The sequence below is a fragment of the Acomys russatus genome, chromosome X (assembly GCF_903995435.1).
Source record: "Acomys russatus chromosome X, mAcoRus1.1, whole genome shotgun sequence".
In the NCBI taxonomy this organism is placed as follows: domain Eukaryota; kingdom Metazoa; phylum Chordata; class Mammalia; order Rodentia; family Muridae; genus Acomys; species Acomys russatus.
In genome coordinates this window covers 53,014,433-53,549,165 of record NC_067169.1, presented here as the reverse complement: position 1 = coordinate 53,549,165, position 534,733 = coordinate 53,014,433, and the positions used below count along the sequence as shown (strand labels likewise).

At 42.3% G+C, this 534,733-nt stretch overlaps 4 protein-coding genes, 1 long non-coding RNA gene, 1 other non-coding gene and 3 pseudogenes across 17 annotated transcripts; 6 read left to right on the top strand and 3 right to left on the bottom strand.

Moving 5' to 3' along the window:
* Positions 1-58,903: 58,903 nt before the first annotated feature.
* Positions 58,904-94,505, bottom strand: LOC127185280 (doublesex- and mab-3-related transcription factor C1-like). The gene is made up of 8 exons (XM_051141803.1): positions 94,357-94,505; positions 63,122-63,279; positions 62,637-62,695; positions 62,197-62,333; positions 61,312-61,372; positions 60,983-61,130; positions 60,696-60,778; positions 58,904-59,946 (listed from the first exon to the last, which is right to left on the bottom strand). The coding sequence occupies exons 1-8, from the start codon at positions 94,392-94,394 to the stop codon at positions 59,839-59,841; spliced, it is 792 nt and encodes a 263-aa protein (XP_050997760.1). The 5' UTR covers positions 94,395-94,505; the 3' UTR covers positions 58,904-59,838.
* Positions 94,506-108,460: 13,955 nt separating this feature from the next.
* Positions 108,461-108,894, bottom strand: LOC127185606 (60S ribosomal protein L27-like; annotated as a pseudogene).
* A 4,818-nt stretch (positions 108,895-113,712) lies between these two features.
* On the top strand, positions 113,713-117,231 carry LOC127185279 (high mobility group protein B1-like; annotated as a pseudogene).
* Positions 117,232-118,043: 812 nt separating this feature from the next.
* On the top strand, positions 118,044-236,516 carry Phka1 (phosphorylase kinase regulatory subunit alpha 1). Of its 7 annotated transcripts, XM_051142261.1 has the most exons (34): positions 118,044-118,418; positions 119,864-120,022; positions 123,472-123,519; positions 125,099-125,267; positions 132,121-132,203; positions 147,225-147,305; positions 150,609-150,707; positions 152,352-152,498; positions 153,455-153,508; positions 154,563-154,685; positions 159,938-160,033; positions 160,741-160,848; positions 164,990-165,068; positions 166,993-167,127; positions 177,874-177,983; positions 179,271-179,415; positions 183,688-183,766; positions 187,973-188,142; positions 190,735-190,911; positions 192,694-192,785; positions 193,435-193,574; positions 199,985-200,141; positions 200,842-200,921; positions 204,386-204,464; positions 204,591-204,720; positions 207,256-207,357; positions 209,831-209,946; positions 210,217-210,255; positions 210,379-210,417; positions 213,725-213,775; positions 221,970-222,140; positions 232,485-232,538; positions 235,261-235,461; positions 236,160-236,516. In XM_051142261.1, exons 1-34 carry the CDS (start codon positions 118,341-118,343, stop codon positions 236,331-236,333), a joined length of 3,765 nt encoding a protein of 1,254 aa, XP_050998218.1. In that variant the 5' UTR covers positions 118,044-118,340; the 3' UTR covers positions 236,334-236,516. The 7 variants fall into 7 exon arrangements, with proteins under 7 accessions (XP_050998218.1, XP_050998223.1, XP_050998220.1 ...); XM_051142266.1 differs by lacking the exon at positions 190,735-190,911; XM_051142263.1 differs by lacking the exon at positions 210,217-210,255.
* Positions 184,290-186,878, top strand: LOC127184610 (TSC22 domain family protein 4-like; annotated as a pseudogene).
* Positions 236,517-244,615: 8,099 nt separating the features above from the next.
* Hdac8 (histone deacetylase 8) lies at positions 244,616-466,768 on the top strand. Of its 4 annotated transcripts, XM_051142030.1 has the most exons (11): positions 244,619-245,090; positions 245,581-245,633; positions 250,033-250,163; positions 252,025-252,166; positions 313,907-314,019; positions 317,533-317,610; positions 318,158-318,266; positions 340,420-340,592; positions 343,723-343,817; positions 442,072-442,177; positions 464,947-466,768. In XM_051142030.1, the coding sequence occupies exons 1-11, from the start codon at positions 244,980-244,982 to the stop codon at positions 464,967-464,969; spliced, it is 1,134 nt and encodes a 377-aa protein (XP_050997987.1). In that variant the 5' UTR covers positions 244,619-244,979; the 3' UTR covers positions 464,970-466,768. The 4 variants fall into 4 exon arrangements, 3 of the variants coding, with proteins under 3 accessions (XP_050997990.1, XP_050997988.1, XP_050997987.1); XM_051142031.1 differs by lacking the exons at positions 442,072-442,177; positions 464,947-466,768 and adding an exon at positions 375,458-375,731 and having other exon boundaries at positions 244,618-245,090; XR_007830194.1 differs by lacking the exons at positions 313,907-314,019; positions 317,533-317,610; positions 318,158-318,266; ... (2 more) ...; positions 442,072-442,177; positions 464,947-466,768 and adding exons at positions 254,258-254,387; positions 255,197-255,458 and having other exon boundaries at positions 244,616-245,090.
* Positions 412,433-465,012, bottom strand: LOC127185596 (uncharacterized). The gene is made up of 3 exons (XR_007830195.1): positions 464,912-465,012; positions 446,732-446,787; positions 412,433-412,493 (listed from the first exon to the last, which is right to left on the bottom strand). It is a non-coding gene; the product is annotated as an uncharacterized LOC127185596 (long non-coding RNA).
* A 31,502-nt stretch (positions 466,769-498,270) lies between the features above and the next one.
* Positions 498,271-503,024, top strand: Cited1 (Cbp/p300 interacting transactivator with Glu/Asp rich carboxy-terminal domain 1). Of its 3 annotated transcripts, none has more exons than XM_051141345.1 (3): positions 498,271-498,436; positions 501,718-501,842; positions 502,405-503,024. In XM_051141345.1, the coding sequence occupies exons 2-3, from the start codon at positions 501,783-501,785 to the stop codon at positions 502,951-502,953; spliced, it is 609 nt and encodes a 202-aa protein (XP_050997302.1). In that variant the 5' UTR covers positions 498,271-498,436; positions 501,718-501,782; the 3' UTR covers positions 502,954-503,024. The 3 variants fall into 3 exon arrangements, with proteins under 3 accessions (XP_050997302.1, XP_050997304.1, XP_050997303.1); XM_051141347.1 differs by lacking the exon at positions 498,271-498,436 and adding an exon at positions 498,867-498,979; XM_051141346.1 differs by lacking the exon at positions 498,271-498,436 and adding an exon at positions 499,694-499,923.
* Positions 503,025-531,594: 28,570 nt separating this feature from the next.
* Positions 531,595-531,701, top strand: LOC127186119 (U6 spliceosomal RNA). The gene has a single exon (XR_007830349.1). It is a non-coding gene; the product is annotated as a U6 spliceosomal RNA (small nuclear RNA).
* The last annotated feature ends 3,032 nt before the right edge of the window (positions 531,702-534,733 follow it).

Below are 534,733 nucleotides of genomic sequence, written 5' to 3'. Positions count from 1 at the left end.
TGCATAAAATAAAAAGTCTCATCTGGGTAAGAACTGAGACAGGTTCTGACCTCCTAAGTACATTTCCACAATGGATCAACCTCCACATAACAGGAGAAACCTAAAACCCAGACATCCATGGGAGCAAGAGCTGACCAGGAAACTATTCAGAGGGTAGGTGGGAAAATTTTAAATCAGGACCTAATTAGAGGAAGATCAGACCCTGATATGGCCCCATAACTTTCTGTGCCTGAGATGCTCAGGCAAAAGAGAGAAAAACGAATTCAAATAAAGAGGAAGACTGTGACAGAACACACGATGGATAGCCCATCACAATGAGGCATCTTATGGCCAGTATCATCAAACCACAGGAAACCACATGATTCTCAGGTCTTGTAGAATCCAAAGAACCCTAGCTTCACTTGTGGTCACACAGCGTCACCACACCACGGCCGTGTGGTAGCCATTCAGTAAGATCATGTTGGTTGGCACTGTGTTGCAAATCTGTGGTCCAAATAAGCCCGCAGTGTAACCTGGCAGAGGTACCAGTGCCAAATCCCTGCCACACTGGCTGTCAGTGGGGAATGAGAGTGAAGCAGCAAGCCAGAGATGGACATGGGTGCTGCGAGCCCCTTGTATAATCGCTCTGGGGCAAGAGAAAGAAGTAGGGAAATTGATCAAGAGTGGGCTGATGTGAAGGGAGGCTTTGTGTCCTTTGCCTGTGCCCATTGTTGCTTGCAAGCTTAACTGTGGGGAAAGCAGCACCCGCATGCTACTAGAGGTCGCCACCTGAGCTCTGTCTATCCAGGGTCCTATACATAAGCCCAATTAAATGTCTGTAATTTACAAAGGAAGACTCAACTTCAAGTATTCTTTTTTGGTATCAGGAAACAGACAAGGGTAGAAACTGGCAGGGGACATTGTGCCTGCAATGGTATTTCAAAATGCAGAGGTGGCTCTGGAGGCCAGCAATGGTTAGAGGCTGCCATAGTTTTCCTTTCAACTTGAGCACTCTCTATCTTTGAGTACAGGGAAAATCATCCAGATTTCTGACAATGTTCACACTAAAAGAGAGTATGTTCTGACCATGTGTTCTATGAGAGACAGTATTAAATATGTATGTGTAACTCTGGCCAGACCCTAGCAAGAAAAACACCTAAATGGGAAACACACCAAACTCAGGAATAGTTTTCATTAACAAACTATTAAACAATCAAAAAAAAAAAAAAGAAAAGAAAAAACCCAGAAGTGACAAATGTTAATTCGAAAAAAAAGTTCAGCATTACAAAGTGTGTGATGCTGGGTTTTCTAGAGGAACAGAACTGAGTGGGTCTGTGTATGTGTGTGTGTGTGTGTGTGTGTGTGTGTGTGTTACAGAGAGAGAGAGAGGAGAGAGGAGAGAGAGAGAGAGAGAGAGAGGAGAGAGAGAGAGAGAGAGAGGGAACCCACAAACGACCAATGTGCATATGGAAAGGAAAAAAGTCCAATATTGCAACCTATATAAGTCGGAGTTGTCTGAAGGATCGGAACTGTCATTGTGTGTTTGTGGTGTGTGTTTGTGTGTTTGTGCACATGTGTGTGCCTTAATATGTGTGTGTGTGTATACGCTCATGAAGGCATCTAAAATGTACATTTCTGTTTCTTTCTCAGACTGTATCCACATTTGTCTTTAAGACTTGGTTTCCTCACTGGCCACCAACTGTCCAAGCATACTAGGCCAGCAAGTCTAAGAATGACAGAGAGTCACCACTCTCAATTTCTCCCACTCTGGAGTTATAAGCAGACAAAACCATTTATACCAGGCCTTTAGCATGGAGTGTGGGAATGGCCTCGCATCCTCATGTATGTAACACAAAAGACTTCCTTAGCCCTCCTCCCTCTCTCTCTGTCTCTCAGTCTCTGTCTCTGTCTCTCTGCCTCTCTCTCTCTCTCTCTCTCTCTCTCTCTCTCACACACACACACACAAACAAACACACACACACACAAACAAACACACACACACACATGCCCACGCTTCTCATAAGATTTGTAGACATATGTTTTGTATTTAAAGTTAGCCAAAAAAGGTATGAGATGTCACTATGGTATTTTTGAACAAATTATAGTGTAGTAGATGCCTTTCCTTCTTATTCCCATCCACAGGACTATGCATGACCTATACTTGTAACCTTACCACTTCCGTCTCTATTTTCTATTTACCCTTCATTCATTCATTCATTCACTTTACATCTGTGTGTCTGCACCCTCCTCCTCTCTTCCAGTCGCCCGCCCCAACCACAACCACCCCGTATTCTCCTCCTTTTCTCCAGATAAAGGGAAGGTCCCCCAGTGAGTACCTATCTGGCCAGCACACTAAGTGGCTGAAGGGCTAAGTGATCCCTCTCCCACTGAACCCAGACAAAGCAGCCAGTAGCAGAATGGGATCCAAAGGAGGTATCAGAGTCAGTGGCAAGCCCATCCCCAACACACTCCTGTTGTTGCAGACCAAAATGAAGATCCAATTGTTCATCTGCTACATATGTGCAGAGGGGCCATGATTAGGCCCTGCATGCTCTTTGGTTGCTGGTTCAGTCACTCTGAGCCCTGTGGGAACAGTTTAGTTGAATCTGTAGATCTTCTTGTGCTGTTCTTGACCCCTCTGACTCCCTCAGTCCTTCCACCAACTCTTCCATAGGACTCTAAAGTTTGGGTCTCTGTGTCTGCTTCCAAGTGGTGATGGGTGAAGCCCCCTCGAGGACAAGCTATGCTAGGTTTCTCTCTGTAATCACAGAGGAGCTAACACTCATAGTCTCAGGGATTGGTTCTCTACCATCGTGTGGTTCTCAAGTAGGGCCAGGCTTTGGTTGTTCAGCCCCTCAATCTTTGCTCCGTCTTTGTCCTCCCACAGCTGTAGGTGGGACAAATCTCTGGTCAAAGGTTCTGTGGGTCTTTGATGTCCTTATCCCGCCCCTGGAAATTCTACCAGGCTATAAGAGGAGGCCAATCAGGCTCCATATCCCTAGCAGGAAGGAATCTAGGAGGATGACCCCAATAGACTCCTGGAGCCCCCGTATCACAAGTCTTTGGCACACCAAAGGATGCCCCATACCTCTGACTTTTGTTCTCTTGAGGAGCCCTCTGTGCCCACCCCGGCTCTCCCCACTCCTAGTGTCCCCACTGGTCCCATTCCCATGCTCTCTTCTACTCAGTCCCTCCCTCCATTCTCATCCAATGCCTATTTTATTCCCCAACTGAGTAAGATTCAAGCGTCTTCCCTTGAGCCATCCTATTACTTAGTTTCTTTGGGTCGTAGATTGTAGCCAAGTTATCCTGTTGCTATGTCGGGGAATTTGCTGCAATGCAGTCTCCACTCAATAGTGTTTCTTCTCACAGCTGGCAGCTCTGACCCCACATACTGCCATATAGTGAGGAGGGGAGACTTGCAAGTTCTCTCCCCTTGTGGTCTAAGCAGGCTTCAAGCTGAAAATCTTGAGCCACGGTTATGAAGAGGTGGGAGAGAGCCACATTCACAAAGAATCTAAGGACACTCCTAAATGGCTTTCATCTTCACAGTACCCAGGCATCCACAGCTCCTCAAAAAGAGGACCCCAAGAAACAACCTTGTCTCCAACTACACAAGATTGTTTTCCCTGTGATAAGGGTTTTCTGTCTTCTTAGGGTGTCCTTGGAAGGTACTGTAACATTGTTTCCCGTGGTAAGGCTGCAAGGGTGGACTGGGCACAGCTGATTCTTTAACAGAAAGGACCGGGGGTAGTCTCCAGGCAGCTTTATTGAACAATGAAACGCATTTTCCCTCCAAGAAAATGAAAACAGGACATCAAAAAACACAAATATCCCTCTCGTTTATAGTAACACAGTCTCCTGTACAAGTCAAAATCACAGAATGAAGAAGAAAAAGAAAAAAGCTTGGCATCACCAGCTATGAGAAACCATTGTCCTTCCTCGTATGGCGGGGGGAGGGTCCTCTCAGAGGAGGCTGTGGTGTGCAGGCAGACAGCAGCATTTCATGTCCCAAGCCCCCTTTTCCTATTCCCCTAGGACAGCCAAGGTGGGACCCACAGGCAGAGAGGAGTGGAGCCTCTGTTGCTTATGTTTTTCATTGCTTTCAAAAATAGCTCACAAAGTATACATTTAGGTTCCCCGTATGAAAGGTACAACCTTCCTGGAGGGGAGTGTGTGGCAGAGGTTACTCTGCCTGGAGCAGGCAACGGAGAATCCCTCACTGGGGAAAATTGAACACATGGACAAGGGGACGGAGGCATTTCTTTTTCCTTTTTATTCAGCCCTGGAACCCAGTCCATGGAATGACACTGTCCACACTCATAGGGAGCCATCTCTCCTCAAGAAAATGGTTCTGGAACCCTCCTCATAGACAGACATATCCAGTCACAAGCCTCCTGGTTGACTAAAATGCAGTCAGAGCCACAGTGCAGATTAACCATCACCAAGTCACTAATCCCAGTGTGACTTAGATGGCTCCCTTCTGTGGCACATCTCTGGCCTGAGCACCATCTGTCCTCAGAAGTCCTCTGCTTCTGACTTGGACTTTGCGCTACTTGGTTTCTATTACTCTGAATAACACCAGTTACCTCAAGCAAGATGAAGAGGAAAGGTGCAGTTTCTCCCCTCAGCTTAGGGTCCTGAGATTGACTGGAGACAGGCAGGAACTCAAGGCTGGGACGGAAGCAGGGCCCATGGAGAACTGCTGCTTACTGCCTTGCTCCATGGCTTCCTTGCTTGGCCTAATTTTCTACATAACACTGGACCACCTGCCTAGAGATGGCACTGCCCCAGTGGGCTGAACTCTCCATCATCAATTGTTAATCAAGAAAATATGCATGCCAGTCTGCTGGAAAGAGTTCCTCAATTAGGGTTTCCTCTTCTCAGATGACCATACCTGTGTCAGCATGACAAAAAAAATTTACTAAGCCAAACTCAGTTTGAATCTGAGCTCTATGCAATAACTGTCCAATCCCAGTTGAACCTCACATCCAAGACTCAGCTCCATAAACCTAAGAGGATTAGACAATTCAAGTCCAAGTTGCTAAATAGTGTGCCCGGGGGTTATGGCTCCTACGTGTGTGCATGCGTGCATGCGTGCATGCACGTGTGTGTGATTAAGCAGTGAATGTCTACCGAAATATTTGGTGATAGTGGCTCCACCCCGTAGCTGTGTGAAGAACCTTGAAGCAGAGGAGGACTGACCCATGAGGAGCCTTCACAGCAGCTCCCCTTCTCAGACACAGACCCGTCCTTTCTGTACAACACTCTCCAGGCACAGACCCACCTGTTCCGCAAAACACTCTACAGGCTGACTCTAACCATGGCCATAGAAGAACTATCGGTACACCGCCCGCAAGATGCTCGCTGGTACCGGAGACACTGTGTCTAACAAATGATGTGCCTCTGTGCTGATCTTACCTCCTACTACAGTCACCTATCACGGTCTCTCTAGGCCAACGATTCCCAACCTGAGGGAGGACAGCCCCACCGGGGTTGCATGTCAGATATCCTGTGGATCAGATATTTACATTACAAATCAAAACAGTAGCAAATTGCAACTATGTGTTAATAGCGAAACAATGTTATGGTTGGGAGTCACCACAACATGAAGAATTGTAGTAAAGTGTCATGGTAGTAGTAAGGTAGAGGACCACTGCTCTAGGCTTTGATGGACCTTTCTCTTGCCTCCCACTCTGAATGGAGCTGCAGAGTGGCAGGCTTCCTAGGGGAAGAGACTAGCCTATGCCACCCTGCACTCACCCGTGATTCTCTGCACACTCACCAATAACACTGCTACTCTACTAGCCTGGGAACCAGGCATGGCCCAGTGCAAGTGTGGGCTCTCCTCATGGCTCAGAGCTTGTGGCATTTTATCCCTGGGTTCTCATAACTCTGTGGATGTGTCCCCCTCCCACCGAGCTTTCTCAAAGACAGCTTGAAATGAAACTTCTATGCTACTAGGATGAGAAACACAAGAATGTGAAACAAGGACCATAAGCTACACAGCACATCGATCGCGCCCAGCACCCTCTGGGACTCAATTTCCTGTAGATGACTAAGAGCTGCCTTGTGGGTCCTGGAAAAGAAGCCAGATCCTCCAGACCAGCAGACTGTGTCCTGATGTGCCTAACCAGCTCTCTGGCACATAAAAACGCTATTGAAATATGGCCTCACTATGTAGCCCTGGATGGGCTTCAACACACTGTGTGGCCCAGGCTGTCTTTAGCCCTCAGCTGCCTTCACGCCTTTGCCTTCTGAGTGCTGGGGTTTTAGGCAGGAGCCCCATGGTGAGCCCTTTCTGGTGTTCTTTCAGCCACAGGGTTGAGCTCCAGTACTTGTATTCTCAGAGTAGAAGACCAGGTGTGGGAAGCAGTATTTGATCCTGGAAACAACTCTCTGTTCTTTCTGCCGATGGCAGTGGGGTTTCAGGGAGGGGACAACCTTCATGAACTAGGAGAAAGGACAGCAATTGCCTATCTTCCACAGCCACCCCTCATTAAGAACTTAATGTCATCCCGCTTTCATGTATGTCCTCTGCTCTCTTTAGTGCCCAGATGACTTTCAAGCAATTTTCATTAAGTGCTGTCATACGCAACGCTACACTAAGAGGACACATCCATTGACATCATATTTCTTAGCCTTATAACCTACAGGTGAAGCCAAATGCAGTGAGCACTCTTTTGCCCAACCATATAGTGTTGATTTCAAACACAGAGAGCCCAACCTTTGGGATTTACCAATGAGGATTCAGAAGGCAGATGCTGTGGTGAAAGCTTACTAGCTCAGAGAGGCAGAGAAAGCACCCAGAGGACCTTCCTCCTCACCCAGTGTCGCAGAAAGAAAAAAAAAACCCCTTCTTCTCCATGCAGTCTTACAGCCCTTTCAAATTGAATGTCTCTGCTTTCTACCTCCTGCATCTCTCTTTATGTGCTCTGGACTACCTCTCACTCTCTGTGTGTTTTTTCATAGTCACTCCCTGTCTACTAGTGGCTTGCTCTTCCTCTTGACCTATGCTGGACTTTATTTAATCCTATTCACAGGAAGCTCTTAAATTATGGTGTATGCTAGGGCTGAGTCATACCACAACTAGAAACAGGTTTTTCCCATACAGAGTCTCAGGGCTCACAACGCAGTCAAATATACTGCTACATTTCCCCTTTTGTCTCAATGAGAGACTTTTCTCTAACATCAATAACCGTGTACTAGCTGGATCTTTACAATGTCCAGTCCATTATTATTTAGTAACCTTCAAAAGGTACTCTATCTCTCCTCTCTTGGTTAAGTCTAAACTTCTGTACCTATATCACTTTCTATCTTAACTTGCATTGCTCAACATAGAAACATCTTTAGGCCTTAAACATCCCCTTCAATCGTTAACAGCTAAGCTTGACTGTGAGACTATAGCTCATCTTCAACCTCATCAGAGACCTGAGAAAGATAAAAAAAAAATAATACTGAATAAACAGGGAGTGCAGAGCAAGCTGCTTCCAAAACTATAGAAATGGCAGTGCTTGCTGGCTACCTGCACAGTCACTCAACATTCCTCTGCATCATGGGAGCATCCATGCCTTCTGATTGCTGGTCCGGAATATCTGATAGATTTTTCTGTGAAGCAGGAATTATGAAGGACTTGTCTCCCTTTTCCTGGCAGAACTCAGCAGTTGACTTCCTTTGTGCCCTGCTTGTCCACAGCTTGGGCATCATGTTACCACCAGTTGAGGCAAGGGCAGTTTCCTTGCCCAGTGACTGCTTTGCCACAGTTGAAGCAAACTCCATATGGAGGTTGTTCAGTGGCCATCATCTTCTTTGACGTAGGCAGGGGTACTGCCAGAACAGACATGTCTCATTGGGCAAAGACTTTAATGAATAAAACATGTTCATATGCCACATTCGTTAGATCTCTCAGGTTTTCGAAGACCAGCTATCTCTCTCTAATACATCTGAGTTGCTAATTTCTAGGCACATTTCTATAATTGACTAAACTGGTACCTAACAAGACAACACATGTGATTGACTATAAATTTGAATTTCCTAATTATCCTAAACAGGTTGCAATAGTAGCTTTCAAAGGGACTAAAACTTCACATTGATTTTCTTTTCGAGACAAAGTTTCTCCATGAAGCTCCGGATGTCCTAGAACTCACTCTGTAGACCAGGCTGGCCTCAAGCTCAGAGATTCACCTGCCTCTGCCTCCTGGGAGCTGGCATTAAAAGTGTGCACCACCACTGCCTGGCTTCACATTGCATTTTTAACAATTATATTGGTACAATACCAAACTATCACCTTAGTTGGTATCAATATTCAAAGATTTATAACAATGTAACCAAATATAACCTTAATGTATCAATATACAAAGATCTAGAGCAATGTAAGTGTTTTGTCTCGTGTTTGCTCTACAGTTTGAGTAGAATCAATTATCAACCCTTTTCCCTCTGTTACTCCAAAACTGTTTCTATATCCCCCACTTTTGTCTTAATAAAAAGAAAAGAGTTTTTAACTCTAACACAGTAAAAAGTATTTGCAAAAGTGAAACAATTTCTGCCACGCTTTCCACAACGTCCAGCTTGGTTGTATTTGGAAGTCTTAGTATTAAGTACTTTTTAGTCCAAAGTCTGTAACATGTTCATGTCACTGTTCTGCGAGCTCAGCACTTTGAATGCCCTAAGCAGTTTGTAGTCCAAAGCTGATCTGTGGCTGGTGTTTGTCAGCTTAGTGGCAATCATGACCAGGCAGAACACGGCAGTCAACCCAAAGGTGCCCAGGGTTTTAGCAGAGCCTGGCACTAGAAGTGGCATGGGCCAGTTTTGCCCAGTAGTGGCATTGCCACAATCCAGGTGGGTTCATTGTTGCAGGGCCCCATCATCATCTTGGAGACTTAAAGAATACTGTTAGGACTGCTATGAAATTTAAACTTTTTAAGTGCCATATTCAGGAGATCTCCTAAGGGTTTGAGGACCACAATCCCTTACGTGCATCCAACCTGCACAAACAACTGACTTCCTAGTTTCTTGCTTCAGATTCAAGCCTGGAAACACGTACAGGAAGCTAGATGAATCTTATTTCTGGAACTAGTTAATGCTCTGTGACTACTAGCATCACGACAGAAAGCTTATATTTGCATAGTAATCTTGTAGGTTTTGAGACAATATTTAAACCTTAAGAAAAGTTTTAGAGAGTTGAATGAAAACGAAAACATTATGAGATCAGTGTCAACAGAAGAGTCCTTTGGCTTTTGTTTTCTTCCATCCCATACCAAGTGGCTCTTCTGATGAGACATATTTTGAATTTTCCTATAATAAGCATGCGTGGCTTTAGAGGAGAGGCACAAGTTTCCAACTCTAAAGTCAGCTTTAATTTTTAACTGAACTGGGACCACATAAAAAACCATTTGCCACATATATGTCTTCAAAGGGCAGCAATACTACTTGGCCAGTTTACACTTTATCTTGTTACATTGTCTCTTGATGATCCATTGTTTTTCTTCAGTTGCTTCATTTTTTCAGAGATCTCTGGATTCCTCAGTAGAATGCCTTTATTGTTCTGAAAGATAAAAGTAAAACCCTGCTACAACCCTAGCTCTAGGGGTATTATTTTTTTTTTTAACAGATTTTACCTTTCCTAGGGCAAAATACCTTTTGACAACAGAAAAAGTATCATCGTTTAATTAATTTTTTTTTAAAAGTTTGACATTTTGAAACTAAATATACCTTAGCAAGTATAAATAAAAATACCTATTTCCCACTTCTCTTTATATATACAAAATCAAGGTTTAAATTAATGTCTAAAATTAAATTTTGGATCATAAACGACAATAACTTTCTATTTGGACTGCATATGGTACTGCAGGAGGTTTCTGTCTAAATTCCTCTGTCAGTGTCTGATTATTTTTCTTATTTGAACTTGTAAGTCTTTCTAAAGCTTGTATCTTATCAGGACACTGTTTATATTTTACTTATTTTTTCTTTTATTTTATTTATTTATTTTTTTTGAGACAGGGATTCTTGTGTAGCTTCAGCTGCCCTGGACGCTCTTTGTAAACCAGGCTGGTCGCAAACTTACAGAGATCCAGCAGCTGCATCTACCTCCCAAGTGGTAGGCACGCACCACCATGTTTGGCTCATATTTTCCTTTTTCTTGTATCTCTAAAGCTTTTTTCTTTGAGCAGGTACAGAAAGCTACTATGGCTATTACGGATAAAATATGAAATACTAAAAGGAGAACAACCATAATAGGTATCGAGCCAATTTCAGTTAAGTCATTTGACACTTCATTTTCTGCCTACATTTTGAAGGCATCTAAAGTAGTACCATACAGGGTCCTCCTAGCACCTTGTATTATGGTGTTTCCATCCTGAACTCTCTCCTTGAGGACTTCACAGGTGATGTACCAAATCTGGTGGCTTCTCAGTTTGTTCACAGCTGGCATGATTTCTCTGACCATATTGTCTGTGCCATGCATTGGAGTGCCAACATGTTATTTTTAAACAAAACCACAAATGCTTGATTTTCCCAATAAAGACTCCAAAGCCAGATGCTGGGATAAAAGGCCTACTAGCTCAGAGAGGCAGAGAAAGTATCTAGCTGACTTTTGTTACACTGCCAGTGTCCCAGAAGGAAAAGGCGTCGTCTCCTTCTCCATACTGTCTTTCAAGTGTTTCAGCCTTAATGTCCCACATTTCTACTTCCTGTGTATTGCTCTATCTGTCCTCCAGACCTGCTATCACTCTCTGTTTTTTTCCCTATGTTTGCCCTCTGTCAACTGGTTACTTGCTCTGTCTCTTGACTTTTGTTTGACTTTATTTAATCCTGTTTACAGAAAGCTCTTGGATTAAAGGTGTGTGCGATGGCTGAGCCACACCACAACTAGAAATGGGTTTCTCCAATATACAGTCTCAGGGTTCACAGTGTGATCAAATATCCTGCAACAATATACTCACATTGCTTCATCTCTTCTGGTAAGTGCTGAAGTTTCACCTTGCCATTTAAGAGTTTCAAGAACTTCCATTCAATTACTTTGGGATACATCTTCTAAGGACTGTGTTGTATTCCCAAGGAAACACAATGACATGACCTCACCAAGAAAATGTGTTAAATACAACTATCATGTAGGTTGCCAGACAGTCCAAATTCTCCCACCTGCCCCATCACATTAATTTTTATATACCGCTCCTTCTTTATTTTTTAGGGTAATTTTTATATTATGTTGCAAAGGACCATGCTAGCTGTGGAATGTGACATTTGTTCTTTGTTTACTCTTTCATAATGCTATAATGAAGCATCAATTTAACTACAGATAATCGGTTAGGTGTGTTTTCATGTTCTCCAATCAAGTCAGTCTGTTAAAAAGGAATTCCAGAGCATGTATGTAAAGTGAACTGAGTACAAACCTAGCCTGACCTACACTTGCACACTGTTTCCTTGGATTTCATTACAATTTAGCCTCTGAAAGTTCTGCCCTCATATCCACAGGAGTAAATTTTTTGGTACACTAAAATACTGGGTGAAAGAAGGTCATTGCTTATAACAAATAAGAAACTGTTTGAAACAATGAACAAGATTACACCGAAGACGGCCTAATGGTAAAGGTCTATAAGCTCGTGTACTCAGGAGGCTGAAGCAGGAGATGGCAAATTCAAGGCCCACATGGGATCCATAGTGAGTTCCTGGCTTGCTTGTCCAATTTAACTATAGTATATGGCACCATGAAGTGTAAAGGTGTGCAGATCTTCCTCTGCGTTACAGTGCGTTGCATGAACCACGTCTAATTTTAGCCACCGGTACCAAAAAACAAAAGATGGCATACTGAAAAACAGCCCTAAGTACACTTTTAACACCATTAGGCCTGACATGGCCTACAAATAAATAGTAAAACACAGTGGATATTTGATCATAAGTATTAGTGGTGGGCCTTAACTGTACAGTACTCCAATAGAAATTCATGAGAAAAATAAAGCACACAGAGTTTCTGTTATGTGAAAGCGAATTTGAAGCTATCATCTTCTTTTCTACAAAATTATGATAGAATATGCTCTCTGAATCATGAACATTACCAGTAGGAATTATTTTAGTCTGTTGAGGAGGTAGGTTTGGTTCAAATCCTGACAAATCCACATACATCAACCTGAAGGAAATTATATTCACTTTGGCATATTCTTTCTTCTGTATATGACTTTTACTTCAGGTTTCAGGTAAGAGAAGGCCCTATAGGAGTTGTCTAATAGAAATATTAGTAGAAACTTGTTCAATATTAAGAATCAATAATTACGTCCTCCCATGATCTCATGATGTGTCTATCCATTGCACAGTCAGTGCCTTTGCAGCGTTAGCACATGCGAAAGTGCAAACTGTGGCAGCCGCTCTTAACATGATATGATAGTTAATTTTAATCACCAACTTGATTACATTAAGAAGTGCCTACGATATTGATAGGCACACCCATGTATGTCTCCAGAGAGGTTTCACTGAGGATGGATGGCTTGGGGTGACAGACTCTTTTAAAAAAATGGAACATGGGAGGAAGTCAGCTGGGAGGTCATCTCTTTTCTCCACCCACAGGTCGTGCCACAGACCAGGTTTTCCCACTGTCAGGCATCACAGGGTGTATTCCTTCAAACTCTGGGCCAAAATAAACTGTTATTTCCTTAGGTAGATTTTGTCAGGTATTTCATGACAATTAACAACAACATATACAACAAGAAAACCCCCTTGTCTCCGTAAGCCTCCTGGCTCTTCACGTCTGAGGCTGTACACTGAGAGACCATGACTTCCTAGCTCCCTTGCCCAGCCACTTGGATGCCTTGACCTTCTCTCATCAAAACTTCTGAAACCCAGCTCCAACTCCAGTTCACACTGAGGAAGAGGATGCTGCCATATGCAGGCTATCTAGTTATTCAGGAAAGACACACAAAGACTCCAGTGAACTCATACTTTTGGCCAGCATCAATAGGAGGCCAGGAGCTGGTGTGGGTGGGTTCTGTCCCCAGGCATTGGTTTTCTTCTGTCCAAGGGCTAGCATTTCTCTCACCTCTACAGCGAATTCTGTACCTTCCTCTCAGTTCTTGGAGGTTAACTATTGTGAGACCTAGCTCTGCCCTTGTGCAAGTGTCTACATGTGAACACCATTGAAAACACAGGAGCACGCAGCTCTGCTCAGAAGAACATCTCAACAACACCCCAGCTCATGAACAAGCAGAGTGTGATGTGCCTCATGTACCTCCAGCACCCCCAAGGTGTCATACCTAGTAAAATGTTGGAAAGATCATTTTAGGGGTCATCAAAATGATGAAGTAGCCTATATCACATTCACTCTGGCGTTTAAAATTATGTTGAGTTAAAGTTATTGTTTAATTGAGGAAAATTATCATGGCCAGGACTGTCCTTCAAGAATACCAAAAGGAGACTCTAAATGAGAGACGCATGGGAGAACAGCAAAATAAAAGGATACAGAGGGTCCTAGAAATCTACAAGTAGAACAATATGATAGGCAGATTTGGGCCCAGGGGTCCCGCTCAAACTAAGGCACCAGCCAAGGACAATACAGGAGGTAAACTTTAAACCCCTTCCCAGATCTAGCCAATGGTCAGAATATTCTCCACAGTTGAGTGGAGAGTGTGATACAAATTTCTCACGTACTCTGGTGCCTCACATTTGACCATGTCCCCTGGAGGGGGAGACCTGGTGGCACTCAGAGGAAGGACAGCAAGTTGCCAAGAAGAGACTTGATACCCTATGAGAATATACAGGGGGACGTAATCCCCCTCAGGAACAGTCATAGGGGAGGGGAATAATGGGAAAATGGGGGGGGAGGAATGGGAGGATACAAGGGATGAGATAAACATTGAGATGTAACAAGAATAAATTAATAAAAAAAGAAAAGAAATTATGGGATAAAAAAAAAGAGAATTCTCAACAGAGGAATATCAAATGGTTGCGAAGCACTTAAAGAAATGCTCGTCCTCGTTAGTCATCAGAGAAATGCAAATCAAAACAACACTGAGATTCCATCTTACACCCATCAGAATGGCTAAGATCAAAAACTCAAGTGACACCACATGTTGGCGAGGATGTGGAGAGAGAGGAACACTCCTTCATTGCTGGTGGGAATGCAAACTAGTACAACCACTTTGGAAAGCTATCTGGCGCTTTCTCAGAAAAATGGGAATAGGGCTTCCTCAAGACCCAGCTATTCCACTCCTTGGAATATACCCAGAAAATGCCCTCCCACACAACAGGGAAATATGCACAACCATGTTCATACCTGCTTTATTCATAATAGCCAGAACATGGAAACAGCCTTAGTGTCCCTCAGTAGAAGAATGGGCTAAGAAACTGTGGTACATTTACACTATGGAATACTACTCAGCTATTAAAAACAAGGAATTCCAGACATTTGTGGACAAATAGATTGAACTAGAAATTATCATAATGAGTGAGTTCACCCAGAAGCAAAAAGAGACAAACGGTATATACTCACTTATATCAAGACACTAGTCCAAGGATATGTCCCATGAAAAGCTTTCCTTACCAGGAAAGTGGGTCAGAGGAGAGGACATCCTATTGAGACTTTAGGTGAGAGTAGCATGGAAGATCAGGGAAATAGTAGGATCCACAGAGTCCTGGAAACCTATAAGAAGAACTTTATGACAGGCAGATCTGGGTCCTGGAGACCTCCTCAAACTAAGGCACCACCAAGGAGAATATAGGCAGTAAACTTCGAACTCCTACCCAAACCTAGCCATGAATAGGATGTTCTCCACCGTTGAGTGGAGAGTGAGATCTGACTCTGACATGAATTCTGGTGCACCTTTTCTTACCAAGTCCTCTGGATGGGGAGACCTGGCGGCACTCAGAGGAAGGATAGCAAGTTACCAAGAAGAGACTCGATACTCTAAGAGCATATATAGGGGGAGGAGGTCTCCCTCAATCACAGACATAGGGGAGGGGAGAAGGGGGAAGCGGGAGGGAGGGAGGAATAGGAGGATACAAGGGAAGGGCTAACAATTGAGATGTAATATGAATATATTAATAAAAAGTGAATTTTTAAAAAAGCCAGAGGCAACACTGCAAAGGCTCTATGATAATTGTATTAGGGAATGGCACAGCAAAAAAAGTAGATGCCTTCAAGGAAAATCTTTCAAACAAACAACTGTCAATGGGCTCCAATGTCTCCTAAAAAGAGGTAACTGAACATGAATCACAGATCTAAGTGTAGACTGCTAAACCTGAAACCTTATGTCTGATCCCTTGTGACTGTCCTGCACACTGAAGAAACTCCGAGGAAAGCTGGTGACCAGGCCTCCAGGCCTCAGGGTGCCATGCCCAGCATGTACTTGAGGAATCATGTGGAAGCTGAGCCTTCTGAGAGCCAGGAGGAAACACGGTAGACCTAACTAAATGGGGTGACCGCAGGCAGGACTCCTGAGCAGTTTTGTGTGTGGAAACCCTGCTGCACCGGCACTCACCGAGAGACCGAAGACCTCTGTATTTTTACTTCAGACAGCAGAACTTGCGTTCAGGCTGCTGCCCTGCACAGAGTGAAGATGAAAAGCCAAGTCAAGAAAGTAAGAGAGTTCCGAGTGGCAGAATTTGGGAAGCAGGTCACACTCCAGAAATGTATCCACTGGTTGAGCACAGTGTACTGGCCTGAAGCAGGGAGGAACCATAGGCACAGGCAACAGGTTAGAGCCATAAGGGACAGGGTTTAGGGCTACTGAGAGGTTGGGCCCCACACTCTGCACCCAGCATAGGAGACAGCTCAGCTGATTTGGGCAAAGGAGTCCTTGAGTAGGGTGCCACTGGAGACACCACACACGTTCTTGGAAATATGATCTTCATACCCTTCTTTCCTCCTCCTGGGTACATAAGTGTCATTCCCATGGAGTCTGGGACACCCTCCAGAGGGGCTGGGGTTAGCTCATGGCCAGTCTCCCCTCTTCTCCATCCTGTGCACATCTACCAGCAGTGCAGGTGGGCATCGCCGTAGACAAATCGGGTAGTGGACAGCAGCCATGATGGGACTGCGGCCTTAACTCTCTTTTTCAGACTGGGGGAAACCCATGGTACTCCGAGGAAGGTGGTGTCTTTGCTCACACTATGGAGAACGCATGCTATGGGCCAAGAGGGACCAGGAAGTCGGCTCCTCTTTTCAGAAGGTCCTGGAAGGGCCGCTTCCAGAGAGCGCTGGCAAGTGTGTCCAGCTTCTTCAGGTGAGGGCTCTGAGCCAGCCCCTCCCTCACTTATCTCTCACAGCAAGCCTAGCTCTCTCCCAGCAGCATCCAAGCCCTCCTCTCAGTTCCCACAGGCTTTTAGGGTCCACTTGTCTCTCTGTTTCCTCCTTAGGAGAGGACGCCGGTATCGCCGAGGCTGAGATCACGGGAGCCCTGGACATGGGGCCATGGACAGTGAGCAAGGCCTTCTGCTACCCAGGTCCCTGTTATCCCAAGAATCTTGTTCGATGAGATTGAAATCAATGCTGGCAAACTTTACAGTGTTTTGGCTTCCTGATATTTCCTTCACATTCCATACTGACATCAATTTAAGGAGAGCCTGGATAGTCTTTTGGTGAAAGGGACAGGGTATCTTGGAGAGGAGAGCAAGCATCTTTCTGAGTACCGCAAAGTGAATCTTGAGCCCTCCCTGAGGCAATGATGCTTGCTATGTCAGGGGCATTTGTTGCAATGCAGTCTCCACTCAATAGTGTTTCTTCTCACAGCTGGCAGCTCTGACCCCCCATTCTGCCATATAGTGAGGAGAGGAGACTTGCAAGTTCTCTCTCCTTGTAGTCTAAGCAGGCTTCACAGGTGAAATACTTGAGCCACGGTTATGAAGAGGTGGGAGTTGGCCACAAACTCAAAGAATCTAAGGACCCTCTAAAAGGGCTTTAGTCTTCACAGTACCCAGACATCCACAGCTCCTCAAAAAAGAAGATCCCCAAGAAACAACCTTGTATCCAACTACACAAGGTTGTTCTCCGTGTGCTAAGGGTTTTCTGTCTTCTTAGGGTGTCCTTGGAAGGTACTGTAACATTGTTTCCTCGTGGTAAGGCTGCAAGGGTGGACTGGGCACAGCTGATTCTTTAACAGAAAGGACCGGGGTAGTCTCCAGGCAGCTTTATTGAACAATGAAACGCATTTTCCCTCCAAGAAAATGTAAACAGGACATCAAAAAACACAAATATCCCTCTCGTTTATAGTAACACAGTCTCCTGTACAAGTCAAAATCACAGAATGAAGAAGAAAAAGAAAAAAGCTTGGCAGCACCAGCTATGAGAAACCATTGTCCTTTCTTGTTTAGCAGGGGAGGGTCCTCTCAGAGGAGGCTGTGGTGTGCAGGCAGACAGCAGCATTTCAAATCCCGAGCCCCTTTTTTCTATTCCCCTAGGACAGTCACGGTGGGACCCACAGGCAGAGAAGAGTGGAGCCTCTGTTGCTTATGTTTTTCATTGCTTTCAAAAATAGCTCACAAAGTATACGTTTAGGTTCCCAGTATAAAAGGTACAACCTTCCTGGAGGGGAGTGTGTGGCAGAGTTCACTCTGCCTGGAGCAGGCAACGGAGACTCCATCACTGGGGAAAATTGAACACATGGAGCAGGGGACAGTGGCGTTTCTTTTTTCCTTTTTATTCAACCCTGGAACCCAGTCCGTGCAATGACACAGTCCAAACACATAGGGAGCCATCTCTCCTCAAGAAAATGGTTCTGGAACCCTCCTCATAGATAGACCTATCTAGACAAATGCCTCCTGGTTGACTAAAATGCAGTCAGAGCCACAGTGCTGATTAACCATCACCAAGTCGCTAATCCCAGTGTGATTTAGATGGCTCCCTACTGTGGCACATCTCTGTCCTGAGCAGCATCGGTCCTCACCAGTCCTCTGTCTTCTGACTTGGGCATTGTGCTACTTGGTTTCTATTACTCTGAATAACACCAGTTGCCTCAAGCAAGCTGAAGAGGAAAGGTGCAATTTTTCCCCTCAGCTTAGGGTCCTGAGATTGTTTGGAGACAGGCAGGAACTCAAGGCTGGGACGGAAGCAGAGCCCATGGAGAATTGCTGCTTACTGCCTCGCTCCATGGCTTGCTTGGCCTAATTTCTTACATAACACAAGGCCACCTACCTAGAGATGGCACTGCCACAGTGGGCTGAGCCCTCCATCATCAATTGTTATTCAAGAAATTATGCATGCCAGTCAGGTGGAAAGAGTTCCTCAATTGGGGTTTACTCTTCTCAGATGACCATACCTGTGTCAGGCTGACAAAGAAAATTTACTAAGCCAAACTCGGTTGTGAATCTGAGCTCTATGCAATAACTTGTCCAATCCCAGTTGAACCTCACAGCCAAGACTCAGCTCCACCAACCTTAAGGGGATTGGACATTTCAAGTCAAAGAGGCTAAATAGTGTGCCCGGGGGTTATGGCTCCGGTGTATGTGTGTACCTGTGTGTGTGCATCTGTGTGTGCGTGTGTCTATGTGTGTGTGTGTTTGTGTGTGTGTGTGTGTGATTAAGCAGTGATTGTCTACTGAAATATTTGGTGAAAGTGGTTCCACTGTGTAGGTGCACGAAGAACCTTGAAGCAGAGGAGGACTGACCCACGAGGAGCCTTCACAGTAGCTCCCTTTCTCAGACACAGACCCGTCCTTTCTGTACAACACTCTCCAGGCACAGACCCACCTATTCCGCACAACACTCTACAGGCTGACTCTAACCATGGCCATAGAAGATGTCCTGTGGATCAGATATTTACATTACAAATCACAGCAGTAGCAAATTGCAACTATGGGGTGACAGCGAAACAATGTTATGGCTGGGAGTCACCACAACATGAAGAATTGTAGTAAAGTGTCACGGTAGTAGGAAGGTAGAGGACCACTGCTCTAAGCTTTGATGGACCTGTCTCTTGCCTCCCACTCTGTTTGGAGCTGCAGAGTGGCAGCTTCCTAGGGGAAGAGACTAGCCTATGCCACCCTGCACTCACCCGTGATTCTCTGCACACTCACCAATAACACTGCTACTCTCCTAGCCTGGGAACCAGGCGTGGCCCAGTGCACGTGTTGGCTCTCCTCATGGCTCTCCTAGCCTGGGAACCAGGCGTGGCCCACTGCAAATGTTGGCTCTCCTCATGGCTCAGAGCTTGTGGCATTTTATCCCTGGGTTCTCATAGCTCTGTGGATGTGTCCCCCTCCCACTGAGCTTTCTCAAAGACAGCTTGAAATGAAACTTGTATGCTACTAGGGTGAGAAACACAAGAATGTGAAACAAGGACCATAAGCTACACAGCACATCGATCGAGCCCACCCCAGCTTAAGTGGAGAAAGCACTGAAGATCTTCCACTTTGCCTGCTTCAAGAACACAGGGAGGTCCTAAACAAATAAACATTGAACTTGTGTGTTGGATATAGATTGAAATTTACAATTTTGTATCATATAGGAACCAAATAGTAGGCAGTATTGATTGTACAAGTAACTTACAAAGGACGAACACAGCCTCTTTATTATGAAGTTCATAGATCACACACAGCACATATACATATAGAATAAACCACAACCACTAATATGTCCACACCGGTTTCCATAGGTACTGCACAAGTTGGCACTCCCACTAGCCACAGGTGAGTACTCCCCTTGCTCCACAATCTCATCAGCATGAGCTGACACCACCCCCACCACCACCCCCAAAACCACCACATAACAGAAATTAACAAAAACTTTTCACTGATAAATCTCAGCATCAGTGGTCTAAATTACCCAAAACCAGACACAGAGTAACGGAATGCATGGAAAATCAGGATCCATCCTTCTACTGCATCCAAGAAACATACCTCAACATCAAGGATTGATAGCACTTCGGGTTACAGGATGAAAAAAGGAATTCCAACCAAATAGATCCAAGATGCAAGGTTGTGTAGACATTTTCATATCTGACAACATAAGACTTCAAACCAAACTAATCCGAAGATATGAGGAAAGACACGACAAAATCAACAAGGAAAAAAATTCCATCAAGGGAAAATTGTAATTAGCATATTGGGACCAACCACAAGGGCACCTAAGTATAATGGAAACACTTCAATAGCCTAAATCACACCACTTAAGTGAAGCTTTTGCTTTACCAGGATAATTGACGCTGGTCAGAAGGGGCTGTAAAAGCATCTGTGATGTAGAAGGGACATCTTCTGGGATTAAGTTCCTCACAGCCGGCACACCTAAGCTGTGGTCCAGAGGGCGCCTAGGCTGAATTTCATGTTGACAGCCCAGCTTGGTAAGGTAGAACAGTCTCTATTGGGGGACATAGTTTGAAGGCATGAAGGAGTCATGCCAAGTGCCTAAGGCTTGGAACATGTGGTGCAGTCAGAGTCTCAGAGGAGAGACCATTGTGCAAGGTGCAATCACTTACAGTGAAGAACTGAGCAGTGCCTCCCACCAAGGATTGATTGTTCACATGCACAAGGCTAGTCACGAATGGAAACTTCTCTTGTGTCCACATGCAAGTATTAAGTACTGTAGTGCCTGGGTACAAATGCAACCAAAACCAAATGCAAACACTGGCCTACCAACCCACTCAGAAGCCCTCTGACAGTGTGGCCCTATTAAATTAAGCAATGCTGTTCACAGAAGGTGCATCAAAAAGCAAGAGCTTGCAGGGGGACAAGGGAGGGGGTACAGGAACATACCATATGAGCCAAGGAACTGACCCCACAGTATGAAGAGCCTGAAAGCTTAGTAAACGCCCTAAGGCCTCTAAAGCACATTCAACTGGTTCAGGCCTGAACCGCACAGGCTATCAATGACTTGCTGTTTGAACAAGCCTGCACCCCCTCCTCTGGGCTCTTAAGCTCAAGAGGGAGGTGCAGGAAGTGAGGCGGAGACAGCTGGTGGATCCCAAGGAATCTCAAGCATGGGCTGGGAGGCTTCACTGCTCCAACTCACGCAAGACCTGAAGGCAGAAAGGATGGGATGAAGACCACCTAATGAATACAGGTCCCTTTCCCGACTCTCCTCGCTTCTCCTCTGTCTCCTACAACTGATGATCTGTCACCGACACCAGTGGACAGACTGGTTTTTGTCTGAATTCCCCACCTCCAAGCTCACCTTCCCTCATTTCTGCATCCAGGACACCAGCCTATGGTGCTGAAGTTCATGGTCTCTAAATATAGCCTTTCTGATGTGGGAACATTTCCTAGGTTTCCCACAGCACACCCCACCTGGCCTAGTGCCAATCTGTGGGAGGGTGGGGGTGGGAGTGTGTGTGTGTGTGTGGGTGTGTGCACGTGCTTTAGTGCAAGCACAGTGGCGTTTGTCAGTATGTGCAGGTATGTGACAGTCAGACGCAGCCATGGGTGTCAGGCTTTCCCTTCCTGTTTGAGAGTGGTGTGGAGCCCTTTCTCGGGGCTCTGACAGAAACATGATGGTTTAATTGAGGACGACGACACTTTTCGATATTTTCCTTCTGTCGTTTCTCACTGTGTTGTAAAATGTTTCACATTAACAATTGCTGTTTGAGCTGTTGGCCTGAGGCTTGTGCAGAATTGGCAGATGAATTCTGACTTAGGAGCAGGACAGGATTAGCAGTTTCTGAAATTCCCTTAAACATACATCTGCCGTTTGTACTATGTGTTTACGTGGAGCAGCACCCCTGGAGCTGGAGATTGTATCAAAAGTATCGCTCAACTCTGATAACTGTGGAAGATGCTTCATGTCGCACAGTGTCTAGCCTTTTTAGTCAAGATATAACTCTCTCCATAAAAATAAACACACCCATTTCCTAGGCATTCCCATTTATTTTACCTTTAATAGATGGTAAAATTACAAGTGTACCAAGGACTTATATCAAAGCAAATATCTTTAGAGTGCATTATCTGTCCGTGTGGTGTTTGTATACCTACCTATTCTATGTGCCTATGTACTGGCGTCCTGTAAACATTTCTCAGGTGAAAAGGAGTTGCTAGTCAGTAAACATTAAGAAGCTCTAGCCTAGGTTTCACCTCCCACCCTTGCCAGACCCCTGCGATCAGCCAACTCTCCAGCTTCATTCTGCACCTTCCCTTCCAGCAGTTCTATTCATGGTGGCTTCCTCCTACATTCCCTAGGCCCCATCTGCCTCTGGGCCCAACAGTGTCTGGCCGTGCTTTCCAGACATACAAGAGAGGTTGAGTTCCCTTATCAGATCCAAAGCCTTGGCCCCCTGGGTGGGACATTTTATCATTTGGTGGCAAAATACACTAGGAGAAGGAATCCAGGCTGCACATCTGAACTGAATTCCCCCTCACATCAGAGGCATGCAGTAAACCCACCACCAGAGTGTGCAGTAGACTGCAGATACTGGCATGGGAAGGGAATCCAGATGCCAGGTTTACTTCTTCCTGCCCTGGGGCAAGTTTCTGCAACCCCTAGGGGTGTCAGTCTCTTCCTCTCTCCTGACACCCGGACCCCAGCCTGTTAGTTACTGCTGAGCACAAAACTCGACAAGCCAAGTAGTATATGCTGGATGATCCCCAAGTGCCCTCCCCGAAGTCAGACTCAGAAGTCTGGGGTACTCAGCCCCAAAGTCAATCCAACCACCAACTAAGCCCGTGTGCCCAGCGACGACCAACTTAGCACAGAGCTTCCAATCTCCCAAGCATCTCCATCCCATGCTCCTTTGCAAGAGGCCAGCTACCTGGTTAGCTGTGGGTCAAGCGCCAGGTCCAAGAAGAGTTCTTCAGAGTCAACAAGGCCTCGGCAGCCTCCAGTATCTCCTGATGCTCTGAGGCAGCAGAAAATGAGGCACTGGGGCCCTGCAAAGGAACAGGTGTGAGGAGAATAGGAGCCGTCTGTCCGATACCTCTTCTCAGAAGCACATACACCCCCCGTGCAGTGCCCAGCTTACTCCAGTGCCCACCCCCAAGGCCTAGGCGGACTTGTCTACACAGCCACTTAGCTCCAGCCTCCCCAGTTTCCAGAAGCCTCACTTCTCCAGGGACCTGTAGCTCCAGTGGATGACGCTCTGTAGAGGGACATGGCAGGAGCTTCACCTTTGAGTATCTGGAAACAAGAGGTGAAGGGATTAAACACCGGGGTGTGTAGATAGTGCCTGTAGAGAGAGACTGGCGGGGTTTTTGCAATACCAGAAAGTGGGAATCCACAGGGCTGTGGAGAGCTCAGACCCCACGGCTTGGACACGCCCTCTGTCCTGCTCAGCCTGCTTTCCTTTCCATTAAATCTGTTCACACCCTGACACATTCTTCCAGAGACAGTCATCTCTATAGTGTTTGTTTTTGTTGTTGTTTGTTTGTTTGTTTGTTTCTTTTGAAGAGGACATCAGGGAACCACAGGTGTCTGCATTTGAAACTGCAAAGTCCCTGGAGAGATTCGGGTCTCAGGGACTGGGTCCTGCCAGCACTTTTCCCAGCCACGACACATCATGAAAGGAAGCCAGAAGCACTCCGAGAAGGCTTTCTCTGTGGTCCTCTGGACTTTCCCCTGGGCCTCTGTGGCCCTCTCTGCCGTGACACTAGGTTGCATTGGGACCTTCTGTCTCACCCATCTGTTGGGATGCAGAGAAACAGTGCGCGTGTGCGGAAGGCCCACTGTATGCTGGAAGGCCTTGCCCTGGTGCTCTTTACAGTGAGACAGGTGTACAATATGTTTTTGCCAGAATGTCCTCTAGGAAGTGGATGCTTGGAAACATAAAGTCACCTGTACCAAGTCTCCGAGGCAGGGACCACCAAAGCAGGAGAGAACCCTGTGTTTGCCCCTCGGTCTGAGAGTCAGCCTCCTCCCTGCCCTCTCCTTGTCTTCCTCCTTCTTCCCAGCACCATCCTCCTGCTGCTCCTATGGCACCGAGCACAGGGCTGGACGCACACGGACAAACGACACAGCCAGCTCCAAGTCCCTTTCTACTCACGTGTTGGGCAAGGCCAAAGCCCCATGTAGCCCCATGGAAGGAGGAACCATCATTTTCTGCTCTGAGGCCGCTGCCCTGTAGGGCAGAGTTGAACGTGTTGGGGGCCAGTAGAATACATGGGAGCTCTCCTGTAGGCACAGAGATCACAGGTGGGGATTGGGTTCCAGGCCAGCCGGGAAGGGAGGATGACGCACAGGCAAATCACAGACTGATGGCAGGAGCCCAGAATGTCAGTGCTCCCAAGAAAACCGCAGAAACCCCCCTCCATCTTAACATGCTCTTTCGCCACTGAGAAGCCTGAGGCCCAAGGAGAAGGGATATTTCCCACATCAGCACACAGCCACGTGATGAACTGTTAGAGGTGGCAGACCTGACCTTAACACTCGGCGGAAAGGAGTTTTGAACGCTGCCAAATACAAATAGCCAAAACTCAAGGAATCTAACATTTAAATAATTCCTCATTGTGTCATGATTCTTCTTGGTATAAGTAGTTGATTCTGTATATGTGTCGTAATTTAAATGTATAAGTAAAATGTTTTATTTTAATTTAATGGGAAAAAAAGGAAAGTGGTCTTGACAGTAACTGGTGGGGGACCCCCACACCCACTCAAGTAACAGATTCTCCTTACCCTCTGGGTTCTGGCAGGGTGCAGGTCTTCGGGCTGGCACCCAGTGTTCTTTTTCCAAGCTGTAAAAGACAAAGAATTGCTCCCCGCTGACTGCCCACCTGCCTCATCTGAAGCCATTCATCACCATTCTGAGTATTCACCGCCACAGAACTCTTCAAAGCCCCAACCCATTCCTCCCCCGGCCACCCCCCAACTGCAAGGCCTCTGCTTCCCGCACAAGGTGCTACCTACCATTGATATACGATGGCAACCTGGACCGGGCCCCACTGAGGTCCAGAGTGTACTCTTCCCAGGTCACACGGGGTACAATTCTGTGACAAGGCTGGTCACAGAGTTACTACTGCTGTGCTTCCCTCCACCTACACTGAGGCTCCCTCCAAGCCAAGAATACTCACGGCGAGCTCTTGCACAGGTAGAGGACATGTAGCCCTGTCTGGCAGATTTGCAGGGGACACTTGCACTTGGTAGTCCAGTCTGGCGTCTCTTTAGAGGTGCACCGTGCACCCTCTTCTCTGAACTCGGTGCAGGCAGGGCTTCACTGTGATCCCTACAGTAGGGGTTTGAGGGACTCCCGCTGGTCATGTGCAAGGGTGGGGCCTGGTCCCCCTCCCATGCTAACATGCCCCACCCACAAGGACACAGCACAACTGGGGTACCAGCAGACCCGAGAGGTGGAGGACTGGGCTTCTCACATGGCTTGGGTCATGCTGCCACAACTGTGGCTTCTGACAGAGAGATTTCCAATTCCTCTGAGGCTTGGTTTGATTCCTGGTGCTGCTCCAGTTGTGTTCCCCATGCTCGCTTCTGAGGAGGAGCGCAAGAAGTAGAAACTCGCCTTGTCTTTTGCCTCCATGGTTCTGGAATGGAGAGCAGAAACACCACTGTATCCCAATAGCCCAAAAGTAACTGGTCTTTCTGACAAGCAAGAAAGAAAGGAAGGAAGGAAGGAAGGAAGGAAGGAAGGAAGGAAGGAAGAACACAAAAACCCAGCACCAAAAATAATAACCACCCTAACCCTAACCGAAACACAAACCCAAAGAAACCCAAGCAAGCAAACAAACAAAGAAACACAGAAAAAGCTTACTCTGGCAACTAGAATCTTCTTCTCCAGCATGCCTACCACGAGTATCAGTTTGTCCTCTCACAGCTTTCTTCAGCCTTCATCGTCCTATCTTATTCACACAGTCTCCATCCTTCCCATGCTGTCTCTCTCACCCACTCCTTCCCCACATCCACCTCTTGGCATTGGCTCCATTCTGCCATCAGTCTGCTCAGACTCAGGACACACATCCCATTTCCAGGCCTCCTCCAGCAGCCCTGAGCCTCGAGCCACAATCATGTCAAAGCCCGGACACCTTGGCAGGTACATCGGGGGGTCCCGCAGTCATTCGCTCCCCACACACCAACTATTCAGTAGTGACATGGATGACCAATGTTCAATTTTCCCTTCACCCTACGTTCTAGTTTTCTTCATGCCTTAATCTTAACTATCCCCTCATTCCACTTTTAAATGGATTACTCTTTTGTCCCCACCCAAACCCTTGCACTCCACCCATGAGATCCTCTCTTTCTTCTGAAGACAGAGGACACAGGAGTCATTCCTAAAAACCCATCACCCAGGAACCTGGGCCAGGAGGATGGCAACTGAGAACGCCCTGGTCTGAGGAGTGAGATGCTGGGTTTCGAACAGACAGGATTTCCGCGAATTCCATCCACATCTCTCCCAGTTCCATTCTTTGACCCTTTCATTCCTTCCCATCATCCTATACGTGGCAGAAGTTTGCTGAAGCCCATGCCGAGTATCGAGTACCGGGCCCTGGCCTACCCAAAGACCATGTCCGGCCGACTCACCTGTCCGTTGGCTCAAAGCCAGCCCCCTCACCCGCCCTCTCCTCCCCTCAAACCCACACATTCCCTCCCGGTTCTCCGCTAATCTTCCACAGAGGGCTCCACACTTTGTCCGCTGGGACCGTGCCGAGTACGGCTTCTTCTCTTCCCTCACACCCTCTACCTACCTCAACTGCTGGCTCACAGGTCCCAGTCTGACAAGCAACCTGGGGATATGCATTCTCAGAAGGTTTTGGGGCGGGGCCCGCGGGGGCTGGGCCGGGCCTGGAGGGGCCGAAGGACTGCGGGGAGTCGAGGGGTGCTCCTCCTGGTTGCTTCCCATCTCGGGCAGGCGTCGCCTAAAGAGGCCTAAAAACGAAGGAAATGGGCACCTGAAGGCACAGAAGAATCGGAAGGACCTGTCCCACATCAGTGCCACCCGTGGTTACCCCAGATTCCAGGCCTTCAGGATCAGCGAGTTGAGGCGCCTGAGAGAAGCCTAGGTTCGCGGCTGTTCCTCAGGCCTTCTCAGTGCTTCCGGCTTGGTCCTAGGCTCTACTTCCTGCCTTGCCACAAAGGCCAATGAGCTTCCAGTGTTCCTCCGTCCGGCAGAATGGCGACCCCTAGTGGCCGCTCGGAGACCTGCTGCAGCCCTCATGCTGTGGTGGGGCTGGTTACTGCTGCTCACTTCAGGAGGGCCACCTTTACCGCCGGAGGGACGAATTGAGCTTTGCACCCTCTGGTCGTGGGCCCGGAAACTGCCTCCGTTTGGGTGCGAAACAACGTGGGGTGTGGGAGCGTACAGCTTCAGTAGATCTGGTCGCCGAGCTGCTCTAATTTGTCTCTTCGAACTCCAGCGCGAGATTTTGGCATGGGCCACCATCTGTCCTCACATCGTCTTTTCTCATTCTGAGGCCATCTTAAAACCCCAGAGAACACTTGCCAATGTCTGACAAGTTCTTCAACTTGTTGGAGGCTACATCTAACCTTTTTTTTTCTGTTCTAGGAATAAATCCCTCTATATTTCTGCTAGCCACATACTCCCTGCCGCCTCCTTCTTTATTGTGTAAGTAAAAAAATTTTTTTTTACTCCTTAGTGTCTGCAAGGAAACATTCCCTCAGGGAACATGTGACTTTATAGCCCCTTATCTTTTGTCCTTCCACCTATATGTGAGAATCTGCATGCTAACTCTTCTGAACTCACTTCTGTTTACCGTGCTGACGTCAAACTCAGAGATTCATGTCCCTCTGCTTTTCAAGTGAGCCCTGCCATTAGGGACACTTGACACCAGGACGCCTGCCTTCTCTAGTCCCCAGGTGCTGTAATTTAGAATGTTGAACAGAGCTCTCAGCAAGCAAGTGGGTTGAAAACACTTGCACCACCAAAACGGAGGCAACCCAGGTAACCACCACTAGTGAGCGCAAGTCTCAGTCTTCTCCCAGAAGACACTGGGTGCTGGGTCACCTAGAGGTCAGCAAGGGTCACAGAGCAGCCACAAGGTGGACAAGGAAGCATGTATGAGGGGAGTAAATTTGGAAGCTCATTGGTTCAGAAGTGGGTGCTGCAACGAAGGAGGGAGAAAGCAGCTCTGACAGCTCATTGGCAGGAGCCTCAGCTGGCAGAGGAAGGAACTGCATCTTCCCTCAGAAGCCCACTCTTGATCCTGATTGGCTGGACTCTGAGGTAACTAGAGGCTGGCCTCAAGAAAAAGAAGCTAGGTTGCAAGTCCTCTTATCCCTGCCCCCTTCATCTGGGATGTCCCAATCTTTCAGCATTCGGCCTCCTCTGGTAAGTCTAAAGGGGTGAGGGCAGAGAGGCAGATCCTGCCACGATGTAGCCTGCCCCCTCACTGAGCCCTTTCGCAAGGGCTCCCAGGTTCAGGACCCCAGGGGAAGCTTCTGCTACTTATGGCTCAGGTGGGGCAGGGAGGGATGACTGCGTTTCCTGAGGAGAATCTCTGCTCTTGAACTGCTAGAGCGTGACGTGAACAAGAAGGGCCAATCAAGGCCTGGAAGAAGCTGTGCTCAGGCGCCATTGGTGAGCTGAGGAGGAGCATCTTGGAGGTTGGCCAAAGGCTTTATATAGCAGAAGGCATGGGTTTTCATGACAGCAGAGAGTGTATTGTTTTTACTTTATTTTTATTTCTTGTTCAATGGTGTTTTCCCTACGTGTGTGTGTGTGTGTGTGTGTGTGTGTGTGTGTGTGTGTGTCAGAAACCCTGGAGCTGGAGTTACAGATGGTTGTGAGCTGCCATGTGGGTGCTGGAATTGAAAATGTGTCGACTGGGAGAGCACCCAATGCTCTTAAGCTCTGAGCAAAGTCTACAGCCCACAATGATTGTATTTTCTATTGAGAAAAACAATGTGCTGAGGAGCTATCGCCTGGGTACACAGGGCATAGTGTTCCATTCTGATTAAAAAATATTTTCTCATTGCAGCAGAAAATGTGGAAATGGAGGGTGCAGGAAGATAAATGAATGTTAGATGTCCAGGATCTTAGAAGTCCATAATCCTTTATTTTTAATGTCTTCAATGTGCTTATTGTTGGAGACAGGATTGCCCGTGTTAGGAGTTGTTGTCCAGCATGCTACTCTCCTACCTCAGCCTCCCATGTACTGATATTTCAGGCATGACTCCACCAGGCTGGAGTGGGCAAAACACCAGGATCTGAGGAGGAATAAGTGGTTTTATTTCAGAGGGGATCACAATAATTAGTAAGACTAAAGTGGGCTTGCAGATAAACCCCAATCCAGGGAGAAGGGCATGCATGGTCTTCCTTCAGATGAGTGACTTGGTTCATGCACGTCCACGTGGGCAACAGTGGATGCAGTGGTTTACATAGACAGATGAATGTTCGCCCATGAAGGAGGAATAGTGGTGGTCTTTGGCGGGGAACAACATGGAGCTACAGAACTGAGAGTAGTGAATGCTGAAGGGGATGCAGGGACACTACACATAGCCTCACTGTGTGCTTATTGTGAGTGAGTGGGTGAGTGAGTGAGTGAGTGAGTGAGTGCGTGAGGGACTGAACGAGGGAGCAAGTGAGTGCTGGAGAGCAAGGAAAGTCATGATCAGGGTGTCATCTATGGCGCTAAGAAGAGCAGGTTGTTAGGACAAGGTGAATGTTCAAGTGGGATTTCTGAAACAGAAGACTCTGAGTAACCAGGGGAGCTCAAGGTTAAAACAAACACCTTAGTAAATAGAAGGGAAGGAGAACTGACTCCAGCAGTCTGCAGGAAGGAGGACAGGATAATATTAGTCCCTAGAGGTAGAATTATCTGGTGGTAGAGAAACTCCACTGCCGTTGAGAGTTCCAGAAGCCCTTTTCATGGCCTCTCCAAGCTCTTGAGCTACAGAATAAGGAAGTTGAAGAGGAATGTGTTCTTCTTCCTACTGGACTTATGACTTCAACTGATATGGGAGACTCACCAGAGCAATAAAGAATGTCAGTCTAACTTGCTCCCTGAGAAACTGTAGTTTACTGTGACAGCATGACACCAATGGACTCAGAACCAATCAGTGATAAAATACATTTCTGACTCTTCCAGTCCTACAAGTGGCAGAGTTGTGCCATCTTCTCATGAGTGCCTTACCTATAGGAGAGAGGTTAGGCCTCCTGTAGGTGTGCCTAACACGAGACCTTCAATCCCCTACTTTAGGGAATCCAGTGGGACCTTGACTGCTGTGAGTTTGTGGAAGGAGTGTGGGCTACACAGAGACAGAGGCACCGTCCTTGAGGCCAGAGAGAGACGATGGCTGATGATCGTAACTGTCCTATGAATACCAGGCAGTGTTTCACCTCATTGGCCATCATGGGTGAGTGTGTCTGGCTGGGGTGGGGTCTCAGTTTGAGCACATTAATCCTTAGTGCTCTGTCACCAGTCATCCCACAGAATTTACAGGTGGCCTTCGGCAAACCTTCCCCGGTCCTGAATCTGTCCAGGTATAAGATGCCCCTTCAGTGTCAAGTATTCCATGCTTCCATAAAGGAGAGACTCTGTAGGTGACAGCGACAGGAGTCCTCAAAAGAGAGTGGGTGCTTTCAGGAGACTACGGTGGGAAGGGTGGCTCAGATAAGCTCTGCTTGGTCTTTTACAGATGAGCAACAGGATCTTCATTACCAGCTTGAAGTCTTGCCTCACACAGTTCCCCAACAGGTAAGGAAAATATGCAGGCTCAGGCAGAGTCCATGCCAGCAGTCACCATCCGTACTGTTTCAACTGTGTCCGAAAGTCTTTGTCTCTAGACCATTTCCTGTGTTGGGAAAGTCACTTCCCTTTGGGTTTTAGTATATTCTGACATAAAAGGAAAACCTAAAGCGTGGTATTGTTTGGTCATCGAGGTTTTGAAAGTTCTGTAATTCTTTATGCATTTCTCTGGTTTTTGAAACATTCCTATCCCTTCTCTCTGGAATGTCAGACCTCATATTGAACAAGGATGTGTGCTCTTGCAGGAAATCGTCCAAGTGCCACTGCTCCACTTACCCCCAGCCTTTTCACCTATGATCTTCAGTCATCGAATGCCCATTCCTTTCTCAAGTGATCCTTGCCATCCCATGGTTGTTCCCTGTCTGTGAGTACAACAAAGACCACAAGGCCAGCTCTGGCTTATTGTCCTGTGGGAGAAATCACGTTATTAGTACTATGGGGTTAGGAGAGAAAGAAGAAAGACCATGTGGGGGTGGAGGACACAGAACAAGAGGAGGAAGAAAGAAGGAAGGGAAGGAGGTAGGAAGGAAGGAAACAAGGAAGGAAGTAGAGAAGAAAGAAGGAAGGAAAAAAATCACAGGGGAATGGCAGAGCAACATTGCAGTCAGACTTGCAAAGACAAGGACCTCTGGGCTTTCCTATATTCTGTATGGCATACTTGGAAGAGTATCACTGTGAGCTTTTCTCTCAGTGCAGGCAGTTCTGGAGACTAGTCTGCATAGCAGCATTAAGGAAGACGGACACAATGCGCACACCACACAGCTGGCTCTAAGTGCGCTGAGACTATTCCTGCACACTGAGTGAATGGGCATGGAGGAGGCTCTGCAGAGATCTGGAGGCATAACTGGAATGTACAGAGAGACCCCGGGGAATGTTGCAGGCCAATAGAGAATGTGTCATGTCAGGGAGAACGTGGGCCAAATTGAGGCAAGAGCCAGTCTCTGAGAGGACCACAGTCCCATCTTCCCTGCTGCTTTCCAGATTAGAAGAGTTCTTGGTCAACTTTACTGTACCCGGGGAGGAAAGAATTCGGAAAAAATGGTTCCTAGAGAAGTGATATGAAAGGCGACTCTGAGAAGCAGTGATACAGAAATCAGAACAATTCCAGTCCTAAAACAGTGGTGTCATAGGTCCTGCTATCCTCAGATAGTCCCATCGCCCAGGCTGACCTTCCAGAGCGCCCAGCTCTCCCTGTGAGCTTGCAGGGGTTGTCAGCAGTGCCTTTAGCCTCCAGGTGTCCTCTCCTTATGTTGTCAGGTTGTCTCCTGTGGTCGTGCATCCCTGCGGCTGCATTGCCCAATCAGTTCTGCCAGCACAGCTCCTGGTAAGTGAGTGGGGGTGATGTCCTGGGAGAGGGGGGGCTTTGTGATGTGCTAGAGCTGGGTGTTTGGTGGGACTAAATGTAGGCTGAAGTTTCTACTGTCATCAAGGACATAAGTGTATTGTCAGAATTCATTGTCACACATCTCTTTTTTGCAGGTCACCCCCATCAGTTCCCACAACTCTGAAAGTAACAACGTGGGAAGAGACAGCACACCCCAGATCAATGACATCTGCAACCAGGACCCTGAGAACCCTGCAGTCCACTCCCAGGCCCCAGACATCTCGAAACAGGGCAGCTTTTCTGCGGAGGTGGACAGGCAGAGGGTCATGGATGCTGCCGAGGCTCTCCTGATTCTGCATAACTCCCCTCAGGCATGGCATGAGACTTGCTGGACACCAGGTAGGTGGCTGCTTGAATGAGGGACATGGAGTGGACCAATTGGGAAAACTGGAGGGCTTATGCTGAGAGAGAGGTAGCTAGAGTTGGTAGTTTCCTGCAACTGTCGTCCAGGGACTCCCACTATTCAGTGTGACTGAGAAAGTAGACCCCATTGTCTGCTTAGGTCTTCACCTATCAAGTGTTTTGCTCAATAGCGAGGGCCAGTGCCCAGAAGTCAAGAAAACTGTGAGGTGCTAAAGGTGGGAAAGTATTGCAGGAGGACAGACAGAGTATGCAGTGGAAGGAACAGAACTAGGAGAGATGTCTCCCTGTCAGCAGCTGTGTCTCAGTCCACAGCAGCCTGACAAAGTCTAGCAGCATATGCACAGGGCATAGGTGTCTGTGATGTGGGGAGATCGTCATGCGAACTCGGGATATTTTCCATGTGCACATGGAACATGGACACCTTCCCAGACTGAATTTTGTCAGCACACCTCAGAGTTCCCTCCAGGAAGGGCTCTGTGAGTTCAGAGGAGAATTTCACAGCCAAGGAAGCTTGAAAAGAAGGCTGCTGGGTAAAAACAGCCAATTAAGAGCCCAGTGTGAGTGGGAATCCACTCTTTGTGGGTATCCTTGAAGAAAGATGCTAAATGAGGTTGGGGTGCTTTAATCTCACAGGGATCTATCTGGGTGGGCAGTGTAAGCTTTCCCAGAAACTCTGTGGCCGGGGATAAAGGAATGCAAGGTTCCTCTCAGAGTACCTGGGGTTGACCAAATGGGAACTATGGCTGGGACTGATGGTGGAGCCAGTGCTAGAGAAAAGGCATTCACCTAGGAACAGGTCTGTTGGTTCAACACAGTGAACCTCTTACACTTCTGGCACAAAAGGTTATGTCTAGAGAGCCAGGCTGTCACATATTTGTGATCTGACTTTACCTTTGCCTTTCTGTCTGCAGTTCCTGATGGAGAGTGAAGGCTGCAGCTGTCCTACCTCTCTGTGTCACCTCAGCATACATACTCTGCTTTGGTGACTGGAAAAGGGCCATCTGCGCTGCACCCAACACTTGCCTTAAGAAAGCCAAAGTGGCAACCCCAACGTTTGATATATATTTTCCTGTCCACAATGGTTCTTTTTTCTGTAAACCTTTAGTAGTCGGGCTGCATGTGCCATTATGATTTCAACTTACACAGAGACTAACCTTTTACAATTCACTGGTCCACACTACCACACTCGAAGAGTTGCTCATTTGGTGTGAAAAGAATAACCCTTTTGACCATGTCATTGAAGTAATCTAGCACCATGGTTTTGCAACCATGTGCTCACACCCAGTGCAACTGCCCTGGCCCGCTGGGGTTCGACTAAAGCTTGGGAGGAGAATTTTCCTGTATAGAGACAGAACCCTAGATATGAAGAAGGGGGCGAGTCTGCATTCTGATCAAACCCCGTTTATTGAAAATTTTCACAGAGTTTATATAGGCACAGAGGCATGGGTATTTGTGTAAGCAAGGGTTGCTATGGATGCCTAACTCTGGAATGCTCCAGCAGGTGTCTACCTTTACAGCTGCTATAATTGCAGGAGAGAAATTCCAGGAAAGTCGTGAAGGATCTGGTCAGTCAGGAAAAAGCTCCCAGAACTACTGCTCACAGGCAGCTGGCCTTTAATCTGATCTTATCAGTAGTCTTTCAAAACAAGGAGTAGCTCAGGGGTCTAGAATGGCAGACTGCTGGAGAAATAGGAACCTAGGCTCTGACAAGATGGCTGAACATTGGCCAATGTAGCCCGTCCCCTACCGTGTACATATCTCCATCGATTATAATAGGAACTGTACAAGTGTAGTCACAACAAAAAGTTTAACCCACCAAAATACCGCTGTACAACATGTGTCCTTATAAATACATACCTGACACTAAAATCATTATGACTAGCTTTTTCTTGAGGCCATTATATGTAACCAGATTGCTTCCTACTGACAGCAAGAACCTGTTTCATGATCCTTGAAATGACTACCAAAAACAAAACCCTACTACTGCCCCATCGACCCCAAAAGAATAAAACAACAGAACAGAAAATGGTTAAGTCGTGATATGGTAATGCAGTGCCAACTCCACTCTGCACTCATGAACACAAATATCCCAAATTTGCAGAATTCTCTCTTGCTGGAAACATCAGGCATAAAGCAAAAAGACTCTCATCTGGATAAGAAGTGAGACAGGTTCTGACCTCCTAAGAACACTTCCATAGTGGGTCAACCTCCACATAACAGGAGAAACCTAAAACCCAGAAATCCATGGGAGCCAAGGCTGCCTAAGAAAATATTCAGAAGGTAGGTGGGAGAATATTAAATCAGGAGCCACCTAATTAGAGGAAGATCAGAACCTGATATGGTCCCATATGGTTCTGCACCTAAGATGCTCAGGCAAACTAGAGAAAACCGAATCCAAATAAAGAGGAAGGCTGTGACAGAACACACGATGGATAGCCCATCACAATGCGGCATCTGACGGCCAGCATCATCAAACCATAGCAAACCACATGATTCTCAGGTCTTGTAGAATCCAAAGAACCCTGGCTTCACTTGTGGTCACACAGCTTCACCACACCATGGCTTTGCTGTAGCCATGTAGTAATAACATGCTGGTAGGAACTGTGTTGCAAAGTTGTGGTCCAAAGAAGCCGGCAATGTAACCTGGTGGAGGTACCAGTCCCAAATCCCTATCACAGAGGCTGGCTGTGGGGAAGGAGATTGAACCAGCAAGCCAGAGATGTTTATGGGTGCTGTGTGGTGTGCCTCCAGTCGTTCTGCGTGGTGGCAGTCCCATTGAGATGCTCCTCTAAGACGGCCTGTCCTGGCCCTGCCAAGCCTTCGCAAGAGACCCTGGGAGAAGAGAAGATGACCACCAGCCACACGGTTCTCACCCAAATCTAATGTTCTCCCATCAGTCTTCTACTTGTGCTCTAAAGAAATGAGGAGCCAGTCATGCTTACTGTCCAGAAGTCAAGGTCACCTGGAGGTCACGGGGCTGAGTACTTTCCCGTGATGCTTAACTCCCCCTTAGTGCTTGACTCTCCTTGTTTGTTTGTTTGTTTTTCAAGACAGATTTTTCTGTGTGTAGCCCTAGCTGCTGTGGACTCTCTTTATAGCCCAGCCTGGCATCAAACTCACAGAGATCCACCTTTCTGTGTCTCCAAGTGCTTGGGTGTGTTTTTGACATGCGTGGGTTACAGCAATGGCATCTTCTCCTGCTTTTCTTTTCATCTCCAAAGCTGCGAGCCCCTTGTATAATTGCTCTGGGGCAGGAGAAAGAAGTAGGGAAATCGATCAAGAGTGGGCTGATGTGAAGGGAGGCTTTGTGTCCTTTGCCTGTGCCCATTGTTGCTTGCAAGCTTAACTGTGGGGAAAGCAGCACCCGCATACTACGAGAGGTCACCACCTGAGCTCTGTCTATCCAGGGTCCTATACATAAGCCCAATTAAATGTCTGTAATTTACAAAGGAAGACCCAACTTCAAGTATTCTTTTTTGGTATCAGAAAACAGACAAGGGTAGAAACTGGCAGGGGACATTGTGGCTGCAATGGTATTTCAAAATGCAGAGGTGGCTCTGGAGGCCAGCAATGGTTAGAGGCTGCCATAGTTTTCCTTTCAACTTGAGCGCTCTCAATCTTTGAGTACAGGGAAAATCATCCAGATTTCTGACAATGTTCACACTAAAAGAGAGTATGTTCTGACCATGTGTTCTATGAGAGACAGTATTAAATATGTATGTGTAACTATGGCCAGACCCTAGCAAGAAAAACACCTAAATGGGAAACACACCAAATTCACAAATAGTTTTCATTAACAAACTATTAAACAATCAAAAAAAAAAAAAAAAAGAGAAAAAACGCACAAGTGACAAATGTTCATTCGTAAAGAAAAGTTCAACATCGCCAAGTGTGAGATGCTGGTTTTTCTAGAGGAACAGAACTGTGTGTGTTTGTGTGTGTGTGTGTGTGTGTGTGTGTGTGTGTGTGTGTGTGTTGCAACAACATGGATACATTAGCCTTGTCTGAAACTTGGTATCTGCTCACCCATCAGCTCCAGTAAGGTTCTGAAGGCTTGGAAATATCTTTTGGGCACCTTGCATTCACTACCTACTGTTAGGCTGTCAGCCACAGAGCTGATTCCACAGCACCTTGGAGAAGGTGGGGGCACTGTGCCAAGAGCCTGGAGGTCACCTAGACAGGAGAAAACCTTGGCCAATGTATGGGGAAGGCTTGCTTTGAGCTGGATACAGAGAATGTGGCACAAACCAGTTCTATAGCATGAGTGCTCTTTGGCCTATGCAGCCTGTTGTCTGTCTATATTTCTGGTAAAAATTAATGTAATCCTGAAGGATTTGGAGCCAACAAGGAAGAGTGGTTTTGTAAGGTTTGTTTTGGGGTGTGGTCATGAACATATACCTGGGAGTTTAGGAACAGCTTCTCACTGTGTGTGTGTGTGTGTGTGTGTGTGTGTGTATCTGTGTGTGTGTTGATTTAATTCAGTGGTTTTTCCTACTATCCAGTGTCTCTCCATGGGTGTTGTTCTTTGCTCAATAACACTCAAAAAGTTAAAGCTAATAAAGCAATAGGTAATCTATCTCTGAGGGTCTGTATTACACCTGTCTGTTTATTAAGCATATCTTCTAAAGTGCACTTAGATCTTTCTTTTTTTTGCTAATCCATTTCTTTTTTTTTTTAAGAGGAAAGCACAATTTTATTGAAGAACCAACAAGAACACAATAGGACATCTTATCAAAAGAAAACAAGCAGCTAGTCTGTATTACCCTCACTGGGCACCAGTTGTTATTGTAATTATTATTATCTCTCCATTTACTTCTTTTTTTTATTAATTTGTTCTTGTTACATCTCAATGGTTATCCCATCCCTTGTATCCTCCCATTCTTCCCTTCCCCCCCCCCATTTCCCATTATTCCCCTCCCCTATGACTGTTCCTGAGGGGGATTACCTCCCCCTGTATATGCTCATAGGTTATCAAGTCTCTTCTTGGCTACCTGCTGTCCTTCCTCTGAGTGCCACCAGGTCTCCCCCTCCAGGGGACATGGTCAAATGTGAGGCACCATAGTACATGAGAAAGTCATATCCCACTCTCCACTCAACTGTGGAGAATGTTCTGACCATTGGCTAGATCTGGGTAAGGGTTTAAAGTTTACCACCTGTATTGTCCTTGGCTGGTGCCTTAGTTTGAGCAGGACCCCTGGGCCCAAATCTGCCTATCATAATGTTCTACTTGTAGGTTTCAAGGACCCTCTGGGTCCTTCTACTTTCCTATTCTCCCATGCTTCTCTCATCTAGAGTCCCAATAGGATGTCCTCCCCCCTGTCCCAGTTTCCTGGTAAGTGAAGATTTTCATGGGACATGCCCCTTGGGCTAGTATGCACATATAAGTGAGTATATACCATTTGAGTCTTTCTGTTTCTGGGTTAACTCACTCATTATGATAATTTCTAGCTCAATCCATTTATCCACAAATTTCGGGAATTCCTTGTTTTTAATAGCTGAATAGTATTCCATAGTGTATATGTACCACAGTTTCTTTATCCATTCTTCTACTGAGGGTCACATAGGCTGTTTCTATGTTCTGGCTATTATGAATAAGGCTGCTATGAACATGGTTGAGCAAATTTCCTTGTTGTGTGCTGGCGCATCATCTGGGTATATTCCAAGGAGTGGAGTAGCTGGGTCTTGAGGGAGCCCTATTCCCATTTTTCTGAGCTAGCACCAGATAGATTTCCAAAGTGGCTGTACTAGTTTGCATTCCCACCAGCAATGAAGGAGTGTTCCTCTCTCCCCACATCCTCGACAGCACATGGTGTCACTTGAAATTTTGATCTTAGCCATTCTGATGGGTGTAAGATGGAATCTCAGAGGTGTTTTGATTTGCATTTCCCTAATAACTAAGGAGGTTGAGCATTACTTTAAGTGTTTCTCAGCCATTTGATATTCCTCTGCTGTGAATTCTCTGTTTAGTTCCAAGCCCCATTTCTCAATTAGGTTATTTGTTTCGGTGGTGTTTAATTTCTTGAGTTCTTTATATATTTTGGATATTAGACCTTTGTCAGATGTAGGGTTGGTGAAGATCTTTTCCCAATCTGTAGGCTGTCACTTTGTTCTCTTGATAGTGTCTCCTGCCTTACAGAAGGTTCTCAGCCTCATGAGGTTCCATTTATTAATTGTGGACATTAAGGCCTGGGCTGTTGGTGTTCTGTTCAGGAAGTTGTCTCCTGTGCCAATATGTTCCAGGCTCTTCCCCACTTTTTCTTCTAAGTGACTTAGTGTCTCTGGTTTTATGTTGAGGTCTTTAATCCACTTGGATTTGAGTTTTGTGCGAGGTGACAAATATGGGTCCAGTTGCATTTTTTTACACATAGACATCCAGTTAGACCAGCACCATTTGTTGAAGATGCTATCATTTTTCCATTGAATGAATTTGGCTTCTTTGTCAAAAATCAAGTGACCATATGTGTGTGGATTCATATCTGGGTCTTCGATTCAATTCCACTGATCAACCAGCCTGTTGCTGTGCCAGTACCATGCTGTTTTAATTACTATTGCTTTATAGTACAGTTTGAGATCAGGTATGGAGATTCCTCTGGAGCACCTTTTATTGTACAAGATTGTTTTAGCTATTCTGGGTTTTTTGTTTTTCCATATGAAGTTCAGAATTGAACTTTCAATGTCTTTAAAAAAATGTGTAGGTATTTTGATAGGGATTGCATTGAATCTGTAGATTGCTTTTGGTAGGATGGCCATTTTTACTATGTTAATTCTCCTGATCCATGAGCAAGGAAGATCATTCCATCTTATCAGGTCATCTTCAATCTCTTTCTTCAGAGTTTTGAAATTTTTTTCAAACAAGTCCTTCACTTGCTTAGTTAGAGTAACTCCTAAATATTTTATATTGCTTGTGGCTAATGTGAAGGGTGTGGCTTTCCTAATTTCTTCCTCTGCAAGCTTGTCATTTGTGTATAGGAAGGCTACAGACTTTTTGGAGTTAATTTTATATCCAGCCAATTTGCTGAAGGTGTTTATCAGCTGTAGGAGTTCTCTGGTGGAATTTTGAGGGTCACTTATGTACACTATCATATCATCTGCAAATAGGGATAATTTGACTTCCTCCTTTCCCATTTGGATACCCTTGGTCTCCTTTTGTTGTCTTATTGCTCTGGCTAGAACTTCAAGTACTGTATTGAAGAGCTATAGGGAGAGTGGGCAGCTTTGCCTTGTTGCCGATTTTAGAGGAATTTCCTTGAGCATCTCACCATTTACTTTGATTTTGGCTATTGGCTTGCTGTATATTTCCTTTATTATGTTGAGGAAAGTGCCTTGTATCCCCGATCTCTCTAAAACTTTAAACATGAATGGGTGTTGGATTTTATCAAATGCTTTCTCTGCATCTAAAGAGATGATCATGTGGTTTTTTATTTTTAGTTTGTTTATATGGTGGATTACATTGATGGATTTCTGTATATTAAACCATCCCTGCATGCCTAGAATGAAGCCTACTTGGTCATGATGAATGATATCTTTGATGTGTTCTTACATTTGTTTGGCAAGTATTTTATTTAGTATTTTTGCATCGATGTTCATAAGAGAAATCGGTCTGAAATTCTCTTTCTTTGTTGAGTCTTTGTGAGGTTTAGGTATCAATGAGACTATGGCCTCATAGAATGAATTTGGTAATGTTCCATCCATTTCTATCTTTTGGAGTAGCTTGAAGAGTATCGGTATTAGCTCGCCCTTGAAGGTCTGGTAGAATTCTGCACTGAAACCATCTGGCCCTGGGCTTTTTTTGGTTGGGAGACTATCAATGATTGCTTCTATTTCTGTAGGGGAAATGGGACTATTTAGTTTGTTTATCTGCTCTTCACTCAATTTTGGCAAGTGAAATTGATCAAGAAAATCATCCATTTCCCTTAGATTTTCAAATTTTGTGGCATATATGCCTTCAAAGTAGGATCTTATGATTCTTTGTATTTCTTCAGTGTGTTGTTATGTCTCCCTTTTCGTTTCTGATTTTGTTGATTTCAATACTGTCTCTCTGCCTTTTAGTTAGTTTGGCTAATGGTCTGTCTATCTTGTTGAATTTCTCAAAGAACCAGCTCTTGGTTTGGTTGATTTTTGGACTGTTTTCTTAGTTTCTAATTTGTTAATTTCACCCCTGAGTTTGATTATTTCCAGACGTCTACTCCTGTTGGGTGTTTCTGCTTCTTTTTTTTCTAGGGCTTCCAGTTGTGTTGTTAAGATGCTTATGTGCGATGTTTCCAATTTCTTTTTAAAGGCACTTAGTGCTATGAATTTTCCTCTTAGCACTGCTTTCAATGTATCCCACAAATTTGGGTGTGTTGATTCTTCATTTTCATTGAATTTCAGAAACTCCTTGATTTCTTTCTTTATTTCTTCACTGACCCAGGTGTCATTTAGCAGAGAGTTGTTTAGTTTCCACATACGTGTAGGCTTTTTGTTATTTCTGTTGTTGAATTGCAGCCTAAGAGCATGGTGACCTAATAGGATACAAGGTATTATTTCAATCCTCTTGTATCTGTTGAGGCTTGCTTTGTGACCTACGATGTGATCAATTTTGAAGAAAGTTCCATGGGGTGCAGAGAAGAAGGTATATTCTTTCTTGTTTGGGTGAAAGGTTCTATAGATATCTGTTAGATCCATTTGACCCATGGCATTGGTTAATGATGTTATTTCTCAGCTTAGTTTCTGTTTCAATGACTTATCCATCAGTGAGAGTGGGGTGTTGAAGTCCCCCACTATTATTGTGTGTTGATCGATGTGTGGTTTAAGCTTTTTTAGGAGATCTTTTACAAATGTGGGTGCCCTTGTATTGGGAGCATAGATATTCAGAATTGTGATGTCATCTTGGTTGACTTTACCTTTCATGAGTATGAAGTGTCCTTCCTCATCCCTTTTGATTAATTTTGGTTGAAAGTCTATGTTATTCGATACTAAAATGGCTACGCCTGCTTGCTTCTTGTGACCATTTCCTTGGAATATTTTTTTCCAACCTTTTACCCTGAGGTAATGCCTATCATTATGGGTGAGATGTGTTTCTTTAATGCAGAAGAATGTTGGATCTTGTTTATGTACCCATTCAGTTAGTCTGTGTCTTTTTATTTGAGAATTGAGACCATTGATGTTGAGAGATATTAATGACCAGTGACTGTTAAGAGTCTTAATTTTGATCTTGTTTTCAGTCAAGTGTTCGTGTAGTTGTGTTTTTGCCATGGAATAGTTATCTATTTCCTGAGTAGTTTTGGTTCTAGCTTGACCCTTTGGGATGTAGTTTTCCTTCTAGTACCTTCTGTAAAGCTGGATTTGTGGATAGGTACTGTTTGAATTTGTTTTTGTCATGGAATATTTTGTTTTCTCCATCAATGGTTATTGGTAGTTTTGCTGGGTAAAGTAGTCTGGCCTGGCATCTGTGGTCTCCTAGAGTTTGCAGGATCTCTGTCCAGGCCCTTCTAGCTTTTATGGTCTCTGCTGAGAAGTCAGGTGTAATTCTGATAGGTTTGCCATTAAATGTTATTTGGCCCTTTTCCCTTGCAGCTTTTAATATTTTTTCTTTGTTCTGTATGTTTTGTGTTTTGATTATTATGTGACGGGCAGTTTTTCTTTTCTGGTCAATTCTATTTGGTGTTCTGTAGGCCTCTTGTATGTTTATAGGCATCTTTTTCTTGAAATTGGAGAAATTTTCTTCTATGATTTGTTGAGAATAGTTTCTGGGCCTTGGAGTCTGATATCTTCTCTTTCTTCAATGCCTATATCCTCAGATTTCTTCTTTTCATGGTGTCCTTAATTTCTTGGATGTTTTGTGTCAGGAATTTTACAGATTTCACATTTTCTTTAATGGTTGCTTCAAGATCTGCGATTGTATCTTGTAGACCTGAGATTTGTTCTTCCATCTCTTGGATTCTGTTAGAAAAGCTCACCTCTGTGTTGCTCGCCTTATTCGCTGAGGTCTCACTTTCTTGTTTTTCTTCTGTTTGTGTGTTAATCATTGAATCCATTTTCATCTTCAGATCTTGAACTGACTTTTTGATTTCTTTCATCTGACTTTTTGTATATTGCTGAGTTTCTTCCATTGCCACTTTATAGGTCTTCAGAGATTGAACCGTTTTATTTATTTCTTTCATCTGGTTGTTTGCATTTTCCTGAAATTTTTCCAGTTCCACTCTATGTGCTTCTTTAATGTCTCTCACATGTTTGGCTGTGTCTTCCTGCATTTGATTACAAATTTTGTTTCCTCCATTATCCTCATTACCAAGGATTTGAGGTCATTTTCTTGTATTTCCATTGCATTTGAGTTCTCTGGGTTGTTTTCATTGGGATAGCTGGCAACTGGAGATGCCATGTTGTTTTGTGGTTTTTTGTGTATGCTTTTACGCTGTCCTTTAGACATCTTGCCGTCTCTGTTTTTGTTGGGTAGCTTCCAGAGTTAGATGGAGGGAGTCTGATGATAGATTCACTTGTTTTCTCATGATTTCTGTAGGCTGTAAGCTCTGATACTATACTGGTGTGGATGGCAGGAGGTTAGCCCTGTTGTTTTGAACTCTCACAACCAGTGATCCTCAGCTCCCCTGTGCTGTGGGTCCTGCAATCGTTCTGGGTCTCTGAATGAGCGTTGGGTCAGGCCAAGGTATCCACAGCCTTCTGGGTCCCCTGCCAAGTCCAGCCAGGGACACTGGGCCCGAACCACGTGCCGAGCTCAGCTAGATTCTCAGGACCTGAACCATCTGCCAAGCTCAGCTAAGGATTCTAGGCCCAAAATGCGCACAGGATCCAGCCAGAATTTTTGGGCTGGGACTGCGCACCAAGGTCAGCTAGGGGCTTTTGGCCCAAAGTGCGTGCTGTGGTCAGTTATTGACTCAGTGCCCAAACTGTCCGCCAAGCTCAGCCAGGAATTCTGGATTCAAACTGCACACTGTGTCCAACCAGAGTCTTAGAGCTGGGACTGTGCCAAAAGCTCAGCTAGAGTCTCTGGACCAATCTGTCTGCCAAGCACAGTTAGTGACTCTGGCCCCAAACTGCACGGTGAGCTCCACCCGAGTTTCTGAGGCGGATTTGTGCACCGAGCTCAGCCAGGGACTCTGGACTCACACTGTGCACTGAGATCAGCCCGGGGCTCTGGGCCTAAACTTTGTGGATAGTCCAGCCAGAGGCTTAGGGCCACCAAGCTTGTGCACACAGCTCAGCTAGAGTCGCTGGGCCCAATCTGCCCGGCAAGTCCAGCTAGGGCCTCTGGGCTGAATCTACGTGCTGACCTCAGCCTGCGTCAGCACCCCAGAACTGCCCGCTGAGCTGAGCTAGCGTCTCGGGCAGAACTGCTTGCTGAGCCGAGCCAGCACCTCCGGTGGAACCGTGCGCTCCGCCCCGCCTGCATCACAGCAGGAGAACTGCGGCTACGCTGAGCTAGCACCGCTGGTGGAACTGAGCACTCCGCCCAGCCCACGTCACAGCAGGAAAACTGCGGCTGCACTGAGCCGGTGCTTAGGCTGGAACTGAGTGCTCTGTCCAGCCTGCATCACAACAGGGGAGCTGCCACTGAGCTGAGCCGGTGCCTAGGGTGGAACTGAGCGCTTGGCCCAGCCTGCGCCACAGCAGGGGAGCTGTGGCTGAGCTGAGTTAGTGCCTCGGGCAGATTTGCTCACCGAGCCAAGCCAGTGTCTCCACAGCACTGCGCACTGAGCTGTACCCGGGACTCTGGGGCTGAACTGTCTGCCGAGTCCAGTTTGGGTCTCAAGGCACCACACGACCCAAATCCTGTCCAGAGTCCCCTCTCCCACAGCAACTCCCACTGGCCACCACACCAATCACCTCCACCGGAAGGCTCTGAGCTGCAAACCTCAGCCGCCGCCGTTCCTGACGCTGGTGCCGCCACCGCTGCTGCTGCTGCCCCTGCTGCCACCACTCTGATCCAAGAAAATCCGCACTCCTCCCATGTGCAGGGGCACACAGGTCCTCCGCACCCTGGTCCCTCCGAACCGTGAAGCACTCCCGCTGCCGTGGTGTGGGGACCTCGGTGTTCCTGGCTCAGAAATCTGTGCAATTCCCTGATTTGTTCACTGGAGCCTCCAAACACGGTCCACACTGCTCGCTGCCTTCTTGGATCTCCACACTTAGATCTTTCTATGACTGTGTGTCTTGTAGGATTCTGTGGTATACCTGTAATATGCCTCATGTTGTAAGATGCATAAATATGTCTCATTTTACTAGAGATATATGCAGGAGTATTGTGAGTCTTAATTTGTACAGGCATCCCCATAATAGCCATAACTTCTAATAAATATATATAATAAATGTGTAATTGCAGAATCAGCCTTTTCAGACTTAGAGCAGTTGCCCATTGAAATCCTAAGAATGTTATCTAAGGTACGGTGCATATACTTTAATTTTACAAACTCTGCAAAAGGAAACACATCCATTTGCCAAATTTTATTTCTTTTAAAAAAATTCTCTTTATTAATTGATTCAGATTACATCTCAATTGCTTTCCCATCCCCTCTATCCTCCCGTTCCTCCCTCCCTCCTGCTTTCACCCTATTTTCCTCCCCTAGGTCTATGACCGAGGAGGCCCTCCTCCCCAGCTATATTTTCATAGGCTATCAAGTCTCATCTTGGTAGCCTGCTTATTCTTTCTCTGACTACTACCATGCCTCCCCACCAAGGGGAGGTGGTCAAATATGGGACACCAGAGTTCATATCAGAGTCAGTGCCCTCTCTCCACATAACTGGTGAGAATGTCCTGTCCATTGGCTAGATCAGTGTAGGGGTTCAGTGTTTATTACTTGTATTGTCCTTGGATGGTGGAGGAGTTTGAGCCAACTTTGGGTACCAGCTAGGTTACTTTCTGACTGTAATGATGTTTTGCTATAAAAAAGAACAACTAGGGCATTGCCTTATAATTGTTTTGGCTTGTTGCCAAGTAATAGAAAAAATCTTTCTTCAAGCTTTTGTTGTTAACATGATGCTTCTTATGAAATTCTAGAGCTTCTAATACATTTCCTATTAAAAGGTGATTAATTTCATCACTACCTTGTGCTAGAAGGCCTGGTAGACATGTATGGGATCTGGTATGTGTTATATACAATAGTTGATTTCTATTTATTACTTGCTCTAGTTGAATAAATAGCAAAGTTCATTCTGAATCACTCAGAATATGTTCAGTGGTTTCAAATGTAAAATAATTATTTCTGCATATTGCAACCCAGTAACTATATTAAGAGATTCAGGAACATCTAATAATACCCTAAGGATGGCATACAGCTCTCATATTTTCACTGGATCATAAGGGATCTGAGACACTTTACTTATTTGTCCTGATTGGTAACATGGCTTTCCTGATTTATTTGCATCAATTTAGGGTGTTTGGACTCAAGAAATTAGTGTCCCTTTTCTTGTATGAAGGATAATCCAATTAGTTCTTGTAATAAACAGAAGTCTCCCTCTTTTGAGATATTTGTTGTGAATCTCTTCCCAAAAAATTTACTGCAAGTTCTTTCCAATGTTGATTTCTGGTCCATAGATGCAATTTAAGCATTAGTAGAAGCTACCACAATTTCTGTTGGGTCTATTCCTGCTAATTGTCAAAGTCGCATTTTTCTTTCAAAATCAATTCACAAATCTTTAATACATAGGTCTTTAATTTTCACTCTGTTTACCTGCTAAGAATATCCATTATAAAATACTATCTTTTCTCTGCATAAGAATTCCTGTGGGAGACTGAGTAGAAGGTAAAATAACCAAATTATAATCCAGCTTTGGATCCCAGCAATCCACATGTGCATCCTTTAATCTCATTTCCACCAGAGCCAATTCTCTCCCAGATTCAGCTGATCATTTTCTCACACTATTTAATTCCTTAACCCCTTATAAGGTTGGAAATAAATACTTTGAAAATCATTAGGAGTTTGTAATTGTGCTCTCAAGATTTGGAATTTCTGTGGTCGGATATTCTGTAACCCTATCTTATATGCTAGATAATTGATAGACTCTCCACTTTGTATTTTTTTTTTCAAGGGCAATTTGTAGACCCAAGCAGGGAAACATTCTATTTACTTTATCAAACGTTTTTTAAGGTACCCGCCAGTAAGATATTAATATAGTGGTGCTTTTTAAATTGAGGAAGCTGTTTGCGAATTATTTTATAACAGCAGTTGTACAAAATTTTGGCATTAGGTAGGGCTGTTTAATGTTCCTTGTGGTGAGACTTTCCAATGTCACTTCTTTATTATATAACTATTATTATGAGTAGGTACTGAGAAAGCAAACCTTCCCCTATCATGTTCATGCAAAGGTATTGTAAAAATACAATCTTTTAAATCAACTACTATCAAAGGTCATTACTTAGGTAATAAAGAAGGCAATGGGATTACAAGCTGTAAAGAGCCCATTGGCTGAACCATCCTATTATTTAGGGCTATTACATGTGTTAACATTCTCTATTTTCCCGATTTCTTTTTTTTTTTAAAGATTTATTTATTATTATGTATACAGTGCTCTGCCTGCATGTACATCTCCAGGTCAGAGGAGGGCATCAGATCACATTTATAGGTGGTTGGTAAGACACCATGTGGTTGCTGGAAATTGAACTCATGACCTCTGGAAGAGCAGACTGCTGAGCCATCTCTCCAGCCCCCGATTTCTTTTTTACAACAAACACATGGGCTGGAAGATTCCATCAATGAGTTAAGCATTTAGTGGCTTCTGTGTCAGCTCTTTTGGTACCTGTAATTTTTCTTTTTTCATAGATCATTGATCCACCCATACAGGCTTGTCAGTCAGGCATTTTAAAGGTAGGGCAGTTGGAACCTTTGAAAGACCAACAGCTGTTTTGTCTCATTTAAGGAAAATCTGGATAGTTTGTGATGGGTTTTGATAATCCTTCTTAATGCTTTAATCAGAAACATTATTTACTTTATGATTTGTTTCTGAAATTGAAGGAATATTAATCTGTGCTTTCCACTGCAGCAACAAATCATGTCTCCATTAAATCACAACTATATTAATTTCCTATTTGCCCTTCTGGCCCTAAACACTAAACCCATCCTGCATTTTGTTTTACCTGAGAAAAAGCTCCAATCTGTAGAAGCTGAATGTTTACCTCCTAAAAAAGTCAATCTGGATGCCAGGATTTTGGGTGAAATAATTGTTGCATCTGTATCTGTGCTACTAAACATTCCATTTCAATGTCACATATTTGTATTTTAGCTTAGGTCTCTGATCATTTCTAGCAGTTTACAAAAATACTTGGTTTCTAGTCTCCCTCAATTTGTTAATTTTACCTACTGAAGCTGCTCTGCCCTTGATTACATCCAGAACAATGTTGTTTTTGACAAGCAGCATTAAACCTTTTAATTGTTCTGTGGATGAGTTTCCCTGATTCTGACAGGGGATGATTGAATAAAATTTGATATCAGGGTCTGTGGGAGGCACGATGGGCATTTCCTGATGGCAAACTATTATCCTGCCTCTCCTTTGTTGATCTGTAGTCATTAGTCCAGTGGCAGCCTTTGCCACACTTCTGGCATACTACAGAAGTCTGGGACCTTCTTTTTGCATTATCTTTACAAGAAATATTGTTTCTAAGAAAGCCTTGCCTACAATCCATTTTCAAATGACCTGGCTTACCAAAGTTAAATCATCTGGCGTTTTCACCTTCCTTAAAACTTTTAGGAATTACTTCTCCTATCAGAGTAACATCATTAACATGATATCCAATATCACCCATACTTTTTTTGATTTTTTTAATTAATTTATTCTTGTTACATCTCAATGTTTATCCCATCCCTTGTATCCTCCCATTCCTCCCCCCCCCCATTTTCCCATTATTCCCCTCCCCTATGACTGTTCCTGAGGGGGATTACGTCCCCCTATATATTCTCATAGGGTATTAAGTCTCTTCTTGGTAACCTGCTATCCTTCCTCTGAGTGCCACCAGGTCTCCCCCTCCAGGGGACATGGTCAAATGTGAGGCACCAGAGTATGTGAGAAAGTCATATCCCACTCTCCACTCAACTGTGGAGAATATTCTGACCATTGGCTAGACCTGGGTAGGGGTTTAAAGTTTACCTCCTGTGTTGTCCTTGGCTGGTGACTTAGTTTGAGCGGGACCCCTGGGCCCAAATCTGCCTATCATATTGTTCTACTTGTAGGTTTCTAGGACCCTCTGTATCCTTCTACTTTGCTATTCTCCCATGCTTCTCTAATATAGCCATATTTCTAGTCCATCAATCTATTGATGCTGATCTTGCCTATAAAAGTCTAATCACATTTTTGCATTCTGAATTAGCATTTTCAAAAGCTAAAAATTTGACTGATATTGTTCTGACTTCTAAACCTGATGCTATTCTATTTAGAGCTGAAGTCAAATTTCACTAAAAGAAAAAAAAATCAGCCAAGGCTTCTTTTGGACCTGGAATAATTTTAGTAAAGGACTCAGACCTACTTTCTGATTCTTCAACCTTGTCCCAAGCATTTAAAGCTGCTAAACGACACAGTGCCAAGGTGTGACGTTCAAGTTCAAGATGTCTTTGTATCTTAGCATATCGACCTTCACCTAACAACTGATCTTGGGACATATCACTACCTTGAGCTTTATGTTATTGTGCTATGGCCATAGCTTCCTCTTTCTATCCATGTGACTGAGCTTCCAATATTGTTGTTTCCGGTCTTTGGGGATAATTTTGTTCTGAGTTTCCCATGAAATTAATATCTGCTTCACATAGGGTTGACTGCATACCAGTTGGAATGATTGCTTCCTTAAATATCCTTAAATCTAGCATGCCCATAGGATTCCATTTAACTTCCTCATAACCTTGGGGATTCCTATTATCTCCTGGTAGGTCTTGTATACTAAGCAGATAAAATAAAGTTGGTTTCCAACCAGCCTTAAACCACTACCCTTCATTGATAGCATACGGTACTGCAGGAGGTTCCTGTCTAAATTCCTCTGTCAGTGTCTGATTATTTTTCTTATTTGAACTTGCAAGTCTTTCTAAGGCTTGTATCTTATCAGGACACTGTTTATATTTTACTTATTTTTTCTTTTTTGTTTTTGAGACAAGGTTTCTTGTGTAGCTTCAGCTGCCCTGGATGATCTTTGTAAACCAGGCTGGTCCCAAACCCACAGAGATCCGATAGCTGCATTTACCTCCCACGTGCTAGGATTAAAGGCATGCACCACCATGTTTGGCTCATATTTTCCTTTTTCTTGTCTCTCTAAAGCTTTTTTCTTTGAGCAGGTACAGAAAGCTACTATGGCTATGAAGGATAAAATATGAAATAGCAAATGGAGAACAATGATAATAGGCATTGAGCCAATTTCAGTTAAATCACTTGGCACTTCATTTTCTGCCTACATTTTGAAGGCATCTAAAGTAGTACCATACAGGGTCCTCCTAGCACCTTATATTATGGTGTTTCCATCCTGAACTCTCTCTTTGAGGACTTCAAAGGTGATGTACCAAATCTGGTGGATTCTCAGTTTGTCCACAGATGACATGATTTCTCTGACCATATTGTCTGTGCCATGCATTGGAGTGCCAACATGTTATTTTTAAACAAAACCACAAATGTTTGATTTTTCCAATAAAGACTCCAAAGCCAGATGCTGGGATAAAAAGCCTACTAGCTCAGAGAGGCAGAGAAAGTATCCAGCTGACTTTTGTTACACTGCCAGTGTCCCAGAAGGAAAAGGCCTCTTCTCCTTCTCCATACTGTCTTGCAAATGCTTCAGCCTTAATGTCCCACCTCTCTACTTCCTGTGCATTGCGCTGTCTGTCCTTCAGACCTGCTCTCACTCTCTGGTTTTTTTCCCCTATGTTTGCCCTCTGTCAACTGCTTTACTTGCTCTGCCTCTTGACTTTTGTTTGACTTTATTTAATCCTGTTTACAGAAAGCTCTTGGATTAAAGGTGTGTGCGATGGCTGAGCCACACCACAACTAGAAATGGGTTTCTCCAATATACAGTCTCAGGGTTCACAGTGTGATCAAATATCCTGCAACAATATACTCACATTGCTTCATCTCTTCTGGTAAGTGCTGAAGTTTCACCTTGCCATTTAAGAGTTTCAAGAACTTCCATTCAGTTACTTTGGGATACATCTTCTAAGGTCTGTGTTGTATTCCCAAGGAAACACAATGACATGACCTCACCAAGAAAATGTGTCAAATACAACTATCATGTAGGTTGCCAGACAGTCCAAATTCTCCCACCTGCCCCATCACATTTATTTTTATATACCACTCCTTCTTTATTTTTTAGGGTAATTTTTATATTATGTTGCAAAGGACCATGCTAGCTGTGGAATGTGACATTTGTTCTTTGTTTACTCTTTCATAATGCTATAATGAAGCATCAATTTAACTACAGATAATCGGTTAGGTGTGTTTTCATGTTCTCCAATCAAGTCAGTCTGTTAAAAAGGAATTCCAGAGCATGTATGTAAAGTGAACTGAGTACAACCTAGCCTGACCTACACTTGCACACTGTTTCCTTGGATTTCATTACAATTTAGCCTCTGAAAGTTCCGTCCTCAGGGGTAAAAATTTTTTCAGTACACTAAAATACTGGGTGAAAGAAGGTCATTGCTTATAACAAATAAGAAACTGTTTGAAAACAATGAACAAGATTACACCTAAGACGGCCTAATGGAAAAGGTCTATAAGCTCATGTACTCAGGAAGATGAAGCAGGAGATGGCAAATTCAAGGCCCACATGGGATCCATAGTGAGTTCCTGGCTTGCTTGTCCAATTTAACTAGAGTATATGTCACCATGAAGTGCAAAGGTGTACGGATCTTGCTCTGCGTTACAGTGCTTGTCTTGCATGAACCACGTCTAATTTTAGCCACCGGTACCAAAAAAGCAAAAGATGGCATACTGAAAAACAGCCCTAAGTACACTTTTAACACCATTGCGCATGACAAGGCCTACAAGTAAGTAGTAAAACACACTGGATATTTGATAATAAGTAGTAGTGGTGGGCCTTAACTGTACAGTACTCCCATAGAAATGGTGGAGACACTTGAGAAAAATAAAGCACAGAGTTTCTGGGCTGCGAAAGCGAATTTGAAGCTATCATCTTCTTTTCTACAAAATTATGATAGACGATGCTCTCTGAATCATGAACATTATCAATAGAAATTCTTTTAGTCTGTTGATGAGGTAGGTTTGGTTCAAATCCTGCCAAATCCACGCACATCTGCCTAAAGGAAATTATATTCACTTTGGCATATTCTTTCTTCTGTATATGACTTTTATTTCAGGTTTCCGGTAAGAGAAGGCCATATAGGAGTTGTCTAATAGCAATACTATTAGAAACATGTTCAATATTAGGAATCAATAATTACATCCTCCCGTGATCTCATGATTTGTCTATCAATTGCACAGTCAGTGCCTTTGCAGCGTTAGCACATGCCAAGTGCAAACTGTGGCAGCTGCTCTTAACATGATATGATAGTTAATTTTACTCACCAACTTGATTACATTAAGAAGCGCCTAAGATACCAATGGGCACACCCATGTATGTCTCCAGAGAGGTTTCACTGAGGTTGGATTGCCTGGGGTGACAGACTCTTTTTATAAAATGGGACATGGGAGAAAGTCAGCTGGGAGGTCGTCTCTTTTCTCCACCCACAGGTCGTGCCACAGACCAGGTTTTTCCCACTGTCAGGCATCACAGAGTGTATCCCTTCGAACTCTGAGCCAAAACAAACTGTTATTTTCTTAGGTAGTTTTTGTCAGGTATTTCATGACAATTAACAACAACATATACAACAAGAAACAGCCCTTGTCTCCGTAAGCCTCCTGGCTCTTCACGTCTGAGGCTGTACACTGAGAGACCATGACTTCCTAACTCCCTTGTCCAGCCACTTGGATGCCTTCACCTTCTCTCATCAGAACTTCTGAAACCCAGCTCCAACTCCAGTTCACACTGAGGAAGAGGATGCTGCCATATGCAGGCTATCTAGTTATTCAGGAAAGACACACAAAGACTCCAGTGAACTCATACTTTTGGCCAGCATCAATAGGAGGCCAGGAGCTGGTGTGGGTGGGTTCTGTCCCCAGGCATTGGTTTTCCTCTGTCCAAGGGCTAGCATTTCTCTCACCTCTACAGCGAATTCTGTACCTTCCTCTCAGTTCTTGGAGGTTAACTATTGTGAGACCTAGCTCTGCCCTTGTGCAAGTGTCTACATGTGAACATCATCGAAAACACAAGAGCACACAGCTCTGCTCAGAAGAACATCTCAACAACACCCCAGCTCATGAAAGAGCAGAGTATGATGTGCCTCATGTACCTCCAGCACCCCCAAGGTGTCATACCTAGTAAAATGTTGGAAAGATCATTTTAGGGGTCAGCAAAGTAATGAAGGAGCCAATATCACATTTACTCTGGCATTTAAAATTATGTTGAGTTAAAGTTATTGTTTAATAAAGGAAAAGTGAGGAAAATTATCATGGCCAGGACTTTCCTTCAAGAATACCAAAAGGAACTTTCAAAAGACAATAGAGGGGGGCTGGAGAGATGCCTGAGCAGTTAGGCACAGGAACTGTTTTTCTAGAGGATGCAGGTTCAGTTCCAGGTATTAAAGGCTGCCCTTAGCAGGCATATTTGTCCTTGTACCCACTCCCTTCCTACCTACCATAAATGGACCAGTTTGCTTCACTATGTGCTCCTCACCACGCTGTTCAAGTGTAGGTTAGAAAACCCATTGTAACAACTACCTGCAAGGCAGGAGAGATGGCTCAGAGTTTAAGAACACTGTCTGCTCTTCCAGAGGTCCTGAGTTCACTTCCTGACAACCACACGGTGGCTCAAAAACCATCTGCAATGAGATCTGGTGCCGTCTTCAGGCTTGCTGGCTCACATGCAGGCACCATACTGTATACATAATAAATCTTTTTTAAAAATTACTTGCAGATTAGTACCAGGGGCACAGAGCAAATCCCACAGCAGAGAATCATTCCTAGGCATCTCTACAGATAGTTTGCTGATTTAACAAAATGTAAGAGGCTCCACTTACCATAGCCAGCCTCAGCCATTATGATCTCAAACATAAGTAGCAAGGCTGAGAACAAAGAAATGTCCAGTTTGCTGCTGCCTATACTCTTTACACCATGGTCAGTGGCACAGAAAGAGGTGCTCATATTGCATTCCATAAACAAACCAGAAAAGGATCACATCAGGAACTGGCTAGATTGTTCAAAGTTTAAAAGCACTTTCTGCTTTTGGAGAGGGCCCAGTTAAGTTTCCAGAACCCATGTGGCAGCTCCCCATCGTATGGGACTCCAATTCCAGGGGCTCTGACTCCCTCTCTGCAGGGACCAGACCTGCATGCATTTTCTTCTCTCTCTCTCTCTCTCTCTCTCTCTCTCTCTCTCTCTCTCTCTCTCTCTCTCTCTCTCTCTCACACACACACACACACACACACACACACACACAGTTATGTAAAATCAATTTAATGTGGAAAGAAAATAGGAACACAGTAAACCTGTTGTAGTAACTCATGCCTGTAATCCTAGCTATTCTCAAGGTTCACAATTTTGGGGGCCATGTATGCCATGTCACAATTTTGTGAGATCTTTTCTTTCAAAAGTCACATCACAGAAGAAAAGAAAACTTTAGGGAACAATAAACTAGCTCAAGCAGAAAAATAATTAGTATTGTATTTTTTATAAAGTGGATGTGAAGGAACAGGTTTCCTTGTGTCCTTTTCATACATAGAGTTCTTTTTTTACTCCTTTCCATACCCCTGTTTCTCTTCCCCATGCCGTTGCCCCTCTCCCCACTGGTAAACATCTACCTCCAGTATTCCATTTTCCAGTTTTATATCACATGTGTTCTATTACCTCCTTTATCCACTTCCTTGAAGCTTCCACACACATACCAGCACGTCTCATGGGCACCTTTCTTGTTTCTTGATCTCTGCCTACACTTAACCCAAAATATACATATATAAATGTTAAAAACCAGTATCCAAATATGAGATTAACACCAAGTACTGTGTTTCTAAAACTGGGTTTCTTCCAAGTATATTTTCCAGTTCCATCAACTTTCCTGTCAATTTCATTTTTGTTTCTGGCTTAATAAAATCCAATTTGGCATATATGCTATGATCATTATCCATCCATTTGCTGATGGCCATCTACAATGATTCCATTTCCTCACTATCCTAGAATACAACAACAATGAGCAAAGATGTGCAAATATCTCAGTGAGTGGTGATAGTGGGTATATAGCCAGAAATGATACAGCTGTGGTATATGAACTTCTATTTTCAGCTTTTTGAGAAGTCGCCACACTGATTCTCACAGTGGCTGCACAAGTTTATACTCCCACTAACAGGAAGGGTTCCCCTTTGCCCACAGTTTTACCAGAATTGTTGTTAATTGTTTTCCTCATGATAACCATTCTCACTGAGATGAAATGGAAATTCAAAGTAGTTTTAATGTGCATTTCTCTGATGGCTATGTATGCTGAACACTTTTAAGATACATGTTGATCATATATTTCTTTTGAGAACTGTCTACTCACTTCATTGGGCCATTATATTGATCATCAATGTTGAAATGAGGTATTTTGAGGAACAGGAATGACACATTTGTACAATGCATGCCCTAACCTAGTGCTGTAGAGATGGCTCAGAGGACGGAGAGTAGTTTGCTGCACAAGCATGAAGATGTGAGTTCACATTCACATCACAGACACAAAACCCACAATCCATAGCAGATGTCTGTAACCCCGGGGCTGACGGTGCAGGTGGCCTAGATGACAAGCTCTAAGCTTAGTCGGAGTCTGTCTCAAAAAAATAAGAAACTGGAGAGATGGCTCTGCAGGTAGGAGTACTGCTGCTCTTGAAGAGGACACAGGTTCTGTTCTTAGCACCCACATGGCAGATCACAACATCCAAAACTCCAATTCCAGGGGATCCTAACATCTCTTCTGACTTCCAAGAGCCCCAAATGCACCTGTGGTGTACACACACATACAGGCAAAACACTCAGATGCATAAAATATTTCTAAGGTGGAAAGTGATAGGAGAAACTACTCAGCATTGCTCTCTGACATACACACACACACACACACACACACACACACACACACACACACACACAAACACACACACACAAACCAAAGTTGCATCTTCTTGGTGTACAGTTAGAAAGACTATGAAAAGAATTTGGAGATATCAGGTGTTTCAGGCTTTGGTGGAATTTCATTTTAAGGCATTAATATTAAGCATTTTGGATTTCTCTGTATCATAGATATACTCCACACAATCACCTACAGAATTACTGAAGCAGTGAGCAAAAAAAGAACAAGAGAACAGGCCCAACAATGTCATCCTCACCAAGGACAAAGGCTCACACTTACTGTATATACAGACCCTATGAGTATTGACCATGGGATTCCAATCCTCTGGTGCGGTAGAAGATTCTAACAAACAGGGCTTGAGACAACAGGGGAGACCAGTGAAACAAGAGATACATCATGATTTCAAACTATGACTGAACAATTACAAAGAGCCTAGAGATGACAGTAATGAAGAGGGAAAGGAAGCTGAGTAAATTCTTGGTTACCGTCTCTACCTTTGTGTAGTTAGGTAATTTACTTAGCCAAGAGTGTCAAATTTCAGTAATGAGAAATGCAGTACAGCACAGAGCTGGAGACCTGATGGGCTTGCCCTTTACCTACTTAGCAGGTATTTAGAACTATGTGCATCAACTCTTCTTCATTGGGCCTAAAGGTGTGTGTGTGTGTGTGTGTGTGTGTGTGTGTGTGTGTGTGTGTGTGTGATTGTGTGTGTGTGCGTGTGTGTGTATACGTGTGTGTGTACGTATCTTTTTGATAATAAAAATAGAACTGTTATTAACGCTGCTTTTTCTCAACACATCTTTATGGTTTTAAGATTGTTTCAGACATGGGCAAGTTAAAATGTTTACAAGTGTGTTTTTTAATTTTTAGTGAGAATTTATGTGACAGAGTTTTCAAAAGTGCTAACTGCAGAAGTGCTTGAATGAGTAGTAGCCAAAGAAAATAAGGCTCACTGGTAAATGCTATTAAAGTTTTCATTGGTTTTTTCAACCCTCCCAGAGGATCTCTTCAGCTACTACTTCTTGCAGATTTGGGGCAGTGGCCCTCTACAATCACCTTAATGTGACATTAGAAAGTACATTCTTAAGATCTACTGAAATTCACAGTGCTGCTCCAGAGAATAGGCTGTGTCCCTCCCTGGTCCCTGTTGTACAGTAGAGCACAGGCCATCACCCTCAGCGGGTTTGGAACTCTTTGTTTTGCTGGCCTCAAGAAAGTGCAAGAATCCTTACAAGACACTCAGCTAAGCTGTCTGTTTCCAACTTGGGAGACATCAAATACCCAATATGACTGACATCTGACTGTCCGTGCCTCTGCAAGATCTCAGCCTTGGCAGGAGGGGTGTCTCACCATCTGTCTGGCAATTCGGGAAATGTCAATGTCTTCATGTGTGGGTTATTTCACTGGGAATGATATAAATTACATGATCTACTAATTCCAGACGAAGAAGGCCAATTCAAAATGTTTCTGTTGCCTGTTTTCTTGGCTCTTATGGCTTGAGAATTGAATTGAAGCCAAGCCTTGGTTTGCTACAGTATCCTCGACATTTCTGTAAGGGATCTCCCTCTAGTTACTCATTGCTCCACACTTACTCACAACATCATTTTCCTCTCAGGGGTGTGCAAGTATCTCGGGGATTTCATGTCATGTTCATTTGAGCTATGCACTGTTGTGTGCAACATAGTTTTAACCCACATATTTTTGCTGCTACGCTTCTCATTGGGTTTTATGTTCCACACTTTCACTAGGTGAACCTTTTAAAAACTCCTCCTATTTAGAGATCATGTGGGATTGATTTTTGTCAGTTGGAAGACAGGTAGGAATTGCTAGCAGATTTGCTGAAACTACAAAATATATCAATATAACTTCTAAACTATGACACAAAAAACTTCTAAACTGTGACACAAAAACAGTAGCATCTCATCTGACAAGAATCATATGAAGTTTTGGTGAGTGACTGTGCTACTTATCATCAACTCTATGTAGTTCCAAACAAGTCTAAAATAAACATGCCTATTTCTATTGTAACTAATCACATAGCAACATTTGCCCCTTTACACTAATGTACATTTTAACATAAATAATTTAACTGTACATTCTGCTCAACTTTTCCCCCAAATCCTTTTGTTGTTAAAATACTACTTTCCCAAAGGCTTTAATCTGTTCTTTGCCTTTTTGGCAATACAGTGTTAAGTGGATCTACTCGAGTTGACTTCTTAGGCAAAGGTGGAAAGCAGTGGACTACTGGGACTGGCTCTTCCTGGACCACAACAGTTAACTGCTCAACATTCAGGCACCTGAGAGCCACTTCTAAATACAGGCAGTTACTATAATCACATTTTCATAAGCTCACCATCACATCTGCTATACTGGAAATAAAGAAATATGTGTATTCAAAATTCATCAAACCCTAACTATTTTTTAATATCTCACTATTATTTATGTTACTATAGTAACTTATAGTAGTGGTCTGAACTTAAAAACAACTCTCTAACTTGGGAGCTCGTTAACATTTTGTTATTGAAGATTCAGCATAGATAACTCCCTCCCCCCCCCCCCCTTAAACTCCCCTTCCCCTAGAAAGCCTGTATTTGGCCTGTATAACAACATGGATTCTTTTACCTTAATACTTATTGTTCAAATTTACCCACTCTAGAGATGCTCTGAAATGATGGATATGTTCGGGCCTAACCAATGATGCCATACAACATGTACAAGGCAAAATATAACAGAAGTGGTTTTAAAACTGTGAACTGTTACAGTACATGACAAAGGAAGACCTACCAAAAAGCTTAACACTGAATGCTTACACAGCTATTCAAAGAGAGTGAAAATATGCCAGATGGAGACTCTTTAATTCTAAAACACTGACAGAGAGTGAAAACATGCCAGATGGAGACTCTTTAATTCTAAAACGCTGACAGGGGAAAATGTCAGGTCTGAAACCCCATGATACAAACGCAATAGGCCTCACAAAAAATGAAAGGCCCAGGGAGCTTAGTCTGTTTTCTTCCTCAAATGTCTATTGTGTCATTTCTGGTGTCCTCCTTCTTGTGGCATGTTCTTAAGCCAAAATACACTTCCCCTTTTACCCAACTCAACTGTGAAGCAAAGGTGTGGCTTAAATGACATACTACTGCAGGAACATGGAGACATGTTTTTCTGTCACTGAAGGATGATGAACTTTAGGATCATGGGAAGAATGAAGGCATGAGATGGACTTCAGTCCACCTTAATTCTCCAAATCCTCAGTGATTTTATATGGTTTTCCTCTGCCATCAAAGGGAAGAAATAGAATCCTTACTTCGCAGAGCCTCAGAAATCACAAGAATTGTGGTGATTGGATATCATCACCATTAAACCCGTGTCACTGAAAATAAAAACAGGAAACCAGACATGGGGAAGCAGACCTATAATGTTAACACTTGATAGGCTGGGGCACAAAGAGGCCAGCCTGAGGTACACAGTGAATTCAAAGCCAGCCTGCACTACATAGTGAGACCTCTGATTTTTTTAATGAGGCAGTGAAGAAAGGAAGGAAGTAAAAGTACAATAAAAAGTCTAGATCAAGCTATATCCAGTTAGATAGCTGTCTGCCTGGTAGGGTCTGCAGTTCACGTGTTTGGAAATTCAGCAGAAGACTCAGAATATCCAAACTTTAAAAATGTTCTCATCAATTACTCTATGTGTTACCCTGGGTAGCAAATAAAGGGCACTTTTAAGAAAGCCTTTCAACTAATGTCTGCTGCATCAAGGTTTGGACTTTTCATCAAATTATTAATTTTTTAAAAAACAATTTGTTAGTTAACTTGGGGCTTGGTAAAGGTAAACAAGCCTCCTTGATATTTGTCTTATACTGTTGTAACAAAAAACTCATATTTTCAGTGCCTACAACACGTGTTTATTATTTGTTCACACATACACACATGCCTAGACACAGAGTGAAAAATCTTCAATGATCTCACATGAATGATTACATACAAGAGTGTGTCAGTGTGTGTAGAATCACAGGACAAATGAAAACAATGGTGTAGAAACCCACTCGGAATCCCATCAATTGATCACATTAGATCACACAGTATTGTTTTCCTAAGAAGCATAAAAAGCAATTATTCCAAAGGAATAACAGATAGAGGTACAACATTGAACCTCAGTCAAGTAAATGCCCTATATCATAAAAAGGGTCTGAAAGCTTATACAACTCCTGAAAACTGAAAACACTAATAATTGGGGGGAAAAGCCAGACATGGTGGCACATGCCTGTAATCCCAGCACTTCGGAGGTGGAGGCAAAAGGATCAGGAGTTTCAAAGTCATCGTCAACTATATACTGAGTCCAAGGCCAGGCTGGCTATGTAAGAACTTATCTCAAAAATAAGAAAATTGTAAAACACTAGTCACTTTAGACATGAAACAGGATACCAAGCAGGCAGTGCTTTAGTGAGGCATCCCTCTCTGGTCTCTTAACTCAAGAAGGACACACACTCCAGATGCCCAGTGAGTGAGACAGAGCTTTCAGGCTGTGGTGGAAGGTAGGAGCTATGAGGCTGCAGCACTCTCTCCAGCAGGACCTGAAAACAGAATAGCAAAGGCCAGAGCCCAATCACATGCTTGTCACCACACAGCAATACTCTCACACTTGGTTGCCTCACCCAATATAAGGTTTGCCACCGAAACTAGGACCCGACGCATCCCCTTATCTCTGGTCTTGGCGCTATCATTTGTCACTCACAGTCACCATCCCTTTTAGTCAAACCTGGGGTCCCTACATATGATCCTTAGTGTGAGATGGAAGTTCTGAACCTCCTCACACCCATCACCTGGATCTTCTGGCCCAGCCTACACCACCCACTCTTCCAGACCTCTGTTAGAAGCAAGGTCGCCAGCTTCATTCCTTGCCATTTGTTCCAGTATGTCCACCAACCCAGAATGGTTTCCTACTAACATACTTCCTCAGGTTCTTCTTTCTGTTGTGGTTCTGTTTAGTTCTACTCCATCAGCCTTCCCTTCCAGCCTCCCTAACTACGTAATTCTCCTCTCAGCTTGTGACTGCATGGGCCAGTGAACGTGACTCGGAAAAATCAGACTGGGAAGGCATCCAGGCTCTACATTGGTCCAGAAAATGCTCTGAAGTCATCTCATGATCATCATGATCCTGTTCCCTTTCAAACCCTTAGTCCCTATGCATGACCTCCCAGGCTTCCCCAGTTCACAGTGAACTGGAGACGTTGCCCTGGCCTGGGAATCTTTAGACACAGTTTTATTCCCACCACTTGATATGCTCCTGAACCACCTGGGCATCTTGGGAGCCTCGGTCTACCGGTTTTTGTTTGCTGTTGTCGTTGTGATGGTGGTAGTTCTGTTTTGGCTTGCTTTGTTTTTCCTTCAGGTACTGGCCATTTGCTGTTGAGCAAAACACTAACTGAAGATTCCCACTGAGCACCTTGGGTACCATCTCTTACATCAGACTGAGGAACTTAAGCGTCTGACCCAAGGAAGTTCAAATTCAAGGTTCCCAAGTACAACCAGTTTACTACAATGCCTCCAATTTCCCAACTCCCCCCCCCCCCCGCCCAGTTCCTGTTCGACATTCAAGAAGACAGCTACCTGGCATGTTGCCACACTTTTGCAGAGGGGCTGAATCAGGAGGAGCCTGACAAGAAGTTTTCAGAGCCAGCAGAGCCTCCGCAGCCTCCAGCTTCCTCTGCCACTCTAAGGCAGCAGCAACAGAGTCCTGCTTGGCGGCATTAGGGACCTGCAAAGGAAATGACATTAGAGAATGGCAGCTGGGAAGTCACACCTTGTTCCACTACCACAGGAGCCCCTTTAAGTGCCCAGTCCCCCCAGCACCCACCCCCACCCTGAGGCTTTTTGCTCTTCCCATCCACTAAGCTCATTCCCTCCCGGGGACCTGGACCCCACTACTTTGCCAGGACCTGTGGCTGCAGTAGAAGAGGGCCAGGGGTGGCACAGGGTTGCAGGATCACACTTGAGAATCTGGAAACAATGAGAGGAGAGGCCAGGGGATTAAACCCTCAGGTGGACACTTCCTACCAGAACACTTGGAAGACCAGGGGTTTGCAAATCATCCTGGGGAAATCTGAATGACTGGAAAACGTGTAGTCTTTTTGACCTAGGCACCTTCTTAGACTGTTTCCTTTTTAAACTTCTATATTTTTTCTTGAGACACTAATTTATACCAGATCTTTCCCCCTAGGGCTACAGTGAAGATGATGCCAAATCTATGGTGACTAATCTGCAAAGCATCTGGAAAGACGTGAGTGCCCTCATTTTTCAAGGACTGGCTTTACTTGCAGTTTGCCCAGTCCTTGCTAGTTATGAAGGACAAGCCAGGCCCTTCTCTAAGAGGTTTTCTCTTCTGGCCTTTAGCATTTCTCTAGGCCTCTATGGCCATCTCTACACCATGACCTGAGGTTCCAACAGGGTCTTCTCTCATGTCCATCTATTATAGCATAAAGTGATAGTCCAAGCATAGTTGAAGGCTTAGTATGTGGTAGGACTTCTTCTAGCCCTCTTGTCAATGTTATAAATGTAGATTGTTTTCCCTGAGTGATTACTGGAAAACATATAGTTGGAAAGATGGAATCACTTATCCAAACCCTGAACATTAGGAATTCTAAAGCCTGAGAGTGTCCTCTCATCACTTCTCCTTCTGACGTGCTCCCTTCTTCTTCACTTCACACTTTTCCTCTTCCTTCTCTTTCTTCTTCTTTATTCACCTACCTCCTGTGGCACCAACCACTGCATTGAGCAAGGAATGATATGAGACACATGTGGCTCTAAGTCTTTATTCAACTCACCTTTGGGGCCTGGCAGAGAGACCACTGGGCTCCAGGGGAAAAGAAATCATTGGTTGTTGCTCCAAGGTCACTGAGCTATAGGGCAGAATCGAATGTTCTCGTTGCTTGCTGTGCATCATAATACCTTGAGAACTTCCCTGCAGAAGTAGAGACAACAGTAGGAATTTGGATACCAGACCAACCAGAAAGGCAGGAGAGATGAGCATGTTGTAGGATGAGCACAGCAACCCAGAATGTCAGAACCTGAAGACCTTGAAGATCAGCAAGGCTTGCCTTCAATTTGCAGTTTATACTGAAATCCAGGAAGATGTAGTGAACCCCAAGGTCACATGGTAAGTCATGGTACATTTAGGATGGAACACATGCCATTAGGACACTGTGCAAGGAGTCTGGGAAGTAGGTTCTGGAAGCCCCTCCCATAAGCAACAGAGTCTCCTTACCTCCTGTGCAGCCTTGTGGGGCCTGGTCTCATGCTTGTGCACAGTGTTCTTCTTCTCACCTGTAAAACACCAGGCACAGCTTAGATGAGCCTTGCTGTCCCCATCATTCCAAATATTCTAGCCCCAGTCTAGAGGCTTTGTCACACTATGTACCTTTCTTGGCTCCAAGATAAATTTCTTTTTCTAGTGAATGGCCACTGGGAAGATTGATGCAGGAGGATCATGGGTATGAGAAGACTTTGGGCTAACTAGCAAGATCATGTCTCAAAACAACAAACTTACCATGCAACAACAAAAAAATCTACCAACATAAAGCATAAGTAGAGGACTTAAACAGGCATTTCTCCAAATCGTCTAATTCTTAACACCAACATGATGAGTGTTTGCCACCAGATGCAGTTCAATTTCAGGACAGGGATGCTGACAGAATTACACATGCTCCATCCACCTAAACGTGGGTCCCTTCCCCAGCCAAAGACACTCACTGTGGATTTCTGCTTCAACAGCCAACTTCTTGTGATGCTTCTCGGATTTAGGGGCAACAGCCATATTCTTTATCATTCCTTGACCCAGGTACTTCTTCAGCCTTGTACCCTGCTTCTTCTTTGAGGCACTCACAGTAGGCAAGAGCCCATGCTGTTCCCTGAAGTGAAGGATTTAAGGCCCAAGGTTAGTCATGTGTAAGAGACCTGGCCCCCTTACCTTGCCAGACATGACACTCACAAGAAGACAGAACCACTGTGACATCTGTAGGTCTGAAAGAGGTAGAAATGCTTTTCATCCCTGATTTGGGTAGAGATGCAATGGTTTATAGAAGTTGTCAGAGTGACATGGAGGTCTTCTGGAGCCAAATTCAAAACCCTAGGGAGCTCTAGACTCATGCCCACTATTATATGTGGGGTCACAATAGCAGCTGGGTACACGTGTACCATGGCTTTCAGGTCAGGAGTGGAGGCCAGAATAGCCCCTGGACCCCCTATCCCAGGGGGTCCTTACTTACTATGTCCCTAGAATATCACATCCTCCATGACTGGGATTTTCCTCTCTATTCTGCTCACTGTTGGAGTAAGTTTTCACAGCCTTCTTTCCTATAGTTGTCTCAACTTTCATCTAGCCTTTATAACATAGTCCCCCTTCCCAGAAGTTCCACATGGATGAAGCTCTTCACTGACGCTCAACCTGATAATGAGTTTGGCTCCTTATCTTCACTCCCCACAAACCGTTTTCAGGCACAGATAGTCCTGAGTCTTCAACCAGCACTACAATCCATTCTGGCACATCATTATTTGTCTTTCTCATGGCCCACATTTATTCGCTTAAGCATGGGGTTTTATGGCTCATGTGCTCAGCCAGTAGTCTCATGAATTCCATATTTTCTTTAACTTTTCATTAAGATTGCTCTCATGCTTAACCTTAACCTTGATCATCACCTTGATTTCCCCTTTATACTGACTACTCTTTTCCTTCTCATAAAAAAAAATTATATTCTTCTTCTGAATCAGGGGTGATAACCAAAGCCTTTGACCCCAGTACTCAAGAAGCTGAGGCAGGGGGATCAAGAGTTTCAGGCCACTCTGGGTTAACTAGAAAGGCAGTACCTCAAAACAAAACAAAAAAAAATAAACTGTACAGTTCAACAATACGAACATCTACGTGAAATCTAAGCAAAGGATAGAAATGGACCTTTCTCCTACACATACAAAGGGCAAAATGAAAAGGTACTCAGAAGCAATAATCAGTGGGGAAATCAAAGCCACAGTGAGGTACTGATTCGTTCCACTACAGTAGTACTCTATGTCTCAAAAAACCAATGGATTCTCCTCCCAATCTCCAGTCATGGCTGAATTATTACTGTCCCCACAACCCTTCTTTCATTCCCAGCATTCTTCAGCCCAACAGATTTTTGTCATTGTTGTTGTTGTTGTTGAAACTCTGAAATGCTGGGCCTTGGTAAAAAATAACAGACCTTCTTAGTGGACTAATTTTTCCCTCCCTGGCCAGCACACCCTCTTCATTTTCATTCAAAAATTTCCACACATTCTTTCCACAGTCCCCCATTAATCATTCAGACTGTCCTCCACAATGCAACAATGACACCTGAGCACAGCTGCTTCTGTTCCCTAACACCTCCTCCTTGCTCTCACTCCAAGCAAGTAGTGGATATGACTTCCTCCAGAAGTGAGTCCAGATACTGGGGATCTTCCAAAAGGGATCCCTGAGTGGCAGAGACAAAAAGGACCTCTGGAGTCAGTGGGGTCTTCCCACTTAAGTAGAAGAAAGAGAGAAGGATTTGGAAAGAACAGAGGGAAGGCAGAAAGCTGAATCCTCAAAGACCATCCAGTTCCTTTTCCCACCCAATTTCCTGTTTCTTTACTGGGCTATTAACAAACTGCTGAGACTATGCATTACCAATTTGTTTTGGGATCCATTTGCACCCCTCACACTGTCTTTTACCATTGCTCACTTAAGTAAGCTAGTAAAGTCGAGCTTTGTGATCCTTGGGGTGTTTCCCAGAATTGCCTCCTTTTGTATATGAAATGTAACACATCCACCTGCCATGCCATAAATTATCTTTTCAAGCTTCAGCACACAAGTTGTTTTTGTTTTGTATGGGACAGGGTCTCACTATGTAGACCATGTTGTCCTGAACTTGAAGTGAGTCTCTTGTTTCCCAAAAGCTGTAATTTCAGGAGTGCATCACCACAACCATCACAGTGTGCATGTGTAGCATGGATCTTGTTTTTTCATTCTCTCTTAAAACCCTAGAGATCATTTATAGTTCCATCCATTTGCCTGAATTTTTCAAGATTTCCTTGTTTTTAATAGCTGAGTAGTATTCCATTGTGTAAATGTACCACAGTTTGTTTATCCATTCTTTGGTTAAGGGACAAATAGGTCATTTCCATATTTTTGGTATTATGAATAAAGCTGCTATGAACATAGTTGAGCAAATGTTCTTGTTGTGTGTTGGGGCATCTTTCAGGTATATGGCCAGGAATGGTATAGCCAGGTCTTGAGGTGGAACAATTCCCAATTTTCTGAGAAAGTGCCAGATTCATTTCCAAAGTGGTTGTACAAGTTTGCACTCCCACCAGCAATGGAGGAGAGCTCCCCTTTCTCCACAACCTTGTCAGCATGTGCTGTCACTTGAGTTTTTTATCTTAGTCATTCTGATGGGTGTAATATGGAATCTCAGAGTCATTTTGATTTTCATTTTCCTGATTACTAGAGACATTGAGCATTTCTTTAAATGTTTGTTTCTTGGCCTGTCAATATTCCTTGGTTGAGAATTCTCTGTTTAGTTCTGTATCCCGTTTTTTAATTGGATTATTTGGTTTGGTGGTGTTTAATAAAAGATCATCCTGAGTGATGTAATCCAGACCAAGAAAGACGCACTCACTTATAAGCGGATATTAGCCACATAATACAGGATAACCACACTACACTACAAAGACCTAAAGAAGCTAAATAACAAGGAGGACCCTAGGTAGGATACTTAATTCTCATTGAGAAGGGCAAATAGGAACACACCAGAAGTAAGCAGTTGAAGAGAAGGAACAAGACAGGAGCCTACCCTCAGCAGGGGATCGAAGTAGATGCTGAGACTCACAGCCAAACTCTGGGGTGGAGCACAGAAAGTCTTATGGAAGAGCTGGGGAGTAGAAAGATTTGGAGGGGGCAGGAGCTCCACAAGGAGACCAATGGAGACAACAAATCTGGGCTGAGGAGGAGGGTGCTACTGCTGCACCAACCAAGGACCATGCATGGTGAGGACCTAGACCCTCTGCTCAGATGTAGTCGAAAGGCAGCACAGTCTCCTTGTGGATCCCATAATATGGGGGAATACACCTGTAGTGAGACGGGAAGCTGGCCTGGAACCTTCCTCTCTGCTAGCTAGCTCTCAAAGTGCTAAAAGGTACGAAATAGGTTGCTGAGAGGAAAATGGCATCAGTATTTGTACGCAGCTGTGAACCCTGTGAACTGCAATAATTACCACCATAGTAAGATAAGTCCCCCAGTACAAGGGTGAAAATAATGTTATGGGGATAACTGTTTTCCAGTTGGAGATTTAAGGCCTGCAAATCTGTCCAAGAAACCCAAGCTTGGGGAGCTCAAAGGTCCCAAAGGTGAATCTACTATGATTATTTTACTAAATCACTTGCCCTCTAAGTTTGTACATTTCTCCCCAGAGATTAGTCCAGCCCCCAGACCTCATCAGAGAAGTGCCATTGAACTGTGGTGGGTAGTTAACTCAAAACCCATAACTGGTCAAAGAGCAGAGAACAAGTGATTATGGAGTGCTAAGCCACAAATTCAACATCTATGTCACACACCCTCTCCAAGGCTGTGGTGCTGGCCTAGAAGAGGGGGAGGAAACACTTTATGAACCACTGGTGGACAAGAATAACATAATGTCATCACAACATGACAGGACTCATGAACTCATAGCAACTACACAAGACCTGTGCAAGATGAAGCCAACATTCTACTATGGAATCAGAATGGATTCATTCCTGTAACTGAGGAGCTATGGACAGGTGATGGCTTCTGGGAAAGGGAGACTCAGGATTTCTTTTAAGGGTAAGGTTACTTGTACGTTGACCATGCCGCACTCGATGGACCTATACCCTGTAATATGTGGAGAGCACAAATTGGAATCAATAGCTTATTAATTTTATAAAAAGCCATTACTAGGGAAATGGCTCATCAGTTAAGAGCATGGGCTGCTTTTGCAGAGGACACAAGTTCAAATCCCAGCATTCACAATAGGAAGTTTATAACCTGGAACTGCAGTGCAGGGCATCTAATATCGTCTTCTGGCCTTCTTAGACACCAGCACACACACACACACACACAAACACACACACACAAAGCCCCACATACATACACATAAGTAGTAAATCCAACAAAAAAAAGCCAAGAAGTTGGAGAGGTGAGTCTGGAAGGAGTTCAGTGGAGGAGTTGCAGGTAAATATCAAAATGCACTGGATAAAATTCTCAAAGAATCAGTAAATTATTAAGAATACAAAACCCACAAGAAATATTACAGACCAGTATGACTTGTGATCATAGACAGAAATCTCTTGTAAAACTTTAGTTTGAATCAGTGTATGAAAAATATTCACAGTTTACTCTAGCTTACTCTAGTAATACAAGGCCCTTTCACCATTAAATTTTTCCTATATTTACTTATTCTTTATGTGTGCACATAGTTTATCTGCATGTATGCATGTATACCATGTGCCTGGTGCCTGCAGAAGTTAAAGGAGGGCATCATATTCACTGGAGCTGGAGTTGCATGTAGTTGTGTTCTGCTATGTGGGTTCTGGGGAATGAACCCAGAACTCCTGTAAGGGCGACCAGTGCTCATAACCACTGAGACGTCACTCCAGCTCCTATTTAGACATTTAAGTACCACACATGAAGCTGACCTGAGGGATGCATTCCTGTAATAGCTTCACTCAGGTAACTGTAGCAAGCGATCAGCATAGGCTGTAGAGCACACTGGGCTTGATTGTGAGCCCATGAATTGTATCAGCTCTTCCGTGCTATGAGTTCAAAACTACAGAGGTCCTGTCATAAGCAGAAGACACTGTTTGATCCTAGTCTTTCCTGACTTTTAGGTGTCACAATCTTCCTGCCTCTTCTTTCACAAAAGTCCTTGAGACTTGGAGGTGTGTGGGTAGGCCATATGATACAGATATTCCAATTATAGCTCAACACTCAACAGACACTTGTTTTCTGTATTTAAACCAATTAGGATTTGCTTAGTTCACAGCATTCCACTGAACAAAAAAAAAACCCTGTATCATCTCCCTTTAAGAAGTGACATAATATTTGATATAGGAAATACTCCACACTCTAGAAAGATATCATCCCCTGAATGTTAGAACTGTGTACAAGGTTGTTGAATAGGAAAAAATGTTATACACAGGCCCACTAAAATTCAACTGTATTCTCAAAGTGCCTTAATAACAGTTTGCAATAACAGTAAAATACATGAAATATCTATCGAGATATTGGCACAAACACTGAAAGACTTGGTTAAAGAAACCCATTAATATCTTGCTGTGGAAAACTGAAATAAAAGTACTATGCTTTTTTATCAAAACACTAAAAGGTCAGGATTTTCACTCTCTGCAATCATCAACAAAAGGAAAACTTATTGCTCAGAGCTGCACAGCACAATGCATAGGACCCAAAATGGCTAACGACATTTGGAGGAGGACTCCAGAAATACACTATTATTCTACAACATGGTGGTAAAGCACCACACCTTGGGGTCACCTTAGGACAGGACATACAAACCAGTGAATTTAAAAAAAAGAGCCACAGACAACACTACAAAGGCTCTATGATAATTGTATTAGGGAATGGCACAGAGAAAATGTAGATGCCCTCAAGGAAAAACTCTCAAGCATACAACTCTAAATGAGCTCTCGCAAAAGAAGTAACTAAAAACGAATCACAGATCTAAGTGTAAACTGCTAAACCTGAAACTCTATATCTGATCCCTTGTGACTGTCCTGCAAACTGAAGAAGCTCTCGAGGCCCCCAAATACTTTGCATCACCCACCGGAAGCAGACACACAGGAGCAGGTATGTGCATGACCTGTGGAGCGCAAACCCCTCAGAGGAAAGCTGATGTCCAGTCCTCCAGGTCTCAGGGCGCCATACCCAGCACGTACTCAAGGAATCATGTGGAAGCTGAGCCTCCTGAGGGCCACGAGAAACACGGTAGTCCTAACTAAATGGGGTGACCATAGGCAGGACTCCTGAGCAGTTTTGTGTGTGGATACCCTGCCGAATGGGCGCTCACCAAGAGACAGAAGAACTCTGCATTTTTACTTCAGACAGCAGAACTTGCATTCAGGCTGCTGTGCTGCACAGACTGAAAATGAAAAGCCAAGCCAAGAAAGAAAGAGTTCCGAGTGGCGGGAGTTGGGAAGCAGGCCACACTCCAGAAATGTATCCACTGGTTGAGCACAGTGTACTGGCCTGAAGCAGGGAGGAACCATAGGCACAGGCAATAGGTTAGAGACATAAGGGGCGGGGTTTATGGCTATGGAGAGCTTGGGCCTCCACACTCTGCACCCAGCATAGGGGGGAGCTCAGCTGATTTGTGCAAAGAGTAGGGTGCCACTGGAGACACCACACACGCTCTTGGAAGCATGGTCTTCATACCCTTCTTTCCTCCTCCTGGGTACATAAGTGTCATTCCCATGGAGTCTGGAACACCCTCCAGGGGCGGCTGGGGTTTACTCCTGGCAGGTCTCCCCTCTTCTCCATCCTGTGCACCTCTACCAGCAGTGCAGGGGCACATTGCCGTAGACAAATCGGGTAGTGGACAGCAGCCATGATGGAACTGCTGCCTTAACTCTCTTTCTCAGACTGGGGGAAACCCATGGTACTCCCAGGAAGGTGGTGTCTTTGCTCACACTATGGAGAACGCATGCTATGGGCCAAGAGGGACCAGGAAGTATGCTCCTCCTAGAAGGTCCTGGAAGGGCCGCTTCCAGAGAGCGCTGGCACGTGTGTCCAGCTTCTTCAGGTGAGGGCTCTGAGCCAGCCCCTCCCTCTCTCATCTCTCACAGAAAGCCTGGTTGTCTCCCTTGCTCTCCCCCAGGCAGCACCCAAACCCTCCTCTCAGTTCCCACAGGGCTTTTAGGGTCCACTTGTCTCTCTGTTTCCTCCTTAGGAGAGGACGCCGGTATCGCCTAGGCTGAGATCACGGGAGCCCTGGACATGGGGCCATGGACAGACAGTGAGCAAGGCTTTCTGCTACTCACGTCCCTGTTCTCCCAAGAATCTTGCTGGTTGAGATTGAAATAAATGCTGGCAAACTTTACAGTGTTTTGGCTTCCTGATATTTCCTTCACATTCCATATTGACATCAACTTAAGGAGAGCCTGGATAGTCTTTTGGTGAAAGGGACAGGGTATCTTGGAGAGGAGAGCAAGCATCTTTCTGAGTACTGCAAAGGGAATCATGTGCCCTCCATAGGCAATGATGCTTGCTATGTCAGGGGCATTTGTTGCAATGCAGTCTCCACTCAATAGTGTTTCTTCTCACAGCTGGCAGCTCTGACCACCCCTCCCCCACATACTGCCATATAGTTAGGAGGGGAGACTTGCAAGTTCTCTCCCCTTGTAGTCTAAGCAGGCTTCACAGCTGAAATACTTGACCTAGGGTTATGAAGAGCTTGGAGAGGGCCACATACACAAAGAATATAAGGACCCTTCTAAAACGGCTTTAGTCTTCACAGTACCCAGGCATCCACAGCTCCTCAAAAAAGAAGACCCACAAGAAACAACCTTGTCTCCAACTACACAAGGTTGTTTTCTGTGTGATAAGGGTTTTTTGTCTTCTTAGGGTGTCCTTGGAAGGTACTGTAACATTGTTTCCTCGTGGTAAGGCTGCAAGAGTGGACTGGGCACAGCTGATTCTTTACCAGAAAGGACCGGGGTAGTCTCCAGGCAGCTTTATTGAACAATGAAACGCATTTTCCCTCCAAGAAAATGTAAACAGGACATCAAAAAACACAAATATCCCTCTCGTTTATAGTAACACAGTCTCCTGTACAAGTCAAAATCACAGAATGAAGAAGAAAAAGAAAAAACTTGGCAGCACCAGCTATGAGAAACCATTGTCCTTTCTTGTTTAGCAGGGGAGGGTCCTCTCAGAGGAGGCTGTGGTGTGCAGGCAGACAGCAGCATTTCAAATCCCGAGGCCCTTTTTTCTATTCTCCTAGGACAGTCTCGGTGGGACCCACAGGCAGAGAAGAGTGGAGCCTCTGTTGCTTATGTTTTTCATTGCTTTCAAAAATAGCTCACAAAGTATACGTTTAGGTTCCCAGTATAAAAGGTACAACCTTCCTGGAGGGGAGTGGGTGGCAGAGTTCACTCTGCCTGGAGCAGGCAACGGAGACTCCATCACTGGGGAAAATTGAACACATGGAGCAGGGGAAAGTGACGTTTCTTTTTTCCTTTTTATTCAACCCTGGAACCCAGTCCGTGCAATGACACAGTCCAAACACATAGGGAGCCATCTCTCCTCAAGAAAATGGTTCTGGAACCCTCCTCATAGATAGACCTATCTAGACAAATGCCTCCTGGTTGACTAAAATGCAGTCAGAGCCACAGTGCAGATTAACCATCACCAAGTCGCTAATCCCAGTGTGACTTAGATGGCTCCCTTCTGTGGCACATCTCTGGCCTGAGCAGCATCGGTCCTCACCAGTCCTCTGTTTTCTGACTTGGACTTTGCGCTACTTGGTTTCTATTACTCTGAACAACACCAGTTACCTCAAGCAAGCTGAAGAGGAAAGGTGCAGTTTCACCCCTAGTTTGGCCCCTGAGATTGATTGGAGACAGACTTAACAACTAATAAACTCCCCTATCCTCTAGAATTCAGGACAGATCCTCAACAAAATAACTAACCACATTTTTAAACCAAGATTCCTCTCAAAGTTTGCCTTGGGCTCTCCCTTTTCTCAAAGTGATCCAACAGCTCAACTGACAATGTTTCAAGCTGTGAAACACAAGGCACAGGGTTTGATTCCCTGCTAGTTAAATGTCCTTTTTCCTTTAAGATTCTAAATAGTCAGGCTACCCAGCCTAAATGTTTTCAGGTGCCCATCAGCCCCTTTGTTGTCCCCAAACAGCCTGGCTACCAGCCTAAGGCTACAGAAAGATACAAGGAACAAATCCTTCTCTAACAAAATGGTTTACAGGCTAACACCTCGGACTGGATGAGCTACATTAACTACTAACAAAGCCAGTCAACTTTTTTTCAAAACAAGCCTTTTTGTTTATCTCAAATATGTAATCAAGAACGTTTATTCCTCAGCTACCTTCAACAGGTATTACCCTCCTCAGAGAACTGGCTGGGGGGGATGAGGGAGGGTAACTCAAGGATTACAACACTATCTGTTCTTCCTGAAGTCCTGAGTTCAGTTCCTAACCTTTCCTTTTAAAGGACACCGAACCAAGATTTTTTTCCTTTCCTTTAACTAAAGAGATGCTTTAATGCTTTGCCAGGCCCTCTGCCTTTCTCTTTGTTCCAGGTCTACATAATACACTACCAATCAGATGTTTGCTGAACCAGCCTTATTCGTTACCTCCTTCTCTCATAACCTCCTATATTAAGATGCCCACCTGCCTGGGATCCTCTCCCCTTGTAATTATGCCACAGGTATTTTCTACTCACAAGGTAAAGCCTAAAGATCCCTCCCTGAAGAAGCTAACTGCACCCCAGGAGACCAAAAGTCCTCCACTGAATCTGCTCAGAAAAACAACAGCCTCCAGCCAGAGCCAACTAACTGGGACCCTCAAAAAGCAGCTTAACCAGATGAAGACGTCCACAGCCAACAGCCTTGGACTGCTGACAACTACACGTTAAAACTTACATAGTATTACAACTTGCTCTGTCTATGTAGATGTATCTTAAAACATCTCTGTACAAACTTATGTTTAAAATGTAAACCCTATAAACAGTTGGCTCTATAACCCAAGTTCCTGCCTTAATTTCCCTTTCAGGGCTTCTACACCCCCGTAATGATTGTTGTTTTTATATCAACAATCCTGGGCTAGATGTACAGGTGCTCAAGGAGCTCCACCCAGGACCTCCAGAGACTTTATTCCCGCTACTCCCCCACCCCCTTAGTATTCAAACCCCTTTGTAAACTGGCTGCTCCCGTTCCTTGGCCCTGTACTAGAGCATTGGAACCCTGTTTCTCCTTGCACCCTGCCTTTTCTGATTTTTAAAACAACAGATAAAGATTATTGCTGAGGTTACTGCCAGCCAAGTCCTGGTTAAATACCAGATAATTCCCAATCTAGAAACACAATAGTGACACCTTTTTTTCTTTCTTCTTTCAAAGAGAGAGGGGGGGCAGGGAGTAGTTGTCTGCAGGCTCCCACCCAGTAAGCTTCAAGCTTTCACACAGGGGAGCCATACACCCTGCTGGCAAAACAACCCACCACCACAAATGTGGTAAAAGGCTTGCAGGGCCTTTTGCAAGGACCCTCACCCACACAAAAGGTGTCAAAAGCTGGCTCTTTGAAGAAAAACAAATCAAAGGTGCCCTGGAGACAAGCCCCAGGAAGTGTCCTAGGAGTTTCCTGCAATTCAGTTACCCTTAGTTTAAAAACCCAGATCTGGAGTCCAGGGGCACAGATTTTTCCCACTTTTTTTCCTTCTGTAGCTCTTTGTCTTTGTTTTTCTTTTACCATTAAGTTTAGTGGATTAAAATCTAGCTCTTTGACTCTTGATTGCCTTTAATGCAACCAAGTGTGGTCTGTTACCTGGCTTTTCACAAGTCACAGGCTCCCTTCTCCCTCTGAAAGGGACTCAGATTCCCATTGTCTCAACCCCAGCTGAGCATGGCTGCCCTGTGATCCCTTCTTACCCAGAAGGCCTTCTTTGTGACCAGATCTCTGGACAAAGCCTTCCTCAGCTAACCTCCAGAAGTCTGAAGAAAACTCTGTGACCAGATTCTCAGCCCAGCCTCCCAGAGAGAGGAACCCACAGTTTGATAATGTCAACAAAGGTGGGATGAACTCTGAGTGTGAATTTCATTTGCATTTTCCTGATGATGATTGCTGGACACTTTTTTCTATATCTGGCGGCCATTTGTACATTTCCTTTTCAGCAATGCTTATTCAGGTCCTTAGTCCATTTGTAAACATGGATATTTTGGGGTTTCTTTTGCTACTGAATTCTTTGCCTTTTTTCTAAGTTTGGATTTTTTTTTTTTTTTTTGCTCCTATGTTTACGTAAAGTCATGATAACATTCACAGTATCTAGACGGAAGAGACCTAGCACTGAGGAGGATTCTGCTAAATGGTTGCCCGAGGGATGACACAAACTTTTTACCTCAGCTGAGATCTGAGGTGAATCTCCATCCCTCAATTCATGCTGCTGCAGTGAAAAACCTTATTTAGAAGGATCCAGAGGGTCCTAGAAACCTACAAGAAGACCATTAAGGCTGGTGGATCTAGACCGAGGCAGGTCAGCTCAAAGTACGGTACCAACCAAGGACAATGCATACAGTAAACCTAGAACTCCTACCCTGATCTAGCCAATGGACAGCACATTCTCCATAATTGTGTGGGGAGCAGGGACTGACTCTGACATGAACTCTTGTTCCCCGAATTAGACCACTTCCCCCTTGGTTGTGGGACCTGGTGGCACTCAGAGGAAGGGTAAGCAGGCTACCAGGATGAGACCTGATAAGCTGTGATCATATAGTATGGGACAAGATCCCCTTCTGTCACAGACCTTGGGGAGGGGAATAGGATGAAAGAGGGAGGGAGGGGGAGCGGAAAGATACAAGGGAGGGGATAACAAATTAGATGTAATCTGAATAAATTACCTAAATTTTAAAAAAAGAAATGGATCTGGAGAGGCAGCTACTAAATGAAAGTCACACTCAGTGGTGAATCTGTCCTTGGTCCCCCTGCCCCCTGAGGCTCATACAGGGTTCTGTCCAGCGCACCCTTTCTCAGGCCACTTCTGTGATGATTTGTCTCATGGGGTTAGGTGGGAGTCAGACACTTTTGAGGCTGTAAGGACAGTGGATTGTGGCTTTTAGAGCAGTGGGTCAGGATTGGTGGCAGTGTTTGGGGAACTTTTATTGTTTGAGTTTTGTTTGGTACTCATGTAGGTTGGGAGTGTTTTTGTTTTGAGATAAGTTCTCATTATATCCAGCAGGATGGCTGTGGTGGTATGAAAGAGTATGGCCCCCGCAGGCTCATAGATGTGAGTACTTAGTTCCAAATGGTGGGACTGCTTGGGAAGGATTAGGAGGTATGGACTTGCTGGAGTATGTGTGTCACTGGGAGTGGGCTTTGGGGTTTCAAAAGCCCACACCATGGTAGGTAGCTGGATCTGGCTCGCTTTCTCCGCACCCTGGTTGTTGTCTCAACATGTTAGCTCTCAGGTACTGCTCCATCGTGCCTGCCTACTTGCTGCCTGCTAAGTGCCATGCCTGCCTGTCAGCTGCCATGCTCCCTCCCATGATGATCATGGACAACTTACGTCACTGTAAGCAAATCCCCAACAAAATGCTTTTCTCTTTTATAAGTTGCCTTGTTCATGGTGTCTCCGCATAACAATAGAGAAGAAACTAAGGCAGTGACCTGCAACTCTATGTGTATCATGATAACCTGAAACTTACAATGCCCAGGCTCAGCCCCATGTAATGAGATGGCAGCCTTGTGCCAATATGCCCAGCATATGTGAGTCAGTGATACCGTTGCTTTATGCCATGTGCACCTGAGAGGAAGTTGGTGGGGAGCAGAGTCACAGGTGGGGAACAGTCTGCCCTTGTCCAAGGCATTTGCATAGCATTTGGGGACAGCACACACACACATCATGATACCAGGTTAGAGAGGTCCCTGAAGCCTCACTGACACTCTGTTTCCAGTAGAACAGTAGCGTGTAAATCCTGCCAGCCTATTACGATTATTAAGAGCATGAAAGAAACAACCAGTACATGAGCCCAGTTGAAAACCATCCCAAGAATCAGAAGAAACAGACAGCAAACAGAAGCACAAGGCTGAGAGCAACAAAGTGTTCAGATAACCCAGACAGAAGAACCACATTGGAGCACACTGGGAACTGTGATGGCAGGAGTGAAGAAACAAACAAATGATCAAAAACGATAAGTCACAATGGAAATCTCGGCCAAGAATTTGAGCATGCAAGGTAGAGACATCAAATGGCCATTTCAAAAGGACTAGGGGTACCACGTTAGAAATCAGAATGGAAAAAATACATAGAAATTGGATATCAATGCCCTCTACAAACTGACAAACGCTGCGAACTGTGGTAATCCCAGCTGGTACCTTCCACTGAAGCTGAGTGGCTGGCCCATGCACCGGTGCAGATGTTCTTGGGAACAGCATTCAGCAAGGATTCCTCTACTTTAAAATGTGTACCAATGGTGCATCTCCAAGTTCTTTCTCCTCCTCCTACTGCAGATCACAATCATGAATTGGCTGTCTTGGTAAATGCACATATCCTCAGCACTAGGGAGGCTGAGGCAGAAGGATTGTGAGTTCAAGATCAGCCTGAGTTAGATAGGGTAACACTCTCCACAAGCGCTCCAACAAAACAAACAGCTGCTTCAGACACCAATGTTCTGGGTCTTGGATATCATGACCTCAACTTCAATTTTCATATCCTAGCAAGTTCTATTGCATGGAAGGTTGGGGCATCCTCAAAGTCAGGACCATGGAGAGGTCCCCAGGAATGCTGCCCTTTTCAAGACTCACAGCTGTATGGGGCTCTCCTGCCAGATGTGGCTAGTGAAGAGTTTCTCCCATTCTGCAGGCTCTCTCCCCAGTGGATTAACTGCTCTTTGCACTGGGCTTCATTGGTAAACAAACACACGACTATTCAGGAACTTCTTGCCTGTGATGGCTTCTGCCTCTGGCATTTTCAGAGTTTCAGGTCTTACATTAACGCTAGTCATTGTTTCTCCAAGAGTTTCTCCACAGAGAGGTGGGAAGCTAGTTTCATTCTTCTGCAGTTGCAGTGTACCATTTTAAGCTAAATAAGTCAGACAAACCTTGCATGTTTTTTCACACTTGAGGATCCCAGGTTTTATATAGATACATCAAATCATGAATGTGTACAGGACATGACAGTAGAGGTAAAACAGTCTAGAAATCGCTGGGGGGCTTGGCGTAAGTTGGAGGGAAACAAAGTAAGAGCAAGCAGGTTGTGGTGGGCTTCTTCATATGCTTGCATGACACCGCCTGCATGAAACACAGTTATGTGTACAACTAAACACCAATTAAGAGACAAAATGAGGTAAAAGTAGACTAGCAATTGACATGACCATGATTTAATCTACTAACATTTACTTTGTATAAGTTATTTCTCCTAAACAGCTCAATAGCACTTTCAAAGCCTTGTAAGTAAACCTTGTATTATAATTGAGTTATATGGATACAATAACTCATATTAGAGTAGAAATATATATGTATAATGTGTGTGAAGAATAATCCTACATTTGAATTCTATGCCACTGTATCTAGAACTTATTTTGCATCTATCTACAAAATTCTATATCAGAGAATTACAAGGAGTTGAAGACCAGGCAGCTTAGTTTTACAATGAAGCTTAATTTGTTAGGGATTAAGATGTTTTTAGGTCTAGATAGGTGCTATAAGTTGGTAATGACAATATGTGATGGAAATTGATATACATTCAGAAATTTAGATGCACCAAGATAGGAAAGATGTCTTCTTCAAGGATATCAAATCCAAATAGCCAAAACACTAAGAATGTAACATTTACATAATTCCTGATTGTGTCACAGTTCTTCTTGCGATAGGTAATCTATTGCATATATGTGTAATAATATAAATGTATATGTACAAAAATAAAATAATTTTTAAAAAGGAACAAAATGCACGATGGCATGTTGAGCACATCAAAGAGAAAATAAAGCCTTTCAGGTCAACGTTTCACGGTCTCTTTGAGACAATTTCTGCCTCTGTGTTTCCCTGTGGCTCCTCTTGGCTTCCACCAATTCACTGAAGACAAATCCAAAGTGTGGTTACAATTCTTTTCTGGACCTGGAACATTTGTCATGAAGAGCTTATGGGCCATTTAAGACACCAGGAAGAGCCTCCCTGTCTCCTCACTGAATTTGTCAACCATGAGGATGGGACTGGAAACTAGAAAGATAGAATTGACAGGTGGATATGTTCGGCTTTTAGTAAATGTAATGCTTGTCAAATGCAAATTTTTTCATTCCCTAAGTCTAAAGCTAGAGCATTCTCAACAATAGGGATCGCCTAACTCATTTAGTCATTGGCCTTGGTGTACTGCGCTGGGCATAAACTCTCAGAATGGCTTTGGGGGAGATGGGAGGAAAGGACAGGGTATAGATATGCAAGGCAGCGATGGATCCCAAGGTTCAAAGGAGTGAGGAGAATGTATCAAGTGCTTGGCCAGCTTGTACTTATCTGTAGAAGGGGAAGTGGAAAACTGGGCCAGGGGCATAGGGGGATGGACTTTCACAGAGGATGCAGGACCTCAGCCTTCAAAACACAAAGAGATTAAGAGGTTTGCGTGTCCCTGACACTAACTCCTTTCATACACCATACGCACAGGACACTTCTGGAAGAATCTGAATGTCTCTATAACACTACTGGGGCTGAAGGAGGACTTTCCTTTATGAGGAAAACTGGGTCTCCCCTAAGGGCCCACCCCTGCAAGGCAAAGGGTGAGGCCCTGGCTTTGCAGTATAGGTGGCTGAATCATCCTCCCTTCCCCATGGGAAGTAAACTCAAGAACATGGGGAGTCTAGTCTGTTTTCCCTCCAGTGTGATTCGTCACTGCCCACAAAAGACCAGTAAACCAGGCCATTGGAATTCCCCGGTGTATAGAATGAACATATATCTGGGCTGGCTACCGTGGCCCATACTGTCAGGATATGTTGAAGTCAGGGTGATCACAAGTGCAGATCTGGGCCCACGGGAAGCTCCCAGTTAGTGCTTGAAGGAGGCTAGCAACTGGGTCATTACTGGGCATAAGGATATTCCTGACAAGGGCTGGATCTGTTTAAGACATTGTGCTTTCTAGTTGCCCTTCCCTCTCCCTCTCCTCTTCTCATTTCTCCCTTTTCTCTCTTTGCTTCAAGCCTCTTCTCATTTCTCCCTTTTCTCTCTTTGCTTCAAGACAAAGTATGTAGCTCAGGCTGGCATAGACATTGCTATCATGTCCTTGACCTTCTGAACCTCCCGCCTCCACCTTCTCAGTCCTGGGATTACAGATATTTGTGACCGCACCTGTTACCTATGGTGACAGGGACCAATTCTGGGGACTGCATGCATGCAAGAAGAGGCCCCTATGGACTATGCTGTATCCCTAGACCCCGTAGGCCCTTTTGTCAACACCTGAGCACATTTACATGAGAGCCAAGGAAGCTCAATCTTCTGCCTGCGCTTGGCAGAGCTAGTTCCTCACTGGATAGGTATGTGTGGTGGGTGCTTCAGGAGAGCACCCAGACAGTCTCAGCCTCTCTCACAGTAGCAAGTCTAGCTGTCTCCACTTTGGTCCCACCAGGAGAACGGTAGCCTGTGCCTTGAGTCCTCAGGGTGCTCAAGGACCACTTGCCACTCAGTTCTCCTTCGCTATGGAGACAATTCAGGAACTTGGAGATCAGCAGAGCCACAGATATGGAGTCACAGATGGTGACCAAGTCCTCTCTGCTGCTCCCGATTGCTTACTTTGCAAGTTTCTCAGCTTCTAAGTGCATTTCAGTGGTGTGGCTTTGTAATATTTGCTGTCCCTGCCCACAGGACTGTCCACCTTCTGAGTGCATGGTTTGTGTGTTTTGGTGAAGGGGACAGTAAGTGACTCTGAGACGCAAAGGATACCACAGTCCTGCTTTCAAATATTTCATCAGAGACGGAGCGACAGCTGAAGTGCTGAGTGAAATGGCTGTGGGTTGAAGGTTGTGGAGCTGGGTCTGAAGGAGCCAACACATCCCGGAAGCCACACGTAGGGCCTAGAGGGAAGCAATAACTTACATTCTGACAACAAGACCCTGACCCAGGAGAGTTCCATTGCCACAAGGCATCACTCATGCCTCTGGCTGTTTAAGTCACTCTACGTCCCCTGACTGTTCTGCCTTTGGGGAGAATTCAGCAAAACAGGAGCAGAGCATGATCCCCATCTGTTTCCAGGTGCTGGGAAAATCCATAGCATCCGCACTCTTGGCACAACACTGCTTTGGTCTTGCCTAAGCCTTTGATTGGGGATTTTGGCTTCCAAATCGACCTGTTGGGCTCATGAGACTGCCTGCAGTTCAACATGCCCCTCACCATGAAGCATTTGGCTCTGGAACAATGTGTACGGAGGCCACGGGAGCTCCCCTTTGCCTTATGTCTTCCATGTTTAGAATCTTTTCCACTGCAACACCGCAGGAGAAAATCCTCAGAAAACAGGGGAGAATGATATGGCAGCCCCACTGCTTACCTAATTGTGTGTGGCTGAACGTACTCCTGCTTTCCCTGTAATTGTCACTTGAGTATGGAGCAGCTCCTCGGTGCTCTCCAGTCTTTTACTCAACCTTTTCCTTCCTTTAGAAGGGCCCCCACCTCTTCTGACTACATCGTTCAAGTAAGTGCAGCAACATGTGTGCTAAGCACTCTTCTAGAACAGCCTCCAGTGACAACTTCCTCGTGGGCACTTGTGCCCCTGACGCCATGCTTCTAGCCACCAGAATTTAGAAACTATGACTGTGTACAATTCCTGCCCAAGGGCAGCACAAGGCTAAGCCATCCATCTTGGAAGCAAACGTCCTCCCTCAGCCACTAACTGCACCAGTTTCAGGTGGAAACAGTCAGCTGGCAAGGAGCTACTGCAGTACATCTCTAACAGCCAGAAAGAAGCTGAGGCCCTCATGATGCCAGCATTAGGAACTGACCTGCCAACCATCGGTTCACCTTCAGCCAAGCCTATGGGATAGAGACCACAGTCCCTGGGCATCTGACACATTGACTGGCACTAGTAAGGTATCATCAGAAAAGCTAAGAAGACAGACAAGTCATGTCGAATCCCTGATCCACCAAACTCTGAGAGGAAAACTGTATATTGTGAAGCTGGTGCACTTGGTGTGACTTACTACAGATCAGTCATAATGTAGAAGACAACAGGAATACCCACCCGGGTGTTGGGACTGTGGGCAAGTGACAGAAGACCTGAGTCCTACTGGGAAGGTTTCTTGTGACCCAGGAGGCACATGATGTGCCCACCCCTCAGTCAGGCTCATGGTGGAGTCCCAGTTTAGGTGTGAGTCTTCTGTGTGACTTTGGACAAATCACTTGATGCCCCTGGCCAGAGTTACTGCTTCCGTGAAATCAACTGACCCTGAGCCTGAAAGATTGTTTGAAAATACACGCCAGTTTAAGTAACGTGACAGTATCTGGAATCCCCTAGGCACTTAGAAAATGGTAGGCTCCACTACTAAGACAGGTGACCTGGTTCGAGCCCATGATCCACTCTAAGGAATGTTTGCACTGACTCGAGAGGTGCCGAAAAAATAACTGCGGGCAAAAGACATCTCCAGTAGGCAGCACACAAGCCCTTATTCTTCTAGAAGGGAGGCAGATCCGAGAGGATACATTTCTAAACAAGTCTCCAGGGAGGAAGAGAGAGTGGCCCTTATCAGAACACATGATGTGGCCATGTGGCTTGGACAGAAGGCCAGCTGTGCTCCTTCCTGCTGCCTCCACGCCCCCTGCCTCTCCTGTATCCTCCCCTCCATCCCCCATGAAATCCCCCTACCCTCCTTGACTTCCTAGGTCAGGGGCCTGATCCCATAATTCTGCCTCTTGTCATGCATTTCATATCTGCTGGGAACCCCGTCCTTCCTTTAGCAGCCAGGCTGGGCCACCGATTGAATCACATCAATGTCCTAGTAATATGGCCTCTTCCGGCTCGCCCGGGGCCAGAGCATAGATCCGGGCACTGCCATTTAGGCAGCCACACTGATGCGCATTACTTAGGCCTTTGCATCAAGACCTAGAGATGGGTCATTAATTAAGGCCAGCATATCCACCATGGGAAAGCCCAGGAAACATTCCTAACCAGCCTTGTGGAAACTTCCCTACCTATCACCATTTCCAAGTGGAATGATTTTGGAAGGGGCTTTGCCTCTCACTCCACACACCTCTGATCTATCCCACAGCCTCAGGATTCTCTCCACAGCGGTCTCAGCCTTGCCTTCACTCAACAAAGAGAACCCCCCATTCTCCTGTCCCTCGGGGGCCTTTGCACTTGTAGCTCCCCTCTGGACCCAGCACTCCCTTACAAGGATTTCACTTGCTCTCTGGGTCTGTGATGCTCAAAGTTAACTGCAGGCAAAGACCTTCCCAGCACATAGCACAAAAGCAATTGTTCTCCTGGAAGGGAGGCAGATCACAGTGGAAGCTTGTGTAAGGAATTCCGGAGTGCATGAAGGGGCCTTATCAAAAGCAGGACAAGGTCATGATGCGGATGCAGAAGGCCAAAGCTTTCTCCATCTGCCCCTGCAAGCCTCTATTCCTCCCTCCCTCTACCTTGCTGCTTCCCTTCCAGTTCCACCCCAGTCCCCTTCCCACCCCTGCGTCAGCTCTGCTCACAAAAGTACAGAGAGAGAGAGAGAGAGAGAGAGAGAGAGAGAGAGAGAGAGAGAGAGAGAGAGAGAGAGAGAGAGAGAGAACTCTTCCCCATATAGCTATTACACACTGAACTGTGACCTCTGCTTGGGACATTGCCATAATTGCCCATATTCAGGCTCTGCTTTGAGGAACAGCTTTGCCTTGCTGATGTGGGAACAAGTAGTCCTTGTCTTGGGGCACCTTGCACTGACCAAATGAGGTGATGATCATGCAACCACTAAATGTGCAGATCCTAGATTCTGTTCTGGATCGGAGTACCCACTCTCCCTTAACTGCCCCCAATATTCCCACAGAGCAGGGGCTGAACCGTGTATGCAGGTGGAGAGCAACCTTTCCTGTAAGGCTTTTGGGAATTCCAGAAATGAATCTGCGATGTTCAAATGAACACAGGGTAGTGCACTAGATGAGGTTCTGAAGCCTCCTGCTCCTTTCAGCCCTTCAGGACAAAGCTGGAAGTAGGAACTTTGGTGGGAGAGCCCCACCCTCCAACTCATCAGATGGCTGAGAAAGCGGTATGACTGGGTACAGCCAAAAGGCCAACAGGCAATGAATGGATTTAGTGGAGTAGAGCTTCATGATAAGGAGGCCTCATCGCTCTATACCTGCCCAGCACACAGAGAAAGCCAGCCACAGAATCCCCACTCCCCACTCAGCAGAGCCTGATGTCCGAGCTACACCACCTCACTCCTGGTTAGACTCGGCAGTAGGCCACAGATTTTGGTGCCATACTTGGCTGGCACAACCCTGCTTTATTGTCCTTGTCATGGTGGGCATTTCACAGCGCCTTAGTTCCTGGACCCTGTCGGTTGCTAGGAGGCGTGGTTCATGTCACTCCTAGTCACAATCATAGTGTTCTCAATTGGCTCTCCTCCCAGTGATACCTTCTCTCTGTGTGACCTTGAACAAGGTGGACCGGCTTCCAGAGCTGCCATAGCATATCACCTCCACGGTGACATCTTTCATCGAAAGATCTATGTATTTCTGTATACCTGCACATACTTTGATTACAAATCTCAGGGGACTAGGGCATTGTAGCCAAGGTACAATGACTCTAACGCCATTGCTGTCACCAGGGGCTGTCTCCGGATGGTTCTCTCTCCATGGCTCCATCTGCTAATGCCCTGTTTGTCACCCTGACCTGCTCCTCTCACCATGTCCAAAATGGTCAATTTTCAAAGCCCAGAGCTACAATGCAGGGGTACTGGGTAGCTTAGGCCGGACGTGGTCCTAGGACATTATCACCCCTGAAGTCACAAGACAGACCTCAAGAATCCAGACCAGCCTGATCAGGCCCTGCAAACTTCAAACAGGCCAACCGCTTCTGCATACCCACAGCCCCAGAGTTCTGTGTCTCTATGAAGACATGAGGCTGTACTCTGCCACCTCGTGGTAGCCATGTTTAAGTACTGTAAACACATGGTAGAGAAATCATCGGCAGCTGCCTGCTAATGGTCTCAAAGGCACTGCAGCTGCCTAGTCTCGTTCCTCCAGAGCTCCCCCTCCCATTGAGCCCTATCCTCACTCATTCCAGAGAGCTCATGCCCGGGAAAACATCCCTGACTCCATGACAACCACCAAGACTGAAGAATTTCCGGACTGAGCTAGCAATCAATCCCATGGTCCCTGAGCTTCTCCCGTGCCTTTGTGCTGTCCTTGTGCCTTTCCTGATCTCACCCCAGCACGGGTCCTGGAGGCCAGCTGAGTGCTCCCTGCCTGGGATGAACCGCCCACCCTTGGATCTCAGGTTGTTTCAAGGAGCCATTTTCTCAATATGGCTCATATAGCAACCATCCAAGTGCCAAAGTTTGAGGAGGCAGCAACAGCAAAGACCAGGCTGAAGGGCAATCAGTAACAGCATGAGCCTCACCAATTCACACCTCCTACGTGGAGGTGCATTTATCAATGGTTACTTGACCTTTAAATACACCTTTCTTGTGTCCCCCAAATTCTATTTCCATATTTTTTCTAGAGATACCATCTCTGTAAACCAAGGTACCTGAGAAGCACGTACAACGTTGAAAACTATACTGAGCCAAGAAAAAGGTCCTTACATCTGGACATTAAAGAAGGCTGGCACATTGCACATGTTACAAAGCCTATGCGGGTCTTGAAACCCGTGGGCACATAGCTTTTTGTGAGATGACACATAAATTCCCACAGTCCTCGAGTAAAATGAAAAGGATTAAGAATGTTTTACACTCTGTGCAATCTAAGTCTATTTTTATGTCAAGGAATAAGAGAACCATTTGTATCCATGGGACCACATAGGCACATGTAAATGCATGTTTACAGAATTCTTAAGACACGTACCAACTGAGAGTTGGAGGGCTCGTGATAGGGGAAGCTGCATGGAGGGACTGTTCTGTCACCATTCCTGCATCCTGTGGTGAGAACGTAGCCAGGAGGATCATTCATGGCCAAGATGAGATTTAAAAGAGGAGACACTACTATACATCCTCGGAGAATGGTCTGTTATTGTTTAAGCACAGGGCTTCCCACCTTTTAAGACCTTGGAGGAGCTGCTTGCCAGTCACGAAGCTTTATTGCGATCCCACCCACCCCCCACCATGCACCTAGCGCTTCCCACAGTAATTACCTGTAGTTTATCCAGTTGTCCCTCTGGGCTGACAGGATCCTGCTGACCTCTCTTCTGTGTAACAGGCACTACAACTGAACATTCCCACATCCTCTCTCTTCCCTATATATAACCCTTGTCCATGTCAGCACCTGATAAACCCTACGCTGCCATGAAAAGCACTTTCTTCTCTTCATATAGCCTAATAATTCTATGAAATTTCAGACATATTGTAAGCTCTTCTTGGCATGAATCGAACGCACAGTGGGGGAATCTGTAACATGACTCAAACCCTCCCACACTCTGAAGAACCGCCATACCGTCCAAAGCAGGGGAGAGGAGATAACTTTTGTTCTCCAAGAGGCTCCAAAGGCGGGGAAACACCCATCCTGCTCAAGACTACCAGGTTCATACTCTGCTTTGATTTCCCAAAGAGTAAGCTACCTGGTTATCATAGGAACCCCAGCTTCATTGTACAGAAAAAACCCAAAGATGAGCACATTAGGCTGCTTTGTGGACTGCCATGAAAAGAACACTGAAGACCAGATGATTAGAACAACAGAAATTTATTTTCTAATGGCCCTGCAGAATGGCAAGTCCAAGGACAACGTGTTTCCCAGCTTGCCTTCTGCTAAACCTTCCACCTTAGCCTCCTTCTCTCCATGCTGTCCCACAGCATCTCCATGCAGCATTCGTGCATATATAGAGCAAGTCCTCAGGTGTCTCTTCAGGTGAGTGCACCAGCCCTTTTGAGTCAGCTTCCTACCCGTGGTTAAGTTCCACCCCAGTTCCACACTAAAGGCTCCAAACCCAGTCAGCTCTGGGTTAAGACTTCAACAACACAGCCAGGCGGTGGTGGCACATGCCTTTAATCCCAGCACTTGGGAGGCAGAGGCTGGTGGATCACCGTGAGTTCGAGGCCAGCCTGGTCTACAAAGTGAGTCCAGGACAGGTAAGGCTACACAGAGAAACCCAGTCTTGGAAAAAAAAAACAAAACAAAAACAAAAACAAAAGCAAAAAAAAAAGTAGTAAAAAAAAAAAAAAAAGACTTCAACAACAATAAAGAATTGTGAAGGGGCACAGTTCAATCCAAAGCAGACTGAAGGAGTGTCCTGTGGCTGACACTGACCTTCTCGTGTTCCCAATTACATGCTGTCAAGTGACAGACAGGACACATGTATACTACCTCGAGACAGTGTCAGAGGCTGCCCCCCATCTAGTTCTGGTCAGGGAGTGGGCCCACAGCCCTTCCCACAGGTGTGAGTGCTCGAGCGTCCCTACACACGTCGGGACTTCCCGATCAGGCCCTGGGCACATCCTCAAGCAACTTACAGGGCAAAATCTTGGCATGAGTCCTTAGCTCATGGGAAACCTCATTCAGAAGCTGCATCATAAAGGGCTCAGGGCTGGAGAGATGGCTCAGTGGTTAAGAGCACTGACTGCTCTTCCAGAGGTCGTGAGGTCAATTCCCAGCAACCACGTGGTGGCTCACAACCATCTCTAATGGGATGCCCTCTTCCGCCTGCCAGTGTACATGCAGGCAAAGCACTGTATACATAATAAAGAAATAAACAAAAACAACAAACAAAAAAGGGCTCAGGGGCCCTGGCTGAGATAATTCTCCCATCTCGTTCTGCCCCCTGGTGGTAGCTCAGGATGGCAACAAGTGCAGGCAAGGAAACTAGGGGTTGGTTCTCTTATGGATGCTGGACCAAAAGGCAGGCCTTTGTCCTCATTAGCACAGGGGTATTTGGAGGAGTTTGAATCCATGGGAAGGGAAAGGAGACAGTGAGGACAAGGAAAACTATTCACTTTGGGATGGGGCGTGACAGTTCTGAGTTTTTGGGCAAAAATGAACTATTGGGGTGCTTGGGTAAAGGATGTAAAGGTACACATGAAAACCCTGGGCTCTTCTGTCTCTAATGTGCACAGGGACCACTGACACCCTGCTTTTTAGGGCACGGCGAAGGAGTGGCATGCCAGCTTACACACCTCCAAGGCTGGTAACCGTTACCTCAGGGAGCAGAGAAGGCCTGTCTCGAGAGTGTGTCTGGCAAATTTCACCAACAGCGTCAGCTCCGTGGTAAGCCCCCACCCACCTGCAACTCCTTCACCGAACTTCTCTCCCACTGCTGGACCACCCACAACTCCAGAGTTATGTCCGTAGAGACCACAGAAGAGAGGTGATAGCTGAAGGCCAGCGGCAGCTTTACACAACATATGCTTTCAAAGGGCAAGACACCCCTCTCCCTTTGCGTCCACGCTTTGTAGCCACAAAGGCACGTGAGTAGCTACCCATTCCTCACCAATGCCACATCTTCACCATAGGCGTCACTCGGGATGTCACCTACAAGCTTTCACACCTCAGTGTCTGATAACTGGGGCGGGGGTGGGGCGGGGAGAGTTATATGGTGACAGTGTCTGCCTGAAGCAGAGTATATACAACACCCTTGCTTGGATGACGACACTAAAGCGTTCTCCAGGACCTAAGAAAGGACACGAGACAAGAAACTGGACTGCTGCACACTGGGACTAGGAGAGTCTGCTGAAGGCAGGAGATCAAGTACTGTCACCCAAAATGAGGTATGGCTAAAATATTAGCATGCTCCGTTCTCACAGGGCTTAGTGCTTCTCTACTCAGGAAGCAGAAACATGTCTTGCGGCTGGCTGGGGCTGGGGCAGAGAGAAGAGCACAGAGAGACAGGGAGAGGGAAAGGGTGAGTGAGGAGGAAGACAATGGAGGGCGGGACAAGGAGGAGAGAAAGAGACAAGGTTGAAGGGAGGACCGGAGGTTGGGGATGTGGGAGTGAGAGACACAGGAACAGAGGAGAGGACTCGTATCAGAAATGTATCCACTGGCAGGGCTGAATGTACTGGACAGAAGCAGGGAGGAACCATGGGCAGGGACAGAGTGGGCAGGCGCCGTGAAGGGGCGTGCTCAGCAATTACACTCGGCGCAGCCCAGAGGGCAGCTCAGCAGATCCCTAGGACTCATTCTGGCCACAAAGTACGCTCCTGAAATCATGGTCTTCATCCCCTGCTTTCCTCCTCCTGGGTTGGTAAGTGTCATTTCCATGGAGTCTGGAACACCCTCCAGGGGGGGCTGGGGTTGCTCCTGGCAGGTCTCCCCTCTTCTCCATCCTGTGCACCTCTACCAGCAGTGCAGGGGCGCATCGCAGTAGACAGATCGGGTTGTGGACAGCAGCCATGATGGAACTGTGGCCTTAACTCTCTTTTTCAGACTGGCGGAAACCCATGGTACTCCCAGGAAGGTGGTGTCTTTGCTCTCACCATCGAGAACGCATGCTATGGGCCAAGAGGGACCAGGGAGTCTGCTCCTCCAAGAAGGTCCTGGAAGGGCCGCTTCCAGAGAGCGCTGGCACGTGTGTCCAGCTTCTTCAGGTGAGGGCTCTGAGCTAGCCCCTCCCTCTCTCATCTCTCACAGCAAGCCTGGCTGTCTCTCTTGCTTCCCCCAGTCAGCACCCAAGCCCTCCTCTCAATTCCCACAGGGCTTTTAGGGTCCATTTGACTGTTTCCTCCTTAGGAGAGGACGCCGGACTCGCCGAGGCTGAGATCACGGGAGCCCTGGACATGGGGCCATGGACAGTGAGCAAGGCCTTCTGCTACCCAGGTCCCTGTTATCCCAAGAATCTTGTTTGATGAGATTGAAATAAACACTGGCAACTTTACAGTGTTTTGGCTTCTTGATATTTCCTTCTACATTCCATAGTGACATTCAGCTCAGATGGAAGGATTGGGTCTCCATATTTGTTGGCACTTAACAGGGTATGAGATTGGCAGGATCTAGTGTCTTTCTTAGTTCCGGAAGGCCACTCACACTTCTTGAAGCAATGGTGCCTGCTGCTTGGTGGTGATGGTGAAGCTTTTGTTCAATGTAGGTACCAGTCAAGAGCGAATTTCCCACATCTCTCACCTCTGACCCCAAGGGACACTTGAATGTTCTCAAGAGCCCTTAGGGGCTAATTGCGTGTCTATGCCCCATTCCATGACAAACAACCCTTACATGGGGAAATCCTTGCAGCCTTCATTATGAAGGGGGAGGGGAGGAGCAGAGGGGGCTACAGGGGGTGCCTGTACAGTGGTGGGAGCACGTGAAGGAATCCTGAGAAACGTCTCCAGACTTCTGTGCTCACAAACAGTTCCCAGTCAGCTCACTGCTAGTCAAGACAAACACCCTGCAAGAGACAACTTTTTCTCCAACTAGCATGGTTCCTCCTCCTGTGTGAGTATTTCTTGCTTTTCCTTGGTAACCTTGAGTGATAATGAAGCATGGTTATCTCAGGACTAGGCCCCAGTGGAGGGTAGGGAACAGCTGAACCCTTAATCTCACAAGGAGGAGGCCATGTGAGAAATTGCAAAAGTCCAGCTGGGCAGTGGTTCAGTGGTTAAGAGGGCCTAGGCTTGATTCCCAACACTCACAATATGGCTCACAAATGAGCATAAGCCCACTTCCAAAAGATCTATCAGACCCTCCATTTCGACCTCTGTGAGCACCAGGCACACACCTGGTGCAAGGTGTGTGCAAAACAACCATGCACATAAAACAAGAATAATAATGAAAAATGAAATTGCAACACCAGATACTAGAGAGCAGGGTATTAACACCCTGGACTTCAGAAACAACAGGGAATCTGACCTCATGGGGGACCCTCAAAAGTCTTGGCTTTATTTTCTGTCTTAATGGGGACCCTGATCCTATAGAGCAGTCTCAGCCTTGTAGAAATGAGGGGTGGTTATCTTCCCCACTTCTTTAGAGGAGAGCAGTACTCGGCGGGGGGGTGGGGCGGAGGAGCCCTTTTTATATAGGCTTACACTTTTCCTTTCTGCCACATCTGGCTACCTCATGCTTCTTTCCAATCTAGGTGGAAACAAGTCCACACATCTGTTGTGTTCTGGAACAATACTGTTCCTGTACCCCTCCTGAAAAAAAAATTAGGTGAGATGTACTTGGCATTTGGAGACAGGGAGCATTTTAGGATGTAGGCAAGTGGATGGATGGCATCCTTAGTACTCTTCATGGGGCAGAAGAGCTTTCTAACGTACTGTTGGCATAATGTTGCTGTTCACTGTGTGTGAATTACCCCTGTACTATTCAAATGCTGATTTCTCTATCCCACTATCTGGTTTCAAACATAAACACAATGATTGAAACATCATAACATCCATAAGTGTCAATGGATTTATATTTATTCTAAGACTATCATGTCTCAAGTATGTACAAATGTTGCTCCTCATTAATTCTCTGCCTTGACAATAAAACGCTGGCCAGCCAATACTGAGCGACAGAGAGAATAGGGCGGGGCATCCAATTCCAGCGAGGGGAGGAGAAAGAGAGAGGAAGCAGGAGGTTGAGCCAGGAGGAGAAGTCCAGGAAGCACCAGGAAGAGAGAGCTGGAATAGGAAAGGACAAAAATGCCAGTATTATTGGGGTATTGGCTGGGAGGAAGATAGACTAGCTTGGAGGTTTAGGGTGGAGTAATAATTGCTTAGGATTGTGCTCAAGGCTAATTTAATAAATCATAGTTTCTCCGTGTGGTTATTTGGGTAAATAGCTGGTTAAAGGGTAACTGCTGCCATACTAATTTTATGCATTTATGCTCATATTAATAATCATTTTACATATATTACCCAACATAGGGTGCCATTATGTTTTGGGGGGTTTTCCTCCTGGCCCCAAGCTCCCAGAATAAAGACTCACAAGATTCAAAATATACTTACAAATAGCTAGGCCATGCAGCTGGGCTCGTTCCCTGATTAGTTTATAACACAAAAACCTATTTATTCTAATCTAAGTTCTGCCACATGGCTGGTTACCTCTGCTCAGGTAACTGCATGTATCCTCCTTACATCTTCCGGGGCAAATCTTCCCCCTTGTCGCTCTATCCCAGAAGGTGGGATGTCCCACCTTCTAGTCTACCCATTTCTGTAGGGCATAGGCTTTCTTAATTGGCAGGTGTTGTCTTCCTACAATACACAAGATATTTTCTCTACAAGATACATAATAGGACTATGGGCTATAGACAATGTATCTCCATGTTTATTTTGGAGAAAAACTTAAAGATATATATATGCATATGTTAATATATCATATATATGTGTATATAATATGCAGCCTCAGCCTCCACTGACAATGGTCTGTGGACTGCAAGTGGAGTGGAGGTGTTTGGCATCCCACATAAAGGGCTTAGACTGACACCCACATATTCACCCCCAAGAGCCCTACTCCAAAGATAAACTGCGAGCATCCCCACAACACCCTCTGCAGTTCACCTCACATCCCCATATTGCAGTCACTCCACTGCACCAGCAGACACCTCTCCTGGATGTAGTTACACAAGGGAATGAATGAGGCATTTTAGATGCAATGCTCTCTGGACCCCACATATCCCAGGGGGAGGCCCCAAGAGTACTCGGGCCAGATCTGCTGCAGTTTCTGCCTAGAGGACAAGGGGTTTCCAAGGTGCACAGCACCTAAGTGACGTGACTAGCAGCATGTAAGGGCCAGAGGCACTCACAGGCTAGCTCCTGTGCTCCTGATAGCCGCTGGAAGCTATCCTAGCTTACCACAGGCAAGGTGGCTCCTTCAAAAGCCATGTCACACGGGCCATCAAAACTGGGTAGGCCTATACTTTCACAGAATCCCTCTGTTCTCATAAAACTTCAGTAGCTCAACTAAATTGGATTGGGCCCCAGTCTGGCCACCAAGGCTCACGCTGGCTCTGCTCCAGGCTAAGACACGCTTCTCTCTCACTTCTGTCAGCGGTGTTCGCACAACCCCAACTGAATCCTATACAGCTCTTCACACACAGGCCTTTGTTTTCCTCTTTCATGCATGGAACCTCACTGTAACCCTACCACTGCCCTCATAGCACACTGAGCACTGGCTCTCCCCAGGCCTCAAGGGATGACACAACAGCTGCTTTGTGCCATTGCCTCAGGGGATGATCCCTGTTCTGGTAGGTAGACTCTTGCTCCTCTCCTGCCACTCCTTAGAGATGACAGAAGAAAGTCAGTCCCCACTCTCCACTCAACTGTGAAGAACGTCCTGTCCATTGGGTAGATCTGGGTAGGGGTTCGAAGTTTACTGCACGTATTGTCCTTGGCTGGTGTCATAGTTTGAGCACGACCCCTGGGCCCAGATCTCTGGTGCCCCATATTTGACGATGTCCCCTGGATGGGGAGTCATGCTGGCACTCAGAGGAAGGATAGCAGGCTACCAAGAAGAGACATGAGGTGGGGGAGGAGGTCCCCCTCAGTCACAGTCATAGGGGAGGGGAGTAAGGGGAAAATGGGAGGGAGGGAGGAATGGGAGGATACAAGAGATGGGATAACAATTGAGATGTAATATGAATAAATTAATAGAATATAAATTTTCAAAAAAAGAAATGACGGATGAAAGGACCCAGGGTGCGTAGTGTGCAAGCTGCACGGGTGCCAGGTCCAGAGCAGCTACCAAAGCAGCTGGAGGTGGGCCTTCCCTCTGGCTCACCTCAGAGCCAAGAGTGCCTGGTCCCAGTCATTTCTAACTGCTCTCTCCTCTCTCGGGCACAAGTAAAGACTGTGTCTCCTGCACACGTGTTCTCACTCTCACAGCGTCCCTCCAGTACCCTCTAATTCTAGCCTCCCAGTTCCAGGGAAGCTTGGGGTCCTCCAGGTAGCCACAATAGCCCAACAGGGCGTCTGTGGCAGTTTTTCCATCTCTAGTGCTGAAGCTCTTGGGAGCTGCTGCCTCACTGCAATGAAGCCTGCTGCCTCCAGGGTGCTCCCCTCCCAAGGTTACATGCCTCTCCTCAGGACTCCCTGGCCACATGGTTCATAAGTCTGCCCTGGTCGCTTCTGACTGCCTCTCCTACCTAAGTTATTCACATCTCCAGCTCCAACTAGACTCTAAGGTGCCTGGCAGAGGCTGAGTCGGCCTTATTCTCGGCTCTCCACTGCCCTGAACCATGCCTCGATATAGCAAATGGCCACTTGACATACGTTAAATGAATGAGTCCATGAGCAAGGTGTCTAGTTCAATTTTATTCTCCCTACATTCCAGAGCTCTGGGCGAATACAAATAAATAGCTGATTTTGCTGCGTGTCAGATTTTAGTCACATTTGTCTTTTGCCTCTTAGTATCTGAAGAGGGGTAATCGCTGTGCTTTAAATTCCTTCAACATCTCAAAGAAATACAGGCTCTAGTATACTTCAGATCCAAAACGACAGTGTGTCACAAATGTTTTGCATAAATGGACAAATCTCTCCTAAATAAGGAACAATGAAACTCTGGGTGTATGCCAAGCATGAACGGAGATGCTCGCACTTAGGCACAGGCCTTATAGAAGTAGGGATTGGAGAGAGATTTTACTTCCACTCTGATTTGACATGGTTCACAGCGAGTCGCTTTCCATTTGTTTTATGTTACGGTGCCAGGGATGGAGCTCAACGCCTCACCCGTGTGAGGAGAGTCTTCTTTCTACCACTCAGCCACACCATCAGCCTTCAGCACTTGATCCCTGGCAACTGTTTGTCAACGGGAAATGGGGCAGCTACAAAGCAAACACGACGTTGCAATGCGCAGATTGAGCGCTAAGTCACCACGAAGCACAGAGAAGGCACAATGCTATGACTCCTTCCTGACCCTGCTCTACCCCTGCACTCTTCATACACCAGAGGCCCAGGGCCCACTGCTCCAGCACCCCTTTGACTACCCACAACAAAAGCAAGGAAGCCTCAGCCTCAGTCATGCCTGGCAGCAGCAGAGAAGCCCTAACTCTGGCCTGAGACTGTGACTGTCCCCGGCACTGTCCCCGGTACTGACCATCACTCTGGCATGGCTCTAGCCCTGGCCCTGGCCCTGGCACTTGCATTGGCACTGGCGCTGGTGCTTGCTTCAGCCATGGCACAGGCCCTGGAACTGGCTCGCACTAACACTCGCACTTGTCACATCATCACCAGCAGCTGCTTCTGGGCCACCGCACAGCACCGGGCATTTCCTCCTCTTCTTGCAAGGCCACATTTACTGCCCCAGCAAGGCTCTGGGCAGGGTGTCATTCACTTGGGCCACAAACTCCAGGACTTCCATCTGTCTTGGTTCCTTTGAGAGCCCCACAAGAACACCGAGAGCAAGGGAGTGCTGGTGGCCACCTACTCACTCCTGCACCAGATGCTTGGGCTGCACACAAGCTCTGGTGATGCGCCTTGGCGACGGCTCCCCAAGGATAGGATGCTTTTTAGGCGAACAAACCTCCAACACCCTCCACACCTCCCGGGACACCTCCTCTGGGACACAGCTGGCCTGCACGAAGATCAAGTCCGGGGTACTCAGTGGAAGCCCAGTCTTTGGTGTGCCCTGGTCGCCTCTCAGGCCCCAAAGGCAGGGCAGGATGGATTTTTTTTTCCTGTTCGGGACATAGGAGTGCTCTGGAGGGCCAAGTTCCTTCACCTAGACCCAAAGACTAACTCGGGGAGGTCAGAGGCTCTCTTGACACTCTCGGGGAAGAAGCTCCTGCACCTGTAGGACGACACACTTCAGCATGTCTGCCTTTTTGATCCACACAGTCTTCGCGTTCTTAACCAGCAGGTACTGCGCCAGCAGCTCAGCTACTTTCTAGCTCCTGGGGCGTCTGGGCATGCGCGCCAGGGGTGGTGGGGCCCGCGGGGTGCTCGGCGGGGGAACCCCTAGGGGCTTGTGGGGTCCACAAAGGAGCTCGCAGAATCACCTGGGCGGGGGCTATGTGCCTCAGAAGAAGTGCTCTCGGGGCTCCGGGGAGCATTGAGCGTCCCCGCTGCAGGCGCCCCCGCGGGGTTTCCTGGGCAAGGAAGAGAGAAGAAGGAGGCCGGGGGGGCCTCTGAGACCCGCAGGCCCTGGGTGTCACCTCTACCGCGGACGTTCTCACCTGCGGCTTTGGCTGGCCCAGGAAGCAGGAACTCGGGGAGGAGATGCGCGTCCACGGGCATTCGGCGGCCGGCCCGAGCGCTGGCTGCGAGGCCGCGAGGACCGTGGCGTCGCCAGGGACGCTGCGGCGGCCGCCGACAACACCCGCAGCCCCCGGGTCTGCTGGAGTCCCAGGCCGCGGCCCTCAGACCCCTAGGACTAGGAAGCGGGCAGGGGAGGGGGCGCAGCCGCCGCCGCCACCACCACCGGGCTCTGCAGCGAGCTGTGGGAACGCGCTGGCGCCGCCCCGCAGTGCCTCTGCCGGCCGGGGCCCGTACTGCAGCCTGGGGCCGGAAGGGTGCGGGGCCACCGCTCCCAGAGGTGGAGGCCACTGATGAAGACACCAGAAGCCTGGGGACCACACTCAAAGCACACCTTCCTCCTATTGGCTGTTACTGGGAAGAATCCGCTGGGTCCTTTGAGATCATCTGCCCCGCTCTCTCTGCCCCTTCAGGGGAGAAAGATGCCTCTGCCCGCAGCTCTCCACTTGGACCTTTTTTGCGCATGCATCAGTGCTTGGCCCAGCTCCTTTCTCTTTGCCTCGTTGTTAACTTCCTACAGCATGCCCACATGGCTTGTGCCCGGTGGCCACGCATGCGTGGTGACATTTACGGAAAGGGCTGGAGAATGAGCGGCCTCGTGGAGATCTGCACGTGTATCTCCTGACTTTCGGCCACTACATCGGGAGGCCGGTGGCGATACCATGCCCTTGTGGTATGTCACTTTGCCACTGCACAGTCCAGAGGGGCACCGATTATAATCTAACTTCCCCAAGTGAATGGCGCCTTTGCTTACTTCTGCCTCCCACCTCACCGGGCCTCATTGTTCCCCCACAGGCTGCTTTCTTTCCCCAAGCCTCTCCTCTGACATGCAGGGATCTTCAATAAACCTAGGGGTCAGAGGTCAACTCATGGGGAACCCACAAGGAATCAGAAGAGGTCTCCAATCAGCAAGCGCCTCTTTTTGTTGCGTCATGTCCAACAGGTTAGAGTTCCACCTTCCAGCCTACCCTTTCTAGACAGGAGCCAGCTAGACTCTTTGCCCTGGCATTGCCGGCTGGCTCCATGTCCCAGTACGATGGCTCCTAAATTTCCGCATGATTTTGCTGCTTCTGTTTTTCCAAATGTCTCCCACTGGCGGCATTTTATTGTTGCTCTTCCTGTTATGGAGACTGGAAAGTCATTTTTATTATCTGAGTAAAATAGTTTCTCTCCCTGCCCCCGCCCCCCCCGTTATTCTTTGTTTCCAATGTTTTGAAAAATCGTGTCTTCTATAAGAACATCATGGTCAAATTGTGTCCACATTAAGACGCACTTGCCTTGATTTGCCCTAGGATTGCTTGGTATGTAGAGCTCAGTACAGGGACGGGTGACATCTGAAAAATGTGGCGGTTTCTCAACCACACAGACACAAATATGTATGTTCTTCCTTTGATTCTGGCTTCCATTCCGAGTACTTCAGTTACCTTTACAAGTGCCTTCTAGGCGTATTGCGTATTTCTGGTGTTGGTCAATGTCCTCTTTTGTTTTACTGTTGCTCTGAGTTGGCTATTTTCCCATTGTATGTTCTGCTTGTTTTTGACATGTTGGAAGCCCAGGTGTCCCATACGTTTGATCTGCTGTGAAGCTGTCTTAACAACTGCCCTTTAATGGAATTTGATGTCCGTGGGTATTCATTGTGTGCTGTGATTACTGTGCTCACCCTCCGGTTTCTTATCCCACTGACCAGGACCGTGGTTCCACACCTGCTAATGTCACTCATTTGAAATCTCCTTTCTGTTGTTGTGTTGAATTGGGAGGGACTCTAGGGCCTTTGAGCCCAAGACAGTATGCTGTCCACTTTCTGGTGTCCACTGAGCTGGCCAGCTATTTATCGTTTGTCTGGGTCCAAATCAGTTTTCCTCTGTCCTGCCTGGTGGGGGAAGAGCTGACATCTGCTACCCTTTCTTCTGTGACAGCTAGGCAAGTGCCACGTGTTGTAAGCTTCAAGCTCTAGGTTGCCCTGCAGTGCCCAGCAGGAAAACACTTCCACTCCATTGCAGTGTTCAGGTTTTGGTGTTCACTGAAGGAAGTCAAAGGCCAGCTCAGACAAACTCCAGCTGCCCTTCATCCAGGCCCTGCTCTCCCTCCCATGGCTGCCCGTGGGCAGCGCTACCCTTCCATGGGCCACCACACTCTCCACCTCTGCAGTGGCAGTCCCTTCTATAGAGCCACAGAGACCCTTATTTTCTTGCAAGTTTCTCCATCCCTGGAAGAAAAGATCTTTTGCATATCCGTGCTTTCTCCAAGACATCTGCTTGCAGCCAGGGATGGAGGCCATTGCTCTCTCTCACTCCCTCAACCTCTGAGCTTTCTAATCAGCCCTACAAGTAAGAAGCAGTCTTTTGCACCCATAAAGTTTCAACTCCGAAGAGAGCTCTGTCACTCTTTTGCCTGCTCGGGTTATCTTTTTACTTGATATGCTCAGTCCAAATCACAGGATCATTTCTGCCTCCAGATCAGGTCCTCAGCCTCAAGATAGTTACCCACAGAGATATTTTTTATTAAACCAAACCCTGTAGAATTTTATTTGGACATGTATTTTAAATCCCACTCGAAGGTGTCTCATTATCAATAATTGACATGGTTTCTCTCTTCCGCTGTCTTTTCACTGTTAAAAACTAAATAGAAAGAAAGAAAAAAGGAGGGAGGACAGAAAGAAAGGTAGAAAGAGAAGAAAGCAAGCCAAGGTAACATGCCAGAACCTCTGGCTGCACACTCTCATTAAAATTCTGCCAGCAGTATACAGTCCTGTCTGCATTCACCACTAAACTCGGGCCTTTGGACACTTAATGGGTTCCACCTGTGGTTTGGAGACCAGTTCCCTGGAACCTGCCACTTCCGCTGTGGAACTTGTGCCAGCTCTTCTCCGATCCTCCCCGACAAAACCAACCACTACTCCGGAAAGATGTCTACCACTTGCTTCTCTGTCCACAAACACACCAGACTGGGCTCTGCAATCCGAGAAAAGGCAAAAGGCCAAGGCCAGAGTGCTTCCCACTGCAGAAGTGGCACCAGCACACACGGACCCAGGCTGCCAGCAGCCTGATGTTAGGCATACCCACAGTGGGGGGGGGGGACCCAGGCTGCCAGCAGCCTGATGTTAGGCATACCCACAGTGGGGGGGGGACCCAGGCTGCCAGCAGCCTGATGTTAGGCATACCCACAGTGGGGGGGGGGGGTGGAACTGCAGCTCTTCTCCTACTCTGCATGCCTCCATGTGCTGTGGCTGAGACTTAGGCATTCCAATCCTACCATTGCCACGTACTGCTCATGGTACGTGCTCTAGACAATAAGCAATTAAGGATGTAATGTGAATAAATTATACTGAAAAAGAAAAGAAAATTTAGGATAGGGGAGCAGTGAATGACTTGCTGAATTGGGCGACTGTAATCTACACATGTTAATAATAAAACTAAACATGCATTGATTTAAAAAAAAAAAAGAAAGAAAGAAAAGAAATTAGGAAGGGCAAGGAAACATGTTGACATCTACTCCCGAGTCAGGAATTTAAAGGGTGATGGTTATTTTCTCAAGCCACCAAACCCAGTGAGAAATACTGGTAGAAACACAGAGACAGATGTAACCCAACCAGGACAATTTGATGGTCATCGCACGTAGTAAAGGACTAGAAATGTGTTCACAATATTTACTGATGTTTCCAGCCCATAAACACTTGCCAAAAGTGTTCACTTGTAGATGTGCATCTCTGCTCTGGTTGCCACATAAACTACACGATGCCCCAGCCGAACTGAATTCAGGGCAACAGCAAAGGTGTTGTTGTTTTGGTTTGGTTTGGGTTTTGGTGTGCACTTTTCCTATATGGATAGGCAGACTCATAGGAAAACAACTTCAAAATCCTCAATGATGATTATTTAAGGGAAAATTAAGTTAGCTAGATGCCCTATACTGTTTTTACCCAGTCTTGAGCCGTAATCCCCAAGAAACACTCCCACACACTGGAAATGAGGGAAAATTACTACAGCCACACTCTCTGTAATAACTGGTGAAATGGGAATACTAGAAATTTCATGGGAAGGATGATCTCGCCATCTACACTGTGCCTCCATGTCACACGCGAATTAAATGGTCAAGGGGCACACACACACACACACACACACACACACGCACACATGCACGCACGCACGCACACACTGGAGTGAATATATTCTTTGACTACAAATGTAGAAAGCTGAGCATGGTGGTAAACAACTGTAATCCCAACAAGTGAGGAGGGCCTGGCAGGAGGATCTGGAAGTCAAAGCCAGCATCTGTTACATAACGATGTCCAGGCAGGCCTGAGATAGTGGTGACCCTGCATCAAAGAAAATGTCCTGGAGCAATATTTAGAATTTTACATCACTTAGTAAGACAAAATGCAAAGAAGACATTGATGTGTGTGAAGGCACATGAGTGTAAGTACATGAAAGTAGACCTAAGGGTACACACGTGGGCCTCTTGGAGTGATTTCTATTAGTGATACCTTTAATTTAGGAGTTTGAAGTGTGCACTATTACTTAAATATCCACAATCTGAATTCGACTTTTAGTGTCAATGTCACCTAAACTTACCAAATTAAAGGCTACCTTGCCTTACGTCTGGGGTTTGTGAAGCTTGTTGAAATATGTATGTTATCTTAATGCAGAGCTGTCAATCCGAGTCTAGTGATTGTATCTTTGTGGAATGGGACTGGGTCTGACCCCCGGAGCTCACTGTGTACATCAGGTTGGTCTCCACTTGTGGGGATCATCTGGCTGCTGCCTCCAGGATGCTGGGGCTGCAGGCCTGTACACACGCCTGGCTTCGACTAGTATCTCTTTAGATCATTTATACTGATGCACATTTCCCTCCTAATTTTTCTCTCCCACAATGACATAACAACAGGTTTATGCACATGGGTCTCCCATCTACAAGAAAATCATCAATACATGAATTCTCCATCTTCTCTTCAGGGAAGCTCCAAACATCTAGGGCTGTTAACCAACGTGTTGTACAAAGGTGTGGCACGAATAAGCCCTCGCTTAAAGTAACCATTGCAGTCAGAATTCTATGTCTGATAAATTGGGCAATTAAAAGAGACTTCCCAATTGGATTTTAGGAACGTATGGTTGCAAAGCCACAGGTTCAACTAACACCATCAGAATTACATATATTAAGGTGGGCATGGTGGTGCAAGCCTTTAATCTCAGCACTCAGGAGGCAAAGGCAGGCAGATCTCTGTGAGTTCACGAGCAGCCTGTTCTTACAAAGTGAGTCTAGGACAGCCAGGGCTACACAGAGAAACCCTGTCTCAAAAACAAAAAAGAAAAGAAAAGAAAAATCCAGAAACGTGAATAATGGGGGATTTGAGCAAAAGAAAAACTGGAGTACAAAAAGAAAACCCTGTCTCAAAAAAAAAAAAAAAAGAAAGAAAGAAAAATCCAGGAACATGAATAGATGGGGGATTTAAGCAAAAGAAAAGCTGGAGTACAAATTTTTGTGTTGGTAGTTTTGTACTGAGGTGATTCAAATCAAAGTGCCAGTTACATACTCTAAAATGCACAAAGCCAGGTGGTATGCCTGGAAATAGCTGATTATGGCAAAAAGCACTGGGCCTTGTAGCGAAAGCACAGATCAGACTAGGGATAATGTCAATCACTGGCAGAAAGTCCCCTGTGTTCCTTTCTTATCAGCACCCACTGCTTTCCCCGGGCATAGCTACCTTTCTTCTTTCTATCAGCTTAGATTTGTCTTGCCCATTCTGTACCTGTTAACTTACTGAACCATCAGATTCTTTTTACCTGTCTTCTTTTTCTTAGTATAATGATTTTAAGTTTCATGACTGTCGTGCATAGCCATAGTCTTCCCTGTTTCTGACTGGTATCCCACGATGGATGTTAGCACACCCCCACTGAAGATGGGATATTCCAGCCAGCTGCTGGGTCTGTGCCTTCCTGTCCTTAGGAGATGTGTATCAAAGTCAAAACAATTCACACACTAGATCTAGGGCTAGGCTAATTAATGCAAATATTTTACTGCCCACCCAGGCATATTCATCAGGAGGTTAGCCTGTGCAGGGGGTGAGAGAACAGCAAGTGCTTGGCAAAGGTTGAGACGGGGAAAACCTTGTGAGATTTTTTTAAATAGTGCTGAAGAAGTATCAGTTTCTTACAGACCATTGGAGCCTGGGAAAATGGAGGAAGAAAGGCCAGGTTAGCAGTCTGTGGGCGGAGTTGCTAAGAGTGTTTAAGGAGGTGGGATGTCAGGCAGGAGTTGTGGGGAGGGTGAGGGGCATTAAGCACCAATTCCGGCTCAGGTATTCTATTGCTCAGATTCCATTCATATGTGCGGCGATGGGGAGTACCCAGTTATAGCTTGTAAGCAGGAGAAACCAAACAGCCGTGTGTGGTGAAGTGGTGCCTGAAGCATCCTCATGCAAAGAAGAGGTGGCATGTTCATGGGAGCAGGCAGGTGCACTTTGTCTCACAGTGTCAGAAGGTTCATCCGATCGTGCACAGCTCTGTGTTTCTGAGTCCGTGGTAAAGCACAGCATCATGACAGCAGCATTATGAGGCAGAGGAACAACACCTCATGGCGGCCAGGAAGTCGTGGCAATATGAGAGAAAGGGGCCATGGATAAAGTCACCCCAGTGACCCTCCCTGGTAACCTAGCTCCTTCAGCTAGTTCTCTCCCAGAGTTTTCAGAACCTCTTCACATAGCAACACCAACTTGGGATCAAACCCTCAACATAAGAGCCTTGCAGAGTGAGGGTGGGCATCGTGTCCAATCCATAGCAGGCATTGCTATACACTCTTACTTATAGGGCCTTGAAGCACTCGTGGTGCAAAAAGGCAACCTCCGTTTGAGTTTTGATGCATCCGTAGACATGCATATAATTTGAAGATCCTTAAAATTTAAGGTTAAAAAAATGTTGGGCATTACGAAAGAACCTGTGGAGCACCAAGGTTGCAAAGGCTGTGTGACCCAGGGTGGCAAGTGGACTCCCACAGCACTGTTCATTATATAGAGATGTATCACTGAGGAAGTCTGGGGATGCTAGAAAATTGGACTTGTGGGTCATAGAATATCCCAATTATTGATGCACTACAGTTCTGAAACAGGTTTTCCTGGCATTAAAGAGGCTGAAATGGACTAAATGCTGAATAGTCATTCTAGTGCCAAAGGATTTGTTTTGGGATACATGATCATCTGAGTTCCAAGAGCCTTTATGTGTTCCTTTTCAGAAACACTTTTATTGAAAGGCATTGCTTTGTGTTTGAGATCGTCAAGCACTTGAGTCTAGGATGGCCTCACAGCTGACCAACAAATAGAATCACCCAGGCAGTTCCTCCTTTATAGTGGTAGCAATGCTCTGAACTTTCAGGAATGTTCTTTTTTAATCACTTTGTAGCCTGATAGTAGTCCCCTCCCCTTTCTCCTCCCAGTCTCACCCTTGCACCCTCTCCCCCATTTCCCATCTCCTCCTTTGCAGAGAAGAGGGGAGCTAAGCTGCACATCCACTACATATATGTAGGGGGTCTAGGTCTGGCCCATGCATGCTCTTTGGTTGGTGGTTCAGTCTCTGTGAGCCTCCGTGGCATCCTTGGATCCTACAGATCCCTCAGTCCTTCCTCCCACTCTTCCACAAGACTCTCTGAGTTCAACCTATTGTTTAGCTGTGGGTCTCTGTCTGTTTCCATCAGCTGCTGGTTGAAGGCCCTCACAATACAGTTACACTAGGCTTCCATCTTCAAACATAGCAGAGTATCATCAATAGTGTCAGGATTGATTCTCTCCCGTGCGGTGGATCTCAAGTTGGGACAGTCATTGGCTTGCCATTCCTTCAGTCTCTGCTCAATTTTTTAAGAATGTGGGTGCCCTTGCTTTTGAAGCATATATGTTCAGAGTTGAGACATCATCTTGGTGGATTTTTGCTTTGATAACTAATTTTTGCTCTTGATTAATGTTGGTTAAAAGTGTACTTTATTAGATCTTAGCATGACTACTCAAGCATGTCTCTTGTGTCTGTTTGCTTAGAAACCTTTTTCCCAGACCTTTACTCTGAGCTAATGTCTATTTTTGATCCTGAGGCATATTTCTTGTATATAGCAAAATGATGAATCCTATTTTCCCATGCATTCTGTTAGCCTGTGTCTTTTTATTCATGAATTAGTACCATTAATATTGAGAGACATTAATGACTAATGATGGTTAGTTCCTGTTATTTTGATGTTGGTGGTATTAGTGTGTGTGTGTGTGTGTGTGTGTGTGCTTCCCTACTTTTGTTTTTGCTGATGGGGATTTATTTATGTACTGTGTTTTCTTCGATGTAGTTAATCTTATTGGAATGGAGTTTTCCTTCTACTATTTTCTCTGGAGATGGATTTGCAGGTAGATATGTTTAAATTTGGTTTTGTTTTGGAATATCTTGATTTGTCCATCTATGATGATTGAGACTTTTTGCCAGAGCCCACTCTGGACAACATCAACCAGTACCTGTATATGGGTTATAAGGATGGAGAAATTAAATAAATATAGAAAAAGATATAAAAGATACGGCAAAAGAAATTTTAAAAAACAAGTATTCGGGAGGACTAACAGTAAATACTGTAGCCCAGAGTTTATTTCTCTCAGAGCTTTTATACAGTATTCACCCATGTGAAACAGAAGATTCTTGGAACAGAAACAAATGCTACCAATTACTTTAGTTATCTATATGCTTAGACTTCTTTCATCTTAAGGCCAAAGAGGTACACCAAGCTCCCATCCTCACCTGGAATTAATAATAAGCTTTCTTATCTAGGAAGTTAACCAACAGAAGTAGCTTGCCAAGTCCTCAAGGCTGTGTGAGAGTTTGCAAGTCAAGGTTGTAAGTCCTCTGGTCTGCTTCTATTAAGCACTCCAAAAAATGGCTCACAACAACTTTTTCTTTTTTATATAAAAAAATTGAGTAGACACACTGTGTCTGTCTTAGATTGTTTCATTTAGAGTATAGGTCTTACTCATCATTGGTTACATGAATTTTATCATTTATGATTTGTCTTGAGTTGACCTATCTTGAATGGATCTTAACCCATCTTTGACTACTAGCCTCTGTTTAAGGGAGGTTAGGTTTATTAATGACGGTCGTGGAGCTTAATATTATGTATCTTTGTATGGAGTTTTGTAAAAGAGTTTAACATATACTTTAGTAGAGTGGGTAAAAGACATAATGTCACAACTACCCAGAATCTAAGGACTAGTACAAGAATGGCAAGATGGCTAAAAGTGGACCAGTATGGAAGGAAACTTTTTAAGCTGTTTATAGATCTTTTAACTGTTTAAAGGGAATGGGTCTATGAGATCTTACTCTCTGCCCCTGAGCATCAATGTTTTCTGTCTTCAAACATTGGGTATGCCAACTGAAATCCTTGAATGTCCTCTCCATTATCATTCGCTTTATATAAGGCAGCTTACAGAGGAGACATCGTAGTATGTATACTAGATATTGACTTAGAATTTTGAGCATTTTTAATCATAGCTATCATAGGAGGAGAATCCCCAAATGAAGGAGGATCCAATTCTGCTACAATATCTAGAGATTTCTTTATCTACAATTCAGAAAATCATTCTTATTGGTTTAAGGCTTTAATTTGTTCTTTTAAATGTTTCATCTGCACCACTAGTGTTGGAAAAGCTCTATGAAGAGCCTGTGTATTACTATCTTTTTCAGCTAAATTAATAAGAGGATGGTATTCATTACAATATTTATCAGCCTCTTCCACTACATCTTCAAGATCCAAATAATCCTCCAAATCCTCAGAGAGCAACAGCTCATTAGCAGGCTCTGTAAACACAGGCTCAAGCAGAACAGAAGGCTTAGTTTTATTTTTTCAAGCTTTGAAGAATCCTTTGTAATTTCAATTTCTAACTTGTTTCTTCCATGTCTAGGGTCTAACCTGTCCCTTATAAGGTACCAGAGACAAAAGGCATCTGTTGAAAATCTTAACAGGTCCATGTACATCATAATAATCTTGTAACTTTTTTCTACCTTTTCCAGGTTTCTATATTTACAGAAACCACAGACATACTTGTTCAACAAAATCTAAAAATTACTTATCTGTTGCTATCCTATTTTCACTACTCAATCCTGGAGCATATTTTTAAGCATATGCACAAAGAGCAAGTGACTATTTCCATTCCTCATTATGTTACAATACTCCCAAAGATACACTCACCACACTTCTTAATTGATCTGAGCTCATACTTCCTGCATGCCCCAGTGGCTCAGGTCCCTGTTCAGGCACCACTTGCCAGACCCCACTCTGGACAATAACAACCAGTACCTGGATATGGGGTGTGAGGATGGAGAAATTAAATAGATATAGAAAAAGATATAAAAGATACAGCAAACGAGATAAGAAAAAAGACAAGTATTCAGAGCATTAGCAGTAAATACTGTAGCCCTGAGTTTATTTCTCTCAGAGTTTTTATACAGTATTCACTCATATGAACCAGAAGATCCTTGGACAGAAACAAATGCTACCAATTACTTTATCTATATGCTTAGAATTTTTTCATCTTAAGGCCAAAGAAGTACACCAAGCTCCCATCCTCACCTGGAATTAATAATACACTGTCTTATCTAGGAAGTTAACCAACAGAAGTATCTTGCCAAGTCCTCAAGGCTGTGTGAGAGTTTGCAAGCCAAGGTTGTAAGTCCTCTGGTCTGCTTCTATTAAGCACTCCAAAAAATGGCTCACAACAACTTTTCCTGGGCATAGTGGTCTGGGCTGACATCTGTGGTCTCTTAAAGTGTACAAGACACCTGGCCTGGCCCTTCTGTCTTTTAGAGTCTCTGTTGAGAAGTCAGGTGTAATTATAGTAGGTCTGCTTTTTTATGTTACTTGGGCTTTTCCCCTTGCAGGTATTAACATTCTTTCTTTGTATGTAAATTTAGTGTTTTGATTGTTATGTGGTGGGAGGATTTTCTTTTCTGGTCTAGTCTAATTGGTGTTCTGTAAGGTTTTTGGGTGTTTATAGGCATCTCTTTCTTTGGGTGGAAATTTTTTTCTTCTATGATTTCGTTGCAAATATTTTCTGGTCCTTGGGGCTGGGACTCTTCACCTTCTTCTATTCCTATTATTCTTAGGCTAGATCTTTTTATGGTATCCCAGATTTCCTGGATGTTTTATGTCAGGAATATTTAGATTTAACATTTTCTTTGACTGACGTATCGATTTCTTCTATTGTATCTTCTACTACTGAGATTCTCTCTTCCATTTCTTGTATTCTTTTGATGATGTTGATGTCTGTTGTTCCTGTTCTCCTCACTAGGTTTTCCTTCACCAAGATTCTCTCAGATTGTGCTTTCTTTATTCCTTCTAATTCCATTTTCAGGGCTTGGACAGTTTCATTCATTTCCTTCACCTGTTTAATTCTATTTCCGGTATTAAGGAATTTATCAGTCTCCTCTTTAAAGGCCTCTACCTGTTTGATTGTATTTTCAATGATAAAGAGAGAGCAGAAATTGAATGTTCAACCAATGTCTAGCCCAACACAAGACCCAATCCATGGTTGGGTCCTCTAGTAAGGGGAGCAGGAGCTGTCTCTGATATGTACTCTGATGCCTGCTTTTGATCACTTCTTCTGGGTGGACTGCCTTGCCAGGGCACAAAGAGAACAAACTCAGTCCTGCTTTGACTTGATGAGCTGGGGTGGATGGAAAGTTGGGTTCCACTTTTCGGATGGGTAGCAAAAGGTAAAGTGGGGAAAAGGAGAGTGGGTGGGACTGGTAGGAGAGGATGGAGGGGGCTATAACCAGGATGTAAAGTGAATAAAAAATAATGAACATAAATCTTAAAAAATACAGACTCTGCAACTAATGCACTTTTTGAGCTTGGTAAAAGGTGACTCTAAAAAGCCACAGGAAATATCTCATTTTAAAAAATCAAAAATTATACTTTGTTGAAATTTAAAACATCTTTCAGAGACCTAGTTTACAAAATGAAAAGTAAGGAGCATGAGGAAAGAATATTTTTGATGCACATACTTATAAAGGAATTGATTTTAGAATATGTCCAGAATGCTTATTGCTCAAACCTAAGAAAGCTAGGAATCTATTTTTTAAGTGGGCAATTTCTTTTTAAAGCCATGTTACCAAAGAAGAAAGATGCATGGATTTTAAGGTATGCATATGACAAGATGCACATTATGTCCATGTCAGTTAAAACAATGATAACATTCCAGGATGAGCATGTCCTTACAAGGCTGACAGGGTGTCAAACGGTTCAACCACGGAGAATGTGTGTCCGTGTCCTAAAAATTAACCATACACCAACCACACAATCAGTCATTCTCTTCCTAAGAGAAATGAAGATATGCATTTTTATTGTCACTTCCACACAAATGATCCACTTGTAAAAGCTAAAAAGACAAAACAGTTTCTAACCAGTTTCCCATGGTCTTCTTTGTTGAAAATTTGTTCAAAACTACACACGGCCTTCTGCTGACCTTGTGTAAAAGCAATTCGCACAAAGGGAGTTTCCCAAGAGTCAGTGGAAGCTCTCATTGCACTGCCCTCAGTAACAGAGTGCACATATGAGACCCCTCAGGTCTCTCTGCATGTTGGTGGTGCATCTGACTCATGACTTGGGGGAAATTCACTCAGAACTCAGGTGCAGTATTGTTGACTCTCTTCAACACTGCTTCCATTTTCTTTTCCTAGGATGAAGGTTCCTTACGATTTCTTTGGTTTTGAAACCATAATTGTGTTGTTGTGTGTCAAATGCTCTTCCAGCCTCTAACAGCTATGTGTAGGCAGCTAGTGTCCTGAGTGGCATTTGTCCCCAAGATAAAATAGTCAGTTTGGTGGAAGAGGCAAACACCAGGTCACTTCTGTCCTCGAGGAGCCACTGGTACTTGGGGCACTTGGAAGGACTCCCCAGGTAGTGTCCCTTAGACTGTTGTTGCTCAAGTAGCACTGAAAAAAGTCTTATCCAGACTTCTTCAGTCTTGTGTTTATGATCTGAAAACTAATCTGTTCACTTTTCCTCACCCAGAATCCATTGTTTCTTTTTTTTTTAATTTTTAATGATGGAAATGAAAATATACCTAAGAGCGAAGCTTCTGGAAAAACCATTTGTTCTTCCCTGTCTTGTATCGTTCCTCAAACTTGACCTTGGCCTCCCGCTGGGCCTTGCGTTTCAGGGCTGTGTCTCTAAAGACATCCTTGTTGACAACAGTCTTGTCCAAGGGGATATCCACAGAGTACCTGGTGGCCATGAGGTGATTGTGGTTATAAACTTTCACAAAGGACTTGACCTTTGACCTCTTGGCGATTTTCTTCTTGCCCATGACAGCTGTCACTTTTCGGGGATAGCGGTCAATTCCAGCCACCAGGGCATGGCTGTAAGGGCAGTCTATGGTGCCATCAGCCACCAGGGCATGACTGTGAGGGCAGTCTGAGGTGCCAACATCGATGTTCTTCACGATGTGATGGTTTTGTGTGCGGAGTAGCATCCAGCCAGGACCAGCACCACTTTCCCGGCTTTCATGAACTTGCCATTTTGGCAGCAAGCAGCCAGAATCCAGCAGAAAGGCGAATTCATTGTTTCTAATGCCCCCTCCTCTCTCACACACACGTACACAACTCCTCAACTAGAGATAATTGGCCTCCCGCCAAACTGGTACCAAGATGCACAGGTGCCATCCTGGTACCATATTGGTCTCATGGCGACATGCCATCTAAAACTGCATTGCTTCCCGGATAAGCATCTCTTTATTTCTTTTCTTCCCATTGCAGAGTTAAGAAGCAAACTTATCCCTAATTTGTATGATGTCACTAGAGAAGATTTTAATTGGCTATGGTCTTTCTACAGCTGTTTCAACATATGACACCAAATTTTTCTTCGAGAGTCACCTCAAAAACAAGAAGTAAGTAAGTCTTCATATGGAGGCCTGGTTTTATTTTTGTTTTTGTTTTTTTGTTTTTGTTTTTGTTTTTTACTGTTTTCATAAGACGGTTGACTTAATTCAGTAGAGGAGGCAGCTTCTTTTTTATTTCTATCCTTTTGGAAGTTAGTAAACATGGGCTATTCTTGCAGTATTACATAATTGCCAGGGTCTATAGACCTGTAAAGCATCCATACTTTCACACTCTACTGTGTTTGTGTATCTGAATGTTTCTGTATTTAGACATTTTTTTCTGGCTGTACAGGAACCTCTGTAAAATTGATGTACGTTTTTAAACTTTTGTAATGTTTGGCTTTTACACAAGGGCCCAGCCATAATACAAGCAGAGTGTCCGGAGTGTAATCTATAGCCCTGGAGTCAAGTAACAGTTTATGAACTGAGTGGGCTATAGTTAGGAGTACGTATATATGTGTGGACATCATGGATTGCTGCCCTGTATTCTAACCTTATCTTTCCAATAGAGGCCAAAGAAAGAGGAAAGCATCCTTGGCAATTGGTCTGACACGTAGGGCCATTGTTATAGCTTAAGTAAGACATGTTTTTCTGATGAAACCAAGCAATCACAAAGAGTGCTCATGTTAAACAAACACATAACAAAACCACAAAATTACAAACATCCCCTTCGCTCAGCCAGTATTAGTGACTACTGTTTTTTTCTCATTGGCAGCTCTAGCCTGCAGGTCTTCTTCCTTCCTGCTAAGTAAAAGTAACCACGAAGGGCTTGGGAGGTGGCTAAGCAGTTAAAGGCGTTTGCTATTCTCATAGGGGATCCAGGTTTGGTCCCCAGCACCCACGTAGCTGCTCACAACTGCTTGTAACTCCAGTTCCAGAGGATTTGACGCCCTCCTCTGGTTTCTGAGGGTACCAGGCTTTCATATGTACATGAAGGCAAGACATATGCACATCATACACATAAAAATTGAATACGTATTTAAATTTTACTAAGATACTCATTCATAGGATCTCCCTTCTCCTTAACAGCATCCCATCCCAAGTGAAGTCCAACTTGACTCAAACATTGCAGTCCTTTCTGATACCCTCCTAATCAACTGCTCCTCAGTTTCCCCAGGGGATGCGTTCACCCTTGTTTCAGATACAGGCATTGTGGTGGTTTAAAAATAAAATGGCTCATGAGGGGTGGAACTATTAGGAAGTGTGGCCTTGTTTGGGTAGGTGTGGCTTTGCTGAAGGATGTGTGTCACTGTGGAGGTGGGCTTTGAGGCCTTCTATGCTCAAACTACACCCAGTGTGGCACATACCCTCCTTTCTGATGCCTTTGTAGCAAGATATAGAACTCTCCTCCAGCACCATGTCTGCCTGGATGCTGCCATGGTTCCCACCATGGTGATAATGGACTAAACCTCTGTACTGTAAGCCAGCCCCAATCAAATGTTTTCCTTTACAAGCGTTGCCATGGTCCAGGTGTCCCTTCACAGCAAAAGAAAGCCTAACTAAGACAGGCATGCTCCTGGCTCCAGTGGTGAGCGAGTGTCCGATGAAGGACTAACTATGGAAGGAAGGAAGGAAGGATGGATGGACGGATGGACGGATGGATCACTATGAATGAGGGAGAGAAGGGAGGGCCTGGGCAAGAAAGGAAAGGGAAGGGAAGAGAATATCAGGGAAATACAGAGGGAAGAAGAAGCAAGTCAAGTCTTCCTGCTCTGTTCCTTGGCCCGAGTTATGCTTGACACTGTTGTACATTGCGTCATGTCCCAAGGAACCCACAGTAGCTGTTTGACTCCTAAGGTGGCATTTTATTTTGAAGGCAGTCATTATTTCTGTCGTCCAATAATCTTCCCTTCGCACTTTTTCTTTTTCTTCTTTCTCCCTTGTTGGTCATCCTGGCACCCATGGCTTTTCTGGGTCAAAGACCTCAACATAAGGCCATATACACTGAACCTGATAGAAGAAAAAGTGAGGGATAGTCCTGAACTCGTTGGCACAGGAAAAGACTTTCTGAACAGAACGACCATAGCGTAAAGAGCTGAAACACACTGGACAACAAGAACAAACAACCAGTTTCCTTTCCACTAGATGGCTTCCTGGAACCACAGCCTCTTCCCCAGGAGCAGTCCTCCATGCCTCTTTAAACCACATGGTGGCGCTCAAGCAGACAGAAATGAGGACCTGGTTTCTTAGCTCAGGTCTGATCACTAGCCGTGTTCTGACTTGTGTCTTTTGCTCTCACTGCACGGCTCCTTGGTTTTATTCTAATGAGACTCGTGGTACCTGTCAGGAGTCATGTTCCTCAGAGGAGCAGTGGTGGATGGATTGGCAGAAAGCAAGCACAACCATTGTAGTAACGTGCTTGTGGAGAGTAGGGGTCCTAGGGTTCATGTTACTTCATTCAAGCTTGAGTCTTTCAACAGAGAGACAGGTTTATTATCCTTATAATAAGGACACAAGTTTACTAAGATTAATTTAATGGCCAATGTCACACAATAGTAAAAATAGCAGATTTGAATCCAGATTATTACTGTTGCGTTAGCTCTTAGCTGCAGTATTATAACTATGCTATCTAAAAAAAGAGTTAAGGTAATGGTTTCTCTGCTTCCCTCAGTTCTCCATAGGACAAGGACCATAAGATAATTATTTACTAGAAAATACTGCAGAAGAATGGTGTCTCTAGGTGAACTTAACAAAAATTTAAAATGACACCTAGATCTCCCTATTTACTTGAGTGAGACAAGGAGGAAGAGGAAGCACTAGAAAAATAGGAGAGTACATCAGAAAGATCTTTTAAAGCATGAAACCAGAGAGCACATTGAAGTCAAGAATTTATAGATAAGCCTAGAGGGAAAATGAGCAGATAGTCCTACATTGAGCCAGTATCTGAGAAGAATGAAGAAGACCTGAAGCTTGGTGGGATCTGCTGGTCTCAAATTACCACACAGAAGGCACTCTGGTTAAAATTGGTCTGTGCTGGTGCAGCAATGTTCTGAGAGATATTGGCAGCCTAGTGATTGGAAGTAGATGCCTATAACAGAGGCTGCTGCTGAGGATTCAAAAGGAAACCTCAGTAAAAATTAGGACTCTGCCCTCTGTGAAATAGCAGCAAGGTCATGACAACACAAATTTTGTCCTATATGCCTTTGCCATACTGTTGCTGTTATGTCTTAAGAGCATAGTACATACATATAATTCATATTTGGAGTGTTTCTGAAGCAAAAGCCATGTCATTTGCTAGACTTCTTCAGCAGATGTTAAGAGCCAATTTGTCATCCTATTCAGACAGCAAGGAAGATGTAACCTTCCAAAAAATTGTAGAAGTTTACAAGTTTAGATTTATTTGGGTAGGGAAAGGGCATAGAACACTTATGAGAAAATACAACACAGCAGACAGCAGATCTCTGAGAAGAGATTGATTTCTGGCTGTAGGAAGGGGGACAGGAATATAAGCATTTTTGTAGGACATATTATTGATTAACAGAGGAATTTCTTAGGGGTTCTAGTAAGATTAGCCATGACGGCCCCAGACAAAACCATCTATAACTCTGAGAGGTCCTTTCTTATCATTACTATCTTTAAAGACAGGTTTTTCTGTGTGTTGTGGCAGTTTTTCCTCCTGGCCTTAAGCTCCCAGAATAAAGATTTGTGAGACTCAAAAATATATTTACAAATACCTAGACCATATAGCTAGGCTCTTCTCTGACTAGCTCATAACTTAAAATAACCATTTGTACTAATCTACATTCTGCCGCATGGCTAGTTACCTCTGCTCAGGTACCATACATCTGTCTTCTGCACATCTTCCTAGGCAAATCTCCCCATCTGGCACTATCCCAGAGTCCTTTCTGCCTACCAGATGTCCAATCTTCTCTTCTACCCTTTCCTGCTTTTTTTTTTTTTTTTTTTTTTTTTTTTTTGCAGGGGGTGGGGCGAGTGGAACAGGTGATGCTTTTATACAGACTTAGATTCCTTCTACATCTGTATAGCTCTGGCTGTGCTGGAACTCAATTTGTAGACTAGGTTGGCCTTAAACTCTGCCTCTATCTCCCAAATGCTGGGATTAAAGGTCTATGCCATCATGCCTGGCCTGGGCAAACATTTTACTTTTGGTGGAGAATATACACAGGCAGCAACAAGACTGACATTGTATAATGGCATTGGCTTCAGGTACTCATCTGTTAAGAAAAATTTGGAGTGACTTCAAAAAATATAAAGATAAAGAGATTACAAAGGATCTGGTGTGGGAGGCAGAGATAGGTGGATCTCTGTGTGATGGAAGACAACCTGTTCTATCTACACAGTGAGTTCCAGTACAACCAGAGCTACACAGTGAGACACAGTCTCAAAAAAAAAAAAAAAGGGGTTCAGAGTACATTGAGTTCCATAGAGACAGTGCTGGGCTGGACCAGCACTGGGCAACTATGTGCCTCACAAAGGAAAATCAACTAAACATGGGCAAAGGAGATCCTAAAAGACCAAAAGGCAAAATGTGCATCTTTGTGCAGACCTGCAAAGAGGAGCACAAGAGGAAGCTCAGGATGCTTCTGTCAGCTGCTGAGAGTTCTCTAAGAAGTGCTCAGAAAGGTGTAAGACCATGTCTGCTAAAGAAATGGGGAAATTTGAAGACATGGCAAAGGCTGACATGAAAACTTACATCCCCCCAAAAGGAAGATCAAAAAAGGACCTTAGTGCACCCAAGAGGCCTCCTTCAGCCTTCTTGTTCTGTTCTCTGTATCACCCAAAAACAGAAACAAACAAACAAACAAAAAAAAAAAAACAAAAAACAAACGAGAACATCCTGGCAGGTTCATTGGTGATGTGCAAATAACCCAGGAGTGATGTAGAACAACATGGCTGCAGATGACAAGCAATGAAAAGTAGGCTGCCAAGCTGAAGGAAAAACACGAAAGGTATATTGCTGCCTACAGAGCTAAAGGAAAACCTGATGCAGCAAAAAAGGAGGTGTTCAAGGCTGAAAAGAGCAAGAAAAAGATTGAAGAAGATGACGAAGAGGGGGAACAAGAGGAAGATGATGATGGTTAAGTTGGTTCTAGCAAAGATTTTTTTGTTTGTAAAGCATTTAACCCTGTCCCCCGTACACAACTCACTTCTTTTAAACAGCAACAACAAAAATTGAAATATAAGGCTGTGTAAGATTTGTTTTTAAACTGTACAGTGTCTTTTTTGTATAATTAACACACTACAGAATGTCTTTAGCTTGCCCTGTCCTGGTGGTATTTTCAATGGCCACTAATCTTGCCTGGTACAGTCTGGGGGTTGTAAATTGGTATTGAAGGTTAAAACAGGTTCTTGTTGGTGCACAGCACAAATTAGTTATATATGGGGATGGTAAGCTTTTTAAATTTATTTTGTGTTGTTTTGTTTTTCATCTTCAGTTGTCTCTGCAGCTGCTTACCCAAAGAAATGTTCTGTTAACTGAATATTAGTTTAATTACAAAAAAATACAGCTGTTTTGTTGGCATTCTGAATGCTTCTAAGTAAATACAATTTTTTTTATTTTAAAAATGATTACAAAGAACAGAGAAGAGAATGGCCACTTGTGAGAACAAAAAAGGTCTATTTTCTTTGTATTACAATTACTATCACAAGAGAAAATGATTGTGCCTGGGAAGAAAACTCAGTTTGTAATTGCTTGCCCCATAAACACGAGGACCTGAATTCAGTCTTCAGAATCAACAGAAAACCCAGATATGGCTGTTTTGTGATCTCAGATCTGGGGAAATGGAGACAGATGGATCCCCTGGGGCTCACTGATCAGCATCCCCCTCCACATAGACTAATCTGAGAGCTCCAGGCTTGTCTGCAAAGGTAAGATGTATAGCACTTGAAGAAGGATGCCTTATGCTGACCTCTGGGACTCATGCACATGGGTACGCCCACCTCAATGCAAAGAAAAACAATCCTGAAAGCTATTACACTAGCCAATTGGACCAGGGCTGAATCTTTTTAAAATTAGTACAAAGAAAAAAACCTCTTTGGTTGATTTTTAATTAGTATACAAAGTAACATGTTTTGTTAGGGCATTTTCATGCATAATTTGTTTTGATGATCTTCCTCCTCCAATCTGATAACCCATCTCTGTACTCTCTGGTACCCTTCCACTGCCAGGTATCCACTTTTCAGCTTTCAGGATGTTTATTACCTCCTCCTTTTTCTTCCTTCCTTTTCTTCTTCTTCTTCTTCTTCTTCTTCTTCTTCTTCTTCTTCTTCTTCTTCTTCTTCTTCTTCTTCTTCTTCTTCTTCTTCTTCTTCTTCTTCACATTTTGCATTTTGCCTTGAATGTATGTATGTGGACCATGCCCATGTCTGGTGCCCAAAGAGGCCAGAAGAGGGCATCTGATTCCCTAAAGCTGCAGTTATAGATGCTTCTAAAATACTATGTAAATTCTGAGAACCAAACCCAGGACCACTGCAAGAACAATATATGCTCTGAGCCATCCCCCAGCGACCCCAATCATCTTTTTTTTTTTTTTTTTTTACCGATTTCCTTAATTTTTGTTTTTTTTTGTTTTACAAGACAGGGTTTCTCTATGTAGCTCTGACTATCCTGGAACAAGAGCAAGCTGGCTTTGAAGTTCAGAGATCAACCTGCCTTTGCCACTACCAGTCGATGTGTTGCCCAGACTAACCTCAAACTCGTGGTTCTCCTATATCCACTTCCTTCAGCAAATCCTACAGGCATGTGCCACCACAAGTGGCTCTCTTCTTTACTGATAATAAATGATACAGAAATTTATTTTAAGCCAATACTTTGACTTCAATATGACTTACCATTTATATTTCTAGTTTTCTCTTTTATTGAAAATAGACTACCTACTTAATAGGGCCATTCTTTAAGGTATATAATAAGGATCACAAGTTCCCAAAGGGAGAAATGTAGTGCTCAGGTTAATGTAAGCTGTGCTATGGTTTTGTTTCTCATTATCAAACAGCCCTTGTGAGGTAATTAGCCTGAGTCAGCCTCCTGTGTCTTACCAGTTCTGGAACACTGAGCAGATCGAGTTTCTAAGACTGCAAACTCGAAAATCTAAATCAGAGCGAGGATGAAAGCAGCAAGGCAATGCCAGCCAATAGGGCCTGTTGATAGCCAGCTAGCTGTCACTCTTAGTGATACCTCCCCTCTGTCACTTCTAATCCAGTCATGCTGTCATGTGGTGAAAGGGGGGGTCTATGCAAACGGAATATAAAGAGTAGAAAATGCATAAAAATATCAACAGGTAGTGGTATGGGGGAATTAGGGATGCTTTCAATATTTTATTTCACTTTTTGTATTTTGCAGGTTTTCTTTAGTGATCGTATATTACTTTAATGTTTTGAAAATGTGTTTAAATGATATTGAGCTGAAGAAAAAAATAGAGGACTTGAAAGGGACATGGGTAGAGAAAAAGGTTTCTGAGGCTACAGTCTAAGTGAGGGCAAGATATCAGGAAATTAGGGTCCTGAACTGGGGCTATTCTCTCCAAAATGAGCTCCCTTTCCCTTTGTACTAAGGACCTGAAGTGGCTTTTTTGACAGTCATTTAAGTAGATATTGACTGCAAGGGGAACTATTTGTCCGAGAATTCCATGTCACTGTATTGAACTGCACCATTGACTGGCTGTCTAACCTGAAAAATCCCTGCTTGGCGTACTTGTGCACTCACCTTTCATCATTATCAAATATTCGCCATCACCTTCCAAGGTGCCTGACTATATGCTATACTAAGTGAGGAAGAGTCTGAGGAAGCAGCTGCAGCCCAGAAGCAGCGAAGAAAAGTAAGAGTCGAAGGAAAGAAAGAAAGAAGGAAAGAAAGAAAGAAAGAAAGAAAGAAAGAAAGAGAAAAGACATATAAAAAGAGAAAGAAAGAAAAAGAGAAAGAACAGAAAGAAAATGCAAAATCACTGTGGCCTGGGTGGGGTGTCCAGGGAAGGCTTAGATTTAGAACTCGAAAAGGTCAAGCGACTGTCTAATTCTCTTAGCCGGCTATTGAGAAAGCACGTGGTACTCTAGCTGAGTCTGGGCTAGGGTGCTGAGTTAGGAAGGGCGGTGAGTAAGCGAGTAAACGGTGGGGGTGGGGACAGTAAAGGTGGAAAGCAAGGGCCCTGGGGGCCGCCTGCAGGAAGCAGATTCTTGAAGCCTGTCACAGTATCCTTGCAGCCTTCTTCCTTAGCCCCTTTTTCACTTTTATTTTCAGCTGAATCTTCCTTGCCCGAGTCACCTACACCTTACGAAGAAACCTTCCAAAGCAGATACTCCATTGCTAGCTGTCCCACCAAGAACATTCTCAGCCGCGGCTCACTCCTTGTCCTGCTCCTAGTCTGCGACACTTGCTCCCTAACTGCCTCTTCCTTCCCACACCGCAGGTCTCTAAGGAGCCAACAACCCTAGAGAACTCTTTTTTGTTTGTCTGTTTGGTTGGTTGGTTTCAGAATGCCGTGTTTAATCCGACTTTTTGATCAAATAAAGATCCGGAAATCGACTCGTTCAGTTCTTGAACGCTGACGCGGTCTCTCCTTTCAGTTTGGAAGAGTTCCCGAGGGTCCCTAATACTAGTCCTACAGAAGTAAGAGCAACAGCCAGTGCGCACAACAGGCGAGCAAAATTAAAATAGTCACTTGTAGTGCTTCGAAAATAACTTCAGGAGAGCTAGCACATTGCCTACGGCGACACATTCTGGGCGGAGGGCGGCGGGCCACCTGCCGGTGGGTGCAGCGCGCAGCTGCAGGACGTAAGCCCCGCCCCCGCGCGCGCGCCAAGGGAGGTGGCGCCAGGACGCTGACCCGGCTCTGTTGCCAGCCTGGAGGCTCCGGGGCGCCGCGGTCTCCCTCAGTTTAGCGGAGGATGCCGCTGCGTCACCACGGGGCCAAGGGAAACAAGAGTTCAGACAGGAGCTTTGCAGGCTGCAGCCTTGACCTCCAGAGGCCGAGCCGCGGCCTGAAGTGAACCCGGAGGCCCGCAGGAGCCGGGTGCCGCGCGGGAACCATTGGGCAAGCGAGTGAACCCAGCGCTTTAGAAGGTTTCTGCAGGCCTGGCGCCCAAGCTTCCCGAGTGTGGTTTGCGGGATTAGGAACGTAGCTCGATGAGAAGCCGGAGTAACTCGGGGGTCCGCCTGGACGGCTATGCTAGGCTGGTGCATCAGACCATCCTGTGTCATCAGGTAAGTAAGTGTAAGCAAGGGTGAAGTGTGAGCAGCTGGCCACTGACCCTGGGTGAACCCTCGATCGCATTTGCCTCTGGGGAGGCACTAAAAGGTCCTGAAGGAAAGTTGCTTGTTGAACTTGAAATAGAACCAAAGTGTGGCATGAAGAGACACTGCTCTCAGTCCCCACCCCCACCCCAACCCCTCTTCAGTTATTCCAAAGGCAATAACTGAACTGGCAGATAACTGCCCCCCACCCCCCCCCCCCCGCTACAGCTGGGTTCCAGGAGCAGTTGCAAGACATAACACTTGCTTACTGGCACCCCCACCCCAGGTTTGGGCCATCTATGTCCACCCTCCTTTTCCCCCCAAGATGTAGGAGAAAATTTAGCCATCCTTACCTTAGCCTATTGTGAAGGTCAAGAAACCTTTTGTATACTTTCCTTTAAACATTTTTTTGCTTAGTGGCTTAGTTTGGTCTTGAACTTTTAGGAATCCTCCTGCCACAGCCTTCAGCATTTGGATAACAGACCACAAGCTAATGGGGGGAGGGGTTGTTTGTTTGTTTCCTAAGTTGTTTTTGTTTTGTTTGTTTCTTTGTTTGAGCCAGGATTTCACCATGTGGCCCAGGCTAACCTCAAACTCACCATCCTCCTACTATATGTCCCCAGTGCTGGGATTACAGGTATGAACCACTGTACCTGGTTTATATATACTTCTTGGAGTTGTTGGTTTTTATTTTTGAAACCAAGTCTTACTTCATAGCCCATGGTGGCCTGAAACTCACTATGTAGCCTAGGCTGGCCTTGAAGTGGCATGGGTCTTCCTGCTTCCGTCTCTCCAGCAGGGGAGTTATAGGCATAAGGCAACACATATATTTCTATGTATTTTTCTACTCCTTTACTTCAGATTTTTCATTGGTAGTTGAGTTTAACTTTAAAAATTAACATTTTTCTTTAAACTGCACTTAGTAATATCTTTACTAATGCATTTGATAAAACCCTTAATAATGCCTTTATTTTGCTAAAACCTACATTTTGGACCTTTAAACTTTCAGCCAGCTCTTTCCTTCTTATTATGACAGCACGTGGAAAGAGCACACTGACTAGTCTGTAGTACTTCCTTGTATACTTGAAACTTTCTGAGAGAATAAATCTCACCATATCAAAGTGAGGTGGTGGGTACATTAATTTGATCGTGCTAGTCATTTCCCAGTACATTCATGTATGTGTCACATTAAATCACATACTATAAACATGTATGTACAGTTTTTATTGTCAATTATAACTCAGTACAGCTGGAGGATGATATCTGCCTGTCTTTGGTCAAAAGAAAAAAGTTCTAAAACTCAAGAATTGGGAAGTAGGAGAATGTTTAAACTTTCCAAATAAAATATCCCATAGATTTTGTTTCCTGTAACACTCCGAGATTAGCTGTCTGTCCTCTCTTGAATGATCTTGCAGAATCCAGTGACAGGCTTGCTTCCGGCCAGTTATGATCAGAAAGATGCCTGGGTCCGAGATAATGTGTACAGCATCCTGGCTGTCTGGGGTTTGGGCTTGGCATATCGGAAGAATGCAGACCGTGATGAGGACAAGGCAAAGGCCTATGAACTGGAGCAGGTAATCAAAACAAAACTATATGGAGATGTGGAGTTGTGTGTGAATGTAGTAGGGGAAGCAGGTGTTGAAGGAAACGTAGCCCTATATGACCTTACTGAAATTGCATTCTATAAATTTTTCCTGTGCTATGACTGAAGTGGTTTGGGTTTGGCTTGGTTATTCAGTGGAAAATTGGAACTTGCAGACTCAGGAAAAGGGGTTCAGTATGTTCATTACTTTTGAAACTCCTACCCTGATGTATTCCCTAAAATTAGTAAACCTTTAAATGTATTTTCAGGTTCTACCATTTTATTTTCATTGGAAAGAATATTTGGGATCAGATATGTACTGTTTTCCTTATTTTTGAAAGTAATCGTAGTATCTGTGTGCGTGGAACGGACACAAATCAACAGGCTTTCCTCATTAGACGAAAATAATGACTTAGTTGATCTTTAGAGGAATGACCACTACTTTAGAGAGCCTGTTGCCTGCTGGGGACAAATTAAGGTCAGATTCAGCAGATGACTTTAAGCCAACTTTTAAGGCACCTTCCCCTCAATAAATTAGCATCCTTGATAGACCTTCTGGACACAAAGAAACTACATCCTCTCAAGTGTCTAAAAAGGCAATGATTTGGCATCATTTGGACTACACAGTACCTTTAATAATAAAACACTCTGCTATGAGTTGTAAGTATACATAGATCCTTTGCCATTAGTGAGAAGGAGCCTGGCCACAATAGCTATTTTCTCCTGTTATCTCCCTTGAATTTAGGAAATCAGAGCTCAAACTGTGATCTATAAATCAGGATATTGGGATCTGTTTGTTTTTAAGAGCAGAAATATATTCAGAAGTTGTAGTTCTTGGCAGTGGGGCAAGTTTCACTGTATTCTCTTTAGCATCAGCAGGCATTTGGAATTCTTTCAAGCTATTCCTGAGAGATACAAAAGATTGTTGGAGTATTTGGTCTAGCCAAGGTAGTACAGGCTTTTATAGAAATAAGGCCATAATAGAAATTGGGAAGATGTAGAGAGTATTTTTTAAAACCACCTACTCCTTCATTCTACTCTGAATGTTTTGTGATTTTGATCTCAATAGTTTGTTCTTTGTTTTGATTTGCTATAAATTACTATCAGTAGAATTTTCATTATGTGCCTAATATAATTTGATCAAAAATTTCAGTATTATTGGAATAAAACTGTTGTCCCACCATTTTTTAGAGTTGGTGCCTTTCCTTTTTTGACTCAAGTGGGAAAATGAGGAAAAAGGTGAATTGTTGGTTCTAAAATTTTAGTGTTCTATTATATAACCTTTCACATAGCTGAAAAATATTTTATATCACCACATTAGTAATTTTGGAATGTTTTAGAACATTATAAAAATGGGAAACAGCTTTAGAAGAGAAAAGTTCCTATGAGGATTCTAAATTTTTATGGACTTGTTTTATGAATCAAAACAAATTTGATTATTAGGGCTCATGTCTTAAAATACATAAGGCAGCATTAATCTAGACTGAGGATTAGGAACCCACCCATCTCTGTAAAAGAACAGAGAGTAAGTATTTTTGGTGTATAGGTCTCTTGTTTCTACTTACTCAGCTCTGTAGATGTAGCAGGAAAGAACCAGAGATAATATGTAAAGAATTAGCATGGCAATGTCTCAATAAAACCTTATTTACAAAAACAGTGATACGCTGGATTTGTCCCTGACCCAGGGGAGTAATTCTCAACTCTGGCTGTATATTGGAATTACTTGGAAAGGTTTTCACTGGAACTCACTTTAGAATAATTTAAATAAGAATCTGGAGATTATAGCCATGGGTATTTTTTTAACTACATGGGTATTCTAATATAGACAAATCTAATATTGTGCCTAGATAATAACTGACCTATGACTAGGGAATGAACATAGATTCAATCCGATATATCCATGGATTAAATTTCTATGTGCTGCCAGCTTCCCATTACTGTGTGGATTTCCCCAAAAACAACGCTAACCATTTATACCTTTTTTGCCAATTCTCATTTTAGCTTTTCTCTCATAAAATCAGAGAATAGACAAGAATTGTGGATGGAAATAAGAAATGGGTTTCACTAACTTCCTTATTCTATGTATTGGAAGTAGAATTGTACACAACTATACTTTTACAAATATTCCTTTTCTTGTGCATATAGATTAAGTCTCATAGCTATAACAAATAAATACTCAGGCAAATCAAGATCTTTCTTTGGCTGCCTCCACTCCGGGTTCTTTCTCAGTTTATTCTCTTTGTATCATATATCAGCCTTTTTTTATGGCTTTTCTATTACCTTTATGAGAAGGATTGCCAACTCTCTTCCTTTAACTCTGATCTCAGTTGAGATTCAATCTCCGGTTTTTGTTTATCTGCTTACTAGTCTTCCCTGTGTATCCTGTAGTTCTTCAAACTCTGTGTGCCTGAAAACCCACCTTTCCAAGTAAAACAAAGCATAATCCTCCACCAAGAGTAACATCTTGCCACTGTTTCTCTTACTGCTATCCTCATTTCATGGTATCATCCCCATGGTATTGCTTAGAAATTTTCTCATAGTATGGTCTGTGGAACACAAAGCTGATTTAAGATCTTCTAGACTATAAAACAGAAAGCGTTATTGAGAATCAGAAAAGCTGTTCCATGCTGTGATGTTTTAAAACATACTCCCTACCTATGCCAGGCATGCATGAGATGTGTGTGTGTGTGTGTGTGTGTGTGTGTGTGTGTGTATGTATGTATAATCAAATACCCACATATGTATATATCATCAAAATACTCATACATATAAAATGAAAACTGAATCTTTAAAAATAAAATGAAAAATGTAAGCTAGGTCTGGTGGCACATGCCTTTAATCCCAGCACTCAGGAGGCAGAGGCAGGTGGATCTCTGTGAGTTCACAGCCAGCCTGGTCTACAAAGTGAGTCCAGGACAGCCAGAGCTGTTACATAGAGAAACCCTGTCTTGAAAAACCAAAATAATAATAATAATAATAATAATAATAATAATAATAATAATAATAATAATAATAATAATAATAACAACAACAACAACAACAACAACAACAACAATAATAATAATAATAATAATAATAATTTAAGTAAAAAGATGCTATAGAAGCTGTAGAGCATATACCGGAGGATCCTGAGAGCCCAGGAAATTAACTTGCTCCTGTTCCTAGGTGGATTCTTCTCTATCAAATGATTGGTTTATTTTTAGGTAAAACTGCCTTAAAAGCTTAGACTATTATTTAAATCCAAAGAACCATAAACTATGGCTTTTGATTCAACGTTTAGCTGCAGTCTGTTTTGTGTACCTATAAAATAAATCCCATGTAAATAGAACCCAGGATAGGGTTACTTGTTCTCAAAAGGTCATGTACCGACTGAAGTTGCTGAGTAAGTGTTCTTGGAGCTCAGTATGTTTATAACAGTCTTGTTTCCATTTATTTCTGCAGAGTGTAGTGAAGTTAATGAGGGGACTGCTGCACTGCATGATCAGACAGGTATGGCATTGATAACAATTCTAAAAAACACAACATTTAATAGTGCTTATAGCCTTTTATTTAGAATCACAAATAGTACACTCTAAATTTAGAAGATTTGGAACTCCTGGGTGGGGATGTCACACAGAGATTCACCACCCTGTTAGAATTGAAATTATTTCCTTCCAGTCTTTTTCCTTCCTTTACAAATGATTTTTCTTTTAAAAAATCATTATACTGTTTGCAATTATGTGTGCTAGACAAAACATGATACAGGCCTAAAAAAACCCTCATCTGAAACTCTTAGGTCCAAATCAGTTCTAAAACTAATGAATATTCAGATTTTTAAAAAGACAGCATATTGCACATTATCATATAATTTTTCATGTCTTCAGTGGCTAGAGAAACATACTCTGCAATAAAAAAGTCATAGAGACTCATACCTTTTACACTTAGTGTCTCCACCAAATGAGTTTTGATATAAAATGCAGAAAAATCTTTCAAGGTATTTTCAATTTTAAGATTGGAGATAAGGAATCTTGAACTTCAAGTAACTTCAGTGTAGCTGAACATTGTTTTATATGTGAATTGAAAGTCTGCGTTTTCCTAAGAAACTGTTATTCTGGGATCTTAAAATATGTACATATTGACTCTGAATTATATTATAGTACAAAGAAATCAGCTCTCAACTTCCTTAATGTACAAATGATTTTAAATTATGTACAGTTATTTATTGTTTGTATATCTTTACTAGTCTCACATATGTTTTCTTTGTCTTTATACTTCATTTGTATTTTAGATTTTATACTTTCTGTCTTATTAAATAGGTATACTCACAAATTTCATGAACCATATTTAAGATGTAACGGTTATTATCATGCACCAGGAATTATGTCAGGCACTATTAGTTGCTTTTTACCCAAGGTTTCTGTGTGGACTTCTGCTGAGCGTATGTGTATGCTAATTGGCCCCAGGACCTTATGTATCCTCAGAATAGATCACCACTAAGCTATACCTTCAGATCCCAATGACTCTTTTATCATAGCATCTTCAAAATGTATCCTCTTGGGGTCAGAGATATGGATGAACAGTTAAGAGTACACATTGCTCTTGAAGAGGACCTGAGTTTGGTTCCTAACATCCAAGTTGGCCTCAGGTAGCTTACAACTGCCTCTAACTTCAGCTCTAAGGAATCTGATGCTCTCTTCTGGCTTCTGGGGAGGGGATCCCATACTCCAAAACAGCTATGCACAAACATAAAAATATCCTCATCTCTCAATTTATCTCCATATTCCTACTTTAATTTTAGGAACAAATGTATAGCCCTGAGTTATCTCATTAAACTGTTTTTACACATTTGAACTTGCATTTTCTCTACAATATGGCAAAGCAACCATTTGAAAAGCATAGAAAAGAGGTAACAAACAGGAAATAGATGTTTCTGACCATTTCTTATTTTTTATTAAAAATAACAGATGTCCTCAGGGTAGGGAAAAAACGTATCATAGTTGCCTGAAGGCAGAGTGCAGTAATGATAGCACTACAGATGCTTGTCATATGGGTGGATTTTTTCTGGCTTCTTATACTGTTTTCTTTTCAGGTGGATAAAGTAGAGTCCTTCAAGTATAGTCAGAGTACTAAAGATAGCCTCCATGCCAAGTACAGCACCAAAACATGTGCCACTGTAGTGGGTGATGACGAGTGGGGACATCTGCAGTTGGATGCTACTTCTGTGTACCTGCTCTTCCTAGCACAAATGACTGCCTCAGGTCAGTACAAGGAGAGAATCACTGCATGCCCCTAAGTCATTCATCTGGCTTCTCTGTTGGTATTGGCCAGACAATAAAGTATCCCTTTATAGTGCTCAAAGAAGCACATTAGAAATAATGATAATTTAAGTTTTGTACAGCTAGCTAACTCTTTTGAGGTCTAAGCAATATCTTATTGTATTGTATTGTGAAACAAGTTCGCAGTACTAATTAATACTCTTTTAAAATGGGAATCAGGAAATCTGGCCTAGATCTTTAGATAGGCATTTTTATTATTTTCATACTATACATCAAAATGCCTGTATTTAGGGTAGCCATAGAACCACATACTTTATATGCTCTCTATGAGCATAATCTGCACCCAAACGTGCATGTCTTGTTATTAAACAATATTCTATGTAAGTACTTTTTTTGATTAGCTTTAGATGCTTGATATGCAAAAGAAAATTAAAAGAAATATGGTAGCTCTATATCCTAGCACTTGGGAGGCAGGTGCAGGGGAATTGTTGCTAGTTCCAGGCCAGCCCTGGTTTACATAGCAACTTCTAGGCCAGTCAAAGCTATGCAGTGAGACCCTGTCTCAAAACAAACAGCAGCATAGTTCCCTTTATAGATGTAAAGTTGGAAATGGAAACAATCTTATTAAATTGAGTTCCTAAACTTAATAAGAGCATTTCCAGGTCATTTAAGGTAAGGTAATATAGTCACACTACCATTTTTTCTGTGGTACTGGGGCTTTAACACAGGGAATCATGCATGCTAGATAATCTCTCTACCATTAAGCTGAAATCCTAGCCCCACTCCACACCCTTTTTAAGAGAGGGTCTCACTAAATTGTCCAGGTCAGAATTCCTTGACACTAAAGGAACCCAGAATAGTAATTCCTTCAGAATAGTCTTTTCTCTTTCTTTTTCAAATAAATGTTAGTGATAAACTGTGGTTCTGCACTCGACTTCCTCCTTTGCCTGCGGCGCAGGCACTGTTCCACACGGGGCTGGGAAGGATGAAGCAGAGCGGGGACAGTCCTGGTCTGGCTGGGAATACAGCGGGGAGAAGGCCTTCTCAGAGGATTCCAGTGTTACAGTGCTCTTAGTGAGTCCAGTAAGACAGCTTGTGCACTTTATTCGGGGTGGACAAGGGCTTTATGAACCTTGGGGAGTGGGAAGGGTTTCCAGGGTCGGCACATATCATTAGCTAGAGCTGAGATGTTGGGGGTCCTTTATTTGCGTTCCAGGTGCTAGGCTATGTGACTACCTCCAGAATTGTGGAAATGGGGGCAGCAGGACTATGTGGTCCAGGACTTGCAGACACAGAACAGGGGGGTAGTGATCCTTACTTGTGATGGTCTCAAAATTGGGATTTTTGGGGTTTGGACAGGTCTCAACCTCTCTCTAGTTCCATGCCGATTTCCCTAGTAGCACAGTCCATGTGCCCCATAATAAACTCTTTAATTTTTTCTTCTAGAACACAGGCTAGACTCTGAATAACTTTTCTGCGAAACATCCAATTACTTTCCTTTTAGAAGAGAAATTTCTTCCAGAATAAATATAATTTTGTTTGATTTCTTTAAATAAATGGTACTTATAATTTCATTTTTAATAATATTCCAATTCTGAAAGCTGTTTTTTATTTTAAATTTTTAAATGTTTAAATTTCTTTTGATACAGGGTTTCTCTGTGTAGCCTTGGCTGTCCTGGAACTCTCTCTCTCTCTCTGTAGACTGGGTTGGCTTCAAACTCAGAGATCCACCTGCCTCAGCCTCCTGAGTGCTGTGATTAAAGGTGTGAGTGACCATCAGCTAGCTTGTTTCTTTTTCTTTTTTAACAAAGCAAACACTGACTAAATATCCCTGGTAGTTTTTATATGTGATTCCCCAAGATGGAAGTAGATACATATTATAAAGGCTCATGAGATATATTCATTAAAGAAGTGTTTGTCGATTCCTAACTTAATTAATTTTTCAATTCAAGCAGCTGACCTTGATAGGTGCTTCTAATGAAGTTGGTGTTATTTAATTAAGTCTCTGAGAAATGAGTATGAATAAGTCAAACTTTACAGTTCAGAAAGGGAAGGGAACAATAAGTATATAGTATAGAAGTTTGGAAGGCACTGGTCATCAAGGCAAGGCTAGAGCTTTAGCTAGAACGTTAGGGCTAGCTATTTGAGGACTTGTGTAACATGCTAAATAATTTGGAATTGTAGTGTGCAATCAGTAGAGAGCCATTTGATGTAAGTGATCAAGGGACTTTAAGAGCGTTCATTCTAGTAGCAGAAAGAGCGATTGGATGAGATAGATTAGATAGGAACAAAATTAAGATGGCCAACTAGTAAAGAGGTTAGTGAGGTTCTTTAGCAAGAAATAATGCAAAGTTTTATAACAGACTTGTACTGAGATTGAAGAAGAACTTAGTAACTGGTGAAAAGGATATGAATCATCTTCATAGAGAATTAGCAATACCTTGAATGTTTTTGAATACTTAGTAAAGATAGATTTAAACAGAAACTGATTGTAACTTACAGAATGTATATAGCATGAAGAGCTGCATTGACTCCAGAAAAACAGCCAAAAATGCTGAAATTTAAGAACAAACCAGCTCTTTGAAGCCTTTCGAATATGTTCAAAAGGATATATAGTGAGTAGAAAAGCACTCCAACAAAATCAAATTATTTTTTTTTAATTTATTTATTATTTATTGTATATGAGCACTTTATCTGCAGAAGAGGGCATCAGACCACATTATAGATGGTTGTGAGCCACCATGTGGTTGCTGGGAATTGAACTCAGGACCTCTGGAAGAGCAGGCGGTGCTCTAAACCACTGAGCCATCTCTCCAGCCCAAAATCAAATTATTGAGATCAGTAAGGGACTGTGGTATCTGGTCTTAGGTTAAGCCCTCTTCTGTCCCAACTCAGGACAATAGTAGTACTATTTGAGGTTGATATAGCCAGAACACAGGCTTCCTCTCTCCTAAGCTCTAGTTCAGTGGTTCTCAACCTTCCTAGTGCTGTGACCCTTTACTTCAGTTCCTCATGTTGTGGTGACCCCCAACCATAAAATATCTTTGATTGCTACTTCATAACTGGAATTTTGCTGCTGTTATGAATCATAATATAAATATTAGTGGAGGGGTTTTTTTTTTTTTTTTGGGATGGTCTTTGGAGGTCGTGAGCTACAGGTTGAGAACTGCTGCTCTACTTTTAAGGCTCCTGAATCTCCCTCAGAAAATATGCTGCCATCATTTATCATTCTCCCGAGCTCTGTATTGCAGAAGCCCTAGTCCAGGCAAGTTCAGCTTTGGGATCTTCCATACTGCCAGACACTTGTGAAGGACAATCCACCTCAGGCAGAGCTGAGCGAGCCTACTAATTACATCATCTACCCCTTGATTGGGTCAAACATTCTAGGTTGGAATATGCAATCTGTGATGGTCAAAAGCTACGACTCCTGTCCTGAACTTACTGTGTAAAACAGGAGTGCCATTCCGGAAGAAATGGGTCACTGTGCTCACTGCCAGTGCTGGAGCACTGCTGCAGAAAATTTAATGGATGGTAGAAACAAACTGTAGAAGCAAAGCTCCTTAGCTCTTCTTAAGAAAATTAACTTTTCAGAGAAAGTTCAATGCAGATTTTGGTTCTCAGTAATTCACATAAAGGGCTGAACAGGTAGCTCAGCAATTAGGAGCAGAGGCTGCTCTTCCAGAGGATCTGGGCTGGATTCGCAGCATCTACATGGTGTCTCACAATCATCTGTAACTCTTAATTCCAGGGGCTTCAGTGCCTCCTTCTGGCCTCATCATGTACTGCATGTACATGCTGCACAGCCATACGTGCAGGTAGATCACCCACACATGCAGGCAAAACACCCACACAAATCAAAGTAATTATTTTTTAAAACACTAAAAAATTAAGATGAAGTTAATTGTTTTGTAACAGGAAGAAACTAATAGGAAGATTAGCTAGACATTTCAACAGATCCAAACTGAGGAGTTCTTCTAGGTGTTAGAACCAATATCAAAGACTTGACTTAGAGATTGTAGCCGAAAGGGCCCAAGTTAACTGTTTGAAATGATGGAGCACTTTATGTTTGGGGTTCTATAACACAATAGAGCAATCAGCTGAAATCAGTGGTGGGAGCTTAGCTTGATTCTGACAGAGGCAGATATCTACCAGATGTTGGATAGAGGTAGTTAATGAGCTCCTCTCCCCCAACAACAGCATCATTATCTTCTTCTTAGAGTGACAATGCATGTCCGTCTGAGGCTGCATGCTGTGGGGAAATAGGTTATACTGAAGTACTTCAGTCAAATCTCCAAAGAAACAGTCCCCAGCGAAGAGGACATCAGGCTCTAGCATTCTCACAACCTACTGTGTAACATTACCCAGGTTTCCACCTAAAAATGTAGATGAAAAGCAACAAGAAAACAGAAATATATAGTGGTGTACACCTGTATCTCGGCACACAGGAGGCAGAGGCAGGGGGATTACGAATTAGAGGCTACCTGGGATACATAGCAAGGCCATGTCTGAGAAAGAAAGGGGGGAGAGGGAAAGAGAGGAAAGGTTGAGAGAGGGGTACATGAGAGAGAGACAGGTGCACACCTGTAATCCCAAAACATGAGAGGTGGAGACAAGAGGGTTAGGAGTTCAAAGCCAGGATTGGGTACATAGTGAGAGCATGGCCATCTTAGGATATAGAGTACTCTTCTCAAAAACCAAAACCAAACCAAACCAAGCAAATAACAACAACAAAAGAAAACAGAGGGAAAGTTCTTTTGTTTTTGTTTTTTTGTTTGTTTGTTTGTTTGTTTTTTGAGTCCTGGTTGTTTATATTTATTTAGTTTCAGGTGCATAATTTGATATGTGATTAAATTAGGAGCATATTACTAATATTTTATTTAGTCTTAACTTGAAAGGATTTTGTGTTAAAAAATCTTGGTAAGGTTTGGAGAACCTAAAAATTATTTACAGTGAACATAAGGAAAGAAGGAGCAGTTCCCTTTATATAAAATGGAATAAAACCTTTAAGTGTGTTGTCTCTTTTGGATATGATACCAAAAGTATAAATAGCTAAAGAAAAAAGTGTAATTGGAATGTACCAAAATTAACATCAAGGACCAAGTCAAGAACATAAAAGACGATCTATTATAGTATGCTGTCCACTTGGGGGCATAGCACTTGGGAGGTGGCATTAGGAAGATCCAGAGTTGAAGGCCATTTTCAACTAAATAGCAAATTTGATGCTAAACTGTGACATCCCATTAAAAAAAACACACCCCTCTCAGTATGTGTGTATTTGTGTTGTGTGTGCATGTGTAAAATCAGCCTATATAGAAGAAAATATTAGCAAATCATATATAAGCTGTTTGTATCTAGTTGAAAGAACTCTCGCTCACAACTCATTATTTAGAAGATAAACAGCATAATTAAGTCATATTGTGGGAGGGCATATGCTTATAGACCTAATAGTTGAAAGCCAAAGGCATAGAGATCTCAAGTTTAAACCATAGAAAGACCTGTCTCAAAACAAAAGAGAAAAAGAAAGGAAAAAAGTAATGTCTTCCTTTAAAATGTTCAGAGTGGGCTGGAGAGGTGGCTCAGTGTTTAATACCACTGGCTGCTCTTGCAAAGGACTTGGATTCAATTCATAGCATCTACATGGTAGCTAGCAACAATCTGTAACCCTAGTTTGAGGCAGTCTGGCACCTTCTGGACTCCACAGGCACAGCATGCATGTAGTACATAAACATATATGCAGGCAAAAACACCCATACACACAAAAATAGGCTCAATTAAAAAGAAAAAAAATGGTCCAATAGCCAGTAAGTACATGAAAAGATGCTGTGCATCACCAATCACTAGAGGAATGTTAATCTGAATCACTGAGACCCACTTTAGCCGCACCAGAATAGCAGTAATAAAGAAGACAGATAGAAACTGTTGCTAAAGATATGGAGAAATTGGAACCCTTGTCCACTGCTCTGGAAATGTAAAATGAGGGCAAGGGAGATGTCTCCACAGGTAAAAGTGCCTGTTATTAAGCCTGACAACCTGGATGCAATCCCTGGACCCATATTGTGGAAGAAAAGAACCAACTACCCTCAAGTTGTTCTTTGACTTCCTTCTGTACAATGGCGCATGCACACGCACACACACACACAGGAATATAACTGAAAAAATTAATATAAAATGATACAACCACTTGGAGAGCAATCTAGCAATGCCTCAGAAGCTTAAATATAGAACTACCTTATGATCCAGCAGTTTTTCTCTTAAGTATGTAGATAGTCAAGAAGAATCGAAACATGTCCCTACACACAAAGGAGTACATGAATATTTATAGCAGCATTATTTATGATAACTAAAAAGTAGGAAAAACCCAATGTCTATCACCTGATGATTGCCAATAAAGGAAGTACTGATGCATCCCACAACACAAAGGGGATTTTCAAAATACTGTGTTCAATGAACGAACACTGACATAAACGCTGCATGTGATAAACTTCCATTTATATGAATGTCCAATGAGTAAAGAATTTCTTTTCATGGTGATGAACATGTTCCACAATTGATTTTGATTATATATATATATATATATATATTTATATATATATATATATAAATAATATATATATTTTGTACATACAGTGAAAACCAGTATATTATATCCTTGGGATCAATGAGTTATATGATAAACTATCTCAGTGAAAATGTTGCTAACTGTATAGGAAAGAACAACAGAGGCCAGTCATGCTGGCCAGGTAAGTAAAGTCAATTGGAGTGAAGTTGATTTGAGCTGAGTGCATTGAGTCGCCTCCATTTCTGATAACTGACTGGCTCTACCTTTTCCCCTCAGGGCTCCATATCATCCACAGCCTAGATGAAGTCAATTTTATACAGAATCTTGTGTTTTACATTGAAGCTGCATATAAAACTGCTGTAAGTACTTATTTCAGAATGAACTTAAATAGAATTGTTTCTAAAATACCAAACAATTTCTTCTTCTCATAATGCTGAACCTTATGATGGGCTAAACCATTTCCAGCTTCCTTACCAACATCTCCATTCCGCTACTTGTCCTGTCATCAGTGTGTTACAGAGATAAAGAAGGTCCAAATGCTATGCTTTCATTTCTTTCAAGTTCCATACTTCATGGGGTGAACTTGGCAATTTGAGACTAAATTATAGTCATTTTATTATATTACTATTTTCATTTAATATATTTTAATAGGGCATCTCTAGCCCAGGCTGGTCTTGAACTCACTACCACATGAGGATGATCTTAAACTTCTGATTCTTCTGCCTCTACTTCCTGAGTGTGTTGGAACTAGTCATAAGCTACCATGACCAGTTTCGTGTTGTGCTTGGATTTGAGTCCTAGGCAAGCACTCAACAAACTGAGCAATATCTCTAGCCCCTTATGGTCTTATTTTAATTGAAATATTTAAAAAGATCATCATAACTGAGTGATGTTATGGGCCATTTGGCTGCACATAAAAAAATTTATTCATGTGTTTATTGTTGGTATATTGATTTAGAATCTACTATACAAAAAGGTTTTTCCTTTGTAAACTACCATATGAAGTAGGTTCATATTAAATAATAATCTATAATATTTTCTCTATATAAAATGTTATATCAGACACTACAGAGATGTGGCTTTTTTTCCTTTAATTTAATATGAAGTATTTTGTTGCTGTTACCTGAGACTTTCTTCATAATCTCCCAAACTCAAATAATCCAAACGCCAATGAACAGGTAAATGGATAAACAAACTATTATTAATTAATGTTCAACAATAAAAAAGAATGAACTATTGACCCATGCAAAAACATGAATAAATCTAAAAAGCATTCTGGTTAGTAGAAGTCTCAGAGAAGAGATACACAAGCCTGGGCATGGGGAATGTAAGTCTTTAATCTCAGTACTTAGGAGGCAGATGCAGGTGGGTCTTCATGAGTTTGAGGCCATCCTGGTCCATACAGCAAAGTTCAAGCCAGCCAGGAGTACATAGTGAGAACCTTTCTCAAAATATGTATGTATGTGTGTGTGTGTGGGTGGGTGCATGCTTGTGTACACATATCGTATGATTACACTAACAAAATCCTAGACATATGTAAGGCAGTAAGTGGACTTGCAGTTGCTTCTTAATAGGAGCAGAGGAAGAGGTGACTTTTGGAAGCCATGAGGAGCTTTGAGAGTTTTTGAAAACATGATAGTTTCACATGTATAAATATAATTAATTAATCACAGTAGCACCAGCTAGATGGCTCAGTGGTTAAAGGTGCTCTCTGCCAAGACTGATGTCCCGAGGTCAATCTTTGGGACCTACATAGTAGAAGGAGAGGATCAGTTCCTTCATATTGTCCTCTAAGTATTCCATAGTTATGTGCTGTATGCACACACACAAATGTAATAAACATTGTAAATTAAGAATCATACTGTGTAAATGAGATATAGTTCGTTTTATGTCTACCATTTACATCAATAAAGATACAAAGTTTATTAATATTGTGCAATGGATAAATGAAGTTGCTCTAAAACTGAACAAAAAATGCTCCAGTCTTCTTTGATTGTGCTTTTACTGTGTTTCCATTTGTTACTGACTAACCCCCTTGTCTTCAACACAGGACACATGGCAGGCAAGCACTCTAGCACTGAACTGTATCCTCAGTCAACATTCTTTTTCTTTTTCTTTCCTTTTTTTTTTATGTTTTTTTGTTTTGTTTTGTTTTGTTTTTTGAGACAGGGTTTTTCTGTGTGGTCTTGGCTGTCCTGGACTCACTTTTATAGACCAGGCTGGCCTCGAACTCACAGTGATTCACCTGCCTCTGTCTCCCGAGTGCTGAGATTACAGGTGCGTGCCACCACGCCCAGCCTCTTTTTCATTTTTTAACTGTTGTATAATTTTAAAAGATATTACTTTTAAAATGAATTTATCATTTCTGATAATGTTCACTTCTCCATGCATATGTGTATTGTATCCTTACCCATTTCTTTTGTGATGAACATACAGTGTGCTTTTTAATTTGGCTATTATAAATAGTTCTATAGTAAATGTGGGTGTGTAGGTCTCTGTAGTTTACTCATTTAGAATCCATTGGGCGTATTTCTAGAAATAGTATAACTGGATCGTATGGCAGATCTATTTTTAATTTTTAAAGGAACTTCTTTACTGGTTTTCATATTGCTGAACTAATTTCCATGCCCACTAGCAGTGTGTAACATTTCCCTATATTTGTTGTTACTTATTTCTATGATAAAATTTCAGTGTACTTTTGGTTGGGTTTGTTGTTGTTGTTGTTTGTTTTTTGTTGTTGTTTTGGTTTTTTTTTTGAGGCAAAGTTTCTCTGTGTAGCCTTGGCTGTCCTGGAACTCACTCTGTAGACCAGGCTGGCCTTGAACTCACAGAGATCTGCCTGTCTCTGTCTCCCCAGTGCTGGGATTAAAGGCGTGTGCCACCACAGCCTGGCTCTTAATGTAGTTTTTATTGTTGCATTTTTAATTGAGGCTGGTCTGAAACTTGCACTGTGACATAGGCTAGTTTCAAATGTAATAATGATCTTTTCGCCTCAACTTTCCAAGTGCAGGCATTACAGGAATAGAACACCACATTTGAGTACAGTATAGTTTTCATTTATATTTCCTTAATGCCTAAGGATGTTGAACATTTCTTCATTTATCTATTAGTCATTTGTACTTCATCTTTTGAGAGCTGTTTGTTCATTCTATTACTCGATTTATTCATTGAATTGTTTGATTCGGGGTGCTTAATTTTTTATTTCTATACATATTCTAAATAATAGTTATCTGTCAGATATTTAGCTAAAAATATTCTCCCATTCTATAGAGTCAAACAGGAGTTTCTTTGAGACTGCCTGTTCCTAAATAATGACACGGACAGAGACTTTTTATATTTATTATAAGCTTATGGCACCATAGCTGGGAAGATTCTCAGCTATTGTAACCTGACTATACTGGCCTGGTCTATGTCCCACCATGTGACCTGTTACCTGTCCTCCTTAGTCTCTAGTCCTGACTCATGCTTCTTCCTCCATACTCTGCTGATGACTCATGCCCCTGAGCTTCCTTCGCAGAGTCCCGTGGAAGTCCTCCCTCCTTCTCTTACCTCAGCTATTGGTCGTTCAGCTTTTTTATTTAAGCAATCAGAAGGTGATGGAGAGCAGTGTTTACAAAATACTAAGACAAGAGATGCTTCATAAAAATGACAATATCAAAGTCAGCCTGTAATCAACATTTGAATAATATAATGACAACCTTTACACCGTGTACAAAAAGATCACCCCAAGGACAGAATGTCTCCTCACTGTTGTTAGTCCTTTCCTGTACAGAAGCCTTTTAACATTGTAGAATTCCACTTGTCAATTCTTGGGATTGTTTCCTAAGCTGTTAAAAACATTTTCAGAAAAAAAAATTTTTTTCAGAATGTTTTTGCCAATGCCTTTATCTTGAAGTTTTTCCCTATGTCTTCCTATAAGTGAGTTTCAGGTCTTACATTGAGGTTTTCGGTCTATTTTGAGTTAATTTTGTGCGGGATAGAGAAGTGATCTAGTTCCATTCTTTGACATGTGGACACCTAGATTTTCCTGCATCCAGGCTCTCTTTTCTCTAGTATATGTTTTTGTCATCTTTGCAAAAACCATGTGACTGTAGCTGTGTGAGATTATTTCTGGATCTGTTTTTCTATTCCGTTGGTCTGTGTGTCTGTTTTTATGACAGTATCAACTGGTTTTTAAAACTGCAGTTTTATATTATAATTTGAAGTCTTAAAATTAGGTATTGTGACATTTCCACCCTTGTTGTTTCTGCCCAGGAGTGTTTTCAACGTTCAGGGTCTTTTGTATGTCCATGTAAATGTTAGGACTTTTTTAGTTATGTGAAGAATATCACTGGAGATTTGATGCATACCACTTTAAATCTGTAATTAGCCAATTTCATGATATCAATACTGCCAATCAATAAGCATGGGACTTCTGTCCATATTCTAGTGTCTTCTTCCATTTCTTCATTGTTTAAATTTTTATTATAAAGGTCTTTCATTTCCTTAGTTAGGTTGGTCCCTATGTCTTTTTTGTTTTGTTTTTTGAAGGTAATCTGAATGGGATTGTTGTGTGTGTTACTGATAGGAAAATTACTCACTTCTCATATGTTGAATTTGTATGCTGTAACTTTGCTGAAAATTTTTATCAGCTCTTAAGTTTTCTGGTGGAGACTTTAGGGCCACTTACATATAGAATCATACTGTCTGCAAATAGGGACAATTTGACCTTGTCCTTTTTGTTTGTATCTCTTTTACTTTTTTCTCTTTTCTAAGGTTTCAACTAAGACTTCAGGCACTATATTTAAATAAGAGTGGAAAATGGCTCACCATGTGTCTTTTCTACTCCTCTTCCTTCTCCTCTTCCTCTTCTTCTTCTTCCTCCTCCTTTTCCTCCTCCTCCTCTTCTGATTCTGATTCTTCTTTTTTCAACACAGGATCTCCCTGTGTAGCCTTGGCTGTCCTGAACTCACTTTGTAGACCAGGCTGGCCTCGAACTCACGGAGATCCCACTGCCTCTGCCTCCCGAGTGCTGGGATTAAAGGCTTGTGCCACCACACTCAACTCCTTGTGTCGTTTCTTCTTTTAGTGGAAATACTTTAAATATTTCCCTACTGAGTGTAATGTTAGCTATGGGTTTGACATATTTTATTATGTTAAGGCATGTTTCTTCTTGTCCTGTCTTATTCAGGGCTTTTATCACTTGCTGAACTTTGTCAAAATCTCTTTGTATATCTACTGAGATCATGACATGATTCTATCTTTGAGTCTATTTATGTAACATACTAAATTTAATAATTTACATGTAGTGAACCATACATGCGTCCTTGGAATGAAACAGTTTAGTCATTGTTAATGATCTTTTTAAATATATTGTTGAATTTAGTTTACAAGTACCTTATTAAGTATTTTTAGATCTCTGTCTCTGTTGATAGACACATTAAGATAATGTCAGAGAAGATACCAAAATGTGCTAATTAATGCCTTATATAAACTGCAGAGAGGCTAGCAAGGTGCATAGATCCTGCTTTAAAGAATAAAACAAAACAAAACAAAACAAAAACTCTTCTTGAATTAGCTTAACCCAGAGTGAGGCCGAATTTAAATTTTCCACTTCTATTCCTAGTTTGTAGTTTGTGGTTACTGGCCTGTTTATTGGGTGTATCCAATCACTCTGTCTCTGTTGACTATGAGCTGTGTTGTGTTTGTTCCTATTTCTTGGAGTGTGTGTGTATGTGTGTGTGTCTTTCTGTCTGTCTGTCTATGATGTTTTTCATGCACCTGTGTCTGCTGCGCCTGTTCGTAAGTAAGGACTTTTTTCTGTATTTATAAGGGATACATTTTTTTTACAGAGATCTTTAGCAGAGTTTTACAAGGAAAGAAGTTATGTATTGACCTTGACTGACCCAGAATAACAAAGAAAACTGCAAATAGATACTATTAACCTCTATCCACATGTTGCTTCCAGCATTTATATGTTTGGTGGTGCTGTTATTTAAGTTTGCTTTCAACCCTTTGACTGTTTTCAGCAAATGATTATTGAATGGCTTCTCCACCATCATAATAAATAAAATTGAGCTAAAATTTATAGCAAAAGGGCAGGCTTATTGGGGCAGCTCTCAGGTGGGTTCACCAACCTCACAGGAGGGGGTCAGTGAAGTTGCAAGGCTGCTCTGGGGTATGGGAAACCTTTTTTTAATAGGTTTTTTGAGACAGGGTTTCTCTGTGTAACAGCCCTGACTGTAACTCACAGAGATCCACCTGCCTCTGCCTCCCAAGTGCTGGGATTAAAGGCGTGTGCCACCATGCCTGGCTAAGGGGCATCTTAAACGGTAGGGGTGGTGATGTGATGGTGAGGTACTAGTCTTATAGCCTTATTTGGTGAATTTGGGTCTTAGGTCTGGTGGTTACTTTGGAATCTGAAAGTAGGAGCTGGCTTCGTCCAGTGTTCTGCACAGGCATTTGATAGTGTGGGCTCCTGGTCAGAAGAGAAAGCTGCGGACCTCTTGGCCCAGGCCATCTTGCCTGTGTCCCAAATTTTCCAGCCTAACAATTACCACAACATACACACGTATTATTCTAGGTCAGGGGCATGGGAGAGTATATAATTTAAGATTAAAACTATGCATTTAGTTTAGGTTGTAAAAGCTAACTGCATGGGAAATCCAAGGCATAGTCAGGTTGGTTACATTTTATTCTCTCTGTCTCTGTCTCTGTCTCTGTCTCTGTCTTTCTCTCTGTGTCGCTTTCCCTCTCTCTCCCCCTCTCTCCCTCCCTCTTTCCCTCTCTTCCCCCTTTTTTTGTTAATCTCAAAGATGGGAGGAAAAACACTACCTATTCAAATCATCATGACTAAGTTAATTAAAGGAAGATTTTTTTTATTTGTGTACACAGGCTACCTACCCCTAAGGCTGGATTTGAGAGTTCAGTCTTAGATGTGAGAGGAAGAAAAGCTCATGGGTTGGGGGTTGGAAATGGGGGGTTTGGCAGGCAAAATAGATGGAGTTACCGTTACTGGAGGAAAACATAAGCATAACAAGTTACTCCCTTCTGAAACAAAGACATGGTTGTCAGGTGGGCAGAACAAGGTAGTCATAGGTAGTCAGTCATATAACCTTTTAAAACAAAGGTAGGTTTGCAAGATGGTTATAAACAACTTTGTGAAATGAAGACAGAACCATTGGTAGTTAAGGGTACAGGTGGGCATAGCCCAATTCTTGAGAAACTGGCTTAATCATAAACAGGAATGAACCTAGTTTGTCTTTACTATAAGATAGCATTTAAGTCTTCAGATAGAGGCAGGCTGGTTCTTCAGGGTTTTCTGGGTTTCTGTGTGTAGCCCTGGCTGTCTTGGAACTCACTAGGACAGACCAGGTTGCCCTTGAATTCAGATATCCTCCTGCTTCTGCTTCCTAAGTACCAGGACTAAAGGTGTATGCCACCTCTACCCAGCTGCATTGTTCTCTTAAAGGCAGCTTAAATTTAGACAGGCCAAGTACACAGTAGGATAGCAGAGTAAGTACATAGTCTTAATTAGTGTCAAGGCATACTATTAACTTGGCTGCTGGGTACAGCAGTAGTTTGGTCTCTTTGAGATCCAGAGATATTTTCAGAAAAATACATTACTATGCATTTTTATCAAGATAATTACTCTGTGTACTAGTTTTGTTTCTTGTTGCTATGGTAAAATGCCCTAACGAAATCAACTGAAGGGAGAAATTGTTTGTTTGTCTCACAGTTCCAAGTTAGGGTCTATCACTGTGGGGAAGGCAAGGGTGGCAGGAACTTGAAGCAGCTAATCAAATTGTGTCCACAGCCAAGAGCAGAGAGAAATGAATTCACACACTCATGCATGTTTATATCCCCTTTCCCTACCAGTGCTCCTTTTTATTCATTCTAAGGTCCAGCTCAAGAAATGGCACTGCCCACGTTCAGGGAGGGTTATCCGACCTCAGTTAATCCAAGTAAGAAAATCCCTCACAGATGTGGCCATAGGCCAACCCAATCTCGACAGTTCTCTGCTGAGGCTTGCTGTCGGGATGATTGCAGGTTGGTTTGGTAGTGTAGTTCTTGGAATAGTTTAAGATGTGTTAGTGTCAGTTCCTCTTTTCATCGGAGAAGCTCATTAAGACACAGGATGTTTTAAAGTTGGTGGTTCTCAGCCTTCCTAATGCTATGACCCTTTATTACCATGCTTTATGTTATGGTGACCCCCCAACCATAAATTACTTCATTGCTACTTCATAACTGTAATTTTGCTACTGATATAAATTGCAATGTAAATATCTACTATACAGGATATCTGTGAACACTCTCCAATCTGTTGAGTTATCTGTATAGGCCATGCAGTGCACTCTGTGTTTTTAAATTTTTTATTTGAACAGTTGCCCATGCTGGGGGAGGAGACTTTGGTGATGCAGCTGTCTTTAAGTCATTTCTTTTCTTAAAAGTTACCACTCACCCTATTCCTGTTAGTAACCCTAATAAAGCTCATTGGTTCACCAAGTTGGATTTTGGTGCTATCTTTATTTTGGTCTGTTGTCAGATCCTCATCTGAGATCATTAGAAGTTTGTTCATGTCTCCCCAGGGTACCACAAAACAAATTTCCCCTTTCACTTCTAATTTTATTAATTTGGGTCTTTTATCTTTTTCGTTTACTTAGTTACCTGAGAGTTAGCAGTATTGTTTATCTTTTTAAATATAATTCACTGTTCCATTGAATGTTTGTAATGTTCTTTTGGTTTCTATATTTTTTAATTTCTTCTCTGATTTTTATTGTTTTCTTCCCTGATCTTTACTATTTCTTCACATCTGTTGAATTTTGTTTGGTTTGGTTTTCTTGATTAAGACTTTGAGATTCTATCATTAACTTATTTACCTGGGATCTCTGATTATTTAATGCAAACATTCATATAGTCCTAAACCATTGAGATACTAGCATTAAGAGTTATTGAAAGGTGTATATTACTTCCTATCATTTTTTGTATTTCCTAATCATTTGCTTATTTACTGTTCTGGCAGATAGCCTTTCCTGTGATATCATGGCTGTGTTTACCTTTTTCTTCAGTATATGGGATTCCTTAAAACTATTTTTCCTTTAAATTTCTGTAATGTTGTTTTCCTAGTTATGAATTACTTTGTCTTTATCATGGAAATCTTTTCTTTTTCCTGTAAGGTTAACTTTGTGCTGGATATAGTAATCCAGATTGTGAAATCTGTTATTTTATTGTGTCTTTATATGTGACTTGATGCATCACTCATAGCTTTCATTATTCCTTCTTTGTTCTATATACCTTATATTTTAACTATAATATAATATGGAAAGTTTTCTTTCTTTCTTTCTTTCTTTCTTTCTTTCTTTCTTTCTTTCTTCTTTCTTTTTCTTCCTCTTCCTCCTCCTCTTCTTCTCTCGTTGTCTGTTTGGCATTCTAAGATGCATGGCAATGTATCTTCTCTAAACTTGGCACATTTTCTTTTTTGATACAATATTTCTCTGTGTAGTTCTGGCTGTACTGGAACTCCCTCTGTAGACCAGACTGGCCTCAAGCTCAGAGGTCCGCTTGCCTCTGCCCCTTGAGTGCTGTAATTAAAGGTGTGCAGCATTACACTTGGCTGAATACATTTTCCATGATGAGACTGAAGCATCTTGCAGTACCAAACACTGCAGAACTATTTAGTGAGGAACAGGGAATGCCAAAGTGCATGAGAAAAATATCATAAATAAAAAGGCACAGGAGCCTACCTGAAAATATAACCAGGGGTTAAACCTGGAACAATTAACAATGTAAAGAGCAAAATCGTGCTAGAATTCCATAATAAACCAACAAAAGCCTAAATATCCATCAAGATATATTAACATTAGAGACCAAGCCTGACAGCCTGTATTCAATCCCTGGTAGAAGGGGAAAACCAAAACCATAGACATATCCTTTGAGTGCTGCACATGTGCTATAGAGTGAACACACACACACACACACACACACACACACACACACACACACCAATAAATAAGCAACTGAAAAAATAAAAAAGCAAGGAGTAATGGACTGCCTTCCTTGGAGAAAGATTACAATTATTGACCATAAATGTAATAAGGAAAATAAATCAAAATTATCATCAAAACAGCACTAGAATTATTGCTATATGCAATTAGGAATCATAAATCAGTGGGTGTTTGTTTAAGGAGAAGCAGGCTATTTACATGGTCTTTATCTTGTTTTTCTGAGACAGGATCTAATCTCAGGGTTGCAATCATGAGCAACCCCCACCTGATGATATTTATGTAATCTTGAACTGTCTCTCAAAGTATGTACTATTTTACTTTTTTCTTTCTTATTTAATCAGCCTGATCCAAGCCCCCTCTCTCCCCTCCTCCCAGTCCTACCCTCATGCCTCCTCCCTCCATCTCCCTTTCTTCTTCTCAGTGAAGGAAGGCCCCCAGGGAGTATCAACCCACTCAGGCATTTCAAGTCACAGCAGGACTAGGTGCCTCCTCTTCACTGTTATATGAGATCTCTCCAATTTCTTTATGAAAGGCACTTGCTGCTCTCAACTTTCGTCTTAGCACTGCTTTCATTGTGTCCCATGTTTGAGTATGTTGTGCCTTCATTTTCACTGAGTTTTAGGAGGTCTTTAATTTCTTTTTTTTAATGAGATAATTTGTTTTATTTAAAATATCATAATAAAGGCAAAAAATCGTAAAGGTGATAGAATTTTGTTTTTTGTTTTGTTTTGTTGTTGGAGTTTTTTTTCTTTTTGGTTTTTTGAGACAGGATTTCTCTGTGTAGCCTTGGTTGTCCTAGACTCAATGTGTAGACCAGGCTGGCCTTGAACTCATAGATCCGCTTGCCTTTGCCTCCCGCTTGCTGGGATTAAAGGCGTGTGCTGGGGTTAAAGGTGTGCACCACCATGCCTGGCCTTAAATGTTTATTCATTATGTATATAGTATTCTGCCTGCAGGTCAGAAGAGGGCACCAGATTTCATTATAGATGGTTGTGAGCCACCATGTGCTTGCTGGGAATTGAACAAAAGTTCCTTTTTAAAAGAGAGATGGGAAGCTAGGGCAAAGTCAGTCCAGAAGGAAGGCCATTCTCCTCAATGAGAGAACTGCTTGTGGGCTACTGGCTTCTTGCTGAGGTGTTTAAAGATCTTGGGCTTCTCCACTCTCTTTGTTCTTTGGTAGCCGAATCCACCGCCACCTCCTCTCTTTTTAAGCTTGCCATTATGGCTGCCCACATTCAGATCAATGAAAGGAGGAACCTTAAAACCAAAAGACAGAGCAACCTGAGGCAAATTTAGGTTGTTCACATTAAATATCTGCTTGAGAGAGTGCAAGTCAGAGGCTCGGATGTAGGACTTGGTAGACTTGTGGAGGAAGTGGTTCTTTATGATCAGCTTTTCCAGCTGAGGCTGAATATCAGAAACTTTAGACCAGGAAAAGTCAAACTGATTCAGTGGAACCTTGGATTGCTTCAAGTAACATAGGAAACCCAACTCCTCAGGGCGCAGGATGAGCAGGGCGTGCCCTCGGCCATTCAGGCCCCTGGCCGTTCTACCCACACGATGAATGTACTCCTTGGGGTCGTCAGCAGGGTCGTATTGTACAATCCAGTCCATGTCCAGGCCCCTGGCGGCCACATCAGTGCACAGCAGTATTCCCGAATCTGCCTTGCAGAACTGGAAGAATGTCGTTGTTCACTTATTTTGCTTTAGCTTTAATTTCTTTCTTTATTTCCTCCCTGACCCAGCAGTCATTGAGTATGAAATTGTTCAGTTTCCATGAGTTTGTAGGCTTTCTGTTGTTTCTATTGTTGAGGTTCAGCTTTAATCCGTGGTGGTAATGATAAAATAAAAGGAGTTACTTCAGTCTTTGTATCTGTTGAGGCTTGCTTTGTGGCCAACTGTGTGGTCAATTTTGGAGAAGATTCCATGAGGTGCTGAGAAGGTTCCATGAGGTGCTGTGTTTGGACGAAGTGTTCTGTAGATAACTGTTTGGTCAATTTGATTTATCACATAAATTAGTTTCATTATTTCTATGTTTAGCTTCTGTCTCAATGACCTGTTCATTGATGAGAAAGAAGTGTTGACATCTCCTACTATTAATGTGCATGGTTTAATGTATGATTTAAGCTTTAGTGATGTGTCTTTAAGTGAAGGTGGGTGCCTTTGCATTCGGAGCATAAATTTAAGAATTGAGATGTCATCTTGGTAAATTTTTCCTTTGATGAGTATGAAATGCCCTTCCTCATCTCTTTTGACTAATTTTGGTTGCTAGTGTATTTTATTAAGCATTAGAATGAACACTCTGGCTGGGCATGGTGGTGCACACCTTTAATCCCAGCACTCAAAAGGCAGAGAGGCAGGCGGATCACTGTGAGTTCGAGGCCAGCCTGGTCTACAAAATGAGTCCAGGACAGTCAAGGCTACACAGAGAAACCTTGTCTCAAAAAAAATGGCCATTCCAGTTTGCTTCTTGGGTCTGTTTGCTTGGAATACTTTTTTTTTCCAGCCCTTTACTCTGAGGTAATTCCTATCTTTATTGCTGAGATGTGTTTCTTTTTTTTTTTTTTTTTTAAGATTTATTTATTATGTATACAATGTTCTGCCTGCATGTACACCTGTATACCTGAAGAGGGCACCAGATCTCATTATAGATGGCAGTGAGCCACCATGTCATTGCTGGGAATTGAACTCAAGACCTTTGGAAGAGCATGCAGTGCTCTTAACCTCTGAGCCATCTCTCCAGCCCGAGGTGTGTTTCTTGTATACAAAAGAATGATGGGTCCTGCTTTTGCATCCATTCTGTTAGCCTGTGTCTTTTCTATTAGGGAATTGGGTCCATTGATATTGAGAGATATGAATGACCAATCATTGTTGATTCCTGTTATTTTTATCTTGGTGGTGTTAGTATTTGTATGTGCTTCCTTTCTTTTGTTTTTGCTACTATGGAATTATTTCTTGTGTTTTCTTAGATGTAGTCAACCTCCTTGGTTTGGAGTTTTCCTTCTAGTATTTTCTGTAGGCAGCAATTATGGATAGATACTGTTTAAATTTGGTTTTGCCTTGGAATATCTTGTTTTCTCCATCTATGGTGATTGAGATTTTTGCTGGGTACAGTAGTCTAGGTTGGCATCTGTGGTCTCTTAGAGACTGCAAGACATCTTTCCAGTCCCTTCTAGCTTTTACATTCTCTAATGAGAAGTTGGGTGTAATTCTGTTGGGTCTGCCTTTATAAGTCCCTTGGTCCTTTTCACTTGCAGCTTTTACTATTCTTTTTTTGTTCTGTGGATTTAGAGTTTGATTATTGTTCCTGTTCTTGTCCCTAGGTTTTCCATCTCCGGGATTCCCTCAGTTTGTGTTTTCTTTATTGCTTCTACTTTAATTTTCGGCTTTTGAACAGTTTTATTCATTTCCTTCATCTGTTTGTGTTTTCTTGTATTTCTTTAAGGGATTTATTTGTTGTTTGATTGTATTTTTCCTATATTTCTTTAAGGGATTCATTCATTTCTTCATTAACGGTTTCTATCTGCTTGATTATATTTTCCTGTATTTCTTTTAGAGATTTGTTCATTGCCTCTTTAAAGTCCTTTATCGTCTTTATATGGTTGGATTTAAGATCATCTTCCTGTGCTTTAGCTGTGTTGATATATCCAGGGCTTAGTATAGGAGGATAGATGGGCTCTGGGCAGTGCCATATTGCCCTGGTTCTTTTTGATTGTGTCCTTGATGTTGGCCAAATGTTCCCAATGCAGGAATCCTCAGAGAGTCAGGCAGAGCCTTGGGCCTACAATAGAGTTCAGAGAAGAGCCTGCTGTTCACCTCTAGTAACTGTACCTCAGGTGGAACTGAATGTTCCTGGAGTCCCACTGGCCTCTCTGCTGGCTCTGCTGGCTGTACCCCAGGTGGATCAGGCAGGTATGGAATAGGTGGAAAGGGCTCTGCGCTGAATGTTGTCAGTGGATGCCCCCAACAGATCTCTTTGGGGTGGTAGTTGATGGGGGTCTGGAAAAACGTGCAGCTCAACTCTGCTGGCTGTGTCCCAGGTGGATCAGGCAGATAGGGAATAGACAGAAGGGGGCTCTATACTGAATGTTGTTGGGTCCCCCCACAGGTGTCCTCTAGATGGCAGGTGATGGGGGTCTGGGGCAATGTGCTCACCACTGCTGGCTATACCCCAGGTGGATCAGCAAGCTAAGGTGAATGTTGCTGGGGTCCTCTATAGGCCTCTTCAGGATCTCAAAGTATTTATTAATTAAAAGGAAAAAAGTAAGCCAGGAGCAGTGGCACACGCCTTTAATCCCAGCACTCTGGAGGCAGAGGCAGGTGGATCTCTGAGTTTGAGGCCAGCCTGGTCTACAAAGTGAGTCCAGGACAGCCAGGGCTACACAAAGAAACCCTATCTCGAAAAAGCCAAGAGGTGTGGGAGGTAAAGTGAAAAAAAGCCAGTGCTAACCAAACTATTTGGTTTTTATTGGTTTTTTTGTTGTTGTTGTTAGGGTCAAGGTCACAAAAGGCAAGATTTGAGGATCCACTATTGATTAGAAGTCACTAAGGAGTTATGGCAAGAATGAAATAGATCTTGTAGTGTATAAAAGACATAGTCAGGCATAGTTGTGTGCTTATAATCCCAACTCTTAGGAGGTACAGATATGAAGTCCAGAGTTAACTCAATTGGTTAGTTGAGTTGATTGAATTCTTAGCTTTAATGACTTTAGTGTGGTTATATTCAATGTTGATATTAGGTGAAACTATGTGAAAGGTATTAAAGGACTCATTATACTATTCTTGCAATTTCTGTTTAATTCTGAAGTTATTTCAAAAATAGAAAATATTAAAAGTAATTTTAAATATTTTTATATTACCAAAGGGATATTTATAGTTACGGCTAAGGGTAGGCTTTGGAATGAAATTCCTTAGACTTTACTATTGATTCTGTCATTTATCAGGTATATGACCTTGGGTGAGTTACTTATCTTTTTGTAACTCAGTTTCATCATCTGTAAAATGTAAGAATTAAGGAAGATAATTTGTATATTGTACATTTTCAGAACTAAGAGAGTAAGATAAGAATGTATATTTGACATAAAATACTAGCTTCTTCTTTAGCTTCCATGTGCTAGACTTTATGGGAGTCTCCTTTGGGGAAAACTTGAGAAGTATTTCTAGATGATGCGAGTTCTATTTCTTATACTTCTTGATTAAGTGTTGAAGAGACTCCCAACTTTTTAGAGGCATCAATTTGATTTAATACATTGTCAGCTCCTTAATAGCCAGTGTGGGGGGCAGTGAGTGTGTATGTAGAAAATTTGCTACTATTGACGTTTTTATTGAAGGATTATACATCTACTGAATGGTTAGTGGTTATTATTTTCTAGTTATATCTTCATTATTTTATGCCAGGACTTTGGGATATGGGAACGTGGAGACAAGACCAACCAAGGGATCTCAGAATTGAATGCGAGTTCAGTTGGAATGGCCAAGGTATATTTTCTTACTTATTTTTACTAAGTCTGGTCAATGGAGTCTGGTTTACCTCTGTCATTGATAAACTCTTAATATACATGTTTACTCATCAAACTGTTCTTTAAACCACAGACAAAACTTAGATTCCTTCATGAAACTATGAATATATAATACTAAAAACTTTTTTGTAAGTTCCAAATTTGATATCAAATGGCTTTTGTGGCATATGTCTGTTTATATATCCTACAATGACAAGTTTTAAACTATATTCACCATCTTTGTCATTGCATAAACCAAGGAAAACTCTTTTCCACACAATAGTCCAATCTACCAAGCTTGATAGCAGATCGCCCATCTCTGAATCTTCCATCTCCTTCAGTCTTCTCTCTATCCCATATTATCATCACCTTTACACTTGGCTTTTATTTTCTACTACTGGCTTTTATTTTCTCTAGATACAGTAAGAATGTATCAAATAGGACAGCAGGAGTAAGTTTAAACATTATTATGCTAAGTGTGCATAGCTAATCCACTCTTACTAAACAGTACAGATGTAGATTGGTTTTTAAAAACAAAGAGGTAAATACACTATATACTTCTTATATCATAAAGATACTGAAAGTTTAAAACAAAGTTAGGAAAAGTAAAGTATAAAAACCAAAAGGAAATTAAATACAATTCAAAGCAAAAATACTACATGGAATAAAGAGAACAAATGGGTCATGATAGAGTTTTGACGCACCCTATAATGAGAAAATATGGCCTGGAATGTAGTTTCAATTAATAAAGAACAAAATGTATTAGAAATACAAGGAAAGCATATGCAGTTATGTAAAGAAATAATTTAACAGCAAACATTGTAAGACTATGATACATGCAGCCAACCCCAAATAAGATCATAGAAAGTTCTAGGCCAGTGTTCTACTGCTGAGTTCTGTCTTGCTTATCCTTTTTATTTTGAAATCATTTTAAACTAAAGAAAACTTTCAAGAATGTTAGGAAAATTCCATACATCATTCATGCAGGGTTTATTAATATCTGCTTTAGCTTTTCCTCTTCTGGTTACACATTCATATGCATACACACTTGTGCACATACACACACATTTTTTTCTGAGCTAGTTAAAAATATACACATTACGACAATGATGAACTAATATTACTCAATACTTTATTATGTATTTCCTCAAGACTCTCTTGAAACCATGGGACAATCATCAAAATCAGGAACTAAGTAATTATATATACCACAGGACCTATTCAATTTCTAAAAATTATCCCAATAATGTCATTTATGATAAAATAAAAATCCTTGTGATACAGTATCCAGACCAGGGTAGCAAGTTACATTTATCATAACATCTTTTTTTCTTTTTTTAGTTCAGCCAGTCTAGAGCAATACTTCATAGTTCTTGACTTTTATGACACTAAGAGTTTTGAAAAATACAGAGTAGTTATGTTGGTTGATTGGTTTGGTCTTATGGCTGGAGTCTTGTGCCTACATGCTCTATCCCTGATGTAGCTGTACCTCTATCATTCACTTCATGCTGTCTATGGAATTACTAGGTTTACAGCAATTGGTAAATAGCCAAATATATTTTACTATAGGTATATTAGAGAATATTATGCAAAGATAAAGTTTTCATAAAAAGGAAAACATATATTCTATATTAATTATAAAAAGTAAGATACAGCGAAGAGCAATGGTTCATGGTAATAATCCTACTACTCAGAATACGGAGGCAGGGAGATCAGAGTTCCCACCACTTACAATACAGAGGCAGGAAGATCAGAGTCATTCTATGCTTTGTGTGTGTCTGAGGCTAGCCTTGAGCACATGCCACTATGTCTCAAAACACTCAAAAACGTTTTTAAAATTTTAAAGCAAAAAAAAAAAAAAAAAAAAAAAAAAAAAAAACCCAAAGGTGAAAAAAAAGTAAAAGAAAACATCAATAATATTAAGAGTGGGGTTGCTCCATGGGTAAAAATGCTTGCCATCCAAGCTTAGCCACCTGATTTTGGTCATCAGAACCCATATCAAGGTAAAGAAAATCCATTCTACAATTTGTCTTTTGTCCTTCACACATGCACTGTGACAAACACACACATACAAATCATATGCATGCATACATGCTCACATAGTAATAGTAAAGAAAATATGACCAGGTTAATGAGTTGGCTTAGCATGTAAAGGTGCTTGTTACCAAGCCTGACGATCTAAGCTCAATTCACAGAACCTGCATGGTAGAATAAAGAATTAACTCTCGTTGGCTTCTTCTGACCTCCATGAGCATGTTCCCCAACCGAATGCACACAAAATAAATAAATTTTGTTTAAAACATTGAAGTCTTACTTTTGTGATCAGAAAACACATGTAGAAAAGCAAGAAATTAATAATTTCCAAAAATTCTCTTGAGATAGGCTCTCACAATATAGCCCGGAGTGGCTTCAAATTTCTAATCCTCCTGCCTCAGAGAGGCACATGGCACCACACTTGGAAAAGCATGATTTCACTTATGTTTAAACCCTTAAAAATCAATTTCTTAGAAGTAGAGTCCGGTGATGGTGACTAGGATAAAGGGAAGGGGGTGGGAGGAATGATCAAGGGGTTTAAAGATTCAGGTAGACATGAGTCATGACTTCGGGGAGCTCTTACACCATAGGATCACTATAGTCTATGAAAACACATTGCATAGTTTCAAAACACGAGAACTCCTCCTTTGCATTGCCAATTAATAACATTTGTTTCAAAGCCAAATAGATTATCTTTATAGGATATTTGACTCAGTCCAGAAGCTCAGCTGTGAGGCAGCACCTAACAATTACTGGATCACCTTGCAGCCACATATCTTTCTTTTTCTGTTTTGTTTTATTTTATCATATTTAGACAGTGTCTGACTATGTCAATTTTTAGCATTTCTTATGTGCTAGTAGCATAGTTGGAGCTTCCCTGCTGAAAGAATGGTTTCCTATAAATTCACAAGCCGTGTCCAAATTACTCTTTTAAAGTATGATGCTAGACTGGATAATGACACAAACTCAATTCTAATTTTCCCTGGACAGTATGGGAGACAAAGTAAAAATCACAAGCTCTTAGGAATAAAGAATAAATGACAAAATATTTTATTTTCTGTTCCATTAAATATATTCAAAAGCAACATCATTAAATATTAATATGATACTAGGAAGAAAAGTATCATTCTTGATTTTCTTTTCTTTCTTTTTTTTTTTTTTCAGTTCTGGGGATTGAACCCTGGGACTTGTATATGCTAAGTATGTGTTCTGCCACTGAAGTTGTCCTTTCTTCCATTGCTTCTTACAGGCAGCCCTGGAAGCACTGGATGAATTAGACTTGTTTGGTGTGAAAGGTGGGCCACAATCAGTTATCCATGTCCTGGCTGATGAAGTACAACACTGCCAGGTAAAAAAATAATGAGGCAGCAAGGCACAGTGGCGCACACCTGTAATCCCAGCACTCAGGAGGCAGAGGCAGGTGGATCGCTGTGAGTTCGAGGCCAGACTGGTCTACAAAGTGAGTCCAGGATGGCCAAGATAACACAGAGAAACCCTGTCTCAAACAACAAACAAAGAAAGAATGGACCATATCATAGCAAATTTTATTCTTGCCCCGAGTCAGACTTAGCATGGGTTTTAGCTTAAAGAGAACAACCAAACATGTGGTCTTTGCCAAGCATTCTATAGGGAGATAAAGCTGATATAGCTGCCTTAGTCAACGTTATAACAGCAACTCTTATAAAGAAAAACATTTAATTGGGACTGGTTTACAGTCTCAGAGGTTTAGTCTGTTAGTATCATGGCGGGAAGCATGGTGGTGTGTGCAGGCAGACATGGTGCTGGAGAAGGAGCTGAGAGTTCTACATCTGGATCCACAGGCAACAGGAAAAGAAAGACACTGGGATCTGGCTTGGGCATCTGAAACTTCAGTGGTCCTGTTGTCTCAGTAAACATTGTAAAAGGAACCCACCATAATAGGTCCAGTTATTTACTACTGTAATATCGATGGGCTGTGGTTTCTTTTTCCAAGAATCACTTTTTGTAAGCATAAAAAGAGAACAAGATATGATCTGTGTTAAGTGTCCTGGATAGTGGTTCTGAAACATTCTTGTCTCTAGTCGGGTCGTCTCTAGGATTAGCTATTTGAAGATGTTATTGTGGTAAAAGTTCTTCCATAGCTTTGTTTATGATTGATGCCTATATTGAATGTTTTTTTCCCTGGTATTTGAAATTTCTCCTTTTCTTCTAGTCCTGATTATATCCTATAATATCCTAGTGAATATAAATTAAATTGCTAATTTTGAAACTATTTTCTGTGGCTAAAGTATGTCATGTAAGGAGAAAAGAGTCCTTCTGTGCATAGGATGAAGACTGGTGGGACTACTTTAGGGTCAGGGAAAAATGGGGTGTAAATATGAGCAAAGTGCAATGATAGACATGTTTGAAAATATAAAGAAGCCCATTGTTTTCCATGCTTGCTGAAAATTAATTTGAAAATATCTCAGGGGCATAGTTTCTCCTTCTGTACCCTGCTCAACTGCTATATTTTATCTTATTATTTTAAATTTTAAATTAATTTTTAATTTTAATTTTTTATTATTTTGTGTATATGGATTTTCTCCCAGAATATATGTCAGTCTGCATCATATTCATGCCTGGTGCCCATGAAGCCAGAAAAGAGTGTTAGAGTTCTGGATGCTCATAAATATCCCAGCTTTCCAGAAGAATAGCCAGTGCTCTTAATCACTGATCATCTTTCTAGCCTCAGCTTTTTCTCATCTAGATGCTGGGAACCAACAGGACTGTGTGTATCCCATATCTATGGAGAAGATTCTTTCCAATCAGGATGGCGAAGCACTCAGGACAGGATTAAGAAAATGGATGCTATACCAAGCAAGCTACTGTTTTTAGGGCCTCACTATTTAATAAAGTTTAGATTATTCTTCTGAAAGCTTTTGTTCCACATAATTCATTTGGAACAAAAGCTCTTAGTTTCACTTTTTAACCAAACTATTTAGTAATAAACCCTATTTTGATATGTTTCTCTTAGTCAATCCTGAATTCACTACTGCCCCGGGCTTCAACATCCAAGGAGGTTGATGCCAGTCTGCTGTCAGTGATCTCTTTCCCAGCCTTTGCTGTAGAGGATAGCCATTTGGTGGAGCTCACCAAACAGGAGATCATCACCAAGCTTCAGGTATGTCCACATGTGCCTTTCCTGTCATTAGGGCTGCGGCTTAAAGGGAGATGAAGGCTTTCAGGGCCCTTGAGTGTACCGTATGCCAGGAACCTTTTCTATTCCTAAAGTTATACTCTTATAAGTAGTTTTTCTATAAAACTCTCAAAAGCTTCTGCAGTCCTGACTGTTGGGAATGGTGCATCCACTCTAGAAAACAGAGACCCACAACTGGACAAGGTGCAGCAAGTTAGAGCCTTTGTGGCACTCGTCCTAAATTGGATGTCTTCATCAAAGCCCTCTCTTCAAGGGTCAGAGATCTATATGGAAGAAGATACAGAAAGTTTAGGAGCCAGAGATGGTGAATGAGTCAAAGAAAATACTGCCATCCAGACAAGATAGGACTGATACACACATGAACTCACAGAGACTGTGACAGCATACACAAGGCCTGCACATGTTCAAACCAGACAAAATCCTAGCATGGAGAAGGAGAAGTTGGGGGGAAAAATCCCATCTGTCTTCGTTAGGGTTTCTATTGGTGCGATGAAACACCATGGCCAAAAGCAAGTTGGGGGAGAAACAGCACTGTTCATCACTGAAGGAAGTCAGGACGGGAACTCAAACAGGACAGGAACCTGGAGGCAAGAGCTGGTGCAGAGGCCACGGAGGGGTGCTGCTTACTGACTTGCTCCTCATGGCTTGCTCAGCCTGCTTTCTTTTAGTACTCAGGACCACCAATGCAGTGGTTAGCATGCTGCAGGCATGGCCTAAGGTGGACAGCCGTGGAGAAGATACTTCTAGGAATGCTGCTTTGGAGAGGAACCTATAACACACTTCTTGCTTGAAAGGACATTGCTGCTGCTGCTGCTGCTGCACTGTCTTTGAGTACTGTGTGTTGGTAAGAGAATGATACATGTAGGCATTTGAGTCATACAGATGTACAAGCATCAGGGCCTTTTTCTCTGTGTCCCCAGGGTCGTTATGGCTGCTGTCGTTTTCTACGAGATGGATATAAAACTCCAAAAGAGGTATGTTTCTTTTCACGACAAGGAAATAAGGCAGAATTATCCTTACTCTTTGTAGCCTTATTCAGAGATAACAGTTAACTCACTGATGGAATTTTTACAAATCATTAAAAGGAATAATAAGTGATGTTTGCTATGCTTGTTGGGCTTTGCTACCAAGTTCTGACATTGTGATGGTAAATATATTAACAGTAAAGTGTCAAAAATAAATATAATAAAAGAAAGGCATTCTTTTCCTTTCTTTCACTTGTTTAGTTTAAGGAAAGAACTACTGATGGATGCTAAAATGTGTGGACAGAATTTTAAACACAAACAATATTTGCATAATCTCCAACCCTCTTCAATATTTTTGATCAATACAAAAAAGGCATCTTTCCATCAGTCCATTTTCTGTTGTCAGTGACAGTACCTCAGAGTGAGTTGTAAAATGGGTGTGCTTGGGCTCACAGTTCTTTAAGTACAAAATGAAAAGGTCCACACTTGATGATGGGTAGTCCTCTTGCTTACAGAGTCTCAAGGTGTAGTATAAGAACATTATGGCAAGAGACAGGGAGCAGTCTCTTTTGGTTTCTCTCCTTCTGACGAAGCCAAAGCTTCAGTCTCCACACTAAAAGGGCCATATTGAGTCCTGAGTAGTGCTTTGGGGAGGAACCTATACCATACTCCTTGCTTGAAAGGACGTTGCTGCTGTTGCTGCTGAGATGTTTTTCAGTACTAAGTGTTTGAGTCAGTGTTGGTGAGAGATTGATTCATCTAGATGTTTGAGGATGTGTTTCTTCCCAATCATAGATTGGTTTATCATGGCAACAAGAAAAGTAGCAACATGTTTTCATATATCTTCTGTGATACCTTATTATCCTAAGATGAGTTGTTGGAAGTTTCTTCATAGGGCACCTGCTAAGGAAGGGGGGTATGAGGATGTGGTTACTGCCTTCCTGATGCTGTCTTTGGAACAAATGGTCTGCAGTAAAGCTCCTATTGTAATACCTTTAAACTAAGAATGTACATCTAATCTCTGAGTGCCAGGGCAGACTTTGTCTATTATATTTTTGTCTAGGATCCCAATCGTCTCTACTATGAACCAGCTGAGCTGAAGCTATTTGAAAACATTGAGTGTGAATGGCCATTGTTCTGGACATATTTTATCCTCGATGGGGTCTTCAGTGGCAACGCAGAACAGGTGATGAGCTGGGAGAAGAGCTCTCAGCAAGCTGCTCTTGTGTCTTCTTTCAGTTAATGCCTGTGTCCATACTGGCTGGCTAAATGGGAAGAGACAGAGTTGTCTCCTAGAGACTCATAGCTGATAGTAGCGAATTAAGAGTTGGGAGTCTCAGATTTGTTTTTCTTCAATCCTAACCATTGAGTAATCCAAGTGTTTTCATTAACTTCTTCAGTTTCATTGTCTCCGTAGGTGAGAAAAATGTTTTCATTAGAGAAAATTATTAATAAAGATGTTAAAATGTTTACTCCAATTTCATCATCACCCAGTGTATACATGAAGTGAAGTATCACACTGTACCCCACACTAATCTCAGCGCTCAGGGTCTAAGGCACGCAGGATCATCTCAACAAATATTTCTAAAAAAGATATCCCCAAGTGATAGAGAGATGGCTCAGTGGTTAACAGCACTTGTTTGTCCAGAGGACCTGGGTTCAATGCCCAGCACCTACATGGCAGCTCACAAACATTTGTATGTATCTCCTGTTCCTGGGGATCCAAAGTCTTCTTCTGACCTCTGTGGGTAGCAGGCATGCATGTTACTCATATACATACATTCAGGCAAAATGCTCATACACATAGAATAAAAATAAATAAATCTGTCTGGGTGTGGTGGAGCACGCCTATAATCCCAGCACACAGGGAAGCAGAGGCAGGCAGATCTCTGTGAGTTCGAGGCCAGCCTGATCTACAAAACTAGTCCAGGACAGCCAAGGCTACACAGAGAAACCCTGTCTTGAAAAAAAATAAACAAATAAATATTTTAAAAAGATATTTCTAAATTTCTTTGAGCGTTCACAAATAAATAAATGCTGTAAGTTTAAAATACAGTTCCAAAGCCGGGCGTGGTGGCGCACGCCTTTAATCTCAGCACTCGGGAGGCAGGGGCAAGCGGATCGCTGTGAGTTCGAGGCCAGCCTGGTCTACAAAGTGAGTCCAGGATGGCCAAGGCTACACAGAGATACCCTGTCTCGAAAAACCCACACACAAAAAAAATACAGTTCCAAAATAAAATACAGTTCCACTATAATGAAACATCATCCCTTTTAAAAATTACCATATAGTACATATTCAAGAAATTTAAAAACTACCAAATGGGAAAATGGGGTGAGGAGCACAGCACTAAAAATGTTTCTATGGCTGAGTGTAGTGGTATACACCTTTAATCTCAGAAATGAGGAGAAAGAGGCCAGTAGGTTTCTCTAAGTTTGAGGATAGCCTTCTCTGTATAATGAGTTCTAGGCCAACCAAGACTAAATAGTAAGAGCCTGTCTCAATAAGTAAATAAATAAATATTTGTACAGAATAAAATGATAGGAACCTAGTTAAAGAAGATAAGTGGTGTAGCTTCTTACATGTTAAATGTTCAAATACACAAGTGCCATAATAGGTCTGATAGTTTTACCTTGAAAACAGCTTGAATTTTGCCTGTAGAAGTGTTGGACCTTCTTCCTACTAGTTCACCTGGTTGGCACATCTTCCAAATAGTCTGTATGTAAGTGGAAGAAAACAAAAGAGAAATAAAATAAAAGATAGAAATCAGGGGCTGGAGAGATGGCTCAGAGGTTAAGAGTACCACCTGCTCTTTCAAAGGTCCTGAGTTCAATTCCCAGCAACCACATGGTGGCTCACAACCATCTATAATGTAACCTGATGCCCTCTTCTGGCCTGCAGGTAAACAAGCAGACAACACTGTATACATAATAATAAAATAAATCATTTAAAAAAAAAAAGATAGAAATCAGAGAGAGAAAACACAAAATAGAGAGGTAAAGCATTAGAATGGGCTGCAAAGAAAGGGGCAGTTAAAGAGACAGAAAGGTACACAGCTTGCAACCAGGGAAGCTGTCAGGGGCTTGTAGCTTATTAGTGAGGATGTGTTTAAGAAAGATCATAACAGTGCAACAAGATGTGGACTGGTATGGGTCCTTGGCCTTCTTAGGGATGTGTGTGTGTAGTGTAGACAGCTTAGTTCAACAGACATGTTCTCAGGCAGAAATTGCACATAAGCAAACATGAAATTTATGTTATATTCTGTAGAGGGCAAAAAGGCCCTTGTGCACATAGATAAGCACTGGAGAAGCCGGAAAAAGTTAAACACATAGTTGATGTCTTCAATGGGAGAAGATACTTAGCTGTTCTCCTGGAATGCTGGGGAGGGAGAGTAGTTTACAACCTGGCAATCCTTTGCTACCTGTTGAGTCAGGCTCTGCCCATATCACACAGAAGACTATGTTTGTTTTTCCAAACCCATAAGACCTTGTGCCATTTGTACTTTACAACAGCCTAAGTGACTTCTATGTTGTCTTTGGAGCAGGGATTCTGTTTACCTCAGTCATCCTCCTTAGGTCTTACCTTGAGCACTGTTTCTGAAGTCAACAAGACCCTATCTTACAAACAAAGCCACATGTACTTTGTAAAGAACTTCAATGTAAACATGTCTTAAGCTTTGTTGTACTCAAGGGAATGAGTTCATCTTTACCCAAATTCTTTTTTACAAAATTGGGCTGTGCCTAAATATGGCTAAATTAAAATGATCTGGGTCAAAGTCTAGAAGTCCTGCCCCAGCACCAAACTCAAGCAGATCCAAGTTTCATTCTTACCTCACCCTGTCATTTTTGTTGCCTGCTGTAAAGCCTGCAAAGACCCTTCCACAATATTCAAATTTGTGGGCGAAGCTATGCTTTCTTCCTAAATTATAGTTTTATTGTGTTTCTTTTTACTTCTTATGAGCCCAGGGCCTTGTATATGTATATGCTAGGCCCACTGAGCTGCATCCTGACTCATCTCTTTTTTATAGTTTATGTATTGATATATTTCAGCAGATTGTTAAGTATATAACATAAACCTGGCCATAATAGCCACCAAATCTAGAGAGGAGAGATGACAAGGGTAATGGGAAGGTATGTATGGGCAAAGTACAATGATATACATGTATGAAAATATCATAATAAAATCCATTATTTTATATACTAATTGAATGAGGTGGATAGGAAGGGGAATCCCCTTTTCTGAGGAATATGGGAGGGGGAGTGAAAGGGAGGGTGGGACTGGGATATGAGGAGGGACAGGGCTATGACCAAGATATAAAGTGAATAATAAATAAAATAATTAAAAAGTAATTAATAAAAATGCAGTTTTAAAAGCCTAATTGATGAGCTGGAGAGATTTCTCAGTGGTTAAAACATTTGCAGAAGACCAAAGTTTAGATCCCAGCACCCACGTCAGATAGCTCACAACTATCTGTAAGTCCAGTTTCAGGGGATGCTAGGCACTCTTTTGGCCTCTGCAGGCACATACACACACATGTGCATGTGTGCACATACATGCAAACACACAGAGAGCTGAGTATACACATAAGTGAAAATAAGACCTAAATTAAATAAAAGCCAAGTTAAGGAATGGCAAGATGGCTCAGTGATTAAAAGCACAAATGATCTTCCACAAGCACTTATAGGAGTTACAACTCCAGCTTCAGAGGATCTGACACCTCTGGCCTCCAAGGGTACCAGCACACACATTCATATACTCACACACAGACACATATGCATACATAAATTTTTAAAAATAATTTTTGCCACACACAGTGGCACACACCTTTAATCCTAGCACATGGGAGGTAGAAGCAGATGGATCTCTCTGTAAGTTCCATCCTCTGTGTGGCCACCCTTGTTTATATAGTGAGTTCCATAACAGCTAGAGCTACACAATGAGATCCTTTTTTTAAAACAAAACAAAAGCAAGCAAAGAAACAACCCCCCAAAAATTATTTAAGATATATTTTTTAATTGGAATAGAATTGCATCACCTTTCCCCTTCATTTTCTCCCACCAGACCCTCCTAGCTTCCTTCCCTCAAGCCTCATCCACTTACTCTCAAGTTGATAGACTCTTTAAAAAAAATAAATGATTTTTAAAGAGTCAGGGAGCTGGAGAGATGGCTCAGAGGTTAAGAACACTGATTGAGTTCCCAGTACCGACATGGCAGCTCACAACTGTCTGTAACTCCAATTCCAGGGTTTCTGGCACCCTTACACAGACATATATGCAAGTAAAACACCAATGCACATAAGAAAAAAGAAGGTATCATTATAAATTTTAATTTTAAAAATTCTTCGTAAACTTAGTGCTTATTTAAAAACTGCAAGTTTGAACCTCTTTGAACGTAATCCCCATGTTAAAGGACTTCAATTAATTACACATACCTACTAGGAAGAAAATTAACATTAAATGCATTAAAATATACAAAAAGTTGTGTAATATTTGATCTATAACATTTAATAAGTACCTGCCTTAGTTAGGATTTCTACTGCTGTGACAAAACACCATGACCAAATGCAACTTGGTGAGGAAGGGGTCATTTGACTTACATATCCTGACTCACAGTCCATTGAGGGAAGCCAAGGCAGGAACTTAAACGCAGCAGGAACCTGGAGACAGGAGTTGATGCAGATGCCATAGAGAAGAACTGCCTGCTGGGCTTGTTTCTTGTGGCTTGCTCAGCCTGTTTTCTCATAGAACCAGTATAAGTAAGGGGCCTTGGAGTTGGAACAGAACACACCCAGATACCAAATTCTCGGGACAAAGGAGCAGTGTTTTTAAGGAGAAAAGGGGGGAGGGGAGATTGCATTAGGATGAGTTGGTACATCCTGGTTGGACATGTTAACCAGTCTAGCCAAATAATGATTTTTGATTGCTTGACCTTGATGTTTTGATAGTTGGACCTTGGTGATCAATCAGTCTCAGGAATGAGTCAGTGGTTAAGTAAAGGAATGGATGGTCGGGGGATAGCTTTAGGAATGTAATCTAACAGTTTAGCGAGGGAGAGGGAGAGGGGGAAGGAAGGACCTGCCAGTGCCATGTTGCAGTGCTTGAGCCTGTTAGAAAGACCTTTCTTTCCCCAGGACCACCAGCCCGGAGATGGCACCACTCACAATGGGCTAGGCCTTCCCCTATCAATCACTAATTTAAAAAATGCCCTACAGGCTTGTGTGCCACCTGGTCTTAGGGAGGCGGTTTTTTCTCCATTGATACTCCTTCCTGTCAGATGATTCTAGTTTGTGTCAAGATGACACAATACCACTCCCCATTTCCTTTTCTTTTTACTTGGTTAAATAAGCTCCTCTGTAATAGTGCTTTCTTTAGCTGCATGCTTCTGCTACGCTCCCACAAAAAGTCTAAATTTTTTGTTTCCTAATTTTCTTTTTTCTGCAGGTTCAGGAATATAGAGAGGCTCTTGATGCAGTCCTCATCAAGGGCAAAAATGGAGTCCCACTTCTCCCAGAGCTGTACAGTGTTCCTCCTGATAGGGTAAGTCAGATAGTGCTGGACCGTTACAAGAGAGGAGCCATATTTCTGTGGTAGTGACTTATTTGAGCCGAATAGTTTTTGTGACTTTGTATCTTATGACTTTAATATTGTAAAATTTTTGTTTTCAGATTAGGACAACAAAAATACAATTTTTCCTTTCAATATAAATTTCTAAAGCAGACTCAATTGTGGTGCTGCTGTACAAGGAGATATAAATGAAAACAAATATCAATTCTGAGGATGTAGAGATCAGGAGGTGGACCCAGAGTGGTTTCCTGTGTAGCTCTTAGGACTAGGTATCCTCTGAAGCCAATTATCTGAGGTTGCTAATGTAGATCAGACTTGGAAAAATGAAGCAGATGCTGTCTTTGTTAGCCATTGTGAAGGAGAGTTAGACATGGTAGAGACACAGTTTTACATTCTGTTATGGATTTGGAGAGTAGGTTCCTAGCAGCATCAGCAGTATCAGCTGAGAATTTATTATGATAGTTTCCATCCACCCCCACCACACTTAGTCAGTCTTCATTTTCATAAGATTCTTGGGTGATTTGTGCACACATTACATTACAGCTGGAGCACTGCCTTACTTAGCTTTTCAATCCATCACCTATAAACTATAAACCACAATCTGGACTTGTCTTTTCTCATCTAGTATCTTAAGCTTTCTATTAATGCCTCTCATTTGATTACCTTATCTCTTAATTTAGGTTGATGAAGAGTATCAAAATCCTCACACTGTGGATCGAGTCCCTATGGGAAAATTGCCTCACATGTGGGGTCAGTCTCTATACATTTTAGGAAGCTTGATGGCAGAGGTAAGGGAAAACTTCAAAGCTATCCCACTATCTATCCATCTATCTATCTATCTATCTATCTATCTATCTATCTATCTATCTCTGCCTTAGTCACCATAATAATCAATTCCTTTCATACTTTGACTTAATTATAGCTTTTCCTCCAGCTCTTCAGCATAGGGGTATGACCAGAACTTGGCAAAAATCTTTTGCTCCCTGGCAACCATGTCTATTGTGCTGCCCAGAGCTCCCTACCTTGGCATTGTACTTGGTACTATTCAGGAATCAAGTTGTGGATCTCTCCCTTTCAAAACTCCCCTCAGTGTCTTGTTTGGTAGCGGTTACTGGTGATGGATTAAATGCTACCCTTTCTAAGGGTTACCATAACCCTTAACCTATAACCCATAACATAAGGGTTCATTCCTTAATTAAGTGATCATTTGGGTACTTTCACTAGAGCTTGGCAATAACCATGTGCTGTTTGGTTAGTTAAGATTTTTTTTTTTTTTTTTTTTACTTGTTGGTAAAGCGCTATCTAAATGCTCTTTATATAAAATTCTGTTAAGATGGCTTTTAAGGAAGCACATTTCTTACCCAGTATCTTTGGGAGGGGCATTTTGGGCCTACATAGAAGGATATTTCTTCTAAGAAGGTTTCCAGCACTTTCTGAAAAACCTATTTTCAACACTAAGGTTATTTTTTCCTAAGGTTATTTTTTTAAAGACAAGGTCTTACTATGTATCGTTAGCTAGCCTCTAACTTACAGTGATCTTCCTGTGTCTGTTTCCTGAGTTTGGAGGTTACAAGGGTGTTCCATCACACCTAGCATGGTTGTTTTGATATGATAGACCCAGGTTTTTGGAGAATCTAGTTTGGAGCTTAGCTGGCATTTCTTTCTGTTTATGTGGCCATTTATTTTCTACAGCTATATTTTTGGTTTTGTTTCCTGTAGCTATGGCTGTTTGATAATCTTTAATTTAATGCTTGGCTCCAGAAATAATGGACATAATGCTTTAAAACAATGCTTGTCCAGCAACTTTCTCATCTAGCCATAAATTAAATGGGATGGGAAAAGGGAGGGCTCTGTAATATTAAGGAGAAAGATGGGTGAGTTTATATTATTTCACAATGTATGGAATCTATGTAAAAAGATTTCTGCTAGTCAAAAAGCACAGCAGACACACAGACAAAAAAGCAAACAATGCTTATTATCAATTTTAAATTTAATATATTTTGAGAAATCCATGTATGAGTGCTACATTTATATTCTTTTCACTTCTTGATCCCTTCTACACACAGACCCTACCAAGTCCATTTAGTGTTGCTCCTATGTGTATTTATTTAGGACTGACCCCTTGGGATTGGATAACCTGTCAGGGAGCTCATTCCTGGAAAAGAAGGACTCTTTCTATCTCAGAAGCTATTAATTGCCTATAGATCTTGGTCTAGTGTCTTCTAAGATTTTGCCCGTTCATGTTGGCATGTCTATTGGTGGTGTCATTGTGCATGTCTTGTTTAGGTGACCATGTTTTTACATTTCCATGGGTGCAGCTTCCTTGTCATATATAGAAAGTACAATACATTGCAGCAGATGTCCTGGTCCCTGGTTCTTAAAATGCTTCCACTTGCTCTTCCATTATATTCCCTGAGCCTTGGGCAAAGGAGTATTTTAGACGTGTTGATAAGGATCAGGTACCCCAAAGTCATTTGTAGCAGTTTTTTAAAATTTATTTTTACATATGCATTTTTATTATTACACCTATATAAAATAAACTATATACAGCAAAAGAACCACAGAACATTCAGGAATTACATTCCTGTTACATTCATAGTGTTTTGGCTATTTGTATTTGACAACCTTGAAGAAAGTGTCTTTCCTATCTTGATGAGTCTAAAATTCTGAATGTAAATCCATATCTATCATATTTCTTCTTTATCAACTTAAAGCATCTAAAAACATCTTAACTCATAAACAACTAAGCTCAATTGTAAAACTAAACTATCTGGTCTTCAACCCCATCAGAGACTTGAGAAGGAATAAAATTAATTACCTGAATAGACAGGAAGTACAGATTAGGAATTTAATAAGGAAAAGGAAAAAGAAAAAATGATAGAGACAGTTTGCTGCCATATCTCTCTACAATGTTGGAGTGTCATCTTCAGCCTTCTGGCCCAGTATATCTGACAGACATATTTATGAGGCAGGAGCTATTGAGGACTTTCTTACCCTGTCTTGGTAGAGTTTGGCAGTCAATTCTGCCTGCATCCAAGCTTGCCAAATTTTGGGCAGAATTCTGTCAGTGGTCAAAATGAAGACATTTTGCCCACTGGCCAGTTTGCCATATTTGAAGCCCTCTCCATGAGGAGGTTTTAAAGTCTTACTGATTTGGAGTATTTAAGCCTCAACCTCCCTTCCAACCTCCCTTCCAACCTCCCAACCCTACAAGTAGGAGAGAGAAGGTTAGTAGGGAGAGGGGGGGCCTTACTTTTCCTGGCTGTTTAGGGTCAATTGGGCTCCTTTGGGCTATACCCGTCTCTATCAACATCAGATGCAGCCAGCAATCTCCTCCAAGCTGCTGTATCCCAAAGTGTCTCTCTTTTTCTGTCTCCTCCAAACCACCACACTGTCCATCTCTGGTCTCTTCAAGCACATGCACACCACATGCCAACATCACACACCACACCACGCTCTCTCTGTCTCTAATTTATATCCCCAGAGCCCTAGACCACACCCCTCTCTGTGCTGCACTAGGACTGCTGTTACCAGCTGGAAAAAGCCATGTCCCTCATGAGACAATTAACAAGTGTGGACAAGCTAAAGCCAAAACTAAAATTCCACACTTGGGATTAGAACAAAAACATATTTACATAATATAACTGAGTTTACAAAGAAACCAAAATTTTCAGTACACTCATTTGTTCTCTACATTTTAACCACTTGTGGTTTTCTGTGATGGTCTCTGCTGCAAAAAGAAGCTTTTTGATGAAGGGTAAGAGCTACATGTACCTGTGTGCATAAGGGTGGTATTTAGAACTCAGTTAGGAATTATAGTGGTTTAGGAAACTGATAGTAGCAAGTTCTCCTCTGAGTTTCATGACCCCCAACCTCCAAGTGTAGTTGGCTAGGTTTCCAGTATCAGGCATCAGTTCCCTCCTATTGACTCCAATTAGACAACTTTTGCTTGCCTCTGTGCCATAAATGCCACTGTTGGACCCTTGGGGATATCTTGCCATAGTGGTCATAGTTGTGGTTCACAGGCCTCATAGGTGACCAGGACTATTGATTGCTTTTGTCCCTTGGCAGCTTGTATAGCACTTTTGGTCATTTAGAGATCTAACCATCATACAGGAAGCTTTCCGGTCAGTTCCAGCTCAATTCCTTCAAGTTCTGTTTCTGAGTGTATGGTGTCTTCAGCTATTGGGACTTCCTTCAGGTTCTGTGAGGCAACCAAGAGACATGGAAATAGCCTACATTTATACTGTGTGGATCTCTCTCTCTCTCTCTCTCTCTCTCTCTCTCTCTCTCTCTCTCTCTCTCACACACACACACACACACACACACACACACATACACACACACATTATATGTATGCTTAAATAAACAAAAAATGTTTCCCTGTGGCTTTTCCAAACATCCTTAGGATTATTTGTCCCATTGCCATCCCTCTCCTTTTCCAGTTTAATCTCCTCACTCCATTTTTCTATTTTCCTTTTTTAAGGTATTAGTGTTTTTTTTTTCATTTGTCCATGTGTCACAATATGTATATTCAGAAAGGATAGCTGAGTAACCAGAAACTTTCTGTTTATTTATAATTAATTTAGATATGAATTCTAGGACTTCAAGCATTTTTATATAGGTCAAGTGTTTGTTTCCTTTCTGTCATTTCCCCCTAAAATACTAGCTTTAGTTTATTTTTTTGTTTTATGTGTGTCGGTGCTTTGTGTACCATGTACCATGTATATGCAGTGCCTGTGGAGAGAGAAGAGGCATCAGATTATCTGAAAAGGGAGTTAAACAGCTGTGAGCCACCATGTGGGTGTTGGGAATGGAACCCAGGTCTTCTGGAAGAGCAGTCAGTGCTCTTAACTGCTGAGCTGTCTTTCTAGTATCCTAGCTTTATTTTTTGAGGTTTATTAATTTTGTTTTGTGGGTTTTCTTCAGGGATTTTTAGCTCCTGGAGAAATTGATCCCCTGAACCGTAGGTTTTCTACTGTGCCAAAGCCAGATGTGGTGGTTCAAGGTATGTATTACTCCTAGCAACGGAAATGTTATCTTAAAAGTCTGATTAGGGAACAACATTTGGGGGCTTTGTGTTAGGCTTCAAAAAGTCTATAATATATTTGGCTTAGTTTGGTTTCAAAATTACTGTTAATAATAAAACAAATCAATGAAAGATGACTGTAGAGGATTATAAATTACTATTTGATACACCTTATTTTTGGGAACTCTTTTCTTTAAAATTTTGTGACATTTTATTCCACTGGTTACTGTTACTTTCTTTTAAACCACGCTTTCTATGCTTTTCCTGCTAGCATAGCCTTCTTTTCATAACCTTCTATGCATTAACGTCCTCCCTGCATTAGGCTTTTAGGCCTGCACCCCTCATAGTACATTAGCTTCTGACCATTATCTCACTAGAGAATATGTCTAAAAAATGTCCCCTAAGAATCGACATAAATGTGAGAGTATCTACGTTATGCAAAACACTGAGCTGAGTTCTCTAAACATCATGAATGCAAGTCTTGGCTGTATGTGGGAGTACATGTGCTTCATCCAGCAGTGGGGAGCCAGAGTCAGGCACAGCACTGATTTCAATGCTAGCTTGTTCTGTATCAGACTGGCCAAGGATATATGCTGAGACTGTCTTAGTTAGGGTTTCTGTTGCTCTGAAGAGATGCCATGACCATGGCAACTCTTATAAAGGAAAACGTTTAATGGGGCTTGGCTTACACTGCAGAGGTTTAGTCCATTCTCATAACGGGAAGCATGTCATCATGCAGGCAAACAGGATGCTGGAGAAGTAGGTGAGAGTTCTACATCTGGATCAGCAGGCAGCAGGAAAAGAGTGAGCCACTAGGACTAGCTTGAGCTTCGAAACTTCAAAGCCCACCTCCAGTGACACACTGCCTCCAACATAGCCATACATACTCCAACAAGGCCACACCTCATAATCATTTAAAATACTGCCATGCCCTATGAGCCTATGGGGACTATTTTCATTCAAATTATCACAGAGACCTTGTCTCAAAAAAAGTCCTAGTCTGACTATCTATGAACTACGTCTATATGTCAAACACAAGCCTGGCCTCTTTCCTATCCTTTTACTTCTCTCCGAAAATGTTGATATTGTTACTTTCCTTGTTTCTTTTGATATTACCATTATCCTGGTTTTTTTGAGAGTAGACATCTTGGTGTGAATTTACATTCTCCAATATCACTCTTCAATATAGTGTTAAGTCATGCTGTAAAGCTTCTTTAAGATACTCCTAGTTGCCAGGCACAGTGGCGAACACCTTTAATCCCAGCATTTGGGAGGCAGGGGCAGGCAGATCTCTGTGAGTTCAAGGCCAGCCTGGTCTACAGAGAGAGTTCCAGGACAGCCAAGACTACACAGAGAAACCCTGTGTCAAACAAACAAACAAAGATATTCCTCGTCATTTGGATTTCAAGTTGATTCTCTATGGAAAATCAGCCTATTTTCTAAAGCTTCTTAGACTTGACACTCTATTTGATCATAAAGGTGGTCTTTGCTTTCCATTGTTGCTAGCAAATGTTTTATAGAGACTCATACTCATCTAGAATTATCCCTGATTCATCAGAATTCCTCAATAATACCTTCTCTTTTCCCTTCCAAAAGAAATTATGCACTTTATAATATCTTTAGGGGTCTGGAGAGATGGCTCAGCTCAGGATTTAAGAGCACTTGTTCTTGCAGGGGACCCAGGTTCACTTCCCAGAACCCACACAGTGGCTTACAACTATGTATAACTCCAATTTCAGGGGATCCGATACCTTCTTCAGATCTTCATGGGCACCAGGCATGGATGTGGTACATGGACATACATGCAAGCAAAACACTCATACACATAAATAAATCTATAAGATTTTTTTAAAAGTTTCTATTGGACTAAAACCTAAAATCTCATCTTCTTTCTTTTCTATAGTCTCCATTCTGGCGGAAACAGAAGAAATCAAAGCCATTTTGAAGGACAAAGGAATTGATGTACAGACCATTGCTGAGGTATACCCCATCAGAGTACAGCCAGCTCGTATTCTCAGCCACATTTATTCCAGTCTAGGTAAGGAGAATGGCTAGCCTGCTAGAATCAAATAATTACGGCTGGTTTCTTTCCATTTTACGCTTCTTTAACTTGTATTGCTTTATTACGTTGAATCTGACAAGGAATTTAGACTCTGGAATGCAGGTTTCTGAACCAATCTGTTACGAGCAGGCTTGATAATTTTAGATGTATTTTATGCATACTTTGGTCTGTAGGACATGCTTGTTTTCAGACATTATATCCTTGTTCTAAATGAATATTTAACTAGTATGTTCTCTCCTTTCTTGGAATTTATATGTTTTGAATACATGCTAACTTTGTGTACAGTAGTGATCAAGGAACTTGTTTTAGATATTTATACTTTGTCATGTAATAAACTAATTATTAACATAAATTCCTTAATCAAATATCTTTTTCTTAATAGTTCTTTTTATTCCCTTATTAAATTTAATGATTGAATTGTTACACTGTTAATTAACAAAAGATATGGGGTCTGGGAGTCTGTAGCTCAGTGGCACAACATTTGCCTAACATAAACAAACTCTGAGTTCCAACCTTATTACCCAAAAAAAAAAAGAAAAGAAAAGAAAAGAAAGAAAAGAATATACAAAATTTTTAAACTACCTTTTCAAGACACTCCTTCCCCCAGATATTCAGATTCTGATCTCTAGTACCTATGAACATTACCATATATGACAAATAATTTTTCAGGTATGGTTAAATTAAAGGACTTGACATGAGAATATTACCCTAAATTATTGGGGAGGACTCCAAATACAATCAGATCAGGCTATAGAAGTAGTTATGATTTAACAGAAATAAAGGACTGGTTTTACTAGTCAGGGTTCTCTAGAGTAATATAACTTATAGAGTGAATATATATGGGATAGAAATATATATGAGATATACATGTATGTATATATGTATATGTTTGTATGCATATATATGATTTATTATAATGACTTACAGTCTGTGGTCCAGCTAATCCAACAATAGCTGCCTATAAACATAAAGTCAATAATCTAGTATCTGTTTAGTTCACAAGGCTGGGTGTCTCAGCTGGTCTTCAGTATACACCGGAATCCCAAAGAATTAGGTTCTACTGCCAGTGAAGGAATGCACTTGCTAGTGAGGGCAAGAGCAAGCAGGTGAAGAGAACAAGCTTCCTTCTTTTATATAGGTTTCCAGCAAAACCTGTAGCCCATGTTGGAGGTGGGTCTTCCCACTTCAAAAGATGTGCATTAAAGGTGTGTCTTCCCAGTTTAAAGATCTGGACTGGAAGTCAATCTTCCTGCGTCAAATGATTAAGCAAAAATCCCTCTCAGATGTGTCTAGCCATTTGGGGGATTTAGGTAATTCCAGATGTAGTCAAGTTGACAACAAAGAATAGCCATCACAGGTCCACCCAAATCATATCTCCTTATGTCGTGCTTAATTTTGAAATGAAACAATAGCCAGGCCATAATTATGCATAACATGATACAGCTATTGTACGATCACAAACTCTTTGTGTATTTAAGCAGGTCATAATAAAATGCCTAATATGATATAACTATCCCCCATACAACTGCAAATGCACTGTAAATTTAGAATAGGTGGCAACGTCACTTGAGGGACATCCTTTTAGTATCTCAAACTTAAGTATGATAACCATTGATATTCTTTAAATCGAGGAAAGAGCTGGGTGGCGGTGCTGCATGCCTTTAATCCCAGCACTCGGGAGGCAGCGGCAGCCTGGTCTACAGAATAAGTTCCAGGATAGCCAGAGCAACACATAAAAATGCTGTCAAAATACGAGAGAGAGAGAGAGAGAGAGAGAGAGAGAGAGAGAGAGAGAGAGAGAGAGAGAGAGAGAGAGAGAGAAGAAAACACAAATGCTGTACAAATGCATCCTTAACAAAATATGGGAGAAATACTCATGTCAATTATAATCCTCATTTCTGCAACTGGTCATGTGGCTTTAGCTGGTATTTATAATCACCTCCTCCTACCCATTCTGTATATCCTCTACCTTCACCAGGCACCTCAGAAGGTCTTGGCTCTTTTCTTAGAGGAGTGACCCATACCTGTATATCTCATGGGTCTGTACCTTTTGTCATCCAGGTTGTTGTAGTTTCCCATTGCCTTTAATCACAGGACATGGTAGCACCAAGAGACATGCTAAAGGATCTCCTGCACTGCAGGCATAGTCTTTCTTACCTCCACTGTGGAGAAGCAATCTAATTTCCCCTTGGAAATCTGGATCCTCTGTCCTAACACTGCTATTTTTTTAGCCTGTTGGCTTAAGGGCATCAGAAGCCCAAAGTGGTCAGCATGGGCTCTGAGCTTCCAGGTCAATGGAATATTTGTTGTGGCTTTCAGCAGGACTGAGAGCCCCCAATCTGGAACCAAAACTTCTAGACCAGAAGAACTTAAGGTCATGGGAACAGGAAACAAAAATTGTCCTAGTATGTCACTAGGAGTGATTGTGAGTGGCACTATTTCCTTTCTTCCCCTTGCTTCCTGGACCTGTGGATCCTTGCTTTGGGAGAAACCTATATACTGGATGCTAATTCAAGCTTAGACCACCTTCTGGAGAACCCTAACCCAGCCTTTAAGGCTGCTGCCACTTAATCAGCACTCTGTGTCTGTCTTCAAAAGGCTGTTCCATCTTTCCAGCTGCTTTAGGATGGTAGGGAACATGGTAGGCCGATGGATTCTATGATTCTGGGCCCACTGTCACACTTCTCTGACTGAAGTGAGTTCCTTGCTGATAAGCAATACTGTGTGGGATACCATTACAGTGGGTACGGCATTCTGTAAGTCCATGATGGTGGCTTTGGCAGAAGCATTACATGCAGGAAAGGCAAATCCATAACCAGAATAAGTATTTACTCCAGTAAGGACAAAGAGCTGTCCTTTCCATGGAGGACATGGTCCAGTGTAGTTAGCTTGCCATATCCGGGACTCAGTGTTGCTCTCTGTTGTTGGGAGATCTGGCACTAGCAGCAGCTGTAGCCAGATAAGCGTTGATGAGTGGAAGTCCATTTTGTTGACTCCAGACTGGTCTTGAGCTCATGATCCTCCTGCCTCCACCTTGTTCAGCAAATCCTACCAGTGTGTGCCACCACAACTGGCTACTAGTATAGTCTATTAAGCCCTCCTTAAAGTGTTCAACTGCTTTTCTAATTCAAAGTCCCAAAGTACACTCCACCAACAAGCAGCATGGTCAAGCCTGTCACAGCAATACCACAGTCCTAGTACCAACTTCTGTCTTAGTGTTCTATTGCTCTGAACAGACACTGTGACCATGGCAGCCCTTAAAGAACACCATTTAACTGAGGCTGGCTTACAATGTCAGAGGTTTAGTCCATTATCATCATGGTATATAGCAACATGCAGGCAGGCATGGTGCTGGAGAACCTGCTGACAGTTCTACATCGGGATCTACAGGCAGCAAGAAGGGAGAGCCACTGGGCCTAGATTGGTTTGTTTTTTTAATGTTTTATTGATTCTTTATGATTTTCATATCATGCACCCTAGTCCCACTCATCTCCCCATCACCTCGTATTTGCCCTCTGCCCTTGTACACTCCTCCACCCAAAGAAAAAATTTAAAAACACTAATAAAAGAAATAAACAAAAAAAAAAAGCGTAGAAAACATCTGCTCATGGAAAGTATAGTGTGTCACAGTATACCCCATAGTATAACCCTCTGTCAAACCATCGTCTCTTAGAAATGTTCACTGCAATTAGTCATTGGTCTGGTTTGAGGTCTCTAGCTTCTGTCACATCATCAATATTAGTTTCTCACTGGAACACTTCCCTGTTATCCCATTGTTGCCCTGTGTTATGGAGATCCTGTAGCACTGGATCAACAGGTCAGGCCCCAACAGTTCACAGATGATGTAGATTTTGGGATGGGATAATTCAGAGCCCTGCATCTGGACCTGGTTGGTAGCTGAGCTGGTCAGCCTGTCAGCTCTTCCTTATCTGCACCACCAGGCTGCTCCAGCTAGGCCACCCAGTGCTACCACTGGCAGGATGCAGGGTCAGCTCAGCTTCCCTCATGCTCTTGGGACAAGCTCTCTATCTCCCACACCTCCAGAACTAGCTCTACCCTGCTTCCCAGGTGAGGTGAAGGGCCCACTCTCCCAGCTGCTGAGGAGCTGAGCCAAGTCTCCCACTGTCACACCTTGGGGTTGGCTCACCTGTACCTTCCTCATCAGGGCCAGCTCCACCGTATTGCCTCAGTGGGATGCAGGGCTCCACTCTCCCTGAGTGCTACAGCTGGTGAGTGGCAGAGGCAGCTCTCCCAACTGCCTGAGGTGGTAAAGAGTGAAGGGACAGACCCCCACGGCACTGGCTTGGGCTTTTTAAATCTCAAAGCCCACCCCCCAGTGACACACTTCTTCCAACAAGGCTGTACTTCCTAATCCTTACAAATACTGCCACTCCCTGGTGGCCGAAGATTTAAATCTATGAGTTTCTGGGGGCCATTCTCATTCAAAAGAATAAATAGGGGTTGCATTGCTATGCCGATTACTAAGGAATGCCCATAGTGTTTTGAAGTCAGGATTGTCAAGCAATAAATTGTCTCCTGAAGTAACCAACTCAATTGAAACTTTGTTTTGATTTTTGAATTCTAAATGGAGGGCTTTGAACTACATTTAGATTTAAGGCTTTAGGTAAATGATGGTTGCTCAACCACGAAAGTATATATGAATTTTCCCATTTTTAAACACATTTTTACTGAAAAATAAAATAATTCATATTACATCTCATTTTCTATCCCATCCCATGCATCCTCCCATTCCTCCCTCCCTCCCACTTTCACCCCAATCCCCCTTCCCTATGACTGTGACCGAGGGGGACCTCCTCCCCATGAACATGGTGCTAGGGTATCAAGTCTCTTCTTGGTAGTCCGCTATCCTTCCTCCGAGTGCCATTGGGCCTCCCCAACAAAGGGACATGGCCAAATATGGGGCACCAGAGATCCTGTGAAAGTCAGTCCCCGGTCTCCACTTAACTGTGGAGAATGTTCTGTCCCTTGGTTAGATCTGGGTGGGGGTTTGATGATGACTGCACGTTTTGTCCTTGGTTGGTGCCTTTGATCAAGCAGAACCCCTGGGCTCAGATCCACCCATCATAATGTTCCTCTTGTAGGTTTCTAGGACCCTCTGGATCGACCTACTTCCCTATCCCCTATATTTTTCTCACCTAGAGTCTCAATAGGATGTTCTCACCTCTATCCCACTTTCCTGGTAGTGCAGACTTTCATGGGACCTGCCCCTTGGGCTAGTGTCCAGTTATAAGTGAGTATATACCATTTGAGTCTCTCTGCTTCTGGGTTAGCTCACTCATTATGATCATTTCTAGTTCAATCCATTTGTCCACAAATTTCGGGAATTCCTTGTTTTTAATAGCTACGTAGTATTCCATAGTGTATATGTACCACAGTTTCTTTATCCATTCTTCTACTGATGGACACTTAGGCTGTTTCCATGTTCTGGAGATTATGAATAAGGCTGCTATGAACATGGTTGAGCAAATTTTCTTGTGTGCTGGAGCATCTTCTGGGTATATTCCAAGGAGTGGAATAGCTGGGAATTTTCCCATTTTTAAAATGTAAAACAGTTCAGGTTCTAATCACTTAAGACAAGAAATATTCTACCTGTACCAGCAGAAACACTGCCAATTGAGACTGAAAGAGACAGATGACAATCATAGGACAAGCTGAAAAACGTCTTGTGGATTTCCAGAATTCTACAGTGGGGAAGCCGACTGAGAAAACTGCTCAGCTGCAAGCACATGCTACCTTCCAAGTAAAAAGAAGTTTCACTCAAAGGGAAGAAGACTCTTGGCCTGTGAGGGTGGAATGTTGGGCTCAGCAAGGGGACTACTGCTAAGCCTTGAAATGTAGTAACTTGCCTACCTGGATCTTAAAATTTCTTGGAACTACTAACTCTTTTCTTCCTTCCATTTTCTCTTTAAAAAAAATAGAAATGTCTATTGTTTGTGACCAATCCTGTCCTGCCACTGCACTTGAGGAGCAGAAATTGTGGTTTTCTAGTTTTAATGATCCACAAATGGAAAAGAATCTTGCCCCAGGATGGCACATAGCTAGATTCTCATTCATGCCTTATTAAACAATATTTGGACTTTGGGCTGATGATATTTGGAAGATATTAGACTTGGTCTGACGCTGTGATATGTGAAAGAGTTTGGGAGACATTGGGATGGGATAAATATATTTTATATGTGAAAGGAATGTGTATCCTCAGGGAACATATGAGCATTATTTAGTGTGTCAAAGAAGACTTAGCAAACATAACTAAGAATTTTGAGATGTGGAGGACTATTCTGGAGTATCCCAGTGGGCCTAGATGTAAATTGCACATATCTCTATAACAGGGAATCAAGAAGAAGATCAGATTATAGAAATAGGAGTCATGATATCAGAAAAAAGAGATGGGAGTGGTAACAGACTTAGCACCAGGTACCTTTACTCCCCAGACCACCTCTCTGGCCCAAATTTGTACTGTTCTAAGCTATTATATTTGTGATAGTTCATTGCAGTCTCACCAGGAAACTAATACAGTCTTAAATCGAGTCACAAGAAGTTATATTTGTAAATTAGATTAAAATATAACTTTTACATTATACAAAAATATAATTTTTAAGTTGTAGATTAGATTTTTGATTAACTATATAGCTCAATAGTAGAGTGCTTATCTGGCATGTACAAAAAAGGCTTTATTCAGTACTTATTATCTTCCCCAAATTATATGGATTGCCAGTTAAAAATCTTATCAGTCAAATGAGTGTCTCTTTAAAATATCTTGTGAACAGGCCTATAATTATATTAGACTTCAGGAGGCTAAAAAGAGAGGATGCGTGTCTAAGCCTGGGCTGTGGTGTAAGTTCCAGGCCAGCTTATGCTATATAGGGAGACCCTGTCTTCAAAATATTATTGTAACAGTTTCACAATAACAGGATTGCTTGAAGTATACATCAAACAACAGCTATTATCATACCAAGAATAAAGAGATTATTTCCTCACTAAGTATGACAGCTAAATACTTCTGCCTCATTTTAGATACTGAGGAGTTCATGGGCAATACCTTTTCATCTTCTATCTATCTATCTATCTATCTACAGTCTTTATCTATATTTATAGACAGAGTCTTCTTTCTTTCTATCTATCTATCTATCTATCTATCTATCTATCTATCTATCTATTTTAGACAGAGTCTCATTCTGTTACCCAGCCTGGCCTTAAATTCATAGACTCAAATGACTCTCCTGTCTCAGTTTCTTAAGTGCTGAGCATAGGTATCTACCTACCATTCTCAGTTTTTTAAAGTTATGAGGCTGATCAGCTTTTTAAATTTATTAAACCAAATAATTATTAAACACAAAGATGAATATAATATGCATTCTTTTCTAATCTGTTAGTGCACAGAGGTACCTTTTCATAGTTACATTGAGTGTGTATGTACTAGCTAGTATTGTATTTGCGTTTACCTTTTATATGCATCTTCTATTATTAAAATGGGGTTATTCTACAAAATTATAATAATCATTCCCTTATTTCTGATTGTCTGAGTTGTTTCCAAACCTATGGTCCTTCTATATATGCCTATGTGTAGACCATTGTTTCCTTGGTGTATATTTTCAGAACAGGTATTCTGGGTAAGGATAAGATTATCTTCCTAGCATTTACATGCTGCCTGACTATTCCTCAAAAAAACCCAAATAATTAATAGCATTGATTTTTTTTAATCAATAAGATAAAGTATACCTTTATATTTTTACTACCCTACAGGTATTGGGTTTTGTTATTTATTTTGTTAGATTAATAATTTTCATATATAAAATTATTTTAATTTTCTTTAGTTCCTAGCAACAGTACATATTTCTATTTCCTTAGGTTTTTTCTTTTTATTATAATTTATTCAGAATATATCCCGATTGTTATGTCTTTACTTGTATCTTCCAGTTCCCACCCTCCCTCCCTCTTCTGCCCTATTCCCCTCCCCTAGACCTCTGACAGAAGGGGACCTACTCCCCCACCATATGACCACAGCCTATCAGGTCTCATCCAGATAGCCTGCTTCCCCTTCCTCTGTGTTCCCACAGGGCCTCTCTTCCAAGGGGCACTGATCAAATCATGGGCAACAGAGTTCATGTCAGAGGCAGCCCCCCATACCCCCTGCTTTTCCCCATGTGGAGAATGTACTATCCATTGGCTATATCTGAGCAAGGGGTCTAGGTTCTCTGCTTGCAATGTCCTTGGTTGGTGCATCAGTTTGTGCAGGTCTCTCTGGGTCCAGATCCACTGGCTTTGATAGTCTCCTTGTGGAGCTCCTGACAACTTCCACCCCATCCTTCCATCCCCCAACTCTACCATACAACTCACAGCACTTTGCCCAGAGTAAAACTTTCTGTCTATTCGTGCATGTTTATATAGTGGGGACTGTATGCTTTTGTATATATCAGTTCTTTAAAAATAGAACCAGGCGTGCCACTGACAGTAGAGCTGGCCCCACCTCTTGCCTGGGCAAAGCCAAAGCAGGAAAGCTGGCCCTGGTTGGTGTAGGTGCAGGAGAGCTGGTAGGCTGACCAGCTCAGCTACTACCCAGGCCCAGATCCAGGGCTTTGAGTTGCCTACCCCAACATCCACCCCATCTGTGAACTGCTGCAGAATGTGAAGGGGCCAGTCCTACAGGATCTCCATGACACAGGGCAACAATAGGATATCCAAGAGGAGTCCCAGTGAGGATCCAGTATTTATAGTGTAACAGAAGCCAGAGGCCTTATACCAGATCAATGACTCTTTCCAATGAACATTTGCAAGTAAAGATGGGTGGACAAAAGGGTATACTGTGTGACACACCATGACAATACAGCTCCCATGGCAATACGGTTTGTTTGTTGAGATGAGCTTTCTCAATGTAATGGTTGGTTTTGGGGTTTTTTTTGTTTTGTTTTGTTTTGTTTTTTGTTTTTTGTTTTTTTATGAGACAGAGTCTCTCTGTGTAGCTCTGCCAGGCTGGTCTCAAACTCACAGAGCTCCGCCTGCCTCTGCCTCTGGAGTGCTGGGATTAAAGGTGTGCGCCACCATGGCTGGCCAGCATGATGTCTTTTATTGTTGTTTTTTCTTTTGTGGGGGTTGGGGATGCAAAGGTAGAAGGTAGGTATGGAGGGACTGGAAGATGAGCCGGATTGGGATGCATCATGTGAACTTCACAAAGAATCAGGGAGAGAGAGGGGGAGAGAGAGAGAGAGAGAGAAGAAGAAGAAGGAGGAGGAGGAGGAAGAGGAGGAGGATTGTTTGTTATTAGGTGTAAGCAGCACTCTGGGCTACAGAGTAAGTTTCAAGTCAGCCTAAACTATAGTGTAAGGCCCAGTTTCAAAAAGCCCTGTTTATACATGCACCTATACATACATATAGGTATATAGTGCTCCTGGATGAGCCTAACGCCTCACATAGTTGCTAAAGTTCCATACCACTAAAACTCTAATTCTGGTTTTTGCTTTTTGTTTTGTTTTGTCTTGTTTTTGAGTCAAAGTCAGACTTATGACCATCTTGCCTCCAGAAGCTGGGATTGCAGGTGTCACCATCACAGTTAGTTCCCCTTATTCTTTAAATTTGCGTTAGAGCAAACATTTATTATTTGGATGTGTAATGTATATATTTTGTATCACTTTTTAAACATGAAATTCACTGTATGAGATATTTTTCACTTTCTTAGGAATTGGGAAATCGTCTTCAGTCCTATCTGAATGTGTATGCCATTCTAGTTCTCTTCGATTTCTATAAGTTGTCTGATTACCAACTGACATGTACATACTAACTTCTGGAAATTAAAAAATATAGAAAAGAACCCAGAAAAACATTTTAAAACACCTATAATTTAACTACTACTAAAGAAACCACTGTTTTTATTTGTGGGTCTTTGTTTATATTAAGCTTTTATAAATAAAACACTTGGTTTTAGAAAAATGTTCTCATAGAGTAGACATTGCAATAAACACTCATTCTTATTTGCTTAAGAGGGGAGCTCCAAAAGGAGTTCCATGATGATGTTCCCCCATCCCCCCGATACAAGCCAGATGCTGTTTTGGCTGTCTTCAAGATGCACATGCCCACACTTCTGGGTCTAGTTTTCACCTATGCCCTGTTGTTAAAAAAAAAAAAAAGTAAGAAAAGCAAACCAACTATCATTTCACAGAAGCCTTTCCCCATTACTTAAAACACACACACACACACACACACACACACACACACACACACACACACACACAAACTCAAAGAAAAAACCCAAATGTAAATAAACCAAGCAGCAGCGTGGTCAGTGCTGGTACCTGTAGCCAAAATACATAATAGGGGTTCTATTGGTACTGACAAGAAAGGGCATTCCATGTATTTGGGAGGAAAAAATTTTAGAACAATATGTGAAGTATTTTCCCCTCTGATGATAGGAAAAATGCATGTCAGTGAATGAGCAATTCTCTTACCGTATCATAAGCAGTGTTTAATATAGTTTTATATTTATATATAGTATACAGTAACATATAATATATTTAACATATATATGGATTGCAAGACAGAGTCTAATTTTGGAAATCTAAACTGCACAAGGAACACATCTTAAACTGAAAAGTGAGGTGGATATGTGTCTCTATGTGTATATACATACATTGTGTGTGTGTGTGTAAACAAATAATGCTTTAATTTGTACACTAAGAATATCCTGACCATTTCTCAATTCTGTGTCAGGATGCAATAATAGAATGAAACTCAGTGGACGACCCTACAGGCTCATGGGTGTGCTTGGAACGTCAAAACTCTATGATATTCGTAAAACTATCTTCACTTTCACTCCACAGGTGAGTAGGATAAGCTGCAAAACACATTGAGATGAGTGGTGCCAAGAGGGAGAGAGACTGCAGAAATAACACATTTGCTGGAATTGGATTAGTCAGAGTCCCACAGGCCTTGCATATATTCAATGACTCAATAAGTGTTTGTGGAATTGAACTGAATTGAACTTGCTGCGTAGAAAGAACTTTGCCAAGTGACTGTCGCTACCAAGAGTAGTGCTGGGTGGTAAGCTGTGACTGGGATTTTCTAACTATTCAGGTCCTTACACAGTTTTCCTTATTTTCAGAAGTTAAACTAAGACTGGATTTGTCCTTTGTGAGTGAGACAAAAATCTGTTTAATTCAAGTGCTAAATTAAGTGTTTCCTGTGGGAAAGGAGCCCTTTCATTTTCATTTGCATAGAAAACGTCAATGCCCTCCTTTAAAGAAAAATATCAGGATTGTTAAGCCGTAATTAAACATATCGGAGGAGGCCTGGTGTTTGTTAGCTACACAATAATAAATCTAGGTTCAATTGTGTATGATAGTAGAAATTATTTTCTGGGAAGGAAGCATGGTGTCACCACATGCTTGGAATCCCAGCACTTAGGAAGGTGAGGCAAGAGATTCCTTTGTTCAGAGCCGACCTGGGGAACGTGGTCAGCAAGGTCAGCACGGGCCACACAGGAGTGCTCTGTCTCAACCAAGTGCTGAGGCTGGAGCTTTAGTGGTAGAGTGGCAGAGCTGAGCATGCGCAAGGAAGGCCATGGGTTTGTCTCTAGCACCACACCAAATATTTTCTGAAAGGAAAATTTAAATTCCCTGTTTGTCAAATCTAAAACAGTAGAGCTGAGATAGACGTAGACTAAGATGTGTGTGCTAGTCCACATAGTGTCTCTGAGTCTTACCTTGATATTAAAAGAAAACTGGCAAGGTGGGAATAGTAGTGCATGCCTGTAATCCAGGACTCAGGAATTACAGAGCAGGAGCAGTATGGGTTCAAAGCCAGCCATAATGAGAAACTAGGAAGAAGAGGAGGAGGGAGAGGAGGAGCTGCTTACGCTAGGTGTTTTATAGGATTAAATGAAATTATATACTTGAAAAGATGTGTAGGCAGTCACACACTTTAAAAATAGAAAAAACTATTCTTGTGTAAACCATTGATCAGCATGTACTTTGGTAATTATTAAGCATTAAATTTCAGAGTACTGTTTTCCTCTGTGACATGCATGCCTTATGAGTAAGTGAACACTGAAAAATATTTGATATTTGTGAGAGCAATTTTTTCTGAATGATTGTTTTGCCTTTTCTTAGTTTATAGACCAGCAACAGTTCTACTTGGCTCTGGACAACCAGATGATAGTAGAAATGCTCAGAACTGATCTCTCCTACCTCTGTAGCCGCTGGAGGATGACAGGCCAGCCCACCATCACTTTCCCCATCTCACACAGCATGCTGGGTAAGGGCTGAATGAGGCAGGGAAGGAGCGGACTTTTGAAATAAGTCATATGTGTAGTTCCTCAGCATCCCACTGCAGAGCTACTTCTCACAAGTATTCTTCTACAAGTACACGACAGCTTATCTCTTCTGCCAGACAGTTTTCTAAGCTCTGGACACAGAGCGGCCGATGGGAGCTACACTTTCTACTCTGTTTATGCTTACGTTTTAGGAGGTGAGGACAGATAGTAAGTATGAAACAAATGGATGCATAAGAATATTTCAAATGGCTTGAGACCTACAAGCTAAAATGGAGTGGAGAATAGCTTTGCATAATTGGTTTCTGAGTTAGTTTTCCAAAAACTGTATTCCACAATTCTTTGTAAAGACAGTACTACTACATCCTGCATCTGTTTTATTCCAGTGGCTCATCAAGATTTATAGGTGAGCTCCCAAGTTCTCTTTGCAAAGCCTGTCTTACTGAAGCAGTAAGATCTAGGATGGAGAAAGTGCAAAGGCTTCGGTTTTATTGGGGGGCAGGGTAAGGAAAGACTATATTGCTCTGAGTTCCTGGAGGCTTCAAATACTGAGGCTGCTTCTTTCTCTCTGTGTCTCTGCTGTTGCTTCCAAAGGTCTGTGTGTACTGCCAAAGCTCATAGAATTCTTTCTCATTAAAAAGAGCCTTTTATCACGAGTCATTCAAACTCTAGACAGACTGGTAGGAATTTTGGTCACATCTGAAAAGGGCCTCAAAATAACAGGAGATGAAAAAGTAGGGTAGTTTTTGTTCTTTTTGTCTTTTTTCTTTACTTGAGACAACAAGTGTCCATTTAATAACTAATGTATTCTCACAAGTGTTTTCAGATAGTATACACTCTAATTTAGAAGGCAAAGTTAATAGATGATAATAATAGTAATAATAATAAAGACAAATTCAAGACAGTATATTAATAAGTACTAAAGCACTGAAAGTTACCAGGGTGCCAAAGAAAACTTTTCAGCTAACGTGAGACTTAGGCTTTTGGAATTGTTGGGGTTTTTTTTTTTTGTTGTTTGTTTGTTTTGTTTTGTTTTGTTTTTCACAAGATTTTGTTTTCTTGTATGAGAGTGCACAAACATGAGCATGTGTCCACAGAGTCAAAAGAGGACATCAGATTTGCTGGAGCTGGAGGCACAGGTTTTGGGAAGTACCTGATGTGAGTGTTAGGAGTGGAACTGGGACCGCCACAAAACCAAGTGCCCTTATTAACTGAGTTATCTCTCCTGCCTGTGGGTTTTGTTGTTGCTGTTATTTTGAGGCAGAGTTTCTCTGTGTAGCCCTGGCTGTCCTGGAACTTACTCTGTAGACCAGGCTGGCCTCGAACTCAGAAAGATCTACTTGCCCCCTGAGTGATAGAATTAAAGGCATGCACCACCATTGCCGTGGAGTTGTTAATATTCACATAGGAAGAGGAAAGAAGAATGAGATCAAAACTGAGTTGGGTGATGCCATGAGTGAGGCCTGGAGAGAGGGACTAGCCTGTATGTGAGGCTGGTGAAGAGATCAACCTGAACATATTAGAGTATTAGGATAAACAAAACTGGTAAAATTTATGAAGATGTCTTTGAAAATAAGCAGAGACATTTAAAACAAGTTATATAAGAAGTTGAAGCTTTCAAAAGCTTTTGAGTAAGGCATGATATGAAACGAGTTGTATTTAGAAGATATTATAGTACTGTCATCGTAGTAGTCTGACATCAAGGAAACCTATGCACATGTGAGGTGAGGAAATAATACCTTGCATTAGTGGTATTGAAAACAGAAGAAAGATGATACCAAGTTATTTTATTTTGTTCTAGATGATACCAAGTTATTTTATTTTGTTCTATTTGATTTTCCTTTCTTTTTTTTCTCATTAATTCTTTTGAGACAGAGTTTTATACTATGGGCTTGACTGGCTTGAATCTCATTAGGTGGTTTGAACTCATAACAGTCTTCCTGTTTCAGCCTCCCCAGTGCTAAGATTACAGGCATTAGCCCCTATGTCTAGTTATTTCATGTATTTATTCTTGTTTTGTTTATGTATACATTTGTTTATTTAGTGTATGTGAACATATGTGTACATGGCTCTTGTGTGGAGGTCAGAGGACAAGTAGGAAGTTGGTCCTCTCCCTTTATCATGTGGGTTGCAGGGATAAAACTCAGATCATCAGGCTTGGCAGCAAGTGTTTTTTATCTAGTAAGCCATTTCACTGACCCTGTGTGATTTCTTAGACTGGGTCTTACGTAGTGTAATCTGTTCTCAAACTTGATATATTGCTAAGGCTGGCTTTGGACTCTTGACTTTCCTGCCTCCCAAGTGCTGAAATTACAGATGTGTGCCACTCTGCATTGCTTTTTTTCGGTTTTGTTGTTGTTTTCTTTTGTGTTTTTGAAGCAAGGACTCACTACATACCAGGCTATTGTGGAACTCATTATAATTAAACATGCATATGAATAAAAACTTGTTTTAATTAATTACTTTAATTAATTAGGCCCTGATGATTTGGGTTGGTGATCTTTTACCTCACATCATTGGGATTAACATTATGATAATCATGTCATAGATGGTATCGCTCACAATGTTTCTTGCACACACAAAGCTTTTATTCATATGCATGGGCTGCCTCCCCCTGAAGTGAGGTTCAAGAGATCAGCCTTGGATATGGTAAGATAAGAGTTTTTATCAGGGATGGGGTTTTCCAAATGGGGGATTTGGCAGGCAAATGGACAGGGTTATAGAAACAGCTTAACAAGGTAGTAATAACAATCTTCTGAAACAAAAGCTGCAAGATGGTCATAACAACTTTTTGAAAGACATTGTTGGCATTTCCTGGAACCATTTGTATGTAAAGTGACACGTGGGGTATAGCGCAATCTTTCAGAAACAGAAGTTTAATCATAAACAGGAAGTAACTTTTAAAAATATATTTTATTAATTTATTCATATTACATCTCAATGGTTATCCCATCCCTTGTATCCTCCCATTCCTCCCTCCCTCCCATTTCCCCTTACTCCCCTCCCCTATGACTGTGACTGAGGGGGACCTCCTCCCCCTGTATATGCTCATAGGGTATCAAGTCTCTTCTTGGTAGCCTGCTATCCTTCCTCTGAGTCCCACCGGGTCTCCGCCTCCAGAGGACATGGTCAAATATGAGGCACCAGAGTTCGTGTGAAAGTCATACCCCACTCTCCACGCAACTGTGGAGAATGTCCTGTCCATTGGCTAGATCTAGGTAGGGGTTCAAAGTTTACTGCACGTATTGTCCTTGGCTGGTGCCATAGTTTGAACAGGACCCCTGGGCCTGTCATAATGTTCTTGTAGGTTTCTAGGACCCTCTGGATCCTTCTATTTCCCCGTTCTCCCATGCTTTTCTCACCTAGAGTCCCAATAGGATGTCCTCCCCCTCTGTCCCACTTTGCTGGTAAGTGAAGACTTTCATGAGACATGCCCCTTGGGCTAGTGTCCAGATATAAGTAAGTATATACCATTTGACTCTTTCTGCTTCTGGGTTAACTCACTCATTATGATCATTTCTAGTTCAATCCATTTGTCCACAAATTTCGGGAATTCCTTGTTTTTAATAGCTGAGTAGTATTCCATAGTGTAAATGTACCACAGTTTCTTTATCCACTCTTCTACTGAGGGACACTTAGGCTGTTTCCATGTTCTGGCTATTATGAATAAGGCTGCTATGTTCTTGTTGTGTGCTGGAGCATCTTCTGGGTATATTCCAAGGAGTGGAATAGCTGGTTCTTGAGGAAGCCCTATTCCCAGTTTTCTGAGATAGCACCAGACAGATTTCCAACAGGAAGTAACTTAGTTTTTCTTTACTATAAGATAGCTTTCAAGCCTAAGATGGAGGCAGGCTGGTTCATAAATAGTATGTGTCATAAACAAATAGTTGATGTTATTAGGCAGATCTCTGTGAGTTCAAGGTTTACAAAATGAGTCCAGGACAGCCAGGAGCTATTAGGCAGAGAAACACTGTCTCGAAAAACAAACAAACAAAAAGAAGGTGATGTTGTTTTTGTTAACAGTGCTGGCTACTTGTGATAAACAAGATAGTGTCTCTGAAGAGCTTAATCTTTAACATTTGCCTATTCTGCAGTGATATTGATTCTCACACTGATCATTCAAGCACAGGGTGGTCACAGGGAGTGCCTAAATTGTGGCATTACCAGTACAATGTTGGTGTGAAATAACTGAAATATCCCCCCCTAGTTCTAAGACAAAATGACAGATATTGGTTTTAAACTCTTTCCTTTTAAAGATGACGATGGAACCAGCTTGAATTCAAGTATCCTGGCAGCACTCCGAAAAATGCAGGATGGCTATTTTGGTGGGGCAAGGTAAGTGACACCTACCCTGAACCAGGGGAAATGTAGCACAGGAAATTATCAATAATGCTTGAGTCCTGCTTATAATATGAGAAAGTTAAATTCAGACTGAAATAGATGCTGAAACAACACACACACAGTTATAAGAGTTAACTGTAGTCTTTCTCAGGAAGCACATGAGATTGGTTCATCATTATGAATGATGTGATCTTGGCTTTAGTGGTGTTTCCAAGTGTTCTCAAAGCCTTTTTTGTTGAATATTTATTTACTCTAAATAGCTTTTCTATGACCAGGCTAGTTCTCCAATAATTGGGAGAGAGAACGCTAGATGTATTTAAACAGCCTTAAGCACAATACCTGGCAGGTACAATTTAAGCTAATTTTCTAAGCTAGTCTGGCTACCTCCTAGCTGCACTCCCCAAATTACTTGCTAGTATGTTGTCCTGTCTGGGCTGGATCTGTTCTAGCAGGCTATGTTCTTTCTCTCCATCTTATTTCTTCCTTGTCTCCTCTCCTCCATCCTCCTCCTGACCTCATGGTCCCTAGCTCAGACCCCAAGCCTGAGAATGTAAGTTCCACCTACCTCTATTCTGCCCAGTAATTGGCTTTAAGCAATTTTATTTACCAATAAGAGATAATTGGGGAGTAAAGTTTATACAACACCATTTGGCATACATGAGAATGCTCTTGTCTATACTGCAACCAAATCTTGGGGGCCAGTATTTAATATTTATATACCAGACCAACCCCCGCCCCCCCCCCGACATCTTTTCTCTAAAGTTTTTGAACAAGTGGTGCTGGCTTTCATTGATTCTTGCATGGAGGAACTATTACAGAGTTATAAAATAGCCTTCTAAAATTTTGTTTGTCTGCATATGTACATATAAACCAAGGCTCATTTTGACAGGGTTTCTATCATTCTGTGTGTCTAATATTGGAATTCTTATATATAAAAATTATCTTGGAGATACATCCAGTTGGGCCACGTGGGAGGAGCTTTGAGTGAGAAAGCCACTCAAGGGACCTGGAGCCAGCAGGGGGCTGAGCCGCCCCCTCCCACAGCAATAGGGAAGACCAGTGGAGTATTGACTCAGGCCGCGCCTGGGTTCTACCGTGGAAACCCCCCCTTTTTTACTGTCTCTCCTCACAACTGCAAACTTTCTACCGAGATGCCTGGCAGAGTGAGATGTGACGCCCCACCCAAGCGCACTGGGCAGCCCTTGATTGTCGCCCGCCGTGGCCTGCACTACCCAGGGCCCAGGATGCCCTTAGGGTTTAAAAAAAAAAAAAAAGGACGTCTTTAGATCTTTAGTCCCTAGGTCCTCTCTCCTTCTCAGCTCCGTGGCTGAGGCCTGAGAGAGTTTGCAAGCTCAGCTCTGGGGTTTCGGCAGAGACAGCAGGAAAAACTTGCCTCTGCGCCCCCCTCGCCACCTCCCCTCCCCTGCACTTCAGTCACTAACCAGGCACCCCCAGTTTCCCACAAGGCCCTCTTACCATGTCGGACCTAGACATCCCCAGGCCCCCCCATATCCCTGCCATGTGGTCCCCCTTGTTCCAGAGGTGTCTGAGCCTCTCTCCAGGAGCCCAGTCCCTTCCTCCAACCTGAGCCCAGTCCGGAGCCTCAGGGACCAATTAGTGGTGGTAAGAAAAAAAGTAGTTTTCAGATCACCAGCGTCACCACGGACTATGAGGGCCCAGAAAGCCCAGGGGCTTCGGATTCCCCTACCCCACCGGCTCTCTCTAGGCCCCCGCCCCGCCTCCCCAATGGGGAACCCAACCCTATTCCAGGGGGTAGGGGCACCCCTCGGAATGGCTTCCTGCCACCTGGAGCCCCTGCCTCCCGTTTCCGTGGTGAAGCTGCCCCAAGGCTTGGGAGAGCCTTATTGTAGAGGTCTGTAGACGCGTGTGGAACCCCCAAGCTTCAGCCGGCTCCTGGAGGGAATTCGAGGGGCTTCGGGAGGCACCGGAGGCAGATCATTGGATTCTAGGTTGGAGTTGGCTAGCTTGGGTGTAAGCACCCCTATCCCACAGCCAGGCCTGTCTCAGGGCCCCACGTCTTGGCTCCGCTCGCCCCCCACTTCTGGACCACAATCCTGCTCCTTCACAGGGGGGCTGGGCCAACTGGCAGGATCTGGCAAGGCCAACGTGGAGACACCTCTGCTGTCAGCCTCTCCACCCCAGACGCGCCCCCCAGGGCCTGGGACTGGAGATAGTGCTCAGCCCCTGCCTGCCCTGAGGGTCGAAGTGGAGTCTGGGGGTTCAGCAGCCGGAACCCCTCCACTGTCACGGAGAAGAGATGGAGCAGTTCGGCTAAGGATGGAGTTAGTGGCTCCAGAGGAGACAGGGAAGGTGCTGCTGATGGACTCCCGCCCCAACTCCACAGCCCTCTACTTCGACGCCAGCCTGGTGCACAAGTCTCCAGACCCCTTTGGAGCCGCAGCAGCCCAGAGCCTCAGCCTAGCATGTTCCATGTTGGCCATCAGTGGTCACCTGGACAGTGATGACGATAGTGGTTCCGGAAGCTTGGTTGCCATTGACAACAAGATTGAACAAGCCATGGACTTGGTGAAGTCCCACCTCATGTTTGCCGTGTGAGAAGAGGTGGAGGTGCTGAAGGAGCAGATCCGAGACCTGGCAGAATAGAACGCTGCCTTGGAGCAGGAAAATGGATTGCTGCGAGCCCTGGCCAGCCCGGAGCAGCTGGCCCAGCTGCCATCCTCGGGCCTCCCTCGGCTCGGGCCCTCTGCACCCAATGGGCCTCTTCCATCTGAGCCTCCTTTCCCTCACAATGTGCCTTTGGGGGGCTGCCACCGGCTGCTGGGTCTTGTGCCAGTGGTCTGCCCCTCTTCTTCCTATGTAGCTTTAATGCCCACACTCAACCACAAAGCCCAGGGATGGGAGTTAAAGGCCCAGTACTGGCCTGTCCCTTCCCACCTGGTCTCCCCAGAATCCCCAGGCTTTGCCAGATGAGAAAGAACCTAGGAGGGGGTGCTTATCTAGAGCCCCTTATCCATGAAAGAGTCCAGCCCCACCTCCTTCCCTAGGTTACCAGTGTTCTGGGGAGCCCCCACCCCAACAATAGATGGCCTAGAAAGGTTTGGAGGTTCCCTGGCAGGCCTCAGCCCTAGCCTAACTTCTTCTTCCAAGTGTTCCCTCTCCTCTGCCTAGGGGAGGGGGTATATGGACAGTATCTTCAACTTCTGGGATTCAGGTTGTTGTTAAAATAATAATTATGATTTTTAAAAATCTGAAGAAACTTGAAAAAATTATCTTATTTTGTATATTAATATATATTCCTTGAATTCTCATTTTATTCACCATTTCATGGTCCATTCCTATCATTATTTCTTTGATTTTTCAAATTATCCAAGGTCTGGTCATTGGTAGCTACTTTACCTGGGTTTCTTTAGAGGCCAGCCTGGCCTACAGAGTGAGTTCCAGGATAGCCAGGGCTATATAGAGAAAATCTATCTTGAAAAACAAACAAACAAAAAAAGAAATTTAGCACTACTAATTTCATTTGGAGTTTTGTAATTGGCTTATTACGTAGAGAATGATATGGTTCAACTCACAATGTCACAATGTATAAAATTTCAAATACTTGCTTATGTCCAAAATGGTCTTTTGATGTAATTTTTTTAAACTTTGTAATATTTCTTTTAATTTTTATTCTGTGTGTATGGGAATTTTTGCCTGCATATGTGTCTGTGCACTATGTACATGCCTGATGTCTACAAGGGCCAGAAAACAGTATCAGATCCCTTAAAATTGGAGCCACTGTTCAGGTACTGATAATTGAGCCCAGGTCCTCTGGAAGAGCAGTCAGTGCTCTTAATCACTTGGCAGTCTCTCCAGCTCCTGCTAGTATTTTTTAAGTGATGTGATAGATTTGTGTGATTTATCTTCATTATCTATCTACTTCTTTAATAGTTAATGCAGTTTTTATCAGACATTCAGCATAGTGTATAGCAATGGAAGAGAGTAGAGCTAATCTGTTGGAGGGTTGTGAACTCTATTAGTGGCTTTTCCTTAAAAAACCCTTTCTTAACATTTTTTAAATATGATAAGAATTCTTTTATTAACAATTGTGGCTTACTGGTACATTTGTTTAATTTTTAGAGCTGGGCAAAAGGCCTTGTTCATACTAGGCAGGTATTTCACTAACTGTGTTACTTTAAAAAAAATCTCTGATTTTCTGTTTTCTATGTACCTTGTAAGGGTCCAAACAGGTAAATTGTCAGAGTTTTTGACAACATCTTGCTGCACACACTTAAGTTTCATGGACCCTGGACCTGAGGGTAAGCTGTACAGTGAAGATTATGATGAAGACTATGATGATGAGCTGGAATCTGGCAACTGGATGGATAGCTATGAGTCAACAAGTAATGGTAAGGAGGCTTGAAACAGCACTGGCTGGCCAGACAAGAATACAAATGATCTTTTAGCTTCATTGTTAAGACAAACAAACAAACAAAAACAAAAAGCCAGGCTTCCAGCAATCTCATACTCACCACCCTTACTCCTCTTTAATAACATCTAGATCTCTACTTTTGTTCGGCTTCCTTTTTCTTCTCTACGTCTCTTTGGGTTGGGTCTAATTAATACTTCTGTGGTGGATGATTGTGGAGTGTGGGGTTAGACTATGCCTTACTAAAATTAGGATTCCTTTCTTGAGCATTTGAAGTAGCCGGTGATTTGAAATGGGAAGAAACAATGGTGAGTAAACAAAATGTCATCAATAATATAGTTGAAAACATCATACATACATGTACAATATTACCTTTGGCATTAAGAATTAGAAATTAAATTTGGTTACAGTTATGTTTAAAGTTTTATATAATTTAAGGGATTATATTTTATGCATCATTAGAGGTATTGATATTTCTGAGGAAGTCTGTATAGTTTGAAAAAGATTATTTGGAATGCCTATTGCTTTTATTGACAAACTAGACAAATAATGTGCATAATAAATGCTAAGGATATAAACATGATGCCATGGGAAAGCATTCTGATAGCATGGATTTAAAATGACTGAGAAACACTGACTGCAGTGCACAAGTACTGACCTTTGCAAGACAAAAATTACATTGTTTGAACCCCCAAAAGGGAATGGTTAATAATAGAATGGTTCTTCTAACTATCTAAATCTTGGTGGATCTGTTTTTGTTGTCTGGCTATTTGACTGTTACCATCTATTTTAAGACACTAACAAGCATAATCTCATTTATAATAAGCCAACACATTGGAAGTATTATTTTTGTTTGGACTTAACATTTATTGGATATCCCTCTTCATTTGCTTAGTATTTCTTTTTTCAGAAACCACTTTGAAAATTAAATGAAACTGATATCCTTCTGCTCAATATCTGGATTATATTCAAGCTTAAGATCCCTGTCACTAGGGTGTCACTGAATGTGAGTTCCATTCATGCAGCTCTGCTAGTTCCCATTAGTCACATCAGAGGGACTTCTGGATGGCTCACTGAAGATTGTCCACAACCGGACAATGCATGACAGACTTAGCCAGCTTTGGTCTTGATCCCACCACTGTGCTTCTCTACCAATAACATTTTGAATGTTCATATGAAAGCGTGACATCCCCATTATCTGTATTCAGAGATGATTTATATGTGTCACTGCTTTGGACATTGTGACATGATGTCATCATCTAGAAAATTCATGCTCAAGAACCATGCAATAGCGTTACCAAAACTACCCTTCAAGATTTGAGTAAGTTCACTCTTTTGTGTCAGGCTGTATTCATGGCTGTCCTTGGCTATACGTAGCCCACAAGCCATGAGGCTGGATATACTTGGAAGATGTATGCTTGTAGGAGAGTGAGCCCAAGAGAATACAGATCAGATATACTTTCTGTAACAATAATCAATGCCTAGGACACCTGCTGTGTCCTGGCCCGCGGAACAAATCGAATCAGGGTTCACCTGAAAGAGAGAGTGGAGATTAAAAGTAGGGTACAGAGATGCGAGAAATAACGAGTCAAGTCTAGAAATTTCTGATCAAGACTCACTTTAATGCTGACTAGTAAGAATATATAGAGAGCAAGGTCAATAGGATCTATTCTAATCCCACTCACCCTAGCCCCCAGGCAAGAATACAATAGCCTGAATCGCTCCCTGTAGAACTTCCTAGTTCTCTGGGTAACTCCCTGTAAGAACTTCCTATTTCTCTGAGTAGTTCCCTGTAAGAACTTCCTTGATCCTCTGGCTGGTTCCAAGTTGGGACTTCCCTACTTCTTTCAAAGGTAAATAGTCCAAGGATAGCCTAGAACACAAGACCTCGTGAGGCAAAGGTCAGCAACTCGAAGGTCACAGCATGCAGTCTAAGCACAGGATTCTGACATGGCAGAATTTGGCAAGGCTCCCCACAGACACCACCTGCCCCAGAGTAACAGCACATATTTGGTGAATAAATAAATAAATGAGTTGACTAAATGGCAGTTGTGGATGATAGTCCTTTATTCAACAATGGCATATAAAGCTGCTTTTTGGTTAGTGATTAGAACTAGTATTTGTAGACTCTGTTCACAACCTAACTTGATATTGGATGGAAGATACTTTCACAAAAGTATCTTCCTACTTGTGGGACCTGAAGGGACCTGTCCTGCTCCTACTCCACTGTTGGTCCCCCTTCTGCCACCACTGCCATCACACACAGAAGTTATGAAATACTTGCTCTGCTTGTTCTAGAACAAGTTCATACCACTTTCAGCTGCCAGTAACTTTACCTCTGTCTCAGTAAAATTGAAGAGCAGGTGGGTCCTGGTAAATGGCCAGACCTTCTAAATCTTAATCTATGAGGTTAGACAACGATCACAATTTTTTTTTCTCCATGAGCTAAGAACAGCCTACTTCTGACACTATTTTAGGTACAAGAGCCAGTCATTCTGACCGCTGGGGTAGATTTTAACGTAACTAAAATATTCATTTTTTGTCTCTTTCCCTTCCCTGACTAACCTTGCAGCTCGCTGTGGTGATGAAGTTGCTCGTTATTTAGACCACCTTTTGGCACACACTGTTCCCCATCCTAAACTAGCTCCTACCTCACGGAAGGGAGGGCTAGATCGGTTCCGAGCTGCTGTGCAAACAACTTGCGACTTAATGTCCTTGGTGACCAAGGCCAAGGAGCTACATGTACAGAGTGAGTAATACCATTACTCTCTAGTGTCAGACACAAAGTGGCATGAAGCCCAAGACGGGGCAGGATGTTGATTATACCATAAGCAGGAACTTGGTTTTGTTCATTGCTTTGGTCCCGACCTCTTGGGCAGTACCTAGAATACAGTAGGCACTTTGACTACTTATGAAATCAATGAATTAGATATAGTCTTGATATGAGTATTGTCATGTAGTCTGGTGTAATCAGGAAAACAGCAAGGCACAGGACAAAAAAGGCATATCCAATTTTAACATAGAAGAAGAATGGGAAAGAGGAGATTACTCATTTGTAAAAATTCCTTATTTGAGGGTAATTTTGTTTAAAGAGAAAGCATCATTAGAATAGTACAAAACAGGAGAAACTGAAACAGAGACTCGCTCTCTTGTTTTTTGTTTTTTGTTTTTTTAGTTTTCCGAGACAGGGTTTCTCTGTGTGGCCTTGGCTGTCCTGGACTCGCTTTGTAGACCAGGCTGGCCTTGAACTCACAGCGATCTGCCTGCCTCTGCCTCCCGAGTGCTGGGATTAAAGGCGTGCGCCACCACACCCGGCTGACTCGCTCTCTTGTTGAGCTACAACTAGCTCTCCCTTTGTGCCCACTATAGATGTACACCCGGTTGTTCTAGCCATGTAGATCTTGAACCTAACAGTCATTCTTCACCACATCGCACAGTCCTCTCCATAACCAGTACCTTCCTTTAGTACTGTTTTCAGTGGAGGACATCTTCTGTATATTTGAATAGTAGCCATGGTTCCTAAGACTGTATTTCAGTGGTCGCTTCATGTGGAGAGAGGCAAGGACTCCTGGGCCACAGCTGGATGACTTGACTGTTACATTATACAGGGGATGAGAGTGATTGAGATGCATGCTCTTGCTACCTAAGTCTCCATTGACCATTACTAACCAGATACTAAATGTGAGCACTAGAGTATTGTTGGAAATTGAACAGAGGGAACAGCGTAGTATATCCTTTGGTTATGCTCCCTACAGAACGGGTTTGTGCAAAGACATGAACCCAGAATTTAATTCCCAGAACTGTTATTTGAGTTTTGTATCGTCTCTCTGTATAAAATGGTGAAAAGGACATGCAGGTCTCTCCTTAGAGGTTATGGTAAGTATTACAACTACGTAAACAAAACATCTTAGGAGCCTCTCAAAGTTGATCCGCCACTACATGGTTTTTGATTCTGTAGATAGAACCATCCAGTTCCAATCTCTAGAAATCAAATCTTCACCCAGGGAAGCCCAGAAAAAGTAAATGTAACTGAGTCCTTCTCTTCCGTGTTTTGTTCTGTGATAATATCAGTGATACCATCATGTGATAGAGACAATGTTAGTAAATATAATATCACATTGGTCTGCTTTACAGTGCAATTACAGAAAATCTTTTCAAAAGTATTTTTTAAATTCATTGATTAATTGGATATCTTTTTTGTTTTATCGAAACAGGGATTTTCTGTCTAGTCAGTTGTAGCTATCCTAGGACTCACTCTGTAGGCCAAGCTGGCCTTGAACTCACAGAGATCCACGTGCCTTTGCCTCCCAAGTGCTGGGATTAAAGGTGTGCACCACTGTACCTGGCGATTAGTTGGATATTTAAAAAATTATCTAATATCTACATTTCTTTTTATTGATATCAATGAAGGAAAATTTCATCATTTTTGTTCAAAAGAACTGACTTATATGTTACCTTATTGCTGAAGTCAACTGTGTATTCTATTAGTTTATTTATCTTCACTTTTCCCATGAATGCCAACTTCTTGCAGATGTTCACATGTATCTTCCTACGAAGTTATTTCAGCCTTCTCGCCCCTCACTTAACTTACTTGACTCGCCTCAGTCTCCACAAGATAACCAGGTAACTGCATATCTTTCTGTAAGCTTTTTATAAAAATCTACCATCTTTACTGGAAGTAATAAAAGTAGCCAGTATTGTTTCTGGTGTTAAACAAAACACTCTCAAATGAAGTGCATGTCTTTTTAAGTTTACTCTTCACATAGGTAAGGTGTTCTTCTTAGACTTCAAGAAAACTACTTTTCTCTGTCATAGGGCTTGTTGGCTTTATTGGTTTGGCTTTGCTTTTTTTTTTTTTTGGTTTTTCGAGACGAGGTTTCTCTGTGTAGCCTTGGCCATCCTGGACTCACTTTGTAGACCAGGCTGGCCTCGAACTCACAGCGATCCGCCTGCCTCTGCCTCCCGAGTGCTGGGATTAAAGGCGTGTGCCACCACGTCCGGCTCTTGGCTTTGCTTTTTATCGATACTTTGGAAGAAGTTTTGAGGCAGTAAGTAACTCATACTGAACTTAAACTTACCATGTAGATGAGGAGGGCCTGGAATTCCTGGTTCTGCTGTCTCAGCCTCCCAATGCTAGGGTTATAGGTGTGCACTACCACACCTGGGCAGCATTTAGAAAATTCTTATGGAAAAGGTTTAGAGGTGGAAAGATAATACATTCTAGGGTCCCATCTAGTTAAGCACTGTTTACTTATCATTGCTTCCTCCAAAGGTTCCTTCTGTTCGTGTAGAAATGCATCTTCCTAGAGACCAGTCCGGGGAAGTGGACTTCCAGTCACTAGTTTCCCAGTTAAAGGAGACCTCAAGCTTACAGGAGCAAGCTGATATACTCTATATGCTCTATACAATGAAGTAAGTGATGGACATTCCTGGTACACTTTAAGGTACATAGTGGGAGGAAGTATAACATGTTAGTCACCTTTCTATATTATAGCAAATACCAGGAGTATTTTATTAAATATTATATAAATTGTATTATATTATTAAAAGAAAAGGTTTATTTTACATCACAAATAATTCCTTATTTTAGCATTTGTATTTTTAAATTATTTTATCATGTTGTTTTGCTTGCATATATGTCTATGCACTCTGAGGCCAGAAAAGGGTGTCAAATTTCCTGGAACTGGAGTTACAGATGGTCATGAGCCGCCATGTTGGTGCTGAGAATTGAACCCTGATCCTTTGGGAGAGTAGCCAAATGCTTATAACTGCTAAGCAAACTCTCTAGCCCCTAATATTAGTATTTAATAGACATGTATATTGATATATAATTTGTCTCATTTTACTGGCTTTTCTTCTGCTTTTAACTCATTTTTAATCATACTTCAAAAAACTATTTTGTTGTTGGTAAGGAGACTACAACAAACAATTTAACAGTCTGTATTTTATTCTAATGAATAATCAGGTATCGACTCATGTTAAATAATAGCCTGATCATTATTGTTGATTATTTTAACTATATAAAATTGCTATTTTTCATATGGAAAAAGAGAACAAAGATATTTTATTTTGGCTCATAGTTTTGAGGGTTTCATTCCGTGATTGGTTGGTCCTATTGCTTTGGTATCTGTAATGAGGGACCAGATAATGGCAGCAACATGAGGTAAACCACTTGCCTTATAACTGGCTTACAAGAGACAGAGAAAGAAATATTATAATAGTGTCCCAGTAGCTCTTGCAAGGGCACACCTTAGTGACTTAAATTCATGCAACTGGACCCTACTTTGTCATGATTTCCACCATCTTCCAATAATTCTATAAGTAGAGGACCAAGCTTTTAACATTTTTTTTCAAGCTTTTAACATTTGAGGACTATACTATATGTAAACGATAGCACAGCAGTGGAGCATCATGTACCTGTTTACTACAGTTTAGCAACATACTCATTATATGACTTCAAAACCTACATTCACAAAATTAGCATTATTCCTACCTCACAAAAGGCTCAGTGGTTAAGGGACTAGCTCTTCTTCCTGAGGACCTGGATTTGATTATCAGTACCTACATGATGACTCCCAACCATCTGTAACCATACTCCTAAAGGACAACCTAAGTAAGCATCAAAACAAGATCCCTGTCAATAGTCTAATGATGATAATCCTGATGGCATTATAAACACAGTTGTACAGGAGTATTTTTAATAGTTGCCACTCATTGGAATATATTTCCTACAATGGGAAGTACTAAGTACATAAGCTATTTGTGCAGTGCTCAGGATCAACCTGAGGTCTATCTATACAAGGCAAATCATCTATTTTGGAGCTATGCCCTGAGGCGTCGGGTTTTACATTCTCACGTTGCTAAGCTTCAACAAACTATTGAACAAAGAATACAAATCTTACTGTTCTAGAAACTGAGTTTGACAAGTCAAGATAAGAATTTGAAAGCCATGCATACTAAAGTCATGAAGTTGTACTTAAGGCAGTAATGGTTCTTTATTAAGCAGTTGCTAAGAAGAAATAATTACTAGCCTGGAACAGTGGCACTTACCTGTAATTCTAACACTTAGGAGGCTAAGATAGGAGCACTTCGAGTTAGAAGCCAGCCTCAGCAATCTAGACAGACCCCATGTCAAATTAAAAAAAGCCCCAAGGTCAGATTTTTAGTTATGTTGGGCCCTCCTGCTTTTTTTATACAACCCCATCCCCACCTAACATGTTAGCAGTGGCTAAGCTGTGAGTCATGAATTTTTTCTCTCAGAAATAGCTAGGCAGATCTTTTTAGGGCTGCTGAAGGATATCCCATGTGCCTAACCCCTTCCACCTTCTGAGAGTTCCCCTGCCTTAAGTTTTTCTGGGTGACAGAGCCTGAGCCATTGCTACTTACTAGACATTTCTCTACCATTAAAACCTACCTCATCAGTCACCTTTGTGAAGCCATCACTGGTTTCATCTGCCTATTAGCAGATCACAGATTCTGAGAGACCACAAAACTTTTTTTCACATTTCAAACTTATTTTTGACAATTTCAGTGTTAGAGGAAAGTTTTAAATATAGATAGCACAAAATACTTGGGTACCCTTTACTCGCATCCCACAGGTGTTTTTACAGAGCTTCTGTCTCTGTCTCTCGGGTTTCTTCCTCCTCTCTCTTCTCTTCACTCTGTGCTCTGCTCTATTCTCTTTCTCTCTTCTTCTTTCCCCTCTCCTTCTCTCCCCCTACCACTCAGAGATGTGACCCCCATTTACTCCCCAATATTTATTCAGGCTGCATTTCCTAAAACCTGTAAGCCTCTTATATAAGCATAGTATAATGGTTAAAATAAAAAAGTAAAACAATGCTATTATCTACTTGTATGACTTATAAAACAAAATCCAAAATTGTGTGTTCTGTTCAATTCTCATGCTCCATGTCTTCATTGATCAGGAACAGTTCCTGCATCTTCATTTTTTAACTTTATCAACATTAAGATATGCATTTTTGCAGCCCTGCCACTTATGTTCCTTTCTGTGGGAACATATTAGTCTTACTGCTGATAGTGTTGGTTTTGAAACCTTGAATTAGCCCTTTATTTAAGGAAGTAACTTCCAGTTTCCTTCACTAAAAATTTATTGTGTTATCTTTTGCAATCAAAAACATCCTGTGGAGATACATTTTGATCCCATATAAATAGCCCATTTTTAAAAACTTTTTAACCTGCTCATTTTGTACCCATTAATGACATTTCTAAGGTACCTTTTATTCCATATTTTTTTAAATTGACATTTGAATAAACAATAAATTCTTATAGTTCAACTTTTTTTTTCTTTTTTTTAGTTCAACTTTTTAAGATTTATTTTATGTGTATGACTGTATGACTGTTTTACCTGAATGTTTGTATGTATGCCATGTGCATACCTGGTGCTTGCAGAGGTCAGAAGAGGGCATCAGGTCCCCTGGAACTGGATGGTTGTGAGTCATCACGTAGGTGTGAAAAACTGAACCCTTGTTCTCTGCAAGGGCAATAATATATGTTCTTAACTACTGAGCCTTGCCTCCAGACCCTCATGGTACAAAGGTACATGGTGAGAAGGTCAAATAGTCTGCTTACCTGTTTCTAAATACCCAACTTTTTCATGGGCAATGTTATTTTTGTTTGTGTATTCTCCTAGGTACATTCTATGTATATATATATAAATACATACATATATATGAATATTTATAGCCCTATAGACCCAAAGTTAGCATATTACATACATTGTTTTCTATACTCCATATATATGTGTGTGTGTATGTGTATGTATATATATATATATATATATATTACAGTTACCATAAAATAATCACCTTCACACTCAGTGGGCTTGAGCAGGAGTATAACATAATAAAATGGTAGAACTTTAACAGTTCTTGGATTGCCTGGTCTTGATTAGGCTGTTCTTATTCAAAGTCCCTCATTCAGTTTTTGTCAGACATTGACCCATGAATGAAGTCAGCCAAGGTTTGCTCTCATATACTGAGGAGTAGACACAGGCTGTTCACTACAGTCTCATTACCTACAGCTCTAGTACCTCCAAATGATACCCCTCATGTGTCCTTTCCTCACAGCATAATGACAAGGGGTTCTTAGAGTATCCTAGAAGAAAAGATGGAAACTGTATTTTTTAAAAAAATAACCTAGCCTCAGAACTTACTCAGTCCCTCTTTTACCTTAGTCACATGCATGCCTGGTATCCTGTTGGTTTTGTTTGATTTGTTTAGTTTTTCTGTCAATTTGACACAAGCTAGAGTTACCTGGGAAGAGGAAGGAACCTATGTTTGAGAAAATGCCTCCATCAGGTTGCCTGTAAGCAAGTCTGTAAGACATTCTATGATTTATGTCATAAGTCATATACTTATGATTTGTGTGGGAGAGCCCAGGTTACTGTGAGTAGCATCACCTCTGGGCAGGTATTCTTCAACTGTATAAGAAAGTAGGCTGAGCAAGGCATGGAGAACAAGCCAGTAAATGGCTCTCATCCATGAATTCTGCATCAGCTCATGCCTTGGCTTCCCTTGATGATGAATTGTCACCTGAAATTCTAAAATGAAATACACCCTTTCCTCCCCAAGCTGCTTTTAGTCCATGGTCTTTATCACAGTAACAGAAACCTAATTAAGACAACTGGATTTAAAGGGAGAGAAGAGGGGAGAAGTATAAGAAATTATTATACTGTAAGAAGAGCACATTGAATGGAAAATTATTAAGAGCCATTTCAGAAAATAAAATCTGATACTACCTAAGTCTGCCTTATATTTCTTTTTTCTTTTAATTTGTATTAGTGTACATTAATTATATACAGTAGACTTCACATGGCATTTTTATTAGTATACATTAATTATAAACAGTGGATTTCGTATGGCATTTTCTAATAGAGTGTACAAATGTATTATTTAAGTATATAATTTGACCGTTCTCCTAATGATGGACATTTGCGTGTTTTCTAGCCACTCACTATAACAAATAGTGGTTATAGTAAATAATCCCTTAACTAAAATTGTTTCACATATATGGAAGGAAGTTAAACCACAATTTGACTTGATTGGTAGATCAAAATATATAGGTATTTTATCCAGGCTTAGTGGTGCACGTCTCTGATCTTGGCACTTGGGAATTGGAGGCAGGAGAATAAGTTGAAGGCATCTTGGCTATGAGGCCAGCCTGGGCTACATGAAACACTATCTCATCATCTGCCCAACATATGTAGATATACATGTATATGCACATATATATACACATGTATGCATTTTAAGTGTTCAGCTGCATAATTCAGTGCCTTTTCGTTTACTCAAAAATATTGTTTATCTTTCTCTATTGTTCATTACATTTTATTTTATTTTATTAATTTATTCATATTACATCTCAATTGTTATCCCATCCCTTGTATCCTCCTCATTACATTTTTATTAACCCAAAATTAAAGTGTACTTCCTGTATCCATCAACTCCCAACCCCATCTACCCAGCCCTAGTCAACTACAGTGTACTTTCTGGCATTTGAGGCATTTTCTATAAATTGAATCATGCATTTCATGGTCCTATGTGACAAACATTTTTCATTTAGTGTATTATTTGCAAGACTTGTTCTCCATGTTGTAGCATATATCAACATGTCATTTCATTACTGCCAGGATGGCTGGAGGACAGTTTTTTTGTTCTTCACTTGATAGGCACTTGGCTCATTTTTACTTTTCAGCTTTTGGGACTAATACTAGTGTAAATATTCATGTACACAGCCATATTTTCATTTGTCTTGGATATATAACCAAAATAGAAATACTGAGCCATATGGTTACTCTGTGTTTAACCACTGTAAGAACTGTTAGGCTCTTTCCAGTATTTGCAAATAACTCCAGAGGCATTGTTCCAGTTTTCATTCCCACCAGGGACTGTTTAAGTGATAAGCCACATCCATAACAATGCTATCAATTTGGGGGATTTTTAGCAGCCTGATATAATAAAGTGTTATCTTGATGTAATGTTCACTTAAATTTTTCTTGTTACATGTGAGGTTGACTGCCTTCTCCTACATTTATGAAGTACTGATGTTTATTTTGTTCAGTTTTCCTTTGTTGTTTTTTAACTGTGTCTATTTGTTAGAGTTTTTTTTAAAAGAATTTTTCCTATTTTGTAATTTGTCCTATACTTTTCATAGTTTCTTTTTAGTAAGTGTTTATTGTTTTATATGTGTAAACTTATAGAACTCTTCTATTATGGCTTCTGGTGATGTTCCATAGTTAGAAAATCCTCTTCCTTCCAATATTATGAGCTGATTTTCCCATATGTTTTTTAGTACTTTAATACTTATATGTTATCACACATTTAGACTGTCAGGCACAGCTCCAACTTTTTTTCCGATAGCTACTTGATGTTTTTAAGATCATTTAATAAATGATTTACATTTGTCATATACTAAATTCTCAATTCCAGGTAAGTTTCTATATCTCTAAATTGATTTCCATAACAGTCATTGTATAACAATCATGTATCTGGATCCTTTCAACACAAAAAAATTCTAATACTATTAGCTCTTAAAATACTTAAAATGCTTTCAGAACTTTAAACAGCTACATCTGTTTATAATTTCAGCTATGTTGAAGCTTGACATGTGGCTAAAAGAATACTTTGTGTAAAAGCGAAATTATAAAATTTGTGTCTAAGCATATGAATTTCAAGATTGACTCTTAGTTATATTTTATAAGATTTTTTAGTTAAAATTTTCTACTAAAGGAGGCTAAAACAGGTATATCCATTATAACATTAAATTTTTTCATGAGTAATGCACTCCCATCTTTAAAATTCCAGAGGACCTGACTGGAACACTGAATTGTATGAAGAAGGGGGTGCTACCGTCAGAGAGCTTCTTAGTGAACTATATGGCAAAGTTGGTGAAATTCGACACTGGGGTCTGATCCGATACATCTCTGGGATCTTACGGAAGAAAGTGGAGGCACTAGATGAGGTACTAATAAGTTCTTGGACTTACACCAAATCTAAATGGGGAGAAGTTTTAAAGTTACTTCAGTGCTGGGAGGATAGCTCAGTGGTAGGGTAGTGCTTAGCATTCCTGGGATCCTGGGATCAACTCTTTGCACTGCAGGGGGAAAAGCTTGGTTTTTCCTACCTTTTTAAAGCAATCACAACTTCTAGTTGTTTTTTGTTTGTTTGTTTTGTTTTTCGAGACAGAGTTTCTCTGTGTAGCCTTGGCCGTCCTGGACTCACTTTGTAGACCAGGCTGGCCTCGAACTCACAGTGATCCGCCTGCCTATGCCTCCCGAGTGCTGGGATTAAAGGCGTGCGCCACCACGCCCAGCACATCTTCTAGGTGTTTTCAATCACATATATCATGTCTCTGGTAGTCAGTTAGATTTTTATTTTGAGTGACAATTGTATGTTATTGAACCATAAGAACTACAGACTTTGGAGGTGTTATAAACTAAGAATTTGAGACCTTAGTGAATTTACTCTAGGCTTGAAAGTCCCTGCCTCCCAGAAGGTGAAAGTGCCCATGGAAATCCATCTTCTGATCATGTTTCATGAGAAGGAGAGGTTGGTTTGCTGGTACAGGTTAAGGGGAGTTAAAAGTTTTGTGGGCTAAGAAGAAAAATGTTTGGAAATCTGAACTTTCTTTGGAAAGGGTAAGCTTTGCTACCTCTTCCTAGGCCTGCACAGACCTCCTGTCCTACCAGAAACACTTGACAGTAGGACTTCCTCCAGAACCTCGAGAGAAGACCATCTCTGCGTGAGTGGGGCACGTGGCTGGGTTTTGACATGATTTCTCTGCACCTTTAAGAAATTGTGTGGATTTAGCAGAGTCCCCTCACCCTCCTTCTATAACATCTTATATGCAAAGAATCAGGAGAATGACAAGTAAATGAAAGAGAGCGGTTCTAGGAAGGAATGCATAATTATTTTTCTTATAGGCATTTCCTAAATCCCTTGATACTACTCATTCAAACACACACACAAAAACACAGACATTGGGAATTAGCAACATAAAAGTAAAGCATACTCTGAAAGAGAAATAGAAGAAAGTATGTGTCTATTGCATTGGGCTGCTGTTGATGCATCTCCATGCTGCTGAAGAAGGAATCAGAGGTGCTAACATCAAAGTTGCATAGCAGCCTTATTCATAATAGCCAGAACCTGGAAACAACCTAAATGTCCCTCAGTAGAAGAATGGATAAAGAAACTGTGGTACATTTACACTATGGAATACTACTCAGCTATTAAAAACAAGGAAATCCTGAAATTTGTGGACAAATGGAGGGAACTAGAAATGATCATACTGAGTGAGTTAACCCAGAAGCAGAAAGACTCACATGGTATATACTCACTTATAATTGGACACTAGCTCAAGGGGCATGTCCCATGAAAGTCTTCACTTACCAGGAGATTGGGATAGATATGAGGATATCCTATTGGGACTCTAGGTGAGAGAAGTATGGGAGAATGGAGAAATAGAAGGATCCAGAGGGTCCTAGAAACCTACAAGAAGAACATTGTGATGGGTGGATCTGGGCCCAGGGGTCCTGCTCAAACTATGGTACCAGCCAAGGATAATACATGCATTAAACATCGAACCCCTACTCAGATCTAGCCAATGGACAGGACGTTCTCCACAGTTATGACTGACATGAGCTCTGGTGCTCCATATTTGATCACCTCCCCTTGGTGGGGAGGCCTGGTGGCACTCAGAGAAAGGATAAGCAGGCTACCAAGATGAAACTTGATAGTCTATAACCATATAGTGGGGGAGGAGGTCCCCCTTGGTCATAGACATAGGGGAGGGGAATAGGGTGAAAGCGGGAGGGAGGGAGGAACGGGAGGATACAAGTGATGGGATAACAATTTAGATATAATCTGAATAAATTAATTAAATAAATAAATAAAACAAAGTTGAAAGGAGAAATGGGCACTTAACAGAGCAGCCTGCAGTAGCATTTCTGCAAGAAGAGTGTCATCAAATCGCCACTGGCCCAGTGTGCTGCAGCTTCTCATTAGCAGTAGTCCCCTAGGATGGGCTGGGACTAGAGCGGGTGATGAGTGGAGCAAAGTTACAGTGGAAGTTTAATCCCTATACACGAGTATCCATTTACCACTAGTCATGCCATTAAAGCCCTATCTGCACTAAGCCTATTTAATTTCATGTTATGCTACTGCCAATATTTAAATCTACAAGCAGATTGTATTTATAAGAAACATTTTGGGGGGATTCTAATTTCATATGTGATCAAAACTAAATCTGGTTTTCTATGAGAGAATGATATGAAAAAAACATATCCCCTTGCCTGCCAGTTCTACCCCAATAACTAGGGCAATAGAAAAGGTTTTATTGATTTTTCTTCTCCTCCCCCCCCCCTTCTTCTTTTTGAGACAGTATCACTGTGTGCTCCAGACTTTCCCAGAACTTGCAATCAATCCTCTTACACCTCATCTCCTGAGTATTAGGAGTATAGGTGTGCACCACCATGCCTAGCTAGGTTAACCAGGGATAAACAAGAGTGAAGTTATCAGGGATACCTTGGTGTCTGCAGACTACCTCATTCCCAGTTCATATACATGATTTCAGCTGCCTGTAAGGTCCAGTTCAGAATTCTGGACGGAGGCTTGGAGAGACATGTCCTAGGACCATTTGTCACAGTTTCTATATGTAAAGTCTTAGTTATGCTTTAGGAAAATAGTTGGCTAACTTGCTTGGACTGCCATGACAAAATATCATAGTCTGGCTGGTTTAAACAACAGTAATTGACTCTGACAGTTTCAGTGTCAGCAGGGCTAGTTCCTTCTGAAGGCTGTCAAGGACTTTGTTATAGGCTTCTTCTGGGCTTTTAGATAAGCTGTTTTCCCCTGGGTCTCTTCATATTTTTCCATTCTATCCATGTCTCTGTGTCCAAATTTTCTCCTTTTTATAAGGACACCAGTCATCAGGAACTTTCTTAACTTCACTTAAATCACTTCTAAAGATCATATTTTCCATTAAAATCACACGCTGAGGTACTAAAGTTCTGAATTTCAACATATGAATGTTAAAGGACACAGTATAACCTGCAGTGCTTTACTTCTAAGAAACAAAAACTTGTATCACAAATAAGATCCTGTTTTGTGTCACTATAGGCATTTCAAAAAGAATATGCTTTGGCACATGCTTGCCAACTCCACCATGTCGAGACTAGAGAGATGACCCAACAAGTAAGATTGAACACTGCTCCTGCAGGATCTCAGTTTGTTTCTTAGCACTTGTGCTGGACAGCTCACAACCCCTTGCAACTTCAGTTCCAGGGGGGTGGCAGATGGCATAACACCTCTGACCTCTGAGGGAACCTGCAGTCAGGTGCACATCACCTCCCCTGCCACACATAAACACAATTAAAAGTAAAATATTATGTTATGTCACTGAGAGTGAGTCATGGAGTGTGACAGCGTGACAAGTTGTGGTAATGTATGGCTTTTATTCCGGCACTCAGAAACCTAAAGCAGGAAGATCAAAAATGTAATGCCAGCCTGGGCTACATAGCAAGATCCTATGTAAAACAAGCAAACGATGCCCCCTCACAAAAAATACACAACGAAAAGACTACTGACAGAAGAGACAGAGAGTCATAAATATGAGTGTGTATAGCCCTGTGTGTCTGTGTGCTTGCAAGTGTAGCTGACCTGATGAAACTACCTAAAGATCAGCAGACCCTTTAGGATGTGTCTATAAGAGCCGGGCGTGGTGGCGCATGCCTTTAATCTCAGCACTCGGGAGACAGAGGCAGGTGGACCACTGTGAGTTCGAGGCCAGCCTAGTCTACAAAGCGAGTCCAGGATAGCCAAGGCTACACAGAGAAACCCTGTCTCGAAAAAAACAAACAAACGAACAAACAAAAAAGATGTGACTATAAGGAAATAAGATGGCTTCCCAAGGACATAGCTCAAAATCAGCTTCTTTGTAGCCATTATGCTTACTGGTCACATGTTAAAGACTAAACATAAAAGAGTAGTCTGGAAAGACATCTAGGGTTAAGCTTTAAATGAAAACTATAAGTTAACGGGGCCAGAGTGGGCCTCAAAGGCAATAAATGAGCTTTTTGTTCTGAAAGAACTAGAAGCGACACAGGCTTGTGGCAGTGGCTTGGACTTGCAGTGAGTTTTTAAGTTTTAGAATATATTTAGGCTAAGTTATTGTCAATGTTGGTCTTTATTCACTGTTTTCTTCTGCAGACCTCTGCCGTATGAGGCACTCACTAAGCTGATAGATGAAGCCAGTGAAGGAGACATGAGCATCTCAATCCTTACACAGGTGGGCAGCATCATGAAGCCTAACCGGGTAGTTGATGTTTCAATACTTGTTTGTAATTGACTGACAACCAAATAGACATTGTGAAACCTGTGCTATAACTTTTGTTTATATCCATTCTCTACCCAGGAAATAATGGTCTACCTTGCCATGTACATGAGAACTCAGCCTGGTCTCTTTGCTGAAATGTTCCGGCTTCGAATTGGTCTGATCATACAAGTTATGGCAACAGAACTGGCCCACTCTCTTCGATGCTCAGGTATTTATTTAATTCAGTAACTGATTTTGGGTGGAATTCACTTCTAGTGCAGATCCATGGAGTTTGGAATGGAGAGGGAAAGAAGCTGTGTGAGGCTTTCTTGTTCCTGTATTCATTAGTCACTGCCAAACGAAGCAAAAAGATGGCATGTTATATACAGCTTCAGAAATGTCCAAATATCACCCCTTGGAGACTGCATTCCATATTCTTCTTAAGCAAGTTCTTTTAGCTAACTTCTTCCTAACACCTCAAGGGCTTTGGAGATTGGCACACTGTGTGTGCTCTGATTCAAAGAATGAAGCCTTTGAACACCAAGTGTGTGACTCACGTACTAAATAGTGCACCCTAGTGTTAGTGGTCTGTCAATAGCACAATAAAACAAGGAAGGAAGGATTTAATTAACATTTGTCAACAAGACTCAAAAATATTACAGGTTTATTTCTCAAGATAACAATTTTAGTTGAGAAAATAAATGGATCTGGAGGAAGCTATACAGCAAAATTGTCACACAGGTTTATCCAACTTTTTGACTGTTCTATACAACTTTTGCCACCTATGAAGTTCATACTTGAGAACCATGTAATTAAAAAAATTTTAAAAGCCAGGCAGTGGTAACAGATATCTTTAATCCCAGCACCCAGGACCTATTATTTACCTACCAGATGCTGTTATTTGGTTTTATATTTATATACATTGTCTTATTTAATCCTTACAGCAGCCCAGTAGAGAACACAATGTAATACTATTTCGGCCAATAAAGAAACTGAAAGATTTAAAAAAAAGTATTAGGTAGGCAGTGTTGGTAAACACCTGTAATCTCAGCACTCAGAAGGCAGAAGAGTCAAGAGGATTTCTGTGAGTTCGAGGCCAGCCTGGTCTCTACAAAGCAAGTTCCCAGACAGCCAGGGCTACGCAGGGAACTCCTGTCTCAAACCCTCCTCCTAACAAAAATGTTAATTTGCCCAGAGTTACATCCCTAGTTTTATAGTAGAAATTGAAGCCATGTCTGTCTGATTTCAAATGATTTCTAATCAGTACATTTTAGAAGTAAATGTATAGGATTATGCAATTGTGGTATCAAGGAATGTTTTTTCCCCAGAGGGTTTGTGTCATAATTAGGTCTCTATTTTGGTGATAATGTACCATGGCCAAAAGCAACTTCAGGAGAGGAAAAGGTTTAATTCAGTTTACAGCTTAAAATCCATCATGGGGCGGGGCAGGAACCTGGAGGCAGGAATTAAAGCAGAGGCCATGGAGGGCTTCTGCTTACTCACTTGCTCTGCATGGCTTGCTCAGCCTGGGACCATCAGCCCAGGCATGGCACCACCCACGATGGGCTGGGCCCTCCCAGAGAAATCATTAACCCCCCCCCAAAAAAAAACCCCACAGACTTGCCACAAGCAATCTAATGGATCCAACCCCTCAAGTGAAGTTTCCTTTTCTCAGATGACTCTAGCTCATGCCAGATTGACAAAAACAAACAAACAAACAAAAACAACTAGGATAGTATGGTTATTCAGTAATAAACCTCAGTAATGATAAAACTCTCCCTCATTCTTTATTGCTTCCTGCATATAATAGATTCTTGCTGTTGGCATTATCAAAACCATGGCTCTCGGTCTTTATAGGATTAAAGCCTAGATTCCTGGGTCTGGACTGTAGCTACTAACTCAGTAGTGCTTTGTACAAAATATTTTAGCAATCTCTATTCTCGGAGATTGGTGTCTCCTCTGATTTCCAAACAAGTACTGTTTATTGCTCACTTAACCTGTGTTGTACACAATATTTTGTTGTTCTTGTTGTTTCTTTTGTTTACATGTTCTATATCTCCAAAATTAATGGTCAACCTCTGGAAGTCAGGTGCTATGTGTCATGCCCGCTTGTACTAACAGTGCTTAAAATGATGACCTACGTGCAGTGCTCTTAGTATGTTAGTAATGGTGAGGAACACATTCAAGTTATCCTCAGTATTTTTAACAAATCACAGATTTGCCTGTGTTCTCTTTTAAGCATATGTACTGAGAGCTTTTGAGTTTAACTGTGTGCATGTACATTCAGTGCTGTTCGCTCAATGCCTTTCACTTCTCTTGTTATCCTTCATTCTTCTCACCTTCAAATAAACCCTGTAGGGAGTTACCCAGCAGTGTGGAAATAGAATGAAGGAGAAACTAGTGGGCAAGCTAACCCACAATGTAGATAGTCAGTTCTTACATAATTAAAAACAGTGATATATGAATAGCCAATTATAGGTGTTAGCAATTTGTTCTGTAACTTACATCTTCTGAAGGAAATGACTTAGAAATCCCACAAAAGGAAGGAGAGGAGAAGAGAGCGCACAACCCACATGACCAAACCAAGTGGAGTCAAGTGATCCTGCAATTTTTGTCACTTAACAGGCTGAGGCAGGAGGATGATGAGTTTAAGGCTAGGCTAGCCTAGACTATGTAGTGAGAGCCTGTTTCAAGGAAAAATGTAAAATAAAGAGGATGTGAGAGGCAAACTAGAATTCCTTCTGCCTGCATTTCTGTTCGTTAGCTGAAGAAGCCACAGAGGGCCTGATGAATCTCAGTCCTTCGGCCATGAAGAACCTCCTGCATCACATTCTCAGTGGCAAAGAGTTTGGAGTGGAACGAAGTGGTAAGACCCATGCACTGAACATATATTTCAGGGGATTTAAATTTTAATCCTTAGTTTTAAAATTTTTTTCTTCTTTCAGAGGAGTACTTATCCCCTCTCCCTCCCCACCAAAAAAAACCTCCAATAAATAAAACATGTACAAGCAAAGCTATCTTTGGAACAGGATTTGAAAACTAAAAGAAAACTTCAGTTTAACAAGAGGTTTTGGGCTATGGAGATAGAAGGCTGAGTGGGTTACGTGTTTGCTACACACACCTGACCTGAGTTTGGATCTCTTGTACTCACCTAAAAGCCCTGCTCAGTAGTTTATGTCTGTAATCCCAGCTCACCCCATGTCCTACTTTGCTTTTATTGCTATGGTAAACACCATGACCAAAAGCAACTTGGGGAAGAATGGGCTTCTTTGGCTTAGAAGTCCTGGTTGCAGTCCATCCCTGAGGGAAGCCAGGGCAGGAACTGACGTAGAGGAATACTGCTTACTGGTGGCTAAGTTTGTTTTTTATACAACCTAGGATCACCTGCCTGCAATTGGCTGGGCCTTCTCTGATCCCACCATGTGTGTCCCAGGAATTGAGTTCAGGTCATCAGACTTGGAAGCAAGTGCTTACACCACTTGTGCCTTATTTCTGGCCTTCATTTTCTTTTTGCTATGTAGTAAATTACCTTTTATTTCCTAATAATGCACAGTCTAGAGTCTTTCACAAGCTAATCTCCATATGCACTTCTACATTTTTATTAACAGGTGGTAATTTTACATATCACTGAGATTATAAGCATTAATTTGGTACATGCATACAGCATGTGCCTATCAAAACTAATGTGCACTTTGGGTTTTTGCAGCATTATTTATGCTGTATATCTAAAGAAGCAGAACAAAAGCCAGGCGTGGTGGCGCACGCCTTTAATCCTAGCACTCGGGAGGCAGAAGCAGGTGGATCACGGTGAGTTCGAGGCCAGCCTGGTCTACAAAGTGAGTCCAGGACAACCAAGGCTACACAGAGAGACCCTGTCTCAAAAAACCAAAAAGTAAAAAAATAAAATAAATAAAGTAAACCAGAATAAAAACCAAAACAAGTAGGGGGAAGGGAGGATTGTCTCCTATGTGTAATTGTTAGTCTTAGGTTATATTTTTTTCAAGTGGAGGGATGGCCAGACTTTATTATGTTTTATTTTGTTTTTGTTTTGTATTATTTAAGTCTGTTGTGTCCTTGCATGGCTTCTAGGGACAGATCTCACTGCTGTGGTGAGGGAATGGGTAAAAGGCAAACATGTACAGACACACAGAAAAGCTGAAATCGGTGAACTGGGTTCTGATGGAGAAACCACAGCTTCCCCAAAGCTCATCATGTTTATTGCATACAGTTGAACAGGGAGGCAGGGTTAGCTACTCTCCATAGAGCAGTCTTAAGGCTGTAAACACCCAGGGAAAGCAAACTAAGGTAGACGTTTTCTGCACACACTATCAATATTCACACTCAGATCCCCCAGGGAAGGCTTTGCTAAGCCTCTGAACTTCATCTGGGTAAGGCTTTGCCACTCCCTCCCTTGGGGCTGGGGCATTGGAGTCCTTGACATGGCCACACCAGGGTCAACAGCACACACACCTGTTTGGGACTTCATTCACTTAGGACCCCTCCACTCCCTACAAATGAAACCAGGATCTAGAGAGACAGCACAGTGGCTAAAAGTACATACTGCTCATTCAGAGGATCCAAGTACAGTAACCAACAAGTATGTAGATCAGCTCACAACTGCCTGGAACTCCAGCTCCACAGAATCAAATTCCCTCTTCTGCACACATGTGGCATACATTTGTGTCTGCACATTTGCACGTGCACACAACACACAAATAAAAATAATAAAAATAGGGCTGGAGAAATGGCTCACAGGTTAGGAGCACTGGCTGCTCTTCCAGAAGCCCTGAGTTAACTTCCCAGCAACCACATCTATATGTGATCTGGCGCCACCCTCTTCTAGCCTGAAGGCACACATGCAGGCAGAATATTATATATATAATCGATACATAAATCTTAAAAAAAAATAGTAATAGCAGGTTGGTGGTGGTGCATGTCTCTAATCCCAGCAGTTGGGAGGCAGAGGCAGGTGGATCACTGTGAGTTCAAGGCCAGGCTGGTCTACATAGTGAGTTGTAGGCCAGCCAGGGCTACACAGAGAAACCCTGTCACAAAACATCATCATCATCATCTTTTATAGTTAGGAAGTGGTATTCCTCAGGCTGGAGGTATTTCTAAAATGCAGATTCAGAATTGTTAGGCCAGATATGGGACCTGAGATTCTGTTGCCAGGATCTTCTATGTTACTGATGCCACTTGTCCAGGAATAACACTTAAAACAGCAGGTTATACTAGTTGTCTTTAATTAAAAACAAAAGGATACACATATAAGTGTTTTTAACATGGTAGAGAAAATGAGACTGATTCTTCTGTTTTCTTTGAAATCTTATTCTATATAGTTCGTCCCACTGATTCAAATGTGAGTCCTGCTATTTCCATACATGAGATTGGTGCTGTTGGAGCAACAAAAACAGAACGAACTGGAATCATGCAGTTAAAAAGTGAGATAAAGCAGGTAAGATATAACTGAAAAACTACTGAGATAGTCATAATTAATAACACGCTGAGCTGGACATGAGGTGCATGCTTGTAACCCCACACACAGGGGAAAGGAGTTGGAGGGTCAAGATCAGCGGTAGCTACAAAGCAAGTTGGAGGCCAGTCTGGAACACTGAAGATGCTATTCAAAACCGAAGTCAAGCCCAGAACCTCCTTTTGACATCAGACTCAGTCCGCATGAAGTATTTTCATATCCTGAGGATAATTGGAACTGTTTCTTTTTCAGGTGGAATTTTGTAGACTGTCTGTCTCAACTGAGAGTCAGGTGAAACAACAAGAGAACTTGCAACATTAACTGGCCTTTACTTACCCTTTTAGAATCAGACGTTGTTGCACTAATTTATTTTGTTTCATATCCTGAGTATAACTTGAGCCATTTATTTTTCAGGTGGAATTTCGTAGACTGTCTATCTCAACTGAGAGTCAGGTGAAACAACGGAGACTTTTTAAAACATGCTTTAACCAGCCTTTAATTCCATATAGCGTGCATGATCTTACGTGCTTTCCACAAGTAGTAACAAGCCATGGCATCTGCCTCATAGCAACTGTTTGTAGATAACTTTCCCTTTGGTGGATCAAATGATTACTTTAGGAGGATGGTAGCTGGCAAGAGATAGCAAGAAACTGATGTCCTGAGTTCCCTCATTACAACTAATGTGCAGTTTATAATGAATTTATTTTATACAAGTAGATAGACTTACTGCTTTTTAAAAAGAGGTAGCTGGAGAGATAGCTTAGCAGTTCAGAGCACTGGCTGTATTGCAGAGAATCTGGTTTTGTTTCCCAGCACCAACATGGTCTCTCACAACAGTTTGTGACCCCAGTTCCAGGAGATTTGACACTCTCTTCTGGTCTCCACGGGTATTACATGTGCATGGTACACAGACATATATGCAGGCAAAATACTCATACACATAAGATAAAAATACATAAATCTGAAAAATTATGGGGGCAGAGCAAGTGATTAAGAACACTTGCTGACCGTTTGGAGAACCCAGGTTCAGTTCTCAACACATACATGGTAGCTTACAACTGTCCTTAACTGTAGTTCCAGTTAGATATTATCTTCTGGCTCCATGGGCACCAGGTACACACATGATGCACATATGTACATGCAGGCAAAACATGCATACACATAAAAAATTTAAATATATTAGTCCTTCAAAAATTAAAAAAAGAATATGTACAAGAAAGAGTAGCAGATTAGGTGAAGGTTTTATTTTTTTAATTTTGTGGAGGTTAACATGCACATGTACCATAAAAATAAATGACTCAAGGAGCTGGAGAGATGTTTAGTGGTTAAGAGCACTGGCTGCTCTTCTAGAGGACCCCAGATCAATTCCCAGCACACACATGGCAGCTCACAATTGTCTGCAACTCCAGTTCTAAAGAATATGACAACCTCACATAGACATACATGCAGGCAAAACACCAATGCAGATAAAATAAAATGCGTTATTAAAACATAAATGACAGAATGTTTTATTCCATTTTTTCAAATTAGACTTCATTGTTGCTATAAAAGACGTGTATGGATGCTACTGGGTATATGAAGGGGAGGAGCATCTAAGCAGGACTAGGAATCAATAGGAGTCACTAAACAACATATTATAGCCTCCTTTCACTATGGGTAACAACAAATGACTTGTATTATACAAAGAAGTATGTAATATCTTTTACAATTTGTAAAACCATTTCATTTTAAGATCTCTAAGTTGAGAAGGTGCTAATTTAATTCCTTCCAGAAGCAGTTCTTTTTTATTGTTTGAGAATATCCATATGCATATAATACATTTGGATCAAATGTGATCCTCAGTTATTCCCCTCCCCTTCTCCATGTCCCCCTTCCACTTCTCATACAACTTCCTGTACTCTTTGTCAAACCCATTGAGTCCACTTAGTGTTCCTAGCATGTGTGTGGGTGTAGGGCTGTCTGCTGAAGCCTGTTCAGGGCCACATCCCTGAAGAGAACTGACTCTCCCTCCCACCAAGCTATCAGCTACCAATAGCTCCTCCCTATCCATGCTTAGATTTTGGCTGAGTTGATCTTGTGCATGGTATGAGTTCATGTGTGCAACAGCCACGTCATTTCAGGAAAACACTGTTCCACAGTGATCCTCTTCCAGTCTTCCTACTCCCTCTTGTGCAGTGATCCCTGAGCCTTGAGGGGGTGTGATACAGATGTCTCACTAGGGCTGAGCACTCCACTGTCTCTTATTCTCTGCATGTTGACCAGCTGTGAGTCATGAAATTAACTGCCATCTACTGCAAGAAGACTTCTTGCAGTAATCTTAGTATGAAGATAAGCACTGAGGGAGCAGTTCAATACTGCATTTAGAACAATGATAGTTGTAAGCTCTCAGTGTCTGTGACCTAAAGATCATTTGTAAAGATCATTTCTATAGTTACTAATAGCTCTTCATAAGAGAGCCTTAACTCTCTTCCCACTCTCAATGTAGACTTAAAATAGCTTACAGCATTAAAGCATCCTGGAGAGAAGAGGCAAGATGGAGATTTTGTTTCTTTAAAAGGGGGCTCTGAAACCATTTAGGAGAATAAGCCAGTTCTTGAAGGAAATTTGAGTACTTTCCGTAAATATCCTTTGGCATTCATACTTTATGCAAGGGGAAAGACTGGAATAAGATGAGGCTGGAGAGATGGCCCAGTGATTAAGAGCACTGGCTGCTCATTCAGAGGACTTGGGTTTGATTTCCAGCATCTACATGATGGCTCACAGCATCTATTGTTCCAGTCCCAGGGGATCTGTCACCCTTTTCTGGCCTCCACGAACACTGCACACATGTGGTACACAGATATACATGTACACAAAACACACCCATACACGTCAAATACCAAAGATACTTTTAAAAGCCACTCTGTTTTTAAACAAGTGTTCGTGTTACAGTTCTTGTTAATTATCTGAACATTCCTATTTGAAAGTGGAAAGGACAAATTCAGTGTTAAATAATTGTTCATTGATGGGATTGGTTAACAATCCGTGTTTTGTTGAAAGTGACAGGCTAACTGCATTATAGTTTTTGGATTTGTTTTGTTGCAACAAGGTCTTCCACTTTTTTGTGTTTTTCAAGACAGGGTCTCTCTGTGTAGCCCTGGCTGTCCTGGACTCACTTTGGAGACCAGGCTGGCCTTGAACTCATAGAGGTCTTCCTGCCTCTGCCTCCTGAGTGCTGGTATTAAAGGCATGCACCATCATACCCAGCTTACATTATAATTTTTATAGGCATCCAGTATTATGAATTCTTTATATGATTGGAACTCGAAATCCATGTTGCCAGCAAGATGAATATGATGGTAAAACTTGACCCATCCAGTTACTTGAGGTTTTTCGCCTACATATTCAGTACCGATAGGTCTCAAAAGGAGACCAAATGGTTAGGACTGTAATTGGGAGGATAGGGAGCCGAGGGTGTCATTACTTTCTTGTTTTATAACATTGATTCACATCCTTGCCTGCCTGTCTGGTTTTTTGCATTGTTCTCTGCCTCTTGCCAATACTCTAATTTCTAGGCAAAGATATTTCAAGATAGTTTGTAATTTATTTTACCTTTCACCATGGAATTTAGAATAAACTTGTGTCATTGGCTTTTTATTATAATATGCTGGATAATTACTTAAGTGGTCTGCAGTTTAATACTACTAATAGATTTTTAATACAAATAATGGTTGCTTTACCTCATCTTTTTAAAAATTTTGTTTTCTCAATTTCTTTATAGACTAGTGGTGGTCATCCTTCAGGTATAGATTTGATGTCACCGTCCTTTCTGGTAATTCATCTCGTGTTATCTCATTTGATATAGTGTTATATGGAACATAACATACTATATATATAACCACAAATCGGGACCTGGAAAAATGGCTCAGTGGTTAAGAACACTTTTAGCTCTTGCAGGACCTGCATTCCATTCCCAGCATGCACATGGTCATTTACAACCTCCTGTAACATTCATGTGCTCCTGTGGTATCCATTCATATGATAAAGCAAATCCAAAACTAAAAAGCTAAATAAATAAAAACAAATTGATCCAGAGCATAACTATAAAGCAGGTTTATATAAAAGAGAGAGGTCTGTCTCTTGCCTAACAAGGCAGGAACGGGACTTCAAGTCCAACTTCTTTCTGATTTTAGAAAAAGTCAATTTCAGAAGTATTTGTTATGTATATGTTAATTCTTTGAACTACTGCAAGTGTACATCACTGTCCATCAGACAGTGAACTGGACACCATGAACATTAGTTTGGAACTGATTTGAGAAGCCAAATTTTGGTCAGTATCCTAGTGATACTGAATCAGAAAGACTGGGCTAAGCCCCAGCAGTCGGTCCTAATAAGCTCTTTATGGAATTCTGATGCACTTTTAAATTTCAAAGCTACTTTGTTGTAGCTGGTCCTCTGAGAAGTAATTCAGTCAGTAAATGTCAACTAAATGGCAACTTTATGTCCTGCACAGGAGCTACCGCATTGAACAAAATAGAAATGACCTCATGAAGCTTGCGATTTAGGAAGATTCTCTTCTAACTAAATGTCTTTCATTTTTGTTTTTCCCACTTTATTAGACCATATTAAGCTTTGAAATAATGAGTTTGGTTATGACATTTTTCTTATATGTATAATATACTTTACTCATATATTTTTTTGTTTGAATCCTAACTTATTTTTCTCAAACTGAACAAGAAGAGAGCTATTGGAAATACTATTTTGGCTAACTTGAATATTAGGAAGGGTTGGCCAGCTTTGTGATTTCCATGTTAATAATGACAGCATTAAAGATTTAGGAAATTAAGATGATACAAGTTATTTTCTTAGAAAATATTTCTATCATCCTTTATTTGGTATTTATTTCTGAATCTAATCTGTCAAATAATCATTTTAGCCAATGAAGTTTCTCCTTTATTTAGCGTATTTTTTCAGCTCTTTATATTGCGTACACATTGCTATTTCATTTGTTTTGATTGCACAGTGATAACCATAGTATTGTTATACCACATTCTCTTTATCCATTCATCACTTAATGAGCATCTGAAAGATTTTATGCACAATGTTGCTATTAACCTTTATGTACAGATTTTTACATAGGTATATGTCTTAGAGTATTTATTGCTGTGAAAAAACACCACGCCCAGAGGCAACTTAAGGAGCATTATTTTGGCTTACATCACAGTCCAGTCAAAATCCCTCCTTGAGGGAAGTCAGGGCAGAGTTCAAACAGGGCAGGAATCTGGAGGCAGGAGCTGATGCAGAGGCCAGGGAAGAGTGCTGCTTACTTACTGGCTTGTTCCTCATGGTTCTTTGCTCAGCCTGCTTTCTTATATAGCCCAGGGCACGTGCCCAGGGATGGCACCACTCACTAATTAAGAAAACGCACTACATGCTTTTCCTAGCCTACTCTTTTGGAAGCATTTTCGTATTTGAGAGTCCCTCTTCCCAAATGGCTCTGTCTTGTGTCATGCTGACATAAAACTAGCCAAAACACAATGTATTTTCATTTCTCTCAGATCTATTTCTACAAGAGTGGATTAGTTACTTTTCTTATTGCTGTGGAAAAAAAAACACATAATAAAAACAACTTATGAGAAAACAGACAGTTTCTTTTGGCTCATAGTTTGAGGGCACAGTCCGTCATGCGAGAGAAGACACAGCAACAGGATCATTAAGCAGCTGCACACACTGAGCCTGCAGTTAGGAAACAGAGGAATGCTGGTACTCAGCTCCCTTTATCCGAAGGACTTTATTAAAATAATTTTAGCTCTTACATTTCAGGCTATGATTATATTGGGAGGGGAAACTCCCTAAGATGACCCCCAGCTTCAACAATCTACTAAGACTCACAGGACTAATCATATAGTCATACATGCATGAGTTATTGCATCGAAAGGATAAACAACAAACCCAGCAAAAGAAAAAGGTGCACTGGGGGAAAACCATAGAAAACCACACAGGAAAAAAAAAAAGAAAGAAAGAAAACCACACAGGATTCTAGAGTACTCCCCCAGCAGAGAAATCTATAGGATACACTAAAGTCCCTCCAATGACTTGTTACAAGTGAAATGCTGCTAACCGGAGTAGCTAATTAAAGGCCCCGTACATCACAGGTCTTTGTTTGGGGCTAGTCAGGTAAACAGCCTGTCTGGCCTATCCCCAAACTCCAGACTCCCAGGAGGAAAGCACATGTTCTAAATAAACTGCAGTGTTGATACAAACAATTTAGGCATAGAAATTAGTTTGGGGAATGGTGGTATTCCTCCAAAAGCCCATATCTCCAGAGTTTAGCCCACGTGCCAAACCTGTAAAAATGATTTTTGGAAAACCAGCAAAGTCGTTGTCTTCTGTCCTGGTCTTCTGTATTTACTCTGCTTTTTAACCACTCTTCAAGGCAGGCCAGGCCCCATACCAACACAAAATTAACTCCATGGTTAGGGGTTTGTTTTCTTATGTTTAAGTTTGGAGTTTTGTTTTGTTTTTGTCTTATTGGCATTTTGCTTGTTTGTTTTGATTTTCCTTTTTGTGTTTTTTATTTGTTTTTGGAGGCTTTTGTCTTTTTTCCCCAAGCAATCCATTGGGACTCCCATTTTTGTGTATGTCTTTGGCATGTGGTTATCAAGTTGTTCAGCACCATTTGTTTAAAAGATGATCTTTTCTCCCATTTAATTCTCTTGAAACTTTTGTTGAAGATTAATTAACCAAAATGTGATTTATTTCTTTTTTATTTTTTTATTAATTTATTCTTGTTACATCTCAATGTTTATCCCATCCCTTGTATCCTCCCATTCTTCCTCCCCCCTCCCATTTTCCCATTCTTCCCCTCACCTATGACTGTTCCTGAGGGGGATTATCTCCCCCTGTATATGCTCATAGGGTATCAAGTCTCTTCTTGGCAACCTGCTGTCCTTCCTCTGAGTGCCACCAGGTCTCTCCCTCCAGGGGACATGGTCAAATGTGAGGCACCAGAGTACGTGAGAAAGTCATACCCCACTCTCCACTCAACTGTGGAGAATGTTCTGACCATTGGCTAGATCTGGGTAGGGGCTTAAAGTTTACCGCCTGTATTGTCCTTGGCTGGTGTTATCTGGTGCTATCTCAGAAAAATGGGAATAGGGCTTCCTCAAGACCCAGCTATTCCATTCCTTGGAATATACCCAGAAGATGCTCCAGCACACAACAAGAAAATTTGCTCAACCATGTTCATAGCAGCCTTATTCATAATAGCCAGAACATGGAAACAGCCTAAGTGTCCCTTAGTAGAAGAGTGGATAAAGAAACTGTGGTACATATACACTATGGAATACTGCTCAGCTATTAAAAACAAGGAATTCCCGAAATTTGTGATTTATTTCTTAATTCTGTGCTATTGATCTGCATGGGTCAATCCTATGCCAATATGATATGGTTGTGATTACTATAGCTTTGCACAGTGCATTTTATAATTGACCTATATGAGTCTTCATACTTTTTTTTCCTTTTTAAAGATTGTATTACATAGCATAGGTCCCTCAATTTTTCCACATGGGTTTTAGGATTAACTTATTAATTTCTGCCAAGAATTCATCTGGAACTTTGATAGAGGCTGTGTCCAATCTGTAGATAAGAGTTAACATCTTACAAAAATCTTCTGGTCAATGGGCTTCTTCCCATTTGTTTAAGTAGTTTGTTACAATATATTTTACAGTTCTCAGAGCACGTGTTTTGTACTTTTGTTACATTTATTCATATGGTGTTGGCTTTTGGTTTTAAGACAGGGTTTCTCTATGTAGCCCTGACTACCCTGAAACTCACTCTGTAGACCAAGTTGGCCTCAAACTCACAGGAATCCACCCATCTCTGTCTCCCAAGTGTTGGGGTTAAAGGCATGTGCCACTATAGTTGACCCAAATTATTATTTTCAATACTGCTTTTAAAGGAATTGATCATTTTCTTTATTTTATTTTCAGACTGTTGGACTTCTAATCTTTAAATAGATCCCATCTCTTTAAAATGTGTACATACTGCTGTATCATTAATAATAGTCCCAGGGTGTGTTTATTATTTTTTTAATCTTGCATTACTGAAACTCTATATCAGTTACATAGCAAGTACTCCTTTCCTTCTAACCCCTGGAACCACCATTCTACTCTCAGCTTGGATGGATTTGACTATATTAGATAGCTCACATAACCAAAACCATACAGTATTCGCCCCCTGATTGTATCATTTGACTTCATATACCATCCTTTAGGTTTATCCATGTTGTTGAGTACTGTAAGGTTTCCTTCCTTTTTGTAAAGTTGAATGGCATCCCACTGTATATGCATATGAGTTGGTGTGCCACATTTTCCCACCATTCATCTATTAAAAGTCATTTATGAATAGTGCTGGATCAAGTGTGAGAGTACAAATAGCTCTTCAGATTTTTTCAATTATAGTACTCTTGAATAAATGTCCAGCAGTGGGATTGTTCAACTATGTTAGTTCTGCTTTTAGTTTTCTGAAGATTCTTTGTTTTGTATTCTTTGTATTGTTTTCCATGTGACATCAGCATTTGACATTGCCGTCAAAAATGTATAGGGTTCCAGTTTTTTGACATGCTCACATTTAGCCAGGCTTTTGGCTACTTTATTGTGTTCTTTTTCCTATATCACCCCTATTCCTTCCAACCCCACCCCCTAATACTAGGTAGGAGAGAAAGAATTTTTATACTCTCAAGAGTCTCCAGAGTTCCAAACTGCAGCTGGCAAAAATCACATTCCTCCTAGAGCATGAGACAAGTCATAGTTAGCAGCTGTGGACAATCTGAAGCAACCCCATATCCCACATGTGGGATTAAAACAAAAACATATTTACATAACATAACTGGGTTTTTTAAGAAACCAGAATTCTCACTACACTCACCAGTATCTGTTGTTTTCTTTAGTAGATAGGGGTTAATAGCTGTAAGGTTGATAATTTACTGTTTGCTTTGTGTTTCTCTGATGAAGCATGGTGATGGCATCTTTTCAAATACTCTTCACCACTTACACATCCTTTTTGCTGAAATATAATTCATTTTGCTCTTGACTTAAATCCATACAAATTTACTGAACTTGTTTAATAATTGAAGTAGTGTACTATCAAAGGCTTTAAAGATTCCTATATATAAGATCATGTTATCATCAGATTTAATAGTCTTAACTTCCCTTTCCCAATCTGGATGCCTTTTTCTTTTTTTGTTTGTTTCTTGTTTTGATTCCCCGCCCCCCCGCCCAAGGCAGGATCTCACTGTCTCAGGACAGTAGCTCTGGCTGTCCTGGAATTCACTATGTAGACCATGCGGGCTTCAGACTTGCAGACATCCATCTCCTTCTGCCTCCAGGCTACTGGAATTAAAGGCATGCACCACTACCCACAGCTATTTCTGTTTCTTTTCTTATAGTGTCATGGCTAGAATCTCCACTGTAATGTTGAATAAAAGTGCTGAAATCCATTGAGGATCCTTGTCATGTTCTGATCATAGGGATAGAAATTGTCAGTCTTTGTTCCTTATGCATCTTTACAGAAACAAAAGTGCATTGTATTAATTGAGGGAATTTTATCCATATTAATCATGAAATCATATTGAATTTTGCTAATGACAATGGAATGGTTTTTAGCCTTTATTCTGTTGATATTGCACTAATTGATGTTAGGTATTTTAAATACTTTTAAAGTATTTAAAAATTTTTTAAATTACTCATATGCATATGAGTATAGTGCTCTTTTTAAAAAAAATTTTTTTTATTAATTTATTCTTGTTACAAAGGACAATACAGGCGGTAAACTTTAAACCCCTACCCAGATCTAGCCAATGGTCAGAACATTCTCCACAGTTGAGTGGAGAGTGGGATATGACTTTCTCACATACTCTGGTGCCTCACATTTGACCATGTCCCCTGGAGGGGGGACTCAAAGTATAGTGCTCTTGGGGACCAGAGGCCTCCCCTGGGGCTAGAGTTGCAGGCAGTCATGAGCCACCTGACATGAGTGCTGGGAACTGAACTGCAGTTCTTAGGAAGAGAAGTACACATGCCTAAGGACTAGGCTATCACTCCAGTGTTCATTTGTTTTTTGAGACAGGATTTTTCTATATAGCTCTGGATGTCCTGGAACTCACTCTGTAGACCAGGCTGGCCTTGAACCCAGAGACCTGTCTGCCTCTTGAGTGCTGAGACTAAAGATGTGCACCTCCATTACCAGGCTCTTATTTAAGTATTTTTAAAACCTTGAATAGCTAGGATAAATTCCACTCCATCATGATATGTAATCCACTGAATTCATTTTGTTGAAGCATTTTGAACATACATAAAAAGCATTTTACTTCCATTTTCTTGTGCTATCTTTTTCTAGCTTTGGTTTGGGGAGATCTCATACAATAGGAAATGTTCTCTCTTTTCTGTTTTTGGAAGTTTATGAAGAAATAGTACTAATTAATCTTTAAATCTTTTTTGTGACATTAATCAATTAAGATCCACCTGTGCTTAGGCACAGGCTAATTTATCAAGGCTGTGGTAGTTTGAGAACAGCCCTCATAGACTCATATTTTTTGAATACTTGGTTCCAAGTTGGTGGAACTTTTTGGGAAGGATTAGGAGATGTGACCTTGTTGAAAAAAGTGTGTCATTAAGGACACGGCTATGAGATCTCAAAAGACTCATGTTTTAAAATATTTATTTCTTAAGGGCTTTTCTATGCCCCAGCTAACCCCCAAATACTGAGACAGAGAACTATAGATCTATTTAAACAGCCTTAAGCACAATAACTGGCAGATACAATTTAAATTAATTTTCTAAATTAGTCTGGCTACCTCCCAGCTGCACTCTCCAAGTTACTTGCCTGTCCAGTCTGGATCTGCTCCATCAGGCCATGTTCTTCCTCTCCATCTTCTTTCTTCTTTTTTGTCTCCTCTCCCCCATCCTCCTCCTGGCCTCATGGTCCCTACCTCAGACCCCAAGCCTAGAAACACATGTTCCACCTATCTCTATTCTGCCCAGTAACTTCTGCCTACCTCTATTCTGCCCAGTTAACAGTGGCTGTCAGCAACTTTATTAACCAATCAGAGATAATAGAGAGCAATATTTACATAACAAACACCAGCGTATATGAGAATGTACTTGTCTGTACCGCAGCCATGTCTTGGGGGTCTGTATTTAGCATTTGTATACATAGCACCAGACTAACCCTCAACAGACTCATGCCAGCTGGTCCTGCTGTCATGCTTTCACTCTCTGCCATCATGGACTCTAACCCTCAATAAATGTAAGCCCAATTAACTGCTTTTTATTAGAAGTTGCCATAGTCATAGTGTTTTATCACAGCAATAGAAAAGTGACTTACAGAAACTATATTAAAAGTCATGAGAATGACAGACAAAACCATAGAGCAACTAGAAGATAAACAGATAAAGCCAGGTAAGCAGACATTTTGGAATGTCCTGTATTGTTGTCATTTTATGGTTGTTATTCTGAATCACCAAAGTGCCTTATAAAGTGATTTCCCCAAAGAGTAGCCTGCCAGTTAATTATGCAGTACCAAATGGTTGCCATTGAAAACACACATACAATTAACATTAACATTATACAGACTGAGCAGATTGAACTTATATATTTAGGAATACATATATGTATGTGACAAAAATTAATGGAAAAGAGGCCATGAACTGAAAAAGAGCAAGGGAAGGATATATGGGAGTGTTTGTAGGGATTAAAGGGAGAACTGAAGTAATTATACTGTAATCTTAATAAATAAAAGATTAGACAGTTACAACACTGCAAGCTGTACAGAGGTTGACTAGTTTTACTGTACTGTCATTACGTTGGCTCTTCCAGTTGCTGTGTGCTTTATGATTCTATAGAGTATTTACTACTCATTGTGCTATACATTGTTTATAATTTTTCAGTTTTGAAATTAAAATGTGTTATGATATTCAGTCACGGGGGCAGAGATCACTTTTGATTTACATTCTTTATTCTCCCAAGTCCCCTGCAGCCTGTATTGCTGCAAGTAGTGGATCTTTTCCTATGGTGTGTGGTCAACAGACATCTAAAGATAGTCGTCAAGGACAATGGCAACGCCGGAGAAGATTGGATGGAGCATTAAATAGAGTACCAATTGGATTTTATCAAAAAGTATGGAAAATTTTGCAAAAAGTAAGTATAACACAGTGGTGTTCTTTATTCCTCTTTTGAAATTCTGAGTCTGTCTAGCCAACATGTGACATAATCATAACATGATTATAGTTATATAAAGATGAAAGATAAACTATAGATAAAAACAAAACAATTGACTTATTGTGACATTAATAATTTAGTCTGTTTTCCTTATTGTTGCAATGAAATTGTTTCTAAGTAAGATTTTATTTTTTATTTCTTTCCTTTTCATTTTTTATTTCATTAATTAATTAATTTTACATCCCGATCACAGCTTCCCCTCCCTCATCTCCTCCCAGTCCCTCCCTTTCAAATCTCCTCTCCTCCTTCCATTCCCCCTCCCTTTCTCCTCAGAAAAGGAAAGGCCTCCCATGGATATCAGCCTGCCTTGGCATATCAAGTAGAGGTAGGACTAGCCATATCTTCTCCTATTGAGGATAGACAAGGCAGCCCAGTTAAGGGAAGGGGATCCACATGCAGGCAACAGAATCAGAGACAGACTTTCTCCAGTTGTTAGGAGACCCACGTGAAAACCAAGCTGCACATCTGTTACATATGTGTAGGGGCCTAAGTCCATCCCATGCATGCTCTTTGGTTGGTGATTCAGTCTCTGCAAGTCCCTATGGGCATCAGTTAGTTAATTCTGTAGGTCTTCTTGTAGTATCCTTGACCTCTCTGGCTCCTTCAGTCCTTAGTTCCCTCTTCTACAAGATTCCTCAAGTTCTACCTGATGTTTGTACAGGGTGATAAGTATGGATCTATTTGCATTCTTCTACATTCAGACCTCCAGTTAGGCCAGCACCATTTGTTGAAGATGCTTTCTTTTTACCATTGTATGGTTCTGGCTTCTTTGTCAAAAATCAAGTGTCCATAAGTGTGTGGATTTATTTCTGGTTCTTCTGTTCAATTACATTGATCAACCTGTCTATTTTTATGCTAATACTACGTGGTTTTTATTACTATTGCTCTATAGTAGAGCTTGAAATCAGGGATGGTGATACCTCCAGAAGTTCTTTTATTGTACAGGAGTGTTTTAGCTATTCTGGGGTTTTTAGTTTTTAATATGAAACTGAGATTTTTTTCTTTCATGCCCTGTAAAGAATTGTATTGGTATTTTGATGGAAATTGCATTTGCTTTTGGTAAAATGGCCATTTTTACTATACTAATCCTACTGATACAAGAGCATATGATATCGCTCCATCTTCCGATATCTTCTTTAATTTCTTTGAGACTTGAAGTTTTTGTCATACAGATCTTTCACTTGCTTTGTTAAATATTTTATATTATTTGTGGCTATTGTGAAGAGTGTTGTTTCTCTAATTTCTTTCTCAGCCCATTTATCATTTGTATATAGGAGGGGTGCTGATTTTATTTTTAGTTAATTCTGTATACAGCCACTTTGCTGAAGGTATTTATCAGCTGTAGGAATTCTCTGATAGAATTTTGTGGGTCACTTATGTACACTATCATATCATCTGTGAACAGTGATAGTTTGGCTTCTTCTTATCCAATTTGTAGCCCCCTGTTCTCCTTCAGTTGTCTTACTGCTCTAGCTAGAACTTTTAAGTGCCACATTGAAGGGATATGGATAGAGTGGACAGCCATGTCTTGTCCCTGATTTTAGTGGGGTTGCTTTAAGTTTCTCTCCATTTAATTTGATGTTGGCTAACGGCTTTCTATATATTGCCTTTATTGTATTTATGTATGTGCCTTATATCCCTGCTCTCCCCAAGACTTTTAACAAAAATGGATGTTAGATTTTGTCAAAGGCTTTTTTAGCATCTAATGAGATGATTATGTGGTTTTTTTTTTCCAGTATGGTTATATTATATTAGTGGATTTTGAATGTTGAACCATCCCTGTTTCCCTGGGATGAAGCCTACTTAATTATGGTAGATGACATTTTTGATGTGTTCTTGGATTCAGTTTGCGATTATTTTATTGAGTATTTTTGCATCAATATTTATAAGGGAACTTGCTCTGAAATTCTCTTTTTTGTTGAGTCTTTGTGTCTTTTAGGTATCAGGGTGAGTATAGCCTCATAGGATGTGTTTGGCAATGTTTCTTCTGCTTCTATTTTGTGAAATACTTTGAGGAGTATTAATGTTAGTTCTTTTTTGAAAGTCTGCACTGAAACCATCTGACCCTGGATTTTTTTTGGGAGGAGTCATCTACATTTTGGTTAGTTTGGCTGTTTGTCTATCTTGTTGATTTTCTCAAAGAACCAGTCCTTAGTTTTGTTGATTCTTTGTATTGTTCTCTTTGTTTCTAATTCATTTATTTCATCCCTGAGTTTGATTATTTTTTGCTGTCTACTCCTCCTGAGTGTGTTTGCATACTTTTTTTCTAAAGCTTTCAGGTGTGCTTTTAAATAGTATGAGATCTCGCCAATATCTTTATGAAGGCACTTAGTATAATGAACTTTCCTCTTAGTACTGCTTTTATTGTGTCCCATAAGTTTGAGTATGCTGTGCCTTCATTTTATTTGAATTCTAGAAAGTCTTTAGTTAATTAATTAATTAATTTCTTGACCCAGTGGTTATTAAGTAGAGAGTTGTTCAGTTTCCATGAGTTTGTAGGCTTTCTATTGTTGCTGAAGTCCAGCTTTAATACATGGTGTCATTTCAATCTTCCTGTATCTGTTGAAGCCTGCTTTGTGACTGACTATGTGTTCAGTTTTAGAGAAGGTTCTGAGAAGTGCTGAGAAGAAGGTATATTCTTTTGTGTTTGGATGGAATGTTCTATAGATATTTGTTAGATCCAATTGATTAATAATGTCAGTTAGTTTCATTATTTCTCTGGTTTCTATCTCAATGACTTGTCCATTGATGAGAGAAGGGTGTTGAAGTCTCCCACTATTAATGTATGGGGATCAATGTGTGATTTAAGCTTTAGTAATGTTTCTTTTACAAATGTGTGTGCCCTTGAATTTAAGGCATAGATATTTAGAATTGAGATGTCATCTTGATGGAGTTTTCCTTTGATGAGCATGAGTGTCCTACCCCTTATCTTTTTATTAATTTTGGTTGAATGTCTATTTTTTTAGATGTCAGAATGACTACTCCAGCTTGAAAATAATTTTCTTTGCTTGAAAAACTTTTTCTAGCCTTTTATTCTGAGGTAATGTCTATCTTTGTCTTTGAGGTGTGTTTCTTGTATGCAGCAGAATGATGGATCCTGTTTTAGCATGTATTCTGTTAGCCTGTGTATTTTTATTGTGGAATTTAGTCCATTGATGTTGGGACATATTAATGATCAATCATTGCTATTTCCTGTTATTTTGATGTTTTTGGTGGTGGTGGTAGTCTGTGTGTGTGTGTGTGTGTGTGTGTGTGTGTGTATGTGTGTGTGTGTATGTGTTGTGTGCTTTCCTTTTTGTTTTTTCTTGTGTGTGATTATTTATTTCCTGTGTTTTCTTGGGTGTATTTAGCCTCCTTGGGTTGGAGTTTTCCTTCTAGTACTCCTGTAGGGCTAGATTAGTAGATAACTATGTTGTAGGATATTTGATCCCATTGCAAACCCTGAGATTGTGAACTGTAAAAACCTATTTCTAGTTGTGGAATAGCTCAGCCATAACACACACTTTAAACCCAAGAGTTTTCTGTTTACTATAAACAAGTACTTGTGGTTTTTGGCTGAGCCCCAGCACATACCTTTAATCTAATACCTTAATAAAGTCAACCCTGGCTAAAAAGGTTGGGAAATAAACCATCTTACAGGGATTAAATAGAAAGGAGGGACATTGAGAGAAGGGTATTTAAGACAGTATGGAGAAGAAGAAGGGACTTTTGGCTTCTTCCTCCCAGGCTGTCAGCTGATCTAGCAAGCTTTTGGATTTTGGATTTTTCCTTCTTGGATGTGAGCTGAGTAGAAAGGCACTTTCCTATGTCAGCTGTGTAGAAAGATCAGCTAGGTGCTTTCTCTGAGCTAGAAGGTTTTCTTTTTGTTTGTTTGTTTGTTTTTGTTTTTCAAGACAGAGTCTCTCTGTGTTAGCCTTGGCTGTCCTGGAACTCTCTTTGTAGACCAGGCTGGCCTCGAACTCAAAGCGATCCACCTGCCTCTGCCTCCCAAGTGCTGGGATTAAAGGCGTGTGCCACCATGCCCGGCTCAGGTTTTCAACCCAATATCTGACTCCCACGTCTTTATTGATAAAATTGAATAGTTGGAATTTTTGTTTGTTCTAACAACATAGATACTGTTTAAAATTGGTTTTGTCATCAGATATATTGTTTTCTCCATCTATGGCGATTGAAAGTTTTCCTGGGTGCAGTAATCTGGCCTGGCATCTGTGGTCTCTTAGACTGCAGGACATCTGCCCAGGCCCTTCAGGCTTTTAGAGTCTCTATTGAGAAGAAACCAATCTAATAGGTCTGCCTTTATATGTTTCTTGGGCTTTTTCCCTTGCAGTTTTTAATATTCTTTCTTTGTTCTGTATGTTTAGTGTTTTATTATTATATGGTGTGGGGACTTTCTTTCTGTTCCAATCTGTTACATCTTCTGTAAGCTTCTTCTGTGTTTATAAGCATATCTTTCTTTAGGTTGGGGAACTTTTCTTCTATGATTTTGTTGAAAATATTTTCTAAGCCTGGGAGCTGCCAATCCTCTCCTTTTATTCCTATTATTCTTAAGTTTTATCTTTTTATAGTATCCTTGATTTCTTGGCTGTTTTGTGTCATGAACTTTTTAGATTTATTATTTTCTTTGATTGATATATTGATTTCTTTAATCCTATCTTCTACACTTGATATTCTGTCTTCCATCTCTTGTATTCTGCTGGTGATGCTTACGTCTATAGTTCCTGTTCTCTTCCCTAGCTTTTCTAGCTCCAGGATTTGCTCAGTTTGTGTTTCCTTTATTCCTTCTATTTCCATTTTCAGGTCTTGAACAGTTTTATTAATTCCCTTCTCCTGTTGTATTTTCCTGTGTTTTTTAAAGGGATTTATTCATTTCCTCTTTAAAGGTCTCTATCATCTTTATAAGGTTGGATTCAAGGTCATCCTCTTGTGCTTTGTCTGTATTGTCCAGGGCTTGGTGTAGTAGGAGATCTGGGCTCTGGTAGAGCCATATTGTCCTGGCTCTTGTTGCTTGGATTCTCTGCCCTTTAGCTATCTGGTTGTCCCTCATAAAAGCTGGCCATCAGGGATGGAAGCAGAGTTGTGGGTCAGAAAATGTAGTGCAGAGCATCAGGTGCAGTTTACAGCTGTTGGGTGTGCTTTCCAGAGACTTGGCAGGCAGAAGATGTCAGGGAGGAAGTCTAACCTACTTGTTCCTGAGGTTGGCAGGCCTCCTTGGGAAGGCAGACAGAGCCCTGGACCAGAGGTTGGAGGTCAGAGGCCAAAACAGAACTCACTGATGCTGGCTGTGCCCTAGGGGATTCAGGCAGGCAGGGTATAAGAGTTTAAAAAATCATAACCTCTCTTCTTTGGGCTGAATTGAACATTGTGGGAGATTGCAACACATTTGCTGCCAGTCAACAATGTGATGCTAAGTAGCTAGCTTTCTTTGTTGGTATTATGAGAATAGAGATGTTATTTGCAGCTCTGGGCTATTCATATCCATGTCACTACAATTAAACAAATGAAGTATGTGGAGAGTTTACAGAGGCAGTCCTTCTGATGAGCTTTCGTAGATGAAAACCACTAAACAAATAGAAAGCTGCAATGATGCTAATAGTTTACAAACTTTCTTAATTTTGGTGTTGATGGGTTTTTTATTTACTTTATATGCATATGTGTGTGAGTATATGTATGTTCATATAGTTCCAGCAGAGGTCAGAAGATGCATTAGATCTCTTGGAACTGGAGTTACAGGTTGTGGGTGCTGGAGACCAAACTTGGCTGTCCTGCAAGAATTTCAGCTTCTAACCTTTGAGCCATCTCTCCAGCTCTTGTTATTTGTTTTTTTAAGACAGGGTTTTGTTATTGTCCGGGCTGACATACAGTTTAAGATCCTTCCACCTCAGACTCTTGGAGTGCTAGGATTACTGACCTGCACCACCACAGCAGCCTGAATAAAACTAGTGTGGTTGATATTTGTTCTTATTTCTAAGGCCTAGTTTACAAAAGACAAGTAAGGGCAGATCATACCATTATGGTGATGATAGCTTTAGAGAGCCAGGAAGACCATTATACTCATTGGCTGTTCTCATTTATACAGATGCACTCTTTTGCTTTTCTTCTGAGATAGCTCTCATATATCTCAGGCTGGCCTCTTTGCAACAAAGGATGACCTTGAATGATTGTTCTGCCTTTGCCTCCTAGCTGTTTGGATTATGGGTGTGTGCCACCATACCCAGTTATACTACTCTGGGAATTGAGTACAAGGCTTCATGCAAGTGAAACAAGCACTGACTGAGCTATATCTCCATTGTATAGGTCTCATTTACAGTCTCTTGGGTGCTATTTTTGCTTTAATTCCCTTACTAAGAACATGCAAATTATTTCATACAGGGTATCACAGTCTTGACTTCGGTTTTTCTCAGTTAACATTATGATCTTCCAGGGACACGGTCAGGTTGTATTTTATAAGTAGTGAAAGTTGATCCCTCAGATTATTTGCTCTAATGATCTTCATTTTATAGATTCCTTAGAGTCTGCTTTGTTGAAGCTAACTATTGTAACATAATAGGAGCCAGTATGTATTTTATCTCTCCAGTTCTTCATGGAGTACCATGTAATAACTACAGAAAACATCTGTTCTTTGTCATCAAGGAGTTGAATCTTGTGGCTACCTTCTTTCAAAGCAACTGTTATACAAAGCCAAAATGATTTGTAATGAAGATGCTAATCACAAGGCAGGCAAAATGATTCTTGCCACCATGACTAACCACCTGAGTTCCATCCAGGGCATCTACATGATAGAAAACAAGAACTGACTCAAGCAAGTTGTTCTCTGACTTCCACACAAGGTTGTTGACCTGTGCCCACCTAGACGACTGCCATACACAAATAAGTGTTTCAGGTTTTTTTTGAGGCAAGGTTTCTCTGTGTAGCCTTGGCTGTCCTAGACTCCCTTTGTAGACCAGGCTGGCCTCGAACTCACAGCAATCCGCCGGCCTCTGCCTCCCGAGTACTGAGATTAAAGGGGTATGCCACCATGCCCAGCAAAATAAGTGTTTTTAAAGGATGTTTACCCACAAGGCAGTAGGAATAAAAACAAAGTCTGCCATGGAAGAATAGGTATTTTTTGGCAGAATCAAAATCTTGACTTGAGGTCCTAAAGAAAGAGGTGGACCACATGTATTTCCAGACATGAATGTAACAATAATTTTTACATGTTTCAAAACTAGTAATTAAATATACAGAGATTACTTAGTAAGTGGAGTATAGCATGTAATTGTAACAGAGTCAGTAAACATGTTGGTCATATGTGATTGTTTTATATAGTGTATTAGTTTATTTAGAATCTAAAGTAAATGAATTGCTTACATTGATTTTTAATACTTAACATTGATATGCTAGATAAAAGTGAAGAATTATTTGTGTATCTATTGATCCATACCTGCACTTGAACACACTGAGGAAGTGGAGGCAGGACTTCCAGTGTCCAAGGCTAGCCTCTGCCACATAGTGAATTTAATACGGTGTACCAGGATCTCTTCTAGGTGTTCCTATTACAAAAGACAAAGTAGCCAACAATTTCTGCCGTTCTGAAACTTAAGTTACTTGCAGTAAGTAGTAAAGAGTAAATAATATATCTAACATCTTAAAAGATGGTGGAAAATAGGACAGAATAATAATTTTGATGAAGGACTCAACTAGAGAATAGGAATGGCTTGTATTCATTAATGTATGCTACGAGTTATTTTTTGCAGCCTAAGTCTCCTGAAGGCCTATTTAATTTCTTAAAAAGTGTGTGTGTGTGTTAAATCTATTCAATGGAAAAAGGATAGCACTTCAACAAATGGTGCTGGTCTAACTGGATGTCTACATGTAAAAAATGCATTTGGACCCATATTTGTCATCATGCACAAAACTCAAGTCCAAGTGGATCAAAGACCTCAACATAAAACCAGAGACATTAATTCAGTTAGAGGGAAAAGTAGGGAATAGCCTGGAACACATTGGCACAGGAGATAACTTCCTGAACAGAACACCAACGGCCCCGGCCTTAATGTCAACAATTAATAAATGGGACCTCATGAGGCTGAGAAGCTTCTGTAAGGCAGGAGACACTGTCAAGAGAACAAAGCGACAGCGTACAGACTGGGAAAAGATCTTCACCAACCCTACATCTGACAAAGGTCTAATATCCAAAATATATAAAGAACTCAAGAAATTAAACACCACCAAACCAAATAACCCAATTGAGAAATGGGGCTCGGAACTAAACAGAGAATTCTCAACAGAGGAATATAAAATGGCTGAGAAACACTTAAAGAAATGCTCAACCTCCTTAGTCATCAGGGAAATGCAAATCAAAACAACTCTGAGATTCCATCTTACACCCATCAGAATGGCTAAGATAAAAAACTCAAGCGACACCACATGCTGGCGAGGATGTGGGGAGAGAGGAACACTCCTTCATTGCTGGTGGGAATGCAAACTAGTACAGCCACTTTGGAAATCTATCTGGTACTATCTCAGAAAACTGGGAATAGGGCTTCCTCAAGACCCAGCTATTCCACTCCTTGGAATATACCCAGAAGACGCTCCAGCACACAACAAGAACATTTGCTCAACCATGTTCATAGCAGCCTTATTCATAATAGCCAGATCATGGAAACAGCCTAAGTGTCCCTCAGTAGAAGAATGGATAAAGAAACTGTGGTACATTTACACTATGGAATACTACTCGGCTATTTAAAGCAAAGAATTCCCGAAATTTGTGGACAAATGGATTGAACTAGAAATGATCATAATGAGTGAGTTAACCCAGAAGCAGAAAGACTCAAATGGTATATACTCACTTATATCTGGACACTAGCTCAAGAGGCATGTCCCATGAAAGTCTTCACTTACCAGGAAAGTGGGACAGAGGGGGAGGGCATCCTATTGGGACTCTAGGTGTGAGAAGCATGGGAGAATAGCAAAGTAGAAGGATCCAGAGGATCCTAGAAACCTACAAGAAGAATATTATGACAAGCAGATCGGGGCCCAGGGGTGTTGCTCAAACTATGGCATCAGCCAAGGACAATATGTGCAGTAAACTTCAAACCCCTACCCAGATCTACCCAATGGACAGGACATTCTCCACAGTGGAGTGGAGAGTGGGGTCTGACTTTCACACGTACTCTGGGCCCCATATTTGACTATGTCCCCTGGATGGGGAGGCCTGGTGGCACTCAGAGGAAGAATAGCAGGCTACCAAGAAGAGACTTGATACCCTATGAGCATATACAGGGGGAGGAGGTCCCCCTCACTCACAGTCATAGGGGAGGGGAGTAAGGGGAAAATGGGAGGGAGGGAGGAAGGGGAGGATAGAAGGGATGGGATAACAATTGAGATGTAATATGAATAAATTAATACAATATATTTAAAAAATAAAAAGCCAACTCCCTGACACCTGCTCTGTAATACCTTTACTGATATTCTGGTCAAAAGGACAGATTCCTCTTCTGGGATAAAATCTTCCTGCTTATCGATGTGCACAGTTTTGTCTTCCATCGTTTATCTGCGCATAGGAGGTGCCCTATAAATAAATAGCTATTTGAAACTGACATAAGAGTAACTCAATGTAAAGATGGATGTGTCTGACTAATTTGCTAAAATGCGTAGATAAGTGAACTTGGACTAAGATGTTACAACTTTGAAAGCTTTATACAATTTTACTTCTTCAAGACTGCTTGTATTAAATATGCAGTATTTGTAAAAAAAAAAGTGTGTGTGGGTGTATGTGTGTGTTTCAGAGAGGGGGGAGCAATGGTGAGGGCACATGCACAGCATACATGTGGAGATCAGAGGACAACTTTGTGAAGTAGTTCTCCCTTTCCTTCTTCACTTGGGATTATGTGAGTAAACTCATACTATTTGGCTTTCATAGCTATTGGCAAGTACCATTTTACCTGTCAAGCCATCTTGGCAGTCTTTGAAGGCCTCTTTGTGATTACTCTGGGACCTAGCAAAATATTGTCGTAGGTAGTCTGTGAATCTAGTGTCTAGTCTATCCCAGAAAAAAGATCTCTGTCCACTCCACTCCTCTAAGCAGAGAACAAACTATGGTATTTTAATCTTGAATCTTGGAACTTAGAAAGCACGAACCCATGCTTGGCTATAGGGCCTCTAGCTAGCCTGTGAGTACTTAAATCATAACTTGTGAAGCACACTTAGAAATATGAAGTCTCTCTTTTTAGTCTCCCAGTTGTTAGCTCACCTTTAATAATAACAGGTTTTTCTCTCTTGCAGTGTCATGGGCTTTCTGTGGAAGGTTTTGTTCTTCCCTCTTCAACCACTAGGGAGGTAAGGTTCTGTCTCACATTTATATGGTAGAAAGCTTGCTATCTGAAATATTTCAGTTATCAATTACTAAATTGATATTGAGTGAAGTGATGCTATTGAAACTATACTGATTAGTTTTCGAAGTAACAGACCCACCGTTTTATAAATCAACCTACTGAGAAATACATGAAAGAGAGAAAAATGGAGTGGATATATTAGACAATAACAATATGGTGCTGGGGAGCTGGCTCAGTGAGTAAACTGCTTTGCTCTGCAAGCATGGGGACCTGACTTTAGATCCCAGCACCCATGTAATAAGTTGGACACGTCTGTGCAAGCCTACAATGCCAACGGTGGACTCTAGGGACTTGCCAGCCAGCTAAACTAGCTAAAATGGAACACTCCAGGTTCAGTGAGAGACCCTGTCTCAAAAAAGATGGAAAAAACATCTGGATGGGCAGTGGTAGCACACACCTTTAATCCCAGTACTTGGGAGACAGAAGCAAGTAGAGTTCAAGGCCAGCCTGGTCTACAGAGCAAGTTTTAGGACAGCCATGGATGTGCATCGAAACCCTGTCTTCTGGCTTCCACATGTGTCTACACAGTCAGGTGTACCAGCACACATGTATATAACACATGCACACCATACACATGAATAATTACATTTTGTTAATACGAATAGTTTCTTGTAATGGTTAATTAAATTATTTCTATATGAGACTGAGAGTTGGAGAAAGCAACAGAGATACAAGTGTAATAATGAATGGCTTCGTGCAGTCTCCCATCTATTTCAACTCAACCTTTCTCTAATAGGATACTTTTAGACCTGTGCTGATCTTCCCTTGTAATTGTATTTTAAAGTAACATGGGGACTCTTGTCTAACATAGTGAATTAGAGTTTTCAGAGAGGAAACCTGAGCATTTGTAATTTTTACATCTATAAATAACCATGGTTAGAAGACATTGCCACAAACAACAGACACTAATTAGCAGATGTTTTTGATTGGTTTTGCACTAACAAGCTAGGATTAGTAAGTTTAGAGAGTACAAAATTCTCAAAAACTGGACGTTTTGCAGTATCAGCTAGATGCACCAGTACTGAAAGCTAGTGACAGTAATGTGTTAGACCTTTACTGTCACATATGCACCTTTTCTGTAATAAAAACACTACGCTATCTGTGTATTTAAACAGATGCATTCTCTTCATTTGAACAATGTTGCAATATTAATAGTAAAATGTAAACCTAATACTTCTAAGAATCTTCAAAGAACTTTATGCTATTTAATTTGATTTTCAACCGAACTTTGTAAGATACCTAGGAAGAGACTATCTTTTCCTGTCTATAGGTAAGGAGACAGACTTAGAGATAGATTATTTAATGTCATTTTACTCCTGACACAAGTTTTGAATCCAAGTCTTTAGACTCTAAATATACTTTCTTCTACAAAATCAATATAATTTTACTAAAAAGCACTTCTCAATCTACTTCACCCCAAAATAACTTGTACTTTTGTAAAAATAATTTTTTTCTTACACCTTATCTAGCTCCCAAATAATGGCATTAAAATTTTAATGTTTTAAGCACTATAGCTGGGCAAATAATCATCTATTCTCACCTTACTATGCTGATCTGGACTATTTACCAGTCAACATGCCCCATTACCTGCCATCTAGTCTTGCCCTTGCTTTTCTTGCTCCATCTGTGTCTTCTTGGTGATTCTCTCATGGTATCCTCCTCATGGCCACCTCCTCACTGCCTGGTGACCTTCTTGACCCTTCTCTTCTCTCTCTGGGACCCCATAACTAGGATTAGAAACCTTACCTCAGCTGTCCTTTCCTGCTCAACTATTGACTGTTCAGCTCTTTATTTACCAATTAGAGATGATGGAGAACAATTTTACACAACATTGAGACAGGAGATTCTTCAATAATAATGGCAATGTCCACATCTGGACTGCAACCAGATCTCTGGGCACAGAAATCCAGAATCTGAATATACAGTGCACAAGACCATCCCCAACACACTTTAAATTTTTAAAAATGTGTATGGTATGTATATGCACCACATATATGCCTGGTCCTGTGGTAGTCAGAAGGAGAGGTCAGATTTCCTGAAACTGGAGTTATAGATGGTTGTTAGCCACCATATAGGTGCTGGGAATTGAACCTAGGTAATGCCTCTAGAAGAGTAGTCAGTGCTCTTAACCACTGAGCCATCTCTCCAGCCCCATAGCTGCATTTCTTAAGATCCATTTTATTATAACAATATGTAGCTATTTCGCTAATTTTATTCATCATATATATCATTTCAAGTTTGACTTCAGTGTTTTCTCTATTCAGGGTCATAGAGTTAGTCTCATAAATGGCTTCATAAAGCCTCATGAAGTTGCTATAGCATGTCATCATCTTTGCATTCATTGACATGTTTAGATTACTTTGAGTTTCATATGTGTGGCTGATGCTACCATAAACATAAACTTGGAGCTTTTTTCCTCTGGATTATTTTCTTAGGACAGACTCCCAGAGATGAGATTTTGGGTAAGAAAACATTTATACGTTTATGACTTTTGCTCTGTGTTACTAGATTGCCTCCAAAAATGATTAAACCAATTTACACCATTCCATTAAAGGGGCTGAAGGCCGACTTGCAGTTATAGCAGGTTTTGCTGCTTTTCAAAGGAAAGGATTGATGCTCTCAAGTTATAGTATCCTAGAAAGTGATTTTCTCTTTCTCTGGCACAGATGACCCCAGGTGAGATTAAATTCTCTGTCCATGTGGAGTCCGTCCTGAATCGTGTGCCACAGCCAGAGTACCGCCAACTTCTGGTTGAAGCCATCCTTGTTCTCACCATGCTGGCAGATATTGAAATTCATAGCATTGGAAGCATCATTGCTGTGGAAAAAATAGTGCATATTGCCAATGAGTTGTTCCTTCAAGAACAGGTAGGTTGCCTAATGTGGTAGAACCGCAGTCAAAGAATCTAGGAGTGTGGAGGCAGGAGGATTAAGAGTTCAAGGCCAGCCTCAACTATATAGTGAATTCAAGTCTAGTTCAAGCTACATGAGACCAAAAACATAGAACAGATGTTTCCTTTTCTTGGCCACTGTGAGAGAAGACAGTAGTATCCAAGATTTTCTAAACAATCCTATTTTTAAATGTTCTGGAATGCTGTCCATCCACATATCAGAAAATATGGTCCATTTCAGGCATAGACTCTAGATTTGTAATTCCTGTGGTCTTTTTGATTTAAGGTGGTTTAGAAAGAAATAACAATGAAATAAAATATGAAGCCAAAGTCAGTACTACTAGATGGTAGAGGTTCCAATGTAATCCCACCAGAGTTATCGCCAAGTGCTAACATTCTCTGTTATTAATAAATGTGAATCATTTAATCAATTATTAATTCATATTTTATTTTAAAAATTCTTTATAAAATTTAAATAGTAATTAAATTAATTTAGGGAGTCTAGTGTAGAAATTCATATCCATCCTTCATAACCCTGTCAACCACCTTCTGGTTAAACAGCCAAGGAATTGGTGATAGGGAGGCAGCTCTAAGGAACACTAATCAGAGTTTGACTTAGCAGGATTGGTAACTTTTCCTTTCCACTGTGTTTCCCCACCCTTTCAAACCAAATAGAAAACCCTCGGCGCGGATGATATCATGTTGGCAAAGGATCCCGCATCTGGCATCTGTACTCTACTGTATGACAGTGCACCCAGTGGCAGATTTGGCACCATGACCTACCTCTCCAAGGCAGCTGCCACCTACGTGCAGGAGTTTCTGCCACACAGCCTCTGTGCCATGCAGTGATGACCATGGGCTCTAGCTGCTGGAATCCTTTCAATATTTGGTCCGTCTCAGTTGATTGTGCATGGAACTGAAATGTTAACACCTGATCACTCCCCCATGTCCCTTTCCTGCCCCATCCCTCCCAAGAAGAGAAAACTTGGCTGATAATCTCACTACTTTTAAAGAACCCTTACTGGAGACTAGCCTCCATCCAGTGTGACGGTTCAGCCGGGCCTACAATCACTCTCTCTTCTTTTACGGTTCACAAAAGTCTGTGTGTGTTTTTACTCTGTAGAGCTGTTACCAGCTTAGTTTTCTACCTCCTGTTGGGGAGCAGGTATTAGTAACTTATTCCTGAAGCTTGGTTTTCTTATTTTCTTATTTCTGATGTGTGTATAGGAGTGGTGGGTATTGATTGGGCCCTTATTTCAAGAGAGTACATGCTAAATTGGATTTTATGCTACTGTAAATTGGAAGTGTCTACTCATCAAGTGCCTTCACTTAGCAAAAGCCAGTACCAGATTGTGGCTTCCATCTTCTCTCAAAGGTTGCTTCACTCTGAGTGGTGAAATAGTTTCTTTGTAGTAGTATTGCCTTTCACTGCTGTCCTTTCCCTATCTGCCCACAATGCCTACCCTCTCTGTGGTGAACTATTAAAAAAATGTAAGCTCACATGTAACTTTAAGGATTCCTGTGTTAACACTTGAAGTCAAAATTTATGAAGACACATATTTGAAAACACGTGGAATAACCCAGAGAAGTGGAGCTAGGAGGGAAAAGGAGAGGGCCAGGAGACCACCAGAGGTAGGTAGGTTGCTTGTGAAGAGCCTTGGACACCAAGGCCTTGCCTCTGGAGCATATACACCACACAATAGCCAGCGCCTATCTTGAGCAAAGAGAAATCCTGTAGTCCAGTCTGTGGCTGCCTCACTGAACACCCCTTTCCTGGACTTTTGGTCTCCATTTCACCTAGTCACTCCCCACCACATCTAACCACCCCTTCATAACTTCCCCCCTGCCACATTTATTCTTCAATTCTATTACTGACATTTGTTTTCACTGTTTGATTCTAGTTCTTAAATCCTTTAATCATGGTATCTGTGGCCGAGTATTTATTGTTACACAATATCTGTGTGTGTAAGTGGTTAAATACTATGTAAGTATTTCTAATATGTCTGTTTGTCTGTCTTGACATTTGATTGACTGAATAAGCATGTAAATAATAATGCAAGCCAAGCCTGGTCATACTCAACTGCTAATCCAAGCACTTGAGAGGCTGAGGCAGGAGGATCATGAATTCAAAGCCACCCTGGGCTACATAGCAAGTTCCAGGACAGCCCGAGTATGAAACCCTGTCTCAAAAACATTTTAAAGCATGTTGTGTGTCTGAGAGAGCAGTGTGGCTGGCCTCAGGCTGACACACAAAGGGTAGTAGAAATATATCTTCTGTCCTGGTCTCTGCTTCTGTGTATAGGTAGCCTGGCTTAGCAGAGGCTTCTCCTAATTTTCTTTGTTTCTACCCAGATAATTCCCTACTTGACTCCCTTTTCCCTCAAAATTTTAAAGATTGCCTCCCAGAATAGTAATGGGTATGATAGAGCTAGTGAGCTCAAAACAGTCACAGAATCGGGAGCAGTCTTCTGAGCACACTTGGTAAGCGCAGTATGCTAGCAGACAGGTAGTGGAAGCAATAGACAGATGGCCCACCTGTCCCCTCCCACAAAACATGGGAACACACAGTGAGTAGCTTTCTGGTCACTTTTGAGGTGAACATGCAACCTGTTCTGCGCCAGTTTGTCTTTTCACAACCTTTAGGTGTACCCCAGTCATAAGAAGCATGCCAAGCACTGTGGGAGCGGGGGTGGGGGGGAGGGTTGCCACTCCTTCCAGGACCTCTTTTCTTGAATTGACACTGATACCTGCATTTCTCTGGGTTTGTCTGTGGATGGAATGCCCAGGCACTGGTATTTAATTTTTAAAGTAACTTTTCAGAAAACATTACTGATATTTTGTCATTTTAAGAGTGTTAATATGAAGAAAAACACATGCTGTAACTTTTTTAAAACACAGAATACTTTGAAGTTAGAATAAAGAATTTACTATGTCTGATGTTACTGCACAAAACCTTATATATGTTTTTATGATTGAACCTAATTCACGATTATTTCACATAATATGTTTTATTATACAGTATACCCAAAGCTCATTAACTGGATCAAATAGAGTAACATTTGTCTACTTTGTATTATAATATGCCACATACCATATGTAAAAAAACAGGTTTAGTGTTATCTTTAGACAGACTGCTAAAAGTATAAGGTGGAGTTTTACTGTATTTCAACTCTCTATAAGTGGTATTTCTAAACTAATGGAGAAGAACTTAAATAGTTTATACTAAGTATTATCAATATTTCACATATTGTTTAAAATACTCACTGACTTGAGCTGCGGGGTGCTGGCCCACGCCTTTAATTCCAGCACTTGCGAGGCACAGGCAGGTGGATCTCTGTGAGTTCAAGGCCAGCCTGGTCTAGAGAGTGAGTTCCAGGACTACATAGAGAAACCCTGTCTCAGAAAACTAAAAAAGAAATATTCACTGGCGATTTCTATAACAAGAGAGTACTTATACAGCAAAGAACAGTGTCTCCACACTCCCTGTCTAGATAATTTAGTTTGACTGCATTGCGGGAATTTGACACAACTGGTATGGCAAAAGTTGTCACCATTAGCCATAGTTTACAGAATCGTGTGTGTGTGTGTGTGTGTGTGTGTGTGTGTGTGTGTGTGTGTGTGTGTGTGTGTGTTCATGTATGTCAAGTACTTTTGTGTACCTGCATGTGAGGGCCAAAGGACAACCTGGGGTGTTACTCCTCAGAAGCTCCCCCTCTACTTTTCTTTTTTGTAGTAGAGTCTTTCACTAGACTGGGCTGACTAGTCAGTAAGCCTCAAGGATCCTGTCTAGGTCTCTAGCACCATGCCCAGATTTTTCTATGGGTCCTGGGCATCAAACTCACGCTTACATGGCAGGCACTTTACTCACCAAGCCATCCCCCCAGCCCCTTAGTCTTTACTTTTTCTCCAGTTGGAGTAACCTCAGGTCTTAGTTTGCTCAGTGGAGCCCTTACTTACACTTCTTTTCCTGGAATAATTTTTAATATCACATTCTGTCACCCATAAGTGTTGTAGGGTTGATGATATCATCATCTTGTATCTAGTAGAAGTCTGACTTCTTTCAAGGCAGTGCCTCAAAGCCAAGAGCCTAGCCTCAAATCACAAGAAGTACTTAACATCAGTGAATGTGATTTAGATAAATGTAAAACATACTTAAGATGCTTGACATAACAATCCTTACAGCAAATAATATGTGAGTGCTCGCCAAATACATAGGCAATCTTAACTTTACAGCCCACATGTGGAGTAGGTGATGTTGACACCTTACTATAGGTGAGGAAGCCAAGGCATTGATAGCTGAAGTAAATTACCCAAGGTAAATTAGCTAATAAGTCACTACTCTGGGATTTGAACTCCTGTACTGATTTTAGAGTTTAGAGTTCCCATTCATAACAATTGTATTCTTCAAGGAAGATATGTTAGGAGATGATGGAAAGACAAGGGTCGGTGTGTTGAAGCATCAGTGGAAAGGTTGTGAGCCAAGAAAAGGCAGCCAATGCGAAAGTGCTATTTCAATTGATTCATTTTTCTTCTTCCTGCCTCTGCCAGCAAAGGAAGGCAAGGGAGGGCTACAAAAGAAACTGCCCCATCCATTCTGACCTTGCAGGTTCAAACGTTACATTTGGCAATAGTAGGAAAAAGCAAGTTAAGTCATTGTTTAGAGTCATAACCTGTCCTATTGCCTGTTTGTCCAAGCATAAGGCTAAAGTTTCTGAGTGGGAAAGGATCTTTGACTATTTTTGCAGTGTATATAATGGGTATAGTAATCCTTCTTGAAACTAATTATCCTCTCCTCCTAATATCCACACCTAGGAATCTCAAATTATTTTCTTCCAACTCAAAGATCCTCACCATGGTAGGGGACGGGTCTTAATGACATCCAGGGTGTGCAAACAATCTCTCCTTACCCCTCACTGGGGTGTGGGTGTGTTTGCACACACATGTACATGTGTGCAAGCCAGAGGTCAACATCAGGTGTCTGCTTCAATCACTCTCCACCTATTTTTAGAGACAAGTTCAATCACCGAACCTGCACTCAAAGAGATCTGCCGACTTCGGCCTCCCTACACCGAGGTGGCAGACAGCTGGCCTGTATGTAGGTGCTGGGGATCTGAACTCAGGTCAACATGCCTGTACAGCAAACACTTCACTGAGCTATCTGCCCAGTCCCAATTTCCTATTCAGTTTTTGAAAAATGTAATTCACTCTGGTGCTACAAAGAGAATGGTGGCCGGGTAGTAAGAATAGGCGAGGTCTGCAAGATAGCTCAGTTGGTAAAGTGCTTGTTGTATCCAGATTCAACCCCCAGAACCCATATTTTAAAAGCTGGGCATGGTGACACATACTTCTAGTTCCAGTGCTGGGGAGATGGGTGTGGATCCTTGGGGCTTGCTAGTCAACCAGTGTAGCCTACTCAGCAAGTTCCAGGCCAGTGAGCGACCATGTCTCAAAAAACAAGGGGAATGGCACCTGAGAAGTTATACTTGAAGAAATACACATGCACCCATGTTGTGTGACAGACTTTTCCTGGGAAGATACGGCACACAGATAGGGAGCCCACAATAGACCAAAGTACAGATACCACTCAAGTCCAACTTTACGAGCCATTGACTTTTATTGAGGTTACTAACAGGAATATAGATAAGAGATGACTCACAGGAGCAGAAATGACTCAAAGAAAGCTGTATCACCAAAGCCTACCCCAGCATTGGTGACAGCTCACAAAACCTGAAAATCTGGAGCACACTACACAGCTCAACAATTTGGAGAGTGCCCTCTTCAGATACCTCAGCTGGAGGAGCTTGGTTTCAGTCTTGGAGGAAACTGCTATATAACAACCCTGCACACACATATATACCCAACACACACACATACACACACACACACACACACACACACACACGTGTAGAAGGAAAGACCAAATAGATATTTACCAAGGATATGGTGGCCAGTTTGGGGTAGCAGATGTGTAGAAGGAAGAAGCAGGTGTGTTTCAGGCTTGTCTTAGAGATGGAAGTGATGGAAATTGCTGATGGATTGGATCTATAAGTGAAGAAACAGAAATGGGCACAGAGCTCTTAGGTGTCTGGCTTGTGCAACAGGGACAGGTGTGAATATGGGGAAAGACTAGAAATGACTTGGTCGGGGAAATCAGAAGTTCAGTTTGGGAAACAATGAAGTTATATTCAGAATTATAAGCTATGTCCAACTATTTCATTCATATTATTCTGGCTATATTGGCCACTCATAACTTCATCTTTTTTAAACTATGGAAGTGTGTGTGTGTGTGTGTGTGTGTGTGTGTGTGTGCGCGCGCACACACACGCATGCACACATGCATCAGTTGTTTGATACACTACTTTTGGGTTTTTTGTTTTATTTTATTTTTTCGAGACAGGGTCTTACCTCAAAAAACAGTAGACCAAGCCAGCCTTGAATTTACAAAGATCTGCCTGCCTCTGCCTTCTTGGTGCTGGAATTAAAATTGTGTAGCACCACACCCAGCTGACCTATTGTTTTATGAGACTTAACCCTTTTTAAAACACATTTTTTCAGTCCTACTTCAAAGTCCATCCTGCCCTACTCTTTTTTTTGGGGGGGGGGGTTCAAGACAGGATTTTTTTGTGTAGCCTTGACTGTCTAGGCTGGCCTTGAACTCACAGTGATCAGCCTGTCCATGCCTCTCAAGTGCTGGGATTAAAGACGTGTACCACCATTCCCAGTTCCTCCCTTATTCTTAGCATTCTTCCTCCCTTTTGGGCTTTTTTTCTTTTTGGTGCCTCACATTTTAAGCACACACTCTCATCACTGAACTAAGACCCTACTTTCTCATACAGGACCTGGCAGTGTTCTCTTCACACATTTTTAATTTTTCAAAGTTTTCAGCAGCTCGCTTTCATCCCTTCCACTCTCCCCACTATCCAGGTGGCAAGGAGGCCAGTCCTATTGAGCTTCCCAGGCACTACTGCTTCCTTTCTTTCCCCACTGCTGCCAGCCTAGTTTAAGTCAGTGAGCATTCCTTCCGTGTATGGACGTTTGCGGCATGCACAGCTCCAGTATCTCAAGTAACTAATTTTCATACACAACTGCTGCTCTAGAATATTTTTCTGAAGATTCTAAGGGGTTGGGGTCTACCTCACTTGCCTGGCTGACAGAGACCAGGGTTTCATCTCCAGCACTACAAAAACTCTCCGTTTTGAAGAGAGTAAAGTATGTTTTTGTTAGCTCAGTACTGAAGTCTTTCATGATCTGGCCTGTTCCACTAAAATCGAGTAGAATTTTTAAAATTATTTACAGATTTTTTAAAATTTTGATGTGGGGGACAGGGTTTTACTGGTAGCCCCTAGGTGGCCTAGACTGGTCTCACATTTGTGATTCTTCTGCCTCTGCCTCTTGAATGCTTGGAATCGTGGCATGTGCCACCAAGCCCAGCTTTCTTCTTTGTATTTAAATTGTTTTATGCTTATTATTCTGTGCGTGTTTGTATGTGGGTGGGTATTCCTGTGCATTGGCACATGGATGTGGAGGTCAGAGGACAGCTTGTAGGAGCTGTTTTTCACCTTCCACTGTGTGGTATCCAGAGACTGAACTTGGATCATCAAGCTTAGCAGAAAGTACCTTTGCCCACTGAGCCATCTTGCCTGTAACCATTCTTTGTATTTTTTTATAAGCTGCTGCTTCCAGTCAGCATGCCCTCCCATCCTCACAAAGCACCATACTGTACATCCTCTAAGATATTCTCAAATGCTACTAAGACTCCTACTTACCCATTTATTGAATGTTCCGTATTAACTACTTAATGCTTATTTTATTAACTAAGCTCAGCACCCTGCATTCATTATCTGGCTCTGTATGGATATGCTTTCTAATGCAGTTGTCTTATTTTCTCTATAATAATGCAGATTCCTTGAGAGCACAGTGTATCTTTGAATCTATAGCTAAAGTGTACACTTAGTTGGTAGAAATGCTTGGCTAACTGAATGATTACCGTGCTTTGAACTAGTTCCTATGGAAGAATACTAATGCAGAATAACTGGTTCCATTCTAATTGGAGACCAAATGCATTGCACACATGCACGCACACACATAAGCACATGCCAAGATTACAAGCATATTAAGTACTGAGGAGATACTAAATGGAATACTGACCACAGATGTAGCACAAAGTCAACCTGGAAGAATGAAATTCATGTAGAAAAAGGAGTATTTGGATTGGGGGGTGTTAGGTAGGCCTACTTGTGGATTGTTTTTCTACTTCACTCTATGACTGATAATGGTTTTTGTTCTTCAAAGTACATCTGTAAGGTGGACACATTACAGCTTCCTTCATGGAACTGTTGAAAGGTTTCAATGAGATAATAACCAAAGTTTCAAGGAAGTTACAGATGTGGGGCTTGTCTCAGAGGTTTCAGTAGGTCAGTTCAGTATGATGTGAGTGTTGGGATCCTGGGAACTGACCAGGTAGGCTCAGATCACAAGGTATCCAGAAACCCAAAACTTCTGATGGAAATAATAACATTGCCCGAGGACACACAAACACCCTGAACACCAAACCTAAAACATTTGCCCTAACTATTGTTTAGCTGCACAGGCAAATGAAAGGAAGTGTGGGTTCCAGGGATATTGGGGGAGGGGAGAGGGGGGAGCTGCGCTTTCCAACTGCTTGGGAGACTTCATGTGCTTTCCAACACGTGAAAGCTACAAGAGGATGCTGGCATCTCTTTTGTTGAGATTCTACCCTGCTATTTCCACAACCTCAGCCAGTTTCAGAAAGGTGATATTAGAGTTGTCAGAATGGATTATTGGTGAGATTATTATATCTCTCACGGACAGTGATGAAAAGCGGTGAACTAAAGTTGCAGCACGAAATTTACTGTGTAAAAAGTTCAAACTATTTGGTCCATTAATTCCATAGCTCCTCAAAGCCTTAGGAATATAGTCCTGGGATGCAGTTTGGTGGTGGTGGGTCCGACGTGGCTATTGACATTTAACATTTAAATGGTGATATTTACAGTTTGAAAACTTAAAAGAGTTGAGACTCCTTTTAGCGCTAAAACTTGAAATTGCAGCTTTTAGTGTTTAGATGTAATTCTTCCGCTACCGTGCTCCCTTAAAACTACATTTCCCAGAATGCTCTGAGGCTCGACTGACCTCATTTCAAATGGCCCCGTAGGGCAACAAGGCTGCCTAGTTTTGACCGTGCTACCTGTGCCATGAAAAAAAATCGATCTCAATTGGCAGCTATTTGGGCTTTTATATCTGTAAGGCCCCCTTTTGAACTGTGGTCATTCAAAGAAGGGATCTTGTCTGGGAGGGCCCATCCATCCTTGCAGTTGGACGAGGGATCAGGGAAACTGTCTCCAGCGAACTAAATAAGAGGGAATGTTGACCAGGGAGCACCGCTGGGGCTGAACAGAGGAGCAGGAACCGGAGCTCAGGCTGAGTCCGAAAACTGTTGGCTCCAGACTTTGGCTTGGGGACATTTGGAAGTGGGAGATGGAGATGCCAGAGGAACCCGCCAATAGTGGGCATTCGCTCCCTCCGGTTTATATTTACAGTCCCGAGTATGTCAGCGTATGCGACTCCCTCGCCAAGGTTCCCAAAAGGGTAAGAGAGATCTGCCTGAAAGACCATGGTTTTGGCGGATGGGGGTGGGAGAGTGTGAAAGGGAGTACATTAGGAAGCAGAGGAAACTGCAGTGAGGGATACCGTCAGCAAAATTTAACTAGCAGTGTCAGGCTCGCCGAGCTGAAGCAGAAGGAAGTGGTTCCTTACCTTTGGGGAGCAAAGCGGGCATCCAAGGCTTGGGTGGGGGCGGGGGAGGGGAAGGACTGGTGCAGAGAGGTGAGTGGAGTTTCTAATAGGAGGGGATCATTGAAGTCCTGGACCACAGACTCTTAGAGAGTATTCCGTCGCTTGTGTTAAATAAGGCTGGCGATTTTGAGACTTTGTATTGTCTTAAGTGTGTGCTAATTGTTAAAGTAACAAAAGGAAGAGACCAAGTAGTTAGTTCTTTGCGCAGGATGTTGTTAATGGGATTTCAGTACGTTGAATCTTGAGGAGACTGTTCTGCCTTTCTTTTATGCTGACATTTCAGGCCAGTATGGTTCACTCTTTGATCGAAGCCTATGCCCTGCATAAACAAATGAGGTACGTATGTTGACCTTTCTGAACATGATCGTCCCTGAAGCCAGATGTGTTCATAGCCTTGCCTCCTAATGGGACTAACCAGGGAGAAATGGTGCTTTAATAAAAAGCTTTTGTGGAAGTGTTCATAGTATTTTATATACATCTGTAACTAAGGAAGTAACTTTGAAAGGATTGAGAACACCCGGGAAAGGCACACAGTTAAGCAATTAAGATTCATTAGAAATGAAACTTTGAGCAGGGCTGATGGGGCACACCTTTAGTCCCAGCACTGGGGAGGCAGAGGTAGGTGGATCCTTGCGAGTTCGAGGCCAACTTGATCTACAAAACGAGTCCAGGACAGCCAAGACTACACAGAGAAACCCTGTCTCAAAAAAAAAAAAAGAAAGAAAAAGAAAAAGAAAGAAAGAAAGAAAGAAAAAAGAAAAGAAAAGAAAAAGAAAAAGAAAGAAAAAAGAAAAAAGAAAAGAAACTTTGATGCTAGGTGCGTGGGGAGCTGTTAAGCAGGGAAGTGTTCCGTTTTTCATTTTATATTTGGTTTGGGTTTGTTTTGTTTCCTAAAGCTAAGTTTGAGGATGTGGGTTCAATTTGAGACTTTCAGATGTGCCGCCCCACCCCCATCACCACCAAACTTTGACCAGGGCTTTGTTGAGATCAGGCTACAACTCAAGAAAGAGCTAGCTACTTGCTTCTCAAAAACAAGCCAAAACCAAGCTTCCTGCTGATCACCAACTCTATATTTAATGTCATAAATGCAAGTAGTATGGGCCTGGCACATGCCAAATCAGATTTTCTCGTGCCGAACCAACTGGGTGACCGGCTACATTGCCTAAGAGTCTCATTTTCCTCACAGAAAGTAATGTAATAGGTTTCCAGGTTTTCTCCTTACTAGTAAGTTATTTTTGTTGTGTACACTTTTAGGAATGTTGTGGTGTTGTTTTGAGACAGGGTCTCACTGTGTAGGTCCTGGCCAGGAACTCTTTATGTTGACCGGGACAGCTGTGAACTTACTAAGTATCCACCTGTCTCTGCCTGCCAGGTGCTGGGATCAAAAGGTATTCGTCACCACACCTGGCTAGGAATGTTTTTCTTTCTTTCTTTCTTTTCTTGGTTTTCTTGGTTTTTTGAGACAGGGTTTCCCTGTGTATCCTTGGAGACCAGGCTGGCCTCAAACTTACAGTGATCCACCTGCCTCTGCCTCCTGAGTGCTGGGATTAAAGGCGTGTGCTATCACCACCCAGCTAAGGAATGTTTTTCTACCATTGCTTAATGCCTGTGTTTGTCAAGATAAATACTTGCCTTTCCTTAAAGTATTTTAACAGTTTTCTGAGCCTGCTGGTGCAGGCTTTTAATTCTAGGCCTTTGGAAGGCTAAACATCACAGCTTTAAAGCCAGGCTGGGTAGCTTAGCTAGACCCTGTCTCAAAATAAAAATCTTAAAGGGGTTTAGCATATTATTTAGTGTGTAGAACACTTGCCTAACATACACGAGGCCTAGGCTCCCACACAAAATTAACACTTAAAATATTGTATTGCAAACAAGGTGTTAAAGCAAGACTCCTTAGCTTGCTGTTAAGGAGGAGCTGGCTGTAAATATTTTGTTTTAGGGTGCAGTGAGTGGAAGGTGCTGCAAGACGGAACTTTTAGACAGGCAATAGCTTGTGAAAAAAATTGAGACAAGGTCTCTCTGTGTAGCCCTGGCTGTCCTGGAACTCACTATGGGAGACCAGGCTGGCCTTTAATTCACAGAGATTACTGCTTGCCTCTGCCTCCTGAGTGCTGGGATTAAAGGCATGCACCATTACAGCGGGCACCTTGAAATTTTTATTTCAAACATTTTATTACACTGCATTTATTTATTTTGATGGGGTGTGGGTGCATGAGGGTGTGGTCAAGTGCCAGAATACACATGTAGCGCTCAGAAAACAACTTGCAGGAATTAGTTCTCTCCTTCCACCACCTGGAGATTGAACTCAGGTTGTCAGGATTGGCAGCAAGTGACTGCACCTGCGGAGCCATCTTGCTGGCTCAGAAATTTCATTTTAATGGGCAGCCCTTTCACCTCTCCTGGTATAAACATGTGTACTTGAAAAAGCAAGACTGCTTGATTTTGTTTATATATTTAAGGTTTCAGGTTGAACCACAGGATTTCAAACACCTTGGCTATTGTAGTTGCCTAAATACCCTACCTGTATAAATTCACAGTCAACTCATGGTTGCATTCCCATTCAGAAAACATACATGACTACCTTTCAGTGGCCTTCAATTTGAATGGGCAAGCATCTTGTTAAGATACAATTTGTTAGAATACAAATTGTGGTTCAGTCAGCCTAGGGTAGGACTCGGGCTCTGGCTTTCTAAAGAGGAAATGCCGTGCTTCTAGTGTCTCACCTGCCTGTTTAGCAGCAAGGGCTAGAGAATGTAAGTGCAGCAGAATCCAGGAGAGAAAACGGGCAGTCAGCAGGTTAGAGGCCAGAAATCCCATGTAACTCATTCATTCCTTTCCTCACTTCCGGGGAGGCACTGATTGAGAGGCTCTAACCATTTGCTCCACCTACCCTTCCTCTGGGAGCTAGATATAAGAGACCAAGTAGTAGAAAGTTTACATTAGAAGACACTGGGGAGATGACATAGAAAGCAAGAGTACTTTGCTGTGCAAGCAAGAGGACCAAAGTTGGAATTCCCAGAATCCACAGGAAAGGCTGGTTTTATCACACATACCCATAACTCCATTGTCTTGGCAGGGGTAGGCAAGACTCAGTAATTGCTGGGGCTTGCTCATTGCCAGTCTAGCTCCTGGTTTAGATTCAGTGAGCGATGCTGTCTCAAGTGACTATGGGGGAGAGTTATAGAGCAGGACATGTGACATTCTCTGGCCTCTGCCCATCTACAGACTTGCAAACCCCCATGCATACATGACTACAAAGCCTACCCACAGTAAATAGATAGGTAAACAAACAAACAGCCCCTTTTTACATTTGCTTCTCTCTCCCTCTCCCCGCTCTCTCTCCAGGGTCTTATAGAGCCCAATTTAGTCTGGAACTTGCTATGAAGCCCAGGCTGGCCTCACACTCATGAGCCTCCTGTCTCTCAAGTGCTAGGACTACATTCATGTGCTGCCATACCTAACATGTTAGCTTTATATACTGGTTTTTTCCAGTGCTGGGAATCAACCATAGGGCCTTGCACTTGTAGATGTTGTATAACTGAACTCCATCCCCAGCCCATTTTCCCTACTTTTGACACTAATGTTGATGATAGTAGATGTTATCATTTCATCTCCACATAAGGCCACTAAGTTGACTCATTTTGCAAATGAGAAAGGTGCAGTACAGGAGAGGCAACTTACCTGAAGTTACAGAACCAGTGAGTAGCGAGAGGGAGGAAAGGAATCCGCTTCTCTGGCTCTAAATTCTAACTGTGTGATAACCAAGCTGCCTGTTAAAGCAAAGACACACAGGGATGAGAACACAAAGCGTAGCATCAAAGCTAACACAAGTGATTAAACATCTAACTGAGAGGATTAGCCAGTCCAAGTAGCAACTACTGATTCAAATGTAAGTAGCTTTGCTGGTTTGTCATGAGAAATGCAACTCACAAAGTGAGGCTTATGTCTCAGTCTTTTAAAAATATCGTTTTATATTTATTTATGTTACACGTATGAGTGTTTGCCTGCGTGTGTGTGTGTGTGTGTGTGTGTGTGTGTGTGTGTGTGTGTGTGTGTTAGCTATGGAGGTCAAACGATGGGCGTCAGATCTGGAACTGGAGTTAAGCATGGTTGTAAGTCACCATATAAGTGCTGGGAACTGAACCCCAGTCCTCTGCAAGAGCAGCAAGTTCTCTTATGCTCTGAGCCATCTCTCCAGTCCAAGAGTTCTTTTAAAGTTGATTGATTGAGTGGTTGGTTGATTGATTGATTGATTGATTGATTGATTGGGATATGTGTGCCACAGAGCACACGTGGACATGTGGATGCCAAAGGCCACAGTTCTCTCCTCTACAATATGGGTCCCAGGGATTAAACTTGGGTTGTCTGGCTTAGTGGCTGGGGCCTTGATCCACTGAGCCATCCGGCTGGCCCTAGGTTAATAAGGTCCTTGTGGCTAAACCAGGTACCTTGATCGACGAGTATCTGTTTGAGTTCAATGTGGTTATTCAGTTATGCTCCCCTACCTAAAAACTCAAAGGAAAAACCATTGCCTCTTCCTAGTGGAGTCAATCTCATAGCTGAGGAGGTGAAGACTGAACTGCGCAGTGGAGGAATAGCATGTGTGTCTGACTTCAGCTCACTGGCCTCAGAAGCTGGGAGTTGTCTTTTCTGTTCAGACTGTTGGCTGCTGTTTCTAGCACCTTGCATACTCTGGGTCTGACCCTCTACTCTATGTTCGCTCTGTTGATATTAGGATAGTAAAGCCCAAAGTGGCCTCCATGGAGGAGATGGCCACCTTCCACACTGATGCCTATCTGCAGCATCTCCAGAAGGTTAGCCAAGAAGGTGACGAGGACCATCCAGACTCCATAGAATATGGACTAGGTAAGGTTTTCTCAGGCAACAGTGGAAGATCGAAAGAGCCCTCACCCGTAGTTATGTTACTTAATTTGTGTCTGTGTATATGTATGTATGTTTGTGTGTGGCGGTGTGCATGTGTCTGCTGGTACCCAAGTGGAACCAAAGGTCAACACTGCGTGCCTTCCTTAATCACTCCCCACCATAATTTTTGAGACAGAGTATCTTATTGAACTTGAACCTCACCATTTGGACTGGGTTGGCTGGTCAAAGATCTGCAACAATCTACTTGTCTCCACTCCTCCGCTGCTGGGGTTAGTAGATGTCTGTCTATTCATGCCTCCTATGGCAGGTTTGAACGGGTACTAGGAATCTGAATTCAGGCCCTCCTACTTGTGTGGTAGACATTTTACTGACTGATCTACCTCCCTAACCCCAAATACTTTCTCCTTTAAATAAAAAAAAAAAACAAAAACCTTTATTTTAAATTTTTAATGATTTATTTTTAGTGTTCTGCCAGCATGTACACCTGCAGGCCAGAAGAGGGCACCAGATCTTATTATAGATGGTTGTGAGCCACCATGTGGTTGCTGGGGATTGAACCTGGACCCTCTGGAAGAGCAGCCAGTGCTCTTAAGTGCTGAGCCATCTCTCCAGCCTAAATTCTTTGTTTTGAATTTTATCTGTATGTGTGTGTGCCTGAGTGTATGTATGTGTACCACATGCATGCAGTGCCAGTGGAGGTCATAAAAGGCCTTACAGCCCTTAGAACTGAAGTTATAGATGGTCGCGAGCTACCATGTGGGTTCTAGGAATTGAACCCAGGTCCTCTAGAAGAGCAATAAATGCTCTTAACTGCTGAGCCACTTCTCCAGACCAATATTTTTTAATTAAAAAAATAATAATATAACTGGTGTCCATGTGTGTGCATGTGTATATGTATATACATGCACACGTGTGTGTGTGTGTGTGTGTGTGTGTGTGTGTGTGTGTGTTATTGAGGATGGAACCCAGGACCTTGACTGCACTAGCCAGGCGCTGTGCCTTAGCTATATCCCTAGCCCCAGCTGTTCATTTTGATCCTGTGCTTTGGTCATATTGTGTACACTTTATGAGCTGAACACAACTTCCCCTGGTGGGGAAGAACCCTTTTGATGCTGAGATTCTAATGACAGTACTTAGGTCTATCTCTCAGCTGCCCTGAAATTGTATATTTTAAGTATATATTTATTTGGTTTGGGTCATTTTTTTTTTTTTTGAGACAGGGTCTCACTATTATAGCCCTTGATGGCCTGGAATTTGTCTCCTGCCTTCCAAGTGCTGGGATTGAAGGTGCATGTCACCATGCATGGCATTAAGTAAATATTTATATTCTGGCTGAGTTTTCTACCTTATCACTTCATTAACAGATTCATTAAGGAAAAAAACCCCTTAGTGAATTGTCAACAGCACAGTCTAGAACAGATTTGTCCAACTTGCGGTTCATGGGCCATATGCCTTCCAGGATAGCTATTAATGGTGACAGCAACATACTATGATGTCAAAGGTTAGGCACCTCTGTTCTAGTGGGTTCATAGAAAAACACTAGATTGGGAATCAAGAGACTGGTCCCAGGCCTAGCTCTATGAGACCACTGGCAAAATACATCACCTCTCAGGCATTGATTGACAGCTGGTGGGATATGAGCAGTTCATCATGAAGGCATTATCCTTTCTACCTCTCACATTTTAAAGTGTTCCATCCCCAACAGTGGAGATCTATCTGTCTCCATTGGAGCTGAGTTTAACTCAGAAGCTTCTTAGTAGGCCATGCTCTGCCATACCTCAACCTATTCTTCCTTCTCCAGATCATCTTTAATAGACTTTCCTGGGTTTCCCCCTCCCCCCAGGTTATGACTGCCCAGCCACAGAAGGGATATTTGACTATGCAGCAGCTGTTGGAGGAGCTACAATCACAGCTGCCCAGTGCCTGATTGACGGGAAGTGCAAAGTAGCGATTAACTGGTCTGGAGGGTGGCATCACGCAAAGAAGTAAGGAAATGGCCTTTCTGCTTTCTAACCCTTTCTTCAGTCATTCTCCCACTTATATAAACTTGTATGCTCGTTATAGTGACACTTCAGGGAACCATGTGTGTGTGTAGCGTTTTATAAGGTATTCTGAAAAGATGCAAGTAAAAACAGGTGACCTGATACACTGGAAAGCACTCCATCAAAGCATCTGGGTTGTGTGCAAACTTGGGCAAGCCTCCCTAGGCCCCAGTTTCTTCATCTGTAAAGGGACAGGGAAAAGGATATAAGTAGACAACCTACACACTCCTTGGAAATTCTGTCTCGGGGAGTTGGCTCTAGAAACAAGAACAGAATTGGAATAATTTGAGGACAATATAACTTATGATATTAAGGGAATGCATGCAATATATAAGACGAACAGAATAGCGGTAGGGAGAAGTTAATCATGGGAGTCTCAGGGGAGGTTCCTTTCAGACCTAATACTTGACAGAAGAAAGGAAGGGGTTTTTGAGTAAGTAGATAATTGATGAGAACAAAGAACAAAATACTTAAGCAATCAAGGAGTCTTACACTGGATCCAGTGATAACATGGGTCTCTCTCTTTCTAGGGAAAAAAAAGGCTTTTCTTAGGTGCTGCTTGCTTAGAGGAGGCCTTTTAGAGTTTTGTTGGTGTGTGTAACATTCTATTCTGTCTTCTTCCACATCTGGAGTCTTATTTGCTGTGTTCGTTGTACTTAATACTTGTTAGGGAAGGGAGATTTTACAGCTAAACTTATCTATGTAAAAAGAAAATAGCATTTGATTCTTTCAGACTGAGAGACAACACAGTTTTAGCATATGTAAATTTACATATTAGAATGGTGTTCTTTTCCAAATGGACAGGTTTCCTGGCCAAAGGAGTCCTTGTGAAATTAAATAACTAGAATCTACTTCCTTTGTAATAGAAAACTGTTAGTTTAGTAATGATTTTACATGGTCTTAAAGAAAGAAAACAGCCTGCTTTTGTTAGTTTTTGTTTCACTTTTTAAAGCTCAAAAATAAGCCCTGATCTTTTTTTTTTTTTAAATTAAAGCTGAAGAATGGAAAGAGGAGAGTGAGCGAGTCTGCATCCAGGGCTTCTGTCCTCTGGTGTTCAGGACAGCTTTCAGCAGATTCTGGCTGGAGACAGGCAGACTTGTGGGGAATGGAAATGACAGGTTTTCTGGGGATTGACCTAATTCAAGTCTGAACCCCCCTAGAGTCCCTGCAGAGTGGGGCTATAGGCTTATATGCTTACCTGAGACTAGGTGCTCACCTGTTCTTGTTCCTGGAAGTTCTAGGGACCCCAGCCTGGAATGTCACATATTACTGGGCAAATTGGGGTCTTCTCTTGGGCTTTTAGTCCCATAAAAGAATTTAAGAATAAACTCAGTCTAGGCATAGTGGCACATGAACAATCTTAGCACTCAGGAGACAGAGGTGGGAAGATCTCTTAGTTCTAATCCTGCTAGGGCCTCATAGCAAAATTGTGTCACAAGAAAGCAACATAAAATAATAAAATAAAAGATAGACTTAGCAGGAAGCTCAAGGACAACGACAATTTTATTAGTCTTTAAAAGGAAATCCTTAGGCCAGGCAAGTCTTGGTAGCTGCCAGGGAGGACGAAAAAGAAGAAGAGAGAAAAATCATGCCTTTCTGTAGGCCACTACATGGCTGAAATGAGAGCTTGGGAGGTGGGGGTCGGAATAATGGCAGAGAAACACAGTGAGAAAGCCCAGAGTATCTGGGAAAGCAGCAAGCCCAGGCTATGGCCAGTGTTCGGGGATGGGGATAAATAGATGGATGGATTATACTTTCCTGAGTCATTCAGAAAAGCATGTAGGCTTAACCCAGTCAAGGCTCCAGAAGCAACAGTACTGCATGGCTATGTGTGTGTATGTGTGTGGGGGGGGGGGGGGCTTCTGGGAAGGAAAAGTACACCTCTAATTAAGGACATAAATATTCCTCCCATCTGTTTAGCATGCCTTTAGGTGGGCTCTTGGCCTGGCTTGATTAACTCTTCTGTTTTGTGTAGCTTGGACTGTTGGGTCCACCAGAGACAGAACTTAGATTCTGGTTTCTTATCTCTTCCAGATACCCTAACAGTCTCTGCTCTGCAGATGTAACCCTGTCATCATATAGGAGATATGCTGAAATTGGGGACTGAGTAGGACCCATTTCCACCATGGAAATCCAGAGATCCAGTTCCAAAGCTGTCTGCCAGGTGCTCTGCTCTTAGTGTCTGGCCTGGGGTTCTGCTGGCAAGGCAAGGCAAGGCAAGGCAAGGCAAGGCAAGGGCCTTCATTTGGGAGGAGATAAGAAACCAAAGCTCCCATGTAGCATTTGGACATTCTTGGAACGGCTGCTTTAGGGGGCCCCTGCCTTAAGCTGCCTGCTGAGTTTCTATGCCCTGCTGTCTTCACTGTAATCACACTGTTTAAACTTTCCAGACACACACACACAGACTCACAGATCCCATTTATTCCTTAAACCAGCATTGACTAAAGTATGCCAAACAGCCGCTCCTTATCTTTAGTACTTGGAGATAAGGAGATTAAAGCAAAGTATGTTTTCCCCCAGTGCTGACAGGGTTCTGTTGGAATTAGCTTCTTGAAAACTTTGAGAGTACTGAAAGTGGCAAATATGTTCATGCTTGTTAACCCAGTAATAATATTCTTAGAACTCTATTCTGAGGAAATAACCCGATCCTACCATCAAGAAATTGATATCTTGGACATGATACAGTAAATTGCTACATTTGAAAGTTAAATAAGAGTGTTTTTTTTAATCCTGCAAAAGATTGATGAAATAAAGGAGAACTAATGCTACTTATTAAACATTAGGTATATCAAACTAGAATTATGAAAACACTCGCATAAGATAGCATGTCCCTCAAAGAGACCAATTCTGTCTAAGTTTAATGGATTGTAAAAGCTACATTGTGAAAGTACAGACCCACTGCCTTTCAGATTAGGGTGAATTGTGACTAAATTCCTCTTTCCTTTTCTTTATTTTCTCTCACTGTGAACATAGGCAAGCTGGCCAACTCCAGTGAGTCAGTTGGTGCACAAGATCCAGGCCTTTTGGAAGGGGGTAGAGCACTCAGCAACAGTATCCAGGAGGAAGAGAGAGGCTCCCAAGGCATTTTTATTACTCTCATGTGCTTTCTCCCCTTATCCCCCTGCCATGTGTTTCCGCCATCCCCTAGCAACTCCCTATTGAATAGCTCAGGATGCTATGATGCATTCAATCATCTGATCTTCTTCAGTCTCAATAAGGTTCCAATGTGTGTGTATGTATATATATTATATTATATATAATATATATTATATTATATATAATATATATGTGTATATATTATATATTACATAATATATATATTAAAGTGAATAAAATGATTTTTCTCCTGTTAGTCATTTTTTTTCTTTATTTGTTTTGGGTTTTTTTTGTTTTGTTTTGTTTTCTGAGACAGAGTTTCTCTGTGTAGCCCTGGATGTCCTGGTACTTGCTCTATAGACCAGGCTGGCCTTGAATTCAGAGACTGCTTTCCTCTGCTCTGAGCTGGTAGTTGTTTTTTGAAATGCCAACTCATAGTTCAACCAAGAACCTAGAATGGAGGGACCATTACTCCTTTCCTGACACAGACGAGTAAATAAACTGTCATTGGGGCTGATGCCTTACCGACTACTTCTACCTTCTTCCTTCAATTTCTACAGTTACAGCTTTCTCTGTGGAGACTTTTCACTGTTAATCTCTGGGGGCACTTAGTAGCATTTCCTTGATCCATTCAGTGGTTGTTTTTCCTCCATTTTTTGCTGTGGGTCAAGTGCCATCTGCTGGCAGTCAACTGTTATGGCCTCTTTTTTTTGAATGACATTTTCATTTTTTTTTTTTTCTAACTTTTAGCTTTCCTTTTAGCCAAGAATGACCTTGAACTCCTGATCTTCATATCTCTACCTCCAAGTGCTAAGATTACAGATATACCACCATGTCTGGTTTATTCGATGCAGAGGGTCAAGCACAGGGCTACCTGCATTTTATGCAAACACTCTACCAACTGAGCCACATGGCCAGCCCCAAAAGTGCTGGAAACTGAATCTGGGACCTCATGCATGCCAAGCAAGTGCTCGATCATCAAATTATATTCCCAACCTGGTACTTCATCTTTATATTCCCTAAAGTCTCTATGACATCTAAGGGGCTCAGTCTTGTGTGGGTGCATGGTTTAGTGTTTTATTCATGCATTTGGTGATGTACTTTACTTTGATTTCAAAGAGGCATTTCTACTGGACTCTCTTTACTAGTTACTAAATCTGTGCTGATATTTCCCCTCACCAAATGATCACTTTATAATCTGTAAAGTATGCCTCCATAAATGTTAAGAAGAGGTCAGTTTTATTCTTCACTCTCTCCTTCCGTTGCCTCACACTCTTACATGGAGATAGCTTCTCCATGGTTCAGAGGAAAGGAAAGCTTTAAGAAACTTAAGAGAGACTGTGTTCTCTCTTGAATAAAGCCTGAACAGGCAGGAATGCATATGGAGGTCACAGATGGAAGATTAAAGATGGAAATGGGGGCTGGAGAGGTAGCTCAGCAGGTAACGAGCGTGCTGTATGTGCAAAAGCAGATGTTCAGATCCACAAAATCCAGGCAGAAGCTGGGCAGATGGGTGGCTTCTGGTAATACCAACAGTAAAGAGGCAGAGGCACAGGGGATCCCCAGGGTAAGGGAGTCGGTGAGGTCAGGTTTAAGAGTCCCTGCCTCAATAAATCAAAGTGCAGAACAACCAAAGCTGTGCAAGATGCAGCCATTTCTACTTTGTTCTTTTCTTTTTCTTTGTTTTTTTTTTTTTTTTTTTGTTTTTTGTTTTTGGGGTTTTGGTTTTGTTTTGTTTTTGTATTTCTAGACAGGGTTTCTCTGTGTAGCCTTGGCTGTCCTGGACTCACTTGTAGACCAGGCTGGCCTCGAACTCGCAAGGATCCACCTACCTCTGCCTCCCCAGTGCTGGGATTAAAGGCGTGCAACCTGGGCTTCTACTTTGTTCTTATGCTCATGATCAGTGTTCAAACATATGTGGAAAAATGAAGACTGTTAAGACAAAATGTTCAATTATTACTTAAGACTCCAAATAAGAGTTTTAATGAGGATCCATACCTACCATGAACCTATTTATATTGCTGGTATGACACAAACAATTCCTTTGTTTTTTGATATGGGATCTCACTGGAAAGCCATAGCTACCCTAAAAGTTATAACCATCCTGCCTCAGACTCCTGAGTGCCAAGATTACAAGTAAACACATCAAGCCTGGAGCAATAATTTCTTAGATCTAATTTACACGGGAGAAAGTGATTTTTTTTAAAAGGATGCATGGTAAGAATAGAAAGGGCTGTTCATTAATCATGCTGTGACAGACAGTACCGTTTATACTCTCATCTGCTATAATAAACTAAAAGAAATGGCAGTTGGATTGAAGAGTTAAATATTTTAAAAAGCAAGTTATAAAACTGGGATGAAGGACTATGTATCAAGCTTCTAACAAGGAATAGTTTTATAATATTAGGAAGTAATAGGAAATAATCTCAAAGGAAAAGATCAAATCTGACAAAAAATTTAAAAATCAATATGACATACAAGTCTTTAAGCCACTTTTAAAACAAAAGATAAATACAGACTGACAAAGCCCATGTGACACAAAGATGACAACAGTTAGCAAGAGAGTATATATGCAATTAGAAGATTTGAGAAATGTTCATTACCAATCAAAAATGCAAATTAAAACAACTTGGTACAGCTAGGCAGTGGTGGGTCTCTGAGTTTGGGGCCAGCCTGGTCTAAAGAGAGAAACCGTGTCTTGAAAAACCAACCAACCAAGCAAAAATCCAACTTGGTGCTGGGGATATAGGTTAGTGGTAGAATGTGCAAGTGCAAAGCCTCCTATCCCCAATCCTACAGGCCCAACACAGAAAGCCTTTCTAAGCCTATATTTAAAAGAATGCAGAAAAAAAAAACCTCACTTAGCAGTAAGGGAATAAAGGAATGGTGGATTTATTCCATGAAATATTAGGTATGCTGTGATCTTTTGCTTTGTCTTTCTGTATGTATTCTTTTCTCCTGCATTGCTTCCTATACACTCTGGCACTGAGCTACATCTATCCCAAGCCCTTATGCTTTTATGTCATAGTGATTATGACAATTATAGGGCATTGTAATCTTATGGATTTTTAATATGTATCTGTAAAGTGGCATTTACAATTATATGTGCATTGTAATTACTTTAGCCCACACCTGAGGAGAACAGTGGGTAATGAGTACACTGGTCATCTTACAGCCGCAGAGTTCCTCATGAGTGTTGTTGGTTTTGAGACATCATTTCACTTTGTGGCCCTGGCTGGCATGGGACTCACTGTTCTGTTTTTTAAGTGCTACAACCTACAGGCATGTGCCACCATGCTTAGCTCATGATTTTTTATTTTATTTATTTATTTATTTGTTTATTTATTATGCATACAGTGCTCTGCGTGCATGTACATCTTCAGGCAGAGGAGGACATCAGATCTCATGATAGATGGTTGTGAGCCACCATGTGGTTGCTGGGAATTGACCTCATGACCTCTGGAAGAGCAGACAGTGCTCTTAACCACTGAGCCATCTCTCCATCCCCTCTCGTTATTTTTTTTTTAATTTTTCTCCAGTTTACAAAGGTTTTGAAGTGAGATGATAACCGCTGTTATAGCTGAAATTTACCAAAATAAAAAGAGGCAAAAGTAGAGTAGATATTACTGGGAGTTAAACTCTTTATTCTAATTAGTTTCACACTGAAACTTTCATAAATAGATAAATAGCACAAATACACAACATATGGTAAAAAAAAAAAAAACATAGTTACTATCATATAGAGAAACTGAAATACATTTTTCCTGCCAAATTTGAGAGATGCTTGGTAATCTAAGAAAATTAACTGATCCAAAAAACAACTGTGTGTGTGATGATACTGTCTCACTTATTTATAACATACCCCAAGGACAACAGGAGGGCTATCTAAACATTCACCAGTACTACAACGGTTAGGAAGTATCCCCTCTTTCTGGGATATTATGTAGCCATTAAAAATGTTGGTTAGCACTGGGTGTGGTGCCACATACCTTAAATCCCAGCACAGGGTAGACCAATCTCTGTGAGTTTAAAACTAGCCTGGTCTACAGTGAGTTCCAGGATATCCCGGAGTATATAGTGAGACCCTGTCTCAAAAAAAAAGGGGGGGGGGTTACTTAAAATGATTGCCTAACTAGAAAACATGCCCTTCATATGATGTCAGGGGATTTTAAGGCAGGTAGCTATATCATACATTCATTCACTAAGGTTAGACTCATGAAAAATTTTTGTACAACTGAAGAAATCTTTAAATATAGCAAAATAGCTGACTTTGTAAGTATGATATGGGTCTATATTTTATATGCATATGCATGAGATAAATTTTAAAACTAATATAACGTATACGTTTTTAAGCCACCTAAAATTTGTACATGTACACATATCTTTTTCTGTTTCCTCTATTTTCTCTGATGTCCTTACGTTATTTTTATAAGTGGGAGGCAATGATGACATGGTGCAGTGAGTGTGTGTGCTTGTAGTCATGTACAAGGTGGTATGTAGGGACAAAGGAGTCAGAGGTTGCTCTCTCATTTGGTAGGGATGGAAATTGCCAAGCAGAAGGATTGATGGCAGCGTAGCCACCAAAAAGTATGGTGCGGCTGGGGAACCCTAAGGAGCGAAATGGTCAGAGTAGGACAGCAAGTGAAGACAGCATTACAAAGCTTTTGTGAGTCATACTAAAGAGTCGTGCATTTTTCCCTGGTGGTGGTGAGGATTTATGGAAGTGTGCTGATTGAATTAGAGGCAGAAGATACAATTGCGATCATTCATTTAACAAACATGAAGCTCTTAGTGTATGTCATATGCTAAGGAAACAAGAACATTAAGAGGGTCTTATTAGTCAAGGGAGGTTAGATTGGACAAATGGTCACTTAGTAAACCTGTTTTAAAGGACTACTCAAACATAGCATGGCAGTACATTTCTGGAATTTCAGAATTTTGGAGGCAGAGGCAAGAGGATTGCAAGTTTCAGACCAGCCTGAGCCACATGGTGAAACTGTATCTTTAAAAAGTGGGGAGGTGGGGCTGGAAAGATTGCGCAACAATTAAGAGTACTTGCTGTTCTTGCGGAGGACCCAGGTTTGGTTTCCAACACCCACATGGTGGCTCAAAACTGTCCATAAGTCTAGTTACAGGGACTATGATATCTTTTTCTGATCTCCACTGGCTCCAGGCACACACACATACACATAAAATAAATATTAATCTTTTTTAAAGGTGGAGGGATTTTACAGTGCATACTGAGTGAGCACACTCTGAGTAGGATGCTAGTATGAATAATGAAAAACCATCAAATTGTGTTTGTTTTGTCTTGTTTCATAAAATTGAGCCCTGAGTAAAACTATGCGCTAGTTCCCCCAACAAACAAATAACATGCCAAGGCTCGCTGTATTTTGCTTAAGGTCTTTTCTTTTTAAACAAAATTGTATGGTATTTCAAAGTGGTGTGTTGAGATTCTTGCAGCATGGTTTTTAAGAGCTGATTTTGGGCAGGGTATTTAAGGATTATCTTTTTTCCTGCAAGCTTTATTTTAATCTACTCAGTAGTCACAACTGTCTGTTCTAAACTATACTTAAAAATCACTTATTTTCCTTACTCATTTTCTTCCTTTTCAATTGTGAATTAGCCTGCCATATTGATATTTTTAATTTTGTGTGCTCACTTCACGATATCCTGTATTTTATGCTCAACTTGTTACTTTACTCTGTGATAAATTACTCCTGACTTGCTAGGTGATCTGTCTGATGCTCTAGGAGACTCAGAATGAACGGATGGATGGGCTGGGTATTGGTGCGCAATTAAGAGGATTGCTTGAGTTGAGACTGATAGTAAGTGGTCCGTTCACTAGCAAACACTTTCATAGCTTTTGCATCCCTAGGAAATCCCCAAACCTTTCTGCTGCCAGGGCTAAGGTAATAGCTGCTTGGTAATGAGAATGCCCCCATTATCAGCAAAAGACTAGTGCAGCCTTTTTAATACTGATGATAGTAACTTATTCATGGAGCATTTTAACAACTTAGTGGACTGCAACAGTGATATGAGATCCATGTATGAGAATTGCATGGAACTTGTTTTGGGTGGAGGTCAGGTGCACTTTCGAGTACTAAGTCATCACACAAGATGTCACGCCATTGTAGAATGGAATGACTGTGGACTCTGAAGTAAGACCTAGCTGGAAATCCAGGTGCTACTACTTAGTAGGATTATGTCAGGAACAGTGTGCAGAAGCACAGAGAGGTGTGCATCGTGGGGACTCCTGTAGACAAGTGACCAGAGATAAGAGTTGGAATGTTCTTTATGTGCCAAACTAAATAGCTTGGACTTTGTCAAGCTTGGCCATTTTTTCAGTGGTTTATACTGTCTTTGTCCTTGAACCTCTCAGAAAATCCAAAGAAAACTGTCTCTTTGTAGAAAATGTACACAACAAATTGTCCTCGTGTTTTCAGAAAGTTTCCTAAAACCTGTTCTGCATCCCAGGTTAAGAACCCCAGCTTCAGACACTGAAGAGTTATGGAAAGGAATTTAGCCCAGAGTTAAATATCTCTGTCGCACTTGTATCGTTTGTTTGTTTGTTTTTGGGTTTTGTTTGTTTGTTTTTCGAGACAGGGTATCTCTGTGTAACCCTGGCTGTCCTGGACTCACTTTGTAGATCATGCTGGCCTCGAACTCACAGCGATCCACCTGCCTCTGCCTCCCGAGTGCTGGGATTAAAGGCGTGCGCCACCACTGCCTGGCGGCATGCTTGTATCTTAGAAACATGACAGTAAGTATAGTTGGCAGATAGATCCAGGGGAGAGAGGCTGTGAGCAGGGAGATCTGTTGGGGCTTGCCATGAAAATCTACCTAACAGGGAGATGAAGGCAAGAGCGCTTAGCATAGAAGAAGAAATAGAGTCAAGAGCCATCTAGTAGTAGAACCCATAGGACTGTGACCATTTAGACATAAATGACATAAAAGAAGTGGGTAGCATGGCCTTTGTATGTAGATGGCTGCCTTTGTTAAGTTCCGGGAACCAGGAAAGTGCATGGGGGGATTAGTGTGTTTATATCTTATTGATGGTATCTGTTAGAGAGCTGGTAAGAGGATGCAGCCCTGGGGTTCTCCACTTCGGTATGTATACAGAGTATCTGGGGAGCTTGTTAAAGTGCAAACTCTGGTTCAAGAGGTCTGGGCAGAGCCTGGGAATCTACACTGACAAGAAACTCACTGCAATGCTACTCTATAGACAGTACTTAGAGCAGCAAGAGGCCAGCACTACGGGGAATCACCTTCAATGAAATGAGAGCCTTGGACTTAAATAGCATCATGGGTACTTTTTGTTGTATGTTTGTTTGTTTGTTTCAAGACAGGGATTCTCTGTGTAGCCATGGCTGACCTGAAATTCACTCTGTAGACCAGGCTGGCCTAGAACTCACAGCGATCCGCCTGCCTCTGCCTCCCCAGTGCTGAGATTAAAGGCTCATTGTGGGTACTTATTAAAACTAGGGAACTAGACCAAGTCTCCGGGAAAGAATGCATAGAATAGTAGGAGATCAAACAAATGCTAAGCCTTGTGGAATGGCGGTTACTGAAGGGCAGGTGGAAAACAGGTGTATCTCCATGTAGAGCACATGATTACCATGGCTGAGGACTGGGACTCCATCCTCGTGATACATACACAGAGAGACAGATAGGCTAGTAAGACAAAAAAGTCTCTGCTAGAATTTTGAGAAGGGATAGTCAGAGAGATGGGAAGTCTCAAGAATGACTTTCCCCATAGAAACCAAGGGTAAAAATGAGCCTTAAAAAGACACATTGGAGCAGCCATATCTGACACCGTTGTGCATACATTTGCCATAGAAGTAATGGTGCCCCAGAGGAGCAAAAACTCATTAGCAAGGGCGACATAACTCTAAATGTTACAATAATTTGTAGCCCTGCAAAGGGACTCAGGACATAAATACATAGATACAGTGTATGTATGATACTAAAGTTTCATGGCAGGCGGAGGTGATTAAGAAAAGCTATCCTAAAGGGATCCTAGAGTGGGAGCCAGGCACCATAGTGAGAAAAGGCTGAGAAGCAGGACTGTAAAGAACTGAAGATCAGTAAGGTTAGGGGAAGGCATTCAGAGGGGGAAAGGGGCTGAGCCAGGCAGCTAAAGAGATAAGGAAGGGTGTGTCAGGAAGCCACAGCAGCGTGACAGAGGCATGGCAGCGTAAATAAGATGTAAAGAGCAACATAAAATAAAGGTGATGCAGCACCCCAAAGAAGCAGGGAGCTCTCAGGGAAACACGTACAGCTCAGTATTTCTGGGGGGCTATGGTGCGATGTGGACAATGACAGAAGACGAAGTAGAAATACAGGAAACTTGTGAAGGACTTCATGAATATCAGAATTGCACAGTTGAACAATGTTAACTTTGCCACCAAAAGTCACCCTGCTGGCACAAACCAGGACTCTCCGCTATTTGGGAGGCTGAGGCAGGAAGGAGTTCAAGGCCTGCCTAGGCTGCAGTCACAGATGCGGGTGGCAGGAGTGTGGGGGTTGCCTACCAGCAAAGGGAGAGGCCTGCTGAGCTGCCTGCTTTTGTGTGAAGTGACTCTTGCCTTCCTTTCATTGTCCCATGGACCTCTTTGAGTCATTGGATTCCTTTGAGGTCAGTCCATTAGGAAGTCACTTTGTCACATCCAGATTGTCTTAGGATGGAACTCACGCTACTCTTGTAAACAGTTCCAGAAGATTATTAGAACCAGCCACAGGACAGTGACTCAACTTCCTGGATTTGTCTAGATGACACTGGTACATAGTCCTTCCTCATCCTTTCGCCTCTCTGGTGTGTCTTTCTGTTGGGTTCTGCATCTCAACTTGCAGTGCCTTCCTTCGTTGTGATCTGATGATGCACTTAAAAACCCACATTTAAAACCCATATTTCCAGGCCAGCTGCAGTTTCCTTCCAGCCGCTCACTGCAGCCTTCCACCTGCCTCCTCCCTTCTAGAAAAAAAGAGATCATTGTCCAGCTGACTGTGCTTGCTGTTGTTGTTCCCTGAGTGCTCCACTTGGGGGCAGCAAGTGATAGGGCCAGAAGGCTTTGCGGTGTGTGGTTTGGCACGCTCTACAGGGGTGTATCCAGTGAGACTTCTGGCTCCTACTTAACTCTCCAGTTAAGTTCAAATGGCAAGAGCTGCAGTCCCAGTACTCCCATCTTTTTACACATCCAATGGAGTGAATGAAAGTGACTGTACTACAGTTCCAATTCCCTGGAGAGCTTTGCACAGTAGAAGTTGTTACCATAGCAGCCAATGTCCTCCCCCACCCACCTCCTCCTCAGCTCTAGCCTTACCAGCATGTAGATAACTGCATGAAAAGGAGATCTGGGTTCCAAGGCAGCCACGTCATCTTATCACCAAGGCAGGCGCCTCATTTCATCCATGGATGGCATGTCCTTGTCCCTTGCCTCTCAGTCCTTTCCCAGGCAGGTACCTGCAGAACAAGCACATTACCAGGGAAATCAGTGAGCAGCTTGGACTGTCCTTTTGATACATGCCCAACCAATAAGGGACCAGCTACACCAGTTCCATCAACTACTACCTCTCTGTGCCTCTGTATCCTCATTTATAAATTGCAGGTAATAATATTACTCACTTCATAGGATTATAAGGATTAAATGTGATAATTGCACTAAAGAATATACCAAGGACCCTGGCGTATATTCAGTTCTTGATAAAAGTCATTTATTATATCCACGCTGGATTCTGCGTCATCTCAGGCAACCTCTCAGTCCTTGGTCTAGTAGGTTTAACTGCTTGTACAGCTGAAATCAGGCCTGGTACAGTTGCATTTCCCCTTCATGCATATACTACCCCTGGCTGGGATTAGACTATTGTCCTACGCATGTCAGAGTTTTGTTGCGGGGTTTGGCTACGAGCAACTTTACTCTCCTACTCCATGCCTAACATTACAGAGAATTGCCTTTTCAACCAACTTCTTCGCCTAGAATCTGACTAATACCTTTGAAGTAAATAAAGATACTACCCACCAATATACTAAGAGCTATCCTATAATTAATAACAGTGACAGTTTAGCAGCCTTGAGACAGAGGATCTACCAGCAAAGGAGCTCTCTGAACTTCACATCAAGGCCTTCTCTAAAACCCAGCTTTGGACAAGGCCTTGGAACAGGTTTCATCAGCTTCTCTATCTCTTCACCTTGGCCTTGAGTTGCTTTCTGAAAAGAGAAGGTGGAAAGTCTTTCCATCAATATAATCTTCTCAGTGGAATCACTATCGGGGCGGGGGTGGGAGTGGACCCTTTCCATTGGCCCAGAATCTCCTAATCGATTCATAAGGTTACAGCCTTCACAGGCCTTAGCTAAATCAAGAAAGGAAATGACTGGAGAATTCCTCTATGGCACTCCCGCCTTCTTCCAGCAAGTGAGATGCTGAGCTCTTCATAGAGTAAGTGGAATTCTCTTGGCAATGATTTTTAGAAAGTCTTCTACTGTACTGTTAGGCTCTCTAGGCTAGGTGCTAATGCAATGATTACAGTGGCACTTTTTCCGGGCGCAGTCCCTAGAAATGAAAATAGAGCCTCTAAACTACAGCCGTGTGTGTGTGTGTGTGTGTGTGTGTGTGTGTGTGTGTGTGTGTGTGTGTGTCTGTGTGTCAGGGTGTGCATGAGCTAGATATTAACCTTTGTGAAATGAAGTGTTCTAGGTGAGTGAAGACAGCAGCAGCTCCAGGGTACCTCTGCACCTTTACCACCCCAATATCCATCCTCTTAAGAAAGAGGAGGGGCTGGAGAGATGGCTCAGTGGTTAACAGCACCATCTGCTCTTTTAGAGGTCCTGAGTTCAATTCCCAGCAACCACGTGATGACTCACAACCATCCATAATATGATCTGATTCCCTCTTCTGCAGATAAAGCACTCATATACAATAAATACATAAATCTTTAAAAAAAAAAAAAAAGAAAGAGGATTTAGTCCTATTTGGAACACACACACACACACACACACACACACACACACACACACACACACACACACAGCCTTCTAGTAACTCAAGCCCCCCCATTTACTTCTACTCAAGCTTTGGCCTGTGTTGTGGTTTTGAATGATAATGACCCCCATAGGCTCCTATGTTTGGATACTTGGTCTTCCAGACCATATAGGAAGGCTTAGGAGGCGTGGCCTTGTTGGAAGAGTGTCATTCAGTATAGGCTTTGAGGTTTCAAAAGCCCATGCCATTCCTAGGCTTTCTGCCTTGTGCTTTTGGATCAGACGTAAGCTCTCAACTACTGTTCCAGCACCATGCCTGCTTATTGCCACACGCCCTACCGCGATGGTCATAGACTAACCCTCTAGAACCGTGAGTCCCAAATTAAATGCTTTATTTTATAAGTTGCCTTGGTACTGGTGTTTTGTCATGGCAATTGAAAAGTAGCTAAAGACAGCCTGCAATCTTGACTGATGTCACCAACTTGCAGAAGAACCTGGGTACTTTTCGATCCCTGCCCTTGTACCAGTCTTTTAGGTCCCAGCCTAGGTCTAGTGCCCTATGATAACCAGAGTTCTTAGTGATCAAGGCTGCTTGGAACCTAGGGCGGTGCTTCCTTTAAAGGGAAAGAGGCAGCTTGCTATTAGGAGCTCAAACCATTACATCCTGGAGCAGCCAGAGCAGACTTGGAGACTGTAGCTTATGAGGAGGCAACTGAAATGTTTATAGACCCAATATTGCAGCCATTTGCCTCTAGCAACAGCATCGGCAGCGGGCAGATGTTATAGCACACAAAAGTTCAAGTCCGTCGTGATACAGCCCATAGGGTTTATGTCCCTAGATACACCATTCTGTTGGAGCTGGGGGTTGCCTGTGCCTATTGGTTCCTCTTCTAACAGTCACACTTCCAAAAGTGTGAACAGCCTGTTCACACTACGCACTTGATGGAGTGTCAGCCAACCAGCTGCACATTAATCCTAAAGGGAAGATTCTTAAATCAGGCTTTCTAGGACTGTGGCACCAGTTTCTCTCCACGTTCTTTTGAGGCTCAACACTGCTGGAGAACTCTGAGCCCAGAGGATCTTTTTTGTTTGTTTGTTTCTGCCTTGCATCTTAGCCTGTCCTCCCGTGTGCCTCTATGATTCTTCCAATTGAGACAAAGCCAACCAAGGCAGCCTCCAGGCCCTTGAGACGCTCTTAGAATAAACGCCATTGAAGATTTTTCTCTCCTCCATCTATAACTTCTTTAAACTCCTGGTGAACCCCTCTTAACTGTTTGCCTAGTCCACACTAGGTGTTGCCGCCTTCTTCACCTAAGAAGCCCTCCCCTTTTACCAGTGCCAGAGCACTGTTCTGTGGCTACAGCCCTGTGAGCCAGCAGCTACCCTGAATGCCACAATCTGACTCTGGAGTTCATCCGGAAGAGCTCACTCCAGTACTCTTCTCTAGTGTATTCCTTACACCTGCTGTAAGCATCAACAAGCCAGGGTTTGTAAGTGCCTAGACACCTCATGTGTGTAATCCCAGAGGGCACATTCAGTTGGTCTTCATCAACAAGGCATGAGGATTAAAAATAGGGACTCTGAAACCAAGCAGTGCTGGTACATACCTTTAATCCCAGCACTTGGGAGGCAGAAGCAGGCAGATCTCTGTGAGTTGGAGGCCAGCCTGGTCTACAGAGTGAGTTCCAGGACAGCCAGGGCTATTACACAGAGAAACCCTGTCTCGAAAAACAAAAACAAAAAAAGAAAGAAAGAAAGAAAAGAAAAGAAACCAGGGGGGCCTGCACAAACTGCTGTACCAACCAAGGACAATAAATCAGTAAACTTAGACCACCTGTTCAGATCTAGCCAATGGACAGCATATTCTCCACGGTTGTGTGGAGAGCAGGGACTGACTCTGACATGAACTCTGGTGCCCCCTATTTGACCACTTCCCCTTGATGGGGAGGCCTGGTGGCACTCAGAGGAAGGATAAGCAGGCTACCAAGATGAGACTTGATAGGCTGTGACTGTATTGTGGGGGAGGAGGTCCCTTTGTGTCACAGACCTAGGAGAGGGGAATAGGGTGAAAGAGGGAGGGGGGAAGGAACATACAAGTGAGATGTGGTCTGAATAAATTATAAAAAATATTTAAAATTTTTTAAAAAGAGGGACTCTGAAGCCACACTATCTAGGTTTAAGTCCCAGCACCATCACCTCCTATATTGCCCTCGAACAGCTTAGACTTTCTCCCCTCAAGTTTCCTCACATATAAATGGTGATGATAATAGTGCCAATCTCATGGAGCAGGTGTATTATAAGAAATAATGTACATAGCATAGAAAGAACAGCAGCCCCCGATACATACTAAACACCAAAAAAATGCATTCTGGGAAGTTGAATATGAAATCTGCTAACTAGGTTTTTTTCCCCCGGCAGTGTGACTCCAGTTAGATTGCCTCTCAGCACAGGTCCATTCCCCCAGGACAAAACTTGAAGGACTTTTACCCCGAAATATTTGAAATGAACTTTAGTCACCTACCCACTGCCGTCCTACATCAGAGCAACTCCGTTTCCTTCAGGCCCTGCCTCTTTCATGGTCGCTCCTCAGGTTTCTCACTGCTCCATGGTGTAGTCCAGCTACATCGTACTCTCTAGTCCGTTCCAGTATTTAAACTTGGAGAGAAAGAGAGCAGTTGTTTGATTTTCCTTACTCACAAGTTTGTTTATTTTATTCGAATATTGAGAAAATGGTGGTATCATTGAAGAGAGCCCTGTTTTAAGCAGGTTCACAGTTGCTCTACCGCCTGATTCACTGGCAAAGTTGTTGACTAAGAAATAGTTTGGTGGGCCCCAGGGGACACTGTTCCAATAATCCTGGTGTATCTACGCTTACCGCATTCTACCTTAGCACTTCCTGAAGTGTGAGTCTGGTGTTCACTTTAAGGTCCAGGTACCAAGACTTAGAGTAAATTGAGGCCCTGTCTGTCCCTTCCTCTGCCCCCTCCTCCTGACCCTGGAGCAGCTGGGCTCCTCTGCTCATTCCTCCTGATGAAGGCAGAAAGAGCATACTGGGAAGAGGTAAGGAAAGCATGAACAGATAGCAACCACAGAGGTGAAAAGGCTAGAGAGTGCCGGGGAGCAGTCTTGCAGGCATCACTAGTGGAACTCAGTGATCGAGCTAGGCACATTGACTCATGCCTATTATCACAGTACATGGGGACAGAGAGAGGAAGATTGCCATAAGTGTGGCATCAGTCTGGGATATGTAGCCAGACCTTGCCTTAATAAATAAATAAATAAATAAATAAATAAATAAATAAATAAATAGCCCTCTGTGATCAATTGGCTGCTGAGAGTAAGTAATTAAGTAGGTAGAAATGTTGTTTTCCGCCGAAACTGGAAACAGCAATCAAAAAGCACACTGAAGCTAAGGTAGACAAAGCACTTGCTGCCAGACATGAGGACAAAGGTTCAGATCCTCAGAGTCTGAGTCCATAGTAGGTGGGTGTGGTAGCCTGCCTGTAATTCTAGTGCTCAGAAGGGAGAGATGGAATCCCCAGAGCAAGGTGACTAGCCTGTGTCAGTGGGCTCTGGGCTCAATTAAGAGCCTTGATGAGTAAGGTTGAGAACAGTGAGGAAGACATCAGATGTCAGCCTTGGGTCTCCATGCATGTTATCCACCCACATGCATACACACACACACACACACACACACACACACACACACAGACATAAAAATATAGAGGTGCTGTCATGGTTAATATTTTAACATATCCACTTGACAGAAACTAGAAACAACTGGGAGGGAGAGGGGTGTATCTTGATCACATTAATGGATGTGGGAAGACCTATGTTACTTGTGCACAGAACCATTCCCAGAAGATCTTGGACTATATAAACAGAGAACAGGAGCTAAGAAGCAGCATGTACTCATCACTCTCCTTCTGACTGCATGTAACGTGACTAGCTGCTTAGAGCTCCTGGTGATGAACTGTATCCTGGAACCATAAGCTAAAACAACTCCCTTTTCCTTCATGTTGCTTTTGTCAGAGCGTCTCATCACAGCATCAGGAAAAGAAAGTAAGATGGAGATTGGTACCAGGAGATGGGTCATTGCTGGGTAGATGTGACTGCTTGGTTCTTGGGCCTTTGGAACTGTTTTGAGGCTGGAATGTGGAAAAGTTTGGTGCTTTGGTCTTAGAAAAGCTACTGAGTGCTGGAAGTAGAGTTTATTGAGCTGTCAATATCTAAGAGTTTTCTTAAATTGTATCTTCAGATGTGTAGAGTTTGTCATGTCCTTCTTCCTGTCTGACACCTGTGCAAGCTACTGTCATTTCTCTTGGTTTATCACAGCAACTCCTCCAGCTAGTGTTCTTGCTTCCGGCCTTGCACCGAGCAGCCACCCTGATCCTTCTACACCAGAAGTTAAATCCCATCATTCCTCTGCTGCACTGGCTGGCCCCCCCCCCTGTTTCATGTAGAGTAAAAGCAAAACAAACAAACAAACAAAAACAAAAACAAAACAAAACAAAACCATGCTGTGAGCTGAGCACAGTGGCTCAGGCTTCTGATGATCCCAGCACTCGGGAAGCAGAGGCAGGCGGATCACTGTGAGTTCGAGGCCAGCCTGGTGTACAAAGCGAGTCCAGGACAGCCAAGGCTACACAGAGAAACCCTGTCTTGAAAGAGAGAGAGAGAGAGAGAGAGAGAGAGAGAGAGAGAGAGAGAGAGAAAAGAAGTCCATGCTGTGGTCTGGTCATCCCTAGCAAATGCTCGTGTCTCCTCTCCCTTGGTAAACAGTTCATCTCTCTTTTCACTATTGTGGCCACTGGGCTCCCTGAGTTCACCCCTAGGCCTTTACCCTGGCCATTCCATTTTCCTCCTCACCCAAAGAATACCACCTCACTCCCTTTTCCTTGCATGGCACTTTCTCAGTGGGACATTCCTGTTCATACCGGTAGCCTGCCTAGAACTGTACCCAGCATATAGCAAATCCTCAATAAAAATGTCTGGAGGGACAGATGAGTATGAAAGCTGAAATAGATGGCAGAAAGACAAAAGTTGGAAATGCTGATTTCCAGCCCTTGAGCTAAGTGTCCCTCTGGTGTTACCAATCGACTTATTGATTGTTAATGTTTAGAAAATAGGAAAGGGAGAAATTAAACTGCTAAGATAAGCCAACGCCTTATCAAGGTAGGCTCTCAATAAGTGTTGGTTGATTCAATGGTAACCGCTTAACGGACTGGATGAAATGATCAGAACAGAGAAAGAGTGGGGAGGGGAGCAAAAGGAGAGGCTGTGGGTGGGGAGAGGTGGGGGCAGGGAGGAGAGATTACTGTAATCCCAAAGTTAGATAAGTAGTCTGAGTGTAGTGGAGTTTATCAAACATTAACAGACTGAGCTGTTACGTAAGCATTGTACTTGAATCAAGAGACCACTAGAGGGAGCACAAGGCTAAGCAAGCGTGTTCTCTTAATGAAATTCTATTAAGTCATTCACTTTTTCTATTTATTGATCCAGTCCTCGTCTAAACTCTTTCATCAGTTCAATGTTCTTCTGATTTCTTTCACGTGTCTTTAATAAAGATTTATGATTTGAATGGAAGGATGAATGTTTAGAATCAACCCATTGTCACCTTGAAAATCTGTTTTACTAATGAACTGGGGTCAGATGCTGTCCCTTGAGAAATCATCCTTCACAGTTCATGAGCTACTAATAAATAAATAGTCGTGGTAGTTCATCCTTAAAGAATCATTAGGTCAGAAGAGCAAGAGTCATGGAGTTTGTATCTTTTACTTGTGTAAATGATAGTGTCAGAGCACTGGTAAGTTAGGTGTTTGAGCTGACCTTTCAAAGCTCTGCTGGCCTGTGCCCTCCACCCCCACCCTCGCCCCCCTCCCTCCCCCCTTCCGCCTCCTGGAGTGCGGACAGCTGATAAAGGCCTTGACTCCCCGGAGCTTGTTTGATTCCATGGAAATCATTAGCTCTACTTCTACACACAGAGATTGCATTGCTTGAGAAGCCTGCTGTCTTCAGTGTGCTGTAGGGCTATGGAGTTGTTTGGGATGAGCAAAGGTTAACAGACGGCTTGATTGCCTTCGTAATCATTGATCCTATTGAAAATCTCTGATGGGGTTTCAGTGCTGCATTTGTGGCTGTCTGAACTGGATTTCTGAGGAATGTCAAGTCCTTGACCTGTTGTTATTTCATGGTTGAAGTCTTTTACTGCCCTTAATCTAGGCCTGCGAGTTGAGCCCTCAGTATTAGGGATTTTTCATTAATAGGATAATTTCAAATGACCTAAAATTAGAACTTTAAAAAAATTTATTTTTCGAGACAGGGTCTCTCTGTGTCGCCATGGCTGTCCTGGACTCACTTTGTAGACCAGACTGGTCGAACTCACAGTGAGCCACCTGTCCTCTGCCTCCTGAGTGCTGGGATTAAAGGCGTGCGCCGCCACCACCTGGCTACAATAGAACTTTTAAATAAACTTTATTTACTAGAAGAAATTTAAAGGTATTTTAACACCTCTCTTTTTATTTTAATATTTTTAAGCATCTATTTTTATGTTAATTTTGAACACTTCTTGAAGCAACTTCTTGCTAGAAGAAGGTGAATATCCTTACATTTGTGATTTTTTTTTAAATCCACTGTTCACTCTAGAGAAAGCCTTTCTGTTATCCACACCCAGCGAGTTCATGCTGTCTCCTCTGCTCGGCTCAGGAAAGCTGAGGGGGAATTGTACACACAAATTCAAAATCCATATTTATCTGCAACTCATTGATCTTTTACTTTCTTTCTTTTTTTTTTTTTTTTTTGTTTTTTTTTTTACTTTCTATTTTTTCCTGATGTCCAAAATAGTAAGAAGTCTCATTTTCAGTTTCTGTTTAAATGGGAGAAGAACCTAGAGGAGAGGTCTGGGGTGGCAGAAGCAGATGGTGGTGCTCAGGGCAGCACTGGCCCACAGCATTCCATCCTGTACAGTCTTCTGCAGCCTGCCTTTCGAGATCTATCATTATCACCAAGTAAAACTCAGCTTTTCTTTCTCCCTCCATGTGTTCAAATATTTAATCTAATGATGCACACAAATTCTCATACGACTGATACTGCTAACTTACTTGGGATGTCAGCAAGCTACATTTGCTTCCTAACTGGCCTCTGTTAGAATTTTTAAAACCTTTAATTTCTGCACCTTTCTAGAGTTAAGGGATATGGCTCATTAGATTGTTCCGGAAACTAGGGGGAAAATCAAAGTAAGGCACAAATTGAGAGGAGTTTAAAACTGGTCTTGTCTGATATGCTTTAATAGCATGGCAGTAATAAAAACAGAGGGTGGAATGACTCAAGTAGTAAGTATGAATTTTATTTCAGAAAATTAAGGTTTAAATTTTTCCTTTTATGTGTATGCATATTTTGCCTGCATGTATCTGTTCATCATGAGCATACGGTACGTGCAGAGGCCAGAAGAGGGCGCCAGATTCCTCCCTCACTCCACCCCCCCCAACCCTGGATTGGAGTTAAAGACAATTGTGAGGTGCTGGGAATTGAACCTGAGTCTTCTGGAAGAGCAGCCAGTGATCTTAAACTCTGAGCCATCTCTCTAGCTCCCCACAAAGCCAAGTGTATCTTAGTGATAATATAGGATGTATTGAACAGGTTGGAACAGAATAGTACATTAAGGAAGCCGTGGGATAACACATGGCTCTATCCGACATATTCTTCTTTGTAAGAGACTATGAGAGTTTCATCTAGGCCAGTAGGTTTCAACCTGTGGGTCATGACCCCTTTGGGGCTTAGAATGACCCTTTCAGAGAAGTCACTTATCAGATATCTTGCATATTGACTATTTACATTAGAGTGATAACAGTACAAAATTATAGTCATGAAGAAGCAACGAAAATAATTTCTCAGTGGGGGGCCACCACAACATGAAGAGCTGTATCAAAGGGCCACAGCATTAGGAAGTTTGAGGCCGTACTGATTTAGGAAATAGTGTGGAAGTTGATTAATGCTTTTACCTTGACCAGAACTCCCTTGCAGTGAATTTACTACAAGATGTATTTATATTCATAAAGAAGATAACATTAATTAATTTCAAAGACTTCTGTTACCCTCAAAAGCAAAGAAATTTTATAATAAGCAATAGCAAAATTTAGTGGAACATTCTAAGAAATGCATGCTAATTATGATATAAATTGTTGGGATTCAACTGTAAAAAAAAAATTATTGAGCATAATGGTATAAATCATGCTCAGATAAGTAAAGGATCTTGGCCTCTTATTGGGCACAACTTGGAAGAGGCCCAATATTGAAGGCAGGTCACTGAGACCAAACAATTTATCTGTGTTATGTCCTCGATTGCATTGTTGTCTCTGATTAAAAATTGGTTTTCTTCCAGGCATTATCTGTAGCTAGTTAACTTAGGCAGTTACGATACATTGCAAGTAAGGCCCAAACTATGATTTTTGTCCTTGCATAAGCCCATTAGTTTTCACGTGCTCGAATGATACTACTGGCCACACCATTTCCTTTAGCCAGCGATCTCTTCAAAACCATATCCTCAGCCTCAAGACCAAGCTGGTAGATGGAGATCAATAAAAGTAAGTCTATCCTAAAACAGTTGAGGGAAGAAGGGGAAAAAAACAGCTAAAAGGCCTCTTTCTCCAGATGCTGGCCAATTGTGTCCTTTCCACTGGTTTGCGGTTTTGTGTTGTTATGCGTACCCGGAAATGCAGGGCTATGCCCATTGCCGCCTCTGTTTTATATTCTATTAGCTCAGGGAAGATTTTCATTCCATTGAGCACCAGACTGTGGGGTATATTTTTGGAAGCAAGTGTAGGTGTACCCGAGCCAAAAAAGGTTGGGAACAACTGTAGACAAACTGATCTCACTGTTCCTAGAGCTGCCAATTCTAGGCATGGAGCCCTTAAAGTGGACTATAAATGTCGAGTGGGTGGTTAAAAGAAAATCCATTATGTGGGTCTAATTTCTGATTTCCCATAATCAGGTGCATGTGTTTTGTGTACATGCATATTTTGTGTGGAGAGAGGCAGGTGTGCATCGAACTGATTTATTTAGCTATATTAAATCAGAATTGGGGTCTTATTGAAAGAAAAATATGAAGTATATAATTAGAATAGGTAATACTTTTTCCTTTTATAAATGCATTTTAAATATATTGTGCTAACATTCTGTTAGCAGTAGGTTAGAGTAGGAATTTTATGGTAGAAAAGAAACTAAAGCAAAGAGGCTTAGCTTTCTTGGTTCCTATCCCAGGGTCTATCTTCCATTTGTAGAACATACCCATCTCTAAAGCTTGCTGGACACTGATGTGAAATAAAGTAAGAGAAAGAGGCCTGGTGTTTCATTTGCCTTTGGTAGAGGAAGTAATCAGTTGTAAATACTAAAACTTGATCTGTAAAAGCCATTGAGTCAGTCCTCATAAGTATTGTCCATTTGCCAGCCTTGTGAACTGGGCTGCAGGAGAAGTGAGGCAAGAGCGACTAGGAGAGATCCTGTAGAAAACAGCCTAGGAAGGTTTGGACATCAACTATGGAAACGCTGGAATATATACTATGTCAACCAGCCCTACCTTGCAGTGATACGTTCACTTCTTTCTTTCTTCCTTTGATCCTTGGGGGAGGGGTGAGAAAGGGTGTCACTATGTAGCCCTGGTTGTCCCAGAACTCCATCTGTAGACCAGGCTGGCCTCAAATTCACAGAGATTCTCCTGTCTCTATGTCCTGAGTACCAGGATTACAGGTGTGACAGTACACACAAGCCCTGCATAGGTTTAAACCAGATAAAGTCCTAGCACTGAAAAGAGAAAGTGGGCACCAATCCCTCCCACTCACCAAGAAGCTGTTTGCAATAGATAGTTTCTGGGAACGGGAACATCAGTTTTCCATGAGTGAAGTATCATTAGATATATCAACCATTCTCCAGGACAAGCCCAGGAAGTTTTGTTTTGTTTTGTTGTTGTTGTTTTGGTTTTGTTTTTTGGTTTTTTTTTTGTTTGTTTGTTTGGTTGGGTTTTTTTTTTTTTTTTTTTTGGACTTTAAGGCGCATCCAATTTTTAGAGCAGTAAAACAAGAAAAACAGTAAAACCAGCAATCAGACCATAAGGCGCACCCTAATCCCCCCCAACTTTGGGAGGGAAGTGTGTCTTATGGTCCAAAAAATACAGTAGTTGGGCAATCCACAGTGGACTCCGTGGGTTTTGTGGGTGGTTTGGTATATTTTTGTCTTACTGGGTTAGTTGGTTTGATTTTCGTTTTTTGTTTGTTTGTTTGTTTGTTTGTTTGTTTTGTTTTGTTTTGCTTTTATGGATATTTTGCCTAACCTTAGGGAAAATATTTATATACATAAAACATTAATCATTCTCAGTGTGTAAAACAAAAACAGTAAGCACAGAGCTTATATGGCATAGTTTTTTTGTTTGTTTGCTTTTGTTTTATTTTGTTTTTCGAGACAGGGTATGTCTGTGTAGCCTTGGCTGTCCTAAAGCTACTCTGTAGACCAGGCTGGCCTCGAACTCACAGAGATCCACCTGCCTCTGCCTCCCGAGTGCAGGGATTATAGGCGTGTGCCACCACGCCCAGCTGGCATAGATGTTTTAAGAGACAAAGCTAATATACTCATTCACCAAGTAAGAACATGGAGTTGGGTGGGGAGGGAAGTGACGATCTGGGAAGAGCTGAAAGAGGGGAAAGAATGTGATCAAAATATACTGTATGAGAAAATTAATAAGAAAAATTTCAGGATATGCAACAGCACAGCCAGCTCCCTTCTCTAAACCCTTATACCCAACAGATAGGGAAAGAAAGCAAGTGTGTTCCAGTAGTGCTTTCTGGCACTGTCTGAAAGCTCAAATACAGGTGTACTCCAACTTAAGAAAACTCTGGAAGTAAAAAAAAAAAAAAAGTGATGTGCTGCTCGCCAAGTGATAAATACAAAAATCTGGTGGAAAGCACTCAATTTACAGAGGGACTCTTCACTATGACTGGATTCCCCTCCTGATGAATTCGAGATTCGGTTGACAGCATCAGCCATCACATAATTCTTCAGGGACACACTTATCACAAAGCATACCTTGGTATTACTCCTTGTAAAATGCAGATATTTTACAATAACTAGTCTATATGCTAACATAAACTAAAAGAGGATGCCAGTGGATTTTGTTTCCTGTGTTTTGTGTGGTACCAAATGAGCTGTGTAGGTTTACATGTAGGACAGAGCATAAAAATAGGACTATGAGTGCTATCTGGAGAGGAGAGCATGATACTACATATCAGAATTAGATGGGCAAAAGATTTTTTAAAAGGAAATAACAGTGAAAAATTGGCCATTGCTAATTTCCAGGAAAGCCATCTTCCTTCCCTCTCTAGTGCACCTCACCCATGACCAATCAGTTGAGCTCTCCCCTGCTGCTGATCTCCTGTAGCCACCCCTGCTCTCCAACAGAAATTACCCATAATGGCACAAATGGCATCATTTAATGAGGCAACAATAGAAGTACCAATGCCACATTCCCAGAACAGCTTAAGAGGTTTGATCAGCTGCTACTGGAAGTAAATGGGAAAAAAAATGTACCTTGTTTGAAAATACGAGTACACCTTATTAAGCACAACCTTGGATCATAAGGGCTCCATGCTCCGATGCGGGTGCTCTTCAGTGTCACAGCTACAGCTAGGAAAGTGGCTGGATTCTGTTCTGCCAACAGTCATGGAAATTTACAGAAGGTTCAACAACTGCAGTTCTATAGAAAATGGTAGACAAACATAAGAAGGCATTGCAGGGCTTCTAGCTAATTGCTGTTAAACACCCCAAATGTATGAAATAAACACATTTCTAATGGGCATTTTCCACATCAGAAAAGCTTCAGCTATTTTCTTTATCTTTTCATATCATAATCAACACACACCAAGTTTGAAACCACCATTCCTAACTGCAAAACAACAACAACAACAACAAAAACAGGCCTTGGATTATAGTTTCAACATTTTATAATTTAATATTATAGCTTTTTCCCTTAAAAAATACATTCCCATGTATTTTCTTCTATTATAAATAGGATTTTCTGACTTTACTCTTGCTATTATACAGAAATACTAAGAGTTTTCAGTTTTTAATTTTTTACATTTATTTAATCTGGTGGAGGGGGTGTGTCACCAAGTTCATGTGGAGGCTGGAGGACAACTTGTGGGAGTCGATCTTCTCCATCAACTTAGTATTATCCAGGGATTGAACTTAAGTCATCAGGTCTGGTAACAGCAACACAGGTCTGCAGCTGCTGAATCATCTTGTTGGCCCTGGTTTTCTTTTTCTTGCGTAATTATCTTGGCTAGATCTACCAGGGCATTCTTGAGTAGATGCACTGTGTGTTTAGACATCCTTGGTCTGTTCCTATTTTATGAAGAAAGTGTCCAGTCTTCTGTTGTTGAAGTGCAATGGTAGGTCTGAGTTTCGGAGGGTCCCCTTTTCTGGTTAAGGATGTATCTACTCCTAATGAGTATTTGTGTCTTGGGAAGGTACTGGATTTTGTCAAATGCTTTTTCTGGACCTATTGAAATGATAATTTTGTTTTAATTCTTGGTGCTATTGATATGTAGATTATGTTGATTTGTGGATGTTAAACTAAACACTTTTCTGGAGTAAGTCCCATTTCATTATGGCATTTAACCATCTCACTAAACTTGTTAGATTATGTCTGCTATTTTTTTGGTAGAGGATTTTTTATGTCTGTAAGGGACATCAGTCTATGGTTTTCTTGTGATGTCTTTGTGTTATCAGGATAATAATACTGATGTCATAAAATGAGCTAGATGTGCTTCCTTTGCTTCCTTTACCTTCTGGAAAACATTATCAGTAACTGGCATTATCTGTTCCTCAACTGTTCGGTAGAATTCATCAGTGAATCCTGGTTTTCCTTCCAAAACTTGGAATGATCTTAAAATTCATCTGGGAATATGAAGGGGATGCAGAATGGAGCAAAGTTGAAGGATTATACACTACAGTTGTAAGAGCAGCCCGCTCCTGGCAATGGATGGAGTAGGATGGAGAATTAAAGAAAGTGAACTGGCTATGCTGGTACACTCCTGGAATCCCAGTGCTCAGGAGACTTGAGGACTGTCTGGGCTACAGAGTGAGTTCCAGGCTAGTCTAGGCTATACAGCAGCAAAGCACAAACCAGCTTGAGCTACTTACCAAGACCCTGTCTCCGAATAATAAAAGAAGCCGATATAGGGCTGGGTAAAGTACTCAAAAGTATACAGTACTTAAACAACACACGGAAGACTCTGGGTTCAACCCCTACCAGAAAAACAAAAAGGAAAAAAGCCTTGTGTATCCATGGACATTTGATATTCATCATGGTACTCAGACCACTGAATAAGGAAAATCAATGTCTTGTCAACATATTGTGCTAGAATAACTAGATATCCCACGAAAAAGAATAGTGTTGACTCGTAATTTATACTTTATATTAAAGTTTAATTCAAATCAAAGACATTAGTCTAAGACCCAATCCTAAGGCTCTCTGCAAATAATTTAGGAGTAAATCTTCATGGCCTTGTGATAGAAAGTAGTTTCTTAGTTAGAACAACAAAACAAACAACAATAGCAACCCCACCCTACAACTAGCAATAGAAAAAAAATAGATTTTTCTCCAAAGATGACATACAAGTCACCAAAGTGGCCTAAAAGATGTCTGACATCATAAGTCATTTGAGAAATGCAAATCAAATCCACCAGATGAACCACTTCATACCCATTAGGAGAGTTGTGATTTGAAAGAAAAAGCTATCAATAAGCATTCAAGAAGACATGGAGAAATTGGAACCCTCATACACAGTTGGTGTGGATGTAAAATAGTATAGGCACCTTCAAAAACAGTTTGGTAGTTCTGCAAAAGCTAAATATAGATTTATCATATGAATCAGAAATTATACTCCTGGGGGAGGGGTCCATTCTCCCTCCCTACCTCTCACTGTAAAAGCACTAAAGATACCTGCCCTTGCAGAAGTGTGTTTGCCAGTGTTCACTGCAACAGTATTCATTGTGGCCAAAAGGTGGAAGGAGTTCAAATGTATATTAATTACAAATGCATGAACATAATGTGCTATATTCGTACAATGGGATGTTTTACACAGTCATAAAAAGAATGGAGGGCAAGGACGATGGCTCAGTGGTAGAAAACACCATGTTAAGAAGAAGCTAGTCATAAAGATCACAAATTAAAATGTTCTGTTTGTGTGAACCATCCACAAGCACTTCTGTCCTGGCACCCGCAGCAGGGTTGGCTTCTGGAAAAAACCAAGTAGTGAGTGCTGTGGAGTGGAGAGCATTTCTGTGTGATGATCAGACCCTTCTAAAATGGGGGGTGTGGGTACGTGGTAAAGCTGTTTTCTAAAAAGAAGGATCAGAACCAGCTGCTCTCATGGTGAATCGATTATGTGTTTTAGTGACCAGGAGTGATAATGATTTAGTCCCTGAATAATCAACATTCTGTTCTTCCCAGTCGATGGAATGAAAGAATAGGAAAATAGAGAGTTGGCTCTGGAATTCATCAAATCCACATGGTTCTTTTCTTTTTAGAGATTTAATTATATTTCTTTTTAATTAATATATTCAGTTTATATCCCTACCATAGCCCCTCCCTCCTTTACTCCTGCTCCCTCCCACCTTCTTCTCCTTATCCCCCCCTTCCCTTGTCCTCAGAAAAGGGGAGTCTCCCCCCACACCAACCCACCCCAGCACATCAAATCACACCAGGACTGAGCTCCTGCTCATCCACTGAGGCCAGGCAGGGCAGCCCCGTGAGGGCCAAGTGAGCTAAAGCAGGCCACAGAGTCCATGTCGTAGACAACACCTACTCGACTTACTAAGGGACCCACATGAAGATCAAGCTGCCCATCAGTTACATATGTGTAGGGGGCTGAGGTCCAGTCCATGCATGCTCTAAATTCCCATTTTTCTTCCTTATATGTGTGTGAGTATTCTGCCTGCATGTGTGTGTGTGTGTGTATTCAGTGTGCCTGCCCAGTGCCGTCAGAAGTCAGAAGAGGCATTGGCTCCTCTGGAGCTGTACTTATAGATGGTTGTGAACCACTATGTATGTGCTGGGATTGAGCCCTGGTCCTCTGCACGAGCAACAAGTGCTCATAACCATAGAGTCATCTCTCCAGTCCCCAAATTCACACTTTTCATAAAACTACTTTTGTTTGTCTTCGTCATCGTCATCATCATCATTGCTGTTTTTGAGACAAGATTTCACTATGTGGCTCAGGTTGGCCTCAGACTTGCAGTACTCTTCCTGTCTTAGTCTCCTGAGTGCTAGGATGACAGGTATGTACTAGCATATGAGAGTGTACAACTGTTTGCCTTTAATCCCAGTACTCAGGAGGCAGAGGCAGGCAGATCGCTGTGAGTTCGAGGCCAGCCTGGTCTACAAAGTGAATCCAGGATGGCCAAGATAACCGAGAAACCCTGCCTCCAAAAACAAAAAACAAACAAACAAAAATCTTCTTCCTTTTTATTTTATTTAACTAAAATATAATCACACTATCCCCTCCAAACTAATTTTGATCATTGTTTTTTAGTTCTTTAAACCATATACACTTTGTATACGAATTCCATAACTAGCACACCCTCTTTGCATTGCATTGTAGGTTTTCAATGAGGAGGTGTAATTCACACGAATTACAAATTACCTATATCAGTTACCCTTTGCACACAAGCTCCGAGTCCAGACACTCCTGCATTCAGCGTCACAGCCTAGCCTTACCCCTCCCCTCCTTGTCACCTGCCCTAGCTGACTCTTCTTTTTACAACCCCACTGAGCTTTCCCATGCTCTTCTAGAATACCCACAAGCCTCTTCTGGCAAACTGCTTCTCCTTTGAGGCACAGCTTAACCATCTCCTTCAACACCTTCAAGGTGTTCTTCCTACTCTGAAGGCAGAAGTAATTGCCTTTGCCTCCTTTTCCCCAGTGCTGAAGATGGAACCCACATTCTACTCCACTGAGCGACATCCTAAGCCTTTGATACGGTTTCAGTGTATGTTTGTTCTCTCTCTCTCTCTCTCTCTCTCTCTCTCTCTCTCTCTCTCTCGTACATTTTTTTTACTATATCATTTCATAAGGTTTTTTTTAAGCATTATTTAACCATTGAAGGTAGAAGCTAGAAAGCACGGATTGTCAATGTTCTGTATTCATTGAGTGCATCAAATATGAGCATGAGCCATGGCACTATTCCAGCCAGCGATCAGTAGAGCTTGACAGACAGACAGACAGATTCAACTAGCTGTCTGTGGTCTAAAAGAGGAAGCACAGGAAAACACTCTTTGCTTCCCCTACCCAGGTGTCTGATTTTTGAGTAAGGATTTACAGAACTCCTCTGGGACTGTCTAATATCCTGAAAAACCCAGAGACATAATGTCACTGCCATTAAGGATTTTAAGAGATTAGGGCTAAGACTCCAATCTATGCTGCAACTGTAAAAGAACACAGAGCACGATGTGGTAAAGGACTGCAGGTTGAAGCAGCTTCTAATGCTGTCAGGATTTGGGGGGAAGGAAGCTCTCTCTTCTGCATCACAAGCTGTGTGGAACCACACTTTCAACCAGTGACAGCCCCCTATGTAGAGTTCCAGCATGGCAACAGGAGACTAACAGCTTTCAGCACTTGGTGGACAAGCGGTAAATGGCACTGCTACTCCCCAAGGTGGCCCTAGGCAGGAAGAGTGAACCAAGAGGAAAAGGAGCCAGGGTTCCTAGGAGCATTTTCAAGGCTTTTAGGCTTTTTCCACTCAGTGGGGAATTTTTGTGTCGTTATCTCTTTTGTGGAACTTTAAAAAAAAAAGTCCACATACTCAAAAGGGGTTCTTGAATATTAGTTTCCTATGGCTACTATAACAAATTCCCACCAGTTTATTGTCCTCCAGCCATAGAACTATCCTCACGCTTTTAGAGCCTGAAAAGGTCCAGGCTGGGCCCGCTTCCTCCTTGGGCTATAGGGGAAAGTCTGGTTCCCTGCCTGTGCTAGATCAGTGAGCCATGTTCTGTTTCTCAGTCTCTTTCTCCTACCAGTGCCAACAATGTAGCCTCTTTGCTTAGGCTTCTCACTCTGCTTGTGGCCCATGTTGAATAGCCTTCTCCCTTCCTCCTAAGGGTACTTTTGATTGAAACTTAGGACCGGCCTAGATAATGCAGAATAACCTCCCCATCTCGAGATCATTAATGTAGTCACATAACATACACAGAGTTCTTGCCACTTTATGTAACACTAAAATAGAGTCCAACGATGAAGACATGAGCACCTGGGCTAGAAGGACGGTGGTGGAGCACTTGCCTAGCACAGGCAAATGCTAGCTTCCATCTTCAGCACCGTGCATAGTGCATAGATGAAGACGAGGACGTTTTTGCAGGGGGCTCGGTTTAGCTTTCACAAGCATTTACAGGCATCGTGCTAGACCTGTGCTATTCTTGTTGGATTTGCAGCTTCATCGCCCTGCTACTCCGTAAATTCCTGGAACACAACGCCCATGTGGGGTTTTCCTTTCTAAGTACCTTATATGTGGCCTTGCTTGGTGTATATGCAAGATAGCACACAAATCATTGCTGAATAAGATAAGCCACACCTGTCACAAGGGAGAATTCACTTCAGCGACCATGACGGGAAAGAGGTTTTGCTATCTGAAGAGTCAGATCCAGACTATCAGACAGCCATTGTGCTCCTGCTGTGTGCCACACATCGTGTTATTCAAGAGCCAGTTGTGAGGAGGAGCTACACTGAGCAATCAAGGGAGTCTAAGAATGGTGTGGGGCATGGCAAAGCAGCATTCCAGTACACAGATACCACCTAGGGGAGTGGATTGATGGCTGTCCCATTCAGAAGGAACCCTACAGGTATCACCATGACCACCTCCAACCAGAACTGTGTCTGTCGCTAGAACACCCTCCTTTATGTTACTGCCAAGTGCTCCCCCAAGTTCTTACCAGGAACTGCTTCCCTCCTTGGCATCCCATCTGATGCTCCAGCCATTTTAAAGGTTAAAAAAAAATTCTTCTGTTGAGCTAAGAGGGTGTCACCAGTCTTCCCGGTTGTGCTTTCAGCAAAAGTGTTATCCATGTGTTTCTAAAGAGCACCATAAGACTATTCATTTATCCATATAGTCATGCAACGCATGTTTCCTCAACACCCTTTGTGGAGTGGTCACTTTATTCGTGATTTTAAAGGGAGATGGGCAGGTAAAATTCCATCGTCAAGGACATCCCAGTCTAGAAGAGAGATAGTCATGTGCATAGCCTCCTGCACCTGTATTCTAGGAGATAGAGAGAATGTTCAGGGGCAGCCGACAGTAAAACTAAGCCACTCTAACCAAGGCGATAGGGTCAGGAAGGGAATGTGTCTGCTTGGCTTCAGTCAGTCGGTATCTTTGAGTACCTGTAATGTGTTGGGCAATATATTAGTGACCTAGGATTTTACCAGGCATAGGATGCTAGGCAGAGATCAACAGTTATCAAGTCAAAGAGATATACACTTGCATTTAAACGATTCAGTTGCTGAGTTTGGGTTAGGCTCCAGGCAGTGATGCCAGACACCAGAATGCAGATAGGACACGCTGGTTAGGCTCTCTTTCACTTTAAGGAGCTCATAGTTAGCTGGCAAAGACTAACATATACACTATCGTAATGTGATGGACAGTCACCATGGGTACATGGTCCCGGGGAGGCACATACGTAAAAGGTACTCAAATCACAGCTGCAGCTGTGAGTTCTGAGCGGGTCTGGGGCAGTGCTTTCAGTGTCAGGATGCTTAGACTGAGTCTTAAGGGGCAAGGAGGCCTTTCTTGGGCAGATGCAAAAGGAAATGTTCCTTTCTTTAAAGGGCAGTAAACATGCAGAGGTAAAAAGATAAAAGAAAACAGGATCTGCATCAAGAGTTTAGTATGTCTGGGTCAGTGGCAGGAGATACAGCTGGAAACTCAGGGGAGGGCTGGATCCTCAAGGACCTTGTGTACTGCATTAAAGTGTTTGGACTTATCCTGAAGGCAGTGGGGAGCCAGAAAAAATCATTAAGTGGGGAAGTGACACAATCAGATTTTTCTCTGACAAAAATAACTCTGGCAAGAGTGTGGAGGATGAAATCCAGGGGTGGTGAGCCCAGAGGCCGGAAGACTGGTACAGTGTGCCAGGGGGGGCGGTAATGAGGAAACAGGAGGAGGGGCTAGAGGGGGCACTGACTCAGAAAGGCAGGCAATGCAATCAAACTGACACTAAGGTGGCTGCTTTGAAAAGGTTCTTAAGAATACAGGGGGAAAGCGTGTTACAGGGTGGCATGACAGTGAGGGCTTTGTGGCGTCTGTTTGTAGCTGTGACTAAAAAACGTGACCAAACAGGTTAAAAGGAAGAAAGATATTTTGGCTCACAATTTCAGAGGGTTCAATCTACAGTCCTCGGCTTTGTTAATTTTAGACCTGTGGTGAGATAAAAACTGTCACGGCAATGGAAAGGTGGCAGAGGCTACTCCCCTTGTGGTGGACAGGAAGCAGAGAGGGGCCCTGGATAAGGCAGAACACAAGGTCTCCCTCCAGCTATTGCCTGCCCCTACCATTTTCGAAACCTCCCCAAAGAGCATACCATGTGAGGACTAAGCATCCAGTGCGCCTTCAGAGGGGGAAACTTGTTATCTAAGCCATAGTGCACTAGAGAGGCTGGTAAGGCAGATGCAGAGCAATCTGAGTAGGGACAGGAGTGGTGTGTGGACGCAGCGGCCCTTAGACCAACTGATAATTACTGGGCGCCTCGCATGTGCTGTCTGCTGGAGGAAGTCCCTGAGGTCTCCGGGGTTGGGAAGATGCAATGGACCATGTTTGCCCTTCAAGAACATGGCCTAGGGGGCGGGGTAAGCAAGGGCTGCAGTGGTGATGCTGTGTGCACTGCGGGGCATGCACAGCCAGGTGAAGCAGCCTTGCCAAGAAGCCCTTAACCCAGGTGAGAGGAGGGCGGCTTCCCGGGGCAAGTGCAGTCTCAGTGGAGGCTTCAAGAAAAATAGGAGCTCACTGTGGAGTGAAGAGGGCAGGACTTTCTTCACACAGGGGACATCTGTGAAGCCACATAACAGAGGAAGGAAAGAAAACATGGTGGAGGCCCCTCGCTACTGCCACAGCCCATGAGACGGAGGATGAACACTGACATGTTGGCCCAGGGAGGCCTTTGATGCCATGTTCTGGAAGTTTAGGTTCCTAAGCCATGTGGAAAGAGTGAAAGTTTTAAAGAGTGATATAGGGCGATGTAGAAATATTTCACTCACATGGGAGCGTTTCCCCCTGCCCCTGCTCCTACAGCTTCCATACGTTCTGAGGCCACTGCAGAGCTTAGAACCCAGTGGACCTTCAGAAGACATTTGTTGAAAATAGAAACTAAAAACAGGGATGAATAGGAGAGGCCCAGATCAGACTCAAGAAGGCTGTAACACTCATGCGGGCTACAGATGGTGGCAGTCTGACCCAGCACTGGCAGTAAAAGGTACAGAGAAGGCTTTCAAGGGTAGGCTATCCCAAGCATTTGTCCGGGTCAGCAACGATAACTGCAGGAAATGTATTTGTGTTTTAATTTATCAGAATGACAGCCAGCTGTGTCCTGGATACTTTGGACACCAGTGTCGTCAAGAGAAGTAAGGCATACAGCCTGTTCCTAAGACGCTCTCACCTACTGGGACAGACAGACCAACCTATGGAAAGATAAATATAGGAAGTGTGAGAGTGCAGAGCCGGCAGGGCACATGTAGGAAACAGCTACTTCACATGGAGGTGTGGAGAAAGGCTTTATGGTAGTGACATTTGAGCTGTTGTCAGACATGGAAGGGGAGGGCGGTTGGTGGGCAGAAGAGGGTGTGCATGGTATTCTAGAATGCAGACTCACAAACAGGAATGTGGGGGTTTGAAAGGTTCAGTGTGGCCCAGCTACAGGAATGAGAACTAGATTGTGTATCATGTGCGTGCCTGCATGCCTGGCAGTAGCTGATTGCAGGTGTCTCTAACCTGATGAAGTGTAGACACACAGGCCCTCGTTATCTTCACATCCTGCTGGGTCTATCTCCTAAATAGTCCTTGACTCCAGCTCCACTGTCTTCTCCTGCCAGTGGCAGGCCAGGCCTTCAGAAAGGCCGTGTTGTGAAAGAGTCCAAGGCCTCATCTGGGCTTACTAGGAAAAGGAATGAGATTTATCATGGGTGGGAACGTGAGGGCTGGCAGCCTGCGTGCCACATCCCAAGGCTAGAGCATAGGGTGCAAGGTACAGAATGACAAGCTCTGGGGCCTCCAAGTCCGCTTTTGAGTGGACTAAGATGAAGGAAGTAGAACCGGGGATGCAGGTCAGTGATGGAAGATTTGCCTGGCATAGGCAAGACCCCCACTCCAAACAAAACAAATGAAACAGATCTGGCTCGAAATACTTAGTAGAAAAAGCACTTAGTGAATAGGTAGGTGCCATGATTTGGCTTTTGGAAATAATCTATATACACTTCAGAGGTAGACAGTTTATTTTCTGTAATGATTTCTATGGAGTTTTAGGCTTGGAGATGGTAAGGCATCTGTGTTACAATAAAACGGATATTTGCAGAACTGCATGTCTTTCATCTCAGTCCCTGGGAGGCAGAGGCAGGTGGATCTCTGAGTTCAAGGCTAGATTTATCTACAGAATAAGTTCCAGGGCAGCCAGGGCTACACAGAGAAAGCCTGCATCAAAAACTACTCTTAACAATGCCATTTGCAGAAACGCGTGATAGGTTGGACTTGACCTGCTAGTCATGTTTTGCTGACTGTGGGAGAGATGACATGCAGCGTGCAGTCAGTCGTGGCATCTAGAATTTGAATCTCAGCCCTTAGGCACTAACTCTGTGGCCTTGAGTGAGCCCTTCCAACCTCCTGACCCCCTTTCCTCATGCAGAAGGAAGAGACTCATGGGAGCAGCTCCTTGTGAGATAACTGTAAAGAACACCTGCCATCGTGAATGCCCAGCAAATGTTGGTGAATTATTAATAGTACCATTACTACTGAGACTCTAAATGTTGTTATACAGGTTTAATCCTAATTAAGATCAGAAACGTGGATGGGCTCACCATGGAAAGCGAGTCACGCAGAAGAAAAGAATGCAGTCACAGCTAAGGGTCAAGTAGCCAACAAAGCTATGGAAGGCTGAGCATGGGCTGCAGCACTTCAGAGGGACAGGAAGGAGCAGTGTAGGGGATCTAAGGAAAGAAACTGATTAACAAAGGGGAAAGAAAAAGGTCTTTCATATTTACAGAGTGGGCCAAGGACACAAAGAAAAGGCAGCTATCCAAAGACCTGCACATGGCCTGTAAGTATAAAAACAGGTACAGTTTTCCTAGCAATCAAGCAAAGACATGATAACCAAGCCACATGTTTTTGGCATGCCACAGTGCTATGCCATTGGTACCAATGAGGATGTAAATCCTTTGGACTTTCCAGAGAACAGTTAGCAATATGTATCAGAATGAGAAATAAGAGATTCTATGAGACTTCAATCTTTTGAGAATTATTAAACCTAAAGGATATAGAAAATTAGACAAATGTATTCTAAAGACATCTAATGACATTACCTTCAGCATCATGATAGCAAAATAATCTAAAGTATTTGACAATATAAGTTTACAGCTGATACATAAAACAGAGTACTATACAGCTGTTAAAAGGATGACACAGCTCGGAACTTATGGATGCACTGTCCAGGACATAGTGTAGAAAGGTTGTAAAATAGCTTCCTAGCATTTTTTTTTTTTTTTGCTTGTTTGTCATCTGAGTGTCAAGAGTTCAGGTGACTGTATTTCTTATTAGAAGTATGAATGATTGAATATTTTTCTCGTGAGCATGTGTTGCTTTACAGAAACAGTAACAAGCACTATGATGACAAAGTAGCTTTCAGCAAAAGATAAAGCTCCAATTTATACTAGCTGCCAATTTGCGTGTTTTAAATACTCCCAAGGGCTTACACAAATTATTTCATAGTCAACAACCAGCTGTCATGAAAGTTCCGGCATACCAAACAAGAGAAAGAACTCATATGTGTTCGCTAGTGTCACATGATAATCGAGTGAGGTGAAGATGGAAAGTGTGTGACACTGGAGTCCTAGCAGGACAGTTACAGGAAGGAAATGCGGAGTTGCTTGTGGGCAATATAGAACCAAGAGAAGTTTAATTTGCAGGGGGTGGGGACTAGGGGGAGGGGGAAGAAATAGCAATAAGAGCTGGTTGAGGTAGTACATGCCCAGAATCTAAGAACCTGGGAGGCAGGAGGACCAGAATTCCAGGCTATCCACTGCTGCATAGCAAGTTTGACATTAGACTGGGCTACATAAGACTCTGTCTCAAAAATATATATAAATAAGTAAAGTGAGGATATAAATAAAATTTTTTTTCTTTTTTTTTTTAACTGTTGAGAAAGCTTTAGAATTCAGTGTGTATACATAAGATATTCCTTTAAAAATATTTTAACTTTGCATGTGTGTGTGTGTGTGTGTGTGTGTGTGTGTGTGTGTGTGTGTGTGTGTGTGTGTTCGGCACATGCAAGTCAGTTCTCTACCTCAACTGTGTGGGTCCTGGCATGGAACTTGGGTCATCACTCTTGGGGTAGCAAGCACCTTACCTGCCGAGCCACCCCACATGAATGTTCTTGAGACAATTCTTAGTATGAATGTTATGTTTTTGTATAGCTATTATTATAAATCTCTTTGGATGTATATGAAAGTGGAGGCTCTGAGGATTGTAATGGCTTGCTGTAGGTACCACAGAGCATAAGCCATGAATGTGTGTATCTATTAATCTCCATCCATTAAGCCCTAAGATCACCAAGATGGATAAAAAATGTGCCTACTAACACACACACACACACACACACACACACACACACACACACACACACACACACACACACACACACACCAGCCATTCTCCAAGCCAGGTTTCCCTCTCCCACTAGCCTTTAGTTCTGTTCCTGCTTGTCCTGGTTTCATAGCTGGCTGTGAAGATAGATACAGATTCATCCTTGATCAGATGAGAAGAGAAGAAAGCCTAACACAGGAAGGGAGGAGGTTATGAGTAACACTGAGGACCGGTAGGGGTCTGCTGGATTTGGCAGCCAGAAGATTACTGGCATATTTTCAGGAGTATACAAAGAACAGAGTGGGGGCGGGGGCCAGGGGGGCGGCAAATGAATAATGAAATAAAGGGAGGGAGGGAGGGAGAGGGACAAGCAGGAGAGGCAAGAGGAGCCTAATAAAATGCAAGGCACTTGCAAAGCACTTTTTAATCACTGTTCAAAGTGTGGCAGATTTGGCCAAGGAGTGCTCCATCAAGCCAGCTCCTATGTGTTTGACACCACCTATTGCTTTTGTTTTTGTTTTGGTCCTTTGCTTCAGGTGAATAAGGTTGCCACAGTACTCCAGCCCTGGGCCTAGCCGTTTCTCTTACATAGAAAATGGCATGTCAGTACCACAGTGTAGACACTAACGATGATCACTGCTACTTTCACACATTACTTTTAGGTCTTTACTGTAGACTAACCTAGGAAGTGTGTGCATGTATGTATGTGTGTATGTGTATAAGGAACTTGTAATTAAATAGATGGAGATGGATTGTGTTTATAGAAAATCAATTACAGTAGTTTCTTATTTCTGTCTATAGTCATATTCTGAAGAAAGGAAAGGAAGAAAGATCTTTATAGCAGAACACTGCCTAATAAATATGTAATGAAGGTAGAATAGAAAATCGCTATTTTGCAGATCTTCCCCTGTATAATAATTGATTCTGGCAAAGATCATTGAGTGGATGCTAAAACCATTGAGCAAAAAGTTCTTCAGGAACAGGAGATTCACACAGTCTCAAATTATCACCCCACAGATTCCATACTAATTACAGAGGGGGAAATGCACATTTAAAATGAGAAGAGCTTTAGTCACTAGGCTATACAAGTGATTCAAGCCAGCACTGTTAATAGCCGACCAGCTGACATAATGCCTCCTGGTGTGATGTAACAAGAAGCACACAGTACCACTTACAAAATACCCTTTTCCAGAATGTTTACCTTGAATCTAAGAATGAAGAAAGAAGTAGAAAAAGTGCATCCCATTCATAGTTGGCCTGCACTACAGAAAGCTACTGTCATAAAATGCAAAAAAAGGTTGAGTAAGAATTCTTGAGTTGTATTTTGTTTTATATATTTAATTTAATTTAATTTTTTTTATTTTATGTGTTTCTATGTATGCATGATGCCCTTGGAGGTTAAAAGAGAGTATCCAATCCACTGGAACTAGAATTAGAGATGGTTGTGAAATATCATACAGATGCTGGGAACCAAATCTGGGGCCTTGGTAAGAGCAACTGGTGCTCTTAACTGCCGAGCTGTCTCTCTAGTCCAGAGGGTCTGGATTTTAGAAACTGAGTTCTAATCAAATGCACTTGTCAACTTTGAGTCAGCTCCAAGATTGTGAAGGAAATCATAGAGCACTAATAAAGAAGACTGCTTTAGGCTAGCTGGAGGAGTTGAGGTACCCAGAGCATGGTATTGTTGATTAGTGCTGATCCCTTTTCCTAAGAGGTGTATGATAAAGTACTAAAGTGGGTTTCAAATAGTTCTGCAAAAACAGGGAGGATAGGGATTAGTGGCAATTGGTGAATGTAGAAAAATGTACATGGCTGCTTATGGCTCTTTTATCTCAAACCTTCTCTAGATTTGATCATTTTAAAAATAAAGCTATTTTAAATGGCTCTTGGTAAGGTACAGGAAGATGTGTGATAAGGTCTTACAAATGATACCGAGAGAATTGCTAAAAGAGTGAAATTAGACCTTTACCTCAAACTACATATAAAACAAAAAACTAAATGCAAGAACTAAACCTACAAAACTTTGTTTTTGCTTTTGAGACAGAGACTCAGTATGTAGTCCTGGCTGGTTTGGAACTCTGTATGTAAATCAAGCTGGCCTTGAACTCAGACACCCACCTGCCCCTGCCTCTGCCTCTTAAGCACTAGGATTAAAGGAGTGTGCTAAACTATGCAACATTTAGAAGAAACCATAGGAAACAACCACTGATGTAGGCAGATTTCTAAGGCCTAACAACAAAAACATGATCTGTAAAAACGGATAAATTGGACATCATAACTAAAATCTTGTACTTCACAAGGCATCATCCTGAAAATGAAAAGATAAGCCACAGATTATGAGAAAATATCTATAAACTGTATAACCAGTAAAGCTCTAATGCCTAGATTATACAAAGAACTATGGCAACTCAGTTAGAAAAAGACAACCTAATTAAAAAATGAGAGAAATATTTACGTAGATATTTTACCAAAGAAAATACATGATTGCTTAATATATATATGTGAAGATGCTGTATATTATTAAAATTTAGGAAAATCAAGAGCAAATCTACTGTGGCATATGACTTGTTGTTCACTAGAATGGCTGAGGATGCTAGGAAACATGTGGTGTCATTTGTTGCTGGTAGAAGTATAGAATGCTGTAAGTGTTTTGGAAAACAGTTTGATGGGGTTTTAAGAAGGTACATATAACCAGGTGCAGCGGCACACGCCTGTAATCCCAGCACTCGGGAGGCAGAGGCAGGCAGATCACTGTGAGTTCGAGGCCAGCCTGGTCTACAGAGTGAGTCCAGAACAGCCAGGGCTACACAGAGAAACTCTTGTCTTGAAAAACCAAAAGGAGGAGGAAGAGGAGGAAGAGGAAAAAGAAAGTACATATAAATGTATCGTCTGTCCCAGCTATTCCTCTCCTAGGAAATTCTCAATAGAAACAAACATGTTTATGTTCACAAAGATTTGCACACGAATATTCATAGCAGCTCTCTTCATTGAAATCAGAAACTTGAGGAATTCATATATCTATTAACTCGAACATAAACAGGAGGTACTTTGTCTGTACAATACACTACTTCTCAGAGATTAAAAAAAAAATGATGAAAGCCAGGCTTGGTGGTGCACGCCTGTAATCTCAGCACTCTGGGAGGCAGAGACAGGCAGATCTCTGTGAATTCGAGGCCAGTCTGGTCTACAAATTGAGTCCAGGACAGCCAAGGCTATGCAGAGAAACCCTGTTTTGAAAAAAACAAACAAAAACAAAAACAAAAAATGATGAAACACTGATATGTACGTGAATAAATGTCAGTACCATTAACACGAGATGATACATTCCGAGGTATTTACAAATGAGTTGAAAACTTGTATTTATACAAAACCTACCCCAAACTATTAAAACTGCTTTAGTCACAGTTACCTAAGTCTAGAGGCTAGAGAGGGAGTTCAGTGGTTAAGAGCACTAGCCGCTCTTACAGAGGGCCTAGGTTTGGTTTCCAGCACACACATAGCAGTTTACAGCCTTCGGTCACTCCAGTTGTAAGAAGCTCTGCAACCTTTTCTGGCCTCTTTGGGCACCTGGTACACACATGCTGCAATACAGACATGGAGACAAAATATTCATACACATGAAAGAAAAATAAATGAATCTTAGCCAGGTGTAGCGGCACACACCTGTAATCCTAGCACTTAGGAGGCAGTGGCAATCTGATCACTGAGCTTAGGGCCAGCCCATCAGTAGCAGAGTAGGTAAACACTCTGTGTTACGCCCATCCAATGAAAAATTATTCTGCAATTTAAAATGAACTATTAAAGCATGAGAAAAAAAAAAACCCAGGGCAAAACCTTAAACACACAGTTAGGCAAATGAACACTACCTGCAAAGGCTATATTTGGTATGATTCCTACTCATTGACATTCTAGGAAAGGCAAAAACTATAAAGACTGTTAAAAAGATTAGTGGTTGCCAAGGACCCAGAGGAGAAGGTGGGAGAGGGGAGGAGGGGTGAGCAGATGGCACACAAAGGCTTTCTAGAACGCTGCAGCTATTCTATACGACTCTGTGTCTGTAAACATATGGTGTCATATGTTTCAGAACAATTAAAGAACGTGTGGTGCTCGGCATGAACCCTAGTGTAAACTATGGCCTTTAGCTAATATTAGTGTCAATATTGCAATCCGTGCACCGTGCTAATGAAAGTGCTAGTAGTACAATAGTCTGACAGCCGGGAAGAGGTGTATATGGCAATTCCATTCTATCTGCTTGGGGTTTGCGGTTGTTTTGTGGGTATTTCCTTCTATTTGATAAGGCTAACTTTTATAAAAATAACTTTTATAAAATACTCATAATTTTAAAAATATGCTAAGCAAAAGAGGCCAGTTAGGAAAGACCAGATAGTCTATAATTGTATCTATAGGAAATGTATAGAACAATGACTCTGCAGAGAGAGAAAGGAGCTTGGGGATCTCCAGAGTCTGTGAATAGGAGCAAGAATTAGCTGTTAACAGGCATGAGGGATCTTACTAGAGAGACAAAAATGCTCTAAGGCTAGTTTGTAACGATGATTGCACAGCTTGGTAAGTTTATTACAAATCATTGTGCACTTCATAGTATTGAGTGTTATGGTCCTCAGTAGTATGATCCCTCTCACAACGCCAGCCTTCCCCCCTTTTTTATTGACAAGCTCACATGTAACCCAGTGTAGCCTTGAACTCACTGTCTACCTGAAGCTGACTTTAACTAACCCTCAGCCTTCGTCTTCCTAGTGCTGGGGCGGGTGTGTACCACCATGCCTGGCCAGCTGGCTCTTGGGACAAATTGACGAACTCATTCTAAAACTTTCATGGAGTATCAGAAAGCTATGATAGCAAAGGCACTCTTGGAAAAGAAAACATTTGAAGTCTTGGTACTGGCCTAAGAACAGAAATACAAACTGGGTGTCATGGAATGAGGAATTGTCTGCTTCTCTGGTAGTCTAGTGGCTAGAATTTAGAATTAAGAATCTGAAATAACTTAGAGCATTTGCCTAACATGTATGAGAGCCTAGGTTCAATCCCCAGTACTGAAAAAAAAATCCCCAGACCAAAAAAACAGCCCTAAAAATACCTCACACAACTAAAATATAGATATGAGCCAAGTACAGCCCATGGTAAACACTAGCGATTCCAGCGCTTGAGAGACAAATGGGGGCTTAGGAATTCAAGGGCAGTCTGGACTATGTAGAAATATCCTATCTCAAATAAATAAGGAAAGAAAGAAAGAAAGAAAAGAAAGAAAAGAAAGAAAGAAAGAAAGAAAGAAAAGAAAGAAGAAAAAGAACGAAAGAAAGAAAGAAGAAAGAAAGAAAGAAAGAAAGAAAGAAAGAAAGAAAGAAAGAAAGAAAGAAAGAAAGAAAGAAAGGTATAGGCAAGTATTTGAATAGACTTTTCTCCCCCAAGGAAAAGACATAAATGGCCAATAAACACTTGAAAAGATGTTCAACATCATTAGTCATTAAGCAAATGCAAATTAAAACCACAGCAAGGTCTCTCTTCACACCCACTGGGATGTTAGATTCAAAGACATAATAACAAGTGTAGGTGAGGACATGGAGAAGTTGGAACAATCGTGTACTGCTGGCGGGACTGTAAAACGGCACAGCCACTTCAGAAAGTTACATGGTAGCTCCTCAAAAGCAAATCTGTACGTGTAGTCCACACCATCATCCCCTTGACATTTGTAAGACCAAAGAGAAGGCCAGTATGGCTGAAGTGAGCATGGGGGACAGAGTGGTACAAGAGCCTAGAGAAATTGCTAGGGGTAATGTCATGCAAGAACTTGTAGGTCATGGCCATGCATTGGATATTATTCTAGAGATGATGGACATTTTGAGCAAGGGTCCTAGGATCTTGGTAAGATTATCTAGGCACTGTATGGAATGAGAGAGGCAATTTGAGAGAAGTCAAATAATTCATGAGCACCCTTGAAGATGCACCCACGAGGAAGCCCTAACTGTTTAATGGTGTGTGGCTACAGTTAAATATTTTTCTTTCCAATGTCACTTGGTCATTTTCGCTTTGGAACTAGGGAAAACAGGCAGCTGCTGCATTTCAGGCTGTGCTTAGAGAACATTGGCTGGGGTTGCTTGGCAAAGTGGCTCAGAAGTGAACAGGTGGGCCCTTGCACAGAAATCCAGAGGCCCTCAGTAGAAACAAGCGCTCCTTTCTGCCTTTTGCTGTCTTCCTGTGAGCAACTAGAAGCATTTAATTGAGTGAAAAGGGACCTTCAGTCAGGAGACTTAGCGTGAGCTCTCAGTGACTGTAACACCAGGGTAAACTGTCAAAGCAACTCCTAGTAAGCTGGAGAAACCCTCCTGGCAGCCTGCTTTGCTAGTTATGCTCCACAAACCTCCATAACCCGTGCTCAGCAACAGTTCCTCTGCCTCCCACATGCCCTGCCTCACCTGGTGGTTCTTCCTGATGGGCTGCAGTCCATTCTACCCTTTACGGAGATCTTCCACAGTACCACTGTGGACAGTGAGGTAGGGGGTTTTCCATCTCCCTGGGAAGTCCGAACTCCCTGCTGCCTCCAAGCCCCATTGATTTGGGCCTGTACGCCTTTGGCACCACTCTGTTCTCCGTTTCCCAAGCCACGCTGGCTACCTTCAGCTGCCTACACAGACCAGGAAGGTTCTTTCCTGCCTCAGAGCTTTTCCAGCCCTGATCCCTCTGACAGAGAGACTTCCCCATCTCTAAGCGGCTACTTTTCTTTTGCGTTTCATGTCTTGGTTCTGGTGCCACCTCCTCAGAGAAGCTTTCCCTAACCCAGCTGCCTAAGCCCTTATTCCTCCTGTTAGTCTCTGTCATGTTTCTGTATTGTTTTTTAATCAATGGCCAGTTTTCTTGTTATTTTTCTAACCTGTTTGCCATCTGTTCCACAGTTCTATATGGTGAGATTCTTGAGGCGGGTGTTAATCTGTTCTGTTCATCATTATCCTGGGTGTGCTACACAGCGGACTCAGTACAGATTTGTGCAATGAGGAAGGAAGCAAGGGGAAGGCTTCTTTTGTTCCCCACTCCCTACTGCTGAGCAAGCCTGGTGCGCCCTCAAAATCACTCCTTAAATGTGTGGGTCTACAATGGAATACAAACAAGCCGTAAAAAGAAGGAAATTCTGCTCTGTGTAACAAAGATGAATTTACAACTAGCCCAGACACAGAAAGAAAAAGACAAATAGCACATGATCTACCTTAAGGGCAAGAATCTGGGCTACAGTGAGACTCAATGCGGTTGCCAAGGGCTTGGGAGGCGGGGGGCGGGTTGGATAATGGACAAGAAACTACAGCTTCTAAAAGATGAGTAACTGCTGAGATCTAATGCATAGCACACTACCTATAATTAACAATAATACATTGTATACATAACTTTTTCTTAGGGAATATCTTAATTGGTCTCATCACACAGAATAATTGATAATCACTTCAAGTGATAGGTATGTTATTTAAATTAATTGTGATGATTGTATCGCAGTGTGTATGTGTTTCAAACTGTCAAATTGTATGTAATTAAAAAATAGTTCCCAGCTGGCATGGCAGTGCACACCTTGTAATCCCAGCACTCGGGGAGGCAGAGGCAGGCGGATCTCTGTGAGTTCGAGGTCAGCCTGGTCTACAAAGTGAGTCTAGGACAGCAAAGACTACACAGAGAAACCCTGTCTCAAAAAACCAAAACAAAAATTCCCAATTCTCCTATGGGTGGAATAAAATCCTGATTTTCAAAGACTGGTCATAATGGAGGAGGATTGTCATATTTCATAGTCAAAAGTAGTTTCAAGCCACCTGTTCTACCCTGTCCCATATGTCAAACCCCTTCCCACAGCACCTGTTACAGGCATTCTGCGAAGGGGCCCCAAAGTGGTTGTAGAAAGTAAAGGATGGCTAAATAAATAGGGTTCTGGACCCCAAAATGTCGACTGACTTGTCCCCTGTCTTTACCTAAGCACTGCTGATGTTTTCTCCTCTGTTTTGTGTGTATAAGTGTTCATATGTGTGCACAAATGTGCTACCTTCAGAGCAAATACTTTACTGACTGATCCAGGAGCCATATCCCTGGCCCATGGGTTGTTTTGTTGTCTGTGTTGAAATTCCACAAACATTTCCTTCTGAAATAGTTACATGTTTATTTACTGTCTTTTTTTTAAAGATTTGTTTTTTATTTTGAGTTATGCATATGTCTATGTGTGGGTATGTGCACATGAATACAGGTGCCCACTGAAGCCACAGATGCCAGATCTCTGGAGTCGGAATTACAGGTGGTTGTGAGCCATCAAATATAAGTGCTAGAAAGTGGAGCCGTCTCTCCAGCCCTGGGGATGTAGTTCCTGGCTTGCTGTTTTGAAGCAGGACCTTCCTATGTCATTTCGGCTAGCCCTGAACTTGCTCAGTAGCTCTGATTGAGCTGGGACTCAACAAGTTCACCTCAACTGCGTCAGCTTCCCTAGTGCTAGTTTAGGTGTGTAGCCCCCACACTTGACTTCGTGCTACTGTTTTACCTATCTACATCATCAACACAGGAAGATGGTGCGACTAACAGTAGTCACCTCTTGTGCCTACTATGCCTGTCACTAGTGGACCAGGAAGTGGTACCTTCTGAGTTGACAGCCTGTCCATGGGTTTCAAGCAGCCGTGCTCAAGCTGAAGCAGCTGCTGCTGACTTCATAGATCTGCCATGATACTGCGCAAGCTGCTGTGTGCCGGGGTGCAGCAGTCCGTGCTCTGCTGCAGGACGAGGAAGCCTTTTCAGTACGGCTTGCCAGCAGCCCACCTCCTGGGGTGTTTCACATTTATGAATTACCTTTTGGCTTCCAGCACTAAGTTTCACCAGAGTAACATCTACCTGTTTCATGGGTTACATCAAGTCATCCTAATTTTAAGTGTGTCTATCAAATAGCATAGATAACAACTACCTTATTTTTAAGTCATATTTAATGAAACGTGTCATACCCCCACACACACTTTTTTTTTTTTTTTTGGTTCTTTGAGACAGAGTTTCTCTGTGTAACAGCCTTGGTTATCCTGGACTCACTTTGTAGACCAGGCTGGCCTTGAACTCACAGAGATCCTCCTGCCTCTGCCTCCCTGAGTGCTGGGATTACAGGTGTGCACCATCACACCTAGCAAACATGTCCAGTTGTTACATAATTTTTATTTTAAGGGCTTATGACATCACTCTAGAGCCAGGGCCAGCTCCTGTGGAAGTTCCTACTTTGTTTCTGTGTTTATTTGTTGTAAGGATGGACATTTGTGCAGTGAGTCAGTGGTTCCTCAAAATGCAATTCTTAATGATCTTAATGATCTGTTTGAGCATTTTCCTGGCTGATCACATGTGTATAATTGGAGGTATTTTTCTCTTTTATTCAAAGAAAACAATATAGATCATCTTTTATTTCTAGTAACTTGGATTCTGATAAACTCTTTGACAGTAAGAACCATTTGTTTCAGAATCTACCAAGTGCCCAAGGTAATGATGGTAGATACAGTCCTTCCTTCCAACAGTGTACAGTCTAGTGGGGGAAATGAGTACAAGAAAGTAATTCTTGTAATTGGGTTTGAGAAGTACTGTGATAGATACTCATATAAATTCTTAGGCCATGTACACAAAATGGGAAAGATCAATTTTCTTTAACAGGGAAAAGAATGTGGAACTTTTGGAATGTCATCACAGCCAGGTCTTAAAGGATGAGTTGGGGGTTCTGAGAAAATATAGAAGTTGTTCTGCAGGTCTACGACTATGTATGTACAAAAGCTCAGGGTCATGCTATTATATTTAAGAAGCAAAGAAAAGTTTGGTGTGATTAAACTTTGGAATAGTGAGATCAGAGGCCTTCTTGGGAAATAGACCTAGGCAAAATTATGAAAGGCCTTGTGCCATAGTGCCTACTGGGGGGCTTTCACACTTACGCAGTGCAGTCGCATGGCCAGAGCCATGCTTAAGCAGTTCTAGCAAGCAGTGTAAAATGTGTGAGCAGAGAGCATAGGAGAAAGAGGAGAGGACTGTTTGAGGCTTTGCAGCCTTAGGCCAATTCCTTAAGTACCAAGAGGCATAAATCATCCTGTTTTTCAATTGTAGAAGAGGAATAGCCTTTTCCTCCCTTACTTCAGTGGGAGCTAATGAGAATATATGAGACCACAAGCCCACAGAGACTCTTCAAAGGGAGTTCCCAGGTTAGGGCCGGATGCTGGGAGGCTAAGAAAGCATCGTCTATTCCATATAGTTGAACATTAATTAAATATATGCGTGTGTGTACATGCATGTAAATAAGTATTGTCTTTCAGCTCAATTGTAAACACTTCAAGGGCAAGATCCAGGACAACACATGTTGTCTACAACTCCAGAACATGGAATGAGTCCTCAGCCAAAAAGATTATGAGCCTTATTCCATCAGGCCTTTGAGTACCAGACAAAGCCCTTGACTTGCTGTTTTTGCCATGACACCTCTCTTTAAACATGAGGCTACCCAGGGAAATTCCTTAGCAATTAAATTGAACTAATTGCCATTTTGTATAGGAAGTCACTATCTGTATATGAAAGACGGCAGGTAGAACTTAGGTACAATATTATGCATATTCTTCTGAAATTTACCTAATTTTCAGAAAGCTTACAGAAAGAGCATTTATAAGTTTTAGGTTGGTCTTAGGGAATATCTATTGCGTGGTAGAGTGTTTGCATGCATAAAGACCTGAGGCAATACCCGGTATCACAAAAAAGCTGCAGGCTTCAGAGCAGTTTTAGATTGGAGATATTTTGGGGATTAGAGATGCTTAACTGGTAGTCTTTAAAATATCCTCAAATCAGAAGAACTCCTAAATCTGAAACACTTCTGTTCCAAGCATTTTGGATAAGGGATCTGCGTTCCATCTAGCTAGTATTATAATCAATATAGATATAACATAAAAAGACCCTACATATTTTTTAATCCAAGTTTCGAACAACTTCAGTGATCTGTGGCCAAACTTTGAGAAAGAGAGTAGTCCTGTGAGCAACAGGATATTTGAGGAACATCCATATGTTTTTCTTGTATGTCAGAGATTACCCTAAATTTGTATCGACCAAAGCCAAAAAGTCTGAAAGCCTTCAGTGCATTTTGAAAGCAAGTGCTTTTCTTTCTCCCTTGACTTGGCAGAGGTTGTGATCAGTTCACGGAACACAATGGCATTTCCTCCTATCCACACCTAATAGAAACTCCAGCCAATTTAATTGGGTCTCTTACGTAGGTTGGGGATGCAAGCACATAAAGTCTTTGGCTCTTGAAGCACCCATCTTATGTGCCAGGACCAGGTGCAGAAATACAAATGCATACGCACTGAGCCTTGCCGATGCTTTTGTGTTGTCTCTAACTAGAAAGGTTACAGGCCCAATTCCATCAATTACACCAAAAAAAAAAAAAATGTTGCTTAATCCCTCCATCCAGTGTCCATAGTTAAGCCACTGCATTTTTTGAGTTCATTAAGTGAGTTTAAAATAAAAATTGATGGCTAGTGAGTGGTTGGTGAGTTAAGGCACTTGACATGAAGCCTGATGCTCTAAATTTAATCCCAGGAACCCACACAGGAGAAAACTGACTCACACACATTGTCCTCTGACCTCCACAGACATCCCCTCCCAACATATAAATAAATGTACTACAATGTAAAATGCCATTAAAAGCTGGGTGGTGGTGGCGCGCTGGGTGGAGGCAGAGGCAAGCGGGTCGCTGTGAGTTCGAGGCCAGCCTGGTTTACAAAGTGAGTCCAGGACAACCAAAGCTACACAGAGAAACCCTGTCTCGAAAAACCAAAAAAAAAAAAAAAAAAAAAAAAAAAAATGCCATTAAAATAATGAGGTAAAATCAAAATTGAGAGCTGCGGAGATAAGTTCAGTTAGTAAAGCGCTCACCTCACACAGATGAGGACCTGTTCGATTGTGCTTTAGTAAGCCCAAGAGCTGGGATCCCACTTACTCTCACCGCTTCTCTCGCGCTGGTTCAGCCTCCTGGACTCCACTGAACCAAGATCGTTAGAGGTAGACACTGTTGACTAGACCTGGACAGACCGTGAAGTATATCCTAGGAAACGTCTTCAGAAGCTGTGAGGAATTTTCTGTGTGTCTTTTTCTTTAAAAAAAAAAAAAAAAAGCAAGCAAAGTACATAAAAGAAAATTTCACCAGCCAAGTAAAGACTTTGGAATTGCTAGTCTACATTTTATGAATAAAAACATGTTTTGGAGCAAGAAAATTCTATTTGCCTTCTGAGGAGAATGTCGAAAAGAAGCTTAGAGGCAGAAAAATAAGACCTTGTGTGTCCAATGGAAACAACCAGTGAATTTAGTTCATCATGACCCTTCTCCTCAATTCATTCCCTAGCCCAATTAATCTTACGGCAATTTTCAAGGACCCCGCTCACCACCGCTACTCTTCTGTGGTACAAATGTTAAATTCTGTTTATGAACTATCTAAGCTTGTGTGTAGTAAATAGAACTGTTTATACATTTTCATTCATTTGTATTGGATGCTATAATTACCCAAAGGAAAATATGGCCCAATTCTAAAAGGGACCTTCTGGCACTTCTCACTATAATGGATGCGCAGTCACTTTTCTTGATACATTTCAGGCAAATATTACCTCCTTTCTCCTCTCTCAAGTCTTCATTTGTCTTTAGTAGTGACTGCCTATCATGGCAAATGGTATAGAAAGGGGGAAACTTCAGAGAATTATGCTGCTGTCACACTTATTTTATTTCTTGGGTCACATTTTTAGTAGTTTTGTCATACATTTAATGAATTTGTTTGTATTCATGAGTAGGGCCTTCTTGACCTAATCATTTGTCACACATATTCCTGTATAAATTCTAAACGTGAAGATTCTAGATCAGGGCCTCAATTTGGTTTATAGAGGCAAAGATCACATGGAAGTTTATATGAATCTGGCCCTGGGTCATTTACCTGCCTTTGGGGAGAATTTCAACAACTTGTTTATCTCAAATCCAAGTTACCTGACTGAAAGCTAAAGTGATTAACGCTTGGTGGGAGGAATAGGAGAAACCTGAAGATATAAGTTGCTGCTAAAAGATCAGAAGTTAGCCATTACAGTAGTCAAAAGGTCTAAGTCCAAATATGCTGAAAATGGCCAAGGGGATAGAGGCAAACACAAAAACCAGTAAAGTATCAATGGTAAAGACAAGAGAAATCTTGGGAAATCATAAGAAATAGATGAACTTGACCTACATTAACAAGACTAAAATGGTGACATGGAAATAGACATAAGGGAGAAGTTGAAAAATCACAAGGAAGGAAAGGAGCAGGAGCCGAGATAAAATGATACCCAAACTATTTATCATTGTGACTACACATGCAGGCTAAAGATCCAGACTTCTGCGATGCAAATTCAACCCTTTCCTCATTGCCTTTTCAGCTAGCTGCTGGCAGCCTTCACTTGACTCTGCTGCTAAGGCTTTGACCATATTCTTTTCCTGCTACAAGTGATATGTAGAAGAGTTGTCCTTTGGAGTCTGGCTTATTTTACTAGGTATAATGTCCTATAAGTTCATCCATGTTGTTACAAATGGCAGGATTTCCTTTTCAAACACTAACACTTTGTCCTTATGTGTATACTGTGTTGGTCTTTCAACATCTATCCTCTGATGGATGGAGTGTCTCACAAAACACCTACAGTTAACAATACCATTGTATACTTGGGAAGTTTGCTATGAGGATAGATCTTGTGTTCTTATCATAAATAATAACAAGATGAAGATAGGAGATTTTAGAGGCTTATGGCATGGCTTTTGGTTATTTTTCAAATATATGCTTATTTCCAAACTCACCAAATGTATTCAGTGAAATGTATGCAAGACATTTCTTTGTGTGTCAATCAGATCATCACACAATGCTTTCATACAATTCCAGTTTGAGATCGGCCACTTCCTAGCTGTATGACCATATACAAGTCACTTAATTTCTCTGTGCTTTACTTTCTTCATCTGTGACATAGAAATAATATTAGTACCTACCTCATGTGACTGTTGTGAGAATTGATCGAGTCAACAGCATTGAACGCATTTAGTCCAGTTCTTGGCACAGGCTGACACTCAGTGAATGTTGCCTGATATTTTTGTTGTACACCAACAGAGCCAAACTGGATTTTCAGCTGATTCCAAAACAGCTATAATGAAAGCAAAGAATGTTAAGCTGTATGCTACCACTAAAAGAAGAAACAGACACATGACCAAGTTATTTAAGAAAGGTTCAAATAGGCAAACACAATTAAAAGTCTATAAATGCTAACTTTTTAACCATTTACTAGATTATAACATACATAAAAGTTTGCTACCAGGCATGGTGGCATATGCCTTTAATCCCAGCACTCAGAAGGCAGAGGCAGGCAGATGTCTGTGAGTTCAAGGCCAGCCTGGTCTACAAAGTGAGTCCAGGACAGTCAAGGGTATACAGAGAGACCCTGTCTTGAAAAACCAAAAAAAAAAAAAAAAAAAAAAAAAATCCTAACAAAGTATTCAGAGTTATAGACTGCATTGAGGCAATTTTGGCAATTTTAATTAAATTACAAGTGAAATCCTTTGATTCAGGTCAGGGATCACTCATGCAATAATGTCTTTCACATATATTTGCACATACTCAAAATGACATACTTAGTTTCTCTGTTGCAGAATACTTTTAAAAGTGATACATTGGGAATAATCTAAATGTCTATCAGTGGATACCAACACTGAAAATTTTATGAAAGAGTGTTGTAGAATCTGTGCCAGTGACATTATTGGCATGTTCCTTTGCCTAAATGAGATAGCCACCTGAGTAATGTTTTACCTCAAAGTCTTCATGTCATGACCTAACTGGCCCTGACTTTTTGTTGGTGTTGTTTGATTGTTTTTGTTTTGTTTTGTTGTTGTTTGAGACACAGTCTCTTTAAATAGCACTGGCTACCATAGAACTCACTATGTAGACCAGGCTGGCCTTGAACTTTCAGAGATCCACCTGCATCTGCCTCCTAAGTTCTGAGATTAAAGGCATACGCCACCATCACATCTGGTTGTCCCTGACCTTTAATGGGCATTAAAACCCAACAAATGCAATTGACTGTGAATGTTATGCTTTTTTGTTAAAATCAACTTTGTGAGTCCCAGCTCATCAAGGCATTTGAGAATGTAGGTGGAGCTCTGCCTTTGTTTGTTTGTTTGTTTGTTTGTTTTATTTTTGTTTTTTTCTGTTTGGTTTTGTTTGATTTTGTTTGTTCTCTCTTCCCCTCCCCCTTCCTTCCCCCTCCCTCTTTTCCTCCCTCTCTCCCTCCCACCCTTCCTCTCTCCCTCCCTTTCTCCTTTCCTCTCTCCCTCCCTCTCTCATTCTTTCTCCCTCTCTCCTTCTCTCCCTCCCTCTCCTTCTCTCCCTCTCTTTGTCCCTCCCTCTCCCTCTCTCCCTCTCTCCCTCTTCTCTCTCCCCCTCCCTCTCCATGTGTGTGTTTAAGCAACTCCCTCAATCCAAAACTGCATAGTCATTCCTCAAAGTGTTCAGAAATACATTTGTTGGTCTCTCCCCCAAACTTGGTTGTTGGTAATGTGAAAGACAAAACGCAATGGACAATTAATGGAATTCTTTATTCAACCATTACAATTGGGAGGACTTTCATAAATGAGAACCATCTGAGAGAAAAGGGGGCCTGGGTTGTTACAGTAGCCGACAAATGAGTGGTCTGTAAGTTTTTAGTTACTGTAAGGAAGGATGGAGTTGGAATTTATCCTGGTGTAATGTACCACCATGGGTGGGTGAACTCTGAGGTTAATCTTTTCTCGGAAAACAAAGGGTGGTTGGTCTTCTTAGCAGTCTGGGCTCTCTAGGATAAACAGGGCTCAGATAAACTTCAATACTGTTACTTCTCCCCTTTGTTTAAGACTGATTATCACTCATTCCTCAGTACTTTGGGTAAGCATAATCCTGAATGGCCTAAAGCAGACATGAGGAAATGGTCTCTATGGTTCTCTCTTTCCTGTAAACTAAGTGAGCCATCTGTTAAACAGTAATACCAAAGGTCAGTTGTTTTAGAGTTCAGTAATTGAGGCATCTTTAAAGATACATGACTGGATGACCAAAAGAACTAGGTATGGTGAAAACCTAGAATCCCAAGACTTTTGGTCATGGCACTAATAGTGGGATTTTTTGTTTGTCTCTTTGGTTTGGTTTGTTTTTCTGTTTTGTTTTTGTTTTTGTTTTTGAGACAGGATCTTACTATGTAGCCTTAGCTGGCCTCCAACTCGTTATGTAGACCAGTCTGGCTTTGAACTCATAGCGATAGACCTGTTTCTGTCTCTGCCTCCTGAGTACTGGGTGTGTGCCACCTTGCTTTGCTATAATCCCAGGATATTGGAGGCTGAGGCAAGAAAATCATAAGTTCAAATCCAAGCTGGAGCCAGGTGCAGTGATACATACCTCCGAGCACTCCATGTGCAAAGGCAGCCAGATCTTGATAGCTTGAGGTCAGCTGAGTACCAAGAGAGCTGGAGCACTACAGTGAGACTCTGTCTCCAAGAGTAAATTATTAATAATAATAATAATAATAATAATAATAATAATAATAATAATAATAATAATAATAAAAAAACATAAGGTGGGCATATAATGATACTCCATGTCAAACGAGCAAGCCAGATGTGGTACATACCTGTGATCCTAATCGCTTGGAGACAAAAGTAGGAAAAGTAAAATAGAGATAAACTTGAATTGATCAAGCATAAAACCTTTAAAAACAGTATGTGTTTGTATGTATGTATGTATGTGTGCATAATATGCTTGGCTATATGTGCCACAGTGCACGTGTAGAGAGGTCATAGGACAGCATTATGGGTCAGATCTCGTCTTCCATATTTACATAGGTTCTGTGGATCAAACCTGGGTCACCAGGTTCACATGGGGAAGTGTCTTTACACACTGAGCCATGTCACTGGCCTCAAATTAAAAACATTTATGTATCAAAGTACATTAAAGAAAATGAAAAGACAACCGACATGATGGGAAAATATTTATCAGTCATGTATTTATCTGATACGGACTGACTATGGAGAAAATATAAATAAGTCTTACAACTCTACAGCAAAATTACTTAAAACTACCCAGAGGACTTGAATAGGCACCTTTTAAAAATCATACACACACACACACACACACACACACACACACACACACACACACACACACACACACACACACACACACCCCACCACCACCACCACCACCACCACCACCACCACCATCACCACCAAAAAAGATGTCTACCATCAGTCATCAGAGAAATACAAATCAAATCCTCAGTGAGCTACCACTATATGTGTACTAATGGCTAGGCTTGAACAAGAACAAGCCCCAGAAAAATAACAAGTGGTAAGCAAGGTGTGGTGGCTTATGCTTGTAAATCGCAGCACTCAGGAGATAGAGGCAGAACTGCCACAAATTCAAGTCCAGCCTGGTCTATATAGTGAGTTTTAGGCCAGCCATGCTATATAGTGAGCCCGGGGGGTGGGTGGGTGGGTGGGTGTGTGTGTGTGTGTGTGTGTGTGTGTGTGTGTGTGTATGTGTATTCCTAACAGAACCCTGGATCATCCCTAATCAAGTCCTTGAGGGGTCTGGAGTCTATGAGTCATCGGCATGCTGCTCAGGCTTGAGTTAGGAGGTTTTTTGGTTTGTTTGTTTGTTTAAAGATTTATTTATTTATTTATTACATAATGTTCTGCCTACATGTATGCCTGTATATCAGAGGGCACCAGATCCCATTATAGATGGTTATGAGCCACCATGTGGTTTCTGGGAATTGAACTCAGAACCTCTGGAAGAGCAGACAGTACTCTTAACCTCTGAGCCATCTCTCCAGCCCCATTGAGTTAGGAGTGTTATTAACTCACCGGCTTTTCAACTAGTTTTCCAAATCTCGTCTTAGTTCACTGTTCCCTAGTGTGCCTTCAAACTTGTTTTAACTTGGTCTATCAGGACTAGGGGTGTTTCTCAGTCCTAACGTGCATGTCTGGCATATGCAAGACTGTAGGTTCTGTGGAAGGAAGGAAAGAAGGAAGGGAGGGAAGAAGAGAGGGAGGAAGGGAGGGAGGGAGGGAGGGAGAGAAAAATAAACTGGGCTAAGGCTACAGCTCAATTGTAGAGCATCCGCCTAGCATGCATAAGGTCCTAGGTCCAGTCCTCAGTCCCACATAATAAAAAGAAGTCAGCTATCTAACAGAAGCTCGTGCACAAAAGTACTCAGCACAGTTCTCTCCCGTGAGGCTGTCAGCTCTCAGAGGGTGTTTTGTTGAGGTGAAAGCCCTCTAGCTTCTAGTTGGTGGTAGGTACTTTCAGAGAGGCACTGAAGGGAAACATAAAAAGCAATCTGTAGACGACAAAAGACTTACAATAGCTGTGGTTACCTTATTACTGTTCATTTTCAAAAGGGAAAAATCTGATGAGAGTTCATTACGAGCATAATAATGCAACTGACAAGGCGATGTAGCTGTTTCTATGGCATGCAAAACAAGATAAAAGCCAATCCAAAGAATCGTCAACAAAATATCTGTAAACATAATGATTAAACTCTTTTCAAAGAAGACAGGGTATTGTGTCTAATTTATAAAAATGTATGAACATGCTCTTTATGGGGAAAACAACTCAGAAACAGCATATAAAAGCTGGATCCAATGTAAAATGGATGTAGCAAGCATTTAGTTAGATTATACCCAGAATCTATCAGGGAAGAAAAATAAGGAGATTCAGTAATCTAGACTACATCTTAAACATTTGTAGTAGGTAAACCCCCAGTTAAAAACTAAGGCCTTGGAAGATCCAAAATTCAAAACCAAGAAGCACAGTTAAGGTCAAGTAAACACTGAATTTTTAAAAACTCCTAAAATTTTGAGTGAAAATACTGTGCATTAGACCCCTATGCTGGCTAATGGTTGTCACCTTGACCCAACCTAGAGGATGCCTCAGTTGAAAAAAAATGTCCCCACCAGATTGTCCTCTGGAGGCCTAGTCCATTGTAAGTGGTGCCATTCCCTGGGCAAGTGGTCCTGGGTTCTATAATAAAGCAGGCTGAGTAAGCCAGGTGGAGCATGCCAGTAAACAGCACCCACTCCGTGACCTCTGCTTAACCTCTGGCCTCCAGGTTTTGTCCTGCCTTTCCTAGATGATGATCTTACAAGCTGTAAGATGAAATAAATCCTTTCCTCTCCAAGTTGCTTTTGGTCATGGTGTTTTATCACAGAAATAGAAACCCTGACTGAGACAACCCTCATCCAGGATTTCACAGTCCTCAGTTGCAGTTCCTCATGATCAATCACGATCAGTCTAGGATATTAATATACTTGGAGGGAGGCTCAGTGCTTAAGAGTACTGACTATTCTTCCAAAGGACCTATGTTCAAGTCCATTACCCACATGGTAGCTCACAACTGTCTGTAACTCCAGTTCCAGGGGATGTGATGCCCTCTTCTGGCCTCCACATGTGGTGTTAGGCATGTGGTTTAAAATATATTTGGAGAGACAGAGAACAAGACAACATTCATATAATTTTTATTATAGTGCATTTTTCTCATTGTTCCATTCTGTTATCATTGATAGTCTTTTATTGTGCCTTACTTGTAATTTGGATTTTATCATAGCTATATATCAAATATATGTATAAAATACATACATATACATACATACATACATTCATACATGATATATAAAGTAGTTTTTACTTTCCAGCATTTCAAGAACCCACTAGGGGTCTTGACATGTAGTCCTCAGAGATGGGTAAGGGCTATAGTCTCTAGTTGTCTAACATTTGACAAAGCAGCAGGCTGAACTCTGACAAATAGAAACATATCATGGCTGGTAGAGACATGGATGATCTCATACAGCATTCAGTTTCTGAACTATTTATATTGATAACATTTCACCGGTTTAACCTGAGAGGCAAATCACCACTTGTGACTTGGCAGCTCTACCTCTGTGATGCTGCAATAGCGGCAGCACACAGAGCTGCCAGTCTTAGGTGCCTCTCTTCTTATGAGATAAAAACCAAAATGCCTTTGTGATTTGTTTTTCATGGGCCCTCTGAGACTTGATTAAGATAGGATGATAGGCTATTAAAAATAATGCTTGGCTCTCTGTTCTACTCAAGTAACAATTAAGTATTTTCCATATAAGCATAGAAGTAAAGTGACAATAAAGACCCTTAGCTCCTTCCTAAGAGAGAAGACTTTGCTTTTTTAAGTAATTGGGGAATAGAGGAACATATCCCAAAGAAGAGGGCTTGCTTACCATATGTGAGGCCAGTGGAAGTAAAGAGTAGGAAACCAAGGAAGATAATTCTGGAAAGATCCGGAATCTTCAGAATCTAAGAAGATTTTCCAGAAGGTAAGGCAAGCCATTCCCAGCTTGTAAGAACAGACTAAGAAGCCAAAATCCTTTCTCTTTTGAAGAATTAGACATAACAAAAATGCTTGAAAATTAACAGAAATAATAAAATGCTTGAAATTAAAATTCTTGTCAGAAATTGTATAAATCACACACCAAAATTGAGCCAGCTTTGACCTAAACAAATTAAATTCTTCTTCTGAATCCTCTAAAACTCTCTGTATCCACACATATCCTTCATAGTGCGGCTTCCTTGTCTCGGTGCCAAAAAGAACACACCCTTTAACATACCTATTCACAGCTCCCTGCAACTTATAAAAATGAAAGCCTTACTGCCTAAACTCCAGGACCAGGATTTGGATCACCAGCATCAGTATAAAAAGCAGGTAGGCTTGTTGGCTTGCCTATAATCCCAGTGCTTGGGAGGTGGTAGCACGGGAGCCCTAGGGCAAGCTGGCCAGCTAGACTAGCTGCGTGTATGAGCTCCAAGTTCAGCAAATAAAAAGGACAGAGACTGAGGCAGACACCCAACATCAACCTCTGGCCTTTGCATGCAAGTGCACACATGTGCACCCACATGCATGTGACCACACAAAAACACATGAATACCATACATGCATATGTACATGCACAAATAAAAAACGTATGTGTCCATTATTTTGTGCTAATATTTCAACATTAGAAATAATTAAATTAGGCCTGAGCTAGAGCTTTCAGTTACCCTAAGATCTAACCAATTATCTTAAGCTGATAGAATACAAAACATAATTACAGTTGAAATAAAGTTTGCCATAATAATGGCTCAACTTGGTTAAACAAATGTACATTTTGCATACTCTTAAGCGTTTGATAGAAGTAATGTTAGCTTGTTCAGTCAATAAATATATAAAATGTTTAGAATAACATACCAATAAATATATAAAATGTTTAGAATAACATACCAAAGTAAATTAAAAATACTCCTGTATATTATACCTAACACTGATAAGATATAACTGATTTTTAATAAGTTAGTAAATTATTAAATTAGTCTTAATTATTATAAATGTACATAAATTCTATGATCTTGAATTCTTAAAGTACTGTTTTTAAAGATACTCTCACTATGTAGTCCTGGCTAGCCTTGTGTAGACCAGGCTGGCCTTTAATTTACAAAAATATCCCTGCTTCTGCCTACACCATACCACATGCTGGGATTGAAGACATGAAACTACCACACCTGGCACTTGGATACTTTGGAAGCCCTGCAAGTTCAGTTTCCTTATTTTGTAGGAATTTTAGCAATCTTACCTAAATGTGTAATTATTTCTATAAGCCAGTGAGAATAAAACTCCTTTAATCTCAGAGCTTGCCCACCTTCTTCTTCTTCTTCTTCTTCTTCTTCTTCTTCTTCTTCTTCTTCTTCTTCTTCTTCTTCTTCTTCTTCTTCTTCTTCTTCTTCTTCTTCTTCTCTTCTTCTTTCTTCTTCTTCTTCTCTTTTCTCTCTTCTTTCTCTTCTCTTCTTCTTCTTCTTCTTCTTCTTCTTCTTCTCTTCTTCTTTCTTCTTCTTTCTTCTTCTCTTCTTCTTCTTCTTCTTCTTCTTCTTCTTCTTCTTCTTCTTCTTCTTCTTCTTCTTCTTCTTCTTCTTCTTCTTCTTCTTCTTCTTCTTCAATGCTGGGAATCAAACCCAGAGCTTTGCATATGCTAGTCATTGTTCGGCCTATGAGCTTTATCCCTTGCCCTTGACTTTATGAGATGGTTTGGCTGTGTAACCCATGATGGCCTGCAACTTATGATTCTGTGTCTGCCTTCAGAGTGCTAGCGTTATACATGTATTCCACTATACTCCACTTTCTGAGATTCTGGTAAACCCATTCAGAGGTAGGAAAAGATTACATACTCCCACAGAAAATATAGAACTTTGAGAATTGTTGATATTATGGCCATTATCATTCATGACCATCTTCTGTTTCCTCTTTTTTGCCTGGCACTTAATGTTCCATCCCAAAAGTGTTAGATGGTCATTGGGACAACACATTACTTTTGTTATGTACTAAGACAGTAGATTTAGAAAATGTAGACTTTCAGAACTAGAAAATAGCATGCGCGTGCAAGAACACTCAAAGCTACACATTTAATTGTCACCGAGAACTTGTGGTTGAACTCATCCTTTCTTTCCTTGGTTTCTTCCTTGTTGTATACCTAAGGGCAAGCTATTCTTCAGCATGATCAATTGCTGTGCTCCCCTCAGTGATGCACAAGCAGTGTCCAGTGGTGTTTTTACCAACTTCCTGCTCACCATTGTACCTGTCTCATCAATTTAGCCTGTGAAGTAGGGCATTGTTTAGAGTGTAAAATCTCCTTGGAAAGAGATTTCATGAAGTTTTTTATTATATAGCCATTAAAAATGTTTCCCACAGAACCAGTGATGCCATTTCAAATGTCCATGCGTAAGAATTTTCTTTCAAATAAAATCTCATGGCAAACAGATATTGGGGGCGGGGGCAGTGCTAGATGTTTGAAATATCTATGGAAGCAAAAGAAACTATAGCATTTGGAATGTGACTTTAAAATAAGTTCTAATACACTCTTGTATATCTAAATAGCAAGGCTCAATAAAAGTGTAATAAAAGAGCAAGCAATGTAGATAAGAGGATAAGTGACGCAACAGCACCAGTACAAAAATGTTACAGGACTCAGCAAATCAGTGACAATGGTTTTTGTGAAGCAAAATACCTTTAGCAAAGGCTTCTTTACTCCTCATTACAAAATTCCACTCAAAGAGAGGAACCACATTAATGTGCCCCAAAGGTTATGCATTTGTCTGTTCTACAGTCAGTTTTTATGAGTAACAAGTGCCAATGCATATTAAAGTAAAAAAATAACCAACTTGTGGGTTGTGTCATAGAGTCAGTATAAGGATTCCAATCTCCACCATCTGTAAAACTATCTTTAAGGCCCCACCTAGGTTTTAGCTTCCTTAGAGAGACATAAGTGGAAATCAGTGTTGACCATTATGACCCCATGGGACTACAAGCTTTGTTTGTTTGTTTGTTTTTTAAGTGATCCCCTAATTGTCAGAGAAAAGTTATCTTATTCAATATAGTTATAATAATCTAATGCTTAGAAGCTTCTGGGACTGTGAGTAAGAAAATACTACCAATCATTCTGCGTATTTATTGAAATACATTCTCTGATCTTTCTGGGCCATTTACTATATAATCCTCATAGGTGACGTTTTGTTTTTCTTAAAAGAAGGGGGACTTTATGGGACTCGATCTCAAAGGTTAGCTGCTTGGCTGTAAAGACTCCCTTGGCCTGCTTTTCAGTTGTTGGCTGTAGCAACTTGTTTTCTTGCAGAGATGAAGCATCTGGTTTTTGTTATCTCAATGATGCTGTCCTGGGAATATTACGATTGCGACGGAAATTTGACCGTATTCTCTATGTGGATTTGGATCTGCACCACGGAGATGGTAAGCCCTTCAGTTTCAGAGACGCTTCACTACGAGGACAGCAGGCTTTGATCAGTTAAAGCTACTTCTAGGCAACTAATAAAAGGAGAAATGCCTAATGCAATTGAAATTTTCCTAATTGCCATTTCTGGAGTAGGTGGTACATAGACTCCTCTGACTAATGCAGTTCCCTTCTGCTGCGTAAGCCAGGCAGGCTCCTGTCATTTCCTCTCTCCTGTCTCCTGAAGCTACACTTCATAGTAGAGAGTGGAAAGGACGGAGAGATCTCGCTTAGTGTTTACTCCACTGTCCAGAAAGCACTCCGGGGCCCTTTGAATGGGTTCTAAGGAAACTCAGGGGTTAGAGGTGATGGTCTTCTCTCTTCCCACCAGTGTTTCTCTCAAGTTACAGTGGCTATATGAAGGGCTGACATTTTAGCCTATTCACCAATAGGCTACCAGTCATGGAGTAATCACTTTCTTTGTGTTGCCAACATATTCTTGGGATAGGACTGTATTGCTAGAAACAAAGAATTAAAGATAACAGAAAAGGGTTAAAACCAACGTCATACCACAATGAGAACCATGCTCACTGAATTTCTCACTACTTGCCAGCATTGGACACAGCCTTGATTGAAAATGCTCAGAACCTCTTTCTTGCCCATAGCGAGGGGCAGCATGTCACAATGGCTTCTTTTTATATGACCAGTGAGCTAAGAATGGGTTTTCATTTTTATTTGTATTCTGGGGGATTTTTCAAGACAGAGTCTCTCTGTGTTAGCCTTGGCTGTCCTAGACTCACTTTGTAGACCAGGCTGGCTTCTAACTCACAGAGATCTGCCTGCCTCTGCCTCCTGAGTGCTGGGATTACAGGCGTGCGCCACCACCGCCCAGTGGGTTTGTATTTTTTAACAAGGCTGTAGAGTACATACACATACGTGTATATGTAAATGTGTACACAGACCATAAGTAGTTTGACGTCCAGGATGTTTGCTGTCTAGCCACACGTACTTTGATGACCTGTAGCCTAGAGAAATGGTTCTCATACATGACTGTGCATCTAGGTGACCTGAGGGAGTTTGCTTTAACTGCAGATTGCTGTGCCGTAGGTATCAGATCATCAGAGGAAGTAGGCCAGACATACAGTCTGTACTGTAAAAAAAAAAAACAAAACCTAAGTTGTGTCACAGACCACCCCATGAAACCGTGTTCTTTATGGCAAAGTGGACTTTCTTTACTTTTCCAAGGCCTCAAGTAGGCCTGTCCTCATCTTTCTAACTATCTGCCACGACTTTTCTACTTACTGAGCAAGGCTCACTCTTCTCACTCTTTGGCACATACCTTTCTGATCTCACCTCTTTGACTTTGCTTCCCTTTTCCTTAGTTTAGCCTCCCTTATTGCGGCCCTAAATTCTACCTATTCATTCAAGTTCCAGCAGCAGGGGATTACCCCCGCCACTCCAGCCCAGGAGTAATCTTGTGTCCCTGAAGCCCTGTAAAGTTCCTATCAGTAATCCCAATTTAATCTATATTGTCTTGCACTGTTCATTTTAACAAATGGCTAAAGCCTGTCTTCCCAGAGTAGAGATCAAGCTGTTTACTCCTTTCTGCCACTACTCTACCTATAGTAGCAGCTGAGTAAATTATTGGTTTTGTGAATGAACACATGCTTATGGAGTTCAAGAGCATTAGTACCAGAGTTCAAAAATCGCACCAACCCTGCCGAACCATGGAAGAATGAAATAAGACCGTCACTTGAAACCACTCTCTCCATTTGCAGTGTTATTTCTATGCCATTTAGAGTTTCCTGTTTCAGCCAACTTTTATGGTGTGTTTCATTTCACTTTATTTCCCCTCTTCAGCACCTCCCTTCCAGTGACCTCTGCCCTACCCCCACACTCTTACACATTCGCTTGACTTTAAATCTGCCATGATTCTACCACCAGCATCCTGCAGTGGCTTCACTGGCCACTCCTACCTACCTAACCCTCTCCTCTTTCAAACCAACTCCACATCCCCTGCCTCTCTGATTATGTCCTTTTTAAACTGTGCCTCATAGCATTTCCTTTGTGACAAGATACAAATGGCCGTAGAATAGATGACCGGGTGCTTGATACCCTAATACTAAGAGAAATTCAGCTTCTGCCTAAGATGTAAAAGAAATAACAACTGCCAGTGTTAGTCATCACAGGAGACAACAGGAATTTGCATATAGGACTGTAACTTGCGACTTTTCTGGATGGATAAATCATTAGCATTTTCATAAAATAACCCTTGTTTAGTACTTACTTCTCCCTCTGTTGAAATGGCATTTTCATTTATTTTCTTTTGTTTACTTAATGCTTTCTGCCTGGAGTCTTTAGCTGCTTTAACTACCTCCCTAGGGCAAAACACAGGGCTTGGGAAATTCAAACATACCTGTTATATACAAATAGAGTTCATATTTTCTTAAGGTCTCTTTTGGCCTCTAATAAAGACTTAAATACATTTAAGTCAACACAGAGACAATATCTTTGTTTGAAATATAAAGGAGTGCTTTACCTGGCTTTACTAATAGCCCTTCCATTTCAGAGTGTCTGAGGACGACTGGGATCCTAAGAGGAGGGGGGTAGTAGCATTGAGCAGCATGGCCAACACCTAAGTGGTGGCTTTGAGGATTATTTTAAATTTGAGCTTTTATCTCCCAGGCATCTAGTCATTTTCCAACTGCTTAAGAGGAAAGGAGACATCTGTCTATAAAAGCTGCCCCCCCCCATCTTTAAATGGTTTTAAAGCTGCTGTTAACAACTGAAGGTGTCCCCCCCCAACTCTGGACACACACCAAACCAGTTTGAAGTTGGGGAACAGCAAGCTCCTGTCAAGTTTTATTACTGGGTTTAACAAATGTAATTGTATTTCTCTCACTTCCTTTAAGCAGTTCTAAAATGCAAACATTTGTTTTAGTAAATAAATAAATAGAATGCAGCATCTTATTATAAGGGAGCTGTTGAAGGACAGCTTGACTGACTTTTTTCCCAGCAAAAGATGCAATAACATGTTATTTATTGCTCATGACCTCATCATTAAGTTTTAGCTAAATAAAGCCTAATCACCGATTTATTGGTTATATTTTAAAAGATTACTGTATTACAGTTCTTTGAAAACAGTCTCAGGAATTTAACTAGAAATGCTCCAACAAAACAGATCATGAACCTTCCTGGCTGGTTCCACGTTTCTCTACTCAGTTCTGTGGGTAGAGAGCCTCAGTTGTGGGCTCTCGCCTTTTCCTACCTTTTAGACTAGAAGTTAGGTGGAGCCCAGGCATCCTATTGCTTGGAAAGGGGACGCTCTGTTTGCCATGAGTTGGGACTCTGTTCTACCTCATCTGTAATTGCTGAAATCAGAACCCAACAGTCTGTGTTCTTTCAACTCTCCGCTCACTATCTATTACAGCTGCCTTCTCCTCTCACCTTCTTCCCATAACTGTTAGATTTTCAGGTGTTGAGAACAGAAGCGGCCTATGTGACATGATCCTTTTGACATTTCTCTCTGGTAGGTGTAGAAGATGCCTTCAGTTTTACATCCAAAGTTATGACTGTGTCCCTGCACAAATTCTCCCCAGGATTTTTCCCAGGCAAGTGAACCGCATGCTTCCCATTCATTACATGTCTAAATACTAGAATTCTTTTACATGCTTTTTATATCTTATTTTATATATTTCCATGCTGATAACACCGTATTTGTGCTATTCTATGCAAAATTTTAACACATATCACTTGAAGTGACAATGACAAAGGGAATGACGATGAATACTGTTTTTTAATTGCAGGTGATTTTTATGGTCTGTCAAGAGACAGACCACTTGTGATTTTATCACATTCCACATGTAGTTCTGATAACTGCAAATGACACGATATTAGCTCTCATTATCTTATTTCATCCAGTAAGATGTAAAATAATATTTTTCAATTTCCTTATTGTTTTCCTGCTTCCCCCAACGTCATTTGTAATTATTAGTTCTCTAGATTATTTTTCATAGTTGCATCTTATGCAAACTCAAGAATATGCAATTGTTTTCCTAATTGGCCATTTTGCTGTTCTGAATTGCTCTTGTACAGTCCTTTGTGTCTTCTAGTGCTTGTGTTCTTCCTGAGTGATCGTAACATTCCTGTCCTTTACAGGAACAGGTGACATTTCTGATGTTGGCCTGGGGAAAGGACGGTACTACAGTGTCAACGTGCCCATTCAGGATGGCATACAGGACGCGAAGTACTATCACATCTGTGAAAGGTATGACAGTAACACTAAGCTAGTGACCAGCAGACAGACTCTCTGAAAGGTGCACTGTTTCTCAATCTCACAATTCTTGTTTTCAAGGAACTATTTGGACATGACAACCATTGTATGCTCACACACCTTTGATCTTTTTTTTTTTTTTTTTTTTTTTTGACACAGGGTTTCTCTGTATAGCCCTGGAAGCCCTGAACCCTCTATGTAGACCAGGCTGGCCTCGAACTAAGAGAGATCTGCCTGCCTCTGCCTTTCAACTGCTGGGACTAAAGGCATGCACCACCACGCCCATCTCACATAGCTTTTAGATACTACTTACTATGCTTATTTGATCTATAACTGTTGGAGAGCACTAAACAGTTGGACCAGAGACAAGAGTTTAGGTTTGACCTAACCTGCTATACAGTATGATAAAGACCATCCCAGAATAAGAGCTTTTAAACCATCCTGAGGACTATACTTTTCACGGGGACTGCCTTGTATGAGTTTGGCTTTATCAGCCCGCCAGGGTATGCTTTTAGTTTTTCCTCATGGAGACCTCTACTTGCATGAATAGTAGAGTTAATGTTAATTATTTACCATTCACTATTGTGCTCTACCTATACATCCTGCTAAAAGTGTAGTCAGAAAGCAGAGAAAGAGTAAGAGAAGGGGGATGGGAGAGGAGGGAATATGTTTCCTGCACCGGGGATAGAATCTGGGGCCCTGTATATACTAAGCTGCATTCCCCCCCAGCCCAAACTTCATTTTAGCCTAGAGTTAAAGAATCCATTCACCAACATACACATACATTGGCAGACAGTTTGGTTTGTAGACTGCTGTGGTTGAGAGTCCTACAGAATGGAGGCATGTTAAACTCATAGTCTTAAAAATTAAGATTGATGAGGTACAGTTTTTACTGTTGACAGTGGCAGTGGAGTAGGGAAATCTGACTAGAACTCCACTAGTCGAGCTCACTGAAGGTAAGCCATGAGGATTGAAACAGTGTTAGTCTCCCTACCTCCCTACCTCCTCTGCCCCCAGCTCACATTTCTCCCAATTGATGGTGGAAAACAGGGACTTCTCAGAGGAGCCTGCCTGCACTGGCCACCATCACTGGCAGTTGTATAAACAAAGTAGAACTATATGAGAAATAAAAACCTCAAAAGTGCCTCTTAGCTCCAGAGACTTGGTGAGGTGAGTTATCCTGCAGTCACTCAGCAGCGCTAGGCAGCCTCCTCATGGTCTCCATCGTATCCCAAGGATAACTGCATTGTCACGCTGGAAAAAAAAAATGTTGAGCCTGCCACTGATGGTTTAATTGCCCTTCTTTGTTCCCCTTAGGCTTTGTTCTGTCCTTGAGATGTGCAGATCAGAACTGCTTATGTAACATTACCAATGAAGATGTCCTGTGGTTCTCTGTAAAAGGAAAATTATTTTGTTTGTCTTTTAATCTCCTTCTTGACAGTGCCCAACATTTTGTTGGCCTTTTTTATTTTTTTATTTTTTTAAACCATAGCAGGATACTGAGTTGTTCTCTTCAGGGGACTGTCCGCAGGGTTTCTTAGACATCTTTTTCTGGGTCTTAAGTGAAAGTTCATCATTTACCAGCCTGCAAGTATAGTTTGGGATATCTGGCCCTCTCTAAGTGGATCGCCTTACATGTGCCATATTGAATCATCTGTCAATCATAAAGCCTCTTGAGGTTTTCCCTCATCCCCCATCCACTTGGCATTTCATTGCCTGGGAAAAAAAAAAGCTGACAATTATGTGCAGACTTGAGGAGCTCCTGAAGGCAGATTACTATTTGTACTTCAGTCATAAAAATGTCTCCTTTTCCCTCTATATCTTTTCTTTTTTAATTTTATGTACCCCAATTCCTTATAGATGACTTTTAAAATTTAATATCGTGGCAATTCATGTTTAAAATAGCCTTGGTATTAAACATAATTAGAAGCATTTTAAAAGTAAATATAGCCCCAAGGTGACATATGATTTCTCTTCACACAGAGTATTGTACCACAGGCAGCCTGGTAGACTGGTGGCCTTTGTGTATAGCAGGCTAGCATTCATTAAAGACGCTTCTAGCTTGCCAACTAACGAAGCAGATTCTCGTCCGTTTATAGATCTGAGGGTTGCCTGTTGATCCTCATGAGCAGTACAGACAGTGGTCACTCTGAATAACAGGCTCCAGGCTTTCACAAAGACCACAGTGATTGTTTCCTTCACTTGTCTTCGGAAATCAAGTCTGTTGAGGGCACCATGTCCAGGTGCTTTCTCACTCCAAGGGTGCTAGGAAGGATTCCTATGCCAAATATTTGTCCCGCCATTGTTAACTTATACCTGATATTCCTGTAACAGGAAGGAGACTTTTTCTTTTCTTTTTTTTTTTTAAAGCCCCTAAATGAGGTGTCGGCACAATCTCTCCTCCCCTCCCCAGGCCTACTAGGGATAGGCATTTCATTTGCTAGATGGCAGACTTGGCAAAGCTTGGAGTGTCAGCCCCGTGGCTGTCAGTTGGTCAGACACTAGAGCACAAGGGGGAAAGTAGTACAGAGAAGACAAAACAATCTGACATCTAAATAGCTTTGCCTAGCTCTAGCAGCCCTAGTAAACATGCCTCCCGCCGCCGGTAATTATCCTCCCAGTACCTCTACCTAGCGGGTTTGGAACTAGAGTGCTTTACACTTGGCCGTTGTTACGGCTGACCCATCTGCCTACCTCACATGAAACTTGAAAGAGGAATGACTGGTCTTTTGCGAAAGTCATGCGACCTGTCTGCTGTGTCCTTTTCACCTGTTTTGTTCTGGAAGCCCACTGGTTCTCTGGATCACCCCTCACTACAGAAATAGAAAGAAGCTTATCCCTGGTCACGTGGCTGATGCTTGGATACTGGCTTGTCTCTCAGGGGCTAGTTTGCACCTGAGCTGATTTTCTCTGTGGGAGTCACTGAAACTGTTTCCAGCCTTCATTTTGTACTCTTTGCATCTACCCTTTTCTCATTTCCCTGAGCTTCTTTCTTTCTTCCTTCTTTCCTTTATTTTTAAGGAAGATCACCTTTTCCTTTCATACTTTGCCAGCTAGTCAGGCAGGGAGGTAATGGTTTCATCATAACACTCAGTACCGCCTCCCCCCATTTAAAATCTCTTCTTATAATAGACTGGATATAGAAATATTTCATGAATATTTTGTAATACTACCAAAAAACCTGGAATCCTTTTGGAAATGAAAGTTTCATATTAGATATCCCTCGGTCATTTGATATTAAAGGCAGAGGTTCCTGATTTATATAAGCTTCCTGTAAGTTTCATGGGAGCTAGTAGAGTTGGCATTGCACATAAAGCCCGTTATCAACCAATATAAAGGAATACTAGCATTACTATTGTCAGCATGTCTCTTCCTTCAAATGGAAGCTTATGGCTCCAGTATAGAGATTTTATATAAATCAAAATAATAATAAACCCAATAAAATCACCCCCAACCCATAGCACCATCCCCTTCCATACCATACTCACAAATTTTGGAGGAAAGAAATATTAACCATTGCCATCTAAAAGTGCAAATAGAGCTGGAGGTATGGCTTCATGGTAGGGCATTTACCAAGTATACATGAAACCCTGTCCCCTATATATATATATGCATCCATCTATGAATACACAGGGAGGTACTGCTCTGCCTATATTTAACCTGCTTGCTCTCTATGTGTGAATGTGATGGAAAGATTGTCTTAATAATATTTTGTCTATTGCCTAAAATGCTATGAATATTGATGACTTTGAGAGCAGTCACAGTGAAGAATTGTACAAGAGAAGGACAAGAACAAGTACTTTTGATAAAGTACATTTTAAGAAATAGTAGTAGCAGGGTGAGCCAACTGCTTGCTTACTGTAAACTGCCATAACATATGCTGACATATGCATGAATCAATTCAGAATTGTGCTAGTATTTCTTAGCTTGTATCCTATCTGCCATTTTGCACCCCTAACAACCAGTAATTATTCTTGATGTTCTCTGCTTGTCTAATGGGAAAACTATATATAAGGTACTTATAATATATGTGGGTACATGGACTGAAGTTGACAGTAAAACATTTTGAAAAAAAAAACCACAATTTTAGGACTACAGATAAAGGTCAGTTGGCATGCCTGCCTACATGCGTGAAGCCTTGAATTTTGTCCCCAGCACTGCATAAAGCAGGCATGGTGGCATGTTATATGTAGGTGTAACCCTAGCACTTGGAAATTAGGGATAGGAGGATCAGGAAGTCAAGTTATCCTTTGAGGACATCCTGAACTACAAAAGACCCTGTCTCAAAGGAAAAAAAAATTTTATTAAGAATATCAACTGCTCATAGACACTGCATAAATATCTTATCAAAAGAAGACCCTGTTGAGCAGATTCTCCAATAAGAGGACTTAGGACGGCTTCCACTAAACTGCAGCTCACTCAGTAACAGTCTCTGTCCATATGTGAAGATTTTGCTAAGAAGAAATGTCAGCCTATCCTGAGAAATATTCTTATTCTAGTGAACTATGGCTTATATGTTGTTCATAGTTCGTTCTTGGGCTACTATTCACCTGTGTTCTGTGGCTTATATGACGTAGCTCAAAACTGAAGTAAACCCTTGGTCTCAATCAAAGACCAGTGGACTGAAAGAAAAATTCAATCACTCAGAGACTGAATGAATTCATAAACTTGTAGTCTCCTTTAAAGATTTATTTTCATTTCTAATTGTGTGTTTGCATATGTGTAAGTATGTGCGCGTGATTGCGGGTACCTGTGGAGGCCAGAGGATGGTGAATCCTCTGGAGTTGGAGTTACAGGTTGTTGGGATGTGTCTGACATGGATGCTAGGAACTGAACTCTGGTCCTCTGCAAGAGCCATCTTTCCACCTGTTCCACCCCTAACATAATGTTTTTGCCTCTTTCCATGTATACTTTTTTATTTTAAATTTAAAGTTTTTTGCAATGTTGAGGAATCAAATTAATGGGTTTTCCCCCCATTGGTTAGCAAATGGTGTTTTGTTGTTGGTGGTTTGGTTTGGTTTGGTTTGGTTTTTTGAAGCAGGATTTCTCTCTGTAGACCAGACTGATTTCAAACTCACTCACAGAGATTCGCTTGCCTCTGCCTCCCGAGGGCTGGGATTAAAGTTGTGTACCACCACCACCCAGTTTTAAGCTGATTTTTAAAAGCTTATCACCTGCTTTTTGAGAACATTTGTGGTGCTCTTACTGGACTAGACAGAGTAGCCTAGAGAGTACTTTCTCTTTAGGACAGCAGCAGGGTCATTCAAGGAGTGCTGTATTTAACCCTGACTTTTATTCTTAATGGAATGTTTTGTGCATTTATACTCAACATCCAACAAAGACCCGAAAAAAAATACCCACCCCACTGATTTTTCATATAGGGTCTATACAGTGTGTATTTATAGCACAAGAACTGTCCTTTGACTTGAGCTTTACCTCGGAACTAGAAGTCCTCAATGTTTTAAGTACAGTATTAGTTTCTGTGAATCTGGGACCAAAATTTACCTCTCCAAAGCTGCTCTGACCTTCCTGCAAAAGAACTGAGCCGCTCGTCACTTTGTATTATAGTTTATGAAACATGGAGCTTCATGAAGGAGAAGGGTGAGGGGAGAAGCTACCTGTGTGTTCAGGCATTGTGCTGAACATCTGGTGTGTTTCTATTCGGGGTATGTGTGCATGTTTAAATATGAAGAGACCATTTCATTCACTCATTCTACAGAAACGTATCGTCTACTGTACAACAGTCTCTCTACCAGGTACTGGGACAGGAAATAAAGCCGAACCCTGTAACCAGCAGCTTGCTTTCTAGAAGTTCACTTTACATCATTTGATCTTTGTGACAGTCATACACTATAAAAGTGGGCATGATTATTCTCATTTTAGAAGGAAGAAAACTAGAGTGAAAATTGACATTCTCAAGGTCATACATCCAGTAAATAATGAAGCCAGACTTTGGGGCCTTTTTTTCTTCATTTTTTAAAATTCTCTCATATATTTCATCCCAACTGCAGTTTCCTCTCCCTCCCTTTCTCCCAGTCTTTACCCCTCTCTCTCCTTTCCTTCAGATCCACCCCTCCCTCTACCTTCCCTCAGAAAAAAAAAAAGCAGGCCCAGGGACATCAACCAAACAAGGAACGCAGACTTTGAACTGCTGCCTTTCCCTAGCCATTGACATGCTGTCTCTAAAGTATCTCATGGAAGTGGGAAATTTAACTGTTACATGCAGTGTAAAGATACCATCCCCAGGACTGCTTGGAAAACTTTATTGTATGAGATTACAGAAAGCACTTTTTTTAAAAAAAGCCATTTAGCTTTATGCAAATGAATCACACGACCTCTCCAATATACAATCTATTCTGTGTATGACTGTGAAGCTGAGATTTGGGCAGAAAAGAATCTCTTAATCTTCAAGATTTATTTTGTAATTCTTTTTTAGCTTTTTGAAACAGGGTTTCTCTGTGTAGCCCTGGCTGTCCTGGACTCACTTTGTAGACCAGGCTGTCCTCGAACTTACAGTGATCCACGTGCTTCTGCCTCCCGAGTGCTGGGATTAAAGGCGTGCGCCACCACGCCTGGCTTATTTTGTAATTTTATGGACAGAAGACATGAGTCAATAGCCTCAGAATTTTCTTTTTAGATATGGAAATCTTGTTTAAAGTTTGAACTTGGAAATTGTGGATTCTCTTTTCTCTTCATTTCCTGACTGCCTACTGTAGAAGGTGAACGGTGTCACGTGCTATTTTACAGAGCTCTCCCTAGGGAAGAACATTTTTTTTTTTTTTTTGGTGAGCCATTTTTTTTAGACAAGTATTATGAAAGATTGTTTACTTCTATACATTTCATATGACAGAATTCCTGGCCCCTCCTGGTCCTGGCAGGAGGCCGTATGTACTAGTTGATCAGCAACCTACTGAATAAAATGAGAAGCAAAAGATCCCTCTAAGGGAGATTTAATGGCAATGTTTCCTTTCAGTGTTGACTTTTCATGTTAATATTTAAAGAAGAGATGCTTTAATGATGATAGGTTTTTCTTTCATTATAATGGCAGGTCAACTGGAAATTACCTTCCACTTGGAGTTGCATGTGGCACTTGGCCCTCTGTCTCATTGAAATTTAGAAACAGGTAGCTCCTTAGTGAAAGAGAACCCAGCAATTACAATTTACTCCTTTGGGTTTGATGATGTGGCAACAGCCTGCATCACACAGATATTCATACATAAATATTTTAAGCAGTACAGATTTTTAAAACTCTCTTTAGTTTGATGAAAAGGGATGAACTCTTCTAGAATTTGTCTTTGAGTACAAATAATTACATAGACTTGCTTCCATCTTCGTCTCCATTTTCATTACAATCGGAGAACTGGCAGGAACTCATCACACAATTACCCTGCCTCTCTCTTCATTTGGGTCACAGCTACCCTGCCTGGATAATCACTAGTCACTTTGGTCCAGTGATAAAGGTAACAAAAGCTGCAAATTCATTCTGTAAGCCTTGCATCTGGAACTTGGCCCTCTGTAAGTAAGGTATTTTTATTACATGCTTTTGTTCGATTTGATAAACTTCTATCCTGCCTCTTTGTAGTGTAGCAGATGTAAAATTACCTATTGTTTCTGGAAAATAGATGAGTCAGACACTAATTAAATTCACCGATAATGTTAGCCACAGGTGGAAATGAGGCCAAAGTGGGCCATTCATTTATTCTTCCTGGTTTGATGTGTCTTTTAAAATATTAAATTCAAAAGGCTTTAAGAGCTTCACAATGGAGGATAATTTGGAGGGAGGGATCTGTGCTTCATTATTGGAGTTGTCCTGAGCCAGTGAGCTAACCATGCTTGTCTGGAGGATTTGTATTAGGCTGGAGGGAGAACTAGTAACTTCCCTCACCTCATCCTTAGAGCCTAAAGTGTACATTGTTAGAGGGGCGATGCCAGTTTCATCTCCTCCTCCTCCTCTCATCCAAACTTCACCAAGTAGTTTACCCCACCCTGCGAAGCAATGGGGTCTTCACAGGGGATTTCTTTCCATTTAAGTGAGGGAGCCCAATGTTCTAGGATTCTGGGGGTCAGGGGGGGTGTCACAGTGTGCATTTTCCCTGTTCTCTTCCCGGCCCCTAGAGAAAAGGACCTGATCCTTTGGCAACAGTTCGGTGGTTCTGGTGTTAGAGTATATTCTGAGACTACCCAAAGCCAAGAAGACCTTGTCCTAAATGGAAGTCTAGATAATCATACCCTTTAACACGGGGCTTCTCTGAATAGGATCCCAAACATGACTAGCTCTGTGCTCAATGGAATGTTCTAATGTCAAAACTCACACTGCCCCCTTTCCACTACTCTCTCCACCATGTGCCTCCTGCTTCCACTCTAATTCCACCCTTTCCTTAGTCTTTAGCTGATGCGCTGCCCCTTCAGTCCAGCCTAGAAAAACTGTTCAGGCTCTACAGAAATGTTATGGCTTTGAATGGCTGCACCTAATACTACCCTATGCCTAGCAGCCACTTTGATGCATAAGCTGGCTTGTGTTGACGTGGACCCTCTGGAGGGTTCAGCTAAAGCTAGAATCCACCACCCCATGAAAAAGCCTGCTGCTGAGTTTGGGTGGACCTTCCTCTGCATGCACTGTTGCCTATTGTACTATCAGGAAAGAGCCAAAGCCACTGGTACTTTTTTTTTTCAAGCCCTAACAACTAATCAGATAAGTTAGCAAGTGAGTGGGGGTAGGGGCTTGGGGAGTGCCAGAGAGAAAGGTCAGGGGTCACCTGGAGATGCTGGGAGAGCAGTTCTGTGGAAGCTGGAGGTGAAGGGGTTTGTGTGTCCCAGCTCCATGCAGGAGAATCCTGAGGAGAAGGGGAAATGCGGGGCGAATGGGGGCATCTTAAATGTATGAGGGTGAAGTAGAAAAATATCTATCCTATTTAAATATAGGCAAGCCTCACTAACTCAGCCTAATTAGAGGAAAGCCAGTCTGAATCATGGAATATTTTAAATGCGTTTTTATTACTTTCAAGCATTGGACATGCTAGTAATTCAAAATAGACTAACAGCATAGAACAGCACCTCAGGGAAGGGGCTTTAAGAATCATTTGTAATTAGCATATCAATTATTTGTATGTAAGTGGATGTGCACAAAGTGCATAAAAAGTTTATTCTCCTAAGTAGGACAAACATTCCCCAGTGCAATCCTGTTTACACTATTAATTTGCTTAGCCAGCCCTTTTTGTGCCAAGATAGATGTATGTAAGAAATGCTTATTTCCTCAGGGAAGAATGAATCGCTTCCCTGTGTTTAGTCCAGTAACTAAGAAGCTGAGCGCCACTTGATTGGTTTGGGATTTCCAGGATATGGAGTTTTGAATTTGCATACAGACTAGAGAGATTTCATATGGAGAAGATCTGGCAGCCACTGCCAGAGACCCAGTTTCCCCATCTGGATTTCATTGACGTGATCTGGATTTCATCAAGCAACAGGACACTGATCCTAAATGATCCACCAGACACTCCAATGTAGACATGTTTAAAATACATCCTGCCCCAGAAAAAAAATAACTGCCAAAATATGATAAGTTGGAGTTACTCTATGTGCAGTACTTAAAAGTAATAAAAATGCATTTCTTTTTAAGTCCCACAAAACCGTGCAATATCAAGTTAATGATGAAAATCAATCCCCCAAACTCTTTCTTGCACACCTCATTGTGTGACAGCATTGCACAGACTTCTAATCATCTGGGAGGTGGTATTAGAGTGTGATGAGCCGCACCAGGTGCTAACTATATGGCAGGATTTCGCCTTTGAATCTTAGTGAGGCCCTCCTGAGTTAAAAAAAAGGGTGAGGGAAGGGCTAGCGGCATGTTTATTGTTAACAAGTCAGTCTTGTCCGCATAAGTTTGCAAAGTAGTGCAATTGCATTGAAAAGGGGCGGGGGAGGTTTATAGGGCAGGAAGAAATATGATTAGGAAATGAGAAGCAGAGATATCTGCCTATATTTTACCCTCCCGTGAATTAAGCTGTGCTCTGGGTAGCTTGTGAATTCTCCAAGGCTTAGCTAGAGAGTAGAAGCAAGTGTGCAGAGCATAAGCATGAACAGTAAATATACACACTGATGTCGCAACTACAGTTTGGAATGGCTCCAGCTCTCCCCTTTCCCCCAAGGGCATCACTATCCAGGGTCTGCAAAGGCCAAATAGCTCTTTGGCTTCCAATCTGATTTTTTTTTTTTTTTTTGGCCTAAGAAATCAGAGAGGTTCGTTTCGATTTTAATAATATATTCTTCCAGCCTCTATATAACAGAAAGGCACTTGTGTTCCTGCCCCCTCTTAAAGTGAATTTTGTGTTTGGTGAAAGGTAATAGATTGGCAGCACTGGAAAATGAATTACTGTATTCCCAGAACAGGTATAACCAGGCAGTGACACTATGAAATCTCTCCCTGCCTTTGGGGACCATTAGAGTACTACTCAGGAAGTCACTGCTTCGGTGTGCTGTGCTGAACTCGACAGTATCCTAGTGGGCTTTCAGAACGAACATAGCACTCGAAGGGCCTGACATAAGGCCATTCATTTATTCATTCAGCATTATGCAGTACTTACTATATGTGTCTGGGGCCGGGAGAACACGTTCACAAATGTTGTATCATTTAATCTCCACAGTAACCTGTAAGAGGGTGAGTGTTATTTCTTGTTTTATAGAGAAGGAAAACAAGGCTCAAAAAGTAAAGTGATCACCACACTGGTCAACACACACACACACACACACACACACACACACACACACGCGCGCGCGCGCGCGCAGACGGGATTCAGGCTCTTCCAACTCAGTGCCAGTGTTCTCCCTGAACTAGGTGCTGTGGAGGTTGCAAAGGAGGACTGAGGAGACGTATGCTCAAACAATAGGACACAAAGCCGAATGTAATTTGCACCATGGTCACTCCTGGCGGTTATAGAGAGTGAGATGACCAATCCCAGAACACATAAAGGGCTATTAACACAGCAAGCTTCAGGATTCATATACTTTCAGTCTGCTGCCAGGCCTGCTTCTCTGCCCAGCCCACCACCTGCCAGATAATATCTACACTGCTTGCTGGGGGGTCTGGCCTTTCAGAATGAAAAGAGCTTTAGAGCCATGGGACTTAGTGATGATACCATTAGATTCAAATTGGAATTTGGATACTAATTTTAGCTCTGACGTTTCACTCTGGGCCACTGGTGTGGTCCTTTACTTCTGTATGACTCATTTTCTCTTGTGTGAGTGAATGCGAGTGGTTTTACTTCCAAGAGGTAAGGAATAATACACTAAAAATAGTGCCCAGCTCTTTCTGTTGCCAAGGCGAAATATAATTGATGTGTAGAATTACTTACTACAACTCCAGCTAGAAAGAGATGCTAATTAGAATCTGTTTTCATGTAGTAGGCTCGGCAGTGAGAGAAAAGAGATCCCTTTAAAGTGCTACAAAACTATGTCATGAAGATCAAAAACGGGGGGGGGGGGATGTGAGATGGTTGGTTGGTGGGTTTGAAGAGTTTAAGATTTGTTTTTTATTTTATAGGTTTGGGTGTTTTAAATGTCTAAGGAACCAGTACAGCTTGTGGGATGCTAAAAGCAGAGAAGAAGGAAAAAAAAATAGGAAATTAAATGCCTTCTGGCTGTGTCCAAGCGACACCCATGGCCCCCAGTGAAATGACACATCATCGTCACTGCAGGGAGCCCCACTCCAATTCCTGCCTCCCACAACTATTTGTAATAGATCTGAAATCACTGAGGCATTTGCCATATGCTGAGTCCCCTGACAGCTTGAGTCTTTGCAGAATGAGTCAGCAGTACCTGAGTTGAGATAGGATTGAAAGAATGTAGAAAACACATACATAAGAAAAGTTGACTGGCCTCCCATTTGGGACTGATGAGTGATTCTCCGGGTCCTTCACATAGCGCTCTTCTGAATCTCATCAAGTGCAGTGACTTTAGTATTTATATCTTCGAGAGGAGCTTTGCTGCTGGCAAGAACTCTTCTCATGCTGACTGTGGGGGCTCAGAGCATTAGTAATACTCTCCCTCTGCGGCTTCCTAAGAGGTTTGTCAACTTTTAAGTTTCTCTTTTTTATATCTAGTGACGGAGGCGCTAGAGCAGTGGTTCTCAACCTTCCTAATGCAGCGACCCCTTAATATATAGTTCCTCATGGTGTGGTGACCCCCCAGCCATAGTTACTTTTGTTGCTAGTTCATCACTGTAATTTCGCTACTGCTATGAATTAGAATAGCTGAGATGCAGGATATCTGATTTGCAACACCCCATCCCCCCAGCCCCACACAAGAGTCTCTTAGCTTCCATGGGGGGTCACGACCCACAGGTTGAGAACCACTGCTCTAGAGTGTTTAATTGCGCTTGTTAGAAAATTTGGACGATATTTGGCCAACCGAACTGAGATATGAGCTAGAAAGTCAAGAGATGGGACCTGTTGGCAGCCTGTCTCTATGGCAGGCCAGGCTAGGCCTGTGGGGCTAGGGTTACCACACCCTGCTAGCAGCCACGATCATGACTGTGACACTGTCGGCCTGGCCTGGAGGTGAGAAACCTTAGCTTCATACTTTCTTAACAAACCAATAATAAATATATGCTCTCCACTCCCCTTCGTGTCATTTCCCCAGTGGAAAAGGGCACCAGTGAGTGAGCAGAGGCTGTGGGTGAATGTCTCAAAGCTTTGGGGGCTTGTCTTTTACCCCAAAGTAGCATGCCTGTCATCACCCCCTCCCCCCTTTTTCTCCTCCTCAGGCTCTAACACCCTCTCCCAAATGAAGTTTCTGTGCCTGCTTCTCCTCCTCATTTGCATAGTCCCCTCAGAAAACCAGATGACAGAAGACTGAGGGATCAGGTTTCTCATCAAGAAAACTGCATTTCAAATGAATGTCTTGTGTGTTTATAAGGAAGTTACTAATGTAGTGTAATGAGATGCCTGTCTTCCCCCTCCTTTCTGGGGAAGAGATTTTATACTGTCATAAAAAACTAAAATTAATGAGTTACAGTGTGGGGAATAGCAGTGTTATAGCCATTAGGGAAGGGTTCCCAAAAGCATTTCATTCACTTACTCATTTAATGACTATTTATTGAACACCTACTATGTCTAAAGTATTGACTCTATGCTCAAGGAACTTAGGCGAAATTTTAAAATGTTAGATGGAGATTGATTTTCATATTCACACATTTGAATAAAATAAAACACGGAAAGTTGCAAGAATCATAAAATTTAGGATGCTGTGGGCATTCAGAGGAAATAAATACTTCAGAAAATGGCTTAATTAAGGAGGTAGCATTTGATCTGGGTTCTAAAGGGTGCCTAATTACTACATCTTTACAAACGTGCAAATGTGTATGCATATTCATAAAATCTGGGTCAAGTCTGAATATACAGAAACTGTCGGGAAGGATGTTGTGGAGAGACGGAGCAGACAGATCAGAGGTGGAAGAAGCTGCACTGTGCATGGCCAAGTTTGGCTGGCCTGTGAGGTGAGCGAGAGGGGCAAATGACAAAGACTGGAAAAGTGGCTGGGCACTGCAGCATGGAGGAGCTCGAATTCACAGCTATCAACATGTGTACCCTATCCTGTCAGCATTAGGCAAACCAGTGAAGGGTTTAAAATGAGGAAATAATAAAATCAGAGTGTGCTTGAGAAAATGAGTACTCAGAAACAATGCTCTTACAGTGGCACTGCCTACATGAAGCAATGTGAGTGACATAGCTGGTGCATGACCTGCCACACTATATAGTTCAAAACGTCATGGAAGCAGGCAGCTTGTACTAAGTTAGAGGTTCCACTCTGGTGGCGGGGTGCAGTTCTGCCATTTAATAGATGCATGAGACTGTAGTGATTTCTGACCCTCCTTGTGCTGCAGTTTTCATGTAGAAAATAAGTTCCGAGACACACAGTACCTTGTTTTGGGTAAAGTCCTCAAAAAAAAAAAAAAAAAAAAAAAAAAAAAAAAAGTTAGCTGCTAGTATTTCCTCCATTTAGGGAGGAGATGGAATTTGGACTACCTTTAAAGGATAACTATGACTATAATGTAGACATGGAGAAAGATGACTTTTAGCCACAAGGCAGTGTGTGACAAAAGGCCAACTTGTGTGAAGACGTAAAGCGAATGAGGTAAGCAGTTTGCCTGTGTGATGACATATCATAGGTCAAGGGGTTATTGAGTAATAGGATTTTAAAAGTAAACCGGAGGTAGCTCAGGAGGGACTCTGAAGCATAACCTAAAGTGGAGGGGGACAATGAGGGACTTGGGGAATAGGGCAAGTGACTTGATCAAAATGTCTCCTAAAGAAAACTAACTTATTGGTAGTTTGTATGAAGGATTGGACAGCAAAGAGACCTGAGGCAAGTAGTTAGGAAGTTCTTGGTGAACCCACTGTGGGTCATGGAAGCTCTTGGTGGACCCATTGTAGGTCATAAGGCTGGATTCAAGTGTGTGATGAGAGTGAGACAGATGTTAAGGATGAGTAATAAGAAAGAAACAGGGAGGGATCAACTCACAGAGGCTTCATAGTGTACATGAGAGACTGAAGGTGTGGCCATCATTAATAGATTGTAAGAAATGAGGTGGCGAGTTCCACATAGCCCCAATGGAGCTGTAAATCACAGCTTCTCTGCACAAGCTGAAAGGCTGGGCCTAAGATTTATATACAAATGCAATCAGAAACAGCCCAGACAGTCTTGAAAAGAAAGGACAAAGTTGAAAACCTCATACTTTTTAATAGTCAAACTTACTACAGAGTTACAGTAATCAAGAAGGATGATTGGCCGGGCATGGTGGCTCACGACTTTAATCCCAGCACTCGGGAGGCAGAGGAAGGTGGATCTCTTTTGAGTTCAAGGCCAGCCTGGTCTACAAAGTGAGTCTAGGACAGCCAGGGCTACACAGAGAGACCCTGTGTTGAAAAATAAAAAAAGAAGGATGATTGTGCCTTAAGGACAGATGTCTAGATGAATGGAACTGAGTCCAGAGATGAGAAATAAAGCCCCACATTTACAGCCATATGGCTTAATATAGCAGGGCCAAGGTCTCTGAGTGGGACAACTGCATAGCAGCATGTAAAACAATGAAGTTAGAGCTTTACATCACACCATGTAAAAGAGTTGGCTTAACCCAGTATGAAAGTCTAAATGCTAAATACGATAAAACTCTCAGAGTCAAACCTAGATTATGAACTTGGATGAAGGAATTGTTTCTTAGATGTGACATCAAAAACAAAAGCAACAACAGCAATCATGGGTCCAACAGACCTTATCAAAAGTTCAAACTTTTTTTCTTTTTCTTTTAATTTCTGAAATTATAATATAATTACAGCAATACTCCCTTCCCTTCCCTCCCTCCATCCCTCCGGTATAACTCCCCTTGGTCCCTGTCAAATTCATGGTCTCATTTTCATTGTTATTACATGCATGTCTGTCCACGTATATACTTATGATCCTAAGTATAACCTGCTCAGTCTGTATAATTTATTTCAATGTATGCTTTCAGGGCAAATTTGTGCTTGAAGTGACACTATCAGCAATGTGCACAGAATGTGAATGAATGCTTGTAAGTCATGGATCTAACAATGGACTGCTGCCTAGTTTATACTAAGAATTCTTACAACTCAAGGTTAAGATGTCAACCCACTTTAAAAGTGGCCAAAGGACTGAAGTAGACACTGCTTTGAAGATGTCCACATTGCTGATAAACACATTAATAGATATTCAAGTTTATTAATTATCAAGAAATTACCACAGTGAAAGACAAGGATGTGGCTCAGTGGCAAAGCTTAGGCAGGAGTATGATAAGATGAAATAGTACATTTTATCCATTAAGGTTTATTTCTATACTTAATAATATATATAAACATATATGCATGCAACGGTTAATGAAAAAGAAGCCATGAATTTGAAATACAGAAAGGAGAGTTTGGAGAGAGAAAGGGGAAGGGTAAAATGATGGAATTATAGTATAATCTCAATAAATAATAAAAATTAAAAAGAATTGAAGTTTTGACAGAGAATCTTATAGTAAATTAAAGTATAAGAACAGTGTACATATAAGAAACATAAAGTAAATATTTTATTCTTAAAAATAGCTATTTTAATTTAAAATAAACCAACACAGAAAATAAATGTTGACAAGAATGTAAAGATATATGAACACTCAAATGTATAATGGTACAGCCACTATGGAAAAAAGCCTGGCATTTCTCAGATTCTTAAACATAGAGTTATCACATGACCCAGTAGATAAACACAGAGAGAGAGAGAGAGAGAGAGAGAGAGAGAGAGAGAGAGAGAGAGAGAGACACACAGACACACAGACACACAGAAGCATAAATATATGCACAGGATAATTAAAAATGTATCCACACAAACCTATGCATGTATGCCCACAGTAGCATTATTCATATTAACCAAAGAATAGAAATTATATAAATATCTATTAATTTATGAATAGACAAGCATACAATAAAATATTATTTGTTGATAAAAAGGAATGAAGATCCATGTGTGATGTTGCATGCCTGTAATCTCAGCACTATTCCGGAGGTTTTTGAGGCCATCCTTGGCTACATAGTGAGCTTTAGACTAACCTGAACTACACGAGACCTGTGACCCTATGTCAAAGAGAAAATATATAATACTGGTTCATGAAATAACAGATGAACCTTGAAAGCACTATGCTAAGTGAAAGAACACAGACAAAAAAGACAGCATCTACTTACATAAGGACAAAATTAGATAAACCTAAAAAACAGAAAGTCGATAAATGCTTTCCAGGGTTTTTGACTTAGAACATGGTAAAATGAGTAGTGACCTTTTATGGTCACAAGGTTTTATCGGGACATGGTGAGAAAGTCCTAAAATGTTTTGTAGTTATGGCTACGCAGTTCTGTGGTTGCATAAAAAAAAAATTGTACAGTGTAAATGGAGGAATTGTATGATATGTAAATATCAATTGTTTTAAATATACTTTATGTGCTTACTACAGTAGAAGAGAGCCGAAGATATGGACAGCATGGTTCATTCAAAGGCCTTATGTTGGCAGGTGAAAAATGACCATTTGTTAAGGATGCTTGTCAGAGTTTTTTAAATCACTAGCCATATTCTCAGGAAGAAAACAGGTGGGCTGTTGGCTTAAAAACAGGAAGTGATTAGGCAATCAGAGTTGAACACGAATAAAGAGCGAGTACAATTGGGACATGGGAAGACAGAAAACTGTAGCAGAGAAAGTAGTTCAGAGTTCAGGGTCTCAGCTGTAAACTGTTCCAAGTGTTTGCTTATCAAGCTGCCAAAAATGGCCATGCTTAGGAATAAGGAAAGTGGAGTGCAGACAGACATTGTTATTATTGAAACCAGAAAGAAAGGTAATGTCAGAGGATTAGTCCTTGGAGAAAAGTGAATTTGTTTTGTTTTGTTTTATTTTTAATTCTGTAAACCCATTGGCAACCTTGTACCTGCCATATCGTAAGGCATTCAGTTAGCATTTATTTGGTGGGTGGTTAGGTGGGTGGATGGATGGATGAGTCAATTGATGAATCAATGCATGGATGCGTATGTGGGGGTTTGGAGAGGTGGATGGATGGATAAGTGGATAGATGCATGAATCGATGGATCGATGGAGCAATGGATGAACGAACATTATAGCACTTGACACTGTTTTGTGCTTCTCCATCTTCTACCCCTACTGAACCATCAATACTATCAGGCCTTTGCTGGGTTCTTTGTTCCCACCTTTAGGGTGTGTGTGTGTGAGAGAGAAGGGGGGGGTCTCATTATATAGTTGTGGCTAATCTGCTAATTCACTAGTACCCCAGGCTGGACAGAAATATTGGGCAATCTTCTTGCTTCAATTTTCTGTATACTAGTATTATAAGTTTATGTTATCATCCCTAGTATAGGTAATGCCGGCTACTTGACTCTGGGTTTAAGTGAGTGAAAAAAATACTAAACCACAGAGAATAATGACAAAGAAAGAGAAAAGATGTGTGTGTGTGTGTGTGTGTGTGTGTGTGTGTGTGTGTGTGTGTGTGTTTAAAAAAAGAACCAGAGGCTAATGCTAAAGTCCTCAAGGGAAATGGAAGAGTATTTTATAGGTTTATTGAAAAGAATTTTAATAGTATTTGTTTAAAGTAAGAAAATGATGTGGACTTCAAAGTGGAACTATGAAGCCAGGCCTAGTGGCACAGACATGTGATTTCAGCACTCAGGAAGCTAAAGCTGGAGGGCTCCATGACTTCTAGACTAGCCTGGGCTACCTAGTGAGACTGCATGTCAAAGAACCAAAACAAACAAATATTAAAACCAAACAAACAAACAATGAGGGGAGGAGAGGGTGTGAACTTGGAAATGGTAATTTCTCCACATTTGTAGTCACCCACCCCTAACAAGCTGCCCACCCCTCTCAAGATTTTCCAGATATACCTGGCCTTTCCTCATCCTCATCCTGTCCTCATGCCTAGAGAGCTTCAATGTCCCTTGTGCCATCCTCTCTGCTGCTAGGCTTTGCGATTTTTGTCCTTACACGCAACATCAACAGTCAGAGCTCTTAAGTGTAACTTTTGGCAAGATCAGTACTTATAGCTCTCCAGGGGCTCCCATTTGACTGTCAAATCAAATGAGAACCTAAGTAGTCTTCCATGTCCACCATCCAGCTTTCTGTAAGTGGACGTTTGTTCAGTGTACAAAATGTCTTACCTTTTTCAAAGCTTCTGATTACTGTTTTCTCTACCCATCCAGAGCCCGTTTCATCAGAACTCCCTGAAGACTCATTTTCCCTACAGCTATAATGAAGACAACTGTTCCAGAAACACCTCCCTTCCTTTCCTTCCTCTCTCCTAATTACCAGTCATGAGCATTATAGGTATCTTCTTTGCTTGGGTATCGTTCCATGTTACTCTATTAATTTTGTCATGGAAGTTCCTCTCAAGTCCCTGTCTTTCTTGTGTCAGTGGCCTGTAGATGGTTGTAAAAGCCCTGATCAGCCTTCAGTGTGTTGTACACTAGAGTTCACTTATCTCTAAGATGAAATTTTAATTGTGTCCCCAACACACACAGCATACACACTACACATGTACCTGCACACACACACACACACACACACAATGTTTGAGATATCTCACACACTTATACATAAAGACCCAGAGTCATTTATTTCTGTCTTTATATACTTCCCCTGGCAGTTGCAAACCTGCATGCCACATGTACTTTCTTCTCTGAGCCTCCTCTCCGCTTAGCAGCCTCTATAACCATCCCTGTAGCTAACTCCCTTAACTTTATTCCACAGCCTTCAACTTTCTCTTTTTCTGATGTGCTTTTTGTTTTGTTCTGTTTAAACATTTTTAGGGATCAAATTCAGGTCTTATACTTGCTACCTTCTATGCTTTAAAAAAAAAACCTTGAAATTTTTATTAAATTTACTTATTTTATTGGGTGGGGCACACATGTGCCAGAGCATGTTTGTAGTGGTCAGAGGACAACTTTGAGGAAGCTGGTTCTCTCCTTCTACTATGTGAGTACTAGGGAATTGAACTCAGGTCCTCAGGCTTGGCTGCAAATCTCTTTACCCACTGGCTTTAACAAAACTTTTATTTCAAAATAATCACATATTCACAGGAGGTTACAGAGAGAAGCCCTGTGTGCTTTCCTCACACTACGTATAGTGTGACATCTTGCACAAATCAAAATCAATAAATTATCTTGGTAGAGTTTATTTACCATTCAGATCCACCAATTATGTATACATTCATGTATGCGTGCGTCCATGCAATTTTATGATATCTGAAGTCTCACATGACAACTACAATCAAAATACAGAAGTATATCACACATGGGTGTGTCATGCTACCCCAGTACTATCATAGCCATCTATAACTGCTGGCAACGACCAATGTCTTCCCTCTGTAGTTACGATTTACAGTGTTATATGACTGGAATCACACAGAATTATTCTTTTGAGATTGGCCTTAAGTACCCACCATACTTTCCTTGTAATCTACCCAGATTCTTTGCATATAATAATGGCTTGTTCCTTCATATTGATGAACAGTATTCCCCTGCTGTAGCTGCTGGTTTCTTTAACCATTTACCTGTTAAAGTACATTTAGATTTTTTTTTTCCACTGGAAGCTATTATGAGTAAAGATGCTGCACACATTCATGTACAAGTTCCTACATGAAAATAAGCCGTAACTTTCTGGAATAAATTGCCCAAGAGTGCAATTGCTAGCTCATATGGCAAGTCTATTTTTAAGTTTTGACAGGAACTGCTAAATGATTTTCCAGAGTGGCTATACCATTTTACATTCCCACTAACAAGATATGTATGATCTAGTCTCCACATCTTCACCAGGAATTATTATCACTGTTTGCTTCTAGCCATCGTGAGAGTTGACTCGTATATAGTGTTTCTCATCTTTCAGGACCTAGAGAACCTTTATAGCCTCTATAGAGCCTTTTCTAACCTTACCTGGACAAGCTTACTTCTCTCTCCCTCGTATCATCTTTGATACTTCATTTATCATTGCGTTCTAATTATTTATTGTCAGAGTCTGTATATTCCCCTCTGTTCTGAGCTATGGGATGATACAGAGCGTGCCAGAGTCCTCTCGATTGCTGAAGCATCTGGTCCACGCTGGTTCCATTCTGAGCACATTGTGGGTGCTCAGTAAGTGTGTGCTAAGTAAAAGAATGAGCCCAGAGGCTGGTAGTGTCCCTCCCCCAGCCCTTGCTAGAAAGCTTTTTAAAATAGACATCATGCCTTCCTCTGTGTCTCTGTGTGCAGTTAATAGGGTGCTCTGTTTGTGTAGATGCTCAATAAATGTCGCCTAAGCTGTTCAGGTGGCTTATCTTCTCTCTGCACCCATGAGATAAGCACATGAAAGAGAGAATAAACCTAAGAATCCTTGCATTGAGGATCATATGTCATAAATTTTGTAATATTCTTACAATCTCTACAATCACTCAGCATTCATCTGTGTGATGAGAAACCAAAACAAAACAGTTCTTTAAGTCAAAGCATGCCTCTCTGACCATCGTTTCCTACCCTGGTTACATATGAATTGGGGAGGGCAGTGTTTTATATCCCTGAATTCTTTTTGCCATCTCAGAAGGCTCTGGGGTTTTTCTGTTTTTCAGCACTGGTGTAATTTGACACGTTGATTATGAGAGGGTCATTAACTTCAACATTTTTGATCACTTTTTGACTCTGTATTTTCTCAACTCTGAAGTCTGTTAATTTGCACTTGTTTATATGTCTCTGTAAGAGTTCCTCTGGCCCTTGAGGACTGGGATATGTTTTGTCTGGAAAGTAGATTGTAAGCCCCTTGAGAGCAAGGGCCTTAGAATTCCTAGGAATGCATTCTGGACATTGTCAGTGTTCAATTAATGATAATACTGGAAGCCTGACTAAGGTTACCTGTCACATTGACGTTTCCCTTTTCATCCACAAGGCTTCATGCCCTCTGCAAAGAGCTGTTTGGCTGAATTGATAGCATTGATTCTACTCAAAATTACACTATTACCCACTGCAACTTGTTCATTTGGGTACTTTCAAATTATAATTTTTGATCAGTTGATACTGTTCCCCTTATAATGCCATGGTTGCATCTGCACTGGGGAGGACTGTATTTCAGAGCCCTCGAGTCCTTTGCATAATGAAAAGTAAGCTGATACCATCTAGGCTTTCAAGCTTGTGCCTCTTGCCCCCCACTGATAATTAGGTGATAAATTCCAAGTGTGATTGCTATCTAAAATTATCAGAGGGAAGCCTTCATAACTATTCAATGTATATGTTTTATTTCTCTAGATTCTAAAATGGAATAAATGTGTAAACTATGTCCCATGGCTATGAAAATTAAATAGATATGAAGTTTTCAATGAAATCTAGGTTCAGAAATAAAAAGGGCAAACTTGTTTGTTGGCAATGGTGGAAGTAGGGGATTTGTTATTCTAAGTCAGGTTTATTAAAAGTATTATGCACGTACAGCCTGGTTCACCCTTTATGGTAGACAGTTTAATGTGATGGACAGGTGTGTGTCAATTACTAGGTACTTCACTTATCCCTCCGACATACCCTACTCCCACTGTAAACCCCTAACTAAAGCTGATCTTTTTCTGAAAGTCCTTGTCCTTCCTCTTTCCTATAGTGTACTAAAGGAGGTGTACCAGGCCTTCAATCCCAAAGCTGTCGTGTTACAGCTGGGAGCAGATACCATCGCTGGGGATCCAATGTGCTCCTTTAACATGACGCCAGTGGGGATCGGCAAGTGTCTGAAGTATGTCCTTCAGTGGCAGTTGGCAACTCTGATTTTAGGAGGAGGTGAGTACAAAGGAAAGGCACCAAGAGAACTTGTCAATCCTCCCCCACCCTCACTTGACATAGAAGAGAAGTTGAATTTCTTGCATTGTCTAGTACTAACCTGCCTGTGGCCCAGAAGCCTAAGTCTATGAAATAGATGACCTCCACAGTTCAGTACTCTGGCTCCTCCCTGGTCGGCCTGCCATGTGCTTTTTGACACCTAGGCACTCTGAATGAAGTATGTGTCAATTCTGAAGTTAAGGTTAAAATCACATTTGCCTAGCATGCACAGGACCCCGTGTTCAAGGCCAAACACTGAATGAAAAGGAAGAAAAAAGAAAGTATCTCAGATTATAATAGAGGATGTCAGCCCCCAAAGACTGGGAGCCCTCTTCTGTCAGAATAGTCATTCATTCTGTTCTTCCCGTCATGTTTTAGAAACATACCAATGAGATTCTATCTCTACTTACACATGAATAGTAAACACGAGTTAATTGAAGAGCTAAGCTGAGTTCAAGAGTTACTCCTTCCCCCAAAGCATGGTTTTGTTATACTGAAGCAAACGTGAGAGAGCCATAGTTTCTCGAGCATTCTTGCTTCCCTCATACTGATATTTGCCTTATTTATCTAACCGAGCGCTACGTCTGTTTGACAGAAGCATTTATATGTTTGGAACCTTGCCCAAGCTCAGCCACCTTTATAGTTTCCTTGCTTAGGGCCTTCTGTTTCTCTACCAGCCACAGTCTTTCTTTCATTAGATCAATAAATTAGTATATTAAAATATGGTTAAGAAGCTTGAGATTAAAGTGCACATATATATTTTACCAGGCACAGTGGCACATGCCTATGATCCCAGCAGTTGGAGGTAGAATCAAGAGGATCAGGAGTTGAGGGCTAGCATGAGCTACACAAGAGCCTGTGTTGAAAATGAACCAGAAAGTCCATATATATGGCTCAGTAGCTAGGAGCACTTGCCTCTCCTGGCAAAGGACCCAGGTCCAGATCCCAGCCCTCATCTGGCAGCTCACAACCTTCCATTACTCCAGTTCCAGGGGATCTAATGCCCTCTTCTGGCCTCTCTGGGCACCTGCATGTACATGGTATACATACATACATGGAGGCAAAATACTTACACACATAAAATCTTTGTAAAGAATTTAAATGCATATATGATGAACAAGCTAATGTTTGATTTTATCATCCTCTTGTAAGACCCAAGTCCAGGTAAATTCTGGGAAGGCCTTATGTGTGTGTGTGTGTGTGAGAGAGAGAAAGAGAGAGAGAGAGAGAGAGAGAGAGAGAGAGAGAGAGAGAGAGAGAGAGAGAGAGAGAGAGAGAGAGAGAGAGAGGGAGAGGAGAGAGGAGAGGAGAGGGGAGAGGAGGAGAGAGAGAGAGAGAGAGAGAGAGAGAGAGAGAGCGCACACACGCATACGGCACAAGTACACCAACCTAGTCCTTTGACATTATCAAATGCCAGGGGGATCAAAATTAAAACTGCTTACAAGAGACATTCTCTTAGGAAAAGCTGGCAAAAATTTTATTAACTTCGTCTCTAGGGGAAAAAAAAGATAAACTTGATAAGCATTGCATGGCATATTACTTTCCTTAACAACACTAAGGATGCTGATTATGATACAGATCCAGCAAGAGGGGAAAGACCTTTCTACAACAGCCATCTCTAAGAATTTAACTTTTGTCTGAGGCTACAGCCTTCTCTTAAAGAACCTATTAGTATTAGCTCAAGCTCTTTTGCTTTTGTAACCTAAAGCTGGGCTCTTGAATATGTAAGTATAACCCTTTTTATGCAATATGTGCATTCTGGTTTTTTTTTTAAGTTTTTCAGAAAAGGGTTTCTCTGTGTGACCCTGGCTGCCCTAGACTTGCTTTGTAGACCAGGCTGGCCTTAATATGTGCACTCTTGAAAGTGCCTGTAGATAGGTGAATTTTTTCCAATCAAATAATATGTGTATACTAGAGATAGCATACTCCTCAAGCAAAACCTACAGTGATTCTTCTTAAATAACTATGGCAGATATGTCTGACTTCTAGACTAACTTTGCACACTAGAGATGTTTAAGGTAATATCCAGCTGGAACCCTCTGCTCTTAACACATAGACAATTAGTAGTGGTGGCTCCATTCTTAAGCTTCTTCAGAGCAGTCCCACTGAGGCCTGAATGACACTCTCCAGAAACCATAGCTTCCCTGACCTTTCAAATAGTAGAAAAGCTTAAGAAAAGTTAATGGCGTGTCCCAGTTTATATATGTTAGCTCAATGTAACAATGAATAGTATCCTCTATTTCTCTTAAAAGCATATCATTTTGAATGATAGTGCATATGGTCACCCTACCTAAAATAGAGCCAATTTTATTCCCCTTGGTCTGCTACGAGGTTAGGAAGTCATTCCATTTTACCCTTTTACTCTTGGAATTTAGCTAAAGGCCAGTGTTCTAATGTTTGCATGGCAAAGCACATCCATTCAGCGCAAAAAGATGCTGATTATTAACCAGTGCAATATGGCTGCTGGGTGACTGACAGGCCCTGACAGGATGGGTCAGGATGTCAATCATCAGCCCCTTCCTCGGCTCACTTTCTTTGATCTCTGCCACCAGGCTTGCATTTTGTGGTGAAAAGGAATGCTGATATCAAAAGAAGGAAGTCTGTTTCTGTCAGCACTTCCCTTTTCTTTTTCCTGGATGCCTTTAGGACTAGATCTGCCAATAGCTTTAAAATACAAATCGTAGCCAACTGTCACTTTATAGAATTGTTGCAAAATTCATCAGAGAAACTATCACATTGGATGGGTCACCTCCAGCCATCTGGGTTCCAGGGTTCTCAGTCTCACTAATGTCTCTTGGTGGATCGGAGGTGCTTGGCTTCCTAGGGTACATATTTGCTGGAAGATGAGAGCCTGTGTAATCTGTGTTGCTCTTGAAATTCCAAATTCCACTCTATGCATAATCTCACTGGTTCCCCTAAAGGCTGCCCACTAGGTGGTTTACAAATGTCATTAAGTGATGTTTAGGTAGAATTCTGCAAGTTGGAGTTGTCTTTTTAGCCATTTTATTAAAACAGTTTTCTCTCCTTCCTTCCCCCCCCCCCTTCTCCTGTTTTGTGACCATCCTAACTTCACAATTCTTGATGGAGACAGGAGGCTATAACCTTGCCAACACCGCTCGCTGCTGGACATACTTGACCGGGGTCATCCTAGGGAAAACACTATCCTCTGAGATCCCAGATCATGAGGTAAGTAAGGCTCTGACAAGTCCTCTCTTCTCTAAGGGGAAGAGCTGAGTCATTCCACCTAATCAAAATCACGTCCTCACCACTCAATACCGTTTTGTTGAGAGACACTTCAATAACAATAACACACTGTTTTGGCAGAATAGTGGTCTCTTGTTCCAAAATAGCCAAGACCTTCTGCCTTTTTTTTTTTTTTTTTTTTTTTTTTTTTTACAAAAGCTCTCAAAGGCCAACCAACTTTAATTTCTCAATTAATTACAGAGACTGTGGGAAGGGGTCACCTGTTCACACAAAGAACTCTTTGGAATATGTGCATATTTTCAGCCCCTAGTCTCAAAAGGGAAGGGGACTAGTTTTTAAATGTATAAGCTAGGTTTTGGTCTGTTTTAGGGTTGTCACAGGTGAGATGTGACACATATTCTTTGGTGGTCATCCTGTTCTCTTGGTTGTCTTTGACTTCCGTAAAGTTCGGAAGGCAGAATCACAAGAAAGCCCGGACTGCTGGGTTTCCAGTAATTAGAGGTTCAGAGACTGGGGCTGGACCATCTGAGTTGAAATGTGTCATCTGAACCTTGACATTTTCTCTAGTCATACGAGATGGCTATAACAAAGCAGAGGTGTCTGTTTTAGTTTCCCCAAAACAAGTAACAAAAGCTGTCTGGGACCTGTGAGTGTGTTGAGAATGACTATTGCAAAGGTGTACCCCATCTCCTCCCACCTACTTCCACCCCGGGAAGGGCATATGCTATAACAGATGAGGATCTAGCCACAGACCTTAGATTATGTGACTCAAAAGAGCAAAACAGTCTGTGAAGCCTCACTTTCTCTATCTCTTTCCCGAAGACAGGGATAGTGCTTTGCTTTAATGTTGGGTTCTGCCACATGTATCACTGTGTACTTGAGAGCATTATGCTTTGTGAAGTCACTATTCTTTTTTTTTTTTTAAATTAGAAGTAACTTAAACTAATTTCCTTCCAATTCTCTTCATACCATAGGTGAGGTATAATATGTAACTCAGAGAAACCACTCAATATGTCTAGAATACAAATAGAAGGCACGCTATAATTTGAGACAATTTGCCAGTGTCAGGGTTAATGGAAGTCTCTTTTCTTGACTTGACTTACCTTTATTCAGTATTTGGAAGCTTAATGAAATATAAAGCTAATGTAATTGCTGTTATTGCTGTGGGAATATCTCAGATTGCATTGTAATTTAGAGCACTGGGACGCCAAAACCTGATCAAGTTATGTGAGAAAGCAGCCGTAAGCTGTAGTAGTCTGAATTGAGAGTGAGTGTTATGTTCCTCAGACGCAAAAGCAAATCTAATGATTCATCTGTATTAAAAGAGTGATAAAATTTTATTAAACACGAATATTGCCTCTGGTACCTGGAGAAGCTATGTGCGTGAACAGATGTGGGTTTAGCCTTATAGATTGAGAGGCTCTGTCTTTATATGGACTCATTCTGCAAGAATAAATGAGATGTAATGCATGTCAAGTGCCTGAGACACAGTTCGTGTCACCTAATAGACGTTTCAGAAATGCAAGTTCTTACTTTCCTTTCAGATGTTCCACACTTCTTATACCCAGATGTTTATGACTCTGTCATTCATATATCTGCCCAAACCCTTTGTGAATCCCTTCTGTCATATTCTTCTGGTATAAAAAATATGAGTCATCCAAGATGGAACAAAGAAGAAAATTGAAATGACAGTCTTCAGGTAGAATGAGATATTATTTTAATGAAAATTGCCAAAAATACAGCACACAGCATGAGCGCATATATAAGTTTTGTGTCACAATACACAGTTGCACACAAATATCCTGTGGTCCTCTGCAATTGGATCAACAAATGGTAGATTGAAAAAAATATTTCCTGTGTATCCATTATTTGCTAGGAGCTGTACTAACTCTCAGTGCCTTAAAAGATGCAAAGGTCAGTAAGACCTTATCCCAATCTCGTGTGGATGGAGAGGGACAACGTGCATGGGGAGCTGTGCCGGTGCAGATGGTGATAACACAGAGCAGAGTAGGAGCTCCAAGACCAGACAGGCATGTTCGCGCACACCTATAATCTCAGCAGTCTAGCCACTAAAGAAGGAGGACTGGCAGTTTGAAGCTAACTTGGCCTACATAGCAAGTTCCAGACCAGACCGGGCCATTGAAGAGACCCTGTCTCAGGAAAATCAAAAGGTGGGGGCTGGAGAGATAGCTCAGAGGTTGAGAGCACTGATTGCTCTTGCAGAGAACCCAGGTTCAGTTCCCAGATCCCCCCTGTAGTGATTTAAAGCCACCTATGACTCCAGTTCTATGGGGTCTGACACTTTTCTGGCCTCCACGGGTTCCAGACATACCAATGATGCATAGATACACATGAAAGCAAAACAGCCTTCCACATAATTTCTTTTTCCAAAGTAACCAGAAGATAGTCAGAGCAGTGACTATGGAGATGTGCATCTACTTTGAAGGAAGTACAATATACCCTGCTCTCCCAGAGCCAAAAGGGGACTTGAGAAAGACAGTGAGCACAATCACAAGGTCACACTATTGCAACAGTCAGCTAGGGCCCAGCTAGCTAGGGCCCAGCTGACCTCCACACTATCTCAGCTCTCATTCTTGGACTTTGTTCTTCCATCTCCTAGGATAACCCTCCTCCTCCTCCTCCTCCTCCTCCTCCTCTTCCTCCTCTTCCTCGTCTTCCTCCTCCTCCTCCTCCACCACCACCACCAAAGGCCCTTTCCCCACTTCCGTGCTGTCTTCCTAGGTCTAGCTGCAATCTCCTTGATTTTCAAAACCCTTTGGCCTAAATCAACCAAGCCTTTTAAAGCTATTCCTTTACTCCCTTATTCATTTAACAATTATTCATGCCCCTGCCCCCACCTACTACTTGCCAGGACATTTTCAGATCTTAATTCAGTGTCCTCAAAAATACTACCTTCTAATTAAGGCAACAAAGCAGTGTGTTCAAATCCAGGACAGGCTGGAAGCAAGCAGGGGGGGGGGGGAGAACTCTTTCAACAGAACATACAATTGAGCTGAGAGCAGTGGCGCGTGGTTGTGATCCTCTAACACTCAGCAGTCTGAGGCAGAATAATCACAAGTTCAAGGACAGCTTGAGCTACCTACATAGCAAGTTCCAGGCCAAACCAGGGAGACCCTGAAACTTTAGACTGGATAGTCAAGATTGATTGAGAGTGACGAAGAGAGAGGTCTATAGAGTACACGAAAGGGACAGAAGCCGGAAAGGCCAGGGAGAAGTGTGCTATGTGTATGGCGCAGACTCTATAAGAGAATAGGAACACTTGGAGCTTTAGTGGGACTTGTGACTAGATAATGGAGAACCTTAAGTGCTGCTTCCTTAGTTGTTTATTCAATGAAAGGCGGCCAGCTGGGTGAGTGCTTAACATTCTGCAGAACACAGAAAGCTCAAATAGACAACCTAACACAGGTGACCAGAAAAATGGGACAGGTCTGAACCTCTTCAGAACTCACAAAGATCCACCTGCCTCTGCCTCCCAAGTGCTGAGATTATAGGCATGCGCCATCACACCTAGCCTCATATTGCCTGGTGGTTTGTTTGTTTGTTTGTTTGTTTGTTTGTTTGTTTGTTTCAATTACTTCCCACCTTCTTTTGAGACAGGGTCTCTCACTGAACCTTTGATCTGCTGATTGTCTAGGCTGGCTGGCTAGTGAGCCCCAGATATCCTCCTGTCTCTGCCTCCCCAACGATGGATTGTCAGTACATGATGGCTTTTACATGGTACTACCAGAGAGATAATTTACCAACTGAATTATCTACCAGCCCCAGCTTTTGTGTATGTGTGGCAAGGCTGCACATAGCCTACCTAGGTTAACCTAGGACTCCCTATGTAGCTGAGGATGACCTTGAATTCCTACCACCACCTCCCAAATGGTGAGATTAAAGGTATGTGTCACATCAAGCTTGTGGTGCTTTTTGCTTTTTCAGAGAACTAGCTTTTTATTTCATAGACTTCACTTGTTATTTTCTCCCTTGTGCTTTCTTTTGTTGTTTTTAGTTCTTTTCCTAGTTTCTTATGATAGAAATGTAGCTTATAAGGACAGTTCAGAAGTACGCCTTTAATCCCTATACTTAGGAGGCAGGGCAAGTGGATCTTTGAGTTTGAGGCCAGCCTGGTCTACACAGCAAGTTTCAGACCAAGCTACATAGTTAGAACCTGTCTCAATACAAAGCAAACCTTAGCTCATTGATTTTTTTATGCTTTTTTTTCTAATATGAGCATTTTAAGCTAAAGATCACTATGTAAGCACCAATTTAGCTGCTTCTCACAAGTTTTGTTGTATTTGTTTTTTTAATGTTCATGTGATGCAAAATATTTTCTCCTTTAACATATGACTTATTTTAAAATATAGAGGCTTTATTTTTAACTGACTCTCAAATATTTAAGGGCTTTTCCATATGTTTTAAAAAATATTTTTATTATTTTCAGATTATAATATATCATTTTTCCTTCCCTCTCTTCCCTCCAATTCAGTCTTTATACCCCCTTTGTTCTCTTTTAAATTTGTTGCCTCTTTTGCATTAATTGTTGTTACATGTATAAGTGTGTGTGTATATATACATGTGTGTGTGAATATATATTTTTCATATAGATATACATACATACATACATATTCCTAAATACAACCTGCTCAGTCTGTATAATGTTACTTGTACATATGTTTTCAGAGCTGACCATTTGCTGTTAGATACCCAGTTGGTGTGCTCTTCCCTAGGGAACACTATTTGCCCTGCTCTTGGCATTCCTTAGTTACCTGTCATTCTTTGTGTAGAGCTGAGGTCCTGTGGGCTTTCCACCATCATGCCAATGTTAGGATGTCTACTGTTGTCCCCGTTCAGCTCATGTGTGGGCTGTCGTGTTTTGAGACTATGGGTACAGCTTTTGATACCAGTAGGAAACAGCAGGCTTGCAGCAACCTCCCTGATCCTCTGCCTCTTACAGTCTGAAGTTTCAGTGGTTGTGAACCACCATGTGTGTGCTGTGAACTGAGGCTAGGTCCTCTGCAAAAGATGAGCAACAGGTACTGTTAGCCACTGAGACATCTTGCTCAACCTTATTTTTTTTCATTTTTATGTAACATTGTTGTTACCAGAGAACATGCTCTGTATCATTTCTGTTCTTTTACGTTTACTGAAAAAAAATGTAAGGGCTGCATGTGATTTAGAAAATGTTTAATTATAATCTAAAGAATATGTGGTCTGCTGTTATTTGAGTGACATGTCCATCGTTATCAGCTAAGTTTTGTGAGTATAGTTTATATCTTCTCTATCACTAGTGAACTCTAAGTGCTTGTTCTGTCAGTTACTGAGAGCTGAAATTTCCAAGCATGATTTTGGATTTCTCTACTTATAAGTTCTATCTAGGCTTCATATACTTTTGAAAGTTTGTTATTAGATACAGACACACTGAGGGTTGTTATGTCTTCTTATGAATTGACGCCTTTATTATTATGACATATCCCTCTTTATTTCTGGTTATCGTCATTGTTTTGAATTCTACTTCATCCCATTTAAATATTGCCACACATTTCTTTATTATTGCTTGCATGATGAATCTTTTTCTCTCCTTTTACTTTGAATATATTAACATCTTCATATATAGTGGATTTATATAAACAGCGTATACTGATGCTTTCATAATCAAGTATGATAATTTCTGCCTCTTAGCTGTTGTACTTGAAACAGTTCATAAATTTAGCTTTATATCCATCTTCCTGTTTATTTTCTGTTTCTGTCATCTGTTCTATGTCCCCGCCTCCCTCCCTCCCTTCCTCCCTTCCCTCCTTTTATCTTTTGAGACAGGGTTTCTACACAGATCACTGACTGTCCTGGAACTCACTATGTAGACCAGACTAGCCTCAAACTCACAGAGATCTGCCTGCCTTCTTTGATCCTCCTGTCTGTAAGCCTATACTGGCATTAAAAGCATGCACTATCAAACCTGGCTCTATCCTTTTTTTTTTTTTTTAAATACATGATTTGGGAGTTTCTGTTTGTTTCTTTTTTGCCATGTGGTGCTAGAGATGGAACCTAGGATCTCATGCATGCTAAACTTAATTCAAAAGAAAGGGGTGAAGAACAGACAAGACAATTAGGAAACAAATAGGAAGGTGGGTATAAAGATACATACTTTTTGGGATTCCATTTTATCTCATCACTTGCTTACTAGCTATAATTTGTATTGATTTTTTTATATTGATTGGTTTTAAAGCAAAATTTTATTATATTTTATTGTGTGTGTGTGCGTGTGTTTACGTGGTATGTATGTGTCATGGTGCATGCACATATGGAACTCAAGAGACAAGTTAGGAAAGTCCGTACTCTCCATCTACCATGTATGTTCTGGGGATTGAACACAAGTCATCAGGCTTGGTAGCAATCACCCTTAGTTTCTGAGGCATCTTACTGGCCCCAGCATGAATTTTTAATTGAGAGTTTACTTTTAAATACTTTACTTCACATACCCTTACAGCAATGTTCTTTCGTTTCTCCTTCCCTTTCTATTATTACAGTCACATACTTGTTGTTGTTGTTGTTGTTTTTGACAGGGTTTCTCTGTGTAGCCTTGGCTGTCCTGAACTCGCTTTGTAGACCAGGCTGGCCTCAAACTCACAGCGATCTGCCTGCCTCTGCCTCCCGAGTGCTGGATTACCGGTATGCACCACCATGTCTGATTCACATACTTCTTTTTAATGCTATAAAAAAAACTCTTTGATGCATTGTTATTGGGTTTTGCTTTAGATAACCAGATATATAGACATATAGATATGTGTGTATATGTATGTGTGTGTGTGTGTGTGTGTGTGTGTGTGTGTGTGTATTGGTTTGGGTTTTTTTTTTTTTTTTTTTTTTTTTTTTTTTGAGACAGGGTTTCTCTGTATAGCCTTGGCTGTCCTGGACTCACTTTGCAGATCAGGCTGGTCTCTAACTCACAGAGATCCATCCACCTGCCTCTGCCTCCCTGAGCACTGGGATTACAGGTGTGCACCACCATGCCTGGCAGGTCAGTTATATTCTTATTTTAAGATATTTGAAATGTACTTAAAATAAGAATAATAAATCTAATCTGTCCTACAGTACATAGCCTGTTTTGATTAAAAAGAGCTCTTTTCTAGGACTTAAGAAATCCTAGTGTTAAAGACTTCCACCTGTCTCTTTATTATCTGCCTTAGTAGGTGACAGCTCATTTACCCTATCTGCTTCTTCTTTCAAAGTATGTTGACATTGTTTTAGTTAAACTGTATGGCAAAAACACAGCTTCACAGGTATGAAAAGAAAGGAATGTTTTAATAACCTTTTCTGATAATTATGTGCATTCCTTGAGACTTTACCAAAACTCTACAGATGGCAATTTCTTTAATGTTAATTCAGTATGGAGCCTTAAAGAATCTTGGTGGATTTTTATATACTGTTAGGTTACATTTGTATTTTGAATGGATATTTGACCCCCACCTTATACATGGTATTCGGAAATATATCAGCTCATTGAGTTATAAAAACATTCAAAATGTTCACAGATTTTATGCAGCATAAAAAATACATTGATATCATCAGTGAATTCCCTGGGGGAAGCTTAGGTTATGAAATGCCGTAAAGCTCACAGTGGCAGAATCAAGTTTTCAGAAATCATAGTTTCACTAAAAACTATGAATTTGTTATCATTGGCAACAAACACGTCAGTTGTTTGCCATAAACTTTTAGGCTCCCTTTATTTTTTAGAAAAGACTTGCCAGCTTCCAAATGTTTAATCATAATATTGGATCATCATAATCCTTCAGTTGTTCTTTTGGGCAAAAGCAGTATCTGGTGAAAACCAGCTAGTTACCCTCACTGCGTAATCACAGATGAGCTTTTCCTCATGGCAACCCTTGCACAGCATTCTATCCCAAAGCACCTCATCATACTTCCTATGCCGTCACATAGAATACCAAATCCAGGAGCAAGATTTAATAAAATCTACAATTTTAGTACTTCAACAAAGACATTCTCAGGTAAAATTAGATTTTCTTTTTAGTATAAGTTTATGGCAAAAGAATATAGTGCTCAGTGGTACACTTGATACTACTGCCTTAACCCGTACATGGTGCCAGCAGTTTTCCCTCACCATTGCTTTTGAACTGCCATGCAAGTATAAACAACAGTGTTCCAACACAAACCATGAGCTTCAAACAAGTTACTCGGCACTTTAAATATTGTAGCACCACTTCTGTTTGTTGCCTATCATTCACATAAAAGAAAGTCTTCTGCTAAGATTAGTTCTGATACCATAATGATATAAGCAAAACAGCAGATCAAGCCGCACTGAGATCGGCCTGTTGGTAAGAACACAGTTCAGAAAATGGATTGCTAGGTACAAGTCTCCATGTTTGCAGCTAGATGTTTCGATCAGCAAGCTACTGAGCCATTGAGAAAAGACAGTGTTGTGAGTATTTTCACAAACGTTTCCTCTGGTAGGCAGTGAACAATGTCAACTGTTCAAGGCTTTATTGGCCTCTGAGCTTGAGGGTTGCAGATCTCCAATCAATTTAGCCGTAAGACGCCACAGTGGCTTTTTCAGTTGTAGTTCAAAAAGTGGTAACAAGCAATTCTGGTGTTTATTGATTTAACTAGTTATTAGGTTTTTTTCCCTAAAGTTGGGGGTTACAGTACATATGCCTGACTGGTCTGGAATTTGCTATGTAAAATAGGATGGTCTTACATCTGCAACAGACCCCCTCCCATCTTTGTCTCATGAGCTACCATGTAATTTTTAGCTTTGATGAGCTTATGGTAGCCATACATCTGTCCATATTCATACTCAACTTCTAACCAGACATTGTAGCTTACACCTAAAATCTAAGCACACAAGATGCTGAGGCAGGAGGATTGCTTCAAGGTCAGGTTCAGCCTTGGGCTACACATCTAGTTCTAAGCTACCCTGAGCCAGTTTCAAATATACGTGTATATTTCTTTATTTTACTTTATGAATGGTCTAAAACTGCTATAACTTAAATGATGAATTATATATAGTTAAACTGTATGGCAAATTAGTGACAAAAATATTTTTTCATCATTATTTTCATTCTTCACTTATAATTTCTCCCAGTTTCTTTGAACTAAGTCCCTTCCTTCCATGAGTCAGACTCCTCACTGACACTTCATCTTCATCATTTTCAATTTCTATAAAAATAGATGCTGCAGCAGTAGTTTGGAAAAGCAAGGCTTTTCATCTTCCTTTGTTCAGCCAACAACAGCACGGTAGGGTGACTTCAGTTCACAACAATTTATTATATATTTCTAAAGAGCTGGAAGGGAGGGATTGGAATGCTCTCACTACACAGATATAATGAATGTTGAAGGAGATGAAAATGCTAATTACCTTGATGTTATCATTCGACCCTGTGTACATGTATCAGATTATAACACTACTGTGCCTATAAATATATACTACTATTATCTGCCAATTAAAATTTTAAATTAACATTTTAAAGATACGATATATAAACAGTAATCAAAGAATGTATTAATGTCTGTCCCTTTTTTTAAAAGCAACTATTTTTTACCATATAATCTAGTAATTACATTCCTGGGCATTGTTCCCAGAGAAATAAAAACTTACATCCACATAAACTATAAATAAATGTGTAACTTTCATAGCCCAAATTGGAAGTAACCCAAAAGTCTTGTAATGTATAAATGGTTAAAAAGATTATGATCCATCTATGCTATGGAATACTAGTCAGCAATAAAAACCAATGAACTGTTGATGTATGGAACAACTTGGATAGACCTAAAGAGTGTTATATTGATCAAAAATAGCCACTCTCAAAAGATCTGACCTAAAATTGTACTACAGAGCTGGAGTAACAAGCACAGTGTGGCATTAGCACAATAGCAGAAATGTAGACCAACCAAATAAAATTGAGGACCCAAAAATAAACTCACACAACTACAGCCACCTAATCTATGGCAAACTATTAAAAAAAAAGTGCATTGGGGACAGGGGGGTGAGGAAGACAGCCTCTTTAATAAGTCATACTTAGAAAACTGGATATCCATATTATCAAAGAAAGAAATTAGATCCATATTGCTCATCTTGTACAAAAATTAATTAGGAATTGATCACAGACCTTAATGATAAGTCTGAAACCCTTAAACTGCCAGAGGAAAACATTAAATATGGACATGTGCAAGAAATTTCTCAATAGGACTCCAATAGCACAAGAAATAGCCCCCAAAATTGACAATATGAGATTATATGAAATTATGAAGCCTCTACACAACAAAGTAATAATCACCAGTGTGAAGAGGCAGCCTATGGGATGAGAGAAAAACATTTCCCAACCACACCCCAGATAGGGGCTTAATAGCTACAATCTATAAGGAGCTCTAAAATTTAAACACATAGAAAAAAATAATCCAACCAATAAATAGGTTGTCTCAAAAGAAGTGCAGAACTAGAGAGCTAGCTCAGTTGATAAGTACTGCCATTGCAAACATGAGGGCCTGAGTTTTACCCCCAGTGCCCACATAAAAAGCCAAGCATTGTGGCATACATGTGCAGTTCCAGCACTGCAGAGCCCTGGGCCTCACTCACTGGCCAGCTATCCTAGCCAAATCCCTGAGTCCCAATCCCAGTGAGAGTCTGACTCAACAATGCAGGGTGCACAGCTAGAAAGGAATGATACACAAGGTTGACTACACTCCACACCCCTCCACGTGAATCTATACATACACACCAAAAAATTGCAAATATTCAACATATTTGTATTTTTCAGTGTTGTTTCCGATTTTTAATAAACATTGTTTTCATGAATTTTTTCCTCATCTGTTATTCTTTTTTTTCTTTCTTTTTTCTTTTTTTTCAATATATATTTTTAAATTGTTTAGTATCTTCAGCCAGCAGGAAAATACAAATTAAAACGGTTTTACAATTCTATCTTATTTCACTCAGAATGGTTTCTCTCAAAAGAACAAATAAAAACAAATTCTGGTGAAGATATGGATCACCATATCTGTGGGACTATAAACTGCTACAGCCAATGCAGAAATCAGTATGGAAGTTCCTTTTAAAAATTGAAAATACAACTACCATATGGCCCAGATACATATACTACTACCCCTGTAGGTACAGCCAAAGCACCCTCAATCAACACATCTTTGTCCATAGCTGCCCGCTTCACGATAGCTCATATACCAATCGTTAGATGACTGGATAAAGAAAATGTGGCATGTGTACATAAAGAATTGTATTCAGCTATAAAAGAGAATGAAATTATAACAGTTACAGGAAAGAGAATGGAACTGGTGATCTTTATGTTAAGTGAAACAAGCCAGACCCAAATATATATAATGTTTTCTCTCATATATAATCTAAATTTAAATTTAAATATGCATGAGTGTATATATGTGTGTATATGCATGCATATACATATATGTAGGTCATGGGAACAGGGATCTGTAAAGGAGAAAGAGGTCTAAAGGGAGTGGGGGAAAAGTTAGTAGAATATGTCTGACATGAAAACAGAGGGAGGGACTACCTGGGGGGAGGAAGAGACCAGCAGAAGAGGGCATGGCAGGAAGGACAGTAAGGAGGACAAATAAGAACAAAGTAAAATGATACATATTTGTGAAAATGTCACACTAAAACCTACTAGTTTATATACTAATTAAGGATGATAAAATAAAAATGTCATATACTGCATGGTTCTATTTATATCATGTCTAAATGGTAAAACAAAATCTGAGAAATGAAAATCATACTAATGATTTCTATGGATGAGAGATGGAGTGCTGGCAGAAAATGGGCACCTGTGGTAAACAGTGCAACACAAAGATTTACAAATATTTCTGTGGGGGTGGATGGAGTCTATATTCTGACTGTGGTGATGCTTAAACCAGTCTATACACGAGATAGAATTACATGGGAGTAAATGTGATGCTTTTCTTTCAATCTTCCTATGTCATTATACTTAAACTTTGCAGGGGGGCACTAGGAATAGAACCCAGGGCCTCAGAATACTACCGAATTGTCATATTTAAACTGAATTTTAAAATTTCTGAATATAATTTGGGTCGTGTTTTTATTTTAATGTATTCTGCCAATCTATTCTGTTGTTTTGTGTTCTTCTTTGTTTGTTTGTTTGTTTGTTTTCAGGACAGGGTTTCTCTATGTAACCTTGGCTGTCCTGGACTCTCTTTGTAGACCAGGCTGGCCTCAAACTCACAGAGATCCACCTGCCTCTGCCTCCCGAGTGCTGGGATTATAGGTGTGTGCCACCATGCCAGGCCCAATCTCTATTCTTTAGTTTAAACATTTAGACCATTTTTAGAGTTGCGAGAATAGAGTTTTTTATTTTAATTTACTATAATTTATTGAAATTACATCCCAATTGTTATCCTGTCACTTGTATCTTCCCACCCTATTCCCCCTTCCCTAGACCTCTGACAGAAGGGGACCTCCTCCCCCACCATATGACCACAGCCTGTCAGGTCCCATCCAGATAGCCTGCTTACCCTTCCTCTGTGTACTGCCAGGTCTCCCCACCAAGGGGAAGTGGTCAATTCAGAGGCACAACAGTTCATGTCAGAGGCTGTCCCTGTTCCCCTCACAACCATGGAGAATGAACTGTCCATTGGCTAGATCTAAACAGGAGGTCTAGGTTTGCTGCATGCATTGTCCTTGGTTGGTACAGTAGTCTGGGCAGACCCCCCTGGGTCCTGCTGGCCTTGATGGTCTCCTTGTTGGGCTCCAGAACCTTCTGGGTCCCTCCATCTCCCCATTCTTCCCATACCACTCTCCACGCTCCACCTAGAGTACAGCATAGGCTAGTTGATCAACGGAATTGAGTCAAAGATCTAGAAATCAATCCACACACCTATAGATACTTGAATTTTGACAAAGAAGTCAAATCCATACAATGGAAAAAGAGCATCTTCAACAAATGGTGTTGGTCTAATTGGATGTCTACATGTAGAAAAGTGCAAGTAGATTCATATTTATCACCCTGCATAAAACTAAAGTCCAACTGGATTAAAGACCTCAACATAAAACCAGGCACACTAAATCTGTTAGAAGAAAAAGTGGGGGAGAACCTTGAACTCATCGGAACAGGAGACAACTTCCTGACCAGAACACTAACAGCTGAGGCTCTAAGGTCAACAATTAATAAATGGGACCTTATGAAACTGAAAATCTTCTGTAAGGCACAGGACACTGTCAATAGAACAAAATGGCAGTCTCTACAGATTGGGAAAAGATTTTCACCAACCCCTACTGAGAACTAATATCCAAAATATATACAGAACACGAGAAATTAAACACCAACAAACCAAATGACACAATTTTAAAATGGGGTACAGAGCTAAACAGAATTCTCAACAGAGGAATATTGAATGGCTGAGAAACACCTAAAGAAATGCTCAACCTCCTTAGTCATCAGGGAACTGCAAATCAAAACGACTCTGAGATTCCATCTTACATCCATCAGAATGGCTAAGATCAAAAACTCAAGCGACACCACATGCTGGTGAGGATGTGGAGAAAGGGGAACACTCCTCCATTGCTGGTGGGAATGCAAACTTGTACAACCACTTTGGAAATCAATTGGGCACTTTCTTAGAAAATTGGGAACAGCTCTACCTCAAGACCCAGCTATTCCACTCCTTGGAATATACCCAAAACATGTTCCACCATACCACAAGGATACTTGCTCAGACATGTTCATATTAGCTTTATTTGTAAGAGTCAAAATCTAGAAACAACCTAGATGCCCCTCAACTGAAGAATTGATGAAAAAAACTGTGGTACATTTTTTTTCAGACAAATGAATGGAACTAGAAAGGGTCATCCTGAGTGATGTAACCCAGACCCTGAAATACACACAGGGTATGTACTCACTTTTTATAAGTGTACACTAGCCCAACATGGATGTCCCCTGAGAGACTCCACCCAGCAGGGGATCGGGACAGATGCTGAGAATGAAGTTTTTTTTAATTAATTTATTCATATTACATCTCAATTGTCAGCCCTTCCCTTGTATCCTCCTATTCCTCCCTCCCTCCCGCTTCCCCCCTTCTCCCCTCCCCTATGTCTGTGATTGTGGGAGACCTCCTCCCCCTATATATGCTCTTAGAATATCGAGTCTCTTCTTGGTAACTTGCTATCCTTCCTCTGAGTGCCGCTAGGCCTCCACATCCAGGGGGCGTAGTCAGAAAATGGGCACCAGAGTTCATGTGAGAGTCAGATCTCACTCTCCACTCAACTGTGGAGATAATCCTGTTCATCGGCTAGGTCTGGGTAGGGGTTCGAAGTTTACTGCCTATATTCTCCTTGGCTGGTGCCTTAGTTTGAGGAAGTCTCCAGGACCCAGATCTGCCTGTCATAAAGTTCTTCTTGTAGGTTTCCAGGACCCTGTGGATCCTTCTATTTCCCCAATCTTCCATGCTACTCTCACCTAAAGTCTCAGTAGGATGTCCTCTCCTCTGACCCACTTTCCTGGCAAGTAAAGTTTTTCATGGTACGTATCCCTTGGACTAGTGTCTCGATATAAGTGAGTATATACTGTTTGTCTCTTTTTGCTTCTGGGTGAACTCACTCATTATGATAATTTCTAGTTCAATCCATTTGTCCAAAAATTTCAGGAATTCCTTGCTTTTAATAGCTGAGTAGTATTCCATAGTGTAAATGTACCACAGTTTCTTAGTCCATTCTTCTACTGAGGGACACTTAGGCTGTTTCCATGTTCTGGCTATTTATGAATAAAGTAGCTATGAACATGGTTGTGCATATGTCCCTGTTGTGTGGTAGGGCATTTTCTGGGTATATTCCAAGGAGTGGGATGGCTGGGTCTTGAGGAAGCCCTATTCCCATTTTTCTGAGATAGCACCAGATAGCTTTCCAAAGTGGTTGTACCAGTTTGCATTCCCACCAGCAATGAAGGAGTGTTCCTCTCTCCCCACATCCTCGTCAGCATGTGGTGTCACTTGAGTTTTTTATCTTAGCCAGAGAATGAAGTTTTTTATTTTATTTTTATTATTGTGTGGTGTGGTGTGTGTGTGTGCGTGTATGTGTGTTGTCAGACAGGAGAGAGAGAGAGAGAGAGAGAGAGAGAGAGAGAGAGAGAGAGAGAGAGAGAGAGAGAGGAGAGAGAGGGAGAGGACACAACTTGGTGAAGTTGATTTTCCCTTTCACCTTTATATGGGTTCCAGGGATTGGATTTAGGTCACCAGGTTGGCATGACAAGCGTATTTGTCCACTGAGCCATGTTTCTAGCCTGCAACTCTGCTATATTGGTACAAAACTCTCTAACTTGTCAGTTGTCTGCTCCGCCGCACCCCCATGCAGTTTTTTGGGGGGGGTTCTTTTGTTTTGTTTTGTTTGTGCCTTAGTTTTTGGTTGTTTGTTTTTTGTTTTTGTTTTTTTGAGCCAGGGTTTCTCTGTGTAACTTTGGCTGTCCGGGAACTTGCTCTGGAGATCTCTGCCTCCTGAGTGGTGGGATTAAAGGTGTGCTCCACCCTGCCCAAGCTCAGGTATGCTATTTTTAAAGAATGTCATTTTACCGTTTATTAGTCAATTAGTAAAGATTTCATAGCATTTGATGTGGTTCCTAGGTTATATACACATAACGTAGTCTGCCTATATATCTGTTTAGCCACTTGGAATGAAGAAAGCTTACCTCCTTCCGGGTTCTTTTACCCTCTTCCCATTGTAACATAAAATGGTTTCCTTAAATCTATTGAGAACCATACCAGATAGTACTAAATTTTTTGTTTCAGCCATCAAGAATAATCTTTATTGTCTTCCTTCCATGTGCTCAACTATTTTTTATTTTGCCTTTTTCTTTCTATTTAGAGTACATTTTTCCATTCTTTTAGAACTCCACCAACAAATTCTCTTTCTTTTTCTTCATAGGAGAGTCTTGATTTCCCTTTCACTCTTAAAGGCTATTTTCACTGGGTATAGGATTGTGTTGGCAACCTCATTTCGGCACTTTAAAAAAAATGTGCCTCTTTCTTCTTGCATCCACAGCTTTAAATGAGAAATCCCCTGTCATTCCAGCTATTAGTCCTATATGAGTAGTTCATGATCGCCCTCCAACTGCTTTCAAGATGTTTTTCTTTATATGGTTTTTGTTTTGTCTTCTTGTTTTCAAGACAGGGTCTCTCTATGTAGCCTTGGGTATCCTGGAACTCTCTGTACACTAGGCAGGCCTTAGGTCTGTCTCCCAAGACTAAAAGTGTATGCTGCCACCACCCAATTCTTTCTTTCTGCCTAGGACCCTGATGTTCTTGTCCCACTAACCTGAGACTTCCGCGCCCCCCACCCCGCCCTCAGTCTGTTTTCTCTTTTGTTCAGACTGCACACCATCTCACTTTCAAATTCACTATTTTTTTTCATCTCAATTACTCTATTTGGCACATCTAGTATGTTTATTTGCATTATTGTATTTTCTGTTCTAAAATTTCCATTTGTTTATTCTTTTATTTTATCACTAATATTTTGGGGTTTTTTTTTATTTTTGTTTTTTTTTTTTTTTTTTTTTTTTTTGCTTTCTAGTGTGTTTAGAACTGCTAACTGAAACATCTTGTGATGACTTTCTTAAAGTTCTTATTAAATAATTCTGCCGTGTTCATTATCTTGCTATTGACATTCTCATTGAGATTGAACATTTTCCAGTTATCTTTATAACTGATGAACTTTTCTTGAGACTTTCAAGTGTTGAATTTCATCTTATGAACCCTGGCAACCCTGAACTCTGTACTGTGACAGGCAGCTTTGTGCCTGATCTTGGTCACTCCCACTCTTCAGTGGGACTCCACACGGACCCTTCAGTGGGACTCTCACTTTAGTAGTAGGATTGTCTCTATTTCTGCCTGGTTTGGAATGGTTTCTTAAAGTTTCAAACATTGTAAAGTAAGGTTTAGTCTTCTAGAAGCTAATTCCATCATTAACAGATGCCAGTAGTCCAGTCTTTTGGTTTTTCTGAGACAGGGTCTCTCTGTGTAGCCCTGGCTGTCCTGGACTCACTTTGAAGACCAGGCTGGCCTCGAACTCACAGAGATCTGCCTGCTTCTGCCTCCCTGAGTGCTGGGATTAAAGGCGTGCGCCACCACGACCGGCTCCAGTAGTCTTTTGTTTATTGTATATTTTTGATACCTTTTGAAGTCTCCCACACACATATGGGACACTTTAAAAAGTTAACTGTTTGTAATTACTCCACCCACTAAAGAGCATGTTTATTTATTCGATAGGTGTACTTTCGCTGGAAGGAATCAAAGTAGCAATGTGTGCTTGGCAATTAACAAATTATTTGACAAACATCTGCCTAAACTTCACCCATAAAATGGAGGTTAATATGCAAATTCAGTGTGCTGTAAAAAACTAAAGTGCCTTGGGAAGGTAGCTGAACCAGAGTAAGTAGTCAGCAAACTTTAGAAGGCCTAGGAAGATAGTTCAATAAGGAAAGTATTTGCCATGTAAACACGAGTCCTAAGTTCAAGTCCCAAGCAAAAAGCCATGTGTGGTAGCAAACACTTGGAAGGTGGAAACAGACAAATTCCTTGGAATCACTGGCCAGCACGTTAGCCTACTAAGTAAGCCTCAGGTCCCAGTTAGCGAGCCTGTCCCTGTAGACGGCTCCTGAGGAATGACACCCAAGGTTGATCTCTGGCTTGTCCACACAAACATCTGTACATATACGCACCTACACAGAGATAAATCAATTGTAGGTGTTAATATTGCTAATAAAGCTAAGAAGCCAGCCATTGTGGCACTTGCCTATACTCTCAGCATTTAGGGGATTAGCAGATGGACTGTGGGTTTATAGCCAACCTGGCCTTATGAAGAGAGCACCAGGCCACTCTAAACTACCTACTGAAGCCCTGTCCAAAAACAAACAAACAAAAACTACATTAGTAAAATTCCTCATAACCAAAGACCTGTTTCATCTTATGCCTCAATGGTGAGTCTTCGGTACCCAGTGAGTGCCTAATTGAGAAGCTAAGTGTGGTGCTATATTGAATGCTTTATGAATTTAGCCAAACTTCCCTTAGTAAACCTGATAGCTCATGGACTAGGCCTGCCTAGTGTACAGAGAGTTCCAGGATACCCAAGGCTACATAGAGAAACCCTGTATTGAAATGAACTATTATTCCCCTATATGAGTAAAGATAGCTATAAGGAAAGGCAAACGCTATCCTATTACTGAAAGACATTGTGTAGTAGGATTTACGAGATTTAATGAGAAAGAGTTTAACATTAATTTTTCAGTTTTATTTGCATGTGTGCATCTGTATTATATGTGCGATGGGAGGGTGTGTGCCTTGGTGTGCATGTAGAGGGGAAAGGACAACTTCGCGGGGCCAATTCTTCCCTTCAACCTTTGTCGAAGTTGCAGGGCTCAAACCAGTCACCAGGCTTGCCCTGCACAGGCTTTTACTGACTGAGCCACCTCCCTAGCCCTTTACCATTCAGTAAACACCAATTATTTATGCATACACTAGGTACTTTGCATTTATTCAGGCAACCCCCGGAACATGTACCAGGGGCCAGGCCTTCTTAGTTCTCAAAGCATTCTTTAGTCCAGCCTCGCAGTAATCCTCGGAGAAGAACTAGAGCTCATTTTGCATCTAGTGTGTGCCTGAAACTTATATAGATTCCCCCTCCTGGTCTCCTCGCAGCCAGTGAAACATGTTATCCAGACAGCTGTGAAGAAGTTGACAGGAGCCTTCAGCACACTTGCCTGCTACTCCAGGAAACTCTACAGGACACTTTCTTATCTGCATTTTATAGAACATGCATTCCATAAAGCACTGTTTTGTTTTGTTTTGTTTTTTTCAGGTGTGGACTAGAAACATGAAGGTCTTTCCATGACAGTGTTTTTGTCTTTTGGGTGGCCTTCGATGGCTCCTCCTTCCAGATAAGCACTCAAATAAATACAGTTTTAGTACAATCTCAGAGCATCCAGTAATTTCCTAAAAGCACACCAATGGAATCTTTGTTTAAAATTAGCAGAAACCTCCTTGGAAGAGCAGAAGTCAGTCTTAGTAAACGAGAATGCTTGTTAGTGCTTCATCATTGAGCTAGAAAAGCCCCAGAGAGCACTGACAGTGTTCGCTGCCCATTCGATTCTTTTTTTTTTTTAATGGTAGTCATATTTCTCTTTCTGTTTTCTTCCGGCCAGTACTAGTGGCATTTCTAGTGCTATAACGCCAAACAATATCCTTGGCTACTAAAGGCCAGTAGCCCATTCTCTGCTTTTTCCTTTCCAATTTGACAACCGAGACTATCTCCAGACACTGCCAAATGTTCAGGGGCAGAGCAAAGTTGCCCTCTTTTGAGAACTGCTGGCTGATCGTAGTTATAATTATTCTTGAGTTACTCACAAGCACAAAGGCCTAAATACCAGACTTTCTTAAAGTGTCTTTTTCTTGGTTGACTAAGGCCTCCCATAAAAACAGTTCAGCTGCACCGAGTATGGTCAGAAACATCAGAACAATTAAATTGCTGGATAAATATGTAAAACTTTACTACCTAAAACAGCAAAGGGAAGTGACTGTTGCTTGCCGTATGCAACTGATTTACTTCAAAAGTCATCCAGTAACTAACTCAATGACTATGGAATGCTGAGCATTGTGACAGGTCCTGGGGCTACACTGATAAACAGTGCAGACACTGTCCTCACATTGGGGAAGTTAAAAACCCAGTGAGAAAAGCATATTAAAGGACAAGTTAAAAAAAATACACCAAAGAAATTCTAGGTACCAGCAAGATGGCTCAGCAGGTAAAGGTGCTGACTATCCAAATTCAATCCCCAGAAGGGCAGGCCAATGTCTAACACTGCCTTTTCATTACACACACACACACACACACACACACACACACACACACACACACACACACACACACACGCAAATAAAATAAAATTAATTAAAATGTATATTTTTTTAAATTTATGGGCTGCAATAAGTGTCCTGAAGGCATAATTATTGTGCACACACTAACAAAGATATTTAAATTGGGTAACTAGGCTAGGCCTTTCTTAAAATGTGACATTTAAGGATAGAACTTAAAACTGAGAAAAAGTTAGCTAGGCTCACACACACACGCACATGCACTCATACACATACACACACATGTGCACACACACTCACACACACACAGAGACACACACACAAAGGCACATGATTTAGGTAGAGTAGCCAACTGTGATGGTTAATCTTAATTGTCAAACTGACTAGCTTCGACACATCTTGGTATGTACATGAGGATATTTCTGGAAAGATTTAGTTGAAGAGTAAAGATCCATCCTGAATGTGGCAGCCCCCTATCCAATTGAGTAAGGAGGAAAAGAGCTGAGCACCAGCACTGCTCTCTGTCTGCCACCTGATGTGGAAGCGGTCTGAACATCTTTCTACGTCCCTCTCTGGCTGCCATGCCCATGCCTTCACCGCTCTGCACTGTATTCCTTCTTAAAGCTTATATACCCTTCCTTCCTTTCTTGAGTTGCTTTGCCTAGACATTTCATCATAGCAATGAGAATAGTAACTAACAGAGCAGCCATGTCTACAGATTCTAAGGCTAGAAAGGCTTGGCACATTTTTTTTTTTTTGAGACAGGGTCTCTCTGTGCTAGCCTTGGCTATCCTGGACTCACGGGCTCACTCTGTAGACCAAGCTAGCCTCCAACTCACAGAGATCCACCTGCATCTGCCTCCTGAGTGCTGGGATTAAAGGCGTGAGCCACCACGCCTGGCCAGGCTTGGCACATTCTTGATACTGGAAAAAGACCAAGGTGGCTGGGCCTGGCAGGTAAGGCAGCAGCGATCTGAGATGGAGTAGCCAACAAACCCGACCCTGTGGAATCTGCAGGCCATGGCAAAGAGTTGAATCTCGTTCTTAATAAGACTGGGAAGCCACTGAAGGCTTGTAACAGGACTAACAGATGATCTTTTTGAGATTATAATATAATTACATCGTTTCTCCCTTCCCTTTCCTCCCTCCAACCGCCCCCCCTTATGCCATTCGTTGCTTTCTTTCAAATTCTACTTGATTTAATATACATATTCAAACCACTTGTTACTGGGAGTTGGGTGGGGCTGCCAAGGCAAAGGAAATTAAATGTAGAGACCAGGTGGAAGGTTGGTGCCAACTGATAATAATGTTTGTGACAGTGGAGATGGGAAGAATGGCATGATGTACTTATAGAATTGACATAGGCTCATGAAAAGAAGACTAGGTTACCACACGGGAAAGAGGTATTTGTTCCTTGGTCCAGTGAATCACAATTATGAACACCTAACTAGTTATAAAATAGGAAGCCATTCAGTTCAACAGATTGATTAAGCACCTACTGTATGCAGAGACTATGGCACATGTTGAAGATACAAAGGAGTAAAAGACCAATCATTGGCTTGCAGCCCAGCCGGAAAGACAAACACGTAAACAGACAACTTCAATTGGCTGTGTTAAATGCTCCGAAGCATGCACAAAGTCTATGAAGTCACAGATGAGAGCCAATTAGTCTGACTTGAACTGGAGAGTGGGTTAGAGGTCAGGAATGATGTTGTAAACATGATGTCTGGGCTGAAGACTGAAATAGTATTAGCCAGGAAAATGTGTGAAAACAAAGGAAGGGAAGGAAACGGCAATGAAAAGGCGCAGATCAGTGAAACATCTTGATGCATTTAGGAAACTACAAACCACACGCTATTCCTAGAACACAGATTTGAAGATAGAAAATAATAGGAAATAAGACTAGATACATGATATTGGCTGCAGCTGTCAATTACTGAGCACTTAAATGTCAGGCACCACACAGGGTGTCTTCCATGGATAGCTCAATCCTCACAATTACAACACAAATAGCAAATGGAGACGGGGACACTGGGTACCCTGTCCAAAGTATCCCACTATCAAAGTTGAGATTCAGTGTGAGCAGCTGAGCTCTTCACCACAGTAAATCTCAAATGTCATCTGAGAGAACTGAGACTGTACCTGTTCTCCAGGCTGAGTCATGGAAGGGCAGTGACGTGGTCAGATCTGTTTCAGAGCGATGACTCAGGATGATTTAACGAGGCCCCGCTGGCTGGAGACAGTTGCAATATATCAGGGAAGTGGGAGAAAGAACTTGAAGTGGGGATGGAGATGACGAAAAGATTTAAGAAATGTTTAGGAGGTTGCATTAGCACCACTTGGTGATTAATTGAATTTTGGGAGCAAAGGAGAGGAAGAAATCTGGAATGTCACCCTGTTTTCTGGTTTGGGGAAGTGGATGATGTGAATGTATAGTGAATATAAGGAAGAGCACTTAAAAGCAAAGCATTTTTTATGCCAAGAACTAGTGCCAGTAAGACGCCCAAAGGAATCCATTCAGGATGGGTCAAGACTGGGTGTCGATATCAGTGGTAACTGCATGTGAGAGGTAGCTACAGTCAGTAGGGTAAATGTGATTATCCATGGCTACTGTGGGAGAGGGTGACCATAGGGCCAACGAGAAAATTGTGGAGAATTTCATTAAGGAACCATTAAAAACAAACTCACAAGGGAAGTTGTAGAAAACAGAATCGCAAAGATAAACAGTATAGCCTAGTAATAAAATCAGAACTGGACCCAATCTGTATGAGTTTCTATGCTGTGGGCTCTGCCACTTAGCAGCCATGGCAAGTCACTGTACCTCTCTGAGCCTTGACTGCTTGAGGATTAAATAGAAATCTAATGCACGTAAAAGTACTTAATATAGTACCTGATAGACAATATTAGGTAAGTAATTGGCAAGGATTGGAGAAGAAGTTGAGCAAAGCCAAGTGAGACAATCAGAAAAAGCCTCAAGAGTACAGCTCAGGTTGGATCCAGAAGTGGGTGTAGTTTTCTTTGCTGGAGACAGAAGAACCGGAGGAATATGCTGTGGGAAGTCCCCAGAACACTGGTAGGAACCAAGTTCGAGCTTAGAGAAAGAGTAACAGTCAGCACAGGGAAGAGGCGCATTGTGAAAGCAGGCACGTTGGACTTGGAGTCCTGATAGTAAATAGTTTATGTGATTCAAGGCAAGTTCCTTGAAAGCTGCAAGCTTGTGTGTCCTCATCTTGGAAGTAAGCATAGTAGCAGGGCCTGAAGAACAGCTGGCACATGACCATGCTTCAAGAGTTGTTGGGTCCCCTTTTCTCCTACTCAGCACTTACTGAACACCTAATATGAAGTGTTCTTTTCTGGGGACACTGAAATGAATGCCAGTTGGCCTCCTTTCATGAACTCTTGAAACAAAAGAACACCAAAATATAGGTTACGATGTAAAGCAAACAGATGAGTTCCCTTCACATTGCCAAGCACAATACTAGTGGTGCTATTAGAGCCCTGACAACGATGGCTGATGGGAGTGAGGAAAGGCTTCACTGTTAAGCTAGTCACACCCGGCTTTTAGTTTCTAGTGTTGCGGGAAAAGAGCAGGAAATAGCTTATATTTTCTTAGTCAGTATCCCAGAAGAGTGATGGTCAAGAGAAGGTGTTCATTTTAAGGAAAAGGACTTCTACTGTTGTGTGAACTGAATGAAGTAGGAGGGTTTTTAGGTGGGTGAAAGGAATGGAAAGGTTAAGAGTTCAAGGTTCCAGAAGAGAGGGAGGTGAGCTCCAGAGCCCAGGTTTAACAGTCTACTGTAACTCTCTAAAATCAGGAGACAGAAAGGAGAAAGAGCCAACGTGGATCTTTTCTATCAAGTTCTCAAACCAAGACTGTTCCTGGGTGTGTTCCCCTCAAAATGAGTGCAGTCTAGAGAGCTGATCCTGCCAACCGGGGACACTGACAACTTAACAACATGCAAGCAGCCGCAGTAATGACCTCCAAACTGGGCACCTGGACAAAGGGGGCGCTGACAGCTGCAGCAGGTGACTGTGCTGGAGCAGCAATTACTACACACTTGCCTTGAGGGTCGGAGCTGAATTCATTCCTAGATGATCCCCTTTCCCCATTCCCCCATTCCACTCTTCCCACTCGTGCCCCATAGAGTGAATTTCCAACCTAAATTTTACCCACTCAGAATAGAATCGGCAGCCTGCACTTTAAAAGACCCAAAAGTGTTTGGCAGTATCATGCTCTGTTCTGGCCTTTAGAGCCAGCAAGCATCTCCCCTTTTTAGGATGCTATCCCCCAGTTATTTCTCACAAACATGCACTTCCATGAAAGACACACTTCTAAAATGAAACTTCCTGGCCTTGGTATAGAAGAATCATCTCTTTCTCCCAGTTAGTACCATAGCAGGAGACAGATTCAAACCCTGGCAGCTTACCAGTTGCTCTATGTCCTGTCGTCTTCAAATTATACCATTTAATAAAATTAGAGGAGTTAGTTCAAAAAACACTTTAGAAACTCTCGCTTGTTTGTCACTTCACTTCTGCTCTAAATGCATGCCAAGGGACACAATTTCAATACAAATTGAAACCAGACTCCTTCCCCATTTACTATTACAAAAAAAAAAAAAAAAGGCCAGGTAGGCATGGTGGCAAGACAGGACTGTGAGTTTGGAGCCAGATGGGACTATATCGTAAGACACTTTCCCCCCAAGTCAAAAGCGGTTCATGACAATAACTTTAGTATATTGTCCTAAAAACAGGAGATGCTTGACTGTCCCTAAAGGTTTACAACCGTGTGTGTGTGTGTGTGTGTGTGTGTGTGTGCGCGCGCATGCGCGCGCGCGCATCCAAGAAAGGGATCCCCTGCAAGAAGATGGGATTCGTTCAAAGAGAAGAAAAATATAATAAATATAATGTCTCCTTAGGGAATCACAACAGAAGAAGAAGGGCATGAGGGAATGAGGAAACCCTATCTCTTTAAAGGCAAATAGCAGACCTCACTGGAAAGAAACAAGAAATAGCATTTATTAAACACCTACTATGTACATGTGACTTTGCCAGATGCTTTCCTAAACCTTATGTAATTCATTTAACCCTCACAACAACCTTGAGTTCTACATCTATAAAAGAGAATCCGTAGTTTCCCCCCACGGTCCAGCAGCTACTGAGTGAGTTCTCGATGGGAACAGGACAAAGTCAGCAAAGCCACTTGGACAGGCCAGGAGACTTCTGTTGCACCCATCTGGCAGCTAGCATGCTGATTGCATTTAAGGCTCATTGTGTCTGTGGGCAGCCCTTTCTCGTCCAGGAGTGACTGCAGAACTCACATTCTTGAGTCACTTTGACTCTTCCCCTTTTGCCTCTCTGTTCATTCACTCAAATCCTAAGAGCTGATCTCTCAGGCCTCTCATTTCCTCAGTTCATGAACACAGACCTTATAGTTTTTTCCAACTCACTTGTTAGTTCATTAGTTTGACCAACAATCATTCATTAAGTGGCGACAGTGTCAGCATTCTTCCAGGCACTATAAAACCAGAGGTGAAGACCCGGTTCCTACACCGAGAAAATTCAGAATGGGGTAGGAGGTATAGAATTGTTAGTTTAAATCTTAATACAGAGGGCAGTGACAGACCTGAGTTTTGGCAGCCTGAGTTTAGGAAGCTGTACAGCCAGAGGCAGAGAGCTATAAAAAAAAATAAACTTGTGAACATAAAAATAGGTACAAGTAGCTATTTGGGATGAGAAAAAAAAAATAATATAAAAGCTCTAGAAAGCTGAAAGTTACTATAAATATCACACAATCTAAAACAATTCTAACATGTTTTATTAATTAAGTGTAGGATACTTCTATGCCACCTTTTCCTGCTTTGTCTGCAGATGCTCTAATCACCTCTACAACTGACAGTAATTATATAATCTTGTATGTATAAAGAATAGCATCCCAGCACTTGTCAGGAGCAGGAGGATTAGAAGTTCAAGGCTAGCCTTGGCTACATAGTGAGTTTGAGTTTAGCCTAGACTACATGGGACCTATTGCAAAACAAATCAAGAAGAGATAGTTTAATGGATCCCTATATCATATGCTTTTTCTGCTGCTGTAATAGATACTGCCGATGAGGCTGTTTATAACCAATAGAATTTGGCTCACAGTTTTGAAGCTTGAGTCCAGCAGCAGGATTCCACCACCTAGCAAGGGTCTTTGTTTTAAGATACATGATAACATGGTGAAAAGAGAAGTGAACATAAGAAAGAAAGACAAAAGTTAGGCTGAACTCATCCTTTTTATCATGAACCCACTCCAATTCTAAGTAGCCCACCGCCACAGTTTCAATCCTTTAACAACCAAACCCATTTCCGATACTGTTAAAATGAAATTAGAGGCTATTTAAACCATAGTCGCCCCCTCCCATGTGTGTGTTAGTCAGTTTTCTATTGTTTTGACAAAATACCTGGGCTAAGCAAAAGGGGGAAAGATACATTTGGCTCATCTTAGAGGTTGTATTTAAAAAGCTAAAGGAAAAAATACCAGAGTCTTTATCTAACAAATATATAAAAACAGTTATAAATCTTAACTTGTGAAAATAACACTATTATATGGAAGTGGCTTAAATAAGCAAGAACAAAGTTGGTCTCAATTAAAACTAGATTATAATAAATTTAAGATGTTAAATGTAATACACATGGTAGGTACTAAAAATACACAAAATTTACCAAAATTATTTTCTACAAATAATCAACTATTTAAAACTGTAGTGGAAGAAATGAGGGCTAAAAAACTAGGTAGAAGATATAGAGAAAACAAATTTTTCCTAATCAACAAACAAAATAAGTATAAATAAATCAAAGTCTCCAAAATCAAAAGAAAGTAATAAATTTTTGTTTAAAAATTAAATAATTCTGGGTGTGATGGTACACACATTTAATCCCAGCAGACCAAAAGTACAGGCAGATGGATCTCTGTGAGTTCAAGGCCAGCCTGGTCTATATAGCAATTTCAAAGCCAGCGAGGCATATACAATAAGTCCTTGCCTCAAATAGAAAACAAAATGTAAATAGATGCTGCTTCTAAGACACCCAGAGAAGATCCAATTATCCAATTAGTTAAACGTGACAAGGAAGAAAAAAGTATTTCATGTAAGTGGTAAACTGAAGTATCTAACCTAAAGTCAGACAATAGAAATTACACTAAAATTGTTAGGAAAAATAAAGGTAGACATTACACACTGACAAAAGGGAAGATGTAACCATTCTATATACTAAACAGCAGTTCCCTAATATATATGAAGCAAACACTGGGATAACTGGAAAAAAGTGGTTCTATAATACTTGAAATTTTCAATCCACAATTTCAATAATAAATAGATCATGTAAATAGGAGAGAACTGTAACATTCCTCACAAAAGACCACATGTTAGGTCAAAACAACTATCAATACATTTTCAAAGATTTCAACTTGGGCTGAGGATGTAACTTACAGATCGAGTGCCTGTCACGGCATGTGTGACACCCTGATTGTAGAAGGAAGGATTCGAGAGATGTCATGCAAAGAATTCCATGGAACAAAGCTTTAAAACACCTTTAGAAAATGAACATCCGAAGAAAAAGAAAAAAAAATCTTGCAAGTTTCTTTAAATTAAATATATTTTTAAACAACCAATGGACGAGTCAAAAAAAAAATCACCAAGGAAATTAGAAAATATCTTGAGATGAATAAAAGCAGAAACACTATGGCAGCAGTTATGAGACTCAGCAAGGCCTATGCTCAAATCAGTACTCTGCCTACTTTTACACTAGAAAACCTAGAAAAAGAAAATTAAATCCAAAGCCAATGAAAAGGGGAAAAAATCAAGATTAAACTAGAGATAATGAGATAGAGACTAAAAAATTAAAAGACTTGGTAAAACTAAAAGCTGTTTCTTTGTAACACTCCAGATAGAGTGACATAGAAACTATGCAAATAATTAAAATCAGGAAATATTGATCTGGGGTAGGAGAGATGACTCACTGGGAAATAACAGTTGCTCCTCTCAAAGAGAGCCAGAATTCAATTCACACATCAGGAGACTCACAGCAGCCTGTAAACACAGTTTCAGGGGATATGATATCCTCTTTTGGCCTCCATAGGTACCATGCTCCTGTGCACATACCCAAACTCAAAGACACATACATATAAATATATAACAAAATCTGGTTGCTAGTAATTGACCTTCCACAGATGAACAGTATTAAAATAAAATGCTGTTAACAATTGTAAGCTAACACCTTTTATACCCAGAGTGAAATGGACAAGTATGTAGAAGCAAACAAATTACCTCAGGAGATATATAACTTTTATTTTATAAAACAAATGCATTCCTAACATGTCTATGTATTACTTTTCTCATAACTGAGCAAATATCTGACAAGAAGCAGTTTAACGAAAGAAGGATTTTTTTTGGTTCACGGTTTGTGACAGGGAAGCTAAGCCAGGTGGAGCAGCTCATGGCTGTGGCAGTGGGAGGCAGGGACTATTCAAATGGTGTGAGCAGTGAGGAAACTGCTCTGACAGGATCCAAGCCATAACACCCACCCGCTGGCCACCCATGTTCTCCAGCTAGGGCCTACCTTCTAAACATTCCAGGCAGGTGGATCTGTATGAGTTCAAAGCCAGCCTGATATAAAATAGTGATTTCCAGGACAGCCAGGGCTACATAGTGAGGCCATATCTGAAAAATAAGTAAATAAAGACTCACACAAATACCTAAATGCCAATTTTATAGATCATTATTCACAATAATCAAAAAGTAGAAACAACTCAAATATGTATTAAGAAATGAACAGATAAAGAAAATGTGAAATAAGCATGGAATTAAATATTATGCCAACACTAAAAAGGAATAAAGTTTTGGTGTACTGCAACACAGATAAGCCTTTAAAACAATACATTAAATAAAACAAAGCAGGCACAAGACTCCAAATAATGTATGACTCTACTTCTATGTCATATCTACAACAGAAAAATTCATGACAGTAGAATGTAGATTAGAGATTACCAGCGGCGGGCAAAAGGGAGGATTGTGTGGAATACAACACTTCTTTGGGAAGTGATAGGAAAATCTAATAAATACATGTGATGATGTTTGTCCAGCTTTCTAAAAGTGAAGCATGCTGGTAAATTATACACTTCAGATGGTTACCGTGGCAAACTTTATGCTTTATATTTTTTAGCAACATAACAGAGAAAGGACCAAATCTTTTTAAATGAAGAATATCATGATTCATCAAACAAAATCCACCAATTGTAAAGAAGAAAATCCAACAGGGTGTATTCTCTAGCCAAAGTTAAATCAATCAGAAAATCAATGAGGAATGAGAACAATCTTTAAATACTAACAAACCAAAGAATACACTTTTAAATAATCCATGAGTTGAGTCTAAGAGATTCTTAAAGTACATTAAACTAAATTAAAATTACAATATGTCAAAATGTATAAAATGCAGCTAGGGCAATACTAAGCAACTTATAAAATTAGATCTTTTATTAAAAGAGGACAGTCTCTAATCAATAGTTTTAAGCAGCTCCCTTAACAAACTGGAGAAGAGGAGCAAGTAAACCTGGCACAAACAGAAGGAGAGGAATCCTACAGAGAAGAAATAAACAAGACAGAAAAGAAGAAGAAAATGGGCGAAATAAAAGTGCTTTCCTGGAAAAATCCATAAAATTGATAAATCTGTAGTGAGGCTTGTGAAAAAAAAGCAGAAGACACAAATTAGCCACATCAGCAATGAAGGGGGTAACACCATGGACCCGGCAGACACCGGAAGAACACTTGGAACACAGCAAACAAATCTGCATGCGCACACCGGGCAACTTAGATGAAATGGACTACATCTTGACAAAACACAAAGTACCAATTCACGAAATCGGAAACAATTTCAACATCTCTATAGCTTAAAGAATGAGAATTTGTAACTTTTTTACCCCCTCAGGAAGTAAGCCTCCAAGCCTAGATGTTTTCTCTGGAGAATGCTACCAAACATTTAAAGACAAATTCATGCCAATTCTACACAATCTAACAGGAAATAAAAGAGGAAACACCTCCCAACTTTCTTTATTAAGGTGCTATTATCCTGACACCTAAACCAGACAAAGATAGCATAGAAAACGAAAAAGAGACCAGCAACCGCGCTCTCAGCCTCACATATCTGAAAGACACAGCAGGCTGCCCCTCAGGAGCACACACAACAGAAAGGGAAAAAATAACTCTCTGTTTGTAACTGACAGGATTGTGTACACGGGACGTCTCTGGTAATCTACAAAACCCTCCTGGAACTAATAAATGAGTTGAGCAAAGTTGCAGCTTACTTCAGCATACAAAAATCAATTCTAGCTCTGCACGATAGCTCACCTGTAGTCCCGGCCCTTGGGAAACTGCAGCAGGAGAATTGCAGGAGCCCACGAGTTTATAACCAGTGTGAGGAACACAATGGGACCTGTCCCAAAAGGTGTTTTTAATTATTCTATCGATGAGCATGCTTTTATGTACCCTCAAGGAGTACACAGAAGCCAAATTTTTAAATACAGTTTTCATTTTACAGTTTCAGGGGTTCTCTTTGTTTTGTTTTTTAGGGTTCGGTTCGGTGTGTGTGTTTGTTTTCAGACAGGGGAGCGCTAGATGAGTCACACTGGCCTAGAAGTCACTCTGTAGCCCAGACTGCTCATAAACTCGCAGTTCTGCCTCCAAAGTGCTGGGATTGCAGGCCTGTGTTACTCCAGCTAGCTGTCAGCAGTAGGTGTGAGTCTCAGTGAATAGGTACTAGATTCGTATGCTGAAAACTCAACCAAGCCGGTTAAAGGAATCAGCGAAGCTCTACGTGGAGAGGGGTGGCGCCTTCACACACTGGAACTCAGCATACTAAAGAAGTCCACTCTTCAAGTGTATGCATGGATTTAACACAGCTGCTGACAAAAATCTCGCACGACTTTTTCCAGATCTAGACAAAATTATAGTAAAACTCATTTGGAAAAACAAAGGAGCTAGAGAAGCTGAAACACTTTATAAAATGAGAATAAAGTGGGGGAAATGACTCTACCAATTTTGAGAGTTAATAGATAACTACAGTAATGAAGACTGTATGGTATTCAAGGAAATAGACATATTAAAGGAACAGAATAAAGACTTCAGAAGTAGACCCACCCTAGACATGGCTGAACTGGATTTTTGACTAAGGTCCAAAAGAAGCTCAGTGTAAGAAACCTTTTCTATACAGAGCACTGGAGCAGTCAGACAGCCACCAACAAATTAGTTTTAAAAAAAAAAAGTAGACATTTGTTATGCTGTTTCTTTTGTTTTTCTATAGATTTAAAGGATCTCCAAATTAAAAAAAAAAGGAAAGAGGCATAAATATATTTTAACTGCATTAATTCTCAGAAGACAGACTTGGCAGGTAATCAAACAATAGTCTTATCTCTTGCTGGGGCATTTCTTTCCCAGGATCAAGGAAGCTAGGAAACTGAAGTTACTTGATGATCACAGACTCAGAATTGAAGGGAGGCGAATGTTGAAGTGTGTGTACAACAGCGGACTTCTGCTTCTCAACTGAGTCCGTTTGCTTAGGGACCACCATATGCCTGGTTACCTGGTCTGCCTGGCTCTGTTTGCTGTCCGGTCACTGCTCTGATGGAGAGAGCAAAAAAGTGGACTTCCCTCCCTCGTCCCTTCCTGCCCTTCTGCCCAGTTGTGGATAGGAGGGCCTGAACAAACAGTGACATATGTTAGCTATCTCATTCTTTTTTTCAGATCATCTGTCCACCGCCCTCTCTGTGTGACGTGCTATTCTGCAGCAGTTGCCAGTGAGCTGACTAGATTACAGCTGCGTCAAGTGCACTCTAGTCCTGCAGGTCCACCGGAGTTACCCGTGGCTCTCTCCTAGAGCTCCATAGTCAACACATGTGCAGCCAAATCCTGGTGGGTGTTTCACACTCCAGTCATGCTAGGTTTCACACTCCAAGGTCACTCGGCTGCACCATCAGCTAGGACCACCTTTGTTTTCTTGGCTTGTTCTATTTTATCATGACCCTGTCATAGACAGTTGGGTTTCTTTTTTTTTTTTTTTTTTTTTTCCCTAGCATACTCAGAATATCACTGCTTCTTGGTGTCATTGCTTCTGCTCTACAAATGTATTTTGCAAGTAGGGTGAGCTAAAGAAGGTATAATAGATAAAATGATAAAATTAGATAATTTATATGAAAGTACTTTGAAAGTTAAAAGCACAGAACAAATGTACGGGACTGCATTTGCTATAATACAATGAGGAAAACCGGCAAGTGCTCATAGGAGAGCACCTTGGGAAGGGCCTCGGGCTGCTCTATGGGGGTTTGCTTCAAAGATTCATTTGATTAGTTTTGGGGGTTTGGTGTGTGTGTGTGTGTGTGTGTGTCTGTGTGTGTGTATTCCCGTGCATGAGTGCAGGTGCCCACAGAGGTTAAAGGTTCAGGTTTTTGTGTGCATGCATGTGTGTGCGAGTGAACACGTGTGTCTGTGTGTGTCTGTGTGTGTGTATTCATGTGCACGAGTGCAGGTTCCCACAGTGTGTGTGTGTGTGTGTGTGTGTGTGTGTGTGTGTATTCATGTGCATGAGTGCAGGTGCCCACAGAGGTTTTTGGGTGTGTGTGTGTGTGTGTGTGTGTGTGTGTGTGTGTGTGTGTGTTCATGTGCATGAGTGCAGGTCCCCCCAGAAGTTAAAGGCTGAGTACCCTCTGGAGCTGGAGTTACTTATAGGTGGTTGTGAGCCAGCCTGTGTGGGTTCCTGGAACCAAACTTAAGTTGTCTGCAAGAACAGAATGAGCTCTGTACTGCTGAGCCATTTCTCCAGGTCCGTCCTCTGTGGTTTTGCTGCCACACATTTCTCTCCTATTCTCAGTCTTTTAGGAGGTGAGTAGTCTAGGGAGCAAATCCATGCTGCCACAATTGATTTTAAAGCAGAACTCAAGGGGGCTATTTATAGTTGGTGACATAGTTGCCAAGACTAGAACCTTATCGCTTGCATAAGGACTTTCTGGATGGTGGGTCTTTCCATTCTAGAAACCACATTACCCTTTCCTACACTGTAGTATGCATCCCTGTCAATAACACTTTGCTGCTGTCATTAATAGCTCCACTTCCCAGTATATACGTAGAGCACTGTTCACTGCTTCACAATTCACCCATCCCACCATGCCCAAAAGAAACGCAAGCTTCAGTCCATCAGCATCTTTACTCACCTTCCCCATCTCACACGGAGCCCATGTATCTTCTAGTGTTCTTACGAGATCTCCCAAAGTCAGTCTGTTGTTTTCATGCCGAAGTGTGCGTGCTGCTCAAAGGCAGAACAAAAAAGCTGCCAAGTCTAAACCAGGAATCTAAAAAACTTTCAAAGACAGGCCACTAATGCTTAGGAAGATAAATGATTCCATAGAATCACATATGTAAAGTACTTGGTACATAGTAGGCCTACAGCAACCATTTGTAAAAAGAACAAATTGTCCAAGGTCTCCCAAGTAGTACGTGGCAAAGCCAAACCTCCCAAGCCCAGCTGTCTCCCCTAAAACACAGCGCCTCCAAGGTCATCACAAATGCTTTGCGTTCGGCCTTCGCTTTATGAAGTACTTTGCAAGGAAGAACAGCAGGGACTGTCTGTGCTCTTCGTTCATTGTGGGCTGGGACTTGTTGACTTCAAGGTCAGAGTAAATTTCCTTGAAGCTTTTCCTAAACCCCTGCCTCGGAGGCCTTTGTTTGATTAAATTCTGCCTTTTATTATCATCTGTACATCCTTATCTCCTTTTTCTGGCTTCTTGAATGCAAACTGTTGAAGTGTAAACTTGTTCATCTTTCTGTTGTCCACAGTCAGTGCCAGCATAGAGCCTAGCAGACAGTAATGCTTAACAAATGTCTGGGGACTTGAGCTGAATTCCCCTGGCCCTGACTTCTGCAGTGTTTCTGTATCTTCTGACTACTGTCTGCGATCCTATGAATTCCTTATACCACAATACTAAAAATACAGTCAGCACATTGCCACAACCTTACAGAATTTGACCACCTATAGCTGGAGATGATCCCCAACACAACATTAAGACCAGTGTGACACACACACCTCTAACTCAAGCACTCAGGAAGATCAGAAGTTCAAGGTTACCCTCAGCTACAAGAGGAGTTGTAGGCCAACTTGTACCATGTGAGATCCTGTCTAAGACAACAAAATAGGAACTTATAAATCTAATAGAAAATTTGCAGTAAACACAATAAAATAGTTGCACATTGCAGTGAATGCTAAAAAGGAAATAAACAGATGATACAGAGGTTAAAAATGATCTCTTGGATTGGGCGTGATGGCACACACCTTTAATACCAGCACTTGGGAGTTCGAGACCAGCCTGGTCTACAAAGTGAGTCCAGGACAGCCAAGGCTACACAGAGAGACCCTGTCTCCAAAAAAAATAAATTTAAAATATATAATATATATAATTATTATTATTATATATAATAATATATAATTATATAATAATATATAAAATCTCTCATCAAGGAGAGGCGTGAAGTAAGAAAGATGTGAAAAACCTTAACAAAGAGTTAAAATTTCAGTTTGTGAAAAGAGCTGGCCAGACTCCAGGGAAGTGAAAGATGCCTTCATGGCTGTGTGTGCCCTGGAGCAAGGAGAATGAGCGAGATGAACTCAAGGAGGCAGGAGGGAGCCTCAACAAGTGCAGGCCACATAGGATGGTCCAGTGAGCAGCAGTCTGGCTCCAACTCTGCTGGAAGCCAGGGCGTTTTTTCAGCAATGGAGTAATAGTGAGGTCTCAAGCACGGGATACACTCTGAGTAGTGAGCCATTAGGTGATTTCATGACTGCAAACACAACCTAGACGGTACTTACACAAAGCTAGTTGGATATACGTCAAACACGCCACGGGGCCTCTTGGTACAGTGGACGGATTCAATAAACATGAGACAGATGAGGCGGCTGCAGTAGCAGCTGCAACACAACACACTGCTTATGGGGTTTTGTTGTTGATATTTTGTTTTACTTTGCTTTGCTTTTGCTCTTGAGTTTTTGAAACAAGGTCTTGCTATATAACCCTGGCTGGCCTGGTAGTCACTATGTAGCCCAGCCTGACCTCAAACGTCCTACTATCATCCTATCTCAGCCACTGGGCTTACAGATAGGTGCCCCCACACCCTTATAGCATACTGATTTACTTTGTGTTTACTGTTGTGCTTCTATTTTCTGAGACAGGGTTTCTCTGTGTAACATCCCTGGCTGTCCTGGACTCACTTTGTAGACCAGGCTGGCCTTGAACTCACAGAGATCCGCCTGCCTCTGCCTCCCAAGTGCTGGGATTAAAGGTATGCACCACCACGCCCGGCCTACTGTTGTGCTTTTTAAAACATAATGAAACCAAGCTTATTCTACAATATACTCACGGTAAGGGTGCGTGCTGTGAAGCCTGATGGCCTGAGTTCTGTCTCTCGGACCCACTTAGTGCAAGAAGAGGACCGGTTCCCAAAGGTTTTGCCTTCTGACCTCCAGGCGCACCCCATGGCACATTATGCATATACCCAAATGGATAAATGTTAAACCAGTAAATACATTATTATCATTTAAATGTAGGTACTGTTTGTAATTGTGTGTGCCTGGTAGCTCAGTCTGGGTTGACACTAGGTTACAAACACATGGGTGAAGTGTTGTCTATAACATTATGGCAGCAGTGGTGTCACTAAGCAATAGGAAGTTTCCAGTTCCACCTTTTTTCTGTTTTTATTCTGAGGTTGAGCCCAGGGCACTGTGCATGGTAGGCAAGGACTCTTATATTTGACTACACCCCCAGCCCAGTTCCATTGTAACCTTACAATATGACTGTTATTCTTACACAGAGAGAGGGAGACAGAGACAGAGACACACCGAGAGAATAACAGGCCAAAGTAGCATTATGCAGCACATGGGTATAGTCGAATTGACATTTTTATGATAATACCAATTGTTTGTCATCCAAATTGTATGGGATAAAAGTGATGCAAAATTCAGTGTAGTGACTCAGGTGGCAACCAATGAGGGACTAGGCTGCGGTCATAGGAATGGAGGCATGGAAAGTAACTCAAAAGACATTTTGCTAATTGGCAGACCTTTTGATCATTTGCATAGATAGCCTCTTTGTTTTATTGCTTAGGAAAGTTGACCCTGTGCAGAGAATTTGACAAAAAAAAAGATCATTTTCATTTACCTTACTTGTTAGTTTGTTCTTTTGCTTTTTGAGATGGGGATTCTCTGTGTAACAGCCCTGGCTGCCCTGGACTCACTTTGTAGACCAGGCTGGCCTTGAGCTCACAGAGATCTCACCAGCCTCTGCCTCCCGGGTACTAGGATTACAGGCATGTGCCACCATCACTCGAGTGCTTTACTTGTTTTTTTTTGGGGGGGGGTTGTTTGTTTGTTTGAATTTGTGCTTTTGAGACAGGCTCTCACTCTGCGTCTCTGGTAGGCCTTGAACTCACTATGTAGACTAGGGCTAGTTTGTAGCGGCTCTGTCCCTGCCTCCCAAGGGGTGGAGTTACAGGTGTACTCCACCATTCCCATTGACAAAAGGCAATATTTGTACTGCAGCTGAACCTTGATTTCCTAACCAGTGGCCTCGCTGTTCTCCGTGTTGACTCTACTTTTGGCAGCTTTGCTGCTTTTGTGTCTTCTTCTGTATGGAATCTCCAAATCCAAGCGCCCTTCATTTTTGTCCTGCTTTGTCCTGCCACATCTAGCGTGTTGTAGGTTATTATAACTGCCTGATAGCTGGCCTTCCCTCCCCTTGTAGTCTTGCAGCACAGCTCATCTGTACTGGCATCATTCCCGCTATGTGTCTAATAATGCTCTGGCAACTCTGGCAAGCTCATTTGAATGGAAATCCAAACCTGACACAGTGACTTCAGTACTTCCTCTGCTATCTCTACCTAGCCCTTCCTGTCTGCTCTTGTTTCCCATTTTAATAGAGCCCATCTGTACCTTTAGCTCCTAGCTTCCCTGTAGCTCCCCACCCACTAGACTAGCCATCCTGTATGTGAAATTCTGTCTTTCTCTTCCTAAAAAAAATTTTAAGGGATGAAGAGCTTGTCAAATCCCAGGAATTGTTGATCAAGAAAAAGAGAAGGGCCAAAGTGTGTCACTAAAAAAGGAAGGAAATCTCTATAGATGCAGGAGATAACAAATGTAATAAGAGGAAGCAGATAAACTTTAAAATGGGGCTGAGGAGCTAGCTCAGCTGCTAAAGCACTGGCCACACGAGCACAAGGACATACATTCAATCTGCACATAAAAGCTGAGCACCCACCATCCCAGCAGACACTAGGGAGACAGGCTTCCTGGGCTTGCTGGTCCGTTCAGTCAGATCAGTGAGCTCCAGGTACAGTAAGAGACCCTGTCTCAAAAGATAAGGTGAAAACCATTGAGGAAGATACCCGATACCACTCTTGGACCTCCACATGCATGTACATATCTGTGTAAGCATGCAAACACACACAAATGTAACCCAAATGAGCACATTCCTAGAAACACTAACTAGTAAAATGATTCAAGAAGAAATAGAAAGCATGTATAACCACCACAATTCAACCAGAAGTAGCACATAGTGATATATGCCCAGAATCCCAGCACTTAGGAGACCAAGACAGGAGTTCAAGGTCAACTTCAGCTATTAGCAACTTTAAGGCCTGGGCTTTTTTCCCCTCAAAAATAGAAAGAAGTTCAGTCAGTAATTTAAGATATTTTTATAAGGAAAGAACAGTATGTGTAGATAGTTTAACCAAACAGTGAAAGGTGAATTAATTCCACTGTTACAAAAGTTCTTCCAAATAGTAAGAAAAAAAGGGGGGAAGCACTTCCCAGCTCATTGGATGGGATTAATATAATCTTAACACTCAAACCACACAAAGACATTACTGGACTGTGCCTGCCTTGCGGGATAGAGAAGGAGAGTGTCCAGAGCAGAATGAATGACAGCAGGAATAGTAGATGATGAGGTCACAGGGTTAACCAAGTCAGAGGTGTAGGGCCTTCAGGACCATTTTTTTAAATTGAGATTTTATTCTGAGAAAAAAAATGGAAACTATGAATGAATGTGATAAGACTGGAGATAAAACCTTGCTCACCATGGCTGCCATTTTAGAGTTGGCATTGGAAGAGCAAAAGCGAAAGCTGGAAGACTAGTTCAGAGTGGGATTCAAGCTCTGTCTGCCACATCTACTGTTAAAATGAAGCCTTTGGTCACCCGCAAGACTGCCGACATTCCAGAAAATGTTGACAGGACTCTAAAGGGAGGGACACTTATTGTGGAGGGCCCAGAGAGGCCCTCTAGAGAGACTTCAAGCATAGCATTGTAGATCTCAGTTTTCTCGGGAAGAAAAAGAAGACGCTGTTGGTTGACAAATGGGGGGAGGGGAACAGAACCTCTGCAGTCACGGTTAGAGTGTGGTCTGTATTACTCTGAGCTCCTGTTCCACCTTCCCCATCAATGTCACTAAATGGGTCAGGAAAATGAGTTTCTGGTTGAAATCCAAAATTTCTTGGCTGAAAAAAAAATTCATTGGAGGGCTGGAGAATGGCTCAGAGCTCTTCCTGCTCTTCCCAAGGATCCAGGTTCAACTCCCAGCACCCACATGGTAGCTTGCAACCATCCATAACTCCAGTTCCAGGAGACCTAACATCTTCTTCTGAGGGCACCTGGCACACATGTGGTGTACATACATACATGCAGACAAAACACTCATACCCATTAAATAAAATAAATATAAAAATTAATTTTAGGATATAATTAAAACTGTAGGAATTAAATAAAAAGGGAAAAATACATCCACAGGAGTCAGATGAGGACAAGTGTTGTTTGTTCTATTTCTCAAGCACAAAAGGTAATCTTTGGAGGAAATGATACTGAACTTGTTTCAAATTCAGCAAACCACAACAGTGAAGAAGAAGATATCAGAGCCGAGAGTGGTGGCGCACGCCTTTGATCCCAGCACTTGGGAGGCAGAGGCAGGCGGATCACTGTGAGTTCGAGGCCAGCCTGGACTACCAAGCAAGTCCAGGACAGTCGAGGCTACACAGAGAAACCCTGTCTCAAAAAACAAGCGAACAAACAAAAAGATACCAGAAAGTTTCTGGATAGTATCGATGTATCTGAAAAAGAAACAGTGTAGATAAATAAGACCTGAGTTACCCAGCTTCAGAATCAGGATCCTGGATTCTGTCTATGATTTGAGATTTTTTTGGAGACAGTGAGAGACTAATAGTTGGGGGAAAGTCAGGGCAGGGGAGCTGTTTGCAAGCCCATGTTAAAGACTTTCAGAATGGAAGAGTGAAGACATCCTAAGAACCACTCCAAAACAACAACACAACAGGTAATAATTGCTTAAAAAAAAAAAAAAAAAAAAAAGACCAGACAGGCAGGCAGGCAGACAGACAGACCCACCCAATCTTTTAAAGTCTTCAGAAACTCCCAAGGGCATCTAGCAATTGGCAAAACAGTAATTCAAGAAAAATCTACTGTAGAACTCAGTATTCTCATGACTGTCACATGGTTCTCCCTGCTGTATGTAGTCTGTCTTATACCTGTGTAATAAAATAAATGTATAAAAATTAAAAAAAGAAAAATCTACTGAATCTCAGAAAGGGCAATGATAGTCTGTGATATCTGAGCTAGGACCCATTCCCTCACCACAGCTCCCCCAATTCTGCATTACAGAAGTCCTACCCTAAATATACTACTATGGGCAGAAACGGCCAAGAAACAGAGGCTCTTTCTCCCCTTAGTTTCCAGGCTGTACATCTGATCCCACTGAAAGAGGTGCAGATAGGTAGCATTTCTCATCTTTCCCAATCCTTTTGCAGAATCTACATGACAAGAAGTCTTCCTCTCCCCACCATTCCCCATGAATGGCACAAGTTCTGCTCTAGCATGGCAGACTGAGAATCTAAAGTCCCTAAATGTTCTAACCTTAGCTCACTCACAGGCAGAAAATGCACACAAAGAAGGACATGCCAAGAAGAGTAGGAGCTGATACCCTTCAGCGCCCATGTGGATATAGAATGTCACTAATGGAAACATGAATTGTTGTCCCTAGCTTGGGAGCCATAACATAGGCACTCTCCCCATGGAAGATAGGAGAGCCATAAAGACAATGAACTGTTTGAGGGACTTGACATTTGGGATGAGGATTGGGGAATTCCATGCTTAAGGATAGTGGTTTTTTTAATGGAAAGTTTGGTAAAGAAAATTCAAGAGGACACAAACTGGTATCTCTGTGATACAAATAAAACAGCACACAGCCATTTTTTGTAGAGAGAAGCAAGGGAAAAGACAACAAACAAGCCTCTTTGTATCACACTTAGCTCTAGGAGTTGAGATGTGGGGGCTTGTTAGGCTACACCCACTCAGCAGCAATCAGCTCAGGCCTTAGGGCACACTTGAGCAGTCCCTGAACTCCACACTGACCTATCAGCACTGGGGAAATGTATCATGGGCACAAGAGTTTTGATGATGCAGTTCTGGCTAAACATTGACTGAATAAATAACCTGCTCTAGCCCAAGGGTACTCCTGGGAAACCAAGCTGAAAATAAAAATCAGGCTCACCCCTGATAGTCTGGAGGACTACAGTCAAGTCCCGGAGGCTTTTCATCCTCCAAAGCTATCAATGAGGAAACTGCCAAACTACTAATCTCTGGATGAACAGCGAGCAAAAACTATAAACTCCTGAACTGTGATAGTAAACGCCAAACTAAAACCATTGGTGCTAAAACATAGAACTCCGACTGGCTTTGGTGGCTTAAACACAGCCTCTGTAAGTGGCTTGTGCAAACTAAGAGTTAAAAGAAGAATAAACAAGGCTCCCCCTTCCCCCCACCTCAGCGGCCCACATCAGTGGCTTCACACTACATGGAGGCTAGACTTCACAGAATACATTCATTCAAATCAGTAAACAAAAAGCAAGGACGATCTCTGGTGGGAGGTGGATAAAAGCACTAACCAAAGTTCCAATGCAGTATTTTAAACAACCAGGTTTCAACAAAAAATTATGACATCTCCAAAAAAGTAGGAAGCATTCAGTGAGCTCTACCTTTGAAGGGGCTCAAACAGTGAACTTAAACTCTTCCTAGCACTCACTATAAATATTCTCAACTAAAGGTAGAAATACTTAAGGAAATAAGGCAAGAGACAGGCATGTCTCACAGATGTGGTGTTATATACCTGTAATCCTTGCATTCAGTACCCTGAGGCAGGAGGATCGTGAGTTCAAAGTTAGCCTGCACTACATGGCAAAATGTATTGTAGGGAAAAAATGGGAATTAGGGAAGATAGGATGTCAATAGAAACTGCAAAGAAAAAAGGAGCCACATACATTGCACATTTTTTGTTTTCCTTTTTCTCTTTCTTTCTTCTTTTTCTTTCCTTTCTTTCTTGGGGAGAGAAAACAGGATCTTGCTATGCAGCCTAGGGTGGACTGGAAAAGCCTGGACCACAGTCTTCCTTCCTCAACCTCCTAAGTATTGTGATGGCAGGTGTGTGCCACCTAGCTCCAAACAGATACTCTCGACTTCAAAAGTTCAATAATTAAAATGCAAAATTGGCGAGATAAGGGTGGACAGTAGATTAGAGTTGGCAGGAGAATAGATGAGACAATGTGAAGATATATGAATAGTGATTATGCAATCTGAAGACAGTGAAAAGAATGAAGATAAACAGGCTCAGAGAAACATGGGCTATAATTAAGCACATCAGTGTGCGTAAGTAGAGTACTGGAAAGAGCATACAGAGGACAAAGAAAGATAGCCAAAGAAATAATTGCTGAAGCCCTTTCCCATTCGGTACAGATACTTATCTACATGCCCGGGTTCAGTTAATTCCAAGTAAGGTAAACAAAGGTCGTACCCAGGAGACATGTTGTAAAATACTGAAAAGCAAAAGACAGTCTCAAATATAAGAAGAGACAAAAGACTCATCACATATGGAAACCCCAAAAAGAGTAGAGTTGACTTTCATCAGACACAATGTAGCTTTGTTGTTGTTGTTGTTTTGTTTTGTTTTGTTTTAGTTTTTTAGTTGTTTCCTAAGGTACCAGGGCCTAGAAAGGTGGCTCAGCAGCTAAGATCACATGCTGCTGATAGAGAAGATCCAGGTTTTGTGTCCAGCACCAACAATGGAGGCCCATGACCTCCTACGACCATATGTGTGTGTGTGTGTGTGTGTGTATACTTGGGCATGCACACACATACACATAAATACACAAAGTAAATATTTTAAAATTTAAAGGGCACTAAGAATTATCTAGAAAAAATATCTTTATAAAATAAAAGCAAGCATTAACCATACCAGTTATGCAAGGGGAAAAAAGACATGGAGATACAAATTCTTCTTTCAAGCAAGATATGGTGTTGCATGCCTTTAATCCCAGCACTGGGGAGGCAGAGGCAGGTGGATGGACCTCTGAGATGGAGACTAGCCGGGTCTTCCAGGACAGAGAAGCTACACAGAGAAACACTGTCTTGAAAATAATAACGATAACAACAACAACAATAATAATAGTTTTCCGATGACATGATTCCATATACAGGAAAACCTAAATATTCCACAAAAAAGATCTTTATAACTTATCAACAAATTTGCCTGAACAATTTACAGATTCAATGTATTCCCCATCAGAATACTTGTAGCATTATTTATAGAAATATCCCCCCATAAGACAAAACAAGACAAAACAAAACTACACCACAAGAAGACCAACAGAGCCAACAAATCTGGGCCCCGGGGGGGCTTGCAGAGACTGATGCACCAAACAAAGACCATGTATCAAGAGGACCTAGGGCCCCTGCTCAGATGTAGCTCATAGGCAGCTCTGTCTCCATAGGGGTCCACTAGTAAGGTGAGCAGGGGCTATCCCTGCATAGACTCTGTTGCCTGCTCTTTGATCACTTGCCCCTGCCTGGCAGGGTGCCTTGCCAGTCCATAGTGGAAGAGGATGCAGGCAGTTCTGGTGAGACTTGGTAGACTGGGGATCAATTGATAAGGGAGAAGGGCGCTGTTTTTAAGCCATATTGAGCTACAAAAACTGGATATCCACATGCAGATGACTGAAAGTTGACCCCTGGGGCTCACCTTCAACAAATAAGTGAGCTCAGTATGGCTTAAAGACAATGTAAGACCTGAAACTGTGAAGAAACTACTAAAAAACCATAAACAAACACTTAAAGACATGGGTAAAAGGAAATAATGGGGGGAGTACCCAAAAGCACAAGCAACAAAAGCAAAAATGGACAAATGAGATTATATTAAACTAAGAAGCTTCTGCACAGCAAAAGACACAGTCAAGACAATAAAGAGACACAGAAGGAAACTACAAAACAGTTCATACAACAAAGGATTATATCATATCTAGGTTATTTACGGCACTCAACAATAGAAAGCCCAGATGATCCAATTTTAAAGTAGGCAAATTATCAGAATTGATATTCTCAAAAGAAAAGAAACAAATGGCCAAGAAAACCCATGTTAAAGTCCCAGCAGCCATGTCAAGTGGCTCACAACACCCATAACTCCAGTCCTAAGAGACCTAACACCTCTGGCCTTTGTGGACACCTGCACTCACAAGCACAGACACACACAAATACACACACATATACACCTGATTAAAAGACGAAATGTTAAAAAAGAGATATCACTTTACCCCACTCAGAATGGCTAATATCAAAAAACAAATATAACAAATGCCAGGAAGGACTTAGAGAAAATGAAATTCTCATGTACTGTTGGTGGAAATGTGAATTAATACAACCCTTATAGGAACATATTATGGACATTTAGTACTCAAAAAAACTAAAAGTAAATCTAACAAATAATCTCAGTATAAAAATTAATCTATTATATAAATGATCTTGGTACCCACTTTTGCATATATATTCAAAGAAAATGAAATCAGCACACCAGAGATATCTTCACCATATGTATTTATATTATATATATTACATATATGATGAAATATTATTCACCTATGAAAATAATTAAAGTCTATCATTTATATGAAATGATAGAATTCATAGGTGGACTTGGAAGATGTTAATGAAATGAGCTAGACATACAAAGATAAATGTTACATGTTCTCGCTTCTGTGTAGAATTTTTTAAGGTTGGTCTTTTCATTCTGGACCGAACCTCATGATTCTCCTGCCTCTTCCTTGTTAGCATTTGCCTACCAGAACTCACCAAGGAGAAATAATGGAGGCAAAAGCATAACAGGAAAAGGGGGTGAGGGGCTGAGGCTGAGTAAGGAGGGGAGAATCAATCAAAATGAAACATGTATGGAAATCCCATATCAAACTTGCTATGTTCTAAAATAATTCTTTAAAATTACAATAAAATATTTAAATTTTTTCTGGAAGGAGAATGGTAATTATTAGAGGACTGAAAGTATAAGAGGGTGCGGGAATAGAAGGAAGTTAGGTAATACATGCCAGAATCTAGTTAGATGAGAATAAGTTGGAATGTTCTAAGGACTGTGAGATGATTTCAGCAAACAGTAACTAACTGAATATTATATAAAGAGCTAACAGACAGCAAGGTGAAGGTGTCAGACATGAGAACTAAATAGATGGAAATGCTAGTTGTTTTACTCTTATCAGTACAAGTTGTAAATGTGTTTTGAAATATTGCAATGTACCCCCATAGACATGTGTAATATCTACATTGATTAAAAGAAAATTTTACATAAGAAAATGTATAAGTGATAAAGACAGTCCCAGATTAACAAAAAGGCAGAATTCACTGCTAGGAAACCTTCTTTTTAAAAGTACTAAATGAAGTTCTTCAGAATGCAAGCAAGCAAATCCAGGCAGAAATCTGAATCTATATGAAAAATATAGAACACTTATAAAGGTAATTATGCAGTTAATATGAAAAGATAATAAAATTGCATATTTCTTTCGCTTTCCTCTCTTGACTTATTTAAAAATTAATTTCATAAAAACAATTGTATTGTTAGATTATAAACAGAAATATAATTAATAATAATATAGCACAAAGGAAAGGGATAAGAACAAAGCTCTATTGCAGTAAGGAAATGACACCAGGTGGTAACTCAAATCCAGAAGAAGAAATGAAAACAAACCAAAAGTAAATAAGAATATTAGTATGAAAAACACTAAAAATATACATTCAATCTCTTTCTTTTCCCAGCCTTTTAAAAACGCATAAAATTATATAAAGTAATAAAGAAGTAATGTTTTGTTAGGTTCGTAACTTTCATAAGTATGTGCATAAGTATATATAGTAATAATACCAAAAAGAGGAGGGTGCAACGAAGTTATAAAGAGAGAGCCTATATTTCACTGAAACTAAAGCAGCATAAATCTAAAGTTCATTAAAGTAAGTTAAAATATTACTTGTGAGCCCTAAAGATGCCACTAAGAAAGTAACTCAAAATTAACCTTTAAGTTATGAAAATAAGTTGTAAATAATATAATAACTACTTAGTGTAGAAAGACCATCAAAAACCTAAAAAGGCAAATGTCATATACAAACCAAAAGTCAAAATACAGAAGACAGTACAGAGGACTGAAGCAAGAGTTCAGTCTGCAAAGTATTTGCCATGTAAACATGAGGACCTGAGGTTGATCCCCAGGACACACGTTTAAAAACAGAGCCAGGCATGGCTATTAGCAGGGAGGCAGAGACAGGAGGAGCCCCAGGGCTCACTCGAAAGCCAGCCTAGCATACCTGGGAAGCTCCAGGCCACTGAGAAACCATATCTCAGAAAACAAGGCTGACGGTACCTAAGGAATAATACCTGAAGTTGACCTCTAGCCTCCACATGCATGGGTGCCCACATGGACCCACCCACCCACTCACATACACACAAACAAAATGGCAGCAAAGGAATAATAGTTAAATGTGGATAAACTATCTAAGGCAAAGGCAAATATTGTCAGACTGCTGTTTTATAAAGTGAGATTCAACAGTTCCCCAAAAGATACAAATGTATTGAAAGTAAAAGAAAGAGGAAACTGATGTGCTATTAAGCAACAACTATAAAAAAACACAGTGAGCGCACAAAATAAAAATAAATATAAGAAAAATATTTCTAGGAATATAAATGTACATTTCATGATAAAAGGTTAAAGACAGCCATGCCTCATGGTGCAAACCTTGTTATCCCAACTACTTAAAAAACTGAGGCTGGTAGATTGCAAACACAGTGAGTTTGAGGCCAGCCTGTATTAAATTTGAAAATGAAAAGAGAGTGCTGGGATATCACTCTGGTAGAGAGCTGCTCTAGTATTGTGTGAGGCCCTAGGCTCAATCCCTGGTGCCACCTAAATAGAAAAGGTCAAACATGAAATTGTTTCCATCAACATGAAAACAATTATAGTCGGCCCATGGTGGTACACCTCTGTAATCTGAGCACTGTGAAAACTGAGCCAGAAGCACCACAATTCAAGGCTGACCTTGGCTACATAACAAGACTATCTCCAAAAAAACAAAACAAACAAACAAGCGGGCAACATCAAAAACACATGTAGGTACCTGACAATGGAGCCTCAAATTAACCTAATAAAATAACTGACAGAGTGAATATAGAAGAAAGAAGAAAGACAAACAATAAGAATTCAATACCCTACTAATGGGTAGTATATAAGTGTATGTATGTATGTATGTAGGTTGGTAGATAGATAGATAGATAGATAGATAGATAGATAGATAGATAGATAGACAGACAGACAGACAGACAGACAGAGTATATAAGTAGTTTGAGGAAATAAAACACTGTGTAACATTATAAATAACCAGAGTCTGTGGACACTCTACTGGAAAACAAAATAGACAGTCTTAACTGTACGTGGAACATTCTCCAGAATGTACCATAGAGCTAAACCTTAATAATAATATACTACAAAATAATGCGAGGGCCAGTGAAATAAATGTCTTAGCAAGTAACTTGCTACCAAGCTTTTTTGAGATAGATTCCTTTTACTTACTTTTCTTTTATGCATTATGAGCGTTTTGCCTTCATATGTATATATATACCACATGCATGCATGCTACCCAGGGAAGCCTGAAGAAGGTGCTGGATCCTCTGGAACTGAGATGCAAAGTGCTAGGAACTGAACTCAGCTCCACTGGAAGAGCAACAAGTGCCCTTAACCTCTGATCTGTCTCTCTAGGCCTACTTGATGGCAAGTCTAATCCTCTATACCTGCATGGTGTTAGTAGAAAAATGACTGCAGCAAGTTGTCCTCTGATGTCCATATATGTTCCATAGTGTGGACATATACAAATACACATAAATAAATAGATAAATAGTAACAAAATATTTTTTAAAACTTAAATGAATAAAATTATACAAACTATATTCTCTGCTCCAATTGAATGAAAGTTGAAACCCATAACAGAAAGAAATGTGAGGAATTTACAAATATTTGAAAATTAAATTACAAATTTCTACATAATGTATCAAAAAAATCACAAAAGAAATTTTTATTTTTTACATATACATTTATATTATTACACATATATACAATATACTACCTACAGCACAAATAATCATGAAACAATCAGGATTTATATAAATGTTACATTCATTTTGTTTTGGCCATTTATATTTGGCAACCTTGAAGAAAACATCTTTCCTATCTTGGTACATTTAAAATTCTGAATGTAAATCATTATCTATCATATCTCATCTTTATCAACTGAAAACATATATCTAGACCTAAAAACATCTTAACCCCTAAACAACTAAGCTTAATTGTAAGACTAAACTATCTGCTCTTCAACCCCATCAGAGACTTGAAGAGGAATAAAATTAATTACCTGAGTAGACATGAAGTTCAAGTTAGTATGTTTCCAAATGAGACAAAGACAGGGACAGTTTTCTACCTGAACAGTCACCCAAAACTCTCTATAACGTTGGAGGATCATCTTCATCCTTCTGGCCCAATATATCTGACAGACATATTTGTGAGGCAAGAACTATTGAGGACTTGCTTACCCTGCCTGTTTTGGCAGAGTTTGGCTGTAGACTCTGCCTGCATCCAAGCTTGACCACTTTTAGGCAGAATTCTGTCTGTGGCAGAACCGAGGACATTTTGCCCAGTGGCTTGTTTGCCATTTTCACAAAGCAAATTTTAAATAGCTTTCAGGGAAATAAAAATGAAAATACAACATGTATATTTATGGGATGCAGCTAAAGCAGTAGTCAGAAATTTTATATCTATAAACACTCATGTTTAAGGGGAAAATGGAGTGATGGTCCACAATTAAAAGTACTTATTCCTTTTGCAAAGGACTGGGTTTGATTATTGGCACCCAAATGGCAGGTCATAACCATCTGTAACTCCAGTCCCCAGGGATCCCAATGTCCTCTTCTGGTGGCCACAGGCACAGAATATTCATGATATGCAGAAATACATGCCAACATAACACCCTCTCCCATATATATGTGTGTGTGTATATATACACAGAGAAAGAGAGAGAGTGTGTGTATGTGTGTCAGGGCTGAAGAGATAGCTTAATAGTTCGGTGTGATTATAGCTCTTTTAGAGAACTCAGAATCAGTTCCCAGGGCCCATGGGGTAGCCTACAACCATACATAACTCTAATTCCAAGGGAGCCAACATTCTCTTCTTTTTCTCTTCTTCTTCTCTGTAGTATACACATACATATGCAGGCAAAACAATCAAACATATAAAATAAGTAAACCTAAGGAAAATTTTATAAGAAATACATCAAATCAATACTTTTACTCAAAAATCTCTAAAAAGAAGAACAAACTAAACCCAAAGCAAGCAAAAGGGAGGAAATAAATATTATAGCAGAAGGCTTGTAGTAAAACATTTGTATAACATGCACACAGCCCTAAGATTGACCCCCAGGACTACAAAATAATAAAATAAAAATAATCAAGGATAGACAGATGCAAGAACACACACCTGTAATCCCAGCAGAGGCAGGCAAATCGCTGTGAGTTTAAGACCAGCCTGGTCTACAAAGCAAGTCCAGGACAGCCAAGGCTACACAGAGAGACCCTGTCTCAAAAAAACAAAAACAAAAAAGCAAGAAAATCAACATAAACCAAAAGTTCATTGTTTTATAAAACTAGCAGATTGACTAACAAAAAGGAGAAGACCAAAATCAGAAGTGAAAATAAAGACATTACTTCTGAATTGGAGGAAATAACAGGTGCTAAAATAATGTTATAAACCATTATAAGTTTCTTTCTATAGCCTAGATTAAATGGACAGATTTCCCCAAGGACACCAACTAACACAGCTCAGAACCCAAGAAGAAATAAAAAAAAAATCTTACTAGGTCTACAACAGATTGAACTATTTTTTTAAACAGCCTCCCTCCAATAAAAGGTCCAAGAACACTACATAGCATTCCTTGTGAATTCTAACACGTATTTAAAGAAGAATTAAAAACAGTGCTTCCAAGATGTTAAGGAAGTGGGGATTGCTTCCTAATGATTCTTATGATGCAATTAGTACATATCGATTTCAAAACTTATTACAGTGTTACAGCAACCAAAACAGTATGGTAATGTCATGAGGGTAGTCCTACAGACCAATACAGAGAACTGGCAGCCCAGACAGAAAGTCATAATTATGGTCATTTTGATTTGAAAACAGGTTTTTAAATGATTCAGTGAAGAAAAATAATATTTTAATAAATGATATTCATATAAAAAATGAAGTTGGGCCTTGACTTCAGACAATATTTTAAAAATAAGATAAAATATCATAACTCTAAATGCAAAAGGCGAAACCATAAAATCCTTGGAAGAAAATATGACCTGAACTTTTGTTGCTTTTTATTACACTGTAGTTTTAGGTATAACACCCCCCCCTCAAAAAATGGAACTGTATCAGAATTAAAAGCATTCTGTTTCCAAGCACTATCTTTAGGTAAATAGAATGTCAACCTATAAAGTAGGAGGGAATATGGAGAAATCATATATATGTTAGGGGATTTGTGTCTTTGATACATATAAAGAACAGTCATGTCTCAGTAATAAAAGAAAAATAATTTAAAATGGACGAACAATCTGAGAAAGTTATTTTTCAAAAGAATCTATACAGAGAGCCAGCAGGATGGCTCAGCAGATAGAGGCACTTGCTACCAAGCCTTACAACCCGAGTTAACTTTCAGGACCCACATCGTGCAAGGCGAGAACCACTACCCACAACTTGTCTTTGATCTCCACATGTGAACCATGGCACACTCGCACATGCACACACACATGCTAATTAGTTCACAAATTTAATAAAAAATTTTAGTGAATCTTTTCAAATGGCCAATGAGAACATGAAGAGATGTTACTGTCAAACCCATATGAGATATCATTTCACATCCATGAGGATGATTGCAATTGAAATGACAAGCAATACCTAGTAAGAGGCAGTATATTGGAAAATGGAATTCTCATATATGCTGCCAATGGCAGCATGCAATCACAGCTGCTTCAAAATAGTCTGGCAGTTCTTCCAAAGGTTAAACCTGTGACTCAGCAATTCCACTTCCAGATATTTACCCAGTGAAACATGAGGACACCAAGAAAACAAGGCCCTCTAAATCAACATGAGCAAAGCTCACGTGAACCCACAGAGACTGAGGCAGCACGCGCAGGCCCTGCATGGGTCTGCACCAGGTCCTCTGCACATACATTATGGCTTCCAGTTTAGTGTCTTTATGGGACTCCTGAGTGTGCAAATGAGTGTGGGTCTCTGACTCTTGTGCCTTCTCTTGGCCTCTTTTCCTTCTATTGGTTTGTGTTGTCCAACTCCGAAGCGATAGTTTTGTTTTCTTATTATATTTTATTTTGCTATATTTTAAGTGAATGGATGAATGAATGCTTAGACACCAGGATAAAGCTTAACAATTAAACTGTCATTTGCACCTGTTGGGAGAGGGAAAATCAGTTTTCTCCAATAGAGTGACACTGAGTATATCAACCACTCCAGGACAAGCCTCATGTCCAGTAGTTGACCAACAAAAAGACTCCACAGTGTGCCTTTATTTGGTTACAGTTTGGTGGATTAGTTGGTTGGTTAGTTGGTTGGCTGGTTTGTGGAGAGGGTGTGGTTTTATTTTGTCTTCCTGGGTTTGGGGGGCTTTGTTTTATTGTTTGTTTATTGAGAGAGAACTTGGGTGGATAGGGAAGGGGAGAAGATCTGGAAGGACTGGAGGGGGAAGAATATGATCAAAATATATTTAAATTTAGAAATTTAGAAATTAAATTTAGAAATAATAAAAAATATGATAGAAAAGAAAGGAAACAGGCCCACATGAAAACTTGTACACAAATGTTCACAGCAGCACTACTCAAGTTAGTTACAAAGTGGAGATAATCCAGGTGTCACAGATGATCAGCAAATCAATAAAATGTGGTATTTTGTATTTATACAATTGAGAATTATGAAATGGTACTAAAGAGTAATGGAGCACCACACATAAAGACCACATTCTTTAGCAGCAGTAGATTAGGATTTGCCTAAAGCCACTTGGCGTGGGGAAAGGAACAGTGACGAGTGACTGCTAATGAGTTCTTTAGAGGAAACCAAAACATGTTCTAATTAGATTGTGATGATGTTCACACAGCTCTGTAAATACACTAAAAGACTGAATGGATGACTTTTATGGTATGCAGATTATATTTTACTAAACCCACACTTAACGATTATGATGGCTTGAACTAGGATGATAAAAGTACATTGTGAGAAGTGGTAGGAATTCATATATATTTCAAAGGTAGAATGAGTAGGATTTTCTGGCATATTGTGTGTAGACCAAGGGAATGCAAGGACTCGAAGATTTGTGTTCTGAACAACTGGAATTATGGAGTAAGGAACTGAGATAGGGAAGGCTGTGGGAGGCACAGTTTCAGATGATAAGTTAAAGAGTTCGGCTTGGACATACTTGAGTTGGAGATGTCAAGTTGGTAAAAGGGAAAAATACAGCTATCTAGCTATTTCCTGACAGTGAGTTGGACTGTCATTATAAAACTGGGAGTAACAGCTGGGTAAATTTTTAAACTATGAGATGAGTGAGATCACCAAGGGAGTGTGGATAGCTGGAGAGGAGGAGATGTCTAGGAACTGAGCTGGAAACTGAGAGTCCCGAGTCAAAATGTTGGAAGAGCAGTAAAAGAAAACAGAAGAAAAACAAAGAGGAAGGAGGGAAGTCAAGAGTGTACAATTCTGGAAGCCAGGTGACAAAAGTGTTTCAAAGAGGAGGTTGTGGTCAGCTGTGTCACATGCTGCTGAGAAGTCAAGCAAGCTAAGAGCTGAAAATTGACTGCTGCACTAAGCTACAGAGCAGTCCTGGGGGCCTGGAGGGGTGTTACTAGAGCTAAATGCACAGGTCTGATTGATAGACTTTTCAGAGAGAATGTAAGGAGATCAGTGTCATGTCTATACCACAGCAGCAAGAATCAAAACTGCAATTAAACCTACGACAGCAGTAAAAACAGAAGGTGTCAAGAATAAATCAAACAAAATATGTGCCAGAGATCCTTTGTGGAGGAAATTATAAAACTTTATCAAGATAAAGGGCTGTGTCCTGTTCGGAGGTAGAGAGGCTCAATATTGTAAAGCTATCCTTTACAATCAATAGATAGTCTAAAGCAATCAATATCGCTATTGTAATTCCTATCAAAAATCTTGCAAGGCCTTTCATGGAATGTGATGAGCTGGTTCTAAATTTTGTATAGGTACGCAAAGAAAAGCCAGGGCATTCTTGAAGAGCAGTAATACAGGACTTCCTCCATCAGATATTACATGTTTCCATACAGCTGTAGTACTTAAAACTGTGGGAGGGGTGAGCATAGTGTACATGAGGGGGATGCTTCAGTCATAGTCGGTTGATTGTGAAGGGCAATGGAAGGCTTCCAACTACTTATTCTATTATTAGGCTCCATAATTATATATATATATATATATATATATATATATATATATATATATATATATATATGTTAACTGCTTTAGTGTAGAAAATGACATACAAATAGGATTTATGTATATGAGGCATTTGTGCAGATCAATTATATTTTAAAATGAGAACTAGAGCCGGGCGTGGTGGCGCACACCTTTAATCCCAGCACTCAGGAGGCAGAGGCAGGCGGATCGCTCTGAGTTCGAGGCCAGCCTGGTCTACAAAGCCAGTCCAAGAGAGCCAGGGTTACACAGAGAAACTTTGTCTCGAAAAACAACAACAACAACAACAACAAAGAACTGGAGAGGAATTTTCTTCTTCTAAGACTTTCAGATTGAAACCTGAGAAAAATTATGATGAAAACATTTCAAATCTGTTCCTCTGGCAATTTCCAAGTATACAGCAGGTTAGTGTTAAGTTAGTTGTGGTGCTTCTTCTGCCTCCCTGACCTGTATGTCCTCTGACCAATGTCTTTCCACTCCCATCCCTTTATCATCACTTTATAATAATGCATATATGAAAACACCACCTCATACACTAAAAAGATATACAATTGCATGGGGCATGAGCTGAGGTGAGGGCAGGTTGCTGGAGCTAGAGCCTAGGCCTCCATGTATGCCAGCCCAATTTACTACCATTATACAACTTTTGTTGAAACTACATTTTTAAAAAGAAAGTTTTTTTTAGTTAAAATAAGACTTTTAAGCAGCTGTACACTTTCAGAGCAGCTGTGTTAGCCTGCGAGCATGGCTCTCCCTATTTCTGTACTATTGCCTGTAGAGACAGGACAGATTACAGGAAGCTCAGTATTATGGGAGCAATCATGTCCTGTCTAGTGGTCAAGGATGTACTCAGGCACTGAGCCTCCCAACATTGTCATAGAATAAAAACTGAAATAGACAGGAGAAAATGGGCGGACTATGGCATGCTGGGTACCTTTGGAGGTCTCTAAAAGCACATGGCTGGAGAGTGGACAGAAACCATTCAGGTAAAGCGCCAGAGACCTAGTTTGTTGGCTTGCTTGCTTGTTCTTTTTAACGGAATTTCCCACCAGCTCATGTGACCCAAGACAATACCCAATTCTTCCAGAGCCCTCTTCAGGGTTTCACTAGAGTACACTTTGTATTCACTTCCAGCCTAAGCAGACAAAAACTCTAAGTCCACCTGAGGGGACAGCAGCTTGCACATTTAACTTCCTAGTCTCCAGGTTAGTGAGTAAAGAACCTCCGCTCTATTGATTAGACCTCTCCAAAAATTGCTGAGTCAGCTCTCCAGAAGTGTAGAAAAACCAACCCACGTGCATCCACAAACAGCCATTCTTTAATCAGGAACTGCCATTTACATATTTAGTTTTGAGACTATAAATAGAAGTGTGAGTGAAACTGTCCTGCAAACCAGTGCCGTCTGTCCTCACCCTCCATGCTGCCTGTGACAAAAGTGGCTTCTGGGGGACTGTACAGAGCCCTCCTGTGTGTTGTTCCTCGTGCGCACATTTCTAGAAAGAACACCTGCAAACACCCTCCCAGATGCATGTGCCTATCTCACTTCTGACCAGAAGAGACCTGTGCAAAATGAGCGTGGTCATTGAGAGATGGACTAATGGTGACATTAAAGGGACAGCTGGCTAGATGAGTAGCACCAGACATCATGTGTGCCAGCTGTGTCTCACTTTTCTTCCTTCCCAATTTGGGCCTGCCTTTCCTCTTCCCGGGATTTCGGGCCTGCCTTCCCTCTGCCCAGGATGCTAAGCTGCATAACTGCTCAGAGCTCTTGGGTTGTCAGACAGTGAGCTGAGGTGAACTGCTGCCCTCATGCCAGAACTTCCACAAGACGGATCCTTAGGTGTCTCTCTGGCCGGCGTGCTGATCTAGCTTGTCCGCTGCTCCTGCACGCTCTCCCTACAGCCGACTTTGTTTTTCTCCCTTCCCCAACTCCCTCAGTCACGTGGAAAGGACCGGCTCCTTCTCCCGGTGAGGGTCCATTAGAAAGACAATAGACCAGGTGGGGTTCCCAGGTCTGCTTCCTAAATTCTAAACCCAGGATGGCTCCACTCAGTCTGTCACAAGGTATTCATGGGGTGCCCAAGGGTAAAGCCCACCAAGACTGCTCCCACCTGTGACAAAGCTTACTCCTTCCCACATGTGCCAGCTGTGTCTCACTTTTCTTCCTTCCCAATTTGGGCCTGCCTTTCCTCTTCCCGGGATTTCGGGCCTGCCTTCCCTCTTGCCCAGGATGCTAAGCTGCATAACTGCTCAGAGCTCTTGGGTTGTCAGACAGTGAGCTGAGGTGAACTGCTGCCCTCATGCCAGAACTTCCCTTGGACATAAGAGGCTCAAGCCTCCAGTTTGGAACTGGAGAGGAAATCTAAAACGTACAGACCACTTTCATCACGTACAGTCCCATCTTCGCCCTCTCCTTTGGAGATTGGCTAGTGCTGTTTAAAGCAGCTTTTGCTCTTCACCCTTGAACTATACTTGCTTTGTTTCCTCAGCAGCACTTTTGAGGAACTAATTTATGAAGGCGACGGGGACTGTGTGTTACTCTGGGTGAGTCACTGGCCTATAGTCAATGCTGGGGAGAGTCTTAGAGATAAACAAAAACTGCCAAGGGTGGCTTGAGTCCAGCAGCCAAATGTTCACATCATCCTCCCTGCCCCCACCCCCGACCCTTCCATTTTACGGTGAAAGTAATCAGGCACAGGAGGGGGAAGGGATTTATGGGAATAAATTAGATACTGTCTCACAGCCAGAACAACATTCAGATTCTCAGCTGGCAGAGGAATTCTTGAGCCTGATCTGTAGTGAAAGCATGAGCAAACTGCTAAATGGAATGCAAAGAGAACCCAACTTAATCTCTGATCCAGACCATCTACAAGGAGTCTCTCTCTCGGGCGGCCAGTACTATTCCTGGAAGGCTCTGTGCTCACCCCAGTGGCCCCGCCCTGGCGTGAGAAATTCAGGGCTCTGTCGGTGCCAACTCAGGCTCTTATTTCTGCCGTCCAGTTGCTTGGGTGAAATAGGAGTGAACGCTGCCTATCCATGAGAGGGCAGCTCTGAAAGCGATTTATAAACTGTAAAGTACTAGGGAACGTCAGGTGGCCCTGTCACTCATCCGTTTCTGTTATATACTGCACTCCTTCAGTTGTCTTTTCTCATTATAGGACAAAAACCACAGAATTTTGTGGTAAGAGGTCAGGCCCTGCATATAATCAATCATGCAGAAGTCCCACAGCATAGAAGCATAAATCGGCCTTAATTCTGGATTTCCCCGTCGACACATGGAGAGCATTTGCCAGTCAGAGACCTCATAAAGACGTCACAGATTGGTCAAGAAATGACCCCAGAAAAGCTCTTGTTGGGGGAAAGCCGTAAAGCCTTTTGAAGGCAAAACTTTCAATTCCAAGGGGCGATTATTATTTCTGCATTGAAGTAAAAGCCCTGGTGTTTATACAGCCTTTGATTCTGATGTCAGATGTCCGATGACTCCTCAAACTCCGCTCCAAAAGAAAGAGAAGGCAGTCGCGCTGGGGTCGATGTAGCTAGTGATGGGCTCTGCCCGGAGTGACTGGCCGCTGAGATCAAAGAGCTGAGCTTCAGCACTTTGTAGGGTGGGTCACCCTGAGGCTCTATGAAAGAGCTTCCATCTCTGGCTAGCACCTCACCCAGACTGGATAGTTAGTAAATAAGGGAACTTGAAGGTTGTGATAAATTTGAAAAACTGAGATCTTCATCATTTTATTTATCCCTCTGCCTGTTGTTTATTTTAAATGTCTACTTACTAGCACTTTCCAGAGCAGAGAAAGCCCTGGTAGAGACAGAGAGGGCTGTACTACCAAGTGTGGCAGGGCGGGAGGAGCGTTGCATTGCTTCCCTCCCCATCCTCCTTTTCCCAGAGCCCATCCAGCTGACAGGTGCCAGAAGGGAAGAAATGTTAGTAAATGTTAGTTTCCAGATCCAAAGAAGCTGTCACAAAAGGGAGAGAGAACAAGCGAGCTCATAAAAATCCTTCAACTGAGGGATGTAGCGAGACCTATCTAATTACACGAGATTAGAAACGGTTTAACTTGTTGAGAATGCGCTACATGTGGAATGAAAGAAAATGACACCTCTAGCGCCCTGTAATGATACTGTATTGGGAGGAAAGCACAAAGGGTTTGTTCACGCTATCAGTAACACCAGTTTTTCTCATCCAGCAGTTTAGCCACATCTGGTTTTAATATGGTGGCCTAAGTGGAGTCAGTTAACTTTTCACCCACTGTTCTGGCCCTCCTTTTGCTTCCTTCACACGCAGTTCCATTTGTGTTGGCATTGTCCTCCTCTCGCCCATGCCTCTGCAAGCTGACCAAGGCAGGGGCGGGGGGGGGGCAGGGGGGATTATGCTGAGAAACTGTTCTTATCTCTGGACTCTAGAGGGTTTAACTGTTCAAATAGCATGTTGTTTTGGAAGCAAGGCCTAGTCTTTGTTTCAGAATGCAGATGTGTCCTTCTACCTAATTCATTAAGCCACCAACACTAAACAAGAACTCCCTCGGTTGTTCATGAATTGTGAAATAGCCTGGTTTTGTTTTTTTAACAAAAAGGCAAAGATCATCCTAATTACTTTTTTGGGTGTGTGTGTGTGTGTGTGTGTGTGTGTGTGTGTGTGTGTCAGGGATCAAACCTGGGGCTTGGTACTTGCTGGGTAAGTGCAATACTACTGAGCTGTGTCCCCAGCCCCTCATCTCAGTCACTCCTAAAGAGAATGCTTTGGGAAGTCTGGCACCCATCTAATGGCTTTCTGGCAAAAATAAGGTTCATTAGGCATTTTTGTGTTGCTGTTGGGGAAAAAGGATCTTTGGTGACTGTATATTAAAGGACTGCTATAAGACAGGCATATTTCTTATAAAGGCAGAACTTTTGAACTACAAAATGAGTTCTTGTATCCATCAATTTATACTGTATACAAAGCCCTAAGAAAAAGGATTTACTTCCCCACATTCAGAAAACAGTAGGCTTTTGCAAATGGCTATGATTAAAGGCCATGTTTCAAAATTTATTTAGTCTTTTGCTGTTAACTAATATTTACTCAATTTTGCCTTATTTAGATGTGTACCGCATAGTGCCTTCATGAGCAACAAATTCATAACCCTAGGCTGTTAGGAACTATCCACTCTGATGACAAGGTACAGTTGAAATTGCACTCGATCTTGCTTCTTTTTAGGGCTTTTTGCCGTGTTCTGAGTCTTGCTGGAATGTAGATTGTGGTTGTAAGGGAGGTGTGAGAAAGCTCACCAGGTCCTCCGAAAGTTGTCAAAGGTCAGGTGGCTTCTGGTATATTTTTCTCATCTGAAAGTAATAAACAAGGCACCTCTTTAACAAACGTCTTAGCCCAAAGAAGTAACTGTCAATGGTAAGACAGTAGTGTCACAGAAATGGGGAGTTGGTACTTTTGGGCACATGTAATGGTCTGTGCCTGGAACATTACAAAGGCATTCATGTAGGGCTGGTGCCTGATGCCCTGGAACCATAGAAGGGCCATCCAGAATTCCTGTGTCTAGCCTTGACCTAAGGGACATGCCGTATTTACTACATTCAAAGTCAGCAGCTTTACTGAGCATATACTATGTGCAAGGCCTTGTTCGCTTGCTCTGGTATGCTCTGTAACATATTAATAGATGTCTTTTTCATGTTGACTAGACATCTTTAGCAATCATTTACAGACCACTGCCCCGCACAGGCATTGTGGTAGAGATACCAAGACGAGTCAGAGGTTTGCCCTTACTGAGCATATACTATGTGCAAGGCCTTGTTCGCTTACTCTGGTATGCTCTGTAACATATTAATAGAAGTCTTTTTCATGTTGACTAGACAGCTTCAGCAATCATTTACAGACCACTGCCCCGCACAGGCATTGTGCTAGAGATACCAAGACGAGTTAGAGATTTGCCCTTACGTACAGAGCTCAGACTAAGGGGTAAGAAATTACAGATATTATTTGAGTAGAGAATCCTCACAAAGAGCTATGTGAGTGTTTACAGAATGAGTAATTTGCTCAGGGGGTGTCACCAAGGAGATGTTATCTGAAGAGGGTAGGTAGGATTTCAAGAGACAGACAGGAGAAAGGGAAGAGATTCCGAGCCACTGGAACAGTATGTACAAATACACTGATAAAGTATGCAGTCCTGTTTATCATCCCTGGGATAAGGCAAATATAAGTTGCAGTAATGTCAAGTTTGGATTTGCCTGTCATGATTACATTGTCATTTTAAAATACAGGAGCTTATATTTTAAGGCAATGACAAGAAAAGGCCTGGTGGATTTGAAAGTTCTCCTTATTAAGCTAGGATGCTTATCTGGTGTCTTGCACATAGCAGGCCCTCAATAAATGCTTGCTGAATGATGAGACCCATATCTCTTTCCATTTATAAATTACTGCTCTGTCAAGGATCAGCTTACAAAGCCACACTTCCGCCTGGGAGTTAGGAACGGGTGTTCACGGTTCTGCTCTCTGTCACCCCAGCCTTCCCTAAGTGTTCTCGTGAGAGGCGGGGGGGGTGGGGGGGGACTGCCTTTGCTTTCAGTCCTCACTGACACTTTCTATTTGCAGGGCCTGGAGATGGTTGAATTCCAAAAACAAAATGCCATTTGAATGGGCCAGTCCTAGTGCAGGTGACATAAAGCTTGGTGTCCTAAGAATGTCAGTCATTTTAGCTAATATAGATAAGTAGAACTCACATTTTAAGTTTTATAGTAGAACCTAAATGTGATTGATCAAACATTTTATATGGCAGTAATAAAGATATGAGTTGTCTGCACTGAACAGCCTTGACAGCGAGATGCAGTAATGCTTAGCCTCTTTTTAAGAAGAAGAAGATAAATTTTTATTATTTTTATAAATTATGCAATAACCTTTAGAGAAGTAATAAATTTTTTGCCTTGAAAATCACCAGGGAATAGATGACAGTGAATGTAGTTCAATGTAAACCATTTGCAAATTATATGCAGGTCCACTTGTAATCCTTTTATTGGCTCTCTGAATTGACGCTTTGGGAAAATTCCTATCAGGGAATCTTATTTCATTGTGGACTCTGAAGTGTATCGAAAATGTACTTCTACAGTTTCAAACCTTAGCAGTTTCAAACCTGGCACTTACTTTCAGGCCTAATATCAATAGCTACACCTTTCTAGTGGTCACGGTGCCAAGCCACACAATATAAGTTTGTTCAGCCCCTGAGCTGCTCTGAGTAAATTCATCCCACAAAGTCCCTCACGGACCTGGGCACAGTGTAGGGTGCTAAAGTGTAGCAGTAAATAATGATACTCTAGCTCTGCCCTGTACGGCTCCCTTAGCCCAATGAAATAGTGTGCTATCTATTGGGTCAAGGTCCCTTCTAAAAAGTTGGTTCCAACTGGCCTTGCATTACTTAAGCATTAAGGCATTAGCTTCCTGTTTTCCAACAGAAAGGCAAGAACTTTTGTGCCTGGTGCATGGAGTCCTCCTTTTAAGTCTCATATAGCAAGTTAATCTTTCTGGAGCAGTGCCTGTCAACCTTCCTAATGCTGAGACTCTTTAATACAGTTCCTCGTGTTGTGGTGACACTCCCCCCAGCCATAAAATTATTTTTATTCCTACTTCATAACTGTAATTTTTGCTGCTGTTATGAATTGTAATATAATTTTGGAGACAGGGGTTTGCCAAGGGGGTCATGACCCACAGGTTGAGAACTGGTGTTCTAGGTAATAAACTTTATTCTCTTTGGGGGCCTGTGGCATGGCACAAAGAACTGAGGTTTTGTAAAGCTAAATCATCTGGAGTTCTTTAACTAGCAGTATGACCTTGGGTCATTTTTTCAGATTCCCAGAAGCTCACTTGCTCCTTTTTTGATTTTTGGGTTTTTCGGGTTTTTGTTTTGTTTGTTTGTTTGTTTTGTTTGTTTTCTTTTCTTTTTTCTTTTTCTTTTTTTTTTTTTTTTTTTTTTTGAGACAGGGTTTCTCTGTGTAGGCTTGGCTGTCCTGGACACACTCTGTAGACCAAGGTGGTCTCAAACTCAGAGAGATCCACCTGCTTCTGTCTCCCTGAGTACTAGAATTATAAGCTTGCACCACCACGCCTGGCATACTTGTTTCACCCTAAAATCAGTGCTCGTCAAGAGCCCCTTTGCAGGGTGGCTGTGATGGAGTGTACAGTGGGTAGAAAGCACCTCCTGCCAGGTCAGTGCTGGCAACTAGGGTTAGGAAGTAAAACATCTAGATTTGGTGGCCAAGTCCTCCTGAATCAAATGGTTCTCTGCTTCCTTACAAAGACTCTGAAAGTACTGGATTCCATTTTACCCTAGCTAAAACTCTCTAAGGGAGGAAGAAACAACACAGCTAAAGAAGCAAATGGATTGGAAGGAAGGAAGAAATATGCTAATTTGTTTGGAGACATTTAGGACATCCTGTGACAGCTAGACTTAGTACATTTTCCTCGCTATGAACATTCAATATATTTCCTGTGAGGTTGCATCTAGTCTTTCTGGAAGCATTCACTGACTACCACTGTGGCCCCAACTTGGACGTAGGTGCTTCTTGTTAGGTAAAAGGCATGATCCATGACTTGAAGGAGCATACGGCCTAGTAGAAAGGCAGAAGCTGCAACAGACAACCAATTAGGGAAAATGGCACAACACAGTGCATAAACAACTATCAATAATGGAGCTAAAACTAAGTGTATTAGCATCTCCACCTGCCATACAAAATGCCATAAGATACAATGCCATAAACAACGGGGATTTGTTTTCTCACAGTTCTTGGGGCTGGGAATCCAAGACCAAGGTGCCAGCATGGTCAGCTTGTTCTCTAACTTGCAGACAGCTGCCTTCCCAGGGCACGTTCCTTTGGCCTTTCTTCAGTGTTTATGACAAAGTTTAAGAGTCCTTTTGGTCTCTTTTCTTATAAGGGCACTCATTTGTTTCTTTTTTTCTTTTTTCTTTTTTTTTTTTTTTCAAAACAGGTTCTTATTATATATAGACCAGGCTGGCACTGAACTCACAAATCCACCTGCCTCAGCTTCTTTTTTTGTTTTGGTTTGGTTTTTGGTTTTTTGTTTGTTTGTTTGTTTGTTTTTTGAGACAGAGTTTCTCTGTGTTATCCTTGGCTGTCCTGGACTCACTTTGTAGACCAGGCTGGCCTCAAACTCACAGTGATCTGCCTGCCTCTGCCTCCCAAGTGCTGGGATTAAAGGCGTGGGCCACCATGCCCGGCTTGCCTCTGCTTCTTGAATGCTGGGATTAAAGGTGTGGCATTCTCACCTCTTATTAACCTCATTAGCTCTCCTTACTTCCTTGCTCTAAATATAGACACACAGGAATTAGGCCTCAACATGTGAATTTAGCAGCCAAGTACGTGGGGATACAAATCAAGTCCATAGCAGTATTTGTGTGCATGTATGTGTGTTTACTTTGGTTTTTATAAAGAACGGATCAGATGGCAGTACTCCTGAAACTAGAAAGAGCAGGGAAGAGGCTTTTGTGATCATCTAGATTGCTGATATATTTTGGAAATAGAAACAACAAAGGTTGGTAATAGTAGTAAATACCTGAATGAAAGAATAGGAAGTGTTGCCAAGGATTCCGGGGTTCTTTCTTGGGCAATTGCATGAACAAATGAATAATGGAGGAAGGCTGTGAGTGTGGGGATGAAGTAAGGGTTGGAGCCACTTGGTGGCCTCCTTTCAGTCTCTCATACAATTTAGTCTTTTTATCATTTATTTTTGAGCATTGCAACTTTTTAAACTTTTTATTGATTCTTTGTGAGTTTCACATTATGCACCCCAGTCCTGCTCATCTTCCCATCCCCTCATATCCACCCTTTGCCCTTGCAACGTCACCCCAAAATAAAACAGAGAGAGAGAGAGAGAGAGAGAGAGAGAGAGAGAGAGAGAGAGAGAGAGAGAATGTCTCATTGTGAAAACTGCAGTATGTCACAGTGTGTTCCACCATATATCCCTCTGTCCACACATCTTCACTTGCAAATGTTCATTGCAGTGAGTCATTGGTCAGGTTCAAGGTCTCTGGCTTCTGTACCGACATCGATCCTTACTGGACCTCATCCTGGTTATCCTGTCGCTGTCCTGTATCATGGAGATCCTACAGCTTTGGATCCTGGGGTGGGCCAGTTCAGAGACCTGGATCTGGGCTTGGGTGGTAGCTGAGCTGGCCAACAAGCCAGCCCTCCCTTATCCGCACTACCAAGACTAGCTCTCCAGCACTACTTCGGCTAGGCCACCCAATGCTGCCACTGGCAGTAGGCAGGGTCAGCTTTCCTGCTCCTGTGCCCTCAGGGCTCTCTCACCTACACCCCCTGGACTAGAGCCAGCCCTACTGTGCTGCCTAGGCAAGGATCAGGGCCAGATCACCTGCTCGCATGACCCCAGAGTCAGCTCTCTCAACTGCCTCAGGTAATGAGAGGCAAGGAGATGGAGGGCACCCCCTCCCTCAGGCTACCTCACAACAAAGGAGTGGCAGGACCAGCTCTCCCTAGCTCACTTGAGCCCCACCCACCCACCCTCCCTCCACCACCAGGGCCAGCTGTATTGTGCTGCTCAGGAGAGGTGCAGGGCCCACTCTCCCAATGCTCCAGCTGGTGAGGGACAGGGCTGTCTCTCTACTGTGCTCCTGATCCTGTGGGCAGCTTTTCCAACTGCCAGAGGGGGCAAGAGGTGGGGGGAACATCACCTCTATGCCTTAGTCACTACACAGCAGATGAGTTGTGGGGTCAGCTCTTCTACACTTATACCCTCAACAGCTCACCCACACCCCCGCCACCAGGGCCAGCTCCACTGTACTGCCAGGGCAAGACGCAGGGCCCACTCTCCTGAATGCTGCCAATGGTGAGAGATAGGGCCAACATTCCTGGACACCTCATCCAATGAGGGGCAGGGACAGTTTTGCACAGCCCCTGGACATCCATGTGATCCCCAGTGGCTGTCCTGACTAGGGACATCTTCATAAAACTGACCCCTGCCACTGCATAGCCACGGTCTCAGACATGGCCCTCAGTGGCAACTTGGGCTAGGACCTCACCATGGCCCCGGGTGGTGAGGCTGGCCACTCATAGCAGGCTACTCCTCTCTGCCCTTGAGTCTCCAGTTCCGTCTCTCTTCATGCTGCTCAAGCTGCCCCACTTCCGGTTTTCGCGCATTTGACTACCACATACTCGGACACTGTTGTGGCTCCTGCTGCAGGCTGGCCATGAGGCTGGTGGGCCCCTGCGTGGCATCCTCCATCTGTTCTGCTGTGTGGCATGGCAGCCAGCAGGTATCTATGGATGGCCTCTACCATGCACTGAAGGGCAGGTCTGTGAGTGGCATAGAGGTCCACAGGTCTCTGTCTTCCTCCTCCCATGCTGAGCTGCCTAGATTTGGTTTGATTTGATTTTTATGTGTCCTAGACATAAAGCAGCTTTGGCCACCATACCAGGCATGAAGTGAGGTTGAACAAAGAACTGCTATCTGTTTTTTATACCGCCCCCCCCCCCCGACTGATACAAGAATACTACCATCAACAAGGTGCCTCTTTGACCATTGCCAGGGGGGTGAGGGGAACAATGCAACTTGAAACATGTTCCTCCTGCCTCAAATACCAGTATTTATACATGCATATATACACATATTCCCAAAGCTCACAGGTTCAAAAATATTTGCAAAGCACATAGGATCCTTTATATTTGGACCCTATCTGGTTTTTCTACTTTACTAGCCCTATGTCTGCCCTGAACCACAGTTCCAACCATGTCTTTGACCAAGACAGCCCTTCCTTCCACTTCGCTGCTAAATGAAATTCTACTCTTCCTTTTCTTCAGGCTCCACCTCCCATGTCCTCTGTAAAATCCTTCCTGGACACCTAGCAACTCAGTAGTTGATTATTTTCTAGGAGATGTTACAGTTACTGACAGAGAAAGAGACTTGTTATACTGCAGTGTAATCCACATACTTACCTTTCTCCACAGCTAGCCTATAATGAAAGACCAAAATTGTCTGAAACTTCCCGCCAGCCCCAGCCCCAGCCCCACACCATTCATACAACAGTGCCTGAAAACAGGAGGGTCTCCAGAAGCATGGCGCCTCACACGCAGTCACAGAGGGACTGCTATATGCCTGGCATTCTTTGGGACAGTTTAAATAAATTTACTCCTCTGGATCCTCACAGCAACTCTTATTATTATCCCCATTTCACAGATGGCTTGCCCAAGGTGACAGAATGAATAAGTGGCAGAGCCAGGATTCAGACTGGAGGAGCAGTCAGTGTTCTTAACTGCTGAGCCATCTCTCCTGCCTCTCATGTTGTTTTAGAGATCTATCCATATAGATCAAGTTCTGTTTGTTCAACTGCTTGGTAGTATATCATTATAAGACTATTATTCTGTGTTTTGTTTTTCTCTTCCCATCTTTGTGGACTTTTGGACTGGTCCTGGGTTTTGTTGTTGTTGTTGTTGGTTTTTTGTTGGGTGTTTGTTTGTTCACCCATCACAGTGAGCATTCATTATGTGCTTCTTTTTGTGCGGGTGTATTTCTGAAAACCACAGAGTCACTAAGGAGTTTCAGAGAGTTTGCACCTTTTCTGTTTTGCTAAAGTAAAAATGTTGGCAGAAGCAACGGAGTACAGTGTATAAAAGCAGGATTTGATATATCCAGTTCCAATCCCTAGGGTGTTAGAACTCTGAAAATTTGATTTACCTGTTTTTTCCACCTGTAAAATAAGGAGAAATAAATGCCTGATACAGTCAGTTTGTGAATAAATGGGATTAAACATTTTATATAGGTTAGTAGTGTAAATTTGTTAAGGTTTCTTTTTTTTTTTTTTTTTTTTTTTTTTGAGACAGTGTCTCACTGTGTAGTCTTGGCTAACACAGAACTCACTTTGTAGACCAGGCTGGCCTCAAACTCACAGAGACTCACGTGCTTCTGCTTCCCAAGTGCTCAGGTTAAAGGTGTGCACCACCACAGCCTGGCCTATTATTCTTAATTATTATGTTTTATTGCACAGTCCTCCCAGAAATGTGAAAATAGGCCTTTGGGTAAAATAAAGGTATTATAAATAGGGAAAGTACTATGAACACATTCACAAAACTGCTAACCATTGTTTGAAATGTGAATGATCCTTCTTCCTTGTGATTTTAAGATATTTTCTCATTTCTCTACAAATGGAATGCATTGCTTTTATAATTAGAAAACAAGAATAATGAGTATAATTTTAATAAAAAGAAAATAAACAGATTTTTTTAAACAAAATAATGAATTTTCCTTCTAGTGATCAGGAACACTGCAAGAATAGTGAAAGTTTTATTAAAGCAGCATTGTAGAAGTTTAAAAACAGCCTACATGCTTGTTCACCAGTAGAGGATTGATTAAATCTAATGCATTGTGAAAGAATCTCCAAGATAATATGGTGAAATGAAAAAGGCGAATACAAGCTGCTGTATAGATTATGTTACAATATTGTATTAAAATGTTATCTTTCTGCTTACATATACAGGCTATCTCTCCAAGCGGGTGGGGGAAGAGCTGCTAAAAAGAGTTGGGTATCTAGGATATAGCAGGATCATATTCCCTTACTAAATATCTTTTTCTTCTGTTGGAAGTATTTACTTCCAGCTATTTTAAATGAAGTAATTTTAAAGAATCGTACACTAAAAAAAGAATGGCCTTTTAATAATGACTGTCAATATCTCAACAGTAATTAATCTGGCTTCTGAAGCCAGGGGAGGCAGGCTACCTCAGGGCCCTGACTCCCCCTGGCATCTGGCCCTTGAGCTTATGCTTGTGTCAGCTCTGCTGATCCCAGTCCCAATGCAAGAATGACTCACATGAACTGGGCCCAGAAGGGTGGAAAGTGATTCTAGGCGAGCATAATAACCCAAGTGGGGAAGTACATGTGGCTGTATTTCTGTGCAACTGAAAACAATCGATCATGTGAAGACAGGTAGGCGGAGGGTGAAGAGGGACAGCTAGAGACTGTGTGCAAGCTGGCTGTGAAGGCAGCCTCGCATGAGTCATGCTAAGGAGCTTAGACCCTGCTGTCAAAGATGTGCTGTCACTAAGAGGTTTACTGTAGCCGCGTGGCAAGCTCGTCTTTGTATTTTTGAGAGTTTACTCGGCTGCTACATAAAGGATGAATTGGAAAGGAGGGGTGGCGAAATATGGGAAGAGCGGCTCCAACACTGTAAGAGATGCTAGCCTGAATCAACAATGTGAACTGGGATTTAAGGCCAGGCCTGCCTAGCTCCAAAGATCAAATGTTATTTCTCCGTCCAACACACTGTCTGAAGAAATGAACAATGAATCTCCTGTGTACAGCTTTCCCCACAGTAATGCTAGAAATATTACCAGAAGACATGTCTTTTCATCCGCACTGAGACAAAAATGCCACCTCCTAATAAAGCCTACGGAATCACAGAAGGGATGCCGTTTTAAGGAGGAAACCCCAAAGCATATTCCCTTATCTGTCTGCTTTGCTTATTTTTGTCAAGAATTCTTGCTTCCAACATCTTGGGGAAGCAGGAAATTTGCATCTTTCCTTGTTCTTTAAATATTTATTGGTAGTATAAATTACCCAGTAGACTTTTTCACTTTGAATATTCAAACATTTAGAAAACTATATAAGCTGTGAATTTCCGGCTTAAAAAAAATGGAATATGAGTAATACAAACACTGTAATTCCTACCTTTCAACCTAAGAGGATCCAGCAGGCAATTCATGTGTCAAGAATATCTCCAAGTCAATGGTAAGAGTATTGCTATCACCAGCTTCTCGTAGGAATAGGGCAGTTTTGCTCATGCTGTTTCGCCAGTAGCTGCCCACAAATGGATAAACAGATGGAGGGCAAAGGACTCTTCTGGTCCTATGACATTCCTAGTACTAGCTTGCATGTCTGTCTTTCCTTTCTTTCTCCTATAAGTAACATCCAGAATAGCAAAGCTGACAACATTGCTCCATAGGAATAGGTTTAGGGACAGAGTTTTTTAAAAATCATTTAATGACCCTTTAATTGTTTGGCTATGTTTGGAAGGAATGCAGTGCTGGGGTTAGAGCCCTGTGCTTGCTAAGCAAGCACTCTATCACTGACTTATCCTTTAGTTTTTAAATCACTATTATTTATTATTTATACAGTATTCTGCCCACATGTGTGCCTGCCCACCACAAGAAAACACCAGATCTCATCACAGGTGGTTGTAAGCTACCATGTGGTTGCTGGGAATTGAACTCAGGACCTTCAGAAGAGCAGACGGTGCTCTTAACCTCTGAGCCATCTCCCCAGCCCACTTAAATCAGTATTATTAAGATACAATTCTTGTACCATACAAGCAACTCATGGAAAATGTGAAGTCAGCAGGGCATAGTGATGCACACACTTTTAGTTCCACCATTCAAGAGGCTGAAGTAAGAGAATCATGAAACTAGCTTGGGTTACATAGAAAGTTCAAGGCCAGCCTAGGCTATGTAGACTCTATTACCTAGGCCCTGTGAGACAGACAGACACACAGACAGACACACACAGAGAGATTTTTATACACAAAGTTTTACAACTATTATCACTACCTAATTGCAGTACATTATACCTAAAAGAAATCACGACCTTCTAGCAGTTAAGCTCCTCTCATGCAACCAGTCTACTTTCTGCCTCTCCAAACGTGTCTATTACAGACATTTCCTATAAATGGAGCTTCACAGTGAACTTTCATTGCTTGTCGCTTTCACTTACCATGGCTTTTTTTGGGGGGCGGGGGTCATCCATGTTGTATAGGAGAGTTTTGAGCCAGCTGTTTGTGGTTTAGAGTATCACAGTGTTTCATATATTTTGGGCAACTGAAGAAATTCATCTGAAACTGAAGAGAAGCCAACATGAATACAACCCAGAATGAATGAGATTGTAGCCATACTCATCTTTGGCACTCATATAATTATGCTGAGCCAAAGATCTGTCTTAATAGGATGTAGGCCCGGCTTGTGTTTTGTGACCTTCTGCTGGCACTAGTGTCATCAAGAAGAGCTCGTGAGGGCTCATATATCTGGGTGAGGCACTTGCCTCTTAGCTTGTGTCTCTGGCTCAGGCAGAGCTTGGGTGCAATTCATCTTCAGACATCTGAGAAAAGTATGTCGGGGATCTTCTGGTTCCATTTGTTCTGTTTGCCAGTGGGCAGAGCACACCACACTGTGCAGACAGGTTAGACAGTTTATTGTGGGCTGGTGAAAGCAGATTAAAAAACCATCAGCTTGGTGGGAACCTTGCTAAGAATCCAATCCAAATGTCAGATGAAATATTTACACAGCCAGGAGATAAACCAAGGGAAACAGTGTGCCCTTTGTGTGTGCCTCTGAGTGTTGCAGGCACACACAGAGACGCTGACCATTTGTCAACTTCCAAGATTTATTCTGCTGCTTCTGGCAAGGGACAGCCTAATGATTTAATAGCTTGTCAACACCTACACAGAGAAACAAGGACTGGCACTTCCTCATTTCTTATTTTCTTTACTTTAAATAGGAATTCCCATTCTAAGTCACTGGAACCTGGAAGTCAGACTGTCAGGTTTCCCTTAACTTGAGTGCACAGTTCCTGAATCTGAGCATGATGAATGTTATAACTTTCCTGTTATACAAACACAGGTCTGGTGCCCTTTTAGAAGAGCCATTGAGTGCGTGTTCTAAAAGCTTGAGTGTTTGCTTCAGACCGTTGCCATGAGCCAGTTTCAAATGGAGTGCAACTATTTTGTTTCTGTCCCATGAACCTCTTGAGTTGAATGTTGCTTGACCAATCTAATGCTTGGTTGCCACATTTACATCTGAGATGGACCACTGTGTACAGGGCTTTAGCAGGGAAGGAAGCTGGAATTCTTGCACAGAGTAATGCTCTCCAGGCACCCTTGAGCAAATGGAAGTTCCCCGAAAGCAGGGACCTTGTACTTCTTTAGCTCATCAGATCCCACAGAATCTAGTTCAGCATCTGGTCCACTGTCACTTTAGTTCATGTTCTGATAATTCAGCCCTGATCCACAAAGAGAGTGACAAATTAACCAAAGAGTTAAATTGTATATTCAAACAGTACCTTAAGTGTCCTCGGCCTTTATCCCCAAAACAGATAATACAGTGATGGAATGTATAGCTGTATGTCTCAACATATATGTGCTTTAATATACACCCCATTGGCTTGTTTAGTGCAAATTCTGATTCAGTAACTTTAGGGTGCAACCTAACATATTATGCTCCTGGGTAATATAATGTCACTGGTCTAGAGACAATATTATAAATAGCAAGGGTCTAGAGATATACTAGCCAATATTCTCACTACTAGATATTAAGCATTTGATAGATACACTTCAGATTTCAAAGCCTTAGTAAAAGCATCAAATACTCCATTTGTCATTTTATATAATTGATAATATTTTGAGTATACTAAATAAGATATATTCTTGGTCAGGGGTGATAACAGATGCCTTTAATCCCAGCACTTGGCAGGAAAAGGCAGGAGAATATCTGTGAGTTCAAGTCCATCCTGATCTCTATAGGAAGTTCTAGGCCGGCCATGAATGTAAGACCTCTCTCTTCCTCTTCTTAAAAAAGATATGTTCTTAAAAATTAATTGCACTTACTTGCTTTTATTTCTTTTATGTGGCTACCCAATGTACTTTGATTAATATGTAGGTCACATTATAATCCTGTGGAAGAGCTGGTGATATGGCTTGGTTTGGTGGAATGTTTGTCTTACATGCCTGAAGCCATGGGTTTGATTGACAGCACCACATAAATAAGGCATCATGGCACATGCCTGTAATCCTAGTGCTCAGAAAGTGGAGGCAGGAGGACCAGAAGCTTGAGGCCATCCTCAGCTACATATGAAGATGCAGGCCAGCCTGGGTTAATTGAGACCTTGTCTCAAAAAATATATCCTAGTAAGCAGCACTGGTTTAAAGCAGGAGTCAGCAAACATTTTCAGGAAAGGAAAAGATCACAAAAGTTCAAGTTTTCAAACCATATGTTCTCTGTTCCAACTACTCATTTCCAATGCTGCAACACAAAGGCAGCTGTAGACAGGATGTATATGGATGAGTATGGTTGAGTTCCAATAAAACTTTACTTACAAGAACAGGTAGCAGCTATGTGCATCTGCAAGTTCTATAGTCCCAGCACTTGGGAAGGCTGAAGTGTAGGATACCTTATGTCCAGGAGTTCTAGACTGGTCTGGAGAACATAGTGAAACACTATCTAAAAAAACCAATTTGAAGTCATAGCCCTAAAAACAACCTACAATCATGGTGAAAACCAATGGCCTTATAACTACCAGATAGGAAAACTAGCATCAGAACCCTCATTTTCAAATAATTACTTGGCCTTTCTAGTGGGTCCTTCAAAAGCATCAGTTACAATAATTTCTTTATTAGGCCTAACACAAAAGCACACCCAACATGAAAAAGATGTGTTTGTAGCATTTGTCAAAACCAATGAGAGGAGGCCTGTGAGATGGCTCATCAGGAGAAGACACTTGTTGCCAAGCTTCATGACCTGAGTTCAAACCCCAAGACCCGCATGATAGAAAAAGAGAACCAACTCCCAAAAGTCCTCTGACCTCCATACAAGTACAGTAGAGTTCATGCATACATATGTACAAATTTTAAAAACTGTGAGACATACTCATCCTAGGAATTTTATTTTATATGTATATATTTGTTTTTCAAAATACAGTATCTCTGTGTAGCCTTGGCTTTGAACTCACAGTAATCTGCCCTCCTCTGCCTCCAGAGTGCTGGGATTATGGGCATACACCACCACACCAGCCTCTCCTAGGAATTTTATATTCTCTGTCTCTGTCTCTGCCTCTCTCTCTCTCTCTCTCTCTCTCTCTCTCTCTCTCTCTCTCTGCCTCCCTCCCTCTCTCCTTCCCTCTCTCTCTCAATTTATTTATTTTTTATTCACTTTACACCCTGGTCATATCCCCCTCCCTCCTCAATGTTCAGTCCCACCCTTCCTCCCTCTCCCCTTTCCCCTATTCCTCAGAAAAGGAGAGCCCCACTTCCCATCTACCCCAGCTCATCAAGTCACATCAGGACTGTGTGTGTCCTCTTCCCCTGTGGCCTGGCAAGGCAGTCCTACCAGGGAGAAGTGATCAAAAAGCTGGCAAGAGAGTCTATGTCAGAGACAGGCCCTGCTCCCCTTACTAAAGAACCCACATGAAACCTGAGCTGCCCATCACATACATTTGCACACACACTCTCTCTTTAGTAAGCCACTTAAACAACCAAGCAAGGACTTCAGTGAACACACAAGAATGTATGGCCATAAAAACTGTACCAGCAAACATCAACATTTAACTTAGTAGATCAGAACTTTAACTTGGGTATGTAATGATTTATTATTAGTGTGTGTGTGTGTATGTGTGTGTGTGTGTGTGTGTGTGTGTGTGTGTGTGTCTGTGTAGCACATGCATGCACGTGCCTCTGGAGGCAGGAAGAGGGTATCAGGTTCCATGGAACTAGAGTTGCACAGAGTTGTGGGTGCTGTGAACTGGACCCAGATCCTCCTCAAGAATAGCAAGTGCACTTCTGAGCCATCTCTTAAGCTCAAAAATTAGGTATTTAAATATGTGCAAGGAAATTAAAAGAAAGTATAAGAAACATGTCTTACTAAATAAGACTATCACCAGGGACAGAGATTGCATTTTAAAATAACCACATAATAGAAACTCTACAGTCAAAAAGTACACCATTGTATTCAAAATTCACTAGAATGACTCACAGCAATGTTGAGTGAGCAGACTGAATCAGCAACCTGGGATGGGTCCATTTATATTATTCAGTCTAAGTTACATAAAGAAAAAAAAAGAAAAATAAACAGCGTTAGGTGCCCATAGGACAATATCAAGCACTCTAAACAGACATGGTTAGAATCTCAAGAGAAAGGGAGAAGAGTGGGGAGAAAAAACATTTGGGGACATAATGGTCCAGAACTCTCCAAAGTTAGTAAAAGGTGTGTGTGTGTGTGTGTGTGTGTGTGTGTGTGTGTGTATGAGCACGCTTAAGAAGCCCAACAAAAATAAATAAATAAATAAATAAATAAAAAGAAACCCAACAAGTCCAAGTACACGCATCTCAGAGACATCCCCAGTGAGGCAGGTCATAAAGCCCTGGCCAATAACAGAGAACCGAAAAGAAGAGGAAAAGTCAGCATGTGCAAGCAACTTTCAGGAAGATACTGCTTTCTGATAACAACGCATGGGTGCCAAAAGGCTATGGGACGACCTAGAGTGCTGAAAGGGGAAAGAACTGCTATTAAAAAAAACTATCTGGCCTAAGTACTCAACAAATATGAAGGAGAAATTAAAGCATTAACAGATCAACACTGCACGATTCTGCTGTTACAAGAACTACTAAACCTGCTCAATAAGAAAATACTAAGGGCCCAATGTGGTGGCACACACCTTTAATCCCAGCACTTAGGAGGCAGAGGCAGGCAGATCTCTGAGTTTGAGGCTACCCTGGTCTATAGAGTGAGTTCCAGACATCCAGGACTGCACAGAGAAACCCTATCTTGAAAAACAAAACAAAGTGAAAGAAAAAAAAGAAGGAAGGAAAGAAAGAGAGAGAGAGAAGAAAGAAAAAAAGAAAGAAAGAAAGAAAGAAAGGAGAAAAGCAATAGGAGACAGGGCTGTAGCTTAGTGGTAGAGTGGATGTGGCATTGTGGCATGTGTTAGATCCTGAGTTCCATCCCCAGCCCTAAAGGGGAGGGCAGTACTAAAGTGATTTCTTAGGGCTGAAATGAAAGAATACTAAGCAGTCATTTTGTAAGCTCGGAATGGTGGGGTTATGAATTGAATTCAAGACTGGACTACATAGTGAGACCCTGACTCGAAGGAAAATGTATTTTCCTTTGTAACTATTTTTGCCATATAATTTAAAAGATAGACACCCAAAATAAGAATTAAAGTCAGCTTCAATATATATACAAAGAAATAAAGATATGGTTTGTATGTCAATAGCAACACAAAGAAGGAGTGAGGACATGGAGCTATATAGGAGCAAAGTGTGTGTGTGTGTGTGTGTGTGTGTGCGCGCGCGCTACTGAAATTAAACAACTGGTATGAATCCAAATGAATTGTTAAAAGTTAAGGTAATCCAGAGCTACACAGTGAGACCCTGTCTCAAAAAACCAAAGAGGGGGAAAAAGGTAAAGTACTAATTGTACTCCCTAGGCAATTGCTAGAAAAAATAGGCACGTGTATACATGTACACATACAGATACACATTTACATATGTTTAATACATATATTTAAATTAGTAAGAGACCTGAAATGGTATACTAGAAGATAAGTAATTAAAAAGTAGGCTGAAGCCAGAGGTGGTAGCGCACGCCTTTAATCCAAGCACTCGGGAGGCAGAGGCAGGTGGATCTCTGTGAGTTCAAGGCCAGCCTGGTCTACAAAGCGAGTCCAGGACAGCCAAGGCTAACACTGAGAGACCTGGAATCAAAAAAACAAAAAGTAGGCCGAAATGGGGGAATAGAGAAGTAAAAATACTAAAACTTCTAGAAAATGAAATGTGACTATGACATACATAGACTATGTCTTACCAGTAGTTAATATTAAGTGTAAATGAGTAAGCATTATAATTCAAGTTAGAGATGGATGAGGCTAAGGATGTAGCTCAGTTGGTAGGGTGCCTCAATGCCTTTGACCCTCATAAACTGGGTTTGCTGGTTCACACCTGTAATCCCAATCACTTAAAAGATGCACACATAAATTCAAGGTCATCACCAACTACATACATAGTGGGTTTGGATACATATGAACCTGTCTTGAAAGAAAAAGTCAGAGACTGACAAATGGACTTTTAAGGGATCCAACTATATAGTATTTGTAAGAAAGATGCTTTAAACTCAAAGACATACATAGGTTGAAAGTAAAGGCTAGCTGAGCGCAGTGGTACACGCCTTTAATCCCAGTACTTGGGAGGCAGAAGCAGGTGGATCTCTATGAGTTTGAGGCCAGTCTGGTCTACAAAGTGAGTCCAGAACAGCCAGAGTTACACAGAGAAACCCTGTCTCAAAAAAACCAAAGAAAGAGGGGAGGGAGGGAGGGGATAGTAAAAGATAGATACATCATGTGTAAATAACCAAAAGTATAGCCAAGATAGTTATATTAATAAACAAAATCATAAATGTGTATGCATATAACAACAAGACAACAAAATATATAAAATCAAAACTAGAACTGAAGAAAGAAATAACAATGCAATGATAATAATTGGAAATATCTTTACCCAACTTTCAATAATGTATTGAATAACTAGTCAGAAAATCAGCAAGAAAATGCATTTATTAGCAAAATGAGAAGACAACCGGGGTATACTCTTTAAGTACATATAGAAAATTTTCCAGGATAATGCCATTGTCATACCACAAAGCTAGATTTTAAAGAATTAAAAATCATATAAATCTGCCTTGAAATTAAATTATATGGAAAAGAACCAGGTGTGGTAGCACACATTTTTAATCTCAGCATTTGGAGCCAGAGGCAGGCAGATCTCTGTGAGTTCTAGGCCAGCCCGGTCTACATACTGAGTTACTTTTACTCTAGCCAGAGCTACAGAGTGAGACCCTGCTGGGGGTGGGGGTGGAGAAACACCTAAATAAATAAAATGGGAAAGAATGAAAATAAAAGTCCATAGAAGAAAGACATCTGAGGAATTCATTCACAAATGTGTAGAAATTAAACACCACACTTCTGAATAACATAGACTGATTTGGGACATTGGATTTGTTAGGGTCCTCCTGAGAAAGAAGACACATGTATGCGTATAGTACGGATATCTATTCCAGTCTGAGGCCAGTTCAGCAGCCAAGCTAGAGAGGATCAGGGAGAGGTGATTAAAGAAGAAATCTTGTGAAAAGTTGTAAAAATAATTTGAGATTGAAGATAATACAGCAAAACTTATATAACATAACACATATTGCATAAATAATATATGGAACACAATGAAAGCAATCATTTGAGGGAAGTTTGCAGCTGCAACTGCATATTTAACAACAATAATTAAAAAAAAAAGATGTATCACAATTTGAAACCTAACCTTCCATCTTAAGAAAATAGAGTGCTTAAAAAAAAAAAGAAAGAAAAGAAAATAGAGTGCTGCACCCTTCACATTAGCCACAAGCAATATAAAATATCTAGGAGTTACCCTAACTAAGCAAGTGAAGGACTTGTATGAAAAAAATTTCAAAACTCTGAAGAAAGAGATTGAAGATGACCTGAGAAGATGGCATGATCTTCCTTGCTCATGGATCGGGAGAATTAACATAGTAAAAATGGCCATCCTACCAAAAGCAATCTACAGATTCAATGCAATCCCTATCAAAATACCTACACAATTTTTTAAAGACATTGAAAGTTCAATTCTGAACTTCATATGGAAAAACAAAAAACCCAGAATAGCTAAAACAATCTTGTACAATAAAAGGTGCTCCGGAGGAATCTCCATACCTGATCTCAAACTGTACTATAAAGCAATAGTAATTAAAACAGCATGGTACTGGCACAGCAACAGGCTGGTTGATCAGTGGAATCGAATCAAAGACCCAGATATGAATCCACACACATATGGTCACTTGATTTTTGACAAAGAAGCCAAATCCATTCAATGGAAAAAGGATGCATCTTCACACAAATGGTGCTGGCTAACTGGAGGGTCTATGTGTAAAAAAATGAACTGGACCATATTTGTCACCTTGCACAAAACTCAAATCCAAGTGGATTAAAGACCTCAACATAAAACCAGAGACACTAAGCCACTTAGAAGAAAAAGTGGGAAAGAGCCTGGAACATATTTGCACAGGAGACAACTTCCTGAACAGAAAACCAACGGCCCAGGCCTTAATGTCAACCATTAATAAATGGGACCTCATGAGGCCTGAGAAGCTTCTGTAGGCAGAGAAAGAGGCACTGTCAAGAGAACAAAGCGAAGCCTACAGGACTGTGACAAAGATCTTCACCAACCCTCATCTGACAAAGGTCTAGAATATCCAAATATATAAAGAACTCAAGAATTAAAACACACCAACCGAATAACCCATTGAGAATGGGGCTTGGAACTAACAGAGAATTCTCAACAGAGGAATATCAAATGGCTGAGAAACACTTAAAGAAATGCTCAACCTCCTTAGTCATCAGGGAAATGCAAATCAAAACAACTCTGAGATTCCATCTTACACCCATCAGAATGGCTAAGATCAAAAACTCAAGCGACACCACATGCTGGCGAGGATGTGGGGAGAGAGGAACACTCCTTCATTGCTGGTGGGAATGCAAACTAGTACAGCCACTTTGGAAATCTATCTGGTGCTATCTCAGAAAAAATGGGAATAGGGCTTCTTAAGACCAGCTATCCCACTCCTTGGAATATACCCAGAAGATGCTCCAGCACACAACAAGAAAATTTGCTCAACCATGTTCATAGCAGCCTTATTCATAATAGCCAGAACATGGAAACAGCCTAAGTGTCCCTCAGTAGAAGAGTGGATAAAGAAACTGTGGTACATATACACTATGGAATACTACTCAGCTATTAAAAACAAGGAATTCCCAAAATTTGTGGATAAATGGATTGAGCTAGAAATGATCATAATGAGTGAGTTAACCAAGAAGCAGAAAGAATCAAATGGTATATACTCACTTATATCTGCATACTAGCCCAAGGGGCATGTCCCACGAAAGCCTTCACTTACCAGGAAACTGGGACAGAGGGGAAGGCATCCTATTGGGACTCTAAATGAGAGACGCATGGGAGAATAGCAAAATAAAAGGATACAGAGGGTCCTAGAAATCTACAAGTAGAACAATATGATAGGCAGATTTGGGCCCAGGGGTTCCCGCTCAAACTAAGGCACCAGCCAAGGACAATACAGGAGGTAAACTTTAAAAACCCCTACCCAGATCTAGCCAATGGTCAGAATATTCTCCACAGTTGAGTGGAGAGTGTGATACGACTTTCTCACGTACTCTGGTGCCTCACATTTGACCATGTCCCCTGGAGGGGGAGACCTGGTGGCACTCAGAGGAAGGACAGCAAGTAGCCAAGAAGAGACTTGATACCCTATGAGAATATACAGGGGGACATAATCCCCCTCAGGAACAGTCATAGGGGAGGGGAATAATGGGAAAATGGGGGTGGGAGGGGAGGAATGGGAGGATACAAGGGATGGGATAAACATTGAGATGTAACAAGAATAAATTAATAAAAAAAAAAAAGAAAATAAAATTTTAAATAGCTCTTCGTGCTACTGAAAAAATAAAAAATAAAATAAAATTGAGATCTGAGTAAAAAAAAAAAGAAAAGAAAAGAAAATAGAGTGCTGGGGTGCATCAAAAAAAAAAAAAAGACAAAGAGATGCTAACAAAGCTCAAAGCAAGCAGAAGAAAAGAAATGATCAAATTTTATTTGGAGAGATGGCTCAGTGGTTAAGAGCATTGCTGCTTTCCCAGAGGACCCAGATTCAATTGCCAGCACCCACATGGCAGCTCATAATCATCTTTCTGCATGTGACTCCAGTTCCAGGGGATCTGAAATGGGTTTTTGTTTTGTTTTGTTTTGTTTTGTTTTTTTGCTTGTTTGTTTGTCTTCCAAACACCAGACACACACGTGGCAACATATATAGAGAGAGTAGAGATATATATATATATATATATATACATATACATATATACATATATATATACACACACATATATATATATGCAAAAACACTCATACATAAATATAAATAAATACAAAACAAAAAACATATGGCAGCAGTTTGAGACAGGGTCTCATTGTAGCCCTGGCTGTCCAGAAACTCACTATGTAGACCAGGCCGGCCTCAAACTAACATGTCCCCCTACTTCTGCCTCCTCGGTGCTAGGATTAAAAGTGTATGCCACCACGCACAGCTCCAGAAAAAAAAAATTTAATTAATGAAACCAAAAGTTAGTTCTTTGGAAATTGCCATCAAAATTGACTGAATTTTAAGTAAGTTCACAAAGGGAATACAGAAAGTGTGATTTAAATTATGTGACTAGGCCACAAAAAAAAAAAAAAAATGCTCAGGAATTTGGTTAAACATTTCTGGTTGTGTCTGCAAGCATTTTTCTGTAAGAAAGTAGTTTTTGGGTCAGTAGACTAAGTAAAGGAGATTGCCCTGAGCAGAGTAGGTGGACATCATCTAGTCCTTTGAGGATCTGAATAGAAGAAAGACGCAAAGGAAGAATTCTCTTTCTACACCTCGGCCTCTCCCTCTCTAGTCTGACTGCTCAGCTATGACATGAGTCTTCTGCCCTTAGACTGGATATACATGCATATTCCCTCTCTCTCTCTCCCTCCCTCCCTCCCTCCCTCCCTCTCCTCACTCTCTTCTCTCTCTGTGTCTCTCTCTCATCTCTCTCTCTGTCTCTCTCTCTTCTCTCTCTCTCCTCTCTCTGTCTCTCTCTCTCACTCTCTCTCTCTCTCTCTCTCCTCTCTCTCTCTCCTCTCCTCTCTTTCCCTCTGTGTCTGTCTCTCTCTCGTCTCTCTCTCCCTCCTCTCTCTCTCTCTCTCGTCTCTCTCTCTCTCGCTCTCTCCTCTCTCTCTCTGTGTGTGTGTGGTTTGGGTGGTGTGTGTGTGTGTGTGTGTGTCTAGATTTTACCCATCATTTGGACTGTTTTTCTTTGGGCTCTTGTGAAAATAAACATAGTCATAAGCATAATAAAGTACTGATATAATATAGGTAAAGCTTAAACACATAAACCAAATGGGGAAAAGACACAAAAGGCATTTATATGAATCGTCCAGAATCTGCACCTCCACAGAAAACAAAACAAAACAAAACAAAAAAAAAAAAAAGATTCATGGTTGCCAGGAGCTGGAGGAAGGGGAAGTGAATGCCTAATGGGCATAGAGCTTCCTTCTGGGGTCATGAAAATGATCTAGAATTAGATACTGGTTGCACAGCCATGTAAATAGATTTCTTGTAAACATACTGAATCATGCACTGTAAAAGAGTAAATTATATTTCAAAGAAAAAAAGGACAGAGGGACAGATTGGACTCATGAGCTGTTATTTGCTGATGCTGGGTCTAAAACAATGGCTTTTGAATCACACAGACTAGAAACAGTAGTCTAATTTTCAACCAACAAGCTCTATGGCCTTGGAAAAGTTACTTAATAGCTTTAAGCTTCATGTCTCTATACAATAGGACTGTGTCCGGTATCTCCCTCTTATTGTGTGAGGATAAAGTTGGGCCAAATATCAACTCTATGAAGTTACTCTTATCTCCAAGGCCTTGAGCTGTCTGGCTTTCAATGCATGTGAATGAATAAAGGACTCAGCTCTGTCACTGATTTGGGATAACAAATAACAGCAGCAGGCCTTTATATGTATATATATACACATATGTATATATACATATATATATTTACTGTATGTCCATCCATCCACTCATGTATGCATGTCCAAGATCCCCACCATGTGCTAAGCCCTGTGCAGAAATAAAAAAACACACTATATCTCCAAGAGCTCCATCCATCAGGAAGTGAATCATAATCCACAGCGTTCTACCCGTTAGTACAGACTGTGTGCAAGGGTGCTAAGGAACGCGTGAAGACTCAGAGATGACATGGACTTAGGAAGGAAGAACAGCCTGTCATCACTCCCTGGAGGAAGCAGCAGCTGGAGATTTCAAAAATGTCATGTGAATTACTCAGGTGAAAGAGGTCAGAATGAAATCAGGAATGAGGTTAAAGCATAGATATGTACACGCTACAAGGCTCAGGGTCCCTTGGTAAGGTTCAGGAAACATGGCCAAAAGCCTGGTTCTAGGAGGCAGGGGATGGGTATCTGAAACAACTCACAGAGGCCCAAGTGTCATGCAAGTTTGGTCCTGAACAACTCATTCTACAGTAATCTCTATCCCCCTCATCCTACTTTATTTCCCACTGCAATACTTATCACTAGCTGCTGTATTCTACACCTGTTTGTAATTTACTGCATGTCTCCTCCCACTAGAACAGAGTTTCTCAACCTGAGGGTCACAAGCCCTTTGGGGGTTGAATGACCCTTTCACAGGGGTCGCTTAAGACCATCAGAAAACACAGAGGTTTGTATTACAATCCATAACGGTAGCAAAGTTACAGTTATGATGTAGCGATGAGAATAATTTTATGGTTGGGGTCAGCACAACAGGAGGAACCACATTAAAGGGTCACAGCATTAGGGAGGTTGAGAAGCCCTGCTCTAGAATGGGGGTTCCCTGAAGACTTGGCTCAGTGCTGCATCCCTTATGCTTACCACAGGCACTCGTTGGTCTTGCCAAGCTAAAGAGACTCAATACATAGTTTTCATTAAGTGAGCGAGTGAAATAAATGCACAGATTCATGTCCTAGGAACTCCCAGGAAAACAGAGACAATCATCAAACAGGACCCAACCTCTGGGAGCCTACAGGCCAGCAAGAGACGCAGTGCACTGACCGACATGACCGACATGAACACCTATCCTGTGCTCCCATCTCCTCTTGTCCACTTTCTGACTTCTCTTCCAGAACTTTCACTGTCTTGTAACCATTCAAACTTCCCACCACTTACATATATTTCTCAATGCCAGACAGGGCTTCTGCTTTCCAAAAAGTGCCTCATGTCCCAACATATACCTACCCTCCCACCCAAGACTCCCCAAGCAAAAACCCATCCTCAGCAACTCCTATATATGCTAGATGGTAGGAACATGACCACATTAATTTTTATCAATGTGTGAACTCATGCCATAGCAGACTGTGGTATATAATTTTTAGGTTTTATTCTGGAAATGTCTAAGCATATGCAAAGGAGAGGAAAAAACAGAGAGTGGACCACTAGTCACATACCTCCTCCCATCTTCCATCTTTATTCTGTCCTCCATTGTTTCTGAAAAGGGCCAAAAAATATGTGTTTCTAGTAGATAAGGGGAACTGAACCCAGGGCCTCAAGAATGCTAAACATGCAACTCTACCACCAAGCTACATTCCCATCCCAATAATGAATGACCTTTACTTAATATAATCATGATAAAATCATCAAACAGCCAAATTAATACGATCATCATATATTAGTGTCTGTCACATTTTACCCAATTATCTGAAGAAATATTTTAATATAGATTTGTTCAAATTGGAATCTAAACAGAACCCAAAAGAAACTTACGTTCAAGGCTGGTTGGTAGAATTTCAGACCTCATGGAAAATGACACTATTCATCTTGAAGCCTCTGGGAACATTCCAGATGCTCTAACCCCAGGGGACAGCCACCCCTTGGCCAGAGAAAACAGCCATTCAAGATCCACACTCCTGTTCAAATATATCTACCTTTCCCTAATAAGGGCTAAAGGAACAGGGTGAGGAGAGAAAGGGGAGCCAGAGGAACACCATGTCTCCTGCCCATCCAACCTCAGCCCCTACCCGCAACTAGCTGACCTCAGACATCTCTGGTTTAGCTGTATAAAAATAAATAATATGAAGATGATGTTCCAACGTTATAGAGAGTGTTGAGTGACTGTTTAGGCAGCAAATTGTCTCTGTCTTTTTTCATTTTGGAAGCTGCTAATCTGCACTTCCGGTTTACTCAGGTAATTAAGTTTTATTCCTTCTCAAGTCTCTGATGGAGTTGAAGACCAGATAGCTTAGGTTTACAATTAAGCTTAGTTGTTTAGGGGTTAAGATGTGTTTAGGTCTAGATAGATGCTTTAAGTTGATAGAGATGAGATATGATAGATACTGATTTACATTCAAAATTTTAGACTAATCAAGATAGGAAAGATGTTTTTTTCAAGGCTGCCAAATACAAATAGTGAAGACACTAAGAATGTAGCATTTATATAATTCCTGATTGTTTCATGGTTATTTTTGCTGTAGGTAGTTTACTATATATATGTGTGTGTGTGTAGTAATATAAATGTATGTAAAAGAATAAAAAATATTTAATAATAAAATAATAAATCATAATCACACTCATTCCTGAGGGTTACTTGCCATTATGCCTAATTCCACTACAGAGCAATAATAATTATGCATATCATCCAATATGTGTCAGATTGACTTGTCCTGAGTTTTATTTGATTTTGATACTAAACTGCTCTGGAAAACACTGCATTCAGAACTTGTAGCTCCTGGTCTCTCTTGGGAAGCACGAGACCAGCTGTTGGCCAGCCCACAGCTGAGCATCCTTTTCTGGACTTCGAGTCCAGTTACCTGCCATGTGTGCCCACTTTTGGCCACCTGGGTCAGAGGTGTTGGCCCACAATTTCTCGCCAGGGACTGTACATCTGGGCTTAAAGCAGAATGAGTTACATAGACAGAAATGGCCAGAATAGCAAAAGCCTACAGATTCCACCAGTATCAACTGCTGTTTCCCCTCTCCACAGGGATCTAAGTCAAGGTTTTTGGTTTTGGTTTTGGTTTTTTTGTATTGGGGGGGTTGTTTGTTGTTTTTTGTTTGTTTGTTGTTTTGTCTCATGCCACATTGTCATTATTCTTCCCATTTCGGAATGTGAAGTGAACAGATATGTCCAAAGCCAGTGACTTCCTTGTTAGCAGAGCCAGATGAAGAATCCAAAGTTAAAAATGATGAAACAGAGCTGTAAGAGCCACAGCCCAGTCAGACTCCACCCATAAAGCATTCCTCTGCGCTAGTAACTGTATTGTCAATTCAAACATGGGAGCTGTGTTCAACTCCTAAGAAGCTAGCACGGGAGAAGCGAGTTTAGGGCTAGAGTAGGGAGCACTACTTTCCAGCTCACATTTGTTAACTTGAAAAACCAAGTTGAAGCCTGCACCAGGAGGCTGTCCAAGGCTGAATGTCTTCGCATATTTTCTGGCCACTCTGGCAGAAGATATTTCACTGCGTGCTGGCACCTCGGTAGCCAGTAATCAGGTACATCCAGTGTTGAAGCAGGGATAATATACCCAGAGGCCTAATGGGACTTCCCCGCGGGTCACATGCAAACCCAGTGAAATGAGTTCAGGCCATCTCTGTGTCCTGCTGTGTCCTAAGGGAGCATCTTTGTGTCACATAGTTCTGGCTCCTAAGAGCAGCACTCCTGGCCTAATAGGGGAAAAATGGCAACAAACAGTAAGACAGAGTGAACCAGAGGGCTACAAAAGGCCTTGTAGGGGTCTAAGGAATTCTGCCTTTGGAGACTCGGTGAAGACTTCAAGGAGGTTCCATTTGAGCTTGGTCATTACAAATGAATGGGACTGGTGTGAGTTGAGAATGGAGGTCTGGGAGTTCTTTGCAAAAATGATGGCAAGCCAAAGGGCAGGGAGGTGTGACAGAGTGTGATAGAACCCAGGATCCCTTTGTAGATGTAAAAACGTGACCATTCATGTACCTCATGGCCTTCATAGTTTAACGTCAGATTTCAGGGTGGACCGTCACTCCTGTTTCCTGGCTCTCTATGATCTCTGCACCCCAACCTTGCTTTTGTGACTGTCTGCCCTCCTTTTTTTTTCTAGTAATCTTAACTCCAAAAGCTGCTCTAAAAGATGCCATTTCATTTTGATGGCCCTAAATTGTGTGACATCACACTGGCCCACTGAATGGCTCAGCCCTGTCATAGTCCAGCTTCTTGGAACAGCAAAAGAACTTGTCTCTTTTAGGGTCAAATCCAGCAAAGCTCACAGCCTGCTGTAGAAGAGAAGGGAAAAATCCCCGCAGCCCTTGGACTCTGAGCTTTGGCTGCCGGTGTCTGCTGACCCAGGGCTGTAGTTCTTTAGCTGTCGTCATCTTCATTTGAGGGACGTTAAAACCTTCTTGGTTTGAATATGCCAAGGTGATGAATCATCCTGTATAGACTCTTAAATAAACCTAGGGGACAAGACTAAGTGTACCTTTGCTAATCAGTGGATGAGCAATGCTACAGAACCTTGAAGGGGCCCGACAGCCAGACTTGCGTTAGAGGATTTTGTCATGGAAGCCAAAGTCCTTCACTTGGCTAACCCCTAGAGCTTTTCTCCAGGTCTCTTCCTTTGATCCTTAGAAACAACTCTTGAAAGATGACAGGGTCAGAGATTTCTGTCCCCATTTTATCAGTGAAGAGACTAGACCTTGAAGGATTAGGTGATAGCAAGTAGCTCCTGTGTTGGAAACCAAGCTATGGTGACAGTGCTGAGGGGCCTTCCGGCAGCAGATGAGCCACAGCAATACTGACATCTTTACAGGACAGCATGCAGGCAACATCTGTGGTCCTGATTCTACATGCTGTTCCCAGGGTACTCTCCTTAAGTGGTACCTCCGGATGTTTGCCATGTTTGTCCCTAACCAATGCAGCAAGGAGACAGTGATAAAGAACAGTCCTAGCAAGCAAATCCCCCTCCAAGACATAAGCCGCTCACTCCCTTCTCACCAGCATGATCAAGTTCAACCTGTATAAATCTATTTTAGTGTATTTTAATTGCTTGTAAACTGAGTGTTTCCTGGATATGCCACTGACCATGAATAATTAGAGTCATTTCAATGACTGGGTTTTCGAAAGTGAATGGGCAAGCAGACAAAAAGGGCTGCTCAGAAGTGAGAGTCATTTGTTAAAGCCTGAGTGGGAGCATTTGTCTCAGCCTTCTCCGGTTTTGTTTTGTTTTTGTCGTGATGTCACTAGAGCCGCCTGTTTTTCAGCTACTCTGGCTGCCCTTCATTTTTTATGCATCTCTCATGTTAAGTAATACCAGCTGTTGACAACAACCAGGCCCAACTGGCCACATGTCAGAGTCATTCATTCACCGTGCAAAACTGTATGGAGTACCTACTGGCCAGGCTGGTACAGATGTCAGGAACAAGAAAAAAAAAAGAAAGAAAGAAAGAAAGAAAGAATAGGGCCCAGTCCCCACTGTTGGGAGGACACTGTCTAACAAAATAAAGAGATATATAAACAAATTGTTGCACTAAATGTGATAAATGTAGAACACTGCCCAATGGGCTATTGTGGGATTATGGGAGGAAGTTGGTCTATCTTGGGCCCTGGAATCATGTATCAGAGAGCCAACCTTCAGCATGGGCTCAGGGGGGACAAGGGAGCTAACCAGATAAGAGTGGGAGAGACACTACAGTTCAGTGGGTCCACAGAGAAAGGGCCTCAGACTAGCCTTGGTGTAAGATAAGGCTGAAAAAAAGTCTGTTGGTTGGAACAGATTGAAGGCCTTTGTGTTTCTTGCTTTTGCACTGGACATGGCCTTGAAGTCAGTGGAGAAGCCTGTGATAGTTTATAAGCAAGAGGAATGATCACAGATCTGAATTTCTGACAGAAAACTCAAAGCTGGTGGGAAAATAAGTTAGAGGCTAAACTCCAAGTGTATGACTTTATTTGGCGTCATCCTCCGTGGCTTACAGAAAGAAGCCTTTTGCCTGCACCTCTGTGGTGGCGCTTCTTAGATCACAGCAGGTGATCATTTGCAGAGCTGGCTCTCCATTCACTCCTGAAGGCAGGAACTAAGTCCCATTCATCTGTTCAAGGCCACGTCTGGCACACAGGCATGCACAGGAATCATATGTATCATGTGAGTCAGTAAGCAAATGAATCGATAGGTTCTAGAAAGTGCAAGCCCAGATGGTGCTGAAGTAATCTATCTGTTGGATGTGTCAGTGAGAAATCCCATGATGATGGGGTTTCTGGTCCATCCATAGGTTTATTCTCTCTCTACCACACCAGACAACCTGTCAGCAGGCAGCACAAAAGGAACATGTGCTATTTGGAGAGGAAAGTTGCCCAGAGGTCTGTGCTAGTAGTGATTTTGACCCAGTCCTCTGTCCTTCTTCTATAATGATTGGTTTTTTTTTTTTTTGGAAACAGGATCTCACTTTGTAGCTCAGGCTGATATTGAATCCATGACCCGCTCACTATAATCCTACTGTAGCCTCCTGAGTCTATAAATTAATTTTTGGTGACATGTTCGGCTATATCTCCATTGTCATCATTCTGTTTCTTCTGCCTTTCTTCCCCTCTCTACCTTCTATTCAGGCCTTACTCATCCTTTAAGACAGCTCTATTGCTTTCCATCTCCTCATGAAGCCTTACCTGTTGTCCAGTCCTAACCCTCACAACTCAACTCCCACTTTAGAATTCCCATCGTCCTAGACAGCAAGTACCATCTGCTATTCCCTTAGTCTGCATTCCCTACTACATGATAAGCCCTTCGAGGCCACAGGCCTTCACCACTGTCTCCTAGCACCTAGCACACTGCATCCTGCCAGACGACAAGCATCCAATGTTTTTATACTCTACAAAGTATCTCAAAGGAGAACAGTGGTCCTGGGAGTGCCCCAGGCCTCGGTCTATCTCTTTACACACAGTTAGAAGAAGAAATTTATTTTTGTTTTGTTTTGTTTTTTGTTTTTTGTTTTTTTTTTGTTTTTTTTTTTTTTTGAGACAGGGTTTCTCTGTGTAGCCTCAGCTGTCCTGGGCTCACTTTGTAGACCAGGGTGGCCTGGAACTCACAGCAATCAGCCTGCCTGTGCCTTCCAAGTGCTGGAATTAAAGGCGTGCACCACCACGCCTGGCTTAAGAGATTTTTCTTTTTTGAGGGGGGAAAAAGACATTGTTCATCAAACAATGGGAAGAGCCCAGTGAAGGATATCCTTTAAGCCAGAGTATTGAAAGTATTCTGAAAGCACAAAAACCAACTGCCTCTAAACAAAGCACAAGACACTAACCTGTTCCCAGTCATAAATTCGATTTTTTTTGCTAAGGGGCCTTATTGTATGGTAGGACTCACCCACAGTGCTGAGGGAACAAAAGAAGGTGGACATTCTATATTAATGGCGTTAAACTGGATTAGATCTACTTGGAACACATTCTTGAGAGCCAAGAACTCAAGGGTTCCAGGTGGAAATGTTCCACAGATGATTTGAAATGCAGGTCAGAGAAGGGGACAAATTCCATGGGTCCCTGCAGAGATTTAATCAGAATGGCAACTGAAAATGTGTGCTCTTGCAGAAAGAGTGGCTGAAGGTATGACCAGAGAATTGTACTTCTGACAAGATGAAGGGGGGGGGGGGCGTCTACCATAAGAAGAAGGGAGGAAACAATGATGGATGGTGATGGAGAGGATATAAGGGGGGGAGCTTGGCATGTGATGATAGAAGATCAAATATGATGAATGATAACTGAAAAGAAAATGTTACATAGGACAATTAGGAGGTCACTATTTGTCCTTGATCTCTTCCTGTACCCTGCCCTGCCCCGGCATAGGAATCAGAACCCGCGCTCGTACCAGGAAAGCACTTTACCACTGCATCCCATTTCCACCCCTTTTACACTTGATTTTGACGTAGGATCTCACTAAGTTGCCCAGGCTGGCCTGGAACTCATTCTGTAGCCCAGGGAAATTCTGAATTTGCAGTCCTCTTGCCTCAGCAGTCTGAGATTACAAGCTTTCGCGACCAGGCCTGGCTAGCTCACAGTCTCCTAATCCATCAAATACAGAGAGGACACAGCTGACTTAAGCTCCACCCTTCCTGCCATACAGCACCCTTCGTACACTGAAAATTGAGTAGGGCACATGTTCCTGCTGAGCCCAGAGCCAGCCTCAGAATCCTCCTTAACATAGTACCCCAGGCAGCTACTACCAAGTAAGGAGAGCTGCCATTAAATTGAAATGTCTTAGAGTAGGGGAAAGAAGCAAAGCTGCTATGTGATGAAGTGTCCAAGGAATGAAGGGAGAAGGCGGTGAGGAAAGCGTATCAGGTAGCTCGGGGATATAGGAAGGGCAATTACTTGGCATAGTGCAAGGATCCAACCAAGGTAACAGTTACTTATCCCCCAGCAGAATAGGCTTCCAAAGTCATCTTAGTGCATGTCCAGCAAACAAGCCAGATACAACAATACCCAGGTGTATTCCCATCTTTTATCCCCATCCTTGGCCAAAGGGAGGCTGAATGTAAAAAAGAACAAAAACAAAAAAGCTTCATGTGTAGGCTTGTTTCCAGAATATTCATTTGATCAACAGAGACATATGGTATAACCAGAGTTGGCCCAGCATGTATTTATGAAGGAGGAATGCTCTCTAATAGTGGAAACTTGAGTATCCGCCGTGATGTGGGGAAGGTATTACTCTTGGCCAGGATTCTTCCCCCAAAACCACGCCCTGAAGGACATTTTTGGCTTTCAGGGAAAACCCTAGAGAGGTGGAAAGCCCTGCCTTTGTCTTTTCCTGGTTCTTCCTCTCAGGTGCCGAGCATTTACTACAGGCCAGGCACTGCGCATGCTCTGCATGAATTAACTCATTTTCTGTTACCTTGCCCTTCTTTCTTCCCGCCCACCACTTCCAGGTTCTCAGTTCTCAGCACTCCTGTCTAATTTTTTCATAGTCACTTTCACGTGATCCCTCTCTTGATCTTGCTGCCTCTCTTTCTGATTTCAGAGTTCTTAGAGACAGGCTAAGCTCTTCTAAACTCACCCACTTTGCTCAGAACAGACATTTGTATAGAAATTGATTTTACTCACTGTTATGTTCAGACTTCTTTTTCTTTGTATAGTTGATAAGGCCTAAGAAGAAGGGAGAATGCCTGGCACTAAAGAGTGATGTTTGTTGAACAGTTACTATAAAACAGGTGCTATCCCCACGAACTCTCGTGCCCCATATTTGACCACGCCCCCTGGATGGGGAGGCCTGGTGGCACTCAGAAGAAGGATAGCAGGCTACCAAGAAGAGACTTGATACCCTATGAGCATATACAGGGGGAGGTAATCCCCCTCAGTCACAGTCATAGGGGAGGGGAGTAAGGGGAAGATGGGAGGGAGGGAGGAATGGGAGGATACAAGGGATGGGATAACAATTGAGATATAATATGAATATTAGCAATTAAAAAAAGGACAGTGCTATCCCTGTCCTGTGATACATCCTGTGAACCACCTCATTTTATTGTTGCAACAACCCTATAAACTAGGTTCTGTTACTTTCCCTACTTACAAGCAAGAAAGCCAAGAGATGAATTAGGTCATACAGCTAGTAAAGGGCACAACTGAAGCTAAGGGCTCATCACACATAACTCCAGAAGTCCCTGTCTTTAGCTAGCTCATGACTTAGTGGAAAAACACACTAGGCTGGAAGGCTAAAGCCGTGGGTTCAAGTTCACAGCTGTGATGATATTAATAGTATTATTAGGATATTGGACAAGCCACCTAACCGGTCCACCGCCCCACACACTGAACCAGCACATTTATTACAGTTATTCCTGTCTCTCCTGTTATTATATCGTTCTCTAGATTTTCATCTTAAGAACGTGACTGAACCTTGATCTTTCTTGTTTTGTTTTCTTTTCTTTTGTTTACTCCAGCCTTTCTAGGGGGTCTAGAATGATGCTTAGTACCTCACAGAATGCATGCTCATGTTTATATACACAGTGCTGCACATTGGCTAGTTCAGGCACCTCACTAGGTAGGTTAACTATGCAAATAGGCTATAGATATGTGCACAAGTCACTTCTAAGTTCATTAGCTAATGAAATAAGACTTGTTAATGTTGGGCATATTCTGAAATTAAATGTAATTGGTGCTCAAGTAAGATAATGCTTCTGGGTTTACCTGATTATTTTGCTTAATAAACTTTTTTCAATAGCAAATGTTTTTAAAATTGTAATAAAAAAAGAAAAGTAACTTTAAGCGATTGAAATAAGGGCTGGGGTGCAGCTCAGTGGTAAAAGACATATTTTTGCATGTGCAGGATCCTGGGTTCCAGCCTCAACAGCATAAGAAAAAATATCTAAGTAATAAAACTATTCCCATAATCAATTCATTCATTCATTTCATTATCCATTCCTTAATTTTGTTCAAACACACAGTTCTTAGTATATAGTCTTGGATAGAAAAGCCTTATCATTAAGCAGCTCAAATATACTGGCTCTAGCCAACAAGTAAGGTGAAATGTACCTGGAGTTGAGACAGGAACCAGTTTCCATTCTAGCAACTAACAATCTGCCTTTTCTTCCACCCTCTTGTCTCCCTACCATCTTCTCTACAATAGCACATATCACTTTGACCTCTGGGTCGTGGTCTGGAGAGTTCTACCTTCCATCCTCTGCCTGCTAGCAATTGCCTTTGATGTTCTGCTTCCTGCTGGTTCAATCTAGCAACTAATGGAGTTATTATTTTTTGTTTGTTTGTGTTGGAAAGCCATGGCAATAAAATTTACTCCCAATAATACCACTACAATTTTATGTCCTTAAAATGTACCATCAATGACATATGTAATAACCGAATTTCCTGTAAACAGAAATGTTTTTCTGGGGGAAAAGAGGGCTTTTTTGTTTCCATCATGGCTGGACCTAGGTTCTTTGATGGAGTAATTGGAGATATAGGAAAGTTTGAGATGCAGCATATGAGACCATGTTAGGGTTCAAAGTGCTGGTATTATGTTATTCTGGTTATGATGAGTTCTGCTCACAAGGTGATGCAGGACAAGAAGTGCTCTTCATGGCCAAGGCCCAGGCTACAGTCAGAGGCACAATGTTCCCAAATGATGACAGAGAAAAAAGCTTCAGGTCCATAAGAAAAATTGGACTTCTCCTGGTGGAATTAAAGGTAATTTTTAGAAAAAGGTGGAATTTGAGGTAACAATTAGAAGTTTGAAAGTCGCTCAGAATATTCCAGGAAGAACGTTGGACAGAAGGGACCATTATATCTCAAGCTGGATGGGAGATATGGAGGCTGCTCTGGCCCCAGGGATGAGTGGCCAGCGTGAGAAGCTGTAGCATCTTCTTTATTGCTTCTCCTCCACGATTACAAGAGGCTTCTGTTCATGGCTCTTGCCAGCTCCTCCCTCCCCCATCTCTCTCTCCCACCCTCCCTCCTTCCCCCTCCACGTATCCCTCTCTCTTGGCTTTTTGTCCTACTGCTCACTGCAGTTCTTTTTTCCCCCAAAGACAGGGTTTTTCTACGTGGCCTTGGGTGGCCCGGACTTGATTTGTAGACCAGGCTGGCCTCGAACTCACAGAGATCTTCCTGCCTCTAATTCCCAAGTGCTGGGATTACAGGCATGTGCCACCACGGCTGGCTTCACTGCAATTCTTTTCCCCAACCATTTTCCAGTTGTGTACCTTGGTCTTCTGTCATGACTTCTCTTGCACACCCTGCCTTCCCCTCTCTAGCCACATGCCAGATATGATGGCCCAGATTCCCTACTGTCATGTCAAACCCAACTGACAGCAAGCCCATCTTCCCCTGGCAAGACTCACACTGCCCACTAACTTACCTATCAGTGGCACTGAGATCCTCCCACTCATCCTGACACCAAATCCACAAGCTCCCTTCTTACACAGCCAACAAACAGCCAAATCCTGTTGCGTTTCCTCGTAGGTTATACTGTCTACTCCATCGCACCGCAACTATATGCTTCAAGTCCTCACTGCTTCTCCCCAAATACCACTGTGTTTGCCTCCACCCAAACCCTTAGCCTTTCTGTGCTTCAGCCTTCCCCAGTGCCTAGCACAGAAAGTTCTGTCTCCTCAACCTGAAGCCAAGGCTCTCCTATTTTCCAGCTCTGGGGGTCCCCACATACATCTTGATTCCATTTAACAACCCCCACCACTGCCTGTCTGCCATCACCCCCATCCTTCAAGGCCCTAATTCTCCCACTGGAGGTGAACCACTGTGAAATCTCAATCACACTTTAGTTTACTCATGCAACAAATATGAAATGAGCACCTGTTTTCTGGGCCTTGTGCTAAGAGCCATGGGTAATGTAAAGATGCAGAAAACAGTACTTTGGGCCCCCTGTGATTCTTTTGTCTAATGGGCCACAAAACCAGATATAACTAAATCTGAGTCTTTCTCCGGCTGTTCCTGCCTTCATGTTGTGAGCCCTTTCCCCAGTGCCTGTAAATATACTCAAGATGCTCCTGTCTTAAATCACCCCTGAGCCCCATACCAGATCAGACTCCTTCACAATAAACGAAGCACTGTCATCTTAATTCTCGTCTCCACTTCCTCCTGTCCAAATCCTTACCTTACCTTGAGCAAGCCCCTGTCCACACCCTCCTTCCTGTGGGCACATGAGGAAGACGGTTTCAGCCCTTGTCGCATTTAAAGTCTCTGGGAGGGGCTAGCAAGATGGCTCATCAGCTAAGAGCTCTTGCTGCTCTTGCAGAAGACCCAGGTTCGATTTCCAGCACCCATATGGTAGCTCGCACTCATCTATAACTCCAATGCTGCCATGGCCTCCAAAGGCACTAGGCATGCGTGTGGTGCATATGCATGCGTGCAGGCAAAACACTCACACACCTAAAGTAAAAAATAAAATCTTTAAGCTCTCTGAGAGATTTCGTCTTGCTGTCAGAACTGTTTCCACTCCATCTGCCCACCCCAGAGGCGTTCTGGCTCTCCATGATTTTTCCCTCGACTCTCTTCTCCCCTCTGTCACAAGCCCTCCACCCTGCTGGCCAGGGCAATCTTATCTGCTTCCTTAGCTTTGTTGTCACTGTTAATTCTCAAATCTGTAACACATGTAGTGTCCGAGGCCCAGCCTCCGTTTACACTGGGTCTACTGTCTCACAGAGACAGTTGTCATTGGGATCCTGACTCTGCATGTGCTCCCCCACTAGAATCACCCCTCACACTCCAAACCTTCTTCTGGGTCCACAGGGTGGATCCTTTTACTGTTCCTTCCCCAAGGCCAGAAGCCTTTAACTCTCCTCCTTTTCCTTATTCTCCATATCCAAGTTACTCTTCCTGTTGATACTATCTTTGAAGTTTTTTTATTTTTCCATTCCTCCCACAAGTGTCCCTGTCCCACTTCTCTAAGCAACCCTCAGGGCTATAGCACCAGCCTCCTAACTGGTGACCCTACTCACATTCATTCCTCAAATTCCAGAAGTCTCCACATGGGAGCCAGGGAGCCCTCTCAGATACACAGATAGCCCATTCGCTTCCTGAATCTCCTCCAAGCCTCTACACATTATCCCACAAGTATTTCTTCACCACCTATCAAGTGCAAGTATTGTTTTGAGAAATGGCAATATGGCAGAACAAAACCGTGTTCTTGCCTTCATGAAGGCAGATGGTAAAGGCACGGCTGAGGTAAAGGCATGGCTTGGCAGGGCCTACCACAAAGTTCTTGCTTGCCTCCTTGTCACCTCTCTTCAGCTAATTATACCGAATTTGGTGGTCTCCTGCTTCAGCTTCCTTGCCTTTGCCTGGACTCTGCCTGGACTGCCTCCTCCCCACCCCCATCCTCCCTTGGCCAGAATACACACACACACACACACACACGCGCGCGCGCGCGCACTATTTAGTTCCTCTAGCATACTTTACAGAGGTGATCTCCAGGATAGCATAGTTCTAAATCTAAGCTTTGTGCATAATATCTATGTTTCAGGTCCTCATCTTAAAACAGAAACAATATTGGTTGGTTGTGAAAATTCAGTCCACAAAAGTGCTTAGATACTTTAAGCGTGTGACAAATGATAAACTTGTAGTACACATTAGCTGTCATTACTTTTACTTTAGTGTTCTTCTTGTTGTGTGACTAATGCACCACTGCTCTGCGTTTATCTCCCCTAGTGACTAAGCGAGTCCAGCACATAGTAGGGAGTTACTAAGTGCTGGGGGAAAGATAGAAAAATCAGCTGATTTGGGTCCATGGCTGGGGTTTCCTGTGACCAAGCAGGATTATGAGGAGTAACAACAAGCTCAAAGGCTTCCCCTGCTATCTTTTTGACCACATATCTAATTGCATACTGCTTTCCTTGTGTGCACAAGAGCTGCAAAGGATTGAGCAAGAATAGAGAATTAAGTTGGGTTGAACTTAACTGGAGACAAACTATTTACATTCCTTTATTCATTGACTCATGGGGTCAAGACTCGGACCCTGCAATGACCACCCCGGAGCAGCCATTACCTTCAACCCCCAGCCCTTTGCCTCACTGCAATACCTCCCATTTGCCCTGGCTCCACACTACCGTGTTCCCCTCAACAATGTTTCAGCTGAAGCCCAGGAAGCAAAAGGAGTGCTGCAGGAAAAGGGGGAAAGGGGTGGAGAGGGGTTAGCACCTCCCTTCTTCCTTTGCTGAGATCAAAGCCAGTGTGTTCCCTTGAAGGCCGGCTAGCCCCTTTCATCTCCGGCCCCACCTGCCTGGATGGGACTGCAGTGTGCCCATTTCCTTTTCTCGTGGAGCTGGAAGGCAGTTCCAGGGTGGGGTCATCAGCTATTTCTAGTGCTGGCCAAATCCCTCCACCTCACCATCTTTTTTGCGTCCCATGACCAAGTTTCCTCTTTACCTCAACAACCACATAAGTCGAAAGACCCTGGAACCAGAAACTATGAGAGAAGTCGCTTTCTCGGCTGACCCTAAGGCTAACCTAATGGCTGAAGCAAGTGAGGAGGCCAGAGGGCTTGGTCTGGAAGAAGGAACAGACTCTCCTTCCTACATCTCAGCCGTGAGCACTTCACCCAGCATTCCTCAGAGTATAGAAGGGGACAGAGTTAAGCAAGGGCCTCTTGCCCCCAGGAGAGAAGAATTCACATTTATCAGAGTCCTACTGTAGCCCAGGCACCCAGTTAGGTCCTTTGATAGATACTATCTCCTAACAGCCCAAACAGGTCAGCATTTATCATCCCTGGGGTGGAAATGACGAAACAGAGATTAACAAGCTTACCCCAGACACACAGCTAAATCCAGGCGCCAAATTCCAGCTGTCCCTGACCCCACCACCAGAGCTCTTTCCACCCTGTCACATTGTCTCCAGAGCCCAGGAAGGCTGTGTGTGCTGAGGTGACTCTGAATTACCCCACACAATTAACCAGACGCCTAGCTACACCATTAGCAAATGAGCTTGATTCAACGTACATTCAAGGGAAAACTGTGATGACTTGAGTTTGTCTCTATGGGCTATGCAAAGAGCACGTGACGGAGTCTGTGGTCTAGCAGAGAGGCTAGAACAAGTGAAAACTTCTAACTCGGGAAGGGAGACAGCCTCACCCAAGCAAAGGCTCCAAGACTGGGAGCAGCCAGCTGCCATGCATAACTGGCTTCCAATACAGAGACTTTCTTAAACCATCTAAGTCGTCCCCACCTCCACCCCCAGCCCCCCAGCAGTCCAAGAATAGTGCACCTAAGCAGGACCTGAGGAAAAAGGAGTATCTGATCGGCAAAGGTGGGGAGAAGCTTGGGAACCCAGACTTGCCTGTTACCTGCAGTCAGTCTGCTTCGGCAAAGATTGATGGTGTTACCCAATGTGTGGTTCAATCAGTTAAAGGCAGGTGCAAATGAAGCCAGGATAAGAGGCTTAATCTTAGTAGAGCTGTTTCGTCACATGGCAGGCATGTAGTTCTGGCCCCTACTGGCCAACTGTGCTCTTTGTCAAAGGGGACTAAAGTAGGAAAGTGTAGGTAATCACATAATAGGTGCTCAAGTGAGAACGTGCTGTTCCAAACCCTTGGCTTGACACAGCTTACAGCATGCCTTGCTGACCCAAGGATCCGCAGTGTCAGCTCTGCACGTGGAGACAGCAGTCACTCCTTTTATATCTCTGCTAGGCACCCTGCCTCATATATTTTTATAGTACTCTGATGCCAAGGGTGTGGGTCTCCCCAAAGAGCTCCTTTGATGCAGCTGCCTGTATGCTGTGACTCTAAGCCTGTCTCTCCATTCCCATGAGATGAGCACATCACTTGACACTTCTCAGGAGAAGAGGCCGCCCGCCACACCTGTTTGCAGCCTTCTCTTCTACGACTTCAACTAAGGGGCCCTCCTTGACTAAAAATAAATGCTTCTCAAGTTTCTTCCACCATGATGCGGGGGGGGGGGAGTCTAGTTTCTGAGTGTGTCCCCCACTCCAGGTAACCCTGCTTTTCTATTTCATATTGGGATTTAGTAAAGATAAGCTCTACTCAAGGTAGCTTCCATCTCTAAAATTTAGGGTGCCAGGAATCACAGAGTAACATCTCTGGTGAGGAGTAAAGTGCCTGTCCGTTTCTGGGTCGATTCACAGACAAGGCATGAGAAACATTGGGACATTTTCAAAGAAACGTGTAGGATTTTCTTTCATGGTATGCAAAAACTGTCTCCCCATGAAATTAATCTCATGGATTCCACAAAGACACTATTAGAATCTCTAGAAATTGTCCCACAATCTCTCCCATGGTGCCAGATGTACATCCAGACTCCTAACAAGGACAGTGTAAATGACAGTGGCAGTAACTTATGGTTCTTTGAGTGGTATCAAAGTCACGGCATAGCAAGATCCCTGTTTTCATGGATGCTGTACCGTTGGAGGTTTGGTTTTGTTTTCAGGGAATTTGGATTCCCTGGTTTACTTAGCACCTAACAATGTCACTATTGAAACACATCATGTTAAAGACCATATGCGCTCTCTCCAGAGACTGCATACAAATACTATTTCTGTTTAAAAAAAAAAAAAACTAAACAGAAATCGTAGCTTTGCATAGTTTTCATTCAAAGACTGGTCTCATTTGAATGATTCCCTTTGTCACAGGGCGTTTTTTTCCCCAAGTGGGCCCTAACAGAAGCTAAATTAGATGCCGTGACTTCCCAAAGGTCACAAGGAACCATCTAGTGAGCTAGAGATAGAATCCGCAAGCCTTTATTTTGATTCCTTGAATTTAAAAACATAAACTTTACTATAGAGAAAGAAAAACTGAAGTAGTCTTAGTAGACTTAAGTGCCATTCCTGGAGCAGGGAATCCAAGACAACAAAAGCTAATGGGCTGTAAGGCCAAGAGATGAAGAAAACCCGGAGACTGCCTACCTTTAGAGAGCTCCTGTCCAGTAGGGAGAAGAGAGGGCAGTCGCTGTTGAAAAGTATCTATCTGATGCTTATGCGCACCTAGAGGACCCTCAAGAGTGGCTCGTGCATCATAACAGCCCTCCATGCAACTGGCACTGTGACCTGCATGGGCCAGGCAAGCAAGCACTGTCTATCTGAATGGTGGCCGAAAGAGAGCCACCAGCAGAATGCCGTGGAGGTTGGCAGAGAACGAAGGACAGCTTTGTGAAGGAGGCAGGCAGCATTTGAGCTGTGCCCAGAAGATGAGGAGGTTTTTCCCCCCACAGGCAGCATGGATTGGGGGTGCAGGACAGCAGTGAGTTCTAAGAAAGAACAGAGTATGGAGAGAACACAGTAGGCTAGCCTGCTAGAGTACAAAGTGCATGAATAACTAACTGCAGTTGGAGCTAAAACGCTGAGGCCCAAACAGTGAGACCCCTGACAGCAAGTTCCCAAATTTCACAGTGCCTATGTCACTGACGGTCTGAACAAGTAAGCATAGTGATGCCACCAGGGCAGAGCTTCCTGCCACATCGTGCCACTCTGCACTTTGAGGCTGCCCTGGCCTTGTCAGGAATGGTGAACTTCTTTCGATTGTCCTGTTTGTGTGCGGTTTGCTTTGGAGGTTTTATGTGGTTTGTTTTGTTTTTTTGGCCTTTCCCTTTTCCTTACAGTTTTTCACAGCATATGGTCCTGATTATGTGCTGGAAATCACGCCAAGCTGCCGGCCAGACCGCAATGAGCCCCACCGAATCCAGCAAACCCTCGACTACATCAAAGGTGAGCGCCAGCCTCCAGCCCTGCCCTCCTTATTCCACCCAGTGTGTGGTGGCCTGCCGCTGGGGGCTTCCTCAAATACCATTTGTCTTTTGGCAGCTAATCATTCCACTGACTCGGAAAAGAAACCTCTCTTTGGCCTGACATCTTGTAGCTGGAATTCTACACAAGCCACTCTGGTAGAGATTGTCACTTCACTGGCTAATGTCACCTTCAGAAGAACAAAAGGTTTAGCTTTAAGGCACTTCCAAGGGAAAATCAGTTCTAAAATATTCTGAGAGCTTTTTTCTTTGAAAAGGCCAACAGTAAAACTATCTTTAAGGGCCAGGGTATGTTTTGCAGTGGTAGAGCATTTGCCCACCACTCCATCTCCCACCAACACTGTGAAAAAGCAAAGCAAAAGCAAAAACAAAAACAAAAAACAACTCCTCTTTAAGTTGAGGGAAATACAAGTGATGAGTGACTTTAGACTTGAGAGGTTTAAGGAAATACAGTGACTTTAGACTTGGGAGGTTGGGATAAGGAAGGTGTTCCTCTCCCAGACACTCCTGCAGCGTGGTCCGAGAGAGCCCTACAAGTCTATAGAAGTCTGGTGAGTACGCAGAGATTTGGATGTTCTCAGAGGGGACTCCAGTCTTGTTCTTAGAACCCAGGAGTAGAGCTGCTACCCCACACACACCCACAGACACCACATTGTTCTGTCCCCATAATAAAGAGGACTAGTAGTCATATCTCTGTAGTTCACTAGCTTTTTGGAGGTCTCTGCCCTCAGCTTTCCATTAGAGCGCCCCTCCCAGCCTCTCAGCTGCCTCTTTAAAGACTTGCTTCTCATTTATCATTTAAGTATTTAGAACAGTCATTTTCCTGTTAACTGAGTGTGTGTGTGTGTGTTTGGATCCTATTTGCAGAGTAAAGAGGCCAAAGATATCATATTGCCTGTCCCAAAGAGTGAAAATCTCTTGTTTATTCATCAAATGATAAATACGGTGCTAGTGCTCCCACTGTGGCCTCTCCCCTGGTGTGTAATCCTGGCTGAAGAGAGGCCTGCTCAAAGCTGAGTTCATCTAAGGGAATGTGCGGTGTTCTAAGGGTCTTCATTGAAGGTCATGTTCACTAGCAGAGTGCTCAATGACAGCAGCAAAGTCTGTAGTGAGGACTGTGTTTTCAGGGTTCCTTTGGCCTGAGGAAATATTCTATGCTAATGAGCCATAGACACTCACAGCTTAATGCGCCTGGTTAGGTTCTAGAAGCCAAACTGTCTTCTTCCTCTAATGTTTCAAATCACCTTCTTCTGATCTCCCGATGGCTACCAACTCTGCAGGTCCTCACTTTCTAACAGATCTTCCCCTCCCCCTCAAGTCTTTAAGGCCCCCATATCCCTTCTGTTGCTGGCCCTTCTCATTGTACTACAATCTGGATGAAGACTGGTGCTCTGCACCCTTCACCCTTGGCGTCCGTCTGCTTGTCTCTGATCCAGAGTATAGTCCCTATTTTCCCTGAGGTTGACCGGAAACCAGTTTCTCTTGTCACTCTTTCTCCTACCTTGCCATTTGCCTATCCAGGCTCTAAATTCTGGTGGCACCCAAAGCACTCAAAACAGAAAGCACGCACACACACACACACACACATACACACACACACACACACACACACACACACACACACACCTCTGCAGTGCCCTGCTCCTACCAGATGTGTGCACATGTGTGTATGCCCTTGCCCCCCACCCCGTTCCCCCACATTCCCAGGCACATCATTCCAGACGGTGGTGACATTGGCTGATGGGGACATGAAATTGCAGGAGGTAATGCAAAGGGATCTAGAACAGAAACCTACTCGGGGTGACTCAAGATAAAAGGCGATGATGAGGGTTAATTAAAGCACAATGAATGCAGGCCAGAGGACACAGAAGTCAATTCTCTGGACTGTATTAGCAGATGAAGGTAATATGCGGATAGCAACACAATGAATTTCAGCAGGAAGAAAACACCTAAGCCAGGAACTGGGTTCTCCAAAGAGATTACATGCAAGCAAGATGAGATGCGGCTTAACGGCATTTTGTCTAAAAGAAGAAGTAGAGATGGTGGTTGACACAGAGTTCAGAATGAGTCGCCGGGTCAAGGTGGCCTCCAGAGATGCTAATACAGTATAGACCTCACTTTAAAATGGCGCTAGATAAATAGGAACATTTTGCAGGAGGTCAGCCGGTCTGAGGAAGGCACTGGAGCCCAAGCTCCAGGAGGTCTGCCCAGAGAAGCTGGGGCTTTCTGGAAAAGAGAAAACTCCAGCGGGGGGGGTGGGGAGGAGGGGGGAGGCCTGCCTCATTTCTCTGGGAGGCTGTCACAGAGCAAGACAGGGTCTATGTGGCTATGGGGCACAGGGGTGGACTCATGGATGGCTGTCATAAAAGGACAGATTTTCATTCATTAGGACGAGGCATTTATAGCAACTAGAGCTATCCAAAGTGGAACAGGGTGTCCCAAAGAGAATGAGGACTGTCACTAGAGATGGAGGGTGGGGAATGGAAGATCACCTGGCTAGAGGAACTCCCTGCCTTGCAGAGAGGTTCTTGCAACCCTGAGATTCCAGACACTCTTCCTCGCAATCAAAGTACAGAGAGAATGAAAAGGATCTAGCGAGAGCTTAGGTTGGCTGATGAGTCACCAGGTTGGGTGGGGAGGGAGTGCTGAGTAAAGGAAAGAACTGATACGGAGACAAAGAGAAGCAAAGTCGATAAGAATGGGTGACAAGGAGCCAGGAGGGTGGGCGGCAAGGACAGTGAATATAGAATACTAACAATGTTCAGATTTTCCATTCACTGTCTCTTTGACAGAATTTCTGTGTCCCTGGTCATGCAAATTAAGAAAGCACATGAATCCAGAACTGAAAAAGAAAACTCAGCTCAACCTAGGAGAACTGAGGCTAGAAAGAAGTCCAAATGCTGCGCAAAATGGCCAAGCTAACCTGCTGCAGTGCTGCTACCGGGCCCCTCAGCCTAGTGACGCATGCTGCCATCAGATAGTGTGTTGCCATGACAATGGTCAGTGTGGAAAGGCTTTTGAGTTTTCTGTATTCTGAAAGATTTCCTTAGCCAGTCTTCAAGACTGTCATTTGTTCTTGAATATAACCAACTCAATGACACTGACAGCTCCTCACTGCGCCTCCCCCATGCCATTAAAACCAAGAGCAGGGTGCAGGTCACAGGTTGCTTAGGGAAGATGAGAGGGCATGGAGCAGGTAGATGGGTTCGGCTCCTGTGCAAGGGAGGTTAGCCCCACTCTGTCTATTTAGTTGCTTTTGTTTGGAGGTTTTTGCTTTTGTTTTGTTTCTTTTCTGTTCTCTCACTAAATCCCTTAGAAAGATAAATAATGAGATTTTAGCCTATTGGAAATCAAGCCTCCAAAGACTCATCTTACAGAGATGCATGCATTGTACATGCCACAGGGGAACTAAGGCGGAGGCAGATGTAAATCACGCCTAACCCGTCTGTTCTGCCCATCCGTCTTTTAAAAATAAAGACAAAAATTAAAACAGAGAGTCAACTTCAGCTACTCACTTTAGACACCGAAAAGGTCTGTTTTCTTTTCACAAAGTGTCCTTCTTGTCCCAATGAACTACCTGCAATGTACATTTCCTTGCTCCCAAGGAAGTCCACAGCAGAGACTGTACGACTGAACACAGTGCATGACTACTAGTGTGAAATCGCCCTTGCCCCATGGCCACATGCTTGGAGTTGTTTGCCTTTCTTCTGGTTAACATACTCCCGAGGAATTAGCTCATAGTGAACCTTCCAGAGTTGGAACAGTGCTGATGTGCTCAGTCCCCAGAGGGGCCCAGCTAGCTCTGCATGGAGAAATGGGGTAGAGGTAGGATGCTAGCTGCTCTGCTGTACCCGATGGCATTTGAAGCAAGGAGGGGCCACCGGGGGCTCCAAGCTTCATGTTTTAGTCAGACTCAACCCTCTGAGAAGAGGGGAGGGTGCACTGTGTGTGTGTGTGTGTGTGTGTGTGTGTGTGTGTGTGTGTGTATGTGTGAGAGAGAGAGAGAGAGAGAGAGAGATTAAAACTGGAGGTCTTAACACAGGCTTAGGGTTCCCAGAACCATACCCCAAACTTGTCCTAGGATACAGAAAGAAATGAGTGGGATCAAGAGAAAAGGAGAAAGATGGGGAGAGGAAGAGGGAAGAACAAGGCCCCAGTACACCTGCCCTTTCCAGTCCTTGCTGAAGAAAGCTGACAGGGCAGCAGCCTGTCCAGGGCAGGCTGGGGAGAGAAATAACAACAGCTACAATGTCTCTTCTAGATGAACAATCGAAGGCTCAGAGAGAACAAGTAACTTAGCCAAGGTCCCCTTCATTCCGCAAGTACTTACCAGCCGTATCCAATGTGATTCGCGGTGGCTTATGAGGGGTGGCACAGACATCTTAACCCAGTGGGAACTTCACAGTCAGGCTCTTGGGCCATTTTGGTTCCCTGCCTCTCCTCGGCAGCATCGCCAAATCTACTCACCACCCCTATGGGCTCTATAACAGCCCCTCCTCCAGTAAACCCATCTTACCTCCACATTGCTCACCCTGCTCCTTCCATGCAGCTGACCCAAAGCACTGAAAATCCCTGGAAACAAGAAGAAAATGTCTGTGAGCAACCCCTAAAGTTCTGGCCCCTGGGCCATGCCTTTTAGTGCTCCCCAGACCTCCACCCACACCATGGCTCCATCAGCTCTCGCCGAGCTGAAATCTGGAGCTTCGGACTCCATTCTGAGCTAAAGAAGAGAGGGCAGGATAGAAGGGGCTAGCTAGCTCCACCGCTCCAGCCACCTCTAGTGTACTATGGCCACCAGCTCCAGTCTGCTGTTTACAGTTCCACAGCCCCATGCTGAGACCCTTTGCACATCTGCTGCTTATATTCTTGAGAGAAGTATTGTGTGGGGGCTGGGGAAAGAAGCGCCCCCCCCCCATTGCAGCATAGAGTCTGAAGGCAGTATCCTTCTAGGGGTTGGCGGTGGGGCTCAGACTTCAAGGACCGCTGGAGCCCTAAGCTCAAAGCACTTCTGCCTGAAGAGACACTGCCCTCGGGAGAAATGAAGCTTACCCTACATCCCCTCTTACTGTCTGAGACTCCTGAAGAGAGGTTAGGAGGCCGAGCTGATCCCAGGGACAGAACTGACCACTTGCTTTCTGGTTTCTTGGAAGGACTTTGGAGCAGGATCGCGCTGGAAATCCTGAGCCACTTTGAATGGCTTTGAGTAAAGATCTTCGCGCCATCTCTCCCTTATCTCCCCTTCCTGTTCCCTGCCCTCTCTGTATCCCTCCCCCCACCCCCCAGCGAACTCCAGGAGCCGGCCACCTGCTTGCACTTGCCCACTGAGCAGACTCCTATCTTTGCTTCACTAAGGAACAGAAGGAATGAAAAGGCTTACTGTGGCTGCTGTTACAAAATAAGTTAAAAATCGGGCTAAAATTTTTACAAATTGTAAAAAAAAAAAAAAAAAAAAAAAAAAAAAAAAATTGGAGGCTATTCCCTAAAGTTATGATACATTAGCAGCTTAAATTTAGCATGCCGTGAGATGAAAGCCATTGGCAGCTTACTTACGAAAACTGGAAGCTTTTACCTAAAGCCATGAGGTAAGAATTACCTGCAAGTGTACAACACACTCACTGTGCTTCCTGCTTCACAGATAGCGTGTCATGTGCAACTTTCTGGGGCAGGAGAGTGGTAGCCACAGCACAGTAGATCTTGCTTATGGTCATACAATTCCAAGTAGTGAACTCCAGATTTGATCCAGGCCCAGTGGCTAGCCTCCACGTGGTAGCATTGCCTTGCCGTGCCAGCTAATCATCTCTCACCTGCTTTTCCCCTATCGCCCTTTGTAATGCCCTCCTACCCTTCATGGACTCCCAAAACTGCACTCTGAACCAGTTAATTTGTAAGAGGTCTGGTTCTGTCTTCACATTAAAGCTCAACTCAGGTGATGTTGGAACCTCCCACGTGTTTGATGTCATGAGCACTAAGAGTGGCTGAAGACACAATCTCTGCTTTCCAGTGCATAATTGAGACATCTGGATGCAGACACAACACTGAACCCCCTTGGATGGATGGGGATATTGTGGGGCTGATGCTGCATAGAAGCGGCTGAGAGCAAAACTTGAGGGAGATTATTTACTGAGGGCTGGAGGGTTTGAATAGAGCAGAGGGCAGACATGATAGTCAGCAAAGGGAGTCTCAGAAGTGAGGGCAGAGCTGGCTGGGTGCATTGAATTTCACATTCAATAGTCCAGATAACATACAAATAAAAGGCGGGGGAGCCATTCTAGGCTCTAGAATGAGGCTGTAAGATGACGTAGGGATGTTTGGGATGGATCATGACCGTGCAGTCTGAAGGGGGGCTCATAGGGACCTGAACTAGAGCTGAGAAGCGCAATGGCTGCAGCTCTTGGATGTAGGGCGTTTCTAGAGGACAAGGGGGCAAGGAACATGACTCTGGGGTTTCCTAGGAGGACACAAACTGGAACTGGGAAGCTGCCAGTGGAGAGGGCCTCGTCTTACACACCCATGCTTAAAATACCATATTCTGTTCATAGCATATTCCACTTTGATATACTGAATTTGAGGCATAATGTTAATTCCATCTAGTATTTTTATGTGGAAAAAATTGTTGCAGCCAACTACAAAAAAAAAATTGGAAATACTTGGGTGAGACAAGTATTATATGTTAAGTAAAAAGAAAAACACAAAATGGTTTAATGCCATTGAGTCTCAACTATACATGTATATAATACTTGTGTGAGTATGTGGCTATGCACAGAAAGGAATCCCAAAAGAAATGGTAGCAGGGGCTGGAGAGATGGCTCAGAGGTTAAGAGCACTGTCTGCTCTTCCAAAGGTCCTGAGTTCAATTCCCAGCAACCACATGGTGGCTCACGGCCATCTACAATGAGATATGGTACCCTCCTCTGGCACACATGTAGACAGAATACTGTATAAATAAATAATGTTTAAAAAAAGAAAGAAATCGTAGCAGTAGTTCTCCTCAGGGATAGTTTTCTTGAGGCAGTGTTTTCACTGTGTAGCCTAGGTCAGCCTCAAACTCATGATCTCCTACCTCAGTCTCCCCAATGCCAAGATGACAGGTAAGTGCCACCATATCCAGCCAGCTTCACCTTAAATGATACATGGCCAAAGTACTTTACTAGCTGTTGTCTAGGCTTTAAATTACGAGTAATTTTTCATTCCTCTCTATTATTTTTTTGTACTTTTCAAAGTTTCTAGCATGAACACATATTGTTTCACAGCCAGAAGAAAGTGAATGTTTTTTGTTTAAAGAGCTAGGGATGTAGCTCAGTAGTAGAGCAGTTATGTAGCCTGTCCAAAAAGTCCAAATTTTAATGCTTAGTTTTAGGTCTTTTTTTTTGTTTTTGTTTTTAGTTTTTTTTTTTTTTCTTCTTTGTTTTTAGTTTTTTGAGACAGGGTTTCTCTGTGTAGCCTTGGCTGTCCTGGACTCACTTTGTAGACCAGGCTGGCCTCGAACTCACAGTGATCCACCTGCCTCTGCCTCCCGAGTGCTGGGATAAAAGGCATGCGCCACCATGCCCGGCTAGTTTTAGATCTTATTCTCCAATTCCAGATTATAAAATGTGGCCACCACACCTACAGACCATTTCCTCTAGCTACCTCTTGGAATTCTAGAAGGTTCCGTTTATCTTGAAATTCAAATCATCCCTTGTTGAAAATGTAAAGAGTCTTTTGTCCTCCAAAAGAGTAGAAAATCCAAATGCCTCCCTTTTTCAAATGCCCATGCACTCTAAAGCAACTAGTTCAGTCTCTCTAGATTTTATCTTCTACTCCACCGATCTCAAAACCTGATCCTTCATGGTCGTGAGTCCCATAGCCATATGGTAAATCCTAGACTCAGAATGCATCCTCTTAGTTTCCTCTAGGTAAAGGCCAGATGTTGTGGTGTATACATGTAGTCCCAGCAGCAGTGAGGCTGAGGCAGAGGAATTGACAATACAATGGCAGCATGTAGTGAGGAGACTGTGGCTTAGAAAAGAAGTTAGTTAGGGCTGCTCAGATGGCTCAGTAGATTAAGATTCTTGCCACTGAGCCTGACGACCTGAGTTCAATCCCTGTGACCCATGTGCTCATGTGCTAAAAGGGGAGGACTGACTCCTGCAAGTAATCCTCTGACCTCCACACACACATGCATATGCACACTAGGTAAACAAATGAAGCTCAACCAGTTCTTTTGCATTTCCATGTGAACTTTAGAATAACATTGTCTCATTCTATAAATCAAGTTTGATATATTTAGAAAGGACTTGTAGTAAGCTTCTGGATACACTTGACATCTTTACTATGCTGATTCTTCCAACCTATAAATATGGCAATTCGCAACTTTTAGATTTCTTCTTCTTCTTCTTCTTCTTCCTCCTCCTCCTCCTCCTCCTCCTCCTCTTCCTCCTCTTCTTCCTCTCCCTCCTCCTCCTCTTCTTTTTTGTTAATTTTGCTGTGCTAAATATTGAACCTAGGACAACCACTATACCACCACACTACATCTTCAGCCATTTTCACTTATTTTGAGACACACTCTTACTAGTCTGCCCAAGCAGGCCTTGAGCTTCAATCCTCCTGCCTCAGTCTCCCACATACCTGGGATTACAGGCCTGAGCCACCATATACAGCTAGATTTTTATTTTATTCATTAACATGTTGTAACATATAATAAAAGTATCAATCTACCAAGATACAGCAATTATTCAAAAAATGTGTATTCCTCAAACATCAGTGTCATGAAATGCATGAAGAAAAACCAATGCGGTTGCCCAGGGAAATAGAAGATGCATCATGAAGGTTGGGGAGGTGGCTCGCCTAGCATGTTCAACCCTCATTTCAGCAAAGAAAAAAAAAAGAATTTTTTTATATGGCGCCTGAGGCAAAACTCATGCTATGCAAGCGATCTACCACTGAGTGAGCAATAGGTCCAAAACTTTCTTTTCACTCTTTATTTTGAGATAGGGTCTGTATTAGGCAGAGTTCTCTGGAAGAACAGAACTTATAGAATGAATATATACATATATGCATACATATATACATATATACCTATGTATGTATATAGAAAGGGGCTTACGGGCTGTGGCCCAACTAGTCCAACAATGGCTGTTTACCAATGGAAAGGTCAAGAATGCAACAGTTGTTCAGTCCAAGCAGACAAAGAGAGAACAGGCTTCCCTCTTCTGTGTCCTTTCTGTATGCTGTCTGCAGAAGGTCAGGTCTGGATTAAACGTGGATCTTGCCACCTCAAAAGATCTGGATTAAAAGGGGTCCTTACATGTCAAATGATTTACTTTTTAAAAACCCCTCACAGGAATGCTCAGTCATTTGAGTTTGAGTTAATTCCAGGTATGATCAGGTATGATCAGGTGTGATCAGGTTGACAGCCATCACAGGGGCCTAGTAAGTTGCCCAAGTGAATCTTGAACTTCCTATGTAGCCCAAGGAAACCTTGAATTTATAATTCTCCTGCCTCAGCCTACACCAGTGCTAGACATACAGACCTGTGCTACCAAGGCCTAGCTTCTACAGAAATACATTTAGGTCTAGTTCCCCAAAAGAAAAAATTAATCAAACAAACCATCTGAACTCCATAGTGGGCCATCACTGATAATGTGAGACTGAAGAAAACACCTCATTGCTGCTTAGCAGGAGTGCAAATTCATGCTCCCATTAGACCTCCATTGATAATCTACCTTAACAAGAATGGAAGAGGCAGAGCCTCCCTGTGTAGGCCAGGCTGGCCTCAAACTCATAACCTTTCTGCCTCTGCCTCCTCGGTTCTGGGGCTTACAGGCCCACACTACCACGCTGGGCTTTTTAGCTGGCCTTTTTTTACTGTTCCCCATGGGACCTCTATTGATGGAGCAGTGGGTAGGTCTACTTGGTATTCAACAGAAGTGAAAGGGGAGCCAAGATATTGCTAGGCTAGTTCTCTATTTCAACTCTTCTTTGTGTGTGTGTGTGTGTGTGTGTGTGTGTGGTGTGTTGGTGCTGATCTGTGCCTAAAGCTGCCCTGGGCACTCATGATATAGACTAGGAAATATAAAGACTTTGCCCATCATAAAACTTCTATGCTACTGGAGCAGATATACTATGAACAAATAAGCAAATATTTACTGTTGATTATTGATTAATGCAAAGGAGCACCATTTTAGACAGAATCTCAGAGTTTAATAAAGTGAGTGAAGTTTAACAACAGTAAGGTGAAGAATATTCTAGATGAAAAGAAAAAGCCTTCGCATGTTTACTGTGTGTGTTTTAATGTATACTAGAAGTACAGATGCCACAGTTGTACTTTTTAAAGTTAAAAATGTTATTATGTTTTACGTAATAGGCATGTGTACGTGCACACACATCACAGTGCAGGTGTAGAGTTCTGAGGACAACTTTGAGAAAATTAGTTCTCTCTTTCCATCATATAGGTCCTGGAGATCAAAATCAGGTTGTCAGCCTTGCTGAGCTTGGAACTTTTGAAGTTCATGGATATTATTGCTTATGATGAAACTGTTTAAAAAATAAGTTGATGTAAGAACGGTTTCTCTGTGTAAATATAGTAAAACTCTTGGCAGTATTGAAGTTTAGGATGCACACCTGTCTCTGAAGTATCTATTAATTACATTAATAGGTAAGAAGGCCAAGGCTTTGGGGGTGGTTAGGCACCTTGTATAAGGCCACATAAAAGGAAAGGCAAGGGGGAAGGTGCGTATTCTACCTGGGAAGCTGCAGATTGTGCTCAGACTTAGGAGAGGAAATATACATCTTTTTTCTTCTGCCTGGTGAAGCTGATTATTGCACAAAAGAAATAAAAAAAAATTTTTTTTTCAGAGCAGCTGGCAGCCCCAATATGTTTAAACATTTTTGTGTTTGTTTTCCCAAAGTACATCCCTAAAGCTATGGTACTGCACTTATCTTCTTCTGCTTTTAGTGCTAAAATGATTGAAGGGCAAAAGTAAGATAGACAGTTATTAGAGAAAATAAGGCAAGCCTCTCCGGGTTCTGGAATGTCTAACTGTTGACATCTGTTGGTCTATAGAGAGGCTCTTTAGCCACCTGAGGTACAGAGCTGTCTAGAGATCAACACTGAGGGGCATTTGATTGCAAAGTAAGCAGGCACTTCTCCCGGGCCTGGCTGCCCAGAGCAGCTGCCAGAAGAATCTCTGCAAAGTTGCCGCAGACTCCACAGACATGCAGCCCCATGTACTCCTCACTTTACCTGGATGGGGACATTCCCATACCATGGTCACCAAAATGTCACAACCTTTTGAGAGAGGGAAGTATCTTTATGTATCCTAGTGTGCCCACATCCTTCTGCCTCTTTGCAGCTCCAAGCATATTTCGGAGGGGTATTTCATAAAGATTTCTAAATTGAGTTAGAATTTCAAGTCTATTGTGACATGCAAATTAGTCCTGCTTGCCCGTTGGCAGCAAAGCAGCTGAAGTGCCTAGAGACGGGCCATAAAATGAAAACATCAAAGTGATTAAATGTGCCCGAAGAGTATAATTGAGTGCATGAATAAGAGAAAATAAAACAAATTGATTTTCTCCAGTGCCAGAAAAACAGAATAATTGAGAACAAAATAATAGACTTTGAAGTAATCAAAGTGAGGAATGCACCATAGTGACACAGCAACAGCCAGTTGTGGGAGAGATTGATTGTGTTTCTGTTATCATTTTTACAACTTTAATTTCATTAGCTAATAAATACAAATCAATTGAAAAATCAGTCAGCCAGAGAGGAAGCAGTCCCAAGCCAAGATTTTTATTCACATCTCTAAAACAGACTGAGGCGGCGATCCTTAATCCACTTTCTTACACGTGTGCGCGTGCACACACATACACTCGCAAGTTCTGGAAAGCCTCATTTGGAGGTGGTGACTGGCTACCTGCTCTACCAGTCACTTGCCACATATAGTTTACAGATTCAGCCATCAAAGCAGTAACTTTCATACTCCACTAAGAGCTCCATCAGAAAGAACTGTCTGAGTATAAGCATCCTGCTTTACAAAGATGACATGACCACCTATGATCTTGCCCTGGATCCTATAACTTCATTTGGTGCTGATGGTAGTGGTGGCAGCTATGAATGCAACAGTAGCAGGAACACCTGCCAAATATAGTGACACTGAAATCTTTTTTGTTTTAATTTTGGCTTTTCAAGACAGGGTTTCTCTGTGTAGCCTTGGCTGTCCTGGACTCACTTTGTAGACCAGGCTGGCCTCGAACTCACAGAGATCCGCCTGCCTCTGCCTCCCTAGTGCTGGGACCATAGTTGTGAGCCATGGCGCCCAGCCTGAAATCTAACTTAAAATTAAGAGGACTGAACAAGATTATGCCACCCCTTTGGCATGCACCTTGGTGGCTATGATGCTGGGCAAGACCAAGGCAGGAAAGCTAGATGGAGGTAGACATCTCATATTGAGCCTGACAGTAGAGCATCAGGGACAGGAAGCCGTACTGGGACCAGGTGCTGGATGATCACAGAGTAAACATGAGACTGCTTGGAAACTATTTTTATGGCTCCTCCAAGAAAAGAATCCCTCCACCCCACTCCTCAGCTGTTCATAGCTCAGTGGCCCTTCCCTTCAAGATCCACAGCATGGCTGATGTGACCTGAATTGTGGATTTTCCTTCATAGGCCTTTGAATTACTCTGGCAGTGGGTGGGACTTCCAGATGTTCATGACACACCCTATCTTTGAGGCTCCATAGTTGTGGCCATGCCTTTGGCTCTAGTAAAGGTTTGGGGGCCGCTGGGATTATAAAAGGGAATGTACAAAAGGAGCTGGCAGTGCTGAAACTGGCACTACTTGCTGGCTCCTATGGGATGGCATGGATAAGAGACTGTACCTGCCAAACGATTTTGTCCCCTCAAATCTATGATCTAGGAAGCACCAAGATGCTGAAGGTGGTGGTCTCAGACCTTCCAGTGGCCTTCAAGGCCTAACTGAGCTATGCCTTGACATGGGTAGAGGACAGTAATATTTTGTATGAGACAGCAAGAGTTTGTCTCTAGTTCAGGCTAAAAATCTCAGCTCCCGTTTCCTACTTGTGTTTGGGTGGAGCAAATCATTTTGAGACTCTAAAGCATTATACAGATGTAAAGCTGAATTATCCTTCCTACCTCTGTTATTCCCATTAGCCTTGATTTCCCAGCACAGAATTTTTGCCTGAAAAAGCAATGTGGAGAAGGAACATTGACAAAAAGAACCTGGGAGCTGTGGCTCCCAAATGCCTGGGAGGCAATCACCCAGCCCAATAGATCGACAACTGGTGAGGCCAGCTCCACTAGCTGCCTGGCAGGCACGCAGCCCACTCCTGTGATGTCACCTCTACAGTTACTTGTGCCCATCCCTCCACATGGAGCCAGCAGATTTAGGCACAGGAGGGGAGAAAAAATGAATCATAGGCTATTTTAGAAATTGCTTCGATTCCATTTGAGCCTGCAGTGGTGCCTTGCAAGCTGAGCAGAGCACCCTAAGCCACAGGGTAATGTGCTTTAAGTGCTGATAGCCTGGAAGCGCCAGAAGCCTGGTGGGATTAATCCACAACCTCAGGCTCTAATTCAGGTAGGAAGAAGACAAATGGTAATTGGCATTTCTACAGAACTGTCATTGACAGGGTTTCTGATGACAGAATAGATTGAGATTCTAAGGCAGGCAGCTAAAAATTAAGCCAGCCAGCCATGTCAGCAACATGCCCAAAACTGGATAGAATTCCTATGGACTAAGCCAGATGTGATGGCTCTCGTCCCGGCACTCAGGAGGCTGAGACAAGAAGATTGCTCAACATTCAAGGCCAGGCTCAGGCACTCAGTGTGGTCCAGGGCATCTTGGGCTACAGAGTGATGTGCCTCAAAAGAGGACTGGAGAGGTGACTCAGCAGTAATAAATAATTTTCTTCTAATTTTAAGAGAAGCAAGAACTGCTGGACTGCCATTGCCCCTATTTAAAACGAAGACCCTTGCAGCTGTCTGTTAGCAACTAGAAAGCTCATTCTAGATCAGAGAAGCTCCCTTCTCCACCCCACCCCACCCCCCAAAAAAACCCCAGCCCTGCACTTATCTTGAGCTCTGGCCACAAAAACCTTGCGGCTATCTTTATGCTTACTACTCTATTCCTGCTGCCTGCAACATTTTCCCTTTTAGCCTTCAAGATGCCACCTGCCATGAGGCATTCTGTGCTCTTCCTGCCCTTAGCACTATACATATGGTTATCATGTATCCCTGCTGCTGTGGATGTCCTACACACATGTGTTTTCCTACACATGTCTTCCTCACTGCACTGAGAGCTTCTATAAGGCAAGAAGTGTGCCTTGCTCTTCTCTGTGTCCCTGGAACTGAGCACAGAGGCCACTTTTGGTCAAGTAAAGGTATGTGTACTGAATGCCCAGAGCAGTAGACCACAATGGACTGAGGGAACCATGGGGGTAAGGCTAGGAGGGCCCTGATAGCTACAGAACAGCCTGGAACTATCCCTATGATTATTTCTCACATGTGCCTTGTGCTCCTCTATAGGAGAGATGAGTGCCAAGATATTGTTTATTGTAATGGTCTTTCAATGTATGTCCAAGATGTAATAAGTACAACAAGTCTGTTTTTATTGTTTTACTTTTGTTGCCCCTTAGAACAGATAACACCAAAATAGCTTTTAAAGTTTTAAAAGTGGATGGAGATACAGAAAACTATTAGATGACTACTGGTAAGGAGAGTAAGTGGGGAGCTGGATGTGGCGGTGCCTGCAGGCAATCCCAGCATTTGGGAGGAGCATGAGTTTGAGGCTGACATCACACAGTGAGACCCTGCCTCAAAATAAGAGATGTTAAGTGGCTATGACAACATTTTCTAAACATTTTCATATAACAGCAGTTTGAGAAACAATTCTAAATTCACTTTTTGGTTCCTTTGAGGGGCCATTCAGTCTCCGTGGCTTCTAGGGTCATTTTGACATTCCTCCAGCCCTGCTATGACACTGTCTTCAGAATCCATTTGTTGGGGGTGGGAACAGAAAAGGATAGTGAGAGTGAATATAATAAAATGATATTATAATTCACATATGAAAGTGTCACAATGAAGCTGGGAGTAGTGGTGCATACCTTTAGTGCCAGCACTGGGAGGCAGAAACAGGATCTCTCTGAGTTCAAGGCCACCCTGGTCTACATCATCAGTTCCAGAATTACATAGTAAAAGACCTTGTCTTAAAAAAAAAAGAAGAAGAAGAAGTATCACAATGAAACCCATTCTCTTCTACAATTCATATGTATTAATTAAAAAGAAAGGGCTAAAATCTCATTTGCCACCCAGCCCAAAGCACTGATTCTCCAAGTTTCAGGTGCTGGGCTGAGCAAGTAAGTACTCAGTCAGCTGCCCTGTGGCTCACAGGCATTAGTTCCTTCAGTGACTGGGTCTTGAGCCCCTGCTGTGTGCCAGGCTCTGTAAAGGATGCTGACAACAGAGCAGTGAGGATGATGGACACAGATCCCAGAGCCTATGAGAAGAGACAGGCTGGCAGGAAGTAAAGAGGCACAGATGCTTCTGGTGTGATGAACACCTCAATGAAAATAAAACAGGACCACATGGCAGAAAGGTGGCTGGGGTGACTATTTAACTTGGATGTTCCTAAGGCCTCTCAGAAGGTACTTTTGGGATGAAGCCTGTAGACTCAAGGTGATAGAAGTGATGAGATGGGTCAAAAGTTAGACTATCCAAGGATAGAATGAATGGAAAGTTTATCGGAAGGGGACACCTTGAAAGGGGAATGACTCATGTTCAAACCACCCGAACTGAGGAAACAGTGAGGGACCAGAATCCAAGGGCTCGATTCTAAGTATGACTGGAGGCCAGTGGGCTTTGATGGTAGGAGGGGTGAAGTATGACCTGAGCGCTAGCAACATACCCTGGCTGATATGCAGTTGAATGTAAGGGACAGGGAAAGCGTCGGGGAGCCAACTTCAATGTTATGAGAGCTCTCCATGTAAAGGGTGGTAGTGGTTCAGAGATGTGATGGTAGTGGGGGGCGAGGAAGTGCATGGATTTGTCATCTGTTTTGGAATCCACAGGACTTGCTAATGGATTGAAGAGGAAGATTGTAAACAGGGGAAGAAATAAGACCCCTACTCAGTGCTACGACAGAAGGACAACACCACCAATGGTCTGTTTTTTTTATACTTTAAGTGCTCACTACTGACTACCATCTCCCTCATTGGGTGTCACAGACGCAGAATATTTCCACCTTCCCAGAAAGCTCTTGGACAATACTAGCCTATAAATAAAAAGACTAAATAATTATAGAAGACACGTCTCCGACTGGAGAAATATCTACGTACTATGAACAATAAGAAAATAAAGAATCCAGCTTGGAAATTGCAAAAGATGTGAAAAGAAGCTCATGAAAAATATAAAGATGGCAAAAAAATTGTATGGATAGATGTTCAACATTGTGCACCACAAAGGAACTACAAATTAAAGCAACAGGATAGCACTACACACCTATCAGAACAGATGCTGCCAACACTAAGTACCAGCGGGAACATGGAGTAATAGCAACTGTCGGTCTTGGTTGGTGGGAATGTAAAACAGGGCAGCCACTTTGGAGGACAGTTTGCCAATTTATGCCAAAACTACAGTCTTATTATATGATCCTATTATATGATCCAGCAGTTGCTTTCCTTGAGTATGTACCCAAATAAGTTAAAACTCATGTCCATACAAAAGCCTGTGCATGGATGTTTCTAGCACCTTTATTTATAGCAGCTTTATTCATAATCGCCCAAACATGGAAGTAAACAAGATGACATTCAGTAGGTGAGTGGATCAACTGTGTTATCACAAAGTACAGAAAGCACTTATTTCCTCCTATTAACATGCATTAGCTGGGTGCGTCCTGCTCAGTCTTTCTGCAAACCTGAACCTGATCCAAGTCTATTCATTGAAAAAAGAAAGACTAAGGAAAATGCTCACCCGCACCCAGTAAAAGCACATAGCACAAGGGAGCCACTACATAAATGCTAATTAAAAACTGGATAAGCAAATGATTCTGTCAGTTGGCAGTATATCCTGTAAACCCAGGACTCAGGAGGCTGAGGCAGGAGGATCATCAATTTGAGGACAATCTGGGCTACTCTGAAAGAGAGTCAACCAATAACGCAAAAGAACCCAGGCCTCTGGTGTCCTGGCTCAGAAGGTCTTCTTGTATATCAGAAGTGAAGTCTTGGTATAATTCATTCCCAAACCAGAATATTAAGAAGAAAATGGAGCGCCCTGAGTGTAAGCTAGAAATTATAAGCAGAGAAGACCACAAGCTACAATTTGGTTCCAAAAGTGATGTGACTACTCATATGCTTTAAACTTTTCAGTCTGCCACATTTAACACTGTGGAAACTTTGCATTAAAATGTGTACTTCGAACTTCACTTAGGAAATGAAAAAAAAATAGAGATACACCGGGCCTATACGCCATGCCTAGTGGTGAATGGCTCTGTCCATTTGGCAAGCACATACACCTTGTTTTCCACAAACCCTACCCCTCCTGTCCATAGGTCTTACTGTAGGCCAAGCATGGGTTTCCACTCACACTTTTTCTAGAACTTTTGGGATGGGGTCTAACGATGTATCGCTGATTGTCCTGCAACTCTAGACCAGGCTGGCCTTGAATGGAGAAATCCACCTGCCTGCCTCAGACCCCAAGCGTTGGGATGAAAGGCAGGCATCACCACACTCAGCAGGAAACTATTTGTTATACTGGTCACAATTCAAGGTGGGAAAATGATATAAAGAGTCAGAGCAGCTCTACGTCTTGCCCAGTTGGAGTTTGCTCACGTGCTGTAGATTTCCTGGCTCTCCTGGCAGCTAGGCTTGCCCCCTCTGATCTGACGCCTAACCACAAGATGTCTCCTTTCTCTTATGCTGTCCCTCAGGCCTCAGACTGTGTTGGCCTTTAGAATTTTCTCAAGCTACCACCCACTGCTAGGAAAGCTGGACATCAGGAGAGAAACAATGGGCATTATTTAAGCTTACATGTTTATTGTTACCGAAATTCAACATTGCTCATCATCAAGTTTTGGTGGAAGTTATTCTCGTTGTTTCACTTAATTGCCTCCAAATGTAAGCACAGAGGAAGTCAGGCAGAGCAGAAGACAGCACCCACCTTTCTTTTGTGTGGTCATGTGTGGCTAAGGCACAGTGACATGGAGTGTGACCCTCTCATGTATTCATTTCTTCCTCAAGCACTGGCTAGGCTTGATCCTTGCCTCAGGACATCTGCCTGTGGGCTGTCCTCAGCAGGGATCCCATGGGCGGGGTCCATGGATGGAGTCTCATCTAGGATAGTGCTTTAGACTTTACTTCCAGATATTCGGGAAATGCTGACGTTTCTTGGCAGTGACCAAGAAGCAGCGCTATAAGCAAGGGCCTCAGTAAAGAGGTGAGGCAGTGACCAGAATAAATAGATGTGACGAAGAGAAAGGAGACAGAGCTCAGCGACATCTTGAAGTTAGGTTTGGCAACCCAGAAGACATAAAGGGGCATGAACCAAGAATTGGGCATGGTCCAAGCATTTGGAGTTTGTTTCAAACACCAAAAGCATGATCCAAAATGTAAGGGGAAAAAAAAACCTGCTAAATTTGGCCTCATCAAAATTAACATTTCGTTTGCAAAAAACTTGTTAGTAGAATTAAGAGATAACAAATGTACTGAGATAAAATATTTGCAAATCATATACCCAACAACAGATTTGTATCTAAAACATACAAAGAGCTCTCCAAACTGAACAGTAGAAAAAAAAAAAACACACAAATTGAAAAATGGGCATAAAACATAAAAAAGGATATACAGAGAGCAAATGTAGCACATAAAAGATGTTTTAATGTCATTAGCTATTAGGAGCAATCAAAGTGAGGCTGCAGTGAGGTATGACTCTATACCCACCAGAAACAGGCAGAACAAACAACTCTAAGCACTGGCGAGCATGTGGAGAAAGCAGCTTCCAACCAGATCCCTGCTAAGAGTGTGGATGGCACAGAGAATCTGGAAAACACTTGGGCGGTTTCTTATAAAACTGAATGTACACTATGTTCACACAAAACCCTGTATGTGGATGTTCATAGAAGCTTTATTCGTAATAGCCCAAAGCTCAGGTATCCTTCACTGGGTGGTGGTTAAATAGACCATGCCACATGCCACTTGGATGGGTTCTTTTTTACATTTATTAATGTATATTAATTATATAAAATAATGTGTTTCACTGGCATTTTCATACATTTCTAGCATATACATTCATCATTTTCACTCTTGCCCCCTCCTCTCTGCCCGGAGTGAAACTGCCAGTCACAAAGTTTATGTACTATAATAGTCCATTGATAGAACATTCTGGGCATGGAACTGGTTTAGAGATGGAAAATATCAATGGCTGTCAGAGCTTAGAGAAGGGGGAGGGATGGGAGTGATTGGAATTTAAAGGCATAGCAAGAGAAGGGAGCTATATTGTGATGCAATAGTTCCGAATCATGATTGGAATAAACATTATGTGAGTCTACACTTGTGATAAAATTGTATAGACCTGTATACTTATTAACACACAAGTACATATCAGACCCATGAAATATGAATGGTGTCGGTGAATTATGTCAATGCCGACTTCCTAGTTTTGATATGAACAACAATCAGGTAAAATGCTAATTGGACAAACCTGGTGATGGCCACATGGGCCCACTCCAAACTGGGTATCGTTGCTGTAATTTGCAACTTCCTATGGCTCTGCACTGTTTGGTTCCATTTTTATGGCATTCTTGAAAAGACAACACTACAGTGACAGAACAGAGCAGTAGCTGCCAGCTGGGCAGGAGGATGTAACTGCAAAAGAATGGCACTGAGGGCTTGGGGGGGGGGTAGGAAAATCTTCTGTGTCATGAATGTAGATGTGGGGTGTGTGTGTGTGTGTGTGTGTGTGTGTGTGTGTGTGTGTGTGTGTGTGTTCAGAATCAGGTCTGTGCATAAAGTCAATTTTACTATAGATTAATTTTAAAATTACAGAAGTAGGACTCCTATGCAGAACACTTTCCTGGCATGCACAAGGATCAGGATTTGATTTCCAGCACCAAAAACTTAAGGAAGATTTTCTTTTAATTTAAAGTAGACTAGCAGCTGCCCTTTTCTCATTTCCTTCTCCTCTCCTCCATCATCCTCCATCTCCTGGATATATACCTGCTGATGTGAGGCCCTGTGCTGGATGTGGGTGCTTAAGTCAAGCAGTATTCTTCCTGCTTTAGAGGACAGGCAGGCAGTGGAGCCTGGTCACTGCTGATTCTACTTAAGGGAATGGAGCAAAGAGAACACCGAGCAGGGAGGGACCAAAGGCGCAAGCTGATCACTTTTTTTTGGGGGGGGGGGACAGGTGAAGCAGATGGCTCCAACAGTGTTTAATTCTGTCTTGGGTTTTTATACTATCTAATACAAAGGTTCTCTATGTACAGAAAAAATTACCTCATTCAAAAATAGATACAATAGTTACATTAAAAGAGAGTTTACAAGCCAGGCATGGTGGTGCATGCCTTTAATTCCAGCACTTGGCAGAGGCAAGTGGATCACTGTGAGTTCGAGACCAGCCTGGTCTACAAAGCAAGTCTAGGACAGCCAAGGCTATACAGAGAGACCCTGTCTCGAAAAACCAGAGAGAGAGAGAGTTAGTTTACAGTGGGACTATTGATTCTAAGTTCTTTCATTAGAACTATGTAACTAGATACTTTTGTTTATTATAACTTTAAAGCAATGGTTTTATCTGTATGCTCATTATGAGTTCAAAGCAGAAATTTTATGTTTATCTTATTTCAAGTGTACACTATGTGTTCAAAGCAAGAGTTTTTAATGTCAAGATTTTTCCAAGAAACAGCTGTCTGTCTTGTCTCGTATAGTTAACCATTTATTCTTAGTTTTTATATTCATATGGTCTTTCTTATCATGGTGTACACCTGGGCTTTTTCCTTGGACTAAACCTAGAATGAATGTGTTTCCTTGTTCACTAATTTGTTTCATCTTGTTTTCCCCCTTGGTGTAAATCAAGTGCTTGACATATGGAGGTTCACAGAGCTCCTAGCAGTTTTCGCTATACTGCAAAAGGGGTTTACAATTACTTGAATCAAGTAAGAATTATTTTTTAGGTATTTCACAAACATGCAGTTATAGAGAGTGTTGGGTGACTGTATAGGCAGTAAACTGTCTCAGCCAATTTTTTCATTTTGGAAGCTGCTAACCTGCACTACCAGTTCACTCAGGAATTTAAGTTTTATTCCTTCTCAAGTCTCTGAAGGGGGTTGAAGACCAGATAGTTTTAGTTTTACAATCAAGTTTAGTTGGTTAGGGGATAAGATCTTTTTAGATCAAGATAAAGGATTTAAGTTAAGAGAGATGAGATAAGATAGATATTGAATTTCATTCAGAAATTTAGACCCAACAAGATAGGAAAAAATGTTTACTTCAAGCTTGACAAATACAAATAGCCAAATCACTATGAGTGTAACATTTATAGAACTCATGATTGTCTCATGATTCTCCCTGCTGTATGTAGCTTGTTTTATTCATGTGTAATAAAATAAATGTATATGTTTTTTAAAAAAGAGAAATAACAAAATGTGGACATAACTATAAATGTCAAAATTCAGATAGAGGTTTAAATTAGATATATAACCTATTTAATAAAAGCAATATGCCATAAAAATGAAGTTTTATTTGAGATTTATAGCAAATTACCACTGTCATATTTGAAAGTCCTATCATTTATTCAACTTTTTAAAATTCATAGAATATTCAGAATATTATTTTAATTATAAGCTCTGAATCTTTTCTACCCAGATTATGCAAGTGAAACATTTGAAGGACTGGGTAGAACTTCATAGTGTTCTATATTTCACCAGTACAATACTGCAACAAGAGAGAGAAATGATAGATAAGTGATGGGCAGATGACAATGTTTACAGAAGATGAATGGCTTACTCAAGTAAAGCAATGACAAATCAGGACCTATTCTATGATGCTTTAGAGCACCAAAGCCTAATTTATATGATTTGTTTGTAAATGATAAAAATACATATTCTATTATTTAATCATCTAGATACTACAGAATCTATGGAAATATTCGTATCACTTTCTGAGAATATAGTTTCCTATAGTTGTAAAAGACTCTTAAATTGTATAAGTTTTGATCAAGCTGATCACTTTTAAATTCGGGTCCTGTGCAGTGCTTTTCCAACAGCACTCTGGGCCTGAGAGACAGGGAAGGCTCCTTCCTCCATGATACATAGGCACCCACAACAGAAAGTACCAGAAGGATGAACTCTGTGTTACCTGGCATGAGTGTGTGTGTGTGTGTGTGTGTGTGTGTGTGTGTGTAACAACCATCTATTTTGTCCATAACTCTAGGCTAGTGATAGAGCTGGGATCAGCTGCATGAGTCTTCTGGTTTGGCCTGGACCCACCTAGTATCAGCAGTCAGCTGGTGATCCAAAACCTCCACGCCCTGTATAATGCTTTCTAGGACCCCAGGGGTATCTAGGCCCTTTGTTCCTCATCATTTAGGGCTTACATTTTTAAAAGGGGGGGGTCACCACATTCTCATTCTCAGCAGGAGAACTGGCCCCATAATGTAAATGCTTATTTTCTTCTTCGCAGCTCTATTGAGATACGTAATTCATGTATGTTACCTGACTCTGACTTCTGTTTTCTCTCCTGTTTGCAGGGAATCTGAAGCATGTGGTCTAGTTGACAAGAAGAGATCAGGTTTCCGGAGCTGGGAAGCAGTGCCTGTAATGAAGACAGTGTGTTGATGCAAGCAGTTTGTGGAATTTGTGACTGCAGGGGAAATTTGGAAGAAATTACTTCCTGAAACTTTCCAAGGGGCACCAAGTGGCAGCTTGGCCTCCTGGGGTGAGGAGGCAGGCACCCCAGAGCCAGGCCTAAGGGGATGAGGAAGATATGCAGTGTTTAGAGTGTTTATTTTAAAACACACACACACACACACACACACACACACACACACGTGCAGTTTTTAGTCTTTCAAAATTATTTTTGAGCAAACTGAGGGGGAGAATTTTATCTTCCTAAAGGGGACAAGTCAGAAGGTGCAGGAGAGTGGGGCTGAGGGAGGGGCAGTAGACAGTAGACAGACAGGTTTGGACCTCAGGGCCATTTAGGTAGAACCCTGTGGGGGAGGGGGGTTATCAATAGACCAGCCAATGAAATCAAGTCTACTACTTTTGATTTAGTATTGTGCACTTATGGCATTCTTAATAAAATTTTCAAAAACCTAACTCCGTCCCCTTCCCACTGTAACTACCACTGACAGCACACACAGTACTGAACTATTCCCCGTCACCAAAGGTCAGAAATGGCCCCCTTGCTCCCATACTCTGCCCTGGCCAGCCTGGGATTCTCACTCTAAATTTTGGACCCTACTGGGGAATTAGTGTGTCCCCAGCCTAGATAACAAGCTCTGTAATGTGCTGGGGCCTGTCCATGAAAAAAAAAGTGCAGGGCTCTAGGTTGTGCATCCATGAAAAGGAGGCATCTTACACTCTGAGGAGGAGCTTACTCTGCCAAGGATTCAGGGGTAGGAAGGTCAGGTATCAAAGGGCATTTCATTCCCATGGGTAGACAGGACACTTCCAACTCAGGTGTAGACAGTTGAGACACATGACAGTGGGCTGGTGCCACCTGGGAAGCTGGCAAAATGGTGATGAGGAAAAGACAGCCATTCAGCATGGTTTTATATCCTGATTGACCAAATATTTATTAAGTTCTTTCAACCACTGTGACAAGTCTAAGAGACACAGGCACAGCCCAGTCCTGGCTTAGGCGAGGGGAAGAAAAAGCAAATATATGCCGAGAGCTGTGGGTCACTGAACTGGGAGCAACTGGCACTGCCAAACAGGCCCCCAGCAGCATGTCTGGAGGGATATTTAAATTTCCCCCATGCAAGCAAAAGCATTCCAGAGAAGGGAGTGAGAAAGCCTTGAGTGTGTCCTGAGCTGGGAATAGCCATGCTTTTATTAAACAGTGAGGGTGTCTGCTGTACTAGAAGCACCAGTCACTTCAAATGCCCGCTGTTCTAAGTATACACTCTGGACTTAAGGCAGTTTGGCTTACTCTGAAAAGAATGGGGATTTCAGTGAATTGAAGAGTGGGGAAGCACTGAGCGGTCAGATGCCAAGGTTTGCCCTCCCAAAGGTTTGCTGATCCTACCCCTGTCCTTTCAAGGGTTCTACCTCCAGAGTCCCTGTAAAGGCCTCAGGCCTAAAAGGCAGCCACCTGGTAAGAACAATGACTAGCTAGTGCCCTGTGGCCTTTTCAGTGGGGATGGCCCTGGTCAAGGTTATTCCTCCCTTACGAGGGAGTAGCAGACCGTGCTGAGGGTGCCAGGGAGCCTTTTGTCATGGGATCCCGTCTCAAGGCCAGGCTGGCACTGCCCAGGAACTAGCTCTGCCTCAGTCCTGCCCCCAATAGGACCCAGAAAGGCTACTGAGCTGATGACCTTGGGCCTCAGAGGGCACTAATGCGGTAGGGGACAGGGGGGCAGGGGGGCAGGGGGCCGGGGAGGGGGCTCCAGTCTGCCTGCTGCTCAGGCTATGCAGGCCTGGAGTGCAGCTCAGTGGCAAGGTATTTGCCCAGCATGCACACAGCCCTGGGTTCTGTCCCCCAGCACTTCAAAAATAGGGGAGAAGAGGCAAGAAAATACAAAGGAGAGGGAAGAAGAGAAAGAAAAGATAGGAAAATATTAGGCAAAGAAAAGAACACCAGTTAAAACCTGGAAACACTTTAAAATTTTACAAAATAAAATAGAGATCCCCCAAAGCAGAGCCAGCATCCACACAACCAGCACAGCAGGTTTGAAACTGCTCTCTCCAGAATTATAAAGGCATGCAGGCAGCAATGACTGCAAGGAAAACCACCAAGACGTGAACTGAGGAGGACTTTTGTGGACTAGGAAATTATAAGGTGATTTTGTCTTGCTTTTGAGATTTTTTTTGAGATTTTTTCCCCCCAGATATTCTCTAGTGAATCACATTTTATTTTTACAATGGAAAAATAGGCTGGGCTATACAGCTCTGTGTAGAATCCCTGCCTGCCTGCCTACCTGCCTACTAATCCATGAGGCTGTGGGCTCCACCCCTAATCCCACAAGTAAAGTAATAAGCTAAAAAACAAATTGCTTGTTTGAGCAGCACTAACTAAACTCAGTCACCAAAAGAAGAGGGGGTTCAGTTGGAGGAGCTGAGGAGTAAGGAGTGTAAAGGGGGTAACTGATGAAAATACATTATGTACATGTATAAAATTGTCAAAATAAATTCTAAAAAATATTTGAAAATACTCTTTATCTCAACCTCTGATAGAGATAAAGATCAAAGTCAGCTGGAGCCTCCCACTGTGCAGACATGTACCCTGCCTCGGGGCTGTTCTCACTGCCCAGGAGGCTCTGAGCACAGCCCCAGGAGAAATGGGCTTCCGGGCAAGGCAGATCTGTATACTGGTGTGAGCTTTCACTCCCTTCAGCCAAAGGCTGCTGTCCATTTACCCACCGTAGTACTAAATTCAAGCCTAGTGACTCTGATGACAACCAGGAGGCAGACATTGGGATGTACCCCTTTTTGCAGGTCATTTCTACTTCGTGTGTCATTATCTCTCCTACTGGATACGTATTAGCATACCTATTAGAGATGAGAACACTGAGTCTCCAAACTGAAGTAATTTGTCCAGTAGTGAGTGGGAGAGCACTGCAAGCTCCCTTGTTCCACAGACCCACCCTATACCACTAGAATGTTTTGAAAACTGTGAGACTTTGGAGTTAAGAGCTTTCTTATTACTTACACAGTCCAAGTTGGCTCAAGCCACACTCCCACTCCTAGGCCTTCACGCTATAACAAATACACAAATTAGTCGTGTGCTTTTCAGCAAGGTACCTGGCCTTGCTGTGCCTCTTTCCTTGCATAGAAAGCACAGAAAATGATCTCTGTACTTCAAGGACTCTTGAGAGGGGCTACTGACTTACCAAAGAAGGGAGCATCTGAAAAGAGCCTCAAAAGCTGTGTGGTGGCACATGCCTATAATCATAGCTCTTGAGAGGTAGAAGCAGGTGTTCAAAGCCAGCCTGGGCTATATGAGAGCCTGTCTCCACAAAAGCCTAAATACTGTGCATATGAGGCCTTCCACCAGCTCCAGACACACACCAGGGCCAGAAAGACTCTAAGAAAACTTTAGGCTGTACTGTGTCTATAACTTGAGGGTTAAGAAAAGTAGCTATCTTAAAAAGAATGTATGTGTGTGAAGCCCTGGAGTCAATGCCCACCACTGAAGAAAAAGAACATATATATTGGATATGCATGTATTTGCATAAAACATCTTTGAAAAAATACACAAGAAACTGGGACACTTCAGTTGCCTCCAGGCAGTGAAACCAAGTGGCAAATGGCTGGGGAAGTAAGGTAGGCTTGCACTGTTTCTTTTTGTACCTTCTGATTTTTTAACCATGTGGATGTATTACTTGGTCCCTGAAAAGGTAAATAAATAAAATTTAAAAATAAGAAGAAAGCCAACGGAAAATTCCCAAGCTGGTTTACCTTTGGGGAGCGTGGCTGTACCTCCCCTGCATTCGTTGTAAGCTGTCACAGAGAGAGTAGTATATTTCTGATTCTGTATTTAAAAGACTCTTTCTCGGGCAGAAAGATTTCTTTATTAGAAAATCAAATATTGTCAATCAACAGAAAAGGGAAGACAGAAGAAGAAGAAAATGAGAAGAAAGAAGGAAAAGGAATGGAAGCAGCCCTTTCCAGAAGTTCCTACAGCCACTGGCCTGCTACATTTATTTCCCAGAGACAGGTCCTATCCCCCATGCTCACTCAGTGCTGGGCCCACAGCTGCCCAGTAGAGCCTTGCAAGCAATACACCCACTTTCACCTCCTACTGCCTAAATGTGAGCCTCTCTCTGATACTCATTAGCTCATTACTTGGACAAGATCCAAGTAACCCACTCTCTCTGATTCTTAGATTTATCATCTATGAAGCATACTCACTGAACCTCCCTCCAAGGAGGGGAACTGCCCGTGAGGGGCAAACATACTAATAAGAAATAAAATAACAATAACAAACCCAGGTACAGTGGTACACACCTAAGAGTCCCACTTACTGAAGAGGCCAAGGCAGGAGAATTACTTGAGCTTGGGAGTTCTAGCCAGTCTAGGCAATACCACAACTATGTATCAGAAAATAAAAGAAAAGGGGGGGGGGACCTGAGGCTGTAATTGAGATGACAGAGTGCTTGCCCCAGCACTGCCTAAACCCTATCTAGAGTAACACTCCTGTAATCCTAGCAGGAATTCAAACCCAGCCTTGGGGACATAGCAAGTTTGAGGACAGTCTGAGCTAGAAAGTCTATCTCAGAAAGAAGAAAAAGGCAAGAAAAATTAAAATGGAAAATAAAAAAAAGAAATACAAGGGAGGGAGAGAAGAAAGTACAAAGGAAGGGAGGGAAGGAGGGAGGAATGGAGGGAGGGAGGGAGAAAGGGAGGAAGGAAGAAAGGGAGGGAGAGAGGGAGAGAGGGAGGAAGGAAGGAAAAAACTGTCAACAATCTGCTCAGTACAATAGCAACACGCTGGTTTTAGGTTTTATAACTCTCATCTGCTACAGATACAAAGAAAAGTGTTCACATATGAAATAATACATCTGGGGTTCAGTTTTAAATGCTCTGTGAGAAAAAAAAAAGTTTTATGAAGGACCATCTTCATTGTTTTAAACTATCTTCACACACACATATCTTGTTCTTGGCCAGGTGCAGTGATGCACACCTATAGTGCCAGCTCTCAGGGAGCCAGAGGCAGGTGGATCTCTGTAAGTTCAAGGCCAGCCTTCCTGGACTACAAAGCAAGTCCAGGACAGCCAAGGCTGTTATACAGAGAAACCCTGTCTCAAAAAACAAAACCAACCAACCAGATAAATACTCTGGAGGAGAAAATGTATAACAACAAAACCCCTGAGAGGTGAGGCCCAATAGAGGGCATTGCAGGTGGAGGTGCTGGGCATGATGATACATGTCTGTAACCCCAACCCAGGAAGTCAGGGACGGAAGGATCCTGGAGAGTCACTGGCTAGCAAGCATAACCAAAACGGCCAGCTTCTGGCTCGTTAGAAGACCCTGTCTCGCATGGGAGAACAGCAAAATAAAAGGATCCAGAGGGTCCTAGAAATCTACAAGTAGAATAATATGATAGGCAGATTTGGGCCCAGGGGTCCCGCTCAAACTAAGGCACCAGCCAAGGACAATACAGGAGGTAAACTTTAAACCCCTTCCCAGATCTAGCCAATGGTCAGAATATTCTCCACAGTTGAGTGGAGAGTGTGATACGACTTTCTCATGTACTCTGGTGCCTCACATTTGACCATGTCCCCTGGAGGGGGAGACCTGGTGGCACTCAGAGGAAGGACAGCAGGTAGCCAAGAAGAGACTTGATACCCTATGAGAATATATAGGGGGACGTAATCCCCCTCAGGAACAGTCATAGGGGAGGGGAATAATGGGAAAATGGGGGTGGGAGGAATGGGAGGATACAAGGGATGGGATAAACATTGAGATGTAACAAGAATAAATTAATAAAAAAAAAAAAAAAGAAGACCCTGTCTCAAAAAAATAAGACAAGTGGTGCCTCTAGCCTCCATGTGCCCATGCCCACACAGACATACGCCCACGCGCACACACACACCACAAAAGAAATCTATAACACCATAATTGTTATTGTACTTAGGAGATTACTGATAGTTTTTCAGTTTTAAGGCAAAGTAAGTGGGTTTTCCAGAAAGCCAATGCAATCCTAAGCAAAAAGAATAATGCTAGAGGGGCTGGAGAGATGGCTCAGTGGTTAAGAGCGCCGCCTGCTCTTCCAGCGGTCCTGAGTTCAATTCCCAGCAACCACATGATGGCTCACAACCATCTATAATGTAATCTGATACCCTCTTCTGCAGATAAAGCACTCATATGCAATAAATAAAATAAATAAATCTTTTTAAAAAAGAATAATGCTAGAGGCATTACTATACCTGATTTCAAGTTGTGCTACATAAACAGCATAGCACCTGCACACAACATAAGACATGTAGATCAATGGACCAGAAGACCAAGGGAGGACTCATACAGTTATAGTTGCTTCTCATTATACATAGATGCCAAAAATATACATTGGAGGAAAAACAGCCTTCTCTTAGTTACTTTTCTGTTGCTGTGATAAGATAGTCTGATAAAGGAGATATAAGGAAAGAAGGAAGGAAGGAAGGGCTTATTTTGGCTCACAGTTCAAAATGACAGTTCATCATTTTGGGGAAAATCACAGTAGCAAGAGTTAGGGACAGCTGGTCACATTTCATGCCCAGCGACCTCTCTCTCAAGTGCCGCTAAATTTCAAGTTGACAATTGAGATTAGCCATCAGAGTACATTTCAACAAAATGCCCTGGGAAAACCAGATCTGGACATATAGATGGTTGGAACCAGATTCCCATCTCTCGTTCTGTAGAAAAATCAACTGAAAATGGATCAATGGCTTTAATATTGGACCTAAAACTTTAAGGCCAATAGAGAAAACACCTTAAGATATGACCATAAGCAAGGACTTTCTGAATAGGATACCAGTCACTCAGAAAATAAGATCAACAACTGACAAATAGGACCTCATGAAATTAAAGGCTTCTATATAGCAAAGGAAATAACTGAGTGAAGAGATAACCTACAGAATAGGAGAACACTCTTTGCCAGCTATACATTGGGGTATAAGATTAATGCCTACACTATACAAAGAGCACAAATAATTAAACAACAAGAAATCACACAATAAATAAGCTAATGAAATGAACAAAAAGTTCTGAAAGGATCAAGAGCAAGACTGGGAAGATGGCTCATGGGGTAGAGCATATGCTATGCCAGCATGAGGCCTGACTTTGAACCCCTAGACCCCACCTACAACCGAGCAGACTACCACACATGGATACTCTCAGCTTTCCTACTGAGAGATGAGAGGCAGAGATAGGAGGCCTCTAGAGCTCACAGGCCAGCTAGCCTGGTGTACACAGTGGCAAACCACAAAAGAACCCTGTCTCAAGTAAAGTGGAAAGCAATAACCTAACCATCACTGACATTCAAGGTTAGTGGTCCTCTGGCTTCTAGACATGTACTGTGGCATATGTGCATGCACACACACCTATATCCATACACACGCACACAAACACACATATACTCACACTCACTTTCACACACAACACAACTTTTATGGGGGGCTTTTTGAGACAGGGTTTCTCTGTGTAGCCCTGGCTCCTCTAGAACTCGCTTTATATGTAGACCAGGCTGTCCTCGAACTCACAGAGATCTGCCTGCCTCTGCCTCCTGAGTGCTGAGATTAAAGGAGTACGCCACCACCACCAAGCTCAAAATATTTTTTAAGTAAGTACAAATGACCAATAAACTTGAAAAATGTTCATCATTACTAGCCATCAGAGAAGCATAAATCAAAACTTTATATCAAGAAAACAAGCAACAAGTAAAGGTGAAGAGGCAGACAAAAGGTTGTTGTGGAAGTTTTGGGCTATGATACGTAAACATGCTTCTGTTTTAATCCCAGGCGTGCGACATGTGGGCTGCTCAAATTGGTCCACAGCTGAGAGTTGCCTCCTCAGAGGACATATGATGTTTGTCAGCTGTGAACTATCTTATGCAGGGGCATGGTCTTTGTAAATGGGGGTCTGGCAGACTGGGGGCTCCGAGAAAGAAGAAGGCTGCTGTTGCTTCCCCCTCCCCCGGGCTGCTCCTGGTTGCTGTTGATGCAGTGTGACGAGAAGAAGTCAGAGACGCCCTGAAATGGAGATGGGACTCGCCCCAAAGAACCTGAGGACCCTAAACAGCAGGAAGCAGCTAAGGACAACTGCGTCCCCTCTTCCCATTAGCCCTCTTTATCCCCTACCTGGTGTTGGGGTGTTGGAAGGGAGTGGGGTGGGGTAGGGAGAAAGAGATTTAAGGAAGTCAAATTAAAAATAGTTGATCAAAAATACGCCAACAAAAAGTAATCTTTATATACTGCTAGTGGGAATGTAGTCCTGCCGCCACTGTGGAAGGAAGTATGGAGATTCCTCAAACAATTAAAAAATTTACTATATGGCCCAGCTATACCCACTCCTAGTCTTTACCTAGAGGACTTCAAGTCAACATATCACAGAGATCCTTGAACAACAATTCACAATAGCTAAGCTATAGATCCAAGCCCCATATCCATCAACAGAGAAATGGATTTTTTTTAAACGCAGTTTATATACACGATGGAAAGTTTTCAGCTGGAAAGAAGAATGAAGGCATGTCACGGGAAGAAAAATGGATATAACATGAAATAGTCATTAAGCAAATCAATTCAGTCTTTGAAAGAGAAATATTACATGTTGTCTCTCATTTGTAGTTTTGAGATATCATATAGATACATACAATCATGTATGTACAAATGACCTGAAAGTAGAAGCAAAGGGAACTAACAGGAATGAGAGGGGTGGGAAGCAGGAGGGAGAGAGTAACAGGGTACTGGGAAAGATTACACTCAAAGTGTATTTATATAGTTAGATTTTAAAAAATGATCTTATAATACAAGATATTTTTTAAAAGGCCAAACAGCAAAAAAAAAAAAAAAAAAAAAAAAAAAAAAAAATCACATATGCGATCCCTTAAATAAATTTGTAATTGAAAAGCTGGCAAGAGTGTCAATGTCAGAGAGAGCCTCCCACCCCCCAACCCCAGCAGGACTGCCTTGCCAGGCCACAGGGGAAGAGGACACACTCAGTCCTGATAGGACTTGATGAGCAGGGGGTGGGGGGTGGATGGAAAGGAGGGTTCCCTGTTCTGAGGAATAGGGGAAAGAGAGGGGGAGAGGGAGAGAGGGTGGGGCTGGGAGGTGAGGAAGGGCTATGACAAGGATTTAAAGTGAATATATATATATATATATATATATATATATATATATATATATATATATATATTGTTTTTGGTTTTGGTTTTTGGTTTTTGGTTTTGTTTTGTTTTGTTTTTTGAGACAGGGTTTCTCTGTGTAGCCTTGGCTGTCCTGGACTCTCTTTGTAGACCAGGATGGCCTTGAACTCACAGAAACCTGTCTGCCTCTGCCTCCCCAGTGCTGGGATTAAAGGAGTGTGCTACCACTGCCCAGCTAATAAATAAATTTTTAATTAAATAAAAATGTAAAAAAAATGTATTAACTTTAAAAAACAATAAAGGCAAAAGAAAGAAAGAAAGAAAGAAAGAAAGAAAGAAAGAAAGAAAGAAAGAAGGAAAGAAAGAAAGAAAGAAAGAAAGAAAGAAGGAAAGAAAGAAGGAAAGAAAGAAAATTACTTCCTAGGAGGAGTGGCTCATACTGATACTCCCAACACTTGTGGCAGGAGAACGGCCATGAGCTTGCAGCCAACCCAAAACTACCAATGAGACTCTGTTGAAAAAAATAAAAATAAAGGACATGCTTTGATCAGAGCTGCATCATTAAAAGCTTGCTCTGATTGTCAGGTGAACAGAAATAAGGAGCCTTCTGAGACGCGGCTCCTAGATGTAAAGTTACATATACATAATACCAGCTGCAGGGGGGCATGTGCATATGAGTGTAGGGCCACAGAAACAAGAGATTCTGGATCCCTATGGGGAGAGTTAAGCTAAGAGCCACCCAACTTGGGTTCTGGGAATCAAGTCTGGGTCCTCTACAAGAGCAATACATGTTCTTGACTACTGAACCACTTTTCCAGGTACCTCCTTTTTGGGGTTTTGAGCTGGGGTCTCACCCTGCAATCCATAATGTCCTAAAACTCATATAAATCCCCCTGCTTCAATCTCTCAAGTGCAGGGATTACAAACAGGAGCCACAACACCTGGCTGGGACACTAATTTTGTCTGGTTTTGTACACAGATGTAGCCCCAGGGCTTGGAACACAACATGGCATATAGTTCTGTGCCCAATAATATTCATGAAGTAAATTGTACATAGATAAATTTACATTGTTCTAAAATCTAGTTTTGTTTTATGAGACAGGGTCTCGTGTGTAGCCCTGGCTGGTCAGTGTAGACCAGGCTGGTCTTGAACTCACAGAGGTCTGCCTGCCTCTGCCTCCTGAATGCTGGGTTTAAAAGTATGTGCCACTTCACCCAGCCCCCTGTGACCTGATTTTTTTCCTCTTAAATTATATACTGTATGTGACTTTCCCATACCAATGCACAAAGAACTACCTTGATATTCCAATATCATAGGAAATAATCCCGAATGTAATCCCAGCACTCAGGAGGCAGAGGCAGGTTGATCACTGTGAGTTCAAAGCCAACCTGGTCTACAAAGCAAGTCCAGGACAGGCAAGGTTACACAGAGAAACCCTGTCTCGAAAAACAAAACAAAAAACAAAAAGGAAGAGGAGAGAAAGGAAATAATCCCAAGAACTCACAAATGTAAGTATATGAAGTTTTAAAACTTCTACAATGCAAATTAAATAATTACCAGACTGAAGAGATGGCCTACAAAAGAAAATTTTGTTAACTTTATATCACACATGGAATTGATATTTAAGATATTTTAAAAAACACACAAAAAAAAATCAGATACCAAAAAATCATGCAGACAATAAATGAATAAACTGTACAGACAGTTCTCAAAAGAAGGAACACAAATGAAAAACAAATATTTTGAAAAATGTTCAGCATTCTTAACCATTAAGGAAATGCAATTTAAATTATTTTGAGATACCACCTTACCCCAATCAAGAAAACAAAAAGACAACCAATTCCAGCGAGGGTGAAGAAAGAGAGGAACACTTATTTTCTGTTGGTAGTTATGATGTAAACTGGCACCACCACTATGGAAGCAGCATGGAGATTCCCCGCCCCCCCCAAAAAAAACCACAAAAAAAGACACCACTCCTGGATACAGATCCACAGGACTCTAAGTCAACACACCACAGAGAGAGTTGCATATCCATGTTTATTGATGCACTATTTACAACTGCCAGAAAATCAACCCTGCTTAGTGTCTATCAACAGATGAATGGAAAATGAGCATATGCTACATATACACAATGAACATACACATAAAGTTACGTAGCCAAAAAGATAAATGAAATCATGTCATTTTGCAGAAAAAACTTATAGAACCAGAAATCGATATGTAAAACAAAATAGACTCAGAAAAACAATTATTGTATGTTTCCTCTTAATGTGGAATCTCGATGTGTGTGCGCATGCGTGCGTGCGTGCGTGCGTGTGTGTGTGTGTGTGTTTTGAAACTAGAAAGGGATCATGAGAGGGGAAGATATGAGGGGGACTCTAGCAGAGACTCCTAGTAGCAGGGGCCAGAGAGACTGAAGAGGACACCCTCTAACTAGACAAGTCTCCTAGTAGAGGGAGGGGAGCACCAACTCACTCATAAAAACTTCAACCCAAAACTCACCCTGCCTACAACATGTGCAGGGATAAAGATAGAACAGATAGAGCAGAGACTGAGAGAATGTCCAACCAATGCCTGGCCCACTCCATGGGAGAGAGCCAACTCCTGACACTATTAATGATACTCTGCTATACTTGCAGACAGAAGCCTAGCAGAGTTGTCCTTGGAGGGGCTCTACCTAGCAGCACTTTGAAATAGATGCTGAGACTCACAGCCAAACACTGGGCAATGCATAGGGAGTGTTATGAAAAAGTGGACGGAAGGAAAAAAGGACCTGGAACAGACAGGGGCTCCACAAGAAGACCAACAGAGCCAAGTAACCAGGGTCCAGAGGGGCTTGCATGGACTGGACCTAGGCACTCTACAAAAATGTAGCCAATGAGCAGCTGAAGCTTCATGTGGGTCCCCTAGTAAGGGTAGCAGGGGCTTTCTCTGATATGGACTCTGTTGATAGCTTCTTGATTACTTCTCTCTGGTGGAACTGCATTGCCAGGCCATAGGGGAAGAGAACACATTCAGTCTTAATGCAACTTGATAAGCTGGGGTGGATTGGAAGTGCAGCTCACCTTTTCTGAGGAATAGGGGAGGAGAATGGGGGAAAAGGAGGGAGGGTGGGATTAGGAAGTGAGGAGGGATGGGCTATGACCAGGATGTAAAGTGAATAAATAAATAAATTGTAAAAAAAAAAAGAAAGAAAGAAAGAAAGAAAATTGAAGGACTCACACTTGCCAATTTAAAAACAAAACAAAACAAAACAAAAAAACCTAGTTACTGTTAGACATGGTGGGGCACACCTTTAATCCCAGAATTCAGAAGGCAAAGGCAGGCAGATATCACTGTAAACTGGACGCCAGCCTGGTCTACATAGACAGCTCCAGGTTAGACATGACTACATAGTGAGAACTTGTCTCAATTTTTTTTAATCATTAAGAAACTGTAGTAACTATAATAGTGTGTTACTGGCATAAGCATAGGCATAGAGGTACAATGGAATAAAACTGACAGCATATATAATAATCTAACTATGGCCAATTGATTTGGACTAGAGGTACTAAGTCCATTCAATGGAGAAAGAACAATCTCTTCAACTAATGGTCCTGAAACAACTACATTTCCACATACAAAAGAATGACGTTCAACCCCTATCTGACAGGATAAGCAAAAATGAATTTGAAGGAGATCATAGTTTTGTAAGAATCCAAAGTATAAAACTCTTAGAAGAAAGCATAGGAATAAATCTTCATGACCTTGGATGTGGCAATGAATTCTTAGACATGACACCAAAAGCATAAGCAACAAAGGAAAAATAAATTGGACCTCATCAAAACTAACAGATTTTTTTTTCCTCGCAGAGGACATTACCAGGAAACGTACTAGAGAAAAACAGGGAAACCACTTCAAGATCTAAGCATAGGCAATGACTTTCTGAATAGGACTCCGATAGCTCAGGAAATAATAGAAGAACTGACAAATGGAATCACATCAAATTAAAAAGCTTCTGCATCGCAAAGGAAACAATTATCAGAGTGAAGAGGAAATCTTTCCAGCTATTCATCTGACAGGGGATTAATACCCAGAATGTATAAACAACTCAAGAAATTTAACATCAAAAGAACAAGTAATCCAATCAATAAATGGGCAAATGAACTAAACTGACATGTTTTCAAATTTTGAAGTACAAATGGCCAGTAAGTGTTTTTTTTTTAAAGTGGTCCACATCCTTGGCCATCATGGAAATGCAAATCAAAACTGTGTTGAGATTCCATCTTCTCCCAATCAGAATGGCTATCATCAAGAAAACGCATTTCTTGTTTGCATAGTAACAAACTACTTTAATCCCAGCACTTGGGAGGCAGGATCTCACACAGTCTCTGCGAGCTCTAGTCTACATATAGTGTTCCAGGACAGCCAGAGCTACATAGTAAGACGCTGTCTCAAAAAGACAAAAACAAACAAACAAAAAGCACAAAAGAGAAAGTGCTGGTGAGGATGTGGGGCCAAGGAATCCTTATAAACTGATGGTAGGAATGTAAATCACTTCCGCCACTGTGAAATCAGTATAAAGGTTTCTCAAAAACATAAAAATAGGGTTGGGTGTTGGTGGCACATGCCTTTAATCCCAACACTCAGGAGGCAGAGGCAGGTGGACTGCTGTGGGTTCATGGTCTACAAAGCAAGTCCAGGACAGTCAAGGCTACACAGAGAAACCCTGTCTCAAAAACCAAAAGAAAAAAACATAAAAATAGAACTACCCTATGGGTAAAGATGGCTCAGAGGTAAAGGGACTTGTGCAAGCTTGCCGACCAGAATTCCATACCCCGTGGCCATGTAAAGGTAGAAGAGAACCAAATTTATAAGTTGTCCTCTGACCTCCAGACATACTTCATGGCATGTACACACCATGCCTACACATTATGCACACACAAATACATGATAATAAAGGCTTTTTAAAAAGAGCTACCCTATGATTCATGACTACTACTCCTGGGTATGTACTCAAAAGGACTTAAAGCCAGCATGCCACAGAGCTAGCTGGACACCCATGTTCATTGTGGCATATTCATAATAGCCAGCTATGGAATCAGCCTAAGTATTCATCAATGGATGAATAAAAAAAATATACACAGTGGAGTATTATTTAAACATAAGGAAAACGGGCATGGACTTAGGGGAGGGGAATGATGGGGAGGAGGGAGGAACGGGAGGATACAAGTGATGGGATAACAATTGAGTTGTAATCGGAATAAATTAATTTTTAAAAATAAACATAAGGAAGAATGAAATCCTGTGATTTGCAGAAAAATGAATGAAACTTGGGGATCAGCATGATGAGTAAGAGAAGGCAAACTTAGAAAGGAGTATCAAATGTGGGGAATCTGGACCGAAGGTATGAAGATAAAAGAGGGACTGTTAGAAAAGCATGAGGGATTAGGTGGAGGTGATAAGGCAGGCTAATGGAGTGGTGAATTATCAAAGTACAATATATATGCATATACACAAAAGCCACAATGAACCATATAAGATGACACATATCTGTAATGTCAGCACTTGGGAGGTAAAGGTAGAAGAAACAGGAGTTCAAAGCCAGCTTGGACTGTATGAGACCCTGCCTCAAAAACAAAAAAAAACTTCAATGACTATTATTATTCTGAATAATTTCTATATGCTAGTGAAACTTGTGAGGAGAAAAATAAAATGAGGGGCTTTGGTGTAGTTCAGTCGTGTGCTTGCCTACTGTGTAGGTGCCCTTGGAGTCAATTCTCTCTAGAGTAGGGGTGGGGAAAAATAAGGCATGGGGAAAGAAGAGAAACTGTAAAAACACAATTCAAAAAAGACAACTTCATTTTTAACATGGGCAAAGAACTTCAAGATTTCTCCAAGGAGGGCATACAAATGACCAACAAATGCATGAAAGGATGTTGAACATCATTAGTCATTTGGGAATGCAAATCAAAGCCATAATGAGATGCCATTTCACACACACAAGGATGGCTATAATTAAAAAGTGAAAAAAAATTACAAGAGTTGAGTATGTTGGAGAACCAGAATCCCCCGTGCATTGCTAGGGGGAATGTAAAATCCCACAGCTGCTGTGCAGAACAGTTTGGTGATTCCTCAACAAGCTAAACATAGAATTACTCTACCTCCCAGCAGCTCCTTGCCTAACTACATGCCCTCAAGAACTAAAAGGAGGCTCCCAAACAAACAGCAGTAGTTAAGAGGTAGCCAAATAAATACCCATAAACTAGTGAATGGAAAAATGGGGCGATCTACATACAACTGAATACTACTGAGCCACAAAAAGCAGTAAGTACCGAGACTGCTAAGGTACTTGAAAACATGCTCAGTGAAAGAAACCAGGTAGAAAAGGCCACACATATTGTATGACTCCATTTACATAAAATATCCAGAATAATCTGGACCCAGTGGAGCAAAACTGTAATCTAAGCACTTTGGAGACTGAAGAGGAGGGTTACATAGGCTATAGAGTAACCCTGGCTAAAAAAAAAGGAACACAGATGATGATGATGATGATGACGACAATGATGACGATTTAAATAATATACTTTAAATGGGGCTGGAGAGATGGTTCAGTGGTTAAGAGCACTGCCTCCTCTTCTAAAGGACCCAAGTTCAATTCCCAGCACCCACATGGCAACTCAAAACTGTCTGTAACTTCAAGATCTGACACCCTCACATAAATGCACATAAATTAAAATTAAATAAAATGTTTTTTTAAGTATACAAATAAAGAAATCCATAGCCATTTGATTGGCTCTTCCCAGAGCCTGGCTGATGTGTGGACAAGTGTTGAACGGACAGCGGTTTTGTTTTGGAATAACGACAATGTTTTGGAACTAGATAGCAGAGGTAGTTGTACAACCTTGTGAACATGTCAAATGTCACTGAATTGTTCACTATGAAATGGCTGACTATCCTGTGAATTTAACCTCAAAAAATCCCCACTGGAGTGATGATGCTCCTATTGATCTCCTTGTTCATTTGTTGTTGTCACTTCCTCAAGACAAATCTGTAGAAAGGCCCCAGCTAGATCAAAGAGCATATGCATTCCAAACAACCCAAAAGATGATGGCTTGGGATTCTCGCAAACTGTTGCAGTTCACACTGCACTATCTGTCTGCATGAAGGTGGCTTGCTAAAGCACCTCTCCCTCGACTTTGTCTTCACCCATCTAGAGGCTAAGGTAGCCATTGTTCAAATGTTCACCTTTCATTAGTGAGATTAAGCATGCTTTACATATTTATTGGTAAATCCTTTTGTTGTTGCTGTTGTTGTTGTTGTTGTTTTCATTTTCCGAGACAAGATTTTTCTTGTAGCCCTGGCTGTCCAGGACTCAGTTTGTAGACCAGGCTGGCCTCAAACTCACAGCGATCCACCTGCCTCTGTCTCGGGGGTGCTAGGATCAAAGGCGAGTGCCACCACACCCCAGCATGTTAAATCTTTTTATTTTTATTTTTAAGGAGGCTTGTCATTGTCTCTGTTCCAAATGAAGAAAACAATTAGAAGATAAGCCCCCAGCTCAATTTGTCCCCCTCCCATAACATTCGTCTCAGCATGTAATATTTCCCCCAAAATCACAAGCATAAGCTTGTGCTGGTATTTCCATAAACAGCATGGCTAGAAAACAGTTCGGAGAAAATTTAGCAGAATTCTGTCCTCTCCCCACCCCATCCCTGCTACAGAAATCCTTTTCTTGTTATTTGTCACAGAGTGGCATGCTTAGCTATTACTTTGGAGAGCCTCTGGCGTGCTCTTCTTCTGGGCCTTTTCTTCCTGAATTATATAGGAGTTTGTAGCTCACATAAGAGAGCTAATAAAATCATCTAACTCAAGACCATCTCCACACTTCTTTGGTTATTGAATTATCAGTGTCCCCCGCTGTGATCCAGACCTTTCCCACCTTTTCAGGCTCAGTGCTCATGACTGCCATTTAGTGGGGCCTAAGTCAATGCTGGAAAAATTCAAGAGGAAGAACAGCTACTATAAGATTCTGAGGGTTCAACTCCCAAGCTTCCCCCCAAAAGGCACCTAAATGCCTTTTGCAGCACTGTTGGGGATCATTGTGGGTACCCAGAGAACTAGGCTAGCACTTGTTGAAAATGGCAATGAATGCAAAACACCCAGCGAGGAGGGCTAAGCTGAGCTGTAAGGGTCATATGCATGTTTGGAAGCAAAGTCAGGCAGAAAACAGACCATGGAAATCAGAAATCCCTTGTGTATTGCCAAGGGTGGGAAGTGCCATTCTCAAGGTCAGCTAAATACCACATACTGTTTGTTTTGTTTTGTTTTTTCAAGACAGGGTTTCTCTGTGTAGCCTTGGCTGTCCTGCAACTCAGCTTTATAGACCAGGCTGGCCTCGAACTCACAGTGATCCACCTGCCTCTGCCTCCCTGCTCTTTTTCTGTTTTTTGTTTGTTTGTTTGTTTGTTTGTCTGCCCCTGCCCTGCCAAGGCCAATCATCCTCAGCCCTCTCTTCTGCCTGGATGATGGGAATCATTGCCTTGCAGCCTTCCTGCTAGTCCAGGCTGCCTTCTCCTGAAAGTGCCTGCCCCTTGCTTATTGGTCCCAGGATAGGATCCTGGGATTCCCAGCAGCATGGGAGGCTGAAGGGAGGGGAAACTGTCATCCTTCATTCCTGTTCATTCTCCATGAGGTATGAACCTTCTCTGTTGACTGCCATGCAGCTTGCACGAGTATCTCTTTCTCCCCTGCAGAATGCACTTCATCTTCTCCAGAGCCCATTTGGCCTGGCTGATCTCTGCGCCCTCCGCTGATTTTTCAGCAGCTTCTCCTAGGGGGCTGAGGATGGAACCGCATAGGCAAACCACTACTGATACCCAGACAAGGCATTAGTCGCTGGAGGGAGTAGCCATGAATCAAACACAGAAATCCCTACCCTCTAGAGGGTTTTCTCTCCTTTTTTCTTGACACAGACATCCCCAGCACCCCTTTTAGAGACAGGGCCTCACTCTGTAGCCTTGACTGGCCTGGAGCTTGCTATGTAGACTAGGCTGGCCTCAAACACATAGAGAGACCCATCTGCCTCACCCTCAGACTGTTGGGATCAAAGGTGTGCGCCATCATGCTCAGCTAGGGTTTTTTTTTTTTTTTTTTTCTGATTGATTGGAGATAAAGATATGACCTGGTGGAGCTATGCTCTGTGGAGAAAAATAAAGCAAGGGGATAGAGTTGCTCTTTTAAGTAATCCTATTTAAAGGGGGGGGGGTGGAGTTTCAGGTCAATCAGAGCTACATGGAGATAATGTCTCAAAAAAAGAAAAGAAAGAAAGGAAGGAAGGAAGAAAGAAAGAAAGAAAGAAAATAGGCTGAAGAAAGCCTATTGGAAGCATCAATGCCGCTGACCAGAGACCTGACTACAGCTGTCTGAACATCAAAGAAAGGGTTCCAAGCAGAGGACAATAGATGTAAAGAATCTGAGATAAAGGGCTGGGGAAACAGCTGTAACTCCAGTTCCAAGACCCAATGCCCCTGGCCTCAGCAGGTACCCGCATTCAAGTGCGCATGCCCACATGCACACATGCAAACATGCACACACACACTTCTAAAATTGAGCCCCACCTCCGTATCTCTCTAAATATTTATTACACATTTTAAAGATGTAAATAAAACACTCACTAACATTTAAATGTTTACCTTCAGAGTGTTTTCTTCTGGATTGTTATACATTTTTCCTTAGCTTGATTTTGTTGAAACATAGGCTTAAATGCCTGTAGTGTGTGGGATTTGTTGAGGTCGTTCATTGATGAGCCAGGTTTTGGTTTTTTTTTGTTTTTTGGTTTTTTTTTTTGGTTTTTTCAAGACAGGGTTTCTCTGTGTAGCCTTGGCCATCCTGGACTCACTTTGTAGACCAGGCTGGCCTCGAACTCACAGCGATCCGCCTGCCTCTGCCTCCCGAGTGCTGCGATTAAAGCGTGCGCCACCACGCCGGCTTGAGCCAGGTATTTTTGACAAACTTATTTGTCTGAGAAAAAAAAAAGACCGGCCTTAAGGCCAGACTTGATGGCGCAGGCCTTTAATCAGAGCACTCAGAAAGCAGAAGCAGGTGGATCTCTCTGAGATTACGGCCAGACTGGTCTACAAAGAGAGTTCCCGAGCTACCTACTGAATCTTTCAAAAAGAAGAACAACAACAAAGACAGAAAGAAAAGAAAAAAGAAAAGAAACCACCTTGACCTGGACAGAGTGGTTCAAACCTGTAATTCCAGTGCCAGAGGGGTTGAGACAGGCCTGGGCTTCTTTTATTCCATCTCAAGTCTCTGATGGGGTTGAAAACCAAATACCATATTTTTCGGAGCATAAGACACACTCCCCCCTAAAAAAGTGGGGGGAATTAGGGAGCACCTTATGGTCCAATTGTTGTTCTTACTGTTTTTCTTGTTTTACTGCTCTAAAAAGTTGGTGTGTCTTATGGTCAGGTCCACTTTACAGTCCAAAAAATACAGTAGTTTAGTTTTACAATTAAGCTTAGTTGTTTAGGGGTTAAGATGTTTTTAGGTCTAGAGAGATGTTTTAAGTGATAATGATGAGATATGATAGATGTGGATTTACATTCAGAATTTTAGGCTCACCAAGATAGGAAAAATATCTTCTTCAAGGCTGTCAAATACAAATAGCCAAAACACTATGAATGTAACATTTATATAATTCCTGATTGTTTCATGGTTCTTCTTGCTGTAGGCAGTTTATTGTACCTATGTGTAATATTATAAATGTATATGCAAAAATATTTAATAAAAAAAGAGACTGTGTTGGTGGAGGGTAGGAAAATAAGAAATGAAAGACAAATACCATTATCATATACAAGAAATGGTAAGCCCAGTGTGCCCAGAGCTAAGGGAGACAAAGCGGAGAGTAGACGGAAGTGTGGAGAAGTATGAGGAACCAGCTCATGCAAACTTTGCCTTTCACTCTGGAGAAGATGAAGAGCTAGTGAAGGCACCTAAACTAAGGGTTCTTCCTGGAGCACAGACTAAAAGAGGGCAGGGTCTAGAGAGTCCAGACCACTCGGTAGGCTGTTGCTGTGACACAGATAATAAATAAGCGCAAGAGACTGGGGGGTTGGGGGGGTCAGGGGTGGTGGATGAACACGGTAACCTGTAAGGTAATCAGTGACTGAAGCAGAATGGGAAACAAGGGGAGGCACCCAGTTCAGAAGGGGAAAAGAGGACGCCAGCAAGATGGCTCAAGATGGCTCAAAAGCATTTGCCATGCAAGTCTCAGTTCAATCCCTAGAAGCCCATATAGTGAAATAATTGCCCTGACCTTTACATACACCACCAAGGCATGTGCATGCCCACATTTACCCATCACACACACACACACACACACACACACACACACACACACACGAAGAGGAGGAGGAGGAGGAAGAAGTTAAGAAAAAGACAAGGGGCAGCAACAAGGGCTGGGTGATGGCTGGCTTCGGGAAGTGGTCAGAATACAGGCTGAACGTGGATACCAGTTGAACTGTAGGGGCTGTTATAGGGAAAGCGTGTGTTCATCGGGTAGATTCTGGGAGGAAAGAAAGGGGAGAGGGGGAGAGAAAGAGGAGAGGGAGAATGATGATGGTTGGATTTAGGACTGAAAAGCAGGATGAAGAGAAGTGCTGTTTCCTGAACTTGGGGGAGCAGGGAAGCAACAAGCCCTACATGCTCAGGCTCAGGGCCGAAGCCTGGCAGTATTGCAGGAAACCCAGAGATCACGCACTAGGGGTATAAGGTGGAAGAAGAAGAAGAAGGTCAAGGCAATGAGCACACTTTACTGAGTAACCAACTGCACCAAGCTCCATGGTTTTTCTGCCCACATTACCTTCAATGGCCACAACATCAAGGCTGGATTTCTTAATGTGGTATCCAAGCCTGGTTCCTTTAACCTCACATAGCCACTCCAGTACTAGTCTCCTAGTTCCCATCAAGGCCTCTGACTACGCAGTCCCCAATGCCTTGGCTCAGATGTCATCTGCCCATCTATCTTCTACTCCCATTTCACCAACATCTGCTCTCTTATCTCCCCAGGATAGTTATCAGGATCTCTTTGAGGACCAAGATGATAAAGTGATGCTTTGGTCCCCTCTGAGGTCTTGGTGAGTGAAGCAGGGACATTTGTGGCCTGCATACAAACTGTACACAAATCATGGCTAGCCCTAAGCCCACTGCAGTGGGTCAGTAGACCTGACTCCCATTCAGTCCTATGTGACAAGAGGAAAATAGGGCCAAGGAGGTGAAGTCAGGCTTGGAACTGGACTCAGATTGGAAGGCTGACTCCATCCCCCAAGCAGCAAAAAACAGAGGTCAGGGAAGAATAATTGCTCACATGTGTACAGCACTTGGGAGTTTATAGCCATAGACATTATCTCATCCAAGCCCGGCACAGCCGCATGAGGTAGATATTCTTATTTTTCTTCACCTTCCACCTAAGGAAACTGAGGCCCAAAGAGCCAGTTGCTTGCCCAAAGTCAAATAGCTAGGAAGTGGAGGCCTAGAGACTTGAACCAGGGTCAGACTGTTACTATGAGACCAATCCACTCATATAGAGCTAAATGGGAGGATGGCCAGTGGCTCTGGAAATGATTTCCCCTTTCTACCTATGGTGCTCTCCCTACAAGATTTCTAGCTAGGCCAGGCATGGCAGTGCACACTCGGGAGGCAAAAGCAGGCAGATTACTGAGTTCGAGGCTAGCCTGGTCTATGAAGTGAGTCACGAGTCCAGGACAGCCAGGACGACAAGAGAAACCCTGTCTCAAAAAACCTCCCCCCGCAAAAAAAAAAAAAAAAAAAAAGATTTCTAGCTAATGGTAGCATGGAATGACATTTACTAATCCCCTCAGGCCATTTCAGGATTCAGCCATATTCCAGGCCCCAAAGACAACAGTTGGGAGAGGCTTGAAGACAAGGCAAGTCCAACAAGAGGTCAGGGACCCTTTTCTCCTGGAGCTGACCAGAGACAAGGCCCCACCAGGCTCTGAAAGAGGACAGCTTCCTCCTATGGTCCCCCAGCCAGAATTCCCCCTGGAGAAGCATCTCCCGGCCATGCTCTTTTTCCGGCTGGGCTCTGGGCCCGGACAGCTCTTGGCTGGCAGCAGCTGGGCCCTTGCACCTGTCAATGTAGCACCCACACTTCACAAACACACACACACACACACACACACACACACACACCAAGCTCCATGCTGCTTCCAGATGGCAGGTCACTTATGCTTTCACCTCGCTTTCGGCCTTTTTCTTTCTCATTTGATTTCTTTTCCTTACCTTGTTTTCTTCCTAAGCGCCTACTCCCCACTGCTCCCTCTACCCCATCATTATCTTCCCCTTCCTCTCTTACTCATTTTTTATTTCTCCACTGCATATACTTCTTATTAAGTCTGTCTTTTTGCCCCTAACTCTGATCAGGTGAAATGCTAGCTTCCTCCTCTATCACAGAGATATGGAGGCACAGTCATGCCTCCAATCCCCATCTGCTCTCATATTGGGGTTGTGTTTGTTTGGTGTGTGTGTGTGTGTGTGTGTGTGTGTGTGTGTGTGTGTGCATGGATGCATATATGTGTGCATACATGTGGAGGCCCGTGGTCAACATCACATGTCTTCCTCAATCTCTCTCCACCTTCCTTTTTGAGACAGGATCGCTGGCTGATTCAGCTAGACTGTTGGCCAGCAAGTCCTAGGACCCCTCCCTTCTCCACCCCGCTCCACTGGGATGCTAGGAGTCCTGGCACTGTAGGCCTCCAACTCATAGACTCGCCTGCCTCTGCTTCCTGAGTGCTGGGACTAAAGGCAGTATTCGCTCCCAAGGTGCACCTGGCTATTTCACCTGAGTGCTGGGGTTGACCTCGGTTCCCAGGCCTGCACAACTGCAAGCTCTTTACTGAGTGAGCTATCTCCCCAGCTTGTCATTAGTATTTGTTTTTACCAGTAGCCTTCATGATGTAAAATTATGGGTTTCATTATGACATACATGTCCATCATGTACTTGGCTCATCTTCTCCATTATTCTCCCTTGCTCCCTTCTCCCTGGCTCCTTACCTCCGCCAAAGTACTCTCTGGCTTCTACCTTCATTTCCTGTGCAGTTTGAAAAAAGGTAATGGAGCCAGAAAGAGACACAGAGACAGGAAAAAGTGGATTCAAATCCTAGTGTTCTTACTTGCTAGCTGTGTGTCCGCCACATGTCACTTCACTTCTCTGAGCTGTCTTCCTTCCATTGTAAAATAAAATTGATAATAACATTGATCACTTAACGCGGGAAAAGGAGAAAGTATGAGAAGTGATCTTGTACGAGGGTGAGAAAGGGATTCATGAATTAAGTGGCAGGTGGCAATGGGTGTTTCTAAGGAAGCAGAAAGGTCTGGTGGTCCATAGCAGACTCTGTGGTTGGTCTTCCTGCCTCAACTCCTCAGCTTCAAACACACAGCATGAAAACACACAGCCTTGGTAAGCTGGGCCATAGCTGTGCCTCTCTTCTCTGTCAGGAACATGTGCAGAGAACCCTAGCAGTACTCCGCTAACACCGTAGGCTCTGGTGGGGACTAGGTGAGCACTATGAACAGTAAGGCTCTGTCACCTACTAAGTGCTCACTGTACATTACCACTGATGTTAAATTCAGACCCAGAAAAAGTAATGCTCCCCTGGGCTCGTGTACTTGGGGGGGGCAGTATTAAGACCCTAACCCGTATAGAATCAACATTCAAGCCTGTTGGGCCTCGAAGTCAACTTCATGGAGGTTGTGGACTGCAGTTCAGTTTGGACTCCTCTCAGCAAGCCATCGGCCCTATGGTGAGGCATGTACAGAGCCAGGAAGAAGCAGCACACAATTTGGCTACTCTTTCCAGAGGGGCCACTTCCACACAAGGGGCTATCCTGAGCAACCAGGCCTGTGATTCTGCATGCTTAGGTGACAAGCAGAGTCTACACCCTGACCTCCTGAGATACGTGCCTTAAGATGCCGTTCACCTCCAGATCCAATGGCGGATTCCCCAGAGGGGTAAGTCTCCCTGGCCGTGAGAACCAGTGGAAATATTTATAACACCCCAGGTTATGTACATGGAGTGACTCACACGTCTATGTTAACGTCCAAAGTCAAAGGCCAGGGGTAGCAAAAGAGGTTAGTTTATAAAATAGGATACCTGTCCATGACAACGGAGGCTCTGGCAGAGGAGGACAAGTATGACGCCTCAACTAAGATAGAATCGGGAGGCTACGCACGAAAAGGCCCAAACCTGAGAAAGGGGCGTGCAGGAAAAAGCCTCTCCCCCCCCCCCCCCGGCAAAAAGATGAAATCTGGGGAAAGAGACATTATATCTCACGTCTTAAGCACAAGGAAGTTTCATAAGCCTGATGCTTCCGGAAGCCAGATTAAAATGGCTTCCACTAGGGCTCAGATGTAGCTCATTAGTGGAGCACTTCCACAACATGAGGTTCAGAGTGCGACCCCTAGCAACATGAGATAGAAAAAGAAAAAAGCAGAACTGGCTCCACCTTTTTAAAAATGAAGTAAGCATTTAAAAATGAAGTGCAACTCCGTTGCACTGAGAATGGCAGGTGGGGCGGGCGGGGGGGGGGGGTGCTTGGTTCCAGAAGATGAAGTGAAACCAGAGAGGACCTGGCATACCTAAAGCTCAGCCTACATGTATCCCCCAAAGTGAGATGAGGCCGCTGTCAATCCTTGACCGCGGGGAAATTTACAGACTGAGATCTTGTCGCACTACTGTGCTCGTGCTGGGTTAGAGGGGCCAGAGAGGGTGAAGAAGACACGGGGCGGGGGGGGGGGGGGGGCGGCTGCAAGCAAAAAGTCAGTGTCTCCAGGGTTCTCGGGAGAAAGCTCACTCCCGTGTCAATGGAGGGAGGCAGGGGAAAGCTCTCCACAGCTTGGCCCGAAGTCATCCCGATGATTGCTCGTTTTTTGACACAGCCTCACACTTTCTTTCCAGTCCTATATTCCTGGCTGGGTGCAAGCTATTTCCACTTGGATGTTCTGCCAACAGCTTAAACTAAACATGCTTAAAGTAGAGTTTTGCTTCCCCCCACAAAGCCTCACACCTTCCCAAGGCCTCCAACTTCACTGCTGAAACCCAAGAGCTCCGAGGCCAGGCTGCCTGGCTGCTTCTCTCTTCCCTTCCCTGGCACCTCTCACTCCCTTTCTTTGAACACCGTACCTTTTCCTGGATGATATTTCTTTCAGCATCCTCTTGGCCATCTCCTGGGCTGCGGCTCTCGCCCACCTTGCGCACAGTCTCTAGAGATGGCTAAGGCTGTGCCTAACAGGGCTCTTCTCTCAACTGGAACCACTTATATACTTTCTGCCCACATGTGTTCACCATTTACTGCAAATAGATGTGGTGAAGCATCCATTCTAGTCGAAGGAAGGAGAGCAGAGACACGAACAACAGAGGAGTTGGTAGCCTAGGGGGATTTGACCTCAAAGGTGAACCAGAGCTTGCTGTGAATTCCAGCCCTGCTACTATTTACTAGCTGTGTGATGTAGGGATTATTTCACCTCTCTGGGCCTTGGTTGCCTTCTCTCCAAAATGGGGTGGAGGGATGGGCTCATTGTAATATAGCATGTGGAAGGCTGTGGTTTCATCTTTAGCCCAACAGAAAAAAAAATTAGTAAGTCAACAACATAGGGGTGATGGTGCTGGCTTCCTAGGGTTCTTGGGAGGTTGAATGTTACAAGAGAACATGGAGGCAGGGCCTATATTGGACTGGGGTTCCCAAATGATGGAGTGGGCAGAACCATCCAGGTGGATGAAAGCCCATTAGGGCTGGAGCTGTTTGGGTATCTTTTTTTTTTCTGTTATGCATAAATGACTGGAATTCAAGTAGGGAATCTATTCAACTGGGCCCAGTTGTTGGCTCTCTCCAAACATTTCCCCACCCTGCTGTAAATAAGAAAGTACCACTACAATCTACAACCTGATTAAGGCATTGAGGGGTGCCCAGTAATCTCTGCACATTTCTACTTCGCAGGGCCCTCTCCTAGTAACTGATATTGTTCCATTTCTTCTTTTCCACCTTTTTTTATTTTAAGCACAGGAGCAAAAGCAGGCCTGTCCAAGCCCGCTGGGCTGACCGGGGTCAGAGGAATGCAGCCTCTCCCTCCACTGAGCGGCCAGGCCAAGCACTCGCTCAGGCTGGCAGCAGCAGGCACAGACCAGGCCTGGGAGGCTCCAGCACCTTGCTCAGAGGGGCTGGAAAGCGCTACAGACATTAGCTCATCACTCCCTGGCAAGGGCCTACTGGTCTGCTATTCTCACTAGCATCTTCCAGATGGGGAAATGGAGGCACAGGCACCCTTGGAGGAGTTGCTGATGCCCAGGGTCCTCAGACAACTTCTGGCTGGAGGCCCCAGACGGATAAGGGAATAAGGGTCACCTGGACTCCTCATTTTGGATTGTTGATAGGACGGTGGTTTTTTTAGGGACCCAGACTACAGCCTCTGAAGGGGACAAGGAGAAAGAGTGATGGTAGATGGACTAGATGGATGGGTGAAGCCTAACCAGCTGCAGCTGCACTCCGAAATGCCTAACTACTCTCACTGAGAACAGCTTTACCACTAACAGTCTTCCCCCCCCCCACCCCCCGCCCCCCAGTACAAGGTACTCAGAGAGTCTGCAGATGCAACACAAAAAGCTTAACAACAGTGCTTTGGGGTTGGTTATCATGTTTTCCTCCAGTGCATTTCTACTCACTCAAAATCCTGTTCCGTGAACAATTACAACATTTACAATCAAGTAAAATGGTTTTTGTTTTGTTTTGTTTTTTTGGTTGTTTGGTTGGTTTTGGTTTTGATTTTTCAAGACAGGGTTTTTCTGGCTATCCTAGACTTGCTTTGTAGGCCAGGCTGGCCTTGAACTCACAAAGATTCCCCTTGCCTCTGCCTCCCTGAGTGCTGGGATTATAGGCATGCATGCACTACCATGCCATGCAAAAGGTTATTTTTAATTAGAGAGAGAGAGAGAGAGAGAGAGAGAGAGAGAGAGAGAGAGAGAGAGAGAGAGAGAGAGAGAGAGAGAGAGAGAGAAGAAAGAAAGAGAGAGAGAGAGAAAGAAAGAAAAAACAAATCTGAGGATTCAGTTCACTGGTAAATATGCATGAAGCCTTGGGTTTGATCCCCAATACTGCAAAAATAAAACAAAAGAAAACCGAAACAACAACAATAATAATAGGGAAAGCTAGAGAGAGATACGGCTCAAGGGTTAAGAGCACATACTGCTTTTCCAAAGAACCCAAGTTCAGTTCCCAGCATCTTCAAGACAGCTTACAAGCATCCATAACTCCAGTTCCAGAAAATCCAGCATCCTCTTCTGGCTTTGTGGGCAGCAGGCATATGTATGGCACACAGACAAATGCATGCAAAAATTCCATACTCAAAATAAAAATAAAATATTTCTGAAAACAATGAAGAAGAGGAGGAGGAGGAAGAGAAAGAAGAGGAGGAAGAAGCAACAAGTGGGATGTGGGAAGAGCCCTGGCCTTGGAGTGAGGAGATCCAGATCAAGTGACTCCACCTCTTTGCATCACAGTGTTCCATAAAATGGAGATAATCACATAAAGTTGGCATAAAATTAAAGGAAATAGTCTTTGTGAAAGATGCTTTTTAAGAAAAATATTCATTATGAAAATTTCAAGCATTCACAAAAGAAAACACCATGGTGAAGCCTCATGCACCTATTTCAAACATTTTCCTCATTTCATCTGTAGCCCCATCCTCTCCCCTCTAGCCCAAACTTAAACATTTTAAAGCAAATCCCAGATAGGCACCCCTTCCCCACAAATGCTCCAATATTAAACTGCCTTATAAATGTTTACATTTTTCATAATTAAAAATAATACATGATAGCTGTAGAAATTTTGGAAAATGAAGAAACTATTTATAAGGGAAAGAATAAAAACCACTCATACTCCACCACACAGAGACAAACATATTTCAAAATCATCTATTAGTTTTTCTATGCACATATTAATTTTTAACAAAAGTTGGATCATATTGTATATGCTATTTTTAGGTATCATTTTATTTTAATTATAAAAATAATAAGAGCATATTACAGAAAAATGAGGAGAAATTACCCACAATCCCTTAGCAACTAATATAAAAAGTGTTAATAGTTCAATATACTTCCTTCCCATTTTTTTCAATTTGCATTCATAATTTTACCACAAGTAGAATACTACTGATTATGCACTTTTCAAGTTATGAATCTATTTTAATTGTGAGAAAACAATGTAATCATACTGCAAAAAAAGAAAAAGAAAAATATTACCCATAATACCACTACTCAGTTATAATCACTGTTAACATTTTGGTATATTTGCACCCAACATTTTCTATGTACAATAATTTCAACAAAAATAGGTCCCAAGTACTTAAAAGGTTGAGGCCAAATGACTGATGAAAGTTCAAGGCATTTCTAGGCTATAGACTAATAACCTGCCTCAAGTAAATAACAAAGAAGTAAAATATACTTTTCATGATCTTATTAACTATAAATATATTTACTTATAAGAAAAATGAGCCAGGTGTGGTGGCACATGCTTTTAATCCCAGCACTTGGGGGATACAAGGCAGTGAATCTCTTTGAGTTTCAGGTCAGCTGCATCTACAAAGTGAGCTCCAGGACAGCCAGGGCTACAGAGAGGTACTTTGTCTCAAAACCAAACAAAAAAGGAGAAGATATTGTGTTGGTGAGATGATTAATCAGGTAATGAGCCTGATGACCTGAGCTCCATCTCCAGGACTGAGATGTGAAGCTGTCCTCTGACCTCCACACATGCACTCTGGCAGGTGCACAAGAGCACACAGGCACACATGTGCACACACACCAAATAAATAACTAAATACAGTAAGAAAGTTATATATATATATACATACATACATACATAGTGTGGAGCTACATAGAAAAAATTAATTCAGAATTCTGTCTCTTTTTTAAGATTTATTTATTTATTTATTTATGTACACAGTGCTCTGCTTGCATGTACACCTGCAGGCCAGAAGAGGGCACCAGATCTCATCATAGATGGTTTTGAGCCACCATGTTGCTGGGAATTGAACTCAGGACCTTTGGAAGAGCAGACAGTGCTCTCAACCTCTGAGCCATCTCTCCAGCCCCAGAATTCTGTCTCTTAGTGGTGTCTCCTTTTGGGTGTTTCTCTGACCATTGCTTTATTCACATAGTCATACATGGTTGGAAGCACAGAAGTATTAAGTTTGGAGTCTTTGCACCCTCTGCGCCATCTTGGCATCATATTTATGCAACTTTGTACCCAGGGTTTTTTATTCAATATTTTGTCATGAATAAAAGTTTTTAAAATCAGGAATGTGGAGAGGTGTGGTGGTTAAGATACCAAGAGAAACTCCCTGCCCTGGATCTTTATGGCTGATTTCTATTATAAACAATTCTCCTTCATATTTGTGCATACTTATAGTCACCTTACTATTCATATTTCTATGCATCTCCAGCTGTTCTGAAACTTGCTGTGTAACCCACGTTGGCCTGAAACTTGTGTAGCCCATGGTGGCCTGGAGCTCACTGTGTAACACAGGCTAGTCTGGGACGAATGAGCCCATCTCAGAGTCCTGTCCTGATTACTGCAATCACAGATATATGCCACCACATTGGCTTTTCTAAGTATAGTTAAATAAAAGTGTGTCCAGGGGAGCTGAAGAGATGGCTCAGCAGTCAAGAGCACTTACTGTTTTTGCAGAGGACCTGGGTTCAGTTTCCAGCATCCACATGGTAGCTCACAAAACACCTGTAATTCCAGCTGCAGGGGATCTGACTCCCTCTTCCGGCCTCTGAGGACTCCTGCATACATGAAAGCACCCACCCACACATACACAAGATTTTTTAAATTTTTAAAGTACTTTTAAACTTTGCTACATACATAGAGTATATTTTTGGAGACCACTTCTACATTTATAGGCTGACCTATAAAATGTGATTATCTTTTTATTGACCTCGTTTTTATTCCTGTTATATATATAGTCCAGGCAGCTTTGGTGTAGTGAGTGAAGTTTCTTCCTGAGTTTATAGGCCTCTTTCACACACACCCTCTCAGTCCGATATTTAAATTACTCACTCAGCAAGTATTATTGAACCTGAAGTGTGTGACTGAGGCAGGGATGGGGTCAAGGAAAAGTCTCCGAAGGCACATTACAATACTAATCCCAGCATGTACTGGCCATTTTACTACACAGTCAACACCAATCAATCAAGCCAAAGCTTTCTTCTTAACCCTTACAGATTATGTAAATTTGTTATGATACCATTTATAGGAAAACTAAGCACACATAAACCAACAATCGCTTACCCTAAGACCACACCGCTAGAAAATGGCAGAGTAGGGATTTAATCCAGGCCACTGACCCCTGAACCTGAACTCTAGACCTCTTCTTTGCCATCCAAGACAGCAGGGTGTAGGTGTGTAGGGTAAAGACTGCAGCCAGCTTCACCAGGGTCAAAACTCCCTTCCTCTCGCCTGTGCCAAAGCATGTCTCTGTGGCTATTTCCCCTTTGGTAACCCAACCTCACAGGGCTGTCCTACGACATAAACGAGATGATGGAAGGGAAGGGAGGGGACCAGAGATGCCTGGCTCATGGCTGGCATTTAGAAGGTTATTGCTGGGTGAGCATCTCTTCTCTCTTGGCTTCACAAGCGTGTGGTCTAGTTGCCAAGTTGGAGACAAGAGTTTAGCGGAGCTCAGAGCTAGCCTGCAGCCAGCTGCGAAGTCAGTGATTCCAGGCATATTTGCCTAGGAAATGCAGATATCTTCTTTGCCCTCTCTCAGCTTCTGCCACTAACTTCAACTCCCATTCCCCCAAAAGGAAATGGGTGACTTTTCTGCTTCAAAACTGAGTACTTAAAAAACCCTTCTCATTCCTACTCCCAGGGATGTGGGCAGTGGAGATGACAGGAAGTCCCGGGTGGAGTGGGGGCTTTCTGGAACATGGGCATATAGAAATGTGGTGGATGGCACTCTTTTTTCTGCCCTTCAATGGTCCGAATGGGGGAGGGGGCTAGCTGTTGAGCAACTGCTCGGGAGACACTCCAGAAGCTGAGATGAACACATGCCTCCTTCTAACAATTGGCCTGGGAGCCATCCAATAGATGGAGGACGGATCCACAGGTCCAGGATCCGGAGCCTGCAGCCCAACTCTAGAGTCCAAACTGAGGAGGAGGAGGAGGAGGAGGAGGAGGAGGAGGAGGAGGAGGAGGAGGCAAGTCACAGGTCCAATTCAGCAACCGTAATTCAAAAGCATGTGTCCACTCCTTCTACACCACTTGCTTTCACAAAAACTTTTCTCACCCCAGGCCAATGCCAAGAAGCTCTGGACGTGTACCTAGCCTGCTACCCCAGTAGAGTTTTTAGGGTCCCAACAGACTGTGTCTTTTCTCAACAGGAAGCTAGGTATGGCCCACAATCTTCGATCCAAGTGAGAAAAGCACAGCAATGGGTGTGTGGAGCGGGCTTGTTACCTGGGTTTGAGTTGGAGCAGAGTGGGAGGGGGAAAGAAATGAGCAGAGTGGGAGGGGGAAAGAAATGAGCAGCAGCAGCAGCAGCAGCAGCAGCAGCAGCAGCGCAAGGAAGGCAGCTTGTCAGCCTAACAAGGGGAACGGGTTGCACTGATTACCCAGGGTACTCACCCCAGCTTCTTCCAGTTGTCAAGGAAGGGCCTAGATCTGTCCCTCCATTTGCGCCCCCTCTTTGTTATCAAGCCGGTCATTTCCTCAACAAACAGGACTCTGTTCGGAGAGCAAATTCAGGGCATTTGCGATCCTAAAAGAAAAGAGAGAGAGAGAGAGAAAGAAGGAAGGAAAGAGAAAAACAAATCTTCAGGTCTCCAAAGCTAATTAAGAAGACACAAGATGTGTACAATGAAAATGACTTTGTAATAGTCCTCCCCTGTTCCTTTAACATCGTACTTTTTCAAAAGACCATGTTTTGCAAACAGTGTAAACTGAATTGTTGAAAGGAGGGGCAGGAGGGGATAGGGTGGGGATGAGGGGGTGATTAGAGGGGGCAATCCTGGTGGCCTTCCTGCATGGGGTGGGGTGGGAGCTTCTAGCCTCAGGGAACATGCCTTGAAATGAGAAGCCCAGATCTCATTCAGTAAGGACTTGTAAGATAATGTACCAACACAAGAAAGATGTGCTCTAAGTGTAAAATGTTAATTCTTTCTAGAGGTGAATAATTATATAATCATAATAAAATAACCTGGCATCGTGGGAAGGCAAGAGAAATCTCTGCGAACTCTGTGGCAAGCTTTTCGAACCCGCTGCCTGTTCTTGGCTTTTCCGTGAGCCATGTGAGTTGCCTGCGTGCACCTAGCCCCACGGTCCGGTAGATTAGAACAGCATTTCTCAGCATCGTTGCATCCAGCCAGCCTCTTTCTGCCCTGGATGACCACCGGACAGAAAGCCTTGAAATCAACCCTGGGCCTTGAAGGAAGCCACCGCTGCCATATGATCCCTCTAAGTGGCCCTGAGCAAAATGTAGGGACCTTGACCATTCCAGATGAGCCGATGTAGCTCAAAGAGGGCAAACAGGCTCAGAAAATGCCCTGCAGAAAACCAGTGCCTTGCCTACCCCATCCTGTCCCGTGTGCACGTCCCTCCTCTGGACCGTTTTTTCCTAAGCCAACAGCTCTTCTCTCTATCCATTGAAGCCCGTCCTGGCGACCCGCTTGATTTAGGTCAGAAAACAGACACTAACAGCTCTCCCTCGCCTCGGTGAAATTACTAAGTGGAATTTATTGGGCAAGTCCATGCAGGGTGGTAGGGAGAGCCCATGTCCCAGGTTCGGGCTGCCATCCGTTTTAGAAACATAAGTACAGGCCAGGGCACTGGGCGAGAAGTGACCATAATCTGGAATCATCAGCCCAACCCCAGTAGCTGCGTCGTGCCCCCAGGGCTAGGGGACGGGAGTAGACGCACGGACTCCGTTCCCTGGCCCGCCCTTCGCTTTCACAAGATCCACGGTGACTGCACCAGCTCGAGCGCCTTTAAAGGGCCACACACGCCACTCGCCGCTATAAAATGTTCCCGGCGGCACAGCTGCAGAAGTGCGCTGCTGAGCTGCTGTGAGGAGGCTCGCTCCGCCCGGCTGCTCCTCCCACAGCCTATCGGCGCGGTGCTGCTCCTGGCAAGGAGGACCAGACTAGAGGAAGGCACAGCACCCGCTCGGGCCCTCCGTAAGTATCCAGTTCAGATTTTGCCACCAACTCGCCCACGAGCCAGGACATGTGCTAATAATGCCCTAAGCCGGTTATAAAGACGTGAAATTTGGGGGGGAGAGGAAAAAAAGGGGGGAAAGGGGGTCTGTCCTTCCTGGGATTCCTAGCTGAGGCCAGCTTGCTGCTGTGTGCCTGTGCGCTAAGGCTCTCCAGGCGGCAATGGGGGCTTGAGAGCCGGGTCCCCGCGCTGAGACCCAAACGTGGTGGCTGCTATCGCCACCGCCCCGGAGTCCGGCGCCGAAGCTGCGGGCGGGCACCGGCGCGGGCTGGGGCTGCTCGGCGCTGCACTGTGCGGTGCAGCGGCGCGGCGCGGCGGTGCAGGCTTTTCCCAGGCGCCCTGGGGTCGGGTGGCCGCCTGTGCGGCCAGAGGCTCTGAAGCAAGCAGCGAGCGGCGGCGGCGGCGGCAGCTGGTGCGTGCCAAGGGGCTGGGGGCTCGGTCGCTTCGTCTGCACCCCTGCCCAGCCTAGCTTCCCTCTCTCCAGGGCAGGCAGCTTCGGGGAGGTAAGCAGGGCCGCGGGGCAGGGCTCTAGGCTGGGCAGCAGGGGCCGAGGGCGCGGGCGGCGGCCGAGCCGGCCAAGGGGCTGGGGGACTTGTTTGCTGCTGGAGCTGCAGGGCCGGGGGTGGCAGCCCCTGCCGGCCCGCGGGACGAGGCGCCTACTTGTCCGGAGAAAACCGCAGCAGCTCCTCTCCCGCGCCCGCGCTTTCTCCAGCTCTGCTTCCCCGACTTTGCCCATAGCCAGGACAGCATCAGGCCGCTCGGGGGCCCGCACAAAAGCTCCTGTTTCCTTAGGGGCTGGAGGCGAAAGGGGCTTCTAGCTGAGTTCCGCGGAGCTACGAGCTGGAAGTTGGAGCATTCGGGCAACTTGCTTTGCCCATGCAGCGGACCCTGTTCCGTACCCCGGCGCACACGCCCCTCTTATGGGGAAGCGGCCGCGGGGCGTCTGACCAGGGGTGGGACAGCTAGTCAGGGCCGTGCCACTTTTAGCATTGTGACCTTGGGTAAGTTACGGCACTACGGCACTACTGGGAACCCTATCGCTTGCTAGCCCGCCAGGAGCAGCGGCAGCGTCGGACGCTCCGAGGGCGCTCGTAAGTGTCCGGGAGGCGCGCGAGCGGCTGCCGCCGGCGCCAAAGTGCGCCCCCGCGCGCGGAGACGCTGCGGGTCCCCAAAGTCGCGCTGACGCGGAGACCCCGTGCTTCGTCGTCTGTCTGCTTCCGAGCACCTGGAACCCTTGGGCACGGGTACTCCCGCCTGATGTGCAGGGCTCCGTCCGGAACCGCTGCCTCTCTACTGGCTCAGCTCATCAAGGAGGCCTGGCAAGCTGTCGGTAAACAACCGGCCTTTAGTTTTCAGGTGGCGAGTCTGCTTGGAACGCGTGCAAGCCAAGCCACAGTGCTGCTTGGATTTTTAGATTTCTCAATAGCAATGGAGATGGAGTATACCGGTTGGTGCCATTTTTAACTTTTGCTCCCAGGACAGATTCAAGCCCCCCTGGGCCCCCCTCCCACACCTGCCGCTCTCTTTTCTCTCCCTCTCTCTGTCTTCTCTTCTCACTCTCTTTCGGCACCGGCGAGGGCCGATGCAGAAGGCGGCCAGGCGGGGCCCGGCGGCGGGAGGCATTGAAGCGCAAGCCGCGGAGCCGGCACTTGTTGCGCGGCTTTTCCGCGGCGCCCTCGCCGCTGCTTCGCAGTGGTCATTTCGTGGCTTGGAATAGACCCAGATATTCGTGAGCCAAGTTTTTCCCTCAAATGGGCAGAGGGTTAGGGTAGGGGACAGAAAATGGGGTTGTTGTGGGGGGTGGGGAATGTGATCGCCTCTTAGACGGGCTCTGCGCTTTCCAAGAGGGCTGGTGCGCCTCGAGGGAAATGTTACAAGGGCCTGTCTGGCAAGCAGACACCAAAACACACGCACTTTCCTCATATTTTCTTCCTCCTATTATTGTTGTTCTTGGGTTGGTGGTGGTGGTGGTGGGTTTTGTTGGTTTTTGTTCCCCCCCCCCTTTTGTACATTCGAGCACGGGTAGCGCACTGGAGAAAGATGGATACAAAGATTAAGAGATAAGGAACTTGAAATTGTGGCGATGCTGGCCCTCCTGCCGAGTACCAGCCCTTGTCTGGAGATAGATGGCTGAAATAGCCTAGGGCTGCCTCAGAACACTATACTTCAGTCAAGCAGTTGGGGGGGGGGCGCCCACCAAGTGCCCCTCCCCCCCCATGTTTTCTCTTTCTTTCTTTCTTTCTTTTTTTTTTCTTTTTCCTTCCATCCTTTCCCCATAAGGCGGTTGTTGAAGGAAAGAAAAAAACATAGTGGTAACTTCAGTTTAACGGATGGTAGAGTCTATTGCAATTCCCTCTTTGGGATTCTTTGAGGTCCTTAAGGTGATAATGCCAGAATATTTGAGGCTTATAAAAACATACTTCCAGGAAAACAAGTATTTTTAATTTTGTGAGTCTGAAATGGGTTTTGTTTTGTTTTGCCTTGTCTCGACCTTCCCCCCCCCCCCTTCCCCCGCCACCCAATTCATTTTCTTATCTCTTTGGCACTTGGGCCAGAGAATAGTTTCTTTAGAAAAGCCATCTGAGTAATTGCAGGTATGAGGTCTCGGCAGAGATGGTCAGGAGAGGCATGTGACGTAGAACTGCTAGATGCTGCTCTGCAAACTGCTGCTGCTGCTTCCCTGCTGAAAACCATGGGATTTTCCCTCCAGGGAGAAGCCTTTCTTCTCTCAGTCACACATGGGTGTGGCCTGGCTATGGACTCTGGGACAGTTGTCCTGGGAAAGCGCAGTCTAGGGACTGTATTGTGGGAGCTTAAGATAGGGGGGACACTGAGCTATTCCCAGCTATTGTGTGGCTCCTGATGCCTCACAGCCTCCAGAGCACTCTGATCCGATGTAATCATATAGGTCTGGTCCAAGATGGGCCTTGGAGACTTTCTAGATCTTTCTTCTGAATTCTCACTTTTTCCCAATCCCACTGAAGACCTAAATACTAGTGGTCCACGGACATGTTGCGCCTCTTTCCCAGGGACATGCCTGCTCTCAGAATCAAGAACAGTGGCACCCCTACCTCTGAACTCTGAAATAACCTGTATGATTATGTTCATGTACCCCCTCTTGGCATGACCCTGGCTGAATGGAGCATCCTGTGTAGCTGGATGGATTCGCCCGGACTTAGAATTTTCTAGTATTTCCTTTGTCAAGAAAGCCTTTCACCTTAATCATCTCTTTTACTTACAGACCAAGAGACCCAGCTGGCGGCATCAACTCCCACCAATTTATCTGACTTCTGCCCAGGCTCTGAAATGCCAACTATGTCAAGGCCTGCACTTGATGTCAAGGGTGGTGCCACCTCTGTGAAGGAGGTAAATCTTGCCACTTTACAGCTAGAGATACTAAGGCATAGAAAGATGGACTTAACGGAGGAGGTCATCACCAGGCCTTCCTAGGTATGGCATGTAGTCAGTGTGCTTGACCAGAGAAGATACAGCAGGGCTTTGTCCGGGGGGCAGGGGTGATGAGAGTAACTTTTGTCCAAAAGTAGTTGAATTTGAACTAGGGGTGTTGAAAGACAGACAGCAGGAAAGGAGCAGAGAAGCAGAATTGGAACAAGACCACTGTGATAAAGATATTACAGTGAGGCAGAGAAGAGAGGGAAAGGGATGCCTTTTTAAGATAGGGGGACACATAGAGTAGCAGGGGAGAGAGGCCCCCTTCTGATAATGGGTCCTCCGGTACTACCCTGGAGTCTAAACTTAGGAATCAGAGCCACAGTAGGAAAAGAAACCTAACTGTCCAAGGCCTCTTCCTACCACCTGCCCACGAACTGACTCCAAATGGAGGCTATACAGGAGCACCCCAGATGCAGTGAATGCCAAAGGGAAAACTGGGAGGAGGACTACTATGGTGTGCCTTTCTGTCTTCTAGGATACCAACCAGGAGATGAACTCTCTGGCCTACTCTAAGGATCGTAAAGCAGTGACCATCCTGCACTACCCCGGGGTCACCTCGAATGGAGCCAAAGCCAATGGGGTTCCCAGTAGCCCCTCTGGATCAGCATCTCCAATAGGCTCTCCTACTACCACCCCTCCTACCAAACCGCCAACCTTCAACCTGAACCCCTCCCCTCACCTGCTGGCCAGCATGCAGCTGCAGAAGCTTAACAGCCAGTATCAGGGGGCCGCAGCGGTGGCTGCTGCTGCCACTGCTGCTGCTGCTGCTGCCACTCCAGGCCAACCAGGGGAGGCAGGGCCCCCACAAAACTGGGCCTTTGGGGCCCAGGCGGGAGCTGGTGGGTCAGCCTCTCCTCCTGCTGGTTCCCAGAGCCCTGCTATCATTGATTCTGACCCAGTGGATGAGGAGGTGCTGATGTCTCTGGTGGTAGAACTAGGGCTGGACCGAGCCAATGAGCTTCCTGAGCTGTGGCTGGGGCAGAATGAGTTTGATTTCACTGCAGATTTTCCCTCTGGCTGCTGATGCCAAGAGTCCCTAAAAATTGAGGAACAAAGCCACCAATTCTGTTGTAAATAAAAGTTACTTGCAAAGATAGCTGACTGGGTGTGCTCTTCATGGGGTCTAAAGTTGGGAGGTGCATTCTGATAGTCTTGGCAATTCTGGGGTCGCAACAGCCTGAGAGGTGTGGGGAGGACTGGCACAGGTGGTCCTTGAAGGGTTTTTGTTGTTGTTGTTTGGTTTTTTGAGACAAGGTTTCCTTGTGTAGCCCTGGCTATCCTGGACTCACTTGTAGACAAGGCTGGTCTTGAACTTACTGAGATCCACCTGCCTCCTGAATGCTGAGATTACATTACAGGTGGTCCCTGAAAGCTTGCTTGTTACTATCACAGCCCTTATCTCCTCAAGAGTCCTGGTACTTAGCTTCATTTCTCCAAGATGCCCCAAACCCTGTTGGATTGAAGGATAGGCACAAGAGCTGGGGGTAAAGGCATTCTTGAAAGACAAGCTACTTCAAATCTGTCTGCAGCTTCCTCACCACTGGCACATCAGTGGCCAACTGGCATATGCTTCCAACTCTAAAAGCCTGCAATGCAGGGTTGACTCGATGGTTCAATAGTTTAAAACACTGCTTTCACAAAGAACTGGGGTTCAGTTCCCAGCACCTACCTGGCTGCTCACAAGCACCCATAATTACAGTTCCAGGGTATCTGACACCCTCTTCTGGCCTCCTGCATCAGACATGCATGTGGCACACATACATACAGGCAAAAGACATACAACATAAATATTTTAAGTTATCAATTCAACTCCTTTTAGGGCTGTCCTTTTGCCTTTATGACTAAGCACCCAGTGACTGTCATTAAAGCAAGACTCCAGATGCCTTTAAGCCCCTCAGACAACTCCTTGTTCCTCCCCTCCAAGGTTACAAGACTCCAAGCTGGCCTGTGTGTTCCCTAATCTCTACCTCCTTGGCCAACCCTGTGTGAGGACATGCTGTTTGGGCTGGTCTCTCTGACCTAAAGAGCACAAATGAGGCCCAGGCTTGACAAGTCAAAGGTTTAGAGATCTCTTGAGGCAGTGACTTCAAAGGCATGCCAAGTGACAAGATCATGGCACTGCCCCAGATCCTATGGCATAATGCAGTCCTGGCCTCATGTGTGGGCTAGAAACTGCTGCCGACATTTCAGACTCCTGAAGGTATTCTTTCTTGAACACTGAAAATGATTAATTAGCCTCTGAGGAGCGACCTGAGGCTTGCCCCATGGTGAGCACATCCAAGAAGCGTATTAATAAAGGCACTCATCAAATTCAAGCCTCTCTGGTACCTGCTCAGTGTCAGGCACTTTGGTAGCCACTGGGAACCTGAATTAAATAAAGTTTGTGCCTTTGAGTGTGTTTTCTATCTCAGAAAGAAGGACATAAACACTGCACTAAACCAGTATTCTCCAGAACACAAGGAATAGGGGGAATAGCTCTATCTACCTGGAATGCTTGTATTCTATTACTGAACTGATCCCTTATTTTCACATCTCACAAGTAATAAATACAGAATATGATCAATAAGATGCTGGTGGCACAGGAGCAGCATATGGGTACAGGAGCAGGGTCTGATGCAGTGATAAGATGTATTAGACATGAACCTAAAAACTTGGAGGGCCCCTGAGTCTCTCTCTGTTGGAACCTTAAAAAACATCTGAGTCTGGGGAGATTTTGTACCTGTTCCCTAGCTTGTTCACCTTGATCGCTGAGCCTTGGAGTCCCCAGGAGGGTGGTAATGAAGAGAGGTCTAAGTAAAGGGTCAGTGTATGAAAATCTGAAAATTGTTGAGGTTACAAGAATGCAACTGGGAGGCAGGTGACGGCAGAAAACAGCCTGGGTATCACTAGTGTATTAAGGTTCTCCAAAGAGAGAAAATCAGTAAGATATGTATGTATCTATGTATGTTACAATTGGTTGTGAGCTCCCATCATATGTATCATATATATTAATATATATGCACATGCACATACATATATAATATATATTCCTAGTATATATAAGATATATAGAAAACATAGTACACACAAATATGAGATTATAGAGACTGCCATCTGCTATCTGCAAGCCAGAGATGCAGGAAAGTCAGTGGTGAAAAACAGTCTGAATCTGAAGGCCTAAGAAGGTCAGAGAAACAGTCACAGCACCAGGTGGGTCTGCACCTGAAGATCAAAGTTTCAGGAGTGCTGAATGAAGTCCAAGGGCAGAAGATGAATGTCTCAGCTCAGAAAGACGCAAAGTCAGGCAGGTGGTGGCGCAGGGCTTTAATCCCAGCACTCCACTCTGGACGCAGAGGCGGGTGGGTCTCCGCGTTTGTGGCTGTCTCCAGAACAGCCAGAGCTACACAAAGAAACCTTCTCAAGGGCTGGAGAGATGGCTCAGCCATTAAAGGCTAGGCTCACAACCAAAAATATAAGAGTTCAGTTCCCAGCACCCATGGCTGTCTCTCCAGCCAAAAGAAAAAAGAAAAAACAAAACAAAAAAAGAAACCCTCTCAAAAACAAAGAAAGAAAGAATGAATGAATGAAAACCCAGAAAGAAGCAAATTCACCTTTCTTCTTGCTATTTGTTCTATTCAAGCCCTCAACAGATTGGCTATTTAAATGCCAGTCTCTTGTAGACACATCCAGAGATGAAATTTTACTAGCTTGTCTGGGCATCCCTAGGTCCTCTGAAGTTAACCATCACACCTTGAAAAGGTGCTTCTGTAAAGAAGAGAGCAACCCTGCCTCCTGGTGTCGGCAGCCAGGAAGTGTGGTCACCTGAGCAGGCTCTCTACAGAGCTTGAGGCGGAAAGGAGGCAGAGAAAGGCAGGCCTACTAGGGAAGGATAGGGAAAGCGTGCACAGGAAAGGGCATCATAGAGGGCAGTTATACAAAGCAGCCCTCTGCACAGCTGGATCCCTTCATTTATTACGTCACTAGCAAGTTCCAGAATGCAAATCCTAGGGTCCCCTAGCTTAGACTCTAGTGCACACACGTAAGGAGCAGTGAGGACTGGCAAGGACCCTGCAGTCCAGAACAGATGAGGACAGGTAACAAAGTCCCCAAGAGCCCAGTGGCCATCCTGTTCCCTGGGGATTAAACTAGAGAGACCCTGTGCCAGCTTAAAAGGAATTTACGGTTCCAAGGCAGTCATGGCCTTGAAGGATGAATTGAACTAGCACATGGCAGCAAAACTGATGAGCAGTGGGAGCACACCCTCCAATCAGAGGAACAAATGGAACATTACCAAGAAGATAGAACAGGGCCTGCTTGAAACCAGAACAAAACACCAGCAAAAAGCAATCTGGAAATGAGGAGGCTTTTTCAAGGACACAAAGCCCAGAAGCTAAGGAAAACATTGATATATTTAACTACATTGTTTAGCTGCATTGGGGGGGGGGGTTGGCTTTGGTTTTCTAAGGCAGGGTCTCAGTATACAGCCCCACCTGGCCTTGAACTCACTATGCAGTCCAGGCAGGCCTTGGATTCATGGCAAACCTCCTGTCTCACCTTCCCAAGTATTGGAATTGCAGGAGTGTACCACCACCTCAAAATGTAGCTGCATTTAAAAAACTGCATAACCACTATGTCCTTGCCTCTAACCTTAGCACAACAGACATGGAAGCAGGAGGATCACAGGTTCAGATCCAGCCTGAGCTACATAAAAAGACAAAGTTTTGAAAAAAAAAAAACTTCAGAGTAAAATACACACACCATAAAAGTCAGGCACAGTAGTACACACCTTTAAATGTCAGTACTTTGGAGGCAGTGGTAGGCAGATCTCTGTGATTTCAAGGTCAGCCTGGTATGCATAGTGAATTCCAGGCCTGCAGAGCCTGGAAACAGTGGGACCCTGTTTTAAAACACTACAAAATAAAACCAAAATCATGAGGGCTGAGCATCTATTTTAGAAACAAGGTCTCACTATGTAGCCCTGGCTGTACTGGAACTGGTTATGTAGACCAGGCTGGCCTTGACTCAAAGAGATCCACCTATGCCTGCCTCCCAACTGCTAGAATTAAGAGCATGCACCACCAAACCTAGCTATAAAACACATTTTGTTTGATTGGTTGGTTGAGACAGGGTTTCACTATGTAGCCCTGGCTAGCCTTTAAGTCAATGAGTTTCCTGCATCTGCCTCCCAAGTGCTGAGATTAAAGGTGTGCACCACCACACCTGACTAAAATAGATTTGGTGTTTTTTTCAGGATTTTCATTTTATTATCTATAAATATAGATGTTTTGTTTGCATATTTGTATGTGTTCCTTGTGCTTTCATGGTATTCTCAGGAACCAGAAACGGGCATCAGATCCCTTTGAACTGGAGTTAGTCTTAAGAACTAAACCTGGGTCTTCTGCAAGAGCAGCTAGTGCTCTTAGCCAATAAGCCATCTCTCCAGTCTGCTAAAACTTTTAATACTTAACAAGAGTTTGCGCACTCATGTGAAATGCCATTTTAAACTACACAGGAACTTCTGGCTCTAGAATAACGTTATATAGCCACTTTTCCCTGCTTCTATGCAGTGCAGTTATATGCCCTAGATAGAAAAAAAAAGAAAGAAAAAATAGACTAGCTAGGAACCCCAAGACTTGAGAAGCAACAATGTTTATCTCTCATAAACCAGTGGGTACCCCTAGACTTAGTGATAAGTAGAAGAGAAAAACCGAGGGATACCAAGGGGGGTATGTTTTCTATAAACAAGAGACTGGGAAAGGAGCAGCCCTTCCTCCCTCCCCCCCCCACCACCACACATACACACATAATTAAAAATAATTTTTGGGCTGGGTGTGGTGGCACATGCCTGTAATCCCAGCACTCGGGAAGCAGAAGCAGGCAGATCACTGTGAGTTCAAGGCCAGTCTGGTCTACAAAGCAAGTCCAGGACAGCCAAGGCTACACAGAGAGACTCCGTCTCAAACAACAACAATAATAATTTTTGTCTAGGCAATGGTGGCTCATGCCTTTAATCCCAGCACCCACTCAGGAGGTAGAAGCAAGTGAATCTCTGAGTTTAAGACCATGAATTCCAAGACAGCCAGGGATACACAGAGAAACCCTATCTTGAAAAACAACAACAACCACAACAACAATAATAATAACAAACAGTAAACAATGTTTTAAAAGTTTAGAAAAGAGCTACCTAACATAACTGAAATGTCCAGGATGCTAATTGAACATAATTCATTTTAGCTAGGCAGTAGTGGCACACACCTTTAATCCCAGCACTCGAGAGGCAGAGGCAGGCAGATCACTGTGAGTTCGAGGCCAGCATGGTCTACAAAGTGAGTCCAGGACAGCCAAGGCTACACAGAGAAACCCTGTCTCAAAAAACCAAATAAATAAATAAATAAATTTAAAAAGAGGAAAGAAAAAAGAAAGAAAGAGAAAATAATTCATCTTAATGGGCCGGGTATTTGACAGCCAGCCTGAGAGACGCCAGTCAACTCACACCAAAGGAAGATGACTCCAACAACGCAACTATTTGACAAAGACTGTAAAGATTCTCCACAATTAACTATAAAAATCATTTTAAAATAGTACTGTGCCTGGAGAGTTGCTCAGCAGTACAATGCTTGCCTTGCATGTATGAGACCCTGGGTTCAATCCCCAATACCGACATTTTTTAAAAAATCAATAAATGTGGCTGGGTGTGGTGGCACATGCTTTTAATCCCAGACCTCGGGAGACAGAGGCAGGTGGATCTGTGTGAGTTCGAGGCCAGCCTGGTCTATAAAGCAAGTCCAGGACAGCCAAGACTACACAGAGAGAAACCCTATCTCAAAAAACAAACAAACAAAATCAATAAATGTACCTGGTGGTACAGACCTGTAATCCCAGCTCCTGGCCTGGGGTAGAGGCCAGACAGGAAGATTGAAAGCTGAAGGCTTGCCGGGCTATGGAGTGACTTCAAGCCTGGACAACTCACTGAGATGTCATTTAAAACTATAAAGATCTTTTTTTAAACATCATGGGTAAAGCTTGGTGGTAAAGCACTGGCCTCGAATTCCCAAAACTGCAAAAAAAAAAAACATGCTAATAAATAAATAAATGAAAAGGTCTCATCAAAGAAATACATTATGAAAAATAACTAAATGAAAAGCATAGCATTTTAAGAGGCTAAAATCTGGGACTAGAAAAATGGTTCAGCAGCTAAGTGCATATCCTGATCTTCTAGAGAACCTGAGCTCAGGCCTAGCATACAACTGTCTGTATCTCCAGATCCGAGGGGATCTAACAGCATCTTCTGGCCTCCAGAGGCTGGCGCTCTCTCTCTCTCTGTCTGTCTGTCTGTCTGTGTCTCTCTCTCTCTCTCTCTCTCTCTCTCTCTCTCTCTCTCTCTCTCTCTCTCTCTCTCTCTCTCAGCTGAAATGTCAAAGATCATTGGACAGACTCAATAATAGATGTGAGGGCCAAGTGTAGATGCAAAGGCCAGCAGTGGTGGCATAGTTCCTGTTTAATCCAAGCATTGTCTGCAAACTCAAGGCCAGTTAGATCTACATAGTGAGTTCCAGGTCAGCCAGTGCTACACCATGAAACTGTGTCTTGAAAAAATAAATTAGAGGTGACAGATAGTAAAATCAATGAACAAGGACACATATAAATAAAATTTATCCAACATGAACTAACTTAAAAAACGGTAGTGTATCAGAAATTATATAGGTACAATATATGATAATATGGGGCTGAAGAGACAGCTCAGAGGTTAAGAGCAATGGCTGCTCTTCCAAAGGTCCTAAATTTGGCCGGGCGGTGGTGGCGCATGCCTTTAATCCCAGCACTCGGGAGGCAGAGGCAGGCGGATCGCTGTGAGTTTGAGGCCAGCCTGGTCTACAAAGTGAGTCCAGGACAATCAAGATAACACAGAGAAACCCTGTCTCGGACAAAAAAAGAAAAGAAAAGAAAACAAACAAAAACAACAACAACAACAAAAACCCAAGGGTCCTAAGTTCAATTCCTAACAACCATCTATAATGTGATCTGGTGCCCTCTTCTGGCCTGCAGGTACAGGTAGAACACTGTATACATAATAAATAAATAAGTCTTTTAAAAATGCAGTTGTGGTAGCACATGACTTTAATCCCAGCACTCCTGAAGCAAACGCAGGTTAGTCTCTGAATTCAAGACCATCCTGGTGTATAGAGTGAGTTCCAGCACAGCCAGGGCTACCCAGAGAAAGAAAACCCCAGTTCAAAAAAACAAAAAAATTTAAAAATGATACTACTATGCCAAACACTAAAACCACAGCACATCAAAGGAAGGATTCAGCAGAATGAAGTGACAGCCTGCAGAAAGGAGGAAAAGCCATTGCCACATACTTATCCAACATGGGATTAAAATAAAAAGACCAAGCTAGGTGTAGTGACGTCCCTTGTAATCTCAGCACTCGGGAGGCATAGGCAGTAGGATCAGGATCAAGAGCTGAAGGCTGAGTGAGTTTGTTCTAGGCCAGCCTAGCCTACAGAGCGAGAGGCCGTCTCAAAAACGTACAAACAAAAAAATACACAAGGAGCTGGAGGGATGGCTCAGTGGCTCTGGCTGGGCTTTCAGAGAACCCTGGTTCAATCCTAACACACAACCACATGTAATTCCATTGGCTCTGTTACCCTATTCTGACTGCCTTCTACACAAGGCGCACACATGATGGCACAGGCAATGATGCAGGCAAAACAGCCATTCACATAAAAATTGAAACACATAAACATAACACATAAGATAAAAATAAATAAATACAAAATTTAAAAACACAGAGCAAAAAATGTGGTAAATATAAATTACTGCAGCCATTGTAGAACTCAGTATTAGAATTCTCAGTTGGTAGAGTGACTGCCTAGCATCTCCAAGGCAGTGGGTTCAGTCTGCACTACTCATAAGAGTGACAGACTCCTGTATTCCCAGAAGTCAGTACTTGGAGACAGGAAGATACAAGAGTTCAAGATCACCCTTGCCTGCACCTCAACATCAAGGCCAGCCTGTAAAGAAAACGACCGAAGAACGCAGAAAAAGAGCTGGGAATATACATTACGAGTGAAGTGCTTGCTTAGTGTCATAAGGTCCTGGGAATTGAGCCACAACAACAACAACAACAACACACACACACACACACACACACACACACACACACACACACACCAGGCAAAAAGAAGGAAATACTAGAGATAGGAGTAGAAATCAATAGAATTGAAAGCAAGAAAACAATAGGGAAAAAAATCAATGAAACCAAAGTTGCTTCTTAAAGAAAAGGATCAATAAAATCGATTACACTCTAGCAAGACTGGTAGAGAGAAAAGGAGAGGAGATATACATTAGCAGTATCAGAAATGAACAAGAGTACCACTACAGATCCTACAGCCATCAACAGAGGAATGAGAAAACAGCATGACATTGGACCACCACTTAAAAGAAATGCAACAATTCCTCAACACCGACAAGCCACTGAAACTCTGCCAAGATGACTAGAAAATCTGAGTAATCCCACGACCATTGGAGAAAGAGGATTAAAGAAGGATTCCTCTCCAGAGAATTCTAGAAAAGTTTGTTAAATATTCAAAGAAGGATTAATGGCATTCACACTAACATTACTCCAAGAGCTGAGATTACAGGTATGTAATATACCATGCTTGACATTTTTTCTACATGTATATCTCTATGTGTGTGTTTGGTCTTTTTAATTTTTTAATTATTATTTTATTGTATACCTGTACGTAAATTTGTGCATCACTTGTATGCCTGATGCCCACAGAATCCTGAAGAGAGTATCAGATCCTCTAAGACTGGAATTAGAGATGGTTTTGAGCCACCATGTGGATACTAGGATTCCAGGGTCCTCTGGAAGAGCCACCAGTGCTCTTAGCTACTGTCCGATCTCTATAGAAGGCCCCTTTCTTGATTCTTGAGGTAGGGATTTAGATTACTGATCTCTTCCCCCCCCACACTTTTTTTGTGGTACTGAAGTCTGAAAAGATGTGGGGGGCTGGAGAGATGGCTCCTCCAGAGGTCCTGTGTTCAATTCCCAGAAATCCCATGGTGGCTCACAACCATCTATAATGTAATCTGGTGCCCTCTTCTGGCCAGCAGGTGTATGTGCAGGCAGACACTGTATACATAGAAAACCTGAGCCAGGGTGGTGGCACACAACCTCAGTTCAAGCACTTAAGAGGCAAAAGCAAGCAGATCTCTGGGTGAGTTTGAAGTCAGCTGGTCCAAGTATGGCGTTGTAGGCCAGTCACAGTTTCACTGGGAGACCTTGTCTCAAGACTGTTTCTTGAACTTAAATGCAAACATTCAAAAAAGAAAAAGAAAAAAAAAGACCAACAACACATAAAAGAACCCTCCCTAGCCAGGCGGTGGTGGCGTACACCTTTAATCCCAGCACTCGGGAGGCAGAGGCAGGCAGATTGCTGTGAGTTCAAGGCCAGCCTGGTCTACAAAGCGAGTCCAGGACAGCCAGGGCTACACAGAGAAACCCTGTCTCAAAACCACCCTCCCCCCCCAAAAAAAAACCCTCAAGATATGCTGAGCATGGTGGCACACTCCTTTGATCCCAGCACTAGGGAGGCAGAGGCAGGTGGATCTCTGTGAATTTGAGGCCAGCCTGGTCTACATAGTAAGTTCCAGGACAGCCATGACTACATGGTGAGACCTTGTCTCAAAAACAGAAAGGAAAGGAAAGAAAGGGACTAGAGAGCTGGCTCAGTGGTTAAGAACACTTGATGCTCTTGCAGAGGACTCAGGCTTGGTTCCTGGCACCCACATCTCAGCTCATAACCATTTGTAACTTCAGTTTCAAGGAATCTGACACTTTCTTCTGGCCTCTAAGGCACCAGGCACATACATGGTACACATATATATGTGCAGGCAAACACTTATATGCATAAAATAAAAATAAATAAGTAAAATGTTTTAAAAGGAGGGAAGAAGAAAAGAGGAGGGGGAAACACAGGAAGGAATGGGGGAAGGGAGGGAAAGTGGTAGATCTGGGCATGTGGCCTCAGTGCTATTATTTATTTATATGTGTGCACATGTGTACATGTGGGCAGACATCTGCACAGGCTAGGAGAAGGCAGATGATCTTTGGAGCTGGAGTTACAGGTGGGTGTGAGCCACCTGATTTGGGTGGAGGGAACCAACCTCCAATCTCTGCAAGAGCAGTCCAGGCTCTTAACAGCTGAGCCAACTCTCCATCACTCACCCACCGTTCTTATGCAAGGTCACAATGTTAAGTCACATCCCCAGTAGTAAAAGCAATAAAGGCATGGCATCGAGAAAGAGAATGATCCGCAAAAGTTCTCAGTGTGACAGACTATGTAGAAAACCCCAAGGATTCTGCAAAAACACAAAACTGACACCCCAAAGCAATCATATTTCCATATACTGTCAAGGAACACAAAACACCAAAATAAAAAACATGATCCCATTCATCACTGCTACAGCTATTCATTCATTTGTTTATTTATAAGATCTGATCGGAAGAGCCTGAGGGTATAGCTCAGTTGGCAGAGTGCTTATGTGCATGCACGAAGCGCTAGGTTCCAGAACCCCACAGGCTGAGGGTGGTGACACACTCCTATAATCACAGCACTTGGGAAGTGGATCGTGAGGATCAGGAATTCAAGACCATCTTCGTGTACATAGGGAGTTAGAAGCCAGCTGAGGGGATAGAAAAGCCTTTCTCAAAATTAATTAATGACTTAATTAATTAAACCTGGTCAGGCCCCAATTGCTAAAAATTAGAAACTGCTGATGGAAGATCAAAGGATAAAAAGAATCCATAAATTTAATGACATTTCTATAACAATCTCTTTGTAGATATAAACATTCTCATTTTAAATTTTACACAGTAAATCCCAGCACTGGGGAGGCAGAGGCAGGAGGATCTCTGAGCTAGTGGCCAGCATGGTCTATATGGCAAGTTCCATGACGGCCAGGGATAGGTAAAGGGACCTAGTCTCAAGCCTGCATCTCCAAATTTGCATGGAAAAGTACCAGTAAAGCCACATGCCTTTACTACTTGTACTCAGGAGACAGAGGCAGGTAATCTCTGTGAGTTCTAAGCCATACTGTTCTACAGTGTGAGCTCTAGGCCAACCAGGGGTACATAGTAAGACCCCCTATCTTTTTATTCCTAGACAGGGTTTCTCTATATAGCCCTGACTGTCCTAGACTGGCTTCGTAGACCAGGCTGGCCTCGAACTCACAGAGATCTGCCTGCCTCTGCCTCCGCTGGGATTAAAGGTGTGCATCACCACTGCCTGGCTTTAAAAAGTTTACATAGAAAAAGAAGAAAATAGCTGGCACACACCTTTAATCCCAGCACTCAGGAGGCAGAGGCAGGCAGATCTCTGGGAAATCCTGAAATTTATGGGTAAATGGATGGAACTAGAAATGATCATCCTGAGTGAGTTAACCCAGACCCAGAAAGACTCACATGGTATATACTCACTTATAATTGGACACTAGCTCAAAAGGGATGTCCAATGAAAGTCTTCACTTACCAGGAGGAGATCAGGATAGATGCGGAAACTTCCTATTGGAACTGTAGGTGAGGGAAATATAGGAGAATGGGGAAATAGGAGAACCAAAACCCACAAGAAAAACATCATGATGGACAGATCTGAGCCCAGAGGGGGTCTGCTCAAACTAAGGTACCAACCAAGGACAATACATGCAGCAAACTTATACCCCCTATTCAGATCTAGCCAATGGACAGGACATTATCCACAGTTGCGTGGAGAGTGGGGACTGACTCTGACATGAACTCCGGTGCCCCATATTTGACCACGTCCCCTTGGTGGGGAGGCCTGGTGGCACTCAGAGAAAGGATAGCAAGCTACCAAGATGAGACTTAATAGCCTATGACCATATAGTGGGGGAAAAAGTCCCCTTCTGTCACAAGCCTAGGGGAGGGGAAAAGGGTGAAAGAGGGAGGGAGGAACGCGAAGATAAAAGTGAGAGGATAACAATTGAGATATAATCTAAATAAATTAATAAAATTAAATTAAAAATAGAATAAAATAAAATAAATTTTAAAAAAGAAAAATCATATGGACAGACAAAGGAATCACAGTGGCTGAAATGATTTTGTTAAAGAATGAAAGGAATAAGCTCCTGTGATAGGCAGTACAACTTGTTACAGTAATTGAGGCAGTGAGACAGTGGAGGGAAGAGACACATGCATGAATCAACACACAGAATGAAGAAACCAGAAACAGACTCCTGCAGTACAAAGGTGCAAACGGGATTCTTTTTAAAGTGACAGCCTCTCAAGCGATGGTAGGAGAGTAATAACATAGGCCTGAAAAAGAGCTGGGCTGTGATGCAGACCTGAGATCTCAGAAGTATGAGGCAGGAGGATCTCTAAGGCGAGGATAACCTGAGCTACACAAACACACAAAAAGAAAAAAGAAATCTAAGGCTAGGTGAAGAATTCTTAGACTTGACTCCAAAAATACAATTCACAAAAGAAATCTTTTTTTTTTTTAAGCTCTTTATCTCCTTAAGTGCTAAATTTGGCTCCAACATTACTTTTCCTAATACTCCTCCTCAAACTGTATTTTTTATCTTTTACTTGCCCAGCTTGCTCTTTTTCATTATAAATCTGCACAGCACTGGCCACACCACACAGTCAATACTAGGCTGTCTTGAAATCCACTCTACTGATGCCACTAATCCTAAAATTTAGCCACAGGCAGGTTTAGGACAAGGGCAAAACAGCCATTTCTTTGGCAAATGCGGCCACAAAGAATCACAGGGCCTGGTGCTCAGCACAGTACTCAGGCGGAAGAGAACACAGCCAGCTTGTATGTGGCAGTTTCCTCCAAAATCAAGGCACTCTAACCTACAGGGATGCTCTTTAAGACAGGAGATCAAAACTTAAAATAGGCTAGGTGTGGTGGCACACGCCTTTACTCCTAGCACTTAGCAGACAGAGGCAGGTGGATCAATGTGAGTTCAAGGCCAGCCTGGTCTACAAAGGTCCAAGGACAGCCAAGGCTACACAGAGAAACTCTGTCTTGAATGCCTCCCCAAAAGAAAACTTAAAATACCTTAAAGTCCCTGAAACTGACCAGATTCACTAGGACCATCCTTCTTCAAGAGTATATAAGCAGTAAAAACTGTTCATAGTCTCTGTTAGCCCACCCAACCAAAGTGAATGTCTAGACAAAATGAAGATCAGATGAGCTGCCTGGAAGCAGCTCATACCAACAGAGCCACTTAGAAAGGACACTCTCCAACCTGTTGAGCTGCCTGCAGGCTGTGGAGTGTGCTCCAGGTGCCCGGCTTTTGTGAGCTGTCACCCATGCTGGGGTGGCCTTTGGTGATGCAGCTGTCTTCCAGTCATTTCTGCTCCTATAAGTAACACAAAGGTAGTCATTGGACTACCTTTTAAGGTAAGTAGGTGTGTGAGTATGTGCACGCGGTGCGTACGTACATGCATGCCTGTGTGTGTGTGTGTGTGTGTGTGTGTGTGTGTGTGTGTGGTGTTGTTGTTGTTGTAGTATCTCCCCAGGAAGTTTGTTATACAACACCAGGTGACACCCCTCCTCAGACTCCTTTAAGAAGTTTACACACATACACAGAGAGAGAGACAGAGACAGAGAGACAGAGAGACAGCGAGACAGAGAGAGACAGAGACAGAGAGAATCTGCTGAAGATGCCCTCAACCCCCACCCCCACCCGAAGTATGTCTCCTGGGCGATTTTAAATCCCATGAGGTTGACAAGATTAGTCATGGTGGGTATCTCTATCTAGCACTCAGAAGGTGCTAGCAGGAGAGTCAGGGGTTCATCCTCAGGTACATAGGAAGGCCAGCCTGGACTACACAAGATTTGTCTAGAAAATAAATTTTTTTTAGAAAATAAAATTTAAAAAAAAAAGGAAATCTGTCATTTGCAACAAAAAGTAGATGATCATCATTTTAAGTGAAAAATGGTAAACTAAGAAATAAAAGAAAAGAAGGAAGGAAGGAAACAAGGAAAGAAGGGAGGAAGGGAGGAAGGGATAAAGGGAGGGAAGCTGGCCTTGAAGAAAAGCGATTACTGGCCCTGGAACGGGAGTGTGAGAGGGAGACGGATCAAGATCAATCTGCAATGTATGTGTATTTGCCAACACCCGTGAGTCCCATTAATCTGTACAGTGAAAAACCGAACTAGAGGCTGGCAAGATGGCTCAGTGAGTAAAGGCACTCGCTGCCAGGCCTGAAAATCGGAATTTAATCCCCAGGGGCCTACATAATGAAAAAAAAAAAAGAGAGAGAGAGAGAGAGAATCAACTTCTTGAAGCTGTCCTACCTGCTACTCATATGCCATGGCATTTGCACTCTCTCGCACACAAATAAGTGATGAAATATAATAAAACTTGTAATGAACTCGACACATAAATTTGCTAAAAGTGCACATTTTCATAATATAATTAAATCCAAACAAAAGTAAGCTAGGGCACATCTTCTGACTTATCTAGAGATGATATTGAGGAAGTGCTATTATTGTGTTATGTTGTGCAAAGGATTCCAGTAATAATATCACTGGTAAACTGGGCTCGGTGGTGCACTCCTTTAACTCCAGCACTCCGGAGGCAGAGGTAGGCGGATCTCTGTGACTTCGAGGCCAGCCTGGTCTACAAAGGGAATCCAGGACAGCCAAGGCTACACAGAGAAACCCTGTCTCGAAAAACCCTGTCTGCTGGAAGAAGCAGAACATGCTCCTAGCTGTCAAGCCATTCGCCCAGCCCTAGCGAGAAACTATTTCAAGTAGTTATTGTGTTTGCTTTGTGCATACGTCTGTGGGTGGGTATGCGCAGGTGAGTGAGGGGCCATAAGAGGGCTTCAACTCCCCTAGAGCTAAACTCCTGAGCCAATCAACATAGGTGCTGGGGACCAAACTCTCTGGTTCTCTGGAAGAGAACCTTAACCATAAAGCCATCTGAACAGCTACTTGAAAACAAATATTTTAAAATAAAAAGACTAGGTCATTCATAAATGAGTGGTAGCAATGTAAATAGTGTTAAGTAGCTAGAGGAAGAGTCAGACACTGACAGTACCACCCAATGCTTGTTCGCTTAGACACCGGCCTGAGAAAAATGAAAACCTAATGATCACTTGAGCCTATACAAAAATGTTCCTAGGATCTCTGTTCCTGAGAGTCACAAACTAGAAACCACCCAGACGTGCTTCAGTGGCTCCAGCATCCAGTGGCACATCCATACTGTGGAAAGCAGATGAATGGAGGCTAAATTGTTCATACAGATGAGCCCTGCAATTCAATTCCTCCTAAATGGATCCCAGTCACACACCAGTGTGAATCTGCACGAGTCACGAAATTTCTCAGCACCTTGATTGACTCATATATAAAGTGCCTTTTATTCATTTTTCAGGCAATCAACAAACTCTTGCTTCCAAGTACGGAAGATCACAGTGAAGGAGACAAACCACATTCGCAGTCAAAGAACTGAAATTGTATGGGAAGGCGGGGCCAAGGGAACTGCAGTAAATCCAGTCAGTCTGGGGTGCTTAGCAAGACTCCTTTTCAAAAAGCCAAATAAAACAATAAGATCAAGTGGATCTGAAATCTTAGTGGGTAAGCCAGGCACTAGAAACACAGAAATGCGGACATGCCAGCAGAGACCCGCTCTGAGTGAAGCAGACAGGGGGAGGAAGAGGGGGAGTGGGGTGTGCTGCACAATGCCCAGTGCTCAGCTCAAGGGGAGACTGCTGCAGTCCCAGACATCTTAGTGCTGTCACACACTAATTGTCGCCAAAATGCTATTTTTTTTTTCATGTTCAAGTGTCGGTAAGGGTGAAAGGAAATGACTACTCCCACACACTGCTAGTGGAAGTGCAATTTATACAACCTGGCTCTTCAAACATGTGCCACTACACCCAGAGTGTCAAGTCTTTTAAAACTGAGTGTTTGCATCCGAAAAGACCCAATGGCCTGAACTCCGGAGCCTCTCTGATCCCTTTGTTCTTTGGTTTCCTTGTGTGTAAAAGAGACAAACTATGGAGTTCAAAAATAAAACAAGGGGCCAGAGCGATGGCTCAGTGGTGAAGAACATGTATAGCTGTTCTAAAGGACCCGAGTTCGAGTCCCAGCACCTACATCAGGTGACTCACAACCTTGTAACTCCAGTTCCATAGACAGTCCACACATCTGGCCTCTGCAGGCAAAATGCACCCATACATGCTGGGCGGTGGTGGCGCACGCCTTTAATCCCAGCACTCAGGAGGCAGAGCCAGGCAGATCTCTGTGAGTTGGAGGCCAGCCTGGTGTACAAAGCGAGTCCAGGACAGCCAAAGGCACACAGAGAAACCCTGTCTCAAAAAAAATGCAGTCATGCACACATGTCTGCCCTCTCCCCATAACTAAAATTAATTTAAGCAATAAATAAATAAGCAAACAAACAAACAGCTAAAGTTACAGCTCAGTGGGAGAACGCCTGCCTAGCATGTTCAAGGTGCTGGGTTTGGGTTCCCAGAACAACAAAAAGATGGGATGTGGGGCATATACTTGTAACTCCAGAACTCAGGACACTGAGAGGAGGCTCTAAAGTGGAATCGAGCTTGAGCTACACAGTAACAGAATCTGTTGTCCAATGAGGCGGTGGTGGTGCACACTTATAATCCACCCAGCACTCAGGAGGCAGAGGCCAGTGGATCTCTGTGAGTTCGAGGCCAGCCTGGTCTAACAGAAAGAGTTCCAGGACTATTACACAGAGAAACCCTGTTTAAAAAAAAAAGTTGACAGCTAGAGAGATGGCTAGTCCAGGCACCCACATGGTCTCAAGAGATCTGATGCCCCGCCCCACTTTTGACCTCTGTGGGATCCCGTACTCATGAGATGCACATGCAGGCAAAGCACCCGTGCACATAAATCTTTTTTTAAAAAGCAGGGCATCACAAGGGTTGCCTCTTCCTGATTTTAGGCATGGGGATGAGATAGGGTTTTCTGTAGCCTAGGTTGTTTTAGAATCGCCATCCAGCTGAGAGTTGTCTTGAACTCCACATTCCCCATCTCAACTTTCCAAATGTGGGGTCATCAGCCAGTGATCACATCTGGTTGCCTTTTGTTTGTTGAAAGAGACTCTCACTATGTAGTTAAGGCAGCCTTGAATTGCTACTTCTATGGGCTCGGTTTCCTGAGTACCATGATACTGGATCACAGTCATAGGCCACCACTCTTGGCTTTGTGGTGATGTTCCAATTAATCGACATATGAAAAGCCTTGGTGTGTGTTTATTACATAAATCCCACTTCTCATTATGCACCTGTGGCCAGCATTACTTTTAGCAATAGGGAAAAAATGGAGCCAACATAGATATCCAATAAAAAACGTGGCTGGGCAGAAGAATCCTTGAAAGTCCAAGGCCAGACTGAGTGAGACTGTTGGAAAACAAAAAAAGGAAGACAGAGAAACAGAGACAGAGTGGGGCTATGGAACACCATGACACAGCTAAGCAGAACGGAGCAGATCTCTATGTTCTAGTGTAGAAAGGTCTCTGAGAACTGTCTTTATATAATAAAAAAGCTAGTCTCAGCACACTGTCTACAAAATAAGTCTGCCTAAGCAATACAAAAGGTGTAATATTATACCTATGTCTTTTTTTTTTTTCGAGACAGGGTTTCTCTGTGTATCCTTGGCTGTCCTGGACTCACTTTATAGACCAGGCTGGCCTCGAACTCATAGAGATTCGCCTGCCTCTGCATCCTTGAGTGCTGGGCATACACCACCACACTCAGCCCTATGTCTATTCTTCTTTTTTATATCAAATGAATGAATTTACTCTTAAGTTTTTTCTTTTTTACATATACACTTGTATTATTACACATAAATACAATAAACTACCTATAGCAAGAAGAACCACAAAACAATCAGGAAATATAAAAATGTTACATTCATAGTGTTTTGGCTATTTGTATCTGGCAGCCTTGAAGAAAACAGGTTTCCTATCTTGGCGAGTCTAAAATACTGAATCAATCTCTATCATATCTCGTCATTATCAACTTAAAACATCTATCTAGACCTAAGAAAATCTTAACCCTTAAACAACTAAGCTTAATTGTAAAACTTAACTATCTGGTCTTCAACCCCATCAGAGACTTGAAAAGGAATAAAAATTGATTACCTGAGGAAACAGAAAGTGCAGGTTAGCAGCTTCCAAAATGAAAAAATGGCAGAGACAGTTTACTGCCTGAACAGTCACCCAAAACTCTCTAACAGTGGAGCATCATCTCCAGCCTTCTGGCCCAGCATATCTGACAGACATATTTGGTTATAAGTTATTATTGGAATTATTCAGAAAGAAAATGAGGTTGGACTCAGGGATATCTCTCTTTTCCTTTATCTTTCTTTTGTAGGTGTGAAGATAGTGGTTGAAAAGAAGGAAGGGGAAATATAAATATATAGGGATGATTATTGGATCTACTCCTCAGCTAAGGCCTTAATTTTTACTCAAAAATAAGGTTATTTTTAATTCATTGATATAGAATTTTGTACATTGATTCAAAATAAGTTAAATTTTGGCATATAGGTATTGAATTCAAATTTAAGATTATTCTTCACACACATTATATGTATTTTTACTCTAAAATGAGGTATTATGCCCACACAACTCAATTATAGTACAAGGTTTACTTCCAACATCTTGAAAGTGCTATTATAAGCTGTTTAGTATAATTAAGTAATACAAGTTAATTGTTAGTTGATCAAATCATGGTCATGTCAATTACTAGTCTATTTTTATCACAAGAATAGACTGTCTATTCTTAATGGACATGTGAAAACGTCAAAAAGAAAGTCCCTCAAATGAGTGTTCTTTTTTTTTTTTTTTTAAGATTTATTTATTATTTACACAGTATTCTGCCCACACATGTGCCTGCCCACCACAAGAGGGCACCAGATCTCATTACAGGTGGTTGTAAGCCACCATGTGGTTGCTGGGAATTGAACTCTGGACTTTTGGAAGAGCAGATGGTGCTCTTAACCTCTAAGCTATCTCTCCAGCCCCCAAATGAGTGTTCTTAGACTGGTAGAAAGTGTGAAGGAAATAGATGTGAAAGTAGTGAAAACTAATTTTATGCTTTATAATAATATCATCAATTGCGACTTACAAGGTTTTAAAGTGTCCTCTAAAGGACCTCACTGTGAAACCCTGGCTGGCCTTGAATGTTCCACCATGTCCAACTAAAAAGTTGTTGTTTTATAAAAAGTTTCAGACTATATTTAATTTTCATTCTCTGTAGATGGACATTTTGCCTGCACGAATGTCACTGTACCACCTGCATGTGGCACTGGAGATTTAACCTGGGTCCTTGGGGAGAGCAGCCAAAGCTCTTAGCCCCTGAGCCATCTCACAGGGCTCCAAAAAGTTGCTTAAGGACAGAGTTCTTCTTATATGTTGTCTAGGTTGCTCTGGAGCTCCTGGACTCAAGAAATCGTTTGCCCAGTGGATTGTTTTTTATTTGTTTATTTATTCAATAGGGGTACTGGACAAATGGCTCTGGCCAAAGACCTACGTTTGGTTCCCAACACCCATATGGGGCAGGTCACAACTGCCTGTAACATCAGTTTCAAGGGATCAGACACCTTCTTCTGGCCTCCTCAGGCACTGAGTGCATATGGTATATAGACATACAATGGAGTGTACACACATAAAAACAAATCCACTATAAACACAGGGTAACTCAGTGGTAGAGAGCTGCAGAATATACAAGGACTTGTGTTCTGGTTCTAGCACCATAGATGTAAGGAAAGAAAGGACAGAAAGGAGGGAGGGATGGGAGAAGGATGAAAGGAGTAGGGAGAGAAGGGGGGATTAGCTAGAAAGAAAACTTTTTTCAACAAATTATTTTGGAACATAAGCAATAAAAACCAACCTTTTATCTGTGGCTTGCACTGTATATAAACGTTAACACAAAAGACGGGAGTGACAGCGCAAGCCTTTAATCCCAGCACTTGGGAGACAGAGGCAGGCGGATCTCTGAGTTCGAGGCCAGCCTGGTCTACAAAGTGAATCCAAGACAGTCAAGGCTACACAGAGATTCTTCCTGAGAATCAGCACCTACAGGGTAGCTCATAACAGCCTGTAACTTCAATTCCAATAGATACAGTGCCCTCTCCTGGAAGCCGCAGGAACTGCATGCCTGCAGTGTACATCCATACAAGCAAACAAAAACCACCCTTACACATAAAATTAAAATAAGGCCGGGTGCCCAGCACTCGGGAGGCAGAGACAGGCAGATCACTGTGAGTTCGAGGCCAGCCTGGTCTACAAAGTGAGTCCAGGACAGCCAAGGTTACACAGAGAAACCTTGTCTCGAAAAACCAAAATAAATAAATAAATAAATAAATAAATAAATAAATAAATAAATAAATAAGGCCGGGTGGTGGTGGCGCTGCACGCCTTTAATCCCAGCACTCGGGAGGCAGAGGCAGGCAGGACTCTGTGAATTCGAGGTCAACCTGGTCTACAAAGGGAGTCCAGGACAGCCAGGACACAGAGAGACCCTGTCACGAAACAAAACAAAACAAAAAAAAGGGCTGGAGAGATGGCCTTGAACTCAGAGAACAAGAGCACTGCAGTTTCTCTGTGTAGCCCTGGCTGTCTGAACTTGCTCTGTGGACCAGACTGGCCTTGAACTCAGAGATCCGCCTGCCTCTGCCTCCTGAGTGCTGGGATTAAAGGCGTGTGCTATCCAGCACTCGGGAGGCAGAGGCAGGTGGATCGCTGTGAGTTCGAGGCCAGCCTGGTCTACAAAGTGAGTCCAGGATGGCCAAGGCTACACAGAGAAACCCTGTCTCAAAAAAAAAAAGGCGTGTGCTACTATCAACAGGCTTAAATATACTCTTTTAAAGAAAAAGAAAGCCAGATATGGAGGCACAAGCTTTTAAGGCCAGCATTTTGGAGGCAGAGGCAGGTGGATCTCTGAGTTTGAGGCCAGCCTATTCTGGTCTAAATAGTGAGTTCTAGTCAGCCAAAGCTATATAATGAGATCCTATCTCAAAAAAGAAAGGGGGGGGAGGGAAGGGGAAAGGAAGGGAGGGAAGAAGAGAGGAAGGAAGAGAAGAAAAAGAAAAGAAACAATTCAGTTTTGGAAAATGTGCAAAAATGTTTGATCAGATATCTAAGCATAGAAAATATAAGGGTATTTTTCTTAAAATCATAAATATGAGGAGCTTGAGAGATGGCTCAGTGGTTAACAGCATTTGTTGCTCTTACAGAGGACCTAGGTTGGGTTCCCAACTCCCACATGGTAACTCACAACCATCTGTAACACCAGTTCTGGGGGTCAACACCTCTTCTCACTGAGAACACAGGTACACACATGACATACACATGCATTCAGGCAAAACACTCAGATACAGAAAAAAATAAACAAATCTTAAAACAACAAAATGGGCTGGAGAGATGGCTCAGCAGTTTATAGCACTGACTGCTCCTCCAGAGGATCCGGGTTCAATTCCCAGCAACTACATGGCAGCTCACAACTGTCTCCTATTCCAGGGGATCTGAAACCCTCACATAAAATAAATAAATTATAACAAATAAAATAAAACATAAATATGCTGAGCATAATTAGCTACAAGAGGACTATAAGACACAACAAGTGCAGGTGGCTATCCTAGTTTGCTGTGATAAACACCATGGCCAAAAGCAACTTGGGGAGGAAAGTGTTTATTTCACCTTACAGCTTACAGTCCATCATGAAGAGAAGCCAGAACAGGAACTCAAGGCAGGAACTGAAGCAGAGAATGTGAAGCAGTGCTACTTACTGGCTTGCTTGCCAGGCTCAATTCAGCTACTTTTCTCAGAAGCACCTGCTCAGAGGTGGTATGTACGCCCCACAGTGGCCTGGCCCTCCTCCCATATCAATCATCAATTAAGAAATTGTGCCCCCATAGACTTGTCGACTGCCAATTTTGTTCCTCTTCCCAGATGACCACAGATTGTGCCAGGTTCACAAGAAATGAATTTGCTGTGGCATATACCTCTGATCCCAGCACTTGGGAGACAGAGACAGAAAGATCATGAGTTCTAAGCCAGCCTGGGCTAAAAGCAACACTTTCTCTCTCTCTCTCTCTCTCTCTCTCTCTCTCTCTCTCTCTCTCTCTCTCTCTCTCTCTCTCTCTCTCACACTCACCACTCCACACACACACACAGAGAGAGAGAGAGAGAGAGAGAGAGAGAGAGAGAGAGAGCGTGCACAAGAGTACCTCTATCTTATTAGAAAAGATAAAGAACAAAGGACTTTCACAGACAGCAAAAGAAAAAATAATTGTGTGTCATTAAATTTTAACTTTGGTGTAATAAAGGAGTCAAGAAGGTGGAGAAAGACTCCACAGGATGCGAATGTATTTGCAAATCATGCATTATATTTGATAATAATCAAAATGTACAAAGAATTCCTAAAACCCAAGAATAACAACAAACAACCAAGTTTGATGATGGCTAGAGCATTTCAGCGTGGCAGAGCATGTTCAGTGTTCAGCACACAAAGGCAGAAGCATGAGGATGGGTGGATAGCCTCAGCTACACAGTGAGTGCCAGGCTATCCAGGGCTGCATTGCCAGAGTCTGTCTCAAAGAGAAAATAAAACAAGTGAAATGGTATTTCTTCATAGAAGATATAATGTAAATGGCCAACAAATGCATGAAAAGATTCTCAAAATCACTCATTTGAGAAATGCAAATCAAAACTACCACGACTGGTAACCAGAAAAGAAAGGAAAACAATACCACAGATGTCACTTTAGTAGTACAATTATTAAAAACAAGTGTTGGGGCTGGACTCGCTGCCACAGTACTTATCTAGTATGGGGAAGGCCCAGGGTTTGATTCCCAGCACTAGGGGGAAAAATTCATTATCTGGAGTGTAGCATGATGGAAGAGCACTTCCCTAAGGCTCTGGGTTTCATCTCCAGCACCACAGAAGAATAGAAAAATAAGTGTTAGTGAAGCTGTGCAGAAATATACACCTTGGTGCATTATTGGTGAGAATGGCAGTTCTTCAAAAGCTAAGCATCAAATTACCACAAATCAGTAGTTCTAAGCCCGGTGTGGTGGCGCATGCCTTTAATCCCAGCACATGGGAGGCAGAGGCAGGTGGATCGATGTGAGTAGGCCAGCCTGGTCTACAAAGTGAGTCCAGGACAGCCACGGCCTAACAAAGAGAAATCCTATTTCGAAATCCAAAAAAACAAAATCAATAGTTCTACTTTTAGGAATATGTCCCAAAATACTGGAAGCAGAATCACACCAAAGTCCACAGCATCATTTTGCAGCAAACCAAAACATGAAAGAACTCGAGTGTTTATTAGCAGAAAATGTGGCCTATACATATGATGGGATATTATTCAGCCCTAATAGGGAATGAAATCCTGACATGGTACTACAACATGGATAAAGCCAGGAAGCATTGTCCTGAAGGAATTGAAGCAGACAGAACAGGACAAGCATTGTCTAATTCCACCTATTTGAGATATCTATAACAGGAAGAAATGACAGAGACTGAAAGTAGAATCCAGGTATGGTGACACACATCTGTAATCTCAGCACCCAGGAGGCAGAGGAAGATAGAGAACTTTAAGTTTAAAACCAGATACATACATAGTAAAGGCCTGTCTTAAGAAAGAAAGAAAGAGGGCCGGGCGTGGTGGCGCACGCCTTTAATCCCAGCACTCGGGAGGCAGAGGCGGGCGGATCGCTGTGAGTTCGAGGCCAGCCTGGTCTACAAAGTGAGTCCAGGATGGCCAAGGCTACACAGAGAAACCCTGTCTCGAAAAACCAAAAAAAAAAAAAAAAAAAAAAAAAAAAAAAAAAAAAAAAAAAAAAAAAAAAAAAAAAAAAAAAAAAAAGAAAGAAAAGAAGAAAGAAAGAAAGAAAGAAAGAAAGAAAGAGAAAAAGAAAGAGGGCTGGAGAGATGGCTCAGAGGTTAAGAGCACTGTCTGCTCTTCCAGAGGTCCTGAGTTCAATTCCCAGCAACCACATGGTAGCTCACAACCACCTATAATGAGATCTGGCTCCCTCTTCTGGCCTTCACGTGTACATGCAGGCAGAGTACTGTATACATAAATTTTTTTTTTTTTTAAAGAAAGGAGGTAAGAGGGAGGGAGGGAAGAAAGGAATTTGGGAGCAGGGTGACAAGGGAGAAGATGAGGTGGGGAATAGGTTAAGCAAAATTAGAGATATATGAAACCCCCTTATGGAAATCTACTATTTGAAAAATGAAATTTTACTCAATAATTCCAAGAGTTACATTGTCTTTTATTTCATGTACACTGGTGTTGAGGGTGTTAGATCCCTGAACTGGAGTTACAGGCAGTTGTGAGCCACCATGTGGGTGCTAGAAATTGAGCCTGGGTGCTCTGGGAGAGCAACCAGTGCTCTTTTTTTTGGGGGGGGGGGTTTCGGTTTTTCAAGACAGGGTTTCTCTGTGTAGCCTTGGCCATCCTGGACTCACTTTGTAGACCAGGCTGGCCTCGAACTCACAGCGATCCGCCTGCCTCTGCCTCCCGAGTGCTGGGATTAAAGGCGTGCGCCACCACGCCCAGCTCGCAACCAGTGCTCTTAACCACCACATTCTCTCATTAGTCTGGAAACCCAGTATTTTTTATTTTTTTAAAAAAAGATGTATATTTTTTTAGGTGTGCGGTTGTTTTTCCTGCATGGATTTCTGTGCACCACATGCATGGAATGTCTGTGGAAGCCAGAAAATGATGTTGGAGGCTTTGAAGTTAGAGCTACAGACTGGGGACCAAATCTGGGCCCTGCAGAAGTATAGCCAGTGCTCCTCACCACTGAGCTATCTCTCCAGCCCTAATTTTTCCTTAAAGATTTACGAAGTATTGTCTTTCATTGGGGGGGGGGGGGTGCGCATGCGCACACCTGTATGCATGTATGTGCTCAACCAAAGAGGCCAAAGGTATCCAATCACCTGAGGCTGGAATTACAGACAATTGTAAGCTACCTGACATGAGTATTGGGAACTAAACTTAGGGATGTTCTTAAAACTGCTGTGCCATTTCTCCATTCCCCCAAACCCACTACTTTGTAAGCTAATTTTAAAATACAATTTAGAGCTGGCCATAGTGGCACACACCTGTAGTCCTAGCACTCAGGGAGGCAGAGGTAGGCAGATCTCTGTGAGTTCGAGGCCAGCCTGGTCTACAAAGCAAGTCCAGGACAGCCAGGGCTACACAGAGAAACCCTGTCATGAAAAACTAGACCAAACAAACAAAAATACAATTGAGATGTTGGGTGAGGTAGCACATACTTTTAATCACAACTCTTGAGAGGTAGAGGCAGGTAGATCTCTGTGAGTCTAAGGGCAGCCTGGTCTACATATCTGGTTCCAGGGCAGCCAGGACTACATAGAGAGCCCTTGCCTCAAAAAAAAAAAAAAAAAAAAAAAGTAAGGGACTAAAGAAATGGCTAAATGATTAAAAGTGTTTACCTATGTTGCAGAGGACCCAAGTTCAGTTCCCAAGAGTGGCCTAAGACAGCTCACACTTGCTTGTGACTCCAGCACCAGGGAATCTGATACTTCTTCTGCCTCCATGAGCACCCACACACAGGTAAATACATAAAAGCACATATACATATACACATAAAGAAATTTCTAATAAAAAATACATATAGGCCAGTGGCCACCCCAGCCTGGGATTCAGGTAGGCAATTTTCTGTCTTTTCCGTCCTCCATCGCTGTCTCTCTTGTCTCACCCCAGCCCTGTCAGGCCTTGGGGCTGGAAGCCTTCCACCTGAGATACTGCTCTGTCGCTGGTGTACACAGCAAAGCTTTGCTTCTGCAGGTTACACTCAAGGTCTGTTGCAGGGTCTTTGATCCCATTATGATCCCTGAGCTTGTGAACTGTAAAAACCTGTCTTTTGTTTGCTGTAGTTGAGCTCTGGCACACATCTTTAATCCAAGAGCTTTCTGTACACGGGATTTAATGAAGTTACCCCTAGGTTAACTTCCACCAGCCACACCAGGCTGAAAGCCACGTAGGCTATTTTTATTCTCCTTCCTGTCCTCCATCACCCTTGCTCCTGTCACACCCCCAGCCTTGTAGCAGTCTGCATGCAGGTGCCCCTCCTCCCCATATCCCTCCTTTCCTGGGGGACTCCATCAAGCCTTGGTGTGGTACCAGCTTTCCTCTCTTCCTGTAGGTCCTCTTATCACCCTCCTTCTAGCCTAACTCCATTACTCAGCATCAGTCCCCATACCTAGAAACACTTTCTATCCGGGAGCCCCAGTGGTGACAGCTGACAGGGACTCAGGTAGGTGCTTCAACACTCTCCGTCCTGCCCTCCATTATGACCTGACCATTCTCACTCTCAGTCCTACAACAGCCTGCTTACAGGTGGCTCTCTTTCCACCCCAACTCCATTTACTGGGGACTCCAACTCTTGGTCTAGACCCAGGCTCTCCCTAGCCTGTTCATCCTGTCTCTCCAGATTATTCTTTGCCTTACTGCAACCTACCTGCAAGAGGCCCTCTTCCCACTACATCTCCAGTTCCCTGGAGACCCCACCTCTTGTTATGGACAAGGTCCCCTTATCTCTTTCCTATGGCCTCTCTCACTTTTTTTCCTAGCCTACATCTATTGCTCTCTCCCACCCATCACTCTCTACTAGACAACCAACAGCCATCACACTTTCTTAAGACCCAGAGAGAGCAACAGAAACCAAGTAATAGAATACCCACCCAATAGAGACAATACCAGATATCAATACCTAGAATCACCTCAACCATCCCAATGCCAGATGCTTAGACATGAGCGCAAAAACAAACACATTAACAACCAAGGCAATAAGCCTGCACCAAAACACAGTAATCCTACTACAGTAGGCCCTGAGAAATGCAATATAGCTGAAACACAAGACAATGATTTCAAAATAGCAATTATAGTTATGTTCAGAGACCTTAAAGAGGACATGAATAAATCTGTTAATAAAATTTGTGAAAACACAAACAATGGAATGAGATAATGAAAATGGTTACGACATGAAGCTAGTAACAGAATCACTAAAGAAAACCTGAACTGAGATAAAACCGGAAATGAAAATTTTAAGAAGTCAAAAACCTGAAAGGTAAGCCTCACCAACAGAGAGAATCTTGGGCATTGAAGACAAGGTAGAAGAAATGGACAGTTCAGTCAAAGAAGATGTTAAATCTGAAAATACACAGGAACAAAACATCCAAGAAATCTGGAACACTATAAAAAGACCAAATCCTAGAATAACAGAAATAGAGGAAGGAGAAGAAACTCAGGTCAAAGGCACAGAAAATATTTCCAACAAAAATCACAGAAGAAAATTTCCTCTAACCTAAAAAAGAAGATGCCTATCAAGGTACAAGAACACCTAAGAGACTGGACCAGAAAAGAAAGTCACCCACTGCACATAATGAAATACTAAATGTACAGAACAAAGAAAGAATATTAAAAGCTGAAAGAGGGGGGCTGGAGAGATGGCTCAGTGGTTAAGAGTGGCGCCTGTTCTTCCAAAGGTCCTGAGTTTAATTCCCAGCAATCACATGGTGGCTCACAGCCATCTATAATGTGATCTGGTACCCTCTTCTGGCCTTCAGGTGTATATGCAGGTGGAACACTGTATATATAACAATAAATAAATCTTTTTTAAAAAGCTGAAAGAGGAAAAGCCCAACTAATATATAAAGGCATTTGAATAATACCTGACTTCTCAATGGAGAGTCTAATGTTCTACAGACTCTGAGAGACCACAGATGCCAACTCAGACTATATCCACAAAACTTTCTCATCTTTTTTTTTTCTAGATTTATTTATAATGTATACAATACTCTGCCTGCATTACACCTGCAGGCCAGAAGAGGGCACCAGATCACATTATAGATGGCTATGAGCCACCATGTGGTTGCTGGGAATTGAACTCAGGACCTCTGGAGGAGCAGCCAGTGAGTGCTCTTAACCTCTGAGCCATCTCTCCAGCTTCCTCCGTAAAACTTTCTATCACAACAGAGAAACAAAAACATTCCACAATAAAACAAAATTTAAACAATAACTACTAATTCAGCTCTACAGAAGGCACTAGAAGGAAAACTTCAAGAGGTTATCCACACCTAAGAAAACACATGGAATAAACAATCCCACTTTAGTAGATCAAAAGAAAGGGGGAAACCACACACAATGACAACAGAATAACAGGGATCAATAGACACTGCTCATTGATAACTCAATATTTGTGGCCTCAATTACCTAACTGACTGGATTAGAAAACAGGATCCATCTTTCTGCTGTATCCAAGAAACACACTTTATCATCAAAAATAGACATCAAGCCGGGCATGGTGGCGCACGCCTTTAATCCCAGCACTCGGGAGGCAGAGGCCAGCCTGGTCTACAAAGTGAGTCCAGGATGGCCAAGGCTACACAGAGAAACCCTGTCTCGAAAAAAAAAAAAAAAATAGACCTCAAAGGATGGAAAAAGATGTCCCAAGCAAATGGGCCTACGAAGCAAGCTGGTATAGCCATTTTAATATATGACAAATCAGACTTCAAACCAAAGCTAGTCAGAAGAGATAGGGATGGACACTACATACTCATAAAGGGGGAAAAGCTCCATTTATGCACCAAACACAAGTGTATCCAAGTTCATTAAAGAAACACTACTATTGTGCTCGCTTCGGCAGCACATATACTAAAATTGGAACGATACAGAGAAGATTAGCACGGCCCCTGCACAAGGATGACACGCAAATTCGTGAAGCGTTCCATATTTTTAATACAAGAACACATCAAAGCTATCATTCACCATGACCAGGTAGGCTTCATTCCAGGCATGCAGGGATGGTTTAATACATGGAAATCCATCAATGTAATCCACCATATAAACAAACTGAAAATAAAAAACCACATGATCATCTCTTTAGATGCAGAGAAAGCATTTGATAAAATTCAACACCACATTTTAAAGTTTTAGAGAGATCGGGGATACAAGGCACTTTCCTCAACATAATAAAGGCTATATACAGCAAGCCAATAGCCAAAATCAAAGTAAATGGTGAGATACTCAAGGAAATTCCTCTAAAATCGGGAACAAGGCAAGGCTGCCCACTCTCTCCATATCTCTTCAATATAGTACTCGAAGTTCTAGCCAGAGCAATAAGACAACAAAAGGAGATCAAGGGGATCCAAATGGGAAAGGAGGAAGTCAAATTATCCCTATTTGCAGATGATATGATAGTGTACATAAGTGACCTTCAAAATTCCACCAGAGAACTCCTACAGCTGATAAACACCTTCAGCAAATTGGCTGGATACAAAATTAACTCCAAAAAGTCTGTAGCCTTCCTATACACAAATGACAAGCTTGCAGAGGAAGAAATTAGGAAAACCACACCCTTCACATTAGCCACAAGCAATATAAAATATTTAGGAGTTACTCTAACCAAGGAAGTGAAGGACTTGTTTGAAAAAATTTCAAAACTCTGAAGAAAGAGATTGAAGAAGACATGAGAAGATGGAATGATCTTCCTTGCTCATGGATTGGGAGAATTAACATAGTAAAAATGGCCATCTTACCAAAAGCAATCTACAGATTCAATGCAATCCCTATCAAAATACCTACACAATTTTTTAAAGACATTGAACATTCAATTCTGAACTTCATATGAAAAACAAAAAACCCAGAATAGCTAAAACAATCTTGTACAATAAAAGATCCTCCAGAGGAATCTCCATACCTGATCTCAAGCTGTACTATAAAGCAACAGTAATTAAAACAGCATGATTCTGGCACAGCAATAGGCTGGTTGATCAGTGGAATCGAATCGAAGACCCAGAGATGAATCCACACACATTTGCTCACTTGATTTTTGACAAAGAAGCCAAATCCATTCAATGGAAAAAGAATAGCATCTTCAACAAATGGTGCTGGTCTAACTGGATGTCTATGTGTAAAAAAATGCAACTGGACCCATATTTGTCACCTTGCACAAAACTTAAATCCAAGTGGATCAAAGACCTCAACATAAAACCAAAGAAACTAAGTCAGATAGAAGAAAAAGTGGGGAAGAGCCTGGAACACATTGGCATGGGCGACAACTTCCTGAACAGAACACTAACAGCCCAGGCCTTGAGGTCAACAATTAATAAATGGGACCTCATGAGGCTGAGAAGCTTCTGTAAGGTAGGAGACACTGTCAAGAGAACAAAGCGACAGCCTACAGACTGGGAAAAGATCTTCACCAACCCTACATCTGACAAAGGTCTAATATCCAAAATATATAAAGAACTCAAGAAATTAAACACCACCAAACCAAATAACCCAATTGAGAAATGGGGCTTGGAACTAAACAGAGAATTCTCAACAGAGGAATATCAAACGGCTGAGAAACACTTTAAAGAAATGCTCAACCTCCTTAGTCATCAGAGAAATGCAAATCAAAACAACTCTGAGATTCCATCTTACACCCATCAGAATGGCTAAGATCAAAAATTCAAGCGACACCACATGCTGGCGAGGATGTGGAGAGAGAGGAACACTCCTTCATTGCTGGTGGGAATGCAAACTAGTACAACAGCCACTTTGGAAATCTATCTGGTGCTATCTCAGAAAAATGGGAATAGGGCTTCCTCAAGAACCAGCTATTCCACTCCTTGGAATATACCCAGAAGATGCTCCAGCACACAACAAGAAAATTTGCTCAACCATGTTCATAGCAGCCTTATTCATAATAGCCAGAACATGGAAACAGCCTAAGTGTCCCCTCAGTAGAAGAATGGATAAAGAAACTGTGGTACATTTACACTATGGAATACTACTCAGCTATTAAAAACAAGGAATTCCCGAAATTTGTGGACAAATGGATTGAACTAGAAATGATCATAATGAGTGAGTTAACCCAGAAGCAGAAAGACTCAAATGGTATATACTCACTTATATCTGCATACTAGCCCAAGGGGCATGTCCCATGAAAGTCTTCACTAACCAGGAAACTGGAACAGAGGGGAGGACATCCTATTGGGACTCTAGATGAGAGAAGCATGGGAGAATGGCAAAGGTGAAGGATCCAGAGGGCCCTAGAAACCTACAAGAAGAACATTATGATAGGCAGATCTGGGCCCAGGGGTCCTGCTCAAACTATGGCACCAGCCAAGGACAATACAGACCGTAAACTTCAATCCCCTACCCAGATCTAGCCAATGGACAGGACATTCTCCACAGTTGAGTGGAGAGTGGGGTCTGACTTTCACACGTACTCTGGTGCCTCATATTTGACCAAGTCCCCTGAATGGGGAGACCTGGTGGTACTCAGAGGAAGGACAGCAGGTTACCAAGAAGAGACTTGATACCCTATGAGCATATACAGGGGGAGGAAGTCCCCCTCCGTCACAGTCATAGGGGAGGGGAGTAAGGGAAAAATGGGAGGGAGTGAGGAATGGGAGGATACAAGGGAGGGGATAACCATTGAGATGTAATATGAATAAATTAATAAAATTTTTAAAAAAAGAAGCACTACTATTGCTAAAATCACATACGGACCCACACACAGTGATAGTGGGTGACTGTAATACCCGACTCACACCAATAGACAGGTCACCCTGACAAAAACTAAGCAGAGAAATGCTGGAGTTAAACAACATCATAAATCAAATGGGCTTGGAGATATTTACAGAACATTTCACACAAACACAATAGAATATACCTTCTCACCAGTGCATGGGACTTTCTCCAATATTGACCACATAGTTAGACAAAAGGCGAGTCTCACCAGATTAAAGAAAATTGCAATAACAGCCTGCATCCTATC

Coding starts and splice junctions, on each gene's coding strand:
- Phka1 (XM_051142261.1), top strand. CDS start 118,341: ATGAGAAGCCGGAGTAACTCGGGGGTCCGCCTGGACGGCTATGCTAGG. Junction 177,984..179,270: donor TCTTCACTTTCACTCCACAG/GTGAGTAGGATA, acceptor GCCTTTTCTTAG/TTTATAGACCAGCAACAGTT. Junction 190,912..192,693: donor CAAGGAGCTACATGTACAGA/GTGAGTAATACC, acceptor AACTTCTTGCAG/ATGTTCACATGTATCTTCCT.
- Cited1 (XM_051141346.1), top strand. CDS start 499,734: ATGTGCAGGGCTCCGTCCGGAACCGCTGCCTCTCTACTGGCTCAGCTC. Junction 499,924..501,717: donor AATGGAGATGGAGTATACCG/GTTGGTGCCATT, acceptor TTTTACTTACAG/ACCAAGAGACCCAGCTGGCG. Junction 501,843..502,404: donor GTGCCACCTCTGTGAAGGAG/GTAAATCTTGCC, acceptor TCTGTCTTCTAG/GATACCAACCAGGAGATGAA.
- Hdac8 (XM_051142030.1), top strand. CDS start 244,980: ATGGAGATGCCAGAGGAACCCGCCAATAGTGGGCATTCGCTCCCTCCG. Junction 252,167..313,906: donor GGGTGGCATCACGCAAAGAA/GTAAGGAAATGG, acceptor GTTTTCTTGCAG/AGATGAAGCATCTGGTTTTT. Junction 314,020..317,532: donor GGATCTGCACCACGGAGATG/GTAAGCCCTTCA, acceptor TCTCTCTGGTAG/GTGTAGAAGATGCCTTCAGT.
- LOC127185280 (XM_051141803.1), bottom strand. CDS start 94,394: ATGCCCGGTGCTGTGCGGTGGCCCAGAAGCAGCTGCTG. Junction 61,131..61,311: donor CTCTTCTACTGCAGCCACAG/GTCCTGGCAAAG, acceptor TTTCCTTTGCAG/GTCCCTAATGCCGCCAAGCA. Junction 59,947..60,695: donor ACAACAGCAAACAAAAACCG/GTAGACCGAGGC, acceptor TTCTGTTTTCAG/GTCCTGCTGGAGAGAGTGCT.